This window comes from Struthio camelus, chromosome 5 (genome assembly GCF_040807025.1).
Source record: "Struthio camelus isolate bStrCam1 chromosome 5, bStrCam1.hap1, whole genome shotgun sequence".
In the NCBI taxonomy this organism is placed as follows: Eukaryota; Metazoa; Chordata; class Aves; order Struthioniformes; family Struthionidae; genus Struthio; species Struthio camelus.
Window position 1 is genome coordinate 45,957,043 of NC_090946.1, and position 473,244 is coordinate 46,430,286.

The 473,244-nt window shown below is 40.3% G+C and overlaps 1 protein-coding gene, 2 long non-coding RNA genes and 1 pseudogene across 23 annotated transcripts; 2 read left to right on the forward strand and 2 right to left on the reverse strand.

Moving 5' to 3' along the window:
- The first annotated feature begins 9,451 nt into the window (after positions 1-9,451).
- Positions 9,452-48,774, forward strand: LOC138067486 (uncharacterized). 3 transcript variants are annotated; one of them, XR_011141502.1, is made up of 5 exons: positions 9,452-9,558; positions 28,251-28,400; positions 39,823-39,886; positions 43,110-43,219; positions 48,654-48,774. It is a non-coding gene; the product is annotated as an uncharacterized lncRNA (long non-coding RNA). The 3 variants fall into 3 exon arrangements; XR_011141503.1 differs by lacking the exon at positions 48,654-48,774 and having other exon boundaries at positions 43,110-44,588; XR_011141504.1 differs by lacking the exon at positions 28,251-28,400 and having other exon boundaries at positions 9,461-9,558.
- Positions 34,093-454,056, reverse strand: RAD51B (RAD51 paralog B). Of its 19 annotated transcripts, XR_011141500.1 has the most exons (14): positions 453,976-454,038; positions 453,427-453,529; positions 451,744-451,837; positions 450,764-450,877; positions 448,904-449,020; positions 441,283-441,419; positions 435,960-436,079; positions 434,730-434,913; positions 262,993-263,089; positions 199,073-199,191; positions 170,603-170,681; positions 63,584-63,625; positions 57,433-58,680; positions 34,293-34,425 (listed from the first exon to the last, which is right to left on the reverse strand). XR_011141500.1 is itself a non-coding variant. In XM_068946200.1 (13 exons), the coding sequence occupies exons 3-13, from the start codon at positions 451,825-451,827 to the stop codon at positions 34,402-34,404; spliced, it is 1,119 nt and encodes a 372-aa protein (XP_068802301.1). In that variant the 5' UTR covers positions 451,828-451,837; positions 453,427-453,529; positions 453,976-454,041; the 3' UTR covers positions 34,093-34,401. The 19 variants fall into 19 exon arrangements, 15 of the variants coding, with proteins under 15 accessions (XP_068802301.1, XP_068802296.1, XP_068802304.1 ...); XR_011141501.1 differs by lacking the exon at positions 63,584-63,625 and having other exon boundaries at positions 34,093-34,425; XR_011141498.1 differs by lacking the exon at positions 57,433-58,680 and having other exon boundaries at positions 34,093-34,425; positions 63,495-63,625.
- Positions 205,882-222,277, forward strand: LOC138067487 (uncharacterized). The gene is made up of 3 exons (XR_011141505.1): positions 205,882-206,156; positions 211,836-211,900; positions 222,032-222,277. It is a non-coding gene; the product is annotated as an uncharacterized lncRNA (long non-coding RNA).
- On the reverse strand, positions 264,204-266,547 carry LOC138067331 (large ribosomal subunit protein eL15-like; annotated as a pseudogene).
- Positions 454,057-473,244: the final 19,188 nt, after the last annotated feature.

A 473,244-nucleotide genomic window follows, 5' to 3' on the forward strand; every position in this document is an offset into this window, starting at 1 on the left:
GCCTGAGACTAAAAAGCAGGAAAAACAGATAAAGAAAACAAAACAGAGAAAGCAAAGAAAAGAATTCCATTAGGAAGCAAAAAAAGAAGAGGCGATACAAAAGAATACCAATGCAAAAAGGACCTCCAGACACATTCATGTAGCTCAGTCACTTGTGAGCTGTACCGTACTTAATTTCTTGACCCCAGACAGGCAACGCCCCTGCCCTGGTCTCGGGATTGCCCTGTACGGGACCAGGGGTGAGGGCTGTGAGGTGCCGCAGCCACCGGCACGGGCAGGCTGTCTGGGGTGCCCTGGCTGCTGGCCTCACTGCTCGAGGAGCTACCCTGGTGCCTCCAGCACCTCCTCCCTGTGGCCAGGCTGCACAGATTAAGCGGTCCTTAATCTTGCTCACTTAAACTCTTGTTCCCGTCACACAGACATGCCAGCCATTGCAACTCCATCATTTATTGACTGGGATTTCCTAATAAGTGAGGCAGTAAACGCAAACAAACAGGCAGAGGCAGTATCTTGGCTTGGTGCTGTGAGATAATAAGAGCTCCCAAAAGACAAATAGGTTGAGGTTTAAAATGAACAAACATTTAGCAAAAACTGAGTTGGGTCTTCTACACATGTGGCTGGACTATGAAATGAGAGCGTCTTTCTCCTCAGTAAATCTGTTCTTTGGGCCTGAGTTTTATCTCATGCAGGGATGGGGTAATCTCACTGACGTCACTGGATTCATGCTGGTGTAAAACTGGTGCATGTGACTGGTGAAATAGGTCAGATTTGTGTACTCAGAGGCACAGCTACTGAGTTCAGTGATAAAAGAGGAGATTTTGCAGCTGTTTCCTCCTATGAGTCCTGCAGAACTGCCCAGCTCTGGGTGGGCGAGCTGGAGCGGGGCTCGAGAGTCGGGGCCTGGCAGGGGCTCTCCTGCAGCACACTTCCCCACTCGGACAAGCAGTTTCCACAGAATAGCTCTTGGACTGAAAGATGCTGATTTTGTTCACACTCCATATTTTCTGTGGGTAAAACCAAGATGAAGCATTATATTCCTGGTTGTGTAGGGCCTGCGTCAAAATATTTTTGTTTCTTGCATGTTTGTTGAATGGAACAAAGCTGTCGAGGATTCAGTGTGGTAATAATTGTGACCGCTGATCAGCCACTTGATTTCACACGCTATTTTTTATACTGAAGTGTAAGAGATCGTTCTCACTCTAATCTCATGTGGGTACTTGACATTTTAGAAAACTTTCTATGGGAAATGTGGAATGAAGTGTTGTCCTAGGAGCCATTTTAATGTCTAAAGCTGGTTTGTTCTCTCATTATGTGCAGGATAATTCTGCGCAGTCATTGTGCTTCTGGTGTCCAGCGTACTGCCTTAGGGTTTCTGGAGTCACACAAACTGCTAATAAACAACCCATGTCCTTCCTACGGATAGATCCCTTTCCTTCCCAGAGCAGTGTCAGTGCAATCCACCCCACACCCGTCACACCTAATCCCTTTTTGGAAGCAAATATTGAAAGAGAAAAAAAATAACATGAAATGAGGAAGAAAGAAAAGTAACGCCCAAGGAGCTTGGCTGAGGGCTCACATCCCCCACGTGAGGAGCCAGGCAGCCAACTTCCAGTGTCCCAGGTGATGTAATGTTAGTTTAACGACCGTACACACCTCTGCCTGCGTGCGCTCATGAGCAGAGCAGGCAGGGGCAAGCAGGCACACCGGCTGCTCTGGAAGCCGCTAGCAAGAAATGCACCTCTGTGTATATATAAAGCAATAGCCACAAACTGTGCTTGTCTCTTTGATGCTGTAAAGGAGCGTTCTCCTTTTTGAACCAAAAGCCTTCCAGTCTGCCTGTGGACTACAAGGAAATAAGAGAAGGTGGAAGCAAGAAGCAACTTGTTCGTCCAGGAAGAAAGCAGTCTGAAGTTTGCAACTATCACATTGCACGTTGCATCTATTAAACGAGATGGCCTGAGTGCTTGTAATGGTTACAAAGCGACCGTCTCCTCACAAGAATAGGGTTGTTAGTTAGCCGCGGTGTCCTGACCAAATACCAACACCAGCAATTAGATTTTGCCCCTGATCATCTGAGCAGACTAATACAACATCATTCAGGTCTTGTCTGAAATCCCATTTTTCAGTCTTGGCGGGCTGCTGTGTTTCTCTCCAGGGGTCTCTCTTTTTACTGACTGTCAGGGTGCCTGTGGGAGTGCTCCTGTTTGTACGTGTTTGTGTCCGTGTGTCCGTGTGTGTATATGTGTATCACAGCAATAGCAGCCATTTCTGCTACATGAGATTAAGGGGTTTTTTTGTTGTATCTTTCTCCAATACTTTTCTGGGTAATGTTTTCCACATTTGCTCTCAGCCCACAGTCCTTTTTGAGAAAACATAGTAGAGCTTATCTTAGATATATTTTGTGTGTGTGTGTTTGTGTGCGTATATGAATATGTGTGTTAATAATATCCTGCTTGATTCAGACAGTATTAGGATATTCCACTCCCTGGGCATTGGCTTGACTTAACCAAGTATTGCATATGTTGTCTGGAACACTTTACTACTTTTGTCCAGCCCTTGCTGGCAGGTCCCAGTGGTCTGAGAGGAACCACCCTAACGCGTTCCCTCCAGAAACACTTCAGGTGGCTGGGGCTCTCGGTCTGTTTCCCCTCTGGGAGATGAGAGTGAACTCTGAGCTCAATTCTCCTCCCAAGTGCAAGGCTGCTGGCTGCAAGTGGAAAAGAGACTGACATGTAGTGAGCAGCAGGCTAAGACAGAGAGTGAACATTGCCTATCGATTACTGCTACTGAAGATAAATTTACATATAAAAGCCAAGCATGGAAGATAAATAACAGATAAGCCTGCCCATTTTTCAGGAGCTGGAAAGTCTGACCGCCTTCTTTATACAAACAGAGATTTAAATACTGTCCACCTCGAGGGTGTGGATGAGTGGATGAGTTTATCTTGATTGGGAATCCATGGAAATGACTTTTAACCCCCAGCTTTGTAATAGATCGCCCAATGCATCTATATAAACATGATGCATATTTATAGTGTAATGATCCCTAGGGTTCATTAAATACCATAGCAAGGACTTTCTGGAAAGCAGCCAGAAATCCTGCTCCTCCAAGCTATTTTAAGAAAGGTCAAACTGTTACAACAAAATATTTTAAAGGTTTTTTTTTTTTTTTACTAGCCTTGAAGTATTTAGTACGTTCTCTAAGGGATTATTGTCTCATGTCCCTTCTCAGCACTTGAGATCTGATGAGTTGGAACTTCCATGAAATAATCTCTGCAGCAAGTCAGTTAAGCCTTTTCTGTTTCTATTGGGAATCTACAGCTCTGGAGTTCTTCAGACATCAGACCATTACAATTAGTAGCACTTTTCAAACATAGGACTTCTCTGAAAAATGATTCTGTACAAACACGTAAGGCAAGGTATCACAAAATTTAAGAGAACGAAATCAACAGCATGCCACACAGATTTAGTTAAAGTCCATAGAGATTATTCTGCAAAATAGTAGACCTGGACAAAAAAATTGCAAACTTTATGAAGCTACAAAATTCTATGTATGGCTTACAGTGTGTTAGCAAAGTTAGAGCTGATAAGGTATATAGTAAAAAAAAAAGAAAAAATCAATTCTCATGCTCAAGAAAGAGAAGATTCTGCAGTTCATTATATTGCTCATCTGTTTTGGTGCTGCAGGGCTAAAAGAAATAAAAAGCAATAAAATCTGACTTTGTCTCTAATACCAGCAGATTCAAGGCTCAATATGCAGAAGGAGCTGTTTTGTAAGATAGTACCATTTTTCCATAGTCTCTTTTCATAGAAAAAAGACATTTTCAGAGCGAGGTGCAGCATTTTATAGATCCCTTATCAGTGGTATTTTATTTCAGAAATGTTTTCATTGTTGTTGACTATGATATATCTGGGGAGGCTCAGGTATCACTAATAGCAAAGTTGCGAAAGAGCTAATTAGTCACCTAATCCTTCCCTAGGTCAGTAACACGCTGTACCCTACACTGTTTTCTGGTGCTTGAAAAAGGAAGAGGAGCAATCTAGTGGATCCAACAAAGACCATGAATCATCCTGCCTGCTCTGTCATCCAGCAAGTTGTTTGTGGCGGTGTCCAGGCTACCTAGTTCAGACTCTAATGAGGGCAGAAGAAGTCCTAAAAAGAAAAAGAAAGGCTAGGCACGAAGGCTGCTGGGATGTTTCAGGGCACACGTGCCAGCAGCTGAGGTCCCTGTGGAGAGGCACAGACACCTCATGACTCGCAGCTCCTATGTGTTAAGCACACCAGCACGTATCTCTGCCAGCTGGAGGAGCTGTGCCCCAGGTTGCATCTGCACCCGTAGATACCTGTGGATGCCTCCAGCCCCTCTGGGCTCGGTAGGCATAACGATGGGAAGGCATCTGCATGGGATGGGGCCTCTACAGCTGCTTTCTGAATGGTGGGCTGGCATTTACTGCAGTTTCCCAGGAAATAAGGGTCCTAGGTTCCAGACTCCCCTCCTCCAGAGAAGTTTTGAGCATGACAGCTCTTGCTTTCTGTGGAGGTAACTGAGCTGTCGTAGTTGTATCGCTCTGCAGAAGAGCGTGGAAGATTCACAGAGCAAAATGGAGAACAGACCAAAACTGGAGCCTAACTCCATAGCCACTCCACAGCAGGGTGTCCCCAGCTTCCTCCTTCCTGTGCTCCTCACGGATGCCCCAAAATCAGTGCTACTATCTGCATTCTGGCCTAACTTCAGTGTGGGGCATGAGGAAAGCCCCATCCCAGCTGAGTTACAAGAATTCATTTGAAGAAATGTCTGCTCAGTTTGGATAAACCTCCAAGTTGGAAGATTTTTAGAACATACCCAATTTAGCTAAGCTTTTTGCACTAGCAAAATGGGCTAGAGAATTACAAGAAGTTTCTTCTCTGTCAACATATCTGGTAGTTCCTGATTAGGCCAAAAATATCACAAGTGCTTCTCTGGTGGAATTTCAGCAGTTTCACTTCCAGTTCCAGTCCAAATCAAAAAGTGCAGAAGCAGCAATAACAAAAGCAATGGTTAAAAAAGAGAGATGTCACAAGGATTTCAAAATTCAGAAAGGATTTACCAGCAGAGGCCAAGGGTGACCAAAAAAGGGACAGGATATAATGGCAATTTGGTAAGAAAAGGAACCTGCAGAAACTAGTCCATCATTATCTAGTATGATTGGTAAAAGCTGGCTCCAGAAAGATGCCAAAATTTGAATAGGCCAGGAGGACTGCTTGTGCCTCATTACAAAATCCTGCGATCTAATGAGCTATGGAAAATCCAGCTCCTCTCCCCATACTAGACTCTTGTATCTGCAGCAGATTTGCAGATCTGTCAGATCTCACTGAACTATAATTTACTTTCTCACTCTGCTACCTCACGCTCTCCAGAGGCAGCACCTGTGTTTCACAGCCTCACAGCCTGGTGCTGCCACCATCCCATGTCCCATCGTTTCAGAGGCCCAGGTGCCAAATGCAGTCTATTAGCAGGTGAACTAATCACTCACTGGTGCCTGATGCCCTAGAGCACTGCAGCAGCAGCACACAGTGTGGTTTGCAGGGGACTGTGATGACACAGGCCTATCTCTGAAATGTAGCCTGGGGCATGCCCATACCATGAGACTGCGTGTAGACGTGTGTCTGCCGAGGGACCAGCACGTGATGCGGTAGGATCCCAACAATTTGAGACATCCAGATCCAAGACAGGCCAGAGTGGTGGGTCTTTGGTCCTGTGTGTATTTTCCTGTATCAGGCTTGACAGCAGTCAGCCTTTCTCATCACCACAAACTCCCTGTGTATACAAAATCTTAATAAGAAAGGCTAGGTCTGAGTTTTGACACATGTTTTGGGGGAGGGAAATCTTCCTTTTGCTGAACTCCTTCATCCACCTCTAGTGCCTTCTCTGCCCAAAAGAAAGGGCTGTTCTCATTCATTTCTTTCACTGCAGTTAATTAGTAAGTCCTAGCCAGCACGTCCTCCGGAGCTGGTCGTTCCCTTAATCTCTCTGTTGCTAGGGCATGCCGACATGCTCCAGTGGTACTAGTTCCAGCGTGATGTGGGGGATTGTGGAAAGAAAGGGGAAAGGGCTGATCAAACAGAGTCTGATTAAAAAAAAAAAAGCTCTTTTTGATGAGGCTGAAAAGTTCACAATGGGGAAAAGCACAGGGTGAATGATAAGGCCTAAAGGAGCTCATTAAATTGAGGCCAGCTGAGCAGAGTTATCTTATTTCACTCCCTTTCCCCTGCTACCCCCATGATGCAGAACTCTTTCAAAGTGTGGGAGCAGGGTCACTCTCTCACAAAACGTTTGATAGAAATAAATGTATTTCCTGCAAGTTTTTGTAAATCAATGCTTTAAACATTTTTAAAGCAAGCTGGAGCCTTGGCAAAGGGTGTTTCTTGACAGATGTGTAGGCTGCAGGCCTTTATATAACCCATGGAGAGAGGTCCCATAGGCCCACTATCATTTCCTCCTCTCAGCACATCCACTCTCCCAAGAAATAACAAGGTAAAGAGTTAAGTAGGTCACTTGAACCTCAGGGAAGGTGGAGGTCAAGTCTGAATTCAAATATGAAATGTTTGCCTTGGAAGCCAAATTGTGCTGCCTAGCAGAATTTCATACAGTTCTTTCCTTGGGACCTCTGACAAGTGTCTTTCCTCTGACAGTGGTCAGCACGTGCTACCTCAGAAGAACAGGGATCCCACCATAACATATCTCAGTACATGTAGGTATCCTGAAGAGCCAGAGAATGCAAGTGGCTCTAATCTGATAGGAAAGCTTCTTAGAAAGTCTGTATTTAGCAGAAGAAACCAGGGTAGGGCTTAATCCCTTGCTGGCAGCAACGACAGTGACAGAGTGCAGTAATTGACAATGCATTCTTTTTTTTTTAAATGTGAAAATTAGCCAGGTTGCTTATCAGAGCTATATTTTTGGAGCCTGGATGGATAGCAGATCACGAAACAGAAGCAAGCACCTGTCCCTCACCTGCTCTTGCTCATAGGAGTCATGAGATGAGCCCTCACTTCTCTACCTGCGGGGAAGGGAAAGGGTCAGCCTGAGTGCCATCCCATCCCTGTCCTGTCCCTCCCACCAGCCAGCGCTGGGTGCAGGAGAGGGGGCAGCAAGGGCACGCAACACCTTCCCTGCAGAGGCCTGCCAGCTGCAGCTAGAAACTTTCCACAGACTCTTCTTGATTTCACTGGATCCTTCCCTCTGTGGGCCCCAGGTTTATAGAACCAGAGGACTGTTTTTACAAAAGCCACCTCATAGCTCTTATTAAAAAGGAATCAATTATTATAAATAATTAGGTTAACATCCCTTGCCTGGAGGCCCCTCTCCCTACCTTAATACCTCCCTCTGGCAAAGATTTCCCCTCTTGCCATGCAGGTGAGGTGCATGGACTGCTGACTTACACTGGAAAAGGTTAAAGTTAGCTATTTCCAAAGATCAAGTCAGCCTTTAAATGCACAAATCCTTTTTAATAATCCCTCCTCCAACTTCTAGTATTTTCCCCTCCTCTCCAGGTATAGAAGCAAGCAGGGACCATAGCTGTATGACGAGCACAGGTTTTTCCACTTGGCAGCTCAGCCTGAGAACAGCTTTATTGTTTTGAACTCTTTCAGCTTTCTGACCATCCTTCTACAGGCTGTTGTAAGCCAATCCTTTTTGACTGAGGGATTTCTTCTGAAGAGGGATCAGGTGTTTGGCATCTAGCACATCCCCCACTCTCTTTACTCCTTCCTCCAGTCTTTCTAGCATAGGTCAGATCTGCATAACAAACTTCTGTCAGTGGGACTGTAGCTGGAGGTATGGTGACGTGTTTGGGATTGGGGGAAGACATGGGAGGGTTTTACAGTTGTCTCTTACTTTGCCTAGATGAGCTGGAATGAGCCATGCTAGCAAACAGGCAATTTTTGCTAATATAATCTGCACTCAAAAGGAGTGTTTTACTAGACCAGAAAATGTGTTCCTCACTTTAAATAGCAGGGCATATTGGTAAGGAGAAACTTTGTTTGCTAGGGACCTTCACTTAATCTCGGTCCTCATATATTCATGTGTGTGTGGGCATGCAAATGGTAGCATGCTGCTTTTTCATTCACTCCACCCATCTCCATTCATTCTGAGTCTCATGCTGAGTAGGCAAATGCAAGTTCAGTGAGGCTCTGTTTGCTCAATGAGATATAAACTTGTAAAAAAAGAGATGAAGAGATAGTCCATTGTCTTTTGCTGGTAGAAGAGATCTCATCTGTCACCCTACACCCCTATCTGGTGTGATGTTGTGTTTTTACTCACTTTGTACCTGCTGTTAATAGTGGCGCGGTGTACAGTTCAGTGGCGAACTTGTCTATTGGTTTGGGGGTTTAATGCCCGCATCCCTTTGCCAGCATTGACAGGTTGTTGCATCTTGGAAAGAAGAGAGAGAGATGATTTTGAAAGTATTTGATTTTTTTTTTCCCCCTTATTTCCTGTTTTTCCCTCATCAGCAATCTCTGATGATTCCTTATTAAAACTGGCAATGTCTCTGTCATGCTCACTTGCCCTTTAGCAATTGGTACATAATGTGCCTCTTTACTTCACCCTCTTGGCACTTGGGTGACACATGGTTTATGGGTGTTGACGTGGGGTAGAAGTAAGACAAGACAACAAAATCTAATGGCTAAAAGGAAGACAAATTCAGACCAGAAGGCACATCAAGAGCGGCTTAAACAAAGGGCTACTTTGCTATTCATGCAATTTGCCCAGACTGAGAAGGAGAGGTAATTTTTCTACTACTGGAAATCTTCATGTCAAGATTGGCTATTTTTCTGAAAGAAAATTCAGAGTTTAACCTAAGTAATGGGTTTGCGATAGGAATTACTGTCTAATAACTCAGTTAAACAGTAGGCCATCACAGCCATCACGGTTTGCTCTTTCTAGTGTTAACCTCTAACAATCTATAAATACTGTGGAAGTTTCCCTATATTGCAGTTTATCAGCAAGGTGTTTGTTACTTGCGTTATTATTTAGATCACTCCTTTGGTTTAAACAGCAGTTAGCAGTCGTGAACTTGCCTCAGTCTAGGGCCTCACAGTTGGTGGCTGGGTCTCAGGCTCCAGCTAAAACACCTGCAGCACTGTCCTGTCATCTGTAACAACTGGCTGACACTGCAAAATGCGCAGAAGCCGTGAAAACAAAAGAAGCAGAATGGGAAGGAAGGAGACTCATAGCTAGGCAAGGGGCCAGCCTTCTCTGCTTTTTCCTTTGAGTGGCCACTTCTGGAAGTCCCAGCCTGCGTGTCCTTACTATCGACTGATGTTTAAGCTGTTCATTTATGGTGAATCATAGCTAAAGGGAACCGAAGCACTCTCTGAAATTCACTTCCTCTTGGACAACAGAACGACTGTCTGAACTCCTTCCCCTTTTGCCTGCTTATGCTGCTCTTTTGAAAGGGCACCATTATAGTAGTATAGCACTGCTGTATTTACAGTGTTGCTGTTACAGCTACCGCTTCCTCAAGCAGCAGAGAACTTTTGATTATCCTTATTGGTGTAAAGAATATGTAATGAAGGAAGGTAAGCTAGGATTTCTGTGTGGGCATAGTTTTGAATGATTATGTTACTTGTGAATTGAGTTTTCCATGCATGTTCAAAAAAAAAAAAAAAAGCTCCTTGCTCCATCAGCCTGGTCTGTTCTCTGTTCTTCAAGCTTGGAGGGCCAGCTGAGAGGGGAGCCAGCAATAAAATGTACCCAAATGAGAAAAGATATTTTTCTAACTGGGAGTTAAGATGGACTTTAAGAATAATTCTGGATGTAAATATTTCTAAGTTGGGGGCTCTCTCAAATTCAGATCTGGATTAGAAGATTTTTGTGGTCTGTGCACCTCAGTTACAGTAAAGACAGTATGCTAAACAAAAACTGACCAGCAGAGACTGAATGTTCCCCAGTGGAGCCTAAAAACCAGTAAGAGGTGGAAACAAAATTCTTGCTTCTGCTCTTTCCTAAACCAGCAGTGATTCCATTTAAGTCACTAATTCAGTAGTTAGAAGTATGTGAGTTGGACTTTGGGCAAGTGAAAAATTTCAGTGAAGTAGGAAACATCTTGGAGAGAACAGCAAAGGGCACAGGCTGTCCAAAAAATCCACAAAGTTCATAGGAAATGTAATAGTGGGTCAACTTGGCTAAATCATGAGATCTTCTTTGGCCTTGGCCTCAAGAAAAGAAGCATGCAGAAGCTGGGAGTTAGATATGTGAGGACAAAATCATAAAGGCCAAGCAACAAATTGGGATCATTTGAGGTTACAGCTCCATCGTTATTTTAGCAACAAGGGGAAGAGCCAGACAAGTGAAAATGTGCTGTCCAGCAGAGAAGAAAGGCTATCGACAGATCGGGGCTGGAACGCCAAAGTGTTTCCTATCTTTCTTGCGTCTGTTGTCACTTCAGATGTATATTGCAATCAGTGTCAGTGACAGAGGCGGAGGATCACAAAACTAGAACAGAAACTAGGTTAGACAATACTTCAGTGACTTAGTTGGGCCTGATGAATTTCATCCTGGGTAATTACTCCAGGCAGTTATTTAATCTCAAAAGCTCTAGCCGCAGCCCCGTAGCTTCTGGGATGTTACGGAGCCCGGAGAATGTACTTGGAAAACTGCAGACGTAGTTCCTGTCTTTAAAAGGGAAAAGAGGAGGAGCCAGGGATTACAGATTGTTCAGTTTAACTTCAATTCCCGGAAAAATACTGGAACAAACAATTAAACTTTTTGTAAGCACCTAAAACAAAACAAAGAGATGAATAATGGCCAACATAGATTTGTCAAAAACAAATTGTGTAAAACAGATCAAATTTCCTTTCATGAGAGTAACAAACGCTGTTGATAAGGGAGAAGCAGTAGTTGTCCTATATTTTGACTGCGGTGAGGCTTTTGACACAGCGTGACGTGATATTGCTAGGCAAGTTAAGGGAACCTGTGCAAGGTGGAGCTATGCTAGGATGAGGCAATATCGACTGGAATATCACAGAGAAAATCTTTATCAATTGCACTTTAAAAAGTAAAAGATTGAGACGAGTTGCTTGGGAATCTCTACTGGGTCAGTATGATTTAAGGTGATTACAAACAGCCTGAGCAATGTGATAGAGATTATCAAATTCTGAACCACCATGAAGCTGGAATGGGACTAGGAATATTCTGAAATATGAAATTACAGTTACAAAATACATAGAGAAATGGTCTTAAAACCAGGATTCATTTCAGTAAGGGCAGGTGAAAGTTTCTACATATGGGCAGGAATAGTTAATTCTGTTTATGCAGCTGTGGGCCCTGCACTCAAAGAGCCCAGAGGAGGGCGATGGGAATAATCAGAGGTTTTGAGAAACAGAGCTAGGAGGGAAGAGTGAACAAACTGGCTTTCTTTAGCTGAGAGAAGGCTGGGGGAGATATGGTAACCACCTTCAAAAATGTGAAAGGTGTCTGGGAAGGGGAGTAAATTGTTCGCCATGTCCATGATGGTTAGGACAAGCAATGAGCTTAAATTACAAAAAAAGAGATTGAGTTAGATGTTAGAAGAAAGAAAGCAGTCAGGAGTATCTGAGTACACACAGGAGTATCTGAGAGGCTGTGGAATCGCCATGCTGTGCTTAGGAAGAGGTTAGACAAGCATTTGTCCAGAATGATGTAAGCGAAATGATCCTGCTGTGGGACATGAGTCTGGACTAACTGATCATTTGAGGTCTCCTCCAGCCATACACACCTATGATTCTATCCAAACAGCTGAAGGAAACTCAGCTTTAAATTGTGGAGCTCTTGTAACACTCCTCTTTATGAGTGAGAGCCATGAAGAACGCTCCTGCAGGGGCTATATACACTGCTTTCTGGTCTGGAGGAAAATGGTTTCAGTGGAAGGTAAAATCACCGAAGACTAAAAGGCATCCTTTCTTTGTGAAAATTCAGTGCTGCATGGTTTATTTTATATTTACATCTCTCTGGTCCTTGCCGCTGTGGTGATGCATGATGCTGGCGCTGAAAACATTAATCAGTATTAAACAGTCGATAACGCTGAGAGTCTGTCCCTCTGATTGTTCCTAAGGTCATATACTAACCACAGCCTCCTGTAGAGCCAAGAAGAGCTGGTCCTCCAGATCTATACAGTTCCAGCCTCTGCTTGCCTCCATTCTGGTGGGAACCACAGGCTGGGTCAGCCCCAGCCTTGACATGAGTGACACGGGCTGATACTTGCAGTGCTAAAGCCACCACAGGCTCCTTCAGGATGCTGGGGAATTGACATGTGAGCTGCTGTTGGCCATTAGGGATAGAGCTGGCTAGTGATTTTCTTTTTTTCTCTCTATAAGCATTTAAAGGCGTTTGTGTTTCACCAGGAATTCAAAGGATGATAAGTGGGAAAGGGCACAAGCAGGAAGGACAGAAATGCTCTTTTTTCAGTTTCTAAAGACAGCTTTTTCAAACAACAGTATATAAATAGGAAAACAAATGAAGGCCCATTTGAAAGGGTTGGCTAACCCAATGTCCCATGGTAAAAATAGTGGAGAGCAAACGTTGAAGTCCTTTAACTCCGTGTCATAATTTATAGCAGGTTTGCAATTGTGAAATCTCTCAGCAATGTGGGACGGATGTTATGGTGAAGAAAATAAAACAAACAGACAACAGGATAGGAAATGCAGAGGAGATGAAATGACACCATGTTGTAATCCTTATGGGAAATCTCTGTATAGCTTTCCAAAATACTGTACTGGTGAGCAATTAGGAAGCTAGACAGGCTATATAAACAGAGCCACTAGAGGTCTGTAACCAGTCCCATGCAGTTTCCACAGTGAGCATGAGTCTCAAGGGCAGTTTTGGGAATATATCTGCCCACCATCTTCTAAATGATCCCTTTAATATTCTGTCCAGAGCTATTTGCATAAGAAATGCACACAAATGGACGTTTTCCAGTGCTCACTCCTGTTCCTATGGCAGTAGATCAAAGGCAATAACAATACAGGACTTAATTAATTCAGGAGAAGGAATTCCCACTTGCAGAGGTCTTAACCCAGCAGTGGAGGGAACGTGTCAATCTTAAGGGTAGAGGTGCCAAAACTTTGGCACAGATCTTTTTTTTTCGCAACTCAGGAGGTAAGGAGGAGAGTTAAACATTAAATGTCACCTGAGCTTCAGAAAAAGTCAGTTTTTGTATATAACCAACAGCTTATAAGTGTTCATGAACCATCTGGCTGCAGGATACCTGGACAAAAACTGAGCCTACAGCCTTGTAAAGAGAAACCTCCCTGAGGGAATCACTCTATTTCCTGGTCCAGGTCAACGGTGGAGAGCATCCTTTGCAGCATTACTGACAACTCCCATCTCCTCCCCAGAGAGCGGTGGCATCCCCACAGGCATCGAAAATGGCCAAAGTGAAAGTTCGTAGACTCTTATCCCCATCTGCCGCCTTCCAACTTCATGTAAATCACAGGACTAGAGGGAACAAAATGATTAGGAAGAATCAAAAATGATTCAGTATAAAGAAGAGTATGGGCAAAATCCTTGTACAGAGGTAACAAGAAAAAAGTAAGCAAAGGCTTTGAGGAGGTAGCTAGCAACAGTTAGAGCAAGGGACTAGGGGATCAAGGCAGTGGGGATTTCTAGAATCTGTAAAGAACAAAGAGAGAAGAAAAGGGAGGAAGTTTGTTGTTTTTATTGAGCTAGCAATTACCATGCTGGTAATTTGATGTGTACCAAGAATGAGACGTCTTTAAGAAGCCAGCAGATAATGGAAAAGTAGAGAAAAAAAATACTACTTGCCTGTCAAAAATGTATTGTCTCTATGCGGGAATAGTACAGGAGAAAGACCACAAATGAAGCAAAATATTGTGGGATTTTGCTGATTTTAAGTTAATTAATTCCTTCAGTTAATGTTTTCAAACAGACAACTATTCTCAAAAGGAGGGTTTAAAATAGTGTTTCTCTGATGTCAGTGGCAAAGCTCCTACTGACTTCTCCTTAAACAACCTCAGAATATTAAAGCTGAAGCCAGTTTAAGAATCTATTATCCTTTTGCCCTTTATGCCCTTAGTTTCCTTTTCATATGCAGCTCACCTAACTTGGCCTTAATTTATTTCTCAACATGGGGGAAGTGACCCACACGATCTTTTGTGTGATTTCTGCAAGTATGCTCCTAGTAGCCAGCGCTGAGAAAAAGGAGCTCTGCTAAAGCTGATTCTTACAGAAGACACGTTAAACCCTGTGGCCTGTATGTGTTTTGTTGTAAGGTGCGAAATACAACAGGGCTGAATCTGCCTACCTGAAACTACAACAAAGACTAATTTAGAAATTGCTTCCTAACCCACAGCCTGTCTCATCTTTGAACTCCTACTGACACTGTCCCAGTGTCACAAAACATTCAGGTACTGGCATACCAGAAAGGATCTTTTCATCATATCATCTTACTGCCAATCTTGTGGGTTTTACCTGGAATCACACATGCACTTCCTAACACCCCATGTGGTAAATGCTCTTACCTACATAGCGATCTCTGTGGTTCATTCATTCAGACACACCATCCATGTCCATATTGGGGTTCATGCCAAAGTCTGGGCATGTGGTTTCCCATCATATATATTTTCACTGAAAGAAAAAAGTGAGGAAGAATGGAACTTTTTTATTTCTAGGAGGGCGCTGAACCATTGTGTTGTATATAGCTTTGGAAAAAGGAAGTACTGCCGTTTTGAGGAGAGTTTAGGGGCTGTGAAGAGGATGGTCCCTTCATGTTGGCATATTACATTTCTCTATTTACTGTTACTTGCTTCATTAAACTGCTTGCAACAGGGCCAAACACAGGCTATGTAAGGCCTGATTGCACTCCCTTTTGAGTTTTGCCTCAGGGGCAAAGCTCTTGACACCTTCAGCGTTGTTATTTTGGGTTTATCATGCATTGTATGTTCTTGCATTTCCTTGTGAGTTACATTTTTCACGGTCTCTGGCAATGTGTTTTGCCAGTGTGTTATTAGAGCTGTCTTATATTGGGCTTATACGAACAGCCATACTGGGTCAGACCCAAGAACCACTCAGGTTCCGGGGTCCCATAAAACACTTTCTTTGGCTGCGGTGTTTGGGAAAAGACTTGGCAAGCGTGCAGCTCACGCTACAGCGAGCCTGTTGCATAGAGCGAGCATGCGTAAAAGAGCAGCCTAAACTCTGTGATCAGCCAGGACCCAGAGGCTGTAAGAGTAGAAGAACTGGAGTAAGTGTCAATCCATAGGCCCTTTCAGAATGAGGTGATGTGATGCTTGCTGTTGCCATTGGTTCTGAGATAGGAGGTTATAAAATACTAAAGAATAATACTTTTTAAATAACAAATTTTAAAATGAAGTAGGTTACTCTTCAGACATCATCGGAGTTTGCCACTAAAGTCTTAGGGAGAGTCTTCAGGCTGTTTGCTTCATTGGTCGAGTTTGGAGCAAAAGTACTTACTGTAACCTGAGCTTTAAAGGTTTTGCATGTTATTTAAAAAAGCAAGCTGTAGCCTGTCCCCCTCCCTTCCTAATTTTTTTTTGAAGGTGGCTAGAGTACTGGAAAGATGACACCCGCATGCTGCCTTTTAACCGGCTTCATAAAAACATACCTACAATAGCACAACTTTTATTCTTTTCATGCATGATAATGACACGAGTGAAGCCTAGGAAGGTGTATGCATAGACGCAAACTAGCTCTATGTCTAATGATAGATAGGAGGTTGTCACCTAGCACTAGTGCACAAGCTTCTAATTTTCTAAGCTGGCCTTTAAGAATGAGGCTGAACAGTATTTGTCTTGTTTGCCGTTTGTCTTGCTGCAGATTTGCTAAAAACAATTCTCTGTATACTCTTAGTGAAGGCTGGAGTTGGCCCAGTCCCTGGGTGAGTGAGATTAAGGCATTCTACTTTTTGTGGTCACTGATAAGATGGAACTGTTTGTTATGGATGGCTAAGAATGATTAACGGCTGATTTTTCTCAGGGGCATCGTTAGGAAGGGCAGACTGGTACCTACACTGTGAATTTTCATATTTTAAAACATTTGAAAAGCTTTTGCATTTTCCTTAAAGTTGAGGTTCATGGAGAGGAAAAGAGTCCTGATTTTATTTTAATACATAAGTACAGCATTCAGGAAGTATTTTTACCTGTGAGATAGAGATTGATACTGTGTTCTCAGGTAGAACTTCAACCTAGAGTATGTTTTCTTGAAATTACTGCTTTTCCTCTACCTTTACTATCCCGCTTTGCAACTCAAGTTCCCCACAAAAGGAGGGTAGTACGTTCCGGAAGGCTGTTTTAAAATAGTCATCCACGAATCCCTTTAAACAACCCCGTCAATAGGGGATTATGTGAATAATATTCAGTCACTTGTCTGTGTTCCAGATACCGGGTTGACTGTGAAGCAGGTGAGTCTCCAAAGCTGGAACAGCATGCCTGATGTAACTCTCCCATGCCAGCTGTCTTAGGGAGCTGTTATAAGCAGGGGAATCAGGTGCCTGGGGAGAACTTTCTCTCCTTCCTTCCTCTGACTGTGCTCCTGATATTTCTCACAATGAGGAAGATGATAATAGAGTCGTTAGGTTGTCCCAATGCTTCCATAAACTCCCCTTTACTTGACTGATCCTCCTGTGGCTTGCTGCACTGATTCCACCGTCCCAGTGCGCTGTGGTTATGGCTAAGTATACAAAATAAAGGCAGGGAAATGAGTGGCTACGTAGCAAGAGCATATTCTGTTGTTTGGGCATTTTGTTTCACAAAGCTGATGAGGCAACCTGAATCATACTGTTCCCTCCTACACAGAAATCCCCTCCTCTTCTGGTTATGCCTTGCATACCTAATAGCTCAGTAATTAACATAAGGCAACTTCTTAGCGAAGCTGGGGAAAACCATATATCCCAAGTGGTAGAAAGTGGCCAGATGCCACTGTGTTCAGCAGCTGGGTCCCATACTGATGTCTCAGCTACTACTGTTGACACTGTAATTATCATTATGAAAAGTGCCAGTGGAAAATGATTTGATGCAAAAAGTGCAGTTGCTTCTCCATTAGACAGCTGAGAATAACTGCAGTGCGCTGCTAATATTTTGGTTACGCCACAGACTTTCATATGAATATTGCTGGGAGAGCGGCAGCAGCATAACAAAAGCAGAAGAGATTGTGGGATCATTCAAATCAAACTGCTTCTCTTTCTGGGCTCATTTGATCAGTTGGGACAGTGAAAGGGGATGATCTCTATCTTCATGCCTGAAGTTTGCTTCTATCTTAGTACATGAATGAAGATTTTATGAACCAGCACAAAAGCTGGCAAGCTCAGTGTCCTCGCGTCCCGCACAGTCCATGCAAGGCATACAAAATAAGTGGTTTTGCTTACTGCCTGACTGAGCGTTCCCTGTGTCAGCATGTCACAGTCGCATGCGAAACCCAGCAAGGTCACCATTCTGGGCAAACGGGCAGAAGGGAATAAGGCAGCAGCAGTTAAGTCAGTGGTACCTGAAGGGTAGCTGGTTGGCCAGGAGCTGCCTGGTGCTTTATCCAGCGACTCGTGTGCATGTGTTGCAGCGTGCAGCAGAGGTTTTGTGCGCTCATTAGCAGCGTAATATGAGATAAAGAGGAAATTTTTGGCAGTAGATAGGAGAGATTCAGGCCGTGAGGAGGTGAGAAGAGCTGTTTCAGGAAGGTCTTTGGTATGCAAAGTCACTACAATGGGAAGTTGCAACCCTTTCTCTCAGGTGGCCGGGCACACAGAGGTTATGAATACTGCTGTTCAAGCTTATGGGATAAGCCACTGAACTCAATCTACTTAGGCAGGGCAAATTTAACCCAGTAACTTCCAGCTAGCTGTAATTGTACCCAAAACAATTTTGCAGAACAAAAGATATATTTCTAAAAAGTTTCTTGGAGACGGGTAGGCAAGTTGTGTTGCTGTGGCGGTAGCCTCTGGTGCTGGCTGCAAGCATCGGTTTGGCTAGCAGTGTGGCAAGAGCGTGCCCGGAGCTGTGCCACACTGCCGGCTGGGTCCTGCACGAGCCCAGCGGGAAGGAGAGCCAGTGAGGGTGTTTGATCGGGTCTGTCTGGGCTTTGCAAATCTCACTGAATCCCTGTGCCCCTCTGAAGGATGTTAACACGCTGTTTGGGCTCATCCAGACAATCTGAACTTTGGTGTTTCTTTTTTGGGCAGGGGGTGGGAGGGAAGGGGGATTGAAAACCCTCTCCAGATAGGTTAGCCAAGCGTGTGCTCAGCTCTAAGAAAAAATCTAGCTGGCTTCCATACCAGCCCAAGTCCTATCTAGCTGTCTGTGTCATTACGTTGGCCACAGGCTTGCGGGGAGGACAGGGGCGCAAGTTTAGCTCGTGGCGTCTTCCTCACCCTCTGGAGAGCCCAAGCCTTCCTCCCTCGCACCCTCGCCATCACTCTTCCCGTTGTTGCCGCTTCCCCCCTCACTATCTGTGCGCCCACGGATGCCCCGGCTGGGCCTGGGACTCAGCTCAGCTCCGCTGCCCCCCCCCTCCTGTCCCAGGCCAGATCGCCCCGCGGGCACCAGCCTCCCCCGTGCCTGACGCGAGCCCGTTGAGGCATTTACTTTGGAGGCCTCTGTTAATCCTCTCTACCCTCTCGCCCCTCGGTTTACAGTATCGCAGCCGCTTCCAGCTTGCGATAGCAGGGTGGCCTCTGGGTGACCCTGGATTAGTGTAAATATTTTGCTTTCGTTGGAAGGAAATGTGACATACATTTGGGATGGAAGTTATCCAGAGACTGCAGGCTTGGGAGCCAAACCGCTGGGAAGCGCCCGCCGCGGTGGTCTCGAGGTGCCGCATTGGCCAACGCGCTGGAATTGCCCCGCTGCCCCCCGTCGCCAGCTCCGCCGGGGGATCCAACCGCTTTGCCTGTGGGTGATAGAGCAAGTGCAGTTTGGGGCAGCACGGGGGTCTTGTGCCGGGAGAGAGGCCCCTTGGGCACCCCAGGGACAGCCACCCGCCTTGGCTAATCCCTTCTCATGGAGAGTGAGAATTAGCGCAAAAACACAGCACAGCAGTGGGGATGAGAAAGAGATCACCCACGGGAGTTTGAAAAGCGCCTGTGTGAGCTGGGAACAAAGATGCCATTGGGAAAAAAAATTGCTGAATGATTGCTTTTGGTTTTTTTAAATCACACAAATGTACAAGAAGTCATTGACAAGCTAGCTGTCCCTGGCCTTCTGATTAACGTTACACTGTACACAGGACAGTTGAAAACCTAGAGGGATTTTAAAAACTTGATTTCAGCTCAGCGATGGTTTGCTGTTGATGACACGTGAAGCAATCTGCTTCAGTTTCCCTGGCTGTAATGTGTGCTTAAAAAAGAGTAATAGTACAGTGCCTAAAGGCATACTATATGAAGCAGCTAGTATTGCATTTTGCATCTGATTGATAAATATTAATTAACAATATTTCAAAGTACAAAAGACTCTGGGATCCCATGCATTGGCTGGAGATAAATGTATCTCATATTTAGCCGTAATCTTGCTGAATTACGCATTTGATTTGGAATGGCTCATCACCCCAGAGTGGTGTCTGCTTATTCAGCATTCCTCAGCCTCCTAATGAGCTGCTGACTTCTCTTGGTAAAGCCCAGCAGCCTATCCTGGGACTCCAAGAGCCAGACTATCCAGAATGGGCAAGCTACACCAAGTCGAAGATTTGTTTTTGATAAGCATCCAGAAATTTAAGCACCGACTTGTTGAGGTTTTAAGCCATGCCTTGGCCCCATGCTGATAAACTGCTGCTACCTTAATTATCCACTGTTGTTTCTCCAGACGGTCAGATTTGTTATGGAGAAAATGTATGTGTGCTGGATTCACTTATGAAAGACAACAGTAGATAACTTAAAATGAAGTTACAGTGACACAGACTGTCATTAAACCTAAAAAAGAAGGTACCCATTCCCAGGACAGTACTCCTTGTGCACTGAAACAAAAGCTGAACAAGTGGCACAGTAATGGCAGACAGTCCATAAAACTGTAGGGATGCACATTGACTTTTTAGGAAGACATATAGTGAACGTTAAACAAACCCTGACGTTCCTAATGCTGCTGCCCAGAACCAGTGCTTCGTTCTTTATTATGTGCCGAGACATTTAAACACGTTTTGTGGCAGCCGCTAACACTATAATACTGAATCCTGCCTGGAAGATCTTAGAAATGAGTTACTGAGAAGGGAGTTAACCCATTACTTCGAATATACCTCTGGTGTGCTAAGCTGAATAGTAATGGGTAGGAAGGCAATGAAACCACGGTTCACAGAATGGGAAATTTTCATCAGGTGAAGATACTTTCCCCCCCCACCCCGAAAATACATATGCACATACACACTCCCTCTACTGTCAGAGAAAGAAACAGTAAGCTGTTCCAATCAAAGCACATACCATGCAATCCTGAACAGGACACTATGGTTACAGCCATTGGGGTAATGCTCATCACCTGTCATAAGTATGAAAAAGATTAATTGCAGGGGGGCCCTGAGTATGCTCTGGTGATCTCATAGCTGTCATCCCTCCTTGATAGTACTAAATAACATTCCCAGCTGATTCAGAAAGGGGAAAAACAGCTCTGATGGAAATTGTCGTGTTATGTCCATGTCAGGTCCTCTCAACTCGTAATCTTTCAGGCTGTCTGACAGAGTTTTATTCCTTATGTCTTGGCTTAGTTCAAACTTGCATAATTACATTTTGCTAAATTACACCGCTCTATACTTCCTATAACAATAATCTATAGTGAATAGATTTCTTGTTACTGTTATTTTCCCAAAGCCATAGGTATTTCTGATGCGTCTGTTGTGATACCTAGGCGAGTGTGCACGTGGACTACTCAGCATTTTTAGTTGGTGTTCAGAGTCTCATTCGGTCATATCGGTCACGGTGAGTACTGAGGCTATGGAGCACGTTTCCTTGGGAAGTCGTGGAGGCCCTGAACCTCAGTGTGGTTCAGATTGGTCTTACATGTTTAGACTTCTATCTGAAAGTCATATTGAAGCTCTTCCTTCAGGACTCAAGTTGATCTCCTAACTTTGAAATCAGGTGGATCCTTATAGCAGCAGCAGCAGCTTGGCCAATACTGATGCATCACAAGGTACTTGCATGTTTCTCTGACACACAAAGTGATTTCTAGCCCAGACAGCCTTCAGGAGCCCTCTGCTTCAGCAGCTCCCTTTTAGGAGTGGATGCAATTCTGGTCACAGAAACAGGGAAGGGTTTCCATGCAGCTGAGAAGAAGTAAATGCCAGGGACAGCAGTAAATCTATGAACTTATTCTGGCTTTGGATGTGAAATGCTGGGAAACAGCAAAGGAACTGATACCAATTACAGATACGCTTAGTTCTCTGTCTGACTGGTGAAAGACTTGTCTCCCATCACAAACTGTGTTTAACAACAGATTAACTGAATTCTTTCAAGCTTTTCTTGTGCTGCAAGGACATTACCCAGAGCAGCTGAAAGGACAAGCCTCATATCCAATACTAGCAGCTCTTTTTGAGCTGCTTTTGCTTTGACATTCTCTGGAGTATCCTCGCCTTCCCCCTCAACCCCCCCCCCCCCCAAACGTAAATTCATTCCTTTTTAACACAGTTAATTTGGTTTTGGGATGAGGTTGAAGTGGCAGCCATCTAAAAAAAGACGGCCAGATGCAGATGAGTGGTGATTTTGGCAATCTAAAAGACCAGCTGGAGCAGTGGTGATTTTAACTGACAAAAATGGTGCTGAGAGTAGTTTACTTTGTGGAGGGGTTGTCACACACAAAGAGATTTGGACTTGGAAGATGAGAGACCTGTTTTAGCTGAGTACCAAAACTGGTACTAGCTCTAGATAAGCTTTGCTGCTCTTCTTGCGGTTTTCATCCAGTCTTGTTCCAGTTGGTGACAAGAACTGCCACCCAGTACGCTTCACAAATAAAAATAGACTAGCAGAGACTCGTCCGAGTACATCCCCCATGTATGTGCTTCTAACAGGGAAGTATTTCACACCCACAGCCCAACTCTACCATGCCCACTCAAAAAGCTGGCCTGGTGTTTATGCTCTTCTAAGTGAGAGACCGGACAGCCATCAAACTGAGAACCAGAGCGAAGCTCCCCCAAGTCCAGGAGTGTTCACGTCTGAGGCTTTGGCTCTGAAAATTATAGATGCAGAGCAGCTCTGCAAACTGTGGCTCTGAATCCAGCATTCAGTGGTCAGAGCCATTTCTATATGAATACTTGTGATGAAGCGCGTGATTAACTTCCTAAGCACAAAGTTCTCCCATATTCAGATTTATATTTAAAGAAGAGGAGACGGAGAAACAAATATAAATGTTTCTCAGGATGTGTTTCTGAGTTAGAAAACATAAAAAGCTATGCACAGCAAGGAAACTTGCCATAGACCTGAAACGTTTGCCGAGAGGTACCTGGAAGGTCTCTCTCCTTTCATTCTCTTTATCTATCAACAGACTAGATTCTTGAAGATTGTGCTGCTGCTGAAACCCTCATTTTCTTTTGCAGAATAATAAGCAAATAGGTTTTAGCCTGTTGCCTGCAGGGAAATGGTTTTGTAATGGAAGGAGCACCCTGCACTAAATCAACAAACAGGAGAAAGGCTGTTTGTTTTTCCATGTGCTGGAGGTGAAGGTGCACCCACGCCAGGCTTTCTTTCACATCCTCTCCACTTGACAGGGAGCAGGGGACAGGCACAGACACACACGGAGTTGTATGTGTACGTGGAGGGAGTGTGTAGCTGGAATCACAAAAATTTTGGTCTCTGCCTTTGCTCCGCGCACACAGTGTGTCCTCTGGGTGGGCTGAGTGGGAGACGCGGGATTCCCAGGCCTGCCTGTCACTGACTTGCTCCTCGGGCTGTACTTTCATGAACACCTGCAGCCAGGACTTGCTACCAGGCAATGCTTTCTTGGCGTCTTCCTGCCCCCGGCTGCCTGTTTCCACCCTGAAGCTCGCTCTCGTGCAGTCCGAGCGAGGTGCGTTGGGAGCAGCGCTGGGTTACCATTAACCCAACATCTACACAAAAGAAGCTTTCTAAGGCCAGCTTGGTTCCCTGCGAGGTCACGCCGGGCTTGTGCTGGTAGCTGTGCTTGTGTGCTTTGTCAGCGGTGGCGTTGGCTCGTGCTGCGGTGAGCGCTGGGGGCCTGGGGGGCCGTGGGGCTGGGGGCGGTTGGCAGACCCCAGGGCCCCCCCTGCCCCCCAGAGCGAGGCCAGCCAGCAAGGAGAGCAGCAAGCAGAGCTGTGATCATCAACCACAAGTAGTGGTGCTCGTAGAAGCATCTAGTCTGCATGCATTTATATACCCATAGAAACACATCTTTGCTTGCTATAGCACATTTGGTGTAGGGTGGGTATTTTTACTTACTGACTCAAAGTACGGAGCTGCTGGTATAGTTTTCGCCCATGCTATGTGTGCTTGTGTTTGTATTGCTGAAGCAATAAACAGACATAGACTGGAAACTGATTTGAAAAAAGAGAGTTATCTAGCAAAAGATATTTTTCCTCCCATCAGCTGCGTTCCAAAGACCGTAAATTATTTGAAAGTATCTGGTATGCTTAGCCAGTGCACAGTGAGCATTTGCAGAGGTGAGGACATGAGTGAGTACATGTCTTAATTCTGTCTTATATAGATGTATTCACCTAGTCCACGTATTCATAATATTTGAACCAATAGCTCAAACACAGGCCCAAGGCAAAAATGAATACTTTAATATTCATATTAATAATATGAATATTATTATATTGAACAATATAATATCATTATACTATTAATACATTATTTTACACATATAAATAATACTTTAAATAGTGTAGCATTTGCTACAGATAGTGTACTCCTTGTCTAAAACACCTGATGCACAGTTGTATGCCCATATGTGCTTCTGTTCTTCATATCTGTTTCCTGTTGGCCCTCCTTGATCAAAATAGATATAAGGTAGACAGATATTTGTGTGTGTGCACGTGCGTGGGAACAGGTACTCCTGTGCTTATATGACTGCTTGTAGACAAATGCGGATACATGTGTGCCCATGCAGACCTGCATTACTAGTCACGTTTACATTTGCCTAGATACATGCCTATTGTGCAGTATAATCAACACATAACACAAGTTTGCTGCAACAAGCCAAATTTTTTTTCTTTTGAATTGCCACATGCTGAAACCCGCAGGCTAGCTATTGTGGTTACCCTGATTCCCAGTTTTTTTCTGCAGTTGGCTAGTAAGCAGCACTACAAGTTTCCTAACAACTGGGATGAAGTTTTTTGCAAATCGCCTTCTAGGCATTAGACTTTTCCCAGCAAAAGAGGGGGGCGGATGCTTAGAGGAGGGAGAGTTGCTCTCTTTGATGTGGGGATTAGTTCACATGTCAATGTTATCCCCCTTTTTAAAAATATGTTGTGATTTACAGAAGGGCAGCTATGAGAGATAGCCAAGGGGTCACCCACGTGGGACTCACTGACAAACACCACCTCCCAGAAGATATGTATAACTAAAGCAATTGACATCAATAGAAGGACTCCGCTTACAGGAAAAAAAAAAAAGCATCTTAAAAAATAACCTGTTTTGCCTAGCAAGTCTTTTCTAAAAATTAGGATGTGCTTTAACGCTTATGGAGCAGGAACAGGTTTTCCCAGCAGCAGATGGGGGAGTCTTTTTGCACATCCATAACAAGGAAATTATAAATGCTTCTTTCCTTTAGAAAAATGTCTGGCCTGTATTTTCCCATTAGAGCACACACCACTAGTGAGATGAGCGTGGCTCCAAAAATGATTATGCTCACTTTGAAACATATTAGCAATGCGACTGCTCTGATCAGAGTTTTCATGCTTGCCTGCATGCATCTTTTATCCGTGCTGGTATATGCTGCACAGCATACCTGAATTGTTTAGGCTTATTGCTTTGTGCAGTGGAGGACTTAGAGGCTGGCAAATGAGACAGATAGTGCTGAAGACAGTCAAAAGGTTTTAACCAGCTGCCCATTTTAGTACTTTTCTCAAAGTTCTATTTATTTGTGCTGTTTCAATTCCTGTCTTTTTTCTTTGTCCAGTTCTCTTTGAATGAAAGTTTTAGACATTTTAGGGAAGGAGACTTTTTTTTTTTAAGGTTTAATTTCCAGCCAGATCAGCTCTCCAAACTAACTGCATGGTTGCGCTGGTGTTAATGGGAGTAAGGGGAGACAGGACTGTGGCAGCCCAGACTTAAGATATTACCTGCTGCAAAACTGTACCCTAAATAAGCAGTTTTCTCGTGTTGTTACTACAGAGGTGACATAGGGCATCCCTCAGGTGTTTCCACTAGCTCCTCTCCCATGCAGACACCCGTCTCTCGTTCATGTCCAGTGCTGCTTTATGTATATGAGGCTGCTTACCAGTTGTGGGGGCAGCTTAGCTTGGCAGGTAGGCAAAAGCCAAACCACTTCACTGCTGCTAATTTTCCAATGCCCTCCCACAATTCTCCTGTTCCTCTTAGAAGTAAAGACGTAATTGTGTCACCCCCTGGAGCCCGTGACAAAGGGACGCGTGACGCACTAAGGGACATGCCCCCCACAAGCAGGCACTGCACCAGGGCGGAACAGTGAGGTAGCCACACAGTGTGACTTCTCTCACCCCAGTTAGTCGCTCCACATGCTCCGATCCAAATGCTAATCGCCTTTATTAAACCTACAGTGAAAGCAGAGACAAAAGATATGCTGGCATCACCCCAAGCGATGCAGCGGTCTGGCCAGGGCTCCTTTGAAGGTATGTTGTGACAGCATGCTCACACAAACGGGTACAGCTCTACAGAGCAAGACAAAGATGCGTGCAGTTGTGGCTCTTAAGTGCATGCGTATGTACTACATCAGCTTGCTACCTTAATTTTGTGTCACTGTAAAGTGATTACAAATAAAATACTTTTCAGAAATGTGAACAAAATAATGAGTGACATGCACATGCGCTCTCTCCTTTCAGACAGATAACAGTATAGTAATTCACAGGGACGTTTGCTTTCACCCCAACCCAGTGTGGGGCTAGGGGTTGGGGAGTGTGGAGAGGGAAGGGTGACCTGCTGGACTGGAAATTATAACCCCTTCAATGGCCTGGGAAATATGCCACATGTTTCTTGCAAAGAAGGGTATTTAAAGAGACAAAGTATATACTGATTTACTCGTTCTTCTTCAAAGATGGCCCGCTGGGGTCAAAAATCAAAAACATATTTATTCAAATTGTTCAAATGAAAGAAGAATGAATATCAAGCAATATCTTGGAGACAGTACTTCATACAAGAAAAGACAATTCAGTGGTCACTGGGCTCCATCTTTTCACTGCACTTCCCAGAAATGGGAAAAATCATCTTCTCTGGTGTCCTGGCACTCATTTGGCAGGGTGGGCAGTGTCAGGAGATCACGTACGAAGACATCATTGAATTGCATTTTCTTCTGTGAACAGACATGTTATCCTTTGCGTGCCCAGGCCTACAACAGAGCCATCTCCACTCTCCCTTGGTAGTCTGAATCCCTCCAGAAGGGTTAAATAAGCTTTTCCTTTAAACAAACAGGAAGCACTGGGTGACTGAATCTCAGTATTTATGTATGTATTTTGTTAATGAGTCTCAGCGAGAAAAGTCATCCCTATGTTATTCAGGTAGGCTATCTTCTGTGAGAAGCAGAATTTCTCAAATGTCCTATTTGTATTGTCAGAAATGTCCAATTAAAGCAAAGTATGTTAAATGCTGTATGTACTAAAGAGTTTGCCAATGCAATCTGCAGTAGTTACATTTGAGTGTAGGGACCGACACTACAGCCCAGCTTTTATGATTTTGGAGGCTTACAATTAAAAATTAAACAGTGTAATAAAACAAAAAACAACAATCAAACAGCCAGCCAGTCAAGCAGAACAGGCTTACACTTTTGAATGCATGAGAAAAATAAGAGAATTTCAAAAATGCAGTCAATTTTTTGTTTTTTTGTTTGTTTTTAAAAGTTATGTTTGTAATGATGGAGATAATAAGAGAACAATATAAATAGTCTGTAACTTAAAACTTTGCCATGACCTCCTTGCTTATAACCACAAAAGGGTATATATAGATTGCAGTTCATAACCAGCTGCCTCCCTCAAAAGAAAGAAAACAAACGCTCTGTTTGGTTATCCAACTGCATGGGTTGATGGTGGAACTGGCATGTCTTTATGTGGGCCATGTGAAACCCAGATCAACACTTGGCCCTGAAAGCCAGACACAATTTCCATGTTTCCAAAACAGAGCTGCAATTTCATCACTCATGTGTTGTCACTTGAGTGAAATCCTATGTGGAAGCATCAAGTGGAGAACAACACTTTCTGAAAGAGATACCCTGCACTCTTTCACCTTACAGAGAGAGCAAGTCCATGGTTATCATTGCCTATATATCAAATGACTTCTGAATATTTCTGCTTTTTGTCTATATTTAATTAAAAAAAAAACAACCTTCTTTTTGAGATTCTCCAAAAGCCTGTATCATCTCTGATGTCTCCCAAAAGGTAAAAGTGACCAGAAAGAAAATATTGTGTCATCTTCTGTTTATGTGAGGTGTTAAATACCTGCAGTACCGTCCAGAATTTGGTAACTGAATGCTTTAGGGAAAAGACCATATTTTTGATTCCGTAGTATCAAACATGTTGGCAATGTCTAAGGAAGGTTTAAATTACACTGGACCATAGTTGCGTGTCCTGTATAAAGTGATTTCCATACCCTGCCGAAGCAATTCACCATTAGCACAGTGACTGAGCTAGAGAAAGTGGAGCAACATAAATATGCATTTAGTTGGGAAGCACCGGTCCTTTTTACCCTGAGGTCTAACTGGCAGCCTTGTCAGGCGTTCACCTGGCTCCACAGCTGGCGTTTAGAGCTTAGGAGAGAGCTCAAAGGCTCTGGAAACACTGGACCTAAACAGCCACCTTCTTAGCACCCTGCTCTGTGCAAAGCTTCCCTGATTAGGAAAACATTGCTGGGGATTCAAGGGAAGGGGGGCTGGGGTCAGCAGAAAGCGTTAAACCTTTGCATATAACTTTTCATGTGACCGAGCTGGTGGGCCAGTGACCGTGGACTCCGCTGGCAAGCAGTGGCTTGTGGAGACCTGAGCGCTACACGGGACTGAGCGAGAATGCCAGCAATGTGTGTGGGGCTCGGGGCGAGGATGAAAGGGAACGCGATGCAGAGGATGAATTAAGAAGTATGCACGCAATTTGTGAATGACTTCTTTCCCTTTGCTGAACCTGCTTGTCTTTTTTTTTTCTTTTTTTTTTCTTTTCATAGCACTCAGTGAAAGCCTTACAATAACGTTTCAGGCTAAGAAGGTCTGCGCCATCCATCTCGGTGCCTTTGGCTGACCGGCCACGGCGACCGCTGCTCTCCAGCAGCCACTACCCCTGCGTCACTCTGGCGCTGCCACGGCAGGGCGAAAATGTGAGTTCCAGGGCAAAGATGCTACTAACAGCAAAAAAAAAGTGAAGTTACAGCACGCCATGCGCAAAACCGTTCGCTAAAGTGCCACTGAGCCCCTCACGCACGGCGGGCGGGAAGCGGAGCGGGGCCGTGGTGGGCGCCGCGGCTCCTGCTGGGCCTGGCGCGCCCCGCTCGCCGGGCAGGCCTTCGGGGTGCTCGCCCCGGAGCCTGGGGCCACCCGGACCACGCGCCTGCTTCCTCGGCTGGAGGCAGAGCTCAAGCCGGGCGGGGGCGCGCGGGCACCCCGCCGCGAGCGCGGCTGAGGCGCCCCGGCGGTCGCCGCGGGGTTTCCAGCCCGGGCGCGGGCGTGCGGGCGCAGGCTTCGCATGCCAGGGAAGTGGCGTGCTGCCTGCCCACAGCGCGCGATTTCAGCGCGACGGGAGCGGGGCACTCGCCGTTTAGAGACGGTGTCTCTGCAGTTCCTAACCTGGCAGGGCAGAGCCATCTTTTATTATCCTTCGGGGCTATGCCTGGAAACAAAAAACGCTTTCATTTCGCTTTGGCGGCTGCTCAGGTTGTGTGTGCTCTGGCTGCTTCCTTAATTACGGTGGTTGTTGACAGCTTCTTCTGATAGAGACCCTCTCTTTGACCAGTCCTCCCGCTCCCCCGCTCTTTGCAGTCTGGACACGTAACTAACTGGGACGACGCGCCATACAAATAAGCTCACTGTAACGCAGCGCGTCCCACTCCACAGTTATGCTGTGTTCCTCTCTTCTGTCCGCTCGGTTTGTGCGGGTGCTGTTTATTTCCTCTTTCTGGCTATAAGACGTTTTATTTATTAGTGCTGGATTTCCTGTTGCCTGCAGCTGCCCGTCCTTTACTCTCGCCAGCTCCCTGTGCTGTGCGATTCAGCCCGTGCATTTGTGTTATCCCACTGACTTAGGTGCTCTCAGGAAACGTGGTCAGTGGGTCTAGTGAGTAACATCTGACAAAGACGGGGGGACTCACTCGTATCCGCATGGCAGCCTGGGCGAGCACGCGTGCACACATACACACACACACACACACACACACAACTAAACAAAACCCAATACAGGCAGCCCTCACAGGCACAGGAGGGGTCTCTTTCTGCAAGTTGCTGATGCAGAGACTATGCTTTCTTGGATGGCAGGAACATCTCTTGTTTTGATTGCATATACTGCAATCAAAAAAAATCCTCCAGAGGAGGAAGTCAGCTCGTCGAACTATATACAGTCTGCAAGGCTGACAGTCAGAGGGGTTAAAGGTTTACATTTTTTTTTGTTTCATATTGTGGACCATGTATTAGTAGAAATGTTGTGTAGACTTTTTCCACATGTGAGGTTCATGAATGACTTCCTTGACCTTCTACGGACATTTATCATCCTTGTAGTAAACACAAAGATTGCTTATATGGAAAGTGAGATCACGAAGGAAAAAAAATTTTTTTGCTGCTCTGAGCGTACTTTCTCTGCTGGAAGCAAGGAGGAGGCACCAGCACTTAATGCTCTGCATATTACCGGCAAGACCAGTTAGAAAAGTTCATGTATGCATCAGGGAGAAATGATGGATCTAATTCTCTGTTGTCCTATACTGCGTTGGTACAATTGCAAGTGGCAGAGAATAAAGTTGAAGCAGCATCTAATGGTTATATTCCCTTTCTTGCATTTAACATGTCAGAGGGTGCCCTATTTTTTTCTTTCTTTCCTTCTTTCTTTCCTTCTTTCTTTCTTTCTTTGGCAGGGACTTTGGGGCCTGAAAATTAAGTAATGAAAGTTAAAAGTCAAGTGATCATCAAGGCATGCAAGCATCTGTGTGGTGTGAGCATTTTACTGTGATGCAACCCATAGTCCTGTCAGGATGTGATCCTTTCAGCTGCTGCTAGTGGTGGGCAGTTGCTGGCTGAGAAACATTGCAGGTGCAGCACCATTAGACACTTTTTCCTTTGTGTCAGATGTTCAAGGGCTGCCCAGGAACATTAAATAGGGACTAGTCTTCTGACATCTTCCAGGTAAGATGGAAATGGGGGATCCTGACCATTTGAATTATGAAAGATCTCAGTGTGCTACCTGTCCATGTTTTAGCCCCAGCATCCTGGCCAAATTCCAGTTCTGCTAATTACATCCTGCCTATGTGAAAATGCCCCTGCATTTGTATACAGCATTCTTCCCTGCTTGTTTTCAGCAGCTGTGTAGAGTTGCCAGGCACAGTTAAGTGGTTGCCATGTTCTACCTCAGACCTGGCTGCCTTTCAGTGGGGAATGAAATGATCACTGTGCAAAGAATTTGCAATGCAGTTTGGCTCCTTTAGAGTGAAGTGTGCTACAGAAACGCACACTGGGACCACTGTTGGGGCCTGGACGGGCATCCGGAAAAGGTAACAACATGCTCGGGCCAAAGGCATCAGTGCAGGGGTACAACGCAGGGTCACAGAAAAGACAGGAGCAGGCTGCTGTGCTGTGATCTGGTTTTTCTCCCATTGTCTCTCATCTACAAGGGCTGGAACAGCTGATACCGATCTAGTTTTTGGAGCTGACTGATGCCCTCTTTGTACGGCGTCAGAAGCTTTCAGTCTTGCTTAAGCCAGCCACTGTCAATATATTGCCACCTTCCTTTTTGCACATCTGGTTGTAGATCCATGTGAAAAAGGAAAGCGAAGAGAAAAGAAACCATTCAAAGCCTTTCAGTCTGTAGATGTGTTTCTTTCACTTAATGACTCCCTTTTGCTCAGCCATACTGGGAACAATTCTCTTCAACCGATCACCAGTTCCCCTGGCAAAAATCTGACTCATAACCACTAGGGAGGAACTGGCCGATGGATTTTCCCTCTTTTCTGAAGAGGGGAAACAGGATGGCTGCAGCAGTAGTGACGGGATTCTTAAAATAAGGAGTAGTAAGGAATGTATGTCACATACTGAAGGATAATGAAATCACAGATATTTAACACCGGCAGGACTTAGTGGATCATCTGGACAATTTTTTTGTCAGCAAAGATCTCTCTTTGATTATAGACTTTTTGTTCAGTCCTGCCTGAATATGATATTGAAGCATTGAAGAAAATATATGAGATTGCTCCTACTGATACACAAACTGCACTAGCAGCAGTGGAGGGCAGAGTGTGCCCAAGGCAGACAGAGCAGTGAGTCTTCTTTTGACATCCCTCTCCAATCTTTTCAACATCTTAATGCCAAAGGGACAGCAGCAGTGAGCAGTCTTGGTGTTTCAAGGGGGAAAAAACAGGGTGATGTCAAGGTGTGATGTCAATATGTTTTCACTGTATCCCAGAGGTGGAAGTATAGGCGAGGCCTGAAAAAGTAGGGAATGTGTGTTGTGTGTGGCTAAGACAGAAAACTGGGAATCAAAGGCCTGAGTCCCTGTGTGACTGTGTGATTGCCTGTGTGATTTCAAGCAAAGCACTTACAACTTTTTTAGACTCATTATCCCTGTCTTTAAACTGCATTTAGTACTTACTTCACAGGGCTGAGAAGAAGGGGATTAAGCTTTAATTCATTGATGTTTGTGAAACATTTTAGGGCTTGGATGGAAATTTCCCAGGTTGTGGAGAGAGCATTAAAAAGCTTACCTCCCTCTCTGACTGCAAATGACTGCAAATGTAATACGAGAGAAACAAGCTAAACAGTGCTTGCAGTTCAGTGTTTATAATAATAAAAAAAGCACTCTCTTTCCTCCATCTTCCCCTCTCTCCTTACATATTAAAAAAAAAAAAAAAAAAAAGAGGCAGCAATGAGAAATTTTAGTCTAAACAGAGTGCAGTTGCTCCCGGGAGACCTGAATGTGTCTCAGTGGAATTTTCCCTGCCTTCAGCCTTTTATACTGCTGAAAGGTCCTGGAACCAGGCATGTGACTGTAAGAGCAAAAAACACTTCTGCATCTGAGTGCTCTACCAAATATTTACAAGATAGCCAGATAAAAATGACTACAAGTAAGTTCGGCAGAGTTTGACTGAGCAGACAGTAGTGCAACACTGACAAGAAGAAAAGCTATCTTTTAGTTTTAAAACAAAATTAAATTTAAATTTAAAGAAGATCTCTTCAGAGCACAAAATTGGTAACACTGGAACTGCAGAACTCTTCTTCCCCAAGGTGAAATTTTTAAAAGTAGCTTATTGAAATGGAGTATTTTGGTTGTGAGGGGAACTTTCTTCTTCCTCTCATGTGAACTTCTTTCACAAGAGAGTGTGAAAAACCATGGGTGCAGGCATGTAAGTAGAGTCGCTGAGCAGTCTTCTCCATGCCCTCCTGTTTGAGGGTTAGGTGTGAAGGGAGATCAGTTTCCACATCCCCTCGACTCCTCAGCCTCTCACACCATCACTGTAAGGGCATGCAGTAATTTTTTAACAGCAGCCATGTGCCCCCTGGGAACTCCTTCTTCATTGCACTGAGCTTGCCTAACAAACAGCAGATGGCAACCTGTTCTCCTCACTACCACAGGAGGCCCCACTGGACCTGATCTCGTTGATGGGTTAACTAGTTATTTTAGCATTATTCTGGACATCCCATATTGCTGTACAAGATTCTCTGCTTTTTAAGGGGTTGCTCAGCAAGGCTGGCACTGTGATTGCAGAGCACAGAATCAGTTGCTCAAGCTGATGGCAACCATACCTCGGCAGTCAGTACTAACAGAAGAGATGGCGGTCATTTATGCATGTGAGGAGGGAGAGTCGCGCACAGCTTCGTCCTGCTCACAGCACAGCCAGTGGTGCCTTCAGTGGCCTTAAGCAAGTCACACATTCTCTAAGTCTGTAAGGTGAGTAAATAGGTCTGTGGTTTGGAGTCATGTTGTGAATACTAAAGTGCTCTGAAGAAGGAGGGAGCTAAGCAGCTGTAATACACACCAATCTTCCCACCATGTGGATTACAACCTGAGCCCTGCTTTTAGCAACTTTGCTACATAGAGGGCTCTGATTACTTCAAAGAGCGTTACAGCAGTAAGAGCCCACTGAACTGTTGCTTCTTAATCAAGCCAATGCGTGGATTTATCATTTTTCTTAACAAGCAGACATGAACGTCTCACTGTGTTATGGACAGTGGTCACTGAGAGCTCTGTTTGTTTGACAGTACATTACAAGAAAGTACAAGAAAGACCTGGACTTACTGGAGTGAGCCATGGAAGCGCCACAGCGATGATGAAGGCACAGGAGCATCTCTCTAGGAGGAGAGACTGCGAGAGCTGGGCCTGTTCAGCCTGGAGGACAGAAGGCTCAGGGGGATTTTATCAGTGTGTATAAACACCTGAAGGGAGGGTCTCGAGAGGACTGACCTCTTCTCAGTGGTGTCCAGTGACAGCACAAGAGGCATTGGTCGCAAACTGAAACACAGGACATTCCCTCTGAACATAGGAAAACACTTCAGGTGATGAAACACTGAAGCAAGTTGGCCAGAAAGGTTGTGGAGCGTCCATCCTTGGAGATATTCAAGAGCTGTCTGGACATGGTGCTGGGCAACGTGCTCTAGCTGATCCTCCTAGAGCAGGAGGGTTGGCCCAGATGCTCTTCAGAGTTCCCTTCCAACCCCACCTATTCTGTGATTCTGTGACAGCCAGTTCCTCCAGACTGAGGAGGTGACAGGGTGTGAATTAGGAAGGCATGTATTGCTTACGCTTCTCCTTTACTAACTGGTGTGTCAGTTCAGAAGCTTTTATTAGTATGTCACATAAATTAACCTGAACACAATTCAGAATTTTCGTAATTCCTGAGTTTAATATGGCACCTCATGTACAGAGAACAACACTCGCTTTCGAAGGAGACTGTAAAGAGACAAAAGAAGAAGAATGCCCACTAACTGCTTCACTGGATTTTTGAAAAACCAAAGGTGTCATTCCTTCATTCATTGCTTAGTGTAGGTTGCATTTGTCCTTCTATAGATTGGATGCATTGCTAGGAGTCTCATCAGTAGTTTTGGGTAAAGTAGCATCAGGTAAAAGATCTTTTAAGGCAGTGTTCCTCACTTTTATGTTCTGCAGGGCAGGACTGGTTCCTTCCCAGGTTAAATTTGTTTGGTCCTTTCGATCTGAAACACACAATAAAGACAGATACCTCAATGACAACGTATAAGAATGAGATCACAAAGTTACCGTTTCCTCCAGTGACTTGCCAGTTGGAAACCACGTTACTCCACAAAGCAAATGAATCCATAAGCTAATTTCACCGACTAGCTGAAAATGAATTTAATTATATATAACAATCCTTTTTCTACTGCCTGCCTGACTGTCCTGGTTACCAATGCCCAGATTCTCGTTCACATTCACCTGGCTGTCAAAGTTGCTGATGCTACCCTCGTGCTCTACACCCAAACCTTACAATAATCCAGGCTCCTCTATCATCCTTTGGCAGAGCTCTCCAAAGGCCAGTGTACACTTGCTGAGGACCTTTGCATCACCCTAGGTTCCTAATTAAGCTGTTCTTTTGATAGCCAGGGCCTATGGATAGAGAACAGGATATGCAGGAGGAATGTCATTTTCTACCACTGCTTATTTTCTACGTTTGAGGCACATTTCCTAGAGTAAAACAGAGCACAGCTTATACCAATATATTTTCCAACTTTTACCAAATTGCCTTGGATTCAGAGCAAGTATTACTGCTCCATCCTAATCCTTTCCTAATACTGAGGCTGAGAGCAGAGCCTGTCTGCCAACTACTAAGAGCTGCTCCACACTCTAATCTTGGTCCCATGTCAGTGCCAGGCTGAAAAGCACTCTGCGATGAAGTTTACTGTGTAAATACCTGATATTTTATTACTGTGATTAGACACATTATGTAGCAAAAGGACTGTTGTTGGTGGGAGGAGATTTTAAAAAACAAAATGAAAGTGTCCTTTCATGTCTTCCTGTTCTACCTGCAAGCTGATGGAAAGAACACAAACTGAAGCAACACACATCAGTTATTGGGACCAAAATATCCAAGGTAATAATCAGTCAGATCATGTCCTCCTGTTTGCTGCTACTAACTGCATTACACAGTGCCATAGTGCTATTCAAATATGCACTTCTCCTCTCATGATTTCTACAGCTGGTCTATTGAGACAAGCTCCACTGTAGCACAGAAAGAGCACAGCTCTCTCAAGGAGCCTGCAGATCAGCTGGGCCAATTCCTACTGTTCTGTATCAAAGCGCTGAAGAAAGTCAATAAAGCTGAAAGGAGGAGGGTGAAAGGCAAGGTATTCCACTGCAACAGGCCATGACAGTATTAATATTAACAGAGGTGATATTGTAGAAGAGTCACATGGCTGTGTGTCAGGTAAAGAAGAAAGTTTTCTTTATGGCTTACACAGGTTGTCAAGGTAAGTTGTATCTCAGCGTCCTCCTCTCTAGCTCTGTTAACTCTGTAAAGACCAACTACAGTGGAAAAAAGTGGCTAGTATAGCTGTCCTGGTCTAACTATAATGACAAAGATAATAATCCTAATGCAGTTAGTTAGAACAAAAACTACTTTTCCCAATACACCTCTGACAAATTCCTCAAGTGAAATATGCTATACTGACCAAAGCACCTTTAAGACTATTTAAAACAATCCTGGTATCTACTGTAGGACTTTTACAACATTGTTAAAAATTATAGCCCTAAACTTCACTATAATTTTAATATAAAGCTGGCTTGCCTAGAAAATGTCCAGAAAATCCAGACTGTGATTTTACAGGGAGAGCCTAAGGAATCAGTGTATTGTCTATACTCTGTCTAGCTTTGGAAGAGGGCTGGGTGTAAATGTATTCGAAAATATTTTTCAGCAGAAGGCTAAGAAAGGGAGAAGGTGAGCAAATTCTTTTCAAAGCAAAAGCTCTTAGCAAGCCTTTGGGAGCTTTATATTCTTCTCCTATTAAAAAAAAAAAAAAGACAGGTCAGAAACCCAGCAAAATAAGAAAACAATGGGGAAAATAACTTTTTTTTTTTTAACGTGATAAACCCTCTCAGCAATTAGTTTAAAATGATCATCTATCTGTAAAAAGAAAGGGAACAGAAAATACCATGTATCTTAAAGAATATTTAGGCATTCAGTAATGATGATGTACCAAGCTTATAAATATTATCATTCTCTTTTACTGTATTAAAGATAATGTAAAAGATTGTTATAATTTCATATTAGCCAGCCACTAGGGCCTGAGATAATCCAGGGAAGATGGTTTTTTTATTATGCTATCTCTTTTTTGCTCATTTGTTTGTTCCTGTTAAACCGTGATGCTTAAAAAAAAATCACAGGACTCTTGGAAGCATGTTTAACAACACTGCTTTTTGAACATCATCACTCAGGAATTTTGGGCCTAATGAATTTCAGATTTTGTAAAGCAGCTGGTCATAGGTTTCATCTATAGGATACTATAGCTTTTTTCTGGAGTTCAGTAAGATCCATTTCCCCCAAATAGGGTTTGTACAGGAAGCCTAGTTGCAAGTTTAGCCAAGATATGATACGATCCATCTATAATCACAAATTATAAAGCTTGACATAACTTTTTAGCATTGGTTTTCCAGGATAGTTGCTAGTTATTAATAGGTATTAAACAGTTCCGATGATTGATTTTACGTGGAACAGTACTTGATTGTATCCTTACATGAGGTAGGCTGATGCTACATGAAACTGCCTACATTTCTATACAAGCTCTGATTCAGCCCTTTTTATTTTCTCTGAGTGATTCAACTGGTGGAACTGGCCTAAATGATTATAGGCAAGCACATGTAACCCTTTAATGGGGCTAGAAGCAATTGCAAAGTTATTTGTAGTGCATGTATGCAAAACAACTTCAGTTTAAGATAGTCTGGGAGAAGTTTGAGGGGGATTTCCCTGCTTTATGTAATCTCTTGTTGCCTCTTAGCTTCCTCTATTCACGTGGCCAGGAGGCATAAGCATGACACTGCTGGTAATTTCTCAAACTCTGAAAGCAAAGGCAATGTGCTCAGTGACCTAGAGCAATATCACAGCTTTCAGTAAATCCTCAAACTCTGAGTCAGTGATATCTGGAATAAAGTAGGCCTGCAGGAGAAGTGGGGAGGGAAATAACTCAAAAAGTTAATGGCTCAACTCACTGACTGGAATACTTCAAAAGAGGTGGACAGCCAAGACCTATGTGTTGGCCCTCAGATATAATGGTGGCCTACCTAAATCCCTAATTTTATGTTTTTCTCTCTATGCAGAGCACTGCATCTCGCACAGGATCAGTGCTGTCCCCAGTGCTCCAGCTCCAAGACCCCTATACCAGACCGCCAGTCGTGCTGCCCCGTCAGCATTTCCCCACCATTCCCAAGGGCAAGCAAGGAAGAAAACTCTTCTTATTCATGTCAGAGTGTTCAAACTCTTCTTATTAATTCATTCTAAGCCAGATCTAGTCCCGTTAAAGATACTCATTGAAATGACAGGCTGGACAGGCAGAAGCGTTAGGGCATGTCCTCCTCAGGTAGGAAAATACTCTGGTTGTTGGCAGCTCACGAAGAGCTCAGCGCTGTGAAGACCAGAGCTCTTCGGAGACCCACGTGAGGTTGTTTAATGCTGGACTGGGTATCTATCTCTACACAGTGTGTTGTGCTGTACAAATTGCAATTTTAGTGTACCAAATAGGAAGATTTATAATTCAGTAACTATCCAGATTCTGAGAAACATGCTTACCGAAACCACAGCTAAGGGAAATACAGCAGGTGAAGTAAGCATGGTGGCACTAATGAGGAAGGAAATCTCTCTGCAGTGTACTGATAAGAGCACGCTTGATATATACTGTGTTCACTTTGGACAATCTGCTACCAGGAAAACAGAGACTAGCTGAAGGAAATTCAACTTGGAGGCCCTGGGGACTGAATCAGTCTGTTAAAATGCTTTGTTGGTTTTATTTATCACTACTTAATTAGGGTGCTTAACCAACACATTGGAAAGATGGTGACTTTGTTAAACATTCAACAGGCCGACCTTTCAGTTACAATATGACAATTCTGCATAAAATTCACGGAAACCTTGTCCTAGGTACTCCAACAAAGCCAAACGGAATTGGACTGGACAAAAAAAAAAAAAGGTGTAGGGCACTACTGAGGAGACCTAGTTACAATTCCAGGTCTTGCCATGGGCTTGCTGAATGATCCTAGGCAAGTTGTTTCCTGCCCTGTGCTTCAGTTTTCCCATCTATAAAAAAGAGTACAATGATATTGACCTTCTTTGTAAATCACTTTGGAATGAACAGATAGAAAAGCAGTTATACATTATTAATTACTTATGATTATTTCTGAGGAAGAAAATGCAAAGAGAAGAAGCCATGAATCTTTCAGTTTTTTTCTTGATTCTTTTAAAAAACAAAAAAGCACCACATAACATGAATGTCACACAAAGAAATTCTTTGCAAGTCACCTTTAAGAAGAAATAGTGGGAGCATAATTAAAAAAAGTTAAAAGCAGGCAGACACTCAGGAAAACACTCCAGATGGTGAAATGAGTTAGGCTGCAGAACAGACTCCCACAGGAAGCGGTGAAACCCCCATTGTTTGAAACACTTGAAACTGAATTCTTCAAAGCATTAGTACATATAATACGAGGAACCATCCTGCACTGCCTCAAAAAAGGTGGCAGCTCTGCAGTGATCTGTGAGAGCTACACTATCTATGATTTTAAGAGAATTCTTGCTGCTCTGACTACAAGGAGCTGTAGACTCTCCTTTTATCAATATAAGAGCTGAGGAACAGCTCTTGAGGAGCTAACAACATTGTGTTTTTGCAGGAGGTGGACTCAGTAACCCTTAATGGGTCTTTTCCATGCTTACGTCTTAGATCCTAACTTTGTATGTCCAAGAGGGAAAAATGGACATTTTCCCCCTATTCTCTGTCTCATGATTCCTGTATGCATCCTTCAGACTATTTATTTTATATATTACAATCTAATGAAAAACTGGGTGGCTTGATTTTTATAAGCAGTGGTTTGCAGAAGAAATACCATGGTTTTAATGGGAACCAAATGAGAGATCATTACGTAAATGGCATTATGAGACACAGAACTGATGCTGAAACGTTAAATGCTCTAGGTCAAACTCACCAAAATGGGAACTGGCAGTTGTTTGCTGGAATGTTAAGGTTTCTCCACTCTCGGATACTACTGCAAATATTCCCCGCTGTTGCTAACGCTGGTTCACCTCCTCTGGAGGCAGCTGTGGAGAGAGTCTGACTGCTTCTGTTGTTACTGGCACTTACAATCTTAAGACCTTCTCTGAGATCCAGATTCAGAGCTTTGGGCCAATTTTATTGATACAATTTGGTTTACTGGTTGGAGCAGGTAGAGGGAAGAAAATTTGTTAAAAGAAGCCTAGAATTAGAGTTTTACTGCTTTCATTTCCTCTTGGTCTCATACCTGCTGGTGTACTAAAAAAAGAGGTGAGTTGATTCAGATGACATATGTGCACTAGTGACCCTGTCTTATTTAATTGCCTTTGGCTCTGTCTTCTCTCACAGGTTCCCTGCCTTCAAGACTTTCATTTTCATAGTGACCAGCAATAAAAAGGCCCAAACATGTCAGGTATCAAATCTTTCCTACCTGCAGGGTGGGGAGGGATAAGGAAAGTGAGATAAAGAGACTCCCGGGGGCAGGATGAGCTTGAAATGCTCATGATTATCTTTTACCTATTGAGGCAAGAATGCTGGGCTCAGCAAGACCTCCAGCTGCTGCCCTACGCAGTGCTGGGCGCGTCACCTGCTACCTGTGTGCGTGGAGGCTGGCATTGCCTGCACGCTACAGCTGGCCTTGGCCAGAAATGCAGCAATTTCCTTAGCAATGAATCACCAACAAAAAAACCAAACGAGAGCTATTTAAGAAGTTTCTCCCTCCTCCTCAATGTCCTGTCCAGTATCATATCCCTGACAGTTTATTCTTCAGGAATTCAGTCATCTAAGGTTTCAATGACTCATGTGAGGACCTTCTACCCATTTCCTGGAAAGAGTCCTATGCAGTCCAATAGTTCTCACTGCCATTTTCCCTGAGCTGCTCATTCTGTCTACATTCTCATATATTTCAGCTTTCCTCCATTTTGGGGGCAGGGGAAGGAAGGCAAACAAATCTTGAGTGCATCCAAATTTGCAATGTTACAGGAAACCGAAATGGTGAAAGAAACATCAGGAAACCAAAGACGGGCACTGAGTCATAGAGTCTCTTTTGGAAGTAACTGACTCTTGTACTGACAAGCTGGTTAGAAGAAAAGAATCTGCTGTAGAAAGAACTGTGTGGTACAATAAGGTCATGAATTTACCACGGCTGTACCCTACAAAATGAGGAGGAAAAAGATCTGAAGGCTCTCATATATCATTGCACGGGTGGGTGTGACGCAGTATGGGCAAATGCCATTGATGACAAGTAGTACCCTGTCACACATGACTGAATGAATTGGGCTGGATGGGAACCAAAGTAACCATTTTACATACTTGGGCCAATCTAAAAGACACTTCTGTGGAGAAAACAACTGCTCCCTTTCCTGATTAGAAAGAAACGTCAAATGCTGCTCACAGACAGCTTGAAGGATGCTTTAGAAAACTCTGACCTAAGTGGGGCTGTGCAACGCCCACAGCATATGGCTGACTGGACATCAGTGATGTCCAGACCATATCTGCTAGCACATACACATATGTTACCAGTATATATTTATGGTATAATTAAAACAAGGCTCAGGCTTTGTTCTAAATATGTTCAGAAATGCATCCAAGTGTGAGCACCTCAACACAATTACAATAGCGTGAAACAACTCAGATACAATGCAAGAACATCCTTATAGATCTATACCTTATACTGGTACATGAGCAGACTAAGCTCCACTGGCTTGCAATAGGTCTAGTTAAGGGATTTGCAGATCCACCTGATGTAGAGAGGACAAACGTGCAGCGTTCTTATAGGGTGATTTCAGTGCTCAGTTATACCAGTATAACTGTCACATATACTGATACACCCCCCCCACACACACACCCCCCACCACACCCCCCCACACCCACACACCCCTATATATATATATGGAACAAGTTTGTCATGCATGTTAGTATATATGTGGACACGCAGCAGAAGCCTGTTCCCTTTAAAAAGATATAGTGTCAGGTCAAAGCTAGCCCGACATTCTTCTTATTAAAAAAAATAAACTTTTACAAGCCCTGATTCCAACAGAAATGTTTCCATGATTTATTTTAAGAAGGGAACATTCCCCTGCAGTGCTCACCACAACCCAAACATTGCAGTGCTGTGCAAGAGCATGAGAACCAGAGAGGAAACTGAAGACTCTATTTTCACTGTTCCAGCACAGAAATACAAAAAGTAAACAAACAGCAAAAGCAGTGGCAAACAAATTTGATTTTAGTGTTGATTGCACTGTTATCTGTAATATGGATAAGGAGACCAGACTTGAAGCATGCGTACTTTTCTAGCGGTTTCTGTAAGACGTGACTGAGTGTAGGATGAGGACTCATGGGAGCCATTTACACTATAAGAAAGGGATTTATTGCTCTTTGTTTGCTCTTTCCTGCTCCTCACACCTTGCCTTACACACTTCAGAAACTGAAGAGCAAACAAGAGGAAATCACCTCACTGTTTTCAAAACTAGAAAATAATTTGAAGATGGAGCAAGCAAGCCATCCAGGAAACAAATTTCCCATTTTGGGACAGTTTTCAAATTCTTTGGAAAGCAATGGGAAGATTCTTTCTTCTAAATATCTGGAGCCCTCTATTCTTCAGAAAGGGGAGCCTGCCTTCAGTGCTACTGCTTGTTTCTTAGCTCAAGTTTGCAAAAAGAAGCAAGCACCAAGAGAAGAAAAAAGACACATGGAGAGAGAAAGAGAACAAGCAAAGGAGCATATACTCTCCCGACATAACAACTGATTTCTGTTATGAATGAATTTGGCCATGACAAATGCACACTCATGTGCATACACACATGCGTATCCCCCCACACCAGTTTCCCAGTCTATCTGAAGGATAGATACAGTGTACAGTGAGACAGATGATAGCGTACAGAGGGGGAGGAGAGGGAATAAAAAAAATTAAGTGAAGCCTGTCTAAAAGGGATTGTAAAGATCGGTCTATTGGCAGATTAGTGATTGCACCAGAAAAGTTTTTGGAAGCAGTAAACAGGAAATGGTTAAGTAAAAGCAGGTGGAGCATGCTGACTGCAGGAACAAAGCAGGAAATAGCTGAGCGTCTGAATGGGCGCAAAAATTGCTCTCCTGCTCAGCCCTTAGGCAGTCGCAATATGCCTCCTCCTCCTTCCTCCTCCTCCACTACCCTTATCTCCCCATGTCACAAAACCTTGCAGTCTAAAAACACCTTTGCTGGAGTAATCTGCCCTCCTTGAAGCAGCCCTGGCAGAGCTGGAAGGGACTGCTGGGAAGCAAAGGGGGACTCACCTACTGCTCAGGGGATGAGTCAGAGGAACCCAGTGAGCGCCAGGGGCTTCACATGTGAGCAGCCAGAACAGTCCCTGGATACTGCCCCAGGTGCTGTGGTCCCAAATGTATTTAGCGTAATAATGAATTAGAGAAACACATCTCTATGGCCCCTTTCATTCTAGGGGGCTCCCAAAGCACGTTAGCCGTAGGAATCATTCTCACTCACTACTGAAACACAGCTCCCTCTGGGCAGAACACAGCAGCTGTTTAATAGCTCACAGCAACATCACACACACAAGCAGATGGAAAAGAAAGTGAAAAGTGTAAGAAGAGTTCTTTCCACTTTCCTTCGAACCCTTCCTTCCCCTCCTCTTGGTCCACAGCTCCTCGTGCCAATTCCAGATAATTCCAGATGTTTGCCTTTCCCATCAGCATCCGAAGACTTCGGCTCAGGAGAGACTTGGCTCAGGAGACTGGGGATCTGCTTGCCAAGGTAATGCTTGCTGGTGCTCTCAGCCCCAAGGCGGGTCGAGCTCCCGCTGCCTTACTCTCATCCCTTGCTATGCGGCCAGACATGCTGCTGGATGGAGGGCAGAGGTCTTGGTAAGGAACAACTCTGGCTTCTTCCAGATGAGGATCAAGTACAGTGCTAATGTAAAGTTGTTCAACATAGACAAGACACTCTTGTCCTCCAAGTATGCTAAACAATCACATTAAAGCCCTGAGAAATGTTAAGAAGGGAGCATATACATAAGTTTGAATAATTTTGGCCGTGTCTGCATTTAAAGTATTAGATAGTAGAGCTCTGTTGGCAAACTCTGCTCTCAGATATTTCTATCGTCCTAATCTAGATTTAAACTAAAAAAAAAAAAATTCTGTTTCTCCTTATACTTGTGTGCTGAGCAAAGCAACCACTGGTGGCAGACAACCTCTTATGGTGTTACAGCAGCACAAACAAAAAAGGTTTACCGGTACCAAAATCTTGCAAAGAGCTCATGCTTTTTTTGACATTATTTTGGCATAAGTTTGATGCATGGGTTAGATGTTATTGGGTGAGCCAAAAACCTTTTAAGTTCAAACTCTTAAATCCTAGTCTGGACAAGGCCTTTGGGAGCAAGGTTCAAATTTATCCTGCCCAATCTCCAGCAAGAAGAATAGTATTATACTTCTAGTATAGTACTTAGTATAGTACTATGTATAGTACAAATAGTATTGTACGTCTCCTCAGGCTACAACTTCTCCAGGGGTCTCCTGACAGCAGCAGTCACCAGACCGTCAGCCTGGCACCCCTCATGGCAGCTCCCCACGAGAGGTGGCAGGGGCGGTGCATGGTGCGGCACCTTCTGCAAGCACTGCCACGTTCACTTAAGAAGCCTTGGCATGTAAGCGTACTGGGAGGATGTGTCCTATCAGCTTTAGCCGGATGGCAGAACAGTTTGTGGGACTCAAACTTTGGCACTGAGCTTTGAGAAAAAACAGGCCATGAACCATACAAATCTAGGAAACTAGTAACTGAAATGAGCAGAACAGAAATAAACAGGTGTCTCTTCCCTGCCTCTTTCAGTTTCTGCTTCCCTGCACCCTCGCCCACATTTTTTTTACACTTAAGTTGCCAAGAAAAACGACAGGAATGAGGTTCCCAGTATAATTACAGTTTGCTGAGAAAATCACAGCCTGCAGCAGTAATTCCTTTAGCACTGGAGACAGATGCTGCTGAGGTCTAATCACAGTGTTCCCACTAACTAGGCCCTGAGTCTAATCTGTCATCAGCTGGGAGGCCACTGCTACACATGCGAAGCAGAGCTGCTCCGCTCGCTCCCCTCTCTCCCTCCCTCAGTGGCCCGAGGGGTGGTGGGTTTCCATTCATTCCTCACCCTCAGCGGCAGCGACACTGCAACTTCAAGGCGTTGCTTATCTCTCCTCTGTGCCTGGTATCAGGGCCACTCAAAGCCTCGCTGGAAAGGGCTCAAGTGGTTGTTTTCAACCTACACTGCTGTAGAGAGTGGCAGTGACTGCAGTTCAAAAATATAGTTTAAGCTGAGATAAGCTGAAGGAGAGGCTTAAAGAGAACGGCCTTTGGCCTGCTCCTCCTTCCAATACATACTACATTTTCTGCTTAGCAAGAGGACAAGGCTGCACTCAGTGATTGATAATGTAACCTCTGTATGCAAACGACAGCAACAAAAAAACCAAAAGAATGAGAGCAATATGCTGATGAGCCCAGAAATAGGAAGAGGAGGGAAAAGCACAAATGGTTATATTGAAAAAAAAAGAGCTGTGAGAGAGCATATGTATATAGGAGAGACTGAATAATATTTCTCCTGTATGTTACACATAGTTGCCATCAAATGTTTTGTATCTGACATTCCAAGAACATAGTGCCAGATTTTGCACTTCACTACATTAGTGAAAGAAGATCTAAAAACAGTGGACCTAGCCAGCTCAGGACAGCCCCTGGGCAGGCAAGAATCACCACGGTAGTGAATTAAAATCTGTTAATAGGAGTCTGGTCATAAAAAGAAGCTAGCTTAAGTAGTCTACTTCAAAGCCATGTTACTGACCCAGTGAGAATTAGGAAAGTCCTTAAGCTGGTACCCACCTTACACATCTGTGTAGTTAACAGGAGCCACAAAGTAGCAGGGGGGAATGCTACTTTGGAGGCATAGACCAAACAAACAGTTGTGTATTGCTGGAGTAGTTGGTAAGAAAGGGATAAGGGAAGAGGGTCACACATCTAGTGTGAGGCAAAAGCATATTAAAATAGCTGACTTTCTGTAGCAGCCCATGGCCAATTCAATTTCCTAGTGTTCAGCTCTTTTTCGGGATCTGCACATGGTAGACGGGCACAAATGATGACCCTCCTCAGCTCTCTAAAGTAAAGGGCTACATGGTAGCTTCTCAGTCACTGACAGACACAGGGGGAAGAGAAAGCATAGCACGATGTCTCAAAGAGGTGGAAGGAGTGACTCATACAGGAAGAAAAACAAAGCAAAGACGAACTACAGCATAAGAAAAGAGGTAGACTGTTGGCTGAAAATCAGTTTTCTTGCGCTCAGAAGGGTGGGTGTTACAGTGAGAGGAGCTCTACTTGACAGTAATGGAAGTCCAAGGAAGTTTGATTACGATTAAATGTCAATCAGAGGCCAACACGGAAAAGAGGCTTTAGGGTGAAAATCAAAAGACAGGAAGTGACTAAGTAGATCAGAAGTTGTGGGTAGTGAGTTGCATAGATTAAGTGAGACTTGGAGCAACTAAGTTAGCTCTGCTAATGACAAGTGATAACGCTTATAATGTCACCAAGTTTTAACAAATCTGACTCTGAAATCACCTTCAAGGCACTGATAGCAAATCAGAGATTGCTGAGTTCTAACACTATCCACGTACGAGCAGATACTGTTTGTGTTTTAACAAGAGATTGGTTTTACAGCCACATTTTGACCCTGCCAAGCTTCCTGTAAATAGTACACTGTTTTGTCTGAACAGGATTTCTTCGTAAGGACCTAGGAAAAAAGAACAGACTAATAGAAACTGTCAGACTCTGAGAAGGGTAGTTACTGCAGGCTGAGGAGCCAGAGGCAAGGTGGAAACTCCTTTCCATTCCCAAATTCAATAAGGCTTTGATTCAACAGCTTGGTTCACTGCCAGGACAGCCGGAAGAGAACAGTCACCTTGCATTTTCATACCTGATGAGAAAACCCCCAGATTGTGTGTGTGCATTGGGACAGTTCAATGTGTGTCTATTCCAACTTCAAAGAGGCTTTCAATGGTCTTTCAGATGTACGGTTTGAGGAAGGGTGAGAACTGCTGAAGTTAGCCCCATCCTCATTAAATCTTTGTCCTCTCTGGTGCAAGCATGCAAGTGGAGAGAATAGAAGATATGCATGAGCAGCTGAGCAGCTGTGATCTCATGACCTTTGACTGTTGTATTATGGGAAATGTATTCTTCGGTTGCTATGCTTTTCTAATTCATTTGTATTTTCCTTCAGTGACTCCCTTGTTTTTCCTTTGGTGCTCCTGTGTAATGGTTTCAAGGAACCACAGATATCTCCAAGTTAAGCATGCATACAATTGCTTTAATTAAATGTTTGCAGGTATCCCTCGGTAATAGGAAAAGGGAAAGTGAAAGCAAATGGCCTTGCACTCTCTTATACCTAGCCCTTCTGAGCCCTGCCATGGGTGGAGGCATCGGCAGTACTGCCCTTTAAATCCATTTCTAACCTATTGTGAAATGAAGGCCAGTGGGGGACCTGCTGCTCTGCATGTAAGCACGTCAGACATGCCACTCCCAGTAAAAGAGCTACAGTTCACCTGTGGAAGATATGATGCTGAAACCTTTTAGGCTGGGATAAAAGAAATAATAAATAATAATAAAAAAATAGGGTGAGCATTTTCTACTCCACTTATAAAAATTAGAGAATAAGAATAAAAATATCCTACCCATTTCTTAAAATACAGCCAAAAGATGCTGTAGGGAGAGCAGCACAAAAGCAAAGGTTTTGATTTTGTTTCTTTACCAAGTTTCTGTAGTTTCTATCCATGATCTTGGAGTTAGTTTTTAACTTGCTTCCAGTACATCCATAGCATTATACCATTATTCAAGGCCCTTACTCTTAAATTTTCTAGTATGTTACTCTCATTCTCTTCAGAGAAAAATCTTAAATTTTTTTTTTCTCTTCCCGTTATCTCACCTTCCTTCTTGTTATCTTTGACCGTGAAATCCTGAATCCTCTTCTAGATAGATTTCTTACGTCATTCCTCAAAATATTAATGTATCTTCAGAATTCTGCTGTCTACCTTTTTAAACTTCTACTTGTTGTTCACTACTCTCCATCTTAGTGTCAGGTTCAATATTCTGAATTCAGTCTTTTCTATTCTCTATGCCATTGGCATAATCTCAGTCTTCTTGTTGCTCTCTCCCACTCCCTGCCCCCTGTGATGAGCTATCTATTTATTAGTCTCTTAAATGGGCATCTTTGCTTCCTTTGTAGATAGTTAACTACGTCATTCTATATGTACAGAAGAAAACTGTAGAGGATTTTTGTTTTCATTTCAGGCATTTAAAATATATATATATATAAGGAGAATGAAATGTGGAAGGGGAAATTTATTATACAAAGATGGAGGAGTAAGAAACAGGATGCAATGGTCACCAGTCAGTTCTATATATCAAATACAAGACAACTTTACAGCACAGAAAGCAGTGGCTTGGTTTAGAGGAAGAAGCTTTCTATATTTTGTATGATATGGAAGAGCTGATAGTATTTACAAGAATAACAGTGAGGCCTAACACCAGTGCTTGCTACTAATACTTAGAACCAGTACAGAACACTTGAATTTTTCAATGACTGATATAGTTATTCTTTCAAAGTTAAGACAATTAAATTTGAAAGCACTTTGGCCTGGCTGTACGTATTTTATTGCAAATCCATCCACTGCTTTGCAGTCATACCCAGAGATAACATGTACCAGAAACGACAACAATGAATGCAAGATGGGAAGAAAAAAATGAAAGCCAGTTTGATGAGAGAATAAAGAAACCATGCTTCTTTGACCTTGGATATCTCCCTGCACTGAGTCCAGAGGCATTGCCAAATTTTTGCAATCTGACATGCTCAGTTTGGGAAGGGGTTGTGCTGGCCCAGCTTTGCTGGAACTTGAGGTGCAATGACTTTTTAGGAAGGAAGGGAAAGCATCGGTTATTACACTCAGCATAACAGGGTATAAACTACAGCAAAGTAGACTGAGAAGACCGAGAACTGCTGACACAACTTAGTAACAGGAACCAGCAGCTGCAAAGGAGAGTAGGAGTGGGATAGAAAGTAAAAACCTTACAAAGTAAGGGAGGAAAGAAAAAGACCAGGGAAGATCTAAGACTGGGAGCAGCTAGCAAATGCTGATGGAATCTTCTCTTGTTTGATTTTCTGCAGGGGCCTGATCCAAAGCACAGTCAAGCCAACATAAAGATTCCTATAAGGATTTTTGAGACACTCTTAATGAAGATTTCCACTCTTTGGTCCTCTGTTTATCTGTGGTCTGCCTTTCCACTGCATCTTCAGAATATGCTTTTTGAAAACATATCTGTTTTTGATGATGGCTGGGGGTCAAGAAAGGCAATTCTCAGAGGTGTGTGAAGATGCGGTTGGATCTTTTTACAGATGGACTTCATCTTCCTTCTTCATCTACCTGTCATGTCTGCTTGACACCTCTATTCAAACCCATCAGTAGAGATGGCCCACTACAGCTACTGTAGCAAGGATGCAGCGCAATGGTGCACACAGGACGCACAGCTTGGAATAGGTTGGGTTTTCTGCTGTGATTAGAGAGGATTTTTGATATTCATTCTTCGGTTTTCTTAAGTTTTTGCTCAAGCTGCCCGGAGAGCTCTGCATAATTCAAACAAGAGCTGGTATCTACTCATGTTTATAAGCTCAACAGCTCCATTTTTGTTTATTGTTTTAGACTTCTCTATATGTAATTTATATAGCTTTATTTAGTACTGCTAGTGTCCCACCTATCAGTCTTCTAAATGAAAAGACTGGCAGATTGGCCATCTTCACTGTTGCTTCTCTGTCTCCTACTGAATTGCAGTTATGAAACTCTTCCATCAAATCCCAGCGGTTTTACGTCCCATCCTATTAGGTATTCCATGGACTATTTCCTTCTTTCTGATCTAGTAATGAAAGTTGATTTATATCACCAAATTTCTCACAAGAGAAATCAATGCCTGCTTTTTCCTAAGGAGATGAGGTTATATGACGGCAGTTGAATATTTAATTTTTTTCACTATACAAGCAAAAATATCTAATCCATCTCCCTGCCTCTTATTAAGGCCCATGAGGTTGACAATACAGTAAAATTAGGCCTGAGGCCACCATAAGTACACTCAGACCTCTCTAGTTCTTCATGATCTACTTCCCTTCATTATGTCATGACTACTTCTGTTCTCCAAATGCATGAGACACTTGAAGGTAAAGCTCAAAGTTCAGAGTAATCCCTTAACTCCTGTGACAAACTCAGTGCAATTTATTGAGCAACGTTCCCCCAAAATTTTGGCTTCCTTGTGATCTAGAGGAGAAGGGAGAGATGAAAGCAGTGATTAGTGATTTATTTACAACTTCTTTTAACTAGCTAGTTCTATAGTACCAGTAATTTTCTCTTTCCAAAAAAAAGACCTATTCCCCACAGAGAAGCAGTTGTGAGTGTAGCTGAATTATTTGTGCATTGAGACTGTATTGTTCAGACTGCCTGTCAGCCTATAGGTTCCACAAATAGACTAGGAAACACAAGAAGGAAAGTTGAAAAATGATAGTCTAAATACTCTGCAGGGAGACAGGGAGAGCAAAGCCACAGTGGCTGAAATGAGAATGTCAAAAGTTAATCCCAGGTGTAATACATTGGAGGCCTGATGCATGTTGTGAGAGGCATTGTTCATGTAAGATTTATGTGTTTTGTTTTCCCTCTGTGAACTTTACGGTAGGCCTTAGCCAGTGAATGCTGCATTCCCCATAAATGCCTAGCACAGCTCACTGTTGTCTTTCCAAGCTGCTTATTCAATAGCAGATTTTTTTCCTTGTTTTTAAATGCTTGCTGCAGTCTTAGACTAGGAGTTTTCAACCTAACAATAAAACACCTGCATTTTATTAAGACTTGGGAGTTGAGTTCCACCTCCCTCGACTTTACTGAAGCGTTGCCATTAGTCAAGTTAACCCTTTAAGAGTCACTTTTCTAAAAGTTAAGTTATATGCTTGGCACATATAGCCCAACTTTACAGTCCTACACTGCATCTGGAGGAAAGGAAAACCAGCTCTGAGGCAGACCCAGAGGGCTCCATTTCAACTTAATCTGTTAACATAAAACAGTCAGGAGCAGCACCTTCCACATCTAAGGCTCTCCTTGCTCTTTCCCCTGCCTCAGAGCACGCTGCGTTCTGCCATAAGCCCTTTGTATCTATGCAGTCCAGAAGCCTCTCTGCAACAGGCCTGCCCAGCGCTGATCAGTAAGGGGTGTGCAACCCTTAAATCACAACACTAATGTCTATGCTCTCCCTAGCATAACAGTCCTGCATCAACATGATGTCTGGCAACATGGGACTTAGAACTGAAATTTTCTTACCAGCCACTCTTGTTTCAAGAGTGATATTTCTGAGTAGCATCATAGAAACTTCAATCAACTAAATGGGAAGCTTTAATTTAGCTTCTGAATAAAGCAATTATTTTCTAAGTCCTCCTCACACGCATCACGGAAGCACTACACTGCAAAAAGTAACAACTGCTAGCTGTTGTACCAAGCACTACCAGTTCACTGAAGACAGGAGAAGTTGATATAATATACACAGCCAGAGACTGAGGATCTGTAAACCCTGAGTTCTGATTTTGTCTCTGCCACTATCTATGTGCTTATGGGCACGTAACTTCATTGACTAAGCTTCCCATCTATGCAATAGAGAGAGTAATTCTCTGCAGCCAGCAGGTGAATCAAGAGAACACAGACTTCTAAGATTATCTTGGCTTAGTCATTATTCTTAGGGCTGTAGTGGCATACCTATAAAGGGATAATCGTACTAATCTACATCAGACCTGGGTGGAGAGAAAAGACACATTAAAGGTTCAGAGCTAGTCAGATACTGTGGTCGCAGAGCTACACAAAATCCTAAGATGAACAGGTAGGTAAATAGATAAATATTAGTTACTATCAAAATACTGGCCTGAAAATGTGTATAATCCATTCTATAAGAGGTAGTTTATTACACGGTTTGATATATTAGATACCAGTGTGAGTTACACTTTTACATCCCTCTAAGGCTAGTAGAGGGAAGAGTATCACGTGCTGTAGTACTTCTAAAAGGAAATTTACAAAGTTTATGTTGCTCTTGTAAAACATTTATTTCCATTCATTCATTCATACCAGTATATACTTTCTAAACTGTGTAGATATCAATAACATTTGGACATGGCCTTTATAAACTCCCATCACAGCAAAGCCAGATTTAGGGGCATGAAAACTATAGCTGTGTTGCCTTGACTCTCAGACGAAGTGGGGATATAGTAGACTAGGATATGCAGCAGTGAAAGTCTTCTGGTGTCAGAGGAGAAGACAGCCCTACGCTAGCTCTGATCACAAACCCCGCGAGCACACGCGCGTATGCCTGCACAGTTTGCCTCTCCTGCCATTTTGAAAGAAAAAGGATGAACTTTACAAATATAATTTGGAGTGAAAGTTGTGATACTTGGATCATGACTCACAAGAGTCTTACTTGCCATTCACTGTAAATATGCACAAAATATATGTAAACAGCCTTTCAAAGTATCTCTTAAATCAAATTTGGGTAAATCTCGCATTTGTTTGACTTTATACCCTTTAAATAGCTTTAGAAAGCCATGATTTACATTGTTGTGTAAATAACATTTGCTCATAAGCTGTGGTTTGAAAACACTACACCTCTGTGGTATCAAATGTGTGCAAATTAAAGAATTATATGACATTACCAGTAACTTACATGCATATATAAACTTCTTTTTTTGTGCAGATATGAAGTCATGTTATTATGTAGCATAAACTACAATCATATACTCTCCACTTATATAGTCATCCAAACAGGATTTTTCCCTTTGCAACCATTTTCAAATAACCATCTAGCCAGGTATCCCAGTCAGGAATACAAGCTACAAACTGTTATTCACCCTGAAGCATGCTCATGGTCATTCGTTATAGGTGGCCTGGTCACCGTACTCATTACTTTGGAATAAATATAATGTGGGGTTTGGTATTGTGAAGTGGGATTTGTTGATAAAAGACCTATTTTTTTGCAGCAATCTGGAAAAGCAGATTTTTTTTTTCAGCTTTACTTTCTTCATTTATCTGTGGCTTCTCTTTGCAGTTGGTACCAGACCAACTACAGCCAGTATCTTTTAATCCAAGAACTAGAAGTGAGAAAGTTGTATAGTTAGTCAATCATCAAGTGTCTTTCAGTACTACAAAGGGGTTTGTTCTCTATGACTGGTTTTTCCTGCCTCTGAGTGTCTCAAGAGAGAGCGTCAGCACGTTTTTCTGTCTTCTGTTCCATAATCTTACTCCTATTTTCACCTATTTTTGTATGGGTTCCTTTACAACCTATTCATAAGCATGTTTGCTTTAAATGGTAAGTTTATTTCTTTCCAGTCTTGACTATTTTCCTTTAGACAAATATTTCTACAAAGCTTTCATCAGAAGACCCCAACATTATTTACAACTGGTATTAATGAAACTTGACAAAACAATTAGGCAGAAGCTATCTTTACTTTTCCTATGGCCAAAATACATTACAAATAAGTTCATAAATGACTTGACCAGGTTATACAGTGAATTAATGGTAGCAGCTGGAAATAGAGCCCAGGAACTTTTGACACCCACACTCCTGCTGAAATTATATGCCCTGAAGACTGTCTCAGACCCACTTGGTACCACATACATTCCTCTCATATGACTGAAGTGTTTTTAGGCTACGAAAATTAAAGAAAAGGAAAAATAATGTAAATCAATGTCTGCTTCTACATTGTTTTCCTCTTTGAGGCTAAAAGACTTTTTCTTGTTTTAATTTTTTTCCTACAGTAGATATTGGCAGGCTAAAAGCTGAAATAAAATAGGAAAAAATAACAAGCATATTTTGAGTGATTACTTAACTGGGGTCCTTTGTGACAGGAAATGCAGCTGCGTGACTAATAGCCCTGACTTTCTCTTGGCTTCCTTCCCCCTTCAAAGATCTTGTTTACTGCCCCAGCCAATTTTTTTTTTGTTTAAATTGCTAGAAGCTAGCAATTTTCCAGGAAAAAAAAGATCTTTGCAAGAGGCAAAGGCCGTAAATCTTACAAAGATCAAGGGCTGCAGAGCTCTCCCCCATCTACTCCATTTAGCCTTCCAGGCTCTTGAGTCACGTCATATCTTCCCCTGCTCTGCTCAGAACATGTGTCTAGCAGATCTTTCTGCTTTGCAGAGGGGAGGGAGTACGTGAATCACATTTACAGCATTTAACCCTGGAATTCATAAAGGAAGGACTAATTCCATTAAGGAAACTAGGGGCCTCCTAAGCCTCTTGCATTTTGTCTTTTTTTACTATTTTTTTCTCACTCGCTCTCTTTTTAGCAGCAGTTGTGTGCTCATACTCCATAATGACATTGCTGATAAGTGTGAGCTATTGAGATTTGACACAGCATAGTCCCATTAAAAAGGGCCATGTAGTTTTAAGGTTGTTAGCATTTTGGTCTGCTTTATAAATCTGCTTTGTTGAGCTTCCTAGGAAACCAAAGCTAGGCCAGGAATTGAACCTCTGCTGAACTTAAAGGGAAGATGAACCAAGCGTCCAAGTTCCCTGGCAGGCCCTTATCCCTATACCACAATGAAATGAAACCCCAAGTTCCCTCTCAGAGGCAGGGGGACTTGGGAGCACGCTTTGACAGGGTATATAAACAAGTGGGGTCTTGTCATTCTTTGCAGGGTGTAACGAGGAGATGCGTACACTGAAGGACTGCCACAGGGAGTCCGGCGGAGAGGGGCACAGGGGGCTGCTGAGGTGTGCAAGTCTTTCAGGCCTATGGGCAAATGTGAAAGCTGTAGGGTTGACAGTGGGGACCGGTGCATGAGCAGCAGTACGAGCACTAGCAGTACCTCAAAGGAAACAGGTAAAACTCAGGGCTAATAGTGCTGAGTTTATTCCCATAAAGGGTTTAGAAAATTAGTCAGATGATAGGTAAACAACAGTCTGAAAAATATATCACTTGTCACAGCTTAAGAGAAGCAGGCGCCAGTCTTCAGCCTTTTCAGGAGGCCTTTTTCTTTGGAAAGCCAGGGGATCAAGTCATTGAAGGAGAGTTTGAGGACTGCTCCACAATCTACAACCCTAGCATGGTTCCCCACACCCCAAAGTAAAGGCTAAATAAGGAGGTGAATAAATTCATTACCATAAACTACACAGAGGAACCATCAGAATGAGAGTACTAAAAAAAGAGATGAAACCTTTGCTTATGAATAGACCTAAAAGAATTGAATACATGTGTACGGAGGGATCATTTTCCACTACCTACAAGAGGAAAAATCTCCGGGGAAGTGGCTGATGCCAAATATTTTCTTATGCTTGATGTGTCAGCAGGGTCTGGCAGAAGCCCTTAAAAAACAGAGCACACATTTTGTGCAAGTTGAGAATCACAATTTCTGGTGATTTGGTTTGCTTCACCAAACCTGAGCTTTTTCTCCAGAAATACAACAGATGTTTGAGGATGTACCCAGTTTTTAGCATTTACACAGATCAGATGATGTTAAGATCAGCAGAAAAAGGGACAGACTGGTGCAATAAAGAAAAATCAGAGCAGCCAAAGTAGCAGTTCAGTTTCTGAACAGAAACAAAGCTGGAATAAACACATAAAAATGTTAATTTCTCACAACAGACATAAAATACTGGGGAGAGACATTATCATAGTAACATATATGGGAAGGTTACAGAAGAGCTGGACTGAGCATAAAAGTAGGAGGCACAAGGATTCCTTGGAATGGGAGCTCCAAAAAATGTGTGTGCGACCTGACTGTGCGACTTGTCAACCTTGGTTGACACTACTATAAAAAGACAGCCAATAGACTTTGACTGCAAATCTTAACAATTCAAAAAACTTGAAGAGTCTTTTAAAGAGGATGTTGCCCTGGGGTATCTTAACAGTACACATCAGACTAAATTGTCTCCAGAAGAGAAGTGGGATCATTTTCTTGCAGCTATATGGTCAAAACTGGAGGTCAGTAATTTATGTCTAATGAACACTAACAAAAGCTGAGTGTCAATGCATTCAAATACAGAGGAAGCGTTTGGCATTTGTCCATAAATGTAAAAAGTGTCCTGTCTTTTTTTTTTTTTTCAAATGAGAGGCCTATGTTAGCTGAAACTGACCATCAACTATTTACTAGGATTGCCAAAATGGCCTAGCAAACCCCTCCTCCTCATGAATACAAAGATTTTTTTTTCTCAGTTATGAATTTATGATTTGAAGATTGGGAGGGATTTGGTGGCTTCAAGCTTAATCCCTAGAGCATTTGATGAAAATGCAATAATGCAAAGTCCAGAGCTAGATTTTTGTATGTGATGATTTGCTTAAAAATTTGGCTTATGATGGTAAGTGCTGCTGGGGATGAGACCCCACAGAAAGTAACTAAGAACACTAAGAACAGAGTAACTCAATCTCATTATTGACTTCAGATAGAATATGAACAGAGTACCCAGGCTAGAAAAAATTATGTAACTTCTCTTGATTGTTATTTTCACTCTCCTGAGATAACTTCATGATGAAGTGCTACAGCTAAACAGGTGACAATGTATATCAAGCTTACTATTGCTACACTTATTGTACCTGCTGAGCTAAGCAAGGTCAGAGAGCATGGCAGAAATAAATGTAAGAAGTTTTCAGTAAAATACAGATTTAGCTCTACCACTCTAGTTCGCATTATTCCTAACCAAATGAGTTAGTAGGAAATAACATCAAAATAAATTAGCACTACTGAGAAAAAGTGTGGAACTAGGCTGTGATCTAGTTTTAGTTCTGTTATAACAAAGGGAACCCATGAAGGAAGGATGTCATGACTAGCATTTTGCTTGACAGAAAAATAAAACAAAATTTTTTCCATTCCTGTAGTCTTTCAATTCCCTGCCATCTTTAAAGGTGTCATCAGAGTCATGAGGGTCTCGAAGAAGAATAAAGAAACAAAGAGTCCGGGGCACAGAAAACAAAATGACCTGCCGTCCCCTGGCAACTGCAGCACTGATGTTAGAGACATAAGCAACTGAATACGGTTGACATGTTGTCGTTGTTAACTATTTGCAATTGTGCAATAACACAACTTTTCTAAATTTTTTGACTTGGAAAAGTCAGTGATTTTCGGACATCTGGCTTTAACAGCTGCCCTCTCCCGTCAGAGAATCTGAATCAGGTGCTGCAAAGCTCTTATTTTATTACGAACAGCCAGATGGAACCAGATGCATAATAAAGCAAATCTTTCACAAGCAGCTTAAGCACTCGAGGCACATATAAGACAATTGCATTTCAGCCCAGGGGTGACTGCATTTGAGCCACAGAAAGTAATCCATTTATATACATACTTCTCAAGCACTTGGGATGAAAATACCATAGCGAATCAGTTTAATATATTCTTGTTACGTGACAAACTCCCATTTCATGTTATTGTTTTCCTAGTTTTGCTACACCAATCGTCCTGTAATTTCATTTGTCTTCATTCCGATTGTGTTGGAACGCAGCAGGCTGCTACGTTCAAAAAAGTCAGCAGAATAAAAAAAAAACCATGATGGAAATTGTTCCAGTGCGTGCAGCCTGCCTATGCTCAGAAACTACTAATGTTCCTTTTCCTTCTGTCTAGCTAACAAGGGGCTGCCAGTGTTTTGACAACATTAATATGGATTTGATTCTGGGTGTACTTTTATTCATTAGGTAGCGTGTCCTAGGCCCTGCGTTCGACTGCACGCCAGTCTCCTTGCGTTCTGGCTCCAGGCTGCTTTTATTTCTCACTCTGATGCTCTCCTGCCTCTAGGACATCTCACCTCATCAGCAGAAGCAACTTAACCTATGTATCAGCACTTTCAAATTCTCTGATTTGAGACGCTTTCTGGGACAATTTGGTTATTTGCTCTCCCCTTTTGTTGAACTCTCCAAATAGGACTAAAATGACTGTGTTACCTACCAGCTAAACAAGGAGATCAGAAGCACTGGACCATCTCTGGCGCTCAGCAATACTGCCAAAACTATTCGTCACATGAGGGCTGAATTAAACTTCTGCTGACCGGGTGAACCAGCTTCATCCCAAATCTAATGCCACTGTGTGGCACAACGGCTGCATGGCCTCCTCTGCCTTTTGTTTCTTCATCTGCAATATGCAGACAGCAGCACTCAGCTGTCTAGAGGGGTGTACTGAGAGCTCACTGGCATTTCTGAAGACTTTCGAGATTCTTGGGTGAACAGTGCTGTATGAACAGAAAGTATTTGGTATTGTTTCTTCCTTTTTTAGTGACATCCCTCTGCTGTTGGGATTGGGTGCTCACATTCCTGAGTTAAGCTTGCTTGAGGGATTTTATTTTGCTTGAGCTTAAAATCTATGTTTCCTTCCTCAGAGAGGATGGTGGAATGCACCTTTAAGCGTAGCAAATCTCAAACATTCAGAAACTTTGCACTCATGGCCCCTGCAAATTGTCTCCATCTGACCTTCTTCATCTTTCTTAATATACTCACAAAAGAAAGACTAAAACAGGTTACTATATGCATATTTTGCACACACTGCAGCCCTGTGCATTCTGAAGGCCAGAATGAGCATCTGCCACAGCAAATGATTTTGTACAGACCGAAGCCTTGGATTATTAAAAAAAACCCTGCCATTAGATGCCTGTATGATTGCAGTTCTAAACAAAAAAAAAAACAGAACTTCTGAGTTCTTGAGAGTGAGGCATAGTCCCAGATCTGAATACAGATCCCTGCCCCAGGAACTGAGCTCTACATCTCCAAACCTTCTAGGGGCCTACAGCAACCTTGTTATTTCTCCATCTGTAAAACTGGGATTGAAATATTCTCCTATCATAGAGGGACTTGGAGAAGTTCAGTTCTAGCAGTTTTTGCAAATGTGAAATCCTAGTTGTTTCAACCTCGTTCCATTACAGATAAGTTCTTCCATCCTCTGCTGTTAAAAAAGCAGTCTTTTCTTCCATCTTTATATTACTTAGTCAAATTGTACAGGCCAGTTTCACGAGCTGACCTCCCTTATGGCTTTTTGCAGTTACAGAGTGGAGGAGGATAGGGGTTTAGAGAGCAGGTAACAGTTTTTCAAGTGAGGGAATTGCTGACAAAGGCTTTCAGCTGATGTTTTCACATGTAACTCTCCCGGTCTGTTGTGTTCTCAGAGCAGCTCTGTGTCTGTGATAGCTTCTCTTTCACATTGTGCCTGGGACAGAGCAAACCACATTCAAAAAATAACAGCAGCACTTTTAAAGCACATTCACACAGGCGTTAGGTGCCCAAGCATATTCCCTGTCACTCTTGAATTCCCCCCTCTTCAGCAAAGATTCAACTTGGTGATGGCATTGCAAACGGACTGGTGGAAGAAATACATTATCAATAATGGCAGGTAATGCAAATATTAAAATTAGAGATGGCTTGCATTAAGGCAGAAAGAGTTGAGCCTGCTCTTCATTTTCCATAAGGGCCTTTGTACTGGAGAATTCTGGGCAGGGAAATCCCTTGGTGAATGGGGAGCCATGATTCAGGCACTGCACATCAGACAGTATTTGATACCTGCAAGGGCTGCAGGCAGCTGAGGCGCCCCTCTGGCTACTGTAACCAGAAGTGGGGTCTGTGGAGCCTCAGCATGGAGGAGAAGGCACTTGAGTCCCTCTCAGTCATGCTGAACTCAGGCGAGGGGTGGGCTTGTCATTTGTCTCCTCCAAAGTCACACTGGGCCTACTCATTGTGGCTGCTCAGAGAGAGAGAGCAGTCCCCTTCAGCAAGCATTCACACATAGCTAACGTGTGAATAGCTGGGATTATTACAGAAATTTGGAGAAAAGGAAAGTATATACTGCCAGGCTGGACAAAAGAGAACGCTGTCAGCTTGCTGTGGGCAGAGGGGCTTGCCAGATGAGCCCCTTGCACCTGGTCAGACTGGAAATCCACTGGACAGAAGATTCGTACTAGACTATTTCTGTTACCATCAGCATGGCAGTGGTTCGCCCGCACGTACTCAAACACCCAAGAGGCCAAGGCTCAGAGTTCCTCAAGGAGGTCAGTTTTTATATAGTAAAGCAAACAGTTTAGCTAATCAAGGATTTTTTTTCCTTTTCTGAGGCTCTTGGCACCCAGCCCTGTTACTTGCAATCTTTAATTTGGACTGTGGCTTCCTTTTCCCTGCTGCCTTCTCACTCAACCCAATTTTCCCACACACTTATTTCCTAATTCTACCTCTTATGGAGGTCTTCATTTATTTCAGATCCAAATTTACCTCAAACCCACACAACACTGCTGTTACCTCACCATTTATTCCCGTAAGTGACTGTCATCAGAAATGCATGAACTTGACGAGTTGATGAAACAAACAAACAAACAAAAAAACGGAGCCAGTTTTATGTGCTGTGGAAAACAGTGGCTGATAATAAAGGTACTTATAAGGTAACTTTATTCATAAGCATTTGTAGAAATTAACTGTGGATCAACATGGACTTTCTCTTTGGTTATATAGTTGGCTGGGTCTTGAAAGTGGGTTTTCATCTGCTTTTTTTTAAAGGATCTGTTTATGTCTGTGGTAGGGGTGGGCTGCAAACTATACACACTACTCACAAGCTGGCCATGAAAAAACCTGCTGTCACACAGCTTCCACAAAAAGGGAGAAAATTCTGAGGAAACAAAGTCACAGTTTGGCGGACTCCCTTCCACCTCCCTGCAGCTAAGAAAAAAACAAAGAAGGAAGGGGGAAAGGCACCTTCCCCCGTTAGCACAGCTACACACTCCATAGCATTTAATCTGTGTAATTTGTATAGAGAAACTGATGAAGGCAGCATGTAAATAAACATCACAACTAAAACTATAGCCAAAGTCCCAGTGAAAACATAGAGCAATTGAGACCTCACCTGTCAGTATGATACATGCCAGCTTGCTCAAGGGTTACTAATGAGATGCATAGGAACATGGGGTTGGAAGGGACCACCGGGATCATCCAGTTCAGTCTCACGAAATCACAGGCAGCCACTTAAACAGTCTTTGTCTAAAAAGCTGCCCATAACCCGAAATATTCCTCCAGTCTCCATGCACTCTAGAAGCTACAAAACACCACCTTCCTGTAACAAATGTACAGTCTCTATCCACCTGTGCTCATGTAAGCACTTCATTTAAGGTAAATAGTTCTCCTTCTTCCCCGTAGTTATCCCCAAACCCTTTTCTGAAGAACTCCTCTGCCTCTCAACACAGCCCCAGTCGGCAATGCAGCACTTTTCAAGCCACGAGGCAAGCCACGAACAGCTAATGAAGGCTGAAACACTTTCCACAGATTTTCACTATAGCTGCTCCTCACAGCCACTTATGGGTAGGCACAAAAGGGTTTTACTGAATTGAACTGAGGCAGGGCTAAGAACCATGGGAGGCACTGAGCTAGCACAGAGCGGATGGCCTCTGTGAAGGCAGGTCTTCCGCAAGATGGCAGATCATAGCCCAGTTTCCAGCAGAAGGGTATACAACTGGCAGTCCCTGTTCTTTGGCAGTCCCTGCAAAGAAGTCCCTGAGATTGAATAGAGCCACACATTAGAAAGCTTATACTGCCAAGACGTACGTGGGACCTGCTCTAGGAGGCAATCAGTCTGGGTACTTTTCATTGATTTCAGAGTCCACTGCTGAAGAAAACACAGCTCTTTATAAGGTGGGACATGCTTTAAAAGAAAAGTTGGGGCAGACTCAACTAGTATAAAGCTGCATAGCTCTATTAAATACCAGGGGGTGTTGCTGATTTATACCAGCTGAGCAGTTGGCTAATATTCTTTTGGAGCCACCACCTCTCCCATTTGCAATCGGCAGCTGAAACACTGGGAAATGCAAGGAGAAAAATGGAGCACATTTATGTGAAAAAACTTCAATGCAAAACAAATGTCTACTCACTGCACATAAGCTGAAATAATACAGTTGTTATTGGACCCATGCTACAATAAAACAAGCTGGATGAGTCAACCAGCAGTGCATCTAATCTCCACTGGCTGCCTTTCCGCTCCCCAAACTCCTCATCTATTTTTATCTCTTCTTTTTTTAATACACTTTTTGGTTTACGAGCAATAAATCTACAGATCTCAGGTCCCCTGTGTGCACTCTTGCCAGCAGGCCGTTCAACATTCAGAATCTTACCCAGAATGTTATGGCTATTAGACCACAGAACATGTAGGCTACGACTCAGATTTGAGAAACAGCATGGCCTGGAGAGCATGGCAATGGCTGCAAACAGCATGGGGCACGACAAAGTCTTCCAGACTGAAGGAAAGTAGGCGACATCCAGGAGCAGCGTGGCACAATCTGCAGGTAGCCTGACAGTTAGCGTGGACGTTAGCAGCAATTAGTTCCTGCAGCACAGCATTGCCTGATGAAATACGGCAAGGGCTGCCCTTGCAGGACTATGGGGTATCGGAGGGAGCCCAGTGCCATGGCATTTCAGTTTGTGGAAGTACAGCAAAACATGCTCTACTGATAGATGCAAGCCAGTGCAGATGCCTGAGGATGAGCTTGCCTCCAAACTCAGAGGAATAAATGGTTTCTGTCCAGTGCTCCATCCAAGCCCCTTATTTATTTTCTGATAAAGCTCTGCTGCTTCTGAGACCTAAATTAGTAACTCTGCAGCACAGTGTAGTGTAGGCACATCCAGAGGGAATAATGTAAAGATGTACTCAACGGTCATGCAATGAATAGTGGAACAGCTAATACTGAAATGGCATTGACTGTCAGTCTGCTGCTCTGTCTGTACAAAAACAATGCCATTCCCTTTCTTCCTGGGGCAGGGGGGAAATTTTTAATTAAGTTAAATGCATCTTGCTCCATCCAACATAGGATATATGTTATCCATTACAGGGTAATATTTGCAAGTTGAGAAAGAGACAAATCCTGCCATCAGAATCATTGGGCAGGTGACAGGACTGTTTTTGTGATGCAAAGTTTTACCGTTGTTTGCTGGTTGGGTGCAGTAGCGCTCTCTTGAGAAAAGTGTAGGTGAAATTCTGGAATCACAATACTCCTGCTTCATTTTCTGTTGTAATCAAATTAAGATCCTAGCAATGGAGCCATTACTTTTCTAATTTTCCTCTGTACCCTTTAATGCTTTCATTATAAGCACATACAGCTAGTCACCTCAAGTTCATATGTGCTGGGAAACCTCTGTTAATTGAATATTAAGATAGCCAGAGTGTTATAATGGATAGGAACTACTGGGATATGATGCTAGCTTACAGCATTCCCTTTCATTCCAGGAGTACGTGCTTCAGGGAGCAAGGGAGAAGAGTATATGAATTTAATTTCAGACATTCACTTTTTAGGTGCCCCCAAGGGACGTACCCATTTCCTATATAAGGTTTGGTCTGTTTGCAATTAAGCTCTCTTCTTCGCATATTTCCGGATAGATTAAAAATAGCAAAATCAGCTTATTCTTCAACTTCTGGAGACAAACGAAGCCATTGCTTCCAGAGGTTTTAAAACACTGATCAGGCTTATAGATCTTGAAGGCAGAATTTGTTCATGAACTTTTTTTGTTGAATAAATAATTTCCAAAGATAGCAGAAGAGGTAGGAGCACACTTCCAGAACTGGAGACCTTTTAAAGCAACTAACTTTTGCAGCCTTCACTTTTAAATAAAACTAACGTTAATACAAAGTTAGGTTGAATATTCTTTTCATTAAAGAAAGCCCGGATCAGTTCAAACCTCCTTCTCCCCTCTCACAACCAATGGATCAATTCCAAAGGTGAGAGCCTTGCTGAGCTCCCATTACAGTTCTCTCATTTTTATCTGTTGGGATTACCATCAATCCATTTAATCCAAAATATAAAGCTGTTTTTTGTGATGCAGCCATGCATTCTTGAGGAACTTGACAGAAACAACTCATTTATAATGGTGCCTAAATTGCTATCAGATGGGAACGATTCCCATGCATCCCTAGCAGCCTGAGGTTGGATGTACAACAGTGATCCACACCTGATTAGTTTTCCCCTGCTGCTCAGGTCTCTATGCGTTTGCAGAAATTACCTAGAACAGGTGCCATTTTCCAGGGGAGTGGCTGAACCCTATGTTGTGAATTTAAGTCTTCTGACAACGTTTTTGGTGGCTGTAGTTACCTTTTCCAGACTCCTTATAAGTTTGTGGAGCCTGATGGATGCCTGGAAAATAGAATGAAAAGCACTGATATAGTGATTTTAATGTTACTTATTTGCACTCTCTTGCACTGAAGACAGAACTAAGATTTAACCAAATCTAACCTGCACCTTTAGGATGACATCGAACTCAGAAGTGGCAATAACTACCACTGGCTCCCTAGGAATTATGCTAATTTCTTCCAGATTTTAATTTTACCAGTAGGCTAGAATAAAGGCTTGAGCCAGAACTGAGAGCTCTTACTCTTGCAGATTCAATCATAGCATACATGCACCTCACATGTATAATTTCTAATTCTGACTGTGTTTGAGATTCCTTATTCAAAAATCAAATAACCTGAGTGTCTGATTTTTTTCCCCTGCAACTGAATTGTGATGCATTTTCAGTGCTTTCTATATGGAGAATAGGCATGCGTAATGAACAGCGAAAAAGGCTGTGGTTCCACAATATTTCAATCTGATCTAAACTGTGGTTGTATCAGCTCTGCCGTCTATAGCCCCTGATCACGAGTCCCCATCTCCTTCCTCATACCAGCGCCAGTGCTTTAAGCATTACAGTGCCACCAGCACAGTGGCCTTGTGATGTACTGGTTCAGGGGATGGTGGAAACTAATCTTCTTCTTAATTTTCAGCTGGTTTAGCTCCCTGAACTATGCCATTCCAGGGTCAGATATGCACTACTACTTGTGCAGGAGAAACAGCAGGAGCGTGGTTGGGCGACAGTAGCCCTGATTTAGGTTGGTTGGAATGGTTGTGGGGTTGTGCTCTAAATACAGCTGTCAATGGGAACTGCTTGTTCAGATCATATGGGGAAGACTTACAAAAGGGTGCTTTCAGCTTGAATCCTGTAAAGATCCAATTTCCAAAGCAGAACTTCCAGACCACTACTCAGAACGTGTCATTGTGAAATTCATAACATATTTCAGATCCTCAGGTAAGGGGTTGACTGATGAAAGATTTGACAGCTTGGCAGAGTAAACTGCATGCAGATTCTGGAAGATTTTTAGGACTGGAAGCAAGTATTAGGTACCAGTAGATTCAGGAGAGAGTGTAAATTGGGTACCAGCTTGATGGAGCACAAAAATTGGAATAACAAGTTAAATCGCAAGTTGGGATCATGGTATATTAATAGCACAGCTGAGAACCTAAGACTAAAAGACTTGCTAGGTCTGACATGAACTGGTGGAATTACACAGTGAATGCTGTATAGAGTCTGTCTGCACACTGTCTGGCTCTTACACAACTTTTAGACGCTTGCTTTTGGAGTACTGAATTTCCCTACAAAACTTTAAAAGGATATTGAAACTGATGATTCAGGAAAGAAAGAAAGATTACAGCACTACAATATCTATGCAAACAAGTGGACGCATTTGCTGTTTACTTGGAAAACTTATAGGGCCATTAGTAGAGGGGAGGAAAAACATACAGTTAAACAAGATACAAATGAAGTGGCCTACACCACCAGGCTGAGCCTTTTTCCTCCTCTGTGCAAAGCAGTAGAATGGCTTGGGAAAGACTGGTGGCCCACTGCATATCTCCTATGAAGACAGGAGGATTCTTCCAGACCATGTTTGATTCCTAGGGCTGTATAAGGAGCAAAACTCAATGCCATAATCCTACGGACACAAGCAGCCTTGAAGAAATCAACAGGACTGTTCAGTAGAGCTGTCTGTAAGAGCTGATGCTGCAAAACTAGCCACTCATTTTAGTAGAGGGAAGTCCAGCAAAGTAACGTCCTGCGGCTCTAACAATACATACACCGCTTCTAAGGATCTAACAAAGACTCTGCTTTGTTGCACAGACCAGAGCCATGAATAGAACTCAGGAAATAATCTGAACTTTTGTAAAAGCAGAACAAAATGTGTGAAGGGTTTTTAAAAATATTCTTGGAAATAAAAATGCTCTTGATCCTCTTTGGCTCTAAGGGTCCTTTCCGCCACCATGGACTTGAAAGAGTCAAATCTCTGAGCTCCAAAATGTGCTCCTGCACATTTCCAGAACATTTGTTGAAAAAAATCCCAAACAACAGACTAACCTCCTGTCCATCAAGTGAGATTTCACAACAATTACAGTACCAGGCACAGAGCACTCTGCCTGCCTGGCCTACAGCCACACCACGGGCGGCAAACTTTCTAGCTCTCACAAACTAATTAGGTTCAGGTCAGGTATGTGACTGGGAGAACTCCAAGGAGGGTGGAGGGTGAAGCAGGAAGTGGTGTTGATGATTCAACCAGGGATCATCTTGAAAACATTCCTTATGTTGCTCTTCAGAAGTAAGTTTTGGAAACGAAAGGAAAGTGATCTTAGCTCTTCAACTCCAAAAAGGGACAACTTTCTGGTAAAAAAAAAAAAAAAAAAAAAAAAAAGAGGAAGGTGGGAAGGACACTTTATTTAGGAAGCAGAGAAACAATTGATTCATTCACCATAAATTTCATGATGACAGTTAATAGTCTCTAGCAGTGAAGCTGGAAACAAAAAAGTCCAGTTGCTATTATCAGCTCTCAGGAGATTCTTTCCTCCTAGAAAAAATCTGGATCTGTAAGGGAAATCTTTTTGAAATCTGAGCACAGCTTCCTGCACACAAAAAGACAATACAGGAGTGACTTTAAGCAATGTCCGCATATGTAGTCAGAGGAATGTAAAAACTGATTCCTGTTTTTGTATTAGATACTGCAAAGCTTTAGTAGCATATACCTAGGGCTATGCAATGCTGCTGTGCGCCATTCTGTACTGTAAGGGGTGGCTAAAGTTTAACCCACCACCCCCAGCCATAAAATCCCCCAACACTGGAATGAGCTCCTCAGAAAAAGCTGCTGCCGAGTTGAAGTAATGCAATGGGAAAGCAGGATACGCTCCGTTTCCTGACATCTTCAAACCGCAACTTCCTAGGAATTCCCTTGGTCAACACAAGCATAAGGCTTAAGGCAGAGTAACCAAAGAAAAGGCTATGGTCTTTGTTATACAGGTCATCCTTGGTTCTATAGTAGGTCTTTTGGATAATGTTACTCTACAGTGAGTAGACGCAAAAAAAGTCCAAGAGAACAGCTACTATCTCAACAGCTTCCAGCTCCAGCTTTTATTTTGCTGTGCCTCATCTGTGTTCACTATGTGACATGTAGCTGTACAATGACTACTGGAAGCACCAACTGAAGTAACATGGCAGAGTTGTGACTGAGACAGAGATGCGAACTTCAGAGGATCCGTTAGGTCTCATTCCACCTCTGAGTCTTCAGAATATGTCAGCATAACTGTATAGGATCTCAGATTAAGGTTTACATTGAAAGACAAAAAACTTTTTCACCAGGACAGTAGTACAGCACTGGAAGGGTTACCCAGCAAGGCTGTGGAGTCTCCATCCTTGGACATTGTCATGACTTGGCTAGACAAAGTCACAGCTGACCTGCTCAAGCGCTGGCAACAGTTCTGCTTTGAGCAGGATGTTGGATCAGAGATCTCCAGAAGTCCCTTCTAACCAATATTTCTATGACACTATGAGTGCATCATATATATTGCTGATTCCTGACAGGCAATGTTTCGGAAGGACCACAGGCCATGGGTGGTAACATCTACCAAGTCTGGAATGGCTGAAATGGTTTGTATGGAGCAAATAAAGTTATTGAGTGGAAGACTCCCACACCTATGTGTAATACCTCCTCCCAAAGAGAAACTGAATGGCAGAGATATTGTGAAATACTGCTAACAAAGTCGTAATAGTTATGGAACAGTGATGCTGCTCAATTCCCTTATGCAACTAAGGCTTCAGAAAGAAAAGATGTTAGTCTCCTGCAGTGCTCTTGTGACGCTGTTCCGTAGCAGCTGTGAGAGCAACAGTGCTATTGTGTGTTATCAGCATGCTGAGGCATTGCTCAAAGAGGGCAGGCTTATGGCTGAGTTACAGGCTGGCACATACCTTAACTTTTTATTTCCTCATTTTAAGGCAGTTATATTTAGCTGCTTCCCACATTAAATGGACCATCAGAGCCCAAGTTCTTGCTGCTGTATAGAGAGATAGATCCCAGAGTGGACTGGCTGCAGGGAACATGCTGGAGCCATGCAAGAACTTAATAGTTCAGTGGGGGCGTTTATATTCAGGCTGACAGACATGGTAGTCATATGGATAACACAGGCAAAATCCTTTCCACAGAAATTCCCCTTGCACTGTTCTGCCTCACTTCACTCATCCATTACCCTTTGCTGGTTCACTCCTAGCACACCCATTTCTCCCCATCATGCAGACCTAGTTTGCACTCTACTGAAACTTCTTCATCTCTGCCATTCCTGTAATCATTCTCATATGTCCAATACCTTACTCTCTTTCAGCATAGAGAAGATGGGGAAAATGACAAGGTCTGAGATGCACGTACTAGTTAGACATAGGGAGACCAGAAGAGTGCTGGCCCCAGGTGAGAACTCCTCCATTAACAAGTGCAAGTAATGCGGAGATGTGAACATGTGTCTCTGGACAAATCACATTCTCTAAGAACTGCCACTTGTATGTCTCAGTCTCACAGTGGGCAAATGCAGCACAATCTGATGACCACAGCATTATCACCTGAAGCTAGAGAAAAATCTCTTCCTTCAACATAGCCCTAGTCAGTGTTTGTCAGTGTAGTATGTACTGATCTGGACTTCCAAATGCCTAAGTAACATTTCAGTTATTATTTTCCCTTGTTTACTAGCTTGAATAAATACTGAGCAGCTGAAAACGCTTTGCTGAGAGTCTGAATCTTAACATGAGACCTTACAAAGGCTCAGAAAAATATTCAAAGAATGAGATAATTTTGGGAAATATTGTGATTTTTTATAGGAGATATTTCTCATGAACTTTTTGCTGAAAAAAAAAAATATTTGTACTACTAATGCTTCCTGGGACCTCCATGAATCACAAACCAACTTCACGCTCTTAAGTTGGCAAAGAATATTTGAGGGTACTTAGGACAGTAGGTCTGGTGCTCTGCTATACACAATCATTAATATTTATCTGCAGTACAACATATGCTTGATAGCCATGAATATATTCATCTCCATTTTCTCCATAGAGAAGTCCAAATATATTTAATGGAACCCTAAGCCATGGAACTATGATGGCAGTTAAATTAAAGCCACACAAAACAGCAGGATGTACAATCAAAAGAAGGATTCCTCATGACAGTTTAATAAAGAGTAAAAGCTTCTTCTCACGCCCTACAAACAGAGATCTTTATCTACTTCCTAATAACGCTATACGGATAAATCGTGTCAAGTATTGCATACATGTGCGCAAGAAAACTTCTCCCAGTATACTGCATATGCAAGAGACTAGCTGCAACTATAGTCTCATGTTGTCCTGTTCTGCTTCCCTCAAAATTGTCCGTTCCATATTAATGTCTGGCTGCCAAGTCACATTAATTTCATAGTTGTATCCCTGTCATAAGCCATTAGTTCCACACTCTTACTACACATAATACATACATTCCACATTCTTTTCCTTAACATGCAAATCTTTCTAACCAGGGTCCCCTTTGTTTCAGTTCCTCTCAACCCACCAGCATATGCAGAAGGGCTCACGGATTGATCCTCTGGGATACATTCAAATATGACCAATATGCACGTTGTGATTTGTATGTGACAACGCTAGAGATTTTTAGGTTCTCTCCCAAGCCTTGTATTGCTCAAGTATAGCCCAGATTCTTGACCTCTTTCAGCTGCAGCAAGTGGTTTACGCTGGTCATTATGAGTTGCCTTTCAAGGCTCCCAAACAAAAACTGACTTTGTTTACAGTAAAAACTTTTTCATTGGCCCAAAGCAGTAATCTGAGACAACATAGAGGCTTTGGTGAACAACCTCAGCATTGCCACTCTCTCCTGCTGTCAAAATTTCATCCGGACCTTACTGGACTCATGGTTATGCCTTGCACTCAATCAGCAGCAACAGTCAGAAATACTCAGCGTAGGAATATCCTCTCTTTCTTTTTGCACACTGTTTCAGTCCTAATGATTTGTGCCTTCCTTTCCTCCAAGTCATTTTCCTGAACCACTTTGTAGTTATCTGGACTTTTTATCTGGTTCAAAAATGCAGCATGGACAAAAGTGACATCGTGCCCCAACAAAATTTAGGATGTTTCACTTGCTCCAGCAAATTCTCTTACGCCATAAGGTTGTGGTACTCAGGATCCATATAGGTGAACAGGGTTGTCTCTGATTTATTCAAGAAAACTCAAAAGGACCCTATGGAGCTGTCAGAGCCCATGGCAAAATTCTTAAGTTTTAGACTCTACTAATAGTACAACTTCAGCATGGGGGGCGTGAACCTAGATTTTGCCACTCTGAAAGCACAATCTACAACTTCTACCTGCAACTCCTCCTATTCTCCCAAAAGCAATGACTGGCACCAATCTCTCTGACACAAACAAGAGCAGGGAAATGGCTGAAGAACAGCTGAGAACTTGGTCTTATCAGCCAGATTTGTCGCTATTCTTAATTTGCACATATGTTATGGTGACGTGTGCATTACATATGCTTAGACTGCATGGCCGAATGCTCACGCTGTATCAAGCTCCTGATGATTTTACAGCTGGCTCTGCTCCTTGAGCAGTGGGAGCAAATCTTGTGAATTACTGAAAGGCAGGCTATAGCTGAGTGATTTGAGCTGTAATTCTCCAACACGATCTCTCCTCTGGCTCAACTCCCTCGCCTCCCCCATGCCCCGACATTCTTTGCTGCTTTGTTTATGCTGTAGAAAACATCTGTGAGGGTATATGGCCAAGGTGAAAGATTCTGGCAACAATTATTTTTCATAGCTCAGCTTAAAGGGAAAAAAATATGAAGACTGCCCCTCCTCCTTCTGAGAGACAGGGAAGGGTGGAGAAGAGAAATTAGATCTGAATGCAGCTAGGTCAAACAGCAGACTGGCTGTCCCACTAGCCCCTTTAAGGGAAAGTGGAATTGTTTTTTCAGTGGAATGAACCATGTTGCAGAACAGTAAAGGTTGAACAGAGAGAAACTGGATTAATTTTATTAGGAAAATCTTCTAGAAGTTGGGATGTATCAAGCTGAGCATAATATTTCGAGAGAACGTGTAAATCGTGCTGCAGAAATCATTTAAAACCAGACTGACACAACAATAAAAAATGTGTAATAGCAAACAACACTATACTAGTAGGAGATGGACTCGATTACACCGTAGGTCTTTTTCAATGTTTAACTTCTATGACATTGTATAGATAGGGAGCCTTGTAAGGGGGAAGGGAAAAAAGTTGCCTTATTACTCTTCTTGATTAATTGATTGCCTTTCTCAAGCATAAAGTACTTTATAGGCCTACAAAGTATAGTCCATAGGTAGGGAACTGCAGATTTCCCTGGCAAACCGCAGTTTATTACTGAAGCTCTGTAGCAGAGCAGAGTGGCCGACGGCAGCACGCAGCACTCACAGCTGCATTTCTCCGATCAGCTCTGGGAGAAAGGGGAGGAGAGATAAAACTACTTCTGCTGCAAAGTGAAGGACTTGGTGGATGACAAGAAGATTTCAAATTTACTTAAAGGACCTGAAAATGGACAGGCACCACTTCATTCCTCACTGAATTGCAGCCACCTCTAGGTAAAACAGTAAAACTGTTTACAAAACACAGGGAAGTTTACGATAGGAAGTGAGGAATGATATGTTTATTGTTTAACAGGGAATCTGAACCAAAAAAAAAAAAAGATCAGGAATCGCTTGGAAGCACTGTACTGTTAAAATAAATTGCAAGAAGAGCTTGGAACTGAAGTCCTGCTCAGTCCCCAGTCACACTCACTACATCCCCCTCTCTTGTCCAGCAGCCATAAAGGCAGTCAGCGTTAGAGGCAAGGAAGCTCGACGACTGCCAGATACACCTCCCTGGGATGTAGCAACTGCATAACTCTCAGGTTAGAAACAAACAAAGCTGTTTTAAAGCTCTAAGCTGAAAGAAGATACAGGCTGAGTACTTGGGATCCATCTAAAGGCTGTCACTAGCAAGTCCACTACTAATCAGTGAGAGACGGCACTGCTGGCGGGGGACACGTGGCGACACGAGTACCCTCTGCCTGTTTGACCCTCCTTTGCCTGCCTCTCTCTGCCCTTCTCCCAGACCTGGATAGGCTTCAAATTAATTTTACACTCTCAAATACTGCAAGCGCAATCGAATAATGAAAGAAAAGCTCATCTTCAGGGAAGACAAAAATCAGCTCTCTTCCCTATCTCACAGCTGTCCCCTCCTCCTCACCATGTGTTCCTGAAACCTGGGACGGTTCCAAACACTAAATGCAATGGAAAGTGTATCCTTGGGCCAGCTGTGATCCGATCACGGTGCATTGGCTGCGGGTGAATCAGAAACCAACTGATAGGCCCGGGAACAATGCAGCCCCTTGTTCAACTCTGGGAATGGTCATCCTCTTCGCCCCCCTTCGCCTCCCTCAAACCAGCCGTCATGAGAGCAGGATGCCAGGAGGGCTTATGTAACATGCCCTGCGTGATCCCTTCCCGCCAACCCTGGGCTGAACTACAGCTATTTTCTGTTTTGAATGACACGCTCCTTGTGTTGTGAGAGACCTTGGGTGGGGGTTGCTACAGCCTCTTTGGAAGTGGATGAACAGCAAGCTTAGCAAGCCAGGGCCTGATACTGATATTCATTTACAAGCTGCTGTGGGACAGACATGGCAGCAGCATCTGGGACCACTGCTACTTCTAGTATCCCAAGGGCTGGAAACCTCCCGAGAAGCTTGTTTTCATCAGCTCAGCAAAGCACCCGGCGCGTCGCACAGATCAGTCCTACAAGCCAGATTTTATCTGGCCTCACAGCTTGGCTGATGTTTTATAGACTTTGTACATTCTGACATTAAGTAATTATTGAAATTAATCAATGGCATATAGCCAGAGCCCTCTGTTGCTCCCCAGCAGTCTCCCAGCTAGCTGCGCTGTTACAATTCCCAGGAGCAGATACTGCAGGAAGGGGGTTAGTAGTGGAGCAGGGGTCAGCCTTCTCTGAGACAGTATTCTGCGGGGCAAGAGTGCCGTCCTGAGGGAGAAGAGGCCCTGGTCAATACAGATCTTGAGGCAGCTTACAAAAAGATTGCAGAGAAATTTAATCCTGGTGCATTAACCAAGTCTCACAAGCAATAGTTGTTTGAATTTGTGCTACAGCAGCATGTCAAGACTCCCAGTTTGGATTGGCACCCCACAGTGTTAGGCAGCACAGCCCCATCTTCAGGGAAAATATGTCATGCCAATCAATTCCCACTTCAGTTTTAATTAGACATAACATTTTCCTTGCTTCCTGCTCTAAACAGCTGCCATGTTGCACCACAGCTGCATCTCAGTAGAGGATAATGGATTCAAATACAGTGGTTCTACCAAATTCCAACATAAATATGTATCTTAAATTGGAATCCTTCCAATTAAAAAATTACTGCACTGGTGCAAGGCACTATTAATTGCTGATAAAATCAAAACTACAGATTTCTTCTGTGCCTCTTGCACAGAAATCCAAATCACTCTGTATGCTAAGAATATTACATATTTGTCTGTATACAAAATTACTTGCCCACTTCCAAAACAGACACGTGCCTGGTGGCAGACCTTATGAAAATACCAACACCAGCTCACAAAAGAAATAGAGTAGAATGTTAATTTTCCTGAAAATTAATGTTGCTTTGGATAATTGCAGTAAGTTTCTAATCACCTTCACATTGAATCTGCAGCTGTGGGTGAAACATGTATCAGCTTTTCCACTGAATGCAGACTTTCACTGTGGAACTTCCAGATTTTGAGCTGAAACATTCCTGCAGAAGCCCCAAATCTTCCATGTACTTCAGTAGCGCTAGAAGTTAAATCTGCCTGGCTAGATCAAAGCGCAAAACTTGAGAGCTAAACAATTAAAATGCACACTGTAGAGATGAAATCTTTTATGAAATATTTAAGTCAACAAGAACCATGCATTGGGCCATTACAACAAATACAGGTAGAGCAACTGAGTATAAAAGCCTATAAAAATATAACATGAGTAAGTTCAACTAAAACCTAACTTCCATTCCACGAATAGAACTATCAATATTTTCTTGCAGCATTGAACTCAGTACATTTTCTTTGAATAGTTGTATGTGTGAGACACAGGAGACACACACAGAGAGAGAGAGAGAGAGAGAGAGAGAGAGAGAGAGAGAGAGAGAGAGAGAGAATTAGGCTGGAATGCTACAAGGATGTATGCCAAGCTCCCAGCATCTGGAAAGCAGAAATGAGAACTATATTTAGTGCACAATGACTTGCAATAATTTGTGAGGGGAAAAAAGGAAAGAACAAAAAAGAGAAAGAAAAAAAAAACAAATCTGAAGTTGCCAGTTTGAGGCAATTAAACAAATTATATAGAAAAAAGAACAATCAGTCTGGGAGAAGAATAAATAAAACCCTGGGGTATATGTTATTATCAGAGCTGCTAGTGGGAGAAATGCTGTATAGAGTTAGCAGACATATTTATAAACATGCTACAGATAATGCATACCTCAGTATAAATACCACCTCAGAAGGATGTACAAAGCATTTCTGGCACAGAACAGTTAGGGCACTGACCTCTGCTGTACATCCTTTATGTGGCTGAAATGGCCTGAATATGTTCCTTAGCTAGATATAGGAAACTTCTTCCATAAGGTAACTGCATCCGCCCAGTATTTGTGCACTCTTCTAGGCCCACTAGTAAATAGATTACCACTTAGGGACAGGCTACCCTTTATAGAAACGGTACATTCAAAACGGAAACGGTGTAATAGTTTCTAAATTCCTATCATTATTTTAAAAATAAGATACTGAACAATCAAATCCCCCCTCTACCACTTGCACAGTTTTGGTTCTGTTGTTCGCTTAATTTGAACATTTAATCTGCTCTTCAATATCATTCCTATTTCCAGTCAGTTTCTCAGATTCGAGATGTGCAGTCTTGGATCTCACATTTTCCATCTTCAACACTTAAAATAACAACTCAAATAACAAACACAAACTATTTTCATTACAGCTGAGGCCATTACTTTCAGTCATACTAAAACTGTTTAAGGAATACCTAAAATGAAAGTAAATGATATCACTGACAAAACTGTAGAAAGACGGTCATGCCCACAAATGCCAAAGAATTTTCTGATGTTCAAATCAATCTACCTTTCAGTTTCTAGGCAGCAGCGTGCTGCCAAGACATTCACAAAAGTGAGCATAAAATGCTACCTCGGCAGAGGCATAAAGTCACTAGATAAGGGGAAGGACAGCAGAGACCTGGGGCCTGCAAGTCCAGAGAAGTCTGGTCTTCTCCTCCTCAGTGCCAGTAAAAGAATAGCCTGTTGCCTTTGAAGCACAGACCAGAAGAGTAGTCAAAAAGAGGAGAAGCAGGGAGTGCCTGTAAGGTTTGGCTGGTTTTGTCTACAGCCTTTACTTTGCTTATATTTACAAATAATAGACAAAAAGAGGGGGTATTTTTCTGAAATGGGCAGTCTGGGAAGAATGCAAAAACCAGAAGCCATTTTCCATTTGGCTTCAAGATCAGCCAACATTTGACAAGACTTGTACATTCACTTATTTATAAACTTCAAGTTCTGGCTTTTCTCTTTTTTAAATTACTGTTCTCATGTGTCTTATATGCAGGTAAAGGGTGCCAGGCTGATAGCTTCTGAGATGCGCTCTCTCTGGTTCTGCACATATTAGGTAGCTTTATTACTCATATGGCTAGGCGATGCCTTTCAGCCCTGTCCCTAAAAGTGAAAAGAGGTGTTGTACATTAAATGCATAGGTTCTAGGCTGAGCCTTCCAGCTAACATACTAGCATTTGTGATACACACGTATACGAACTGGAGCAAGACCAAACCAACCCACAAAAGCCACAGAACACTAACCAAGGTACCTACTTTGTAGTGTGCTCGCATGCTCTTCACCAGTAAGACGAAAAACATGCATCCTTTAAAATGGTGAACAATTTTTCAAAGGAGAAAGAGGAGTGAAAGAAGCAATGTATCTCTTTTTAGAGCCATACCTACCCAGCATCAGAAGGGATGGGGAGGGGGAATCAGCGTGCCTTCTCTGTCTCTGCAGGAGTGGAGAAACAGGGCAACGTACAGGATTTGCAGGACCAGGAGACAATGATGCCCAGTAAAAAGAGGCAAAAATTGAGATAACGGCTATAGGGACTTACCAGGCAATGTAGGAACTGTAGCAATGCCTCTGCTGCAGTGTGCAAGGGCAATGTTAGGAGCAGCTATATAAATGTTAAATTGATACAAGGATCAAGGAAAAAAGGACACTTAACTGGCAAAGCACAGAAACTGGAGCAGAGGTCTCCAGTGGGTCCCACTAGGCAAGATTACAGCTCCTAGGACAGAAGACCAAAAGGCTGTGCTGCTTTCATTAAAGGCAACACAGAGCTTTTCCTTCCTCATGCTCCCATCAAGCAAAGCTCTCACACATATCCTGTTTCCAAGGAAAAACATACCAGTTTGAGGCATTACAAATGAAAACTGCTAGAGAAAATGGCTATTATGACTGAGTAGATTCGGATACTGAAGCCTTCATGTTTTACATTCTTTGGGCTCTGAGATCCTGCAGGAATCAGAACTGCTGTCTGCAAATACTCTGCTGAAGTCAGCAGAAGATGAGGATTTACCGTAATCACTATAGCACGGGGCAGTGAATTAGGCTCGCTCCTAACCTGTTTCCTAAGAGATGTTAACAGCCTCAGCTGGGTGCTCTTTGTAATTCTGGCAGAGGTCAGCTCTGTCTCTAAGCACAAATCAGAAAAGTAAATCCAGTCTAAACAATTCTCTGTTCTCTTCCAGAAGCAATTAAGGGCTCTTTGCTTTGTGTATTTCCCCCAGGTGTGAGTAGATACTACCCACAGGCAGTATATGCACAGCATGGGCTGAAAAAGTATGAAATCTTTGCAGAGGAAAAGGTAAAAAAACCCCATTGCTTCAGGCATGTAAAACAGAACTGGCTAAAACTGCAGGAACAGCTTCTCCTGGCACTGACTACAACCTGTAGTCAGAGAAAAATGGAGGTAATATATCTCCACCTCAACTCTTCTAACTCCATCGGTCTCTTAATTAGCAAGGTAATGCCAAAATAAAATAACTACTTTTAGATTCTGTATTATTTAGCTAGGTGTAAAAATGTAATGCGCTCCATCCATATGTCACCTAAATTCAGGAGCGAGATACTAGTATGCAAGTTGCTAAAAGCATCCCTTACCCATATGCAGCACCTTTGCAAGGCAGCAATGATGTGAAAAGGATAGAAAGAAGTGATGTAAACTGAACTCTCATTCATTTTAGAACAATCCTCTTAAGCAAAGAGCATTTGGTCATTTCTTTGTTCGGGGTTCTCCAGTAATGGAGTAATAAATACATTTACTTATATGTACAGCTATAATATTAGCAACACTGCTGCTGGTTTTGCTTAGAGCCAGCAACAGCAGTCCTGGGAATTCAACATATTGCACATGAATCTCCAGCTCTGGCATGTTCTTAGTCTTTCAAATCAGAAATCAACCTTTGCAACTAGCACTCATGAGAGGGGATGAAACATGAGTACTTTGAGGAGTCAAGATTTTTTTCTCTCCTTCTTTAATGTGCTTTGCGGGGGGAGGAGTCACAGCTGACACATTGATGTGCCTTTCGTGGATGATGCTGACCAGCTTGGAGCGCTCTATTTTCATTCAAACCCCGTGACTCCATCGTAAATGTGTGGAAAAGCCCTATATTTTGGATTTGCCAGCAATTTGCAGGGCTTTCAGAATTTGAAGCGAATAAGATGGCAAATGGTAGTGAGTCAGGCCTTCCCTCGCACCCTGTGGGGACCTATACGTTGCTGTTGTACATAGGTTCTTTGTGAGGGAATTTGTGCCATAATGTCCCTCCTCATTTGTGGGTCACCTCCCCATCCATGGCTTACCTGTAGAGCTGTGACATTAGCTGAAGCAAGGAAACAAACTGATCTAAGGATAGTCTTCTTAGAAGAAAAACAACCAAATAACCAAAGTTCCCTGTTGTGGCTCACATCACAGTCACACCAATGTACGGGCACAGCCAACACGGCAACATGCACAGGCAGAGGAGTATGAAGGACAGCAATAACCTCCCACTATTGGTAACATATCCTGAAATATTGGCCTTATTCTGTGGCTACAAATGTTAACCCCTGGTTTTATTAATCTGGCACCTTCTAACTGTAAAATATTCCCAGAAATAACTAAACTCCCAAAGCACCTATTTATAGTATTGATAGTGACTGGCAGAAAAGTAGGGCTGGAGAACCCTTGCTTTGGCATAGCTGAGATTTGCACAGTAGGAAGCATATCTGCTACTGTTATGAGATGCCAATAGTGTGTGCTGGCAACAAACGTGATTTTGCTGCAGCCTTGCAGATTTCTGCGTTTGGTTTCAGAGCAGAGATGAACGCTACTTGTTCCGATTAGCATTTGAATTGAAATCCTTTTCACCATTGGCTCATCTACACCCATTGCTACTGTCCACCAGCAGCAGTCAGCAATTTTCCTGTTGTGCAGAAGGTCTGGATGCATAAAAAGGGCAATAATTTTACCCCTACAGAGACAAGACTTTTTTGTATCGTACTATGACTCAGCTAGTCGCTACTAGCCCCAGAGAGTCCTATCCCACAGAGGGGAAGATCACAACTACCAGTAGGAAGAAGAAACATATTTACATATGCTGTTACACTGAGCAGTTTGCATGAATGACACTTGCTTCTCAGGAAAGTACCAAATACAAATCTTTTCACAATGGTTTTCCATAGGAAGAAGCAAGATGTGATTGAGGGCCTGGACTTGGTGAGGCTGCAGAGGAGCCTCCTACTGCTGGTTATACTTCGAATGCCAGAGATATTAATCTTGATTTTTTTTAAAAAGCAAACCAAAACTTTCTTCCTCTGTGTCCCCTTTGTAAACACCAGACACCCCTCACCTCTATGGGCAGGAGAGTTTATTTTTGCAGTTAGGTTACCTTTATTTAGCAAGGAAAACTCAGAGTGCACACATTTGACTATCTGAAAACAATCTGCTCTAGGCAGTCTGGAACATAGAAATAAGGTGTCATCCTGAGTGCTGTAAAAGGGATTTTTGGCAACTGGATCTATATAGTGACTAGATTCCCTAAAACATAATCCGTGCTATACCCATATTCTTCCCTGTGGATTATATCACTGAAGAAGCTGGTTCCAACACTTTTATAATAGCGTAACATCAGTTTCAGGATCTTGGTGGAACTGTCATGAACACTGTGATAATGGAAATTATTCAATTGTTTTTAATACTGTAACATGGGCGTGTTTCTCCATTCTCTCTGAAAGTGGCTTGGAGGAGAAGTTGGCGCACAGGGAGAAGCTGGCTGCAGATAATTGTCCCTGAGCTGCCCAGTTCGTGTTCATAATAGAACTACACAAAACAAAGTTTAATCTAGCAGAAGATAAAGTACATGCATTTCAAACTGTTCCCTTCTACACAACTTACTACAGGGGAAGGAATGGGCAGCCGGTTGTTCTCATCAGTGAAAAGCCATCCTAAGTAGGAGGAATTCTCTGCTGGAGAATCTGACTGCTCTAAGGCCATTTTATACTTTCACACAACTTAAATAGATCAGAGAATCAGACCTGTTGGTTTTTATTCAGCTAGCAAGCATTAAATATTCTAGTTTTGTTATTAGTATCCTTCTAAAGCTGTGAAGAGTCAATTTATGAGTGAGGCTCCACTTACGGATTCACTTCTGACCAAGATCCCAGCTGAAATCAGAGTCAAAAGATTTCTTAAAATCACTACAGAACACCGTGTCATTAAGCCCTATTTGCTATTTCATTGTAAGACAGATCCCAGCCTGGTCGTTCTGGATTAAAGTTGAGGTGATTTGGCAGACTTGTGTGGGACTACACACTACAATTAGCAGAACATGTGCAGGCCAAGCTGGAAGTGCTCTGGTTGGGAGATCCAGGTGCAAGTAAGCAGGCAGGAGCTGCAGTTTTGGTGTGAAACAGCAGCAACAGAGCTGTAAGGAGGAAGTTTGCAGAGTACCTGGGAGTGCTGTGGCTGCCTAGAGCCGGCACTCCCAGTCTTTCACTTTCCTGCCCACCAGACACGTCTAAATTATCTTGAGAAAAACAAGAAGCAAAACAATAGGTGACTGTAGTGTGAATAATAAAAGCCTGACTTCCCTCTTGGAACCTGACTGCTGCTTTAAACTGCCCCAGCTGCGCTCTCACGGTTCAGGATGTCAGCAGAACTCCCCCAGTACATTAATGCCTTGTGTTCACTCCGGCACCCTTTAATATGCTGTATTGTAACTGTGGGGTGGGTTACTGTGTCAGAAGGTCAGCATTACCTCTCTGCTCCAGAAAACCAGGTTCTGTATGATACTATTCCAGGGATGATGAAAAAAATGTCAAAAATAATGCTGTGTATGGGATGTACTGAGTTGCCAGCAGTACAATCCTTTGCTCATACCAAAAACAGGCAAAGTAGACATTACAGTCACTGACAGATCCTGAAGGATCTGTAGCAGAGCAAAAACTGTTCTATACATAGAATAGAAATATATTGTGTGACTATAAGAGCTGACTCAAACATAAAGACAAAATCAGTGCTGGTTGAAACTCCATGGATTTCAGGGGAACTCCCCTATGACAAATTTGTCCCTACCACAGACTGCAGTTATTCTTTTAATACCAGGAACTCTCACGTGCCTGAAACACTTTAGGCTAACATCAGGCTTAACTTACGGTATGTTTTGATTCTTCAGCATTAGTGAGAGAAGGTTAAAAAAAATGCCACATAGCCATCTTACGTACCTTTTCTTGTAACTGCAATGAATTTGTCAAAGGTTAGGGTGCTGTCCCTCTGCCAAACACAAGAGTACAGTCTTTCCTTCCCTTCTCTTGTTGCCAGGGACAGAAGAGTAGGCCATAAGCCACATCTGCCCCAGACTGTGCCTCAGTGGGTACCAGCCATCTCAAAAGGCATGTCAGTGCAGTCTGCATTCACACTGTTTCTACTCTTCTTGTTTTTGGAATAGAAGAGTGAAATCTGCAGGGCTGTCAATCGAGTGCTTTTCATCAAGATCAAATCTACTTTAAAATGGAGACAAAAGGAAAAAGAAAATACATATTCCTTGATGACTTATCTATTAATACTGGAGAGCAGTTATATCTCTGATATTTTGGCAAAGGATCAGACATCTTCATAGCCAAACAGCACCATCCAACGAATGGCAGTAGATGAAGGTTGCCTTTTGCCACTCGCACGCACTGTGAATCCTTCCAAATCATCCCTGCCAGCATGATTATGATCCTGGAGGATCATTAATATTCTTCAGAAGAGCAAATCTCTTTCTTACCTAATAGGTTAGGTTGTACCAAACAGCAGGTATGAAAAGTTCCCTGGGAGAAGACACCTGCAGGGTCTGCTCCTTTACATTCAGCTCCGCTGCTCTTAAAGACGGCTGGTGTTTGACTCAGCACTCCGTGAGCAATATACACTTAGAAGACGCTTCAGGAACAAAGCATTAGCTCCTCTAGAAGAGGAGCTTTATACAGTTTTGTTTGTCAACTGATGCTGCCTCCTACTTTTGTTTACATGAAAAGCATTCTTGTTTAAAATGAGAAAAATATGAATATGTTCCCCCACTGCCTCCTTCTTTCTGTGAATACGCACACCTTAGAGAGCACAACACTTAAACAGAGATTGCTGGTGGAAGCAACATTCTGTGGGAGCCCCTCAAAACACTAAAAACACATCAAGAACATCCAGCTAGCTGAAGCCCCATCTGCACAGCTTGGAGCGCATTTTACTTGCACACCACTGGTAGTTTCCCACAGGTAAAATTGTTTCTTCTGACTGGAGCAGGTAATCTAACTCAGTGTATTTCAGCCAAATGTAAATTGCATCAACAGAAAACTTCCACCACCTGCTATTCCTACACCTAACATTCCCTTTGATTTCCCAAGCAAACTCACAGTACTTCCCAAGCAAACATACACAGACGGACTCCCCAACAAGCATGAGCATCCAGCCATATGAGTTTATCCCCAGCTACTCAGGCTGAACCCCGCAGTCACTCTTGACCTTAGCAGGCGTTCTTAATGCTGCAAGGCTCATCCCAAGTCCAAGTAATCAAAATCAGAATAATCCAAGTCAGTATTATCTCAACGTACAAATATGGAATTTTACATGTTCTTTAAAGAGAAGCAGAAAGGAAGAGGGAGATGAGGAAGTTATAGTATTTATCACATCAAATGTTTACATGCTACACAGAAAAAAATACGCTATCGATCCCAATTTGGTAGTTTTCCTCACATCCTTCAAGGCTCATCTGCTCAGTGTATCAGGCACGCCTCTTATCCTGGGAGATACAGTGGCTGACTTGCCGACAAAGTGGAGAAAGGCCACTTGAAATCTTTTTCTTTCTCAGGGCAGTACGATGATGCTCTAAGAGAAAATAAATCTTCACACAATACACCTCCCAACACCATCTACATAATAGCAAGCATATATTTTACACTGGAAAGAAGGTAAGTGCCCAAAGTGTTGTGTTTGTAGTGCCCAAAGAATTTTTCTTTAGTGATCAACTTGATCTCTGTTGGGATTGCACTAAGGTGCCCTTCTGATGCGTACTGGGAATTTTTGTTATATTTGTTCTTCTTCTAATCCACAAATTTGGATTTGTCAGTTTATAATAGATCTGCACTAAGTCGGTGTTTGAAGAAAGCGTAAAAGAGAGGCTGGTTGTGCCCATGCTATGCAATGGTCAACTCCTGTGGGAACTAGTGGGACTGAAGGATTGGGCCCAAAGATTTGGTAGCTAACATGAAGCCAAAGAGGTTAGGTGCCAGAAACTTTGGAAGCTGAGAGGGTAGTTAGAAGGGCATCTGTCATCGTGGTGAGGAAGGCTACAGAGACTGAAAGCAAAGAGGGAGGCTCTGGTTTGGAGTGAGGCAAATAACAGTAGATGACCACCCCAGCGGGAGCTGGACAGATATAGTTATGTTACATCCGGATTATATGTTGTTGCAAACAGCAGCAAGAAGCTGTTTGCAGCCACAGCAGAATCAGAAGGAACCTAACCCACATGACAGGCAACCTGCCTGAGAGAAAATGGCACCTGCACACATGATGTGGGACCCAGGAGTGCACAGTCATTGCTAACAATAAAAAGAGAACTGAACAGTTCGGGCCTCCATTCTGTTTTAAGTGAACACCCCTTGCTCAGCTTCAATCCCTTTGAATCAAGAATCTCAACCTTCCCAATTGCTCTGGCTCTGCGTTCATTGCAGAACTCCCTGCTCTTGAGCTAAGCATCAGTAGTATTCTGAGAGTGAACAAACCTGTTTAATTTCTCCCAGACATCCCACCTCAAAGTAATGGCATAATATGGGGCTCATTCTTGCAGGTCTACCAAACAATGACTGCCAGAAAAATCGTTTACTGCTGTCATGCCTAACAGTTTATAGTTAGGTCTCGAACACATAGCTTTCTTTTTACTTAGTCTAACTGCTTCTTCTTGGAGCAGATCTTTGCAGATTCCCTTGGTTCATGCCAGCTGTAGTCCTCCCCCTGAGAACAACTTGCTTCTTATGAGAAACTACATTTTACATTTGGAGGAGTTTACAGCTGGAGCATTTCCTGAGTCCTTCCCGTTCTGACCTTACCCTTTTTCCGGCTACCTACATTAAAGAACACAGGCACCCTGCCTGTAATGTCAGGTAGTCATCTTAGCTTTGTCTCTCAAAAACCTGATATTCTGGAATCCCAGGAAGTAACCTAAAGCTATACTCTTCCAGTGAATGATATACCTGGAAGAGTGAAAGCTATACTCTTCCAGTGAATGATATACCTGGAAGAGTGAGATGCTGTCTTGCTATGCTAAAATGGTCAAAACTGCCATGTAAACACACTGATAACAGATTTAGGGGCGGGAAAAAAAGGTAGCAAATGAGAGATCTTACCTCTTTGCCAGAAGTGAGTGCCCCTTTTCTGCTAGAGTACGCTACAGAAACAGCTACAAAAAAAGTGGACATTGGGTATACGCAACGTCTTTGAAGCAGGAAGGTGAGAGGGAGCAGCTAGCAATGTGCAAAGATGGGGAAAAGAGGGAGGAAAAGGTCTGGAAAATCCTAAAAAAAGAATGCGGTGCTAGCAAGAAAGGATTTCTCTGGTGTCAGTCACTTTTGGACCTCCTACTCATTCATCTGTGGTGAAGTGACCAGCTGGATGGCCACACTCTGCCATAGGGGCATCTGTGTTGGGTGACAGGGCTGGGCAGGGAGAGAAACAGGAATCTCTTAAAAGGATCATGAAAAGGCTAACCAATTCACACTTGGGAAAACCATTAAACTGGTTTCTGTCTAACTCGGAGGGAACGTTAAAAATGTCCCATCGTATTTTCCCTTTTTTTTTTTTTTTAATATGGGCCTGCACATGGCCCCTGCCACAGTATAAAAAAGCCAGGTGCTACCAGCTGATCACTGTTCTCTGCCTAATGGGACAGCATCTTGTTTCTGAACTTTTCTGGGACTCTCCATATGATGAGTGGTACTACAAAAATTCAAAATGAGAACCAACAGTTTAATGAATAAGGCATTGGACTGGAACGCATGACATGTGGATTCGATTCCTGACGCTGGTACAGACTTCTATATACCATGAAAAGAGTACCTTCAACTCTTTTGCTATCTCTCTTCTGAGTAAAATAGTAATAACACTTCCTCACTACGTATAGATATTTTACCATAGAGAAATTCACTACTATTTGTAAAGCACTCAGTCAGACAAGAGTGACTGCACTTGCAGCCCTTGCAAGTCCCTTCTAGGATTCTGATACACAATCAATATACAGAGCGTGCAGTGAATGGGACTATTTAAGCCAAAGAGCTTTAGTGGAGAACATGGCCTTGCACAAGCTTCTACAGTGCTGTAAACCTTGCATTCAATGATTTTAGCTTTCATGGTTTTTATTTCATGATGAAGCAAAAGCATTACAATTCACCTTCAAGTGGCCCTTAATAAATAGGTTTTACTTTAAAAAGGGTTTCTTACTGAGTCTATCAAGAAATATTTGCATGTGAAATGAAGAAATTTGAATGAAAACAGGTTTGTTTATTTTAGAAGGCACTACAACCACCCACTGCATGGCTGAATTTCCAGCACACCAGTGCTGGGTGCCAGGGAGCTTCAGAAAGGGAAACAAGAAACAGAATGGGAAACTGAGCAGCTTATGTTCTTTTCAAGTTAATCATATAAATAAGACTGTATAAAATCTTCTCTTAACTCAGAAAGCTTATTGTTTATTTCCTACCCCAGTCTCTATGCACAGGAATCCTGAAACACTGCGGGAAGCAGAATTAACTCTATGTTTATCTAGAAACACACAAGTATTCTTCATGAACAGGGTTAGTAGTTCTGGACCAAAAAGAAGATACCATGTTCTAACTGTACATCTTCATGTACATAAGAAACCCTTTGTTCCCGGAATCCAAAAACATCTTTTGTGTGGAACGTAGGATCAATGTAGCAGTTATGGCAACACCAAGCGTCTTGTATGGAAAGCCAGAACATCAACTTCCTAACTAAAATGTAGTTAGAAGTCATATGAAAAAGCAAACGTCCACTAGGATCCTTAATGAGTATGAGCAGAGGAGACTCCGGTTTAACATCTCATTTGATAGAGAAGCAGTCTGTGTTGCTCTGTAAATATCTTCTCAAGGAAGCACTTCAATTCCAAAGCAAAAAGGTACATCACCAGCTCCTGAGTTATTGGCATCACTTCCTGCCTTCCTGTGTGCATGTTCAAGGGAAATCTTTCATCTAATTTTTTTCAAAACCCAATCTCACTTGGCTTGCAAGCTCAGGCAAGATCCAGCCAACAATGGTACAGGCGCAACAAGTTTCAACAAAAATAGTTGTTGCAAGAATGCTCTTTGATTCATTTGCCCTTCCTCTGCTGAACCTGGACTACACCCATCCTGATGCACACTCGTAGAGTGCAGTTGCCATGTCAGGATTCAAGTTCAGTTTCTGCATTCGGAAGTTATTCCCTCTGGCTTTGAAAGCTACTCAGGTGGCTGCACAAGGGGCTACAGAAATTACAGGGAGATGGCAGAGTTAGTGAGAGGACCTGCCTGAGAAGCAAAGAAAGGGGAGATACCCACACTCCACCAGACCATCCCCATCCGATCGGCCCACAATGTGCTGTTGTACAGAGTTTGCAGTGAAGCTGGGGATTTGGCACTGACATGGTGTGGAATAGTCATCAGATATTTAAAACAGAGCTGAGAGAACAAAGAAGGGCTTTGTAGTGCAAGGCAGCACTGAAAACCCTGAGCCTCAGCCAGCCAGCTTGCATGGAGTGTTTGCTAATGTACACACTGGAGTACATTCCTCTCAGTTGATTGCATGACAGTTTTATATACCAGGTATATGGAGAGGGTTTTTCTTAACCCTTTCATTCCTGCACCACTTATACCACTCTGTGTCTCTCTTTAAGATTTATCATTTCTGCCATCTCATACGTGTATGCAACTTCACTGTCATGAAAGGTTGCACATGTACAGTGGGCAACAGGATTTGGACACAGATATTAAAAATACCCTTACCTATATTGCTTGAAACAACAGAACTAATTAAACATGGAAGAATTACAAAACTGACTGCATCTTTAGTCATGCTGCAGTTTTCTGCATTTCCCTAGATTTAAGCAGTGACGATAAATAGGCTCATTTAAAGGATCATCATCATCCTCTCTCCATATTTTAAAATGAAGGATGCAGATGCAGAGACCACTATTACAGCCCTGACTTGTTCAAGTGGGGAGAAGGGAGCCAGAAAACCCCTGCTGGTTTATACCACTTTCCACCATGTAAAATGAGGATAATAGTACTTGTGCCCTTCTTTGTGAAGTTCTTTGAGATCTCTGGCTAGAATGTGCTTTCTATAACCAGGTACTGCTTTATGGATTTAGGCAAAATGACCACTCATTTGTATGAAGTGAAGTATACCGATCCAGTGCAGAACCGGAGTCTAAAGTTGCAGGTTTTGGGATATTTTAACGTCAAGTACTTGAGAAGGGCAAGGTATTTCATCTTTCCTCTTTTACTAATGCATGAAGTAAATGTTTTAGCCATAATTATAATGAGACACAGTTATATTTTTCAGGCGACCTGCTATCTCTCACACTCTAAGCTGTAAAACTATTAAGTTATCAAGTTAAAAGACTAATTTCTGTTAATTAAGTTAAAGAATTAGAGAGACACTGAAACAGATGACTGTGGTTAAAATCCTCTGCACCTTTTGTGTTGCTTGTACTTTTAACGTTGCTAACTCATAGGCCAATATCTAATTAAGCCCACAGAACCTTGGCAAAGCATTTAACTAGAAATTACTTTCCTGCTTAGCCACGCAGTTAAACAATCTGGAGCTGACAGTTAAAGCACCTTCTCAACATCTCTGTGTCAGAGGCAGGATTGGAATTCAGGCATTCTGGGTTCCTCCTGCCGTACTCGGAGTACTTAACCAAGCAGAGCTTGCCTCATTGGTAGAGAAGAAGTCTTTGGGGCTGTATCTGGAATCAGATGGATAGAGAGAGAGGCAGGAGGAGGAAGGGGAAGATTATTGCAAGAGTGGACACGAGTGCCTATGGGCAAAGAGGACTGGAGCAAGATCAGTGAGGACTGGGCCAGAATAAAAGCAAATAAAGCTGCTGACCTAAGCCTCTGTAAGCCTCTCAGAGGTTCTTGCCATAGGGAGACTGATATTGAAATGGGTCCCAAAATGGATGGGAGTATATAATGGACTTAAGAGAGCAGAGATACAAGTAGTCAGACATTTTTGTACATATGAGTAGTCAGACTCTTGCTGGAATATTTGCACATGCTGGAGTTTGCAAACAAGAAAGAGAATCATCCCTCAAACAAGAAACTGGATGATTAGCTACTTCAAGCAGGTTAACGGAGAGATACAGACAAAAAGAAGCAGATGTTCTGTTTCCAAACTAAGACCATTTTCACTAAAGAATGACAGAAAAAAATTGATATATTGGCAGAACTATCTTACAAAAGAGAAGGCACTTTTCAAAGTTTCCATCTAAACACTGATAGCTCATTAAAACTATTATCAGCTGTGACATCCTTCTTCAGAACAGAATGTTAAATTTTTAATGGTATAAAGGAACTGGAAGCATCATAGGGTTCATGTCAAAAAGCTAGATGTTTCATAAAATATACTGTAGATGATACATTCAGGCAAATACCTGTCCCCTATTTTTGGAACTGTGTAATATTTTAAATTGCTTTTTTCTGCTGCTACTTTGTGTAACTTGGAAAAAATGTAATAGTTCAGAAAGAGAAATATTTTCTATTATGGAAATTTATATCAATAGCATGAGGAAAGGGACACGATACAGTACTCAAATTATAGGACTTATCAGCAGTCTTTAGCTCTGCTAATCATGAAATGCTGCTTAGCTGAATAGTCTGCTGTAGATGAATGCAGAAGACGTCGATTTGTCTCACGTTCCTTCTCTTGAGTCAATCCCAAAGGGTCACGGTACACAGAAACACTTCTGCAATCACAGAGGCCCACAAGGCTCAATTATCTTCCCATACCATTAGACATGGATAAATGTATGAGACACAGCACCCTTGGATGCCAGGAGAGCGTTTATGGCTCCTAACTATATGCTGCCTTCACTTTACAAACTGTTAGCACTATTTCCCAGCCATCTGAATTCCTCAGCTCAAATAAAAGTTGGAGAAAGAACCTGCTGCTTAGTTAAACACAAGAAAGATAGACGTGATTCTGGCAGAAGAGGGGAAATTTTAGACAAGCTAGCCATTAGAATAGACTCACAGTAGCACAAACCTTCAAGGACTCTCTACGCTCATCCCTAATGCAGGTTACACAAACAACTAATGACAGCCAAAAAGCCAGTCTAGACTGAGGCTCTTAAGGAACATGGCCCCATTCTGATGTCTGAGGCCAAGGACACATAAGTGTCCAAGTGAGGACCTGGACACAGTGTGATCTGCACACTTTATGACCTCAAGCTTTACTTTCTGTAATCACTGCACCTGGGAAGATGTGAAGAAGCTTCAGCTGACCTTCCATGCAACACTTTGCTTACCAAACAACAAGTCACACTGCACAGCTCAGCTGACTCTACAGGTCGCCTGGCTCAGTTTAAGGCCTTCAGATCTATTCAAGGAGATGAATATAGGAAATCTGACAAGAGAAAGGAATGAACCTTCAGAACTCCCTTAGGGAAAGGGCCACCAGTGGCCATAAATTTCAGTGTCTTCAGAAAAACTCCTCTGCATTCCTTTACAGTGCTTTGTAACTAATAATTAATATGGAAAACATGGAGCTGTACACCCTCTATTATCCCAAAGGAGAAGGCAGATGTTTGAATGAGAAATCAAGCTGATTATTAAAACAGTGTGGTTTATATCAAGGTGATGAGGGCCAGGAAGACAGACAAAACAGAGGAAAATGACCCTTATTTAACATAATGTTACTTTATCAAGTTCACAGGGCCTTAATAAGGGACTATAATGATTTCTCAATCATATTCTACTGGCAAATATTAACTCTCCACACCCATGCTGTGGCTGGAGCTGAAATTAACACATGCAGCAGTTTTCCTTTAACATCATAACATCAGAAATGGCTTACTCAACACCTAATCCTGCCAAAACATCCCTGGTTTGTGCATCAATAAAATAACGAATGCACGGCTCTGGGAATAGTGTTGGTTAAACTCTGTATGGGAATCAGCAGAGGGAGCACGTAACACTGTGGCTTTGAGATTTCTACAGAAATAATGGAAATGGCATCTCCTCCCCCCCTTCATGGAGTAATGGAACAGCAGATAAACTTGCAAAACCACAGCTAAATATTTAGAACCCACAGGGGAAAAATCCTTTGAACGAATCAAGCTATTTCGCTTACAGGCTGGGAAGGAAGAGAGAGGCAGAGGGATTGTTATTGCTATTGCTATTTTTAAATACATAGGAGATGCTCAGATACCATGTTGATAGGGGCCACATAAGCGTGGTGTCGCCTTCAACCTTTAGCAGCACCTTTTCAAATCAAGAGCTGCAGAAATGTCTCAAAACTATTACAAAAACACAGTGCAAATACTGCAATATAAAACATGGTCTTTAGGCCATCTAGAGATATGACGAGTATTTAGAATTCCCAAGGATTTCCTCTAACGTGACTGTGTTCACTATCTGCTCCTTGCCCCCAATCACAAAGTTAATGTTTTTCATTTAAAGAAAGTTCAGAGAAGTTTCTCTAATATTAAAGCATAAAAGAAAGACTGAGCAGGAAAGAACACTTAGAAGTTATTAAATGGTTTGAAAATCATTAACTAATTATATTATTTAATATTCTGTACGTCATTCCTCCCACCTGCAAAAGATTTTATTGTTAAGTCACATTTACTTACTACAAGGACTGCTAAATGGCTAATGAATTTTTCTAAAACATTTGAAGAATAAAGAAAAACACTTCATATGGGAAAACTGTGTTTCAAGACACTAATGAAAATAAGAAGGGAAATATACAGAGGAGGAATCTAAGGTTATCTCCAGCAAATAGGGCATGGAAACTGGTAATATAGGATATATGGAAATCTTGGGTCTCCAGACTTCTTGTCCCACTCTCCAGTCTTCTCTTAAATACCCCTGCACACACACAGACTTAGCATACCCATCAATTTCATATTGATCAAATCAATTCTGTAAGAAATTTAGCAACGATCTCCCAAGAAAGCGGAAAACACACTCCTCGGAGGTCCTGTGAGCTAAAGCAGTGATCTAAATCACAATAAAGAAGGAAAAAAGGCCCTGAGAAAGAAGCAAAGAGAAGTCAACTCAGACATAACCCAAGATAAATCTTCCCTGTTCAGAGAGTCTGAGGGCCTGACAGGATGTCTCCATTGCAGCATGCCTCAATCATCACTCTGTTAATGACTGAATATATACTGGTTTTCACAGCTGGAAAATATTAAAATCTTTTATAAGTGTTAATTCATTGTACTTTACAATCCATCAATAAGACTTTACTTGATGCATTCTCCCCACTCTGAAGTAAAGGCCATAAAGTAGATATGAGCCCTAGCTAGGAGCAAATCCTGGAATATCCTTTCTCAGTACTTGACTTTTACCACCAACTCAGGCCAGCTTCTTTACATGAGACTTCTTAGTCTCATGTGGCTTCATGTGAGTTGCTTGTTAGCAACGGGACTTAGGTTTAAAACACAACTTTAAACAAAAACACAGGGTGCTGAATTTTTGCTGTTTTCCTTCTCCATTTGACTTTCTTTTTTGTTTAAAGCAAGACCTTCTACCCATTCTTGATACAGCTATGATCTATTCAGGAATCTGTGACCACAGATTTGCCACCACACGTGACAAAAAAAGAAGAATGACATTGAACCAGAAAACAAGAAAGAGCTTGGATTAAGTATTCTGATATGTGCATTCACAATGTAGCATGGTTAATAGAGATGATCAATGGACAAATTAAAGAGTACTTAATACCAGTTGCCAGAGGGCCACCATTATAACTGCCTAAGGACTAGCAGCAAGCAACAATAACAATGCTGCTGTCTATGCAAGATTCTTAAAAATATTTTGCAAACATTAATGAATAAAATCATTCACCCATGGTCATAGCGAGTCAATGCAGGCACAGAACAGACCCAGCCTCCTGGTACTTGAACCTCAGTTCCCAATCTTGTCCACGAAAATAAAAACCAGCAAAGTTTTTTCCCTTCATCCTCATGACATTTTAATGATTCTGAAAAAATGTGTGGTGTGTTGCTTGTTCTGTTCTTTTCTGAGATGGTTTCACCTACTAAGTCTCTTACTGCCTATGTGAAGAGTGATAGACTCAGGCCTTCCCTAGTTATGGAGGAGGAAAGATGAATGCCTCGGCAAAAGAATAAATCTGTCTCCTCTTCTTGTTTTGGACTAATTATTCCATAATCAAGCAAACAAGGCAGCCCGCACTTCCAAAGTGGGTGCTCTGCTTACTCTGCCCATGAATAGAGTTTGCTCAGTCTGATACTTGACATACCTGACAGCAAAGGAATCAGCAAATCCCTGTGAGGCAGTCTGAGTGCAATTCAAACTCTGTTCTTTAAGGCTGCTGTATAGGACTTTAAGCTTCTCAAATAGTACGAGATCATTTCTCAAAGATCCTTCTACTTTTGCATGAGGTAGAACTTGAGGCTGCTTTTCAGACTGCTAAGAAATCCTAGGGCCCAGATATAAGTGATTTCAGATTCCTTTTTCCTCGCTCCAAAGTGCAATGATAAGAGGCGAGAGGACCTGCATACCTCCAGTGGACTTGCATACCTCCAGGAAGGCTGCTACCTCCAGTCAAACACCTCACTGCTAATCCCTCAGTGATGAGGTAAGGCACCTTGAATTTGAAGCCTTTGTCAGTTTTGGATCCAACCTACTCTTTGGAACATATGCTAAATTTCTGCAAAAGAAGAGGCACCGAAATCCAAAAAACAAAGCACATCTCTAAGGTACCTGCTGCTGCACCTGAAAGCAGCTCTGCCTCAGAAATCAAGTCTGAGATAGTCTTATCATTTTGTGCATTTTAGTATGTTTCATCCAAGGATCTTTCTACTCCTATTAACTAGCTGAGCTTTTGAACAACATTTGGGAGTGTATCACCGATCCTCTTTTATGCCTGGACACATTCAATGAGACACAGAAAGTTAAGTGATTTTCAGGTTTTTACAAAATGTCAAAGAACAAAGCTGGACTGAGGACTCAGGAGTCCCCACCTCCCACCCTGGCACTCCTACTTGAGCCGTTAGCCAACTGTCATTCAGTACTTCAGTGCTAGTTTAGCCTGTCTGACCCAGGAATAATGAAAGGGAGAAAGGATTTTTCATTAGGAATTTGGAGTATTTTCTCATTATAACCAACCAGTATGACCATAAAAAGAGCACCAATGCAATTTGTGGGCCTAGTTCTCACTCCCCCGCTGGCATGGTCTGAAAATGCTGCAGGAGCCACAAGCTCAGGTTCTCTGGGAGAGTGAAGAAAGAATTTGCAAAACCCAGTCTTGTCCATCAAGTCTGGTATCCTGCCGTCAGCACTGACCAGTGCTTCATGGGTCAGAGGAAAGCAAACAAACACCCCCGTCCCCGCTGCCCCCCACCTCCCGTCCTCGCGCCCTGTTGTGCAGTAACCAGGGGAGCAGGTCTCGCTGTTATTTACAGCCAGCTTTTCAAGCAGACGAGCACAGTGTAGGGATAAACTCTAGTGAGAATCCTATGTCCAGTCTTGCTTTCCAGGCTGAAACTAGAAAATAGGGCAGGATAGACCATGTTACGTATCTTAAGGAAGGAGAAGAGCTTTTCTTGCTGGAAAAGACAGAGTGCAGGGAGGGATGAAGCAGATAAGTGCAGGGGGTAGCTTCCTTTCATGAACAGACTGTTACCAGCAAGATGTGCCCTGTTCCTCTGTTCAATGTTCTCCTTCTACCTCACTAGATACTGTTTTTTAATCAGCTCTGTATTGCCATTCAAATGAGGCAGCTGAATATGCTGTGGGCAGATGACAGAGGCCTGGGAAAGATTAGCACACAGAGGGTTAACATGCCTTTCTTCCAGCACTTCAGCTTGATGCCCAGGGTATTGATTACTGCCCTCAACAATAGCAAGTCATCACAGGGGGATTTTCTTCTTTCCTCTCACCATCACCCTCGACAGCAAAGCTGCAGCCGAGGGGCCTCCTCTTGAAGAAGGCACAGCAGGAATAATCCAGCAAGGTCAGGAGGAAAGGGCAGAGGCCGGAGGGCAGGGAAGGTCAGCACTAGGCACGCAGAACTTGGAGCTGGTGGAGCAGGCACAAGGTCTGTTTCTGGGTCCCGCAAGCCCTCCTGTTAGAAACTTAAGACGCACTTTGGGAGACCCAGGGAACTGGCTAACCTGGGGTAACGGACAATGGACAGTGTCTGTCCCAGGGATCCTGTGAGTGGGGAGAGGCGTGGGCTCTGTACATTGTACTGACCAATTTGATTGTGTTTTGTTCTTTTCGTGACAGCAGAGCCTCAATAAATATGCTTGCAGTTTCTTGTGCAACAAGGAGTTGTATTTAGATAAAGAGAGAAGAGATCCCAGCTGAAGCAGTGCAAGGGAAGTGAAAATATTTTCAAGCTTTTGCCCTCTACAATGCAAAAATGCATCTTTTCCAATACAAATAAAAATCAATGCAAAGAAACAACACATAATTTTGCCAGGCCCTCCAAATTCCTCAGTTCTGTTCTCAGTACTGCCACGGACTCACTCAGCCTAATTTCTCTTTCATACACAAGCACAAGTCAGAACAGATCTCCTGAAGTTAATGGAGTTATACCTTTTTAAAACAGTCATAAGAGAGAATCAGACCCACTGTGGGACTCTAAGTTTCAGTCTCACTGTTCATATAATGCGGATAAGACTAATAACATATATCCACTAAGGCTGAAGGTGCACTCTTGTCACTCCTTCACCCAGAGAAGACGCATTGTGAACCTGAGAAGGTGCTATGGGAGCTATAGGGGCAGAGGGATTTGTAACATCCCATACACATACCAAGGCCTCAGACAGGTACCACCTATATATTCCTTTCTTCTCCAGTCTGAGGCATGGCACATTCCCTTTTCTGCTACTGGCTTTTCTCTTTCCCTTTCTTTTCTCGTAAATACAAATAACACTGGAAGTGAATTTTCACAGCTGCGACTAAGGGAGTTTGCACCAGCCAAATATGTAGTAGATTCATTCTCGATTTCCCTTGCAATCTACTCATTTCATTTGGCCGTTTGTTTGGACTTGTCACACACCCTCTCATACAGTCCATTTTCTACAATTGCCTGAGAACTTGGTCGCGGTGAGACATCAAGGCCTTCCTAACAGTTCTCATACAACCCAGTCATTGCTAATAACTGCACACAAGACAGGCAAGGCACGTAGAATATTATCAAAAAGTAATCTTCCCTATAGAAGAGACCAGAAAGAAGAGAAAATAGGTTTGTTGCACCAGACTATGCTAATAATCTGTTTCCAGCAAACGTCTACTCATTGAGAAGAAAGTGAAAAGGTTAGTGTACCTAGCCAGTTGTAAAATGGCTCTCTTTTTCCTCCTTCAACAGGGCAGCCAAAGATATGCTATTACATTGAGAACTTTTCTCCTGTAAATTTGAGCCTCCTTTCCTTCCCCAGCTGATCTCACTTATCTCACCATGGTTTCTGGCTAGTAGTGGGGAAACAAGAATTTAATTTAGATACAATGTTTGGATCTGGAACCAAACTTTCTTAGAGCATAGGGAAGTTTGGTTCTGCAGGCGTTTTGATTTAACCCATTATTGTGATAAACAAATCCAATACAAAATTGAATACACATCTTCCTATCCCAAAAGTCAAGAGGTCCAGGTCTGTTGTTTCATCTTTAGCAGAAAGAGAAACAGAACAAGAATAAATACAAGCAGGGGAGAATAAAAAAGAAAATTTACTGAACATCTTCCTGAGGGCAGTTGCTAAATCTCACAAGAATCTGCAGCTCTGAAATATCATCTCTTAAGATACTACAGGTTCTGCTTATAAAGTGTTGATTTCCAGGATGAGAGGCTAGGACAGAGAACCTTCATTCCCAAAACAGCCAAGCACACTGTGATTTCTCTTCATCATTTTTATCACCCAGAGAAAGAGAGTTTCCCTCTTCCTACTCATGAATAATCAGGCCTGAAATTAGCCCTCTACCTCTGAAGAGGCAGCCCAAAGAAGTAAGCTGGCTGCTGCCTCTGGACTCAGAGGCTGCACAGGCTGAAAGAGGAAAATACCCAGTACTAACTTTTCCTCCAAATGTGCATAGGCACTGCTCATTTTGGGCATGAATGGCCTGGGATCTGAAGATATTTGCTGGCATGTTTTTAATCACCATGCTTTTTAATTACTTCTCTGCATGATGGATGAGCTTTTTTGTTGAAATGAGGTCACAGTGTTTTACCTTTTCCTCCTATGCTGGGACTATTTGCTGTGTCAATTTGTGTAGCTTAGAAAAATATATGCACATCCTCTGAGCTGGGGCCTAGCATCATAAAGCATTACCGATTTTGGCTCCATCCACTTGGCAGTTACTGAGTTTCAAAAGCCGAAGGGTGCTGCCATGGGATATCGAGTGCCCTCTGCTGCGCCCGGGAGGAATCACTCCAGACGTGCTCTCCCGGGGCCTCAGGGCAAATTGGTGTAGCGTCACTCCCCACAAGTATGGGGAAAATGAAGTGCCTCACCGTGACCCACATCTCAGTTCTCTCACAGGCATTAAGCTATCCCACACTAGATCGTAACAGGGACCCTGGGATCTTCTCTCCTGTGCAACCTCAGGGTCACAAAACCGCTCTGGCTCTCAGCCCCAGGGAAGCGCCAAGATACAAGCACATTGTCCTTGTAATTTCTGTCATTCCAGCCACCCCCTCTGGAGTAGCTCTAGATGTGTGCTCAAAGTTGGACTTAATAACCTCCTCCTCCTCTTGTTCTCCTCACCATCCTCTGCACAAATAACTCTGCTCTTTCAATAGCAGTTCAAGTAAAAGGAAGAATTTCAAGAGAGGGAGGACACTACTGATATGCACACAGGCCAAAGAGTATTTGCCAAGCTGTAGAGCCTTGAGCCAGCTGGCCTAGGCAGGGTGGAGAGGGAAGGAGTCCTATGTCAATGCACTGCCCAAATTTGATCTGAGAGAAAAAAGTCTTTAACATGACAACACAGGGCACCACCTCCCATTTCCACAAAAGCAATGTTCTTGGCCAGCTTTGATCAGGGTCCTGGCTGGAATGTGCAAGGTTCAGTTTATGCCTAGACTTCAGTTACTCAAGTCTCTTCAGCCAGTCCTGAAAGAAAAGAAAAATACAGCCACATCCATTTGCACCATACGTTGCTTTCCATTGAGTCTGCACTTGACAATCATTTAACAGCCTCCCCCAAACATGGGCTGCTCTCTTGTCCCTGACCTTGGCTGTAAACCCCAGTGTTGCTGTTACCTCCATTAGAGCTTTCTGAGTCTGGACTCCTGCTGTCTGAGCAGGAGGACTGGTTACAGATGCCTCTAACAGCACTGAGTCAGGGGCTCTGATTACATCCCAGAGACCCAACAGCTGATCAAACCCCTTTGAGCCAGGAGAAGAGATGGGAAATAAGCAGGACCACTGCAGTAACAACACTTGTTCAGGGGCATGTTCAGACCCCAAACCTCTCCAACTCCAAAATAACATGAAGACAACTGATAAAAAGTAGGACTTTGGAACCACTGGTAAATTAACTCGCTTCCTTGGCAACCATTAACGATATACTCAGTCCCCTTAAGGGCTCTCCCCAGAGTCCCCGGTCGTACCCCAACATGCAGACTGTTCCACAGCCGGGAGCTCTCTGCTTCCCCGCCTCCATCCCTTCCTTATCGGGAATCATAGCCTGGAGAGGTCAGGAGCTCCAACCACACCAAACGAAGGTGTGGTAGATAGTCCTAAATTATTAATGGCTTTAAATACTAAGTGCACTCTGGAACCAATTCAGCCTGCAGCACATAGGCTGTGCATCAACAAGGTCCCAAAAGGGTTGCAGAAAAAGTCCCACTAAGGACTGTGAAGCACCGATTCTGTTTGCACAGACATATTTGTCTCTCCCATTGACAAAGGATCCTTACAGTCATGGACCTATGCGCTTGTGAGCGCATCCACCCTTTTCTTACCTTTTTAAATACTCCTCATCTCTGTGAGAGAGGTAACTGTGCCAACTAGAAACTCCATTTTATTCGCATTCAAGAAGGTAATGTTGTAACCTGGAGGAAGACTGACACCCTACTATTATACAACAAGAGCATCATATATCCACATCTACAATCTGGCTTGAGTAAGGACTCTGATTCTGTCACTGGAAATATTGCAATTCATTCACATAGCTCTGCTAGGCACAACTTGATATTTATCTTTAACTACCTCCCTTTAAAACTAACCTTACTGACAGTTTACTTCTGTAAGCTTCCATTTTGCTATCCATTTAGTTTTATCTTCTATGACTGTGATGGCTCCCACCTCTGACTTCTCTGGCTGCAGACCTCTGGCACAAATGGGCTGCAGATAACAATACTGGCTGTGGCAGGCAGCCAGAGTCTGGTTGCTCTGTTAAATGTTTGTTGTTTTCATGCATTTTTGTTTCAAGAGGAACTGATGCTGATTTCTGCTCCTGTTTAAGCATTTTGCAGAAGCATGTTAATTCTGCATTTTGTAAAAGGAAACAGGAAGAAAGTTTTAACTTCAACTGCCTAGGACACACATGCACAAACACACTCACAGTGTGCATGCTACTCCTCCTGTTTATTTATTTCCTCCATATCTCATTTTTCCTGCTCTCTTTCTGTTCGCTTTTCTGGGAATGTATCTCTTCTTCTGCTCATCTCTCCCACAGCCGTAGGCATGCACTGATTTGTTATTGTTAGGTCACTTGTGATTACAGGTCTGGATACACTAGTTTATTGCAAGGTTGTCCCTGGCTTGATAGGCTGTTCCTGCTTTGTTATCACAATGCTAAGCCTGGTTTGCTTATTCTTCCATCTCTTTCTCTCTCACACGCACGCACAAACCACCGTAACATATTTATTTTAAATTGGCAAGCACAGAAATTGACTTAGATTTTGCAAACAATTTGAAAGGGGTTATGAGCCCTGGAAATGGCAGCCTCCCTGCTCTCCCTGACTTGTCTGAGTGTTTACCATTTTTTCTACAGCCCTGGATGAAAAAGCTTCAAGTACTGTAAAAGTTGCATGTCCATTTGCTTTGCTTGGCTGCAGAAGCCCGGGCACAGCGTATTCATCTGGGAAGCTGTTAACTGGGGTTGGGGAAAACCACTGGTCCCTTTCTTTTGGCTGTACAGGTTTTGGCAATTGCTGTTACAAGTGAAATTTGGCCCCCTAGGGCTATAGACGACAGATACAAAGAACTGAAAACCTCTCAAAATTACTATTGATGTATTTACCCTTATCAAATATAACAAGGAAAAAAAAGAAAAAGAAAAAGAAAAAGAAAAAGAAAAAGAAAAAGAAAAAGAAAAAGAAAAAGAAAAAGAAAAAGAAAAAACGTGTTTAGTGCCCCTTCCAAAAAAAGGGGGATTTCAAAAGCAAACCCACACCTATCCTTGCGGCAGATAGAACTCCTGGTCTATTTTGAAAAGTCCTACGTATCCCCTGATTACATTCCTCTTTCTCCTTCCCCTCCCCCTAAAAAATTAAAGCAAACTTCTGGGCATAGCTTAAAAGCCACAAAACTTCCTCCATGTGTGTACTCTCCAGCTCTACTGCAGATATTTGGAGTTACATAAAACCGGGCAGTTAGTGATTCTGGCAGCTGAAAAATTACAAAGTTCAGGGGCTGAGGTGGGCGTGGGCCAAGCTGAAGTTTTCCAGAGTGCCTTACCAGATGGGCTAGAGGAAAAATGCTTCTCTCTCGAGGCTCAGAAAGGTGGAGTTAGATGCTCTGAACCTGAAACAAATTTCAGGGAATGTTCTCCATCTCCTATTCCCTCTGAAGACTGTTTGGCAAAGCTGGTTACCAGTGATGGTTTGGACCTTAAAAAGCAATGAATGTGCCTTTCTATATGTGGCAATGCAACGCTTTTACAGTGTCACCATGGGGACACCACGGAGACTAACGTGCTCCAGTTCTCCGCCATTCGCCAGGAGCAGTGCAAGCTTCTCCCTTAGGACCCAGCAGCATGTTTCCATTTCCATCTGGAAGGTTGAGGCCGAAGGACGAAATTAAAGTGCATCATGTGATAAACTGCCCAACTGCCAAACACACTCCGAATCAGCACATTTGCAACAAAAGATGGTTCTGTGTTAGAATGTTTATTTACTGGTACGATGCTAAACATAACTATTACATTTAAAATTAAGTCAGAAAATAGCTAGCTCCTAAGATGTGGACTTAAAACCATTCAGGTAGGAATGGCCACTCTTTCTCTTACCTACTCTGAGTACTCAGCAGCGTGTTAGTTAGTACATGTTGTAACACACTAGGATTTTTCAATGTGAGTAGTCCCAGATGGGTTTTAAAACAACTAGGCGAGTCCGGCTTAATTTTCTAGCTGTGGACAGTGTTTTAAAAAATGTTTTCAAATGTAACTATCTTTGACCGCACTGAGGACAAAATAGTGTGTAACCATGTCCTGGTTAATAAATACCATAATTCTGTGTTCAGTTTTAAGCTGCACAGTACAAGAAATATATTGACAAACTGGAGCAAAGTCCAGTGGAAGGCCCCTAAAATAGTTGGGCTGGAACTCATGACATATGAAGAGAGGCAGAAGAGAAGGCTGAGGTAAAAGACTTCAGATAAGACAACAGAATTAGATGAGAATTTGATTTTTTTTTAAATGAAAATGCTGATAAATAAGCCAAATGTAAAGGTTTTACATCAGATAATTTGTCCACTAGGATCTGGAATAACTCATTTCACATAATCAAAAGCTAGCCATCTGATTTTGATTATCATCACTAGCTGAAGCAAAAACTGGCCGAATGACCTGAAGAGGCGACACCATATATGTCACAGAACCAATTACTAAAAGCAACTGATTCACTTAGACTTAAGGATGAAAGTTTGTTTTAAAGATTGAGTTTTCTGCACAGTGTCATCACTCCTCCATGAAACAGGCATGGGAAGGTCCAGTTTTTTTACCTGTTTATTTTGAACTCACAGAAGACTTAAACTTCTTTAACTCAGTATGGAATCAGTCATCCAACTAAATAAAGTAACTACTTATGTGCTATGCGGTCTTGGTCAAGTTACTCAAAAGCTTACCACTTGAGATTATGGTTCTAAGGCAGTCTAAATTAAACTAACTGTTGGCTTATGTGGTCCAGCCCTGGCCAGGCAGGCATTCCCATCCTCCCTTATACCCAACACATTGCTCATTAGACCAAGCTGTTTCACTGAACTAGGTCAACAGAAAACTCACTTAACAAAAAGTAGATAACATATCCTTTTGTACAAACTGGGATCACAATAACAATAGAGATATTTACAAGAGGGAAATATGTTAACATGTAACCCCTCTTTCTCATTTCATTTTAGCTGCAATCCCCCCTTCTTTTTTTGTGAAGGGAAGGTGAAGTTTTCGAAAATTCAGTAAAGTTCTTATTTTCACATACAAAACATAATTTGAACATGCTTCTTCTGTTACCTTCTGGTCAATTTCTTTAGGAAAATTTTAAGAGAAAATTAATGAAATTTAGTGAATGCTTGCTGGAAAATGTTTGCCTTATAATGAAAACATAGGCATGACATGACAATATTCAGAATGGGAGGAAGAAAGCATTTCAGAAAGTTTTTATATCTTACAGACTATTACGTAATTTGATTGTTACTTAGATGTCATTAAGCTACATAAAAGATCAGATGTGCCAAATAAAAATCATAATATGCTCTGTTTTCTTCTGCAGCACAGCCTGTGGGATACAGGGTTGTGACCACTGTAAGACCCTCAGTTTGGCAAGCAACTATGGCACCTGGAAGCAGCAAGATCCAGTTGCACCAAAGCACTCTCTCTCTGTGCTGGAGCCCCCTTGTAGACTCCCCTGATCTGCACAATCCAGTTTTTTTCCTCTGTCTGGGATCTGGTAATCACCTCCTGCAACCTACTGCTCTCCCAACCAGTGTTTTCTCTGGGATCTGTGTTGGCCTGGCTAATGCTTTTAGCTGTAAGGAGATGAAAAGAAGGTAAGGGAAAATGAAGAAAAGGACCCTGCAGATGAAAGCCTGAGGCTGTGTTTTTCTTTCCAAAGTGCTGCTACATTCCCATAAGCTTGTGGTTTCCTGCATTCTGCTAGAGGGCTTTTTTTTTTTTTAATCCTTCTGGTGATATCTGAAGAGGGAAAATGTCCAGCACTAACAGGAGGCCTTTTGTTCTCTTCATTTCTAAGTGGACTTTAACCCAGTTACTACAGATTGAGTCACTGTAGAAACAAATAAAATAAAAGCTCTCTGTTTTGTCCCTCTGGACAGGTCAGGGACATGTTAAGTTCTGTTCTCCCCCTCCTGCTTTCTGGAAGCAATACTAGACCTGGCATTACTTTGCAATAATAAGGAACATAGTTTATAGCTGTTCTTTTTCATACGTCCTGGCAACCCCCCCCCCCCAAGCTGATATTTCAATAGAGCAAGCATTTCATTAACAAAATAAATGCACTATAAATGCACTAGGGGTTTATCATTGGGTAATAAGACGAAATTAAACCAAAGAAAGGCTTGCAATCAGGGACCAGTAAAATCTAGGTAAATATGACACATAAATAGGTGCATGTCCGGTCTATTTTGGTACTCTCTCAGGTCTCAAATCTCTTAGTGACTCACAGCAAACCTCAGCTTGTCTCTGAGTATGACTGTAAGATTCCTCTGCTTTCAGGCTGAATTTTAAGCTGAGTCCGAGGGTTGAATTATGGTCATTCCTTGCAGTTCTGTTTGGTATAACAAGTTATATCCTGTCACCATGCACCCAGTTTATGATAAATCATTATCTTTTTAGGGCCCAAACATCTAAATTAAAATAGATCTTAAAAAAATAAGCATGCTATACATGGGCCAATCTTTCCCTAGGGCTTACTGATCTCTGGAGGCTCTGGAAGGTTTGTGCCAGATAGGACTCACAATTACTCCTCCTCTTTTCCTCCTTCTCTCACCACCCTCCCTTTCCTACAAGTCTTTTTAACTCTTTAATGTTCCCTTATCTCTGAACTCTCAGCACTAGCAAAACAACTGCCTACTGTTGCTGGGGAGAGTAGGAGTAAACTATAGGCTTGCCTTTGCCACCCTTTTGTACCCTCTCCAAGAACTGGTTACCAGGTTGCTTATCTAAAGCCATTGTATTGTATTCCTGTTGTATTCCTGACTGTTTTTCCTTGGTTGTGAGTCAGTTAGAGCTTCACATGTGGCTGGTTTTGTGCTGGATGTGGGAGAGCTGAGAGCTTGGAGCCAGGGCAATACTAACCCCAGAGATGGGGTGCAGAGCCAGGACTGAGCTCAGCATGCTGCTGGGCCTCCTGCAGCTCCCACTTCTCTCTCCCATGGCCCAGCAAATCTGTCATCCTACAGCCATGGCACTCTGTGCTTGGCACAAGGGGTACGTGCTCTGGCACCTGCTCTGTGTTATGCCAAAACACATCTGTCCTAGCTGCTGAGGACTGCTGGAGAATAGAAGTACTTTGGCTAGGCCTCCTTCTCCTGGTTCAATTTCTTGTGCTGACTGTGGGATTCCTCCACCCTGAAGCAGCCCAGAAACTGGTTGGTTGACCCACTTACCCTGCCAGAGTAGCTAAGGATAAAGGGCTTGCAGAGCAAATGAAAAGTAAATATGAACTATTACTGCTTTGCATGTTGTTAACATTCTGCATTCTGTCTGGAGGAACCTGTCTACACAAGCTACAGTATGAATTGTGAAAAATCAAGTCCAGGGGTGAACAAAGGTGGCTAGAATGCTCCATGATCTTGGGGCTACTCAACATCATATTTTTACCTAACTTTTCATTTGGTGTATTCTGTAACAGCCACAAGGGATCAAAAATATAGTCCATGTTTAGCATATTATCAGAGCATAACTAGTTGCATTTCTCTTTCCTTGCTACGGTAGCAGGAAGGGACACATAATATCTTCCCTTACATTGTTCCTTGCTGCTACAGGATCATGCTTCCACTGGGATGATCCTCACATCACTTGGGCCATTAGAAAAGACACAAAAGAAATTCCATCCTAACTAGAGATCTGGATGGATTTCAGAACCTGTCAGAGCAAGTAAGGCAGCAAAATATTCTGAAGTTCAGATGGCAGATTCTTGGGACAGTTTCCAAGCAAATTTATGTTCATTTCTTGGCTGCATCCAGCTTTAAACAGAGATTAGAACAGTGAACACCAGGAGAAACTTGTGACTAGCAGAAGCAAAACATCTGTGCTTTTGCTGGAGACAACTAAACTCCAGATGTTGTCAACATCACATAATTCTGGAAGTGCCAATCTCTTTGTGGGTTGCCCTGAGAAAGATCACATCACTGAACTCTTGGTGACTGAATGGCTTGTACTGGAAAATCCTCTCACAGATGTGCCGTGCATGCTGAAGAAAGACTTCTGTAAATGAGTTTGATGCAATTTGCTCTGTTAAGAGATTAGGCAGAGGGGAAAGAGAGATCACAAAGAGATGTCCTACTTCTTCAGAGCAAACTGGTCTCATAGGTCCTGCATGAGTTCTTGTGCTCATTTCTCTTGATACCTGTTGAACATGTTCCCTAATACAGGATGCTGCCTCAAGCTGACGGTAGGTAATAAATATCTTTACATCAGTGTGGTGGGTTTGTAGGAATGGCATTTGTTAATTTAGATATAATTTACAAATCAGCAATCAGTGATGAGATTGACTTCATGTTCCTCTGGAGGACGTTTTACTAGCAACAGAAGTACTAACCTCAGTTCACACTAAAGCATGCCTAGCCAGCAAGTCATACAGACAGAAGGAAAATATTTTAAGCTGCTTTCAGCAGAGCATTCTTTTCCAGTTTCGGGCAGTAACAACTGGACTCTTCAGTCCTATTATCATTTCTTTTGCCTTTCAATTTTTGAGTCCCTGACACTAATACGATGCTGACCATCTATTTCAGAAGTACGATAACCTCTTATCACATGTCCTCTACTTCCCTTCTCTCTGTCTCACACGCAGAGCCTGTAGGCCGTGTTTGTGCATGTGACACAGTAAGGGGAAGTAGAGGACACATGATCTGAACCTTATAGAGGGGCTACATGCATCTCATTTGGGATGCAATGGTATTACACAAACGAATGCAGTGTATGTTTGCATGACATGGAGGCACGTGACTGTGTACCACTGGATAGCTCTATGAAGATGTCAGTGGAACCTAATTTCTTCTGCAGAAAGCAGTTCTCCCTGCCAGAAATGCTTTTTTTTTTTTTGTCACAACTCTGCTACTACATTGGAACGTTAAAAGATTCTGAGTGAAATCTGTTTTTTGACACTATATACTACAAAGGCCTAAGAGTTTTGTACATACGATCTGATACAGTCAAAATGTGCAGCAGTGAGATGCAGTGCATGTTATATACTAGGTTGTTTAGCAAATGGGCTTAAGCAATAGGCTAATATAACTTGCATCCATTTGCTATTCAGTAAGAGATGCACAAAAGAGTCTGTCACTTAATTCAGTAGGGTGTTCTGTGGGTCTGCCTGTGAATGTACCTATTCACAAGAGGGCAGATTATGGCTTTAGAGCTTGCTGGAATGAAGCAGGCTTAAATATGAATATGTATATGAATTGTGCTATTTTATAACTTGTCGGCTACTCCTTCTGGTACACTCCATCCTCCAGTGGCCTCGTGTTCAGAAATTAACCTAATATGCACACCCACTGAACTTCCCTGCTTCATCACTATCACTAACAGCTGTTTTCTGCCTATTTGCACCTAATGCACAACTTAAGTTACCTTTTTATTTTTATCACTAGTGAAATAAGTTCATGATGAATTGTACCAGCTGCTTACCCAAGGCTGCACTGCCTAAATTTAGTATATAGTATGCTCAGATATGAAGTTTAAAGGATTTTGCATCAGCAAACAAATCATAAGTAATCTAGAAAACAATCTGAGCAGAGGAATGAATTTCTGCTAGGACGTTTGACAGTGGATACACTGACTTCCAGCTGACCAGGCAGACTTTCAGGTACTTGTTGGTTTTATTCTCACATGATCTGAAGACATTTGGATAGTGCATTTTAAGCCGATTGGTTGTTTTCTCAGTTTGTACTAGGGGTTGGGACAAGGGGAGTATCTTTCTTGCTAATGTTAGCTAGACAATGGCAGCTTAACTGTAAAGCCCCCTAAAAGAGAATAAGCCTATTGTGTGCCCAGTGTGTTTCCCACATTTCAAAGGCCACTAAGTAGCACCAGCATCTTTGCCTCTGGGTTACTGAGAAGACAGACTCTTATGCTTGTTAAATGATGGCTTTCCCTAATGATTTGAAACAAAAAAGGCACACACATACAAAGCCAGAGATGTGCACATTTAAGGCTTCTCCTGCCACAAGGTCAAACACATGAAAAGACACAAAAAGTTTGGCCCTGAGATACCAGAGTAGACCTACTTGCCCATCTCTCCCACACCGGCCCTTACTCCCTTTTCCACCGCGAGAGCCCCTGACTCCAGCACAATTAAGCGCGGCACCAATGGCATTTCTGCTGCCTCTCCTTCCACTTGGCTTCACTGCTGAGAAAGAAGCTTGTTCAGCGGGGAGGCGGGCACTGCTGCCTGAATAGGCTCTGAAGCATTCATTATCTTGCGCCTAATTACATGGCCAGCATACTGTTGTTGTTGTGGGAACATTGCATCACATTAATCAGCAAGGGGATGTGCCCAGATGAAAGGGTCTCCTTGTGTCTGCTCTCTGCTGTGGAAAATGGGCAGGAGGGTGGGGGAAGAAGCTGGGTATTTATCACATCGCAATGGAGGGCAGGCACAGCGGGTGCACCCAGGTCCAGCCCTGCCACCATGTTCCCAGGCTCTCAGACACCTTGGTAGCAAAGTAGTGCTTTTTGTCTTCCAGCGAGGTGATGGATTGACAGCTTCAGAGTCTGCAATCCTTTACCGCAGCACGGGCACGAGCAAGGGCAGCGATGTGGCACCTGCTCACTTGCTCCAGGAGCGAGTGGGAGCTAATCCTCTACGGCCTGTTCTGCCCTCTAGACCTCCCTGATCAGAGACTGGACCACCTATTTGGATGAGCTGGGATTCGGTTTTTGGTAATGCTGCAACATGGCCACTGGGATTCACAGAAAGGCACTGTCCCTTGAAACACCCCTTTTTTTCCAGTGGTCAAATTTTTAATAATAGGTGTGACTGGCTTCATGGATCAAGGGCAAGCTAGTACCCAGACGCAAAAGCTTCATTTCTTAAAGCCTGCTGGTGAGAACTCCAGTTCACCCATGTGGTATAATTTTTAAATGGACTCTCGAAATCTGAGAAGAGATCTCATCTCCTCCTATCTTTGTCCCATTTGCAGGGCGTTTAAAAGGCTTTGTAAGGCTTTGCATAGCTGTGTCTGTGTGTGCTGGGGCTGGGGGGGGGGAGGGTCAAGGCATCTACACTGTGGCTATTTGGCACCCTGCAAAATACTGGGTCTGACTGGAATACCAAATGACAGTCCTTGGCTCAGCTGTTTATTGCTGTGAGATGCAATAGAAGTGCTCTAGAGAGAATATGGAAATGTAACAGAAGAATAACGATACTACAAATGCAGTTCTTTGCTTCCATTAGACTCTCCCATTCACTTTTGATCCAACCAATTCAGAAAGCCCTCTAAAATCCTCCAAGGACTGGCACCATGCTCAAGTCTCTTCTCCTCTTTCACATCCTGCAGGCCTTTTGTCCATCACAGCTTTTCTATACTTGAACTGTGCTGCAGGTTAACTTGAACTGCTTTGAATTTAAGTGACTTGCCTCTGAACACCATTGCTTTTGCAATGCACCTGGCTTATTAACACAGGCTATTTGGAAACAGATTTACTGAGGTGCAGATAAGTTATCTGCCACAAATTAGGTGCGAATGCCCGTTCCTCCTGCAGTGACTGTTGCCAAGTCCTCCCACTGGTATCCCATGCTGTTTTGCTGACAATTGGGCTAGCCTGTTTTTCTGTGTGCCACCCATTGTGCAGGAGTCACCCTAACCCAATGCCACCTTTCTATTCAAAACACCGCTCCCGAGCCAGGTGGTGTTCTTCGGATTTGAGCACACAAGGAGCATTGCTTGCATGATACTGGACAGTCCCATGCTAAGAAACTTGATTTCATTGCCCTCTGGTGAGAGGAGTATACACAACAGGGCCCATCAACATATTCTGGGAGACCTGCACTCTAGGTTACAAGTGGCAACCAAACTGAAGAAGGGTAAACTTCCAGTCAATTTTTTTGGATATAACATAAACCAAGGGTATGGAGTAGAAAGGAGCATTTTCTATAGTTCAGTTCCAAATATCATCTCTCCCTCCCGGGCTTTCAATCCCTACAAAGTTGCTCTGGTTTACTTCTGCTTCCTGATCTCTGGGAAAGGGAAGAAAAAATGTCCACTGCCATATGGAGGATGTTTAAATTCAGCATGGGGACTGCATGATCAAGCAGCTGTCTCAGCACTGTCCATAGCACAATCCCTTTCATTTTCCCTCTTGTTCCAGGGTTAGAGATCCATCCCAGCAAAGAGCCTCTCAGCTCAGCTTCTAGATTTGCCAGTTGCCCTTTGAAGAGAATCCTGTCTCTGTCTTTTGGGCAGTGCACATCCTCCAAATAGGTAACTCTGGGAGGTGTACACGCACTTGCTAGTTTCTCTCTGCTGCACAGTCTTTGTTTACACACAGCCCCCTTAGTACTTTATTAACCTTTCCCTCAAGCTGCTAGGATAGCAATGCTCTAGCCATGCCCTTCTCAACAGAGGCCCAGGAAGCATTTTGCCATGTCCAGGCTCACTAGAGGCTGAGAAAAGCCTATGGCAATGGAACTCGAAACCAGACAAAGCAATTTTATCCCTGGTGGCATTACGGGCATTACGGCTACTATCTGAACAATTACTAACTTTCCTTTTTTTCCTTTTTTATTTTGGTCTCACTTTTCTCCAAAAAACGTGATCGCTGCAATAGATCCAGTGCTAACACTGGCTAGTTTACACTGGAGGAAAAAAAGGAACTCTAGTCTCTATTTTACCAGATAGATCAAGAGACAGGAGCGCAAAGAAGAGATCCTACAGCATGATACAGATGAGAAGACAACAGGGAGATGTTTCAGATTTCATAATTATTGCTAATGAGGTTAATCAGAGGGCAACTAATCCTGAGGGAGAACATGGTGGCTCCGTGATTGAGGTTGCCTCTGAAATACAGGCATGTTATGCAGGCCTCTGTCCCTCGTGCCTCTCCACTTCTGGGACATCCACTTCCCTCCAGCAGGACGCACAAATAACTCCTTTCCTCACCGGGCCACCCCAGCAATTGGCAATAGAGATTTGTACCCACACAAAGGAGGTGGCTTATCTGTTGGCAACCTGCACCCCAAAGCAAAGCCCTGCTAGCACTAGCTCCTGACTGCTTAAGCAGAAACTTGCATGCATACTGCAGTTTGTTTTAGAAAGCGGCTTTTAAGTTGTGTTTCAGCACCACTGCCAGTTATTACAGGTCTGGAGCTCCATTTTGGCCCATGAGTCAGGGCCACTGGCAGGACCAAATGCAGATCTGCCAAATGAAGAGCTTTAGGAAGAGGTTAGAGTCAAAATCTGCTCAGTTAACACCTGCTCCTTTTCATGTGCCTCTCTCACTTCCACACTAATGGTGGCAATGCAAGATACTCCTGCAACAACCTTTGCGTATTAAGCACTGTGCAAATCACAGTGTCTGTTCCATACTTTGGGACAGCACTTTGAAATAGGTCTAGTACACAGAAACCAGAAAGGTGACAGTACGAAACAATAGGGATCATGGGAATTTCTTGTTTGGCACAGAACTTCATTGCTTCTGAAGAGGAAAATCAACATTGCCAACATTCCCGCCTCCCAGGGGAGGGAAGGGGAACTGGGCAGCTTGGCTGCTCCACCCAAAACTCTCCAGCCCTGAAATGGAAGTATTTCCCTCCAAAGGTCTATGGGAAGGTCCCACAGGGGCACATCTGCAAAGCTTATCACAAATGCCAAGCACAGATAAGTTCTGTTTCACTGTCTCACCTCGACTCTTTATGTGGCTTTCTTTTAACATCCCTCAGTATTTCTTTCTCACCTGGAAACATCACCTCCGGCTTTTCTTTCTCACTGTATTGGTGTCTGGTTTCTAAAGCACTGTTAACTAAAAATCTCTTTTCTCCCCTGCCTCTACACCTCTGTGTTTCTTTTTTTATATATAAAATATATAAAACGAAGTAAACTTCAACTGCATGAAAAAAGGATTAAAGTTATTTGATAGTAACCCCAGTATTAGTGCATACCTCTCACTGGTGCCAAAATAAGAGGAATTTTAGTAATTCAATAGATAGATAAGATAGGAGAGGTCATTTGATTTAGTATTTGGCTGTACCATGTTTCTGAAATATGGTGTAGCTAAAAAAATGCTACAGGTTATATGTTATGTTTCTTTACTTTTTCTAAAGCTACGTGCTCATTCCAGGTGCAATTATCATATTTTTAACACTTTACTGTAAATCACCCTTAAAAAGGAAGCTTTCATCCTGCAGTTCAGCAGTGATTTTTAAGTGAGTAATTCCCCTCCCTCCACAAGCACACACTAACTCCAACCCGGTGCTCACAAGGAAATCCCAACAGGCAGACTGCTATTCAGTCCATTTCTGCATTTCTAAGCCTCATCGACCTTTCTTTTGTCAGATAAAAGCTTCCCATCTCTTTAAGCCCTTCATTCTTGCAATAGTCCCACAGAAAAGTTGACATCCTTGGCAAGCAGAGTGAAAAGCAGCTTGTCCGCCCTTCCCAATAGACCAGGCTGGGGTTGTTTTAGCCTGTTTAAATCTCTCCCCTATTTATATGCTAATGTTCTGGTATCAGCAGAAAGTATAAACAGTGTTGTTTACAGCTCCCTATAGTCTGTAAGCACCAAGCTGCTAGCAGAATACTGTGTACTGGGCAAAGAGATGTATTTATTGACAATGAACACGGCCACTTCTAAGAATATGAGAAAGAAGAGTGAACTGTAAAAACGCAGCGTCAGCCAACAATATAACCGTACCATGCAGCACTGGCAAAAAGCCATTAGTCAGGGGTTCAGCAATAGGCCCTAGGGAGCTGGGAGAATTCGTATTTAGCAGGGAGCGATCTGGGGAGACCTTCAGCACAGAGAGCTCTGAGAAGAGAGAGCATCAAGTTCGTTGGAAAGGCAGCTTACATGCTCCATTTGCTGTTACTGCAGATTTTTGTTAGTGGATAACGGCTCATAGCTTGGCATCTTCTCCTGGATCCTAAAGTGAATTAAACTCTCCTAAGAAAAACAGCATGGTCTAAAGGAGCAAGCACATGAATTCTTGAGTTCTAATCCGGGCTCTCTATTCTGCTTTGTGACTCCTTTTACCAGTAGAATATTAGCTCTTAAAAATAACAGTAACAGCACAACCAGGAGGCAGTGAGGATGAACATCAAAGATGTTTGTGCGGGGTCAAGCTCTCTGAAGACACCAGGACACTGAGCTGCCCTCTCCTCTGCATCAGTGGACAAAATGCTGCTAACTGTTATGGCACTCTCTGCTCAAAACAGGGGGAATACCTATTCGCCTCAGCAATGCCTTATCTCCCAGTAAATAAAAACTTAAAAGCCTTAAAAAAAACAGTCCGCTACAGCATCTACTGCTGTAATATGTAATTCTCTAATGAATATAATTACCAAGCAAAGATGCTAGACTGACTACCCTGGAAATCCTTATAGTATGGGTTTCCACTGAAAGACAGAAAAAGGCTATGACAATTAAAGTTTAACTCGCATTCTTCTACTGCCTGTATGTTTCAGCTCTCTGCAGATGAGATCAACTAGTCTACTTCCAGGAGGGGAAATACAGGGGGCTTCAATAGGGATTGAACCCACTTGTGAATTCAGTTCATTCAAGACCGCTCAGCCATATCAAATGCCTGCATTGACAATACCGCGCTCAGCTTCCCTCTGGAGGGAGACTCCGGTGGCTGGATCACCAGTGCCACTTGCCCTTGCAGTGATGCAAAGCCATGTCACACCCATCAGCACCTCTGGCTCTCCTGCTGGGCAGCCTCAGAGAAGGTGCCAAGAGAAGACTGAATCTTTTTCCAGCCCTCACAGTGGCCCTGCAAAACCAATGCAGAGGCACCTGGGTAGAAAATGTGAACTTGCTTAGCTATTACTAGAGAACTATACATATGCACGGATAAAAGGAAGATGTCTACTCAGCAGCTTTATACCAGCACTAAATTCATGAAAGGGTAAAACACCTAAAAGACCACTTGCAGTGATTGTGTACCTTGTCAGAGCAGAGCAGCACAGTCACAAAAAGAGTCTGAGGTGCTGAACAATGACAGTATTATATTGGCAAAGATGTGCTGTTCTCCCAGCGGGAATTCAGTAGCTAAAGCGCACTGAAAGGATTTACAACAACCTTTCGCTGTAGTAACTAGATATAGGCCTGCATGAAAATCCCACATTTGGCTGTGGCACACTGGCTAAGACTAACTACCCTGTCTCCTTCTAGTAGTGAGTTCCCAAAGAAGGAAATAGCTTATTTCTGCTACTACAGTATGTCTGAAACTGAGTAATAGTCTGGTGGTGCCACGCCAAATTTTCCAAAGCAGAAAGTTTCTCGCTCTCCTGAGTTAATTTGCACCTTGCCTTGCACATATTTCTTGCATCATCTTTTTTTTAAAAAAATAATTCAGTCAGTTTAGAGCTTTGAAGTTTTTCTGTACAAGGGTTAAGTCTACCCAGAATACATCAGTTGCCCTGTACGCATTACACTGCGCATTTTGTGGGATTACAAGCATTTACCAACAGTGCAATTAAGCCAGTTCAATGTATTTACTCCCCTTGAGATTGTCTGAAACTGGCCCATTTCTAAAAACTGTCAGTTAAATCACTAAGCCAGGTGAGAATGATGTTTGTTGAAGCTGTTTTGAGCTCTAACATTACTTATTAGTAACGACTGTTTGTTAAGCACCAGCGGTGTACTCAGTGCTAGGTAAAAGACAAATTAAGGCAGCCCGTGTCAAGGGGTTAAGCTTGCAACGCAAGGCATATCAAGCAAGATCACAGTATGAACAGCGAGAGATGCCTTGAACCTAAAGCCAGGAGCCAGGAGTCTAGTGTTTGTATTTTTGGCATTTGTGTCTGTAAGAATATGAAAGAGCAAATATGCATTTCTAAGTGTAGGTGGGGTAGGTGGGGTGTGTCGGTCAAAAAGAAAGCCGATGCACCTAGAATATGGGAGAAAAACCACAGATGCACTTCTCGGAATACAGACAGAAATATTAATAAAGAAAAGGCCAGAATGTAGTCTTACATAATTCATTGCTGCTGGGACACAGGGAGAGGGGGGAGAATGGAAAAAACAGTCCATAAAGATGCCAATAGTTTCTAAGCAGAAACATCTGCTGAAGTCTTAAAAACAGTCAGGCCTGCAGCAAACTCAGCAACAGGAAAGCCTGTAGTGGATCACTCCTACCCTCCTCAGCCCTGCGAGCTCCCACCCCTGGGATCGAGGCAGAGCTTGGAAGATAACTGACACAATGAATCAAACACAGCTCCTTTCTTACAGGGGGAAGGGGAGGAACAGAGGGCCTGGATGGGTGTCCAGGGAGACACATGATTATTTGAGATGGAGGTATTCAGGAGCAGTTAAAAAAGAGTAAGGGAACACGCAAAGGGAGACCTAGTGGCTTATCTGTTCTGTCCCAAAGGGCCCGTGTGTTGGAATTTCCATTGCTCTGTCCAGTCTAATTTGTGAACGTCTCAAGCAAAAGGATTTGTTCCCCTCGGGAGGCTATTGCAAAATCTCACAAATCGTCTCTGCTTTTTACATGACTGCCTCTTCCTTTGTGATAGTTCACTTAATTTTCTTTGTTTTCTCTTGACATTCAACACTGCCCTTAGACATACCAGTTCCAAACAGTAACTTCTTTTTCCTGAAAGCCTTTTTTCTCTCCTACTGTCTTCTCTCAAGAAAGGAATTATCTTTAAAAAATTTCTGGAAGTTTTATTTTGTACATCTCTGCAGGATCTGCATCTGCCTGCAGGATGGGAGCGTGGTTCTGTTGGATCTTACAGGGACCAATAAAATGGGGGCCTCAGCTGCTATATCAAAAAAGAAATACAAATTGGTAGAAGTTCTTATAAAGAAGAGTTTGGAACCTTCCCTTCCTAATCTCAGATCATTCCAGGTGCCAATTTTGGCTAATTGCTTACTAGGTCATGTTCTTTCTAAGTATATAAAACTTTATCCACCAGGAAATCCAAACTTCAATTAATGACAATTACAATTTTAACTACTAATCCAACCACTTGGGGTGGAGATTCCATTTTTGTTTCAACTCCAAAATTCCAGCAGCCTGCATTATCCATGGCAGTAGGCAGCAACCTAGCAGTGAATTTCTGAGCTTACAAACGATTCTATTTTAGAGTTAGTGGTGACTGAAAAACCATGAGAATTGTATTTTACTTTTCAAAGGGGGTCGTATTTGAGTGCTTGGGATTTCAAAAGTATTTATTCTGTACTTTTGAAAATCTAAGCAAAATCCTTCCCCTCACCTTAAACTAATCACTAACATTTTCCTTGCAACAGTTTTTCTATATAAAGTGAGACTGAAGGGTCAACATATGGCTTAGATTGGAAGTCTTGCTGTGATATTATCCATGAAGTCCACAGCCAGCACCTCCGTAACAATAACAGAAGTGAGCAGAGCGGGAGTGAGCAGAGTGGTGGTTAAAGTGATCAGATGTTCAAAAACAAATGCAGTTTTCAGTATTCATCAGTTTTCAGATTTTGACCTGTTCTAGGTCTGCATTCCAAAATGTCACTTAGTGATTCATTTCCTGATCCAAATGCCCAGAATCCTCTCTGTGAACATTAAAGGAAGCTTGCTGCTCGAGTGGCTCTCTTCCAGCTTGCCTGGCTCTCCGCTCTTCCCCTCCTTTTGCTTTTTTCATTAGTTTGGCAGCTTTGAAAAGGAACTGTGGGACTGACTATCTGAAGCCTTGAGGATTCATTTATCAATCTTTGTAAGATCTTCTCCACCTTGATACTTGCCCTCTGGTTATCTCTAGAATCTGTCTGTCAGGGGAAGGTTTCTTGATAGTGAACTTCTTCATGTTGCTGTTTGTGAAGTCTGCTACACATAATGTCAACTGTGGTACAAATAACATTGCAAGAAGTAGCGGCACTAAATCTAGCTTTTTCATGTAATGCAGCTCAAAATGACTGACCAATAGGCCTTATCAGTAGCTTGCTTTTCCTCTTAGGTGTGGAGCAAAGTTTTCACACTGCATGACAGACACTGAATGAGTTCAAAGAATAAGAAACACAAAAAGGCTTAGGAAGCTTCTTGTTTCTCTGCTGCTCCTCCCGCAGACATCTCACCAGTCTCAACCAGCTGCCTACATCCAATCTGGGCTCGTGAAGGCCCAGTTCCCTGCAGGTCCTCTGGCCGTAAACAGGAAGGGAATGGTCTCCAACAAGGCAGGAGTAAAGGGAACTTTTAACTCAGTGTTAAGCCTCTTAAAAAATGAGCTGAGGTTCCTCTGAGATTTAATAAAATCTGCCTTTCTGTGAAATACTGCCCACTGGATCAAAGATACAATGCACCCTTTCTTAGTTTGTGTTGAGCTCTTCATGAATCTCCAGAGGGCAGTGGGGCTACAATGACTTGTTAGGTCAGTCATTAGATACAAGGAACCCCAAAAATTCACAAGAGACCAACAGTCAGGGTGGGACTGTGCCATCCCTTCAGGAGCATGCCGTCTGACCCTTTTAATTCCTCTTCACTCCCTTCTCCCCCCAATTCACTAAAGAGAGAATCACTCACTGTTGCTGATGTATAAAACCCTGCCACAACAACTAGTAAAAAGGGCAGCTCCATGCTGGCATTGATCCTGCCTTCATCTCAGTGCATTCATTGTCCATGAGAACAGAGGCAGGATTAGAAGGGGGTTTAGAGTGCAACCAGGCAGTAAGATTAATAACTGCTCTTAGGTTCATTCATGATCAATTGAGTGTGTGTGAATCTGCAGAGGACTTTCTTTAAACAATCAATAGGGATGGTAGTGGCAGTGGTAGAGCAGGAAATCCAGCAAAGCAAATTTCAGGAACACAGAATTTCTTATAGGGAAAAAAAGTAAATATCTTGCTACCTCTAGACCTGCAAATCTGGCTCTGCTTGCATAAATCTTTAAGTATTTACCCCCCAGATCCATTACATGCCCTACTTTACTCCCCCAAAAGTCCACCGACTTCAGTAAGCCCCCAGTCAAGCTGTTTAAGAAGGGAAGTTTGCCATCTGGAATTCTGCAAGTTAAACACTTGAAATGTGTCAGCTACTTTTTAAACAAATCAAACACCTTGAAGCCTACAGGATATTGCCAGTATCACTAGATTTATAGTAACTTTATCTCCTGCAAGTAAATGGAGACACTTCATGCATTGTGACATATTTTATCAAGCTATGAAGTTACCATATTACATCACCATGACCTGTCATTGTACTATTGCATAGCAACATAATGCCAATTTTGTCCTGAAGTCCCAATGAGATGAAATGACCAGGGTGATTGTTTTCCTACAGATGAATAGTTAATGGCATTAGCCCTAACCAAGCCCTAAATCAGTAAGAGAGCTGCTACAGTCTCTCTCAAAATAAAGCTCACACCATCCCCTTTCCTTTGCTAAAGAAGGTACAGTTGAGATAAAGACTGTATAATGCAGCTAAGGCATTATTAAAAGTATCCAATTAGTATGTGTGAACTACTAACCACAGACTCACAAATATGAGTATCTAATGCCATTTTCTGTTTAATCTGTGTTTGCTCACTTTGACTGACAGATAAATCACATGATCTGGTTTCTTTTTGCTGAAGGGGTTAGCACTTCCTTTGTAAACTCTTGTATGTGCAAATACAAAATATAGCATGCACAAAGGTCCCAGAGGTGATTATAAAATGGGTTTCCTAGGAACCATAATGTCAGTAAAACCTGATAGCTTAAAATTCCGAGGTTGCTAATGTAAAATTGAAAAACCCAATCACACGTGAATGAAAACTGTTGTGCTATGTTGTACATTCATCATCTAAATCCATTGGCATCTCTCTCTCACACACACACACACACACACACACACACACACACACACACACACATATTAAAAAAAGGAATTTCATAGCACTTTGACCAGTGGCTTGCAAAGACATACACTACAAGGAGAGACCCAGGTGCACATGCGTATAGAAGGTTTTCTGGACACCACTCTGGTAGGAGCAAAAGCATGTGGGAAAGGCACAGGCTGGTTTTTGATTTAAGAATACACAAATTAGAAAATGTTAATTTCCAGAGATGGCCCTATTTTGCATTTGTGCATCACTTTTTATTCTAGATAATACCAAAGTGAAGAACAAGCTACATAAAGGAATGCCTATATTTACTGCTGAAATGTAGCTGGCAACAGCAGTTGCCCTCCCCTAACAATACTACACCACAGCTTAGGAAAAAAAGTGAAAAATAGGTTTCCCTATATAACAGTGAGCAAAACCTCACAGGCATTTCAGTGCAGCCCTCATAATGCCTATAGACAAGCATCAAAAAGGTAGAGCCCTCCAGGCATTTTGCTTGTCCTGACAAAGGACAGGAGAGAGACGAGGACAGGAGGGCATCATGCCAAGAACCATGTGCCAGTATGGCCAGCCAGCAAGGGCTTCCTCTCAGCAGAGACCAATATCCAAGCAGGGCCTAGGAGTCAGCTCAGGTGCTCCGGATTAGCACTAGTTGGAAGCACTGATGGACTGTGTGGTTGGCTTCCCTGTACTTCACTAACATGCCCCGTAGGACCAAAATTCTTACTTGAAATAATGGAGCGTTACCTGACTAGTCATCCCACAGCCTGCACACAGCAGCTGGCTGTTTTCCCAAGCATTTAGAAATTGGCCACCCCATTTAATTGAAACAGCAGGAGAATTTATGGAAGCAAAATTTAATTCCCCAAACTGATAACTGAAAGATTAACTTTTAGGGGGGAATGCCTTGAGATTTTTAATGACCATACATGATCAAGACCTTGGTTTAATGTCTTCCACACTTATCCATGCAGTATCAACTGAAACAATGCTCAGGGGAGAAAAAGGAAAAAAAAAAAAAAGAATATGTAGGTCTGTGCCATCCAAAATATTGTGTAAACAAAGAGGTCACCGTAGTAGACCGCAGAGATTCTGTCTGCCTGAGCAATTTCTTATTGATTAGCAATTTCTACTGGCATCACTAAGAAAGAGTCCAGGAAAAAACAGAGCTGCTACAGCATATTTTAAAACAACACAAAAAATCCCACAAAACTCCCACATGGTCTTGTTTTCATTAAGCTAAGTGCCAGTGGCTTCTGCAGACCTCAACCAAGATCGTTAAGGTTCTGACTTGGACTACCTTTATGGGACCACCGTATGAGACTGTGGTACTCACCCTTCACAGTCATTTTAAATTCCATTTCCAATTCACGCTAACCTCTTACCTCCCCCATAGCATTCATGAAAAATACACACAGGCATTAAGCAGAGAATACAGCCTTTCACATCTAACCCGCTACACCGGGGCAAGGGATGGATGAAACGAGACCTGGGGTGTGAAGCCATGCGCTGCTTTTGTAGTCGCAGGTTTGAATCTAGAAGTCCAAGACAGCAGAGTAACACCAAAGTGTTACTTTTTCATGGCAGGACTATATGACACGATCAGCTTAATTTGATTTAGGCCTTGTTAAATGCCACTGCAACACATACCTCCTCTTTGGCAGTTTTAGTCAAGAACGGACCATGGAAATATCCCTTCCTACTACTACTTTCCTTTAGCATTGAGACACACTAGCAGAGCAATGAGGGGAATACAGAGTAAGCAGAATACATCAGTCTTCAAGGCTGACAGACCAACACTAAATTCACTTAAAAAAAAAACAATTGAAAGAGACAGATGGTAAGATACCTAAGAATGCTGATACTTCTGAGAAGGGGAGTGAGACACGGGTCATTTGTAAAAATAGCAGAAACCCTGTCTGTAACTTCAGCAATGTTCAATTTTGTATTTAAAAGGGTCCTCAGAGGCTGCAGCTTTCATGTGCATACCCCAGCTTTCATAGGGAGCATGGGAAAATAAGCTCATTGTGTCGGAAGGCCTTGAAAGGGAAAGGAGGCTTGCGGGAGGACTGGAGCAGGGGGAAGAGCTGGAGCCCAGCTTGAAAACGGATGGAGCTAAATAGAAAACAAACACTATCTACCCCCAACACACAGAGGCATGCGCACATACAAGCCCTTAAACTCTGACTGAACTCCGAAATCTGAGACCAAGCTGGTTTGAGGAGCCACTGCTCACTTTTCTTCTTCTTCGCCTTTTTTTTTTTTAATTTGTTGTTTTGTTTTCAATTACCTCCTCCTTTGTAAGGAGAAAAAAATCAACGACGTCTGTGTGTGTGTGTCACAGGCAGCTCAGGAAGAGAGAGCTGTCAAAAGCCCAGCCCAACGTCTGGCTTTCTTGTTCCTAGTGAGGATTTTATAAATATTTGGGAGGTTGCGTGGGGCGGGCAGGGGGGGCCTGCAGGAGGGAGGCAAGATAACTTTTGGGCCCACACAGCACAGAAGTTTTCAAAGCCTGCTTTTCATTAGCACTGCCTAGCAACCAGCTCATCTGCTGCAAATCTCATCACGCCCCAGCAAAGCATCCACGGCATGCTAATCTTTTCATTTAATAGAAAAGCTGCTGTAATCTTTCTTCCTTTTCCTTTCTCAACGAGCAGACAATAATAATAATAACGATAAAAAAAGAACCGGGTCCTGTTCCTCCTGCTGCCCTGCCCCCCGCCAGGGCTGTCGTCGTTCCAGCACTGCGCGTTCCCAGGGATGACCTGTACGTGTGTGTTCTGGCTGATAAGTACCAGCTGCAAAGGGGAGCTTGGGTCGTTTTTTGCTTTTTGCGCCGTGCATGCTGGAAAGGGAGGTTGGAGAGGGGGAGTATTTTCTGGCTCGGTGCTGAGAAAGGAAGGAGGAAGGCAGGGATACAGCACTCAGAGTCAGAATGGCCTAAACTAAACCTCTGGCTTCAGATACTGTAACTGAGACTCCCCAGCAGACAGGAGAGGACTGTTGTTTTTTCTGGTGCGCACGCATGCATGCGTATGCATGTCTCTGTGTGCGTGCACAAGTCTAAACTCTCAACTATATCCACAGGACAAGAATGAGTCTTGCTCCGTGGCTGATGAATTCCATGTCCAGCCAGCTGCAAAACCAGCTCCGCTCTGGAATCTCCCTGGGCTTTGCCTGTCCTTTCACTCTGAAAATATCACGCCTAAGGGTAGGGGAAGTGGTTTGGACAAAATAAGATTTGACCTGAGCATCTGCCCAGAACTGAAACCAAATGTCTGTCTCCCAGAATTTCTGGCTTTTGATAAAGCTCAGATAATTTCTCTCTTGCCACCTGCCCATCTTCAAGCATGTCTGCACTTTACAGTTCCACGCAGAAGCACTCATCTGTCATGAAACAAGCCATGCACACACCTTCTGAGCTGGTAAGAAGCAGGAACCTGAAATCGTGCAGAAAAAAATGTTTTCAGGACACTTCCAGCCATATTTTTAGATCAAACTTTCCAATAAGCAAGGGATGTACTACCATGCCCTTTGCTCTTTCCCCAGTCTCTTTCTCCTCTTTCCAGTTACCATTATTTCTTCCACCTTTGTGCTCCTGATGATGCCTCTTTCTCACTCAAAAAAAAAAAAAAAGCTTTAAAGTGCAATTATTGGGATCATTTCATGTTCTGCTTAACACCCTATCCTATTTCCTGCTCCTTGAACTTCTGAAACTTGAACATAACGCACCTCCTCACTGCTACCCACGCATGATGATTGAGAGCAGAATCCTTTACAAAGAAAGATGTTTCTTTTTCCCCTCTCCAGCATAATGCTGGAAGCATTCCCATTAGTGAGGTGCTATAAAGGTGACTGCAAGATCATAAGGCCCTAAAGCAAAGATTAAGTCTCTTTAAACAGTAACATTGTTATCATACCCAAAGAAATGAAATTGGGGTCATTGTCTGACAGATCATGTAGAGATACCATGACATTCCTCAGAAATCCAGACTAAAACTAGAGCAGTATGATGCCTAGGAAGCAGCAAATGTTATGTAAAGTTGGAAAGGATACTGAAATTGTGGAAGATGTTTCAGTCTCCCACTACGTTACATTCTTAGGCAATAGCAGGGTGGACAACTTATTTCCACTCCTACCCTTACAGAGTCCTGAGGTATAGCGCCAATAACAGAACCTTTGACAGCCCAGCTGAAAGGATGGCTGTAGGACCAGGGAAAAGGATTCTGAGGAAGTTCAACCAATCTCAGCTACATCCTCTGGCAACCACTTCAAAAGGTTTCATGGAGCAGAGTGCCCACAAGCAGAAGAAACGAGACCCTTCATGCACCATTTACTGTGCTTGACAGGCAATAATTGCCAGGTTTTGAAAAACACATCCACCTCCTCTCTCTTCTCTTCTAAACAACTTCAGTGCTACCAGCTTCAGCGCTCCTCGCGCTGCAAACATTTTCAGAGTCATCAATCAGGTGAAAGCCCTTTTCCCTACGCACACACTGGGCTTGAAACCATTATGGGCTGGCTCTGCTTTTACATCCAGCTGGAGACAGAGGTGCTTCAAATGTGTTCTACAGGAAAGGAAATACAAACCCAACCCTGGCCGGGTTTTAATTAAGAAAAAATTCTCAAGCCTCATTGGTTCTCAGGAAGACACAGAGTTGGCTCATTTTTAAAGCAACAGTGTGGGAATAAAATTAGTATTTTAACAAATGCCCTTCCCTCCCTCAGAGCTCTAACAAAAGGACTCTTCACTGTAAAAATAAGACCTTCTGGTCACTGGAAGGCAGGTATTTTAGGCTCTGAAGAAGAGTGAATTCAATTATGAATCGCCTCCTCTTGCTAAGGAACTTGCACCTATCTTTTTACAGTCCTGCATTTCTCTGAAAACAATTCTGGGCCCTTCCAGGGACAGTCAGTTCTGCTTGGGTTGGATAAGAAGTAGCAGATAGTAAAGTAATTGCACCAGATGGCAGAGAGCAGCGAGTGAGGAATCAAATACCACTTACCCAAATGGCTGATCATTTGCTGAGGACTACCATTAAGGTAGACATAGAAAAGGATATATTCTTATGGGTAGAAAATCAAGGGAGACAAGGTTTCATGGGTTGGATGCAAACTGAGCTTATTGTTCTTCTTCTTTAGCTTCTTGGTGACTAGGGAATGAAATACTTGAAAGTTGCAGTTTAGCCCCTGGTGAACTTAATGCAGGTTTCAGGCATATCGGCCAGCCTGGTGCTCTTGTTAGCAGACTGAGCTGAGAGGTCAAAAACTGAGTGAACATCCTTCAGGCCCCCAGAGGATGGGACTGGACTTAAATCTCATATAAAATATCCTTTTTTTTTTTGTCAACATAAAGGTAAGGAAACATAACTGCAGGCTCCTCCTGTTAACGCTGAATTCAAGTATGTGGATATACTTTCCTCAAAACTTCTACTGGGGAGAAAAGTCTTAATCAAAGAGCAGCAGCAAATTATCTGTAATGATTCACGCTTAGGAAAGACTCAGGAATAAGCAAACAACAGATTCTTACTAACTAGTATAAATATCAAATGTTCCCCATTTTGTCTTCCCTACTTTTTTTTTTTAGCATGTTGTAACAGCTTCACTGTAAAATTTCTTCTGTTTGATGCTAGTAATGTTGTTACAGTATTAGTACGTTGTTACAGTATTAGTACAATGACAGCTCCCATTGAACAATGCACAGAAGACATTCATGTTATTAGACAAGGCTGAGCAATGCAAGCTTTCATGGTGTTCTGCAGTTGAAAGAGGGGAAAATTTGTCACATTGGCAGAATATTAGCTGAGGGAAAGAAAATGTGTGTGTGAAGGCAGTTAAATAAGGTTACACAGGTGCTGCTACTTCAAACTGTGGAAAAAAATAAATTATCATACATGTGAAAGAAAATAATCTCTCTAATGTTTGAGTCTTCTTACTGCAGGGATAAAACCACAAGCCTGCTTTAGGAGTGCTGCCCTCCTTTAACCAGCCAAACATCACACCGACATTCTTTAGTGACTTGTGGTTTAGAGAGACTGCCATATGCAAAACTGAGGTCTGCACAGTTCTTAGAACTAGAAACTATTTGTGTATGTTTTGGTAAACTTTTAGATGCAATCAAGCCAAAGAAAATTTTACATACTAACAGATCTATGTTTCATGATAAATTTCATAGTCTCCTAAGACTTAACAATTTTATCATTTCAAACAACTCCTTACCCCTCAGAAAACAAGAGACAGTTTCCAATTTTAGTGGGAAGATGAGAAGGGTTTAAAGGCTGCCAATATCAAAATAGAGCATTTCAGAATAGCTGGAGTTTGGAGTAAGTGTGTGTTCTATGATTGCTAGAAATAGGTCAAACTCAAATTACATATGTGAGTACTCTAAAGTTTAGAGAAACTTCGGGAAAGACCTAAACATAGTTACTATTGAAGTAAAAAAGATGCTCTTACCTCAAACTCATTTGTACTGAAGAGGTAGCTATGATTTTACCAAATGAATTTTTAAAATGGAAAGTTTTGTATCGATAAGTATCGTGTATAAGTATCTGAATAATATCGTGTATAAGTATCTTACACGTGTGTAAGTATCTGAAGGGAGAGTGTCGAGAGGATGAGGCCAGTCTCTTCTCCGTGCCCAGCAACAGGACAAGAGGCAATGGGCAGAAACTGAACCACAGGAAGTTCCACCTGAACCTGAGAAAAAACTTCTTCACTGTGAGGGTGACAGAGCATTGGAACAGGTTGCCCAGAGAGGTGGTGGAGTCTCCTTCCCTGGAGATATTCAAAACCCGTCTGGATGTGATCCTGGGCAATATGCTCTAGAGGTCCCTGCTTGAGCAGGGAGGTTGGACTAGATGATCTCCAGAGGTCCTTTCCACGGGGACCTAAACGATTCTGTGATTCTGTGATAACAGTTTTGCCTTATAGTTTACCAAAAGTCCTTCTTGCTCTGGACTTGGACTACTGAATTTTTTTTTTTCAGAGAATTCATAGATGAGAAGCCCTTGCTGTTTCCACAGAAGGGGCCTCATCCATGAAAAGACACCAGGATTTGGACTTACTGCTATATACGGCATTTTTTGCACAACTGCCTTTACTCAGTTGCTATATTAGATAGGAAACCCTAAAGCCAAAATACCAAGTTTAGGTTTTTCTTTGTCAATCATTTATTAATTTAAAACAGCAAATTTAATTGTTGCCCTCCCCCTTGACATTCCATCACAGAAAAATGCTGACATTTTTAGGGTTCAGATAGCTTTAGATCTAAGATGCATACTTCTGCTTACACAAATAGGAGCCACGGTGCTCTCTCTAAAGGCAGGAAGGGAATGAAATAAGTTAGTACCTTGTCAGCCAATTGCTAGATAACAGCAGAATGGTGAGATCTAAAAATCTCAGTGTAAATTTAAGGTCTGGAGATGAGGCCCTTTTAGTCCTATCTCCCTATATGGTTCTCCTTCTTTTCCCACCCCTAATCTTAACCTCGTGGCTGCCACTCCTTTACTCCTCTGCGTCAACAGTTTCCCAGCCCATCACTCTAGCGGCTCTCCTCTTGCCTGCTTTGCATTCTCGTTTGTTCAAATTGCCCAAGGAGTACTAGGAACAGGGGGAGTCAACTCAATTTCCTGTTCCCAAATACTGCCTTCCAGTGACATAACAGTTCCTAAAGGCTAGAAAAAATAATTTCAGAAGAAGATGAACTCAACCTTGTGCTGGAGCATGCTTAGGCAGAATTTAGAGCATGCTTAGAGTATCATTAGCTGTGTGTATTTTCATGTGAAAATAAAAATCTTTCATTTTTTTTCCTGTAATGTCCCATCCATCCATCAGTAATGCACAATTTGCACTCCAACACTGGAAGCAACAGAGCTTCTTAAAATGAGTTGCTTTTAGTCACTTGCAAGACAGTATCTTTTTTCCCAACTCAACACTCAGAGCTGTCAAACTTTTTGAAGAAAGATTCCGTCAAAAGCTATCCAGAAGCAGGTTCCTCATATGAACATTTTTGGCCCAAATGGTATGGTAAATTATATTTAGTTTCAAAACAAGATTTTATAATGGAAGGTATGAGACAACTGTAAAAATCAAGCAACCAGTCTGCCTATGATAAACTGTCTTTCCATCAACAATATAGTGACAGTAATAGCAAATGAAAGAACGACCAAACGAGTTCACAAGAACTTTAAATTCCTTAACAGATCACTTAAGACACGTTCATATAACCAGATGTCCCCTGCTGCCTAGATAGCGGGGCAAGTTCATGCAAATATCTGCACTGGTCTTCACCAGTGGGTTGACTTTGGAGGTCACTTCCTGTACCTTCATGTGTCTACAATGCCTTTGTTGTAAATGCTTTTCAGCTTTGCAGGGATAAAGATACATGCTTCTGTGCTTACAGCCATAGCTTTCCACTCACTTCTCAGAGCTCGCCTTTTGCCAAGGATTACTCAATAGACTGAGAAAACAAAACATATACAAACTAGGATTGCTCGAACAAACCCTTCTATTTCTATTCTGCCTGAAAATTAGTTTAGTGTTGATGAAAAGTAGAAAGGCCTAAAAAGTCTGGGATCCGAAATCTCTCTAACAATAAAACATGCATTGTGGAAGAGCAGTGGCACAAGCTGCCCCACTCTCTGCCAATGTGTGTCCACTGAATCGGACGGAAGAAGGCTAGGGACAGGGCACGTATGCAGTCTCTGACTGTTCAGCCTGGGACTTCTCTGCTGACCCTGATGACAAGGTTGCCAAGCCTGACTGTGGTAATTTTCTAGAAGTGCTAGGTCCTGTCCTGGACATGGATGGTGCTATGCAGTTATGTATAGTACGTCCACTATCTGGACCAAAGAAAGAAAGTAGGCCCAAGCTTATACAGTGCCTAATATTAGTGCCAAGCTTATAAGTGCCTAATATTAGTCTGCAGTCTTGTATTTTCCCACTTAAATGTAACCTTTTTTGATGTTAAACAGCCTATACAGCAATTAACTTAGGACACTCTTTAAAGTGGTTTTAAGAATGCAGACTGCCTCTTCTTCATGGAGAATTACGTTTGTATATCAACCGTGAAGCACAGGCCACCGAATTCATAAATTGTCCAGGAACCAGCATCGACGAACGCTCCCTTATGTAACGGGAAAGCTCACAGGAATCGATGTATGAGGATCTAAGGATGCATTCCATGGCAACTTCAACCAGTCTTAGCTGAGCTGCCTAAAAAAATCCCAGCACATTGATTTTCAGCCAGTTTAAGCCAGTTCATGGAGCTATTCAGGTCAGAAAGGTACAAGAGGAGAGGGAAACACACAGTTGGGAGCTGAACGAGTTAGGACCACAGCAGACTCTGACCAGTTTAAACTGCTGTGGAACTGAATCCTGGGAAAATGCAGGAAAATACTGTTTGATCCACTTTGCAAATTCCTCCTGAATGTAGCCCATGAGCTCCTATATGTTCATTCTTAATGCTGAAGCTCTTCTTCAGATATTTGTAAAAGATCTTTCCTCGTTACAACAGAGGCAGCTGGACTCTGCTCCACTCCTTCCCACTGACGGCAGGGGAAAGAAATCACATTGCTTTTGGTCAGCAATGGCAAATAAGGTGAAAATAAATGACCAGTGAAGCTGAAAGAATTCACCGTGCAAAGGTATCCCAGAATGAGAATTACACATAGTAAACTTCCGTGAAGAGAAATGGTAAATGGAATCACTTTGGATTTAGTACCGAAACCTGCTGACTACTCTGCACTAACCTGGAAAATGGAAATAGATTTATAACGGACAAATCTCCCGGTGTGTGACAACACTAAATATTGACAAAGCAGTGGATATATGTTGTCTGCTCCTTCACTTGTAAATTAAATCAGCTTTGAATTCTTTAGGAATCAGTAAAATGTGTGTAAGCTGGTTGAGGGCAATCTAGCTTATATATGTAAGGCTATGGACAAACGCTCAACTTTGCAAACAGCTGTCTTAGTCTGAGATATTGCTGCCCTCCAGCTGCTTGTAACTGCCACCCTGCTAAAGACTGCTGTCTCCACGGCAGAGTCAGCCGAACAGTCGGTGTGCACACTCCCTAATCCACTTCAGGCAGGATTTGTCACATCGGTTTAAACGAGTAGTTTGAACTAATGCAGCTTTTCTTTTCTTCCAGAAGCATACCGGGGAGCAGACACATGAACCCTTTCCATGGCCAAGCTGCTGGAGGTGGCAGGCAGAGGGCAATGGGAAATAGCTGGGCTCAGTAACATCCTCCAGCTGGGTCCAGAGAAAGAGGACTATCCACAGCTTTCAACTAAGTTCTTGTTTACGTGTGAAAATTGCAGTGGTTTAACTAAATGTACAGTTTTAATGCGATTTACTTAAACTACTGCAAACGCTTGTGTAAGCACTTCTGTTTTGGTTTAAGAGCCACTTGCTGACTAGTCAACAGACTAGGAACGTGAGTGTGGTACCAGTTTAACTAAATCTGTTAAACTGATTTAAATTAAACTAGTGGGATTTCTGTGTATTAACAGGCCGCTTGGAAATCCAGGAGGGCAAACTCTTCTATTATATACCCATCACTAGGAGCAAACAGGTATGCAGCAAGACTAAATCGCATCAGAATTTGGCTCTGCACAAATCCTAGCCTAAGTTTTAAATTAATGTAACAGACCCCAAGTGCCAAATAACAACAACAAACCTTGTATTCCTTTGCTATTATTCCCAGGACAAACACACTATCTCAAATGTGGGTAGTATGAAACTCTACGTCCTCATTATCTTTGCACCTATTTTTTTCAGGCGCAGGAACAGGTTTTGTAAAGAAACTTGCAAGAACCTGGGTCTCCCAGTCCTTCAGAGGGTGGACGGCTTGTAAATCGCAGTATCCTGCTTGCTCAAAAGAACAGAGCAGAGCTGTGGGTACGGGGGAGGAGAAAGGAAGCGCTTGTAGTCCTGAATACAACCAGCATATACAGTAGGTCTATTTCTTGTCCTATCAGCCTTGACGCAATGTGTCCTTTTCCTTCAGCTACTTTAGATAAACAGGAAAGAAAAAAAAAAAACAGCGCTGGAAAAAATACAAACCAGTTAAGAAAGAAAATGTTATTGTCCAGTATTCTGTTGGTGATTTCAAACAATAGTAAGTACAGTATGTCGTATGGAAAACAGGGCTATTGCTACTATCGTTGATCATACAAGATTGAGACCAATGTTTTTTAATAAGTGACATTACAGTAAGAATAGCTAGAGATTTCAAAAACTGTATTAAGTCTCTGCAAACCGCTTATGAGCAACAAAGTCTGCAAACTGGTAATTTTCTTATGGCTCATTTTTTGACAGGGGAGATATTTCACAGATGGTTAAAGTGGCTTGCTGAGGTCTGCAAAACAATTCCATAGTGTAGCTGAGCTACTGCCTAGCAAAGCCTTGAACTGCACTATCTTGCTCTGCCCACTCGACCATACCAAGAAGTATTCTTTCATTAACGCCTTAGTATACAAAAGACAGGTAAAAACTGGTTGCACTGTAGGAGTAATACGTTTTGGCACTCAACACTACTTCCAGAATCCAAGCCAACTTTCTGGTGGGAATGTGGGAGAGTTAATACCACTAAAATGGCCCATTCTACAGCTGAAGACTATAAAACATACTCTTTCACAATGACTTTTGTAATTCCGGTGCAGAAATCCCTCCTGAAAATACAGGTAGGTTATGACAGCAGACCCTATCATTTTATAAACTTTGTATTTATAAATTTTGTTCATAAATACTCTCAACACAGTAAGCCAAATCAATAATGAAGGGCAAAATTTCAGTTAAGTCAGTGCAACTCAGTGATATCGTAAGAAAATTTGGTTGAATTAGTTTCATCTTTTATGGGTGGGCTTTTATCATTTGTAGTATAGATGTGAGGAGGTTTGAAGGGACCAATAATTCATCTGTTTAGTTAATTTAATACAGTGCAATATGATGTACTGTCACAAATAATTAGCAGCAATATGGAAACTGGTATCTTCCAAACATTTTGCAAATGCTAATTACCCCACAACTTATTCACAAAGTAGTTCAGTATTGTTAATTACTAGCCGAAAGTGTTTACCCAGCAAGTCCAGAGCTGAGCAAACATTAGAACTAAGGAGTTCCTAGTTTCCATCAACATCTTCTACCCATTAGATCATGCTGTACTCATTCTAAAAGAGTTAATTGTGATTAAGAATGGATGACCGTTCTTATCTGATTTATCTATAAAAAACATTCTATTCAGTGACCTGTATGGAATGGGCTTCCACGCCAATTCTTAATGAGCAGTTATTCACATCACAAAATTTCTAATTACAACTTTCATTACATGAGTCTCCTGAAGTGTTAAGGATGGACAGGGCCATACAGGTGGTGGTACTCTCCTCTGACCCCGATCTCACCCTCCCACAGAAAGGACTGTAGTACATTATTAAGGCAAAGAGAAGAATGTTTCTCTTTGAGACATCCGGGAGGAGCTAAAGGAGCATGATGCCTGCACGCCTGCATTGCTGATACAGCGTATGCACTTCTGGCCAGATGATGTGATACTAGCCATCCATCCATGCAGACCCTCCATTCTTGCTGCTGTTGTGCCTCTCCAAGCATGCTCTACCACTGCCTGGACTGTGATTGTTCTGGGTTATTTTGTTTGTTTGTTCGTTCATTTAAGAGCCTAATTTCCAAGGATATTAAGTCAACACTTCCATTTTCCTCACCCTGCACAGGCAGCTGGGCTTCTTGGCTCTCTCCAGACAGTAGGGTATGACAGTTGGAGTTCTCAACTTGCTGCCTCTTGCTGACATTCTTCTCTTGCACCTCTCAGCCTGCACCTGCTTTCTTTTGTTTGCTTTCTTTCCTTTGCTTTCTTCCCTTAAACCCAGCTGACAGCACTACCTCTGTGGGCTGCACCCTTTTACTACCAGGGTAGCCAACCCTTTCCCAGGAGGAGGCCTCACTCCCTAAAATGCAGGTTAAATAAGTTAGCATTTCCATAAGCTAAGTATTCTCTTTTAAAAATATTTGGAGGAAAAAAAAAGGAATTTGTTCTCCAAAGAACAAAGGAACAGAAAAGTTTATAATGCCCAGTAGAAACCATTTGCTTGAACATAGAGCTGGGATTGTATTGGCATTGTCAATTCTGGCTCAGCAGAGCCAGAAGCAAGAACATCAGCTTGAAGGTGATTATTCAGGCTCACTTTTCTGTTAGTGAAACAGGTTTTGCAAGAGAAGTGTTATCACATCATTAAAAAACAACAAATACTTCCAGAAAAATGCAGCATAGTCTTGTATGCAGCCAAACACTTCTCACACTCTAGAGTAAGAAGACAGATTGTAACTCCACACTCAATATTGTCTGCCATTATAAATCAAGCAGAGGAAATAGAAAAGAGGACCTGATTCTGTAGCTGTTCTTTAATAATCACTTTAAACTAAAGGTATGCATTAAAATGCTTACCATTGATTTTCTAAAAAAAAAAAAAGGAAAAAAGAAAAAAGGAAAAAACCCTGTGAATTTTGACTAATATGAGATTTTTTGCTTCTCCTCTCTTGAAAATAACATGACCCATGGCCCATTTTTCAAGCCAGGTTTCAATCCCCTCCAGCCAGCTGTCAGGAAACCACAGAAGGTGCTTGAAAGAGCACAAGAAATGGCTGGTTCTAATCTCAAGGAAAAAAAAGTTCAGGAACAAGGCAGCTACTTGTGGCAGAATGTTATTTTTTCTTCAGTCTCTGCCTGCGTATTTTCACAACATGTGTACTCTGTTACCCCGTCACTTCCCTCTTTTCCTTGGGTAAATATCTCTGCTTTGGAATAAAAGAAGGCCCAGGGGTGCTACTTGTAAAGACTGCACTCGCCTTGATATGTTGTTTTTGAACTGAACACATACAATGGACACATTTCAGACTTGGACCTTTGCCATCATAGATGTTGCTTATAGTTTAACCTTCTCAGATGATTTGGGGCTGGGGGGGCTCAAGGTAAGGAAGACACTGTGAGTGGGGTCATATACTCTATCCTTTACCAGCTGTGGGAGCTCATGGGAGCCAAGCGGGATAGCCCACACAAACCCCTCTAAGCACACAACATAATAATGGACAGAGAGGGGAATGCAAACTGACTCACTCCAGGCACTGACTGACTGACTGACTGCAAAATCAAACATAAACCCCAGAAAGAAATGGATGACTAAGCCGTACCTTTGTCATCAAGCTGCTTAGACCAAAAAAAAAAAAAAAAGTAGGATTCATATTTTAGTTTTTACAGAAATAGTTGTTTGCAAGTTATTTGGCAGGAAGGGGATCAGCTCAAGGAAGCCTTTTCCATTTTCTCCCTGTAAACTTCATGCCCTGTTAAATGCACTGCATGATAACACTCTTTTCATATATGCAATATAATCTACCATTTGCAACCCAACAGATGGACTGGACTAGATTAGACATCTGTTCTGTAAAAGGATTAGATATAGGATTGGGACCTCAGAAATTCTGGATCAGACTGGCTCAAATACTAACCCACTTCAGGATACGGGGCAAGACTCAGAGCTAGGAACAGCCAGCAGTGGGGTTGATGGTAGTACTCAGGCAAATGAATTTGGGAACAAAACAAAGTATTGAGCAGTACCTGAAAGATGCCAGGCTAGGAAGAACTGACAATTCTCTGCACTTCACAGTAATGAGTCCAGGATTTGCAAAATATTTTTGAAGATATATTTTACAGGCATGTGCTCCTACCTAACCTCATTTGATCTCAAACCCTGCAACAGATCACCCAAAGAGCCATGCATTTAACCTGGTCTTTACTAACCAGCTCTTCTTCCCTGATCTGATTATCCATATCTGATCCCTTCTCTTCTTCCAAAAATAATACAGCTACCAAGGTCTTTTATCTTCCCTGTTGTTACAGTTATATCATTTCTTTCCCTGATGCCCCTACTTATTAATTCTTTTCTCCTTAATCTCCCTTACACTCCAGTAACCTGAACACTCATCTTTCTTTCTACTTGCTCACTTAACCATGGGCAATCCTGTCCTCGGTTCTGCAGCTCTGAGGACTAACTTGTACACTCATACACGGCACAGAGAAATTCCAAACCTTATGGCTGATCACTGCTCCTGGGTTAGCAAACTGGTACCATTCCCCTTCTTCTGGCAAATCGCATCAAAAAGACCTTCTCTACCTCAAAATCAGCAAAGTAATTACCCAGTACACAATGAAAAAGATTGGGCAGATGACATTTAGTTACCTATTTACATCTTACCACTGTGCTTCCATAACCTAGAGTATTATATAGCAGTAACTTTGCTAAGCATTACAGCTCCCTGGAAACTACCTTGGCACACTGTGATTCTCACCACATAAGTAAGTTTTACTCCCTTTCCAAACAGCACACCTCATCAGGAGCATAAAAAGTGATACATAGTTGAGGAGAGAGAAGGTGCTGTTAAAAAACTGCTATAATTGGGCATCTGCTAGATCAACCTTTAGCGTGTTACTTGTACAGAGATTGAACCAGTCACTTGCGCAGTCCTGAGAAAAGGGAAATTAAAACCATCTTTATCATCTGCTCTGCTCTTAGCACTGTAAAGCATGCGAAATTCTAAATCTAGGAGGTTGTGTATCAAAACAGAACTAGAGATGGAAAACCCTGACTGTTCAGTTGTATGAGAAAATACAACACAATCAATATTTTTCTTGATGCTCTCTCAGAACGGATAAAGTACTCAAAATAACCCATAATTGGGAATCTATCAGGCTGTGAGAAGTTTTATACCCCAGAACCCTGGAAGTCCAAAATAGCCCCAAAATAGACCACATTTTCCTTAAGCTGTAGATTTACTGATACACACAGACAAAAAGGTACAAGATCTGCCAAAGTATAAAAGCTTATAACATGATGCTAGCAACGGTATGTATGCATGAAAATACAGCAAAATGAGAGATAGCTAAAAATGTGCTGCCATGACATGCTACTTCAGATATGGGCCCTGCTGCTGCATGTCCCACGAAGAAAAAGGGGTCTCATGTATGGCACTTTTCGGTAGCTCTATTTATCTCTTTTTCAGTGTCTTGGATTAGACTTGAATAATGTAACCCTGTGAACTAGAAGAACTCTAGAGTCATCTAATGAACCCCTGAAATCTCCTGCTACTTACCAGGGGTCAAAGATTTCAAGGCATAAAAGGTAAAACAATTCCCAGTAGGTCTCTTACAAACGTCCTAATGAGCCTGTATTGAGCAGTGTTTTCACACTATTCCTTTCCTCTCTCCTTTGACTGGATAAAGAGCTAGAAGAAAAAAAAAATACCTATGACAATACCGATGTCCAGGGAACCCTCATAAATTCACTTCCTGTCAGCTCAACAAATGGGAAATCCCCCTGGGAAGCTATGCGAAAGAAGCTTCTCACAACAGTCTGATTATCAAAAGTCAGATCTCTCATGAAATACTCTAACCTCACAGGGCTGAGTATCGTAATAACACGAAAGTATCATAATGGCTTGAGCACTGTAAATTACTTTTGTAACTTGGGACAAGTGGGACACGTTTCCGGTCGGTTCCCAGTGATGCTGTTCGCATGTCTGTATCACTTGAGAATTACCTTGAGTATGAAAGCTTTATGTACTGTACAAATTCAATTTCAGAAGAGAAATATGATGCTCCAGACATCAAATTTCATGCAGTCACTGCACCCTTCATAATTTTTGCAGGCTGGCTTCATCACTGCACAAAGTCATCTCCCATTCCTCAGAAAAGTAATGCATGTTACCTGTTACAGTCCTTCAGAGTATTTCCAAAATCTTCTTAGAAATAAGTTGCTCATGAGATTTTATTCACGGATTGCCATGCCTACAGTGCTTCAGTCCTGATAGCACTTTCGTGAAATTCAACATTTGCTTATAGATAACGTCTTAGACCTTTTCCATGTTGGCAGTTTTCAGATGTATACACATTTTGTACTATCCAGGAGTGAAGGCATCCTGCATAATCTGGAACGGGTATCTCCTGCTCATGTTTTGAGCCTTTACAGTCTCCCTAGAGTTTCCGGGGCAGCACTTTTGCATATCAGACACAGAGCTAACATGACGTTCATTGGTCTCCTAATTCTAAAAAAGAAACTGCACATAAAAACATTTTTAATTTTGGCTGTATCCTTGAAACCCCCAAACTCTGTGAAACTGGAATGAACTAGTGTAAATTAAACAGTGTTCTTGCCACTAGACCCGCCCCGCAACCCTTTCCAATCAGGGAATCTAAAATTACCATATTTACAGCATCTGCAGCAGAGCCAAGTACAAAACAAGATGAATAGCTGTGACGCACAAGGCAGCGTGTGGAAGTATGCAGCTGGGCCTGCAAACAATATAGGCACTCGGCACTAAAGTCCATCTAATGCTTTTCACAGACCAGAGTGACTAAAAGGGGAAGGGGGGGAGGGAGGAGAAGAGAAATTCCAGGAAGATGAGTGAAAACACAGCAGAAATCCCAGGCTGCTTCACTAATGGGTAATTGAAATAACTCACAAAAGGTCTAGTAGGGAATTCAATTAATTAGGGACGTGACTGCGCTGAAGGGAGGAGGGAAAGAAAAGAATGCTGGCGATATAAGAAAAATCACTCCACTCCATTCACTTAAAAAAGGGCCTGGAAGAAAACCTCAAGGAAAGAAAAAGCCAAGTTCTTCAAGACAGGGCCTCTACCCTTTTAGAATTCTTTATGCAAAGGAAAAGGCCACAGTCAAACTGTCTTGCCTTCGTGGCAGGAGAAAAGGACAAAGAAGCGCGCCTCTATCGCCTCTCCTCCTTTTCCTAGATTTCTGATGAAAAGGAAGGGAAAGAATAGAATTTGTTAAACTAATTAAGTTGCCATTACGGTAACTGGTAACAAAAGGCTACAAGGACAAGCAAGAGGAATGATAAGGGATGGATTAAAACAATGCTCCTAATAGCATCTCTATCACCATAATACCACTGTTTATTCCACGTGACAATGAGGAGAGGGTGATAGGAAGCAGTGGGGAGATGAATAAATGGAAAAAATCTGCAGGCAGATGAAGGAAAAAATGTAAGAAAGCAGACAGGAGTAGGAATGAGGACATGAAGGAGGACTAGAACTGGCAAGAGCAGGGGAGAAAAAATGGAGGAGGAGTGGATGGAGAGAATATGAAGGAAAATGGGGAATTGAATGGATGAAAGAAAAAGGAGAGAGAAAACCTACAAAAGAGGAGAAGAGCAGATGTGGAAAGTGTCAGAAAACGAGAAGTTTCACAACCAGCCAGCAGTTAGAGCTCATAGTGATGGGTACACGGGAACAGCAATGGTGATTCAACAACCATCTACCGACAAACACTGCTTCTAACCAAGCCTCAGAGACTAAATTTACATTAGTACTAGTTTAGAAATTCCTAAGAATGTGCAATCTGAACTTCTAGGCCCACAGCTGATCATTACTTGTGGAGGAACAACTAGACTAGATATAATAATTGAGGGCAAGTGCTCGCTCATAGGATCGAAAATGGGATCTGCAACCTTTCAGGATAAAGTTACCATAGCTTGAAATCTAGCTCTTGTTAATTCTGACTCCAAGCTATTATCATCATGCTGGCTTTATACAGAAGAAATTCATGGTCATTATTTATCCTAGTGAATCATGATGAGATCAAACAAAAAGTACTTCTTAGGTCCTGTCAGGTTCGGCACTGAACGCCCTCTGAAAGCGTAAATATGCTCTCACTCTCAAGGATCAAGATACAATCATTGTGAAAGGTTGGCAAAGTCTGCAACACGCTGCGTGTTTGGGCAATTATGTGAGTATTTCTGTTCCCAGGGCTGTCAATTTGACATCTTTTGTTAGCAAGAAAACATATAAATCAAACCATATTTCTCTGCCAGTGAACCAACCATTAGTGTCATCTCCACTGTCAAATGAGTTTCAGAAGAGCAAAAGATTTTTTTATAAAAAATGTATTTACTGTCATGGAGCAAAGACGATTTGAAGCTGTCCAAGGAAACAATTCTTATGCAGTCAAGACATACTGCATCAGAGGAAAACATACAATATTTAGGTAACTAGAACCAGTATGACTGAAATACTTGTATACTAGTCTGTAAATATACTAGTGTCCAGGCACAGAGATGGCAGTAACATAACTATATCCAATCTTTCACAACTTTTTAAGTTGTGTTCAGGCACAAAATGAGGGTACAGAAATCCCTAGTTGATTCTGAATCGACATTCCAGCATGACACTGAGGAGTGCTATGCTGTTGGAGGAATCATCTTTCAGAACAGGCATAGAGCTGAGATCCAAATTCTCCTAGAGCTGGACTAAGACAATAACTCTTAGAGTTTTGCAAAGACATTATGTGTGGTGCTCTGGACAAATTGAAACGTATTCTTGTTTCTACTGGATAGGCTGGTACTTTCTATGAAAAAGGACAACACACTGCTTATTCAGTGCCTAGGTGCCTATGCAACAATATAATTGTCATACAAGAATTACAATACAGCTATAAAATGTTGGTTCAGTCAGGCAAGCCCAACAGTAAACTCAAGCCGGGCAACAAAAGCACCACTTGACACAATACTTTATTCTGCCTCAAAGCTCCATTCTTTTCAAATTCTCTCCCTAATATGTCTAAAGAAAAAGATGTTGCAATGGGCTCACAAGGTCATCAGTTTCAAACTGGAGCGCCTCCAAAATTTTACAGGGCCTGATTCCATCGCCAATATAATTTTGTTCTTTTTACTGGGTCTTGATCAAGTGACACTCATAAGAACTGCAGGCTAGGTCAACATATACCTCGAGGTTATATGGGTCGTTTTAAGCCAGGCTCAGGCTTTTTGTTCAGATCCACTTCTCTTACTGCTACAGAACACTCGACAGAAGAAAAAAATCCCTCCCTCCTCTCCAAAATTAAAATAATTAAAATAAATTCCTTTTATCTCCTTAATTAAATCCCATCTTGTATTTGGTCAGTTGGCAGCACCAAAGAATGATTTTTCTGTATTCCGCAACGTCATCCTCCCTCTCTGGATCTATTCAAAGTCTCTCGTACATATTTAATCACTTCTAGCCAGGCCTGGCTAATGAAATACAGGGCCTTGCCCTGCCCTGACCTTGCTATTTCTATTTTGGCTCAGCATATCCTCTGTTAATTGGTTAGAAAAAAATCAACAAAAAAACCCAACAGTTTTCTTCTTCTCTCTTGGACTTAAAAAGATCCTGCTACTGATGGGGGGTATGGTCAGGGAGACTGCTGAAAACAGAAGGAATGACTGTGAACACCACTTTGCAAAACTACTGCAAGCCCAAAAAGGCCCACAGCAACTTAAGTGCAAAGTCTTTTTTCCCCTTCTCTCTTTGGTCCATCAAAGGCTTTTGGTCACTGTTCATCTACTCAGAATGGCTTATGGCTAGAAAATTCTGTAAGAAAAATGGACTTCTCAAATTGCTTGCTGCACTTTTTCATAATGCACTGGTATTCATTCTCTGGTTTGGGGCACTTACTGCAACTAAACGCCTTTACTGTTTGCCAATACATCATTTTAAAAAGATATTTTCCCTTTCTGGGAGCCCATAGGAAGTGTGTTCCCATTTATGACCACTCAGGAAACACTGGATGTTTGGTTAGCCCTTTTGTCACATGATGTTGGTTGTCAAAATTTATCAATGAGCCAATCAGAAGTCAAAAATGTGTTTCCAGTGTACAGCAGGACAACATTTACATGGTGATTCACTTGATCTTTTTGAGCCCGCTTTGTTTTCAAATGGCTTATGATTTTGTTGGCCATGAGTTTTGGTGTCCGCTTTTACATACCAAGTTGCTGGACGAACCTTAAACCATACCGGAAGCCAGCAAGGACAAAGGCCATCTTTTTATTCTGTGCATGTACACAGTGCCTTACATTGTGGGGCTCTGGATAGTGAATATGGGTCATAAATGCTACCTCAAAACAAACAATAAGAGTATAAGGATCGTTAGGTACTCAGACTGCCAGAAGACTCAGGCTCAGTGGCTCAGTTCACCATTGCTCCTCCAATTATGCATCAGTGGAGGCATGCCAGAGAAAACCATGCTGAGTAAGACGAAAGATGCCTTTAGCTGGCTATCCAAAAATAACCTCCCACCATCCTGTGGAGCCCTCTGAAACGCAAAAGTGGTCTTGGGACCAGAGATATAGGTCACATTTCTAACGGTCAGACTCAGTTTAACAGGTCCTTATTTTCAGGTCTTCTGCATGCACTGGAACTGACATAAAAAGAGTCAAATCAGCATTTATGAAACCACACAGCTCAACTAAAACAAACAGGTTCAAGCTGCAACATTGTGTTGAATGGAAGCAGTAGGGCATTTAGACATTGCTTGAAGGAAGAAATGTTAAAATCGTGTTTGCAATCACTAGAAGTCAAACAGTGCAGTTGTGTCATCTTCCTCCTAACACTGATTATAGGGAGTTTTTTAAATCTATTTTTTATACAGATGAGACTTTTGCAATCACGTTCTGTATCCCAATGCATAACCTTTTAAACCAGTGACTGCTTTCAAAGAAGTGTGATAAAGGATAGAGGTTCTCAAATATACATGAGGTCACAGAAATTCAGTGAAAATAAGATGATCTCAAGTTCAGAAGAGATATCCTGTAGATGCCCCAATCTCCCCTTATTAAGATGCCCCTTATTAAGTTACCCATTATTACATTCCATAAAATCCATAAAGAGGACTTCTAAGTACGTCAACTGCAGTAAGAACTTGTAGATGCAGTCAATCAACCACAAGGTATAGATCTGTAGCGAGCCACACTTTGTTAGTTTACTATGCTTACGCTTGTAAGAGCTTCCAAAAAACCCTGGAGCACATTTAGCTTCTCTTGGAGTTATGCTGCCACCCTTTTGCACCACTGTAACACCTGCAGCTGAAGATATGCTCTCCTGATACCATAAGCTGTAGTCCATTGTCCCACATAGTTTCTGAAGATTAGGTCTGGCACTGGAGCCAAACTGCTCTAACTGTGAATGGCTGGAAAAAGATGTGGTCCTGTGCTCTCCTCCACCTGCCTTTCATTCACAGTCTTGCTGCTTCGTTTGCACTAGTGCTTGCCTAGCCCATCAACGAGTCAGTTCAGGGAGCTGAAGTGGCAAAAAGCTAACTCAGAAGTGCCAAGTGAATAGACTGCTGATGGATTAGCTTTCTTAGTCAGCTCACTGTGGGGTTAGATGAGCACGAGAACTGATGCAGAGACAGGGCCTTCAGTTGGCCAGCTGCTGGTGACCATGTAAAGGTCAATATCACTAAAACCTGAAACCTGACTACTGTCTCAGGAGGCCACAGTCAACGCTTCTGTACCTTGGTCATCCTCATCTAGTATAACAGTTCCTTGAAAACACTTCACAAGCAACACAACTTAGGCCAAGTCCAAGCAATCAACAAACTGTTATGAAACTAGACAAACATAAAGCAATATTCAGCCCCCTTTCCCCTCTGCCACCTTGCCAAGCAGTTCTCTGATCCATCTCAGAGCCCCACTAGCCCCACTTCAGTTGTACAAAATGGAGCAAAACACACAGCGTGTTGCTGTAGAACAAGCATACTCATACTAACTGTGTCCTTCTCAGTTTCTTTGCGATATATAGTCTGTTGTAGGCATTTTGGGGGGGATTTTACGCTACAGACATCAAGACTATTAAGTTCTGAATCTCCCTTCTTTAGGCCTTTCCTGATGTTTGGCAGAGCTGCAGAATGGTACCTCAAGGTGCTCCTTCCCTGTGAGCTCTGATGGCATGTTGCAGTTAAACCACATTCACACAGCTCAAACCAGAGAATTTAAAAACAGCTGTTAAATTCAACTGAGTCTGGTCTGCCTTAGTATTTGGCCTGTCTAGGTAGGGCCATTTTTTTTTGACTCAAAATAAAAATATGATTTAGCACAATTCGCTACACTAGGCAAAATCATTTTTGGAAGACTTTTTTCAACCTACTTGTAACAAACACAGTTTGGCCACCACCTATACAGGCCAGAAAAAATGTTTATCCTGCTTAGCCAAAATTGAGCAAAACAGATTTTTTGGCAGCATGGACAAAGTTTTAAGCTTGATTCTCTTTTTAAGGTCCCCTTCTAATTCCTGTTTTCCGTTCCCCACCCTTTGGAGTTTCTCAGATGGTTCTCTCTCCCTGACGGCTTTTCAGTTTGGGTACTTTCATTTTAATTCTTTCTCCCCTACAGTTCACTTCTTTCCTTTGGCCTTCTTGCAGTTGCTTTCTTTCTATCCTGTCTCATGGAAACATTTTAAAAGACCTCCTGTCTCTGCCACTCCCACCTTTAGTTTCCCAAAATACCCTCTCTGACCAACGGTATACCCTTCGATAGCCCTTGATTAACTTGCCTTACTTGACTGATATACCTAACTTGAAGGTATTCCATTCATCATGCCTAATATCCCCTCTGAAGTTTCAGATGGAGAAGCTACTGTTTCCTTACAAAATTACTTGCTATTGTTGCTGGGAGTGTGGAAAGGACACTTCAGTTTGGTGGCCTTCTGAGCTCTTCTGCTTTGGTTTGAAAATCTCCTGTAAACACTAGGGTTCAGATCCTTAGTGACTTCACTGGTTTCAGAAAAAGTGAAATTGGTTACTCCAGCTGTATTTGTAAAAGACCAAACTTCCAACATATTAAAGTATTGGCAGACAGGAATTTTAACAGTGGCCTAAGAGCATTGTTCTAAAAAATGTGATGAAAAGTTTTATTTATATATATCTTTGATGTAGGCTGATAAATATATATATTCTAATATTCTGGCAATTTCCTCAAAAACTAGCTCAGAAAAGATAACTGTAAGGAAACACGGACTAAACAGGACTTTTGAGCAAGATGACTTCAGAAAGAAAGGAAAATAGACACATTCAATAGCTTAACAAGGAAAACTGGATTCTGCAGTTTAGATAGCATGATACACTGGATGTCTTTCTGATGCTAAAGGCTTCATATGTTTACCATATAATGGATCTCAAAACTCCTATTGAATTAGCATTCACAGCATGAACCTCTTTTATAAGATGGCTCACACTCCAAAAAAAATCAACAGGGAAATTTCTTTCACCACTCTAGCTAGAACTTTCTGGAGCTCCATTTGTTTTTTTTTTTTAAATACAGGAACTCAAAGTCAGACCAAGTCTCACACTGTAGGTAGTAGGCACTGTACAATTTTGTATGCATAACTAAGGCTAATCACCCAAACCTACATAAAGGCCAGGGTACTACTTACTTTCTGCTGATATATTTTTCCTGAAACTGACTCATCATCTCCAGAGATTTTATATCACAATGGTTACCAGCTGCCTCAGGGATGGCAAGAAGCAATTCTGTACAAGCAGTTGTTCAAAGAGAGCCTCCCCAGTGAAATCTTCTAGAATAGTTTGTATCTGCATGTTTTAGTAAGCAACTTCAACTATTGCCTCAGACTCAATTTTCAGAAAACATAAACGTCTGACATGAGTATATGATAAAATTGTCAAGGGCCCATTTTATCACTAATTGAAAGCAGGTCAGTGAAAAAAATTTGTCCATGTTCAGAACACAAAAACATTTGGGATGGCTATGACAAGTTGTTCAAGCAACACTGAGTGTTCAAATCATGCTTAAAAGCTTGTATACACAATGCTGCCCAAAAGAAGAGAAACTCTTTTTAGGCAGCCTCTATACATACTTCAGATTCAGATATTCAGATTAGGATTGGCTCCAAACAAACACAAAATACGTGCGTACACCACATTAGTAACTGATCAAAGGCTATTGTTACTCATCACAGGCTCATAAAATGCCATGAAAAGTGAAATGACATCTTACAAAAATACCAACGCTCATGTTCATTTTAATAGCAGCGCATTTAAAAAGTTTTTTTTTTTTTAAGGAGTCCCATTGGAAACTCTGAAGCCATCTTGAGCAACAGCATCACTATTGCTCTGATGTGTTTCCATAGTAGCTTTCAGCAAGCTCAAAGATCCAAATCCTTGCTGGGTCAGAAAGCATATGATGTAATAAGGGTGTAAGAATAATTCTGGATATATAAATTCCTGTTTTGGCCATAAAACAGTTAGAGTGGAAATGGGCTACAGAAAAAAAGTTGATGATATTGGGCCATAGAGTAATAGAACTTCTTAGTCCAGGAAAAAAAAGTGAGTTAAGTGATAAATTTGCTAAAGTAAATTCCTTGCTTTTAGCATCCTGCAAACTGGATCATACCATTACCTTGCTTTTGGAAGCTGATGACAGATGACATTAGGTATTTTCTTTTAGAGGAAAGTCCCTGCAGGGGTCCACGTAACTTCACTCATGCTGGCAATTTCTAGGCTACAAGGCCAGGAATAATCCGCTCCATTAGAAAACAGAATGAAATCAACTCCCTTTACACTGGTTAGCAGAGTCCTTTTTTTACCTTTTCTGATATAGCCCAGATTTAAACATAAACTGACCATTAGATGATAACTCTGTTGCCTGTTACCAACTCCTGAAAACTTCAGTATGGTTTCATTTCTGTATTGCCAATACCAATTTTTTTCTACTGGAAAAAACAGTAGTAAAAACAAAAGTAATATCCAAGTCAAACTCTAAACCTTCATAAATCTCTACAGAACACACAGGTGGCATCCTATACTGGGGTAACACATTTAGTTAGACTTCAGATGTAAAGAGATTTCATATGGTACATAGGTACATGTTTATTAACATCAAATACATTCCAACTCTCTTATCTAATCTAATGAGCCATTTAACAGTTGATATATCAAGTCAATTATTTGAATCAGTTTTGTGCCATGGGAGTAAAAGATGCTTTTTAATATTTAAGTAATCGTCTTCTCAACAGCGATGAACTTGACTCACAACAAAGATTCTTTCCAATCAGTGATCTTCCAAAGGTCTCTTCTGCTTCCTTCCAGACCGCTACGCAAAACCTCACAGTATATAAAATATCTTGGTATAATCTGCTGCCACTTGTTTTCTTCTTTGCCATCATTTCTTGAGCTTTACAAGGTACTTTCATAATTGCTTTGGGCCTAGAGAGGGCATGTTCTTGTTTTCATATGGAAACTGTAAGCTCTTACAGCTTTCCACTGCCAGAACATACACATGCACACAAGCTGGCACATTCTTCTAATCACAAAAGCAAAAAAAAAAGAAAAAATCACAGCTGCCATATTAATAGCAAATATATTCTGGCTGAGTGTCTGGTTACACTCAGGTAAACAGTGATAAGTCGTGTGTGAGGTTCTCACACGCAGTTCTACCATGGCAACACCAATCATGATGGGCCTCAGCCTCTTCTTCACATTCTCATACAACTCTACCACATACCTCACTCCTGAATGGATTCCTGCTATTCCTCTCCTCTCCAGTATTAATAATAAACGTACATGATTTACTATAGTTGGTAGTGGCATTTTACAAAAAAAATAAATATATGGGCCCTCATCTCCCTCTAGAATCTTGAAACTTCAGTACTGATAACCAATTATGCCAAATTTTGCAGTATCACTTCCCCCAAATGATAGGTTTTAGACGTTATTCCTGAATGTTTGCAAAATACGTCATGAAAAAAAAACTATCGAAATTAAACTATTTTGTGTGTCCTTCTAAAAATGCACAAATCATTCAGCAGCATAAATAAAAAGTCAAATGCAAACATCACGTTAAACAAAATTGTCTATACTGTGCAACTGTGTCACTAATTAAAGTATTGGACTTTATACTTTTTGTTACCATTGCCAGCAATTTAGACAATTTCGTGGTTAATGAGCTTTATAACCACTGTCTTGGCCACATGAGGAGATACCAACATCCTCTGTTTGAGGAACCAGGAAAAACTGTAGCACGGGATCAGGAGGAAAACTTTGGGGAGGGGGGACGACTGATCCATATGGCATTGACAACATGAGGAATTTGCTTTGGAAGCAACCTTAGCTATATTTTTCAAGAGCAGACTAAAGTTAGACTTTAAAGCAATCATGAGTCATGCTGAGACAAATCACACCTTCTTCCTTCCCAATAGTCTTACTTCAGCAATTCTTTGCTAGCTGCCACACTCAGGCAGTGTTTATGGAAAGTCATTGAGTAGCCTGAACTAGTTAGTGTCTGGCCTACCTCCTGGCACTTGCCTTTAAGTGCCCAGTATTCCTAGTACAAAATTAAATACTGGAGATTAGCATGCCATGGCATTCATAGCAGGGCTTTATAGCACACTCATTTACAGTATGTTCAGCACAACAACATACCAAGAAGAAAATGGCTTAGCTAGAAATGCTGCAAAGGAAACTGCACCAACTTCTGCCTGCAGTCAATGGCAACATGCCACTGCCCGCAGCAGCTGAAGAAAGAATAGGATGGCATCTTTGGATTGTCACCTGAGCACCAGGTCTCCAAAATGCAAGGTAATATACAAAGATAGAGCTTAACATACACAGTAGAAATCAGAAATCACTGCCAGACACTAAATTTCCTCATTACCAATGGCTACCGTGGATTCGCCATTGCTTTGTAGTTTGCTTCAAATGCAGAAAAGGATGTCCAAAGAATTTCTTAGAAGTAGTAAGAATTTTACAGGCAAGTTTAAATAAAAACTATTCTTTAAATGTGCCAGATTCAAATCTAATGTGCAATTCTGTCCAGTCAGAAGGTGTAGTCAGTTTTCCTTTATCCCTCTTGTCACTTTCAAAATCTGGTCTCCTGGACAACCACAAAGCAGCAGAAGAAATTCCCAGTATTTCAGGAAATTTTTTAAATTGTTAAACCTGTTTTAAATGATATTATTATAATATACATTATCATGAGTAACCATCAGCTTTAGGGAAAAAAATTTGGCCTAAATTATCAATATCCTTTAATCTTTCAAAAAGAATGATGAAGATCGATGACTCAAAATACCATCACTGTACAGACCTGTTTGAACTTTCCCCTGCATTAGCCTCAGATTACTTAAGATAAAGGGGAATGGCACAGGAGAGCTCTTCTTCTGAAATCATATTCTTCTTCTGGTGAAACTAGGCTGCATTATTGTCCAAACCTCAGTTTCTGCACTCATGCCTTATAAGGGAAATGCTCAAAAGCAACAAACACACAGCAGTGGGAAAGCTATGCTACGTATCTCCTGATTTGTAAGTCAAACTGAAATACACAGATGGAATTGCAACCCCCCCACCACAACTCTAGTTTCTTTCTTCTTGTGCTACTATATTAACGTCTTTAAAGAGAACAGCTGCCATTCCACATGCCCCTTTGGGCCAAAATAAGCTTGCCCCTCCAGATGCGAACAACCAGGCTCAAGCACATTGCCTCTGTCCCCGACCCTGTAACATGAGGCAAGTTAAAGGGAAACTGGGCACTATGCTAGATGCTGCACTTGAAAGGCCTGTCTTCTCCGTCTGGCACAGAGAGGACTACTGTTCTTTTTAAAAAAATCCCTGCACTTAGTAACGTTTGTTTTTCTAACTGGTTCCCAGAAACCTCTTGGGGGTTCCAAACCCAGAGAGTAATTACTGCATTGCTTTGGCCACAGACACAATATCAACCTTGTTAGACTTGGCCTGTGGAGACAGCCAAACACCTGCTGCTGCAGCATTTATTTGATAAGCTTCATGGTTCGCTAACATAAACCTGATCCTGCTGACCTGAAGGAGGATGAAAAGGAGGGGGAAGGGTGGAGCAGGTAGGTGACCTCACGGCCCTCCGGCCCAGCAGCTTACAGCTCCGACTCCCAGCAAGCTCCCATTACTCTTTGCTTTCTTTTTTCCTGGTGAGAGCTTCAGAGAATTGGTTTTCCCCCTGCAGTTATGCAAGCAGATGTGGAAGGGGCTAGGATTCCCATGCCTTATGACAGATTAACTGACAAGCCCAGGATCAATACAGGAATTGTTCTAGCTCTGGCTGCATCTGTAGCTGTCCAAAGCGGACAGAATAGCTGCACACACTCTCGTTGGCATGGTGGCGTGCGCTGAAAGGCTGGCTTAATACCAAAGTCCATTAGTTAACAGCAAGGGGGGAAGGAAGGGCTGCAAATCAGTCAAATCAACAGATAAAAAGATCGAGGAGGAAAGCGGATGTAGAAATACAAACTTGATTTTCATTCCTCAAATGATGTAGTTTTCTTGTCTAGGACAAAAAAGAAAGAAAAAAAAAGGGGGGGGAGGAGAGGAATAAGGTTCTGTCCCAAACAGCACCTTCTCTTCCAATGGATACTGCCAAGCAATATGTGGGGAAAAGCAGAAGAGCCGGAAGACTTAGGAGGAAGGAGAAAATAATTTTCCCAATTATGGTGCTTGATATCAGGAAAGAAACTTATTTTTCTCACAAACTAGCTTGCCTCTCAGCCTCAGCCTTCTCTAGGCAGAAAAAATCAAACGTAAACTACCTAGTAAACCAGGAAAGTATGTTTCCATGTGTCTGCTAGTTGGCATTTGCATGGAAAGAGTCTGACCTCAGGACAGTATGTTTGCTAGCGTACCTCGATCTGTGTATGTTGATGGTGTCTTGGCAATACACGGTATGATTCACTCATCTGGGAGACAGTGAGAAGTGGATGAATCACTTTGGATGACATCAGAGCCACCTCAAACTTTTGTTTAAAACTTGGTGAAAATCTGAACATTACACCTCCGATAATGTGTGAAATTGTCTATATGGTCATCTTCCATCATATTTCATCTTCTTGTGCTGGCTCATAACTTCAGGAACTTTATATTCTGATGGAGAAAAAAACTGTGAAAATTCAAGTAATATGCCAGAAGATGTTTTCTGCATAGATCCAACCTAAATCAAAGCAAAAATCTCAAAAGAAAACTTCTTTTGTGGAATCTCAAGCTGTTTTACAGGTATGTGAAATTCAGATAACAGACGATAAGCATCTGAAGTTTTGGGCTAGAACCAATATTCTGCTTTTGTATTCACCCTTCACCGTACAGGATCTACAGCATCAAAGCAAAATGTTAAGTACACTCAGAAAACCAGCATGACTGGATTCTCAGAGCTTTACTAACAGAGCCAGCTGTTCTATAGTTTCTCCTTTATTGACTAGCCCATATCTCTCTGAACAGTATGAGATAGATTTTATAGAAGTAGTAACCAAGGAAGAGAAACAAATAACCTGATAATATTAGCAGACTCTTGTGGAAAATGCTGCAAGCAAGAACATAGAAAGACTAAGTGACTCTGACCCATGCTAGGAAGCCTATATTGTTTGGAAGCCTTGGATACAAAAGACCCACAGGTAAGTGCTGCTCAGCATGAAGATCTTGAGAGCAATGACTGATGCATCCAACCTCTGGAAAATGTGAATGAGACATCTTAGTTTCCTTGCAAACTGCTGATGGCTGAATCTGATAACTTCTTACTTTACCCATCATTGTGCTTGAGGCTCTACACCTGTGTCCACCAATAGGCTAGGAGCAAACAGAAATAACTCAGAATTCATTATTCCATACCCATCAAGTAGTAGTGAGAAAGAACAACTCATGGCCTGTTCCCCAACAGCTGCTAGGAAGACCAACAGCAAAACTCTCAGGCTAAGGACAACTTCACTGCTTGGAGCTCTGTAAATAATAAAGCCATCTCATTTTAAAAAGTGTAAGAAACATCATAGGTAAAGTATTGCAGTGATTGTAAAGATCCTCCTAATGGTACTTCTGGAAAAAAATGGCATATTACAGGATGCTCTTCTATATTATTCTTCTGTTGTTCATAAAGCTAATTTAAGACTATGAGTAAAGGTACACCTTGTATAGCAGCTTCTGCCCACAGTTTCCCCAAAGCATTGTGCATGCAGAAACCCACTGAAGAACATACATTTTAGGGTAAAATGCTGGCACGCTACTACACTAGTAGGAATAGTTTTAAACAAAGTGGAATAGGTTTGGCAGCAGCCAGTGTGAACTAATGTTGGTTATGATCTGAAAACCAACATCCAGGGAGCTTGATCTGAAAGACCACCAGAGAATTCTGAAATCACATTTAACTTTGGAACACAACAAGGCAAATGAGAAACAACAATGACTGCCGTACAGCTAATTCAGAATATCCCCCAGAGAACAGCCATATGCTGACAACGAATGCTGCAGCCGAAAGGAACCAAAATTGTACAACAGATTCTTAAAATAAATCCTCCCAACAGGCCCTGCTTCCTGTTCTGCTAACAGCCACTAAACCAGAGGAGTGCAACTTACTCTCAGTCACGTAAATGCACGTGTGCACAAGAGCAGTAAGCTGCGTGTGTGTGTGACTGCACATACCCTTGAGTGGCTGGCTACAGGGCTGTGAGAAGAATGTCAAAGCCAGATGTGTCTCTCGCTCTCCATTTTCTTCCTCTTTGCAGAAAACTTTGTATAGGCGAAAACTGGAGAATTGTGAGCTGTTTCCTCTCTACATACAAGAGCAAGAGTGGTGCGGGCTCTAGATAGCACATGGCAGTGAATTCTGGGTAGCTACAGCTTAGCCTAGTGCAGGTACTCAGAGGTAACACATAACATCGGCTACGTCACACCCTCGGGAAGCTCCAGCATCAAGACCTTACAGCTACCCCATTTTGTATGATAGAGAAGGATTAAACGGGACTGGCTCCCATTTGACTTAAAAGTTTCATTAAGATGAAACTTTTTTAATTGTAACTGAGTATTTTCCTCTCAAATCTTATTTCTCTTTTTCAAAAGCATATTTCTAGCTTTTCAGTTGCAAAGACAACTTTCATATTACAAACCAAGAGCAAGCAGTTATAGTAACAGTTGCCTGAATTTGCAAACACACTAAAACGGGTTTCTCCAAAATAACTTCTACATCCTAGCTTGATGCGTTGAAATGACTGTCTGAGCCCCTTCCTTTGCCCTAGAGTTTTTTGTTTGAACATATCTGCTTTCTTCAGGTTTGAATCAATGGAAGAAAGAGGCCTTGGCTTTTTGATATGGGCTGCATTAAACCCTATTGAAACTAGGGGATCTAATACTACGCTTCTCTTCAAGCTAAATAAGGCAACAGTTAAATACCTCTTTGTTTAGTAGCCGCTAAAAACAAAAGACATTAGTGTACAAAGCAGGCTGAGCAGGGTCTGGACCTGGCAAGACAGAGGGAATCATGGGAACTCATGCCCCAAATGTGGAGATTAGGGCAATGAATAGCACAGCTCTGCTCTGAGAGGAGCAGAATTGATGAACCTCAATCAAATTGCCAAAAAGTTTTGAGGATGAATAAGATATCCTCGTCAACATATGAAGCAGATCCTAACACACGAGGCTTTCTGTAAGCCAACGGTAAGTACATAATTTCTACCATGTTAAACTACTGTAATTATTTCCTTTGTTAAACTACTGTAATTATTCAGTTTGTTGTCACTCAAAGCATGTGAAATACTAAATATACTAAATAGAATTTAGTATATTTACTAAATAAAGAGAAATACTAAAAGTGTAAAACTGGTCCTTTTTTTTTTTTTTTAAAAATAACAAGAACAGGTTTCTTTATTAGTTGGTAGCTCTTTAAAGGAAGCCATGCAAAATGGGTTTACTCTCTCAAAATACTGATAGTTCATTTTGAGACTTAAAATAAATCTCTGAAACCTATTAAGCAGGGGAGCAGGATTTCAGCTTCATCTTTTAACCACACTGTATTTCTTGGCTAATTACTAGATGGCTAATTACTTCCAGCTATTTCTGGACAAAGGTCTAACTACCTCTATTGGAGTCATCAGTATCTAATATACATTGGGGACAGGGGAAGTTATTTGTCTGGGCATTAGACAAATAATAGACTTACTGACTGTTAGAATAAAATCAAGAGAACAAAACAAAGTAACTGAAAAGGACATAGACCAATTTGCTTATAACAGTACTTGAGGAAGGCCTAGAAGAAAGTAGGACACCTAACAGTATCCAGAAGCCTTCGGGTTATTTTATTTCAGCCCTATCATGCTCTAAGTTTTGGCAAAAATAAACATAGGCAGGAGCTACTAAAAAGACTTCCAGTCCTTCACCCTCATATTCAAATAGTCTTTCTTGTAGCACTGGTACATCAGATCAAACTTGATTTATCCTTAAGAAACAGTCTAATCCACAGAAGATCTGCAGCATCTCTAACCTGTTTTCAGAGGACTGTGCTGCACAGGAATTGAACGGTGTGCTGAGGAGGAGGCTCAGTATGTCATCAGGATGAGGAAGGACCATAAGAGAATCCCATGAGAAAACTACGCCCTGCTCAACCCAGACTCCAGCTGAGCTGTCATAAATGTAAGCAATAATTTCAGTAAAGCAAAGTATAAGGGATTAGGTGTATATTTAAATCTTTTCTTGAATTGCAGTGTAAACCAGGAAAACTATGAACATGCAAAATTCACTTTGGAATGCTATGCCCAGATCAGGTAATACAAGGCTTTCTGGATAATTGTACAACACCTGGATTATCTGTATAAGTACATACGGCCTTTTGACACTGTAGAAATGGGACATCTCACGTATGTTGCTGGAAAGTATAGAAGAAGATGGAATATAGGACATAGCAAAATTAGCTGTCCAGAATTACAAAAAATTGGGCAAGAATTAGCAGATATCTTCCTACCTTAGTCTTAAAACACTATTTCCTCTGATATTAGTCATTCATAGGACACATTTAAAAAAGCAGTGAACAGTTGATGCTGATTGTTGTGGCTCATTAGCCAGTCAGCGATAGATGTATGTCCCATATGTACTCATTTAGTGTAACAAATATTTGCACATGGGATTGAAGCACTGGGAAACTATACACCCACAGATATTGTCTCCGGTAGCCCTCCCTTTCAAGGCCTGGTTCACTCCCTCCTCCCTCTCCATCCCTCCATTAACCTCCCCATTTGCCTTTTAGCTTTGTTCAGATTACGAGTTATCATCACTAGGTACATGAAAACTGGAACCAAAGACAGTCTGTGCCTAACACAATCACTCAAATCATTCCCAGCTAATGATTTACTGTTTGCTTCACTTCCCCACCCACTCTGGCTTTTTTAGGGCAAAGTCATAATTTATTGAACGGTGCTAGAGTACTACACACATCAGTGAGGCTAAGAATGCAATCAACAAGATTTAATAACAAAGGGGATAAATAGAACATTCTAATACACAAAAAATGGTACGCTTCTAGTATGGTGGCACAGTTTTCTGTGCCCAGAACAAGCTAAGAGCTGCCTTTTACTAATGCCACATCAGTGGAAGTACTTTTGGCCGGAAATACCGAAGTCTCTGCTGATCTGATTCTTCAATGAGACTATTCACTGTCTGTTCCTGGGGAGAGAATGAATGAAGGAGCTGGATCAATTTATCTGAGAGTCTTCAGGATACAATCTGACAGATGATGAAAGAACTTTAATACGCAATTGAAATACCCTGTACTGACATATCCATGTTAAACCTCTGTTGATTACACACACTGAGCTATCTCAGAGCTTCAAAACAGGAATTGAGTTGTTTATCAGTGAAAGCCAAACTTCTAAAAAGCTGGCTCCCCACTACAGAGCCTTTGTGTTAGTAAATTAGCTTCAGGAAGAGAATCAAAATGAATTAAAACCACATGGAGATTCACTCCTTTTACCCACCGTTTCCCCTTTCCTTTCCCTACATGTATCCCCTCACCAGGAGATAGAGGCCAGTTCAGTCTAATTTAGTCCAGTGTTTTTGTTTCCTAAAGTCTCAGTCTTAGGCTGAGTCCGTTAATAGGCTGCAGCTGATTTTAATCTAGATGAACTCAAGACTTCTCTCTTCTTTGGTTTTAAAAAGATTACAAATTGTGTGTTATATAAATAGCGGGAAAAGGGAAAAAAGAACCAGAATGAGTAAAAAAAAATCTGCTCTCCATTAGCTGACCTGCTGAACAAGCCTGTGATTCAAATAAAGATGAGAAATAAGAGTTGTGGGGGAAAAAAGTACACAACTAAAAGCTCTAGCGATGTTGCATCCAGACGCACTGGTAAGAGGAGATGCAGTAATGTCTCATAGCTACCATTACCATCTTAACAACATAAAAGGGAAGATTTTCCACAAAATAACATAATAATGAGATTGCGAAAGTGGCAAATCAGATGACTCAAAGACTGTTCTGAGAGTTTGCAGCACCCATTCCCAGCCAAACTTAAAATTAGATTGAGAGCAATTGGGAACTCTTAGCATCTCATGTCTCTTTACTAGCCAAGGTGGAATACATTGGTCTTAGGTTAGTTCCTCATCGATAGTTGGTAGTATAAAAGAAACCCATGGATTCTCTCATGGGGTTTCATCATAAAAAAAAAAAAATCCAAATGGGCTCTGTGAAAAGGGGTGTTTTAGCTAGAGAGAGTTGCCTCAGGTCAGTGCTGAGGTACCTTGGTAGAACAGCCTATAAAGAGCGCGCGCGCGTGTGTGTGTGTGTGTGTGTGTGCGTGCGCGTGTGTGCGCGTGTGTGTGTGTGCGCGTGTGTGCGTGCGTGTGTGTGTGTGTGTGTGTGTGTGCGTGCGTGTGTGTGTGTGCGTGCGTGCGTGTGTGTGTGTGCGTGCGTGCGTGTGTGTTGTCCTCTGCAACAACCAGTTCTGGGTACCTCAGGTAAGTGAAAGAAGGAATGAAACTCCATACCAAATGCAACATAAAATTAATTTTCCTTCTGTCCAGGAAACCTAGTCAAAATTAGCTTCAACAAGTATCAAACAGAAGAGGTTAACTAGCCTGCTACAGAAGGTAAACAGGAGAAATTATTTTTGGTGTAACACAACAGCTCGGAGTCTTTAATGCAACAGTCTTCTCACCATGGTGAACAACGACAGAAGAAAATCACTCCCTTCTACTTCTGCTTCTCATGACCACAGTCGTATACTACTGTTAACAAGCCTGTCAGTACTGCTGTACACAAGTACTAATATGATTACAGTCAAAACACTTTCATATTATTGGTATCAAAGCATTCTGTATAGATATCTTCAGTTGTTTCTTTTCCTCTTGTCACATAGAAGGAAGATAAGAAGAGCTGAATGCTGTAATTCTCTTTCGTCTCAACGGCTCCAGTTTCTTCTTTCAAATTTCTAAACTACCTAGACTTACTCCTTTTCACTTTTCAGTATAGCATGTTTTTAATGTATTTCACCCAAAATTAATGTTATGTGCTCTCACCTCCAGATCTCCCAAAACAAGTTTTCTTTAGTAATTTCCTTGGGTACAGATTTTTGAAATAACAGATTTAAACACTTAGAGAATGCTATCATATGATACAGCTAATGATCCGAAAATTGAGAATGCCAGTCTTAAACTATTTAAACTTTGGGGGAGGGGGTTAGGCTTTTATTCTTAATGCCAGTTTGAATTCTCTGGTTACTTTATGTCACTCTGGAACTGTCCATACAGTCATAGGGCACTGGACAGTTCAACTTGTTTTCCATCTGCTGTGTATTGCTATACATTTATGAAGCAGCTTGAATTAGTTCCCATTAGTTTTCCCATGAATATTCCCATGGGGAATTCCTATCCCCATGAATATAAGCATGCGCAAGTACTCTTTTCCCTTTCCATATGCCTTCTCTTGCCCATTTTCAACATTCCCATAGGTAACCCCATCCCACCATTTCTGTACACCTTCTTCATCTGGATAGACCATTTCGAACACACTCCTCTGTTATAAATCACCTTTCATTTTCTGTCCTCTGCATTTCCCTAAATACATCACATCTTCATTTCCTCCAAATATACCCTACATTCATCTGCTACTAGTTTAACCCCTGCCCTCCTTTTTTCAGGAGACCGGGTGAAATTAATGATTTTTAAAATAACTACGATAATGTAACTTTGACTTTCATTTTTCATGATGTTCAACTTAACATGAGTTGAAGCATTGGAAGTTTCCCTTTAGAAGAATCTCATGAAAAACTCACGCATAACTGCTCTATTTACAAATGGCCACTGTTACACAGGAGTAAAACCAAATGTGACAGCAAGTGCACAGAGCACAAATACTCAAAAGTAACCTGTAATCACAGTCCTGAGGGAGAACAAAAGGATAGCAGCTATTTGGAAAAAGCAAAGTTCTTACAGAGTTACCTGTAATAGATTTTTATTCTTCAAGTCTGGCTGAAGAACATAGGCAAATAATTACTTTCAATCCACAAGAAAAAAAAAAGGTTTCTAATAATCTGTGAGCAAGATTTTTAGTGAGCTATACTTACAAACAAAACAACCCAAGAAGCTGGAATCTTCAATTCATTATTACAGCTTAACAAGCTCTAAATAATATTTGATTCCTCAGAGAATCCATTGCAGAACTACCAGAAATGTTATTCTCTGTTTGTTAATGCTGTCATTTGGAGAACAACATACATCTGTTTTACAAAAACAAAGACAGTATATACCCGCATAAAGTAAAAATCTCTGCTTTGACATAGAAAGGCAATACAAAAGATGTAGTAAAAATGCTAGTAATCAATAGTAAAACAGTAGATATACAAAGAAAGGCATGGACTATAATACAAAGAATTACACAGTCCTATCACCTTCACCTGAACGTAGCCCCTTGTACGAAGCCTGAATTGCAGTGATAAATGGGCCGGGATGGAAATCAGCAATTTTTCATTCTTTTCTAATGGGGCAAATGTAACTTGGAAGGGGTCTGTATGAAATGACTGGAGGTTTTATTTGCATAACTTTTTTGGAGTTTGACTGTGTCTATGACTATATTTGGTTGTATGGGGGTGGCTGTGGGAAGGGTGGACAGCTGGGTGAAAAACTATGACAAAAGGAATCTTGTCCCATTTCCTGCCTGCGCTTCATTCACTAATGAGTACTGCTCTGGGTCATTCTCAGGATTTCTTCATCTGTTGTTGTCTCGTCTGTAAAAGGGGCACCCCAGCAGCGGAGCTGTTGTCAGCTTGTCTTGAGAGTTTATTCTGCTGCCTCTCACCCCTGCAGCTGTGTGGGATTTTAAGTGCCTGGCTGTAAACAACGCCATATTTCGTGTTTCTTTTTGGATGAATTGAAGGCCAGTCTGGGGCCAGATGTGTTTGCTGGTGCAATCTGTTTCCCATTTCTTGTAATAAATGCATATCTCAACAACTAGTAACAAAGTGAAATCAGGATTTATCTGTTGTCTTCTTCAACGTGATTTGTGTTGGAAAGAAGACGTTAATATAACGTAGCAAAGTCTTCAGCACGCCTTTCTTTTTGGAGTACTTTAAATATTCAGTGAAAGTACCCCTTCTAGTAAACAACTAGACTAGTGAATTTGATGCTACTAGACAACTCCTGTAGCAAACAATATCATGCTGGCTAGCCTGTGGAAACAAAGCCATTTTGCTTCTTTAGGAAACACTGGTTTGCAATAACCCTGCTGTATTTATTCTTGTTTCTTTTGTCAGGTCAGTTCATTTGAAAAGGTTTCTTCCTGGTAACAGGTTTATTCTTGTTACCAGGATTCTCTTATAAAAGGCTTCTAGATATGGACAGGCACGTTTCAGCAGGATCTCCCAGCACAAATTATTCTATTACCAAGCCCAGTCCCTTTACTAGAATCCCAATTAGAGGAGCCACGTGAGGATTGTGTCTCTTTCCCCGTATCCAGGAGAGTTCCCAGGCAGTTCCAGTAAGCCTCTATCCAAAGAAAAGGAGCAAATCACACCTCAATTCCATTATGGCAAAGAGATGCTTATTAATTTGCATGTGAAAATGATGTTCAAATGGCTTTCCCCTTCTAAACAGGTGCAAAGGTGAGGCAGTGGGAAGAGGAATGCTGTACTAATAGCCAACATGACATGTGCTGTTGCAGTGCAACACAGAGCTGAGCACCTCACGGTTCTCCCTCTCCTTCCTTCCAACAAGACCACGGCCACCTCCACCCCATTTCCAGCTCTACATATCTATTATACTATGACTCTCTCTCAGTTAAACCCTCTGTTGAAGTCTATCAGAGATAGTCCACCAATGAAAAGGAAATAAAATAATCTCTAATTAGGCATAGCTTTGATACTGAACCTCTGGCAACTGCTACATGGGATTCTACGTCTCCTAAAAGTTGAAATAACTAATTACACGTGCACACACACACACACACAAATATACATATATATATATACACACATACACGTACTAGGTACATAGAAGTCACAAACATAGTTTCTATAGAGAAAGTCATAGGGTTGTTATATCCCCAGGAAGCTTTTCAGAGAAATGTCCTGAAGTTTCATCCCAAAGGAGGTTTTGCCTAGCCTCCCTGGGACGGAGAGGAAAGTCCTTTCACAATGCAAGGCAGATCTACTTGCAGATGTATCAAAATAGCACCTACTTTTACTCAAGAGAACTCTTCCTCAAGAGTATTCAGTTTCTCTATTGTCATTGGTTATACTAAAGAATGTTCTTACTCGCTCAGGCTCGCTAGCTCTGCTGAACAAACAGAGCTATGAAAGAATTAAGTATACTCTATTCCTTCTGTGCCTCTTCAGTTTTATTCTAATATGCAAGTACAAAACACTGTAACTACATATGTAAAACTCCATGGCTGGCATAAAGACATCAGTTTTAGCTGGCAGGGAAGGCTCCATTTATTCCATCAAAACCACTCATGATAATAGGTGAGAAGGAAAGAAGCCCTTGTAGTGCTTAGGAAACAAAGAACATTTCTAAGGTTAGCAATTATAAATAACAAAATAAAACCAGAACTTTTTAAAACTGAATATTCCTGTTGTGCCTTGACTAAGATGTGCTAAACGTAGAATGCCACAAAGTAATCTTGTATTTTCTCTTCAAAGAACTACCACATTTTAGGATGCCAGTAATGTAAAAAACACCTGAGCCTGGACACAATCTTTTCCCTGCTGCTCCATTTAGGTTTTCAACGTTTTACCTAGCTTTCACATCTACTATGCGAAGTAAAGACCAATTTGCTACCAGAAGGCTACTTTGGTGGGTGGACTGTTCCTTCTATTTTTTTAATTTTGTTTTCCAGAGCATTCAGAGTTTTCTTTCCATATTCTGTGCTGAACTCTGTGGTTTTGCAGATCCACAATACCAATAATATAATATGGAGTATATGTTTTATTTCTCCCTGTATCCAACATGGCTTTACACACACACTGATCACCTCCAGAACCACATCAGTCATACAAAAAGTATACTGAAGTTAAGCCTGGCTCTAATTCCCCTTCTTTCATCAGTTTTGCATTTAATTGATATACTCTGACCCCTTGAAAAATATTCCTTACACTTGACCCTCTTAGTAGTTTCATAGGATTCTCCCTATCATATCTGTGTTCTTATCAGAAGGCTTCCACTTTACCAGATCAGTATGTCCTCAGAACTTAATATATTTGTTTGGATATTAACACTTAAATAAAACAAGATAGTATTTTTTCTAATTAACATTTTTGCTGTGTCTACTCTTCATCTGACTATAGTTATGTGGGTAGAGCTTACAACCCACAAAGCCATTGTATTATATAAAAGGTTGCAAGCCATCTAGTGAAACTCATGAAAGTATCTTATGGGCTAGAGTGAGCAAATCCCTAAGCTGAATTAACCAGTAGAATAGAGTTGTAATCACAATGAGTTTCTGAAATTATGGAAATATGGATGAAAATGGAATTTGTACATCATACACATCAGAGTAACCTGTGAATTAACAAGGAGTCAATCCATGGGTGGACTTTGACTCTGAAGACAAAGATCAATATTTGTGGGCTTCTTTCATTTTGTGTCCAGAAATTTCAAAGCATCACATACAAGGAGTGGACCCTTTGTATGTCGTCAGAATGAGAATCCTTTTTTTTTCAAACATCCCAGCAACAGAGCCTTGCATCTAATGGGGTGTATATGTGTTTCTCCAAGGTCTTTTGATACTTCTAGAGAGATTATACAGGAACTAGACAAAGCCAGAGTAAGACTAATGAACAGGCAAACAAACTTTTATGATTCCAAGGAATATCTTGAAATCATAACCCAAGCTTAGCTGATGACACAATCCTTGCCTGAGTCATCCGCAAATTTGAAACAATGGCTCTGAGCATGGCAAGCTTCCTCATTCATTTGACAGTGTGTCAGCCTCAGGACTTGAAGGAGGGGGAGAGGGAGGGCAGGGATTCTGCCACTTCAGCAGACAACTCTATGGGTGGAGCAGGACAGCATGGGAGGAGACAAGTACAATAAGTCTGGCTCACAATCTCCAGGAGACACAGTCCTGATGTCTAAGCAACATTACTGAACTTTACATTCAGTACACTCAGTGCCTACCACTCTCAATAAGGGAACGGCATCCCTTGCTGTTTCTGATGGTGAGCCACAATGCGGAGGAGAAAAGAGAACAGCAGAGGAACTGGAGCTTAAAACGGATTTTAAAACCTCAGACTCACATGACCTAAATAAAACAATAACACTGGCATACCTGAACTGGGGCTTTCTTGCAAGGGAAGCCTATTCTTTAGATAAATAGAGCGCCTGCCCTTAACTTGCTGAACTATTGATTTTTCCTGTCTAATACTGCAGAAAGGTTATGCTGCAGTGCCCTGTGCTTCCTCACATTTAAAGTAAGGGTAGCCAAGGGCAACAAAGACTCCTTCCTCTCCAGCCTGATAGCAGAGTTCTTCCTTCCTTTTGTTCACATGAAGAACAAACACTGAGTTGAACAATAACAGTGGATGCTTCGTTATGATGCTCTCCTGGGCACACAGCCCTGATTAGTATTATCTTACCACTTGGTTGTGTTTTGAAGGAAATCGTGAATGGCCCTTTCAATTGCTGGTGTTTCAAAGATCAACATTACTTCTGCTTCCTGTATTTTAAAGTCTCCTTATTTTACCAACAATATGTGGTACTATGAAAAAAATGACACAGAACTAATGGACTGAGAAAATGCCAGTCTAAGGTGCAAGCAATAACAGTTCAAACTAGCTTCCTCTGAACTAGTTCAGCTACTGATTCTGAGCATTTGGGGGGAAAAAAGATAAAAAAACCTCAAAGAAACCCAAAAAACCTTAATCCTTACCAAGTATTCAAGGACGTGTAGACAAAGGCCACAGTTTAGACTTGGGATGTATTTTATTTGGACATATTTGAGAATCTGATGACACATCTTGGAATCAACATTAGCAGTAGACTGCTTCCTATCACATTTCCTATTTTATGGACACAAAAAGCCTTGAGGTCATTCAGTAAAATCCATATCCTCAGATTCATAACAGACAGGTGACAAATCTGTTTACCACAGATGTAGCATTTCTGCATTCTTGCAGAATTGTACTCTTCTTGGACAAATAATTGTTTTGAACAAGATACTAAACTGTCACTCACTTTTCACATCATGGGAAGGAGAGGTGAGTAACTTTAATGGTGATTTTTCAGACCTCCCAGGACCATCAACCCAGGCACAGTCAAGAAGATTTCAGCTGCAGCTCCTGAAGTGCTCAAATTGAGTTCTCACTAATTTACCCTTTTCCAGGCAAAGGGAAAAGAAAGAGTCCTGGTTGGTCATTCACTATCCACTTCTGTTGCCTAATCCAGAGGGAGAGAAGAGAGTCCCAGTTAATCACCCACTAGCTGGTTCCCAGCCTTCTGGCCTCCTATCTGCTACAATATGCATCACTGCTTACAAAAAGCTCTCCTTTGAACACAGGAACATCTGGAAGTTTCATCCAGTCTTCAATATCTGGGCTATTACACACATTTTATAACGGCATTTGTTAGTGAAATGTCTACTATTCCCTCCTAGACACTTCCCAAGCTGTCGTTCAAGTGTACATTTACTTACATCAGGTATCAATTGCAGTTTCTGTAATGACGTGCTGCAGATATCTGCAAGAGTGAAAATGTTTAATTTTCTGTATCCAGACAGATATTATCATCATTTACTCATAGACAGGTAAACTAAGGCATACAGTAATTAAGCAATTTACATAGACCACATAGGAAATCACTGTTTGAACTGTGTACAAAAAATAGGTTTCTCAGGTTTCTTCTTGCCTTTAGCTCAGTCCCCAAGACTACTCCTAAGCACTACTTCCAGGCCAAGGCATTTCCAAGTGCAGCTGACACACAATGACCATGATGATCAGGGCAATGATAGCAACTGTTTCCTTTCCTTTTCCTTATGTTGCCTTAATTCAGATCTAGTTTAGACTTACCAAGGCTTGCTACCTTTACTGTGTCATTTCAGAGTGTCAATAAAAGCATACCCCAACTAAGCACCGCTTTACTGAAAACAGGCCTAGGTAGAAACAGTTATTCCAGTCGTGAGTGGGAAGGGGAGGAAAGGGAGGTACACAGCTCCATCCTCAGTCAAGCCTCTTTTTCTGCAAAGATTTGTCTGCAAAAGACAGAATCTTGAACTGAATATGAGGTAAGCTGGCCTAAACTAGTGCCACACTGTTGACTGCAGCCCTCATGTGGGCAAGCTCATTTACCCCTTCTGCCCAAGAGGGATTGGAGTATGCACATTCAGCAACTGGAGTACGCTGACGTTTCCTGTGTGCTTGGGCGATACAGTTAATACGTGATGTCTTTGCTGAGCCCAGACAGCTGTGACCAGCTGGAGGGCTGCCTTTTCCCCGCTCATGTTCAGACTTGATGGTGGATCCATTTTACACAGGAGAAATCTGAACTTGCTTGGACTTGTGGATACTGGTTAGGAATCTTTCCTTCCAGTGTTCTACAAACTCTTGAAAATGAAAATCAAACAGTGTCACAGGTGGCCACTAGTACTCTCTACTGCTATGGTAGATGGGAGGCTACAGGGCAGTTTTGTGAGCACTTATCTAATCAACACAGTCCAAAGCCTGATTGCTTTGGAGTAAACCTGTTTCACAATGAGAGGAAAGTATTCTAGAGGATTAAAAAGCAGCTCTGATAAATTCCAGTAGAGTCCTATCCAGCATTACTCAACTGGAAGGACTGTAGTCTCCCCTGCAAAGATGCAGGGGAGAGAGACTCAGAGACTAAGAAGATATAATGTAACTTTGAGTTCAGGTGTACACAACATGACGCTTTGCCAGCATATCAAATATGAGGACCACTGGGGATCATATTACAGAACTATCAGAATTATGCTTTAACCATCCTAATTTATTTTTTCCGGATTTTGCTACCACACTAGAATACATTGGCTTGATTTTCAAAGGTAACAAGCACCTACAGCTCCCACTGACCTCAGTGACAGCTGCAGCTCTCTAAATCAAGGTAAGAAAGTTTGCATATTGAGAAGAACTGAAGCAAAATAAAAGGCCTATTGTTTGAATGCGAACAGTTTAAACACTGCTGATGGGTGGTATATGAGTCCCTTCCCCTTTCAAATGAATTTAATTTCATGTTTTGTTTGGTTTTCCTGTTGATGCGTCCTGCACCCTCCAGTGCTAAGCTGGTGGGATCCCACATACTTTTCCTGGCATGTGGAGTTTAAAATAAGAGACCTCAGCAATCGGATATCCTCAGCATTTCCAGCTATTGAGCACAATCGTGAGTACTGTGATCCAATTTCACAGCAGAAAAGAAAAGATATATAGGAATATTCTCTCTGTGCTGGTATTAGGCAGACAAAAGAAAACTAAACAAACAGGATGTTCTACTCCTCTGTGAACTTCAGCAAATGACCAAGGCAGACAGGATATGGTCTACAAATAAATGGCCATAATATATGTGCATAGCTGAGTGATAGCTTGTTCTGGGTAATTCACTCACAGCACAAGTACGGAATGAAAAAAAGTAAAAATGAGGATATTTCTCATTGAAAATTAACTTGGTTGTAGTGCAAGATTCTACCCTGACAAGCCTCAAGACTGAAGTCCATCAAATAAGCACAGCCTGAAGGAAGAATGTGATGTTTTCTATACACTACTGAGCAGAAGCGTCTCTTCCTTAACACACTCAGAACATCTTCAGGAGGGAGATATACGGTATTCTGGCCTTAGGAAACCAGCCTGCTTATTCTAGGCTCACTCCTTCAGTTGTGCACATCATGACTGAGGTTTTAACAATGTCACACAGCACTCTGAGACATCATTCTTCTATTGTAGGCTGCTCAAAAGCACTCTAACTTGAATAGTCCAACATTTTCTAGAAATGTCACCTGGTCACATCTTGCTGCAGCTTTTGGGGAGGGCACCTTCATACCGTTTGGGATTATTTGGGAGACTGTTCCTGCAGTGGAAAAGCTTGGAAGTTTAAAGGAAAACTCAGATTCAATGGAAAATAGATATAAGAATAAAATCTTTTCAGCAATAACACCTCTTGGCAAACACTTAATCCTTCTAGCATCGTCTGCTTGTGTTCCTTCTTCACCCATGCAGTCCTGTGTGCGCTGCCTTGCCTAAGCTGAGTCTTAGGGCAGACCCTCTAAGGTTATTCAGATGGCAAACCAAAAGCTGGCATGCTGTTAGAGCATTCAACATGCTCTAACAAACTGTTGACTAAATCTGTTGCCTCTTTCATCTCTGTAACCCTTGGTTAACCGGACCCTGTCCTGAAATTTAATCTCTCAAATTTTTCAGGCATCTGCACCAGACTGAATCATGAAGTGCCAGATTCTGATTTCACTACAACAGAAACAATGTAGAGAAACACCATAAAAATCATTAGCACTATATAACCTAGACTACATTCAGACCTACTGTAAACTAAATTAATCACTCAAATTCTGTAAGCAAATAGTGGTTTATAGCTTGTTACAGTAGTTTCTCGCAAATATTTGTTATTCATGTGCAGTCTGTTTTAATAGGATGTTTATTTCCTGTGGTACACTTCTGTTTTTTGACTAGATATATAAAATGCTTAGGAACAGGGCCCTACGGCACATACTTAATTAACAGATGGAAGTTTGCCTTTCACCATTATCAATATATACTGGATATTTAGGATATTTCAGCTGGTATATTATGTTTTATACATATCCTACATGAACACTGAAAGGTAGTGGAAAGGGGCCATGAACATACAATTGACAAATATTTGTTTAAAAGCTCAAATGAATATTACAGAAGATACTATGCAATAACAACCCAACATTATTCATTTTAGGGGACGACTGTAATGAGAAAAATCTTTTGAAGCATAAACCTGTATGTTAGGAGGGTTTAATCACATGTATATGTGTCTCCATGAAAGTGCTATATATTCCTGTTCCAACTTATCAAGAGAGCTTTAAACTTACATGATAAGATCATTTGAATTTGTGGTTAGCCCAGTTTTAAAGATAGGGCAAGTCTACACATCAGACGCAGAGACACCTGAGGTAGGTCTAAGTGTGTTAATCCTGGAAACACAGAGGAAGTTCCAAAGAAGAACAGCACTTGCGGAGGGCAGTGGGAGCCCTCTTTGCAAAGTGTTATCCCTGTGCTAGCAAGCCCCCCTCAGGCAAAGTTTTCTAGGGTAAATGAAACGCTATGCAAATATGGCTATGCTGCTTCCCGGCCTAATGTGGCATATCCACACAGTAGCGTACTCAGGAAACTTACAGGTTTAGACTGCAGCTAGCTCTTGGATCTCTACACCACTCTCCCCTGCTTAGTGAAGAGAACGATAAAGCTTCCAGTATTTCTCTTTGGCAACTAGGCTGTACTGTCAGAGATTTTACAAGATTTTAACATACAGAATACATAAAGTCCTATAGCTAATGACATTTTGCATACACTACAAAGGCCAAGTCATTTGGGTCACGGTCCTTTATTGCTAACAACCACATTTCAAGAGAAAATGACAGCAGTGATGGCTTCACTAAACATGCCAGTGGCAATACAAAATGCCAGAATGGACATAACATTTGAGAAGAGCAAAAGAAATCCAGTTGTGCCTATGAGAGAAAGGACTAAATGACAGTAAGTCTTAACTGCCTCTTACCTTCATGAGCTGCGCAAACATATAACTTTATTCTGCCTGAAAAACATTACTTTCAGATAGACAGTTTCTTGGCTTCCTGCTTGTGAATGTGTTCGCTTAAGAACATTAAGTTCATTTTAAGGACATTTGACCTTATTCTACAAATCTGTAGCTTGAAAGATGTAACATCTTCAGGTTAAAACCAGGCAATCGCTAGTGGAGTCTTGTTGGATTTCTATGACAAAATTCAGTTCCCAGAAAAATATACTGCCACACATCACAGATACTACCTCTAATCAACACATGACTTCACTCCTTCAGTTAAAAGCCTTTTGGAAGAAGCCCATTTGCTTTAGCACTGTTCCAGAAATACAGGGGAGCAGCCTATTGATCAGAAACTCATTACTGAGAGACTAGCAAGGAAAAGATTTCTCTGAAGTGAGACAATTTTATCCCAGGAAGCCTGCAGTATATGTCAGTCTTGAACAGAAGAGATATCTTTGCAAGTATAGACCCATACTCTTCAGCTTATTGTTTAATCAACACTGGATTAAAAAAATATTTCTGATACACACTTGTGCAAATGAGAACAGATTTGGCACACCGTTTGCACTAATTTTTTCCATATTACCTTTAGTAAAACTTAAGAAAAATTAAATGCTGGCCCGTTAATTGCAATTGAGCAAGTCATTTAGGGACCTGCTTGGCTTTCAGTGCAAGAAAGCAGTACCATATCTTCAGTGTTTCCACATACATGTTCAGAATTAAGCAGGTGCTTCAACACTTTGCTAAACTGGACTTACCCAGTATAATATCCTTCCACAAGTTATGCTCACAGCACAGTTTGGCCAGAAACTTAACTAATCTGTTGCCTATCTACTCAGCCACTAGCAAGATTATGTTTGCATAGGGAAACATTTAATTTTATTGAAATGATAGTGTTTATTTTGTTTCTATTGGATGTAAACCCAGGATGCCTCCAGTCTTTCTTCAGAATGAAAACATTTTCCCTCCATCTCTCTTCATCATTACCATTTTTAGTCAGTTTTACATCTGTGCTTCATTCCTCTGGATTCCTTCATTTGACAGACATGGCAAAGCCTCTCTAGAGTAGCCTAGCTCCAATATAGCTATGCAGCCAGAGAACTACTCCAGCAAAGCCACCTAGTGGAGATGCGACCAAGCAAATGTCATTCTTTTGTCAGTTTTAGTTAAACCATTCGGAAAATGGCATGAGCTAGCTGAGCAAAAGGACATTTTTGTTGGTGTAAGCTACAGTTACACGGGTGATTTTGCTGACATAGGGATGATGGGAGTCTTATGTTTCTCACATTCCTTACTGTCAGGAAGCCTACAAATGGGTAATGCTTTTTTGCTCTTATTATTGCAAATCTGTTACAAATAGCATCAGCCTTTCAGGACCCTATGAGGAATACAGCAAAAACTGTTCCACCCCACAGAGATCCTCACAATGATCAGTCCATCTCTATCCCTCAGAGGGCTGGAAATCACCAGCGGCACTGCAAGTCTGTTTCCATCTCAATAGCAATACACAACTTTATTCCCATTAATCTGTCTTCCATCCATTCAGCATCAAGTACAGCCCTGCTTCATTTTACAGATTATATCCATGTTGCTCCAGACAAAGGTCACTTTATAGTTACAGTTCTTCAACTGAATAAAAGCTTTTGATGCAGTAAATCATTGTCTTTCACTGTTCAAACTCACACAAAACAATACAAATAATGCTGCCCTTTCTTTCAGTATTCTCTTTCTACCTCACTACTCATTACCAAAGCATTTCTTTACAAAATAAAATGAGGCATTTTTCACTTGCTTCAGCCATATAAATTAGTTATAGCACTTTGGAGACTGTTTGCCAGTCTGCACTACAAACCCAAATCCTATGTTATTTTGAGACCAAAACGAGCCTCTTCCTGCTCTTTCATTAGAGACAAATCAGTCGTAATGAAGGAGGTTTCCCTAGCTCTAGCTGTTCCTAGAACTCTTCCCTCCTAGTATTGCAAAGCTTAAAACCTAAGATTCAGTCTTTTGAGTGCCACGTATCTTTTCTTTCTACTTTATCAAAGTCATCTGCTTCAGTAAGGCATCGTGATGACACGCTTAACTCTTCTATAGCAGCACCGGCAAGGTGAGTGTGGTTGTGCACAGGCACACACGTGTAGCAGAAAAGAAGGTAGAAGGAAGGGTGGATTAATCAAATTAACTAAACATCCAGTCCTCCTGGCACAAAAAATCAAAACCTTCCCTTTAACAACACAGTATACACTGTCCTTTTTTCAGGCAGTAAGGGGAGCCAGTCAGCATGAGACACAAAAGTTTGGAACTTAAATTTGCAGATAATTATAACTTTCTTTAAAATGGAAGAATACAACATAGGAAGATAAATCTTGATGTCAAGTACACTCGTGCAAAACTGCAGCAATTTAAGGGCTCCTTTATTTAGCACTGAAAGTCATAACAAGAACTGAAGCCAAAAGCTGAAGGCAGACAAATTCTAATCTGAAATACAGAGCAAATATTTAGCAGCAAGATAGTTAAACAGTGAAATAAAGTGTCAAGGCAAACCAGGAACCCACATTTCTTGAAGTCTTCAATAAAAAGTGAATGCCTTTCTAGAAGAAATGCTTCAATGTAACAGAAGCTATCAGGATATCAGAAGGAAATGCTTATGCGTATACGAGAGGCCTGTTTAGATGACCTGCTGATTTCTCCCATCTTTAAACCCTAAGAAATTCAAAATTAGTGATTACTCAAAAGCAAGTCCCATCTCACTAGTATTATTTGTTTTATGTTTTCAGTACTTCTGAGTTATTTCAGTGAATAGCAATGTTAATCACTTGGTAAAAGCACTCAGTGAAAACTCCCAATGGGCTCTCCTAGTTGGCAAGCAGCCACCGTGTTTCTTGCCTTCTTTTTGAAGTACCATCCTCTTGGTAACGGGGTATTACCTTGGAAGAGATGGAAAGAGACTTACTTTCATGGACAGCTGAGCTGCCAGTTGCTAACAGGTAGGCTCTTTTACCAGCTTGTATTTACGCCACAGAATACTGTTTCTTTTAAAGTTAGACTCAAAAGATTTCCCACAGAATACAACATAAAATTGACATCATCTTATTCAACCTATCTTCTTTTTGGCATAAGTGCATGTGCATAGCTGAGTCACATCATCTTGTTTAGCTGACCTAACCCAGTATGTGCTATATTCAGTGTCACTGAAACTACAAGTAGGCAAAAACAGCCCAGAATCTGTTCTGACCAACAGACCACTAACAGGATTACCAGCTAATCATTAAAAGCAGTCATTATTGCTAGTGGAAGGGTGTGAATCAGAAGGAAATCAACTGGGTTTTCCAATCCCAAATGGAATTTATATCACTGTCAATGAGAAAAAATCATCTTGTGACTTACACCCTTAATCAAATAGACCCAGAGCTTTTTTTGTTGTTATTCTTCTTCCTAATAGAATCACTTTATTCACTTTAACTCCTATATTGAATTTTGGAAGCAATAGCAAGTCCTTAAACAGAATATACAGGCAGACAGTAAAACTTCTAATATTTTGAGGTGTTTAGATCCAGGCTTCTGACTCTCTATTTAAGAAAAGCAAGTTTACAACATAGAGATCTCCTTTCAGACTGGATTTTGTAATCACAATTCAGATTCATCACAGTCATACTGTACAGCACGGCAGTATATTACATGACATCGTATTGCAAAGTAAAAGCAACTGAGGTTTTCTTGGGTCCGTGCTCTTCCCCCTCCACAGCACACACCATACTGAAGCAATGGAAAGAGGAGGCAAAAAGGCTGACTTTCCTTGCTAAATCTCTAACTGGCCACTCTTCTTTTCTAATCATCACATTTCATTTCTCTAGACTGAAAGCAGGAATAAAAGAATGAGTGAGCAATTGGATTCTTTTCATCCCTGAACACTTCAAGTTTACAAAAGCAGAGAGATTTGTCTCTGTGGCACCCTGGACAGCCTAGAGCTCTTCTCCGACAATATAAGAGAAGCGGTTCTTGCTTTACCAGGGTCTCCTCTGAAGACTTCTGTGCTTGGAGGCCTTGAGATGCAAAGATACCAGGGAAACAGAACAGCAATTTATATTGACAAAGAGGATTTTGATATACTCCTCCAAATGGGGCAGCATTACCATCTTAATAGCCTTTTACTCTCAGCCCTCTTTTCCTGAGGATGCTGGAGATTTTTGCGAATGGAGAACAGTTCCGCTTCCCATTTTAACTGCAACAATAGCAGAAGGGCTCCTTAAACTGCATCAAATAGCAGCCTGTGAAATCCCTAACTAGCTGCACTGCCTCTCCCGCCGTTTTATTATCCTTTAGCCCACAGAACAAAAGAGGCGGGAGCTCCTCCTCATTTTTAGCCTATTCCACACATCCTAATCCCTCAGAGGTGGCAATGGAAATTGCTTGTGGAACTGTTAAATCACACTTTCACTTTGTCTTTCATTCCCTATTCACCCTCGCTAATCAAGGAGTTTCCAGGCACATTTTCCGATATCAATTTGTTTATGGCCTATTGGTTAATGGTCCCAGGATAGGACCCCCTGAGTAAGAAGAAAGAAATCTGGGCACTTCAGACAGCTGCTGCTTCTCACCAGTTCCCACACCCATCCACTCCTTCTCATCAGACGCCCTGAATGTGCTCACCTCCTGACACTAACAGAACCGAAACAACAAAGACTGAATGAGAAAGCTGCCTTTGCAATCGAACTATGGGACAGATTCCACTTGTTAGCACTATAAGATACCTTCAAACAGTGACACAGGGATACTTACTCCCCCACCACCTAAACCATGGCCAGTTGCATTACTGTCATAGTACCTCACATCCAGCTTCCCTTTGGAAGGAAGTACCAGCTTCAACTCTCATAAAAATTCTAGCCTCTCTTGCACGAGGCAGCACGGTGCCACTTGCTATTAAATATTTGTTCCCTGAAGTTGCAACTCTTGTCATCATCTTATCTGAAATAGCCATTTCCAGGTGATTTGCTGACTTATACCAATAATAATCATTGAAATGTTGGATATGAAAAGAGAATATTTGTTTCATACAACTTAGTGGGATGGCTCTCACTTAGATATCTAAGAGCTTTCAAGTCTCTGTAAGGATTCTAACAGCAGCGCCTTAATGAGGAACCATGACTTTGCCAATACCAGCAGATTCATAAAGCAGAATTCAGAAGAACCAATATGTAAAACCACTGAAATACCAATTACAGCTTCCAAATAAACTCCACGGACATTTAAGGTTCAGACACTGCTGTCTGACCTCTGACTAGAAGGTTACCTGTAATGTGGAGTATCCTGGGGCACACTATTGGGGAAACACACCCTTTCTTCTTACTCATCTTGAACAAAAACAGCTTAAAATATTAGAAAACAATGGCATAGTCAAAAACTAACAAAGCACTTACACAAAGAAGAGTTTCCAACTGCTTTTTAAATGTACAAAGAATGCCTGATGGTGAGCGGTGGTGCTTACTTAAGATAAATCTCAACTGACACCTCACCTGAATTTAGAAAAATATTGAATGATGATTTAAACTTGCACAACAGAAATGTATGGATACAGGAAAAGAGCAATACTTCTACTGCCATATTCCTACCATTAAGCTATCAAATAGCATTCTATCAGAGGGTCCTACTCCATCATCATTATACCCAAAGGTAGGGTGCAGTCCTTGGAAAGCTATACTCTTGGCTCACAGGAAGTGAAACAAAGTTCCCTACCAAAGTTTCTGAAAGGGGAATCTCTCTTTCCCAAAGTCTCACTACATTAGTGCCTGGGGACAGAACAGGAAATCAGCCTACTTTGTTTATAACAGCCAGAAACAACTCTGCAACTCAGAAGAAACTTGAGATAGAAAAGTAGTTTGTCTTTTGCCATATGCTGTATTCAAATAATGCAAAATCTAGAGCAAATCCTGCAAGCCACCTCAGTTTAAACTAATAAATATTATTTCTACTTTCTATAGCCTGTTTCAAATTGCTGGTACCAAATGAAGCAGATCGAACCCTCAGAATGCCACGTAAAGAACTTTACCCAGAATACCCTGCGTAAAGTTTCCAAAGGCTTAGAAAAACCAAGTGGACACCCAAATCAGCATTGTACAGATATATCAGATGGAAACAAAAATTCACACAAAAATGTTTTTGTGCCCTTTCTTTTGTTTTCCTACATTATATATCACCACAGATCAAAGCATACCTAGTCATTAATAAATGTAAATATGTCACTGGTCTGGTATACAGCATATCTGTAGGTGAGAAATGGACAGTCAGATGGGAGGGAACTGTTTAAGTACCTTAAAATATTTGTAGTGCTTTCTAGGATCAGTGATTCTCAATCACTGGAATGTGAGAAACAGAGATGTTAACTTTTCTGTAATGCCAGGGCTGCATATCAGAGTCTACCCTCCAAAAAGCAAGTGGCAGGCACTGATTGGTCCTATTTAGTCTGCTCAACTGGTGCAGCGCTGGGAGCCAGGCTGCAAATTAATAGAGGTCAACTCAGCAAAATTGATTTATGGATTTCTGTCAAAAAGTAAGTATGCTAGAGGAAGATTTATTGGGATAGATGGGGGAAAAAAGGCAAGATCTACACTTCCTTCTTGCTGTGGGTTGAAAGTACATATTTTAGAGGATGGCCACAAAGAGCCCGTTTCCCACCATCATGGTAGCAGGATCCAGCTTTCCAATATACTACCCCATATCCTAGAGAATCTCACGATCATTTAGGACCAGGTGGCATTCACATTAGAAAAACAGAGGAAAAATAGAGGACAGGTATTAATTTCCTGTATTTTTATTGATGTCAAGCTATTGGCTAAAGAAGAACCATTTATTAGCACATGCTTTTAATGGTATTTTTAAGACAGGCATGTTTCTCCTGGAGAAATCTATCCCATAGGAGCAATGTTACCAGAATCATTCTATTTTACCTTGAACAAAACCAGGGAGATTTGATTAATAACTTCAGGGCTCACTCTTAGATTCATGGGAATATGCAACAATGTAATTCAGTATAATTCAATACAACATAGTAAAGGCGGAAGAAAGCTGGCCTTGTCAACCAGATTGTTAAAATGTGTGGGTTTTTTAATTAGGTATAAACAGCACCATTTTCAACAATAGTCACTGTTATCTGCCTCCAGCCTACTTAAAATACTAATTATAAAGGCAAAATAATCAATGCTCTAGTCTTACCTTGAAGAACAAAGCCCGATTTCTCAATAGTGTAGAAAAAAGTGGAAAATGGAGCAACAGGGGATTTAGCAACCAGGATCTGCAAAGCAAACAAACTATATGTAAGCACATATACCTATAACATACTGATCACAACTCAGATCTGTGAAATAACTTCAGTGGATTTAACTTCCAGAAGTAGTAAAGCATACCACAGAGGAATAACATGGTAGTTATTGAACTAGCCCTTCCACTTCTGAGCAGTAGAGATCTTCTCATAAGCATGTACAGAACATGCTACAAATCTGAAAGGATTCACAGGTGCTAAAAAATGTACCATCCTGAAAACAGTATGCTTTGCCTGTCTTATTAGCATTCTGTTAAGCCTAATCGTTCCTGCTGATTTACAGAACGGTTGAGGTTGGAAGAGAACTGTGGAGATCATCTAGTCCAAATCCCCTCCTCTAGCAGGGTCATCTAGAGCACATTGCACAGGATCGTGTCCAGGCGGGTTTTGAATATCTCCAGCGAAGGAGACTCCACAAGCTCTCTGGGCAACCTGTGCCAGTGCTCCGTCACCCTCACAGGAAAGAAGTTTTTCCTCAGGTTCAGATGGAACTGCCTGTGTTTCAGTTTGTGCCTGTTGCCTCTTGTCCTGTCGCTGGGCACCACGGAGAAGAGAGTGGCCTCATCCTCTTGACACCCTCCCTTCAGATACTTGTACGCATTGATGAGATTCCCCCCTCAGTCTTCTCTTCTCCAGGCTGCACAGGCCCAGCTCTCGCAGCCTTTCTTCAGAGGAGAGATGCTCCAGGCCCCTCACCCTCTTTGTAGCCCTCCGCTGGACTCTCTCCAGTCGCGCCATGTCTCTCTTGTACTGGGGGGGAGCCCAGAATTGGACACAGTACTCCAGGTGAGGCCTCCCCAGGGCTGAGTAGAGGCGGACCTCGACCTCCCTCGACCTGCTGGTAACACTCTTCCTCATGCAACCCCAGGATACCATAGGCCTTCTTGGCCACAAGGGCACAAGTGCTGACTCATGGTTAACTTGTTGTCCACCAGGGCTCCCAGGTCCTTCTCGGCAGAGCTGCTTTCCAGCAGGCCAGCCCCCAGCCTGGACTGGGGCATGGGGTTCTTCCTCCCTAGGTGCGGGAGCCTGCACTTGCCTTTGTTGAACTTCAGGAGGTTCCTCTCCGCCCAGCTCTCCAGCCTGCCCAGGTCCCTCTGAATGGCAGCACAGCCTTCTGGTGTGTCAGCCACTCCTCCCAGTTTAGGATCATCAGCAAACTTGCTGAGGGTGCGCACTCTGTGCCTTCATCCAGGCCATCGAGGAATATATTGAACAAGACTGGGCCCAGGACTGACCCCCGGGGGACATTGCTAGCTACAGGCCTCCAACTAGACTTCATACCACTGACCACAACCCTCGGAGCTCTGCCATTCAGCCAGTTCTCAATCCACCTCACTGTCACACTTCTGAGCTTGCCTACGAGGATGTGATGGGAGACAGCGTCAAAAGCCTTGCTGAAGTTCAGACAGACAACAGCCACTGCTCTCCCCTCATCTACCCATTGTACAGGCTTTCAGATTGGTCAAGCATGATTTCCCTTTGGTGAATCCAGGCTGACTACTCCTGATCACCACCTTCTCCTCCACATGCTTAGAGATGGCATCCAGGATGAGCTGTTCCATCACCTTTCCAGGGATGGAGGTGAGGCTTACTGCTCTGTAGGTCCCTGGGTTCTCCTTCTTGCCCTTTGGGAAGACTACAGAGGCATTAGCTTTCTTCCAGGCCTCAGGCACCTCTCCTGTTCTCCATGTCTTTTCAAAGATGATGGAGAGTGGCCTAGCAATGACGTCTGCCAGCTCCCTCAGCGCTCGTCGGTGCATCCCATCAGGGCCCATGGACCTGTGGATATCAAGTTTGCACAAATGATCTCCAACTCGATCCTCCTCCACCAAGGGAAAGTCTTCCTTTCTCCAGACTTTCTCCCTGCTCTCCAGGCTCTGGGATTCCTCAGGGCTGGCCCAAGCAGTAAAGGCTGAAGCAAAGAAGGCATTCAGTATCTCTGCCTTCTCTGTATCCTTCATCATCAGGGCCGCTGCCCCATCCAGTAGCAGGCCCACATCTTCCCTAGTCTTCCTTTTGTAGCCAATGTATTTAAAGAACCCCTTCTTGCTGTCCTTGACATCCCTTGCCAAATTAAACCCCAAATGGGTCTTGGCCTTCCTTGTCGCATCCCTGCAATAGTCAGACAACACCCCTACGTTCCTCCCAAGTGGCATGTCCTTGCTTCCACCTCTTGTACACTTCCTGCTTATGTTTTGAGTTTTGTCAGGAGTTCCTTGCTCATCCATGCACGTCTCCTGCCCACTTTGCTGGACTTCTGGTTCAGGCAGCTGCACTCAGAAAGGAGACAGTTTTGAGCAAAACCCTAACTGCTACTGTCTAACACAGTTTTAAACTCCATTAGCAGTTCCACAAGTGTGCCCCTTGGCTTCTCTGAGAATGCCACCTGACCTTTTGTCCCATCCCCTTGAAATAGTGTGGTCTATCTCTGGGTCACCCACAACAGGGAAAGTAACATGTCATTGCAATTAATCAACCTATGTGGATGCCTTCTTTTGCAAAACTAGCAATGACTGAGTCAAGTTTTGTTCTAGAATCCTGTACTTGGAGTTTTTAAAATAAGAACTGAAATTCCCTGAAGGTTTATAGAGCAATTTAATTTAGCTTGGCATTCTGTTATGCTGGCCCCTTATGGTCAGGTCAGAGATATTCCAAGCTCTCTGTGTCTACCACAGAGGGACCATGCATTATGGAAGATGAACTGCAGCAAAGCTCTGGGAACAAAGAAATCGGCTTCTTATCAAGGTATGGGACACAGAACCCACAGCGCCAGTCAAACCAGCACAGATGTGTGAGGCTTTATTGTTTGTCTGTTTTTGCTGAGGACTGTTCTCTCAAAGCTTGAGTCAAAATAACCCTCGTTCTATCCCTTACATGAACGCAGTACTCTAATAATAAATGTAACAAGCTCTGCCTACAGTGTGATCTGCACAAATGCTGCTCTAATGATTCCCATGTGGACCCTGCAGAAGACATTGACAGTAGCGGCTGAAATTGAGACCGCTGCTACTCTTCCTCCAGAATAGATCTGCTGAAAAATGCTGAAAAAATTTCCCTGCTCACCTCCTCAACAGTTAAAAAAGGGCAGGAACTGAAAACCGGTCCTCTCAGCCACGCGTTTCAGAGCAGCGTTCCCATCCCCACAGTGCCTGCTCACACTCTCTGCCCAGGCTGCTCTCCCACAGCATGTGCTGATCCTTTCCAGGGCTCTGCTCTAAACACAGCACTATCACAGAGCCCATGTCTTAACTGCTCAGGAAACGTGCCAGGCCTTCCTACTTCCTTTGTTTCAACGTATAGGTTTCATTCAGCCCCAGCAGTAAAGCCTTCCTAGCAGCACATTTGAGAACCATCACACATCTCAGTGTTTAAATTTCCAAAGCCTTGTGAGATGCCACAGCTTCTCAACCCAGGCTACAGCAGCTCTCTCTCAGACGCATCCAAATACAGATTGCTTAGAACCACAGATAGTAACAACCTTATTTTTAGAGATATGGTGTCCCAACAGATCCTGCTGATTTCAAGCAGAGTAAAAAATACCCATTATTCCCAAAGGTCAGGCCCTAATTCAGCAAAACATTCAAGCATACGTCAGGGTTGTTGCATATGAATTTTGGTTAGACGTGTCTGCTAAATGATTACCAGGAAAATAGTAAACAGTTTTTATTAGAGTCAAGACTCTATACAGACAAATTAGGAAGTTCATGCTCATCAAAAGTATTCAGACTTCACTGCAAACTCAGGTAGACAATATTGAATCATTTCATACATACGGACACCTGGAACATTTATTCGTAAATATAAGATGAACAATATTAAGCAGTGGAAGTTTGAGTTCTCAAGTATACTTATGTAACAAGAGGATTTGGCAGCAAATTCTCCTGCAGAACCAAGGCATGTGCAACTTTCATTTAGCTCTTTAAAGGGTAATGCCTGTAGTAGGCAGACTTCATTTGTACTTTTAGTTTGCAGACAAGATCACACCATGGTAACTCTCATGAATCCACAGCTAGCTAAAAGTTTTATGGCTTTCAGAATTAACACCAAAATATAGTCTCCCTCCTTCTTCAGAGAGTAAAAATAAAGCAAGGCACAAAAAGACCACAAATACAGCCAGAGAACATCAGCCTAGTCCCAAATGTCAACGTTTTCCTTTCAGTCATATGAAGCTGGCAATACTGCCTCAGGATGTGATATAACCTTTCTGAACTGCTCCACGTAGGAAAACTGCAGTGCAAGCACTTTCCCCTCCTGCATGTTAATCATTGTTCTTACTGTAACCAACTCCTGCAGAAAGGAGACGCATGTCACATCACACGTCTGAGATGCACCCTGACAAAACCAGAATTCCTTTTCCTGTAATTATCCCCAGACAGTTCAGACCTTTGCACTTAAATGGAGGGAGAGAGAATCTGCAAGGAAGAAAGAAGAGTGCCTCCTTGTGCTTAGCAGGCTTGTGTTGCCTTGCAGTTACTTAAGCCTGAGAACGTTCTTATTCATGAGGGAGTGGATGGGGTGCAAAAATTGTACAAATGCTCAGCTACAAAGTCTCCTAGAACAGCTGGATGTTTCTATCAGAAAGCCTGAACAGAAACAGTTACAAATGTCATGTCTAAGGTCAAATTTTTGGCATTCTGTACAGTACTGTGCATATATATACACTAACCTACATATGCACATGCACTAGGCACAGTTGTACGTGCAAACCAATGAACATTCAAATAACCCTATGAACATTTTGTTACTGCATTTTTGTGTAGTTGCAACATGTGTATAACTAAGTATAGCAATGAAAAAAAAAATCACATCCTTTCAGCAGCACATCACAGGGCCCCTCTAAAAGGCTGTTCCACAGTTATGTCTGAGGCTCAGAATTTTTTGGTGAAACAGTAGGTCATGATATTCAAAGGTATTGCTTTACTTCAAATATTTGCTTAGTGAGAAAAATAACCGTTAAAGTATGATAGCAATATTTCAAAACAAGAAAGACTAAACAGGATTTTTTACAACATTAAACTCTACATTAACAGAAATTGAAAAAAAAAAAGGATTTAGATTTGTTTTCCAAGCAAAGAGAGAACATGGTGAAAGATGGCTGCAAACAATCTTCTGGACAGAACAGCCAATGCAGAGTAGATTCTTATACATGTACAAGGAACTTAGAAAACACAGCAGGAAATACAGATCAAAAAAGAACATGATGTTTTAGAAGTCAAAAAGTGGAAGTATGAAACAAAGATTACCAAAAATCAAGGTAATGTTGATCTTGGAAAGGATATTAACAATATCAAAAAGGAAATAAGAATTGGAGCTATAATGGAATGAGACTGGGATAGTGATTAAGCATATTCTAGATACAAGTGAAGAAACAATCAGTTTTCAACAAGCAGGAGGATGCTGAAAAAGAGGAGGAAAAGCAAGGCAGATAATGGGAACAAGCATATGGATATAGAAATAACAACTGAAGTGGAAACAAAACTCCTAGAGCTTAGTGCATTCAGTAGAAAACAGATAATCTCCATGCAAAAATGCTGAAAGAACCAGAATGTAAATTTAGGTCTGACAGGTAGCATTTGTCATACATCTGTGAAATTACAGATAATGCAACATAACTGAGGAATAGCAAGTGAAGTACTCAAATGAAAGAGAAAGAAAAGGGTAAGCCAGTGAAAAGAAGCCAGTAATCTGATCTTAACATCGTGCAGGGCTGTAGAAGAAATGTTGAGCTTTTGACAGTGCTAAATGGGAATTGATAATGAAGAAAATGAGGATAAGCACAGAAACTGTAAGACAAAAGGAGAAACAATCAGTTATTGAAAAGAAAACACCTCCCAGATACCTCAGTAGTTCACAAGGTGACTAACCCACAGTGGGAGGTAGCCAGGGCAAAGGCATATCTGATTGTCCAGTGCACTACCACACACTTCTGGCAAAAACAGGGATACATTAGTGCAACTGTACAAGACACTGGCAAGCTTGCATTGGGAATACTGTGTACAGTTCAGGTCATTCATGAACTCAGACTGCATGAGCTGGGCTCTATACTGATCCAGAGAACGGAGCACTTATCTGAGAGGCCACTGGAAAAAATTAGCTCAATAAATCTAGTAGAATGAATGCTGACTGCGGTCTATATGTGCAAGTGACCAGAGCAGGGGGTATTAGAGAATGGAACAGGACAAAAAGAAAAGAGCTTCTTAAGCCAAAACACAACACTGGCACAGGGAAAACCTGTAGCTATGAACATGGAAATTTGAAAGTTTACAACCATCAGTACAGTGAGATTCTGGGACAGCTTTCAACTCAAAGCAACAAGGCTCAAAAAAAAAAGTCTCTGTTTTTAGGATTCTGAATAATATATTAATGAAAGGGATAACTGGTAGCACCTGTGGTGCGCTCCATGCTCAATGACGTCTCTTAAAATCCTATGTGCATCTTAAGAACCATTCAAGCCCTGCCATCTTTTATGCTGACAGAACTGACAGAATTGGAAAAATATATATTAACAATGTCTCTTGATGGTCTGTACGTAACTAAGGATTTGGGGGGGGTCAAGGAATTAAAGGAGAAAAAAAAAGTTGATTGTGGACATTCCAATACAGAATTCATACTAAAGTCTTCTCATCTCTGTCTTCCAGTGAGCACCTCTTTCTCTCCATAAAATTCCAAGCAACTGCCTAAGGACGCAGGGAGCACAAAGAGGCTTCCAGTATAATGCAGAAGCAGACAGTTCTGACAGAACAGACTTTTCTAAAACTCACATACATTTAACTACATTTGTTGTTGCAATTTTAAATCAGTCCCAGCCAAAATCTGGAAAGAGTACAGAAAGATTTATTATCTGAACCTGGATCTGAATCTAAATTCTTTGTAAAGAGACTAGCTTGTGTAACAAGCTGAAATAGAAACCTGTTTCTACAACCTTAATCTCCCAGACTGAGATTAAGAACCTACTAGATTTGCAGTCCAACATAAAGGAGCAATTTCCTTGGTTCATTTTTGGCCTCATGAAGAGAAAAGAATATACAATTCCACTAATCTTCCTGACATACTTAAAGGATTCATTGCTTTCTTTCCTATACAAGTATGTGAAAAACCACACCTTTTACGACGAGCATTATTCAATCAAGGAATCAGAGACGAAATCCAGGCCTCAACAGAAATGTTTCCAGTCGATTTCAATGCAGGCAAAATTTCACCAGAAGGTGAAAGGACTCTACATTCTGAGATGAGCAAGTAGCAATGGTCAATAATAATCCAAGGAAGCTAACAGGCACTTAGATTAGTGAAATGATTTTTTAAATGGTGACGTGAACAGAAAATAGACATAAAAAAAAAGGACGAAGCTGTACTGAGTCTTTCTAATTTGGATTATCCATGAGCTTCTGGAACAGACTATAAAAAGCAGATGCAATTATTCTTACACAACTGTCCTACTGAAGTGGGAATGATAGAGAGGGATGAGAAAAGTAAAAAATCAAACCTATTTTAAGTTTTGCAAAGTCCTAACTCTACAAAATCATCAAATCTTAGTTTCATTGCTTTCCCTTTAGCATCACGTTTCATCTCAAGAGGTTTGTAATAATTATTTATTATTTAACAGCAATATGGAATAAACATTAAACAACTGAAAAGTGATTCCTGCCATGAGGCACTTTAAGCACACAAAGGTACTACGGAAGAGAAAATATATCACCTCGATGAAAAGTGAACAGAAACTGGATAGATGCCATTAGATTAGATAAAGCAAGATAAATGGGTGACAGGCAGAACAGTTGAGAAACAAAAGGCTTAGAGAGAATTGATGATGACAGCAGAAAAACTGTGTATTAAAGTTTGTTTTTTTAATTAGGGAAGGTATTTTTATTAATACAGTTTATTGTTTATAGGCTTTATGGAAGAGATGCATCACAGAAATTGACTGCAAAAGCTCAGCAGAAAATACTAATTAGTGGGACAACATCCCAAGTCAATAACAAGGAATGTGATGAATTGGAAAATGGACTGGATGGAGTTTCAAATGTAACCTGATATCCAGAAATCAAGTCAGTGCCCTGCCAAAAAAAGTAAAGAAGATGAAGGGGACAGGTTCTTATATTAAATTAGTTATCAAAATGACATTCAGTTGAACTACCAAGAGGTGAAATAACCAAGAAGAGTTTGAGTGAGTTATGAGTTCTCAGCTGGTAAAGTACTAAAATTTCATCATGAAAAACTAGTGATTTTAACTGAAGTAATGGACTAAGATTTTTTAACGAAACATTTGATAAAAACAGCAGTATTAACATTTAGTATGTTGTTTCCATTTAGACTAGAAAGGCAACCAGACTCGTCCTCAGTTTGGCTGTGACTATTACAAGGAATCATGTGGCCTAGATCCTTGCAATGGCTGAGGAACATGAGTGGAGCCATCTTCAGCTTCTTTTAAAGTGTATCAGCTGCTTTTCCTCAGTGAAGAGATTCTTCTTTTCTCATTTCTTTCTGTGTTAATATTTTCCCTAGATTTCCTTTTCTGCTATACTTACCTTTTGTATTCTTGGAGAGTGGAAGGCTATGCAAATGACAAAATATATATATGTGCACTGTAAAGGACTGTAATGAATGACAAAACTACATCTGCAACCAATACACATTTTAGAATTCAGATCTATTGACAAACTACCAAATACATTAGATGTGTGAGAGGAATCTTTGGCTCCTGCTACTATAGCTGCCCTTATTGAAATGATGTTGGCTTCCTGGGATATTTTGCTAATTTTATATTGCTGTTCTGTTGCAGAAAACAATCACTGCTAATAGTTCATGGGTTTCAGCAGAACTCTTCAATTATATTACATTAGCGTGGAAGAGCATAGCCAAGAATTGCAAGGGAAACCTACACAATCGGCAGTGTCACTCAACAGGGAAAAGATTATCTCTAAAGGTTCAGTTAGCCTCACTTACTAGTAAAATCAGTGCTAAGCTAAACAAATCTTTCCCCTGATTGTGCCAAATGTCTGGAGTGGACAATCTTCATGCCAGAATTTCCCTTCTTATTGTAGATTAGAAAGGTTGTTTTTTCAGCTGCAGTAGAACCCAGGAAAAAGCCAGTAAGAAAAACAATTAAGTTGATTTTGCATCAAATATCCCAGCAGACTTCAAAACTGTTTTTTCTCCCCTCCCTTCTCGTTCTTCTTGGGCCCTACTTGCTATTTTAAAACCAAACGTGCAGGAGTTTGATATATTCTAGAAATGAAAGCAGCAGTTCTTACTTTGCAGATCATTTACTTCTAAGCAGGAATCATGATCCAGGTCCCACGGCCTGCTCTCATACCCAGTTCCACAGCTTATGCTGCCTCCAGCCCACCAGAAAGGTGCCTGGGGAGGCAATCAGCAGTTCCCTAATAGGTGCTAACTCCACAGTAGCTCCAAGGCCTCCCAGCAGCAGTATACCAGCTCTTTCCTGCTCCCTCTTCACATAAAAACATCCTTCAGATCAAGAGGATGGCTTTTTACCAGGTGGGAGAAAAAATGCATCTTGTTTTCTGCCAGGTCTCACCAAAACACTAGTGTCTCTTTAGACCTTGGAGCTCTCTCAGAGACTTTAGTCTCCCAGCAGGTTCTGATTTACCTCAGGGGATATTTGTTCCTTAGCATAAGAACAAAAAAAAACCCTAATTCTTCACCTCCAGTGTTCTAGTGAAAGAAAGCAGCTTAAGTATCCTGCATCTATGTCCCTAGCTTGCAGGAAATACCCATAAATAATTTAGTGATCCCCCACTAAGAATTACAGGAATTTTGATTCAATACTTTATCTGTAGATTTTCAAAGGCTTTACAACAGTGGGGAAAAATATCCCTACTATGCATTCGGGTAAGTTGAAGGTCAGAAATTAAACGTCTTCCTAATGATTGTACAGCATGTATCAGTACTAAAATCTGAATAAGACTTTTGGTTTGACTTCATCAGTGACTTTCATTTTCATATGGAGATGACTGCAAAGATGATCCCATGGCTCACATTTTCTTCAAAACCCCTTGCAAGGAAAAGCTCTCTATGTACTGATTTCCTCTTTTCAAGCTGAAGAAAGCAGTGGCACTGTCTGCACTGTATGCTATGCACAAGCTGAAGGCTTCTGCATGGTTTCTTTCATTGTCATTATAAAAGGCTGTGGACAGGCAGGCTGTTCAATGATTGGAAATGAAAGAAGAGAAACAGACAGGTGAGAGAAAGCGGATATATACAGTCTTCCTTCAGCCCACCTAATCATCTAGACCCCGCACATACATACTCCCTGGTGAAACAAACCTGCTGGATTGGGAATGGGTAAAGGTTAAGAAGTCCTGAGCACCTGGGAGCAAACAGTGAAAGATAGGGCTACAAATGTGCCACAGTACTCAGAACAGCTGTGGAGTCCCTCCTACTTTCAAACAGGTAAAACAACAAATCACAATTTGGATTGTTTTCTTAGAAAAAAATCATGCTTCATTTATGCCATGCACAGCACTTGAGAGATACGGCTCTGTAAAACCCAGTTCTTTGGAAAGTGTTTCATCAAGACCAGGGTTAATGGGCCACAAGTCAATAAAACTCTTTATAGAGCAATTTAAATGGATTGGATCTCTCCTTCCCCCACAAGAAAATCCTGTCCAGAGGAAACTGTTTAGGAATGAGTTTCCTTTCTACTATTTTATAGAAAAGCAACAATGGCAGCTAACAGCATTTTATGAGAAGCATTCCATAAATTCAAACCAATTAGTGCAGAAAAAAAGGCAAGTAGCATTTGTGTGTATACCCTAAAATGTCCTTTCAGCACACATTTGGAAACAACAGCAAAATGAACAGACTCAAAAGGTAGCAGACTATCCTGCTCTTGTTTCACCTCCAGAAACCTAGCAGCATGTCTGTTTATTTTCCTTTAGTGCAATGCAAGTAGACTATATTACACATGCAAATTCCACATATTAAAAAAACTTTATTAAGATTGCAAAGTCAAGTGGTCCCTAGCTCTCATCTTGAGGAGAAATAGGGGGAGAAATGCAGATGCACTTAACACAGTTTTGCAGGGGAAACAGCAATAATGGACAAGGGTTTGAATAAGAAAATTAATGAAGAGAAAGCCTGAGGGAAAACACGAGATAGATTCAGCAAGGGATAAAGAAGTCAACCAAATCTCTTACATTAACAAAAGTTATGTAACAAAAATATGCCCAGCCAAATTCTGTCAAATTACTTTTGTTTTCAAGATTCAGGTGTTAGTGTTCATGGGAAGCAGAGATTCTGAAATATTTAAAACAATCTCTAGAAATCATGGACCTGTGCAATATGAGCCAAACTTCAGGTAAATCACTTCTGCTTGCTTGTTTTGTCTTACCGTTAACTTTTAGGGTAACGGTATGCTCTTTTGAGTAACTCTAAGTAGATCACTTATCTTGCCTCACTGTGCCCCACTCTCACCTCAGGAGTGGCTAATTAATATTAATTGATTTTACATTGTTATATTTCTTATGTGAAATCAATAAAGCTGCTTATATCTCTAAGTTCTGACTAACATTTATGCTAAGCATATGCTCCTCATCTACTGTTGGGCTTCTTGGCCTATCTGCACTATTTATGATACAGTAAAAGCTTACAGAAGTACCAGGAATTCCTTACATGAGCCTGAAAGAGGGGAGATGGTGGTCTTGTGCATGGTGACAGAGAAAATGGGTGATGACTTGAGAATAAAGGTAAGGAGATAGTGCTGTTGATTACTTATTTAGCGCCACGAGAACAGCGGAAGTACAAGAGAGACGAAAGCATTTTTATACTACTTTTGACTTGCCTTTTCTGAAGCAGTCACTTCATCCCAGTAGGCCTTGTTTGGAGCACAGTGGTTTTTTGGCTGTCTGCTTTATCATAAGAGGCCACAGCAGTAGACAGTGACTCTATTAGCTCTGTTCAGCCAGAAATTCTTCCCTGAACAGAAGCCAGTTCAGTTGGTCAGGTATTAGAAAGGTGGACAGATGACTGAAAATCTGACTCAGAGAGACAATGTGCCAAGGAGGCTGAAAGAAGATGAGATTCTGCTTTGCAACATCAGATACAACAGCACGTTCAGGAGATGGCATCAGAATCCAAGCTCCGAACACTTAACCCATTTGATAACAATTGTAGTAAATACTCTCAATAGCTATGTACAAAACAGGACTTTTTACTACCAAAAAAAAAGTTCTCAGAGCAGTTTGTTAGTGCAGTACTTCTTATAGTAATGAATAACAGTCACAGGCAATGACTCCAATAAAAATAAACCATCATTGCACGCACATGTGGCTAGGCTTACTCCCAAAGGAGACATTCAATACTTGCAAAGGAAAGAAATGGAAGGAAAACAAACATAAGGAGATAGAAATGAAAACTGAGACTCTTTTAAGAATGGAGGAGAAGCAGAGGAGCGGGCAAGTCCAGGAAAGAGGACACTTTTTGAATGTCATGTCCTGCTGTACCTGGCTTTTTCAGTTCTTGCCTCTAAAGAGCAATACATGCATAAAGGACTTTTTCTTACTGCATAATGCCAGAACCTGGGAATCAGGATTCACGAGCTCTCTTCCTAGCTCCGCCACTGTCTCATTGAGTGATTACATGAAAATCACATAACATTCCCTCACACTAGTCCAAACTCAGGTATGGAGACAGACATCTTTAGCAACTTCACTGTGTTAAATTTTCTGCCAGGTAGGCAAAGCTCCAGAGATACCCTGCTTTTCCCTGTACAAAGGATCAAACAGCAGCTCTGCTATCTGTTTTTCTAAACATTCAGGGCGGTCAACTCCTTCCCCCCTCATAAAAGCAGAACAAAGGCACGTGTTTTGGTTGTGACATTCTCCTCTATCTTCAAATGATTTCTAGTACTTATTGCCTATACAGAGGAAGCTGTTATCAGATACTCATGTCTGGAGATAAACTATTCACATTTTCTAGGTCTTGAATCTATCTTACCCAGGTAACTACTGGCAAAGGATGACCAGTCTGCATAATGGATTCAACATTCAACGTTGGATTTCCAATGAGGGAGCTTAGCATGAAGTATTTGCTGCCATCTAACACGGTTTTAGCTTCAGGCACTGTAATGAGGAGCTCTGAATATTCCTGGACTCGGTAAACATAACTTCAATGGAAGGAAACCAGCAAAACCTCAAATGAAAATCAAAGACAATCACACACAACAAAAATAAAGCTTTCCAAGGAAAACTGTCATGATGTGTTCCAGAGGAATGATTGTCCTGAATGCAACAGGCCAACTGATTATTTTGCTTAGCTGTCCTCTACCAGATTGTGGACAGAGTCCTGATCTATCTTAGTCAGAATGTCTTTTTCCTGCCTGATATATTCAAGGATTCACAATACGAACTACTCATATTAAGGGAACTGCTCATAGTATCGGGTAAACATTGGGATAGTTATAGTTTTAATTGGAGAAGAAAATCAAATCCAAAATGTTGATCCAAACTGTGTCTGAACTGCAACAATCTCACCTTGGAACTGCACAAAAGCAGATTGTCTCTACTACACTTCCACTTAAGCCAGAGAGACTAAGCAAATAGCCTCATCTTACCTTTATACTCCACATGCCAGTCCCTTCTGGAGTCCCAGTGTAGGCCCAGGTGTAAGTTCCCCCATGTGAAATACAGGGTATGAGGAATCAATCAACTGCTGACTGTTTATGTAACACCAGCCCCTGCGAAATACTTCTTCCCACAGTCACTTTCTGTCTCCCTGCCATACGCCTTATTCCCTACTTGGTAAACTGCATTTTGTCATCTTTTCTGTTTTCCAGTCTTTCCTAATTCTCCCAGTGGAGAGTCCTCTAGAGGCCAGGAAACTTCACAAAAGCTTGGCCATGACAATTTCCTATGCTATAATACTTCTGAAGCTCAAAGGCCTGGTAGTTGTCCAACATGAAGGGTAAATCAGGAGAAAAAGCTAGTAGCATTTACTAAGCAGGAAAGAGTACAGACAGACAGCATGTCCTGATTACCACAACGACATAGTACTAAGAAAAGGGATCAAGGAACGGCGTGGCTGGATATAGTTGGGTAACGTAAAGACAAACCCCTAGGGGCATGTTCCTATGTGGCAGTCGGTGGTCACTCATCAGACTTATGGCTCACCATATTAAGAAGAACAGAAAATCAAGTTTATGTAGCTTTTCAGAGCCTTCTATATTGTTCAGTCTGAGTTTGGTTCTAGAAACAAGAAAAGGGCTGAAGGATATGATTCTTATTTATGACACATATGGGAACATTGCCTTATCCCCAGGATCATGCATCCTGAATCAGGAAGAACTCCTGAGGGAGTGACAGTACAACAGCATCAGAGCAGTTCTCCTGAGAACATGCGGCGGAATATGCAGCAGATTTGCCTGGAAGAGGTGGTACCAGCTGAGAAAATAACAGAGAAGCCCAGCAGCTACCCACTTTCTCCTCCACTGAACTACATGCATGGATAGAGGCGCCACTCGCTCCTCTGTCCTTGTGGCTGAAGAACTGTGGATCCAAACATCATCCAGCCCTCATCACTGCACAGAGCAGAGCAGCTGGGTGTAATTCTTAAATACAGCATAACAAATATACATTTAAAAAACGAGTAATCAACATATGCATTGCCATCATTATTCATTGTTTTTATTGTTCTTCAGATCTCTATTAACCTTATTTACAAGAGTTTCAGTAACATATTGCTTACTTTATCTTCTACAGACGAAAAAAGTAGCTGCTGCATATTCAAGCCCTGAGCCCTGTTTCTAAGATGTCTCAAATCTTCATTCAGCTAATACTCTTTCCCTCTCACATACGATAGCATTTCACTTTCTTTTGGCTTTAAAGCTAAAAAAGTTAAAAATCATTGCTTACAAATTGAAAGAAAATTAATGCAGTGTAAAGGGCATCACAAGGGTGCTCTCCCTATCTCACATTCATCGTTTTTTGACATCAATAAAAACAATGATGTCCCTCATACTTTCTTGACGTAAAGCCACAGTCCTAAGTTCTCAAACTTGGGCCAAGAAGAAATGGGATTCAATCAAGTTTTAGACCACAGTATAAATATTTTCACCCACACTACTGGCTGCAAAAAGCTTTTGACATGAAACAAACAAAAACACTTTCCAACTTTTTTTTGTATATGTTCACTTTGTTCTGTTCCTAAAAGTAAAGTCCTTGGAGACAACCTAACACAACAATACTCCTAAATTCACACATGAGAGACAGTAATTTTATCTCATCTGAAGCCTCAGTAGAATATATTGTAGATCCCACTTGACATCACATAGTAAGGACAAGAGAAAAATGATACATACGGATGTAATGGGTGTACTTTGAACGTACTGTAATATTTTACAGAAGTTGGGAAAAGGTAATAGATTTAATTCAATATTTAATTTCAGTCTTTCGACATGACTCATTTTCTGCAGCAAAAAATTACTATGAGAGATTTTACCAAGGAAGTGGAAAACAATGTGTTAAAAGAAAACTTCATGGCATTATAAAAATCATCTGTGTTACTGAATGTACTACAGTTGAATAGTAGAGTACTGGAAAAGCTCCTCTCTAACAACCAACAAATGTTTAGGGAGACTTGGTTTAAGTTTTAGTGGTTCATCACCAATTAACACATTTTTCTTGATTGACTTTGTATTTCTGTTATCTAAAGTAAAGGCAAGCATGCTTTACTTCAGTGCATGGTAGAGACGAAAGCTAGACAGTCCTTTAGGACCTGCAACACTGCTTTAAAACCCATCAGATCTGGAATGTTGTGATGACAGTGTGCCCTAAAGAAGAATCAGCAGGTTAGTAAGCCCTTTTATGTTGGAGGAGAAACAGAAGCAAAGGTCAGATATCATGGTCATTCTTTTCACAGAATTACTGGGAGTTACATTTACAGCTCATAACCGTCGATATTCTCTTGCACGGTGATTGCATTTTAGAAATTCAGATTGGTCTGTGTGATGCACTAGGGAATATTTGTAAATTTGTAAATTTTTGAAAACTTAATTTGTTATGTTCAAAGGACAAAAATGTGGCCTTAGCAAAGAAAGTGCAAAACTGAAGGATAAAAAATTAGTGAAAAATAAATCTTTCCGCCTCTTTTTTCCACTGATGGCACCCTAAACACAACTTTTATTTATTACATTTCTTACAGTGAAGACTTTCTTTTCTGTATTTAATAACAATAAATTCAGATGAGTGAGAAATTCCTTGCATTTTCATGCTAATTTACACTCTATTTTCTCATTTTAGCCTGCTTAGTTATTTCAAATGAAGACTGAGATAGCCAATCTAAGGTCATCAGTGAAAAGTAAGACAAAATATATGAAGAAAGGAAAACAAACAAGTTTCCTCTTATTTTTAATAAGATTTGGACTAGATCCAGCAGGACGCATAAAAAGAAGTTGAGAAGGGATTAAGTGGCTTTCTAATTCCATCTGCAGCTTGGGAGGAATATGGATAGAGATTTTAGTACTATTATTAGATAAACAAATTCAGGCAGTAGAGAGACTAACTCCCCTGACATAAATTGGAGAACAAACACACAAGTTGGACCAGAATCATCAGCTTGCACAGTAAAATAGCAGCGCTGGCTCAGGTCTGATAAGGCTTTATTAGCTCAGATCTCCTGGACCACGGTCAGCTCTGTACAAGGCCAACTCAGGTGTCTTTGCATCCTAAACACCATAGCTTCCAGTTCAGCACTGTGGAGCATGTAGACATCCCAAAGCGGATTCCACAAAGCCAGTGCAGACCAGCAAGTAGTGTATTATCCATGTTTTTCCTTTATTTGGATTTATTGTAAACTTCCCCCACATTATCTTATCTAATAAAGAACTGATTTTACAGTAAATCTGCCTTTTATTTTTCAGTCAGGTATCTTTAAATGTTTCCACAATGTTGGCTTCACCTTAATGCGCTAGCATCCTTTCCATTTTTGATTGAGCAGATGTCTTTTAAAGTCACATTACATTTTTTCCAATGGTTATAGCAATCAGTTCAGGGAAAGGTAATAATGTGAAAATTATATATTTTACATCTTCTTGATGCAGTATGAAGGGTAGAAATGATAAAGAAGAGCTAGCTGGCTAGGCAGATCCTCAACATCAGAGTCCATTGAAAACCTCTGCTTTAGGGTGCGATCCATCTCAGGCAGTGGTATCTCAAAATTGTTTCTATTTCTTAAAGCTGGTCAGTAGTCTGTAATCAGTTTCTAAGCAATAGGAAGATTTCTTATTCGGTCTGTTTTTAGATCACAGCTAAAGGCACTGATACCATAGGAACTGCAAACAGAGACCAAAGATCAAAAAGTCTAGGCAAAACAAACCCCTCTAGATTAACTGATCATACCAATGGTAGATATACTGATAAGGCAGAAGAGAAGAAAATGTACTATTTTCTGTGCAGCCCTTCTCGAAAACTCACTCACTGGCTATCGCTCTCCTGGGCTGTCAATTTAGAAGGTTCAATGATATTAGATTCAAAAAAAACGAGCATCAATTCATGGTTAAAGTATAATATCTAGACACAAAAACTCCTTAAATATTCTCCCTTAAAACGTTTACAGCATCATGAAAGTTGTAATGCCTGAACATGACGATCACGTCTGATTCCTGCCTTTTCACAGAGGATGCAATTTTGCTTGCTGTATTCAGTATGTCAAAGCTGGCTTTGTTTTAAAAGTTTATCTGAGGTATCTGATTTTTACCAGTAATAGCTCAAACTTGTTGCCACATCAGTAAATATATTCTAGCACAGACCTTACCTAAGAAGAAAGTAAGCAGAAAAAGAAGAAAGCAGGAGAAAGTATTACTGAGGCAGGAAAACCTCAAAGTAGAAAAAAAATCATTTTGGAATTATAAATGGGCACATGCACACAGAAGGAGGACAGATACGAACCTTCACTACTACTGTTTTATAGACATTATTCTGACAGGAATACAAGACTGGAAGAGACTTCCTCTACTACTAAATCTTTCTTCTGCTTCTTACAAAGAGATTTGTTGTTTCTATCCTCCACTGGAAAATTACTACAGTACCACAGCTGCATGTTTGCTCCAAGCCAGAAAGGTGTGAGCCTCTTCCCGCTACAAGGCTTTGGCTTCTGGATCAGTGTACTACCTAGACCCAGCTAACAACATGAATTCTAACCAGTCTTGCTGCAGTAGCCTAAAACATCACCATCATGAGCTCTCTGACTGATCCATCTAATAAACTCACCTCAGCCATTTCACTTGAAGTCCAACACATCAGCTTAAATTACAGACCACAGTGATGTGTGCTAATGTGTTTCCTCTACATGAAAGTGGCAAAGCTGCCTTTGGCTGATTCTGCTGTGGGGACAAGAACCTGCAGCAGAGGCATGGGCTCAATGCCTGGTGATGGAAAGACACATTTGCGTCTGCTTCTTCAGGGCTCTTGGTTTTCTCTCCAAGTAGCATCTCCGTTCCCACAGTAATTCTATTATGCCTTCTTAGCACTCGTTTTATTTTAAACATAGCTACCTTAAACACTAACGTCCAGGCTATATACAACACTCCAAATGAGAACTCCCCAGTGCCTTTCTACAATGGTATTTTCCTTTTTTCTTTGAAAATATCTTGCCTCACCCACCCTAGGATAGCACTCACTCTTTTCATGATTGCCTTATCCTGTTGATTTAGTTGTCCTGTGATCAACTAAAACACTCAAGTATTATCTTCACCTCCAGCTTGTAAGCTCCTTATGTAAAGCAGAAACTCTTGTTTGTAATGTCTAATAGTATTATATTATTATCAACTTCATATTCCACTATATTCTTACTACTTAAGTTTATCCAATTTGTTCATAATGATATTCTGATCTCTTTCTCTATCAAGAACGTCTCCAAACTTTAAGTATAGTATATTCCAAGATGGACATAGCAGAACTTTTCTAAACAATAAACACTTACATGAGTTAGGGATTTTTGTTTGCTTGCTTTCAATTACAAGGAAAAGAAAAAAAAAAAGAATGCAGCAAAGGAGAGGAGGCAGAGGGATTTGTGACAGCATTCCAAGGATAAACAACTTTGGTCATTGCCACTCTGATGTTAGGAGTAATGACTCTTCAGACACTGATGAGAGAATCTGCCCTAGGTTAATTCCACTCTATTTTCGGGAGGAAGCTCACACCAAAGTCCAGCCAAAACCAGAAAAGTGATTCTACATGAGGAGGACGGGAATTTGTGTTCACTCCCTCTCCACAAATGGGCTTAAGCTTAGAAATGAAACATTTTTCAGACAGTTCAGACCAGAGCCTGAAAATCAAGTCTGGTTCTTTCTCTCTCCCATATTTTACGCTGTTTCAGTGAGCTGTAAATACAGAGTTTGTAAAAGGCATTGGATGAACAGCTTCACAGACTGAACTTCTCTATTTATCTTCAGAACAGATTTTGTTATAAGTAATCTTACCCCTCCTATCCTGACCTCTAAGTGGCTCCTAGTAAAGAACAGGAGACAGCAAAATTCTCAGAAATCAAAGGTGCACAATTATGCAATCAGATGAAGGCAAGAGGCCACTTTCACAGTTATGAAAGAGAAAAAACATAAAAATCAAAACAGTAGTGTCACTGTGACTATGTAGGTTTCAAGGAAACAATTCCCTCTTTTGTGGTTTTTTTTTTGGATAGAGGAAAAAAATATGGGGTTAATGATACTAGAAATGAAGATGCTGCATTAAATAATATGGAATATAAGGGCCTCGATAAGCATTTTACTTGTCTAAAAGCATAAATGGTAGCTCCTTGCTTTGTTGCAAAATATGTAATAGCATAACTTGGAACAGTTTTAATGTCTGCAAACAGGAGAGAGATAGGAATGCAAGGTGACTTCCAGGCCCTGGGCCTAAGAGACAGACAAAACACCTATGGTTTCAACAGAAACAGGAAAACAAGAAAGTGGAGAGGTTTTTGCAAGAAAACTCAGAACACAATCTCAGCTCTGTTAAGCTTACATTAATGGTGAACATTAACAAAGAAATGTTTATGACACACTAAGAAAAGAGATTCAGAAGATGAGAGAAGTCAGTAACATAGAGAATATACATAAAGCCAGTGCAGGAGGTAACTTAATTTAAAGAGAAAACTGGACAGAGAAGCAGGAGTGCCTTCACAACTGAGCAACTACATACTGTGAGGATGTACAAAGACTTCTTAAGTGCCTGAAAAATAGGCAGTAAAGGCTGAGTAAGATCAAGCTTAGTGGCACATAAATGGCAGGGAACAGATTCCAGCTCTATTCCCAGCTGCAAAGGATTTACTCTGGCAAGTTATTTATCCATGACTCAGTTTCCTCAGTTATGAGCACCTGGCAGGGGTGTTGCAGAGATCAGTCAGTGAATGTTTGCACAGTAATTTGAAAACATAGTGTACCATGAAGGGTGAACTCACAACCAGTGCAGGTTGGCAGCAACCGAAGAGGAAAGATGACTGGCCTGTGAAAAATAACTGGAATGCTGCCGTTCAGTCCCTACTGGAAAGCACCCCTATCAGTTTACTCTTCTGCTACCAGTCTCAGTAGAAAGAATCAGTATAATTTTATGAATGAATTTACCTCTCTACCTCAGAGATGTTCCTGCTTCTTTGTTTAGGATGCTTTGCATTACAGATCTCTGAGTTTGAAGTTTGCCCAGCTGCTGCTACCTCTTGTTTATCTGGTGTTAAAATAATCTTCATTAGGAAAAACTGCAAAGCTTATTAAAAAAAGGACAGAGAAATATATGAACTATTTAAAGGCTTCCTTCTGTTCTCCATTCTGTCAAGAGTCCTCTCATTTCTATTTAGATTTTCAGATACCATACTGACTAGTGTTATATGTATAAGTACCTGAGTAAATGGGTTCTTGTTCAAGATTAATGGAAGTAGTTTTCTCTGTATAAAGTGTCCTGTTAACAGGAGAGGGCCATAAATCCAGCCCCATTTAACACAGACAGGACTACAGTGATGTTTGTATTATATAACCATACCCCATAAGTCCATTAGGAAGGAACCTTACTGCAAACAGAGACATGAACAAACACACAAGTCAGAAAAGTGGTCTGATGACATTTCCGCTCTAGATACCAGTTACTGACCCTTTTCCTCTACTTTTTATAGCATCCTTTCATTTGGCACTTTTGCTGGTTTCAGTCTGTATCATATTGTGTCAACAATCATCTGTTTATGCTACAATTGCACAGTGTGTCCAAATTCATCTGTTCACATGCAACTAAGTTCATATTGCTGCTTACAGTTGTATATGATCTATGGGTAAGCAAAAGATTTTGGGTCTAGAGTCTTTTCAGTCAGAAGAAACTAATAAGCTACTTATTTATGTATTTTTAAAGGATGTGGTTTGTACACATGCATGGAAACTTGAGCACACAACAACCTTTCATCCCACTTTGATTCAAAAGATAGAAGGGATGAGGCAGAAGTCTCTGGAGTAGACTGTCTGTCCTACAAAAAAATCTTTTTTTTTCCCCCCATTACAAGGGTTTGCATAATTCCAATCTGTGTTCCTTCAGTCCTTCTGCATCTACTTTGACATTCAACAGCCAAAGGAGTGTCCTGCCACATAAAAAGCAAGAAAAATGGACAGTTAGTTGACATGGTAAGTCATTTTACCAATCCTTTGCTAATGGGATCTTTGATTCTGGTAAGAGTTAGAAGATGTCTAGTACCAATACTGCTGTACTGCACTGGCTGAACATCCTGGTCAGGACGCTGAAAATATGCCCTTACAATAAATGGAAAGACAGTAAGTAATTCCAGTAAATAACAAGACATTATTACTTACTTGCATAATCTGCTAAAGATACAGTATGCATCCCACATTACTGAATCTTCAGTTATAGTTTCCCCCAACAAAGGACATTCCCAGAAAGACACTGGTTATCACGCTTACGCAGAAAGGCCATACATACCAGGAACATTTCTTATGGAGCACACAGGGAAGTCAAAACAGCCATGTTCAGCCATGTCACAATATTTATGCCATTTGAAGCAGCAGGAGGAAGGAGAGAACACAGAAAATAACATGATTCTCAAAGAGATAAGAACTAAACAGATCAAGAAAAAATATTTCTTTCTTCTGCATAGGTTTTGTAAACAAGAATGAATTATTTTCTGTGACAAAGTAAGGGTGTTTCCTTTCCAGTTACATAGTTCTACAAAACCTAAAAATTTGGATAAAATAATCTCTTCTGAGGATCTCCAAAAATTGACACATAGGCTGGGTTAATCGGATTGTAAATCTGCTCAACCTATTCTGTGGCCTCTGAATAAATTTGCAGTATCTACAAATTACAGTATGGTGACATTCTTCAAAAGCAGTGCCCTCCATAATGCAGAATTTAATCTTACCTAACCCCCACCCCGCACTTTCCTACAACTAACCTACCTCCTTATATGACTCCCTACCACCATTCATCATCTTATTCTTTTTTTTAAATATCCCTCTGTGTTTTCATGGAACTGATCTTTCATATGATAGGTACATTACATAACTGACTAAGAACAGATACACAGCTATGATAGGCAACACTGTACATCATTTCCATTTTAAAATCCAACCTTCAGAAAAATGGAGGTACTATTTGTTTCCCATACCCAGTCACCTGGAATAGTCGCATCTCTTTTGTATCACTGCTTACTGGAGCTCATTATCCCCTATCACCTGCAGATTTTCTCATACCTTAAAATTTGAAAAACAGTACGGAACTATGTACATAATCTGCCTTCCTGTACTATGTACGTGATCCATGTAGCATATACAGGCACATTTTTCCAATACAGACTGAAGCCACTGAATAGCACGTCATTTGTCCTAATAATTCTGCTAAAAACCCACATGCAGAGTTTGCTTCTATTCTTGTTTTGGTTTATTGAAATTTCCTTTTCTGAACCTGCCCAAATCTAGCAACGCAGAGGGCAGAATGGAAACAAGAATACTTCCTGCCGCACACACAAATGTGTGCAACCTTCACACACCCTCAGTCACCTTCTTTGGCCAAACATTCATTTCAGTGCCCTGTTCTCTGTGGGCTTCCGGTTGCTACTCCTTGACAAAGATCGTGAGCTAGCTTCTTCTCCATTCCCTCCAAAATAGGTGAAGAGCTTTCTGTCTAACATTTCTCAATACTAGTAGCCACCTCTATCCTCATCTTTCTGGTTTGACTCCAAAACTGTTTAACACTACAAAAAGCATCTTTTCATTTTCATCACCTCTTCTTCTTAATCTCCATTTGCTTTAGTAAATCACTATAACTGTTACAAAATTAATAGAAGGAAGCTAAGCTGTACTGTTTGTATTTCATTTGTATTAGACGTTATTCCCTCCATCTTACAGTGATTTCAGTACGTGTTCTGCCAGGTTAGATTTCATTGCCTCTTTTCTCCTCCTAGTAAAATTACTATCTCATCAAAAATAATTAGAACCCTTTTTAATGAGGCCACAATCTTCCGTTATGTTCAAATGCTAAAAAGTTTGTTCCAAACTTCATTGTTGTCTTTGCTGCCCTACAGATTAAGGCGAAATTTAGAAAGTGCTAACTCCGCATAGTGTTTACTGTATTTCTTCCTCGCTCTGCTTGCCTTGTTTGTAATTGCTTTATTTTCTGTGGTTTATTTGCTTCACTTCCTTTTGACAGAGGAAAAAAAACCACCTAATGTTATATTTAAAATGGGACTAGGTAACTCATGATCCAACAGCTATAGAGTCTATACAACAACTACTTTCAGTATTTTACAGGGAGAGATATATATCTGGTTTCACTTATATTCTGAAACCATCAGAGCTACAACAACTTACATTATTTCTATTTTTAATACATTTCTCAACCATGGGTAAAGTTATAGGCAAACATCTGTGCCATTTGGAAGACTTGCTTCACTAAAATTGTAACAAATCCAAGTTAAAGAATCATAGCAGTGAGCCTTAGCAAGTCACATACACCTAGACTTCACCTTCACTCTCACCCACTCTCCCAGCCCTTCCCCAGGCTGGAAAGTACCATGGTTGCTTCATAATCACAATTTTGGAATGCTTATTCTGTTGCTTATTCATATGATACTAAGCAGACCAGCACAAAACAGCTGGTCTGTAACCAAGGACATAGCAAAAGTTATGTCTGGCATCAGTCTGCATGAGAGAAGTTTTGTAATTTTTTTTTTTTTAAATAATGAGTCACCATAGACTTATGGATTTGAAACACTTTAAATGAAGCAGGAAAACTGCTGTATAACAACTCACCTGGCAAGGCTGTGAAAGTTCTATGCCATATCTCAATCTTAAAGGCTCTTTCTTTAAAATACCATAGGAAAACATTAATATTGTTATAAAATAACACTCTGTGCTTCTATAGCAGTTTCCATCTGAGAATTTCAAAATGCATTGCAGACCTTAACGCAATATTGTGAGTCTCACAAATCCCTCGGGAAGTATAAAGTAAAACAGACCCATAGAAGTCACCATACCAGATCTGGCCAGTGTTTCACTTAATCTAGCACCCTGTCTCCAATAGACAAGAATAAAATGGTAAATATAGCATGTCAACTTATTAAACCCTACCATGCTGGCCCCCAAAGACAGCTGAGCACACATGAATACAGTAATCTTGGAGCCTGCTGACTCCAATTCAGGAAAGAAGGGTAATTATAAGCATAGGGGTAACTTAAGAGTCTTAGTTTCTAGTGCAGCCCAGTTGTTTTTGGCCCAGGCTCAAAGGGCCTGCATGTTTATGTATGGATTTCAGGAGAACAGATGTCAAGGTTAATGACTTACAAGACTGCTTAGGGAAAACCAAATATCTATAGCCATATAGCAAAAAGATAGTGACCAATTCCCTTCACAAACAAATTTGAGCAAAAAGATTACCTTTTCCACTTTCCCCAAGCTCTTATGTCACCGTCCTGCTTTGGAACTCATGCAACTTCAATCACATCTCAGTAGTTAAATCACTCCTACTGTGGTCCTTGCTTGTGTGTTTTCACGGCATAATTAATTTAAATGCAGACAGGACCTCCCCCCCTCTCCCCCCCACCCCAACACACAATGGCATTGCTTCTGTCCTGAAGGAAACACAAAACCAGAACATTGGCTTCTAGAAGGGGGCAAAAGAGGAAAGTTCATCTGTTCATTAAGAAACCTGTGGCTGTCCAACCGACAAAGCAAACCTAATTGATTTTAGGGCACGCAGGATTTCATTACTTTGCTGAATTGGCTGCTGTCTTATTAATGCTCACCAGACATATGGAGGGTGGAGCACAGAAAGGGATAGCTGACTGAAAAAACATTCACTGGACAAACAAAATGATGGAATCTTCTCAATACAAGAAAAAAAAAGTGCAGAAACTGTATGCCTAATTTCCCCAGATTTTCCACATACTCTTTCTGCCACCTGCTGCCCTGGCATTCCCCAGAGTTTCAGGAGTCTGGACTACCGTACTTTTACAGAAGTAATAATTGCTGACTGAGAACAAGCATCTAGCAAACTAGTGGCCTGTGCTGTCCAGAAGATACTACGTTTCTGGAAAACTTTTTGCTTGAATCCTAAATGATTATATGCTCACTTCACATTTGGAAGAGTCTCACCCTCAGATCGCATGGCCCAGTGCTGATTTCTCTGTATACAGGGAACGATTTCCCAGTGAGGACTAGCACGCAGGCTTTATTACCCGAGAAGTCAAATGTAATGGAAGATCCCTCAGACTGTCACCATGGCACCCCGGCTGCTCAGGGAAAGAGAGAGGGAAAGCAGAGCCAGGAAGACCTTCTTCAGGAGGTCAAGTGACTGAAGAAAGAAATAATTTTCTTGTTTTTGAAAGAAAGAATTGTATTTAATATGCAAGTCAGAACAAAACACAGCTTCTTCCCTGAGAAGCGTTGATTCTGCAGGGTTATGAGGTGTAAAAAGCAGTGAAAACTTGCTTTTGCACTGCTTTTCACCCCAAATAACATGATTCTCAGGTAGTAAACATCAGCTCTCCAGAACAACTGTCTGACTTCAGGAACTTCCTGGAGCAGAATTTCATTTTAAAACCAAGGCAGGATGATTTTGACTACATAGACAATCACAGACACTTTAATTAAAGTAATATATGAATTCGAGAAAGTGATTGGTGACTTGGGAATTTTTGGACCTTCAAGTTAGTCTTCCTTAAAAAGTGCTGATTTTCGAAGGTCTGATATCCAGTACTTCCAGAGAGCCTCCTTAAGGTGACTGAAATAGCATCTCAGGAACTGAGGTACCTTTAATCACAATTCACTTCTGATAGTGGGTGAAAAACAACTATAAAAGAACATATTTGTATAAAACGGTAGTAATTTAATCAATACAGTGCTGCTACAAGTGTGGTAATTCTAGATGTCTTAACTCTACTGGAAACCGTGTATCCAGTTGAAAGATTTGTATGACTTTAAGAAGAAAATTTATCAAAAAGAAAGAAAAAGGAGACAGATATCAGCAACAGGAAAGTATTTACAGGATATCATCTAAGTATCCTATTTCATTCCTGGACATCATAAATAATATCACTACTTATATCACACTTCTGTTTCAAATTACTTTGCTTTTCATAATGTATATTAAAGTTTATTTTAAGGTTCTTTTTCCTGACTATAGATTTAGTTCTTCTATTTAACTGAAATAGACTATGGCATCACATGCAAGCAAGGTGATGTATCTAATAAACTGAGCTGGAAGACTGATTAAAACTCTGTTTTTGTTACACACACAATTTACACATGATTAACACATGATGTGTTAAACTTTTTTTTTTTTTTTACAGTAAGGAATGTAAAGGCTGAAAAAACACTCTATACACTTGTGACCTACTAATTCTCAAACAAAATCAGGGCTAATTCTCAAACAAAATCCAAACTAGACTTGATATCTGAATATTCTTCAGGGAAACTGCTCCCTCTCTCCACACACACAGGAACGTTCTTAATCCTTTTTAGTTTACTTTGTGTATCATAAAGTAGCATATAGCCCAGTTTCTGCTCTGCTCTCTTTTGCCAAATCCACCTCCCACGTACATCCAGAGTGAACCAGGAAATCTGTGGACAGCTTTGCATTTTGCACAGATATGTAGAAAGGCAGCACTCCTTATAGTCCAGATCAAGAAGTAGAATAGGGAGAACTTTAAAAAGCAGCCATAGTAAGAGTGTGCTTCTATTTCAACACGCTCACTCTTTCAGTGCAAGTCAAGAAAATCCTTTTTCTAATCACCTTTGACACACTTAATCTGTTATCTGAAAATCCAGAGGACTGCTACTGCTTCACAACATGCACTACTCTGGGAATAGGAGTGCCAGTGCTATAATTTTTCTTCTAATGAGCAGAATAAAACAGAATGGCTTTCTCTTCTCTGGCTCGAAGGCCTCTGCAAGCTTGTGAGAAACCTTGCTCTGTGCCTGTTGTGAAGGCATGTGCGTAGTAATGCTGAGGAGTAAGACGGTGCAAGTTTTGCAAAGTAATTTTTTCTGACAGTGCTTTAAGGGGCAGAAAATCAGTAACATTAAGACTGAGAGTCAGAGCCTTTGGAAAGAGTTACATCAACGCAAAAACAGAATAGACAAAGCCAAAAGAGATTACAACCACAGACACCCCAAGGGACAAATGAAATCATGAGTTATGATGTTTTTAAAAACAAAAAAAGTTCTCTTCAGTCAAACCCCAAATGTCCTGCCTCCTGATTTTTCATGGTTTTTTTAAATTAAGAGGTGAGAATTGCAGGCAAAAATGTTACTAATTTCATCTAAAACCATGGAGTCTCTCAGTGAAAAGCGTACACTTTTTCTTTTTTGCAGACACACTTCTGTAAAATTGTTACCATATTTACTGTTCAAAGTTAAGCTTGCTGATGCAGGCAACAAGCTTCCACTTGCAAACAGCAACTGCAGAAGATAGAGTGCTCCCTGTCCTAACAGTCATAGCAGAAATCTGGCACAGAAATGTGGAAAAGATGACAGCAAAACAACCATGGCACAGAAGGGACTAACCTCCCCCTCCTGCCCCGAGATCACAGAGCAGGAAAGCACTTTAAGGATTACCTCCACCTCCACAATATGAAACGCACCGAAAGCTCAAGAAACTTGTGTGTCCATGCCAACCCACACCAGGCCCCGTTACTCAGAGAAGCCCATACTGACACAGGGAGTCCAAGCACTTAAGGACTCACCATTTCTGAAAAGCAGAGCATGCTGAGTGCTCCCCAGCTCAAATAAGCAATTGGCCTGAGCGTGTCAGCCTTCGCAACACACACTGCATAACCAGAAGGGTTCAAGGACACAGCCCATCTTACAGAGCACTGTTTGTGCAGCTCAATTTAAATTCTCTTTGTTGTTAACTTCTCACCTGTCTCGTCGGCAAGTCATGATATTGTAGTATGAGCCTGGTGTTGACACTGTGACTCCATGTATTGCCAAGCGCTGCTGTCACACTACCAGATTCCCTCTTCCCACCTCCAGAGGCTCCTGAGGGTAGAAATGAAAGAAATTGTGTCAGGACTGCACCGTAGACAGGGGTTCGGCAGGAAGCCTCTGATCAGCCAGCTCGGATCATCATAGTTTGTATTTAATGGACGACAACTGCATGAATTCCCTACCTTTCTGATTTACCTATATAACTACAGTGTAAGTCCTTCTCTGTCTCGCTGTGATATGACAAAGATTAAGGATATGCTGCAAAGCAGTACCTACCTTCTTGGAGAGATCAATATATTTTCCTAAATATCTGGAGGTACACACCATACATGTGGGACACTTCTGTTGCCCTCTTTAAACATATTCCTTCCATACAAACCAGCTTTCTATAGGTCCAAAGGAGAGGGAAGCAGGCCAGCAAACAGACAGTGTTTAAAGAAATAATGGAAAAGGAAGTTAAAGGAGGACAGCATGGTGCCATGATACCCTGACCTAAAATTTAAAATGTTGTTTCATACAAGCAGACATCTCACGCATTTTCTAAAATTTCTGAAGATGGGATGAAAAGAGTCTCCTACCTATAAATATAATTTTAGTGTCTTCTCAATCACGTGAACTTTATATAACCCTGATGGAAAATGTACTTTGCTGTGATCAGCAATGATAACATAAGAAGAGGCGTTTCCAATAACACAGCATGACCAAGCTTGCTAAGCTGCCATTTCACCTGATTTCTCTAGCAGCAGCAGATACACACACACACACACACATACACAGAGAAACATACATATATACAGGCAGGTAGAAACTCGAGACCTTCACCTTTGCTTATGCCACAAGTCCTGTGTAAGATGGATAGACAGACAGTTGACTTGTTTTTATTCCAAGAAACACTTTAAGAATAGAGCAAGTCAGACAAATCAAAGAAATTTAGAAACAAAATCCAAACTGATCATGTGTAAGTTGAAAATTGAGCTGTTTGAGACAGTCAATCCAAAATGTTAAAAAGCTACAAGACTTGGCCTGAAGTTGAATGAGAGAAAGTTAGACTGAAAGTCAGGAAACCTCCTGTCATCTATCAGGCAACAGAATTGCTTCCCCAGGACAGTCATGAAATTCTTGTCAACTGAGTCAATTAAAATTGGATTTGACAAGACCCTGGGAAAACACAGTGGGAAAGAATACTAAAGTGGAAAAAAGTAGATTATACAGAATGATAGCTTTTTCATTCTTTAACTTCTACACTCTCATAAGCAAATAGTCAAGACCTCCTTTGGAAAAGTGCAGCCAGTCAGAGCTGAAAGAACTATTTCACCTTGCTATGAGATAGCTTACATTTCAAATTGCAAACATAGACTGGAAAAGATAAAAGGGTATTGCACTTACTCTGCAATACAAATATCAGAGCAGTCTTATATTTCTGACAAAATGATCAGTGGTGCAACAGTTAATGTTGACACCGAAATTGTTAAGTATCACATTTTGGAAGCAATGCCGTACTTAGATGACAAACTCATCTCACACTCCAGCAGAGCTACTAGGAGATTCAGGTTTATAACCCTTCATTGTTTTTACATTTGCAAGGTTATGGGTTTTTAAACTTTTTTTAAAAAATAATTATCTAGAGCAGAAATAATGACAAGGATATTATATTAGACTACATGAGACATAAGAGAGTAGCAGGCTTCGGAAAAGGGGCTGGAAATAGTTCTAGTACACTAAAGGACTCATCTGAAGACCCTGAAAAACGCCATCACAGTGTTGTTCTCTTGACAACTACTGGATTTGGATGAGGCCTTTAACTGTTCAAGGTCCACAAAAGAAATTTATGAAATGTATGAATTTATGAATTTTTGTCTCGGTACTTGTCTGGATTAATTCCCACATCATGGCAACTCGCTGTGATCTGTACAATACCCACTTTGTCAGAACAATATCTGTTCTAGTATGAAGATGGTCTTTACGCAGCAAGGACAGTTGCTTTTCTTTGCTCAAAATGAAGGGGTTAATATGTTGATAAGCATCAAACTTCCACCTGGGTAACTAACTCCAGAAGCATCAAACTGGAAGTTTCTGTATCAGGAATGCTATTGTGTTAATTAGTCTAACCAATTTGTATTGGGAAGGCAAATGTGCTGACAATAATAGTTTTTTTCATCTACCTTTGCCATTTAATTTGCCAGCTGGAGGACAGATTGAGTTCAAGTGCTTCAAGTGTTAAAGCAGGGCGCTCGGAAGTCTGTACTCCATTCCCTGTTCTGTCACATACATCCCTTATAATGACTTAAACCAAGTTACTTAATTAAGTTCATTACATTCATTCTAGAAAATGCTCACACCACAAAAGTAAAATGTTATTACTGTATAAACAGGCTGAGAGAGAATAACAGAAAAAGAAGCAGCTTTAAAGTTTTGCAATCTTCTCTTTGTCATGTGGAATAAACTCAAAAGTTTCTCCTGTAGTCTATAGTGTCCTTGTTTTCACCTCCTAGAAATGGGTTGGAATCACGAAATTCAAGTGAAGCAGGTAAATGCAAGTTCTGGTGCGTATGGAAGCGTTCACCTCACGGGTTATATAATGGCATTCACGTTTGCAGTGGGAAGGCATCGCTCCACACCACTTGGAAGTGATCTGCCCACCAGTTTGGGGCTCTCTCACTACAGACAAAAGCCCAGACATTCTGCAAGTAATTTATTGCTGGTTTACAACAGCTGCAAAATTCATATCCAAACTTCCCTGAAATTCTGTTTCTCTGCTATTAGCTAGCAGAAAGAGTAAGATCGTGCTGTTGCAATGCTGAGCTGGGCATTTAAGCAGTTAAAGGTCTAGAGCCTGGCAATAAAAATGAGATATCACTCCATAATAATTCCTAAATCTGCGTTCCTTGCAGGCCTAAAACCTGTACCAAAGTGAACAGAAGCACTAGAGGCATAAGGCTTGTGGCAAAACAAGCTAATTGCTGTAGACTTATTTTATTTTATTTTAAAGGAGAAAGCCTACTGTACCATGCTGTGTCAGCCCCCATCTGAACAGGGCTGCTTGTGTGACCTACTTTCAGGCAAATCCTCTTCTGTGAAGTTATTCAAATTTATGACTCTAGTGCAAAGTTGTTAGTAAGCCTGGAGCAAATTTGCAGTGAAGACTTTTTACGAGGTAGAAAGGAGTGCCTCACCGGAAAGGTTTCCATTTTATAAGGGATCCTCCTGCAATCTGATGCATTAAGCACACAGAGAGGGAAAGCAGTAAGGAGTGAACTAAACTGAGGAGGAAGGAGCACCAGCTTTGCCAAGAAGTTCAAGGACAGTGACAGCACATGCTTCATTCCTTCTCCTCACTCCAAACACAAAAAGATAGTAAATGTCTCAGGGGAAGGAGAGGAAGGAAGAAGGGAGGATATGTTAAAATGGATTTATGTTCAAATATGCTCTTAAAAAACCCAAATTAGCTTTTCTGTTACTTCAAATACTACTTTAGTCATTAGTGAACTCGACAAAGAAAGAGGATAAATAATACTGTTCAAAACAGAATGATATTTTTCTGCATGCTTCACCTCTTCCTTCCGACCTTCATATTTTAATATGAGCATTGGGGAGCATTGGACCAACCTTGGCCCGCAGGGAACACCAGAAAGGCTCATAAGAAACTTCTATCTCTGCTCAGAGGTCCCTGAACGGTCTCCCCAGCTGCTTCAGAGTGGTATGGATTAACAGCTCTCAACCGCTGCATGAAAGTGCTTATCTGGGCTGCTGGGGAAACGCTTCTACAAAGCCAGCTAGCTATGTGCAACCAACTGACAGGCAGCAGTTCCTGTCTCTCAGCCTCTCCAATGCACAGGTTGCGTGCCAGCCAACGCTGACATTTATCTCTTCTGCTCTGGACATGGGCAACATAGGGATCACAGGGAATAGGGAGAGGAAGAAACAGGGCTGACAGACAGACAGGGCTGGGGGGAAAGGTGATAGATCCTGGTTTGTGCATGGAAGACGGAGAGGGTGCCACTATGTGGAGGAGGGGATGGGAAGCAGAGACATAGGGATGGGATGTGTGTGGGGAGTGAAGATTCATGCTAGAGGGGATGGCGAAAACCTCTAAACAACCCCCTGCTTTATTTATTCAGATCCAACTCAAGTAAAATGAACTGGTGAGTTCAATACATTTAAATACCCTTTTCTTCCCCACACTAAAAGAGCTAGCATTACATTGATCAAAGGGCACCTGCTGCCATGCAGGCAGACTGAGGACCTGCTTCTCCTGAAAAACTGGGCTCTGCGGAGCAACAGTAGAGACCCTAGTGGACCCTGTAGCTGTTGCGAAACGCAGGCAGAAAGAAGGAACTGGCTGTTTCACTCTCGTTGAATAGCTGTCACAAGTGAAAATAAAGCTTCCTGTGGTTAGACTCCAAGTAAATGACTTTCTGCAACCAGGGGGGAAACAAACCAAGGAAAAAAGGATGGTCCTTCAGCCGAGGTTCACAGCTCTGCTGCCAAACAGATGAGGCACACACAGGGCTCCTCTGCCCTGAAAAGAGGTGGCTGTGGAAGTGGCCAACACCACCTTGCCCTACTTATACACAAGGCCTAGTAACACATTTGGTTTGTTTCCCCAGTCAGAGCAATTAAAATGAATGCTTCACAAGTAACCTTCCTTATATTAGCAGGATGGAGAAAGTGGGTTTATTCCATCATCCCATTTTTCAGTGGAGGCAGCAGTAGGATTAAAGCTGTTCAGCTCCATACTGAGTTTATCCTATTACATCTTGCCCCAGAGAATTATAGGTACAGACACGGTCTTCAAGACTCCTTCTACGGAGAAGGAGGTGCCACATTCAAGCCCCAACTCTTGCAAGGATGATTGAAGGAGATTTAATCATAAAGAGGTATAACTGCACAGAGCAGTGACTTCCTCTCTTTCCATATTTTCATATAGCTTGTTGTCTTTCCAGATAAGAGAGTACTGGCCTGACAGGTTCAACCCCACCAATGGACCCCTTTGCAATCTCTATCAATTCAGCAAGTTAAAAATCTTTCTCCCTCATATGTAAAAGGGGACTGATGCACAACATCACAGTGAAATAGCACGAAAGAGAGGCAACCAGTCTCCAATCTTTCAAATATCAACAGCATCACATCATCTTGACAACGGCATATTTATCAAAAAGGAGAAAAAAAACCTCTCCAAAAGTACAGAGAAAATATCATAAAATATCAGCCTAGTGAGCTCAACAAAAATGGTACACCATGCATTAAGGAGGAAAGTACTTTCCCTCTTACTCAGGCTGTGTAGCTTTCTTACACAGGAGTTCTGGTTCACCAGCAGAGCACATAAAAACCACCGCTCTTCACCTGCATCGCGCTCAGTGTCAACTTTTGGCACAGATTTCTAACAATGACACCAGAATTTGAAAAATACAATAAACAAACTAGCAACCCCCAATCTATTTTTTCCATCTTCACCTACTCAGAAAGTACAAGCCTAAATATAACTATTAGTGGAAAAACCCATCACAGTAAAAATCAACCCACAGGACACTCATCTGTGAAGTAACTAACCGCAGTGCCCTTCAACTCCTGCTTGCTGCCTTCTGCCATTTTCAGCTCTTCTCCACAGTGTGTTTTTTAGCCTAAAGGTAATTCTGATTTGCTTACCATACAGTGATGGTAGTTTAATTCGCTGTACTGGGCAATCAAGGTACATCCCAAACTCTTCCTGTCATATACTCTCTATCCTGGCACACAGAAAACTAAGAGACAAGGAGCGGGGATGATAAAGATCAAGTTCTTTAAAAGAAAGTCATAGCCCTAGCAGTAGACGGCTACTCAGACCACCATTTAATATCACCTGCCTAGGACAAAGCACAGAAAAGATCATCATAAAGTATCTATACATACCCAAGTACTCACCAAACACAATACTGATTTATATGAACAGACACCAAAGCAAATGACATTCCCCATTCCAACTGCACAGTTCTATTGCAGTTAATGTTTTATGCAGGCATGTCAACAGCAGAGTCCAGTTCAGTTTAGGGGAAAAAAAACTTGCTTGCTAGAGTACAGCATTTTCTTCATAGAGTCTTTTTCCTGCCATGTGGCAGGAAAGCCAGTGGTTGCTGTAAGAAATCAAGCTTGGCCACAAAAGTAGCCATGTAAAAATTGTAGCTTCTAAAACGCTTATTCTCCCGGCTTTAATAAGAGTGTGAATCTAGCAAGTTTACTCCCAAATATCCCCTCATTCTAAATCTGTGCAAAAAACAGATTATTCCAGATTACTTCAAGTTTTAATTAAAAAAGGCAAAAATATTTTAGGTGTAAGCTAAAGGCTGGGTGATTTAGTTTTTCTTTCTCTTTCTTTTACAGTACAGTCACCAGTACATACTTAGCAAACAACCTCATTTAGTATAACCTCATATTTTCAATTAATAATTAGTTTCAACACAAATTTTTTGAGCAACCCTAATTAACAGGTGTGTTACTCCTGCAGAAGTGAAACGCCTAATGGAGATTACACTGAAGCAACTGTTCCAACTCATTCATCATCAAGAGACAGAAAATTGCCGCTTAAACTCCAGCTGCAAAGTTCTTATGGAGAGACAGCCGTGTATGTGACAGAATGAGCCCACTTCTAATTTTGGACATCACAGTTTACCTATCTCATATTCCCCAAACAGGTGAGTTTTCACACTTTTTTGTTTACCATTATATTTTGGCACATCTGCATTTACATTCTGGGCCATTGTTATTATTGCACCAAGAATAAGGACCTTTTTGCTGTCTTTTTACAGCCATTCATTATTTATATTGTGATAACTAGCTAGAGTTCTCATCTGCAATATGCAAAACACTATACACACACAGAGCAACAAGACTGCTCCTGACCTAAAGGCCCTCTTTTCATGAGAAGTGCAGTTTAAGAGTCTGTTACCTTCTGCTGATTATTCCCCACCTACAAGGAAACTTTCATATGGGATGAGGGAAAATAATCCAAAATAAGGACAGACCAGCAAACCTGCTTATAGGTAAGGTCTTTCATTATTCTCTGTGAAACATTAGAAGTTTTTTCAAATGAACAGTATTAACCATTATTCTACCCTGAAAACTCAGCTGGGACTTCTGTCCAGGTCAAAACATAGGAAGAAGTGGACAGACTCTTCTCTTCTTTTTATTCTCATACCATTGGTGCTGATCAGCACACTCCTTGGTATCAGGGTGTTTTGTATTAGAGGATCTCCATCCCTGGCATTGGTGAAATCATGTTGATTATGTTTTATTTTGAGAGTAATCAGAGAGAGAAGCACACACACATTAGTACTGAGACTTCTGTCTGCTGACCTAAAAAAGAAATAGACATTAAGAAATGAGAAAATCCAGCTGGTCTGATTTCTTGCCAGACAATCTACCAGCCATGAACAAAATGGTCAGGTCTCCGGAGATGTGTGGAGGTGGGAAGACAGCTGGTGGTTTACAGCACCTGAAACAGAGCCCAAATCGGGGAACTGCAGAGTCAGGATCCTTGGGAACTGCTACTTTCTTTTTACCAGTGTAAATCTTTTGCTCCTGTGGTCTGGCAGTAAACTCAAAACTGATGAGTTTCCAGCACTCTATTGTTCCTGCATTTCTAATGGAAACGATTGTAATCACGGGTGCTTTGACGGGAGGGATGGTGAGGACCAAGTACAAGACAGTGGTTGTAAGTCAATTCCTTCCTGTAACCAAGGATAAACTCTTCACCCCACAGCTCACCTTCCTTCACCTTCTAATGACAGATTTTGAGAAACTCTTTTTCTAAAATCTAAAATTGTGCTGATTTACTCTCTCCTCAGAATCCAGTGCTGTGCCCCACACTGCTCGCCACTAAAACTTAAAGCAACTTCTTCCCTCTAACCTTGCCTATGCAGGCACTTCTTCCTGTCTCTCAAAGACTAGGAAATAAAATCCCAAACCATTGACCTAAGGAAAAAAAAAATCTGGAATTTTGCCTTGTCAGCACATATAAAGGATGCATAGGTTGAAAAATAAAGCTTGCCCAGTCATAGCATCTGGTATTGCTAGGGCCCTGTGAACCAGAAAATGCTTTTAATTATCACCTCACCAATCATGCTACAAGCTATTTGCTGTTTTTTTTTTTTGTTAAGGTCCCTCAGGGAATTAAACAGATCATGATATTAATCAGAATGCATGTAGGAGGGAGGGGGCAGAATGCTAGAATTACACGTGTGTAGGTCCCTTAAGGCTTGAATAAAGAAGTGAGATTTAGAATCATGCTGTCAAAGCAACTGAAGCCTCCTCGCAAGCTGCAAGCCTCAGCCCTCTGACCTACACAGCCATGGCATTATAGTATCTGATTTTCCCAGGATGGCTAATCTCAGCTGCTAAACTTCATCAGCCTCTGCTAGTGTTTACCCATCATCTGGATTTGCCACTTCCGAACTTTCGAGGCTAGAACCAAATGAGCCAGCTGTTACACTCCTCCCTGACAAGGACAAAAAAACCACAGCAGTCTGAAGTCTGGAAGGCTAAATGGCTATCATCCCAGAAAGGCAGAACAAAAACTATTACATCTTGCAGGGAGGGGAGGGAGGCATAATTCTGAAACTGCAGTGAGTTTCAGAGTGCAGCCCACTGCTCTATGGTCATGTTTGGATGCTGTGGTCTGAGATACAGACTAGATTCCCATAGTCTATAATTTTTCATGAAACATGTTCTGGTAGAAAATAGTGTCTTGGCAGCTTAGCTCTCTTACCACAAAACTGACACAGTGCAGACAAAAGCAGGAGTAGCACAGGCAAGGTAGGAGCCAGTCTGCAAATGAACCTTAAATTACATTTGAGAGTCCGGACAGGGAAGGGTAAAGGCAGTGGAAATGAGAGAGAGTCAAATTTCTATTGCACACTGAGTTCTCCATCAAAGTAGCCAATAAAAGGACCAATTAGTGCTAACATACTGAGGGTGTTTCTGACATGGCTGTCCATGTCCTGGGGAGCAGGCTGATGATATGTCCACATGGCAGATGGGAAAGGACTGTAGATGCATGTAAGTTAGTTTTAAATGAGCGCTAAGCTCTGCCTGAGCAAATATATCCTGCTAAGAAGCCACAGAGAACTTTGTGCTGCTACAGCCAGATCACTGCCAGTGCTTGCGTTAGCTCAATTAACACTAGCGCTAATGCTGCCCTTCAGCCTATGCTGCAGTGAACCTTTCTTCCCTTTACTGAGCATAGGCTAAAAACCCTTAGTAAATAACAATTTTTGATTACAGTCTAGTTTCCTGGATTTGAACTAGTGAATTAAGTTGTCTGACCTTTTTATTCCTAACTACAAGAACATTTCAGTACTGGTCCTCTTTCAAAATTATTTTCAAATATCAGTGAGTGACTACTTTTTGATATAGAGGTTTGAAAAACTAAATTATTAAGAATTGGGGGGTGGTACCGGCAACAAGGGCTATGTTTAACAGATAGTCTGAAATTGTACTTACAAGTTGAGATTTTTGTGTGTGCAAACTACACAAACTGCTTTAATTTGCATCATGACCTTAGTCATTTCTTTGAAAATTTAGCCTTCAGTGTTCCTCGCACTGGTCACATAGCTAACAGTTAAAGCAATTCCCTCTAGGTGTAAATAAAAACAACAATAATAGAACTGTAATGTTTGGATCATGAGCCAAAGTTTTCAAAAATAAATTCCAGGATGAAACAATTCTCCTTCAGCCTGCGACATGGAAACAGAGGTCAGCCAAACATTTTGGGGCTAGAAATGACTGTTTGCAAATTACAGTTGTTCACATCTGGAGTTCAGATTTGGCAAAACTCTTAGTACTATCCATCACAAAAACTAAACTGAAAGAATGTTTTGAATGCCTGATTAGGAACATAAAAGTTAGGAAACATTAAATGTAAAATGGCCTGTGCGACTTTAACTCTATCAAACAAACGCAGAGTGAGGGGACTTCAATTATTGCTCACCGTTAACATCAGAGTTAACTGTGGCATTCCTTAACTTGTGAGTATTTAACTACAAGTCTGTATTTGCCAATATAGCTCTACTTCTCAGTGCAGAGGGGCCTGTAAAGCAAGCTGAAGGCTGAGATAGCGGCCCATCGGCTTTGCTTCTCTGAAGTGCCATCTGAGCTGGCCCCGGGAGACATCCAACACGTATACCTAGCAGATACTGCCAAGTGCTTCGAGTACCTTCAGGACATGTGCTAACACTGCACTTTCACAAATTTTTTTAATTGCACAGCCAATTTATCCATAGATAAAATGCCTTTCCTCTCAATAGAAGATGAATGACAAAACATTTTAATACATGCACAGACCGCAGAGGCTCACTGTTCAAAACTGACTCATTTACAAAGCTGAAATTACATGTATGTGTAGGTACGTATATATACTCATACACTGAGCATGTAACACGGAAGACGTTAAAATGAACAAGGATTAAAGGGGTCTACATTCACTCTCCGACTCTGACACAGACCTTCCAGGAGATTCTGAGCAAGTCGATTAATGTCACAGTTCCCTCATCCTGGAACTGAGGTGGTATAGTCTTTTTTCCTCATCTCATTCTCAAAGAGGAGTGACTCACTTTATCTCAAACTAACTAAATAAATTCAACTTTGGACAACGACCAAGGCTGGAAAATTTCATCCTGATAAGCTTCTCTGACTGAACACAGAGGGTTAGACTGGAAACATTTATACATCCTTAACTATAGAAGTTCCTTCCGTTCCTGCTATAACGCAAAATATTACAAGATGTGCCAAGTTTTTGCTATAGTCTGCATCAGGCACCAACAGGACATGGAACTGCTCTATGGAGAATTACGCATAAATCCAAAATGATCTTCTGACTGCAGTGACTCTTCTCTCCTGAGATGTATTACATTTTTTTTAAAGTCAGTGAAAAATAAAAAATTGCAAAATATCACTTTTAATCCTTGGACTACAAAATGGTTGAATCCCCTAGAGGCCAGTCAGGGCCAGAAACAACTTTTTTTTTTTCAGCTTCCCAGATAGAAAGTGGGGGGAGGAAAGGCAAGGGGAAGGGGAGAGAGCAAAGAGTGGTTGGTTTCAAATAGCAACATTGTCCAAAAGGGTGAAAGGGAACAGATGGCCGTGGAGAATGCAGCCTCAAAGCTCTAAAGAAAAGGGCTATTTTGACAGATCTTGCTGTTTCCTATTCAAGCATGAACACTCTGGCATGGAGAGTTAAGATGATACAAGGAAAAACCTCTGTTCCCAGCAACTGACTATGGGCAACTGGCCTCTGAAGCGCTCTGAGAAAAACAACATGAGACAGACAGACAAACAGATATGGCAATAAGCCCAGATCTCAGCCTCTAGTTTTTTAAAAAAAAAAAAAAAGAAAGAAAAAAAAACCTCAGAAAGGCTAGAAACAGCTGCCTTTTCCTGGCTCCAGTGCAGAGCATTAGAAAGAGCCTGTCCAGCCTTTTCTCATCTTCCTTTTCAGTGAAACTTCTTGAAGGGGTCACCCTCAAGCTGTTGGTCTTTGCCCTGAGGGGAGGTGAAAAAGAGGACAGATCAGAACTTGTCTAGCTCAATGAAACCTGTTTCCTTTAATCACAAAGACCTCCCTCTAGCTAACTAAGAGGAACTTTAAATGTAAAAAAAAAAAACAAAAACCCACCTATAATTAATTCTAGATTTTTGCATGCAAAAAGGTTGAGAAACTTAAAGTTGTGGCTTCCACAGTATGTGTAATTTGTTTGCATAATATGCAGCAGCAAGCCATTATATATGAGGGCAGGGAGAATTGTACTCGCTGTGGGAAACACAGCTAATGTATGCCCTGACTTTTTCTATCATTCTTAATCAAGAGAATACAATCACCCACAGTTGTTTTATTCACTGATTCTGTGCATATAGGTTCAGATACAAATTTGAGTTTTGAAGGTCTGCTTCCCATCCATACCCAAAATCTAAGCCATCAATTTTAACTAGACATCATTGTTTCCAAAGGTCTAAAAAGAGAAGGGTGAATCTCAGTTGCTTTCTAACATATATAACATCCTCATTTTTCAGAGCAGAGTATGAGACAGTGTTTCCCAGTCTACACCTGCCTATGGGCAAAACCACTGAGCAATTCTGTTGCATTTCAACCTGCACCAGAGCAGCGCTCATCTCATGCAACAACAGTTGGAGTGAGGAAACGAGAGGGCAACCGGTACAAATATTAACTAACATCTTCACAGTTCTTCCCTGAGGCAGGGAAGTAGCTATCATCCTAACTTTAATATCCTTCTTTTTAAAAATCATTGAAGGAAAAAGATAATAAAGAATTGTGGGTCCTCACATGCCAGAACTCAAAATGAAGGATTGCAAAACCTGCATACTGATCCTATCTGTGCCTTTGTTCCCTCATCTGTGAAACAGCATTTGTAACATTTAGTCAATAAAAGAATAAACATGGAAAAAACCAGATACCAGCAGCAAATCACCTTGACATCTTCAGGCTTTAAGGGAATCCAAATTCTTATTAAAATCTTGATTTTCTACAACATGTAAATTGTTATTTTTTGTTGTCACAAAGGATAGTGCATATAGTTATTATTAATTACAATGGTTAATTTGTAACTAAATAGATATGATCTGACTATTAGAAGCAGTCATACAATAAATGAAATACCTTATTTAGGCTAAATCAGATAAAATCTGTTTCTTTTCTTCTTAATCGTGAGCTTCCTGAGAATGAAAAACTGCTTCAGGCTATGCTTATTAAGGGAATCTCAAATGTGGATTTTTGGTAAGTATTAACGAGCATTTAACTTGTTGATTTGCCTTTTTTCCCTATGTTTCCTCGAGTAATGTAAACCTTGTATAATTATCCAGTAGTTTTCATTCTGCTTTACTTTTGTTGTACGTGTCCTCTGTTCTCTATCGCTGTCAATGTAATGAACAGCATTCACCAATTGATTCTGTCTTTCACACTTCAGGACAGGTGGTTCCCCAGCATATTCCCACACATTCCAAATATTTCTAAGTGTTCCACATCTGTTGTCTAAAACATTTTTAGTTCTCTGCAAGAACAGTAGGAGACAAAACCAAAAAGTTATATATAATATATAACTGATCTCTTATGCCACACAGGAGCCCTCTGTCATTTCAACAAGACGATAAATTTCAGAAAAGAGCCTAACCTTCATTTGCTATACTGTATAGCTACTAAAAATTCTTGAAGAGAAGATAACATGGGAAGTAACTAGGGACAGTTGTAATAGCCTAGATGATAAGCCTATGTGGGGTTTTTTTTGTTTTGTTTTTTTACAGTGTCTGCTGATCTGTGGCAAATTTTAGAAATTTAAGTATTAAGGTGATTTACACACTTTTTCTGGCCACAGAAATAACTGTATCTGTTAAAAATAAACAAACAAAAATCCAAAACCCACCCCCAATGCAGATATACACAATCTGAGTGTGATTTTAAAAGTGCTCTGCTTTGGCCTACAGCAGCTAGGGGAACACTGAATGCTTTCGAATCCCCCCATAAAAATTAACCTGGTCTGATATACTTTAAAAATATATGACTACTAGTAATTCTTCTGACCAGTGAAACAGAGCCACTGTTCAGGATCTGAGACCGGGAAATTTAAAGTACTAAGTGCCTCTCAACTACGAAGCTACTATTAGGAGGCAGAATACGACTGCCCAAGCTGTAACTGGATAGGTGGTGAGACTTAACACTTCTGCCCTCATTCAAAGTGTTCTGAGATGACAGTAACTACAAGCAGTTGGGAGCTTGGTTTGCATCTCACTAAAGAAGCCTGCGTGTCTGCAGTACTTGAGCACTGGGGCATCGGCTTGTTACAGATTGTGACAGGACACTGTCCCCTACTGCATGACCAATGTCATTTCCAACAACATAATGGAATTCCTTCAAGTACTTAGCCAGCATGACAATACACTTAAGCTATGAGAGCTGACATCTAATTATACTAAAGAAAAGTAGCAAAAACGTGATCTCCATACCTATGCAATATAAACAACTAGACTTAAAAAAATAATTAAAAGAAGCCTTCTACTATGAGCTACGTATAAATGTTATACAGTATGCAGGATCTTTGAGAGATAGAGCCAAGTCTACGCCTCCGGGAATCTGATGCTACTGTAAGACTGCATTCAAACAATACACTACCAGAACACACACCAAATGTCTTGGTACTTCCCACAATGCCAGGACTGAGAGAAAGAAACTTAAGCATTTTAAGAAACTTGGCTGAATTAATTTTGGAAGACAACTACCTCTTTCCAGCCCTAAAACAATGCTGACCGCAAGGTATAGCATCTCATCAGTGCATAATGCAACATAATGAGAAAAAACTTCTTTACTGTGAGGGTGACAGAGCACTGGAACAGGTTGCACAGAGAGCTTGTGGAGTCTCCTCCCTGGAGATGTTCAAAGCCCGTCTGGATGTGATCCTGGGAAATATGCTCTAGAGGACCCTGCTTGAGCAGGGAGGTGGGACTAGATGATCTCCAGAGGTCCCTTCCAACCTCAACCATTCTGTGATTCTGTGATAATGCTGGATATCACCGTACACATAGGCATCTTCACCAGATTGGAATATAAAGAAAGTGGATTAGATATTGGATATAAAGAAAGTGGAACAGACCAACAAAGAGAAGGTTTTTAGCTTTTTTTCACTAGAGGAAAACTTGTTCCTCTTACCATAAATTCCAAGAGGCCTCTGAGACCATAGTACCATAGTCATAAGTGGAAAGACGACTGGAGAGGAAATAGTGACAAACATGCTTGGATGCTTCAGTGAGTGCAACAGCATAATCCTGAGAGATGAGATTTGTGGGAGTTTTACTTGACTTGCAAATTCTAAGTTTCTAAAATAATTTTGATGCATAGATGTCAACATGCTCAACTCTGAAACATGAAGCTGAAAATGTCACTGAAGAGTTAGAATAAAAGTTTCTTGCAATTATGTATGAAGATTTTGTTCTGAAAAGAATTTCAACAGCCAGGATAATTTCAGAAGAAAATTCAGCATCTTCAAAGGAACTCGTACAGTGGATTTCAATGAAATTCCTGCCAGCAATACATTGGACCTGTGCATACACTTTCTAAACTTTTGAACTATACTGAATTCTTCTAAAGAAAAAAAAATCAAATAAAGGTTAATATATTTTCACTAGTATTACAGGAGAAAATATCCTTTTGGATCTCGTTCTTTCCAGAATCCAGAAAGCCCTACACAATATTCCAGTTTCTACACACAACATACATGTATCAATGGATGACTTTAAACAAACAGAAAAGCTTCAGAGGAATATGTTAGCCTTTCAGACTGCCCTATTTTCTCTGAAGCTCATACAGAAACTTACTTTTTGGAATTTCTTAAGACGGCAAGTGCTTCAGACAGTCTGTCTAATGAACACTTGGGCAAAAAGCACTTGTATGTAATTACGTGATTACTGTAAACAAAGGATATTCTATAATGAACAGAGCAGTGCTTCTCTAGTGAACTCAAGTTGGCTTCAAAGCAGAGTGAATTAGCCTGGAAGAAAGCTGTACTAACATGGATAAAACATTTTTGATACCAGAGAGATCAGCTGGGTAGCCTCACAGAGTTTTGGACAGTAAAACCTTCTGTCTAGGGCTTCATTAGCTCTTGCTTGTTCAACCAGTTATGTTTTCACTTGCATGGCAAATGGATGAAAACCCCAGTGGTGCAGAGAAAGGTGGTGGTTAGTCAGTAGTGACATTCTTTCCTCAGGAAACTAGGTTTGATCTTGTTTCTTTGCATGTTGCTGCCACAGTGGTGTTATTTCATAAGAGATAACGGGAAGTATTTTTAAGTCACTGACGATCCCACAGCAACATCAAGAGTGTTAAACTGGGGGCAGATAGAGAGCAAACTAGGCAGGGTCCATCTCTCAGATTTGTTCTGCAGTCCTGAGCATTCTCCAGAAAGTATGCTAAAAATATCCAAGCTGTACAAATACAGATCAAAATATTACGCACTCTGCTTACTCAACTGCAAGTCTTGCAGTATCTGGTGGGGTTTTCTAAACTTCAGTTTCTGGAGTCAAATGATAATCTCCTATTCAGCACTCTCCCCTCCCCTGTACCCGGCATATACATTTCTCTGTCATGACAAGTTTGAGAGGGACTTGAAAACATAGTTCTCATTGCACCCCAAAAGTTTAGCAGTCATGAGGCAAATAAAAAGATCTCCCAAATATATGTATATTTCAAATCTCAATTTTCTGGTCCTGATATGGAAGGCCTAATATTTAGGGCTGACAATACTGATGTAGCTGTAGCAACTTTAGGTACTAGATTTGTTAAGCTTGTTCTGCTACTTCAGTTTAAAATGCTTGACATGAACATTGCATCTATTTTCATCTGACAAACTACAACTAGTCATCTGAGCTTGCTATGCATTTTGAATCTGTCTAGCTGCAGCGCAATAACTGTGCACAAACTCTCCTTATCTGCAATGAATTCCTGTAAATCTCATAAATTTTTTTGGTATGCTTCAGCATACATAGAGAATTCAGACAGATACAGCAACAGATAACTCCAGGCAGAGCATTCCATTACATTTGTGTCTTCTTTTCCATGCTAGACACCCACAGAATTTTTTTTATGTATTCTTGTATTGCAGAAGACAGATATTAAACAACTGTAAGAATAACCAAGTTATCAATTTTTAAACCTCCTGCAACTCTCGGAGCAGCTGCCAAAACCCTTATAATTTTCATTTCCACATAGTTTCTGAAAACTGAAGGCAGAAGACATCTCATGAAGCCACTTTACTAAGTTCTTTCCGGCAGCTCGCTCTCTCTGGAAAGACAAGCAGCATCTACAAATCTTAAGGATCATTTCTCCAATTCTTTCAGCACACAAGCAGCTATTGTTCACAGAAGATGATTCAATTTTCGGTCTACAGTAGCTTCAACTAACTGAGTCTGGATTTCTTTTTGCAAGTTAACAGTACTGTGGAAAATGCCTAAATGAGTCTTTTCTAGGAAGAGAAGTAGTGGAAAAGGGAGAGTCAGATTCAACAATACTACTGCCTCACCTTCCAGGTTCTGCTGCTCTGTCTGCTGGAACAAGGAAGGTAAAGCAGGACACAGCAATCACAGAATATAACATAAATCAGGTTGGAAGGGATCTCCAGAGGTCACCTGGTCCAACCTCCCTCTCAGAGAAGGCCTGACTTCAAAGTTACATCCAGCTTCAGAGTTAGATCAGGTTGCTCAGGACCTATGTGTCCAGTCAAGTTCTGAATATCTCCAAGGATGGATATGCCACAGCCACTCTGAGCAGCTAGTCCCAATACTTGATCAACCTCATGGAGAAGAATTTTTTCCTTTTATTTAACCAAAATGTCCATATTCTGATTTATGTCCATTGTCTCTTGTCTTTTCACTGTGTATTTCCAAGAGAAGTCTGGCTTCTTTTCTATAACCACCCATTAAGTAACTGAAGGCAACTGTTAGATCCCTCCTTAGTCTTCTCCAGGCTGAAAAAAGCATAGCTCTCCCAGCCTCTCTTCACGTGTCATGTACTCCAGCTCCCAACCATTTTAGGGGCCCTCAGCTGGACTTGATCCATTTTGCCACTATCTTGTAATGGGGACCCCAAACAACACAGTTCTCCAGATGCAGCCTCACGAGTGCCAAATAAAGTGGAATAATTGCTTCCCTCAAACTGCTGGCCACACACTTAGTAATGTAGAGCAGTATGTGGTTAGCTTTCATCACTGCAAGGGTGCAATGCTGACCCCATGTTCACCTTGCTGCCCACCCTGCTGCCCACCCAGAGTCCGAGTTCCTTTCTGCAAAGATGCTCCACAGGTGGTTTGTGGCCAGCCTGTCCTGTTGCCTGGGGTTATCCCCTGCCAGGTGCAAGACTTGCCATTTGTTTTTGGTAAATTTCAAGAGGTTTCTGTCAGTCCATTTCTCCCTCTGATCAGTCACCCTGCCCTCCAATATCTTGACCACTCCACCAATGTGGTGGCATCCATGATCTTCCCAAGGGTGCACTCTGTCCCTTCATTTACATCATTAATGAAAATGTTAAACAGTATTGGCCCCAACAGTGACCATGAGGAAGGCCACCAGCTGCCAAATGGAATTCGAATAATTGACCACAACTCTTTGATACTTCCCGTTATCTCTTTGAGCTCAGTGGGCCAGCTACTTTTCCACTACCTTTAGTCCATCTATCCAGTTTACTTGGGAGAAGTACAATTTCACTGTAAGGATGCTATGGGAGACCATGTCAAAAGACTTGCTAAACTGAAGATAAACCATATCAACTGCTCTCTCCTCATCCACCAGGCCAGTCATCTCATCATAGAAGCCTGGTTAGGCATGATTTGCCCTTGGTAAATCCAGGCTGGCTGTTTCCAATCACATTTTTATCTTCCTGTGCCTGGAAACCTTAGATAAGAGTACTTCTCCCAGTATTAATCCTTAGAGAAACCTGGGGCTTTGGTGGCTTATCACAGAATGAAATTAAAAAACACTTATACTCCAGATAAGCTTAATATCAGTTTAAAATGTTACTAGGTTTGATAGGTACTTAAATAAATAGCATGTTTTGTCAAGTCTCATCTCCTGCCTTTCAAGCACAAAATGGTAATATTTGCAAGTAAAACAGCAAGTTGTAGACATAGGCAGAATTTAAAAAGAAACTAGGAGGAAAATAACAGCTTGCTATGAACAAGTTTACTCCAAAACTGAGAATATCATGAATCTAGGGTGTTTAGGATGACTGCAGAAATAAAGATTAGTGGATTCAACTGATTGGTCATATGGTTTAACAACAGTCACAGAAGAAAAACACATGCTTGTTCTCCTTTAGCAGTCCTCCTGATGTACTGTTCACAGTTTCGCCACGGGAAGCAACTGTATATCCCTATTTATCCCCTTCTCAGTGAATACTGCATTTCTTCCCCCCCCCCTTTTTTTTTTTTTTAAATTTGCGAGGCACAGCAGGATGGAGAGTGATGATCAGGTGTGTGAATTTCTGCACTCTCATGTGCCAGAAATTTGGCTCTGCTGAGACACTAAGTACTTTTCATACACGAGTCCAGATGTTAGGCAGACAGTTCTGGATGCAGGTTTCCCTCTGCTCATCCTGCCAAAGATTTTGTTACTTCTGACCTAAGACACATTCAGGAGCTGTGATGGAATTGAGTTTCCATGCTTAGGTCAGTTCCTGGCACTGGCAGATGTGACAAATGATGTGACAAGCTGTATGTGATGTTTTGGTGAGGATTTAGACTTTCAGCTTATAAAGAATTAGATGGTCTGCAATGCTCAGAATCTCCTATATTTCCTCTCCTTTTAAAAAAGAGCTTGAAGACGAGTCATCGAAGCCCAAAGCTGTAGCAATTAACCCCACATTAAAAGAGGATGTTGTAGACAGTGAGTAAAGAATTAAGTCTTCACACTATCATTCAGAATAACACTGAGGAGAATGGCTTTTTCTAGTAAAAGGATAGTTCTCTCCATGGTTTGAATCATATTTTATGGGCTTAAGCAATGCTCTCTACAGTTTCATGGGCATTCTCATAGCTCACTTACAGTGATCGTGTCTAAGGGGCAGCAGCAGGAAACTCTGAGAGATATATGTGAATCCGGAGAGGCAAGGGCAGAATTCAGAAGGCAATGAGCATTGCCATTTATAGAGCATGTTCCTCAGTATGGAGGGTATTGCCAGTGCTTCACTAGCATAATGAAGGCAAAACAAAGCTCATAATACCTCGTCAGCACAAAAATGAGGCTGTGTAATTATTTCATTGTGCACTTCCAAAGTTGCACATCCAAAAAAAAAATCAAGTGGCTATGGAAACGTGTAGAAGAACTTGCTAAGAGCTTAAGTAGTTCACCCCCACAACTCAGTTAAACACAATTTGTTGTTAAAATGACAGCTTCACGCACCAAAAGCCACAAAATAAAACCACTTTCTTGTATTTTAACTTTTTAAGAGGAATCGGATTAAAACTATCCTGTTAATTGTAAACTTGTAATACAAATTATAATTTTCAGCCAAAGATAGGTACATGTGCCCAGCTGTTACAGCAGGCAATAGGATTTGCAAGGACAAGTTTGGTGGCAGATTTGCATCCCATATTTCAAACAGTTTTACATCAGTAGTTTCTAGCCGTTTCTGGTGAACAGAAACATATCAACATCTTGCAGCCATGGCTAACCTATAATCATACTCACTGAACCAAATGAGTAACTTGTACACTCTTCGCTCCAATACTGACTATTGCTGATATATTTCCCAGCCAGAGCCAGTCAAAAAAAATATACCTGAGTGAGGAACCCAGGACTTCTAAAGTATCAGTTTAGGACATGTAAGACAAGCGGAAGACATCCAAGTTCACACGTTTTCATATAATATGTTGTAACTCTCAGCAAACACTTAAATTTTTGCCTTTCCATTCCAACTAGAATGAATTTCTGAAAACTCAGGAATTATTGCACAATAAAAATTAATTTACTAGCCACTCCTATTACTAAGAGCCACAGGCTTTACTGGAACGCTGATCAGTCTCCTCTCTATTGCACTTTCTTTTTCCCTCAGCCACTCTCCTCCTGTCTCAATGAAATTCTTGTTCTCACCTGAAACTATGCCATAACTTTTAGTTTGGGGAAACTACTCACTTCCAGTATAACTCTCTTCCAGATCATTTGACCAGTCTCCCTACTCTAAAATCTGATCATTGGGTGAGACAGTGCACAAAGGCCTCTAAATGATTTTCAAGAAGGGAGGGGCGATTAACAAGACAAATTTACGAGATTGTTAGAAGTCTAACAGAAGTTGGACAACAGAAGTATTACATCTCTGACAGATTGTCAGCCCAGTGTATACACAGATACAACTTATCTCTAAAGTACCTTAGAAAGAACTGGCACCTAATAATATTTCCATGGTACCTGACCCTGACTGTGGACATATTTTGTACATGCAATATATGCACAGTTATGGCTTAAATACATTAATTGCCAGTCAAAGGATAAGGTCGGAAAGACAACAACGCCTAGGAAGAGCTGCCCAAATTCCGTAGCGTACTAACAAACTTTATCCCATCTACAACTTTTCCTACTGTCTAGCCAGGCAAGGTTAATACAATCCTTATTTTAAAAGGAAGCACTGCCAGAGAAAGGAAAAATAAATTACTTGACCTATGCTAAAATAAAGGTGATGCTTCTATGATTAGGATCTGAATGAAGGATACATCTCAACACTGTCCAAACCTACTAAGTCCTGTTACTCTCCAGGCTGTTGAGCAGCTATTGCACTGACTACAGAGCACTTGTGCTACGCCGCAGCATAGCCACATCAGCTGCATTCAGACAGCAAGAAGCAAGCCTATGACTGCTTGGTGCCATAATTAGCAGCAATGCGCTCTTCAAGCATGGATGATTTGGGGGCTTTACTGATGTAAGGAAACATACAGCAGAATGTACTCTCCATGCATGCATCCTAGTACAGATGCAGCCAATGTCAATCAGAATTCAAAAAACTAGAAACAAATTTCTTGGTAATTTTGCCAAATGCCTATAAAAGACCGAGAATGAGAGCATACCAGGAAGCATATACTCTACTCGCAATATGAGCAAACTTTGGAATGCACTCACATTTTTATTAAAATCAGCATGTTGGCATAATGTTCAATAAAGATCCCTCATATGACACTCTTTTAGTCTTTGTCTAGAGGGATCATAAAGAACTTTACTGACAAAAATCACTCCACTGACCAATTAATTCTAAACATGTTTGGGGATAAAAGGGATGATGCCAAACAGTGCATGTCACTTTAGAAGAGAAAAGGCAGAAAAATATTATGAAAAATGAAAGCTAAAGGAGTAATTGAGAGAATGACACCAACTTGAATTTAGCCAGGACGTATATTATACCCTATTCTCTTGTGAGAAGCGCCACAGGACTTTCGATGAGTTCAAATGGTGGAAATAACAGATTTGTGCTTCTCATGAAAGACAGCATTTCAACAAACACAGTGCCTCTTTATGTCATTCCCTGCTACTGCCTCAATACTAACGTAGTTGGAAATAAGATGCTTACTGAATCACCAACACTATTCTGGGTCCAACAAAAGTTTATCATGCTGGTTTCAGCCCAAACCTACTTAATTCACAAGATATGATTCACGAGATTAGAGCCAGAGGCACTATGGCGATTTGTCAATTAACACCCACAGTTAAGTATAGCATATTCCTGAAAATTGCCCTAACTCATTTTACACTGGCTTCTCTAGCTTTCTCTCTTTAGTTGTAGCTACTTATTTAACTAAGAACCACTGCAACTTTGATGAGACTGCAAATGTTACAGAAACAGTTTTCAAATGACAGCAATACATTTAATTGTATTAGTGTGGTCTCCAAATGCATCACTGTGTAGTTAACCTACAAGGATACAACATATTTTGCTCAAGGTTTACAGTTAACTCAGGGCACAGTCACTTGTTAGATTCTTGTTTACAAAATGGAGACTATTATCAGGGCCATGGTCAATACTCATCTGCACCTCACATATCGTAGTGTAAAGGCTGATGCAGCCTTATACTAGGACATTGCCATTAGTTCAAAATACAACTGCCATAGTCTTTCACTTGGCAATATACTGCAGTAGTGCTGAGTGTGGTTAACATATCTGCATTATGTTCTCTCAGTTCAAACAGAGAGGGAAAAGTAAATAAGGTACACTTAACAGACTTTGTTAGACCACAGATGTGTCATCATATGCAAAGCAAAATACATGAACGTAATAATCAATTCGGAATATAATGTTTGAGACTAAGGTACGTACTAGCTGCAAAAGGGCTTAATTTCCATTATTCTAGCCATTAAATTGACGGATGTTCTGTTTTCTCCTCAGAGAGAAGAAATCCAAGGAAATAGGAAGGAAAAAGAATAGCCAGAGCCATTCTAGCAGAACCTCAGTGAGCTCAGGCATGTTGTTTCATTGTCCATAACTCTGAGCTCACCACCTTCAGGAGCAAGGAGAAATATGAGTTCATTTACAGCACAGATTTCTACAATCAGATATATATTTACTTACATATACTTACTCATTCTCTTGTAAAAATGAGTGCTTTTGGGGCTAAACCTAGCATATCAAAGTCAAAACATACCAAATAACTAGTATTAGTATTTACATTAATGTGGATAATGGCTTTAGAATAAAAGAATCTACTTCTTTCCCATCCTGAATTTGGTGTCTGCCTCAGCACTATATACATAAAATGTAGACACGTCAATGTCAAGAATTTAATCTTCTTTTCTCCCACAATATAACACTAGTATTCAAATCAGTGTTCTTGAATCTCAGTAATTATTTGCTAACAACTATCAGCAAATACTGTGATTTTTTGTAACTGAGTTAATGCTTTAACATTTTACATTTTATGGAATACAGTTATTCTCTTCAGATTGCTGCCTTTTATAGCTCCATCCTTAATCTCAACCATAAGCAGATAAATATTTTAGGTTTGTTTTAATTTATTTGTAAATCAAGAGCGATGAACATAATACAAAACTGAAGACATCTGCTGTAACACAGTTGACGCATAAAAGCCCTTTATACACTCTATACAGCACACAATTTACTTTGTTCACTGCACCTTTAGGCTGGAATGCAAAACTTGCTTAGCAGTTCTACAGCTGTATTATTTAGCAGCTTGGGATGGGAAGTGAACCATACTATATAAAACAACTGATATTGTACCTAGTGGAAAAAAACATAATATACCTACGCAGAACAACCCAATGAACTCTATCCCAAAGGTCACTTGTTATAGAGTACCATCCTAAAAATCAGAAAAATCTTGGTTAGAGCAAGACACTCACAACAGTACAGTGTGATCATTAGCCATCTGTTATAACAGTCAAAAGCTTTTTTTGTGTGTGTTTCACTACTGTGCAGACATTTGTGCTACTTTACTGTTGTTTCTAGATTTACTTTTCAAAATCACAGATGCAAATTTACTCTGAAAAACTTAAACCAAAGTTCAGCTGAAAAATACTGAGTTTCATCCAAACAGAATCACAAACAAATAAAGAAAAACCAGAAGCTGCTCTAAGTACACTGTAGTGAGCCCTTAGATAAACCAAGTTGGCAATGAATTCTAAGACAAATAAGTTCTGTGTGCCTTTTGGGTTTTTTGGCACACATGTCCCACTGCCTTGGTAATTACTCAGGTCGGAGTTTTGCCCCACTAGTGGAATTAAAATGTTTCTTTTCTTTCACTATAATGAGCTCTAAAACGATTCTAAAGGGTCTGCTATCTCAATTTCACTTTCATGCTAAAACTTGCATATCTAGCAGCAGTGACTCATTATGGAGGACATGCACAATTTAAGCATTGGCTCGGAAGAATGAGTGTTGCTCAGGGATACACATTCTCCATTTGAGCAAACCGTTGAATAAATATCATTGAAATAAATATTTATCAACTCAACTATAACCATTTCCCTTTCATACTGGACAACAGATTATAAGGAACGTTAATGACTTGACTGTTCACTCTTTTTATATGCCTCATTTAGTTGATTCATGTCACATCAAATATACAAGTGTGGGACATGTAAGTCCCACCAGCTCCAGTACAATGGTGAAATCTGCGTTCTTGCATTCGTTTTCCTGGTATAAATCTACATCACGCTCTCTCAGCAAGGTAAAGAGTTAGGTTTCCTTCGAAATATGACAACTGAGATTCTTATGTAGCTAGTTCTCAGAGGTAAAGGAACAGCTGCTTCAAGGGAATGAAAACGTGGCTCTGAATTTTCAGACGATTGACATTTCTTTTGAAGGCCTCCCATCCAAGCACCAGCCAAGACTACACCTACTTTGTGCTAGCTTCGGTGAGGTTCTATCCCAAAGTAACACTTCCCAGCGTCTGCTGTGCCCACTGCCTCGCACTAAATAGTTTTTGATAAATTGACTGGGCTCTGCTTAACCATTTTCCAACTGCAAAAATTCTCTATTACTTTCAGTGACATGGTGAATCTTCCCCTGAAAAGATTTTATTGGTGATGTAATTTCCTAGTACAAAACTGCTTCACACAGTCAGGGGGACCGAGGGAGAGAGCAGATGAATTGTCTGAGATCAGCACCAAACCTTGCCTCATCTCCCAGGGGTGATGAATCACGCACCCTGCTTAGAACAAACATGTCCTGAGTAAAGGGGACTGTAGGATGGATTAGATGGAAAACACCCTAATTAGAGGATTTTATTTGTCTATAGATGCCAGCCCAACGCATAAAGAGGAAAAAAGAATTTAAGTAGCTGCTCTGTGATCAAGTTGCTGTCCTAAGTATATTCCAAACCATCTCATCAACAACAGGTTCAGCTTTTCCCCTTTGGAATTCAGCTTTTAAAGTATTCAGATTGTCATTTATCTTTGCACTGTAAACATCTCGCTGCTCTCCATAGTACATTTCATAGCCAGTAACTACTTAGAAATGTGTATTTTGCACAAACATCCAGTTGCTTTATTTTTGGAAGAATTAAAGGAAGAAGATACGCCAGTGACAAGGGAGGGGAAGAGAGAGAAAGCGCGTGGAAAATGTTACAATTAGAGAGGGGAGCCAAGAATGAAATAGGGTCAGTGGCAGGAAGTGGAACGGGGTGGGGAATCTCTCCCTGACGCCTGAATTCGGAGAGCTGAACTCCGCAATAAAAAGGGACTGCAAACAGGTTGGAGCTAACAAAGTTACTATGAGAAGGCGACAGGGCAGCAGGAAGTGATGAGCATGCTGCACTCTGGGTCATGTGAGGAAGCCAAAGGATGGACTTTATAGCACAATTAAAACAACCACTGCAACAGCATGTTTTAAATATTTGAAATTTAGACTGCGACAGAATAATAATACTGCAAAAATGAACTGAGCACTGATCCACAAGTCATAACATTTCTTATTTCTCAATTTCTCAGTTGCTCAAAGAAAAGTTCAAAGGTCTCACAGGTGAGACTGCACAGCGTGTAGACTGTTCTAAGCAACTTTTAAGGTTTCTTTCTGGGGAAACTGGGCTAATGTGCCAACTGAAAAGCACAACAGCTAATGACGCCTTGAAATTTCACAAAGCAGAGTTACCTGTTTATGTACTGCACCCTGTTCTCCATAAACACGCTAGGTTTTGATTCATTTTTTTTAAGCTGTGTTGATCATATCCTGTAAAATACTCTATAAAAGTTTTTGTAGTCCTCCTTTATAGTTTCTTCGGGTATTGAATCTTTGAGACATATCTTTTTGTGCTTTAACTGGGCTGCAGAGATCAGCTGGAGACCTTAGTTTTTAGTCCCTAGATAGCACTACAAAAAGATAAGCATTCTCACAGAAGAGCCTCCAGATTCAAGACTACTATTTTGCTTCACCTAACAAAGTGAACAATAACCTGTCTTGTAAGAAGGAATGCTTATTCTTCTCATAAAAATAATTTAAATCCTTTCCACAAGCCTACTTCATCTATCACATAATAAAGCAGTCAAGGGAATTTGAAAACAAAATACAGTTAATCTTTCCTCAATTCTTTATGTTCTGGCTTGCTAGTTCACAGAAGGACCTCTCACCCTCACGGTACAGAGTTCACCCTTGTAGCAGAGGTTTCAAACTGGACACTGGAGAACACCAAGAATCTAACATACAGCTCTCCATACGTGCCACGAAGCATGAGCACTGCAAAACTCAGAATAAACCTTTTTTTTGTCCCAAAGCTCCTGTGAGTAAAACGCTGCAGTTGGAGGCTGCCTGAGGTTCATTTACACCATGATGTTATTAATCATAAGCCACAGAACATTTAAAATGATGATTTAATTACCCAACCCAGAGAACTGCCCTTTTAAACAGGTTCATAGGTATAAAACGCTGTTCTACCAGTGACTCCGTATCATTCAAGCAAGGTCATGGAAGAGGTTAGTGTCTTGCAAAGACCAACAGGAGATCCATTTACATTCTTTCTTAATGGAGGCAAGGTAAGAAAGTTCTGAGAATCCGGTCAGTGTGTCAATCCTTAACAAATGGGTTATTTATTTGCTGAATCTAAAATTCATCATTATTGGAGCTTTTTTTTAATACTATCTCATATGTTAGCGCCCATGTTGAATCTAGTCATATGCTCCGTGTTTCGCAAACATACAGACAGGACTTGCCAACATGCTGATGAACTCTGTAAAAGTAGAGTTCCATGCATAGAGTGTTCCATGCATAGCCTGCAGAACATTTGCTGGATCTTTGCATTGGAAGAAGGATGGTATAGCCATAGCAATCTAAAATCCCTGTTAGCTGAGCTCTGCAATCCAGGTTGCCAAAGGCTTTAAAAAGCACAATAAATTCAAATTCTTTTTTTTTTCTTTGTATTACAGAGGTGTTTGCTTCAAATTCACATGCAGTTTAATTGTGAAAATAACTAGAGGCCTGGTGTGGCAGTATCACTTGATGATGAAGCTACTCTTTTTCCATCATCGGAAAAAATGGGAATTTGGTGTTCTGCTGCTCAGGCGGGCAAAAGGGGGAAGTGATACATTCCATGAGTCACTGCCTGCCGCAAGAAGTTAAGCAGCACCTTTTCAGTAGAGGACAGGAAGATATTTACAGATATCAGAGAGAAACCAAACAACATGATACAATCCAATTACTGTGGCGTCTTACTTGCAAGTCCAAAGAAGCTGAAATTATAAATGTTCAAAGAGCTCAGAATAATTTCATTTGTCTTAAAGATACTCCCTGCTCCAGCTGAAAAACATTTAGCTGTTGCACATCATCTCTTACCCCATACCCACCAAAACAAAGGTACACACACACAAACGTGCTTCTTATCCTTTTGCATTCCACCTTCCTGAATCCATCAGTCACTGTCCTGTACCTGTTTGAATGTAACTAATGACTGATACACAATTTTATGAGATGGCAGGAAGATACCCTTTCCCCAAACACTCTCCATTTCTTCTCTTTCAGTGAAGCTTAGGTTGTATTTTTTTCCTAACATTCCCAGTCTCTCATGGACCAAAACGTGTGTCACTGTGGAGAGCCTGCCAGTTGGCAAAGCAAGGCACTGGCCAATACAATGAACTATTGCCCTGAAGGTAATTTAACACTTGCTTGTTCTATCTTGTGCATTTGGAAGCTCCAAAAAAGTGGTTCATTCCCATCTAGATAATACTAGAAAGTGGATTTTTACACTGGCCCTTCTGCTGGCCAGCTTACAAATGCCAAGAAAGCTCAAAGTGATCAGTTGCATTGCCTGGTTTCCTAATTTTGCTCTAAATGACTCAGAGAAAGTTTCCGTGAAATGCCTATTTACAATATAACACTACAAATTTCCCTTATTTTAAAATAGGTAAAAGAATATTTACTATATGTTGAAAAATACACAGAAGAGTAAAATGGGGTCTATCAATTTTGTGTAACCATTTCTTAATGTTCATTAATGTCTTTTCCAGGCTGCGGCATGTTAAAAAGATAACTGGTGCACACTAAGGAACACGGGGCCAGGTCTCAAGGTTAACCAGAATGTTCATTTTAGGACCATTACAATTTGCCAGAGATGCTTGAATGGAAAATGAGGTTTACAATACTAGATAGCCAAGAGGAGCAACAGCCACCCAGAAAAGTGGAAAGATTGCCCTTGCTGAAGTAATACTGTGTATGAAAGGAACTGAATATAGTATTGAGGGAGAAAAACAGAAAGCATTAGTGGGCCTGTATTACCAAGACCATTCACTAAGATAAGCATGCACTGAGCTCAAGAGTCCCCTCACTGTGTGCACAGTGAGCCATCAGAATCAACTGTAGCAGAGCAATCAAGGTTAACCATGGGCTTTAGAAAGGGGCAGAGAATAGAAATTTCATGACCAAAATTAACCTATATTGTTACTCTGAGCCTACCAAGACAGGAGAGAGGCAGTTTCATATCTCAGAGCATAAACTTACTGTTGCACAGAGGATTGCTAAATATTTCCGATTTCACAAAGGAAAGCTCTCCAGATTTACAAGGTTGATCAAGGAGTGGAATTTCAAAGGAAGAGACAGATGATACTGGTAAAAGCAGTGTCCCAGACTAGAAAGATCACTGATCCAAACTCTGGACCTTAAAATTTCATAATACTGTTTATTCTTCTTCCCTCCTTCCACTTAACAACACAGAAAAAAGGCCAATGTAAAAAATTTCTGTTAACACATGCACATATTCATTCACTATAGCAGGGTACTGGAGAAGAAAAATTTTTGAAAAAAACTTTTTTGCACTTCTGTTGGTAAATCCTATGACAGGGCCGTCAGATGCTTTGCCAGGTTAGCATTTCCACAGAGCTTTAAAATATGGTATCTCCATAGTCACTTGGGGAGGACGAAGGGAAGATAAATGAAAGTTAGCAGTGAGATAGGGTGGCTGAACAGGTAGTGGCAGAGTAGGGGACAAGTGAAATACTGAAGCAGCTGTGTGAGGGTACAAAAGTCTGGTTGTATGGAGAAAGAATGAAAGGGTGAGGAGACAGGCCTGTAATTAAAACAGAAAGGGTGTCAGAAGGATGCTACAGCTATCTATACTTTGATGTTCAACTGATACTAAGCGGGACTAAATGTCAGCAAGCACAGAGACTGACATGAATTCAGGGTGGAATCCTGCTTTTTTCTGTTTAAAAACAATCTTCTCCATCTCTGTCAAAGGCCCCAACAATTTGATTTGCAGGCTCATGAGAGCAGCTATAGAATTTTAATTCCATCTCATTCTCAGGCTAGGTAGATGCCACCTTCATTAGCCTTTCTTACTATTGATTCCATAAATAATTGTCATTTCTTATCGGGTTTCAGGCAACTGCTAGGATAGCAAATTCACCAGCTTGCCATCCCTCAGATAAGCTCTGTTAGCAAACACTCAGAGCAACAAGAGTCTGCGCTTGGCAGAGTGGAGCTAAAGATAGGAGGAAGGGATACTCTCTTTGCTTTCTCAGTTCAGTCTTTCTGCTGATGTTGACCAGCTGACATTGACATAGGCCCTATATTTTCATAGGTATGTGAAAAGGAGAAGGGATGTCTCCTGATATGCTTGAGCTGAACAGAAAACCCACCTCAGGCTAGAATATGTCAAGAGTTGCCGATTTGAAAGCCAAAACAAAAAAGCGAGATGTTTTACATCAACTGAAACTGCAGAGTGCGCGCACACACACACACAGCAGGCTTCCCAGTGCAAGCGAAGGGACTTATTAGAGATGAAAGAAGGCCTCACATCACCCATTGTAAGAGACCATTGTGCCTCCTTCTGCTACAGTGTTCTGTGAAGCTGTGGGAAACACACGACCTCCGAGCCACGGCACTGTGTGCAATGGCAGAAGAAAAGGAAGGGGCAGGAGAAGCAGTTTTGTGGGAGGGCCACTGTCCTTGCTGTCCTGTCTTCCAACGCTATCCCTACTGTGCCATCCGTGTGCTCAACAGGGAGACATTTTGCATGCCTCTGAACACTGCTGCAGCCTAGGCAGCAACAGAACTACAATCTCAGCTGAGGGAGCAGGACACCCTTCTCTGCCAGCGTGAAGGGCTTTCCCACCCAGCTGCCTTGCTGGCTGAGGATGTGCGCCACAGCTCCCGATTTGGATTTGTGCTTTTCATGCCATTAATAAGGAACAAAAAATTCTGCTTCATGTGCAAGAAGGGTAGAGGGGGATCAGACAACAAAGAAATCAGCAAGAAGTAAACAAAGTACTGGGGAAAAGTGAGACAAAAACGGAGCTATATAGCACATAAAGGAAAAAGTACCTATAACTGATGCTGATCCTATGTCCATTAGTGAGTCCTGTGAGATGCAGGGAGGAACAAAGGTAAGTTAAGTTGAACCCAAGCACATGTGCTCCCCAAAGCTTGTTGAACTATGAATACAAAACACACTCATTTATTCTTCCCAGTCTTCTCACTCCCCATATAACCTTCTTTCCTGTCATTTGATCATTCTTTATTCAGTCTTTTTCACCTAAATAGAAGACTCACCCTTATTACACTCAATACTGCTCTGGAAAGCAAGACTAGTATTTGTGACCTCCAGGAAAAATTATTGATTCTACCAAGAAGTGAATTCTAGCAATTTTGTAAAATACATCAGTTTGGAAATATAAGTTTCTCTTAACTCACCAACACAAAACTCTGCTTTAAGCACAGCTTCTGGTTCAAGATTTCTGCCTTGATTTTGGCAGATCAGACAACACTGCGCGAGTAATCATCTCTCTTCACAGTGCCTATGTTCAGCCATCACAGCACCAAAACAATGAGGCTGTCCATGGAAAAGGGGGCACCTCTGACTGCAGCAGGAAGCAGACATTTTATGGAGGCAAAACTAGAGACTTTTCTCTTGGATTAGAAGAGAATAGCATGGGTATAACTACATTTACAGCTATAGCTGACATTCAACTTGGCTTTCCCTGAATTTCTTCAAAACCTCCCAGCATGAGATCAGAAACTTCAGGCAGCAAACAGCCTTTCAACTAATTATCTTCTTTATAGGCTGAAGAGAGTATGATTGCTGCCATTATTTTTGTTTTGTAAATACTTAGGAGATGCCCAGACACTTGGGTAGTGCATGGAGCTAACTGCATATGCAGAGTTAGGGTTTTTTTCCCCTTAGACAACGGTAAAAGAGATAGCATTCTTAATTAAAAAGTGCATAGCTGTGTTACTAACAGAACCACAGATTGCAACATGAATTTTTACAATTGAATATACTTTTCCATTATAAATTATCTTTGGTTATTTTGTTGAGTACGACTCAAGCTGGAGCCAGGCCTTTAAGCCCAGCACTACACTATTTGACTTGCAAGCATACTCAGGAAATACTCAAAGCTAAACAAAAACTGTTCTCAATTATTTTAAGTTCATAAAAAATCTTGGTATAAGGTTCTGAATCTCTTTTTAGCTCATAAAAATACCCCTTACAGCTGGAACCCAAACTACAGCTCTAGCTACCTCTCCAAAGTCGACAAAATTTTCTGGTTCTATCATAAGATTTTGGCAGCTGTTGCAACATCAATGAATCAAGGCTTGTGGTCTCTCTGTAAAAGATGTGTTATCAGTCCCAGTGCACACGAAAGGTACACTGAAAGGCAGCTCTGGGGTCATTTCTACCCAGAGGTTACATGGCAAAGTAAAATGCAGATGGGGAGAGATGCACTCTGCTCCCTATACAGCTGGTCAAGAGCTAAACACATTGAAGTCAACAAGATTTGGAGGAAAAGTAAGAAAATGCTTCCCAGGACGCATAGCCAAGTGGCAAGGAAGGTGGAAAGTTGGCAAAACCTTCATTAGTCTCTTACACCCCATCAGGGGAGAGGAAAATCCACAATGCAGCACACACTTGTACAGGCATTTGCTATCCCTCAGAACAGGATTATGTACTGCCCCATGTCGTTGTGTAAAAAAGTTTCTCAGGTTCCAGTTTTGCATAAGCCCTTCAGGAAGTTTATGGTAAAGCTATATACAGAAGCCAGGTCTCCAGATGCCTAGTGTTGTAATTTCAGAATACTTCTGAAAAGTCTTGTGTGCATACATAAGCAACATCTATACATAATCAATGCATAACTGTGATTACATACACGGAGTGTATCTGCAACATTGGGAATGCAAACATAGCAAAGAGGTCTGAGCTAGCATCTGAGAAATGGGAAGTTAAATGTCTCTAATAAAACTTGGCTTTATATACTGCTTTTCATCTTCCTTGTTCTTTGCAAACAGCAATTACACAACTGGTCTTTACTGTCTGCTCATAGTGAAATGAAAAACAAACTACATGAACAGAAAGTAGTACACTGGATTGATCACAGTCTTTAAATTTTCGTTAGCTCAGGTAGGAAATTGTCTGATGTTTTCTATTTATTTTGCTGATGGTCCTTTAAATAAGCAATTACACATTGATAAAGTTAATTAAAAATTAAAATGAGTGCACAATCTATGAAACAATATTTGCTAATGACAATAGCTAGCCAGTGGCATGGGCAAGGCAGTCCATAGCTTTCAGAATACCTAGCTGGAAAGAACAATAAGGTAGATTAAATGTAAACACTGAAACCCACAGGACCTGAGCATAGTTAACACCTGCTCTGAGCACTGCTAGTATACTCTGGTTCCATGGGCAGCACATTATGGTCACAAAATCAGCAAAACTTGTCCAAGGAGGATTACTTTGGTGCAGTAAGACCAGCATCAAGTCTTCAATAGTACATCTTCTCTCTTTTGCTCTCCAAGCACAAAAAAGGTCACTGCCAAATGGAAAACAGGCAGTTTTGACTGATCCTCTAAGAGCTGCATTTTCAAGTCCCTATAAAAATTACTACCTGAAGAAAGCTAAGTGGCTTTTGATCTCCTTTAACACTAAAGAATCAGCCTGCACCAAGAATAATCAGGGCAGAATGAAGGTGAGCTAAATACACACACATTTTATTCTGCATTTTATTAACATCCATCTCAACAGTTTTCCTAAAGAAAATATTCCCAGATAGCGTGTTGCTTAAAACTTCTCTGTACTGCAGCAGAAGTACCAGTTTGGCTCTCATTTTGTGTGGTTTCGGAAAGCAGCTGTTTGTGTTTACAGTCAGCAACAAACAACTCAGCTTTTTAATCAAACAAGAGCTGCTTGGGTGCCTTTGCCCATGGCTATGGGAATCAATTCACTTTGAAAAACAGACCTTTTACAGCAACAGTGAGAGGCCCTCAGCGGATGGAGGGGATTAGAGAGAGGCATGTTTTCTGAGAAACCAGGTTTATAGTCTGTAGCTTTCTCCATCCTGGGCCAATATACCAGGCTCAGTACCAAATCTAAATCTCTCTAAAAGGTCTGGGTCAGTTTTCTTTCTTCTCCTCCTGTCTCCAAATCTTGTTCTTTCTGTCTCCCCCACCTATGTCCTCTATTTTTACCTAGTGCAGGTGCAGAAACAGAATAAAATGTTAATTCAGATCCCCTACAAAAGTCAGGCAATCTAAGAAAGGATGATGGCTTCTTGCTAGCAATAGAGGAGCATTTTCCAATATGACAGCACTTGCTTAGAAGTCAAATGGATTGTGTAAGCTTCTCTCCATATTCCAGCTTAGCTTTGTAGAGGCCTATGGCCTGCTTGGAGCTGTGGTTGCTGACAATTACAAAGTGTGTAAGGTATAATAATATAGGTAAATGTTCATTTGTGGCAAAAAACAAGACCACAATAAATTAATCCACGTTGCTCACTTCTCCAGAAGTGAATTAAACACTGAAATATCAGTGGTGTGACTCATGAGAGATACAGCAGAAAGGTGTTCAGGCCAAGACATACTGTTCAACAAGTCTATGTTCTTGCACTGATTTCTGGATCAGCCAGCAAAGGAGTAGGTGAGCTTAAACACTGCCACTCCAGCCTTTAAAGGCTTTTGCCTCTTTAAAGGGCAAAAACGTGCACCTCAATGAGAAGCAACTGCCTATTTCCTTCTTCCCCTGATCACAGCCTAGTACTGGCCAAGTCTTACCTGCTGTATTTTGAAATACTGAACTTGGCACCATTCCTTTGCAACTTTTTGTAAAAAACCATTTACAATATACTTTGTAGTCTTCGGCATTCTAGTCCATAAAACTTCCATAAGAAATGGCTATGTGAAGCAGTGAAAAGATGACTCTACCAGGACCTTTTTTCATTTCTAGAAGAGAAGCAGCCAGTGCTTAAAAGAGCTAATTCACTAACAAAATCCACTACAAGTGGCCCAGCAGCAGGCATGGGAAATTTCAACATGAATAGAAAGGTGCACAATCCCTTTTTTGCAGCTAGAGTAACATAAGTCACTTTTGTTAAAGGTATCTTCATGGTCCCACCAGAAATTCTAGGGTAAATTTGAAGACTTACAACATTAGAAAATTTTCAGTTACCCTTCCGGATGCTTCACTGAAGAAATAAAAAGCTGATGGCCACATGGGGAATGTAAACACTCACCTGAGGTAGTCCACAGACTGACAGAGTACCTCAACCCAGGCAACAAAAAAAAAAATTGTATTACTGTCACCAGTTGGGTGCCATACTCAAAGAGTCACTATGATTGTCCCACTAAAAGGAACTCAGACTCTCCATGTTCCAGCCATGTGAGTGGTGTTACAGAAGAACCACTAAAAACTTGTTTTCCCACAAGGTTACTACTAACAGATCACTGCTAAAACACTCAGCCTAGAAATACTGTGTTTTGATTTCATATAGTATCTGTTTCCGTTGAGATCCCCATCCAAAGCAGCACATAATCCTTTTCAATAAAGAAAGCTGTTCAGGCAACTCCCACGCCAGCAGCTAAAGGAAAAAATAACAAGCCTTAGCAAAGAATAAACAAACAACTATCTACAAGCTGAAAGAGAATCCACTCAGATGCAAACTAAACAGGAAACTGAAGTGTCCTGAGTTTAAATCAGAAGAAGCTGCAGATGAGTTCTGCCTCTCTGAAATGAAAGCATTTCAGCCTTATGGTCACTGGCACCGAAGATCTTTTTTATTCTATCTCCTCAAAACCTTGTAATATCTATCCAGTGAGTATAAGGGAAGATTAACTCCCTTCTTAATTAAGTTCTTTAGTCTTTCACCTTGCATGCCAGTTTAAAATCCCACACAACCTCCTTACATAAAAAGCAATCCTTAGGCTTCAGAATCTAGGTTAGACTTCCTTGGTAAATGGAGTTTATCACACAGAGGAAGGCCGAAAGCTATATGGTTAAGTTCATATAGACATACCACATTATCTCTATGGGACTGTTTAGAAAAACAACAAATGAGAACAATAACTCTGAAGAAAAGAATCTAAGAACAGAGCACTCTTTATATATTTGTAATATTTTTATTCCTAAAAAGTCACACTTTCAGGAGTTGGATATGTAATTGATTTCAAAACTCGCAAATGACCAGTAATGAGCAAGACAATTAAACAAAATATTCCTTTCCATCTGAACATTACGTAAAATTTTCATCAAATTTTAAATTCTTGCCTTTCCTGAGTTTTTGAAATTTCTTTTACAGGAAAATGTTGCAGCTGATACTGTTTTCTATATTTCATATACTGCAGTTCAAAAAGGTTTAAAATATAATTTTCAAAACAATTTTTAAAACCCTGTCTCTGCTTAAGTGAATGTTGCTAGTGTTATCGATGTACTTGAGGAATGCATGACAGTTCTTTCTGACTTGGTGGATGCAACATTGAACTTTACTCTCAAAATTGCCTTTACCTTCAAAAAGGGCAGTATTCAAAGAATTTCTGAGGTAAATTCAGTCATGCTGTGATTATAAAGTGAAGGAAATCAACAGAAATTTGATTACAAAAATCACAGAAAGTAGACCTTGGAAATCATTCTCGTTTCTGCAGCTTTGTTCTGTTGAACATGCTTCTTCCAGTTTTCACATTTTCACAGAAGTAAATCCTTTCCCCTTTGATTGATAACTATCCTTTTATAATGGTGTTTAGAATGCAAGTACTTCAAGAATTTTGCTCAAAATATTATTACAGTAACAAGGAAGAATCATGAACATAACATAAATGAGATAATCAACAAGTTAGCCCTCCTTACAGCATTATACTCAAATGATATGCTCAAAATTAAAAGGGTTAAAGCAAAGCATGAATATAAAGTACAGATTTTAGGAGAACACACAGATCTTTTAATCAAAAGCATCCACCTCATGGCATTAAGGCCTAGATGATAACTGCATAGCAAACAGTAGTTTTACCCCAAGAGTAGGCCAAAGAAACTGCGACTCATGATCACAGTTCCTAACCTCTCTCCTACTTATTCTGATGGAGACATATGTGATTTCATCCACTCCTCTATCACACCAGATATTTGTGATTGACAGCTCAAGTACTACCTGAATTTCTGCTTCCTTGTCGTCTTCATGCTCTTGCTCACTGTGAAGCCCTGGAGCTGCCCAGCTGTAGCCACATTCATGTCCTCAGCAGCTCCCTAGTTCTCTTGTGGACATTCAGGTGAAGGCTAGGACAGACTTGCCTAAGGTGAGAAAGCGCCCCAGAACAAGCAGTATACAAAACATACAGCACAAATACTATTTAGTCAAGAATAAGTAGCTGTCCCTAGCAGAAAAAAAAAAATCAGGTCTCCAATATCAGTGGCAATCATTGAATTAACAGTAAATGGAAATTGGTAGATTTATTTTCCCCACCTCTCTCATTACAAGCCTGTTATGCAGATGAGACTGCTTCTCCCTTCTTGCTCTCTAGTGTATTTCATATTCGGTGTATTTCTGGAATCACAAAAACAAAGGCCAGACTTTATACGCTTTACTTGCAGGCAGTCAAGGTAATGCCAGTGAGGCTGTTCGTGACCATGCCAAGCAACGTCTGACCTCTGTTTTGATAAGCTGGACTCAGAAGTCCTTAAAAATACAATGCACGCTTCTAAAACTTAAATTAAAATAACTATGAAGGCTATTTTATTTCTTTTAGTCCTGGTTATTCATAATGAGTTAAAATAGCCACGGCATCTTAGGGCAGTCAGAAATACAGTGATGCAAAATCATTAAGAAAATTAGGGTATGAGTATGATGAGGAAGTTTTGAGCAAGACAGATTTTATGCTCTCTGTGAATTATAACTTTGTTCTGTTCTTTTTCACCCTTATGCATCTGCACAGTTGGAGTCATCTGGGACATACCAAAGGAGTGACTTGTTTTTCCATCTCCCAGTCTAAGAAAGCAAAAAGAAATGCTGAAGAATTTCTCCAGAAAACAAGTTACTGTGATGTTCTTAGCCCAATGTGTAGATAAGCGAATGGTTCCACTTATAGAACCATTCATTTGCAAAAAATCTATACATCTTCTGAATGTATCCTGTAATTATAAATGACAGATAATTGATATCTGAATTTATCAGTCTTAATAAGAGTACTGCTAAAACTAGCCAGGAATATGGACTCACAGATAGGAATGAACGTCTTTCAAGCAGGGCCCTGGTTCTTGGATGACAGCATAAATGAGGCCAGTCAGGCTTACCACTCCAATAGAAGTTACTGGTTTGAGTGTGAATGAGGAGGAGGTAAAGATGAGTGGGTTGATTCTTGGCTCCCAACTGTACTATTCATTACAGTATTATCTGAAGCAATGAAGGAGTGGTAATTTATAGATAAAATAAGCCAACATTACACTGTTACGTCATCACTCTTCCTGCCAAAGCATGGAAGAAGAAAGAAGAACTTCAGCTTAGTGATGAGGAGGTCCTGGAGGATGATCTGGAGGTCATCTCTAAGCATGTGGAGGAGAAGAAGGTGATCAGGAGTAGTCAGCCTGGATTCACCAAAGGCAAATCACGCTTGACCAATCTGATAGCCTTGTACGATGGGATGACTGGCTGGGTAGATGAGGGGAGAGCAGTGGCTGTTGTCTGCCTGGACTTCAGCAAGGCTTTTGACGCTGTCTCCCATCACATCCTCGTAGGCAAGCTCAGGAACTGCGGGCTGGATGAGTGGAGAGTGAGGTGGATTGAGAACTGGCTGAATGGCAGAGCTCCGAGGGTTGTGGTCAGTGGTATGAAGTCTAGTTGGAGGCCTGTAGCTAGCAATGTCCCCCGGGGGTCAGTCCTGGGCCCAGTCTTGTTCAATGTATTCCTCGATGGCCTGGATGAAAGCACAGAGTGCACCCTCAGCAAGTTTGCTGATGATCCTAAACTGGGAGGAGTGGCTGACACACCAGAAGGCTGTGCTGCCATTCAGAGGGACCTGGGCAGGCTGGAGAGCTGGGCGGAGAGGAACCTCCTGAAGTTCAACAAAGGCAAGTGCAGGCTCCCGCACCTAGGGAGGAAGAACCCCATGCCCCAGTCCAGGCTGGGGGCTGGCCTGCTGGAAAGCAGCTCTGCCGAGAAGGACCTGGGAGCCCTGGTGGACAACAAGTTAACCATGAGTCAGCACTTGTGCCCTTGTGGCCAAGAAGGCCTATGGTATCCTGGGGTTGCATGAGGAAGAGTGTTGCCAGCAGGTCGAGGGAGGTCGAGGTCCGCCTCTACTCAGCCCTGGGGAGGCCTCACCTGCAGTACTGTGTCCAGTGCTGGGCTCCCCCCCAGTACAAGAGAGACATGGCGCGACTGGAGAGAGTCCAGCGGAGGGCTACAAAGAGGGTGAGGGGCCTGGAGCATCTCTCCTCTGAAGAAAGGCTGCGAGAGCTGGGCCTGTGCAGCCTGGAGAAGAGAAGACTGAGGAGGGATCTCATCAATGCGTACAAGTATCTGAAGGGAGGGTGTCAAGAGGATGAGGCCACTCTCTTCTCCGTGGTGCCCAGCGACAGGACAAGAGGCAACAGGCACAAACTGAAACACAGGCAGTTCCATCTGAACCTGAGGAAAAACTTCTTTCCTGTGAGGGTGACGGAGCACTGGCACAGGTTGCCCAGAGAGCTTGTGGAGTCTCCTTCGCTGGAGATATTCAAAACCCGCCTGGACACGATCCTGTGCAATGTGCTCTAGATGACCCTGCTAGAGGAGGGGATTTGGACTAGATGATCTCCACAGTTCTCTTCCAACCTCAACCATTCTGTGATTCTGTGATGTGTCTCCACCATGCAATGCCGTTTGTGGCTTCTCCTAAAGCACAGCTTACAACTTACGTCCTGCTCAGGGCTGTGCTTGAACTCATAACCTAACTCTTCTAGACAAAATAGGATTATGCTACTTCTGGAATTACAAGAACCCAGTGCACATTTTCTCAGAGGCTGTCCAGCAAGGGGTCCTAACCTATAAACCTAAGTTTACACTGGCTATCATCAGACTTAACCTTTAAAAAAAATCAGTCTTCTTAAAGTGAAGTCAGATGCACATCTATGATTATCAGCACAACCCTGACATTGGTTAGAATATAATAAACTGACCGCAGTGCTGGCTACAATGCAAAACCACCCATAGTTCCTTATTCTGGTAATATCAGCATGCAATTTGTTGGACAGATTCTATAATCCATAGATGAAGGTAGTTGTACATTTTGAGTTTATCCAGCATTAACAACCCCTAATAGCCTAGTTCAGCTCAGACATAACAAATAGAAATGGCTTTAAATTATCCTTCCCTCGAGACATGATTTCATAAGAGAACCAACTCTATATGCGCAAAAAGAGATTTCCAATGTAAACATGCGGTGGAAGCTAAAAGCTGCAGTCAGATTTAGGGCATGGATATACCAATGGCAAAGCAAGGGATACAATTTCAAAGACACCGACTTCTTTCCAGTTCACAGTATATATTCTTTTCTGTTGACTTTTCTGCCCTTTATGCTTAGAAGATCATGTATATTTCAGTAGTTACTTTCTATCTTTTTATGACTTTAATGGGTTTCATTTCATTTTTTCCCTCACACAACTTTGGCTAGGATGCAGAATCTACAGTCATTATGGGTTAATCACAAGCAGCACCAGAGTCATTACCAGCATCTGGCTGTTGGCATTTGAAATTATCCTTTAAGTTTTCAGAAGACAGACACACTCTTTCATAATTTTAACTATTTTATTATCTAATTTGAAATTCTTAACTGTGAGGAAAAAAAGAAAATGATACTATAAATCTATAATAACCCCAGTATGAAGGAGCTTTTGCTTTTTTTCTTTCCCAGGATTAATGTAAAATCAGGCCTGATTTTATATTTGACAAGATGCCAAGCACAGCCAGCAAGATAAGTGTTTTGCAGAAAGAAATTCAATGCCACTGCTGGCAAAACCTGCATTTATAAATTCTCATGTTTTTACTCTCTGACTTTCTGGTACTCTGAAAAATGTATCTATGAAGACATTATTTTGCAATGATTATTATTTAGAGGTGTGACCTCATCCATTCTCACAGAAACACAAACTTCCAGCAATTTTACACAACATATCGACACTTATTTCAAAACTGAAGTTTAGATCCCTAAAGGTTAGTCACATTTATGGTTTGTCTTTTTAGCACAGAAGCTGTTTTTCAACATCGCTAACATTCAACATTGAATCAGTGCCCTAAAAGAATGATAAATTATCTATTTGAAGGCGACATGGTGCTTATTGTGACTAGACGCATTGAGGGTTTTACACTAGTATAGAAAAAAATGTTCTCTATTATTCTGGACTATGGTTCAGACCTTGTGTTTAAACAGAAACAACCTGTATTTGAAGATTCAGAAATCCTGAAGAAAAGGGGATTAAGTATACAAGCAAACATTTGCATATAAATATTAGACAGTGTAAACTGGCAGAAGGGCTATCATCAGCAACATTTATAAACCAATATAACAAAGCAATAGTCTGTATGCACAAAGGATTAATTCTGCTGTAATCATAATTTTTGTATATCATGCAGCTTTATGTCTGCTACTCTAAAAGCTGTGCACTGACACTACGCTATCTTTGTTACTAGTCCTGACAGTATGCTAGCTAATAAAAAGAGACCTAATCATATCAGAAAATTCCTTTAAAGGCCTTGTTTTGATTGGTTGTCCTCTAACATTATTTCTCTTTTAAGGGTGCACCACCAGGCCTTATACAATAAGGGGAATCATCCTGTATTCTCATTGTCTTCAGGATATGCAGGTCACTCCTTCAGGAACAGATAATTACCACAGATAATTTACCTCTTCCCCACCACACCGTGGTCTGTTACTGTGTTGTGTTTTAGAAGGATGTTGTCATGTAGGTCATGAACAAAGTCAACAAATGATATGTTTTTGAAAAAGCATGACACAGGACTCACTGGCCCAGTAAGTTGTTTCTAGTCCTATTCCCCTACAAATGCACTATTCACTCTTTTTTGACCACTTCACCTTTATGTTCCTCTGCCACCTTTCTCCCAAGACCTAAGCTCTACAAAGAGTTCATGAAATCCCCATGAAATTGACATGGGCAGATCCACCCAACCACAACAGCAATGCAAGCCTTTCCCTCAGACATGGTCTGGAGGGAGCAGATCAAGTGGTGGAAAGAACTAGCTGTTTTTCTACAGTTATCAGAAGGTGCTATATCAAGCAAGAGATTCTATTTCTTTTTAACATCAAGTTAAACTTTGGCTGTAATACATGGCTGATTGGTCCAAACTTGTCCACTGAAAATCACACATTTATCTGCTGGAATATCACCCAGCAAAGGATTAGAAAGGAAACCTGCAAGTGTGGAGGAAACATCCTAAGAAGGGTCATAACAGTTAAATACTATCATCACTGCTATTTCTCTAGATCCAGGATTCTGGTTCTCAATGACAGAATAAGGTGGAAAAAAGTTATTTTTATTTGTCTTTTCAATAAAATATCCTCCCTTCTGTCCTCCAACATATCACTGTTGTACTCTCCTGCTCATGTAATGTTTCACTGCTAAAACAAACTTTCTTGCTCATTGCTCAACACCATCCCCTTTCAATTCAGCAGTTTTCACTACTAAATCCAATGCAAGCTCTTTCACATTAGGTTTAGGTTTCAAATTCTGCAGAACTTTGCTGTTTTCGATTAATCTACCTTTTTTTTTCATCCGACCTCAGCATATGACGGCTAGTTTCATCTGCTCATCTGACAGCCGATCATACAATGTATCTTGGGTCTTCCTCCATCTTCTAATGTATGGCACAGCCTCCCTTATCTCTCCCAAGTCTCTACTTCTGTTATTCTCTACATAGACTCTCTCTCTGATAGCATAATAAAAGATTATAAAAACGAGGAGGGTGAACAGCAACCAAAAAGAAAAGAAAGATCCATTATCCTTTAAGCTGGAACTCAGTCAAAGGGAAGTTGAAACCACCACCTCACCATGAGATATTCTTTGGAGAAACAGTTATTTCTGGAGGATCTGAAGTTACACAAGTGAGCTTTGACAGATGACGGGAAAGTAAATCCAAGAATGAGATGCCAGCTTATAGTACGGCACAAGTGATAGCCATTGTTTGCCGACTCTCGCCCTCTTGTCAGATGTAGCAAGATCATGCAGGGACAGGCAACTTCTTCCTTCTGAAGGAACCCAAATCACAGAGAAAGGTTACTTCTAATCTGCTTTTATTTGGCTTTTCATTTTCCAGTTTCAGTTTCCTTTTTAGTGTAAAACTGTGGCAGTTTCATAGTACATACACCAAGAAGAGTTTCCTTTGGGCATCTGTCCTGGCCTCTAGCACACATAAACTACAGTTTTTACTCTCTTCTTGTACCCTGCACTCCAAGAATCTGGCTTAAAGATTGTTTCTATACAGATGTTTCATCTGGTCTTAAACATTTCAAGCAATAGCTAGTGAACTAACTTCCCAGATTAGCTGCCCCAAAGTTCAGTCACCCACAGTGCTAAGAAACTACATCTTCTGAGGCTGAATCTTAACACTTCTTCTAGCAGTCACTGCACATGCTTATACCTTTTCCTGCACAACTGAAAAAAAACTGAATCACCATATACCAATTCCAAGCATAAATACCTGTACATTCTCACATTCTCAACAAATTTAAAGGTTGAACTCCCGAAGCCTCAAACTGAAAAGCCCTTCTACAACATGGATCATTTCTTGTGGTACTCTTCTGAACTCTTCCCAGTATTTTCATAAAGGCTCAAAGGTCTGAGGATTCCAATTCCAACAGAAGTTAACCAGTCCTGGGTACAATAATAAACAGCATTCCTTATTTCTATTTGGCAATCCCCTGCTAAATCGTATCAGTTCGCATTAACAGGCTCTCTGCCAGAGCTGATTAGCAATGATAGCTTCTGCTGAGGAAGTTTCAACTATTTTCCCACCCCAGAATAATCTCTGAATCACTGTTTAAGACAGTTTCTTATGTTGTATGTACAAACTTGCATTCTTTCTTCTCACGTACATTGCCTTTATTTGGCTGCAGCAGAGCTACACAGAAGCATGGGCAATCTTTAAAAAGGAGCTAAAAATCAGACAGGGAGATAAATGGAATAACGTCTTAAGCCATGAAGATGTCCCATAAAATTTCTGTGCAAGTATGCTGTTGAGTCAGACTCATGGGAATTGCCTGGGAACCCATCACGTAGATTGAGTTGATCTAGCACCATTACATGGCATTAAATTCATAAATGAAAATGAATCATCAAAAAAAGTTACTAATTGCTGCTTGCATTTAGAAGGAAAGAACACCCTTTCAGTCTAGCATCCCATCATTCTTTTACCCTACTGGCAGACCCCTAAACACTTTGTTTTTAATGGTTAAACTAATTCTGACACTTTAGGGAATATACATGCCATTTCATTAACTGCTTTTTTAATAAAAGCATTTACAGTCATTTTCGGTATAGATTGGAACTATTATTTTGTGGGAACAGAGTATATCTTGGAAACTAAAACACAGTCATGAGGAGTACAACACAATGAAAAGTCTTACCATGTCCATCTACAGTCCATCAGACATCTGCATGTAGTGGCCAAAGGACAAATATACTTTAAAAAGACTACATTACATTACCTTTTGTTTCCTTTTGCAACTTTGACTGTGCAAGTATGAGAGTGTAAACAGCATGATTCTCCTTTATCAGTGGCCTGTCTCCTCTGAGATGTATTCAGAGATGCCAGAATCAGGTTCCCCTGCACCATCACTAACTTCACAGGCACTGAATTATCCTATCAGTGAGACTGCTGGAAGAACAGTCTGGAGAGGAAATAACTAAAAATAATATAAAATAACTAAAAATAATATAAGTAACAAAAAAACTTATTATAAGCACATGCACACGCATATACACACATATTACCCACAGGGTCTCAAGTCTAGAAGCACAGGGAACCTGCAAGTGGGATCTATCTGTAGCAGGCAGTCAGAATATTAGACCTATCTGTCAGTTTTTGGCTGCAGTTTTTTTCAAGCATTTTTTGTCCATGTGCATTAAAAGACAATAAAAACCTAAGTCTTTAGACTGCCATTACTTAAGAGTGTCTGACTTGGTCTTTGGCTCATAAGACATGCAATAAGATACAGAGTTTTCACTGCTGGGTCACTAGTTGAAATCTGGCCCAAGTCAAGAGACTGACTGGCTGTAGGAGACAGTCTGTTTCACCTTTAGGTCACTGGTTTGGATCCAGTACAGGCCAGTAGTAGGCAAACTGTCATTACCACCAGACAGTTGTTTAATATCTGAATCAAAATGGGTCTGTCAACCCGGTGCAATATCTAACAGGACAGGTATCTACGTCACTGATGATCTTCACAACAGCTTTAGGAATTCAGTAAAAGACTAAATGGCACTCCCATTCTGGTTGATTTTGGAAGCAGAATCTCCAGATCAAAGCTGAAATACAGCTTGTGCTACTACCACTTGGGTTGGATGGTTCACGGACAAGGGTTTTGAAAAAGACCATGCTTTGCATAGCTCTCAGCTTGGTGCCTTATGGTAACACTAAAATCTATGAGAAAGTATTGCCTTTTTTTTTAAGCAAATATTTTCTTAAATCCATACGCAAGTAGAAGGCATAGCTGTTTGTGTTAATACCTTGAAATCACCAAAATACTGTTCATCTAGCCTATATTAGGTGTTAGGAGAATGCTAATGTTGACCATGAGGTGGAATTTAAAACACTTTTTTTGAAACATACCTTGGTTACATCTGGTTAGTTACAGTAAGATCACCACTGATGTTATACGCAGTTACTTTTTCAAGGAATGTCAACATTTGAGGGCTATGACTTACTGGTAGTTTAATGTTATCCTGGGATTAATATGAGAGGAGAAAAGAGGGTTGTGAGTTATGAGGGGATGTGTACTGAAAGACATTTGGCAGTCTGAGGGTCTCATTAGGCCAAGACTTTGGGATGCCTTAGATCTGTATGTATGCCATTAATTACTAGTTGAGGTATACCGATACACATAGTTTTTTCCATTAAAAAAAAAATTGCTAATTTCAAGATGAACAGAGTTATACTATCTGTGGAGTCCAGATTTCGGGAAAAAGCTGAACAACTTTAATTCTGTTCAGAACAATCTCACAGCAGCCAGAAGACTCCAGAAGAGAAAATATTTTTTTCCTTCTGCCTTCAGGTAGGGCTGTTACTTCTCAAAATGTATCAAGCATTTACTAACCTGAGCTGACAGAAAAGATAATCTTCCCCAAACCAACTGTACATTTAACAGCAATAAAGTAGGTGAATTTATAATTAAGGAGTTATAGATTAAGAGAGTAAGATCTCTGTCTTTCGTAACAGCCCACAGTTAATAGATAAAATCCATATTCGAGATTCATCAAAATGTGCAACCTTGTGTAAAGGTTAATAATTAATTGTAATAAACGTGTGCACAACAAAGAGGAGGATATATAGAAAAAGATGGTAAGAAAGGGCAAGGACAAAATACAGAAATAAAAGTAGGATCAGAGGATAATTCAAGTTGAGAGTGACGTCAGGAGGTCTCTAGTCCAACCTCCTGCTGAAAGCAGGTACAACTATGAGGTCAGATCAGTTGCTCAGGGTTCCAGCCACGTTTTTAAAACCTCCAACAATGGAGACTGCACAGCCTCTCTGGGCAACTTGTAGTGCTCAGGATGTAGAAGAAAAGAAAGAAAAACAGGCAGATGGACAAACGCAAAAGGAAATGTAAAAGAACATGGAAGTGATATTAATGGCCGTCCTAGAACAAACAGGAAAAGATAAGGTGGTAAAGTTATTTTCAAAAGTATAAAAGAAGTATAGGAAAACATTTTTTTAGTACATGCATTTTATCTGGGAGCCTAATGTGAAGGGTCTGATTCTTAGGGGCCTGATTTTATAAAAGAAAATACAATCCAAAACTGAAACAAAACATAAAACAGATGCTTTCAAGCCATCTCAAGATAGGCTCCAGAACCTAGGCTAACCAAAATCACCAGGTTCTTTCAAACGTGTAGGCTGCGGCCAGGCCATTTGAGCAGCGTTTGATATCTCTCTGCTAAAATTTCAAGGATAAACAATGAACCACACTATTTTGTATACTGATCAGCTCTGTAGTTCCATCAAATCGGAAGCCGACTGAGAGCCCTGCCAGTAAACATATCTCCCACGTGCCTGTTTTAATTCTTTCTTTTGCAGGGATTTTGCAGGGCAGATGGCAGGAAAGTGTGGCATTTTCAGTAGCTACTGGGTTTAGTGGCTAATGGATTAAAAGATTCAGATAAACATTTTAAGCTTTGTTAGTTGGACTTTTTGACCTGGTATAACCATCCTGATTCCCAAACCTGCCAGTATAAAGCATCTCTAATAATATAATCAGAGACAGAGCAGAGGGAGGATGTTGTATTAATGTTTACTTTGTTTCTACAACACGGTCAAGTGATGCAAAAGAAGATAAACAAAAGAGATGACCGCGACTTATCATCATTTGGTTTATTAGCTAAACAGTAAGTTCAGGGCTAAATAAATGCTATGAAAGGTAAGGCACAAGTCCCTGGACTGAGGAGTTTGTACTGAACACTACCAATCAGGGCACTGGAAGACCCCACAAGACGAAGAGGACTCCACTGACACCCAGGACCACAACATTGTGAGGGTGCCAAAGAAGGAAACCACGCTGCAACAAATTCAGTTTAAAAAAGGTTGCAGGTTTAAACCAACTTTATCATAACCAGAAACAGCTATTAAGTTTTGAAGCAATAACACATCAGAAGCAATTAAACTGCTGAAATCAGGCAGTAAGCTCTCAAAGGTTTTCAATGGCACTATCGAGTTTAGTGATTGCTCACCGCTATGTACAAGACTACCACCGGAAGGCAATTGTTAATCTAAAAATTAGAATATTGTTCCCCATTTCCACAGATACCTGTGTAAAATACAAGACAAATACCACATAATTTCATATGGAGCTAAGAAGTAGGGCTGGCTGGAAAACCATTTTATTTCCATTTTGATTCCTGAAGGTTGCAGCAAAAGCAAGACCTTGCAAAACAATACTTTTTGGGCAGGAGGGATGAAAGACAGAAAAAGAAAGACTCAGACAATAATCCAGGAGTTATTTTGCCAAATGCATCTCCACAAAACACATCACTTCTGATGAAACACTTATATTTCCATTAAAACAACTGTTAAAAAGATTTTAGCATGATCAAGTAAGAAATATTTTATCATGTTAAAGTCTGCTGAAAATCCAGAGCTTTACAGGTGCTGCAGGTTACATTTATTTATTTGTTTGAAAATCATCTGATCTAATACTCCACTACATCAAACTACAGGTGAATTTCTGCCACCTTAAATACAATAGAAAATAAGAACAACAGAATCCTTGGCTGAATCTACAGCAGTCTCACAGTCGCTCTAAACTGCATGGGCTGCCCTACTGTGGGCCATTTGTCTTGCTCAAGATTACTATTCACCCTTCTGAACCCAAATACTTCTTTCTAACATTTGGGAAAGACATTTACAAGATATCCCCACCAGTGGAAAAGCCACAGTGAGCTCATTAAAGTAAATTTTCCAACTCCTTTACACTGCCAGAATGGCACAGAAGTGGGTAGAGCCTCCTCTCACCCATAGGATTTCCCCATCTAGACAACAGACATCTCATTTCAACAGCAGGAAGAATCATCTCAGGATGCATAGTAAATTCTAAGATGAGTAGTCTGTGCTGACCTCTCTGCCTCTGTGACTCATCTGCCGCTGGAGCCCTCTGGATCCAACTACCTCATTTCATGCTAGCACACATGACCGTAACACGCTATTGTCACAGCAGTGACTAAAAAGCAGATGTACCCTCAGGAAAAGGAGACCCCAAAGATCGTGAGGTCCTGAATCCACCGTGAACTCTTCCTCCTGAGATTCACATCAGGTCACTGACTGACACTATATAGTTTGAAGGCACTGAATTTTATCCTAAATTTCACCTTCAGTCATTTTTTTCATTCCTGCTGAACTCTAACAGAAGCAGGTTTACTGACTTCTAAAGATCCAAACATTTGCAGGCCTATCTTCTTTTTCACTTGTCTTTCAATGGGTAGCAGTTTTCTAACAGCAATTTTTCAATGTTAATTAACTCTTAAGCATGACAGCCACTGTTTCAATTCATAAAAGAAAGCATCAACATTACCAGTTTAAGTTAAAAAGTCAAAACGAACAGAGAGATAAAAGGGAGTTTGGTGGGACTTCTGAAGGATCATTCGGCAGTAGATGTTGAGGACCGGACCCAATAATTCCGTACGTAGGGCATGTGCTCACTGCAGCTGAGAGATGTGACTGTAGGCCAAGGGCAGGCACACATATCATAAACAATAATAACAGCAAAAGACATGGCAGCTTAGGGTTCAGTTCAGACTAGCTCCTCAAATGCACAACTCGGATTTCAGCTGTTCCTTTGCTAAAAGTCATCCTGTCATTTCTTCTCTTCAAGCATTACCTGAGCTGGATAGCTGCAAGTTCCCTCACTCAGACAATGTGCATTTCAGCTTACTGCTAATCCTTCCTATGGTTCTCTCAAAGTGGTTTGTATTGCCTGCCTTATCTTAGATAAAAACACACATGGAAAAAAGCATTTCACACGTTTGTTTAATAAGCAAGTCTACATCAGCAACTAATCTGGCACAACAGGAAAGGATCAGCAGACCAAAACGTTTGGTGTTAATGCCCTTACTGCTACACTGTATGTGCGTCTGCTGTTCTATTCTATTCAGAGTAGATTTGGTTTCGTTCCCTGGCAAGAACGTCCCCACCATGGCTAGGGTTGGAAACTGCCTAGAGGACCAATCACTGCTTTAGAGCCTTCTGCCTCCATGAGCACACCTGGCTAGCATGGAGTGGAGCTTCTGTTTAACTTCCTATAAAAGATCTCTAGTTAGTGCACACCAAAACCACTCTATATAGTGAACAAACATCCAGTAACTGAAGACAACTGAGAACTTTCTCCAACACCACATTACTGCTCTTGAATGAAAATACTAACATAGATTCACCCTAAGAAATATCTGAGCTACTGAATGAATCTTACTGGAGGGATCTTGCAGAATATGGGAACTTACGTACATCAACTCTCAACGTACTTGAGAAAACAGCAAACTCCTTTATAGTATATATTCGCAGAGTATCCTACAGCCAGAAGCATCAATCATTTAAAACACAATTCTGGATTGACATTGGTTATCAGGAATTTTAATCATGAACCATCCTGCATCATTTACAGTTCTTCTTTAGACCCAGCTGACAAAATCCAGCCCACCAGTTTGCTAAGCAAAACCAGCAACCAATAAAGTTTGGTAAAAAGTTGGAAACCTAATATGTAAAAAAGGAATTAAAAATAAAAGATAGGCAAGGAAAATAAAAAAAAGAAAAGAAAAGAAAAGATGAAATCAAATATTATTTTAAGAGGAACACAAGGATTTATTTTGTATACACAACATCAAATTTATTAGATTTTTTTTCTTCAAAGCTACAGGGGCTTGGCTGTTGGAGCTTGACATTGTTTTTCCATAACCTTTTGCTTTTAAATTAAACAAATGATCTCAGTTTTTGGAGCAGTTTTTGACGCCAGGGAAACTATGCCATTAAGAGAGTGCCAGAAACTTATTTAATTGATGCACGTCCCAAGAACTGCTCAAAAGAGTGCAGACATACTACATAAAGATTTCAGGGAAATTACTGAAAGGCCACAGAGCTGCAACAGAATGTGATATATGAAACATGGCATACAAAAGACTCAGTATCAAAAGGATAAATTGAGTTTGAGAGATATTAACCTGATTACCTAAGAGGTACTATGAATCGGATATGGCTCCACTGTGCACCATATCCATCCTGGATTGATGGAGGAGAATTTGTGCTCCATTTTCTGATATATAATTGGTTCTCAAGGTATGATCCATTTAAAAAGTTTCAGAAACAATTTTTTTTTTTCATTTGGGAGGGGTGAGTACAGTAAAAAGCCTATAACAACACTTTCTGACTATTTCCTTCAGCAGCACTGGGGATTACACATACAACTTATTTCTTATTTTCAGTTGAATGCTCTCTATGCACCTGCCTGACAAAAAATCAGTCCACCAGTACTGGTAAACAAAGGACCCTGTACAGAGCTCTGAAACTGAGACTTGTACAGAATAAACTCCAGGTAATTTTATGCAATTTTTTTTTTTATCCAAACGATAAGTAGTTGTCACATTTTTCTGCACCATCTCCTCCTCTCTCCTTTCTCCCCTCATTGGCATTTTCAAGGATCCATTCACAAAAAAATAAGTACAATGAATTATCCTTTCCAGTTAGGCTCCTCCCCTTGCCAGATTCATGCCATGATGCTACAGTCCTACACTTATCTTCCATGACTGTAAATTATGAACTCACTGGCCTTGGATTATCAAGTCAGTTAGCTATTAAAATGTTATTATTTTATATTTAAATATCTTGCTGGTAGTGAGTGCTTTTCAAAAAACAGAAATCTGCTTGAAATCTGCTTCTGTTGCATATAAACTCGATTTAACGCTGCAGTAGACCAAAGCACAAAAATCAGATCTCTAATAAAGGCATCTTAAAGTTAGCATTTTATATGATAAAGGCTGTTTGCTTTATCTGGCTTCAAAGACAATAGTTTTGCAGACTACAGCAGCAACCACATGAGGCCACCTTGTATTTATTTCCCCATTGGCATTGCGCATCTCTAAGACTGCGCTCACATTTACAGATTTAGAACTACAATTTTATAAAATAGAGGAAAAGATCTAACCCACCTCCAGTATCATTACCCTATATAACTTCTAATTACTTCAAATAGAACTTCTAACTACTCAAAGAGAGCCATGGTCCTCAATCCCTGAATTAAGGCAAGGAGTATTCAGGGAGAACTGTTTTGGAAACGGAGACTTACGAAAAGCAGCAAGATAGAACAGCAATGGGGCAGAACTGCCAGGGGCAGCTGGGTTACACTCAGCAGTGGTGGCTGAGCCACTGTGCTGCACGGCAGCTGGGGCTGATGACCAGCCAACTGGCAGCAAAGACAGACAAAGAGGCAACTCCATGAAAAAAGGCTGAAGCAGCGTGGGAGGACTATGACCTTTTGATCTCTGAGATGTCCCTGATGTACCAAAGTGACATGTCAGATCTAATAGGCTACATTTTCCAACTGGTGGCAGGGGCCTACAAATTACTGTGGGATATGAAGGCATTTGTTGTGACGATCCTGGCCTGGATGGGGCATATCACCACCTCCCTAGCAGGACTATCTGACAGGCTAACCCAGTGACTCCCAAACTAGGGGTCATAACCTCCACCAGGGTCACAGCAGCACAGAGTAGGGTCACAAGTCTGACAGAGATTCAGTTGTTTATGTTAGTATGTAGGACCACAAGCTCGGCTGGAGTGAGTTCACCACCAGAAATAGAGACACAAACAGAAACAATTTGGGAACAGCTGGTCTAACAGCTTTCACACTCAGGAACTACTTCTTGATATTCAGCTTAAATGAGCTCATACTATTCCATTACATATCCACGTGCCAGTCTGAAACAACAGCTCCCCTGCCAGGTATCAAAATAGCTCAAATTACTCCCAGAGAATCATAGCTGCTTAGCGTCTGCTTTGGGTTTTCTCCTAACAAATTTTCCAATGTTAATAGTGCTATACCCATACTTGAGCCACTCCCTTTTCTACCCTTCCTTTAAAGAGGTAATGTTTACCTAGTTAAGCACCAGCTCTCCCAGGAGCCTTCTGTGACTGCAGCTTGCCTGTGAGATTTGCACAACAGTAGGAAATTTTATGAGAGTAGAAATTAGTATAAACAAAGCCTTCCTCTAGCTAAGCTCCAGGCATTTCCTCTTTCTACCATTTCTTCACCCATCTTTCTGTACAACACTGTGATCACTTGAGTTGCTCTTCTCTGAACGCTCCTCTATTTTTTTCCCATGTATTGCTATTATGAGAAGACAAGCAGAATCCAAATTAAATGAATTTGGCCCATGTGGAGCATGCAAAATCTGCTCAAACTCAAGCTTGCCTATTTTCACTAAATTAAGAGACCATATGCTATACACTTTGTTTTATTATCATGTTATGTTTGGGTTTGAATCTAACCTTTTAGGAGTAGACTGTCACTGGGAAGAAGTTCATTCACATGCCAGAGCACCCAGCCTCAATCTCCAAAAAAAAGCTAATGGATTGTAAAACTTGCATCATTTAAGACAATAAATCATTATTACAATAATAAAGCAGGAAATACACACAAATTAAGCAGAAACACCACCATGCTCTTTTTACGATTAAGGAGAGTCATCAATCACAGAGGCTGCCTGAGATTAACAAGAAGCCACTTTTTCAAACATCCTGCAGTAAATCCAGAGGAAATCCAGCTGGAACTGAAACTAGAACTTCGGCATCAGACTTTGAAATCATTCTCCATTCTCTCTTCCTGGCCTCTCCTTCTGCATAACACCTCCATCTAGAGCCACTCTTAAACGGTTCAAGTTCTGAAATTGAGCCATACGCTTCATGCAATGCCACAAGCCAAATATAGTTCCTCCATAGTGATGTTTTCCCATGTCTATGAATCGTTCCAATCCCTCCCAGTCCCATTAGAAGGGAGCTCCACTGCTGGTACTATAAAACTCCAGAAGATACGGGACTGAATGTTACTGAATAATGAGGATTCAATTTTATTTTTGTTTTTCTCAGTCTCCATTTGTCCTTGATTTAAGGATGAACCAGTATGTTAAGAACAGCATCAAACAGAATTTGACTGGTCGTTGTGCCCAGAGACAAATGGTGTTTAGCTCTGTCTTACCCTTGAATTCATTTCCACAATGTAATTTGAAAGATCAAGTTAGTATAGAGCAGATTCACTAACAACTGGAGTACAGAATAGGGCTGCACAACGTAACTAGAGCCAGATCACGTCTTGTGTTTCTGATGCAAGCCACTGATCTGCAGGACTACAGTTAAAACGCAGTTCAATCATTTTTACTCTGCACAGGATGTGGTGGGGGGGAGGAGGAGGAGAAGGGATTACTGCCATTAAATAACTAGGTCTCTTTAATGGTACTTGTATGGTGTAAACAGAAACCTAAATTCCAATCTATATTAGAACACATTTTCTATATTCAGCCACAGTGAAACATGAGTTAGTTTATTTTATTTTAAAACATTTTTAGGGTAAAAAGAGATGACCAATTGCAGTCTTGTTACAGTGCTTTACAGCTATGCCCCATCAACTGAAACCCAGTGACTGACCCTTGCATGCTCTCAGTTTATCGCAGTACAAAGGAAAAGAGGAATAAACTACTGCAGGTAGCAGTGATTTATGCAAACTCATTTTACTTTGCATTGGAAAGTGCAACACATGCACTGAGTCTCACTTTGTCTCGGCAGAGGTAAGTTACTTAGCAGCGGAGAGGTGGTAATTCCTGAGTGCTTGACTATGACTGCAAGCGTTCCTGTTACCATGCCTGTGATTATACAGATGAGTGATTGCCAGCACATGTACCTGAAGGGTTTTTGAATTACAAATTGTTGATTAATGATTATAAGTCATGTCACATCTTCAAAAAGAAACCACAACAAAGCAGTAAAACTTGGTATTCTATCATCATAGCAATTAGGAAATGAGGAATGGAGATTCTCTTAAATTGAATATTATAGAGTCCTCTGAATGCTCCTGCTGACGGTTTCCTACCCTTCCACAGTCTAGATTAAACGATCATGCAAATGTCATTCAGCTTGAAACTACTGTGTACATGTACAGTCTCTGTAACACTGTTAAACTGAGATCTATCTCTTTATTAAAAAACCATTAAAATTTGGCTGAATGTTGTATGTCACTGCTTCCCACTTCTGGATATATAGCTTCAAAATTAGTACAGGCTGATATGACTTCTATTATCATGAAATCTAATTGCTCCATATACCACTGCAGCCCTGCATCTTGCAGATACAATCACAATATAATTTCCCCTAACGGTTATATCATTTGTTCCAGGCCCTGTAATGATGGTGCACTTCCTTGATGCATTCTCAACAGCTAGAAGGGTTTTTTTCCTTCAACTTTCAGGTGCAGACTGCACTATTTCTAGGAGTACAGAGTTACACAAACACAGTTCAAGTACAAGCATGGAAACCTATTATTTTGAGCAGGCTCTTTTTCTCTCCAACCCAAATTACTGAGATTTATCAAAGTCTCTTTTCTGGTGTCTGTCAGTTACCTATCCTGAAGAGTACATGCTACGTATTTTTCTGACTCCTACAGGGCTAAGGAAGATTAACTCCTTCCTCACCTTTCAGTATATGTGGGCCCTATAAACTTCTCCATGAAGAGTCTGAAGCCGGAGAAGTAACTCAAAGACAGAGAACAGACTGAAGGAACAAAAGGCTTGCTGCAGCATTGTTCAGATGCCTGGTAAAGAGGGCTGCAGGGTATTTGTTGGGGGAGTCTCTTCAAGATTGCCGAGACAAGAAGTAGTCCAGCAGCAAAAAAAAGGATTAAAAAGAAGCCACTCTACTTCTTCCACACAACCCACACGAATTGGAACTAAGGTAAGTAATGAGCTGAGTAACTCTACCAACTCCTACACTAAAGTTATAGATTCCAGGGGCTCAGACCGGGAGACATAACCCGGTTGGCTTATGGACTCATTGAGCTTTGCTACCTCAGCATCAGATGGTTACTGGTCTTGGGCCTGAGTGGCAACACAGCAGGTGAGAAGTGGCAGTTCATACTTCACAGTAAAAATAACGGCAGTCTCGCTACGATTCCCCATATCATCATGACAGTAGAGGGCAAAAGATGTATTTGAGCATTTCACTACCAAGTTAAGCTATAATACAAACACAGAACTCCATTAACTTTTCAGGGATCTGTTTTAGTCTTCAGTGTCCACACACGCATCTCAATTTCAGTTCAGTAATTTCCTCTTCAGTATGCACAGACATGGCTTAATTGCTGGAACTCACCTCCCACATAAACTGGTAATAGCACTAGCGTTATGTGCACTCATTCTCTTTTTGCATAACTAAAATTCACTAACCCTTACAGGGTCTCATAAGGGAACACAGCGCAAAGATCTTTTTTCCACTACACCAAATTGAAGAGACTATCCTAGTTTTATAAATAGGCCTAGTAATCTCCATACAGATTATTCCATAATGATGACAACAAAAAAGATTTCTAGTTACTATTCTCAAATATTTGGGTCTCAGAAAATCAGAGTGGATTCCTATTAAAAAGATAGGATATTAATTTATGAATTGTCCCATTTAAAAAACTACTATAAATAAATAACAGCGTTTCCAGGACAAACTAGCTCCTCTATCAAGCAAAATTGTGCAAATCAGCTGATAAAAGGTTTTACAGAGCATGCAGCTAAAATACCAAAGGCCTAGAACACATCAAAATGTTATGATTCTTTCTAATAAATTTAAATTCTTAACATGCTGGAACATTTCATTAGGATAAGTATTATTCTGTACTGGCTGCAAAACTGCAAACAGGAAGTATTTTAGAAACTTGTTTAACAGCTGCTCTGTTCATAAGTTTACAGTTTCTGCAAAACAGATATATGTGTATTCCTACAGAATATTCTTTAGGATTTTTATTAAGTTACTTGCAGGGGTAACTTTAAACATGAACATATAAATCAGTAAATACATAAATAAATACATAAATAAATACATAAATACATAAATAAATACATAAATAAATAAAAACAACCAACAACTTCTAGTTTTTCAGGGCCCCTGAGTGCTTTTATTAATTCCTTCAGTGATTTCTCTCAATTCAGTGCTAGGACTGAAAAAAAAAAAAAAAAAGGGATTTGAGCAGGGAAAGGCTCAGGGAAACTAAAGAACTGATCTTATTCTGGGGCCAACAGTAGATCAACGCATTATTTTCCCCAGAGGAATATCTTTTAAACATAAAACAGCCATTGTGAAGTAAGAACATATCCCCACATTAAAAACAGGGAAACTGAGGCCTGAAGAGTTAAGTGACTTGATCACAGTCTGACAGAAAAGCAAAGGCAAAGCAAAGAATAGAGGCCAAGGATTCGAGCTCCAGATAGTCCACTCTGTTCCACAGACTAAACCCCTAGACTGAAAGCAGCAAAATTGTGTTGTGGCAGATATGTTGTGGTAGCTTAGCTCCCTTCAGTCTCCACAATACAAAAGCCTACTTCTATTCAACAGCTTAAAAGAACTTAAGATCACAGCAACAAAGATGAAAAGGTCAGACCAAACTCATTGCTCTCACCATGCATTAAAAATATACAATGCTATGACAAACTTTGATGAACACAAATGGCAAAAGATTGAATGCTGGGCTCCCCAGAGCTAGCAGAAGTTTATAGACAGCATTAAACAAAATCATTCTGACTTTTCTAAACAAATATTTGAAAGTGTTAGCTAAGACTGAAGAAGCCCGAGACAGAATTTCTTTTCTTGCCTTATACTTTGTGCGTGCTGGGAGAAGGATTCTGTTCCTGTTCGTAAAAATAACGCTCCTGACCTTTTTCCAAGAAAGATGGGGTCTTTGATGTCTGCCAGAGGAAGTTTGAGCTTGCAGCTGGCAGATACATTAATATGATAGATGCTGGTGGACTAGAAGGGATCTCAAGTAGGTCATACTGTCCCAACTCTGCACCAGAACACAATTTGCTTAATTTCGCTTAACCTGCGGTTTCTGAGACTTATGAAACACACAAATTTCACTTTCCCGCTAGCACGCAAGACACACTAGCTTAGAATTCGCGTCTCGATCCTTTTCATTAGGCAAAATTCAATCATGTGAACTTTGCAAAAATAACAAAAATAGCAGTCACAGCCATAGATAACTTTTTAAAAACATCAGTTAACAGTCACACAAAATATTTTGTTGTGGATGTTTGCACTCTATTTCTACTGTTTGCTTAGCCTAAGTAGTTTAAATTTATTTCTTTAACTATTGCAGAGATTATTTTCACTGGGGTGAGGAGTACTTGGTATACACTTAAATAATCGAGTATTAATTCTTCAGGTCAGATTTTGAAGCCAAGAAACGGCCATGGGCCGATCTGACCATGACTGCAATTTAGAACAACTTTAAAGTTGCTCAAAGTTGTATGTGATTGGAACAGCTCAAAAGAGACTCTTCTACAAAGCAAGGACTGAAGTGAAATAGCAGCACTTAGATCATGCTTCAGTCTAACCTCTATGACGACAGGGATTGCAAGAAGGCTATGTAAGAATAGTATGGTCTTTTATAATAATCTCATGTCACAGATGGATTTACTACACAAATGGTATTTTAAACTAGCTAATTTACAGGACTAGTTTTACACCAGATATGCAAAGCAAACTGGATAAGAACAGCTCATGTTATTTATACCGAAAGAATCTCTTCACTAAGACATACAGTATGAACTCTTGTATGGCTGACACATCAACAGAGCGGGTAAAAATTAAACTGAGTTTGGTTCCTAGTGAAGAAGCGTGCCTGAGAGTTTTAGAGTTGTAGAAAAACATTGGTCTTATTCAACTCCTTCAGACAATAGTACTGGTAAGAAGTTAAAGGCTGAATGAATACAAGGACCTCAACCCATAGCTACAGCAATTGTTGTATTCACTGCCATAACTTGCAGCAAACTAAAAATTGATGTTTTTCTGTCTGTCTTGAAGCAGAAATATGCACAGACCCAGGAAATTTAGCTGAACATAGCCATTTGCCACAATAAGTGCAAACTAGCAGGGTTCAGCAGTTCTTCCATTGCTACATAGGTGACAGGGTGTCAGTGCTGCTTTTAAAAAGTTTTTTATATTCTCAAAATCTAACATGTTTATAGGATGCAAGTTTTTGTGTACTAGATTATAATTTTGCAGAAGACAAACTTTGATTCTGAAACAGCTTGAGAACGTCCTTTCAGCTTGTTTATAAGATTAACTTACTGTCAGACACCAAATGAACAGCTTCCTTGATTTCTTGACTAATCTAACACACAACTTAAGAAATTCCCTTTGAAAGCTCAATCAGAAACAAGAATAAAAGCCACTGTAACATTCCATTTCTATCTACTAACATATTCAGTCTGCAAATATCATTACTGTCTCTGCCTAAAAAAAAAGATTATCCTTTTAGCAAACCATTTACAGTGACAGGACTCTGATTTCAGATATGATTAAAACAACATATTGGACATATACAAACCAAGAGATCTCAGTTGCTTATAGAACTAATAATGCTTATAGGACTAATTATTAGTGACTTACAGTCACTAATAATATAGTGACTAATTCACATCTAGGTCACTGGTTCAAATTCAACTGAAGTTGGTGATGAGTAAAAGAGAAGAGGGAGGCAAAAACCCAGTCATAAATCTGGCTTCTGTTCTTGACTTTGGAATATCCTCACCTTGTGCACTTCCCTACAGAATTCCACATTTGTAAAATAGGAGTAAATATGCTGAGTATCACACTAACACGGACGACTACTTCATGAAGGATTCTTAAAGTAACCCAATATCCTCGGAAGATAAAAGATCACTACTTTTAGGCTGATCAACAGCTAATATGAAATCAATTAGGGGGGATTTTCTCAGCAGAGGCCAACATCCCCAATGCAGAAAAACATCGGCCACACTTCTATTTTTTGACAGCAACATAAACAGAGAAATCAAATGTTGAATGGGCCTGAAATTCCTCTTTTTGTCAGAGGTGGACAATTCACTGCTGGCAGGGCACCTCCAGGACCCTCCATGGGGTACTGGGAAGAAGCACCCAGAGTCCCACCTCCACGGGGTGAGAGTCAGCTAGGGTGGTGGAAGATGTGGGGAGTAGATTTGGGGCTATGCTGGTGGGGAGAAGAGAGTATGAGGGCAGAGAACTGAGAGGTTTGGGACAGAGGAAGGGCAAAAACATCAGAATGTCGGGAGGAATAGGAGGATGCATCTAGAAATAATGAGACACAGATGGGGGAAGCAAGGGAGGGAAATAGCAGAATCAGAGTGATGGAATGAGGTTAACCTTTAGAGAAAAAATGCACAGGACCAGGTGATGAAGAGCAACACATAAATACAACCAGAACGTGTGAATCCTGAAAGAATTCCTCATGGTCAAGCTCATCCGCCCTTGCGACTAAGTTAAGTGACTCGTGGCTGGGCCACCGACATCCAGCAGCCCTGTGAAGGGTAAGGGCCTTTGTAATCCAAAGGCTTAGTGCAGGGCAAGTACAATATCCCCTGGGCAGAGACTGAGTGATGAGTAGCAGAAAGCCAGGGTTGAGCAGCAGCGTGGAAAGCTGAAAGAGATGATGCCCTGCAGGCTCAGGACCCCACTTTTTCACCATCCCTTTCAGTTCAGTGAGGGCCCTTCCCAGAGGACAGGCACAGATGAGAAGCAGTCATACGGCACCAGTGAATCTTCGATGTCCTTCTATGGGGCTTTCATTCAAAAAAACTGCATTGAAAGTGATGGTAAAGGGGAAGTCTTACCTTGGGGATCTATTTAAACATAACCCTAGCCCAAAACATAAGCCTAACCTTTGAATCAGTGAAACCTTAACCAAGAACCCCATCCATGGCCCGTATAAAAAATGTTGACAGAAGACTATTTTTGTGAAGCATGGCTCTTCCTTTCAGACCCTTTTGCAGACTGATTCCAGCTCTACTGCTAAGCTTTGTCCCTCTCCTAATGCTAACCATAAGATTAAATGTCGCCTTTGGCTGAGCTTGAGCAAAGGACCTGCATCTATAGGGGAAAGGAAAAAATTGTCAGAAGACAAATTCCCATGCATCCTAGGCCGCCTTTGGTAGCTCCTTCACAGTTCCACTCCCTTTGGATCTCAAGGCTTCATCCCTCCTCCTATGCTAGTCCTTCTCCTATGATTCAACACTGGCTGTTCCTTCCATGGCCAAGAGTAAAAGATTGTCAGAGGACAACAGTTTTTGCAGACAAACACTTCCCTTGGAGGGCCATTTCAGTTCCAGTCCAACCACAACTCTGCATTTTGCCACTCTCTGAACTCTAACCCTAACCCTACCCTAGTCAGGGCTGACTCCAGGCAAAAACGTCCATACATGGCCAAGCGAGAAACCTTCTTAGAGAATACTTCCTTATACAGCCCAGGACTTTCCTTAGAAGCCCATTCGCAGCCCAGCTCTCAATGGACTTTGAGACATTGTCTCTCTCCCAAAACCTACGCATAACCCTACCAATAACCCTATCCTTTACCCTAACCCTCAAAATCAGCTTTGGCCCAGCATCATCCCCCATCTGCAGGCCCAGAGGAAGAAGGTGAGAGAGGAGAATTCTCCGGGCATCCTGGGCCTGCTGGGGCTTTTGGCAGCCCCTTTGCAACCCCACTCCCACTGCATCTCTATCCCTACCCTAACCCCGCAGGCTGCCTTTGCCAAGGACGCCCAAGGCAGGTCCAACGAAGAAGGCTGTCAGAGGACAATTGTTTTTGCACCACAACACTACCATTGGAGGCCTCGCTTCAGGCTCAATCCAGCTGCAGCTCTCCTCTTTCTCTTTCTCCAAACCCTGACCCTAACCCTAGTGCGGGCTGAGTCTAGGCAAGGATGCCCATGCAAGGCCCAGCAGAAAACACTGTCAGAGGACAATTGTTTTTGTAGCCCAACACTTCCCTTGCAGGGCCCTTTTCAGGCACAGTCCAGCAACAGCTCTCTGCTTTGTCTCTCTCCGAAACCCAACCCGAACCTTAACCCTAACGCTAGGTTGGACTAAATCTAGGCAACGACACCAATGCAACTCCCAGTACAAAATATTGTCAGGAGACAACTGTTTTTCAGCCCAACACTAATCCTGGAGGACCCTTTTCAGACGTAATCAAGCTGCAGCTCTCTCCTTTGTCTCTCTCCAAAACCTAACCCCAACCCTAACCTTAACCCTAACTTAAATGTACTGTGGGATCGTTCTAGGCAAGGATGCCCATGAAACTCCCAGCAAAAAATGTTGTCAAAGAACAATTACTTTTACAGCCCAACACTTCCCTTGGAGGATCCTTTTCAGGCTCAATCCAGATGCAGCTCTCTCCTTTGTCTGTCTCCAAAACCTAACCCTAACCATAGGTCAGGCTGGGTTTAGGCAAGGACGCTCACGCAACACCCAGCACAAAACGTTGTCAGAGGACAATTGTTTCTGCAGCCCAACACTTCCCTTGCAGGATCCTTTTCAGGCGCAATCCAGACGTAGCTCTCCCTTTTGTCTATCTCCAAACCTTAACCGTTCCCCTAGCCCTATCTGCAACCCTAAAGTTCAAAATCGTCTTGGACTGAGCATCACCCCAGGACCCCCCCATCCATGAGCCCAGAGAAAGAAGGTGTCAGAGGAGAATTCTTTGGGTATCCTATGCTTTCTTTCGGCAACCCCTTTGCAGCCTCACTCCCACCAGACCTCCAGGCTTCATCTCTTTCCCTACCAAACTCTCACCCAACAGGCTGTCTTTGCCCGTTCCTTATCCAAGTACATGCATGCGTGGCCCAGTGGAAAAGGTTGTTAGAGGACAATTGTTTTTGCAGCCCACCACCTCCCTTGGTTTCTTACCATAACTAAGACTTCAGCATGGTTTTGTCTTGACTAGGGATTTGGGCAGTGGAGTCTCCTCTGTGTGGTTGGTAAAGAGTGCTGTTCTACGGCTGGAGTGTGTGAGGAGGTAGCTTGGGAACAGACGGGCGCATCAGCAGGAGACTGACAGCAAAAGGACTGTTCAGGTAGTCTGGCAGCAGGGCTATCCTTAGTCCTTACTGTATACAGCAGCTCAAAATACTTCCCCAACACTGTTAATCCCTGATGTGGGATCTCTGTGATGCTCCCAGCACAGGTTAAAAACTGAAGCAAACTGTAAACCCAGAACGTGGTTGAGAAAAACAGGAAGAGAAAACCAATTGTTTTTGCATCACAATTGTTTCTGCTCTACCAGTATATGACACAGCATACAAATGCCACATCTGTCAGTATTAGTGGACAGAAGAGGGAAGGAAGGGAGAGAAGGAAAGTTTATCATCCCTGCAATTCTTTACTAAATCTGCCCTTAAATTACTGAAAGAGTTTACATTGCTGCTATCTGTGCTGCTCTTGTTCTGAAGCTAAACAAAGGCTTCCATTTTCAACAAGTGTCATTCTGGCACATTTTACCACTTTAGATCTTTAATTTAAAACAAAGAATGAGATAAAGATGCTTATCATCATACATTTGGGCCTACATATAAATTGAACTCTATATAATAATCTTCTGTGCATCTATCCCTGACACAGGGTACTCTGACTATTCTTTGTAACTGGGAAAGCTGAAATTACTATGTTACATTACAAAACCTGATTCAGAATTAACTACTTCTCTTTGCAACGTTAGCCCTCATTTTACCCTCAAAATACTTAACGCTTGTCTCCAATTCTGCACAAAGTTCATTACTCAGAGACCAGTACAGAAACAGACAAAGAAACATGAAGATGTAAAATAGCACATAGCATCACACAAAAGCTCATACTACATTTATGCAGTATTGAAAGCTGCAGTTTGAGGCACTGTACGTGAAAATTGAGTGGCATAATGCAAGGGATAGGAGAGAGTATTTGCTCTTTCATCTGTGGCCAGCTACTTCTCTGTGGAATCACGGTAAGTATCAGATCAGACCAAATCTGTGGCCTAGCCTGGTATTAACTCCAGCAGTAGCTCCAGGAGATGGAAGAAAAATAATGCTGAAAATGCATGTGAATGAAAGAACAATGCTGAGCAACATTACAGAACAGAAAGGCTTGAAAATTCATTCCCAGCCCTTAGGAAGTATCAGTACCTTAAGGCAATCAGTACAGTTAAGGCAATCTCTCTCTCTCTCTTTTTTTTTTTAAAATAAATTTTCAAAGAAATTGAAAAATCATTTTGTTCCCTGTCTATGTTTTATGTTAGGCTTGATAACTCCACTCTCACAGGCCCCTGAATATCAACAGAAGACCGCAAGTTACAACGTGGATTTGTGTCAGTATAGAGTTTCAGTTCTGACAGAACAGATCTCTTACCTTCTGACAGGGACAAATCATCAGCTGGAGACACCAGGTCTGCCTGGACTGCAAGGCCATTGCTCAGCCATGTGGTAATCTGATTCGTCAAGATAACCTGCAAACAGACAGGGAGAGGGGGAGGGAAAATGAATTTTTACAGCTACCAGAAGGCAGACAGCAGCTCAGATGAGGACTGGTACACAGGCAAAGACCCACTCTGACCTTCAGCAAATTCAACACAGAAAATGTTGAACTACCTACATTAACTAAAAGAAATATTGCAAACAGTGCAGAAAAGGGATATTGTTAGAAAGATGAAATATAAAACAACATGCAGACAGAGACTACCGCCTACAATAAAACTACCATTTTGAAGAAAGATTGGTCTTAGATGACCAATCTGACATCCCTTAAAAAAAGCGTCATTTTCTTCACAGCAAGAGAATAATATTTTGAGAATTTCCTGGTTACTTAATTGGTCAAGGGACCATTTTAAGTAAAACCAAAATTTTAGAATTTTCAAGACAAACAGGAAATCTATTCTCCCAGTTATTTCCATGCAGCTTATACACTTCCTTCTTTTAGCTCAAACACAGTGCCATGAAGAAAGGTGCTGTGGTGATAATCCCCCACTGATCTGAAACACAAGAGTACTAAATTTCACAGGACTATCTATACACAAGAGGCTTTTTCGATGTTTTTTGCAGTCGGGACATTCTAATGAACAACAGTAGAATATAGTACCCATACAGAGCTATGAAAACATTTACGTCGCCTCTGATGACATGAACTATTAGCAGTCTATTGCACCTCTGAATATACACTTTTTTCTAATAACAGAAAGCATTAAGGTAAACACTGTCAACTCCACAGTGAGAAAATGCAGGCATAATGTTTTGGATCTCTAAGCAGTTGCAATTTCTGCAACTACAATTGCTCTCTACTTAAAGAGACTGAAAAGAGCTTCAGGCCTTTTTTTTTTTTTTTTTTTTTTAAAGAACCAAAGTGATCCTAATTCTTGCACTGAGAGGAGATTCCACTCCACAAATATTCTCTTTAAAATTAATGGCCTATTTTCAGCTGTATTGTACACAGCAGAGGAAGGGAGAAGGGAATCTTATATGCTACTCCACGGATGTGGTTTCACAATACTGCTGGGACAAATTAAGAACTAGCCACTGCTAAAAGGAAGAGGAATTTCCCCCCTCTCCTCCACTGCTCCTCCCTCCCTATGACCGTGGCTTTTTCTTGCTTTCTAATACTACGTTGTATGATATGACATACTCTCCTTTTTTTTTTTTTTTTTCTAATTCAAGTTGCTGCATAAGCTTTATCAGATCATGGAAACATAACTGCAACAGCGGCACTGCAGGGCCATTAGGTATTCTCGAGGCAGCATGATGTAAGTTACCAACAGTGTCACGGAATCTGTGGCCTTTACCAAGACCACAGCTCTTCCTCCCCACTCACACCAGCCCACACATCTCTGTAAACTGGCATGGTGGTCCACTGGGCTTCAGAGTTGTGTCTGAAGGCTTTATGGACTGCATCAATCAGGACTAATTTGAAAAGCTTGTAAGTCAAATCCTCATCTACTCAATAGGAGTTCAAGTCCCTCAGAGTCCCATAATGATGTCCAGCATGCTCTTCGGCTACAGATTGCAAGCTCTAGATAAACCTCAGCTGCTTTTAACACCATCCTGCCCAGGTTAACCACAGGGTTGCGCCTTTGGGACTGGGCATTTATAACCACCATAATGAACACTGACATGGCAGATGACATAATCTTGTTTAGCCTTACACCTAGGTTAAGGTGCTCAAAGTAAAACTTGCAATACTGCCAACAGCAAATACACAAGAAATATATTACACTCATCTCCTCCTTCCTCCAGAGCTGCTGGATGTACCTATAAGCACCCAAAACCAGACAGAGAAAGGCCTGGCACCCACTATCCTTTGCAGCCACTAATGGCTTTCTTGCTCACCACACCACAAGGTAAGAAAAATCACTTAGCAACGATGAAAAAAAAGTCACTTTTTTTCCCTCCCTCTTGCCAGGTTATCTTCCATTCCAGCGAGTTGAACTGTCTCACCTTGTGACAGGACAAATATCAGAACCAGTTCAAGGCAAATGATGGATTGAGAACTGGCTGAATGGCAGAGCTCTGAGGGTTGTGGTCAGTGGTATGAAGTCTAGTTGGAGGCCTGTAGCTAGCAATGTCCCCCGGGGGTCAGTCCTGGGCCCAGTCTTGTTCAATGTATTCCTCGATGGCCTGGATGAAAGCACAGAGTGCACCCTCAGCAAGTTTGCTGATGATCCTAAACTGGGAGGAGTGGCTGACACACCAGAAGGCTGTGCTGCCATTCAGAGGGACCTGGGCAGGCTGGAGAGCTGGGCGGAGAGGAACCTCCTGAAGTTCAACAAAGGCAAGTGCAGGCTCCCGCACCTAGGGAGGAAGAACCCCATGCCCCAGTCCAGGCTGGGGGCTGGCCTGCTGGAAAGCAGCTCTGCCGAGAAGGACCTGGGAGCCCTGGTGGACAACAAGTTAACCATGAGTCAGCACTTGTGCCCTTGTGGCCAAGAAGGCCTATGGTATCCTGGGGTTGCATGAGGAAGAGTGTTGCCAGCAGGTCGAGGGAGGTCGAGGTCCGCCTCTACTCAGCCCTGGGGAGGCCTCACCTGGAGTACTGTGTCCAGTGCTGGGCTCCCCCCCAGTACAAGAGAGACATGGCGCGACTGGAGAGAGTCCAGCGGAGGGCTACAAAGAGGGTGAGGGGCCTGGAGCATCTCTCCTCTGAAGAAAGGCTGCGAGAGCTGGGCCTGTGCAGCCTGGAGAAGAGAAGACTGAGGGGGGAATCTCATCAATGCGTACAAGTATCTGAAGGGAGGGTGTCAAGAGGATGAGGCCACTCTCTTCTCCGTGGTGCCCAGCGACAGGACAAGAGGCAACAGGCACAAACTGAAACACAGGCAGTTCCATCTGAACCTGAGGAAAAACTTCTTTCCTGTGAGGGTGACGGAGCACTGGCACAGGTTGCCCAGAGAGCTTGTGGAGTCTCCTTCGCTGGAGATATTCAAAACCCCTCTGGATGCGATCCGGGGAAACATGCTCTAGAGGCCCCTGCTTGAGCAGGGGGGTTGGACTAGATGATGTCCAGATGCCCCTTCCAACCTCAACCATTCTGTGATTCTGTGAAAGGAATAGGCAGATAAGGATGGGGAGGGATAAGGAAATGGCAGTGAGACCTTTCCTTTTAAGTAACTCCTAGTAGCTAGTTTTCATTGTGTTACAAAACCCACAGCCTCATTTTTCCTTAGAGGCTATCCTAGCAGCCAAGTAGGAGATACAACAGCATCTAGCCACAACACTGAAACTCTCCCTCGGCCAGGTACTAAAAATGTGCTGCAGCAGAACAAACTCACACACTTACACACACACACACACACTGGTGGGGTATGGAGTTTTCATTGGCACAAATTTGCAGTGATCACATTATTCACAAATGTCAAAAGCTCTGTAAGCAATGCAGTCATCCCAAACCTGCGCCAAGATAAGCTTCGTACTGTGCCATCATGTATTTTGTTTATGTATGTCCTATATTTTAAAGAAAAGCTACTGTATTTAAGGATCTTTTTTAAAAAAGAAAAAAGATCTAAACTCATTGTATTTCATACTGCCCACTTTTCAAAGTAAACTAATTCCATAGGCTTCAAAAATCAAAAGAATTAGCAACAACAACCACAAGACAACTAGTTTTCATCTTTCACATTTTTTAGCCTCCTCTTTAACCGGGAACTCCATGGCACTGTTAGATGTAGGACTGTAAATGATCTTCACCCTTGACATTAAACTCAAGCAATGCATCTGAATTTAGAATTCAGTTTCTGATGAGCCCTTCAGGAATCATTCAGTATTAACAATATCCTAGACACCTTGTTATACTGTTTAAAAAGTGACTGTAAAAAGGCACAGTCTTACCCAGCAAATCCTCCTCTCTGGCTCTTTCTGAGGATGGGAATTAAGTGTATCCTTAGTTCCATGACTTCAGTGGTAGTTAAACACTTGCTTAAATACATGTTTAAATACTATCTTGAATCAGTATGCTTCCTCTGAAAAGGGGTCACATGTACATACAGAGTGCTTATTTTGGAATAAACTGAAAATTATCCTTTATTTCTGCAAGCCTGCAGAGCCACAGAGATTTAGTCCTCCCTTAAGTAAAAATCAAGAGGTGGTTAGCTAAGCAGTAAATATGGTGTCAAATTCCCTGTCACACATCTGCAGCCTCATTTACAGCAGAATTTTTCCATCAGGTATAGCTGTGCATTCCTATCAACTTATCATCATCAATCAATATTAATTCTGTTGGGCACCTACCATAAGACAGTTTTCAACTCACTCTGAAGGTGTGTAGAGTACTCTGAACTCTCACTGGATCAAACTGAAGCTATGTATTGCTAACAAGAGGAAGAAAAGCAGTCCCTTCCTCAATTCCTTCTCCAAAGAAAAAAGTCAAGGCATACATATTTAGAAAACTCTTCTGAATATATACTTCTTCAAATGAAGGCTTACATACCTACCCTTATCGGAAATAGCTAAGATTTATTCTATTTTTCAGGAGTAAAACTTTGGATAAGATCATGTTGATGGTGAAGAGTGGCATCCAGACAATGCCCTGTATTTTTAGTAGTGCCTCCTAGTACAAACAGTCATTTTGATGACCTGAACGTTGATCCCACTTGATTCCAGTGTCAAAGCTACAGAATGTAATAAGTTTTCCCCAGCAACCCTTTCACCAAACTGAATGATGTGCTCAGCTCCATTCCTTTATGCTTTGAAATGGTTCAGTATGTTCAGACAGTTGCAAATAGATGTGTGAGAGAAGCTGCTAGATGGGTGATAGGGAAACAATATGCAGGTAGTCAAAGGAGATATGGAGTGAAACAGCTGTGTGGCTCTCCGACAAGCAGTCACATCTGTGCAGGGAGAGAAGCAGTTGAGTGTCATACATTGCTTTAGACACGTGTACACGGAATCTAATGCTAGTTCTGATCTTTACAGTATGACAGCTTACGAATCATCAACGTCATAAAGAAGGTTGGGATATTCCCCTGGTAGATGCCACACTTGAAAGACAGTACCTCTCACTGCTAAATACTGCCTGGAAACAGGCGAGGGTCACAAGTCCAAGCAGATTTAATAGACTGCCTGGCATTGAATCAGCAACAGCAGTTCCTCAACTTTTCCTTGGAGATCTGCTATTAAAGAGCAGATCAGATTTATCCTGTCTAGTACATGAGAAGCGTCAAGTTCACAGGTTAGGTAGGTAAGGAGAATTTGTCTCTACTGTGATTGCTTTTGACAGATACTGGGCATCAGTACAAGCCAAGTGTAGCTTCCACTTAAGATGAGCAATGCAAATGATGAGTTTATCGTCCTCCTGCAGAACATTCAAAAGTGAGAATTTTGCTATATGATATTTTAATGTCATATTAAAATACATACTATTAAAAATATATAGTATTTTAATAGAAGCTCCCATTTCCAGCATCAACTTATCAAACAAAATACTTTTATTACCAGAGGCATCACTATGGTGCTAAGAATCACAGAAAAACATTATCCCTCTCCACACTCAACTGTGTGTTGACACGTGCAACAGGTAAGGAGTTTTTGTTATTGCTTTCTGTTTCTACCTTGCGACAAATACAGAATGTAGGGCCTCCGCAGCCAATGACTGTGCATAAATGGAAAACACCCTCTACTGCTAAAAAACAAAGATGAAAAGGTGAACTAGACAGCTCAGTAACACTGGAAACTTGCCTCGCTCACTCTCCTATAGAGCTCGGTCAATCACTGCTTTTAACCTTTCAGTCTATTCACTTGTAACTAGTACAGCTAACTAACAAGTGAAAATTTACACCCCTCAGTCCACAAATCCAATCAAATCACAAAAACTGTAAAAGCTCACTCAGATTCAAATTTCAAAACCATTCCTGGGAAAAAGTCCATTACTTAAAATACCTTACAACAGCCTAACCATACAATTTCCCAATCTTGGGAAGATTCTTACTGTCCTAAAGCCTAATATCCTTCTATCCTAACACTTAGTTTGTAAACTAATCCCTTGTAAGTATTAGAGGTATTACAATAGCAAGAAGAATCCTGCCTACTACTGTTAGAAAACCTGGAAAGAAACAAAAGAAGTTAGTGGGAACAATATTTTCAAATTCTTAATTTTAGGAACCTTAAAATCATGTCTACTGTTCCAATCATTTCCCTCGTATTTATAGGTGCTGATACTTGGAAACGAGAAATTCTCAAATAAGAAGGGGTCCTACCTGGACATGTAATTGCTGCTTCTAAGATTCACCCAGAAGACAGCATCACTTTTTATATTCTCTTTATACATTATCATGCCAATAGAATCTCATTCAAATCATTTGACTTCAGCAGATGCCAGTTTTCTGGAAGCACATTTGGAAAATAAAAATACTTATTAAAGTACCTAAACCCCAGCACCCAGGTTTGTTGGGAATAGCACAGTTTCTACATATGCTGAAAGTTTCTGCAGGTCCTGGGACAGAGTTAGCCTAGGAACTGAAATATGACTGCTTTATACAGAAGAATAAGCAAACTATTTTTTATTTGGTTATTTATACAGCACAATTTTTCAAGTACTCCTCTTGCCCTTCCTAGGACCACACTGAAACTACTAAATCTGGTTTTGTCATTCTTGTAAATCCAGTTGAGTAAATAAGTCATTTTCTGTAAACTTGTGGTCTCGGCCTCCTTGTTGGTTTATTGCAAAATTGAAGGGAGCTCAGCACTGAACCATCAATCAGTAACCAGCATAGGTATAAAGCCTTCTTGGAATGTACCAAGAGGGGAAAAAAAATCCTCTCATGTAATGGCTGTTTGTTAAGAGAAGAGAGTAGACTTCCCCATTTCACGTGCAAAGCTATTTAGGAAAACGCTTATCAAAGGCTTCCTATTGAGCTGGGAGAGCAAACACAAAAACACTCACAATAATCCAAAATTACCTTGCCCTTATTAGTACATGTCTTTTGTGGTTTTCACTGCACTCAAGCAGTGTTGCTAAAGAGCATGAAAAAGAGCGACAGTCTGTAGGGCTGGGATGCTGCTTCAGCATCCTGGAGAAAAAAGAAAGTTAGTTTTACCAATCCCCAGTAATTCTTCACCCCAGTCCCTAAGCAGGCACCTCTCTGTTCCCCTGAAGCATAGAGCTTTTAACAAGAGGGTCTCAAGTGGTCAGTAAGGAGGTGAAACAATGGTGACCATTGTCTAGGCACTAGCAAAAGGAAAACACACCAAGCAATACCACAAAGCCAGATAGGGCAAGTAGTAATCCTAGAAACAGAAAAAGGGAACAGTGACAAAACTGGGGTGAAGCAGCACACTTCTAACAGCTGTGTGAACTGCAGCCTTCTCCTTGGGAAGCTCCTCTCCTGTTATAGTCCTTTGAGACTGGCGTTGGTCTGCCCATAGAGGAAGAAACAACAGTTATCAGAGTCTGTCATAGCAACAGGGTAATTGCAATTTTCAGCTGGGCTACACACAGAATTAGCTTTTACTTGAGCTGTTTCTTCAAAGAGATTTTCTTCAGAATTAGTAGCCACTTGCCATAAAAGCTGTTAAAAGCTGCCAGTGATGTCAGTAGGACTCATACCCAATACTCACAAGGAAGGAAAGTTTCGAAACACTGAGCATTTTCAGTGAAATCTGGGAGTGACAGACAGAAAAAGGAAAAAGCCTGAACTGCAATACTGAGAACTTCTGAACAAAATGAGAATTTTAAAGAGAGAATTGCAAGTGCCTGCAGCTACTGGGCACTATAAATTGGCTGCTGCAATGAGGTAAAGCAGGGTCTAATCACACAGGACTGTAGGCTTCTCTGATAAAAGCCTCTACACTACTGAGACATTTCTAAACTCCAGGAACAAATGAAACATGTTTATATCACAACTATTACTGTAATACAAGATTAAATACACACACTCATCTTCATCCTTCATTCTTAGAAAATATAAACTCTTTTGGCTTATACAGACCAAACACAAAAAGAAAAAAAGCAAAAGTTTATCTTCTCAAATCCAATCCAATCACCACATCAACCCAATATTCTCAGTAGGTGCTCCCTACTTCTCAGGCTGAGCTGGCCCCCAGCCCCAGCAACATCTCAAGTTTCTGTGGGGAAGAATGAAAATAATGTCAAGCACCCTACCGAGTCCACCTATCACAAGGAAAAAGCCTTATAGTAAATGGAATTCATATGTTCAAATTCAAACACCACCTCTTTTGCTTAATCAAGGCCTAAGCTATTTATTCAAAAGTAATTTGTTGTTCTGAAATGGTCACAGTTAACAGAAAGAAAGCACAAGGCTCCTTTGCTCCGGGCATAGCCAATATACAAATGCCCTCATTTAGCAATTGTTACTGAATCCAAATCAGTTGAAAGGAAAGGCATACGTTACAGCCATCTTGCTTATGCATGACGATGGCAAGGGCTGTAACAGTGATGCTCATGTCAGAGAAGCAAGGAGATGTTTTCACACACAGAGACATAGCACCTACCCTGACTAAAAACAAAGAAGAGCCCTCTGTGCTGAGAGCTGTTAGAATTCAACTTCTGAACTAATCTTACCAGAATTTGGCATAATTCCCTGAATAACAGACACAGACATGCATCAACCACTGCAAGCCTATTCAGAAACACTTCCTAACCCAATGAGCAATCCAGCAACAAGAGGAATTTCATCTGTACCTATTTTCAGCTCTGTCACACGCAGGAAGAAAAGGCTAATAAAACAATCCAATAGCATGAAAACAAGAATTAATGATTATCTAGAAGGCTGACAAGCACCCTTTAAAAGAAAGCTGAACTAGTACTGATACATTAAAGACCTGTTGCTCAGGATACATTGCCACTAGCTGCAACCTTATTAGGGCTCCTAGGACAGCAGTCCCAACTCCTCCTTTCCCACCATATCTGTACCCCAAGCCGCTCCTCTTTCCTCACTCAGTAAGGGAATTCATAGCAGCAGAGGTTATTTTATAGTCACTGGAATTCATTGGCTATAAATAGGAGTCGGAAGAGACCAAGAAATCTTTCAGAAACATGGACACTATTTATATCCAATTTATTCCATTTTGCATAGGAAAAATACAAAGTTATGCAATTCTATTCCATAAGCCTTCTGGAGAAGCAAAGACTATAATCACATCTCTGCCAAGTGCTTAAAAATAATCACAATAAATGAATAAAACTTCCATCAGAAGAAGAAAAGAAACAAAACAAAAGCATTTTATTTTCAGGCAGCTACATGTCTACAAGTTGGAATAGCTACCACCCAGAGATAGCCTGAGGTCTTTATCCTTTCCTCCTCTGTGAACAAGGAACACAGCCAACGTAAATGTAGCCTTCAAAATCTAGACAGCAGCACCCTTGCCCTGTGCTTCTCAATGAAAGAGATTTGTGTGTCTGGAAGGCCTTCACATCCAGTACTGTGTGCCTCTGCAGCCTGCACAGACTTGCCTGCAGAGACATGCATAAGACATCTCCCAACAGGGATTGCCACCCTCCTTTGTATCCTGCCAGTCCCTCAGAGCTCTGGGTTCCTTTCAGCAGGCCTTCCCTTTCCTCCACCCTCCCCTGAAGTCTTTGCATAATGACAGCTTTCTGAATTGAGCTTACTCCTTCGCATCAGTAAAAATGTACCAGGGTGAAAGATTCTGGCTTGATACTGGCTGCGCCCCAGTGGAGGACCTCGCAGGCAATCGCTGAAATCTACAGACAACTTTTTTAGCCAAGACCTGCCTCACTCGCAAAGCAGCAAAGAACACAGCTCACAAGGGAGTTTTCTGATGAATGCCAAATTGCCTTGTAAAAAAAAAAAAAAAACCTAATAAATTATGAATTCACAGTTCACTCTTAGATCACCCTCTGTTCTCAGCAATAAGGCTTTTGGTTGGCTTATTTTGTTTGTTTTTAAACAAACTGGATTGCCCAGAACATAAGCAAGATAGTACAGAACTTCTCAGTTCTATACTATCAGCTCCAATATGTTCCAGGTTGACAGGAGATCTGTTTCTCACTTTTCAATAAAATTTCAAGAAAGTCAAAATTTACACTATTTTTCCAATGAAAAATACACTTTAGCTTACTCACACTTGTTAACTCTCATCAGTAGAGCCGAATGCTGAGTGAAGGTACCTTTCTTTCACTAGCTGACTGAATTCAGATCTGCTGCCAGACATTTATCCTATTTAAACTAGTACTTTGAATTTACGCAGTCTTACACAAATTTGATGACATTCAAGCTCCTCACATCCTCATGGAATATTTGCTGATGAAGAGACAGATGTTCAGACTAGGTGAACTGACTAAAGTTATCACAAATCATTACTACCATTCCTAAATCCCTTCTTCGCCAATTGGATTAGAAGAGCTTATTATACTCAATCCTAAACTGAACACTCTAGGACACCTCAGAACAACGTAGTATCTATTCAGCAAATTACACCTTTTTTTTTTTTTTTTTTTTTTGCCAACAACTACATGGGAATATGAACTAAACTAGTCAAATATTCCTACAAAGGCCAATTCCAACTTCATGGCCTATTTCAAGCAGATAGTTAGAGTACCAACATTTTTATTTGATTTTGATGTTTGGACAAGTCCATCAGGAACTTTTCAGTTCATAGTATTCTACGCATGCAGGTCTGGAGGAGTGTGGCACATAAGGTGCAACTAAATCGAAATGCCATTAATTCCACTTATTACTTTGATTCCTTCCAATTGATTTCTTCATGATGGGGGTCACAAGAAATTCACCAGGTCTTGGAGGCAAACTGGAACAGCTCAACGGTCTACTGTAACTTTCAGCTTTTCTGAACTGTTTTTAAACCACTCCCTAACTCCTCCTTATCCTACACGGTGACCCTGTGCCAGTATCTGTGAGGGAGGACAGCATTAGTTCAGCCTGCTCCTGAGCGCCTTGCAGAAGCAGCAGAAAGCAGTTTTAGGATTCCCATCAACACTTCACTGTAATTCTTCTACAAACCATACTGCTTTGTCCAGCCACACTGCTGCCTTTCTGGTTACTTTTTAGGCTGCAAAGAGAGGACTATAGGAGTGTTTCCACTTTAAGAGGCAGAGAGCTACTAACACCATCACAAGACTGCGCATCACATGTTTATGTTGTTTAATACTTAGCGTATTCTATCAGCTGCACAGAAGCAGAGTAATTCTTTCCTAAACTACAGTGAAGTTAGAGATCACAGCATGCTTTATACAATGTTCATTAGAGAAGTTTCTTTTTTTGCCATGTTATGGTAGCTGCTGCCTTTCACTGAATGCATTTCAGACGCGGACAGTGGACTTCTGTATTTTTCTGCAATGGCTATCTTTAGATAACAAAGTAGCTTTATTTCAGTGTATATAATGGTCAATAGATTTTGAATTCAGGGTAAGAGGGAATTTGGTTATATACCTTTAACCCCCAATTTGTCCGAAGCAAATTAACAGGTCTGTAGTAGCAACGTAGTGTAACTACTGTAACGATACCAGTGCAATTACTAAAGTAACTACAGTAGAAACCGGTATTGCACAGAACTCTGACAATCAAACCAATACACCAATATTTTAACAAAATGAGGAAAGGCTATTAGGAAAGCACAAGCTAACCAAACACAGGAAGCATTATTTAGTGCAACTAAGGCTCATCTAGGGAATGTAGTGCTTCCCCGCTAACTTGAAAGTGTTTAACAAAGTTCAGCTATCCTCTATACCAGCAATGGCTGGAAAAGAGAAGAGTACAAAACATCCAAAAAATGAAACGTCCAGCTGCTGAAACAAAGATTTCCTCCAAGCTACCATCAGTTTTGTTTCGCTGTGACTTCACGCTCAGAAATGTATACAAAAATAAACGAGAATGAACAGTTGTCAATTATATGTTTTACATGCCGTAGGTATTCATTAACATTATATTGTGGAGATTTTCACACGCTGAATTGCACTTGTTGTGCACCCTTGTCAACCTAATTTGAATATTTCCAATATTCAAAAACTACCAGGAGCTTCAGTGTCCATTAAAACACAATGAACTTATAAAACAAACCACATACAGCCAAGCACACTAGTTGGAATGCTAGGTGATATTTTTCTCCTGTACCAATGACTGTCTTAACATTAAACATCCTGTAATCCACTTGGACCGGAAGTTTTGCCCTCTAGCTTTTGAAAGTTACAGTATATCATCGTATCTCTAAAAAAGTTACAATATTTTTCCTCAAAGGAAAATTGCTTGGGTTTATTTCCTCTGTCTTCTAAACGCATGAAGTTAGACGGTAACAGCTTTAAACTTGAACATCATTCCACTTACAATGTCCAATATACATTTTAACTCCTTATGGTATTCTTAAGCCATTTTCCCTTAAAAAAAATGCAACATATACAAAATGCACAGTGATGTAGAGTGTTACGAAGTTTTATTAGCACTTTTTGAAACTTGTTATAACACTTTATGAAACCTCACTAGTCAGTAGTCTGGTTATCTAAATGCTTCTGCCCCCAAAACATATCAGAATACACACACACACATATATATATATTTATATGTACACACACACACATACACACACACATATAGTTCATGAGTTACAGGTAAACAGTCCATACTAAAGCAGAAAAAAAAAATATTAGTGTACATGACTGCTTTCCAAACATGTTTGACCTGATATTAACCAGAGGGAAGAAGAGGGGAGGTGATATAAATCAGTCAAGTTTCTTTGCTGTTCAGCATTTGGGAAAAAAATCTTGTAGCTCAAGGTATTCTGAAATTTCTGTAGCACTGTCTTAGCCTCTGCATCCTATTTCCATTCCTTTCACTAGGAAATAGAGTGAGTCAGTATTTCCCCAATAAAATTAGAGCTTATGTCACATTTTAAAATGACAAATTTCTATTTACTTACCTAACTCACTTAAATTGGAGAGTACTTTCTTTGGAAATATAAATCATTACAAACCTCTTTGAAAGTTAGAACTCAGGATGGAAAATGAACTGAGAAAAATGCAAGGAGTCATTTTTGTGCTGAGAGAACAGCCTGACACACCCGTCTTTGGCTTTCGCTTTGCCTAATACAGAAATTACAGCATCTGAGACTGTCCAAACAAATCATCAACCCATAAAGCTACACTTCAGCAAATCTCTCACCTGTAGGGAAAACATCCCACTCCTCGAGGAGTGCACAAGGAGTGCAAATATGTACACAAGACAGCACTGTAGAAGCATGATATCTTCTATGTTACAGGGAAGATCAACTCCGCAAGGTTGTTTTGGCAAATCTTTTACCGACACTAGGGTAAATCAAACTAAGATACTGTTAAGAGTGAAATTCCTGAAATAGAGAAGTCCATTCAAATCCAGAGAAGTAAATCTTTTTTAAAATTCTGATTTTGATTTGATTGGGAAGTTAATGGTCAGAGAGCTCCACTGGTTCGACTGGAAATAAGTTTGGGTCTACCTGCATTACTGTTCTCTTTTGCCGGTACCTTAGTTTCTATATTAATTTTTGAAAAGACCAAAAATCTCAAGAGCTTTACTCAGCCACTTGGATTCACCATTATAACTACAATTTTTACTAGAACTATGAAATATTGGCATTCTGATCACAGGTGAAAAAAAGGGGCACCCTCAGGGATACTAAGCCTTAGGAAAACCATTGTAATGGTACAGAATTTCAGGTATTTCACAATTTCAAAGCATCTGCTATCTTTGAGAACTGAACTTACACAGCTAAATCATTTTTGCATCTCATCCAGTTTGACCCAAGTGAATACAACTGAGAAAACTGATATTTTGAGATTCTTGCACACCCTGCATATTCAGGCAGCAGTGGAAAAACAGTTGATGTCTTCTGGAGAACCAGCTGGAATTTTGCAGAAACTCTAGATTAATTGCTTTCTGCAACTAGCAACTTTTTACACCATCTTCTAGACTTGCTGTTAAAATTCACAGGATCATGTATTTTCCTTGGTCTCCACCATAACTGCTTATTCCAAAGTCTTTCTCAAGAAACCACAATACAGTCTCCACTGTGGAGTTCAACACTACACTGCAAAGATATTAGTGTTAGGAGAGAATTTCATTGATTTAATTTTGAGAAAAATAGAAGAGAAGCAAATTATGCTTTACTGAAGAGAAGAGATGTGCACCCACAGGATTTCTACAGCCCCATGACTGGAATAGCTCATTGTTCTTCCAATGAGGAGTGAAATACACAGGCAAACTTGTGGGAAATCAGCCCTGGGACAGAAAAGTGTGCTTCAGGTCATGATCGCGGAATATTAGCAAAGACAGTGGGAATTCAGGAGTGAAACAGCAACAAGCTGGTTCAGGTCAGGCTGAAAGTGCATTTTCAGATCTAGGCATGGGGCAGGAGGTTAGGAGCCATCTGTTGCTACATGCTGGGAATGAAATGCAGTGAGTGGAACAGTGGATTTCTCGGGGAAGGACTGGGATGTATTTGTAGAGTTCCTAGGACAAAGACAAAAGTAGTTCAGAGCAAGATGCTTGGAGTTCAAAGCAAAGTGCAGTAGCAGAGCAGCGTGTGACAGGCTGAAGAGCAGTTACCCAATTATACCCAAATCTAAGTAAAACTCTTTCATGTTTAGGCATATGCTAATATGTAAAATGCCTTGTGTGGTATGGAGATGTACAACTTCTGCAGCAGGCATAATGCCAATTGCAGTAAATGCCTCTAGCTATGTTGTCTAACTCCTGGAATCATCAAAACATGTATCAACTAGAAAAGTGTTTTCAGTAGTAGTGCTATTAATTCAATAAAATTCTTTCACCATTGGCTACTCTTTGGATCTATTAAGGATAACTGAGTACGGCTTGTTTTACAATAACTTGCTCCTCCAAACTGTTAAAACTTTGAACAACCCTGATCTGCTATATCAAACATGACAACTGTGCATGAAATGTATATCATGCAACGGACTCACTATACTCCAGCTACTTCTTAGACATACCTCCTCCATCTCACAGAACATTAGATATCCAAATTGGTGTAGAATTTAGCTTGACAAGATAAGTTCTCATTTGAAATTGTACTAAAATTACTCAAGCTTTTGTTCCAGAGGGAGTTAGATTTAATGCAGGTCTGATTTTTTTGACACAAAAGGAGTTCTACCAAAGCGAAATGTGATCAGCTTGTCTCTTTCTCCAACCTTTTATCTCTAAACACATTTGCAGGTGTTCAAAGTATTGGTTCAAAGTTCTTTTACCACTGACTCTTCCCCTCAATTCTTTCTCAAGGGGAATAAGAGAGTGTGGAAGTCCAGCCTCATGCTCTCTAACCCTGGTTCTGACACTAAGTAGCTGTGACTTCTTACTGATACAATAAATTCTGTGTGTCCCATTTTCCAAAGTAGGCACAATGCCTTCCCCAGAAGAGTGCTGGGAGGATCAGCATTTTGCTTTCCTACTGCTTTGAACTGTTTGCATGAAGAGTGTATTAATTTATTTTATGAACTGGACACCTCAGATCTTTTCCTGTGTTGATAAAAGGCAACTGATGTTAGCTATCCTTCAGGGTATTGCAAGACCAATAGATTCAGAGCTCATCCTACTTTTAAAATACAAAGGTCAACAAGGAGCCAGATATATGGTATAAGCAGCATGGGAAAATAACCCACTCCCCTCTGCAGAAGGATACAGTGTGAGACAAAAATAAATAAATAAAGCAAGTAAGTGCAAATTGAAATAAGAAACTCAGTCTCAGATGTAAAAGCTGACCTTTTGGACAGGCTGGACCAAACACCAGAAAATGTCTAGATTTCAGTCCAAATTCCATGTCATCGGTTCTTTAGAATTATGAGCAACAAAGAAATTATTACTGAGGAAACTGAGGTTTGTAATGACTTCACCAAAAGATGATCCTGCCCTGGAATTTTAAGCAGACAGCGAAACAGGCACAATTAACTGCGGAGAAGGTATGTTTTATGAATAACTAACAGAGCACTTCTAGAAAGAATGCACAAACTGCTTTGAATATCAACAACAAATCTAAATGGGAGCAACAGAACAAGCACTTCCAGAACATAATGTGTCATTGAGCCCTGAAAACTGTACTGCTTTGGAGGGAAACAAAATCCTCAAAGTTTCAGAGATTTTCTGACTTTACTAAATACTTCAACAAAAAAACAGTAAACAGAAGAGTTGTTCTCACCATGCAAGAAGCCATGCCTCCCAGCAGTACAAAATGTTAAACTCAATGAAAACCCATCTACAATGACAATCACCAGAAAGATCCAGCATTACACTTGTAGCAACTTCTACCCGGATTACAAAGAGCAAAAGCTAGCCTCTAGAACACATGCAAAATTACTCCAGGTCACAGACCTAAATGATTCTGATTTTGAGAAAAGGCTGGATCTGAACTTTATGGCTCAACTCTGTCTACTCAACAATATCTAAAGAGGCCACAGTGGTCCAAATTTCACAGATACTATTAAACTAGAAGGCCTAGCAGTTTTCATGCAACAGATTTCTGATGTTCTGTGGGCAGGTCATTTGGATCCAGAGGATAAAAAATGAATCTAAATACAAATGGCTACTAATTCCACTATGCAGCTGTGCATTATCATTTTGGGAATCAGAAAAACAGAAAGAGATGTTTTAGGGGAACGAACAAGGCCAAAAACAGCACTAATTCTTTCTCCTTAAGCCTCCTAACACTCTGACGATTTAAAAAGGATTAAAAAGGCAATCACTGACTCACAGAATGGTTGAGGTTGGAAGGGGCATCTGGACATCATCTAGTCCAACCCCCCTGCTCAAGCAGGGGCCTCTAGAGCATGTTTCCCCGGATCGCATCCAGAGGGGTTTTGAATATCTCCAGCGAAGGAGACTCCACAAGCTCTCTGGGCAACCTGTGCCAGTGCTCCGTCACCCTCACAGGAAAGAAGTTTTTCCTCAGGTTCAGATGGAACTGCCTGTGTTTCAGTTTGTGCCTGTTGCCTCTTGTCCTGTCGCTGGGCACCACGGAGAAGAGAGTGGCCTCATCCTCTTGACACCCTCCCTTCAGATACTTGTACGCATTGATGAGATTCCCCCCTCAGTCTTCTCTTCTCCAGGCTGCACAGGCCCAGCTCTCGCAGCCTTTCTTCAGAGGAGAGATGCTCCAGGCCCCTCACCCTCTTTGTAGCCCTCCGCTGGACTCTCTCCAGTCGCGCCATGTCTCTCTTGTACTGGGGGGGAGCCCAGCACTGGACACAGTACTCCAGGTGAGGCCTCCCCAGGGCTGAGTAGAGGCGGACCTCGACCTCCCTCGACCTGCTGGCAACACTCTTCCTCATGCAACCCCAGGATACCATAGGCCTTCTTGGCCACAAGGGCACAAGTGCTGACTCATGGTTAACTTGTTGTCCACCAGGGCTCCCAGGTCCTTCTCGGCAGAGCTGCTTTCCAGCAGGCCAGCCCCCAGCCTGGACTGGGGCATGGGGTTCTTCCTCCCTAGGTGCGGGAGCCTGCACTTGCCTTTGTTGAACTTCAGGAGGTTCCTCTCCGCCCAGCTCTCCAGCCTGCCCAGGTCCCTCTGAATGGCAGCACAGCCTTCTGGTGTGTCAGCCACTCCTCCCAGTTTAGGATCATCAGCAAACTTGCTGAGGGTGCACTCTGTGCCTTCATCCAGGCCATCGAGGAATACATTGAACAAGACTGGGCCCAGGACTGACCCCCGGGGGACATTGCTAGCTACAGGCCTCCAACTAGACTTCATACCACTGACCACAACCCTCAGAGCTCTGCCATTCAGCCAGTTCTCAATCCACCTCACTCTCCACTCATCCAGCCCGCAGTTCCTGAGCTTGCCTACGAGGATGTGATGGGAGACAGCGTCAAAAGCCTTGCTGAAGTCCAGGCAGACAACAGCCACTGCTCTCCCCTCATCTACCCATTGTACAGGCTTTCAGATTGGTCAAGCATGATTTCCCTTTGGTGAATCCAGGCTGACTACTCCTGATCACCACCTTCTCCTCCACATGCTTAGAGATGGCATCCAGGATGAGCTGTTCCATCACCTTTCCAGGGATGGAGGTGAGGCTTACTGCTCTGTAGGTCCCTGGGTTCTCCTTCTTGCCCTTTGGGAAGACTACAGAGGCATTAGGCTTTCTTCCAGGCCTCAGGCACCTCTCCTGTTCTCCATGTCTTTTCAAAGATGATGGAGAGTGGCCTAGCAATGACGTCTGCCAGCTCCCTCAGCGCTCGTCGGTGCATCCCATCAGGGCCCATGGACCTGTGGATATCAAGTTTGCACAAATGATCTCCAACTCGATCCTCCTCCACCAAGGGAAAGTCTTCCTTTCTCCAGACTTTCTCCCTGCTCTCCAGGCTCTGGGATTCCTCAGGGCTGGCCCAAGCAGTAAAGGCTGAAGCAAAGAAGGCATTCAGTATCTCTGCCTTCTCTGTATCCTTCATCATCAGGGCCGCTGCCCCATCCAGTAGCAGGCCCACATCTTCCCTAGTCTTCCTTTTGTAGCCAATGTATTTAAAGAACCCCTTCTTGCTGTCCTTGACATCCCTTGCCAAATTAAACCCCAAATGGGTCTTGGCCTTCCTTGTCGCATCCCTGCAGAGTCAGACAACACCCCTACGTTCCTCCCAAGTGGCATGTCCTTGCTTCCACCTCTTGTACACTTCCTGCTTATGTTTTGAGTTTTGTCAGGAGTTCCTTGCTCATCCATGCACGTCTCCTGCCCACTTTGCTGGACTTCTTGCTTATTGGGATGCACCTGTCTTGTGCCTTCTTCAAATTTTTCCAGCTTTCTTGGACCCCTCTTCCTCCTAAGGTCCTATTCCATGGGTTTCTTCCAACTAGGTCCCTGAAGAAGCCAAAGTTTGCTCTCCTGAAGTCCAGGGTTGCGATCCTACTTATTGCCCTGCTTCCTCCTCACAGGATCCTGAACTCCACCATCTCATGGTCACTGCAGCCAAGGCTGCCCCCAGCCTTCACATCTCCAACCAGTCCTTCTTTGTTTGTTAGTACAAGGTCCAGCAGCACACCTCTCCTCATTGGCTCCTCCATCACCTGTGTTAGGCACCTTACTTGTGCCTTGCTGTGTTGTTCCTCCAGCTGATGTCGGGGTGGTTGAAGTCCCCCCTCCTACTTCCTCTTCCTGATCAGGTGGCCTGTAGCAAATCCCCACAACCGTGTCACCCTGTGTTAGTCTGCCCTTTAATCCTTACCCATAAGCTCTCAACCTGCTCATCATCCACCCTTAGGCAGAGCTCCATACATTACAGTTACTCTCTCACATAAAGGACAACTCCATCACCTTGCTTTCCTGGCCTATCTTTGCTAAAAAGCATGTAGCCATCCATGACAGCATTCCAGTCATGCAAGCTATCTCACAGTGTCTCTGTAATTGCAATAAGATCATAGCCCTGCAACTGCACACAGATCTCTAATTTTTCCTGTTTATTCCCCATGCTGCTGGCATCGGTGTACAGACACTTCAGAGAGGTATTCGAACATGTTGATTTCCCACGCAGGATCAAGAGGTATGATACCTCATAGTCATGTCGTAGGTACTTCCTTGGCTGCATGCACTTGCTGGAGGTATCTCCGCTTGAGCCCTGTTTTGCTGAATATATGGTCTCTGTAACTCTCCCCTTCCCCTGTCTTTCGTAGTTTAGAGCCCTCCTTACCAGGTTGGCATTAGAGAAGACTATACATTATATGTTTTCTATTTTGTGTCATAAGCATTCAGATTCTCTCCACTCTTGGAAATTAAAGTTTTTCCTTTTTTAATCAAAGCCTGAGATATTCTAACAGCAAAACAATTCCAGGAGTAGAAGCACATTAAAAACATCCAACAATCCATACTGTGACAGTCATAATAAAATCCTGATAGCTTATAACACAAAGAAGAAGGAGCTTATAACACAAGGAAGAAGTTAACTAACAATGATGGGGCTATTTGCACTACAAATCCAATTTACCAAGAGGTCTGGCTATGACATAGTTCAATTTTGAAGCCTATGACCATAATTTTACACATATACATACATACGCACCATAAGCACAGATACAAAAATATGCTCTCCTCAAATCCCTGCTAAGAGGCAAGGGATTTGAGTTCTCTGCAACAGGTTAATAAACACTACTTCTCGATTAGCCGGAGGTGGCATTATTTAACAAGATACAAATTTTACTTTTGCTTTTAGAATATAACTAAAATATCCCAGTAGCTCTCTTAATGCCCATTAAGCCAGAGAAAGAGACAAAAGAACTGAACAAAGGTCTTCTACGTGGCAGAACAGAGCATCATCCAGGGAGCCAATGATGACAATGAAAAGATGAAAATTTTTGTGACTCAATCTATACACAAGATATCAGCTGCAAAACTGTAATTCAGAAAATTCATCCAAGATCTCTCCCCAGGACTGCGTGAGCCCTTAACTCACTGTGCAGCTCACTTGTTACAGAGCAGTAACTCTCAGCACCAAGACTGAGGCAAAAAAATTTTTCCTAGCTTCCATATAAGAACTTCAGATTCAACTCAGAGCCTGCAAGAAAGGCTGGAAAAATTTAACTGAGGGATCTGCAGACTGGATGGGATCAATGATTTTGCCAGAGGTATGGATCATGTCCAGGCATGCTAATTCAGATAGCTCCCTCCCCACCCTCCTCTGTCCTAGACCTTTCAGAAGAAGTTCTCAAAACACTACAAACACTCAGATCCTGAATCTCAAAGAAAGTAGACAGGAATTATTCTCTATTCTCATTTTATACAGCAGAAAACCGAGACAGGGATTTAGGAGACCCAGCTAACATTACCAGGCGTCAATATCTGACAGGCCTCTATAAATGGCAACAAAAAGACAGCAAATCTGAAGAATTTAAGAATGGTTAAAGGGAACAACAACAGCGGGGACGCATTGTCTGCTACTGATGGGGAATTTGCTAGGAACTGAAAGATCTATTAATAGATCCTTTCCTAATTTCTCCAAATCTTAGAGGTAGAAGACAGAGGCACATCATCCCAAAAAGATGTAGAAGAGTAAAGCAAAGCATTAAAGAGTTTGGAGGAACTGCATACATGAATATTTTGTTTCAAAACCACCTGAAAATTTAATCTCAGCACAGAGCAAGGCAAAACTTCTTAGCTTTTGCTAGGCTTTCCACTAAGCCTTCTAGTTTTATTTGAATGTGGAACTCAAACTAAATCCAGAGGATGCAAAGCAGTAGGACTCAAAACAAAAAGTTTATACAAACTTTCCATTGATCCAAAATACCTGAGGTTTATAAAACACAAAATGCAGATATGCTGTCACCTTCTCTCTTTTCTAAAAAGAAAAGAAGAAACTGGATAACAGCCTGTAAAAAATTGGACAATAAGAAGAAAGGCCTTTCAGCTGATCCCTTGAAAATCAAGGGAAGAAAACTTTAAGAGAAAAGCATTCAGAGCCAGACTGACCAAAATTGTTCAGGCTGTTTGTCTAACAATGTCAAATTTGGGACTATGTGGCTGTGTTGGAAAAGTGCTTCTGGAGAGGAATGCATTCATTTACTCAAATGACTCAGGAAATGAAAAGTAGGCAGAACATAGTCTCATCTTATTTTAAACTTGAAAAAAAAAAACTTCTTCAAAAACTTTTCACATAACAAAATGAAAAGAAAAAATGATGACTGACCAAAGAATGACTTCTGCTGTTTTCCTATTTGGTTTCTCTGTCACTCAGAGATGATAGATTATAGAGAATTTTTGTAGGTGAGTAATCTCTCAAATAATTCTTTATTACAGGCCATGTGACAATGCTCAGTGTCAAGCAGCATTTCAACAGCAGTTCCAGGCTGGCAAAAACTACAGGGTTATACTGTTACAGACTACATAGATTTTGCACGTAAAGATACATGGGAACAGCTTTCTTTGTCCGTAATTATTGCGAGTAAAGAACATTGAGAGACAATTCATATAACAAACAGGGTATTAATGCCATGGAAAGACCTTTCAGACACCTCTTTAAATTACGCTAGTACAAGCCCACCTCAACCCTTTCAGCTGCTCAAGGAAAACAGTGGCTTAACATTTCTGAACAGAGAGGAAGCATACTACCAGAGGCAGAAAATGGACCCAAATGATCTTTAATAGGCCAGGACTATGAACGTGTGCTGGGCAGCATACAAATAGCAAATCTGACATGTCCAGGACGCTGCCCATGCACACAAAGTCAATCTGCATATATGCAGTGCCCATTTATGTGGAAGTTAGGCAGCTAAGAAATCCTACACGTCCCCTACACGGCCCTCTCTGTCCCTCTGGCCAAGGTTTCAAGTCAGAGAAAGAGGGCGTGTTGTGGGAAAACCCAGATAAATCATCTTTCTGCAAAAATGCTGAACAACTGCACTCCCAGTTGTGTTTCACCTGCCTTAAACTTGAAATTGAAGGTACGGGAGTAAGCTAATAGGCAACTAGAAATTTATTCTAACTTTCACAAGTAGTTATGTATCTTTGGATCAAATTAAGTTAAAGTTAAACTCTGACAGGATAACCATTCATCAGAGAACAGAAATACATGCTCCAATAAGTATATTCCAAAGGGGACATATTTTCCTTTCTTCCTTTCCTTCTCCTCCTCCCATTAAACATGACAGTTTCAAAATATGTATTTGTTGCCACTGTCATTTTGGCCCTTATAGACTTACGAAGTTTGCTTCTAAACAATAATTCTTCTGACCACATCTACTTTCAGAAATATTATTGAAATAAATACAAAATACTCCAGAATACACAAACAGGACTAGAAACATTTTTTACCATAGGTTTAATTACAACAGGCAAGTCAGTAAATTATTCACGTATCACTGAAAACAAAAACCAGATCCAGTCTACCTCCCTTCAGGAACACCATATCTGAGAGACTCTCTCCCTTTTAAAAAAGAAAGTCATGTTATTCCCCAAAAGCAGCAGAAGACTGTAAAGAAAGTATCTAATAACTAAATCTTTAAAAATTTTTCTCATTTCATTGGAGACAGTAAAAAATGTCAGGCCTAGAAAGAGTTAATAGCACAGAGTTCACATATTTATGGAAAACAAAACATCAGAATGAAGAGAGATAAAACCAAAGAACAATCTGAAAAAGTATTCTTACTCAGGGCGGCACTTAAGTGCATACTGGATTTTAAGTGTATACTTAAAATGCTAATTAAAATACATTTAAGTGCTTTCCTGAATTGAGGCCAAAGAATTCAATCACATGTTAATGGAAACTTTTTGGCAGTATTCATAAAGCTCTGCTTAATATTGCAATACAAAAGGGATTATTAAGAGATGAAATACTCTATGGGGCAGAGACTGCATATTCTCATAAGCGTAAGCTGCAGCTAGCACTGCCAACAGCACTACCGAATTGCACACAGTCATAAAAAGAATCACTTCGAGGAAAAAAAATATAGTTGAACCAGAATACAGACGTCTGAGATCACAGAAACAATGCATTTTCAGTTAAAGTTTCAAATGAACAGATATTTTTGACATGCATATTTTCAAAAATAAATATATGTATTTTATACCAATATTAAGAGGTTAAAGGAAAAAAAAAAAGGTCAAACTAGACGATATAGCCATAGAAAAGGATTTAGGAAAACTAGATATGCTAAAAAAGGTTATAAAACGAAAATCAAAATCTAGCCACAGAGGAGGGAATGATTATGTTTCAGCTAAATCAAAGTAACATTATAGTAAAGGAATAGCAGGGAACGTATCACATTATAGAATCTTCACAAATACAAACTCGAGTCATTACAATACAATCATGTTACAAGTAGAGCTATATTTCTCTTCTACAGTTCAGGAAAAGACACCAAGCATACAAAGTTGAGAATATCAATATCAATAAAAATAGTAAAAATAAAGGTAATTAAGTCTACTAAGATGGTTTTTCTGAATTGCTTCGTTTACCAGCTGTAACCAAGGGTCAGGATCAAACATTTTAGAGATATCTAGGGAAACAATTTCTCAACATTGTAACACGACTGCCTTCTGGGATAGCTAGTGAATATCATGAACATACGTCTATTAAATGCTGGTCACCACAGTTCAAAAACTTCAGAAGCTACCTTACTGATGTTAAAATTTAGAAAAGGCAATTTAGAAGAGAGATGTAGTTAAAAGCATTCCAACCCAAGAGTAAATTTAAAAGCCTGGAGTTTTCACAGAAGGACTATATATAGTAATACTAATCTCAGAAAGCATAGACAGCTCTAATAATAAAGTGAAAGGACAACAGATAAGGTTTAAACATGACTTTCAATAGACAAGTACGTCTTAGAAAATGAACATTCAAACTAATGCAGTGACAGAGAGGAAAATAAACTACAGCAGTCAACATGTAAGAATGAAATCTAGAGAACTAAGATGGAATTGGAAAAGCAAATAAATGAGACACAAAAACAAACAAGAAATTCCTGAAGCATGTCTAAAGCAAGTAAACAAAGAATCTGCTGGGAAGAAGAGGAGAAAGGGGTAAGGACCACTTAGAGAAACAGTATGATTGCGTTACATAAGTCCTCGCTGAAAAAATATCAGACAAAAACTTATCCCAATCCCACAGTTACTCTCAAATAACGAAGATGAGGCAATGCCAGGAACTAAGGCTTTAAAAAGATACTGAAGTGGCAAGTTAAAGAGAAATCAATCAACAGAACTGGGTAGAACACACCTTAGAGCTCGGGTAAAGCTGGCTCTACAAGCAAGCGAGTGAACTCCTAAAAAATCCACTGTAAATAGCTGCATTACAACATTATCAAAAATTCATACTCAAAGTCCTTTTCTTATTCTGTTTAGACATCATATTTTTTGCCCACATGTAGGATTACTCTCTAACATTACTGGTTTTCACAGCATAAAATAGAAGTCTCTCATATGTGTTGGCATAACACATCCATCTGCAAACTTCCCTGCTTTCAGGTTTTGCTAGAACTTCACAAGAGCTGACACACCAATGTGTAACACGATGTAATGCTCCACGCTGGAGAGTCACAAGAACATCACAGCACAACCATGTTGAAACACCAGAGAACAAGTCAGGCACATCTACTTCCTGTCTCCACTTCAGACCTAGATATCAGATCCCAGATACAGGGGAATTAACTGTTTTTCCTCTCCTTCAGTTTGTTGATTTGTATAATGTTTTGTTATGTGTGAACATCTTATATTTGAGTACATGCACTATATTATAAAGATCATCTGCGTTAAGTTTGAAATAGCTGTATTATACATATGGCAAAAAACCTCAAAGGTTACATAGGCCATTTCCAGTCACTGCAGATAATACCACATGCCATCTGAACGGTAAGTCATTTTTCAAAAAAAGTCATCTTAAACACGTTTCAGAAATCAAGAAAACCTACTGTTGGCACTACTGTTCACATGTTCCTTAAGATCATCTTTACAGGAATCCAACATGGAAAGACACACCTAGGCAACCTTTAAAATTATTTTTAGGATCTTTTCTATACAGAACAATCACTACATGAGGCTGTAGTTTCACATGTGTTTTAAGTGCCATAAGCCAACACTGCAATGAGAGGAAACCATTCTGCCCTCTCCTGCCCCTCATTCTCACCCCTAAACTGTCTGTATCACACTAGAGCATGTCTGTGTGGTCATGAAGTGACCTGGACTGAGGAACTGATCCAGATTAAAACCAGCCATTTCTTTTCACTCTGTAATTGGAGTCCAGGTCGGGTCTGCAATCTGAATGGAAGGAGGATGGGATGACTCCTTTCAGAAGTCATACCATGTTATTGCCAGTATAAAATGTTGCAGAATTACAGGATAAGTACGTACGGCCTAACATGGAGGTCACGTCAGGATCAAAATTAACAGCAAAATATCCCACCAGTATGATCTTGGACATTCAAAGGAGAACTGAAATTCTAATTACACTTACTTTAGGCTCTTTTCCGTTGCAGCAATGATGAAAATATGATTAAATTACATCCTTGTTTCTAGTCTCAGCAGTTCTCAAAATCTTAGATCAGCCAGTCATGACTGAAGAACTGGATATAGCCCAGCATATACCCCATCATACTTTTTGAGAGAGGTGAAGGAAGCAATTACCTAACAGGTTCTCTGTGCATTCTGTTTATTTCAGTGGCATTGTTTGGAGGTGCTCATGGTTTTGGAATGTGAGAACTATTCCCAGGCAAACGCAGAGAAGAAAGCCAAGAAGTTGGTAAACAGTACATGATACATCAAATGCAATTCACAGCCACAGCCCCCCAGCCCCCATAGGGTACCTCTTCACAGGTTTTTTACTCTCTGATTGTTAAAGAACTCTACTCATGATTTACTAGCACATTTCCCAGGGAGCTTATTGCTTCATCAAAGATTACAGCAAAACTGCTCTGCAGAGCTATATATTTCATGACAACGTCTTCATATAAATACTTATTTCTCTGAAAGGAAAGGATTATACATACGTACTATTTACATAGCCGCACATTCCCTAAAAATATCATTTACTACACTTCAGTTGGTGACTAACAAATGTGCGTGTTCTACAGCAGTAAGCCACAAACACAAACTCTCTTCAAAAACATTCTTAATAAACACCCATTTTAAACAACTAGCGAGCAAACAATCATTTTAAAAACCAAAAAAAAAGCTTGTAGCATGTGTTTTGGAATTGCCTGATAAAGTCTCTGTTTAGACAACTGTCTAGAGTAACAGTTGCTCATATCTCACACAGAGAGAAAAACAGATGCATCTAAGCTCATTGAAAAAAGTAGAGTGTGCTGAGAAACCGATTTCCAATGAAGTTACTCTGCCACCTACTGTTGCTTTTATGGATATATTGGAAATTTTAATGCAAATCTTTTCCATTTTAAAAAATCCTAAATAAAATGAAATTAAAGGTGTAAAACAATAACCTGTTCTTGTTTTTAAGAAGAAATATTGAGATTGACCAATCTAAATTCACTTGTCCGAGTTGGATGAAAAGAAAACATATTAGGTGATATTCTAGAGGTAAATCCTCTTGGTCATTCAGTTTTAGCAGCAATACAGTCAAGGATTTGTCACATCTGACAAAGTCTCTTTGCAACAAGTCAGTGACCATAAGGTAGGAAACTCTCTCAGCCTTAGTGCTGTAGTCCTACATCAGCCAGCAGCACACGCCACTTATTTTCAGAACAATGAAAAAACCTTCTGTTAGGACCATGGCTAGTGTGGCTACGTCATACGGCTTCCTTATGTTCTTCATCACTCTGCACGCTTTTTAATGCTCATCTCTGCTATGGGCAGATAACAGTAGTAATAATAGTTTAGGGAAAAGACTGAAAAAGAGTATGACTTTCATTGCAAACTGCAGGGGGACACTGGGGGCACAGCAGTGACTAGGTGAAAGACTGTATACTCGCATGAAAAATGTTATTAGACTTTTAATTATGGTAATTCATTAGAAATACCATTCTACATGTTACACAACAAACAGTACAAAAAAAGCCTGTCCAGGAGAAGGGAATACTGATTCCATCAAAAAAAGGCCTATGCAGCAACCCACTCCCTTTCCCCGTTGTATCCTACAAATGTTTCTTCTTATTAATGGGCCAAGAGAGCCATGGGTGGCCTCTCATGCAAACAGTATGGGACTAAACCTGCTTAGCTCATGTGACCTAAGGGGTTCACAACAGAAGACAGTATGATTAACCACTTTTTATATTAAATAGACATATTTGGTCTACTCTTCATTTAAAATGCTACTAACAGCTTGTTACACCTTGTTAGTTTTGGCAGCTATCCACTGTTGTCTATGATAAACATTCACTCATTCCTTCAGGCTCTTTAGGCCTTTGATATCTTATTGCCTGTTACACATTAGACAGGCTAACCTCCTCCCCCTCCTTTTTTCCCCCAAAGTAGTACATGTATAGCAGCTTCACACTCTTTCAGATGAGTCCCTCTAGCACTTTTTCTTTTTTTTGCGCAAGTGCACAGATTCTCAAGACAGCACCTCTGTGACCCACCTCCCGTGTTTCTAAGGGAAATACGTGGAGAGCAAGGGATGAAAATGCCAAAAGAGAATCTCACCAGCTGTTGGGAACACCATGTAACTCTACTATCTCTGGTACAGCAGCTAAGTGGGGAAAGACTTGCTGGCTGAGTCAGATGAGCTCATCAACGCTACTGTCTTTTGCTTCCTTGATTTGTCTCATTACTGAGCCCAATGACCAGACCTGCAATATTAATTACAGCTTTTTGTTTCAAAAGGACAAGTTATTGCTAATTTGCATACCATGACAAGGAGATTTTAATTAGACCCTGAGGCACTTAAATGTACCCCTCAACCTCAGCCTCCACCTTTAACAAATAATATATTCTTCATATTTCTATGTGGTATTATTAGCCCTATATTTTGAGGTGGAGTATCAAAAATCATTTCAAAAAAAAAGCAAAAAAAAATTTCCAGTACAGTTAAATCATAGTTCAGATCTCCTCAGCCTCTTTCCTTTATTACCCATATTAAACCTGCAAAAAATAGCATATATGCATAAAAATCAATTTTAAAGATACATTTTTACATTTCAGAGTTTTTGTACTAAAATGGAAAGTCATCCTGCACAACGCAACATTTTTTCTGTTTCTAAATTTTGCTATCCTTTGCTGCATATTTAGACGCAGCTGTTTCTCTACGAATTTATGCAGATGCTTTAGTTTTTACAGTAAGCTTATTTCCTTGTCAGTGCATTAGATGGAAGCCAACTAGCTTTTCTTTCAGCCTATCCTGTTGAATTTTAATGTGATGATTTTGCTTTTTTCCCCTTCATAAGGTATCTTCCCATAGGAATTCCCATAAGGAATGCTATTTTCTTACAGTATCCTGTTCCTGTAATTCTTGCTCCTTTCAACAGGACACATAATTGGATACTTTTCCTCTGAAGCCAGGTCATCTACTGGTAAGGCTAATGCACTACCAAGAAATATTTAGACTGGCCACACCCTATGATTTGATTAATTTGTTCTCTGATCTGTTTTTAATCATACTTGGGACTTCAGTTTGGAAAGGAAACACACCTGGAGAGTACTGCTTAAAAAATGGGGCAGAGGGGGTGCGGAGGGGACAAGTAGATGAGCTCTCAGAGCTGTATCACAGCTCGACCACCTCCAGTGATTTAAAACATTAATTGTCCTGGATGTGATAGTGGCAGAAGTTACACACAACAGATTCTTATTAGATAAGAGCAAAGGCACTTTTGGCACTGTTCTCGTTTCAACATTCTTTTAACAAAAGACTGCCAGAAGCAAGGCTAAAGAAAATCCAGTCCCACTGTCAATTCCAGAGTCCAGTAAAACAAACCGTAACACAGCCACATCAGGAAGAAAATCAAGATTCTCTTCTCTCTCTCTCCCTGCCACCCAACTTCCCCAGGATTTGGCCATGCTATCTATTAGCTGCTAAGTCCAGAAGAAACTCTTAAGATCTCTTACCCATTTAATTATTCACTTTTTTATATATACGCTAAGAGATCTTAATGAAGTATCAGAAGTACTAATGTACATGCATTCAATATCATCTGAAGATAGTATTAAAAGTACTGTATAATTTGTTGTATACTGACAAATTGCACTATATCATATAAACTATTATATACTAAAAAGAGATTATTCATACCACCACTGTCACTGGGAATGATAGTTTTCAAACCAAAATAGCAATAGCAATGACGGAGAAGGGAAAACTCTTTCAGTTAAGTCAAACTGGAAGACTATTTTAGGGGAAGAAAGAATTATTCTTTTGGAATTTACCTGGAACACCTAGATCGTCATGCAAAAAACGAGTATTTTAGTGAGCACATCACATTGAAACCATAGTTTTGTATCTCATTGATCACATATCCTTCCCAGTGTTAGAGTAATGTGTTATTCTGGGACACTGGCTCAGACCTGACCCAGAGGGAAGAACACCACTAACCAAACTGCTGACAAAGCTCCGGGAGCATGTGTGTTACCCCCTGCCATGCACCCCTTAGGAGGGTCGCCCATCCGTTTACTGACCAGATCCAAGCTTACTTAACTTGTGAGTTGGGATAAAAATCACAGCCTGAGGTGGTGTAGCTGTGTAACTTGTATGTTATGCACCTTTCTTTAAGTGGAGTCATTAAAGAAAGTGTAAATGCAGTCACCTATTAATGAATGCATCTTGCAGGGCCTGAGAAATGTGAAAACAAACATTTCATAATACATATGAAAAGGCTTTTCAATTAACATCCTGTTTTGAATACATGACTGATCCACAGCAGCCCCTGGCAACAGCCTGCCAACATCTCAGCACAGCATGATTAGACATTTCTGGCAGCGCTTCCATTTCTCTATACATCAACCACAAGTGTATTTATTATCCAGCTTGCCTGATCTATAGTGCAATGCAGCCAGAACCTGAAGCTATTTCCTCAAGACTGAATGAGTCAGGACATGAAAATGATTAATCAACATGAAGAGGTTTGAAAGCTGCAAGAAAACTGCTCTGAGTAAAACCTCTGTAAAACAAGGATTGCAACATTTAGAAAGTAGGGGCTTTCCACAGGCTAAGAGTGCTGGGATGCTTTGTTATTTATCTCTCAATATTGTGATAATAGTGGTAGACGGATAGACCGTGGTTATTTGTCTTTGATACTACATTCAGTTTGAGATATCTACAGAGCACAACTATATGACCTTTTGAAAGCAAACACAATCTTGCTATGCCTGTGGTCCAAGCTAAATGGAAACCATATTAGCACAGTGCCTCTTGTCAGGGTTCAAAGCAGAAGCAAGGTAAGCTCACATCTGTCTGCAAAAGGCTGTTAATATAGACATGGTATGGAGCAAAAGAGTGTGTACATGTAGTAAATGGGACAGATTTACTCTTGTGGCAATAAGGAGGTACTTTGCACCAGCCTCCATTGCCCAGCCTAGAAGAAAGGTAACTGCCTAGGAAAGGTGTAGATACCTTACTCCCATGTCTTCTGGAGGTCCAAATGAAAGCACAGACTTAGCAATAACAGCAAATAAGAATGACAGATCCGTTCTAGCGCTCATTCGTGCAAATCACAGAGCGGTATTATTAGCATTAATGTTCTCAGACGCATGACACTGAAACAGTAGTAGGTTTTTCTACTAGTTTCCCTGTCTTAAATAGCAGAGGTGTTATGGAGTACTGCACTATTTAAAGGGAAAAGAAAGAGGCAAAGTCGATGGGTCTCAAGGTTGGCATTCAGCTACTCACTCTACCAGAAAAATATGGATGCAACAAAGTAAAAGACAGCTGGAAATTATTTGCTGTCCTTCAATTGAAGAAAAAAAAAATTTTTCCCTTTGCTACAATATGTCTGCAGCAGCCAGAGCTCTTTCTTACAATCCCTCTCATTTTATTTATTGTGTATTTTATAATATGCATATGCATGTTAAAATACATTTACGCATGTATGCACACACATACACCTTACATATGGTAGGTATTCTTTCCTGTTTTTTAAGAGAACGTACTGTTTCTGAATGTTGCCGTTGTCACAACCTTAGACAATAAAAGCTCCACTACAAAGATTAACTATAAGCAGGGACACAGCAAAACTATTTTTTTCATGCTGCCTTATCAAAGAGCAGCTAAACTACCTCTGGCTGAGTTCATCCTCCATAAACATTACGTCTTTGAGTCCTGAAGAGATGACGGTGCTTGGATCTTTTGCCAGGCTAGTAAGGTCTGAGATGACCAAAACATTTCACATGAACATGAAAGAGCAACTAGATGACAGTAATTTTTGGGCGCTAGTAACTTGGCAGTAACCAGTTTTTTAGAGGAGTATAGCTCACTGTGTTTTGGCTGGGTGAAGTAAACAGTCACTGATGAGATTAGACTCTTGATTTAAACTAACTTAGGAAAACAAAATATTTTCCTTGCTATCTCTTTCTTTGTTTCTTCTTTGTGTCCTTCACATTAGCTAAATTGAGTTACAGTAGTTCTGTTTACTCAGCAAATCTCTACGATTACACTTGAAACTGCCAGTAAACATCATCATCTTCAACAGTTTTAAATAGTGCCTCCTACAGACTTTGCAGTCTCTGTCTTTGCGGCTGGTGAAAGGTGGAGCAGTCAGGCTCAGAAGTAGATTGGGAATATCAGTGTGTTTTTTTAGAGAATGCAACCTACCATCGATAACACTGGTCAATGTGGTCAGTCCTAAAGAAAGCGATACCCAATGGCCATGGCTTATTAAGCCATTTACCACTGGAAAAAATTGCTAAGAAACCAGTGGTCATGATTTTACTAAACCTAGGCCTACATCCTCCTCTTTAACAACCAACCTTGATGAAAGAGTCTCCTTAGAGGCTTTAAGGAAGGCTGAATTTATAATGACAGAGCTCCTTGCAGTTTTCCTCACCTCAAATTATGAAGTGCTTTCAATTAATACACAGGATCTAGAATCAGTGGATTCTAAACTATTTTACTGGCTCCCACACCCCTCACCGGCTGCTCACATAGAATCACAATTTATCTTCTTCCAAGACAACCTTAAGTCCAGCGAGGTACAATGCTGTCTCTTCTCCCCGTTAGCGCTTGTATCCAAGTGCTTGTATGTATGACTTACATCCTGTATTTGGGAGAGCTGGGTTATGTGACTCTGTCCAATCCCTTCCCGACTTATTTTCTATCAACACATAAAAGACACAGGAGAAGCTGCAAGGTGTCCTGGATGCCTTGCATCTTCTGTTTAGTATCACCTAATACTCCCAGACTCAAATGAAAGCCAGCTTTAGATCGAGATAGATGATCTTAAAGACAACACTTACAGGAAGAAACAACTAGCCAAAAGGCAGATTTCAACTTTAATTGGGGGTTTCTTTCCTCAAATCAATGTAATGTATTGCTTCCAAGCTTGGCTAGATTCAATACCAATTCCAGACTTATCAATTGCAAAAGTACTCTCAACTGATTAAAGGCAATTTTTACTTTAATTATTCAGGCAAAGATGTTCCATGTTTTAAAAAGCTCCACAGGATACCACTGAAGTTCATTCTACTTAGAAGTGAAGGCAAAACTCATAACTATAATTATCAAATAGCCTGTTTACAAGGTAAGAAGAATTAGCAAAAACTCATCACACAAATGTGCCACATGCTCCACTTGCTCCTCTTTAGAGCGCTGCAGAGCTTTGCTTTCAAATCTATAATACTACTACATGAACACTGAGACAGAGGCATCCACACAGTGTTATACATGAAAAAGCTGCAATTCGGGCAAGGAATAAAGACACAGTATTCTTTGCAGAGGGCCTCTGGATACAGAACTTGGGTGAGTGGGAGCCTATGACACACTGCACACAGCACAAGGTCCACCTTTCCACAAATGCATCCTTCCTCAAATAGGGAGCTCAGGAATGCCTGTGCTCTTCCCTTCTATTCTTCCAACAAATGAAAACCCTTCATTTACTATAGCTAACACAAAATAGCATAAAATAATGTTCTTTTGAAATAATGTAAAGTTTCCTGCTTTGTGTTTTAGGGTTGGGGGGGGGCAAGCATAAAGAGATTAGAAAGATATACTCAAATCTTCCCTACAAATCTGAACTGCAACACTGGGGTGTTTGAAATGTACAGGGTTATAATGCCCTAGTTTTGTGTTAACTCTGCTTCTCTAAGTTCTCTATATGTGAAAGAGTGAAACCTGTTGTCAGAGAGCAGGATTTAAAGGGACCTAAAGCATATACTTTGACCATTCGTTAAGGACAACTGAATTAAAAGTGTGAGTCTCCCTGGATCAGCATTGTAGTGTACTAAAAACATTGTGTATCCAGCCTATTACATTTTAACTTAATTTTCAGACTTACCTGAGGCATTTCATTCAGCTTGGAAAACAGCATAATGGACAGCTGCCCTTTGGTTAACCTGTATTTGTTTCTAGTCAGTTCACCTTATAGCACCACTAATAAAGAAACACTTGCGTGGCCAACTGTCGAGCTGTATTACTTGATAAAGCAACAGAATCTTCATAGAGTAACAGGAACGTTTCTGTTGCCTTGTGTCTGCAAATGTTGGGGGGGGGGGGAGCGAGAGAGGGAGTTGGGTTTTGTTTTTATTTTTTTCTAGAACTCAGTTTGGGACAAAATTGTAACATAGCGTTCCTTTAGGAAATGAGCTGGCTAACTGTAACCAAAACCAACACCATATTTATGCAAACTCAGATAAGGACAATGAAATCTCATACCTCAGAATATAAACAGCTGCTACAGTCATCATGGGAGCATTTCCCCACTCACCCCTTTATTACAAGGATATGGCAAACAAGAAAAGAAAGGAGGTGGTGCCTTACTCTGAGATAAACAAAACGCAGAAGACAGACAGACTGAGCTGGTATAGTAAATCTTACGTTTCTCAGTCTTTGCCATCTGGCAAGTGATCTGGGGCTCATGTGAAATGAGTGGGTGGTCATGGTCCAGTTCATACTAGACATTTCTCAGGATCACCAAAAAAACACAAAACAAAACAAAACATTGCAGTTGGCACCAACCACTGCTCTTGCTAGCAGCTCGGAACAGGCCAAGGACTGAACAAAACCGAAGACACTCTACTTTTCGCTCATACAGAACGGGTCACAATTTCAGAGCGAGATACAAGCAAGCCAGTACCAGAGTTTGCAGTGCCACTGCTCTATCACTCTGCTTGCCGTGAAGGAGAGCTTTCGGCCCTTACGACGACCAATCACATACACCTTCCCAGTCCCATAATTCACTGGACTACAAATATCAACTCTGGAGCCATGAATGGCTTGTGAAATTTGGAGCTCTGTTCTCTTTCTATCGGCAGATAGGATCCTGAGAATCTTATTCTGACAGCATATAAGATTACCATCTGTAAAAGTTCAGAATTCTTGTCTTAGCACAACAAGCTCGACAGACAGATAGTACAACTACACTCATGACAAGCTGTGGCACTGTTGCCAGGCTAAATTTGCTTTAATAAAAGCTGTGGAAAGTGAAATCTCTTTTATAAAACTTTATTTATAGATGAACAACAATGCTTAACAGCAGGTTTTCCACATTATGGAATTATGTTTCAAAGGTTATCCTTCTGAAAGAGAGCCAAATGCTACAGCATTTAAGTTCAGTTTCAAATTTAATACAATGCAGACTTGTCAAGCACAAATACCTTTAAAGAAAACCATATGGGAAAGGCAGACTTGCTCCTTCCTTAACGACCTGGAATGCTTTCATTCTGAACTTAAAACTAAAAAGGGTTCAGGACTGGATATGCAGAACATTCTTTTTATTCCAAAGAAGATGCACTTAGCATGTGACTATAGTAAGAAGTGGTATCATGAGATAGTTTTAACTTGATATACTAACTCACTGAGTAACTTTAAAATCATGCTTTAGCAGTGGTTTAATGACAAAAGTAAACCCTAACTGCTGTTTGTTCAAATGGCATCAAAGCAGCTACAGAAAGGCAAGCTGGATTGCATCGTCTCCAGCATCAGGGAATGCATACTGAAATAACAGCGGCGGCTTTTTTTTTTTAAACAGATCAACACTTATGTAGGAACCCTGTCTAACTATCCAGATGAAAATATTAAGCTTACTAAACATATAAGGTTAATAAAAGACAGAAAAGTATTTTTTTCTCTAACTTCTTTAATATTTTAATCTTAGGTATTACTTGTAACTACTGTGGGATAAACATTTTCAGATCAAGGTTAAGATTTTGTTTTTGCTGCCCCTCCACTTCCCCAGTTTTCAAGGATACACCTGGTTTCTCAGGATCCCAGGGGGAGCTTGTAATACCAGCAGAAAGAAAAAGCATTTTCAGACTTGCTGACTACACATATTTGACATAAAAGGTCACATAGTAAATGCATATGGGAGATCATGATCTTTATGATCACTTTTCAGTATATAACCACAAATTTAAAATCATCACATTTAATGTGCACTGAAAATTCTGTGTAGCACAAGAAAGAAAGTTATTAACATAGCAAAACAGTTGCACAGCAATCTACACAGAAATGTAATGCACCAATACACACTTGACAGTATCTTTTAAAGAAAAATTTAAGGCAAGGATGTTCAGGTAAGATTACCGTGGTGGGCTAAGCTATGCTTGCTTTTGCTTAGGCATGGTAGTATACAGTCCTGACTCGACAGGAAACCTCTTTCACCTGTCTGATGATATATATCAATGACAAGGCTTTTCAGAGGACATGCCATGTCTAGGTGCATATTTTAAGCACCATGTCTAGGTGCTTAAAATATGTAGACTATATGTTTTAACAATTCATCTATTTAATCTATGTTAGATTTACAATAGCAGACACCTAGAATCCTTGGCAAAGCTGGTCTAAGCTGTCTAGGCCTAATCAGTAGCAAGATGACTCTAACTTATTTTCCCCCCAGTCCAGTCCTCTTTTAGAAATGACCTTCCCAAACAAATACAAGGAATAATAAATACAACAGGAATATATCATTAAACATATTCTAAAGCTGTATCTTCACTGCAGTTGGACAACTGCAGCACAAGCAGCCATACTCGTGCTAACTTTAATCTACTAACAGCAAAGAAGTCAGAGCAGCAGAGGCTTGAGGGCACACTGCTCAGGCTTGCTGGGAACACTGGGTACTTTACTCGGGTTGCTGGTTCAGGTATGCCTACACACACTGCAATTATGCCTGAAGCACTGTTGTAGACATACCGTAACTGTACTAATCAGGAAATCAATCTGTTACAGTCACATATTTCAAAAGCAGCAGTTTTTCCTTTGAAGCTAATAATTCTGAAGAAGAGATAAAATTAGGAGGTCAGGGGAAAATATATTACTAATCTCTTGAGAGATAATATATTTATCTGATTTCAATAAAGGAAAAAACAGCACTCACATTTGAACATCTTTTTTTTTTTTTTTTCCTACTGACAAAAATAGTTTATCCAAATCTCTTTGGGCAAGATTAGAAGATTCCATGATCGACTGGTCAACCATGAACCAAAATGTTTCTTAAAATAAATAACAACTTTTATAATGGGGTGCTATAAGACTTAATTCGTTATGGCATATCCAGCTTTTTTGAAGTCATCAAAAGAAACTGGTATATAATTTTTAGTAAGTGGATAAAGCAGGAGAAGAAGGAAGAGTAGTACAATTATCACAGAACTTGATCAGGTTTTGAAGAACAAGGGAAAAAAAAACCATCAAGCTGTTGAAACTCTTGCTCACATACATATCCAGCAGCACTCAGTGAAAGGCGGCTGAGGGAAGGTCACTGAAACCATTCTCCGCAATCTATCCTGTTCTATGCAGGCTTGCTCTTCCCCTCAGGCACACATGCGTATGTGAAGTATAGATATTCCTCCACAAAGAAACCATGTTAGTTGTGGCTGTTCCAAATCCCACTGAGGTCCAAGGTAATCCTTTTGAGCAGCTAGAGACAAAGTTAGCACTTTTAAAATCCATTTTGGTTTTAATATCTAAAGTTGCTCATATAGTTGCTAAAGGAAAGGACTTTAAATTCCAACATACAGCATGCCAAGAGCTGCTACACAAATACCTTAATTTCTACAGACCTTTCACCCCAAAATACGAAACTATACATATCTACTTCCATAGTCTTCCTGTAGGTTGTATTTCCACCAACATTTTACATCGGTGTAGGGTGGCACTTGATGCCAAAAGGAAGATTTCTGTTTTAATCTGTATTTGATCCCCAGTGCTGTTCCTCCCATGTGCATGCAACTACTTATGCTAGCACACACACACAAAAAAAAGAGTATGGTACATAAACGGCTTGCGGAAAGAGGATGGCACTGATTTTTCAGTAACACTGTCCATTTAAAGATATTATGGAATCAAAACCTCAAAGAAAGTGTTCAAAATAAACAGACATTTAAGTATTTTTAATGCATGGATATTACAGGATGAATCCTGTATGTAAACGTAACCTCTTAGCTGTCTCTGAAGTGTAGCCACACTTGAGGTCAGAAAAAAGTCACTTTTCAACAGCACATGTTACCCAGTAGTCTATTCACAGAAGCTAAAAGTCATCAATTTTAAAGCAAGGACATTAGAATAAAGTGAAATTCAGTAATACAACTATGACATCAATTCAGTGACCAACAAATTGTGTGAAAACTTCAAAGAAATACTTTAATTATAACAACGAGTCTGAGTCCTGGCTTCATACTCCTACATAAAAGGTGCCTTTAAGCCATTCTGGATTCTCCAGCATCATAGTCCAAAATCTTCTGGCCCACCACTGCGATGCCCTGCATTATCAAGTGTTTCTGTGGAGATCGCTCTTCCAAAAACTGCCCCAGTCCAACTCTTTCTATCTTAGGAGATTTGGCAAACTCATAACCTGACAGCAGGCAATGCAGGTAGTTCATATTGTCTGCAGCAAAAATGTTTGCTTTTAAAACAGGCAATACACTATATTGCATTCAGTTCTCAAAAAGTTATTACCTGGAAAAAAGGTCCAAAAGAGAAAAAAGAAGAAGAAAAATCAGTTTAAATAAGAGATTGATTGAGGAAAGATTTAAAGAGGTTACCACATATAGCTTCTGTAAATAATGCAAAGCATAGGAAGAGGGACATTAGACAGTAAGCAGGCAAATACCAAGACAACAGTCAAATTATTTACTCTTCTACAAGAACTGTAATCTGGAGGGGCATTATTTCACTCTTCATATTTACCTCAGAGAAAACTGCCTAAAAATAAAATGCGTTCTGCTTGCTAGAGCAGAGTTAACCAGATGACTTTTTTTTAGATCACAGTAATAGAGCATCAAGGTGAAGAAAAGCACTGAAGAAAAATCAACAGGGAAGGAAGACGAGAGGTGATGGAAGAGCTCAGCTGTTCAGAGCGTTGGAGTCGTCGGACCTACTGGGGAAGGATGGAGGGTTAAAACTAACCCTGCCAGGATTTGAGCCTGTGATTCCAGAAGAAGAGTATTTAAAACATAATGTACAGGCCAAAAAAGCATTCCCTCTCTACCACACTATACTGGACATGCTGACATACCCTTCTTAACAGTAAATTAAAAAAAAAAATTGATCGAAATTTTGGAAGCTAATAGGGAAAAGAAATATTTACTAGCAGCTGAAAGGATCTCCTTGTCACTTTTTAATCATGATTTCTGTGTGGGCACTAATGGCAAAATATTGATATCTGTTCATGCATCTTTCCATTTTGAACAACGAACACCTCCTTAGCATCTAGCCTTTACAAAATGTGCTTTGCAAGTTCATGTAAATTGTGGCACTTGTTATGCTTAAGATATTGCTGAAGTTCAGCATCAACCATACGGAAAGCCTACTCCTAAGAAGTGATTGGTACCAAGTACAAAGCTTTTTTCTAATACAGAAAAGGAACTGTTAAAACCAACTGCTAATCAAAACTATCAAATCTGCACAATCACTGATGCCTTCAGGAAAACTTTGGAAACATCACATATTTAGCAATACTTCAGTTCGTATCTATAGTTGTTTCGTAACACAATATACAATTTGATTCCTGTTTTTAAAGAACTGCTTGTATAATTCACAAACGCAGCAACAATATTGTGATTAAATCTAGTATGAATCTCTACCAGTATCCAGAATGAAGCAGCCACTAACAGATCAAGGTTCAGGCTGCTGCTAAGCACCTGCAGATCTTAGGCCAATAATCTGGATTCACAAGTGGGTACCAATCCTCATGCATGGCCCAGAATGTAGATGTCTGTCCCTAGAGGTGATTCCAAGCACCTGCCTGTACTAGGTGTATTCAAACTCACAGCTCTCACTTCAAAAAGAGAATGTCCTCTGAGGCAAACTATGACCTAGGCTGAAATGTGGCCTCTCTATGCCTTTCTGTTCATGTTTTGCACCTGCAGAGAGAAAAAAAAAAACATGCAATGTTCTCAGCACTAAAGACTAAGCAAAAAGAAAGCTTGACTCTGCAGTATAGCAACGACAGGACTCCTCTTGCCCAGGTACCATCTTATACACAGATGTCAAAAACAAAAATTTCCATTTGCACAGAACACCACACTGAGAGAATACCACCATTATCATTTACATTACACTAGCGTCTATAAGCTCTATTCACAGATGAAGATCGTGCTTCACATGATGTACTGTACAACCCCAGACAAATATACTGACACCACACTCAACCTGCCTATTCTGTTCCAAAAAACCTGCAGTGAACAACTATGTACAACATCCCAAAACAACTGTCTACTGCATTCTGTAGATACAGAAATTGTCTTTTTAACTGTGCATCATTCATCTGTGGATTTCTGTACGTCTCACAGCACGTCCTTATACAGGACTACAGTAAAAAGTACCTCTATTAGAAATACAGAAAATGACCAGTTGGACCAAGGGTTCATCTAGTTCAGGACTCTCTCTCTCATAGTGGCAACAGGTAAGCACACAGGACTGCAGAAAGTGGCTTGGCTACTCCCCTTGAACTCACTTAGCAACTACGCTCATTAAGTTAGGGATGTTACAGGGTATACCTCTAGCTATTCCCTTTAGAATCTGTTTATGGACATGCTGCTCATGAATTTGCCTAACCCCTTTTGCACCACCTGATTTCTGAATGGCTTCTCCTTTAGCATTTTTCATTCTTAATAATGGAAAGAAAAATTTGATTTTAAAATTCTCATGCTTCTGGAATTAACAAAATTGTACTCTTCAGTCATCAGTGATACGAGTCTTCCTCTACTGTATTTACAGATTCCCCAGGTACTCTTCAGTAGGACATCATTTGTCCAGTTCTTTCGTTTAACAGAGACTTGTATGTAGAAGCTTCGTATGTAATACAGAAACTACTGAACACCAGATTAAAAACATTCTCTCAGTGACTGAAGTTCTTACAGAGATGGATGCCAGGATGAGTACAACAAAGCCAGAAAAGCTGATATGGGACAAGTCAGCCCTGAGACTGCTGATGAGCTGCTACATCTTATTGTACTGTGGCTTTGGTACTCATTTAATTGACTAAAAGCAGAAATGGATCGACACACAAAAGTGCCGCTATTTCCAGAGGAGAAAAAAAATCCCAAAACACTATATACACAATGCAGATTTGAGTACATGTTGAACCACTTCTGTACCAGTGACCCAGATAATGCATACCATGTTGTTTGTGCAACAATGATAAGGGGTCTGCAGCCTCACCAGTCACCCTGGTGAATCCATGGTTCAAATGCACATTTGATATGCCCAGCTAATGTATATTCACATATTTGCACATCTGCATTTTCACACTAGGCCCATTAGTCATCTGCCTTGGACACACACACGTTGTGATAATGAGGAAGTATATGAATGCCTTCCAGCCTAATAAGTAATCAGCCATTCCTGTACAGTAATAAAACATTACTACCCCCTTGTCTGGTTCCCATGTAGATGGGAATCAGAATATGGGGAAGGTAAGGCTCAGATTCACCTCACCTAACTAAGCAGTTAAGTGACGGGTTTAGGTTTGGGATCCTTTGTATTTCAGGATTAACTTTAGAGTTAAGGGGAAGCAGTTGCCAGGAAGCATTATCTCTTAAGGAGAACAGAGAAATCCGAATAATGTGTATGTAAGTGCTGTGTAGTGCATGTAAAAAAAGAGTGACACAAAAGAGAGACACAAAAAAAAAAAAGAGTGAACCACAGAGATCTCAAGGTGGCAGCTAAACCAGCCACAGGTTGGTTGGTCAACTAACCCTGTGTGTGCGCTGCCTCTGGTCTGCAAGTACAGACTTAGTGTCCTGCTCTGACCTCTAGTCAGATAAAAGAAAGGGCCTAACATTGCTCCAAGTTTCTCTAAAGCCTTGCATGAAGTCAAACATTTACTGATTAACTTCATCAAGGATACAAAACCGCCATTGCTGCCAAGCTGGGTTGTATGTGAAATGGCAACCTACAAGTGAAGACCGTACAGTACCAAACATAATATCCTCATTCATCTGGGCTGCCTTTTCCCTGGTCTTGACAAACACATCAGAGGCTACAACAGAAAGGTACTGGTTAATATTTATGCTGTTCAAAGTCTCAGTGGCATTGCTCATTTTCTCAGGCTCACCCACACTAACAGTAAATATCAGTTTCATGGACAAGGAAAGTGCCACAAAAGAAATCATTGAAAACAACTAAAAATGTATAATTACTACTTTGTGAGTCCTACCCAAAAGCCTGAAACTTGAGTAGTATACATTTTGCTTTCTTTAGTGAATTCCTCTGCTGCTGTCATGCAGCTAATTCAACACGCTTCCTCCTGCTCTGATTATTAAAAAGAAAAAACAGCTAGCATAAACATCAAAGAGCTGGCATTACTGCCTTCTGTGACACCAGGATATTTTCCAAAGCTACAGGTAAAAATTACCAGGGAACTTTCTGATCCCTTAACAAGAAGGGCATATAAAACTTGACGTAACATGATCACTACCCAAAAGGTCATATTAAATCTGCAACGAAATTTGAAGAGGTAGGACTTACAGAGAAAACACTGCAATAAAGGCAGGAGAGAAGTACCAGAGATCCAAAACATCCTTCATGAGGGCACAGCTCTGCCTCCATGTCTATACTGAAAAATTCAACTGGGAATACTTATTCATTTATCTTCCAGTCCTTTGTAACCATACCTACACAAGTAGAGCTATGATAAATTCACTCTACTTAATTCAATTACAGCTTATGCTACCTCAAATAATAAAAAAGGTGTTCAAATCACTGCTTATTTCTGGGCCAGCACAAATAAACTGCAATGAGACCTACTGTTTCTCAACAACTTTGAATAAAGATTCACAGAACGGTTGAGGTTGGAAGGGACCTCTGCACATCATCTAGTGCAACTCCCGTCCCCAAGCCGGCTCACCTACAGCACCTGGCCCACCACCCTCTCCAGGCAACTTCTGAACAGCTCCAAGGAGGCAGACTCCACCACCTCCCCGGGCAACCTGCTCCAGGGCTCTACCACCCTCCCACTAAAAAAACATCTTCCTATGCTCAGACGCAATTGCCTGCCTTTCAGTTTGTGCCCACTGCCTCTCGTCCTCTCAATGGGCACCGCTGAGAAGAGCCTGCCTCCGTCCTCTCAACGCTCTCCCCTCAGGTATTTACACACACTGATAAAATCCCCCCTGAGCCTTCTCTCCTCCAGGCTCAACAGGCCCAGCTCTCACAGCCTCTCCTCCTATGAGAGATGCTCCTGCCCCTTCGTCACCTTCGTGGCGTTCCCTGGACTCGCTCCAGCGTGCCCATGTCTTTCTTGGACTGGGGAGCCCAGAACTGCACACACTACTCCAGATGTGGCCTCTCCTGTGCTGAGCAGAGGGCAAGGTTCACCTCCCTCTGCCTGCTCCCAACGCTCTTCCTAATGCAGACCCGGGTACTGTTGGCTGCCCTTGCCACGAGGGTGCACTGCTGGCTCACGGTCAACTTCTTGCCCACAGGGTCCTTCTCTGCAGAGCTGCTTTCCAGAAGGTCAGTCCCCCCTCGTCCCCCCCAGCAGGTACTGATGCATGGGATCATTCTTCCCCAGGTGCAGGACTTTGCACTTCCCTTTACTGAACTTCATGAGGTTCCTCTCTGCCCATTTCTCCAGCCTGTCGAGGTCCCTCTGAATGGCACAGCAGCCATCTGGTGTATCAGCCACTTCTCCCAGTTTTGGATCATCTGCAAGCTTGCTGAGAGTGCACTCTGCTTCATCATCCAGGTCATTGATGAAGATGTTAAATAGTATTGACCCCAGTATCTACCCCTGGGGGGACACCACTGGTGACTGGTCTCCAGCTGGACTTTGTGCTGCTGACCACAACCCTCTAAGCCCCACAGTTCAGTCAGTTTTCAGTCCACCTCACCAACCACTTATCTAACTCTCACTTTATCACCTTGTCCAATGAGGATGTTACGGAAAACAGTGTATAAAGCCTTACTAAAGTCAAGGGAGACAACATCCACTGTTCTCCCCTCATCTACCCAGCCAGTCATTCCATCACAGAAGGCCATCAGTTTGGTTAAGCATGACCACTGAGTTATGTTAAAAAAAACAGAGTGAACCAGGAATGTTGCCTTAAGTCATTCTACTCGTCAACTTCCTCACAGGTAAAAACAAGGATAATTTTAGTAATATGAACTGGTATTATATGAGTTTGACAAAATTAGAAACATTTCCTTAGAAAAACGTTTATTCTTTCAAAAATGCTTCAAAAATTCAAAATCAGGATGAGACTTCAAGTCTTAGCAATTGTATTGGGAAAATTTGCCTAGGCCAGCACAACAGAAATCAGTATATGACTCCTACTGATTCCAGTGGTCAACAGGTTAGACCCTAAATTCCTTTCCTTCCAGACCACTTATGTTCATATTGTTAAGTAAAAGAAAGTAGCTTGAACCACAGGACACGCTTCCTAAGAGATTTAATTGGATTAAATCAATTTCTACATTCTCAAAATTTGTAGACTTGTATCAGTCATTTCTAAGGGGGGGAACCCCCCTTCAAAAAAGAAGTAAAAAAATCACTAGCTTCAGACTTGGACAAAACCACAGGCACAAACAATTCTTGCTGAAAACACCACATATGTGTACACTCAGGCCTCTGGAATAGGCCCTTTAGCAAACTCTCACATCAAGGGTCTTAAACAAAGCTCAAATAGCCCATATGTTTCAGATATGCAACTCTAAGTAGGTACAACGGTATCCATCTGCACCCATATGCTCAATCATTTTCTTAAGTTTAACCCAAAGCCCACTGAATTCCTTTCTGCAGACTCTACGTCAGGCTCTCCATTCCTTTAGGCTCCTTGATTCCACCACAGCTGTAACCGTTCCAGAAAGATGTTCTAGAAACTCACACTGGAGACTAGCTGGTTAAGAATCTGCAGCTACAAGAATTTAACAGCCATAACCCCGTGGTGTAGTATTTCAAAACGTTTTTGTTGTGTACTGTGTACTTGCACTGACAGACACTCTGCTGACTTAGGTAATGAGAACAGTTTTGCCCAATTCATGACTGACCTAAGTAAAAGGCGTTTCAGTTGAAGTTTAACTTCTGTACACAGGGCATGTCATACTGTTAGAAAACCAGTGATGTTGCAAGTGTGGGAAAGCCCCATGCCATTGGCTTGTGCTAAAGTTGGTCTACAATCCACAACCTAGAAACAACAACACTATCTAGCCAACGGCAAACGGTAGTCATATATTGCTCAAGTGTTCTCAAGGCTGCGGAGCCAAAGACTGCAGTTACACAATCAAGATAACTTTTCTACTCCGCCCGACTGGGCAAATGCCTGTTAAGTTTTCATCTGGAAGAAAATAAAAAGTCATTATTTTCTTAACTACACCCTTGAAGTTTCAGTCTGCACTTAGCAAGGGAAACTAAACAAGGAAATGCTGATTGCCATTTTCATTGGCATGAGAGTTAGCGTTTCAGTCGTTCTGTAGGCCACATCCAAAAAAAACCTGGAAAAAGGAGGTGAACTAAAGTAATGATCATTCAGAACTTCATTGGCTGTACACAGAGAGGCCTATAGGAATACCCAGCCTACTTTCCTACTAATAAAGTACTCTCTTCTCTGCAATATATTTTCCAGCATATCATCTAGTCTGGTTTTAAAAGTTCCAAATATGGGAATATTTGCCAGCTCCAAGGAAAATCTACCACATCCTTTCACTGGTACTTGGATCTTCAGCCAGTTTATGGTCACATGTACAGAAGTACGTCAAAAAGCTTTATGCTATGTATGCTTCATCCAATACAAATTATATCTAGATCTAATGCCACAATGCCATTTGAAAACTGTAAGTTAAAAGGAAATGTATATTCATGGAACATAATTTTATGTATACCTTTCTAAGGAATTTCTAAGTATTTTACTGACCTAAATATCTCTGGATTTCCATGTTAAGGTATCTGTAAGTCTTGTTTCAGAGATCATGATATGTGCAGATAGACTGACCATTTTCATTACTTAAGGTTATACAGAAAATGTAGAACAAAGTTAGGAACAGGGCCAGTCTTGCGCAGTTCCCTAATCTACCGATTAGACTGCAGATTTTCAAGCCCAAAGGTGGCAAACAGGTTTCAAGGTGCCATGACCAACCTTTATTTATGATATATCAAGTAGGAACCAAAATTTCATTTTCATATTAACAAAAGGACTACCATATGGAAAAATCTGAGACGCCCATTTTATTAAATCATATCTGGAGAATCATTTCCAAATTTCAGATGAAGATTAGGTGAATCATTGTTTATCTAAGCAAAAACTAGGCTACAAAAACACTGTGTGGGTACTGTTTTCATCTTTGAGAATGCTTCTCAAAACAAGGAATTTTTGTCATCAGTCTTCCTCTCCTTCACCTTGGCAGAAGCTTTTTGAGGAGGAAAAGGAAAAGAGGGCACAGAACTCTGCATGGAAGTGAAATGTCTGCTCTTCTCTTTGCTCTCACCCAGTTTTAAAAAAAGTAAGAACAACACTGCAGATGTATCTTTCAGGAGTCCCCATCTATGAAGTCTTTTCAATCAACACAACAGTATAGCTACATTGAATGAATTGTGTTTTTCTACCAACAAAAAGTACCATGAATCACCTTTTATGCCCCAATTTAGCCCTTAACTTGCCAATATTCTGCTTTTCCTCCACAATTAAATGGTATTATGCTTTCAAAAACTGAAGTTTTGTCTTTCTTAAAAGTCATTTTGTTTTCCCCTCTGAGAGGGCTGATGTACAACTACGATAATCCTCCTTCCCACCCACTAGTCAGGGATGCAATGGAAGTCAGAACATGTCTTCAGGGACAGAATTTGATTTCAAAGTTCTCAGTCTCGGCCACAAGTGTTTTACCAGATCTAGCTACAGTGAAAACAACTCAATGGATATAAATATCACCACACATTTGCAGACAGAACAGCAGAAACAACAAATCTTTCTTCCTGGATAGCAGCCAGTGGGCGTTTCAGAGACTATAAAGCTTTGCAAAAGGAAACAATTCAGCCTCCTATAACAAATGTGCTGTCCCTAAAGAATGGTGTCATGGAAATCAGAACACAGAGGAACAGAATTTTAAAAAATTACATGCTGCAGCACTAACCAGCATTCCAAGGCAACCTTTTAAAAGGAATTTTATACTGGCTAGATAGTAAACGGATAAAATTGCCATACATCCTCTCTTCACATCTTTAAGTAAAGTAGGTGTGCTTCTCAGAATGTAAAAGCTACTTTGGGGGAAAGATGGCTAATTCTTCCCTTCTTGAACATAGCTGTACCTTAAAGCTGCTGTTTCTATCAGAAAAGCAAACATGTAAGCGACATGAAGAGGCTCAATAGTCTTTTTTCTTAGTGATTCCAGCCAAACACATTCAGTTTACAAATCAGTGTGGGCAGGGGGGCCTTTCTAAATATGACCAGCCTACAAATTCTACATGGAGTCCTGTCTCTGACATCACCTCAGGAATGAAACAATTTTTCACTTTGAACTGAAAGATTAATTATGAGAGAGAACATAGTCTAGCTTTGTTGCTTCCTTAAAGTTGTTTGAATGCTCCTCAATCAATATATGAGAAAATGTACTTATGTAAGTAAAATGAAGATATCTAATTTCCAAAATAGCATATGAACTAAGACCAGTTCTAGTCAAACTTCTGACCAAATCTACACTTAAAACCCATCCCTTCCAGAAAAAAAAAGGAATTGATCTTGTTACTTAAGAAAAAAGAATATTAAGTGTTTCTGATTAAGTTCCTAGCCGCACACTATAGCCACATGTATCAGTTAAACACTTGCTCAGCTGAAGAGGTTCACTCTGGCACATATACACTATATTCACAAAACAACTTAAAGGAGCATTCAAAGTAATTTAGTGCAACCTTCCTCCTGCCAGAGGAAAAACAAAGTGCCCTCTATGTATTAGCATTGCCATTATTACAGGACAAGCAAAAGCATCAAACCCATTTGCTAGGAAAACATGCTCATCCATAGCTGAGCATCCCTTACAAAGCGTTACAGAGAAATTCAGCTAAACTCTTCCATTCATTCGCAACCTCAAGAACTATCACAGTCATCCCTGAAAGAGTGACAGTGAGACAGACTGAGACGGAAATGAACAGAAGAATTTACAGGCAGAAGTCTGTGATCTGTAGCCTACCTCTTTTACAACATCCAAGGACCCCCATTCCACAAATCTGAATAGTATTTTGCATGTTGAGTGGTTTTATTATGTACAAATAGGATTGCTTATGGAAAGTAGCCACAGTTGGTTTTACCACTTGAACAGGGCCCTATGGAAGTAGCAGAATTAGACCCAAAACAAACTAAAAACTAACAGGTGAAGAGGAAGAAATTCATCTCCTGTGCATGCCCATTTAGATGGTCAGGTTTGTAGCAGGGCTGAAACTGATCCTCTAGATATAGCTGGACTTTGTTGTTTTTTACTTCGACTTCCACCTTATGCACGAACATTGTATAACTTAATAATAATAAAAAAGGAATAGCCTATAAATATCGTTCTAACATTCCCCTCTCTAACAGAAACACCGCTCTCAATCCCGTTCAGGTTTCCATTCATGCATTTTATATATGAAGAGGGTGTTTGTGTCTTGAGCGAATAAGAGTACTGAAATCAAACAAAATAGTAACCCTCCAAATTACATAAAGGATTATATTCCCTGTACAAAGGCAAACAGTCCTCTCCAGCTAACTCTGCGCACGCAGCTTAGTACTAAATTGCAAAATAATAGTTCTTCGGAAGTGATTACCCACCCCAGTATGAAAACTCTACCTTAAGCTAAGCAAGGCTGAACACATGGACTGCATTAGAGATCTGCTATTTGGGAAGCAAAACAGACAGAATTCCACCTACAGGCCTCTTCAGTCTCTCCACTCCCAATACTTCATTATTTAGCAGACTAAATGCATTGTACAAAGTTCCTAAAATATTAATCACAACAATTACTTCCCCAAATCCCAAGATAAAGCCAGATTTTTCATTTTTACACATAATGCTTTTATCTTTACTACCTCTGACACTGAATGCTGTGTTTGATTTGGTTACAGGAGAGGCAATGAAAACTTCTCATAATCCACAGTACTGCACATTAATGAAGACTCTCTCTCCAGAAACACCCACTTCACAGAGCAAACATATTACGCCATCAGACTGCATCAGAGGATGCTAGGATCTCTCGCACCAGTGGCGTATGTGCCATAACTGTCTGCCTGACTCGCGCTGTTTTCCAAGCAAAAGGTATGTTTGTATACTGACACCTTCTACCTGAGTTTTTCACTTCTCTCTCATCTTCCCTTACTCACTATTCATTGCAGACATGATAGGGACATGAGACAGAAGAGAACAAGAACACGGTCACAGCTCTTGTGGAAATTCATTCTACAGTTTCAGGCTAAGGAATGTCTTATACTTGAACACGTACATTAAGCATCTCCTAGGCATCATCTAGTACAAATACTAGACAGTGTCTGTTGGAAATAAATATACAGTATAAACTGCAAAAACCATAAGGAAGAGAGAATAAACCATATGAAACAGGTATAAATAACATCATTTGATGCCTTACTGACTTGAACATCATTTAATGCTCAAATATGGCAAGGATGAAAACAGCACAAAGATCTACATAAAGCAGAAGAGCATAAAAAGGTAATTCTATATGATGGAATAAGCTTATGGATGCAGCTCTAATGGCAACTGCCCCTTTATTTTTTATTTGATCCCAACATTGCTTTCTTAATTTAAGGCTCCTTGTTTGTTTTTCCAGAGTACAAGCAGGCTGCAACTACAGTTTATATTGCCATACTTTACACAGTACTGAGCTACCCGATTAGTATATTCATGTTACACAACAACATATTCCTTCTGCAGAGCTTGTCACTGTTGGCTAGACTAGAGTTTAGAGGCCCTGGATCCGTTTTAGATTGAGGTAATAAAGCAGGTGCAAGCACAGAGGGAGGGAAAGTAGAGGAAAGCCCCATTACAAGATACTAGAAGCTCAGGAAAATTATCTAGCGAAAACAAAGCTGTTTAAGTAACTGTACTTTTCCCTTTCAGAGGTACCATTAAAACTTAAGATAAAATATCACAAATTTGTAGAAGAAAATAAAAAGCTGAAAGCTAGTAAGAAGGTATGAAGAATGTTCTTTATCCTTGCTGCCAAAACAGAAAACAAAACCAGTAGGACCCAAAATATGCACACCTTGCACAGTCAATAAGGCCTAGCTGGAAACGTAATTCACAAGTGTCAGTTGACAGAAGAGCTTTCATTTCTGCCTTTAAAAGAAAGGCAATTCTCATTCACCCTAGTAAGGGTGGCTGTTAACAGCTTTCTCATTGGTAAGTTTTGTAGTTGTGCAAGTTACGGTTTTGAACATAAATGCAAGGATACAACAATTAGGAAAGAATTTCTTTGCCTCTCTTCTCCCTCTGAAGTATTAATTTGACTATTGCCAAAACTGTGTGTTTGATTCGTCAAACTGACTACATTAAGCTTTTGGTAATTTTAGTTCACAGAATGTGGGTATGAGAATCACTGCTCTCAAACATTTTTGAAGGCTCACTTTAGTAACTTTTTTTATTCAAATACATTGTTTTGGGGGTTTCACATAAATGCAGCCTAACCTCGTCAGCATAATATTTTATGTGATACACAAATTCTTTGAAATACTGTTTCACTACCACATGGACTACCACTGTGAAAACAGCTTCACAGTTAAAACCATGGTCAAGCTCTGCCTACGTGCCAAAGGAGAAAAGCAACATGGCTACCACATCAAGATTAGAAAGATTACACACATGAAAGTAGTTAGAGTGGTTAATCTGCTACTACACCTACAGTAAATGGGTGTAGCTGTGCCCTTTCTAACAATGTCAAGGCTGTATTCATTTAGCCATCCAAGACACATGAAAAGACAAACAATTTTTAGCAGTGTAAGTAACCTCAGCCTATTTAGAGCACGTGAGTATCTCAACAATGATTCAGAGAGCAGGAGAAGGTTGAGGTCACTCCTCGGCCAAACATGACGACTTAAGACACAAATATTTTAACTCCCTGTGGGTGTGCTTTTTTTTATTTTTTATTTAAGTGGTGACTCTGGCAGGCAGAGAGCATCATTTCATAGAGAAGAATTTGATCTCTAACCTTAGTAGACCTTCCTCTGCGACACACAATTTGAACTATGAACAAACGCACGACACAACTGATTTAGCTGGACCTGTAATAGCAATAAAGGAACCCTCTGGAAGCTCAGCTTCTCGTGGCTTAAAGGTATTTTTAATCACTGTGTCAATTAAAGGAGATCTACTTATCCACATATGCCTCTAAAAATTATTCTGGATAAAAAGAATCTTGATTTCTTTATCTACTCGCAAAGAGGCACGCACAAAATAAAAAATTGCTAAGGAAGCTCTCATACTCACCATCCCACTATGCGCTTATCTGGCTTAGCAGGAGAAGGAGCTGATGTAGGAGTGGAAAGCAATGGAAAAAGTAGTACAGTTTGCACAATCCTGTTAAATCTCCTCCAAATGTTTATTAATATCAAATAAACATTTCTTTGTAAAGCTTTTGGCCCTACATGTATAAACTGGGCACTGCAAGTTGAAATATAAGGTTTTGGTAACATTCATAATTTTTAATTAATGTAAGTTGAATACACTGATTCAAGGAGCAGACATACAAACATTAATAATTATTACATGGAAGATACTCAAAAATAGCAATACTGAAATGTTATCAGCAGTTCATGCAATTCTCATGCACAGCTTTAGCCTCTTCTAATACCAATACTTCTAATTTTTAGCAAAATCTCTATTCAGGGATATGCATAGCTCTTTTTCTATTAAAAAGAAAATTAGAACTTTTCTCAATATTGCATTTCTGCTTTATTGTTTGTTTTTATTTGGTACCGTTAGTGAACGTTATGTGCATTACTAAGCAGCGGTATTTTACATGTCAGCAATCCACAAGAGGAAAAAATATGTTCTCAAAGTATGCTTTGGTTTCTTCAAAATGTAATAGCCTACAGGCATGTAAATTATTAATAATTTTCAGATTAGTATGTTGAGTAAATTTTAATTATTTTAAACTAATACAAATCCATGGAAAAGGCCATGTAACAAAGCTGAAACTGATGCATTGTACGTTTACAGTCACAAACACCACAAAACTGTTTTGGGCAGAAATCAAGAATGCCTCAGTCATTTGAAATTCCAAGAAAACGCAACAGGCAATATGCACTGAAAAGGAGATAACAATTAACACTCATTCTCATGGAAAACGTTACTTTTACTGAGAGCAGAATTTGGACACAGGATAATTACAGGATTTAAAGGATGTATGATTTTTACAAAAAGAAAAAACAATTAGCAATCATCGAGTTTCAGATATGAAAGAAGAACTGTAAGTAAAAAACTCTGTTTTTCAAACCTAACAACTGAAGTGCCTGAATTTCTTACTATGCATGTTTTGGCTGCCTTTTCTAATCTGCAAAGGTCACTGCTCATTTTCGTATGTCCAATATTTAAAGGGGATGTAGAACATTACAGTCTGTGCTGCACATTACACATCAGCAGGTGGTTTGTGAGATACTTTACAGTTACTCTTGGTCCACATCATCACGTTTAAGCATTTTAAGTACACAGCTTAGGCTATATTCCCAACTGTTTAAACCAAAACCAGGTATACAGAGCATTTGGCTGCCAGAAAATTTTCTTTTGTATTGCTTGCAGTAAGTGGCAGATATACAGTGAAATCTGCCAATTTTTTTATATTACATGTATGTTTGTAATATTTAGAAGTCTTAACACACACTTCCAGTAACTTAGGACCTTCTCACCTATCAAACATACCCAGGCAGTTTGGGCAGCACTTCCACAGGTGCTTCTCTGTGCAGCAGTGACCACCTGAGCAGCTTACATACGTGGCCCTCCAGAAGCAGTACAGATGTCAAGCAAGACCAGGGAACTGATTAGTTTAAAATAACCCAACCTTTTCTCATTTTTCTATGGATCTTTTCATTCAGATAAGTTTCCTGAACCAGTTCACAGGTGGCCTTTGAAAGAGTTGTATCCATCCATCTGAACAGAAAAAGGGAGAACTGTATCACTGAAGCAGCCTTTTGGAGGACATCAGTTAAGTGTTGCATAAACATACCACAGAGATTGCCACAGCCATTTTCTGACCATGGACGGGAATGATCACAGTGTGGGTAGTTGCATGACATTTCAGTTTCAGCAGCAAAGCAGGCTTTAAGAAATATTAACCTTGCTTCCTTCAGCTATTATTGTTTTCTCGTTCCCCTTTTTTAATCCCCCAAATCAAATCTCCTGTGATAATATAAATAAGGAGAAAGTGCAACATAAAACATGAAATGTTTTTTTAGAAAGTCAGGTATGACTCACTTTGTCAACTGATAATTATTATAAGAATTCTACTGTATGTACTGTACTAACATACGTTCTGGTCTTATGACCTAGTACCACCTCAAATCTTTGCCTAAGAATCTCATTCTTCAGTTTCATTTAGGAATTTATTTAAGGAACTCTAGAAACAAAAAAAACCCATATGTTAGAGAAAATAACGTAAACAAATAGTATACATCTATGTGAAAGGAGATAACTATGAAGTAATACTAAGAAAAGTAGAGAGACAGAAAATGATATCTAGATGGACTCAAATCATATCAAGGTTATCTTAAGTAAGGTTAGGTAGGTATAAGGTACATCTATTCATCTTGTAGGTTACTGCTAAAGTCATCCAAATTCTCTGTCAGTATTTGCCTGAAAAATTATCAGCAATAATGAAATAAAAATAGTGTTATGTAAGACATCATCTGGAATGAGATATCATCTGGAATAAAACACGCTTCAAACCAGAACAGGACAGAGAGGATATGGAACGGAGACTCTAATGCAAAAAGAATGAATTTGAACCTAATGCAAAAAGATCAGTCTGTCTTATTTAGCCTTCCAAACTGAACGGTTCACAATACTTTCAGAGAGCAAGCTCAGAAGAGGGAAACGTAAATGACTACACTGGCACAAACACACCATACACAGAAAAACACTCATTCATTACATTCCTAGAGGTACAAACTAGTCATTAAAAAAAAAAAAAAAGCAGATTAGAAAACAGGAAGAAGCTTGTAGTCATCAAAGAATTAGGGGTCTAAAATAGCTTCCCCAAAAGAGAAATGTGAGCCTGAAACCTAACCAGTTTTGAGACAGAGCTTGCAAAAAAGCAACATTTACCATGATTGCCTGTGAAATCAGGATTAACAGTTTCAGTAACTCAACTAAGGTCACATAGGAAAACGAAATCTTGAAATAGCATCTTTGGAAACAGCAGCATCAACAGGCACACTGAGAATCAATTTTAACCTCCAGGGCACTGGAGGTACTGGACAGTAAGTACTCAACATGATCTCTAGTCATGGTCCTATGATCCCTAGTCAGGTTTTTACACTTACACATTTAGCTTCATTGTTCACTGGATCCCACACTGAGCCATTTCAGCATGCTAACCATGCAGAAAGCTATCTGCTTTTTTGCTGCACGTACTTTCTGCTGGACTAGTGCACGTAATGGCTCAGCAGAGGACCAGATGAGCACTGAAGCTCGTGCAAGGGGAGATTAGAAAGCAGTCCAGGTTTTTTTTTTTTTTTTTGCTGGGTACAATGAACACAGAAACTAGAGCAAGCTTTACAACAGGAGCAAAAAGGTAAGTGAATGGACTACTACATCCACTCATTTCATTCCTCGAATCCACAGCCTAAGTATATCTGAGTTCTCTTGACATATTTTTACGGGAAATTATAGAGAAACAAATCACTGCTGCACATGCACACCATTGTTACCATGCACATGCAGCAGTAGATAAGGAGAACTTGATTGTACAGGACAGTCAGTTTGGAGTGTTTCAACAGGGAACCAAGTCTGGTCTCTGATATAATCCTCAAGGCAAAATAGACAAAAAATATCTTTTTCTGCCCACAGAAGGACTAGCCAGATACGGCATTCCATTCAAAACCTCCCACAACCAGTCTTCCCCCACCCCAAACAAACAAAACCCATAGCCATACACTAAAATAAGTATCCCTCAGCAATTGTGAATTAGTCCGTTTTATTATATGGCAAGCAACACTTTGCTAGACAGGCACCAGTGTTTTGCAAAGCACTGTGTGGGTACAGAAAAGATCTTCAAACCCCGAAGCCTGACTTTAAAAGACTCCTTAGAAAAGGCATTCTTTTTAATGTGGATCAAGATAATCGAAAGTGCTTACACATTCAGAATGACAGTTTTCAACATTTTCTGTCAATAAGCACAACAGTTCAATACCCAAACTCTTTGTTCTAGTGGTTATTTGCCCTGAAGTGTCCATATTGGCGAGGTCAGATTCCAGTTACCTTTTCACGGGGCTCAGCATAGGTTACACAAACAGCACACGAGGACAATTCACCCAAGTCCTTCTCACCCAGCTGAGGACAAGAAGGTTATCAGTCTGGAATATATGATTAGAGGTTTCTCAAGCAACCTCTTCACAAGAAACATTATGGGAAACCTGTTTATTATGTTTCCACTTCACTATCATTGCCAATGAACTCCACCCATCCCTGATACATGTTTATACAGGTGACTTGCCAAAGAAAGAAACCCTTCCTCTGCATCTGAACCCCACAGTTTAATTCTTCACTTGCTCAGATTCACAGAAACTGATAAAATGCCAAAAAGAATTTCCTCAGAAGTGAGCAAACAAACTACAATAAAAGCATGACAAAGAGGTAGCAAACAAGGCTATAGAAGTTAATTATTAGCAAGCTTAAGCGTCTAATTTCTCTTTCACAATACAGGTCTGACGACCTGTGAACACACCCAAGTGAGCTTAAAGAACCAAACACTACTGCAAGGAAATGACACAGTGAGAAAAGAATTCAGGAGGTATTCACAAGTTCTCAAACCTCTCAAATCCTTTGTCTTAGCCCGAGGCTTACCCTATAAAAGGGCAGGTATGAGCATGTATGTTTCTGCTCACTCTCTCCTCCTCCTACATCTTTTGAGGACATGTAACTAGAAATACAACCTTAAGGGACACAAAGCCAACCAACCCTGCTGCCCTTCTACGCGATGTCAGGCATTTCCTAGCAAAGGCTGAGAGTGCAGGGGGCAGAGCTGTAGGGAGGACACAGCTTCTTGTATTGGATTCTGAAATGGAGGCCTGAAGGTAAGAGTCCATAGGGGCATTCACTGATAGCAGGGAGAGAGATGACCATCTTTGACACTTTCACTGGGTTTATATTCAAGTTCACTCCAAATGAGAATAAATGGAAGAGGTGTTTCAGAAACCTCCTTGGGCTTGGAGAAACAGATCAGCTTACTTGCATATAGGCAAGTCACTCATTACATAATACAGTCTTACAGCTGTCAAATTCCCAAGACAGTGGTAGAATACAGGTCAGCACACTAGCTGGGGGCTGATACATCTGCTAGCTTTAACAGCTGCGATCTTCAGCTACATGGAATGTCTCTCTAGATCAAATGCCTTGAAGACTGAATTTGCTTTTTTATTTCCATATGACAGATTTAGTCTCGCCACCTTTCAATTATCATTTTTCCAACCACCCTCTGTAGCAATGATTGCCAAACCACAGTCTGGAAACTGGCAGCAGTCTGCAATTGATGTAGAGAACCACAGTTAAGAGAAAAATCCAATTTTTTATTTGTTAGTATGGTCTGTAGTGAAGTCTGAGAGTTTACAGTGTTCTTGTGGTAGAAACTCCTGTTTTTAGTATGTTTAACATATGCTAAACCACTCTATCAAGGGAATGGATCAATTGCCTGCATGCAAAGTTTGTGATTAATCTTTGAACATTAGCCATAACGCTATCTTAAAAGCTGACTGACTACAATACAGACTTCTTTCCCTTCCAGGCCTTATTGCAATAATATTGCCTGTCCTGACTACTAACTCACAACTGAACTCGCAATCGGACTCACCAGTCCACCTGGTGAACGACCACTCCTTACACACAGTAATCTATTTTTCCCAACTGGCCATGAACTGTATCTGGAATCTTAAGGACTGTCTGCAGTAAAGAAAACAAATCTCCAGCACGTATCTCTAGTTAATCTAAATGCAAGGGTAAAGGTATTGTACCCTATTTACCTACTGAAAAGTATAAAAGAACAGAATCTATCAGTAAAACCAAAAATCTGTATCTTTCACTAGTGATAAATATTGTAGGGAGAGGAGAGAGGAGGCGGCAGGGGAAGAAAAGAGGGAGGAAAGCATTTGGAGTGCTTAAGCCAGGTCCTATGTTTTTAGCTTTATTTCTGCAGAAGGAGCCTTTTGTTTGACTGCAAGTGCTTTTGTTAAGGTATAGTTTCTAAATCGGCCTAAGACCTCACTGCTACCAAAAGGAGCAGTCCCCTCCTTCCCCTGCCTTTTGTGTTACTGGGTCCTCTTCCGAGTCAGCAGTGAGGTAGCTGACCAGTGATCTGGACGAAAATAACTCTACTAAGAAGAGATTACAGCAAGCGGTTAACTGAAAAATCCTCTCCAGTAAAAGGTTTCCATTCCAAAGATCTGTACTTTACCTGATGACCAAAGACTGTATCTAAGATCGCTCACAAGCGAAAAGCCATGAGTCTAATATACATCACTGTGCTGCAGAAAAAAACATTCATGATGCATATACTCTATTGGGCAGACTTAAGTTTCATAACGCTGCTATTGAGCAATTCAAATCCACAAGCAGGGAGATAGCATGGATGAATGGGTGCTGGAATCTTGAAAGTTAGCATCAAACTTACTTTCCAAACTGTTACATTGTTCTGCTAAATTATTATAATCTATTAGCATCATTTTAATGACAACTAAATTTTGTAATTAATTATATTTTATGAAGTTAATTGTCTAGAAATATAATGGAGAAGCCTCGCAGCTACATGAAAACAAAGCTTTCATCTCAAGAAATTGTACTCAATTAAGTGACAGTTAAAGAGAGTTCAGGGGGAATTGGAAAGCAGGGAGGAAGCTACGAGTGGAGACACCACTGAAGAATCTTAAATCTGAATTAGATGTTTGCAATAATAATAATGATTCTAATGTCTATGAAATGGGATCTCTTCTGTTCTTGTTGTGCTTTTATAGCGCTATCGGCGTGTTACATACGATGCCCTTGTAGATGATTCCTTGTTCAGCTTCTGCTAAGCAGTTCCGGCTGTGTTAAACTTCCACCACAATCTGCACTTTCTGTTCTCAGGTACTACAAAAGTGGCAGCTCTGCAAAGCATCAGCAACCATGCCCCTTTCTAGAAATCTAAACAGGAAACTGCTTACAGTGATTAAAGCGTATTCTCCCTTTTAAAGGGCTGTCAGCGAGCCCTTTTAAAGGGCTGAGACGAGATTGGTACAGGACATCTAGCTCTTTTACATTTATACAGTGCTGTGCAGAACATCTATCAATAGCATCGTTATAAATCTACCATGGCCTGTAACTGCACTGCAAGTCAATAAAGTCAGCCTTCAGTCTCCCCAACATCAAATTCATCCATTATTGCTATTCAACTTACGGCTGGCTAGGACAATTCGTCCAGCACAGAGCCTCTTCTCCCAGGGATAACCCCATAATGCCCAGGGAGTAAATTCCAAGAATTGTTTCAGCAATTCAGTCCCAGCTACCACATTTTCACAAAGTAGCACAAGGAAAACACATGGACTTGCCTATGTGTATGTTCCAACTGGTACATGTGCAGCAAAGCTCACACACTGGGAAGCACCATATCTCTTGCAAATGCACGTGACAGTCCTGCACACACGCAGTAGTCCAGAAGCTCCAGAAAGTGCCAGTCCACACTAAGATCAGCTATGGTGCACATGTGCAACAGCTGTACCCACTCTATCTCACAAGGAGAACTTAGAGGCTCACCTGTCTGGAAAGATTAGGTAACATCGAATTAAAGCCATCAGAAACTTTCCAAAGCATCAGTAAGGTTCATTAGTTCATTCAGCATACAGCTATCTAAAGCCAAACAAGTGCTAAAACTAACACTTAAACCAGTAGTCTGCCAAACCTCCCACACTTGGAAAACTCTTCCCAAACTGCCTCTTAAATTACTCATCCCAAACTAATATACAACGTACATAGTCTAGTCCACAGTCTTTAGTCACAGGGAAGTCAGGTTGAGGAGCCAAAAAAAATCTGCAGAGGAATTTGAGGTGCACTAGTTGAGTGGTGCAAGAATTCAGGGCTGAAGAACAAGGTCTGGTGTTAAAGGTTTAGTTTACAATATTTTCTTGTACACCAATAAAATCACAGAGTTCAGTCAGCACTGATGAAGGCCAGAATAGAAACATATTAAAAGCACGTCTTGGACCAGTACTCTAATAGCAAGGCAGTTAAAGCAGAAACAGACTGAGGCCCACTGGCAGACCAAACAACCCAGGCTTGCAATATAAGAAGGTTTTGCAGATCTAAACTCAGATTTACCATCACAATTCAGTGGGAAAGGCTGGCCTCATGCGTACCAAATTCATTGAGCAAAATGCCTCATACTAACCGCTTGTCAATATGATAAGATTGCTTCTTCTTTTTTTTTTTTTTAATTAAATCAACCTATTTTTTGAAAAATATTTGAAATAAAAGACTGCTCAAGTGGGTGTAACTCACCCCAACAAATCCTTTCTAAAAACTCTTAGGGCTATTAAAATTACGGCTCCTTTCATTATGTGTTCCACTGGTTTAGAGTGAGTAAAGAAAAAGCATTCAGCACTAGGTGATAATAGATTTGTTCCACACCATTCTATTTATAGCTTAATATTTGGATGATATGATAAGATACTGAAAATGAGCATTGTTTAATGTAAATCTCTTGGCATTGACATGTTCTATTCAGTGCCTAGTAAACAACCTAAGAAAGGGAATCTCAGCTTAATACCTATGAAATACATTTGTTCTGTCTTTTAAAAAGAATTTTAAAAAATCATTAAAAATTAAGAACTGTTGCCTTGCATCATCCAAATTCCAGCTTCCAGATTACATACTGAAGACAGTACAGATGACCAGGAAGTCAATCAAAAAGAGATGCATACCAGAACTTGAATTCTAAAACAGAGACAACCTTTGGCTTTCTTAACTGACTAATATTCTCTCATGACCTTCATCACCACTAGAACAGGATAAACCAGACCACTGACCATCTCAACTGGAGATCTTGCTTCTAGCAATGACCAATGCCTGAACCCTCAGAGGAAGGACAGCAAGTTTGCAGTGACTTAGGGCTTCTTAAGTAGTGCTGAATGCACAGACAAGTTTGGCAGTCCTGTGTTCGGTACTTTGCAGCCTGCCAGGTGCTGAGAGGTGTCTCACAGTTACCCACATTCCTCTTTTAGGACCCATAGGAGTCAAACAAAGAATCAGACCATCCACTCCCTCCTCCAATTAATAAAACACATTCTCATTTACCACTCTGCTATAGGTAGTTGGTGTAAGTCAGGCATTTTCAGCAGGAGTTGCCTCCATTTAATCCCTTAGTTACAAGATGTTACACAGCCTGGTCATAGTCTTTCAGCAGACAACACTGGTACAATCTTAGGCACTGTTCTTCCATCTGCTTTTAAGATTTGAAGCATATATACCCTTCAAACACCACGATATTGACTTAATCATACTTCTACTTGTGTTCCTAGGACTAGCCAATACTCTTCAGATAAAACTGCACTCACAAGATATTTAAGCCAGATAGAAAAGTATTTCATTCCTTCAAAATTAAACAAACATGAAACTGTAGAACTTTCAATGTTAAAAGTCTAAACCATTTTTATATCATTTGTTTAGTTTTATGAGGAGCACTGAAGCAATGGTTCTGCCTATAGCCATGTTTGAAACAATAGTTAATAATATCCTGACTGCCAGGAAACAAAACATATAAATAGCCTCAGGAATAAATGGGCAGAACAACACATCTACTTGAAACTATTGTGCACGCAAGTTAATTCAAATGACAAAATAAGTATGCGTATCAATCTTACCTGGCCTGTCACATAACGTTACAAGAGCAAACCTGTCATGTGACAATGGAGTCTCTTATTAAACTGCCAGGGGTGTGTAAACCAGGTTTTTAGATAGGGCACTTTGACATTACTCTGACCTAACATAAATTTAAAAAACATCTGAGTGATAAACATCAAAGAGTTTGCAAGAGTATGTTGAAGGCACCTGCATAAGTCAGTAAAACTCAGACAGAATGGGGTGGGGTATGATCTTTATTTGCAGTTTGCATTACAACAGCTCCCTCTCACTCAGGTGCACACACACGCACGCACACACGCTCTCAGGCATGCTGGGGGCAGAGCATGGGACAGTACAGCCAGCTGGAACATCAGTTTCCTCAGCGTCTTGGATTACAGCAGATCTGCTTTATAATTGCTGACCTCCATTTAGTAGTGTACATAGTGTTGTTGGAGGAGGACATTCAACGCTTCATTTTAAGAGCAAGTGTGATGTTTTAGATATTAAGCCCTGGGAAGCAGTGAAAACTATTTTTTTAAACATATACATTGAATAATATGGAGCGATAGGCTCTCTTATTTTTTTTTGTTTACTGAATTACATATAGGATCTATGAGCTGCAATATCCCTGAAGTCCTGAGATAGAAATAACGTTCTGAGACTCACTTAAATCAGATAATGTATGAGAGAGGCTTGTTTAACTTAAAGGGCTCTTTTGGTTACAAAGAAAGCTTTCTATGTCCGTAGGAAGTTCTTCCATAATTAGTCGGAGAGTAAGAATATTAAAAGAATAACATGCAAATTCTTACTTCGGTTACAGATATTAACTTGGACGCTTCACTGCCTTACCGGCATATTTATAGGGACCAATGCAGCAGAAGTCTCCAATTGTTCAGGAATTTGGGACTGCCATAAGGACTATCAGCAGAAATGAAGACACAGTACCAATTCTCTTTTCTGCATCTCATGGTGACCCCTATGTTTATGAAGCCAGCTTTGCCTTTAGAGATATATTTGGAAGTACCTCCCAGCTGCAACCCACCCTGAAAACCACTGCTTGCTCTTCCTCACCATGCTGGTATGCCAAGGCAGATTTTTCATTTATAAGAGTTCTCTTCACAAAATTCACTATGGAGTTTTTCTGTCCAGAAACAATCCCAGCCTGACCAGTCTTTTTCATAAATTGCTGAAGTTCACACACCTGATATACACAGTCTATTTCCTACAAGATAAAAGAGGTACATTCAGTCTTGGCAGAAGCCAAGACTGCAGAGACATCCTCACAGCTTGTTCAGCCAGCAGTGGTCTCTGTAGCACTAGCTAGGGTTAAAGTGCCAAAGAGTTAGATAAAAATTTTCACCTGAACTCAGATTTTCACACCTGAAAATCTTTCAGCTGATACACACACACATACAACCCCTAAATGCTGCTACTTCTTTCCAAACAATCATTTTGCTCCAAATATTAATTGGAAATCAAGTGGCTACCCAAAATCTGGAAGAACTTGAGAAGGATCCAAAACTGATAAATAGGAGTCTACCTTATAGAAATTCTTTAATATGATGCAATCCATTCAGTTTTTATAGCATTAATCTAAATACCAAAAGGTAACACTTAACCACTACGCTTACAAAGTTGATCTACCGGTGTTGTTTACTTTGTCTGATTTACATAGGATGAATACATTAGGTATCCTGAAATATTTTATCTGGCCCTGGGGAAAGAAATCTAAAGGAGGGATGTATTTTATTTATTGGCAACATAGAAATAGCCATAATTCTGACAAATAAACACAAGATCTTTGGTCACTATCTACCAGCAACAAAATGAGCACTGGCTGGAAGATACTAATCAGACATGCAGACAATTTAACTGCCACATCAGACACCTGTTATTAAAAATACTACTGGAATACTATCTCAGACTGCTAGTGTCACCTTCAGATTACCATCGGGATGCAATCTGGATTTTGAAACACACATTCAGAGATACATTCAGTCTAAAACTATAGGACCATGAGCCTGCTGAGTCCTGGGATATCTGAAATCTGGATCCAATGCAGAATCTCACAGCTTGATTTTACCATTCATTTTATACTGGATGGCTAAGAGAGGACACAAGGTCAGATTATCTTCTGTGCTAAAAGTGTGTCATATCAGAAGAGTGTTCAGATCATTGACTGCTGATAAACTCACTGTTTTAAGATACTCACAGTTGTAATGGGTATTTCATTGATTTATAAGGAAAGCGCTAGAGGGCTGGCCATTTGTTTTGCCTCTGTAGACCATGCTTTTTGAATATACTAGAAGCTTCTTGTATTCTGCCACACCTCTAGTCTTCTGTGCATTTACTTACAGTTATTGATGCATATTATGTTTATCACTATATCAAGGACTCCTGTTCATGATCCAGGATATCACTGTGCTAAATGCTACACAAACTCAGATCTACCCCAAAAGTGCTTGAATTCTTAAGCAGAAGACACAGGGACATGCGGAGACACAGTCCAAACATGTGACCTGTCTATATCTGAACGGTACTATGCCGCTAGTAGGTGTCATGGCAATGGAGATCTTTAGGCAATAAGGTTTTTCTTAGGTGAGAGTGGGAGTAGAAGAGAAGATATTCTGAAGTTATTACGGAGTATTTCTCAAATATGAGTGGTAGCAATTTTAGAGAAAGCATAAACTTAGTTGTTTGAAAAGCTAAACAACACCTCAATGGAGGCTGATAACACAGGCTAATCAAAAGCAGATGTCAGCCTCCCTAAGAGCTATAAGTCAATAGAGCAAAGATAGTCTGTGAAAATAAAGACAAGAAGTTCCTGCTTGATACAATACAACGCAAAGACAGTTAAAGCAAGAATAAGGAAATAATCTTTGAACATCGTTCGGATTTTGTCAGCGGTGAAAGATTACATTTGTCAAAGTCAGAGAAAAGGAAGTTGCAGTTTTGAAATGCGAGATGGCAGAAAACAGCTAGAGAGTTTTGAAAAAATAAGTCAAGTCCTACAATTAATTAGGTAGAAAAAAGTAAGTGCAACATATAGGAATGCTCAGGATATGAAGATGTAGGAAAAAGTCTGAGTAACTAAGGTACAGACTGGCTCAGACAATAAAAAATAATGGTTTTGCAGTTATATATACAGCAGTTAAGAAAGATGGGTGGATGACTGAAGATGGAGAAGATAAGGGGTCCATTTTGAACTTTTTAATCCAGAGATAACTGCTAATAGCCTGCAAAACGTCAGCAAGACAGGCTGAGCCTTTATTCTGGACCAAGAGTATAAGCCTTAAGAAAAGTAGAAGATCCTCCTGTTTTCTGCCTAGGAACAGAAATGTAAGAATGAGATTACCCAGAGACTTCCCCTGAAAGGAATACGCTATGAGCGAATCTCAAAATGCTAAAGAGAGTGAGGAGAAAAACAGTACAAGTAACATGCTAAAAAAGGTAAATGGAGAACCACCCCAGAGGCTAGAAATACAAGAGCCCAGAGAGGACAAGATTTCAAAAGGTGCAGTCATTTAGGTTGAAAGCAATCATCATTTCAGAAAATGAAAATGGAGTCCTGACTGAGATTTTGGCAACTACACTTACAGATAAGAGTAAGGGGACAAAGATGGAAGGCGGAGTAGTGCCTACACTGGAATCAGAAAAGCAGCACTTCAGGCAGCAAATAGGAAAACCACTGGTTGCATAGCCAGTGCCAGAAATCCAAGGCCAGATTCTGCAGTACTGTAATTCCCTCACGGGTACCTTCAGTCAGAAGAGGCCAGGAGAGAAACAGCAAGGGATAATTTACACACATATCAAACTGTAGTGCTAGAACGAGACACAGAATGATAGAGCAGATTTGGCCTAAGTTAAATGGTAAAGCTGCTCAAGAGAAATCCATTAGGAGCTTTTGCACATTATGTGAAATATAAGTCAATACAGTCTTAATAATTGTGATCTGGTGGTATTCAAAAAAAACTCAAAAGAGTAACTGATAAAATTTTAATGACAACACAGTATTATACTCAAATTTATGACATAGAATCCCTCCTCCCCCCCCAAAAATAGCATAAGCTTTATGTCAGAAATTTCATAACATTCAAAGAAATTGACACTATACCAAACCTTCAAAGTGGTGCTTCTGTATTTTTTTTCCTCTTCCCTGGATACTTGCAGCACACCAGATTTTGAAGGTAATAACCAACAGGGATAAAACCATGATCAACCATACACATATGCATATACATTTTATATGGATATACATATAAGAAGTTTGATCTGAGGTATCAAACCAAAGAGACAGCAGCTGTAGGACATGAAATGCATTCCACAGACACCTTCACTCTTTTTTGCATCACATAGTGCTCATCTCACATAAATTAAAAAGGCTGTCCCACATACAAATACATAGCATCCTTTTGATATTATTCTCTTTACCCAGAGAAGGGAAGAAACAAGATATTGGGGAAAAAAAAAAGGGGGGGGGGGCCTGAAAGAACTACCTTTTTACCTTTGAGTTAGTTCACTTACTCTCATTAGCTAGGTAAAACATCTCAATTTCTGCTATCTTAAAAAACAGTTCCGAGTAAATTTTTGCTCCTGAAAGTAAATGTAAAGAATATTTGTTCCAGCTTTGGAAATATCTCCCTCTGTCCTTTAGAACTATTTCAAGCCACCTGAACCCCAAAATCTCTAGCTTTATTACGAAAAAAAGCATTAGCTGAGATAATCTTGAAAAGCAGTAGCAAATGTGCAACTATTTGACTATCATATCTGTATATATTTTAAAATACAGACTGTAACAGAACATCTAAGTTCATCTTAATTGTCTAATCCTTCAATAGAGCATTGTGCCTGGTCTTCACTGGGATGCTAATACATTAATGAATCAGTATTTGTTAAAAATTTCCCTGTCTCTTTATGTAGTCATTTATAGCCTTGGATCTTGTGTTGACTGTAATTTAAATGTGAAGCTCTGATTACATTAAGATGATCCTTGTGATTTACTCCGATTGCAGACAGCACAAAACTAGAGAGAAGGATTAGACGAAAGCTACTACTCCTTCAGTAATCAGTAAAAAAAACTCTGCTACTATGTTCTGTATTTACAAAATAAAACAAAACAAGTCCAAGAAAACAGTACTGTTTCTTGAGATACAGCTCAAAGAGGAAATATTTCATATAAAGTGAATTAACATGAATTCTTTTTGCGGCTTATTTGCACTTAGCAGGTAATACAAGATTAAAATGTATGGCATAGGTATGCTATATACTGAAAAATGAAAGTGTTAAAAACAGCACCTTCTTCAGTTGTTCACTGCTGCCTGCATATCTTCATAATCAAGACCGGTATAACAATATTTAGCATGAAGAATGAACACAATCATGAGAGAATAAGCTGACTCTCTTCTGCTTCCTGCTTTTCTGTAAGAGCTCTTAGTTGAACCGATTCTAAATGATGCTTCATTTGTGAAGGAGGTGTGAGGCTGTCACTTCTTTTGTGAGGGTTTTTCTGCAGTGGGCATTAGTAAACAAGTATGCTTACAACTCAAAACCTGCATTTGATTCAAAATCCACTGCAAGAAAATGTTCATGACCTTGTTTTCTCTATTTTCTGACCCTAGCATTTTCTAAAACAATGTGGATTACAGATAATATTTAGGAAACAGAGAAGAATTCTTTTTCATAGAGAGGAGTAGGAGGAATATTAGGATAATTCCTGTCAGTCCCAGTTCCAAATAAACTGGCTGCCTGGGAAGTAACTAAAAACTTCAAATTGCCGAACAGTATGTTTTAATCATTATCTGTTTTCCTGTGATTTGCATAATCTGTTAACTCTGCTTTAGCAAAGTGCTACTGGAAAAGAAAAGGCTAATACAACTTGTCTAGGCATTAAGTCCATAGAGCAAAAAGCAGCAACGAACAAATTTCATGTTTAATGTGTACTTCAAACACCGAGTGGGAAAAAGTCATAAAGAATTCTGAAAGGAGTGGTGAAAAATGATGTTGGGACTTCGAAGACAGACTAAGGAAGCTAAATATTTATTAGAAAAATATCAACAAGGTGTGGTCATATATAAACACCTGTAAGCAACCGGAGCATGGTGACATCCAGAAAAGAAATCTTTCAGCTTGGTACCCATCCTGCCAGTTCTTCTAATCCGATTCAGAGCTTCTGATGTTTGGTAGTTTTCTTGATGTTTCAGTTCTGTGATTATCTAGTAACATAAGAACTGTCATTTTATGTTTTGACCTCAAAAGCTGGAATAAAAGATGGAAAACACGAATACCTAAAAACTCACAAAAAGGTGGCAATACATAGAACCTCAATACACAGATTTTTAAACTATTTGAACAACTAATACATTTTGAGGTAGCTAGCTCAACTTCTGAATGCTTAAGGCTTGCAGTGTTGTGCTACTCCAAAATACAGCGAAGACTTAAGAGACGATTTACAGTGAAGGACAACGTAAATCTATTAACAGGAAATATTCCACAACTGTAGGACTATTAAACCATGAAAAGTCATGTGTGGAGGGGGCCTATTACGTGGCTTATTTAATACTGGAGAAAGCATTGGAAGCCATGCACTAAGATACAGCCCTGCATCATCCTTCCAAGGATGGATCTAGTAAATCTTTTACATAACCTCTATAAAGTACTCAAATAAGACAAACTTTTACAAGTGTGCAAACAATAGGCTTTGTTTTAAGCTACTATATCAAGCATACAGCACTTGACTTTCCATAAAGCACAAGACACTATCCTGACTATAGTGATAACCAGGGAAGCTCCCAATTTTGAGAGAAAATACTTGATTCTACAGGAAGCAACTGACCGTAATTTTAATAAAACTGATCGTTATTTTCAGTATTGAGGACAGATCAATTTCAAAAACCTATAGCTATTTAATATCCTTAAGAAGTACACTTTATTGAGTGAGATAAAAATAAAGCAAAGCATAAACTGCTCAAACTTCTGACTCACTCCCATTTATTTTGCCTCTAGATACTGTATGTCTGAAACAATTCAATCAGCAGCAGTAGTCTCTCAGCTCCTTACGAAAGGATAAAAGCAAATTTTATACATTTGGTAGAATGAGGAGACATGTATGAGAGACATTCTCACAAGGCTTCTGCCATACTGAAGTTCTGCATAACAGGAAAATTTAAGTTTTTAGAAATATGTTTTTGAATCAGCTGAACTTCAGTTGGATTCTACTCAGTCAGCAGGGGGGTTCTACACTTCTGGCAGGGAAAAATAGACATTTTGACAGCAATTATTTTTTGGGAAGCTGATAAGGGAATTGTCCTGAAAGTAAAAGAGAAATTGGGGTTGACGGTCCTTCTAGATTTGGCTATGCAAATCTTTTTATTACCCTTTAAAATGTGCCATGCATTAGGAGCACATGCTGGAGGGATTCCACACAGGGGAATCACTAACTGGTCAGAAAAGACAGCTTGAGGGAAACAGCGCCCCAGCAGAACATAATCCTGGCACATGACCACAACATTAAGGGCCAAATTCAAATTGCATTAAGCATTAAAATGGCCTTTTCAGTAATGAGAATATACAATGCTCTTTTTTTTCTTTTTCAACAAACTATGAGATTACTGGAAACTCAGGTGTTAAATCGCCTACCTTCTGAACGACAGACAGAGACCTGCCCTCTATCAAACATCTCACAAGACACGTTTTACCTTTTAAAGATAGGCACTTTTCCACAAAACCCTTAGCTTGTTAATTGTGAGGTCTTCCCTTGCTCCAAGGGAGGCTGCTATCTTCAAATTCCTTTTAGTGATAAAAATCAGTGAGAGGAAGCAACTGGATAATAAATATCTGTAAGACACCAAGTCTCACGCACTTTGCCAATGATCTTACAGAAGAAAGAAATCACCTTTATACCTTTCTTTATCCTACATTATTGAAGTTCGAAATTTTTGATGCCACGAAGTAGACAATAGATAGTTATAAATCTGCTTTTTCCTCTACATTTCACCACATTACAACCTGATCCTTAAAATAATTATGCAGCATATGATCTTCAGCAAACATATAACTAAAGGGCCACACAGGCAAGGGAAAACTAAGACAGCAGATTATTTTTAACATGACAGGACAGCAAAATCTTATCAAAATGCTGACTCCTTAAGTTATTTGGCCATAAATAATTTTGTTTTTTAAGTGTATACAGAAAGCAGTAGCTGTGTTCAGAATTCATCTACCAGCATCATAATGATCACCAACACCTCAAAAACGTCATATAGTACAAACAGCATAAACTCAAGTCTACTGGCAGCAATCCTTTCTGTGCCAACCAGCATTCAGAAAAAAAAGTACTACACTACCCTCCCCTCAAACCCTGTAAGATATTCTCACTTTGTTGCTCACAGCTAGAGCCTTCACTATCCAAATCCCTTTTCTTCTCTTCTCATCAGCACTTACTCTTGGTTTGTAGCTGAAATGAGTGGATGTCCCCTACTTTCCCACCTTCACCTTCTACTATAAAGAGGTCCAGCCTTAGTGACAACACCTCTACTCTCTCCCCGTAAACTCCAGAGAAGGAACTCTATGTATATCAAAGCCTTTTCTGGCGAAAGCCTAGGGAAGAGCAATACTCGTCATCTACTCTGTTCTACAAAGATTCCATGAAAAGAAGATAGTGAAAACTGAAGTTGTCAATTACTTTTTAAAGGGGTCCCCAAAAGTGCAAGTGTATTCAGCAACAGGCCCTTACATCTCTCATGGACAGAGATCTCAACTGGGGAAGCACTGCAAGCAAAGCAACAGGGACATGAACTAAGACTTTCAAAAGCACACAGTTTAGCCTGACCACTGCTTGAGCGCATCCTCTAGTTCTGGATGACTCAATCCAGAGCCTCAGCTTTCTCAGGGTCTCTTGAAATTGTTATTAGTACTGATCTCAGGTAGACGCTAGGCCAGAACTAAAAGGCTGTGTTCCTTGCTGCTGTAGCAGAAGGCCATTGGAAGAAATTTCTTCCCCAGTGCTCACTCCTAAGGGACTAGCTGTGAGAAATATTGATCCAAAATATTTCTGACTAAAATTCCATAAAGGCTATTTGACATAGAATTTTCTTTCATTAACTTCTGGCATTCCTGCAGCCAGAAACATCCACAGTATATACTGTTAAGTGACTCTTCACTCACAACATCTGAATGTGCAACTAAGGTAGAAGAAGTCTGTGCCTCTGAAAGCTGAAAGAGCAAACACCAGATTTCAAGAAAAGAATTTAGGTACGTAGATCTGTAGAGCCTTTAAGACATTGCTTAAAACAGCTCAAAGGGCTACAACGATGCTTTTAAGATATCCAGAAATAATTAGGCTGGTGAACTCAGTATAGAGCAGTCCCAATGAAAGCCAGCAGCACAGTCTTCTCAGCCACATGACTAAGAATTATTTCATTACAATACAAACAGAAAGAAAGAAATCCCAAAGGGAACATCTCTTCAACTTCTCCTTGGCCACTGCAATATGATGAAACCTCAAGACCTTGGCTACAAAAATCTGATGACAAGAAACTATGAGGAGGAAAGGGGAAGAAAACTACCCTCTCCCAAGGACAGGAGTCTCACAGCAGCAGGGCTGAGGTACAGAATTCGTGAAGCAGACTTTGCACTTCAAATTGGAGGAATAACTGGCAGTTTAAATACTAATTAGTCCTCCTTTATTTCTTCTTGTTTTATAGGTATTAAAAAGCAGAGTCTTTCACAAGAAAGTAGTTATTTTTGGTGCTTTCTTAACCGTATCTGTTGAAAACTATAAAGTCATCATGAGAAGAAATGAGTATTCTTGACAAAACACTCATTAGTAGTATATTACATTTTGTAACGGAGAGAAGTTTTCTGAAGTCTTCTGTTTTATGTTCTGATATGGCAGCTTGTAAATTTACTCAAATGAGAAGTTTCAATGAGTCTATTCAGCTGGGGAAAAAATATACACTGATGTGTTTAAAAATTACACCCCTAAGGATTTTTTGGAGCACACTTTAGCAGGGAGTATCCAATAGTTAATCACTTCTCCACTGTAAAGCATTTTTTGGAGTCCCTTTCAAATAACTGCTGCTTGATCAAGTATCTCTTTTTTTTTTTTTTATAATTAAAAACTGTTCTCCTTAATTAGCATAGAATTAAATACTTTTAGAGAGGTGGGATTTAGTGTACTCATATCCTTAGTGTTAAAAAAAATAAAATTGTAATACTAGTAGCAAAATAAAGTCCAATGTATGTAACAAAAAAATTCAAGTCAATACTAAAAAATCCTGTTTAGATAAAAATTCCCTAGTATTCCCTAGTAGTAAGCAAAACTACCAAGATGAAAAGCAATTAAAACAAAAAGTACAACTGTTTTTTCTTTTTTTTTCTTTTTTTTTTCTTTTTAAATTGTCATCATATTATTAAACATTCCTGAACTGATGGCCTGGCTTTTAAAATGTTCAGTTTGCACCTGCATGTTTACATGCTATTGCTAAACAAACTGAAAATCAGAGCTCAGATCAAGGGCACTTTAAATCAGTTTCTAGAGTAGGTTCAAGTATCAAAAGCCTCCAGACTGATTCACAGGGAAAAATGAGTGGAGAAATACCAAAACTCAGATATAAATGGCAAAAAAAATCTCAACTCTAAAATGAGTACAGTTCACCTTTTTCTGTCATATGGAAATAAAAATTAAACAAATACAATTTATACCTCTGAACTATATCTTGATCAGTTCTGTTAAGCAGTTAGGAGACTTCATATTTATTCATAATTAATTTAACATGAGGCATACTCCCAAGTACCCAAGGAAATCCCTCCAAACAAAATTACAATTAAGTCGTTAAGAAAACGATGGAATGGTGCGTTGGCATTTTTGCCAGCCTTCACTCTTTGCAAATATTGTTCTGTTCATAATAACACAGTAGTTTTACATCCTCGGTTCAAGTAGTTTAGGTGGCTGTTACCCTTTCTTACTCCAATTTTTTCTCAACTATCAAATACAAATAAACATTCTTATTACCTAAAGAATAATTTGACATGCCATTGTGTGAACTGGAAAAACTATTAACAGCAGTATCTTTTAAGGAAAAAAAGAGAAGAATTCAGTAACATAACCATATATATGGTTTGATATTCCAAGATGAAACCAGGTATTTCGTATAGAGCTTTCTGCAAGATCTGGTCAAGAGATCGGAAGCAGTTTTCACTAGCACCATTAACACTGGTGTTCACTTAGGAGTCATTTTTAAGCCTTTCATAGTTGGGAAGTGCCTTTGGTACAACTCTTACACCAAGTGTTCTGAGGGTTCTATAGCAACTGGCAACCAATTTAGGTACTATATTGATGAACGTGAACAAGTACTTTACAAGTACTTAAGCAGGTAAAAATGATAGGATAAAAAACACAGAAAGTCTGAATTTCAGAAAAATAATTCTAAGAAAGGAAAGAAAACGCAGGCCATATCTCCACACTTGAGAGAAACCCACAGTGCTAACTGCTAATACACAAGCCAGCTTTGAAAAGTCACAGAATCACAGAACGGTTGAGGTTGGAAGGGACCTCTGCACATCATCTAGTGCAACTCCCGTCCCCAAGCCGGCTCACCTACAGCACCTGGCCCACCACCCTCTCCAGGCAACTTCTGAACAGCTCCAAGGAGGCAGACTCCACCACCTCCCCGGGCAACCTGCTCCAGGGCTCTACCACCCTCCCACTAAAAAAACATCTTCCTATGCTCAGACGCAATTGCCTGCCTTTCAGTTTGTGCCCACTGCCTCTCGTCCTCTCAATGGGCACCGCTGAGAAGAGCCTGCCTCCGTCCTCTCAACGCTCTCCCCTCAGGTATTTACACACACTGATAAAATCCCCCCTGAGCCTTCTCTCCTCCAGGCTCAACAGGCCCAGCTCTCACAGCCTCTCCTCCTATGAGAGATGCTCCTGCCCCTTCGTCACCTTCGTGGCGTTCCCCGGACTCGCTCCAGCGTGCCCATGTCTTTCTTGGACTGGGGAGCCCAGAACTGCACACACTACTCCAGATGTGGCCTCTCCTGTGCTGAGCAGAGGGCAAGGCTCACCTCCCTCTGCCTGCTCCCAACGCTCTTCCTAATGCAGACCCGGGTACTGTTGGCTGCCCTTGCCACGAGGGTGCACTGCTGGCTCACGGTCAACTTCTCGCCCACCAGAACCCCTGGGGGCCTGCTCTGCAGAGCTGCTCTACAGACAGTCAACCCAGCACATAGTGGTACATGGGGTTATTTCACCCCAGGTGCAGGGAGTTCTCTGCCCATTTCTCCAGCCTGTCGAGGTCCACAGATCACAATCCTCGGAGCTCTGCCATTCAGCCAGTCCTCAGTCCACCTCACTCTCCACTCATCCAGCCCACATTTCCTGAGCTTGCCTACGAGGATGTGATGGGAGACAGCGTCAAAAGCCTTGCTGAAGTTCAGACAGACAACAGCCACTGCTCTCCCCTCATCTACCCAGCCAGTTGTCCCATCGTACAAGGCTATCAGATTGGTCAAGCATGATTTCCCTTTGGTGAATCCAGGCTGACTACTCCTGATCACCACCTTCTCCTCCACATGCTTAGAGATGGCATCCAGGATGAGCTGTTCCATCACCTTTCCAGGGATGGAGGTGAGGCTTACTGCTCTGTAGGTCCCTGGGTTCTCCTTCTTGCCCTTTGGGAAGACTACACAGGCATTAGCTTTCTTCCAGGCCTCAGGCACCTCTCCTGTTCTCCATCCTTTCAAAGATGATGGAGAGTGGCCTAGCAATGACGTCTGCCAGCTCCCTCAGCACTTGTGGGTGCATCCCATCAGGGCCCATGGACTTGTGGATATCAGTTTTGCCTAAATGATCTCTAACTCGATCCTCCTCCACCAAGGGAAAGTCTTCCTTTCTCCAGACTTTGCCCTGGTCTCCAGGCCCTGGGATTCCTCAAGGTAACTCTTACCAGTAAAGACTGACATGAAGGCAGCATTCGGTACCTCTGCCTTTTGCATGTCCTTTGCTACCTGGATCCATTCAGCACCAGAAGTATATTTTCCCTAGCCTTCCTTTTGCTACTGCTGTACTTAAAGAAGCTCTTCTTGTTGTCCCTGACATCCCTTGCCAGATTAAACTCCACATGGGCTTTGGCTTTCCTAGCTCCATCACTGAATGCTAGGACAATGTCCCTGCATTCCTCTCCCAGGTTACTTGTCCCTGCTTCCACCTCTGCATACTTCCTTTTTATGTTTGAGTTTTGCCAGAAGCTCCTTGTTCATCCACATGGGCCTCCTGCCACTTTTGCTCAACTTCCTGCTCATTAGGATACACCATTCTTGAGTTTGGAGATGATCCTTGAATAGCAACAAGCTTTCTTGGACCCCTCTTCCCTTTATCTCTATTCCACGGGATTCTTCCAAGTAGATGCTTAAAGAGGCCAAAGTCTGATCTCCTGAAACCTAGGGTTGTGATCCTGCTTTTTGCCCTGCTCCCTACTCTCAGAATCCTGAACTCCATCATCTCATGGTCACTGCATCCAAGCCTGCCCTCTACCTTCACAGCCCCAACTGTCCTTTCCTTTTTCGTAAAACAATAGACTTGATGAACTTTGATCGATTTAGATAGTTAAGTAATAGATTCTTAGGCTTTCTCCTGGATTCTCTTCTCTCTTTTCCCCCAATGACTTAACAGAATAATATTTTTATATGACTAGACCTAAAACATGTCTCTCTCTCTCCAAGATAAGATGGACTTAACATTTGTCACTGAGGCAAAACTGAACATGACACTGCATCTCAGCTCCATATAACTGAGGGAGGTCAGTATGTTTTGGATCCTGCAATATTAAAAAAATCATGAGTGGCTTTGATATTTACGTATGAAAATAAACACTGCTATTTCAAACTCATGTAGTATTGCATGTATTTACATAATTTTGCTGTCCTACTTGAACTCTGTTCAGTATATTAGAAATGGTTCTAATATTTTTAACTTATAAACAACTTTTAAATAGTAGCTGTTAAGCCAGTCAATAACAAAAAATTGTTCCCTCATCCTCTGCTCTGTCCATAACTGTCAATATTTTCCTAATTTCAAAAATTGTTGTACTTTAAATTCAAAGCCAGGGGAACTACCTTGTAATTTTTTATAATGTATCAGAACACATAGAAATGACAAAAACCACCCAGAAGTTACAGAAAACATTCCTTCATGTTCTAATAAGTCACAATTAGAAATGGACATTTTAATCCTAATGAAAAAAGGAGGCCCACAGCTTTCCACAGGAATGTAAAGAGCTTTCCTCTGATATGGTGGGTGTACTCAGTAGTCCTCCTAATAGGCCACAGATCTAACTGTAACCTGACCTTATTAGATAAATGTTAGTAAACATAATGATTAGCTTTATGAGTCAGATTAAGATATCAGCAAATGCATGATGACACCTCTTTTTAAAGAGGAGCTGGACAGCTCAGTGGACATCAAGAAACTTGCATGGAACCACAGAAGAAAACCTTCATTTGTCCTAATATTCCACAGACACGATGAAATCCTATGTACTGTGGTTGTATATTTTCCAAATGTTTCCACTGCATTTTTTTTTAAACCACCTGTTCTTACCCCTATTCTAAAGTCAAATTTGCTTCAGTTATTTTAGGGAACATCAGGTCTAGGGCAAATTAAGGTTTTGAAGTATGCAGTACTAAGCTGCTCCTCTACCACTGTTACTGCACAGAAAGGTTTTTTTTAGGTCCTCATCTAAGCCTAAGGAAAGCGTAGCTTAAGTAGAGGCCTGTAAAAAAGCAAAGCTTGGTGCAGGGACATTAGTTCTATCCTACCAAAGGTATATTTAAATGTTGATAATAATATAAAGCACAAAGCAACCCTTTTAAAAGCACAAAGCAACTGACCACCACCTCAAGATCTAAGCCAAAGAAAACTGAACATCAACACAGTACCGAATAGCCAACTCCCTCCTCACCAAAAGTGTCCTAGGAACTATATTGGTTCTCTCAAAAAGACAATGTGTTGGCATATTTTGGGCCATTCAGCAGTCTCCTGCATGGTACTGTTTGTCTGACAGAGTTAAGCAAAGAATTATATTGCAAGGTCAGAGTAGTAGTGTTTTCACAGATGCGGTATTTCTTTATTTCTATCAAGACAGAAGATGACAAAACAATACAAACTGTATGACATGAATGAATGCCCTTTGATAACAAACCCCTATATACAGTCTTGGAAACCACGAGTAACGTTATAAAAGCAAAACAGCGTGTAGAGCTGAGGCTAAGAATAGAGTTCACAAAGAGCAAAAAAACCCAAAAAAATGAATTTCACAGTTCTACATTTCTGCACCTTTCTAGAAAAACAAGCCAGTTGACTCATTTTACTGGAAGGAAAATATACCTTGGAAAGAAGTTAATGTTTTTCAAATTATGAGAATTACAGTGTTATTCCCTTGTAACTAACCTACCATCACTAATTTCTAATGTGAAAGACCATGAAACTTTTAGGTGATGGAAAGAACAGTAAATTCTAGCTATTTAAAGATTTAAATAGAACTATTTCTACTTTTATTAGGCGTATCAAAATCATGGCTAGACCTCAGCAGCAAGCTGGTGCTTTTAGGAAAACTATAGTCAAATTAGTACAAGTTTATGATTCTTGGCAGACAGGCACTATCCTGTTAAGTCTCTTTAAAATCCAATATCTTGATGGAGGTAACATTTGTTGTTTCCTAAAGTGCTGGTTGTTAGGGGTTACCACGAAGGTCCTGTTTTTCCATGACATCAGCAGCATTCCAACAGAAATGTGTGCCCAGGAGTTTTAGCAATGGGTGTACTCTCCAAATGCCGAAACATAGGCCAAAATCCTCTACACCTGCTGACCAGCTGAGTCAAAGAAAAACCAAGCAAAGATAGTTTAACTGGAATTTCTGACTTGGTTCCTAGCAAGCGTTATTTCTGTTTCTTAACTCTTTGTTGAAACTTGGAATTATCAAAACACAATTCTTTAAGTTTCCTGAGGATATAGATCTGTGCAGCATTAGCCTATGTTATGGGACACTTCAATGACTCGTACTATTATATTCCGTTTCAAGGGTATTCAGCACTGATATCTTAGTCATCCCCTCCAAACCCCCCACAGACAAATGCAGTATTATTAATTTAGTTCTAAAATAAATGTTCTAACACATTATTTTTGTACTTGGAAACATATGGAAACATAACAATGTTCCCACTATTAAGGTTAAACATCAAATATAAAGGTTGGGAAATACCAGGATTAAGCTCATCTATGCAGCTCTCACTGTCTCACATGTACGTATGCATCATGCTTCTGTGTCTTCCTCCTCCACCCTCTCTCCAAATGGCTCTTGCCTCCATTAGTTCACAGATTTAGCCTGCCCTAGAGGTCACTGAAGGAAATTGCTTTCTATGAGATCCTCTTTCCTATTGAAAGTGGAAGGCATACATTAAATGAGATACAGCAATGAAGAAAAGAACAGATGGTTTCACATTTTAAGTAGTTAAATGGTGCTCTAGAAACGCAGCTACCCCTGCCTTTTCCACAATGTTCTTTGCAATGCTAATCAAGCTGTTTGGACTAAACGTTGAGTATCTGTTAATTGTTGCTATTCATTCACTAATTGCTTGACTTGAGACCCTGCAGCTCAATTTGTCAGAAGTGCAACGTACTCCATGCAAAAAACAAAACTACCTCAGAAGTATCTGAAAACAGGGCACACAATTATTTCAAAATTCATGTCTTCTCTGCCTTTCATCTCTCTCTATAACTGTCTCTTTTCCTAAAATGTTGATGAAAACATTCCAGTTCAACTGAGACACTGAAAATCAACTATTTGTGAAACATTCAGATACTGTAAGTTTGAATAAAATCCCATAAAGACATGAACAATCTCAGAATACGCTTCACAGTTTGTAGGAAATAAAGTATGGAGCTACATCGTAAACATGGAGGAAAAGCCAAACTCTGTAGCAGTGGTTACCCTGTATGTGGGCAACATTAAATGACATCCAAGCAGCTGTTTAGCAAAGTGTATTTACCAACAGAAGAAAAATAGCGGATTAGCTTCGGACTCTGTTCCAAATTTTCTGCAAGCTACTAATCTTATTAATTCTCTTTATTAAGTAGCATTTAAAGACCACAAGCATGTTATGCACTTGACTAGTTGAGTATCTTTCAATCCTTGCGCTCCAAAGAGACTTTTGCTTTTCCTTCCCATGTAGTCTGCCCTCGTTCTTTGCCATTCTATCTCTTAGCTCAAGCCTCATTCTCTACAGCTTATATTCCTCTTTTTGGGCTGTTTACAGCCTGTTTAGGCATCCCTTCTCCAGATGCTCAGTCACTGATTACTTGTTCTGTACTAAAAATAAGGGCTGCATGTACCATTTCATTAATGTTTGTTCCTTTATTTCTTGGGCAGTAATGATAAATTATGCCTTACAATAACAAAGACATTAGTTTCTGCAGGAGTCACTTGCACACCTCCAGGAAAAGAAGAGAATAGTGACCCTTTCTAACAACGGTTATGAGATAACTAAGTGTTCCCTTTGCATTCCCCAATACCACAGTTGATCCTTGACGCCTGCATCTTATCTAGACAGTAGATTGACACTGTGTGTAAACATTTGGCCCACATTAACATCTATACAATAGCCCACACAACCCTGTAACATAACTAGCACTATGTAAGTGGGCTTATTTGAACCTGAGGTCCAAAATAAAGTATATCACAATGATCCAGGGGTAAAGACTGCAAACAAGAAAGAACTCAGCCTCAATATACAAAAGAAAAAAGTCTGCTTGTTTCTTTATTAGTGCTGGACATAATATTTTCATGGACACCCCATCACATTATCACATTACTAGGCCAGGTAATTCCTGCAGCAAGGACGAAATATCAATGGGTTTTGCACTATCACACACTAATTCCTGATACCACTTTATACAAGGTCACTTCCAGCTTTTATTGAAAAGCATCGCAAAGGAGAAAACTTTTTCTTACAAGATAGCTCAATACAGATGAATATTTCGTCAGCAGTGGCTCTGAATCAGCCAACCCAGCTCTGTACACACAGGAACATACAGTTAACAGAGGATCACTGTGTCAAATAATTTAAAATAGCTTCCTTTACTAAGTTCTTTCCTGTGCTGATAAAAGCCTGCTAAAACCAGGAACATGCAGAGCACAGACAGAAAACCTTACCAAGAGCTGTACTGTATTTTCTATGGAGCAGAAGATTATTTAAAAAAAAAAAAAAAAGAAAAGCCTTATTGCCAAAATGACTTATAACAGACACGTTTTGGAATTGAACTGACAAACGCTAAGTAGTAGTTAATATAAATCACTATTTTCTGATACAGCAGAATTCTCTCACTGGCAACATATTCACCCGTTGTCATCTTTCTTTGATCTTGGTTTTCTTTCAGCATATGCTCTAAAGGAATAGCATAAACGTATGCTCTGTCTCAGTTTCCTTAACTGTAAAAATAGGTGAGGAATAGAAGCATAATTTTTTGTAGTTACCAAATAGCTGAGTTTATTCAATCTCTACCTTTGTAACCAGCTCCTACTAGTTACAGATAACTTACTTCTGCAGAGCTGCTTGAAGGCAGCAAAGTGTGTTGTACTTGATAATCTGAAACAATACAGGCCCTGAGAGCTGCTGTTTCAGCTGAGTTGGGCAAAACTAGTGTATAGTAACCTTACCTAAGTCAAAGAGGGACTAGAAGATAAGGTACAGGCATGAACCTGAAAATATCTCCAACAGAGCTAGAAAGAAGGCAGATCAGTTGTGCAAAGGAAAGTAGCAGGATGCCAAGACAGTAGGGATAACCAGTTTGTGCTACAAAATTGTCAGAAACTTACTGACTAATCCCAGCCACAGATTCCACTTTCAACTCAAGGGCCTTGCTGCCTGATAAGGTAGGAGACAGCTACCGAGATGGAGCAGACAATCAGTATGTTCACCCATTGGCAAGCCTTTTACAAAATGAAAATGCCAGAAGTGTGTGAATTACTAAATCAACATCTTCAGAGGAGGCTTGAGGAACATCTTTTTCCTAGTAAGATACTTAACGCAAATTGCAGTTGTGTAGGCCAAATGTTTGGGGGAGATTTTAATCCTTGAATATTGTAGCACATATAGTGCAATAAATATATTCTAAGTACTACTGTCATTACTCTTAGAATCTTTGTGTGCCTCTCATGTGATGGTTAAATGATTTTATATTCTTTGTACTAAAAAAGTTTTTAAAGTCCATGAAGAAAAAGTAGTATGCTTCAGTGTACTTTAAACTGCATTTCACATAATCTTAACAGAACTTACCCTGTGACATCAGGTAGAGTTTCCCCTCTCCCCTCCCCCAAAAGGAAGTCTAGTATTTACTACTAAAAATAGCCATCATCCTTATTTTATATTTTTGTATACACTCATGTCTCCACTGCCTTAGCAGAAGCAGTACCTGTTTCCTAAAGGAAGTGCGCTCACTCCAACTAAAACACTACGGATGTGGAAACTGTGAATAGTTCTAATTTTGCGAACTTGCACACAACAAACAGAAGAACAGTTACATTTAACAGCTATCATTTTGCATTATATGCTTAAGGTCCAAAAAACTTTTGTTAACAAAAAAAAATTGCACTCGAGCAGTTAAGGAAAAAAGATATCATTACAGATCACTAGGGTACCAGAGGAACATTTTTTCCACCAGAATTACTTTGAAGATAATAGTTGCTTTACCTTCAGCAAATAAAGGTATTAATAAACCATTATCTTTTGGCCAGTTCTACAGTTGCACCCCTTCATGCTGCTCAAGCTAAGCTTAATTGAGCTCTGAAGGGCAGGTGCCACTATGTGAATGAACTCCACCTGCAAAGGTGTGTTCCAGGTTCCCACAGCACAAAGCTGTGTACTGCAACCATGAGAGATGACGAATGCTACCTGTGGCCAAGAATCTTCATTAAAGGTTTGGGGCCAAATCAGCACAACAAAGAGTTGTCATGCCTCAGGAAATGGTACTAGTGATTAAACTTACATCCTTTATAACCCAATGTACAGAAGTACTGAAAAAAAAGGTATCACTGTGGTCAAAAGATTTCCAAGAACTTCTGGCAAGAACAGCAGTCTTGTCACAGGCTGTGTCAAATTCCAGGTATATGTGACCACAGCTTATCTAAAAACTCTTGAGAAGCTTTCATTTTATGTGGGAGATTTGATGGTAGACATCCTACAGGGTTATACAGTGCTGCTCTGGTGTCTTAAGCAACCTTCTTCATAAATCTGTCCATCAGAAACACAGCAGAATAAATCTCTAGCACTGAAAAACAGTAAGAAACTAGAACTAGCCTCATGCCTATATGTTTTTATCAGCTTCACCTACTCAGAATAAATGTTTGACAGTATAGCACATAACTACGGTGAGGGACTTGGTAGTTTCCTCACTTATAAGTGGTATTTCTTTCAGTTTACCCAAACTACCTTCCCGAGGCACTGTTTAATTGTTTGAAAACACCACTGTCACCACCTGACATGAATATCAGCATTTTCAGTACTGAAGAGTTTATTACACGCAATGCTATTGAATATATCAGTACTAATGCCTTGCCACGCTCACTTGCCACACTCTCCTCTAGTTCATGCTAGTATTGCTTCCTGGTACAGGAAAAAAGTACAAAACTTTCGCCACCCCTCTGCAGGCCAATGACTATGTCCTGCGAGACCTAGGCAAGCTGGCACTAAGGCTAGCTTCTTTCTTCCTGTTCACTCAGGGCTGAGACTTGACATATAGAAAACGGCACAGAAGCAGTTTATGTACATAAAGTTGAGTGCAGAATAAGACTTTAATCACAGGATGAGAGAGATGCAGAGTAAACATGGAGAAAAACTAGTACGTGAGGCTTTTGAAACAATTCATTCTAGAATCCGGAAAGGATGCAATTTAACAAAACTGGGATTAACTACTGAGCACTGATGATATCCAGTTGTAGGTCACATTCAGAAAGCATCCATACAGTTAGCAGTGACATTAATTCAGTGACTACTTTACACATAAGTGAAACTTTTCTGGCAGAAAAATAACCATCATGCAGATGTGTGCATATTTATTAAAAGGATTAACGGAGTCAAGCTGAGTCTGCACAGAGAACTTTATCATTACTAATAATTCTTAACATAATTTTTAACATTGTCTCTATAATATACTGTCTTAGGTTTTAATTAAACAGGAAAAAATTGTGGTGTACAATAACACTGCGCCAATATTCAGATCTCATGCTTAGGGCTCTTAGACTCTACCGCAGTACACACAAAGAAACAAGAGATTACTGTATTATTCATAAAATGCAGCTTAGAGGCCCTTTCTTCTGCTTATTAACACCCAAATACACACACACAGGAACTCTGAGCTACCCAAAACACAGTCCTACCTGAGAAAGCCAACTCTTATGGAATCTAATGCATACATTCTAAACAGGAATTCCTATTCTTCTGGTGTTTCTGACACTACCAGTTTATCTAGTTTGATAAAAGAGATACATCCAAAGCACGGACCTTTAGATCTGGAAAACAAACAGACATGACCATCATCATCTGCTGCGAATCTAGTGACAATGGCATACTCAACTGTTATTTCTTTTAGAAATACATATTCAGCACATTACTGAAGACTATATGATAGCAAGGCTCAAATACTGTAAAATTTTTGTAATCAGATTTTTGGTAAGCCGTCTTATTTGCAGTATGTTCAGAAAACAGTGGAGTGATTCACGTTATATCTACGTTTTAACTTTGTTTACACTAGATACTTAGCGAGGTTTATTTTAAACTGGAACTAGAACTAGTTTGTGTATACTTGAGACCTGCTACCTCCTTCTACCAGGTGATTTATTCATCATACAGTGACTAAAGAATCCTATCACTTTGTCTGAAACCAGAGGAGAGTGAGAGAAAAGAGAAAGAAACATATCGTTGAATACTTGAAGTCCTACCTACAGCACTATTCATTATTGGCTTTGATGCTTCAATTACCAGAACAGACAAATTGAAAATATTTATCTGAAAAAAAATTAACCACTTCAGTACCTTTTAAACATTGTTGTGCACAGAGTTCTGTTGTGTTGCCTAGAATATGGACATGAAAAGAAATAGGAATTTCTAGCCATCCGTAAGCACACAGCAGAATGGATTGACACACAGTACAAGAGAAAAGCTTTCTTCATCACCTAATCAAAATTGTCCACTAAGCTTGTCTATTCCCCTGTATACAGCTGTGATCAACCGATCAGGAGAATAAAGGGAATCTTCTGTACACAGAGAACACTTAAATTAAACCATCAGAAATGTACTCGGTTACTGTGGATAGCAACTTTTTCTTCATGAAGCAAAATGCTATATACTTATAAAGCAGTTCTTTGAAAAAAGTTACCTTTATTCACAGCTCATCTCAAGAACATAGGGTGGATACTAGTACTAATTATTACTGTTTTGTTGCAGTAATGGATGATGTAAGGAAGTGAAGCACATGAACCAGAATGTGAAAGTTGGTTTCCCAATACTTTAGGTGTTTCTGATTTCAGAGTTGAATCTACAACACTGATCCCTCCTCCTTTTAAAAGTCTAAGCCTGCTTACTTGAAATGGAATCCTAGATCAGTACCTCCCCTGTAGTTTGAGGAGATTGAGATTTGGGATAGATTCCAGATCCAACTTTGGCAATTTGGACCCTGTAGATGAAATAACAGTCAAGAAATGCGACTTCACCACTGTGATCTTCTCCTCCCCATTTCTCCGTTCTTCTCCTCCCCAAATATGAACTAGTTGGCTCCAGCCTGGCAGCTTATTTAAGGACAGGGTTAAAAATTAGTCAGACATTTAGAAGAACTTCCTAGATCACATCAAAGCAGTACGTTATTACTTTCACAGCCATACAGACTAAAGGTCAGTTCATGAAATATTTTATATTTAATTTTATAGACCTACTTCATTGTATAATATAGCACTGAAGATCTGAATTAGATTTAAACAAAATAAGCATACTAACATGAGGATCAGGGAAAGGGGAGAAGGAAACCTAAGCTAAACTAAAGCCCTCCTAGTGTGCTCTGTGCAGTTAAGACAGAAGTTGTCATGTCCAGCTGAATAAACAACTAACAGACAAATTCTGAATAGCAGCAGCAGCTAAAAAGCTTATTTTAAAATATAACACATTCATTTCCATCCCCATGGAAAAGGTAATCACCAATTGGCTTGGAACAGCATCAGGACTAGTTCAGCAGAACCATTTCCTTAAATAAACACATTGCTTGCTCTTAAGCACAGGAGGATAGAATGGCATACAGTTCATTTGTTAATGCCCTGCTCCCTCCCACCTTGAAATATTTGTGCTTTGGTAATGTTGACCAGTGGGACATATGTTCTTGTGCCTCAATTCTGATGAGGTCAAACTGTTTTCTTAACTTCCTCTACTTCCCTAAAGAGAAATTAATTATAGAGAGGACGAAAGTAACAATAGCAACTTTCGTTTCTATCATGCTTTTCATGTCAAATGATCTGAACACACTTCACATGCTGAAATACCTCTGGATCTGGGGTGTAACACAGAAGCTCTTCTGCAGCTTGCGGTAACAGCGCACAGCAGCCTGGGTAGAAAGTGGGAAAGAATACAGTGGTATACAACAACTTCTTAGTCCATCCTATGTTTATTATAATTCAAGCCTCTGGCTGTTTTTCCCTATACATTTCTGTACTCCCTGACAGAGACCTTAGGAAAACCAAATCTTAAATCTGCCAGAATTCATAAATCTCAGGGTCGGAGCAATCCAACACAGCTTTGCTGTGGTTTAAAATGATACTGAGCAAAATAGAAATGGGTAGCAGTAATAAGTAAGATAAAGTAGAATTAAGCAAAAAAAGGGGTGAAGAAAGTGGATTGAGAATGGTCCTAGCAAAACATGAATTACTAATGTAGGTACATAAAATATCTGCTTGAAAGCACAACTTTTACAGTGAACACATATGGAACTAGAAGAGAGATGTACAAGACAGTAACTGCCCTAATGCAACGTTCTACCAACTGAATCCTAGATCTAAAATTACTGAGAGCTAAGATCATACACTTAACTACAGTAACAGCCTCAAAATTTCACTGAAAAAGTGCCATGTACATGTTTTGCATGATATAAACAACTGTATCACTTAACAGGAAAAAACTATCATGATGCTCTGTTACTAAAGGTAAAAATTATTATAATCATCCAAAGGGAAGGCTTCTTAGAAAAAGAATATGAGAAGCCTAAACACAGCCAGCAGGTAATTATTCTGCCAATTTTTCCTTGATTCTTGAAAGGAGAAAAAAAAGTAACACCACTTGCAGAAGGTTATCAGGCAAACTGCACGTGGATAATTTTCTGAAATGCAAGTTGTTGCACTGTCACAGTGAAACAAGGCAAAAGCCTGTGCTTTTTCAGGAGTAACACAGAACGGTAAGTATAGGTTTGAACTGTATTTTCTTTTATAACATTTTTTCTGAAGAACAAGCTCATGGTTGGGAGTAAAACACTCCCCTCCAGGAATGAAATATATGTCGAATTTCACATGGAAAAGAGACGCTAAAGGTATTCAAGAGTAATAGCACATTCAAGAGCAGAGGGTTCCCCAGACATAGTCATTACAGTAGCTCTGCAGCCCTGGACTTGTGATCAAAAATGACTAAGGTTAACCCTTTGTAGCTACTTTGCCTCCCAGATTCAGTCAGGCTTCCTGGAGGTGCCACATCAGCGTAGCTGTAATGCTTGGAAGGAGCCAGGTCTGGACTCGTATGTCAGAAGTTCATTTGCCAGCTAAGAAGCACACATAGACTTTCTCTCAAAGACAGTCTCCCAAAAGCTGTCAGATCTTCACTATCCTCCACTCAGAAATTAGTGTAAAAAAAACACCAAGGATTTCAACAGCATACCAAATCTAAGTTATGGTACAATATCCAGGAATAGAGTTTCAGATTTAAGACTAAATATTACATGTTAGGCCTTAAAAGCTGTCAGTCTTGGGACAGCAGTTGAATTCCAAGGGGTAAGATGTCACAGGACAATAAAGTAGACAATGGAAAAGACAGGGCCTTGAGGGACATGAGTACATAATACAGGAAGGTAGAACCAAAGATAACTCCCCCAAGAAAAAAGTCAAAGACAAAAGGAGAAACTTTCAAGCACTGTGCTATAAAATATGGTAATCAAACTGTTAAAAATGTTCTCCTTTCACAAGTATTAAAAGAGAGAGATGGAAAACAGCTCTTGAAATGAGCTCTGCAGGTGTCATGGGGATGGTCCACGTTGCCCATAACAGGAACATTCAATCACAGTCTCTCTTCAATATACTGAAGGAAGTATATTTGCAAGTTAATGCAGAGTTAAGTCTGAGTGTACTCCAAAACCCTTAAGTTGTAGCTTCCCTGTATCATAAACTGTTAAGAGGTTTTTTTGTTTTTTTAAATTAGCTAATGTTTCCCATTGCATCCTTTCCTCCAAGTGAAATGGAAATTTTGCAAGCTATTTATTACCAATGGGCTTCTAAAATTGGACTTCCAGCATCAAAAAGGATAGCTGTCGAGAAAAAAAAGCAAAAGGTACCAAAAAGGAAAAAAGTGATATGCTTTTAGTATTGCTGGAACACTGCTAAACACACAAGTGTGAAAATTAATTTGAATTATTTAAATGCAATGTGGTTCTGTGAATTATTTAAATGCAATTTTATTTGTATTTTGAACTTCAGAACAAGTAGTCAAGGAAATAAGACTGCTACCAAGCTACACAGTATCATGTAGCCTCATCACTAATTTGGTAAGACAACATCATCACACAATGTGACGCATTGTGTTCATTGCGTGAACAAGGCATGCATGTGACAATAAAAAAAAAACCTTTTACTTTCCTACACCTGTCAAATCAGTCCTTTAAATGAGATAGAAGACACTGTGAATATTCCAAAGAAATACAGTAACATCATGTGATCAGTAATTACTAACATTACCTGAGCAATAAGCTGAGGTCATCTCAGTCTCCTCTTATAAAATCTCATGAAATCTTTGATATGTACCCAAGTTCTCCCCAACGAGATCACAGTTTAACTTCAGCTATAAAAGCAACACCCTTCTTCAAGATATCTCAAAACAAACAAACTACGACTTTTAAATAGTAGTGATCCATCAAAACACTGTCTGTGATTAAAAATGTAAGATAGTGTTCAATACTGAGGATAAACTCTTATCTGAGAATTATTTCAACATTATTTCATTTGGACAACCGTTGTCCAAAAACAGGGAAAAATTCTTCCCCTTTATAACAAGGGTGCACTCCCAACAGGGTACAGAGAACTGAATGACAGTAGAAATGGTTTTCACTGTCCTGCTTTACCCTCCATTCATAAGTTAGAAATAGCTGAGGAAACACAGGTCAGTGCTAAGTTAGGACAAAGACAAGTCCTGCCTTTTGGAAGCAGAAAAGCCATTTGACCTCTATAGCTGACTCAACAGATCAGGTGATGCAAGTGTTCTGCATCTGCTTCAGTGCAAAATCAGATGTATTAGCCATTTAAGCCAACCCAGCTAACTTTCTGATGAATGGTCCAAAGGGTATTTATGCAATATGTTTGCCAACTTAGCAATAGTAACAAGCTTCTTGCACGGTTTCAGTTAAATATGCAGCAATAGTCTGCCTATGTCCTCCACATCCCACAGAAGCAAACAGAAGATAAGGAAACCACAGCAAGTGAGGAAAGCCACAATGCTTTGCAGGATGAGCTCTGGGTAACAGCAGCTCATATGCAATCCTTTGAGACAATACTTTCAAAAAGAATAAAAATAGGACAGCTAGAGTCCCTTAGGACTCAAATTTTCAGAAAGGTAGGCAAGCAGAGAAGTATTCATGGCTTAAAGGAACAGCAGCCAGAGGGACACTGATGTTCTGAACCAACACTTAGGAAAGTGTTGCTAGACTACTACTCTGGCCATATAAAAATCTCATCTGTTTGTGAGGCGTTTTTAATGTTTTTTGTATTCAGTCCATAAGATTTTATTATCCACTGTCATATAGTGGCCTGAGTGCTTTCAAGTAAAAAGATTACCACAGATTTCTAGTGCAATTACTCCAGTTTTCCTCCTCAGTACCCTTCAGTTTGTCAAAAAGCTGTTTTGACATTGTGCAATGTCTGCAAGGTGAATAAACCTGAATGCTAGCTACGTGGTAATACCGCCTTTCCCCATTTGCTATGAGGAGGGGAAAGGGAAGGTATCAGGTTCCTCCCAAAATGACTATGTTATCATAGATTAAGCAAAGCAACACTCAGTGAAAGCTTGGCTGCTCTTCCTTACTCATATCCACTGCGCTCATAAATTCTCAAGATTTAATAAAGCATTATGGCAAATTTACAAGGCAGTTCATTTTATCTCATCTGCTACCCAAAGCCTTCACAATTCTAAATTCAATTCCGATGAAAATGGAGACGTTAAAAACACATTAAGTCAGTGAAATAGAAAATGCTACCTTAACTGAAAACCTTATTAATTCTCCACTAGTTATTTGACATACTGCAACTTAGAGCAGTCTTTTTGAAAAGAATCTCTCCTTTTAATCATTATGATTCTTTAGCACATAAAGAAAAATCACTGCTGTTTCTAGGATATTATGTCATCTAGCTTGCTAGCACTGGAAGGAAAAAGCCCTCAAAAAGTTAAGTATCTGTTTTGGGTTTTGTTTTGCTTTTTTTTATATATATATATAAGGTATGACAGCCTATGGCATACAGAGAAGTACGCAGAATTATTTCCCTCCTCCTCCCCACTTTTCTCTTCTTAGCTCTGTTGAACTGTCTCAAGAATCCCTCTTCCCAAATTAGCGCACTGAAAAAATACCCACACGTATATATCCTAGCTTGCTCCTTGGTATTCCAGCTTCAAGCATTTGCTAGGCTCATCTCTGTTTTTAAATCAAGTCATAGATCATCTCCTACAATAGCCCTGTGCCCACATACACGTTTTCTACAGAACAGTGTCCAACATGCTGTTTCTGCACTGCAGCCTGAAATACTCCTTAATACTAGTCCCAGTCCTCACCAGAACTGTGTCAAAGCCGTTCCTATCACCAGCAACCTCTTCGAACAGCTTTTGAACTTAGGCTGTATTGACTTAAAAAAAAATTCCCAACATTGGCAATGTCAAATAATCTCCATTAGCTATCAGTGTCCACTCCCCCACACGTAAATATTTTAACTGTCCTTTAAACTTAATCAGAGCTGAACTAAAGAATTAAGCTGCAAAAAGAGACAACTTACACATCTTAACTCTCCAACAATAGCATCAACATGAGCTATATCCTGGGAAAAACTCCACTGTGACAAGGCCTCTTTGAGCAAAAGCAGCTGCTCTAAATATATTAGACTGTTACACAGTACACAGTGCTTTGCTATTTTTCCACCTTGCCTATCTTGACTACTTAAATAGCATGTTATTTTGCGGCAGAGGCTCATTCATTCCAAATGCCCCTGGTGGAAAAATGTCACTATCTTGAGGCTTCCAGGCACTTCCATGATACAACTAATAGCAGCATATTGTCATGTGACAACAAGGAGCTGTCTTTTAGGAACTGGCCACCTCGCTGCCCTTTTGACTTCTGAAATTAGCACTGTATATTCCATTTGTTAGCATGGACTGATAGCAAAGAATAGTTTTGGAAGGCCTGGGCCAATGCTGAGAGTGTTTCGTATTGAAATTTATGTCTGTATTGGCATTTATGCAATTGGAAACGCAGAATGTAATATTTACACTATACATGGATGAAAACATTTGACAAGATCTCTTTATGCTGTATATATTTTTAAATACCTACATAAGCAAGGAGTTATCTACAATGAGTTTATGATCTAGTTAAAAACGGAACACAATGAATGACCGTAACAGAGAGGCAGCAAGAAGAGAAAATATGTTCACAAGACTACATAGATAGTTCCTTAGATTGTATATCAAGGATTTTACCCACAGATGTTTTGCTGTTCCTGATGAGTAGACAAACTGTTGTCAACACTTCTATTGGCTCACTTGGTCATCATACATTTTTACCAAAGCCACAGTGATTCTGCTGAAATCATGACAACTTTGGAGACAGAAAGGCATGAGAAATCGTATCTTTCTACTCCACAACCACTGCCCCAGCTGCCCTGGCACCTCAGATCTGTACAAATTTAAGGAACTCTCCACCTTCAGATTGCAAACCTGCTGTATTGCAGTTGTTTTTATTAAGCTTCCACTATTTGCATATCTGTATCATTATTTGGCTTAAAAACACAGTTATTTGGTTTAGAAAATATCCTGCCTTCTTCATGAAAACTTAAAAGACTTAAAAATACTTTTCCTCTCAAGGATAATAGCTGGACAATACCCTAGAACATATTAATTAAAACGCTGAAACAATAAGAGGTGTTCCTTCAGGCCAGACAGGCTGCTCCCACCTTTAAGCTAATTGACCAGCAACTACGCACAGACCAGCCAAAAGGAGAAATCAACACAGAAGACAAAAGTTTCAAAGCAGCATAGCATCAAGTATGAACTTTAGTCTGAAGGATGTATTATAACTTCAGTATTAGTTTGTCACTAAACACATCTTCTAGAACGGACTGTCACCAGGCAGGCCAGATTATATATACTTCATAGACTTTCTCTAAGCTGCCAGGCTTTTCAGCACAGATTTTCTTGAGGTTACAGACACTGTTCAGCACAGCAATACAGGGCCTTAAGTGACTGAAGAGACCAACATTCACTTTTAAAAACAGTTGAGGTGTTGTACTTACAACATCTGACTGACTTAAAGGGATCTGGGGTTCCAGAACTGAGTAACTCTTGAAAATGATAATCAGGCCTTCCAGTCAAAAAAACAGTGCGTCAAGTTACCTTTAAAAATTGTAAACTGTACCTTTTGGCATTTTCCCACAGCATGTAGGGATTCTCTAAATTCTCTCATGAATTTTTGGCCCATTAAAGTACGCGTTTAGCCTCTACTCAAATGCACTGACTCTAGCTACCTCTAACCTTTCAACTACAACCATTCTGTTGTCTCTCTTCCGAAATTTATCTTTTGTTGAAAGTTTCCCATAATGATTAAAATCTTATATGGAATTCCCTTACAATCTATGTAAATGTCTGATTGCTGTTTTGGTTTGCAGTATACTTTTGGGACTAATCTTGAACTAGCTGTAACAGGAGAGGGGAAAGGATGAACTAAATGACCTCATAGCCTTTTTCCAATCTCTAGAATCTGTGGTTTTACATGTTTTTAATGGAAAGACAAACTTTATCATGCTGATACATATACACTGCACAGAAAGCCATGTGTGAGTGCTCTTTTAATTCTCAGTGCTGGAAGGACACAATCCTCTCCACTTATTTTTTAATCATTAACTATTTGCCCTCTAGGTAGCGTTCAAAAGATTATAGAGAAGAGGAGGCATGGCATTGCTTCCAGACACAAAGCAATGATCTGCTCTTGCTCTTACTCTAGGACTTATTAAGTAAGCCAATGGTAAGGGAGTCCTTAAGATTCATCTGTAAATGGAAAAAGATTGTTCCCCTTCAATTTGGGGTAAAAATTATGATTCAATGCCTACTGGAAAAGGATGCAAGAATTTTCAGAAAAAGGGATGTAAGCCAGGGCTTCATGCACTGTGGAACCAGGCAATTTAAATTCTATCAAAAGTGTATTTGGTTTAATGGATTATTTTATCATTAAACCATGCAAATTCAAAAGGTGCCATATTTTCCTATGTTAATGGCAATGAGTCAGGAGTGCTTACAAGGGAAAATGACAGGGGTAACTTGGGCTATACCCCTTCTTTCCATTCAGTTGTCAGGACTCCCTAGTTTTGCTGATGTTGTACAGGCTACTTGTGGATATTCATCAGTCTCATTCAAAGTCACTCAAACATGGCAACCATAGACTTCCTATCAATGTGGTTCACTTGTTCCCTAACCTGAAAGCACATGTTCATTGCACTTTGATTTCTGCAAGCAGTATTTCTTTAAAAGCCTGCGTCCACATAATGTTGCACTGTATCAACTAAATACAGCACTAGAAGAATTGATTCCAGCCTCACAATATTCTGGTCAGTTTCGATGACGAACTACAGGATACCAAGAAGAAAAATGAGACATAATCATCCACCCACCAGCTGTGTTCCAGAACTGAGCCACAGTTCTTCTGGACTGCTCTCTACTGCATGAGAGCAGTTCAAAGGAATGTCGTATTTATTTTCACTAGAAAATAGATTCTTTTGCACTGGAGAGACTGGAGAGAAAATGGAGAAACAGCAGTACTATAATACCAATTCATCAGAACTTCAACTCATGACTCTGAAAACAAACATCTGATACTTCTCCCTCAGATACTCAAACCACAACCTCTTTATCCAGTTATCAAAGGATTAGAGATTTCAATTGCACCATGCGCATGTATTCAGATTTCAGGGGTGGATTGAGAGGGCATGACCACTTTTTTTTGTCAGTTGAAAATACATAAATATATGCTGACAGATCTCTAAGTGGCCTAATGAAAATTCAGCAACTAAACCAGAGAGCATTAGAAAGCTCTGCATCAAAATTATTAGAGTCTAAAGGGCAATTCCTTAACATCACTGGGATTTTAGCTCCTGAATCAGGTGGCAGCTTCTGAAAATATTATCCCTATGATGACCGAATACTTCCAAAGGGAAAGAAAAGTTAAATCTTTATATAGGAGGCCCAAACTGCTCATCAGTGTATCTCGGCTCTGATCTGCAGAACTTGTGCTTTCTGCATTTTTATACAAGAAACAGTCTCAGCTGCTCAGCTATCAGAGGTGCTTCTACTTTTTACAGGAACTATTTATCTCAGGACTTTTGCATTAGAGCAAAAATAATGTAAACTTGCAGCCATGTGTATTAAACAGATATAGGAATGAACTTCATTCATGTCTAAGGAATGGGGTATTTAACTTTAGCAATTAATGAGCTAACTGATATTATCCTTTTAGAATAATCACAACCTAGTAAAAGTTCTACATCTCTTTTCAAAAATATCAGATATATGACAGCTTTTAGTAAGACATGACAGGGAAGTCACTGAATATATCTTTAACTTTATAGTTTATTTAAGGGAAGTTATCTTTCTAGTAAACTCTGATCCACCCTAAAAAGTCTAGCAGGAATTATTAGATGATCATTCACGTATTCAACAAAGCAAAATATACAAACATGTATTTGTGTGTTCAGCCTACTACTTATGATCTTTCTGTCTATTTACTGAACCTTCTTTTCCTAATTTAAGGCTCCAGAGTCACATGGCAAACATTTCACAGAGCATCCAGATATGACAACTTCACTGAGCTCAGCAATGGTGGAAAATAACTGCAAAGCTGCTGCTGCTGCCTCTCCAGTTTATTTTTAATGGAGTGCAGCTGAAATGCAGCTGGAACACAGCTGTCAGCTTTTATTTCCCAAATCTGCACTAAAATAACAACTACAGCTTGATCACATGATAATTACCTCCAAATTAGAGTCCTGGGTTTGAGACATTACACACAATTAAAAATTAGCCAAGAACTTGAGGATGACAATAAACACAAGGCTGAAAAGCTTGCTTTTTTGGACTCGTTCCTCTTAAACATTTGTTAGTTCAATACATTCTTCCATGAGTTAAACATCTCAGTAAAAACACTAATGCTTTGCTCTTCCTTAGTGCTTTCCAAACATTGTCCTCCAAGAAAACTTTGCAAATACCAGAACACTGGAACGCAAAATAGGTATATTCACAAAAAGTGATAATCTGAAGCTGAAGGGAGCCTTAGGGTTGATTCTGAAAGGTAATGAAATTCCATCTCTAATCACTAGTCATTTTATCTTTAGGAACTACAGGTTTCTGAACTAACTAACGAACAAAAAGCAGTTAACTATGTCCCAGTTTTGCCACCCAGTAAAGACATTTTCTTGAGGCAAAACACAGAAAATAGGTTGACATGGAAAAGTATAAAGGTTAACCTTAAGGTAATTCTGGAACAAATGAAGAGTTTTGTTAATTTTATCTCCTCTTTGTGCTTAGAGATAAGCACTTATCAACCAGATTCAGGCAATCAAACTTCATACAACCTCACTTCAAGTGAATTGTTTCCCAGGAAATGAATTTGGTCAATACATACAAGCTGACTATAACAAAAATGCACCTATCTTAAAAGGAAGAAGTGAGATTCTGAAGTCATTCTGTGAGCTGAACATTTCTTCACATTCATCATAATCTTTCCACTTAACTGTATCTCATCTAGCATTACTTGGTACAACTTTAGGATCTATAAACATTAATACAATCCCAAAATTCAAGAGAGGAAAAACATCCATTCTTTGCTGACCCACTCTGACCATGAAATCCATTAAACATCCCCAGCAAGTAATTTTTAAATATTCTCACAAGTGAGCAGAGCAGAAATGAGGTGACAATGACGAATTCTACATGTGTTAATATAAACCACCACTTTATAGAATAAAATCATTTAGAAAAAATATTTCAAGATGAAACACATTTTTGGCAGATTTAAGATCTGAGCAGGATGAGCTTCACATTGATATGCTAAAGAACAGGAAGAGTTGATGACCACATCGCAAACGCACTATCAAATTACAGAGTATGTTTAGCTAGCAGCTATTTAAAACCACAGCTTTTGAAAGAAGGCGACGATGTTCCATTTTACCAAGACAAAACTAAGGCTCCAATAAACTGTTTTGCTTACGGCCCCTGGCCTGTAAAAACAAACAAAAAACCAAAAAAGCACACCCCTCAGAAGAAACAACCCCCCCCCCCAAAACTCATAATCCTCAAGTTTAAGCTCTAAGATCTCAACTACTGTAACTTTGACTTGGAAGTCATTTATCAAATAATAAAGATGCTGAGATACTTGCTTTAAACTTCAAAATACTTAGAAATTCACTAAATTAATTTTTACTGTTAATTCTTCTAAAGTAGGTGGGGATGCAAAGCCAGAGGTGAAAACCTATTTTAAGAGTTTGGAAGGTTTTTAATTTAAAAAATTGTTTATCTTCGGCATAAGAAACTCAAATGCAGTAGGATTCTGTTAGTTTCAATGACTTTGGTGTTAACGTTCAAATCTTATTATTTGCCAATATAAGAACTTATTTCAATATATCCATGCTTAACTTGACAGTTTCTCCTTACAGTTCTTATCCACTGATGTTATTTTGCAGTGTCAAAACAGACTACTTGATTAAGCATCACGTTTGTTCCCATCCAGTATAACATCCAAGTTATTAAAATCAACCTTTAGTCAGCTCTTTTCAAGAAGCTGTATGGTATTTTATTGTTATATAACTTTTCAAATTATTTCAAGCTATCCCTATGAATGACCAAATCACTAATTTTCTCCGGCTTTAGAGATACAGGCAAGATTTAATACAAATATGTAGAGTAATGTACAATAAATACAACTTCAATCCGAAACCTGCCTCCTTTTTCATAGCAGTTTCCAAAGTGAAAAATAAAAAAGCAAAATGCTAGTTTAAGGAGCATAGGTAATTTAGAACACCATCTTGAAATGACAGTGAAGAACAGAAGACAAAGGAAAAAAACATACTGAAGTTGTGGTTCTGGCAAAATTGGAAGGAGTTATTGTAACGCCTGTAAAGGCTTGAGTCAGGAATGTAACTGGTACCCACAATAACAAAGCACTAGGGATAAGATATGTTTTTGTGAAATAGCAGCTAGAAAAATAAACAAATTCTGACTCTTGCCATATGACTGAGCTAAATAATGTAGTTTTTAAACACACAGTTTAAAAGGTCCCTACTGAACGAGTTGCAGACCAAATTATTTGGGAGTAAATACCAACAACTGGGCCTAAGAAAAAATACTGCAAATACCAGTAATTTGTAGTACTGAGAAAAAATAACGCCTAGAAATTAAAGTTTACCATACTAAAGCCAAAATACCAGAATGCAATAATACAGGGCAAGAGGAATTTGCTCACAATACAGAAAGCACCTGCGAGTAATCAGTACAGTAAAAACAAAATTACAACCCTAACACATTTGCACATATTCCAAGAAAGAGAAAAGCAACGGCCATTCATAAATGTACATCTGGACTGCAAAGCTCTCACTGAAGAAAATCAGGATTCTTTGCAAGGTTGCTCCATGCAGACTGTGAAACTTATGAAACTAAGTTCTCCAGTGGATTGGTTTATGACTTGGAAAACTTGTGAACAAGTATCTTCAGCAAAACCCTGAAACTCAGTGCAAGAGCAGTGTGAGCAAGAGTACGCTGGAAGACAAATGAGATAAGAAAGAGCCCCTGAATTTGCTTCCTATGTTTGGATATAAACAAGTCCAAGCTGCAAAACCATACCCTATCAAAAAGAAATTGATATAATAGAACAGGAAGTTCAAGGTATGCTTGATTTAAAGGAGTCTGACAATTCAGATCAAATAAAAGTGCCTGTAAAGCAGAATAGAAAAAAAAACATTTATAGAATTTGTTAATTGTTTAAAAAACTGGAAAGTCTCAGAACCTGAAAGCATTCACCTAGAGCTCCCGAACGTGCATACTTTTATGCTCATGGGATGCAGCAGGTTAGATTCCAACAGCAGGGCCTGCCGAGATGATTCTCACGATCCTTGTCCCTCACTCAACTCTGACTGTGCAACGACAGTGGAGCTAAAATGGATGGCACAACATACTAACCATCTGCATTGCTTTCACCACCCCAAGTCCATGACTGAAATTAGCACTCAGAAAAAGAAAAGTAGATCTGGAGTGTGACTCTATAGCAATCAAGTGACCTTTACTTCTGAGTGGCCTGAGTACATTCCCTGTTCTTTAGGCCCCAATAACCAATACCGCTCCCTGAGGATAACGGGACAAAGGTAACAAATAGACATAACATTGCTTATCGAGTAAAGCAACAAGTCTTAGACTTAAGGAACGAATTTTTGTGAAACTGAGCTGGGCTCTCAGCAGCAGTTCTGCAGGCTGACAGCTAAAAGCCAGGCCAGGAGAGCAGCCTAAATTTCACAAGCAAAATGCATGCATCTTAATAATGCTCTCCAGATTCCCTAGACTAGTATTCCTTACATTAGGCCTGCTGTCTCTGAAAAATGAAGTCAGGAGTTGCCACCTGGTACCTTGCTATGCCCAGCTACTGAGGTAAAGGTATTCTGGCACAGATAAGAATTAAATGCAGGAAAAGTTAAACTATACTGCTGCTGCTATGCAACCGGTTTTACTGAGCGTTTCCCTCAGCAGCCAGTTCTCCAGCTCTTTGTGAAGCAAACTAGATGGAAATAAAGTTGATGCTCTCCACTCACATAGATTAAAAATGAACAAGATAAACCAGCACAAAAAAAAAATAATTATGGTAAGACTACTACCTACTTTAGAACATTCCTAGTTTTTAATCAGTGTGAGTAATGTAATAAAGAACAATCTATTTTCTAGTCATAAAGAAACATGGGCAGAAAATAAAGTATTTAGCATGTTACTGCACAGAAGTTGTTACTGGAAAGGGAATATTTTGGAAACAGGCACTGGACTTGCTACCAGAAAGTCAATGAGATGGTGGTAATCATTCAGTGTTTAGCAAGACACTTGTGTATTGGCAAGATTAAGTTCATCTATGCCATTCTAGACCAATTTTCCGTGGATTGTATCTGTCACTGCACTACATGATTTCCATTTAACCTTATGTTCTATTAGCACACGATAGCCACTTTGTACTAATTTCTGTCTCATGAAAAGGTATATTTATTGTAGCTTCAGGTCATATAAGATGAGTAGAGAATAGAAATAAAAATCAGCCATTAGTCACTGCTGTTCTGGGTCATGGTGCTGCTTTTGCCATAAACAACTTTAGAAAAACAATAAATCAGTGGATAGGGGAAAATGAGTATGTCCAGTAGAGTTCTAGTTCCTGGTAGCACAAAAGAGACCATCATTTTCCTCTTACACTGATGTTCGAAACTGAACCTCTAACTAAAAATCTGCTCTTCTCCACCAGTGGTTAAGTGCACTATAAAAAAAAGGAATTTAGCATTTCATCTGCCAAAAGGTTACACATTTATTCTGTAAAGAGAACAGTGTAACAAATTAAGTGAAAAACAGCACTATCCCACAGTAAGGCAAAGATCCTTTACTTCACAGGATTGTCACTCGAAGATTTCAGAGTATTGGAGGTGATTTATATCAGCAACAGTGGAGCAAAAGCTTTTATTCTTCACTATATCAACTCTAGGTTTTTACTCTAATTGTGGTACGTTTCCTGCTTGTAGGAGAGCATCATATATATTCCAGTTATGTTCCACTAATCTGATATAAAAAACACAGCAAGTCCAGCCACAAAGTTCCTTTAATATAGTTTATACATAACTATAGCTATTTATTAAGCAAAAAGCTTAAAAGCAAGCAGTTTAAGGAACATTAGCAGTTATTAGAGACAGTATAAGAAGGCTGGTGGTTGGCTGAAAAGGAGCAGCTGGAGTTTACATCTTTTCAAGGGCCTATGTACTGCAGTACACTCACGTAACAGCAAGCCTCAAAAATATGGACTGAAACTGAACTTCACATCTCTGAACACTTGTAATGTCTCATTATCTCCAGTTGCAGCTCAACTTCCAGCCCAGATGGGCATCATGGGACTCTGCTTTTTGTGGTTCATTACCATTAAAGTGACAGCTCTTTGGGTTTACACAGTTGGTCAATTCATAGTGCAGCTCTTGAAATGTTTTTGAATACTACTCTGAAATTTTCTTAATTTTGGTGTTTGAAGTGTTTTTCTGCATGCATCAAAAACCACAGCTAAAAATCACCGCCATTTTCTTAACAAACACACTCAAGCTATTGTTTCCCACTCCACAAAGCCAAGGGTAGGACGTTCAATCCCACTACAAGCATCCTATAGAAACACATAAAACACTCAAAAAATGCATTTCTGTTACTATGGCGAAGAGATACAAAATAAGTAATATGCTACACAAAAAGTATCACAATATTTTTAGAGTTTATTCAACCTACAAGAATTTTATCAAATCTTTTATCATATCCACCTTCCTTCTTCCCTGCCCAAGTGCAATGGACTCTTGTGTTTTGGCCTGCAAATATTTGAAGTGGTGTGTCAAGCCTGCTGCAGAAGCCTGATGGTCATGCCATGCTATGAGTAACAGACCGAAAGCAGGGAAAACAGTTCCTAAATCAAATTCAGCCTCTTGGGAATAAACACATTTCCAAATGATGTAATTATAATAATATGTCACACTCCACTGAAGAACTAATATAACATTAACATAAAGAATGAGTAGGTAGGAAATATAAACAAAGGATGACATAATATTGTTCTGTGCCAGTTTCTGCCTGTTCTCAATCAGGCTAGACATCAGAAAGTGACTTGGGGGAGAGGAGGGAATCTCACTAACAACCAAGGGAATTTCTTTTTAAGTCAGAGGCCTGTGCACCAAGATCACATTTGACCTTGTAATATAAATAGAGTAACCCTAATGAAGTGCATACAGAGCCTGGGAAAGGCAGGCAGGGGGCACACTGAATCCCAAATAAACACACCAGTATGACTTAGGATATGCCTGGAGAAAAGTTTATTATTTTATATTTCCCCTCTATACATTCAATGCCAATAAAAACTGCTGAACTGTGAGGTCTTAATTTAGCCCCTTTTAGACACAAGAGGACCTTGGATGGCTGATCTAAAGGTGCCTGCACTACATAATTCATAAATGAGCTGATGAAAAACACGCAAACTCAGTTAAATGCTTTGTATGCACAAGTTAAGCAAGTTGTATCTAGTTTAGACCTGCATCTTCAGTATGGTAGGTAAATCTCATTATCAGCCTACAAAATGAAGTCACTTGATTCTATCAAAACTGAATGAACTCCATTGTGGCTTTACTATAATCCACTTACGAGAACTATGCGCATCATTATTTCCCCAACTGTTATGTGGGTGGAAACTTGAGACATTCACCTCTGGCAAAGACATGTGCAACTCCTCTCAGGTCAATGTAGCTGCACCTGCTTATACCAACGCAGCTTGTCTGTGATGTCAACAGTGATATTATCTAGAAATAAAACAGTGCATGTTTTGTCTGAAAAATAAAGTACTTCAAAACATATCCAGTCCCTTGCAAAGGGATAAAGGAAAGTGGAAAAGCTTTAGAGTAATTGTTTGCATAAAGCAGGTAGCTTCTGGGGCCAGAAATCCTGAAGAGAACCAAAGCCCTCTCCACTCCTCCTCGGAATCTTACATGACAGCTTTGGAGCACGCCAAGCCCCGTTTCTTGCCTGGACAACGGCTGAGTCTCTTATTTGGAGGCCAGAAAAGTTCAGTCTTAAAGTGACTGCCAGGCAAAAAGTAGGAGGTTTTCTGCCTACTTGTAGGCATCTTTCCAAGTGTAAGGAGGTGAAAGGAAAAAGAAAAGGGAGGGGAGAAAGATGACAAACAAATCAAGTGCATTTGCACTGCCAGCCCTCATAGAATCAACCATCCAGACTGTCCTTTTCTGACAAATTCCCTTCTTCAGTTGCATCAGAGTGCTAGCTGTTCTTACATCATTTAAAACTCCTTTTTCTTTTGTCATTACACCTTGAACTTTTCCCTAGTCCCATCATTCTCATATACGCACAGAAAGCCACCACGCACAGAAAGCCACCACGCACAGAAAGCCACCACGCACAGAAAGCCACCACGCACAGAAAGCCACCACGCACAGAAAGCCACCACGCACAGAAAGCCACCACGCACAGAAAGCCACCACGCACAGAAAGCCACCACGCACAGAAAGCCACCACGCACAGAAAGCCACCACGCACAGAAAGCCACCACGCACAGAAAGCCACCACGCCAGCTTCGCCTCATGCAGTTACCTACTTATCAGGGTTTGGGTTTGTGGTTGTTGTTTTGTGTGGGTGTTTTTTGGGTTTTTTTGGTTTTAGTTTTCGTTTTTAACTTTCACCATATTCACTATATAATTGTTTTCCCTATCCTTCACATATCTGAGTTCTTTTCACAGTGAGTACCTCAAAACAATTAGCACATTCAGGGCACCACCACCATATAATTACCTGTATTGAAGATAAGCATGGTTAGGATTATGAAGAAGCCATAAAACCAATTTTCTCTCAGATGAAACTCCCTCCTTCCAACCAGCGTATCATAGAAACACATTTGGCCCGAAGGCCTCGTTGTCTATTATTTAACGCTCTGCTAATCTACCAGAACTTCCACTCATACAAAAATAGAAGCTGCCCTTTAAAATTGGACCTGGCAAGAAATACTGGAACTTCTATACTTCTTTACTTTAAAAATACCAAATCTAGACTGCATGGACTCATCAGTTGATGTAATCAGCTTACATTTCTGGGACTTCTCTCACTTTTAATGGAGCATTTGTCCAATGAGGTTCAGATGGGTCAGGTAGCATTGAAGCTTGCCTGGTTCACTCTGCTTTGGTACAGGTTGGGTGAAGAATCCATTCCTTAGAATTTACAGCAAAAAACAGTGAAATCTGTAGTTAATAGTTTTGGAAATACATTATAATTTGTTGAATATTGGTCATAAGCAGGAACCACTTCCCCTATGTGAGGCACTCCATCTACAGACAAAGAAAGCTACTGCCTTGATGATCTTATAGTTAGATTAAAGACACAAAACAACATTAGGGACAGTAAAGCCCTCAAAAGCATGTCATATTATTGGCCATTTTTAGAGAGCTAAATCAATTTGTACTTCCCCCTGCTCTGACTAAAAAAGTAAGCTGTTACATAAGAACTAGCTAACTTGATAAACCCATACCTTCAGAAAAATATTGAAAAACTTAGACTGATCAAAAATTGAACACATCTCATGGCAGATGCACCCATAGCAGAGTGAAACTTATGGAAGATATGGAAGATATTTAACATATACAACAAGAATGAACTACCATTAGCTAAACTCAAAAAATAAGTTGCATTTGTAGGATTTCACAACAGAAGCATCTACCATTCAGAGCTAAGGAATAAGATATTGAACTAGATAATCCACTGCTGTGTATTTAGTGCAGAAGTTGGATGAGGGATTATTGTGTTTATTTTAAAAGTGACAGCTGCTGCTGGATGCTTTTCTCTTGATACAAAGACAGATTATCATTTTAGTACACGTCATTACATCCTACTGACTTTTAGTCTTCATGATGAAATACTTTCTTTACTTGAAATAAATAGTTTCTTTTTATATTATTATGAAATTGTAATATATTAAGTTGACAGATCTAAGTAATCTAAGCTTTCAAAATAGATTTTGAAATAGTGACCGAGGCTGACAGACTCAAATTTTAGACAATAAAGTTAGATGAGATGAATCTCATTCTAAGAAAGAAATCACAAGTTTCCTGAGTATGTGAAAATAGGATTTTTCTGTCACTCATCAGGTGACCTATAACAATTAAGATATTAAAATTCCCCTAAAAAGTGTACACTTCTTCCCAACTGGTTTCTAACTGTGACACTTCTCCTCTACTTCTATAGAACTGAACATATCTAAATATTGTCTTTGCATCAGTAATTTTCAGCCCTGTATATCCAGGAAAAATCATTTTCACTCAGGCTTTTAAGATAAGAAAACTTTCTATTACACACCTACACTAAAATAATACTAATAATACAGTTTCGGTCCACCAGCTGACAAGACAGTCCATACAACAACATGCCATTCAGGAACATAGTGGAAGAAAGGTACAGAGTATAGGTTAATTAGTTGCTGATGTTGGAGCAGTTATTTGGAGATAATCACAAACATTACAGAAACTTTCCCCAAGATCATGTTTGCCCTTCTTCCCCTTGCATGGAATATGAATTCACTAAATCCCATGAAATTAAAAAACATATGCACTGAAACCAAACTAAAATCTTAAAGCCAATTCCATGTTAGAGCAACAGACTAAGAACTGTAAATTAAGTCTTCTTGTTGTTGTAATAAAAGCACTCCCAGCCCAAGATGCACAGTACTTCCTGAAGATTAATGACTGACGGGGAGGAACCAATTAACCCCATCTGGTTCTTAATCCTCAGGAAATTTGCTACAGCAAAGTGACTGCTGCTATAAAATAATCAATTTAGATTATATTTTAGATATATAGAGATATATGTTGTCTCTTTGTTTTGTTACACTTCTTTCTACATTATGTCTAGTTAGCATACAGGAGAAAGCATCAAAACTTACCTTTAGCTGCATTCAACCTTAATCAAGAGCTTTTTCCCTAACAGTCTAAACCAAACAATCCCACCTTTGGTTCCATAGCATTTTTCATGCCAATGCATCCCAAAGCCCTTTGTAAACAGGAATCACTTAATCTACCACTGAATGGTGCCTAGCAACTCTACTCTATATATTAGGGTATGGGATTTCAAGTAAAGATAGTTTCACCTAATTAAGATGAAAAGGGAATTTGAAGAGCTGAAATCTGTAAAAAGTATCAATATTAACAGTGTTGATTTTGCATTCAGGTTTTTCCTGGGTTTTTCATTTACCTTTAAATCTTAAATCTCTCTCACTTACCACAGAAGTAAACAAACAGCTCTAAAAATTATACAACTTTGACTTAAACAGGAGATACTTAACTTTACACAATCACAGTGTCTCTTCAAAACCTACAGAATGGTCTATGTGAATTTCTACCACCTAGATTACATGATTTTTTTGGGTGTAATTTTCATCAGCACTGTTTTTCATTCTGTTTTGCTTTAAGCTCCTAGCTCAAAAATTAAACTCAACTAAAGTTACTGAATGGCACAAGTCAAGCTAACAAGTCTAACAAAATCTGGGGAGCAACAGTATACTTGCTGACAAACCTGGCCTACTTTCAAAATGCATGTAAAAAAAAATTCAAGCCTTTGATAAAACAAGCAAGCTTTCCATAGAAAGCTGATAGTTTTGTGATTATAAACTGAGGATCAGCATTAGAAAGAATATATTCCTTGTTCAGTCAATGGTGAAATTTCATGTATATCTTAAAGCAAAACAACTTATTTTTCCTATATAAGCAGTTTAATCGTCCATGAAATGTAGCAATACCATAATAGCAGTGTCTGTCAAACCAGTAAAATATCTTTGGTATGTATTCACTAGCCAAAAACCTGTGGCAGCTTAATATACTGTCATCCAGGAATCATGTTCTTCCTACTGCTGAAGATTACAGACCTTAAAACAGCATGTGGAGCTGTGAATAGGGACAACGGATAGCATCACTTGAAGAAGCAGGAATGCATTCCCCTTGGCTGGCTCAGCTAGAGGCACTTAATTCCAGCAGCAGGATGGAGGTATTTAAATTGTCACTGCTAGATACCCAGGTTGCATCTGTTAAAGGTCTAAGATTGGCAGAGACAAAATTCAATAGAAATAGAAGCTCTAGTACTAACAGTATTTTGTACAGTAATTTTTATGGAGAGAAGCAGCTCAGAAAATTAGTGTTCTCCCAAATCACCCTTCCCCTCCACCATTAGCAGTAATCTCCAACTAAAGGGAACACATCTGCATCTGTCTTTTTTTGTGGTATAATAAAAACTTATAACAGTATTTTACACTACCTAGCTTTGTCTGCAGTACAAGGCCTTTATATAGAAATTTCTCATGAAAAGAAACTATGAAGACTAAAAAGACCCTGAAGTGGCAAAATTCAAATTTAAAAAAGCAGTGCAATGTCAAGATAACTCTGATAACTGAAGTCAATGGAGGCTACTAATTCCTTTGATGGGGGGGAGGGGGCAGGAGTTAAGCCACGCACTTATCTACCCAGACTGCTGCTGCAGTGGATACTAGCAAGTATGAATCTTTACAAATAAAATGGAAAACAGAGGCATGATGTTTTGTAGGTTTGCGTAAGTGAAATATCTAGTAAAAGGAATAGTGAGAAGATTTGAGAGTAGAATAAAACTTCTTTTGAATTCCCTGAAATGCAATTGATCCAAAAAACTCTTTCTCACTCTTCATAGTATAAGTGAAATGTTGTGTTGTCCCGCTCTATAACTTCTTATTTTAAAGGATTATGTGTACCTATGTTCTAAAGGGGTTCTCTGTATGTACATAAAAACTACCTGCTCAACAAGAATGTTTCCCACCTGTGGTATACAGACCAGAAACCTTCCTTGAAAAGGACAGTTTATTTACATTTCACTCTGAGATGCTTGCCAAGCAAGCTGTCATACTCAGATTAAATCAGTTCTTCCAATTCATCTGGCAGCTACTAATGCAAGAAACTGAAAACTCTTCCAGTTGATTGGGTTCCCTCAGTAGAAGACCTGGCACTTCATCACACAACTCCATTTAAGTGGAACAATAACAATATCAGGTTCCCTTCTAACAATAGCTCCAGTGTTATTTGGCATTGTTGTCAAGTATCTCGAGAGGAGGACAAACTTGAGAATTTACGGCGATTTCCCAAGAATGTTTTCTTCAGAAGAAGAAAATTCAAAAATACTACGCTCTTTTTAAATGATTGGAATTTCTAAGACATGAGGGATCCTTACAAATACGCCTTTCTTTAGCATTACTACCTTTCTACTACTACACATTTAAGAATTCATTCTGTGTTACCATTATTGTCATTTTATGGCAGAGGATACTGAGCCTAAAAGAGGATAAATATTTCAGGCAAGAACTCAAGAATTTCAGTTTTCAGGTCTATGCCACTGCATCCATTATACTAGAAATAAATCCCAGCTTACTCCAAGAACTTGGTCTGATTTCAGCTATTCTGGACTGGCTACACTACACTATGTAAGCAACACTGGAATGTTTAATACTGAACAGAAATACGTTCTTATGCACCTATTAAAGTGGAAATACTGAAATAAAGCAGCCTTATGGTCACTAACAGTACTCAGTACAGGAAGCATACAGTTCGCCCTCAACCAGGTACCAGGAAAGAATGGAGAATTCAAGGTGGTTTCTCTCCTGAAAAGAGCACATAAAAGCTAGTTCTTATATTATGGGTGTCATGGTGGACAAATATCTTTATAGGTAAACAAGGTAACTGTGGTTCTACAAGTTCCACCTTCAACCAGGACAGCACAATGCACAACCCTAAAACACAGCTGAGTATACATGCCCACTCTGCAAAGATCTTCAGCCCCATTTCTTTCCCAGTCTTCCACTGAACAGTCGAACCACAGAGCGCTTCTCAAAGCTTGTCAGTAATGGATACAAATTCACGGTCAAGTTCTCAAAGAAATAAGTCTTTCAAATTTCATTTCAAGGCAACTCCTCAAGCTTTGGATAACAAAAAAATTAACTGAAGCAATTTTAAATGCCTCAAGAGCTTAAACAAGGAATTAACAACTAATACTTTTAAAGAATAAATTAAAAGGCTTGTTAACAAAGTAGGATGTATATAGGTAGGAATCCTGAAAGAATTGTTGACAGGTGCCTATAATAAGAAAACCTTGAAGCATGACATCTTTCTTCCCTCCCCAACTTAAAGAGGAATCTCAGCTTTATAATTACTGAGAGAAAAGTGTGGTGACAACCATTATCCAAAACTACAGGAAGCAAAAGCTCTTCCATTCTAGTGCTTATTTTGGTATTTTTTGTTTGTTTGTTTCTAAGACTTTGCATTTATAATGAAACCTTTTACACTTAGTTTTAGCATAGCTTTTTTTTTTTTAAATAAACAATTTCAATCACTTAGCTTTACTTGGGCCCATTCTGAGTAACATGAGTATGAAAATATTTTTCTTCTACCTTGGAATGGTAGCTTTATCAGTGCTTTTCCTCTCTTGCCCTGCATATTCCTCAATAGTAGTATTAAATAAGTAAGAATTAACAGCATCTGCCCTCTAAATATCCTATTTAAGAAAGAAAAGCCTAGTAAGTGTGACAGGACAGGCAAGACTTGAAATATTTTTTTTGGGGGGGGGGGGGTCAGAGTTCATTTTTCTGGTCCACAGTTGTTCCATGCCTTAGAGTAATAATTAAGGGAGTACAGCTGCCCAGTTCTCCAATAGCATATATACTCAAACAACTGAGGAAAGCTTTGTTAGAGGAAATACATTCCACAAGACAGTTTAGGAAGAGTCTCTCTTACTAACGGGCAATACAGAAGACAACAAAAAGTCCTTAATACGAGTTGCTATTATGAAAAGCAAAGACATGCTCTGGTAGTGCCAGTAGCAGAAAACTGACAAATCACCCTGCAGGCCTGACTGTTTCAGGAATCCAAAGGTCCTAACAAGGATATTCAAAAGAAACCTTGCTCGCATCAACCATGACAGTTCATACTTGAGGAGAACAGTCTTACTGGAATACTGAGCACAGAAACTGAGAGCAGATGCACAGTACTGCTAGCCCAGGTTAGAGCTTGTTAACTTGACAGGACACACAAAATGCAATTGCAGAAGGTAGTAGTGCAGCCTAAAATGATTTGGTAAATGACACTGCAAACACCAGTATGTTCTAACCTAAAACAGAAGTAAAGGGGAATATACAGCTTCAGCTCTGCACTTTACACAGAATACTGGGAATGGGGAAAAAAGTCCAGACCTAGCAATATTAATCAACTGTCTTACTTTGGCTGAGCAAAACATTACCCTGTTCTCTATCATTGAACATGTTCTAATATACCATTCTAACATACAGCAAGTTTGACATACAGCAAGTTTGAATAAGATTATCTGAAAAATAAACACTTCCAAGTTATGCAGAGCATGATATTATCAATATGCATTCAAAATACCCAAGCACTGCAATCTAAAGGCAATACTGTTTTAAACACATTTATCATATGGCTTGTCAATAAAAAAATTTACAGTATAATTTAGTAGAGCTGCACTGGACTGAGCACTCTTTCTACCAATTTCCCTGATGAGCCCACATATTTAGGTTCTGCCAGAGGAGAGTTACTACAAACTGCAGTCTTCTAACAAGCAAGGAGAAGGATTCTCATGGCTTTCTAGGGAAACCCTCGAGGGAAAACATGCTTGCCATACCTACTACACCTGTCATTCTCATGAACTTAGTCTCAAAGTAAAGCAAAGTACTTCTCCAAAGAAAGACAGTTAACAGTAACCTTTGCCACAAGCCTTTCAAGATGACTGATAGCCATTCCAGCAGCTGAAGAGCTTAGCTGTCAACTGGGAGGCAAATATTCTAAGGGCTAGAGTAACTATTTGTTACATGGTGTAGACAAAATGGAGGTGTGACAATCTAGGAAAATAAATTTGCATTAACAATCCCATAAGTTACTTACACTTAAGTCTATAAGCATTTAGCATCATTAGGATTAGCCAATTAACAGAGTAATGCCAATGCCTGTAGAAAATTATAATTGCTAGAAGGGAGGACAAAGACTAAATATACATATATATATAGGGAGAGCGGAATTAACTGCAGCTCCTCACATCTCGTCAGCCACTTCTTGGTTGAGAAGAAAAAGGCACAGGCTCAAGAGGCAAGGGTGAAGTATAACTGGCAAGTTCACCAAAGCACCCATCACTTGGAGAGAGTCTGCTGTGGAAAGAAAAAAAGGAAAGGAAAAGAAGGAGGGGGGGACAGTATCTGGCTCTATCATCATCCTCTGATGCTTCAGAGGATGTGATTACCTTGCAATGCTCAAGGGAAAGCTAAAGGGTGGTGGAGTATACTGTCAATGAAGAAGAAAGATGATCTATAAGCATCACAATCCCCTTTTGGGTAGAGGCCAAGGAGTGCTGCAGTATTGAACACTATCAAAAACCCCAAAACAGCCCCAGGAAATAATAAGGCAGCTGAAAGCCATCTTCCCCACGAATCCTTCTCCTCCTTTGAATTTAAGCTCTTTCTGATTATAGGATTTGTACTTCGGAGGAAAACTGGAATACTGCCTTTTGTTAAATGATGATGCATAGCTACTTTTCAGCAGTTCTTCAAAACCACTGAAGGAGGCACACAGACTACATTATTCAGTTTTAGCCCACGGTTCTGCAGAAGGACAAAGTTCCTCACAACCCCAAACATTTGTCTTTTGTGCTAATTTTTTAGCCAGAGATTTCTCACTAACAGTTCAATCAGTGCAACCACATAAATTGGAATCTCCAGAGTACCACTCACCATTTACTACAAACAAATATTGTATTTACATAGTTTTTCTATTGATACTAGCATTGATGCTATTTTTTAAAAAGTATGTTCCTACATGTTGTCATTCCTTTCCTTTTAAAAGCTAAACTGGATACTTACAATATTACCTCTCTCTGGAAATGAGATTTTTTTGTTGTCTAAAAGACATACATTACAAAAAATAAGGTTCCAAATCTCAGCAGCTTTTCCATCAGCATTAATCTCTTTCCTTTAAGTTAGTGATTTGTACTAACATACCAACAGAGAAGGTAGAAAAAATAAGCATAAACAAAGCTATTAGAAACTAGACAGTAATCTCTATTTATCTCGCACTGACTTACTACTTCCCACATTTCTAAAGGCAGCCCAGCTAAGACCTAGGAGTGCTTATGCAGATCAATAGCAACAAATATGCAACTGAATGATATGACAGGCTGCTTACGCCCAGAGTTAGCTGCTCTTCACACACCCGTATGTTTCATAAATGTTGAAGAATAAAATCTAAGTTAAATACTTTGAGGTTGAGGAACATCACAAAAAGTCTAATTTTTTTTTTTTTAAAAAGATCAGCAACATAGCTTGTTGTAAAAAATTTAAACCCACTGTGGCTCAGATACAACTCTCCAGACATGTGACTTCTAATAAAGTCTGTTACCCATGCACTGCTAGACAGTAGATGTTTCAAACAGCTGTCATTTGAACCAGAAAAACAGCAGTGATGTATTTTTGTTATTTGATGCTCTGCTCCCACCAGATACCCCAAGCTTTAATCTGAATATCCGAAAAGGAGCAAGTACTGGTGTGTTTTTCATGTTTATATAACTTGTGAATTTGTCTTTCTCCAGAAATAGGCAATTTATCAAGAGAATTCAAAGAAAGTGGAAAAAACAACACACACAAAGCCAACTTGGAGACCCTTAGCAAGGCCAATAATTTAGCAACACTGGTAGAGATGTCTGAACACGTTTGTTCCATCATGAGGCTGTCTGAAGCCTTGTTCATTGCTTTATCTTTTAATCACATAGTATCAAGTGTTTCAGTCTTCAGTGCAACAAAGGAGGCCTGGTAAAGAGAGTAGTGGCACTCATAGTAAGGAGCCACCCTTCAAGCTACACAATTAATAAACATGGTGTATCAAAAAAAGAGACATGAAAAGGCTAAAAAGGGATCGACCTCCTCCTTCCGCCCTGCCCTTAGCCTAACAGGAGCAACCTCTTCCACGAATAAGCACTAACGAGTCATAAAAGATGAGCTAGGAACAAACAGCACAGTACACTAAGTATTTCAGCAGGCATCCAACATACAGCCAACATTTCTATTTTGAACACTTATTTGCTGTCTTCACTTCCTAATAGATGCAAGGAATAAAGTGTACGAAGCAAGGCAACACTGAACAAAAACAGGAAGTTGGGTGGGAAAGTTAGTAAAAGCCTAACTGAGGAATATTTCAATAAAAAGAAAAACCTGCGTGCTTCAAAATCTCCAAGTCAGATCTGCGTGGATCAGAGGCCCGCATGGAACAGAAGCATAGAGGAAAAAATGACACTAACATAGATATTCTTCCCATCTTCATATTTTAATTAGGAACAGCAAAGAGCCAGTCGCTGTTAGTCAGCAGCTTCATGGTTCTAATTGCCCCCATGGCTTCTACTGTTACATATGCAAAGCAGCCAAGGCCGAGCTCTGAAGAAATTAAAGTTTGTCACAAGCAAAAAAAAATGTTTGAGATAAAAACAAGAAAGTGCTGGCATTCAAACCATTGATTGGCATAACTGAGAAGCAGATGTAGCAGCATGAGAATGCTTCCAAAACGTGTGAAGAAAAGAATTGGAATCTTTGGGTGAGAAAGTCCTTCTCCAGCTGCAGCCCTTCAGATCCTAAGGGGTCTGAGCCAGTAAAACAGAATCATTTTCCTTCACCCTAGAAATGCAGAGTTCAAGTGAAATACAGACAGAGCTAAACTAGCCCGAGACACTTGGCACTTATTTACAACCTTTCTCTATCGACAACAGCAAACGTAGGCTGTTGTTAAGTAGGCAGGTATAATCCCCATTTTACAGCAGAGACAGGCTGTGACTTGTCTATGTTTAGCACTAAGTCCAGGATAAAGACAGAAACAGATTTCAAACCTTGTGAGTTCTACTCCTAGACTTTCACCACAAGCCCACTCTTACTTACTTTAAACATGGCTATTACCAAAGGGTCTGTTCTTCTGAGAGAATATCTGAATTTACCTTTACAGATGGCTCTCTAACCAAAGATTCAATGAACCAAAAAAGACCTCACACAGGGCAGATATTTGTCTGTACGACATGTGTATTCAAGAAACACCAGAAATCCCATAGACTTGCAAACAATTCAGCAAACTACAGTCCACACAATTTCTCCAGTGGAAAGGAAGATTTATCCCTGAATGTATATCAACAGTACATCCACCACAGGAAGAGGGAATGGTCTACTGCAGAATTGTGCAATCAATACTACATTGCTAATTCATTGTGCAATTAATATTACATCGCTAATTCTTGATGCTGTTTTGTGGTGCTTTAACCTTTTCTTTGTTTTTAAAGGAAGTTTTTGATAGAAGTCAAAACTATGTGAAATTACCCTTTTTGTATGTTTATTAATAACATATAAGTCTGTTAAGGTTAAATCCTCTCCCCAAAAGATTACATATTATGCTTTTTCATTTGTGTAAATACTTACCAAGAAGCACACAATTGGACTACGTAAGTCCAGCACACTCGGACATACAGAAACATACAGGAAAACGTGTTAATGACAAGATAGGGTCAAAACAGCAAAGCTACAATCCAGTATAACGCAGACTTGGTGCTTGAACCATAAAAGCTGAGAAATATGTTAAAATATTAGCTCAAGATGGCCAAAAAGGAGGCCATTTTTGCAATCTTAAGAGGTAAACATGCAAATTTCTGCCTGTCCACAGAGTATTAGCAGGTCAGTGAAAGGCAGACTCTTGATTCTCTCAATTCCTATCCTGGAATAAGAAAAACTAACCCTAGCAGCATGATCTCAAGTACTTTTCCAGCATGCTGGCAAGGCAATCAATGGCCAGCAGAATACCCATTATTCAGACGCACTAGAGAACAGCAAGCCTATGAGGCTCTGCATTTTTACCTTCCACCTCCAAGGCTTTAGAGTACACCAATAGCATATTTTAAATCATTCTAACCATCTCTATTTTCTTCTAAAAGCATAAAAAGTCTGTGTTTGCTGATCATAAAGAATTCTGAACTGTCTAACGAGACAGACTTTGCATTTTTCTTTGGTATAACTACATCACATTCAGCAGCAGAATTTTGCTATTTGTCCCAGTCCAGGAACGACTGCAGCATGAATGACTCTGCAAGGGCCAGCGCCCCGGCTTCTCCATATCGAGAATGTACAGAAGGCAGAACTGCTTAGTAATGGGTAGCTCTTTTGGGTGTCATTTTTCTTATAGTTTCTGTAAATTATCATGAATTTGTCTTCAGGTTAAATTAACTCTATTTATCATGGTTCATATTGCCCTGTCCCTCAGATTAGTCAACCATGCATCATTTAAATACTCTGATTTTCTTCTGATTTTCTGCATATTTTCATCAACATGACTTTTCCCATCAGAAATTCACTTGCCTTTCTACTGGTACCTTAAGAACAACGTAGTAAGAAGTAATTCTTGCCAAATAACACTTCTCCTTCTGTATGCAAACCACAATTTCTGTTAATTAAATTTAGTTAATTTTAGCATTTAGTTATAAATGCTGCAGTATGATTTGAAAGAGCCTTTTTAATGCTACTATTTGATTTCAGGGAAAGGAAAAAAAAGTATCAGAAAGATGCATCATTATTCAGAGGGAGGGTTTTCCTGCAAGTTTCCCCTACTTTTTTCAGGCCATGCCTAAATATTATCCTCACAAATATCAAAACTATGAAGGTCTTAGTTTTCTTATGTGGAAAATGCAGTCTTGGGAAGAAAAAAAAAAGGTATAGGATTCCTGTAGTATGAAAACATAAGAATTCTATCCTAGAGGAACCTAGACCTTTCTGATTCCTGGACAAAAATCTACTCAATTTACTTAAATCCTTCTAAACTTAATAAACTGGATAAAATTTCACAAACTAGAAGTCTCTGAAGCGCAAAATACTTCCCACTTCCACGGGGCTCAATATAACATGTTAACCCTTCTCATTGTATTTGGGCACCTCCAGTAGATCCCTGAAGCACATGAACCAAAGTAAAATACTAACAGCCAGTCAGGCAAAGCACTTTTCCTTTATGCCTTTAAAAGGTTCACAAGCAAAAAAATACTCACAGTAACATACACTGCTTTTGAGAGTTACTATGCACTACTGTAGACCAATGAGTTTTGTACAATCAGTAGCGTGCTTTTCACACTGGAAGCTATGAGGCAAGAGCTACAGGCAATCTAACCTTTAGCCATAAAGCATATGAACCCTCATTAGTTGCTAAATTACATGCGTACACTTTCAAAGGGGTAGGTCACTATTAGAGACAGCAGAAGCAAGAGGTTAGCAACATGATCAATACTCCAGGAATATATAGTATAGGTTAGATCAATAATAGCTTAGACTCAAGTCTATAATTTGACATTCAGCCCCCTGGAAAGAGTTTAAAAAGGACCAACAAGAAGAATGTAATCTACTTGAAAAATACCAGTTTACTAAAATAACTAACCCATTATTTCACCAAGAAATAGAAATATTACAAACACCATCAGGAAGAATAAATGCTAAGATTTCAGGACCAATGTAAATCTTCAATTTTAAGAAAAGCAACATTCAAGAATAGGTAGTGCCTCCAGTAAAGCAATTCATTGAGTCAGACGAACCTAGAACTACTGATTATTTAACCCAGAGACTATTCCCAAAGCAGGACTCAATGTTGAAACTTCCACTTTGTTACAGGACTATACTGGCATTCTCCACATTTTTTCCAAATTTTGCTTTTTAAAATAAGCATTACTTCATTCAGCAAAGCAGCAGCTCTGCTCCTCTTCTGCAACTTTGAAAGAACTCTATGAAATAGTGCAAGTACAAGTTACAGCAGAGGTCTGAAAAGTGCTATGTCTTCTCATGGTCTTGTGTAAATACATCATACTTAGATGCAACACTGAGAGCTACAAAATGACTGCATGTTGATGGCATGGAATTTGAAGCCAGCACTCCCAGATTTCATTTTAGGCTGCTTTTCATTTGCTGTGTGATACTGGGCAAGTCACTTCCCATTATTTATTTATAAGTTACATACAATTATCTGGCAAAACCTAATTAGTTCATCTGCAAAGTGATTTGAAATGCACAGATGAAAGACTTTCTCAACTGTTTGTCAAGTGTGCCAACAAAACACTTTATGTCCCAACAATTAGATCTAATTATATTTTTGACAGCTGCTGCCTTATCCCTAGAAATTCCAGCTCTGAAAGTGACAAATAAAAAGATTCATCAGGATGGAATGCTAATGAGGTGGTATATGAAGTGGTATGTTTAACCTTGATAGATAAGGTTATTCTGAAGGCCTTTTTTACAGTCACTAAGCATTTAATCAACCTTTTTCCCATTGAGTTTTCACTCAGATGGAAGCTTAGATATTTGTTTTTTAAACTCTCTAATCTCTATCACAGTCTGTGTTCAACATAGCTTTAGGCTTGTCTGAAACAATTTTGGCCCAAGAACTAAACCTAATCTTAGATTTACTAAAATACCCTAGAAAGCTTTAGAAATTATCTTTAACTATACGCCCATGCATGCTTTCTCAAAATCTTTCAGGCAAATATTTATATTTTGTGCCTTTGCCTCAGTTAGTCTGAGTTTATGCTATTTAGCAAAGTTAATGCTCAATGTATAACATAATTTGAAATCAAAAAGAACAGGTTAAGAAGTACAAGATCTAGCATGAATCTGTACTCTGCTGACAGCATTCCTGAGAAATGAATCCTAAAGAATAACATTCCTCCTGACTAGATGAAGCAAAAGAAAGCAATAGATTAGACCTAAACTTTTTAAAGTAAGACTGCCTTAAAATCACTTTGGATTCAGATCATAAGAAATAGGTCACTGGCTATCTTGCTTTTAAGAGAAGCCAAAGCAGGAAGTCAAAAAATTTGGTTAACCTCAAAAAAAAAAAAAAAAAAGGTTACATAAACTACCTCTTTTGTGGAAGGAATTGATGTATAGCAGTTTATAGCAAGAATGTTTCATGAACAAGCACAGAAGATACCTGTATCCCTGACAAAGACAATCTGCAGTCACAACTTTGGGACAGCAACACTCCCTTATCCAAGTCTTTACTTTGTTACTATATTATATGTCATGCTGGAAACTTGCTTTCCACCTGCAAATAACCCACTGATCCTTTTCCTCCCAGGTCTGATAGGAGGAGGAACAACTCAGAGCAATCAAGCTGTCCGCACATTTTATTCCTATTGCTTTCACTGTGTAAATTCCTTTAAACAAAGGTTTCCAAAACAATGACAGAAGGAGGAAAGACAAAAATGAGATGTGAACTCTGACACAAACCAGAAGCAGAATTTTAGAAAACAATTACAATGCAGAGTATGAAATGGTAAATAAAAGTGATTCACAATCCTGTTGGCAAAATATGTATTGAACATTTGCAAAGCTTAGTAGTAGACTTTCTATGTTACATTTTACATAATTAATAAAAGTAAAAAATGTAGTAAAACATTCTAGTAACAACTCCATATTTAAGTTCTGAAAGCTTAGTTCTATTAAAAGCTTTTTTAAAAAAAAAAGCTAAAACTTCATTTCACTACTCAAACCATTCTTATGAACTAAGAAAAGAGCTGGAAAATTTTTCCTCCTGGAGTTTCCAGCATCAGAGAGGACTGCTTTCAAGAGAAATAACAACAAGGAAAATAAAATGATATTGTTCACACAGCTGACTTTCATGACCAGTTCTCAAGTAAATGAGTATGGGGGGGGGGAACCGCCAAAGATGACAAAAATATGTCCTTTTTTTGAAATCTCACCCTTATGCAGCAGATTTTCAGGATGAATAGGCAGGTTTTGAGGGTGGAGACATACTATATTACATTAAAAGTCACAGAATAATATTAGTACTTAACCAGACCTATCCAGGCACTCGGACAAAATTTACTAGGACAGATCTATTGCATTTAGTTATCTCTCCTTCTGACAAAGGCAAACAAGTCTGAACCAACATTCACAGCATCCATTCACCAGGTTTACAAGAAACACTGCCAGAGCAATCATATTTAGGCTAAAATTTGCCAATTACATAGAAAAATCAAGTATTGGGGGGGGGGGGGGGGGCGCCAAGCTTTTTACTCAATGACATCTCAGAAGTTGAAGTCAGTGGTATGCCACAGTGGTATGACGGAGGCAGCAGCACAAAACAAGCACCAAAAGATGATGAAATGTTCACAGAGAGAAATCTGGAAGAGACTAGTGTCTAATTTATTATTGAAAAGAAAGTAGCAAAACCATGAACAGGTTTATTGAAAAAAAGCAAACAAAAAAAGCAAGAACAGCACTGAAAACTAATTCTGACCCATTTAAAATAGGGGAATAAGTTTCAGGCTAGTTAAAAAACCAAGGAAGAAGTGTTTCTTGAGAGTCCACGAGCCTAGAATTCATATAGCATTATATTTGCTTTCTGCATATTTGCAAGACATTAATAAGGTTCTCAGAACAGAGATTGACTTTGGGGCAGGGGTTGGGCCAGATGGACTGAAGTAAACTGGAGAAGAAGAGTACACAGACTGAAACACTTGGGGATTACACATCTCTCACTAAATTCTGAACCAACCCAGGGGACAGATTTCAATACAATACAAACAGGATAAGAGACTTCTTACTAAACCAAACTACTATCCAGTCTAGTGCTCTAGCTCAACAACGGCTGGTATAGGATGTTTTAGCAAAAACATAAGAAATCATGCAGGAAACAGCTATGGAGTAATCTATTCAGCGAATGGATTTCTTGTTAAAGAAATGAAAACTATGAGAACACGTCCTGAATCACATATGACTTACAGGTTAGTGTATCTACATTCTAATCCTGACTATTTTTAGCAAACTATATTTGCCTTTTCTATATGGACTGAAATTTCAAACCGAGCCCAAATTTCAATGTTCGTTTTGACTCTAAGCATTCTATGGCCCAAACCATCTCCCGTTTTGTGCATAGGTACCATACAAACAGTAACTTAACGGATTTGCAGCATTAGTCTCATCCTACCAAGTCATACTCTACATCCTACATAGCCTAGCCCCGGAATAAAGAAAAAAATATATTACAGTAAGTCCAATCAGCCTATTGGCATGAATTACTTCAAAGCCAAATTATTTTCAAATAGACAAGCATCATTTTAAAGAACACAAACTAATAGTATGACAGACTTCTACGCTTTTCACTTACAAACTGCATTTCACACATTGCTGTGTCCGAATCCCTGTATGCAGTAACAAAAGCAGAAAAATAACATAAGAAATATGAGTGGGTTGTAAATGTTTCCGCATTATTTCCCTCATGCTAGTAGCACTCATTCTGCCTGAAGGCCATACACAAAGGAGCTTGTCATTCTTCCCAACCACAGAAATAGAAAAAATATTCCTCCTTCTGGCATTTTTAATTATTAGCTCAGCTGGGAATAAACTAGTCACATGATAATTACCAAACAAACAATGGTTAAATACTTTACACAGTATATAAATAATTTACACAGTAAATAATTTACACAGTAAATTTTTGCTTTTTTGCAAACTTAAAAGTTTTCAAACAAGTTGCTCCTCCCTTTCTCATAGTATGGTGTAATTTTTAAAAAAAAGCATCTTTTCTGCGATACAAATATGTAGAAAGTGATTGTCTGTTTTCACATCAACATTCACACAATTATAACATTTATCACCTGCAAAGTGCTTGGCTGACATCTAAGGTATGTTTTAGTTATTTCAGTAATTCAACATTAGCTACACTTACAACAGAAAATTCATTTGTTCAAATCAGCTGGCAGTGTTGTGACAGGCTGGGGCGGGGGGGGGGGAAGAAGCTATTGATTATTTTGTTTTTTTAAATGATTCTGCAATAGCTTAGTACCTCTGCTGTGCTGTCAAGCTGTCTCACTTATTACTACCACTGAAAAACTCTTTCAGATCAGGCGGATCTTGTATGACAGAGGACCCTTGTCTACTCCTTCACCATCACATCTCCACACTGCAACACAGAACAGCAAAACCAGCCTGATTCCTCACAGCTGCTAAAATAATTCCACAGAGTAAATGTAAGCTTGCTCAAACAGCCCTCCTACTGCTTTGAGATACATCAAGCAGCAACTCAGTGAAGACCAAGGAAGTACAGGAAGGGCTGAAAGCCACCTTTGCACACGGTCCCAAAGGACTGAGCTGAGCACTTCTCAGCTACATGAAAACTCATGTTAAGCTACAGGAGCAAGGTGAACACATGACAGAAATCAGACTGAAGAAGCAGTATCTAAAAGCTCAGAGAAGTAATGCTATGTCAGAACTCAACCCTACAATACAACATTCCCAAAGTTTCTTCAGTATTTATGGAATATCTATATAAAGTTAATGCACAAGTAGGAAAGAAAACATAGGAATAACTAGAAGGAGCATTCTCAAAACAGGACGTCTCATCCCCTGCTATCGCAGTAGCAATAAAATACAATTCTTTCATCAAGCTGACCAAAGCCCAAACTGTTCAAGTCTCTTGTCCCTTTACTCCTCTGCAGTTTTACAACTACACTGGTATCTGGTAACACACATAATTTTAGTTTCTACAGTAAGTATAAATCACTTTTGAATTTAGCTTGTATTTTTCGTAGCAACATCAGCTTGTTCTTCACCTCTCCTGCCCAGGTCAAACCCCTATGCTACTATCCCTTCCTACCTTTAAATGAGTACAGCAAACAAGCAACAGTCTTTCAGCGTCCTCTCATAAGAGAAGCTCTGTGTTCTTCTCCCAACAATAGTTGTAGCTCTTCAAACTTCTTCCTGCTTGATAACTTTTTTGAACGCTGGTGATTTTCCACAGACTTCTAGATAAAGTCTCAATAGTGCCTTCTAGGGTGGTATTAATACTTCCTCTTACCTGTCTGAAGCATCTCTTCTAAAATCACATTTTCCTTTTTCACATTAGTGCCTCAATACTCTCCAAGAGACTAACCCTCAGCATTTTTTTCCTGTTTCCAACTGATGAGCTATTATCACTTTATAAAATAAGCTTTTCTTAATAGCATCTAACTAAGCACATGACCTTGCACTTATTACTACTGTTAAATCACATTTTCTATCAAGTCAGTCTTCAAGGGCATACGATTGTCTTTTAGCACATTTCAATTATCCTATGTATTGATGCTGGACAACACAAAACGAAGAACTTCCATACTATTCAAATTCTCAGGCACTCCAAGCCCAACTTGTACATAATCACATCTTTACAATACATTTAAAATTTCTGCATTTTATTTTGCAGTAGGTAAGAAGGTGAATTGTTTGATTTTTGTAAGAAAACAATCAGAAAGCTATCTGGCATATTTTTCCATGGAATTATTTAAAAATGAATATTTTTAGAGTGCAAAACCCAAGACCAGCTTGAAAAATGACTAGCATTTTACCTTTCTTAGATTTAAAAAGGCAAGACTCAATTGTTAGGTGCCCATTCCTACAAGAACGTATTTAGGTACTTAACTTGAAACATGTGAGTAGTACAGCAATTAAAATATCTGCAGAAGAGATTGTCAGATCTAAACCTAAAGCAGAGAACTGGGATTTAAGATTCCTGGGGTTTTACTCCTGGCCCATATTAAGAACTCCCTATGAGACTTTTTGCACTGGACTTGGTTATAGTTCTCTCATCTGTAAGTGAGGAAAAAAAATGAATCCATAACAGAGAGGCATTTTAAAGCTTAATTAAATGTTATTAAAAGTGCTTTGAAAGCTTCACATGAAAGGTGCTATGGAAGAGTGAAGTAGTAGTATTATTTTCCTACTCTAACAGATTTTTACTAGGAAATATTTCTTTAAACCTCATGCCCTGTATATCCTACAGATCTGTCTCAGCAAGAACCATATACAGCTACAGCTCTTGCTTAAGTGATGTTGAAATGCTTTTCTTAGCCAATGTAGACACAGGCTTCACTGTGTACAGACAGTTTTTTTTTAAATCAATGCTATCAACAGATGAGCTAACCCAGAGCAACCTATAACATGCTTAGGTTCTCAAAGAATCACAGAACAGTTGAGGTTGGAAGGGACCTCTGCACATCATCTAGTGCAACTCCCGTCCCCAAGCCGGCTCACCTACAGCACCTGGCCCACCACCCTCTCCAGGCAACTTCTGAACAGCTCCAAGGAGGCAGACTCCACCACCTCCCCGGGCAACCTGCTCCAGGGCTCTACCACCCTCCCACTAAAAAAACATCTTCCTATGCTCAGACGCAATTGCCTGCCTTTCAGTTTGTGCCCACTGCCTCTCGTCCTCTCAATGGGCACCGCTGAGAAGAGCCTGCCTCCGTCCTCTCAACGCTCTCCCCTCAGGTATTTACACACACTGATAAAATCCCCCCTGAGCCTTCTCTCCTCCAGGCTCAACAGGCCCAGCTCTCACAGCCTCTCCTCCTATGAGAGATGCTCCTGCCCCTTCGTCACCTTCGTGGCGTTCCCCGGACTCGCTCCAGCGTGCCCATGTCTTTCTTGGACTGGGGAGCCCAGAACTGCACACACTACTCCAGATGTGGCCTCTCCTGTGCTGAGCAGAGGGCAAGGCTCACCTCCCTCTGCCTGCTCCCAACGCTCTTCCTAATGCAGACCCGGGTACTGTTGGCTGCCCTTGCCACGAGGGTGCACTGCTGGCTCACGGTCAACTTCTTGCCCACAGGGTCCTTCTCTGCAGAGCTGCTTTCCAGAAGGTCAGTCCCCCCTCGTCCCCCCCAGCAGGTACTGATGCATGGGATCATTCTTCCCCAGGTGCAGGACTTTGCACTTCCCTTTACTGAACTTCATGAGGTTCCTCTCTGCCCATTTCTCCAGCCTGTCAAGGTCCCTCTGAATGGCACAGCAACCATCTGGTGTACCTTGGGCACACTGCTAAACCATGGTATCTCAAATGCTTTAATAAGACTTGCAGGTCTAAACAGACTAAATGCACTGCTCAGACTATAAGACACAAAACAATCGTTCAGGAGGAAGCTGTGCTCATTTCAAAGTATTATCCACTGGTTGTTCTAGGGAAGTACACTCACAGACACTACAGAAAATACATTCCAGGCTTTTGGTTATGGGGAATCATGCCAAAATCCTAGTCATCTCCTAAAGCATAGGTCCACATCAGTTCCAGGGTGTGATTAAACATCTGGGGAACACTGCCTGCCATTCAGAGTGGCTCTCCAATATCAGCCAGTCATTCTTCACACTCAAAGGGGAAAGTACTGCTGTACAGTAAGAACTTAGTTTTTCACAGTAACAAACACAATCAAAATACTAGAGCAGTTAATCCTGGGAAGGCCTTCTGATCACATTCCTTGACACGTTTGATAAACATGGAAGCAGTGAAAACGTTCTGACTTGTTGAACTCAGTCTTTTTAATCCACCTCTTGGCCTCAGCATGCCCAGACTGTTCACTTGGCATGCCCAGAGGACCTTTGCTTACCTTTCTCAATGGATACATGTTGATAAGCCTGAATTTCCCCCAGAGCAGTACAAAGTCATGCTTCTTAAAATGTTTTCCCAATTCACAAAGTAGCGTTCTCTCATGAAAACTGGTATGCCAGAGCAAGATGAGAATCTGCACAGGCATGTGTATACAACCACAGAAGAGAAAAGAAATTAAACTAGAATCTGAACAACTCATTCTCCAAAACCAGCCAAGACTAAAATGTCATTAGGTTTCATGGAACACTGACCTTGCAGGTACATCACTCACTTATACAAGCTGATGAAAAATATTAGGTTAACAGTAAGAAAGCAACTGTACTAAATTCTGCTCTATGTTACCACTTTTACCCATTTATGTATTTCACTAGCCACAGGTCTATATGACACTGCAATAAGCAAAGCATGAGGTGAACAGATAGCTTATAATGTTATGTATATGCTGCTTTTAAATATATCTATATACTTACCCATTTCCAGAATATCACAGTATGCATGACTACTGTATCGTTTTACCTTGCCACACCTAATTTACTACCTATACTCAGCACAAAAAAAAAGATTGCTTCCGCCACAGGAATAAGACATAGAACTATAGAAGATGAGGGAAGAGAACTCCAATGCCTACATACTGCTGGCTACCAATATTTTGAAAAGAACATACATGAATGCAAATTCTGCAGACTAACCTGTTTTTCGCAGGACGTGTCAAGATGGTTGGTGTGGCAGCCTAGATTTCAGCTGTCCTATTTGAACAAACATATATACTTTTGACATTTATAGATACGCTTTTAATACATATGTGACAACTGCAGCACTTCAAAATGGAAGACTGTTTCCATAAAACAATCATTTTAGTTAAATGATTACAGGCAATTTTGTTACTTCTCCAGGCACTGAACCCTGAAAAATAAATTCAGGGTATTAAAAAATTATTTATACAATTGTGTATTCTCATTTATGTATTAAAAAACTTTATAACCCATTCTGCACATTATCCTGGAACCTACATTTCTGTCAATTACCAGAATTCAGATTATAAATATAAGTTATGATATATCATGCTGTAAATCAAACATACCTACTCTGAATTCTGTCCTTAGGTTGGGGGAAGGGAGATAGTTTGAAAATGGTCCATCTTTAATTTAGTCAGCTCCTCAAGATACCTAAAATTTATCCTAACATTCAGCCCTGCTTTCCCATAAGGTGTACAAATTTTATTACCACAAATTTCAAGTCTCATTCAGCAGCTTTAGATTAAAAAAATACAAAATATAACACATAAGTTATGCCAATTATTAACTATGCAATATTGGCATATATTTTTATATGAAAACTATATTTCATATAAAGAAATATATTCCCAACATGGAGATTAAAGTACTTTTTCAAATGCTCCACACTATTCTTGGAAAATATTTGTTTCTAAATATAAATTTTCAAGGATAAGGAAAAAGTAAAGAACTACAAGCATGTTTGATTAAGCATCACAGAAGAAGCAATTCAAAATTTAACACACCTCAAATTAGAGGTTATTCTTTGTATTTAGAATTCAGGATGCTCTTTGTAACAGGCATAACAAATACAAACTTCAGAAACTCAGCCTACAGTTATTCCTACAACAACCATTCATATAAAATTACATCACCAGAATAGAATTGTTTCTCTTGATTACATCAGTTCTCATTCTTTCAGAAATCAATGTCTTATTTTATCTAAATATTTGATAAGAATACAAACATAAAAATATCTAAATAAGGATGTCTTAAGATCATCCTTTCCATATGAAAATGCACATAGAATGAAAAGCTGAGACATTCATACATTCAAACACGAACAAAGTCCAACTAATAATACGTCAGGGTAATGACGCTCAAGCAAGTAAGAAGCACAGACAAATAACTTCTTTTCAGCCTACTGCTCATTCCCATTAGCTTTCTGCAGTTATGAGCAAAAGTGCAGAGCACACAGTTAGTTCTTTCCCTTTCTGAAAGTCATTTTATTGCAGCAACACAATTTTACACTGCCAATATATTATGGTAACAATCTCTGATGATGTCTGAGTGGTGACTATCAGTGACCACAATGTTAAAAGGTGTCACAACTGCTAAAACCTATTTCATATCCTGTCACGAAGGACTGCCTGTTTCAAAAGATGGTAACTAGGTCTGCTCTTCTCTTTTGTTTTACTGCTGTAGTTTGCATTACTTACAGAAAAATTACCAAACTTAATTTAAAAAGGAATGTGAGTGAATGAAAATTAGCTTTTTATTACTCCTGTGTCTGAAGTATCTTTGTATTTGTTTACACTATACTTCTACCACTAGTGTTACATGTCAGATCCAACATTAGGATTACATATACAAGATTACATAAGGTTTTCACCTGAATTCCCCCCCCCCTCCACCCCCGGAGATGCATTTCTACATACAAAGGATCTGATAGACCAGGGACAGTTTTAATTAAAGCTATCCAACACTGCCCTCCCTCTCCACCTTACTCTGCCTGAAAGGACTATCTTGACAATGTAAAAGAAACAAAAAAGTATGGATTACATCAAACACATTTTCACTTGTTTTCTGATCTCCAGAAGCTATCAATAGAGGTCATGATTATTGCTGACTATAACAGAATTTTTTTTATATATAAACACTGCATGGTATAAATTTAACACATGCTATAAAAAAACCCACATGCTATAAAGAAACTTGTACCATAAGAGATCAGACTTTAAAAGTAGATTTATACTCCTTCTTTTGACTTTCACACAGAGACAAGTACCTGCTGCAGAGAATAAAAAAGTGTAGTCAGGATAGATTACAAAACAGTCAGCATTGTATTTACATAGTTTTGCATCATAAGCTGTCCTAAAATTTGTGTCAGTAAAGTAATTATCAAAACATACACAGCATGAGAAAGCAAGCCATGGATTACAAGTAAACCCAGGAGAGCACCTATCAGATTGTAAATATCTGATAAAAGCACTAGGCACCTACAAAGAGGGGGAAAAAGGTAAAAGAAATGTAGACATTGTGAAGCTTGTCCAATTGCAATAAATAAATCTGACAGTTCAATTTGGAAAAAGTTCAAGCAGCAATTTAAACTTTAAGTAGATTGTACAGGGACAAGCAGAAACAGGGTAAACAAAATTTGCCCTGCAGTTGATAACAGCTGGTGCATAAGTCCAACACAAGTGCAATACATTCCACGCTGCTGGTGAGAAAACAGCGTGAAAGCTTTGAATTAACAATGAAATACTTGGTTACTGTTATAATCCTATGAAGTATATTCTAAATATGGAACTATATTCTAATGAATCTGATTATATTAACTTGAGTATTAATGAAAAGATACATGAACAAGTATTCAACAATGCACACAATATGGTTAAAAAGGCATTCACATGCCAACCAGTGGGATATAATGAAATGCAAATACAAACAAAACCCCCAGAGAATAGAACACACACAGCAAAATAGCATAGTTCAATAAGTATAAACATGGAGAGAAAAAAAGCCAAAAAAAAATGAAAGGGCAAACCAAGACCCATACCCCATGATGTGGCACCTGTACAAATATGGAAAACATGTGGAATTCAGGCAAAGATATAGACACCATAAAAGATCACATATTTTACATATATATTACAAAAAGCAGAAAAACACATCAATCAGTGCAGATGTAAGTTCTCCATTCACAAAGGGGAAAGCAGAAACCCTCTTCATGAATATACTGAAAGATGCTACACTTAAGTCATTAAAACAAAGTACTCATGAATGGTCTCCACACAACTACAAAATAAGCACATATCTAAGTGAACAAGAGAACCAAAAGAAAATACAGTGCAAGAAAAACACAGAACACGCAAAGACAAGGATGAGACCAGAAACTTCCAGATCATTTTGAGGTTGAGCTATACAGACAGCACAGATCAAAAACTTTGGCTGATGGCGAAGTGAAAGTCCTAGCCTTCAATTTACACATACCACTTAGCCTTCAATTTACACATACCACAATCCTTCTCGCAAGCCAGGGAACAACCTGGTACTAAATGATTCACTGCATTCTCTCAGATATAACTATGAAGAAAGAGTTGTTTCTTGACGACAGAGACAAGGTACCTGCAGGAGGACACGCTCCCTACACAGCATTCCTAAAATATGCTAGACCATTTGTAAGAATTGAGCAAAACCAAACACAAAAAAAGGGTCCTGCAGTTGTATAAATCTCTGCATTACATTCAGAATTCTGTCTGCAACTTCAGAGCCAATTGTGCAAGTGAAACACCTCATCATAAAGCAACCTTTGGAAGGATGAAGAATGAGTATGAAGCACATGCAAAAAGTGTTGAAAGACTGAAAGGCTCTACTGCCATTAAGGATGCTCACATTTACCCATTAAAGGAGGCCATAGTTTCTATACACACTCCAAACGCAGTATTTGAAAGCTGCGCTGATGCAGACTTAAGACTGAACTGCAATCTGAAACATTCGCTCAGAGAGCTCCTAGAACAGCAGATAAAGCGTATGCATAAATCAAAAATGTAAATGAGGCTCTAAATGCAACAGTAATTCTTTTTTCCTTTTCTCTACGATTGTAACTTCAAAGCAAAAACAGATCCCTAAGTCATCAAGACTTCAGCAAGAAGCAAACCTAGTGAAGTCAAAACCATACAGTTTGGTGGATAACACGGATTACAACTGTATGATCTGCAGTCACATCACAAACACTGGTTGGTCTGGAAAGAGTAATAGTTCAAAAGAAATCACATTATATTGTAAGGTTACAGTGGCTTCATGAGCACCAGCAGGACTACAATGAGGAAGTCATATGCTGAAAAGAACATGATTGGTATATTAAAATGATTAAGTAAAATCCACAGAAATGCTATCCTAAAGAAATGCTGTTCTGACCAAAATAATTAATATTCTAAGTGAAAATAGTCATATCAGTAGAAAGACCAGAGTAGCACATGGACAAACTGTAATTCTGTGAGGGCAAAGATAGAACTGAGTACCAATTGATCATAAATTTTTCACAGCTCTCCAGATCTAACATTTTAAAATACATGTACGATTCTCTTCCTCTGATCAGTAATAGGTTGTAAATACACTACATAATCTCACAGGAGAGCAGATCTCCATCAAAATACATGCATTTCCTGGATACCGCTAAGATTAGAGAAGAATCAAATAGAATGACTGTATTTAAAATACTTTCACTAAGTTAATGTTTTCCCACTCAGCAAAACTTCACATCAAAAATGAGTCAGTCACCAATGACAGAAAAGAGGCCTTCTATCAGAGGACTAACAAAAGTTTTATCCTCTTCCAGTTTAGAATCTTATGCAAGTTGAAATTTTTCAATGCCTTGAACTCTCTAAAATAACAATAAAATCACCAAAATATCCACAGATCATGTTTTAATTGCTCAACCCTATTACTCACAGGATCTTAATAAATAATAAACATAATTGTAATTCAGTAAATAAAGTAATTGTAATTCCCTTTTGTGACCTGATAAAAAATAACAGATTCTCAGGTTAAGACAGACAACACAGAAGTAGAACAAAAATGTGTACAAGGAGGAAAAATATACAACTTCAGCCTCTGCAGTGATCCAGAACATCACATTTTTCTTTTGTTGAGCAAAATGTGATCTTCCATTGCTTGAGAGCACATTTCTTCTCAACTAGAACAGTGAAGGGGGGGGAAGAGGCAAGGTATGAGGAAAATAGAAAAAAGAAAACACAAAAGTGCTTTGACTACAAGTGACTTCATGATATATGAATGAGGAAGAAGAGAAAGAAATAGAGTAGATGTATTGCAGAATACCCCACAAAACAGATGGAGTCAGATCAACAGGATCAGAACGAACTGTTTAAGCAACTACCTTTAACAGGTTTACATATATTTATATAACCAAAGGGATATCCGGTTCTCCAGGGAAGTATTCAACCGCCATTACTATGTCTTATTCACTTCAGAGAATCAACTTTTGCAAAAATGAGGCAAGGATCTTGCAAACAGTCTCTTTCACTGCAAATGGATCCAGTCCCTGAACAGACTGAGGCAAAAATACCCTGTAAAATGTGAATGCACACTAGTGGCATTACTGCCTCATAACACATACCAAGAGGGAAAAATTAAGGTTGCATAGAAAAGTTAAACCTCACATCCTGTGATTCTTGACGGCTTGTCATAGGACACTCAATAATGTTTTGATATTTTTAAACAATTTTGAATCTGTTTGCACTTGGGTTCTAAGACCATGAAACGTTATTCCATTATTTTGTTTCATTTGAACGCATGGTGTAGGCACGAACAGCAGCCTCGCAAGGTGAGAAGCTCACCATTCCACAAACAATGAGCAACAGACAGCTTTAATTTGGGGTTCGAAGGAAGTTCTGCTGTTGTGTTCTGTAACATTTCTTTCTAGTGGTTCAGAAGTCCTTTCAGACCCTCTTCTCATACCATATCTATGGTGATCACTATATTTGATCTGTCCATCAGCAAATACGATTTATACCAGTCAGATTATTCCCTTAAATGACAAACAACAAAAAAATCCATCACTCTAGCTATTCAATGTTACTGTCTCGGAACAAAAGAAAAAGATGTATATACATCTGCAGCAGCAAGATTTTAGCCAAAAAACGTAAGCAGAAAGGGAAATAATTTGTTTCTGATGAAGCACTTGTTTCAGCTATAATAATGGAATGTATTCCTTTCTGAAGCATCCAAACAACAGAAATTCCACCTGTAATTCACAATAAAGAATGTTTACAGAATAATAAAATTCGTTTAACATCTCACTCAAAATTGTATTACCTTGGCCCCAAAAACAGCCTTGTTCTTTATTACGTATGGACACAGTTATTTTAAATAGTACCAAATACTTCACTAGATGCTTGAGAGCATAAATTTTTTATTTATTTATTCCTGTATGTATAATCACACCTTGAGATTAGAAATTTCAGCTCACAAAAGTTTGTTTCCATTCCTACCACTGTACTTCTAAAATAGATTGCTCCTGCAGGCTGGTTTACGAGTCCACAGCAAGATATGCAGGACCCGAGTTCCAGTCACTTATGAGCACTGCGCACACACACATTATAGCAGATTATCAAGCTCCTAACAGACATTCAAGAAATTATATGCATGTGTCTTTAATCCAAAAAATGAATAATGATAGATGAGCATAGACTTATGTATGATCAAAAAAGTTGATCTTATTTTAAAGATGACAAAATTGACACGGTCAATTTATACCGCATTTAGTCCCACCACTGCCATGGGATTCAAACCTTCTGACGTTCTGGACTATTTCATTAATGCTAGGTCTGTCACTGACTCACTTTGAAACCTTGGAATTAGTCATTTGTTCTCTCCATGCTTTAGTTACTACCATAAGATTATTTTTAATCAAAAGGATTTTTAGAGAAATGTTTGTTTGCTTTGTGCTTTAAAATTCTAAAAAATTGTCCTAAGCTTTCCGAATGTTTAAAGTATTCTTTGACAAGGTCAGGATTCATATGGTCTTCCTGTCCAAACGAGCTGCAAATATCATTATCCCAAAATTTCACCGAGCATCGTAACAAACAAAAAAATTAGGCCACAATGTCCTGTAACTTCCATTACCTTGTGGTGCCTCTCAGCAGTCAATTCAAATACACTTTGCTATGGCCACATGGAGATCTGACCGCCTACTTGAAAAGAATACAATCTTCGAGAGCTAAGAGTATCTCCAGGTGTCTGCATACATACATATGTTTGTTTACTGAGATTCAAGACAACCCACACTGATTGATAAAACACTTAGCATTTAGAATCTCCAGCGTCAACACTCGGCAAGAAACTATTATTCTTGGCAAGAAACTGTGGAAACTGGTAAGAAAGTCAGCATACCTTCAGATGTCAGCGAACTGGAATTTTTCACAGAACAGTTTCCCTTGTAAATTTGTCTGCACCTAGTTTAATCAACAGAATTTGCAGCTGCTAACAGGTTGAGCCTCTATATCCTACCTCATATAAATACGTTTCTTAATCAAGACAGAAGCTGGGTCAGAGCCCAATAGTTTTAACTGGACTTGGTACAAAAATGCATAAATAATGAAGTTTACCATCAAAAGTAGTACAATCCAGTACAGGTTGCAGGAGAACTGATTTCCTCTGACTTAGGCTGCGCAAGCACAAGGACACACTCAAGAGGATCTTCCTCTGCTTTGCTCACATACACAGCTGCAACTTAGGCTTCCTAATCTCAGGAGAAATGTGCTTCCTCTCATTTAGGGCCAGCTAATAGAAGGTTGTAGGGTGGAGGGTTTGAGCACATTTAAGGGACTTGCAATAAAACTTAATTACCATAATTAATTACCATAACCTTATTAGAATACACTGCAAAGTACAAAACACTCTTACAAAGGATGTTATTTCAGCAAGTGAGCTTAGGACTGTTTGGGAGGCTGCATTTTCTCTTACTTACATTTCTCATTTCCTGCAACCCGTTCCCCACTCCCCACCCTTCTTCAAAAAAAGGGAAGGAAACAGAACAAACTTGCCTGTAAGAATTACTGTTTAGGAAGGTACTTTCACTTGAGGCCTACTTCGTTTGCCCAGTTAGTTCTATTTGGTCCATACAAGTTAGTTAGATGTAGGGGAAGGGTTATTTTTTGGAGGTTTGCTTTCTTTGCTTGTTACATTTTTGTGAAATAATGAATATAATACATCAACTAAAAACAATGAGCAAGCTGGTGCAAAAATACTGAAACATCTAGAATTTAACAGCCTGGAATTAAAAATGGAAGCATACAGGATTTATAGGGAAAAATGCTTTCAGTTTTTTTTCTTCAAATTCCTGAATAAACCCATTACAAAGGCCATTGTTTGACTGGCATGAACTTTTAAATTTTTTAAAGAGAATTTTAAAGGTTTCTCATTAACACTGGCATCATGAAGCTCTCTGCTGGCACTAAGTATCTTACTGAAACTGATCATCAGTGCCTGAGGAATAATACTCAAAGGTTGTAAGCACAGGATGTTCTTAGCAACAAGCAGCTCCAACTTTATGGAAAATTCTGGGTTTTCTGGGGTTTTTTTAATACTAAAAATATGTATTTCAGTAGCACATAGAAGCCTAAGAAAATCTTAGGCCTACTGTTTCCTTAATGAGAGCCTGGCAAAGTAAACAACCACCCTCCCACCATCCCGAAATTGTTGACTTCAAGTAGACAGAAAAGGCAAATGATAGGGTAGGTGCAAGAGGTGGAATGACGTAACTAAGGTACAAGGTCATGCTATGACCTCTAATGTCACAGCAGACCAGCAGCAGAGTTACAAATACAGCCTGACTCCCACCTAGTAGCCTGATCCATTACATGTACATTCTCAATAATTATTAGCATTTAAATAAGTACTACTCATTGAACAATGAAAGTAACTGTTTAATACAGTTTATTTACAGTTGTCCCTGTAAAGGTATACTAGTGGGATATGAAGTATTGGGAGCCCTGCAGTATATTCTTGTAGATCATTTTTAGTGTTTGGCTGATGAGTTCAACAGTGCATCCTTTTCAAATACGCTTTCCCATCCTTAGCCTCCTCCCCACAATTCTCCCTACAGTGTATGCCTGCAGATCCCCATTACACTCCAGTTTTCTCAGTCCCTAGTAAACATGCATTGCTAGAGTGCATAATCTCCTTATTTTATGTTCTTCTCAGCTTTCCTGAAGCCATTTATCAGTTCCTTGAGAAAGGTGCTCCTGTCTAAGAAGCACTCTTCTCTCTCATACTCTGTGTCACCAAGAGACAAATTTTTGTTCCAGAACAATGTACTTATGATGCTCAGAAACTGGGAAACTTCATTTAATGACAAGAGCAAGAACCACCCCAACATCTTAGCAGGATGCAAGTTCCTTGAAACCTGACTGACAGTTAATCAAAATGACATTTCCTGAGGAACACGCAGCACTCACTCACACACACCCCCCCCTTTCCATACATATAGGGCTGAGAGCGCCTTAGAACGAAGAATTCCCTTCTGTTCTTCCATTTTCTGGGAACCCTTAAAAATTCAAATTTTGTGAAAAACATGTGCAAAGCTGCTGCTGTCAGACAGCTGCAAGGACATTCTCTTTCAATCTGCCATACTCTTTTTCTGCATTATGAGCTGATCTGGTTGTTTGAGACTTGTTACAAGTCATAACAGTATCACCACAGTGTTGTCTCAGCTGTTTTTATTTATATACATATATATACACATATATATATATAAAAAAAAGAAAAAGTATATATCCCAACAAGATTTCTGATGAGTTCTTCCTATCCTATGCAACAGGTTTACAGAGCCAGTTTGACTAAAATAATCAGAAGGAAACAACTATGTCACAGTCTTCTACTGAAGAGTAGGAGATCACCGTTAAAGATTTTCAGAGTGGTAGAACTTACGTAATCCCCCAAAACATCAAATGAGAGATTCATTACTGACACAAGAACAAGGTAGCTATGTTCAGTGAAACAACAAACACATGGTAGCACTTAAAGAGGAAATCTGGAGCAAACACTCTTGTGAGGTCCTCTATATCTTAAAATATTTTTGACACACATCCAAACCCTGAATCTAGATGCACATTTAGTCTGGCTATGATATAACTATTATCAACATTTCATCTTCCTAAGCTAATCTTAGGATTTAGCATAAAAATAGCAATTCTCCCTTTTATTTATTGTGAATAAGCTATAAGGATAAACAAGGCTCTGAATACAAGGCCAGGCCACAGGCTGGCTTGTCTATTTCCAAATTATACAGCAATCACTACTTCAAACATTTTTCCTTTCATTCCAACTACTAGAGTTTTTACTTTAATTTTCTGTTGCCAGGTACACGGCCAGCCTAGTACACGTACCCATTAATCTTCTGCAAACACAGAATTTGATGATACAAAATTTGTATGGGCCAGATTATGCTTCAGAAGGGGAGGGAATAAAGTGAAAGAGCAAAGAAAAAACCACAAAGAACGATCTCACAATGTCAAAAAATACATTAAATGTATATGAGGCCAGGAAGTATTTAAGGGTTTAAATATGCAAGCGCAAAGGAGTATTAACACAAATGGTTCCAAGATCTCTTCTGCACCAAAAAGAGAGCCATATCTAAAAAAAATCACCGACAGTGCATAGAAAGCAAGCATTATATTATTGCTCATCCCTGGATCATTCCTCTTCACACTTTTTAGATCAGGAATTAAATACCTTAAATCATAATTGTGACTGTTTTGGCATGTGCATTTTTTTTTTTTTTTTAAAATAGCAGACCATCTTACTCAGGACTGGGGGCCCACGAAATTGTACATTCAAACTGGACAGTTTAGCTCTGGAGTCCTTGGAGTTTACAACCTTCTAAATCATTTTAATTCCTCTCAGTATTTTCCCTCAGGACTCTTACACACACACAGCACTAACATGACAGTCCAAAAGACAGAACTTCTCCCCGCACATCATCCCATCTCCTTCACCCCATTTTTCAAAAAACGATACAAAAGCCTCTTTCAGAAGCCATTTCTATTTATTATTTTCTCTCACAGACTTCTCGTCCCTTTCTAAAACTGAAGCTGAAGAGGTATTTTTGTAGCTTATTAAAATATTTGTATATTACTGTATTCTACATTTTCATGTTACTTGCATACCCTGAGCAAATGTTGTAGAGCACGATAAAAAAAAGTAGGTTAAGTGAGCTCTTCATTCAGTGTATTCAGACTTAACTGTCCAACCTCTAATGATTTCACACATTGGCTGTACCTGTTCTCCATCTGAGCTTTATCTTCCTCAGACTTATTGACCCCTCTATAGCTTTTTCTTTCTGAATAGGTGTAAGATATACTCTAGTAGAAGATACAACCTACACTCTCACAAATGCTTTCAAAACAAATTATGGCCACATAAGCGTTTCAGACGATGAAAACTTCAAAACCAGGGTGGGGAGGAAGAAACAAAACTGGAAAAGTCATCAAGTTCATTTACCTGTAGAAGAACCACCAGGATGCTTTGGGGGCTCTAGAACATCCACATATCATACATCAGTGCTTTGAAAACACACAGATTCTCCCACAGTCAGAGTTTGGCTGCTATCATCAGGATTATAACTAAATCTAGTAGTCTCCAGTTCATATTTTGTAAGATGCCATGTTTTTAACTAGGAGAACAGAAAAAGTGAAAAGCAGTGAAGACATGCTTTTATCTCTAAAATTAGCAAAAACACATCAGAGGCCTCATGGCCTTTTCCAATCAGAAAGTCAACAACTTATAAACACCACATATCCCAGCAACATAAGACTCCCAAGAGTAGCTGCATCATACATTTTGCCCGTTTTTGGCTGGCACAGCTCTTAACAAGAGAGATAAACCTTGATATCCAATAGTTGGAAGCAGCGGTGCCAAAGGCCTGGTCAAAGTGAGGTCAAAACAAAGCCTCAGTTGGCTTCAATAATTATGTGGCACAAGCCAAGGAAATCTCAAGTTGTCCTATGATGCAACAAAAACTCACCCGCAAGAACAAGTGGAAGGAATATTGAGTAAGAAACAATCACCTATGTAAATCAAAAGAGATAAGGAACATGAACACTGTCTAGGTAAGAAAAGTCTCCAAGCTCAAACTGTTGAGGGAAAGCTTTACTCAGAACCAGACAACACAAACACAACCACCCAAAGAATTTACAATTTAATTTATAAAAGAGCAGCAAGATAGTCATCAGCACACTCTATCAGCATGTCAGGAAAGGAATCAGTAGTTACAAACTCCGCTTAGAACACACAAGGTCATTCTTTAAATATTGCCAATGTTTATAAACTATTTTCATCACCAGGTAAGTCACTTTAACACTTTTTTAATGAAAAGATATCAGCAAAACTTCTGTCATCTAAAGGCATCAGTTAAAACTCTGTTCAGCATCAGTGGCATCCTTCATGTTTAAGCATTTCTTAAAGAACTGTCAGGAACCACAAGACAACATTTTATCAGCTGGACTTGAAAACTACTTTAACTTCTCTTCCATGCATCCGATGAATATCATTTGCTCTGATACATTGTTTCTCCTCTTCCAACTTATCTCAACAGTAAAAGCTATACACAGCTTTTCTGCTAAAAACTACAGATTATTAGCCCAATACATTTTTCCCTTTACCCTTTATTTCAGAATTATCCCATTTTACTGCCATACACATGACAACATTCAATAACAACGATCTTAACACTATCATGAAAGAACGAAATTCATGATTTCGTGAAATTCATGAAACACGCATTCAGGAAAGTGTCCGAATCTTTAGTGCTGTTGAGTTTTTAGAGACCAATGAGACTTCCTGGCACACAAAACTCCTGACAGTGCATTAATTTTAGTAGGCTGCTGTTCTAGGGGCAATCAAGTTTGAAAACTTAAGATAACCTTGGCTATGGAGAGACAATTGTTCGAAGTTATTATCAGACAGGTTTCAAGACTAAATCATCTAGTAAACATCCTCTCTTCCAGTATTCTCTTTACAGAAAAGTTTCACTGTTCATTCACTCCCTTACATTTTTGGCTTTCTCCTTCCATCCTTTCTGCACAGGTTTACAAATCCACTGGCAACTCCAGCACTTGTGGTGATTCAATTACATGGAGATAAAAAAATGTGGCGGGGGGGGGGTAAGGAAAATGCATTTTCTTCATTCTTCCTGCTGATTCATTCTGGAAAGTACCGTTGCTTTACAGTCTTGGGGAAGAAGGAAGGCCTTTTTATGATGGTATTCCTTTTAGCAAAGGCCTTGCCAAAGCCATTCTCCACCTTTGCCTTGCCTACACTCATTTAACTAAAGGTATTTTTTGAAAAATTAATTTAGCTGAAGAACAATTCTATGTACCTGCAAAAAACAGTTCATTGCTCTTCATCTCCTTTTTGTATTAAAATTTAAGCTAGCTCATGTTATCTTGACAATTACATAAACAAGATGTCATGCAACCTGCACTTGCTGATGTGCCTTCAACTTTTCCCTATAATATCCCAGTGCTAAGGGCTTCCAAATCACTGATTTAAAATTATGCAAAGTATAACTACACAATTTCTTTAGAGAAGTAAGGCACAACACAGAAATCAAAATCATGAAGTTATATTCATGTACACCTCTTGTTTTGCAAATTAAGGACTAATCTCTAACAAAGTGCCTGCACCTCCCATTATTTCTTCAAACTCCAGACAGGTAGGTTCTTAGAACAGTATAACCAGCAAAAGCTCTTTCCACAAGTTTCCTCTGATGGAATAAGGCAGTTACCTCAATCTCTGATTTTTTTTTTTTTTTAAATGTCTCTAGCACACAGTAAGAACAACAATCACAGCAACAGATGTTTGTCTCCTACTTACAGCTTTAAATGGCATCACAGATGTGCTGACTTTACTCAGACCTATGAAGTCAGCAATTCTGAAGCAATGCCGTAACTATTAGACACAAAAGGGCTACCCCATTAGGAGTTCCAACTGAAACAGAGATGTTAAATGCAAAACTAAAAAGAACAGACCTTCCTGTTGATTGAATTCTACAGTGAGGGAGAATATAGATTTTAAAAAAGGGAGCAATCACAAACACGTCAATACAAAGATGTTAACAGCTAAGTTGGTGACAGCTTAACACTAAAACCCAGGACTCTGACACCATTCACTTCATTATTTTCTTTATTGTAAATCTTTAAACTTTAAAACAGCTTGAACTTGGGGCAGCTCCTGTTTTCTGTCATTTGGCAACTCATAACCTGCAGGGCTGTTTCATTTAGAATAAAATGTTAGAAAAGTGATCAACAGTAAATCACTGCAGTGTGCACTTAAAAAAGTCTCATAAAGTGAAGAGTTGGAAAGCAGAGACTGTTCATGTAAAAAGAGAGAGAAGATGATTTGCTGCTTGTGGCATAGGGCTGTAAGTTAATACATCTGGGTTCCATTCTACACGTTATATGAGAATACCACCATGTACTTCAGAGATGAAAGGTTTTATTCATCAGCATTTGTAAAACACTGAGATCAAGATAAAATATTTTAGCAAAGCAGAAATTACTATTAGAGCACTACTTTACCATGCAAAAACGGAGCAAAGCAACACTTTAATAGAAGTACAGCACTTAACTCCCTTTAAGTCTCTATGAAGACTGATTGGTATTTCCACATTAAAAGCCAAGTCAAAAAACAGGGGTGGATACCTAAACATCAGCATTTTGATGTTCTGAGCAAAGAATACACAACAACCCTCACAAGTGGTATAGGCACTCAGTTTCTTAATTCAATCACCTATCTTATTTATATTTGAAAATGCTAATCTTAAGCTGCTTACAAATTCAAGACCAAAACTCCCTAAGAAATAGTGAACATCAGGCAAATGCAAGACACTTACTTCACATACGTGTCTCACTAATGTGCCTCAGAAGAAACCTAAAGTACACAAAGGAAGTTAACCTTGCTTCAGGCAATCAATAAGCTTTCCTCTTAATGCAAGATGAGAAATTACTCTGCAGTGTGAATGCTAACCAAAAAGAAACTGGTCTGAAACACATCCACAATATTGTAATGACTCAACACTCAAACAGTAAAACACATTCATTTTTAACTATCTGATCTGCTTTTAAACTAATGGCCTACAAGTCAGTCCCTCTCCATTTCACCATTTCTATGTTGGCAGTTGAGTCCTTTCCTGATACTCTTCCTCTGACATCCCTCAGAAAGGCAAATTAAAAGCTTGACGGTAGTGATAGTACAATAATGCTATTAAAACAAACTGCCTCAAACACAGGATCTCAGTCCTAATGATCTTAGCTCCTCACTATTAGTACATTCTTCTACAGAGAAGTGAGACATCCCTCCCAATATCCCATTAAGATGATCCTGAGCTTTCTGTCAAACAACTCCATTTAATGCTTCAGGATGCAATCAGTAAGACACAAAACATGCTTTGCTGGTACATCATTGTTTAAGAGATACCACATTTTGCCTTTAACTGACTTTATGGACTAAGAAATAAATCTTTTCTCTGAACAGAAAAAGACACTGAATAGTTACTCACATATAAAGAGCAACTACTTCCCTGATTGCATTGTTACTGAGATTGACCCAAAGCTGTTTCAAATAAATGGAAATATTATTAGATTTTGAACAGGTTCTCTACAATACAAAATGGAAGTCCCATGACATGCAGAGAAAACTTGTGTTTTGAACTGCATACTAGCGTCCAAAAAAAAAAGATTGTTTTATAGAGCTTAAATCTGCTTACATATTTTAAGAAGTTTTTACAACACTTTCCCTGTCTTCTCAGAGAACTACCAAAGGGGAATGTAAATTGTGAATACAGATGTGAAAAGGGCCCCAGCTAATTGGTGTGCTTCAATCGTAAGTTTTTCCTGAAATAGCAGTCTAAAAGCTATTCATTTTTATAACTGTTCAACATAAGAAAAATTCTGCTTCCCACAGGATATTTTTAGTAAAATAATGAAGATTTGTTATTTCTGCCTGCAAAGTATCCTGTTACAAAGGTAACTATTCTTTTAGCACGGCAACTGCAGTTAGCTGGTCTTTGGGAAAGTCGCATGGACACTATTCCATTTTTTCACATCAGGAAGAATCTTTTAATCTGCTTTCTGAAGGCAGATTATTACCAGAAAGGTAAAGGGCAAAGGAATAAAGTTGTTTATTCAGACTCTACAGCACTGTTCTGGGGAAAAAAATATACCTTTCGGACCTTTCAGCTTTTTAGAGGGATACATCTTACCCCCCAAATCACCCAAAAATGTGGATTAGTTTCACTGCAATCAATTGCTCAAGCGTCATTTAACTTTAGGGTTACAGTCTGTGCTTAAGCTATTTTAAAGACAAAGTTAAGGTTTACAAAAAGAAAATCTAAAACCAATTGCAGGCTTATAATCACTGCTCAAAACTAAAGAATCCAGTAAGGAATTCAAACTATGTGATGATAACTGTGCATCTGAATAAATGTATATGTGCACTCCCATAGAAGAAAAACAATAGATGCAAATAGATGGAAAAAAGAAGTTCCAAACAGTCTGAAGCTGCTACAGAAAGAACTTTTGGTCCAAGTATTGACTGAAAAATTTTTTTTTGAATTATTAACAAAGAAATTATTTATCTGTTTGACTCTGCTGGCACTCAGACTAAGAAAACTCAGTACACAATTCATAAGTAAGCCGGGAAAACATCAAAAGACATGCCTCCATGAGGCATGGAAAAACTTCATGAGTTTTTCCTCACACATAAATCAAGAATCCACGTTTTTGGCTACAAAAGCAATTTTTACCTGTAAAATTAAATTCAAAACTAAATTTGCATGCTTACTCTAATCCACTGTTTCAGAAGAATTTAATTTACTCTCAAACAAGGTCAGGCAGTACTACCTATCTACAACCTGGCAATTGTTTTTAAATTAATGGAAATTTGAGCTTTATAGATCTTTACTTTAGTAAGAATAAAAATAACTTGATAAACAACACTTAAACATAGCAATGTTTGAAATTGACAGCTACTCAGCACAAAGAAGCAAGATTTAATACAGAACAGGAAATCAAAAATACTCATCCCAGAACACTAATATGATTACTGCATTTAAGAAGGCAAAATAAAGGATCTGGAGTTACCATCCATTGTCCAAAGGTAACAATCCTATGCTCCTGCAGAAATTTCAAGGGACTTTTGAACGGCCACAGAAAACTACAGTTTTGAGTTTCTACGTATTTTCTACAGCCTTGCTAATGCTAAATATTTAGTTATTCTGAATACTGTTTGCAAATCACCACATTCCGCAAGCGTTCTTATTAATGAAATAGATAATTTTGAAATAAAAAATAAACCTACTATAATACCTTGCTCTTGGTATATCAGAATTATTTTACATTGAGATTTTTCTGTAACCCACAACGGCTAATGATCAATGAATTCAACATACTGTTTCTATCCAGACCGCAGTAGATTAAAACAAGTGAACAAACCTATATCTTCCATCTTAACAAGTGCACCAAGTCCATCACAACTCCTTTCCTCCCCTTTTACAGAGTTAAGGGCCCTTCCTCCTCCTTCTAGTACAGTGCGAAAATCAAGGTGTCCTAAGAGCTAACTTCCCAATATTCTCAGACAACCACTAGTGTTTTGCTAATAATCTCATTTACCTCTATTATTTACCTCCATCTATCATCAGAAGTGACTCTAGGATTTCTTCAATTCTAGTAATGTCTAACTGAAGCCATCTTCCCTTTCCCAATTCACACTAGTTCTCTTAGGGAACGTTTCAGAAACGGATAGAAGGCAGGATCCTAAGGGAGAAGGCATGAGCATGAGTGAATTTTGGGAATAAGAGTCACAATAAACCATGATCGATCAAGACCCTTTCTAGCACAGTGCCCCCAAACCCGCTTTCAAAACCCTTACAATGGACCAGCATCCAATGGGTCATGTATGCACAAATTAATCATTTTCCCAGGGAATGAATATTTTCATTCTGAGTCCTCTCAGACTACCTTGCAAGTAACAAGCACTGTTTTTAGTTATTTAAATGGCCAAACATCATATTTAGTTAAGAAATCAAAACATCTCCTTTCTTGGGTACAAGGTGGTATTTTAAAAGATCTCTCATACTTTTTTCCTCTTAAGACATAACTTAAACATCAAACAAACTGCATGTAACTGACATTTAGGTTGTATATATTTCCTGGACAGTTGTCAATTTATTAAAGTTTAAAGGAAGATGCATCATCCTAAGCCAACAGTTTGAGGAGGACTTATTTTTCTTTCCAGTTACAGTAAGAATTAGAGGGTGTGATTGATTTCTTTCCCAGCTTGGTTTACATCTATTAAAAAAAGCATAAAACTATGCAACTGTAAATAGTCTACCAAAAAAAGTGGCTAAAAAGACAGGCTGAAACATTAGAGCAAATTGAACTGTATCATTCCAAAGAGCAACACTAGAGCTCAGCTGACAGGAGACAAACTGAGCAGATTACAGATGTGTCAATACATAGTGAATGCTGACTGACAGGCAATACCATTCATCATATTACACATTCTCAGTAACATTTACTGTTGATTAAAAAGATCTCCGAGGGACTATTTCAATCAACAAGAAACTCATCACAGCCATTCACAAATAGGCAATTTGTTCACAAGAATGCCTGGATCCATTTTTGAACTGAGACATCCAAATGACATTAATATGCTTTGTCTGTCTTTATGACAAATCAGAGGACGCAAGTTTCTGCTCAACTACTACCCTTCTGTACAGAGTCATACAGAAAAAATAGATTACATTTAAGCCTGGATACATGGAACTACAACTCAAATAACTCCAACAACTGAGAAGTATGTCATTTTCTTCAGGTTATTGCCCATCTCACACACATTCCTGTAAGAAACTCTAAAGAAGGAACCATTTACTTCACTAGGAATTAGGCATAAAGGGTCTCAAAAGAATAAACTGGAAGCTTTCTTCCAAAGGTCCCAGAAACTGCATAAAGTCATCTTGGGAGAACATAAGGAGTTTCAGACAGCTATGCTACAAATTTTCAGGATATTGCTAGTTTGAACAGTGTCAGGGAAAGGCAGAAGGAGAGGGACACGCACCTTAAAAATAAGGGGTGCCTGCAAGTAAAACATAGCTATGTTTTAATTTACTCTCATACCATCATAGCTGGTTCAGACAGCCTTTGGTGAAAGATCACCAGAGCCTTCCCTCCATCCACTGTATTTGTGACAAGCCAAATACAGCGATATAAATTTAGCCATTTACAAGAAGAATAGAATATGGCTTATATAACAAGAGATACCTCAGATGAATTAAGTTAAGTTTTGTTATTCAGAAATTCCATTTCCATATTTGACAGATACTTGTTGCTTATCATTAATAATATATTCTTGAGGTGGAAAATGCACAACAGAGGTCTGCTATCAGAGCTTGCATCTCTCCCACCCTTAACATCGGAAGTAACAATAAGGCTACACTTGCTGATGACTGCAGTGACAGTCACACTGGCTCAAGAAGATAACAGTAATAATTACAAGGTGATAAGGCCCTAAGGCAGATATCCCATCTTATGCTAGCATAAATTTTAGTTGTATTAATTACTCAAATTTGTAAAGATCAGAGAGCAAGACAAAGCAGAAGTTGCAGACAAATTTCTTGAAGAGAAGCCCTTCCCCCAAACAGTCTTCCTGGCTTTTAATGCAAACAGCATTTTATTCTATGATTTTGTTGGCACTAAACATTTGAAAGAATGAGCTCATCATCTCACTTTTGGGAAATTAGGAGATGCATTAAGCATGGTTCTTTACACATTTCATGGTTTAAGGACTTGCAAGCAAACCATCTTCCTGGGACGTTAAGCTATCCAAGGCAGAAGGGGATCCAAGACTCCCATCATTTCCTGAAACAGTCTTAGCACATGTGAGGTAGTATTTGAATGCCAGGGAATTTAAGACACCATTTTAGAGTAAAGAATATTTTTCCGGCAGGCTGCTAACACGAAACAGCATAAGCAAACTGTACTGAACTGAAACAACATACGACTATATAAAGTTTCGCAGGCAGGTGACAACAAACCATGCCCTTAAGGGGAATAGATACTAAGCTTGTTTTACCCACAATGTAAGCTCATCAGAACATAGCATCAAGTCAAAGTTAACACATCCTTCTCACTAAAATATCTAAAAGATAAATGCATCAAAAGCATTTAGAAGCTCCTTGAAAGCACAAAGCACTAGTAAAGTATCCAGTTTTACTTCCTTACAGCTCTATCAGGCTGCATTTTTTGACAAAGAATCAAGTTGCTAAATCTCCTTCCTACAACCATAAATACCTAGTCTCTTATTTGAATGATCTTATTTTAATAAAACTTACCATTATCCAATCACAAAACCAAAATGAAAAACACTAGACAACAGTAACAAATTACAGCCTACATGCTAAACTGTGAATATTAACTCTTCTCATTAACAGAGTATGCAAACCACAGTTTGTAAAGCATTGCAGCTGCACATGTCATAAAACATGAGCTGCATCAAGTTTTCATATATGTGCAAACACACATGCATGGAGATTCAGGATGGAATTTGCATACTGAGAAGCACAAAATTTGATGATCAACTCAGAAATACTCTATAGAACTATATACTCTATAGTGTTTAAAATTGCTTCTTAGGCACTTGTATTTTAGGGCTCAATTATGGGATTCATACAATAACAATAGGTCTTTGCTGAATCTACCTTTCCACTGTCTAGTCTCTTATAGCTTTTATGAAAACAATTAGGATATTTAACTATAACTTGGGCATTTAAAATATCACTGATGTTACATACTCAATGCCACAAAAATTCTAAGGCAAATACAGACTGATTATGTGAAGTTTGGCAGAATCATCTTTGAATATTATTTCACGTGGAAGGCAATAATCATTGTCCCTCTTCCAAACATCCCACAAAAAACCTTGCAATATATGGAGCGTAGCCATTACTCCCAAGAAAGCCCAGCAAAATATGTAAGTATTGCTTTTGATTTAAGTTTAAATAAATGAAACTAATACAGCATTTGACTTTGCACTCAGAAGAAAATCATTTGTCCTTCCAGACAGCAGTTGGGTAAAGCAACCCCTACAAAATGGGGTTAATTAACCTGCTTATTAAAAGTCATTTAATGTTTTTAACTCATTTGACACTCAGTGGTCACTAAAAAGTGAAATTCTTTCAGAGCTGCTTCTGTATCCTCTAAACAAAGCACATTACTATTTGACAGATGTCTATTTATAGTAATTTCTAGAACACTTTTCTTACACAGATCTTATCTCAAGTCTACAATATAAATATCAAGCATTTTTCCAAAACTGTAGACAAAAACCAAGGTCTGCACCTTTTGGATAACCTTTCTTATCTATATGAAAATGCAACATAGCAGGTGAGATCAGAATAACTCTTGAAATGATGGTCTCTTTTCTGAGCTACCCGATTTTTTAAGAAGATACAACAACTGAGGCTAGCCCAACTCCAAAGTGTAACATATTTATCAGAACTTCTCCTGATCAGAAAGCATGAAAGTTTTAGGTGCCTTTTCTATTACTAATTTTGCACTGCACTTACATCAGTACAGCCACAGACAGAAGACTCTTCAGACCAATAGAAATCAAGAAAATTCCCAACCCACTAAAGTATAACAGTACCATATCTTAAAAGCGTGATTAGATGATGCTGAGCTGGTTTAAGGGGCATGGATCATTTAAAGTGACATTTATATTAAACTTCTCCTGTCTCATAACTTTCATTCCAAAAAATTTAGCTTCTAAAGTTCCCTTTTAATGGAAAAATCAATGCAGTGTCCTATGGTTTTGATTAAAGAAACTAATATTGACCGTGAATTAGAATTAAATATTTGCATTGACTTATTAGCTATCATCTGAGTTTAAAGGAAGTTACACAAAGATTCATTACTTAATTTTTCATCTCGTGTAAGTCTCTGTTGAGGTGTTCTGGGATTTTCTTCCTTTTTGTAATTGGAACAAATTAAAAATTATAACGTATACCAATAATGCTTCACAGCAGAAGCCATAACCTGATTATATATATATATATTTTTTTTTAAGGAATAAAACCTGCTTAGGATCATTTACTGATTAAGAACATAAAATTCCATAACTTCAAAAAGTTAGTCAAGATGATGAGCTACAAGAACCCTAAACTGAAATTTATTCCCCTCTGTTCATTTCTGAAATGATAATTCATTACAATAGCATTTTTCATTTAAAAATAGTAAAATATTGAACCATGCAGAGATATGAAGTCTGCTAAACTCCTCATACCTAAAATATCAGCATATATTCCATATCCTTCTGCTTTTGCCAAACTGGCTACAAGCATAACTTTGCAGCACAGTGAAGATCACATCACATGAACCGTTCATTATTTAATACCTGTACTGCTCTGGGATCCTCTGACACTTTCTGCTTTGATAGTTAAAGGCTTAAAGCCAGTGCTGCAAACTTGCCAGAAGGAACATTTCTGGAATAAATCATTTCATATGGCATTACTCCTCATTAAGACAATGAAACACAGCTCCCAGACTTCCTCTGGGGACTAAGTTCATCCTCACTTGTGACTGTAGAGAAAGTACACAGCTGTAAGAGTTCAACACTACTCACACTGCATTTGCCAGAGGACTTTTTAACAATGGTGGTTTTAAATGCTTTGTCTACTGTTCTGTGGTATTTTCCTTTTACCAGGTCATTAGCATCTAGTTGCCTATATATTTGCTTGAAGAACTACAAAAAGATACAGTTCTATCCTGTATGAGGTTTTACAACAATAATAAACAAACTACACACAAAAGTATTACAATCCAAAACGTGCACAAGTGGGCAATATTTTCATTATAATCAGTTGAAATATCACGTGTTTTTATTTTTAGACACATTCTGAAATACAGAATTTAGGCTTGTTAACTGGTAAGATATCAATAGCAAACTCCAAACTCTGTCTTCATCATCTTTATGCAAATCAAGCGTATTTTTATTTACTGCATTCAGAATGTAGATGCCAGAATAGCAATACAAACAAACATGCCAATTTTCACAGCACTGCATTCATCTGCATCATCTATTCTGAAACAGGTAAAACAACCTGTTGATTTAAACTGACCACGAACAGCTTAACCTGGTTATCGTGCATCCATTTCTAGGTATTAGTATGCACTATAGACTGGTGAAAAAATAGTTCCTTTTTTAAGGAAAAGGAAATACAGTAAAGGTTACAGTTACAGAACTGAAGAAAAAGACTAAGATTTTTGCCAGCGTAACATGAAAGAACCACCACCTTTCAGGTCCACCTGTCTCTATCAAGGGATTAGCTACCCAAATTTTAATATTCTAAGAAAATAAATCAAAGAGAAGAAAAGCTAGATGTGAATATATAATGCTGAAAGCCTCATGACAAAAAGAAAAAAGGTTTTGAATAAAAATAGAACTTGAAAAACAAAATATAACAATGGTGAGTAACAGAGTAAGCCAGGCAGGGTGACCTTGTATTTTGTTATTGCAGCAAACTACTATAAATTTTGCAGTAGATCATGAAGTTCCTAACTTCACAGTACTGAATAATAAGGAGAGACATAACAGTTAAGTAAAATTGAGAGTGTGATTTGGAACAACAAACTGTACAGCAGTTACCCTTGGAATTCTCCATTAGAGGATACTGACTTAGGATAAGATACCAACTCAGAAGCCTATCACTGTTAAATTCAAGCAGCCCACTATTAGGCCTTTCAGCAGGTATACATTTGCTCTTTTATCATAGTTTCTTATACAGAAATATCTTATATAAAAGGTACTGTTAATGAGCTGCTAATAACATTTGCAATATGGAGTTTCTGAAGTTATATTACAATTTCCAATTATATTAACAGTATTCTGAGAAATAAAACTACTGGTATCTTTCATACAATTCCAAATTCTTCCATAGGAATACAAGTTAATGTAATAGAAAAGCAGTCAAGTAATGACTTAAAATGAAAGTCGACCTTAAAAAACATCATAAAAAACAGAAGCAGTGTCTTGACAGCAAGGAACTTAGAGCTGGATAGGCTTTTCTCATTTGCTTGGAACACTGAGGATAGTAAACCAGTAAAAGATAAGAAATCAGAGTCTTTCACTGCCAGGTAGAATCTAATGTTACCCATTTGCATTACTCTAGTACTACTTCACACTGAAATAGCTTTCCACTGATCTGTATTTCTTTACAGACTGCAAACTTGTTAGATAGGATACAAACTGACAAATTGATCTCACTTAACATCTTAATTCTGATCAGACCCCTGGTGGTGCTAGCCTCATCTATCTAAACACAAATAGAGTTTAGAATTTGAGTGTAAAATAGAGTTTTAGTTTGAGTGCATTTACTGTATGCCATTAAATTTCATCCTGCTAATTTACCGCAAGATATTTTCCAACTTATTTTAATCCTCATCTCTACGGGCACTGAACAGAGAAAAGCCAAAATCAGAGGGAGTTCCTGGTCAGACAGCATCTCTAATAATCCCCTGAAATATTTTTAACATTGTATGTCTGTTCTCATCTGTACAAAATGGGGCAATAATGGTTTTCTGAGGTAGAAACTAGGAACCAATCTCATATTTCATAAAGAAACTTCAGATTTTCCAATGAAAATTACAGTAATTACTTTGCATATTTATAGTATTTTGCATGGAAGAGTCATAAGAAAAACCTTAGCACCATAATGAGGCAGAATGTATTATACAGATCCACTTTCCAAGAGGAAGTCGATGAGGCCTTCTACCGACAGCTGGAAGTAGCCTCACGATCGCAGGCCCTGGTTCTCGTGGTTGAAGTCCCCTTCAACCACCCTGACATCTGCTGGGAAGAGAGCACAGCTAGGCACAAACAGTCGAGGAGGTTTCTACAGAGCACTGAGGATAACTTTTTTGGTAGTGGAGAAGCCAACGAGGAGAGGTGTGCTGCTGGACCTTGTACTAACAAACAAAGAAGGTCTGGTCGAAGTTGTGAAGGCTGGGGGCAGCCTTGGCTGCAGTGACCGTGAGATGGTGGAGTTCAGGATCCTGTGAGGAGGAAGCAGGGCAATAAGTAGGATCGCAAACCTGGACTTCAGGAGAGCAAACTTTGGCCTCTTCAGGGACCTGCTTGGAGGAATCTCATGGGGTAGGGCCCTTGAAGGAAGGGGAGGGTCCAGGAGAGCTGGTTCAAGCATGACTTCCTGCAGGCTCAAGACAGGTGCATCCCTCTGAGTAAGAAGTCCAGCAAAGCAGGCAGGAAGCCTGCACGGATGAGCAAGGAACTCCTGACAAAACTCAAACAGAAGAAGGAAGTCTACAGAATGTGGAAAAGGGGACAGGCCACTTGGGAGGAATATAGGGATGTTGCGAGAGCATGCAGGGATGCGACAAGGAAGGCCAAGACCCATTTGGGGTTTAATTTGGCAAGGGATGTCAAGGACAGCAAGAAGGGCTTCTTCAAATACATCATTAGCAAAAGGAAGACTAGGGAAAACGTGGGCCTGCTGCTGAACGGGGTGGGCACCCTGGTAACGAAGGATACAGAGAAGGCAGAGCTGCTGAATGCCTTCTTTGCTTCAGCCTTTACTGCTAAGGCCAGCCCTCAGGAATCCCAGAGCCTGGAGACCAGGGAGAAAGTCTGGAGAAAGGAAGATCCTCCCTTAGTCGAGGAGGATCGGGTTAGAGATCATTTGTGCAAACTTGACATCCACAAGTCCATGGGCCCCAATGGGATGCACCCATGAGCACCGAGGGAGCTGGTGGATGTTATTGCTAGGCCACTCTCCATCATCTTGGAAAGGTCCTGGAGAACAGGAGAGGTGCCTGAGGCCTGGAAGAAAGCCAATGTCTCTCCAGTCTTACAAAAGGAAGGAGGAGCCAGGAAACTATTTGAGCAGGGGGGTTGGATTAGATAATCTCCAGAGGTCCCTTCCAACCTTGGCCATTCAGTGATTCTGTGAATAATTGCTGACTAGAGAAGACACAACATGAATATATCTATGTCACTAAAATACACCATGCCAAATCAATAGTATTTCAGGATCAGAAAAATCAGATAGACTTCTGGGAAGCCAGAAATATCCTTCTTTTAATACAGGCCACTGGTGCATATAACATATCACACTATACACAGCACTATGTACACAAAAAAAACAGCCCACCGCGTAATAGTGCTATGTAACACCATATACTCCTTTTGTTGCTTAAAGTTCTAAACAAACCCAGCAGGTTCTGTAGGGCTGAGAAGTTCAGTGGCGTAGCAGAAGTACACGCATGCAGAGCTGGCTTTAAGAGCCAAGCTACTTAATTCCAGCAAACTGGAATGTAGCAAACTACTCATACCATCCTTCCTGTTCTACCATCCTACTTTTCAGGTGCCTGGGCTGCTTTAAGATTTCCACACAAAGAATCCAAAAGCAATTCATTTCTCTACTCAATCTCCATCAATTACCTTACTCAGATTTGAAATTTCAGTAGTCCTGAGTCCCTGACATAACTATTACAAATTCTTTTATAAACTACGCGCAGAGCATACGGTCACAGCAGGATGAAAGGAGACAGACAGCCATCAGAGCCATACTTCAGTGAAGATTAAAACAAGGAATGGTATCCAAACTGGCAAAACTCAACACAAACTGGGTCAAGCACTGTCCAAAACCATATCACAACACACTGGTTCTCTATGATACTGCTATTCTAGTTGACAGGTTGACATTTTTAGAAAGAAAAGAAACATTTATTTTGAAAAAAGATTCATAGGCATAACTGCAATACTTTCACAAATGGATAAGAAATAAGCAACATTTAAAGCTTACTCGAGACACACTGTCAGGACTTGAATCAAAGGTGCTGAGGTCAACATGTTATCTTTGTAATCTTAAAGCTGATGTGTACCTTGTAACCAGATGACCCACGTTAGATTTGAGTTTAAAAATAGCTTTTCTTTACTGCAGCATTCGTAAAACATATCAATGTCATTTGAAAATATGCTTGTTGCAATAAATAAAAACCTCAAATGACTACGATCAAGCATTTCAATGTAAAGCACAATTGCTACAACTTAAGCCTCAGTATCATATTACCAGGTGATATTGTTTGAGCTAAGGAAGAGCAGTATTTTTCAGCATGCAAACTGTAAGTTAAAGGACCTGGTACCATCTACAGTAAGATTTCACCTGTCTTGCTCTTTGCTTTGCTGCTAAAAGGTGCAAGTTGTACCCAGACCAGAAGAGAAGCTATATTGACTTGGAACTTCAGTGCAGGTCAAAATACTTAAGCCCTCCCCGGTCCATACTAATTTTATTTCTTAATATCCTACCTTTATATAGACTAAAAGTCAAACATTTGTCTTGGACATATATTTTTCCATTCCTACAACCTTTAAACTTTTTTGTATTAAAAAAATTAGGCAGAACATCTCTTTGGTCGATGCTCTCTCTTAAAACAGAACATTAATTTAAAGAACTTAAATACTGATGCTAAGCATCCAAACATCCATTTTTAATATTAAAGACTCCTTGATTTTCTTACATGATGAGCACCTACAATCTTTTCGTAATTTCTATGACTGTTCATCTAAACAAGAGAAAGTGATGTTAAAGAAAAATCTCACTGGACAGGCCACTGTTTCACTCACTGCTATCCTCTATGAAATCCATCCTGCTGTTTGAAATTCTTAGAGCTGCAACACCCATTAGTCAAACATAGCAAAGTACCACTTAAACATTCAGGAAATCAGTGCTGTTTACTTTGAGGTTCACCTTCAAATGAATAAAGAACCCATACACTATTTATTCTGGTTATCTTTGCTATGAAAGATTTTCAGAGTTTAACCCATTGGATATGTTGAAATCATAAATCATCTTCAGCTACACAAAAACAAACTTCATGCATAGATACAAATGCCTGCAGGGAAAATAGCGTCAGCCCAAAGCAGTATAACTTTTTGTACATTCCTTTTAAGTTTTTAATCCTTGGTCAATTCTGCTTTTTCCAATATCTGTAAATTTCACATCTTTGACAAGTAAATACACACTCCTTTTGTTCCCCATCCCTTTATCTAATCTCCCTAAACTTTCAAAACAGTCAGCAAATCTCTATGGGTTGAATATTAAATACTTGGGACACTTGACAAAATACTGAAAGATCTGTTTTGCAGTGAGTGAGAGCAAGAGAGAAGAAATATTGTGCCTTTTTACTATTTTAAATCTCCCTTCAATATTAGCATTTCAAAACAAAAAGTATATAATACTTCAAAATGAAAACATTTTCATTATCTTTCATTCCTTCTCCACTTACTAGCTGATATTTAATTAGATTTATAAGCAAAAATGTTGTCATTCCATTACATGCCACAGGGAATGACTCAGATCTCTCTGCCTCAAGTTTCAAATACCTAGACTGTCTGGAACCACAGCTTCAATCAGCAGCAGGGTGCAGGTGAAAGTTTCATTCAATTTACCATCTGAAGATCTTTCAGAAGAGACCTTAAAAACCTCTCCACCACTCTGACTGGAAAACCACCACCTTATGGCACTTTGAGACCAGAGATGTGCACACAAAGATACGATGAATAATTTGGCCACTATTTGACTGCTGCCTCATCTTACAGATATGACTGCACTACCATGACTGTATAACCAGCAGACCCATGTATTTATAGCTAAGAATCAAAGGGTGGAGAAAATCCACTTCTTTTTGCCAGTTAACTCAAATACATTAATACCATTTGTAATCTAGTGAAGACAAACACCTAGCCAATAGTATCTTTCATTAATAGAAAAGTTCTTCCCTTGTGACACTTATCAGAGGTACCCATGCTAGGCTTGATAAAGCCAGTATGTCAGAAATCAAGAGTATGCCCTATTTGTTACAACTACCATTTCTACTGTGGCACAAAGTAAATCCAGTCAAAGACACAATGCACTTAAAGAGAAAAAACAAGAGCCCCTTTCCCTAAATATCAAGGTTCTAAACACTCACATAAACTAGTTCCCCATCAGTACAGCTGCGCTAATGATACATGCCCCTTTACCAAGGAAAGGTATATTACAGACAGACTACTATAATGAAGGGGAATTCGTTGCCTAGGTAGAAACAAAAAAAAAAGAGAGAGAGATTCAAATAAGAGCTAAAAATAGACAGCTCATCCAGCAAGGCAGAGAAGTGCAGGAAGCTAATTCCAGATGGCAACAGCTGCAAAGGAGATGGTTCTTCCAATAAATGAGAAGTCACATGGGAGAACAAGGAGTGGAAGTGATTCATAGTGAAGGAAACAATTTACAAAGATGCCTAAGAAATTTCTAAGGGTTACAATTCACAACTAGATCCTGGAGTAAATGAAAAGTTGGTGGAGACGTTTGAGGATAAAGAAAGTAGAACTGTAATGGAGGGAGGGAAAGAGGAGGGGAGCAGTAGAGTTAGCTGGAAGGAATCCCAACAGAAAATATGAAGCAGGAGAGAGAGGCAACACCTTCCCCCAACAAAATACAAAACAGAAAGCATAAACAAGAACATACATCTCCTCTACAGGCTCAGAAGGAGTGGAATTGAGCAATATACCGTGGTAGGTTGTTGATTCAGATCTTTAAATTTAAAATTGAGAGACTAGATCAAAGGAAGACTAATTAAAAAAATGAAGTACAGGACGTGCAATTCCTCTCCCTAATTACTCCAACTGGAATTACAGTAAACCCCAGGGCTTCATTAAGTACTCCACTTTCAAAATTCCAGATTAGCTCACTTCTTCCACAGCTGAGCTGTTCTGAAGGCAGCAGTAAAGGGATGGTTGCTTGGAATTAAAACAAAATGCCTGTGTGTACCAAGATATTCTTTGCAAATGGATGTGGGCTTTCTCCAACTGGCAAAGCAAAAAGGTACCTCCTGCTGGAGAGTCTCAATCAAAGAGGAAAAAAGCTGGTCTTCTGGAAGGAGAAAGTATCAACAAAACTGACTAGTTGCTAACAGGATGTAATTACTCTCTAATCTGAAAGGAGCCTCTTGAATTAGGGAGAGATGCAGCTACAGCATCAGGGTACCTGTCTTAATCATGGAATGAGGAGCCCATGCTAGTAGGAAGCCATAATCCTTTAAGCCCACAGGTAAAGTCCTTGTCACTTTTCTCTTGATATTTACTTTTCTTTTAAGTAACCCACAGTAAAATCAGAATCAGTCAGGAAAACCTGCATCAGGAGATGAAACTCACTAGCAAATACTCAAGTCATAAAACAAACCGAAGGATAAGCTCCCTGCAAAGTCACATTGGTCAAAATCAGTGGCTGCCAACACCTGTTTAACATGCAACATTTCTCCAAATGATGTAGTTACAATCACATAAGTGTTAGTGAACCATAAGTATCTCTACCTATTTCACAAACATTGGTTAAACAAGCTGAAAGATACAGTCAGAACATACTGTCCTCTAATAAAATAGTCCTTTTCTTTTGTTCTTTAAACAGCTTTGTGAACTCCAAAACTTGGAACTGGCAGAATGATAGAACGTCACAGGAAGAAGACTATAAATGAAGTAGGTTCCAGGGTTTGACTCCAATTGTGTCCGTACTAAAAGCAGCTAACTGTAAGAGCATCAGCAGAAAGGCCAAAGTATTAATCATTAGCTGAGTCTGACTACACCTTCTCAACTCAGCAATACAGATTAGTGCTGAATCAGTGATAGGATATTATTGGAGAAGTCTGTATTGTCACTTCAGCTTTCAGAACTGTCAACCCACTACCTGCTAATACTGAAAATTAGGTATTTGAGAGTAAACAAATGACCAAATAGTACAGTCCAAGGATATAGCACTGACCATAGCATCAGGTAACTGACTTGGAATACGCTCAATCACATGGATATATTTTGATTAGCAAAACTACTGGCATACTCTTAGCCTTGATGGACAGGCTCAGCTACAGTAAGGAATGTAGCATTGTGTTTTGAAAATAAGACAATATTGTTAGAGAGCCACTTCGTTAGCAGATTCTACCCTCCAACTACTGTCAGGAGTCGCATCACAAATTATTAGATGAGGTAAGCAAGACTAGAAAGAAATGAATAAACAGTATTAGAGAATATGCTGTAAAGAACAGATTACAAAACCAAAAAGGAACATCATCAACATGTTTAAAGGGAATCTGCCACTTCATATTTATAATTCAGGCTGATCACGTCTTGTCCTTTGTCTTTTTAAAAATTCAAACTCAAAGGCTCAGAGAAGACCTGTTTGTACTGAAAAAAAATTGTGGATGTTTTACTGTCTTCCTGGACTATCTTACCAAAAGCAAAGCTTTGAAACTGCTCTTCTAATAAAATGTGCCTATTTTTAAAAGCAGCTAACTTCAAAATCAAGTTTAGCTTTCTTTCCTACATCATAAAATCAATGACTAAAGTGCCATCTACTGTGTCTATACTCAAGTGCAGCATTTCTGCAGACAACAAATGGAAACTAGTGCCAGAAATATCATGCAGAAATAATTCATCTGCATGATACCATACCTTCACTTCTGTCTACCATACAGATTAGCACAAACACTATGTTGAGCAGACTAGGCTGTCACCTTTGAGATTCGGAATCCAAGTTAATATATTGCTCTAAAGCAGATCTTCAGATTTTCAATCAAACTAAAAGAAAACTAAGAAAAAAAATCAGTATTCCCCACTCTACTTCCCATGGAGAATACCAAATCATTCTACAACTGTTAAAAATAATGACTTTAGCCTGTTTTTCTCTGATCATAGCTATGTTCTGACCATAAGATCCTCTCAAAAGATCAGGGAAATCAGATATGGAAAAGACTTATAGCAAACATCAGAAGAGCAGCATTTGTCAAAAGCCACCAGATAACTGTAGTGGAAATAACACTGCATTCTGCTACACAAAGGTTTGGAAGAGAGAATACGTGCTATCTCAGAAATTCCCAGATTAGCAAACCCTGTCTTTTAATTGCATTGCTTTATTGGGGGAGAGTTCCAACACTTCCCTTGAAAGAAATTTTCTTATAGGAGAAAAAAACAAGTAGAAATATTACAGGAAAAATACAGCTTTGTATTATTCACATAACACAGTCTTCACTGTATCTCATACACTATGCGCTGTTTCATGACATACAGAACTCTGCATCAAAATTGCTTAGCTTCAGCAGTCAAAACAGTGACAAGACAAGGGTCTTTGCAATGCTGTATGTTACATGTATGTACATTTGCTGGTGGATTCCTTTCACCTATTCCATTTCTTTTTCCATCATATTTTATTAAAGAGGACTCTGAAATTCATCCCCCTTTTTTCCCCAAGCTCCTCAATACTCAGAGCACAATAAGAGTTGGAGACAGAATTACCACCACATGCATTATTAACTACACAACACAGGAGCAGTTTTGTTGGGAGACTTGAGTTGGTGTTTCTTTTGGCAGGGGGGAGTCAGAGAGGAACACAGGTGTAGCAAATCAGCTTCTGCTACTTGCTTATTCTGCTATAAACACAGACATGTGGGAAGTAAATGAAACAAGGCCAGGGCCACAGAACTATAACCTCCTTCTGCAAACACGGCTCCCTCCATTTGCAATAGATGCAAGAAGCAAACAGAGAAAGCCTCTCCTCAAATGTGAACGTAGCTCTTTCCGAAACAGCTCCCCCTCCAGCTCCACTGGCATGTAGAGAGAAACGATACACAATCCTCTACAAAACAAAATAGCCACTCAGTTACCATTGCCACAGTGAACCACAAATATCCAAAGATTTTTGATCTCCAATAGAATCCAAACCTAGAGCGGATAAGAGGCTGTATCCAAATGCCATCCATGTTTCAGCATTCCTCTGAATATTGATCTTTTCGTCAAACATATACATAGTTATCAAGTAACAAGGAGACTTCATCCAGACTAATAAAATATAAAATGTTGCCTCCTACTTGTGGATTCCAAAATAAACACCACGATCAGTATGTGTGATTAAATTAAACTTTACTTCCAAACTAAACACTGTATCATGCACACAATGCAGGGTTTAAAATACCACAAATATTCTGCAGGGTTCACAAGGTACATACAGGCAAACACAAAACCAATTTATAGCAGGAAATTTGGCAGAGAGGTATGGAAGGGATCGAGGCTTGCTCTTTTGGAGGAAAACTAGTACAATATGGTGCACACCTGGTTCTCCTTCAGCACCAATTCTAACTGCATCTGAAACTGTACACAGCTATGAGGGGGGTTCCTGTACAGATCAAAACCAAATTATTCTGATGTACTTTAGTGCCTGTTTGTAAGAGCACCAAGCTATGAATACTCTAGTGTTTGGTTTGAGCTGACAACAAACCAACCTTTCACTTATCAGCTGTGTTTTGGATTTCATGCTCATTGCCAGAGGGTTCACAGCTGGGAATTACATGCAGGTCATGTGAAAGACTCTTCCTTTGAAAATTTCTGTTCTCAGTTCTTATTGAGCAGAAAATAATATTTCAAACAGTTTTCTAAGAGCCTCATCTTCAACTAAATTCAACTTACACAGATTAAAGTATGATGCAACTAAAACAGAAATGTCAATGTGAGGCCGGTTCTCCCCCCACACACACAAACTGCACAGCACTGGCCTAAGGCACTTCTCACTCTTCCATTTTCATGATCACGCACAGTCCCACCAACACAGCTCAAGCATGATATGGAACAGCTGTTGCAGTTCTAGGTCTGATTTCACAAGATACTCTGGCCCTGGCCTCCACAGCTTTGGTATTCCAAGGCCAATTTTTTCATTAGTCTGCCAACACAGCTCAATTTTAATTTACAAGTCACTATCCTTTTCTTCTACTCCTGAACTTCTAAGCATCACAATCTAACACAAAGGCTATAAGAAGAGAGAACAGTAGTGTTCACATATATTCACGGAGAAAAGGATCAAAACAGTCACCTCAGTATCTGCATTTCTCATTTCTGTCAAGTAAGAGGCCAAAAGCCAACATGAACTTTTTATCATCCAAAAGGGAAAGGAATCTTTTACAAAGGCACCACCTTGTGGTTGTTTGCACTAAGGAAAAAGCTTAACCAACCAGCAGGAGTGATTCTAGTATAGCCAGTTCCCAATTCTGTTAATGAGAAGAAAGGTTGGATAGTAAGAGAGTTATCACTAGTTAGCAGGTATTAGAGCATATTTCAGCTAAAAAGGCATTCTGTGCAACAAACATGGGTAGTTAAGGCTTTATTGTATTTAATCCCAAAGTGAATATTGAGGTCATTCCTAAACTAAACCAACTATGCCAAACCTTATCAAAGGAGTGAATTTAACCTGTAACTTGCACTAATGGGCTTCTCTATTATCCCAACTATATTCATCATTTCTCCAGCAAGCACCAACGAGGCATTATTAATTGTTGCAAGGATCAAAACTAATTCATAATTACTCAATTTGTGCTCTGAATTCATATCATTTTTCAATAAGCAATAGATGAATAGTTACAGTCAAAAGCCAATTTAATCAGGCACTGTGCAAACATAGTGCATTGCCTTCATCTGAAATAAAATACCTGAAGTTGCCATAGAACAGTATGTTGGAAATTAGAATAAGAATATAGCACATATTTCTTGCTTATTAACTGAAATATTTCACCACTAGAATTCTTCATCCACAGACCTTTCTATTAAAGCTTCTTTTTCCTGTGCAAGTTAAACTGGGCCAGAGGAGACACTAGACAGAGCGAAGAACATAATCCAAGTAACTTCCGGTTTAGTCTCTAGCTACCAGAAAATATATCTTCTTATCAGAAGACCGTAAGCACATTTAAGTTATTGATGGCATACAAAATGAATAACTGAATATATCAATGGAATACAAAATGAACAATGGAATACACTTCAGAAAATCTATATACTCAGTACTCAAAGTACTGAAAGCAGAAAATGCCTGTGATTTCACTTTTAAAAGTTGTCAACCCATTTATATATTATCTCCATAATCCACCTACATTGCTAGTGTTTAAACAATTTACACAGAACGAGCAACTAAAAAAACTCACAAGAATATAAAATCTGTTTGCAGTTCTTGAAAACATTTCTATAGCTAACATTTTTGTGTAAATGCTAACTTTTCAGTATCTAAGATTATGAAGAAAAACTGGATTGTAATGACTTACAGCACAGGAAATTAATTCTGTCTTCAAGTTCTGATGACTCAAAATCAATTCCTGTAGTTTCAGTGTAATCAGAAGCCCCAGACAAAATGATTTGCTTATATATCCCTATATTTCATTATATTCATTCAGAAAACACATCTGAAAAAATCTAGTTCAGTCTTTTCCATACAGCTGAAAAACACAGCTGTTGCCCAATTAATGCATTCTAGTGAAAGGGACAGATAAACCACAGCTAAATGTTCAGCAGCAGGACTATTCAGATAGGCTCAAACAACACTGTCTAACACTGCACCTAATCCATCTCAACTACTTTTTCCCATATTCCAGCAAAATACTTGTGCATCAGCAAACTGAAGGAACCGAATATGGTAGGATAGGATTAGCCTTCAAGAAGGTCTCAAAAGACTGGAGAAATATATAGAGAAAAAAAGGAGAGGGAGGATGCAATTCGAGAGGGGACAAGCACAAGCCACTACAAGAATAACCACACAAAAAAAAACCAAAACCAATTAGTAGCACAGCAGTTCTACACAAAAGGATGTAGGCACTATGGTAGAATACAACGGAACAAGTCAAGATACAAAAATATTGTATTCAGGGGAAAAATTATTCAAGAAAATCAACTGAAAGATCACTTTTTAGCTGGATCAGTTCCCCACTTTAATTCATTATATGGTTGCAAAAACGCTTGTACAAGAACAAAAAAGGTTGCAATATATACATTTATATATATAAAACAGCACTGTCAAAGGGTTGCCAGTAAAATCTCACCTTCAATCACAAATATAAAACATTAGCAAGTCTGAGTCTGTTGAGCCCAGTCTGAACTTGTCAGCCACCCACATTTTCATGCCAGCTGGCCAAGATAACATGTTTGTGCTTGCTTCAGAAGACATACAAAACCTAAGAAATTCAGCAATGACTTAACAAGCATTGTAAATTGATTGAATATTCAGACAACAGTTGTAAAGAAAACAGATAACATATCTCTTTGGCCTTCAAGAGATGAAACAAAGAATACACAAAAGGGGGGTGCGGGGGAAAGGAGAGTATTAATTAACATGAAGGGGTTTAGCTTTAATTTATACTGTCACTTTCTTCACCATTTCCAACACCAACTCTGTCCTGAATACTGGAAGTAGATTTAATACTGTGACTGCTATAATAAGATGTTAGCATTCAGAACATCTTTAAACTGGATTCTTATCACCTCTCTAGAAGAGAGGAGAAGGAAAGAAACCAGTGAAAGAAGAAATAACAACCACACCCAAAGCAGGACTCAGAATTTGGAGATCTCTCTGAAACTGCTCTGAGGGGCATACTGAGGCACAGGGAAAAGAAAACCTTTAGAGTAAGATAGATTTCAATTGCTTCATACAACACATGAAAAACCAAGGATATATTACAACCATGGTGAAGACTACGCGAAAGATCAGACAGGTTTGAACAGTACCAGTTTCTACTTCCTCCTGCTTTAAAGTTTGGTGCAGAAAGGGAGCGGAGTATCAGCTTTCTGTTTCCATTTTAGAACCAATCAAGATAAACTATTAGGTGCCCGCTCTGCAGAATGCCTTACAAATATTTCCATTTAACAAAAAATTCTGCTGTTTTTATTTTTCTGCTAGAACTTGCAAGAACCTCCTCTAAAACAAAGGATCCCAAAGAAAACTAGATTTATGCTAAATGATTAGCACATTGGTACCATGCATGCTACTGTATGACTCATGCGCAAAAGGATACAAATGACCACAAGCATTCAGTGTCTTACAATGTTACATAATTATCATTTAAACATAAAAGAAATGTGCAGGTAAGTGACTGGTCTAATTGTTAGAGAAACTGTTTCTGTATAGTAACCATCAATAACTCCACGGACTTTAAACTAGATGAGGCAAAGTTTGCAAGCAGAAATTATATCTTTTACTGGACCAGCTGAGACACAGGCTTTCACAAGCCCTTCTTCAAGTTGCCAGTGATAAGCTCTCCTTTTTCCTGACTGTATCAATTGAGGTAATAAAAGACTACCACCACTCCCTACCAGTCCTCCTTCACTCTATCCTTAGCTCATCACAGCTACAACAACTCTAAACTAGGAAGCAGAATTCCTTAAGCTGACTAAATACTCTGCTAATTAAAATATTCTGAGGTCCTGGATTCCATCAGCACAGGGGTTAGTGGAAAAACTCCGACCCTGATAAAACATAACATTGTAACTCTATCTACAGCTGCTGACAGAAGCACATGACAAGAAATGAGCTGATGTGCATTGTTAGAGCTCAAGAACAACCTATACGACAATTTTCATCATTCACACCACATCATCATTAACCAGGCATCTTTCCCTAGTAACACAAAGTTTGTTTTGCTTGAGGCTTTCTCTTCATATACAGATAAACTAATAAACCAAAAAAGCAACAAAGCACTAGCAATGGGATAGAGACAAGAACTGAAACCAGATCTGAATCATATTTTGCTTAAGAACACTTAAGGCTTTGGTATGATTTCTTGAGTAACAATCTTAAAAAATTAGGTATTCCATTACCAAAGACGACAACATGCTATGCAAAGACAGTCAAGAATTGTCTAACCTTCGCACATGAGTTGAGTAACACAACTGATTGATCTTAATTATCTAGTATTTCTTTGAATATTCTCAATATCTGAGGAACATTACAGCTACAAAAACCCAAACTTACATAAATATGAATTAGAATTACATTCAACAGAATCAATAAGGGTGTTTGTATGACAGGCACATGCTTCAGATCTCATTACATGCTCTCATGAAACTCTACGAGATTCTATATAACTGTACTAGCACCAGCATCACATTTTTAAGAAGCACTTACCATTCAGGCTGCATTGTTCATTCTGAACAAGTTGGTAAAATTTACAGACGTTATACTCCAGTAAACGCAAATCAAGATGTGTAAAATGGTATTGCTATAAAAACTCTCATTTTCTGGCCATTCACAAGTCTACCCTCTCTAACATCATCTGATATTTGGAAGGCACTGTGAAAAAACAGCAATCAAGCCTTTCAGAAGATGCAAGGACCCAATTTCAGTGACCAAAAAGAAACATTACAGGCTTCTGCACAGATTGTTTGTCCTTGAGAGAAGAAACTCATCATCATCATCACTGGTCAATTATTCCTTCAGAAAAAACTGCAAAGTCAGCCTCAAACGATATTAAAAATAGTAGTGTTTAATGGCAATTTATAACAAGCGCAGGTGAAGTAAAAATGGATATGAAAAAACTGAATAGAAGATGGATATTCTTTCAAGCTAACTCCACTGAGGAACACCCCAACATTAGAAAAACAAACAAGATATTATTTAAGGCAACTGAACTGCAAGTTCAGTAACAGACTGGTCTACCACCACTCTGTAACAACATCCGATAACAGTTGGCTTTAGGCATGAAAATGACAAACTGTACACCTGGGAAATGAATGGCAGCATACCTTGGTATACATCTCAGCAGCCACTGCATTAGGGTGATGAGGGGGCTGCAATGCTAGTGGTCCAGCCAGAGACGAATGATGGGACAGAATGAAGGTGGGACAGGCAAGTATGCAAAATGCAATTTATTCCCTAGCTCTGCATTTTATAAGATGGCAAAGATGTCATTACATACTATTAGCACAAGTAATGTTATTCTAGGATATGGAACCTTGTGAGCATACACAGACATTTACCATTTAGAAGTTTCACGTTGATATTAACTGATTTTATCTGATGTCAAAATTGGGAGAAAAAGCAGGTATCAATCATGAGTTATAAACTGTGGCTTTTGGTATTTGACAGTACTGGAATTAAAAAAAAATAAAGCAAAACTCTCCCAAAAATCACAATGGCACTGGAGCACTAGTGAATACTTCTAGAAACTTTGTGTCTCCAAGTAACTGATCTGAACCTATACCAGTTTGGCAATAATCTGAATTATTATTCTCCAGTAACTGTTCGGCATCACGCACAAAGTTGTTTGGGAGTTTCAGTCACTTTCTATATAGAGATATCTTCACTGCAAACAAAATCCATTTTCATTTGCATTTTAATAGAAGGAGTCAAAAAGCACGCATCATCCACAGACCCGCTCCTCTCAAAACAGATCCCTTTAGGGGCCCTATCAAGTCTGCAAACATAATTTGCACAAAACGTTCTTAAAAAAAATAGAACTACAAAAATATAAAACCACAACTACATGCAAAATTTCTAATAAAATTAAACAAATCACCAATACTTAAGGCAACTGTTGCAACCAATGCAGTTCAAACAAAAGAAACAGGAAAATGCCACAGGCCAAGTAACTTACATCAAGATCATAGAATAATCACCTAGAATTGAACTTACGGTCTTGGACAATTTAGTAAGTTCTCTGTAAAATTTGCTCTTACCAGCAGACAAAAAACAGGAGCTGAAGATAACCACATTCTACAGACTTGTATAGCAGCAGCTGCAAAAACTTGGCTTAGCCATAGCATGCTGACAGATGGATATAACACTATTAATAATGAAGGAATGCAAGCATGTTATGAACTGCACCAGCTATTTTATGGATGGTTATACATTTCATTCTGAATTTTAGCATAGGAAGAAATACCATGGTTTGAAAAACTACTATTCAGCATAGTTTCTGTCCTCAACTACTATCCATTATGCACGGATATACTTCAACTCCAAATGCAGCATATTATGACGCATTTTAAAACCAGAACACGCAGACTAAAACCAGGACACTGACCAAAGGGAACAAAAAAGCCCTTAGCAATGCAACAATAGCACGTAGCCTGGGATTTGACCACCTTTAATCAAAGTACGAAGCATCACTCTAATGGTACATAAAACCTTCAGGGGGCTGTTAAAATTCTAAAAGGTACTCCAGCTCCTAACACTGTTTCTTTTTCTGCTCTCAGTAAAATATCCTGATTAGCATTTTGACTCATACCTACCTTTTTCACTGAAGGTGCAATTTTATACCCAAAACCATGCTGTTGCCAGAAACCACACATGCCAGCTCCTCCACTCCGCCAACACTAGTGCCTGGTCAGCCGCACAGTGCCTGCTATGTTTTTCTTCCCTGAGTTACTTCTCAGCTGGATTACAACCTTGATCTTGCGCATCAGCAATTATCAATCAGTTGCAAACTGCATCTTGTAATGAATTAGGAGGCAGACAGGAAGAGCTAAAACATGTATCATTCTCTTGTCACTGCAGGCCTCTGACACTGGCTGACCACCTCTTGATTTTGGACTAACTCAGCTTTCTGTAATGAGGTGCGATTAACCTATTACCCATGTGTCACTTGTGATACGCACAGATAATTTACTCTGCTGCAGCATGTGTCTGGTGGCCTCCTTTACTATGGGCAACTTCAGAATGGTCAGTGGATTTTCCAGGCAGCAGCTTCACCATGCTGCCAGCTGCTCTCTTCTGTGGCCCCCTCACACTCACTGAAAAGGGAGGCACACCAATAAGCATTGCTGCCAACCACAAAACAGTATCCTCTAGCCAATAACAACCCCCTTTTCTATTGCCAACATGCTCCTTGAAAGCATGACAAACAGGAACAGGCTTCACAAACTGTTTTTCAGCAACATCTGCCTGCTTCCGGTAGGATGTATCCCATGTGCTGTCACACACTGTGTGTTAGTCTTGTGCACATGATTTGTATTAAGGCCTTCCCAGAAACTTTGTACTCACTGCCCAGGTCTGTCCACGCATGACTGCTTCCATCACAATGCAAGGAAGGGCCACGACAAAGCAAAAGGATGCATCACTTGAAGTCTCAAAAATAAATAAATAAAGCAACTGTTCCTGGAGAACTGAGAAATTTTGCTAAGACATGAGGCAACAGTTCTTGAATATTTTTCCAAAACCTCTCCATGAAGACATGAGGTTTCTAAGATACTGTCTTTCTTAAATTCAGATGTAGTCTCACCAACAAAAAACAGCATTTCATTCCATTTGCATTCATCTGATTTATTCCCATTCCAATTAAAACATTACACATCACTGCTCAATATGATCTAATAAAAACTTCTAAATCTATTCTTGTCTACCTAAAATATTACAACAGAAGTTCTATATTCTCAGGTGAGATACAGGTACGCATTTAAGTGAAAGCCAAGAAGACAGTTTCGATAAGGTTACTAAAACCATGCAGATTCTTGTTGGGGTAGGTACAATTGGAATGACTCACTCAGTTTGACTATACTGAACTTTTGCCAATAAATTAAAATGCTCACTGAAGTTGCAATTATCTGAGTATGTGGATTTATTCACCCCACTTTTCTATTTAAAGAAGGAAAACCATCATTTTAACAGTAAGCAATTACACAAAACATACATATTCTCTACTGAGAATATCAAGTTTTCCTGCAGAAAAATAGAAATTACTGAGGAGTCACTAAATTATTGCTCACAGATTCCAATTCATAAACCCATCAGAAGACGGAGGACAGAAACCAGAACAAGAGTCATAGCTCTTCTGATGCACACAACCCTCAAAAGCAGAAGAAAAAGCACAGACTGAAAAAGCCTGTCCTGTTAACCTCATTGTTTCTGTCTTCAAGATAGCACAGGACTGTATCATCTAGCTGCAATTGTTTGGTCTGGTTGTCCATTATTACCATCCAAATCTTCAGTGTGTGGAAGGTGAGGAAATTTCGCTAATGCTGAAAAAGAGAGCTTCTCTAGTTAATAGCACCAAGCAGACTATATTGGGAAAATTCTAGGTCATGCTTTATGAAAAGCACCCCCAGCAGTGCACCCAATTCCAAACAAATGCAATATTGCACACTCAAAAAAGGGAAAGGAGAAAATCATCTCTTGTACTACCAGTCTCCAAGTTAAGAAAATTTAACTCTTGGTCTCTGGAAACATTTGTAATTTTAACACTCACATGCACTGCTTCATCAGGAGCAGCGACTCTTCTCTTATCCCCATCCCTTTACAACTCAGTGGGCTGGTACAATATTAATTAAGAGCAACACCTGCAAAGCAGGTTCTATTTACTCCCAGAAGCCCTGGGGCTAACTAACCTTAAAGTAAACAAACTCTGGAGAATCTGGAAACCAAAACACTAATCTATACTAAACTCATACAGATGAGACTTCCCCAATGACTTCTAATCTAGTCAATTATTACTTGTATGGCTATCACATCTAGAAACTAAAATCCCTCTCATGCATTATACAAATTACAGAAACGCTCTTTGAGAGCCTACAGTTTAAATAAAACCAAAGAATTAAAAGGATGCACCAGACTCAGGAAATATGCAAAAAGAATGGAAAACATACCTACTTCTCTGTACAGCCACAAAAAGATTACTGGTTTAAAAGTTCTGGCCATCTTTCAGACAGTCAAAATAGCAGATCTTGCCAAATCCTGAGGTCTGAATAAAGGGCATAGAAGCCCTCTAAATACAATTTTTGTGGTTTTCTACAGCACAGACTATATTTTGACTTCAGTAATACACCATCGCTTATAACTACCTTAGTTGAAAACTAGAGAAATACAGCTTAGATGAAACTATCACAACGTAGATGCAAAGTTTACTGGAAAATCATACGCAGCAGTTAGTGTTTTAAAGTCTGCACTATTATGTGCAATAAGGGTCTCCTTGAGGTCTGGTTCTATCCAATAGTTACACAAACAAGCTGGCATAGAGAAAATGATTATTTTCCTTGCAAAAATAGCATAGCAAGAAGGAGACAGCAAGTACACTAGAGTATAAGACTAGAATTCAAAAATATCTTGACAAATCAGAAAAGCTGTCAGGAAAAGACAACATAGATGAGAGAAGCAACTAGCTAAGGAACAACTCAGACTGACAGAGTTTTAATGAATGGCAAGTAAACAACATCAGCCCGTTTAAAAGAGCAAGCGGTGTATTATAATGAACAAACAAGAGGATGCCTCACAAGGCATGAGAGCTAATCCTTCTCCATATTTAAGTGTTGGAAGAGGCTCATCTGAATCATTGTGTCCAGTTTTGGGCACCTCACTTTCAAGAAGATGTAAACCAGCTGAAGGGAACTCAAAAGTCTAACAAAAAATGAGGGTTAAAAGACAAAAGAAACTGCTACTTTTATTTTGGATTAAGTCTTCCACAAATTCAAACTAAGACAGACATCAGGGAAAATCCGACCTCATTTAGCAAGCACTGTCCAAGATTTATTCCAATCTGGGAATAAAACCTCAGTCCTCTCAACTCCCTCTCCTATACCTTACTACTGGCACCTTCCTCTACATGATATTTCATACGTGCAGTTGGGCAGAATGAAAGTTTTTGGCAAGGTCACTTGCACAGTAAAATGGAAAAAGCAATGGAGGGGATACTTTAAAAGCAAAAGAAAATGAAATTCCAGTATCAAATAACTTTAAACTACCTCTTTTTCTATACTTCATCACCACATGAAAACAGGAAACACTGCTCTAGCATTTTTCATTCCTTTTTCTCAGCAATATTAAACATTTTATGAGCACAGATAGTCCAAAAGGAACACTGTGGCAGGCCATAAACTGTAGAAACATATATCCTCCAGACACACATAAAAGTAGTACACAGATGGCAGCAGTACCAAAGCCAGTTATAATTACATTTTGAATAGTCATTTTCAACTAAAACAAAGTTGTGCCTTCTGAGAATAATTTAACAGCCACGAAAAGAGACAAAATCATCTCATTTTGCCATTGTAACAACACTTAGCAGTTACACTGATTCCCTTTTACTCGAATACTTTTTTGCTCAATACCATGGAAGAGAAGGGTGGTTTAAAAAATAAATAATCTGCCAACAACAAAAACTTATTTTTATGAAGTCCTAGCTAGGAAAAAAGTAAGACCTCTATCATTTCCTTTCAATTGCTTTGTTTTCCTAATTAAATAATAATGCAAATTAAAATTCATGACAAAATGCACTTTACAAACAGCAGTGGTCATGTCCATGTAAAATTCTGAGACTTTTTTCTTAATGCAGGCTTTTGCAATAAAACAAAGGATAACACTAGAATATCTGATAAAAGAACAAAGCTATAGGCTTTGTTACACACAAAAAAATACTGCTAAGTAGTATAACATGGAAGAAAAGATTATTAATAAAAATATTTACCAGTTTCATAAACTATGTTACTCAAACTGATCAGGCACACTGAATAAGGTGAGGTATTCTTCTTTACATCAAAAAAGAATATACTTGAAACCAATGATAAAAAAATAAACCAATGCATCTAAGTATCCAATATACCCAAGTATGAATACAATTTTCTAATGTTGCTCAGTTCACTATTTAATGAGAACAATGCCAGTTTATACTGCAAGGATAAGGTTGAATTCTGGAGCAACAGGAGTGAAACGCCTTAAAGAGAACAACAGGAATTGTTCTTTACTAGAAGAACATTACTTTGGAAGTAATTTTACTGACTTAGAGAGCGGAGGAACCACTGTTTTTGATGGGTCAAAACAAAGTTAGGACTAATCAATGTCTCTAGTTCATACAGAATAACAGAAGTCAGCAAATTCTGCAAAATCCATATTACGATCATTTAAATTTTGAAAGATAAATTTCAAAATATGATTAGTACAAAGCACTAGTACCTTTTCATTCTCCTGAGTTCATAGGAGGTCAACTCCAGTCAGTTTAGTCCAAGAAGCAGGTGAATCATCTTAATACAATTCTGCAGTTTCAGAAGCACTATTTGGGCTCTTCTAAGGAAACAACCACAAGCTGTTTTAACTCTCATGCTGCATCCTTAAGAAACATACAGGCTTAAAAAAATAAATTTAAAAAAAGCCATAGAAGCTATTCATATGGAAATTTAAAAAAAAGAAATAAGAAGGCATAAGAAGCCCCCCACTGAAAGAAGCATTACATGATCAGGTAAACCTCTTGCAGCAATCAGATGGCTGGTAACTACCATTGCAGCAACCAGCAAATTCAGCACGATTATGAAGAAATAAGAAGGTGGTTCTACTAGCAGCTAGGGAAGGATACTCAAATTCACATATGTGCATAAGCACAAGACACGCTAGGAATTTCAGTGACAAGACACCTTCCATAAATATCAGCAGCTCAACAGAAAAGGGTCCATACTTCCCACTGAATTCTCATCAACGGAAACCGTTTGAACCTCATCCGGCTTAAATATGGCTAGTCAAATTTTGACAGTTTAGTTCCAGAAAAATGTTTTCTCCTGATAAGGTCAGCTCCTTACTAAACACATAAATGTTTCTACATGATGTAATCTACAAGACACTTCCCATTTCAGAAAACTTTAAAATGAAGTCAGTGCTCCAAGTTTTGGAAGCAAAAAGAAGTTTTCTTACTCTGGTTTTAAGCAACTTGCAAAGATAATTCTAATGACAATTTCAATAAAAACAAAGTTTGCATGTCAGCTGACGACAACCCAGGTATGGACAAATGGCCACATGAACCTGGAAGTCTGATGTTCCTCCACTGTTTTGGAAAATTAACACAGTGATCATCAGCTGTAATAAATTAGCTGTCTAATTTTCCCAGACTTTCTACATATTTGTTAACAGGCCCAAGGTAAATGGCACTTAAGCTTTTCTTGAGAAATTTTCCACTTTGAAATTTGTTTAGATCTCATATTTTTAGGTATCAGAATTGAGAAAATGAAGGTGCAGAGGAGACGACAAACAACCCCCTATGTGGAAACACAATAAAACAGAACCAAGGATGAGACCAAATGGAAATATTTGCTTATAAAGAAAGAGCAGATTAGCAGAGTCCAGTTTGAATATGCTCTCTTTGCCAACAGAAGCACTTCAATCTTTTGAGACACATTACTGCAGGAAGCTGAGATGATACAATTAAACATACTTTACCAAAAACTGCAGAAGAGGCACTGCAGAGGTCAACCAATTTTTGCACGTAAATTGACTTTGAGAAGAAGAGTTTACAAAGCCTAAAAACAAACATGAACCAAGCTAAATACTTGGCTTTCCAAGAAAATGAAAACCAGCATTTAGATTTAAGATTTACAGGGCAGAGTACTTCAGCATGAAGCACTGAGGTGAGAAATGTGAGAACTGAGAGCATGAAAAGAACTCTGACTAGATGACTTTAACTGCAAATCAATACAGGCAAAGTGAATTTCTAGTTTTTAAATGGCACATTTGGGATCAAAGGAAAAAACCTACCTGTGGAAGTTATGGGCTTCTGGGCCACCATTAACTTTTATAGCACAGCAAATAAAAACATTAGAGAATAGTCAAAGTTTATCTTTCATTTGTGCTACAAATCACAAATGCGAGGAAGAAAGTCTCTCCCCTCCTAAGGTATTTAATACTCTGGAAAAAAGCAATTTAAAAAAAACCTACAACTATACATTTGTCAGTAGCAATGACAGCCAGCTTGCCTGTAAGTAACAAAGATTCTCTTCACAGGTCTAAGGACACAACCCAGAAAATAGTATAATGGACAGTCAGTGCTGTAATTTGATTAACATTAGGGATTTACAAAATAAGTTTTTATCTTCAGTATCAATTTAACACTTAAGAGAATGACTCACTGCAGTTTGCTTTGCAACTGTCACTTTTAAAGTGCTTTTCCAATGGGGATGTCTAACTAGTTTCAGGTATATTATCGGCTGCTAGTAACTAGAAGATCCGATTCTACAAGTATTCATTTTTATAGGTTTAAACAGTTAAGTCTCAAGAACTAGTGATATTGGTTTTACTCTATATTCAGTTGTAGTTTCCCAAAGAAATGGAGACATTACTTCTCTTCCAACTAATGTGAAGAGTAAACTAGTTTTCTGTTTTCACTGAATACTACTTACTAATCAAAAATAATTTCTTATTAATATGGAAAAGGAGAAGAAAAAATTCGAAAGGTATTTTGTTTTCTACTCCTTTCAAGAATGCTAAGGATGTCAGAAAACTAGACAGAAAACATACAGGACTGATTATTGCTGCTTAAAGATGTATAAGCAGTCTATCAACACTACCTTGTAACAGAGAACATTCAGATCCAAATACTCTCAAGTACAGCATGGTCTGAAACAGATAAATAACGTAAGCTTTTCACATAGCCTTACATCTTCACTGAATGTCAGAAATAAGGGGCTTTTTCTTTGATTTGTATTCAAACAGTTGTCTGTCCCAGCTCCTAGCAATCACTTTTGAACTCACTGACATTCAACCAAATCTGACAGAAAAGTAGTTTTTGGTCAAGGTGGTGTGCAGAGAAGGGGAGAGACATTGCTGCCTAACATCCCACTCAGGAAAAGCTTCAGTGGCTGTTCAAACAGTTTGGTTGGAACATTTGCAGATGCATAACACTGCTGTGGAGTTTCGCATGTTACATATACACAACTCAGGATCTGTGCCTGGGGATCTATCTGTGTTTGCAGGTATACAAGTCTCTAACCAAGGCCTTTTTAGAATCATCACTAACAGGAGTTACCACAGTTTATCTTATAACATAACATTTAAAAAAATATTTAAAATACTTCAAAAACCAATGCACAAGCAGTATGCATTAATAAAGATGGAGACAAATGAAAATATAATTGGATTTCCACTGAATAAACTAACAAAGAATCTAATTAATAGATGCTTTAAAACATATAAGCTTTCAATCTGTATATTTACAAATAATTACATAGCTTTTTAAAGATGTTATTTAAAAGTTATGGTATTTCTTGGACCAAAAAGACAGAGCTGCAGCCACAAACAAAATCTTGGCCAAAATTCCAAAACTCCTTATCTAAGTGCTTATAATAAGAAACGAGGACAGAAACAGTTCATCAGGTATCATGAATGCCTCAAAATAAAAATATTAGCTTTAACGTAATGGAAACCTTTAAATGCTCTAGCTTTGCTCTCTTCTTAAAGATGAATTAGGATTGTAAGCTTATGCTACTTCCCTTTGTTCAATTTTAAGAGCTTTGTGAATATCAACACTGTCTCTGTGACTGTAAGCAGGGCAGCAGTCTGGACTGTCAGAGGCTCCAGCCCAGTTTAGCTTCACCATTTTAATGAAGGCACAGGGCAGGAGGGAGGGAAGTGGAAAAAAAGGAGACGAAAATAAAGAAAAATAATATCTTCCAATAAAAAGCTATCTAAGTTTTCAAAGAGCAGCATCGTATTTTCCCAAAATATGAAAGTGCCATCATCGTACCTACTTTCTTGCAAACAGTTTTTTTCCTGGCTTGTTTTTAGCACTAAAAATACTAGTAGGTACGTTAATTTGGGACACTATCTTTTGTACCTGAACCTTAAAGGCAATTTTGCAGGTTTTACTTTCCTCCAAAGGTCCTAAAATATTACATGGCAGAAGGAAATCCATTCCTCAAAGTCAGTTCTGCATCTCTGACATGACAGTTACTGCAACCTCTGAAGAGACAGAGGAAAGAGATCTCAAGTTTAACTCAAGTTCTTGCCACAGTTTCTCTTTTACACCGCAGTGATGAGTCATCTTACCTATACTAGGAAATATTTTCAACACCTGAGTTTCAATGACATCTTTTGACTTCTGTATCTGATCCCTTGAGTATCACATCATGAAGGAAGCTATTTTTCCCCCCTGTCTGCTTTATGGCACTTACATCTTGTAATAACCTTTTGATCACTTTCACTCAGTCCCTGGACTAAGGGTGTTTGTGACACAGTGGATTCTTCCTTCATATTTTACGGGCAAATCCACCAACAAGGATTTGGTGAGCTTCCTTTCCATGTCATGTTGTGACTGATAATGTATGCTAACTAATGTACATTCCTATAGAACATAAGGCCTTTCAAGAGTCTACAGACTTAAACAGAAGTGAGAGAGGCCGAAAGAGATCTTCACCCAGGCAGAGTAAGATAAGGACTGAAGCATTGCATTAGAACCATCAGGGCAAACCACATTAAACTGCAGCAACACAAAATATGAGACTTAAGAGAAAAATAATTAAAGCACTGAAAAATAGCTGTATAGAGATTCTTGTAAAACCTTCTTGGAAGTCAAAAATAAATATTAAGTAGAAAAAAATAATAAAAATGACCAAACAGAGCAGTCAGTTCCTCCATTCCCTGAATATTTTCCAACCTGCTTGAAGAGCCCTGGTAGGAGCTTCATCTGTTTTTCATCTTCCTAACATTTTCATTCTTCTCTGACTTTAGTGCTCGATACCGTAAGTCAGAAATTTAAAAAAGGAGGGAGAACTTACTGGTATTGAGAACTCCTCTGCCAAATACTTCAACAGTGATGCTCCTCTAGCCAAGAAGTTACTTCTCTCTGTCAGGTTGCCTTGGAGTTTTGTATCAAACTCTTTTCTAACAACTGAAGCAACAGAGTCGATTATTATGAGCTTAACTTTCTTTGAAATTATTTCTTCTTCCAAAGACTTAATCCTATAAAAAAAGTAACAATGTTAGTCACATATTGTGTTTTATAATCTTGAAATTGTTTAAATAAAAGGTATATTTTAACAAGCTAAGCTAATTTCTTTCTCTTTCACACCACTCCAACATCATCTGAATGCTTTGGAGAGATCTGGAAAGGAATCTCAGGTTGCAAAGGGACCCACAAACTAGGGCAGGACCCCTCTGAAAGAGGGATTTGGAAGAATATGTAGTTGAGCAATGCTATACTGTACAACCTCTGAACAGTGCAGAGAACTTAAGCAGACGCTGAAACTGTGCCTTTTTGCTCACAGTAGCAGCATCCCTTTGCCAACATCAGAATCCTTGTCATCTATATGTGCAGAAAGTCAAATAACTTTCTATATACTTTCAAATAGAATATGCTAAACCTAATCTGTTGATAATATGCTAACAGCTATTCTTTTCTGATAAAACTGCACTAGAAAAAGAAACAGGTATCCTGTCACTAGTGTAGAATGCTCACAAAGATGCTGAATTACAAATTAATCTACTCTCATGTCAATGTGTATTCACAAATTAACATAAAACAACAATACAATGCTGCCAGCAGTCTTCAGACTTAAGACTGCAAATAATCCTCCCCCCCCACTGCTGGAGGGGTCTCAGTCTTCCTGCTCTGGAGGAAGAGTAACTCCTTTCCATTTCTTGGCAAATTTAACTCTTATAGTATAGTCTCACTACAGAAATCAAGATGGGTCAAGTCAAGCACCTGTCAGATGAACACTCCTCTTAAAGGCTTACACAGGTCAGATCATATGGAAGATGTCCATCAGAAATTATAAAATATCAAGTGCATGGGTCACGCACAATGAAATAAGAAATCACTTCGTAAACTTTACAAATAAAGAGCAACGTCGGTCTTTTTGTACCAATTTTACTTTGTCAGGACTGTTTTGGTATCAACATGAAAAGGGCTCAAAGAAATTACTCTTCATGAAGCTTTGGAATCAAACAAATACTGTTATAGAAAATACAATCAAAATGGTGTCTCTTTGTGAGGTCCATAAGAATACCTTTTCAGTACACTGCCACAGGTCAGCTCTCGATACAGGTAAATGTTACGGGTCATGGAAAATAGCTTTTCATTTGAGTCAAAATAAGCAGGGAATCTGTTTCCTGCTACCTCAATCAATCTATCGAAAACAAAAGACAAAACAGTGAAAAAGCAATAGGCATGTAGGGTAATAATAAGACATCAAGGATTTACAATACAAAGTAAAGTAAACCTCTGAAGGATAAGTAGATACTAAGTAATACTGGAAATTTTTTTCAAAGGTAAAGCATACTTCAGCAGTCAAACCAAAATACTGGAAGTTAGAACACTTAGGTTCTCTTCCCAGTGATGCTAGAGTCAATGGTAAACTTAGGCAAGACATAACATGCCTGTACACAGCGCTCTAGTAGAAGGAAGCTGCAAAGTTTACAGTTAGTGAATGCAAAGTTCTTTTTTAGTTTTGCACAAGATGCTCTATGCAATTGCCAAATATTCTCCTATTTTAATTATATTTGACTAATTAATTTTTTCATTTAAACAAGTACTCTACAACCCAAATCTTCCTTTCCACCTTTATCTTGCATTGAGATCATAAAGCAGACTGTCACAGAAGTTTGACAACAAGCTGATAACAGAAAATTATGACCTCTATGACAAGATCCAGCCAACATGAAAGCAGGACTGTAAAGAGCCCAATTCAACTGTGAATACTTATAGAAGTATGTATGCAAAGAACACGTGCCAAGGTGAAAACGTTTTCACAGAAAATGTCTCCTCAAAAACAAGAGCAACATCATTTAGATGGGAAACATCTGCACTAAGACTGTTTTCATTGTGCCAGTTACCTCTCTGTAAAAAGGGCTTAGAGAAATCTTAAGAAAATGTAATTTTTAGACCTTAGCATTGTCTCAGAAAAGGTGACTAAGGCTACCTATTGCTAGCTGCCAGGTGGCAGAACATCGATTCCATCAGACAGGACAGGTACAATTGACATGATATAATGATATACAACTACAGAGTTTAAGGGGCAGCTTCATCGATAGATTTGAACAAGTTATTTCCTGCCTGAATATTCTCCATTACCTTATTAGCAAATTCACGACCCTTCAAAACCTCAAATAAACAGTGGTATGTTTAACCATTGTAATTACCGTTGTAGATTAAGTTTATCAAATAACTGGTGATTAACACCAAAAAGAGTCAAAGGAGGTTGGATATTTATCATTTATTGTCAAGTACTCTTATATTCAGAAACTAGGCTTTGAAAAGACTCATATAGATGTAAAACTAAACAATTTACTGATGAGGGGCTAATATTTGCAACGAATCTGCATGTATAAAATCACTGAGGGCACAAAATGACACACATTTTACTGACTGCCTGCAAATTCTCCTGAAGTCAGTGGAAAGAATTTTCATACCTCTGAACACATGGTAATTTTTTCTAGGTCCTTAAATATGGATCCAAGAATTGAACTTCAGAAACTCATACTTGCAAAAAGTATTTACTGTGCTCAGATTTGTAATGAAGACTATTTTTAGGAACAGAAATAGAAAATATTTATCTTTTTCCTATTTTAACTATACTTATCCCACACCCTATCAGCTTGGGAAGAGTGACTTCTAGTGGATGATACCAGTAGACACAACAAGATCACAACTGGTGATCTTAATCCTTTTTATTTAAGCCTCTGATTAAAACCCAAACCGTTAAAGCTATTTAAAAAGACTATTCTAGATCATTTTTGTTTGGTTTAAAAATAGAGACATCGAACTTGAATATTCATATGCCTATCCTGAGTAAGAAATTTAGCCAGTAATTGTAGAAATTACAATAGCCTCTATTTCATTCCTTTACATATATTATTCATAACATCCAAACTTGCTCTGAAGAACATGCAGGGCCAGAATCTTGGCTCTGCTTTCGCACAGTAAGCCATGCAGCCCATTTTGGATTCTGCACGTGGTTAAGTAATCTTTATGTTATTCAATTGTCTACATGAAATGCGACTTCAGTACACTTCCAATGAGCATATCGCGAAGAACACTACTACACAAATTGGCTTAAAATGACCTACTTACTGAAACCTTGCTAAGATCACAGTATTATTTGCACAGCACCATGCAGGTTCAAAGTTTTTAAGATCTAAATCCTATTTGAACTCAAACACTGCACAGAACGTAAGTGATGTTCTCTAATCAGGGCAGGCCCATGATGCAGAACATTCTCAGCTTTGGTTTACAGAAATTTGTATCAGTGCTTTTCATAAGCAATAAATACAGCTAAAGAGTAAACAGACAAAATTACTTTCAGACTTCCTGAACAGATTTGGTATGTTTTCAGTTAACAGCTGTCCAGATTTGAGTTGAACTGCTATAAAACCAGTGACGATAATTTTGATTTCCAGGATTATCATGGATAGTCCATCTACCTGTCCTGGTGTCCACATGCTGATGAAGCTGAATAATGGACACCCTCTGCACTGTTACAGTTCTTCTACTGCATGTCAGAAAAATATATACAATACAGCAAACAGTGGCATATCTTAGGAGACCAGCCTCAATTCCGATCCCTCTTCTCAGCATCACTATTAGATTGAACTAAAAATGCCATGTTAGCGAATAAGTATTAGAGTGTCAAAGTCTGTGGAAGCAAAAAGCTCCCTGCCCTGAACTAAGCCTATTAGGCAGAACAAAAAAGAAACATCTGTGAGCAAAAGAAAAAAAACTAGCCATGTTTATTGCAGTATTTTTCTTGACGCATCATGGCATTACAGCTAGTAATGACAGCTACAATTAAGCATGTATTTCTCTTGACTCTAAAAGACAGCAGGGATATTCTTACATTCTTGGGCTTTCTGACAGGAAGCTTTCTGTTCTAAAGAAAAACACTGCCAGGTAAATCTCTCCATTTGTCCCTTTAAAATAAGCTGCAACTCAATGAATATTTATTCTCTAATCTCACAAGTGTTTAGAGCAGGAAAAAAATTATCTTTTAACTGCAATCTGTCAGTAATACAGGACTATAGAATCATAGGAAAATTCAGGTTAGAAGGGAGCTCAGGAGATCTCTAGTTCAACACCTTGCTTAAAGCAGCATCAGCTATGAGGTCAGCTTAGATTACTCAGGGCTTTATCTAGTCACATTTCAAAAACCTCCAAGAATAGAGGCAGCACACCCTTTCTGAGCAACCTGTTCCAGTGCTTGACTGTCCTCATGTGAAAAAGCTGCTCCTTACATCCATTCGGAACTGCTCATTTCAATTTATGCTTGTTGTCTCCCTGCTATGTACCACTGTGCTGTCTTTTTGAAGACCTCCTCCTAGGTAGGGAAAGGCTGCTGTTATGACCCCCCCCCCCCCCAAAACTGTGCCTTCTCCAGGCTGAACAAGCCCAGCTTCCTCAGCCTCTCCTCACAGGGCAAGTGCTCTAGCCTCCAACCATCCTGGTGGCCCTTCATTTAACTTACTCCAGTTTGTCAGGTCTTCCTCATACTGGAGGCCCAAAATTGGACACAATATCTAGATGTGGTCTAATATGTAGCAAGTAGAGGGCGACATCACTTCTCACTCCGCTGGCTCTGCTCCTGTGAAGTCTGCCCTGGAGGCTGTCAGCCTTTGCTGCCAGGGCACATTGCTGGCTCATGCGCAGCTTGACGCCTGTCAAGACCCACAAACTCTTTCCAGCACAGTTATTCCCCAGCCAGTCATCCCAGTCTGTGTTGCTGCAAGAGGCTCTTCCTCTCCAGGTGCAGGAATCTGCATTTGTCCTTGTTGAATGTTATAAGGTTCCTGTTGGCCCATTTCTCCAGTCTGTCCAGATCCCTCCGAATGGTAACACTGCCTTCAACCTTATGAACAGCTCCCCCCTCAATTTGGCATCAATTGAAAACTTAGTAACAGTGCACTTCACCTCCCTCTAGGTCATTGGTAAAGATGTTAAACAGGACAGGTCCCAGAACAGACCCCCCCCCCCCCAGTACCTCACTTTTAAACTCCAGGTAGAGTATGACCCACTAAGCACTACCCTCTGAGCCCAATCAAGTTTTCACCTAACTAGCTGTCCACTCATTCAGATCACATCATTCTAACTTTGATACTGTTGGAGAATGTGTGGAAAGCCTTGCTAAAGCCAAGGCAAGTGAAATCTCATTGACAAACCTACTCATCTTACCATAGGCAGCAAAGAGGCTCATTAGGCATGATTTACCCTTGGGTAAATCCATGCTGATTGTTCCCAATCACTTTCTCCTCCTTCACATGTCAGTGCCTTTTCACTCTGTTTTATCACTTCTGAATTTTCTTGTTCCTGCCACTCCACATCCTTTGCTTCCAAATCCTGTCCACTGCTATCTCCTCTGCAATTCCTAGTTTAAAACTCTCCTCACCAGGCTGACCAATGTGTTGGCAAAGATGCTCTTGTCTCCCTTTGTCAGGTGGACCCACTTCTCCCTAGCAGCCCCCTATCCTCCAAGTGAGTTCCATCATTGCAAAAGCCAAATCTGGGTCAACATCGCCAGTTGCACAATCACATATCAATCCACAGGATTTGTCTGCTTTCCCTAAGCCTTTCCTACCAGAATCTAGAACACCACGTGGGCCACTGGGCCCCTGACTCTCATCCCTAGAGCCGTACAGTCACTCTTGATACACTCAGTGGTAAGCATCATGCATACCTCTATATTCTCAACCAGATACAGCACATACTGTCTCCTGTCCATTCAGTGGTTAGGAGATATGGTAAGTGCACAGACGAGCAGTTCCTGTTGTGTGGGGCAAAGCAGGAGATATCAGACAAAGTAGAAATATTGCAGAAGGAAGAAAATATTGTACTGCACGACCACTAACCATATAGGAAGGACCTGAGGTTACTGCAGAAGGAAATGAGGGGTGCAGAGGAAGGGGAGGGGGCACTCAGTAGGTGTAGTAGAGCAATCTGAAGGAAAACAGGCTATGTTAGTCCTCCTGATAAGAGAATAACTTGCATTTCCTTTGTACTCAAATTGTACAGCCTTCACATCCTCAAAAACATCCTTGCTAACTTCACAAACTAAAGTACAAATAAATATTTTAGGTACAGGATTGTTAAGACCATTTATAAACTAGAGAGTGTGCTATCCAGCTGCCATATCACAACTGGAATCTGCAATATCATACCAGTTAAGGTGGGCAAATAATTCTATTCAGTGAATTTTACCATATATGGAATAACTGCATATATTAGCAGAATGCTTAATAACTATTTTGGAAAAGCTTAATTATTGCTCAAAATATATTTGAAGGCTCCAAGGCAAAGGGTGCTAAAGAAGTTTAAAGTGTGTACTTCAGAATTATGCATCTTACCTTTCGGCACTGAATGCAGACTCTGTGTCAATGTATATAACGGCCCCATCCAGTCCTCCCATGCTTATAGGTAGCGTAGCCAGAACACTCATCATAATGCAAAATTGAGTTTTGCCACAACCTGGTGGGCTAGTTATCTAGAAGGAAAAGTTACTAGCGTAAGTTATCACATTCATTTTACCCTTGCAGTCAAATTCATCACTGCTGAAAAATAAATAATTCCTCCTCAGAAGCAGCACTACCCTTGCACTTCATTTTTCTTTCTTCACCATCCTTCTTTCTCCACTTCCTTACATCTCATCTCTGAGGTGCTCTATTCCTCCCCCCCCCCACCATTTACAAGATCTTCCCTAGAGCCACACCCAGTCACTTCCATCTCCTTTGTGCTACCCTCAAAACTACAGCAGCACAGGTGATATTCACTTTACATCAATGGCCATTAAAGCTGATATCGCCTTGAAAGCCAAGTCAGAAGCTAATTGGTTCACAGAGCTAAATCACTGATGAGGTATCATTATTGCCTTGGTTACAATCAGGTCCCACTTGGAAATTACAAGAATAATTACTTATATCCTGTGAAGTCTGAATCTGTAACACGAACCACATATACACAGTCAGATTTTATCTGCCCCAGAGACAACATCTTAACACTCCTGTTAAAAAGTAACAGGAGATGCTAAGATACTAGCTTATCATACTTCACGGAAATTATTCTCTATGCAGCATGTGTTTTGTCATTGACATCAACTCCCTATCGCCATATTTCAATGCACACACCATTTAACAAGCAAGGTAAGCATGCCAGTTTTCAGCTTTCACCTGCACTTACTCAAAGCCTACTGCAGTTAGGGAGCATCCAAATAGAATGCACTTCACTTGCGTGAAATGGTTCCAGTATGATTTTGATCCAAGAGCAAAACCACAATGATCAAAAGAACACGTTGTTTGATGAAATCCCTTGCCTCTGAGTACAAGATCTGCCTACAGCAGTAGGCCATTTTTCATCTACAGCAGACCTTACAGAGACTGTAAATGCTGGACTCTGTTCAGATAACCATATGTCCATTGGGTACTACACTGCTCTTTAAATACAATATCACATTGTCACGGCTTCTGGGAAAGGAGACAAGGACATACTTTTAATACTAAGAGGGCTGAAAAACAGAGTAAATACAAAGCTGAAACGACTTAATGCACTAATAACAGAGAGCTATGGGTCCATTTTGACCCTAGTAGGGAATAAATAATAATGCAAGATAAATGAAACCTTGTCTAGGGAAGTTACACTACAAAATGAAACTACTCCTCAAAATACCATGCACTGCCACAACAGACTTAAATCCAGAGGTAAATTTATTCAAATAATAAAAAAAAACTAACAACTGACAGCCAAAAAACACCAAATTGATTTTTGAGCCAGACTGCACGATAGTTTGGTTCTAAGTACAAACATTGCTTCATCTCAAGAAACTACAGTACTAGTATGCTGTCATTTTAAGCAGCAGCATGATTAAATCACAGAAAATTTACAGGGAAACACTGTGGGACAGCATTAGCTACTGCTACACTCTCCCGTTAAAAATCCCTCTTATCACTTTTGCCTTTAAATAAGGCCTGAAAATCAAGTCATATCAGCCAACTCACTTCAAGCTTTGATATAAGGGAAAGATTTGAAGAGTTTTGCTTAGGAGCACATGTTGGATTTAGTGAACTACTGATCAGGAATCAGCCATATTTATGCAAGTAGCAGTACCCCATCCATTGTCTCAAGTTTACAAAATATCACATCAACAACAGCTGCCATATTTTAATGTGAACACAAAGCATACATAAAAATTGCAGAGACTACATATTTTTCAGACTGCGATAGCCAATGAATCTCACCAGCTGTTTCTGCTTAACAAGTTAAACTTGAAATGAATAAGGGGAGGTCATCAATTCAGTTGTTACATTGAAGTGTTTGGACAACTGTGAGGAGACCTCAATAACCTTTGAAGTTCAAGCCCTGCCTGGGAGGTGCATTGAAATCAATATTTATTTCAGTGGTCAATGAGTTAATTCAGGGGTTAACTCAGCAGAGGTGCCATAAACATGTCTGGGGAGATCTGCATGGTATCAGAGAGAAACAGAAAATCTTGCAGTATTAGTTAGAGTACAAGGAAGCAATTCAATGAAGCAAGAGAGAATTTCCATTCCCAAAGACAATAATACTTCATCTTTTAACAGCATTCATTTAATAGACATTAAATTGGCATTTGAAATAATCCAGTGAACAATTTTTAAAATCTATACCATTTTATTATGACTTATTATTCAAAAGTTTTGAACAACACAAACTTAGTTGAAAAAAGGCTGAAGTGCCTCCAATGTAATTTAAACCCCATGCCTGCAAGAAGTTTGCTGAGTTGGTCTTACTCTAAATTTGCTTTTGAAATCAAGAGTTCACCCAGACAGAAATGTCAAGACTACAACAGTTTTTAATTTATCTCTGCCTAATAAAATATACTTTTATTTTTCAATAAGCTATATATTATTTTCCCTGGCACATCTGCAGGGTTTGGATAAAGTCACAAGGAACTAATTCTTCCTCAGCTACCCAAAGGATTAGACTCTTCAGCATCCACAAACTCATTACTCCAGCTTTCGCTCAGAGAAGTTGGCCAAAAGTTCTGACATCTGACCACAAAATTTCAGTTATGATTTAATTTCCAACTTAAACCTTAAAAGTGGTTTGGAAAAAATGGTCTGAGACAGTACAAGGCAAATCAGATCCTGCTGGCACTCAAAAAGCAAGCAGATTTGGCTGTAGAAGATACCATCAGAACTCTTAACCCTGTGGTTCATGTAATCACATTCCAAGTTTCCAGCCACCCTCACTCCTGGGTAAAGTAACAGGAAAGGGATGATTTAGCCACATCAGTCAGGAAGTAAACGCTCCAAACAGTTTTGAAGAGAATGTCTCTCAGGTTTGGAATATCTGCCCAAGAACAAAATTACCAAAGGACAATCTGCTGGTCTACTGTGCTCCAGTGAGTCATAAAGGAGCAATTTAGAATGATTAAGGTCCAGAATCACTTCAATCCAAAAAGAACATGACTTGTGAGTGTTTGCAAGCTACAGTGCAGCATCAAAGCAGCGCAACAGACACTTGATAGCCTTCTACTAAAATTTCATTTAACAATCACACTGAATATTTGCAGTGCTGCCAACCTTTGAGACTACTTCAGATCTCATGACTTTTGCAAAAATGCTCTTAATCACATCACTCCAGAACAAGGCTTTAAACAAGAAAATAATTTTCTGCTTAGTTAATTGTTCTCTGCTCTTATGCTCGCTGAGGAACTCCACATGCATAGCCTAATCTCTTTCCAGATTTAACACCTAAAAGGCAAATAAAAAGTAAAATACCTTTTTTAACCACTGCCTCTAAGTTAGTCTTCTAACTTCTGTAGTCTACCTAGTTATCTTTAAAATATTTCTGATTCACAATAATGATGCATAACGCAATTTAAACTGCTATGTCAGTGCAATGAAAGCCAAACTACTTGTGGAAAGATCTAACACTTGCAATACTAGCCTGATCCACTAGATGTCTCGTACAGACTTCAATATTTCAGTCTCTGAGCATACCAGGCATTTAAGATACCTGTATTAGGCAGGTCTCTGCATTTTTAATCAAAAGAAGTTAAAATAAGAAACTTAACATATACAAGATTTTTCAGAGAAAGATTTTAAGACCAAAGGCTATCCTGACAGAGTGCTTTCCATTTGCAAACAAGTAAAAGTTACCTAACTTCAGATATACTATTTCCCCCAATTACTTTTAAATACATTGACATATATGGACCATGACCATTCTTCAAATAGACTTTAGCAATACTCTTCCACACCTTCTGATATCCAAAAAGACTAATGTTTTAAAGAAATACTAAAAATAAAAAAATTGAAGTATTGCAATAATTAACAAAGTTAAGAAGGATTACAAAATACATAGCCCTGGAAAATTAAGCATTTTCTTTATTGCCCGATAAGCATTATTTTATACCATCTGAGGAAAAAAATGTCATCCATGCTTTGAGATTAACTGTTTGCAGACCCTCCTCTCAGATAAAAAAACAACTTTAAAGTGAATGCTTAGCTGAACTCCAGTAAAACTCACAGCATGCTAGCTATTGTTTTGCCAGATCTCACACTAGAGTAAGGCCATGAGCACGATAATCGGCAAACAAAGTCTGTCCATGTCCCAGAGCCATTCCACCTTGGTATTCAGGAAAGAACATGTCAGGTAGTTTGCACTCATAGCTGAATGATAGCTATCCTTAGGATTCAGTCAAAAGACAAACATTCATGACAACATCATTGTCAGGAGCCTTGTACATTAACTGTATGGTGGTTCCTACCCAACAGCACCACATCCACTTGTTTTTGTTCATTAGAAAAAATTATTTCAGGATCCTTGAATGTAAACTTTTACACTGGTCATCTTTTACTCAAAAATGCCAAGCTGCAGGAAGGGGTCCAGAAACAGAATGAGTTATCAGGGTTGACCAATAATCCCACAACATATAGAGATGACATTCTCATTTTGGGCACCACCTATGAGCCAGTGACAGAGGCTCAAGGACATGCCTGCATAGGCACATCACAGGAAAAAGCACATCCCTTTCTCTTTCTCCTATATGTGCAGCAGTGCTTTTAAACACCAGCTAAAGAAGCTTAATTCAGTACTTTTAGGCAGAACAAGCATGTGAACAGCCATTTCCCGTGGAGGAAAAGTCAAAGGATCAGATGGAAACACCCTGAAGGCCCTATCCAAGTCACAAATGAGCATCATTTCTTTTCATCTAATCACAAAACAGTTGAGGTCGGAAGGGACTTCTGAAGATCATCTAGTCCAACCCCCCCTCCTCAAGCAGGGTCACATTGAGCTGGTCACCCAAGACCATGTCAGAGAGCTTTTCAGTATGGAGGATGGAGACTCCACAACCTCTTTGGGCAACCTGTTCCAGTGCTCAGTCACCTTCACAGTAAAATATTTTTTCTTATGTTCAGACAGAACTTCCTTCCTGTGTTTCAGTTTGTGCCCACTGCCTCTTGTCCTGTCAGTGGGCACCACTGAAGAGTCTTGCTCTGTCTTCTTTACACCTTCCTATCAGATATTTACGTACATTGACAAGACCCCCCTGAGCTTTCTCTTCTCCAGGCCAAACAGTCCAAAATCTCTCAGTCTTTCTTCATATGACAAATGCTCTTGTCCCTTAATCACCTTAGCAGCCATTCACTGGACTCGCTCCAGTAACTCCATTATCTCATTCCTGCAGAGCCCAAAACTGGATACAGCACTTTTCAAACATGAGCAGTGCTATTTTGTCAGCTGCCTGCATGAATCACAGAATCACAGTACGGTTGAGGTTGGAAGGGATCTTTAGAGATCACCTAATCCAACTCTCCCCGTCAAGCAGGATCACCTAGATCATGTTGCCCAACACCATATCCAGATAACTTCTGAAGCGCTCCAAGGACGGAGACTCCAAAATCTCTCTGGACAACCTGCTCCAGTGCTCCATCACCCTCACAGTAAGAAGTTTTTCGTTAGATCAAGAAGGAACTTCCTGCGTTTCAGTTTGCGCCCGTTGCCTCTTATCCTATCACTAGGCACCATTAAGAGGCTGGCCCAGTCCTCTACACTCCCCCTTCATGTATTATACTCATGGATAAGATCTCCCCTCAGTCTTCTCTTCTCCAGGCTAAAGGCTATCATAAACAATGATACAAACGAAAAGGAGTCAAAACTACACCTAGCTTGGTCACTGTTGTGCTGAGAAAAATATTTTTAGGAACCAAGAACTCATCTCCTGCTGAAGGCACTATCCTTCAACAGCAGAAGGATTACAATCTCAAGGACCCTACATATCCCACTGCTATTTATAGGTAACTAAAGAACAGCTCTTTGTTCTTCAACTGAAGAAAATTCAGCAAGTCCTCCCCGCAAAACTCAACCTCAGGCAGAGTACAAGTCATCTTAAAGTTATTCCAATTTGATTTCTTTATAGTAAATTAGGAACAAAGTTAGGCCTAAATTTGAAGACAATGTGAATTCTGACAGAACAATGTAAATTCAGACACATTCTTAATCATTTTTACAAAGACCTGAATGTTGTAGATTCCTGTACAGCATACACAAAAATAAATATTCATAATCTTTAAAAAGTAATATGCCCTCATTACATAAGAGTTTAGCATCACAGGAACTATTATAGTTTAAACTCAGTGTCATTTAATTCTAATCTGTTTTCAGTCACTATCAGATTTCATAGATGATTTCTTTGAGATAAAAACCAACATGTTTTGACCACAGGGAGGGGGAAGATGTATTTTCCTCACAGTAAGGCTTTTGTAACATCTCACTTGTTCTCCTCTACTGTGGAAAGTTGACAGAAAAACACTTGGTGAGGGCTGTTAGAGTGTTCAAGGTAAGTGGTTTCAATTTGTCTAAATTCAGAACATATGAGACATAATACATATTCCTGCACTCATTTCAAGTGCATAGCTCAGTTCAGAATAACTTTACTATAAAAACGTATATATGGCTACATTGCATAACACCAGTGCCCGTCTAGCTCACGATTCCGTCTCTAATGTGGGCTTAGAACACCTGGCTAGGGAATAAAATAAGAAAAGGGCACACATGTATTGATGCTCTCCCCAATATATGCTTCTTCACCTCCAATAGTTAGTGGCTCAGCAACTTCCTGAGCCAGAAGTTGCATCTTTGTTGTTTTTGTAATACTCAATTACTTCTCTGAACATTTAGCTAAATCTCGTCTTTCCAAACTTTAGAAACTGCGCAAGTTACTATTAATTTCTGCAAGGTCATAAAGATGTCAAGTACTAAAAGATAAAACTGCTCCCTTGTTTTTAAAGGAAAATTCCAGGCAAAAAACTAGCATTGCATCCAAAAGCCAGAGAGTGACAGACTTGGTTCTATTTGCAATTTGTAGTGTTGTAATATATGTGCATATAAATTATAACATAAGCCTTAATTACCATTTTTTAAAAGAATATCTTACAGAATTATTGTATAAACTAGTTATTCATATATAAAAACTGAACACTGTACAATCACTTTCGTGCCTATATGCTTCATGCTTTCGTCCTGATTGCCCATTGTACCTGTATGAAAACTAACAACTTGAGTCAGAGTGACTCAGTGTCAGAACAAGGATAGACTCCTGACTTGGCACCTTCTGCTCTGACCACTAAACCACACTGCAGATCTCATTTTACACTTCCACCTTTCTCATTGTAAAATTCAGGTAAGAGCATGTTCTTGAGTGAAACAAGAATGTGGCATTTACTATTTCAGTTTCTGGGAGAATTTTCATTTTTCTGAAGGAATATGCAGTCACCAAATTTCTTAATTCCTTAATTTTCTCACTTACACAACACACTGCAGAAACACGCAAAAATACAGCTTACACTAATTTAAAACAAAAAACATTTCTCATCCAACACTGTTGTCTGTTTTTAAAAAAATGGGCACAACAGAGTCCAAACTGGCTGCGACTTGAGAGTTCTAGGTATGATGTGTGACTACCATAAACTACACTGAACAAGTTACCTCTGTGAGGGATCCACAGGGCACTCCACCGTGCAAGACTTCATCCAAACTGTGCAAGCTGGTGGACAAGAAGGCTGATGAGGGGTTGACAGCCCTCCTCACTGTCATTTCATAGGCCTGCAACAGGTGGGGGAAAAAATCAAGTCAAAAAAAGCTTCTATTTATTTTTAAACACCTTGAAATAGTAAGCTTCTCACATTTACTTTCATCAACCTAGAATGACTTAACACTTGCCAATAAGCATACAGTTGCAATCTTCAGTTATATTCCCCTCTTTCCCCACCACTCTTCCTCACATTTATATCCCATTTACAACATACAGAGAAAATTTAAGTTTGTTGTATCCATATCAAGCTTTTATACTATCTTTGAAATTCCACACTACAAAATATTGTAAATGATAACAAGCACTTTACAAAGATGTTTCAAAGGTTTTTTCTGTTCCCACTCAACAAGGCTTGCTTTTAATCCACAGAACTACAAATCTTAAATAAGGAAACACTATATATTTAGTTAGCATGCAGAACATTCACAGTGAAACCTAAAACCAAGAAGTACTTTTTTTGATGAAGTTTATCAGAAAAACTTCCAGTCAGTTTTACCAGTAGACTAACATAGCTCGCAAAACTATCATGAAAAAAGTATATTCCTTTTTAATGCCACAGTTTTCCCCTATGTTATGAGAGCCACTTTGTTAGAATACTATTCAAAAGTCATTCAGATCTTCTCTGTTCTTCAGTTCTATTGAGGAGAAATATACAAAAAAAGCTTTCAGCACACAAAACAGGCCAAAACAAAACGATTTGCTCACAGGTTATCTGAGTTTAGGCTCAGGTTCACCTGAAGAATGAATTTACATAATGATGATGACAGATTTGCAACATATTTTTCAATTTAACAAATTCTGTTTAACAAAACTTTTGTTTAACAGGACTTAATCCCTGTAGACTGTACCATGGGAAAAAAAAATCATCTAATCCAGCTTTCCTGCATAACACATAGTCTGAAATTTTATCCTGCTTTCAGTACTTAATCCAAAAAATTATGGTTGAACCAGAGGATCTTTCGGGGGGGGGGGGGGGGGAATCAATCCACCCATCTTTAAATCAGGAATCCAGGCAATCTTTTCCCATGGTAAATCATACTAGTTGCTAAAGACCTTCTTATAATTTCCCATTTCAAGGTTTTTTTTTTTTTTTAATTCAAGTTCCAGCTTTTGGATCTCATTAGCTATTTGTTCAGCTAGACTCCAGAGAGCTCTAATACCAAATTTCTTTTTCTACTCAGTGTATTGATACAGGTCAAAGCTTTCCATCGCCTCTGTTTTAATAAGATATCATTTCTGACACTTGAATTCAAAAAAGAAAACAAAATCCAGCCATCTGCATTGCAGCTAACACCTGTTTCCTCCTTGCACCCTCTCCCCAATTAGCCACATGCTCATTTACATGGATGGAAACATTTCTCCAAACAAAATACAGTATTTTCAGGATCACTTCACTTCTTGTCACCAACTCTGCCTAAAAAGCCAATTTGTATTGAAATTCTAATTCTTTGCTTGCAGTAATCAATGTTTCTCTTAGTTGCAGGGTTCAGCGTAGAACCAATTCTTATACACGCTGAAACGCAAGACAGAATGCCATACCTCCCTATAGCGCTCCAAACCAATTCTGCGAGCCTGAACAATCTAGGCTTTTTTATGAGGCTATAATGCCTCATAGAAGTCACTGCATCAGAATACTGTGCAATCCAACTGAGACAGAACAATCATATCATTCCCTCCCAGGTAAAAATAAAAGTGATATTATTTAGCTTTCTCTCAGACTCGTAATTAAAAACAATCAACTAAAGGTTACTTACTGTCTGCATTTTGGGAGCACAAGCTAGGCTGACTTTACAAAGAAGCTTCTGCACATTACAGTAGCTCTGCCCTGTCACTTTCATTAGGTCCAAGAGCGAAAGACATAAAAAGTCCTGAAAGATAATAAAACAATTCAGAGAGCTCAACCCAAAGATCAAAGCGGGGGACTAACATGATGCAATTTCCACACAATTAGCATATATTCCAAATGCCAGATTTACAGCTGTGCTATGCTATTCAATGCTATGCTATGCCTCCCCTACCTTTCTCTGATACCAGTAAGGTTGTATTAAAGGAAGTCTTACTCATATGTTAAAAGACATGCAGTCAAGGGATCAAACATTTAAGAACTGCCAGATATAACTGCAATAAGATAACACCTCTTTGCCTCCAAAAGTTTCTACATACCTGAAAAACATTCAGACTACATTGTGTCTTCTAGACAGCAATCTCAGGGCTAGATCTCGTATTTAGCACGCATACAACTGAACTACATAGGGCCTCTTGGCTCTCTTTAGGCAAGTGTTCATGAGAAAGACTCAGGATTTATTCCTGAATCAACCCACAACAGATAGAATAACAATACCCTACATTCAGAACTCTGATCTGAGCACAGAAAATAAGAAAGCACCAATGCCACTTCTGTTGACCATGCTCTTCATACACTAAATTATGTAATACAAATATGTTTTTGTGGAATGCTTATAAATGGATTTCTTACTCCATAAAGGTAGTAGACTGCAGGCCTCTGCTAAAATAAGGCATTTTAAGGGTCCGTAGAAGGAAAGGTAGCACACGCGTTTAAATGTTTTAGGCATCTATTGCTTTAAAACTCTATTTTTAGAAGGCAGCAGGCCAGACAGTCTGAATCGTCCCCCACTTTATAGAAAGCAAAGCTCCATACACATTATATTCAAAAACAAAGTAAACAGTATATGAAACAAAATCCTAAAAATTCAAAACAAAACAATCCTTTCACCTGACAGGTAGTGATTTGATGGCGACTCAGCCTTTCACACAGTTCCTGAGACAACCTTGCTCTTCTCAGTTTCTTAGCAGCCATACTGCACTATCTATGAGGCAAACAAAAAAAGTGTGAAAGCAGCTTGAAATACTACTGTACAATTACACCCACTCCTTGATAAAGGACAGGAAAGAAGGTACATATAGAAAGTCTGTCATATTAAACTGTTATTACAGCTCAGAAAGCAGTTATGTTAAATTAATCTCATACATGGTCAAGTATGAGGAGATATATGTCAGTAAGAACAGAATTCAGCAATGTTTATAGGATGGAGGTTCCTACCCTGGGAAACAAGGAAGGGGGAAATTACTTAGTGATGAGGTGAATAGGAACTCCTCATACTATATGGCACTAGAAAGAAAGCAAGTTATCTTTGAATGCCTAAATAAGGACAGCAGAGTATTCATAGTAAGCATTTAGCCCTAGAACATCTATTGCTAAAACACAATGCTCAGTTCTAGTGGCCAGCTGTTCAGGACGGATGTTAAAGGAACTGGAAGGACCCAAAGGAGGCATGAGAAAGACTGAGGAACTGGAAACACATTTCAGCCTGCAAGACTCAAGATGGTCTAACTAGTCAACCTCACTTAATAATCTTCTAAATAACTATTTATAAGTATTTACATGTAAATTTTTAAAAAGCACAGTAAAATCATTTAAAAAATGCTCTTAATATAGAGCTCTTTAATTCAGCCAATAGCGCAAAAGACTCTAGAGCCCAAAGCTAAGCACATGAGGACCAGAACTATGGTATAACGAGAACTATGGTGTAAATATTATTTTATTCTAAAAATGTACAAAATAAAAAACACTGGAACAAGTTAGCAAGTGCTGTGGTAAATTCAGAGTCATTGAACTCTATTTTATTTGTTGTTCTGAGATTTCTGCTTAAAGAATGTCCAATTAATTCAGAGAAGCTCTAAAACTATTTTACATAGAAGATAATTATCTGATATATTCTCAAAGTGATCCTTCTCTCCTTAAAACTAAGGCAAACCCCAGCTATTTGTATTTGTCCAGTTTTTCCTGTCCTTCCATTCCAGAAACCAAAACCACAGCAGATATAGTCAATTCTGTATGTGGTTGCTGAAAAGTAAACAGAACAGAACAACCTGAAGTATGCATATTTTCCTTAAACTATACATATGTTAAAACATATATGTATAGTTTCACACATACAATTAGGGATTATTCCTAGTATTTATTTAGCCAGAACTTTAGGTCAAATAAAAAAGGAGAAATTTAAAGAGCATGGAATCAATAAAACTTTTGGAGATACACAGCTGTCCAGATTTTTCAAAAGATACAGGCCTTACTGCCCCCTCTACAATACTCTCATCAGACAAGAGGAAAGCTAAGTTCTTGAAGAGCTTAGTGTCCTTCAAAACATCAGCTATATTAATAAGCATTTACCATATGATAACCATTAGTGGTAACTGCCTTTGCACAGAACTCATGTATTACTCCAGCAGAACAAAAGGTTCTTGAAATTGATTTTGTCACTGGAGGGATTCAAACGGATGTCCACAGAGCATTCCTGGTGCTCCGTCTCTTTCGAAAGCATCCGAACATCCCAGGAGACACAGATGAATAAGGAGATACGTGAGAGAAAAAAATAAACTATCAGTATGGACTTACACAAACCAACACTGGTACTGCACGATGGCTTCACATTATCACTTTATCTGGACTGGGAAAGTTCGTTTACTGCCTCCAACAAACACTCGAACACTAACGGAAACTGCAGAGCAGACGGGACAGAGGTGTTTCTCCCACAGCACACTCTTAATTTACTCAAATGCCAGCCGGGTTCACCCGCTCCCATCACCGCTACCAGCAGGGCTGCAGCACAGCTGCGCAGCACCCGCCGGCCTCGCTCCCGCGGCTGCGCCCACGCGAGGCACCGGCTCCGCGGCCCCGCAGACGCGCCGGAGCGCTGCCCGGCACCGGCGCCGCGGCGGCAGATCCCGCCCCGTCCCGCCCGGTCCGGTCCGGTCCCGCCGCAGCGGGGCCGCGCCCGGCCCGCGCGGCTCCCCGTCCCCGCCGCGGAGCCGCGCAAGGCCAGGCCAGGCCAGGCCGGCGGGCGCCCCAGCCGCCCCCGCCTCACACGGGCCCCTAACCGCCGCCGAGGCGTCGGGGCACCGGTCCGATCCGGTCCGGTCCGGACCAGCCCCGCGCGCTGCTGACCTGGGAACTTTTCAAAGTCTCCCACTACCGCGGGGCGCAGGGGGGTGGGGCCCTCGGGCAACGTCTAGGCTCGCGATTGGCTCCCCTCCCACCAATCGCTTGCGCCGACAAGGCCCCGTGGCTCCCGAGGCATGCCGGGAGTGGTAGTTCCTGGGGGAGGCTGGGCGCGTGGCTGCCGGGCCTGTGGTGGCGGCGGCGTCGCTGTGTAGCGCTGCTAGCGGGTTTCCACGCTGTAGTGCCAAAACGTGTTCCCTCACGGAGAAGGAGAGGAACTTCAGGCAGAGCGGCCTGTACATGAACAGTCACGTTCCTGGCAGTAGGAGCAAAGATAGGCACTTTATTTCGATCCATTTCTGAGGAAACCGCCAGGTCAAGCAGGAACTTAGTGGGAATTCAGGCTCACCCAAATAAGTTAAGAAAAAGGGTCAAGGCAAGGCAGTTTGGATGATTACGGAGCTTCATAGTTGCGGTCTGAAGAGATGAGACCTTTCACTCCAAAGAGCACCAGCCCCTAGCTGCTCTGAGCACCCAGTTCTCTGGAAATAGGAGTCGAAGGAGCCACAGCCACGCAGCCTCCCTACCGCTGCGTCCTCCAAGAAATGCCCTAGGGGTGGCGGATCTCCTGCCAGGCCCGTTTTAAAGTTTTAAGTGCTGGGAAGAGGGTTCGCATCCCTGACGAGAAATACCAGACATTCAGGATATCGGCACCTTCTGCTCAGGGCACTTCAGATGCGATAGGCCTAGCAAACGCTCTAGGACATTCCCCGTTCAAATCCACTTCAGCGGCCCCCTTCTATTTACAGTGCTCAGTTCCCTTTGAGGTTCAATTGCCAAACTAGTCCTTGTTTTCTTCTTTTTAAAAATTTGCCTACTAATTGTTGCAGAAGGATTACTTCTGCATTTATCCTAGAAATGTTTACAGTCGGTAGGTGAATACAAAAGTGTTATATTAACTTGTGAGTAAAGAACATTCAGATTCTGATTCTCATCTTCAAATATTGGGCTCACAAATTTCTGGTCTGCTGCCAGCTCTGTCAATAACGCCTGACTTTGATTCAGTAACAACAATGTAACAGAGAGAATTAGACATCAAACGTGAGACTTATATGACTTCATTGATGACTGTAGTGTGAATTTTCTAATTCACTCTAGCTTCTGCTAGAAGGCACTTCTGTTGTCTGCATAATCTTTATGGTCCTAGAAATTAACCTAACAGAAGAAAAAAATGGGCCAACATTATCTGGGATATTTAATAAAGGTTTCCATAGTGTGAACTGCATGGCTTTTTTTTTATTTATATTCAAAAAGAAATATTACAGTGAAACTGTGAAACATAAAAACACTGTAGCCACTCTTCCAAACTAGCAAACATGAGAGGCATAGCAAGAAAGATGGAGCAGCAAGAAGCTTATTATCATGAAAAATCCAATAACTATACTATCAGAAAGACTCACTGGAACTAGTGCTTAATTCGTACACTGAAAGGAGCTTAGCATCCCAAAGAAGTACAGAGGATTTAAGGAGTGGGAGCTGCAGGAAGCAGCCAATACAAAAGCAACTCAGAGCTTTAGAGAATAGCTAGGTGAGCAAGGAGAGAGGAGATTAAATGGAGAAAGAGCTCCTCCTAGTGTAGTTTGCCTTTAAAAGTTGTCTTGAGTAGTGTAAGTCATGACTGAGAAAAGCTGGCTAAGGGATGGTATAGGGTGTCTGTCATTGGGGATTAGTTTTGGTGGAAACAGGAGGGCATAGCTACACCAGAACTGATTTTTTTGGACTTATCCTATTTCCTGCTTGGTACAAGAGTAGCAGGAGCCCTACCTTCCTGCTAGAGGTGCAGGAACAAGTAACATTGCCTTGATGATTTTTTTTATTCCGCAAATGCAACGGAGCTTCCCCTACATCTCTGGGCCAACAGGCTTCCTTCCCATCTTCAACAAACATAGAATACCTGTAATTAGATGAGAGAAGAGTTTTGGGACATTAAGTGAGTCAAGCAAAACCTACCAGCCAGATGATTTACAACATTTGTAAACAAAATCAATATCCTGTTGTCTCTCCAGCAAGTTTATTGTATCTCACTGCTCAGTGGAGTTACGAGTGTTCCCCTCTTTACTTCTCAGATATTCAGATACACCTTTAAACCTTCTAGCAAATAATCATGCATCATATTCTCTGTGTAACTTGAGAGGGAGTTAATATTATATATCCAGAGGATAATCAGACAAGCGTCCGTATACACCTGTTTACTATCAAACCTTTCAAGCTGGGTTCAGTGTCTGTATGGCAGGCTGCTTCACAGCTTCCATAGGTTTGACTAGAACACTGGACGCTAGCGAATCAGGACACTCTGCCAGCAGCTATGCCTGCGCTCTGTGACCTTGGGCAAGTCCCTTAATTATAGGCTATCTATTTTCCTTCTTATTTTTGGTTTTAAGCATTTAGACTGTAAACATAGCAAAGAGCGCCTGCCGAATAGAATTGTATGTTGGGCTTGACACGGCAGGGCTCTGTTCTAGTCTAAGCCTTTAGATACTCCTGGCACTCCTAATAAGAAGGGATTTGTAAAGCTAAGAGATGATTATTTTCTAAGACTACATTAATTCACATTAATTTAAGAAGCTCCTTTAAGTGGCAACACTGGAGCAGGGCTGTTACAGCGAGACAAAGCACAACAGTAGCGATAAAGGCAATCTCACAGAGCAGAGTGCTCTACCATCAAACACACCAATTACAATCAAGAATACAACGGTAATTAGCTAGCTAGGGGGCCAGCCGATAGGGAGGTAATCTGATTTGAAGGGCACAGGATGGAATACTTACCAATTTTTACCCAAATAAGTGTTCATCAGTTAGTTAAGTCTGCAATGCTCCAGAATTTAAACAGTAATAGCAAAACATTTTCCTTTCTGAAAAGGAATTCACAAAACAGTTTCTTCCTCTAACCCGAGACAGACTTTTGTGACCACCTTCAGAAAACAGTTTAAGAGTTTTGCATTCTGGAACATTTCAGACCATTCACTTAATTTCTAGAAGAGCCTCAGACATGAGGTTGACTACCTCTGATATTGACTACCTTCCTCAGGCTAATTACTGTTTTCTAATAATGATTGCCTTAAAATTAGCAGTGTTCCCCCTACCCCTGTTGAAGAAAGGTGTCTCCCCAAAAGAGTTCACTGTAGGAGAGCATGTCAACAACTCTGTCTCAAAAGAGTAATTCAGATGTTTGGAGCAATGCAGAAGCAGGCAAACATAGGCAAAACATCAATGTTCAGTCACAAAACGCACAGAACAGCCCAAAGGTGGGGCCATTCCCCACCTTATGCTTGCTGGCTATAGTCTAATTAGCCTAATATAATCAATTCCTTGGAAATATCTACCTGATGCCTAACACATTCCTTACAAAGCATGTGCTCTTAAGGCTGGAAGGCAGACCAGCTTAGGCTTTCCTGAGATTAAGGTCCCAAGAGGTTACTCAGTAACAGCATAGAAAGGAACCTCCCGTGAAGTAGCCTGTCTATTATTACCCTCCAAAGGAGGTGGAGATTTACTTCTATGCTTTGAGTTTTTCCCCCGTCTCCAAATGGGAACTTAAAGGAGCTCACAAAGAGGTCTGCACTCTGGGCAAAAATGCTTTATTTTCCAGGCTATCCTTACCAGCACAGCTATAACAAAGACACCCCACTTGAGACTTTCCCAGTTGTATCTGCTTCAGGGATGGGGGAGAGAGAAAGACAACTCTTTCAGTTGTTTCTATGTGCCGCTTAGCACAACCTAACCCTTATCATTGGCTGTAATATACAGACCAAGAACAACAGCCCTGGAAAAGATTATCCCATCTTCTCACTCTGCCTGATCCTCCTATTCCTTTGAACAGTCTGTGGACCAGATGAATGCTTGTCACCAGACAATTAACCTTTCTGCTCTTGTGCAGGAAGGATTAAAGTCAATTATAATGAATCCTCCTCAGATATTAGTAAGTATCTATGTGGCTACACATGTTTACACCAAGGAAAAAGAAGCTTTTCTCTCAGGACAGTCAGAAGGCAGTTCACCGTTTTCTACCTCTTCACGCATGCTGCTATGAGGAAGGATTCAATATTACCCATCACCCCCAAAACCACTTCGGAAATATTCAGCAGCAACATAGTGTTTTTGAAAGAGAGTATCTGTACCTTCTACCCTTTGTACAGTAAAGCAGAAGAGCTGCCTTCACTAGCTGCCTCACTGCCTAGCACTGAGTGTCCCTAGGCAGAGGGACAGACCCACCTGCACATTACGAGTTTGAAAAACACAGATGCATTTGCTCTCTGCCCAAAATACAGCAAGCAAAATGTGAGACCTCAGGGATTTTTCCACTTTTAGCCTCTACTCCTCTAAGGAGATTGCCCTCCAAGATCAGCTTCCTACTTCATTGAGCTACTACTTCATTTACCTACTTCATTCAAAGGGACAGCAGGAGACATTCAAGTCTGTGGGCTTTTTTTTAGTTCCCTGTTAACTTTCTGTTAGATGAGAAGGCCGTAAACTGGCAAAGTGACAGCACAGTCATCAAGGCAGAGTTGTTGTTACCGGAAGCAGATCTTTACCAGTACGTGCTAAAGCCGATTTACCCTACATAAAACAAACGTGACCTCATCCTGCCTTTCATCAGTGTCCTACCATTGCCTTTCTTACAGCCTTGTTTTGGGTTTCTGTTTACTGAGGTGCAGAAGCTGTCTCAGTAGTGATGCCTGCATTCACCAGGCCTTGCCACTCTGACCACAAGATTTCCTGCAGCTTTCCGTGGGATGCTGAGGTCGACCATGAAATAGCAGATTTTGCAGCAGCAGATTTGGTAGGCCTTTAGTAGTAGCATTGCACAAAACGGTATCTGACTGATGTGATCCTTAGGTCCCCTCTGCAACATTTTCCTGTTAAAGCATGGAAAAACTGCAACATACCCTGTTCATCAGAAACCTGAGCTATATTTAGACTTATGTGCTGTGAAGCAGATTTGTTCCACAGTGACCAGCTATAGAAAGAGATTCAGTAGTTCAGTCGTTCCCCACTGATTAGCTCAGTTCTCTGTGGATGTGTGCAACCAGCAAATCACCCTGTGATCCTTCACAGCAGGCAACCTCCATTGAGAAGGAGCAATTAGACTAAAATAATCCAAGCACCTCACAGTGATCAGTGAGAAAAGTACACTGTGTATCCCCTTGTAACCACTCACAGAATCAGACTCCAGTTAAACTGGTACCTGTGGTGAACCTATGGACCTGTTTTTAATGGCTACGTGAGGACATCTGTTCCTTTCAGGTACAGCCCTCACTCCATCTGCAGAGTCCTTCAGAGGAGAAAAGAGACAACAGGAGCAGGTAGATGCTACATGAAGACAAGCTTTTGTTCTTGGACAACACCAGCAGAAAAGGGTAAATCCCAGATACTCATTTCTGTGCAGTTGCTAAACACAGGGGTGCCTTGAAAAAGAGACAAAATCATTCATCTATAATGTCAAAAAACCCGGACGTGAATATTTTTGCTCAGCTCACAGCCCAGGAAGCATGTTCCAAATCAGCAGTGCCTTGGTGTTTGGAACAGAATCCTCCACTTTGTGATGATACAAATTAAACACTCTGATAGCCCTACAGCTGAGCTGAGCCCAGTAGCTCTCATTTCAAACAGCAAACACACAAACCAGCAAGCAAACAAACCCTGAAACATTTCATTCCATGAATCGTTTCAGTCTGGGGCCTTTGGCTCTTGCATGCTTCTCATTCTACTTCTTTTTAAAGCAATGAATGAAATCCCTGTTGCTGGGACTACAAAGGAAACCGTTCCAGATATTCTCACAGTCCTAACTCCACCATCCTCCCCAAAAGATATTGCTGAACTGTTTCCAAAGGTGCTTGAGTAGCATAAAGGTGAGCAGAAACCATCAAACCTGGGCAAAAGAAGAAGCAGAGGGAAGTCTCCAGTCCCAGAATCTTTGTGCCTTTTTCTGCTGTGCCCTGAAAGAATAACACATCTTCATTTCCTGCTACTGAACGTTACTCCCTCTCCCACACTACCTACAAGGAACTTGGTGATTACAAACAAGATGAGACCGGGGCCCAATGCGCTGCATCTTAATGGTGTTGAGGAACAGATGCAAGAGATCTCAGTGGATAATTTACCCACAGGGGAAAGAAAACATCAGATTAATTGTGTGGACCCTTGGTGATTGTTTTTTGCCTTGAAACATGGCAATTCTTATCCATTTTATTGGGATGAGCACACAGCAATAGTATATTCAAACATTGCCCCAGTACTCCACTACCGTAAACTCAATTACTACAGAGAGCATCCAGGCAAGCCTGTCTGCCATTCATTGTTTGGGCATGATGCCATAGCTGTGATCACATTATCCTGACCCTACATTGACTACTCATGACAAATTGATTCTACAGTGTCGCAGCTATTTTTTAAATCTCTGCAGCATATTATATTAAATGAACTATGAAGCAAATTAAGCATACGCTTAACTGAAGTAAATAGGACATTTGTACAGCATGAAGCTGAATGCGTCATTAGCTGTTCTGCTGAACTGAGGCCCTATTACTTGTCAGATAACTAAGCGTTAGTTGCAGTGGTCTTTAGGATATGGGCTTAGAAATCTGCAGCAAGCATCACAGTCCAGTCCAATCCACTCCAGTCTTTGACACATACTTTTCCCAAATCTGGGGACTTTTCACACCTAAGATGGAAAGGGCATGAAATGAGAAAAATCCTGGCCTTACAAACTAAAGTGCACTGTAAGGAAAGGTGCCTTTCAGCTCACAAAAGATGAAGCCATCTAGGATTCATGACTGCTTTTCATTATAGCTGTGCAACTATGGCATCAGCGGGGACAGGTGTATTCTGGGCTGTGGGATTCAATGGCTCATGTTACCAGAGGTTTTCATTTGACTGGCTTTCACCTTCCTGTGAGAGCTGAATGTATCATTACCTCTCAGTAGGGACTCACCAACCCACATACTAAGGCTGAATGATTTTTAAAAGCCCCTGATTTGAGCTGGCTTCATTTTTTGGGCTTCCAGCTTGAAACAGTTTCAGCCTCAGGGGTGCACAGCTGCCATGCCTTTAACTGGAGCCATCTGAAAATCAGGACAAAGACATCCCAAACTGGTAAAACTGAGTCACTCAGAATCTGTGGTCACTTTTCAAGTATCTGGGCTTGAATGATAAACTCAGGAATGTATACAAGTCAGCAGGGCTGGGAAATGGGCAGATGAGCATGAGACTTGTTTATCTTAACTCTTAATGTTGTGTTTTAAATACATACTCTTTAAATATATCACTCAACTTCCCTCTCATATTGGTGAGGATCCAGACTAAGGTCAGTGAAATTCATAAAGTTATGCAGGGATAAAGCAAGACTAAGAGAGAACTGAGTAAGGCTTGGGGAGTATTAGAAATATGGTCTATAAATACAGTATTTTTGCTGTTTCTTCCCCGCTCCCTTTAAACTGTCAGAGAAAAAAAGAAGCTGGGAGGGTGAATGAATATCAGATGTGAAAAAAAATCTTTGGGCTTTCAATTTCCCATAAGCCGGGACTAGAATAGTAAAAAAGCAGCAGAGGTCAGGAATGAGATACAGTAAAAAAAAAAAAAAAAAAAAAAACAGCATACACCATCTTATTCCAGGGATAATAGACTCAATCTGCTGTGTATGAGAAGAGATGCTGGGAAAGAAAGGCCAGAAATAGCAAAAGGTTTTACAGGGCTACAGAGGGATATTATTGTTGTACAAGATCTCCATAATGGTTCATTCTGAGGTTTTGTAGCTGTACTTCTGAGCGCTTGGCATCTCCTACCCCATGCCACAATCTCTTACCTAAACCACAGAGCAAACACACATGCCCTGCTTTGTAATCAGGGAAGACTCAGGGATGGATGCTGAAGAACAATTCTGGAACCACTCCAGAAGCCAAGGCCTCTGTCTCCGTCTCAGAGCGCCTGAGGAGGGCAGATGTTCGGTTTCTGTTGGATTAAGCTTTTGGCTGGGGATTAAGCTTTGTTATGGGTTAGCTGCTCATCTTGATTGGATAGTTTTCCTATATATCTGCCAAAAATGTCTAGAGTAACACACAGGCACTTCTTCATGCAATCTGTCAAAAATCTAAGTCAACACATAACATAAAAGATACATATTTTAAAATAAATGGAAAAATCAGTTGTGATGGGCACAAATTCTCTCTTACTCTCTCCACTCCATTGCTAACTTCCCCTGCTTACCAGTGCCTCAGTTCTTTCTTCCACCTGTTCAAAAAGGGGAGAAAAAAAGAAATTGCTGCCATCACCTCTATCCGCAGAACTATGGTTATCAAAGGAGTCCAGCAAGAACAACATTGTTCATATACACCAAGGTAGATGAACTGATGACATGAGTAAAATGAGATTTATCATCACATCACTTCTGAATAACTTTGTCCCTGGCATACGCCTCAGAAACTGATTCACTCCCAAGCCTGAAAAAGGTTAGATCTAGGTCCAAACAACATGCCCAAGTGTGTTTCTTCTGTCCACTCTGCTGACTGGGAGAGCGCAGTGAGTTACTGCAGACCCCATGTTCCTCTAGGAGATGTCTTGGGAATGTCCTTCCTCTTCTCCATCCAGAGGCTGGTTGCTGCAGTGCTGCTGATAGCTAACAAGAGGGTGGGCTGGGTGCCAGGAAAGCACATTCTGACAGACATCCTGTACCATCCTTTATTCATGGCTAAATTTACTCTCCTACAAGACACTGGGGCTATAGCACATGGCAGCTGTTGCAGGATAAAGAAAGAAAACAGGGCTATTAGTGTCATCTATTTAAGGGCTCTTTAATGTATACACAGCTTCTGTTATGCTCACTACTTTATCAAATGATACCTTCTACATTCCAGCACACACACTTCCTGACATTTACTCATTTCTGGCACCAGTAAACTCTGTGTGTGAGAGTTGGGGGAGTTCATGGGACATTTCATGTTTGAAGGCCAGCTGCAGTGCAATCCAAACTGATACCCCAAAGGGCTTTGTAGGCTTTGGAGGGCACCTGCTGAAACCAGCTTCTTTCTCTTGCACAGACTCCAGCATTTGAGGTAAATCCTGTTCTCCTTGATTAATGTTTGCTCTCTGCTTAGGAAAAAACATCAGTTAAATTAGAAGCAGCTTTGTCTGAGCTAGGATTTAGTAATAACTGAGGCCCGTACTCCCCATGGTTGTCATCCAGTGTTCTTATTTATTTCAGCGTACAATGGGAGTAGATCATTCCCTTTGTGATTTCCTAGCATTTTACACTTAGTCAGCAGAGCTATAAATGACTACACCAGATGCAGAGCAATGGGAAGATTAATCTGGACCAAGGACTCCAGTGTTTCCTTTTTTTCAGAAACTGGCATGGGAAGGCCTTATCTATGCTAGTGTATGCTCTTTCCCTTAAAACCAGGTCATCTGCATGGACACTACCTATTGGAATAGTCCAGGCTACCTACCAGCCCGAGCTTGGGATAGCACCACTTGCACTGGTGCCAGAGGATGCTCTAATGGCTTCTGAGCACCATGGACGTGTGCTAATGCTCTGGGATGCCTGTGACCATACTTGATTTTTACTGATTTTACTGATATGCTCAGGACTGGAGTATTTTTGAGGATTAAGGTTTGGATTCCTAGGACGGTGGAATCTGAAATTCCTATTCTAATAGGGCTCACTCAGTCTTAACCCTTCAATATCTAAAGCAGATATATTAACTGACATGCAGAACTGGGAGTAGAAAGAGGAAAGTTCTTTGTAAAACCTCTTAAAAAATTATATCATCCCTGGTCTGTCAGTGTGCACAATGAGGACCCATGAGGACTTTTGTTGAAGCATCTTTGGATATAATTCCATTCCTTGCAAGATCTTCTGTGCTCGCCAGCTGATGATTGTCATGACCAAGATACCAGCATTCAAAAAATAATAAAGGGCCCATTTCTTCCTACCTTTATGGAGGGAAACAGTCATCTGATCAGGATCAGGCCTGATACTCAGGCTGCAAGATGTAGTACTGTGGGATGTTTGATCAACTGCTATTACTATAATAAAAGTGAGCCCTGATAGAGTTGTAGGTAAAATCTCTCTTGGGAGCAGCATTTCCTGCTGACTCCATATAGAAGGCTTGGCAGAACGCCCTGTGCTTTACAGATATTTTTGCTGGAAACAGAAGAATCCTCCTCTGGGGCCATAGAGCCAGACCCATAAAGCCCTTGACCCTGAATGTGTCATCTCCCTGGAGACCCAATGTACATGAAGAAACATAATCTTCTTGAAGTGTCTGCTGTCTGCATTGTGTTAAAATATGACCAGAACTCAACCATGGAATCTCCGGGTCACTCAGGGCAGAATCCTATGAAGGTTTGCTGGGATTTTAAGGAAAAAGAAAAAAAAAAGAACTCTTAGACACAAAAGGATATTTTTCTATTGTTTTAAGTGGTGTTATTTTACCACTGCTGTCATCTGAGAGAGTTCTGTGGTGCTCAGCAGACTTTTCACCTGCTTTTCTGTCCTGGGAAAGTAATAGCTCACAACAGATGAGGAACAGAGCTGAGTTTTGCGAGGTCACTGCCACAACATCACATGCAAATGCTTTGCCCATTGAGAGCCGCACAGTGCCTGAGCTCTGCTGGGGAAATCAGAAGGAGCTTTCCTAGTAGGAAAGTACGGACGGAAGTAGAAAGCTCAGGGCCTTTGGGAAGAAGTTCTGAGGGGGTTACCTTAGAAAATAGATCAGTCTAATAGATCAACTTTCCCACTACAGTAACAGGGAAGGAGAGGTGCCTGTTATCTCTCTGTTATCACCGTCTATTATGACAAGAGGAAAAGGGTATCTGCTATTTTTTTTTTCTTTGTACAGTTTTGAGCGAGTTGGAGGACCCATTCTCTGCTTTGAAGACAAAGGCAGGTGCAGGGAGCAGTAAAGGCGGTAGCTTGAATGCAGAGTTAGCAAGGAGACAACATCAATGTGGCTTTTGATTTGCTGTTGTTTCAGTTTTCTGTATTTTTTTCAGCACTGTGAATTCCCCTCCTTGACATCTGCCCCACCATTGCAGTCTGTCTCTACTTCTCTCACTTCTCCCTTTAATGTCCTGATTTCCCCTTTTGTACATATGACCCTTTCACTATGCAGGGATTAGTATCTTACTCATAAATATGTGAAATAGATACGCAGATGATTTAATTTGCTGGGTTTTGTAGGGCTGGCCAGACAGGCTGGAATGGGGAGAAGGGTATGTTCTGGCAGGTCAGCTGAAGAAAAACATCATGTGTGCGAGGTGAGTAACTTGAAACAGGCACACAGGACATCAGTACTAGCACAGAAGAGAGACCTCAGGGGATAGGGACAAGATAGTAAGACATAAAGGCCGGTCAAATAAGGAAGAGCAGATCTGGTGATCACAAAGAGCTTGAACTTAATATGGAGGAACAGGGAGCACTGACGGACACTGGGAGAGGGAGCTGATACAGTAAGAACAAGGTATTTGGAAGGGACATATAGCCCATTCCAGATAACTGCAGTCCTGCAGCCAGTCAATAGAGGACAACATTAGGCACCTCTGAAAGCTTCTGAGAAGCTATTCAAAGTGATTTGGGAAGCTATTAAGGCTGAGTCACTATGAAACAAAGGCAGAAGTCAGGCCTTCTGAATATAGCTCTTCATGGCTATTTGTTGCGCATGGACGATGCTGGGGGTGTCACTGAAAACAGACAATAGGAGACTAAAATCATCATGGTAGGTAATATTGAGATCACACCTATGAGTTATGGTAAGTGGCACAGAGAGAGGAGAAAAGATCAACTTGCAGGGCTGGTTTTCACTGCAGAGTTAATTGTATGTTACTGCTAGCTCACATCCCATCCAGACTTTTAACTCAAACATCGTGGGATTTTTAACTTGAGCTGCCTAGTCAGGGAAGTACCTGGGATACAACTGAGGCAAGTCTATCTTGTCAGCTGCTAAAAGAGCTACACTATAGTGTGGTGGAAATCTACTGTCATGCAAGCATCACTAGTCCTCTAGTGCCTCCTTGTAGTTCTGCTCATCAACATATAAAGGACAGATAAATCCTCCTAGATTTGGCAGGAGTGACTTCAGTGAGCGATTCAGCCCACTGGAGCATGTGAGCCATGAGATGGCCCTCAGACTCCTTAAGGCCACACACACAGAGCACCTAGGGAAACAAAAACCTGTTCTGTCTTTATTCGGGCCTTACCTTAAGTTTGCCTACTTGAATCGAATGAAAATCATCTCTTGTACACGTGAAACAAGCAAAAGATAAGGTTGAAGATGTCTCTGCCTCCCCTATGTGTCTGCTAGGAGAAAGGATGGGAGAGGTTAACTGAGCAAGTGAGAAGCAAAAGGGGAGAAGTCTGCTCTGGCTACATTCAGTTTGTTTATAACACATCCAGGAAGAGATGCTGGAGGAGCTGAGCAAAACACAGGTTTTTGGATAGACAGTGGCAGGCTAGGAGGGAAGCAGAGGTCTGAGACATGCGGAAGACATGGCAGTAAAAGCTATGTGACTGGATGAAGATACCTAGGGGAGGGACACAGTTCAGTTGAGCAGGGATTCCCAAAGAGGAGGAGGGACAACAGAGAGGCTGTGAGATCGTGAGAAGGAAGAGCTTGAAAGGATAATGTTGTGGGAGCCTAGGCCAAATAAAAATTGTCAAGTGGTAAGGAGTAAGTCACCAAGTCAAACTGTGCAGTTGAGATTATCACCAAAGCCCCAAAATTCAACAAGGCCTTGCCAGGAGGCAGTTGTTGAGGCAGAGAGGAAGGAAAAGACTGAGGTGATGGAAGGTAAAGCAGAGAAGTAGGGTCTAATGAACCACACATGGCAGCAGCCAAGGTCAGGCTTCAGACAAGTTTTGTGGGCAGCCAGAAGCTCACAGGCAGCCTTGCTGGGAAATGCAGTGTGGCAGCAACACCACCTTCAACGCCTGCATCGCTCTGCAAGTCCAGCTCTCGCCCGGAGACCAGCAGCAGGGACAGCCTTTGCTGGGTGTTTACAGAGCGTCCATGCTGCTTTCAGCAGTCAGGCAGAGGAAAACCCTGCTGCCCCTGCCGCAAGCACTCTGCCAAGGGCAATGCTGCCTTTAGTGCAAGATCAAAGGGCAGCTGTGCCTTCTAGGCACGTTTGTCAACCAAAATATTGTTATAATTACCATGCTTACTCCAATTAACTTCTGCTGAAGAGCCAGACGACTATTCAACAATATTAAAAATCTGTCTTGCTTGAGTATGCCAGTATCCAGCTAATCTGCACACCCATGTGTCATCCACAGATGAGTCCTAGGGAGCGGGTTCGCACTGTGTTGCCAGCAGCCCTCCCTGCTGCCAACAGTGCTGACATGCTCGCAGGCTAGACTCCAAAGGTGGGCAGAGGGATTCTCCTTCCTGCAAGACACTGGCAGAGGAGGCTGGATGGCAAGTGGCAACAGAGGTGCCTTGTGAAAAGCCTGGGCAAGCTGTTTAATTGGTGGAACAGAGCTGGGGTGTTTACTCATATCCTTAAAGACTTGGAGAGCCTTATTTATTTTTTTGCTAATGCTTACTGTGTTACTGTAGCACTTAGAGAGCCTGTTTGTGACAGGTGCACATCAAGGTTGCAACAAAAAGACAAGTCCTGGGATGGAGAATTTACAACGTGACTGAGATTAGGGATGGCAGATAGGCATAAGTGTCCGACAGATGGAGCAACGAAAGCAAAGAAAGATGTTTGTGATCAGCCTGGCAGCCTGGATGGGAAGGAGTACTTTTAATCAATGTCTTAACTGAGGAAGATGAGTGGATCTCTTCTGACTCAGGCTGGGTACATACCACACTCATTAACAATCAGAGAGAACCTGCAGAGGAGAAGTTAACTCCTAGCAAAGATATGAGATGGTACCCAAGGCAATAACTCCCCCTTTTTTAAAAGATGGAGCAGGACAGTATGGCACCTTTGCCCTAGATATGAATCTGATTTTAAAGCCTTGTGAAAAACATTTGAAAAACACAGGCCTAGCCCCCCTCTCTGAACTGAGCGCCAAAAGGTCACAGGCTTTAAACCCCTCCTAGGTTGAACTGAGGCCTTCCCAAGGGTCAAAGCATTTAGACACACTGCTTGCAAGGTAGAGAGCTCTCAACTCAGATCTTAAACTATTTAATCTGCATGTGGAGCTTTGTTTTGGATCTTCTCTAGATCTCATAAATGCAAGAAAAAGTGGAAGAGTGAACGGACCCAGATTGTGGTTCACAGCTAAGCAGGCTCTTCTTTGGCAGTAAAAGTTGTGATGCGGTCGGTGGTTCAGTACAGAGGCCATCAACTATGACTATGCCTGTAAATATATTCACACACACTATGTGTATATGCATTTATGTGAAGGATCAGCTGACATTAAGTATTATTCAGCATACACTGAAACTCAGAGAGATGGACAGGAGAAGCTTTTTGCTGAATTTAGTCCTGAAAGCTTATTACATACCATTGTGTGGATGGTACAGCAAAGGCGCTGAATGATAATTGCTAACTTGCTGCTGTACGTGTGCCTGAGGGCACTGGTGTAGAATGTTTTCTGCCCTGAGCACCCAAAGCACTGACAAGACACAGCTGTTGTGGACTTTAGTGGAAGCTATAGCTCATCAGCCCATCTGTGTAAATTGCCAAAGGTGGGATTTAGACAGGAGGCTCAGGGTACCCGTGATTGGACTTGAGGTAGTTGTGAAGCACAGAAAGGAACAGATTGCCAGAAGAGCTGATGGAGAAACAGGATGGATAGGAAGAGCTGTGGTGGCAGATAAGTGATCTGACAACAGAAGCAGCAATGTAGATAAGCTCTTCTGTAACTACAACAACGCAAGCTGATAGAGCAGATGGTCACCTCAGTTTAGCCTCTAACGTGGCTGGTTGCCCTTAGCAATATTTACCCAAAAATACTCTACCGATGAAGATGGGATTTATGCAACAAACAGAGGGAAATGAGTCCTATTTTAAACAACATAAACCATGCTCTATATCGGCTCTGACTGTCCATTCATGCGCCAGTTTTGTACTTAGGCAGACTGCATGCAGGTAGCTGCTGACATCCTTGCTCTGATGAAGAGCTGAGGGGCTAGAGTTTCAGTCACAAGTTCTAGTAACTGCCTGGGGCCGCTGGGTAACTGGCTGCTTCCAGGAGACTGTCACGTATTGGACAGTACAGGAAACAAAAACACACACCCCCCAATGGAAGAGGTGCACGGTTTGAGACAAGGGGCTTTGGCTTTGAAAAATGAAAGGTAAAGATAGGAGATGTAGATGAGAGAAGGTGCTGATTGAAATGCAGGGAAGGCCATTTTGAAGGCACACTGCCGCGTTTACATTTACGGATCAATAAAGAACTCAATAAAGCCTCTTGAAGGCAGAAGGGAAGACTCTCTACTGCAGGCTAGCAGAAGAAACATGTCTTACCAAACCACTGTCCCTTACCTTGCGCACTAAACTGGTTCCTGAGTCCCAGCCAACTGCATCATCACTGTCCCTGTATAACAAGACTTTCCATCCCCAGGCTCGCTGTGAATGTTGTGGCATAACCCTGGGCTTCACCTAGCTCTTCAAGTGAGACTCTGTCTAGGAAAATGCACTTGAAGCAAGACCTTGGGAAGCAGCTGTGTCTGTATTTATGGATGAATGGGACAGCAGAATGAGTCACAGCGGGACCCCTGGACACTTTTGTAAAATAGTGAGCAAACAGTAGCAAATGGAAATAATTTATGGAATGATATCACCGAAAAATACTCAAAGCCAACTCAGCATAAGCACATGGTAATGCAACGTTGTGCAGCTCCACAGCACCAGGGAACCATCAGCACCATCACCGCTATTTTGATCTGCTAGGAACAACAACAAAGTGCGTAACCGGAAGATCCCGTCCCTTGAAGGAGGTGGGCAGAATAAGAAATGTAAATATAAACTAGCCCAAAGTCAGCCAGTATCTTGTGGGATGTTTCCAGTGATGGGATCTTCAGAAATGTTTCAGTGCAACAGCTTGTCTCGTGAAACGTTCAGATTATGCTTAACCTATGCAAAGGAAAAAAAGGGGACAGAGGGGAAAAAATACAGAACCGTAATGTAGTCAGTGCCCTGAAGTCCAGGGCGATTTAGCTCTAGGTGTTAAGATATGTGTTCAATCCTATATGAAGACAAACATTAGATACCGGAAGAAACAAATATTTGTGGTAGAACCCTGCCCCACAGCATGCTGTGTGGCTACCAAGCAGTTCAAGTGTGGCTTCCTTGTTGGGCCATGGCAGCAGTGAGGCTGTGCTGGCACGAGGTTGCTGGATAATCCAGACCCCAGGCTCTGCAGAAAATATCTCAGCAACAGACAGCAGATGCTGGCATCACCAGGGTGCCCAGGGAGCCAGCTGCATACCCAGCCTAACCCAGTCCTGCAGCAGTGCTGGGAAACCTTTGAAGAGCCACTGCCATCTCCTGCCCCAGAGCTCCCTGCCTTGGGCTCCCCAAGTGCCCAGTGCCTCTCCGGCAACTCAGAAGCAAACACACATCCTGATATGCAGCTCACGGGCCTGAAAGGTGGCGCCTGGCTGTGCTGAAGCTGCTCAGGGAAGGGAAGCAGCATGCTGATGCACAAATCATTCCTAGGACAGCTTCAGATGGTGGAAACCAGGCAGCCCTTCCCCAGATTCCCATTTTTTTGGAACATTCTGGAATCTGGAAATTTTTGGAGAATGGGCAAAATGTTCAACTCCCTTTCCCAGATCTGAAAAGATCGTCTGGGAGCTGTCAGGACATTGCCATCAGCTCTCCATCAGTGTTATTCGGGGTTAATCCTGACCTAACCAAAGGCCTGATGTGAGAACTACGTCACTGGTGTGTGGAAAGCACTTTGAGATGCTTCAGTGGAACCTGATAAAGAAGGATAAATTATTATTCTCACCCCCCCCCCAAAATATTAGGTAAAGTACCATGCTGAGATGCTAGTGCAGACATGTTGCAAAAGGGGTTAACCTCAAAGGAGAGAGAAATTCTGCATTGGAAAGTGTGTCTCATGTTTGAAAGCCCAGAAATCTGCAAGCATTATGTATGTCTCAACTCATATATTTAATGAATATTGATTATCTCATCTGCATATGCTTACTACTTTTTATTAAAGAGCAAGTTGCTTGCATTTCCTTCTCCTTCTTCTTCATTATAGCATCAACGCTCAACAACCAGGACAGCATGCCACACAATGGTATAAACAGTGTTAACCAGATACTTAAGGGTTGTTCAGGCCTAAATTGACTAAAGCATACATACAAACTGATGTCAAGCATTTGGAATTACCATTTAAAACTAGTATTTTCTGAGAGCTAATGAAAGCTATTTACAGCAGAAAATCCAGTGGCTACAAAAGGAGGAGTGAACAGCCCAAGCTCCAGAATAAAGAGCCAAGGAAGGATCTGATTCTATCAGAATAAAAATACTGCCAGACTGCTTTAGACCTCAGAGAAGTCGCAAACACAGAGACCATTGGTTCTGTCAGAAGGTTTCTCAGTCTTGGGATCGGGGGGCTGTTTCTAACCAACCTGTCCAGCTCTGGAAGATTTAGGAGTATAGATCTCACTACCAATCCTTGCTCTGCAACCATTACCAGCAGCACTCATATCACCTCTCCTCACCAATAGTCCTTGTACAGTGGAAGCTCTTCCTGGCTTTGCACAAACTGTACAGCACATTACATGCAATTCAACCCGCAGTTATGTGATGATACGGTGACCTACTCCAAGGCTGTGACGAGTCACCTTCCCGCATTTGGTCTCTAGGGTCTCAATTAAGTGGGCCAATGTATTCTGCTTGTCATCATGATTAATTTACCAGGATGGTGCACAGTGCTACATGGCTTTTAGTATCTATACTAGCTTAGTGGGCTCTAGCTTGCATGTGTATAGATGTTGCACAACTCAGGAATCTCCTTGGAGAAAAAGACAACAGGAGATTTTGAACATCCTTTCTACTTCAGAATAAGTTCAGGCAATCACATACTTTGGGGACAGCAGATAACTTCTGTATTGCCACATCTAGTGAAGATCCCACGGGAAAAAGGCAGCTTTGTAGTTAAAGAAATGGTACTTTTAGACACTGATTAACCAGGCCCTCCCTTGGATACATTTCAAGACAGCACTTCTTCCTCTGGCATCTGCACTAGCTGCCTGGGGGCCAAAAGCAGAGCAGGTACTGGAGACATTGCCTGCCTCTGTAACTTCTCTCTTTGCGGGATGGTCAGAAGGCAGCATACTGGGTGGCCAGACCCCACATGGAGGAAACCCTTGCCATCCTCAAAATAAGGCATTTCAGGTGGTGCAAATACACTATCACACCTCTAGATGACTTGTTAATAATGAGACTGACATCCAGAGTCTTACATCTTAAAAATCAGTGTTCTCCTGCCCAAGCTGAGCTGACCTTTTTTCACTTAAAGCCTCACTAGAGCGGTGCCAAGCCCCCGGCTGGCAGCGAAAGGGCTTGCATCATTGCCTGCGGCAGGAGGAAGGGAACGTCCCTTCCCAGGGGGCTGCTCGTGACACAGCAAGGAGACACAAGTGGAGGCAATCTCCCAGCCAAACAGGGACAAAACTCCTGAGACCTCACTGGGACCCTGCCCAGAAAAGCAGGTGCCAAAGGAGTAGGGAGAAGGAGACCCACTCTGTCTATGTTGGGAATGACTTCTGATTTGGAAGGGGCTGCACCAAAAGAGGGACATTTCCTTCTGCAACAGCGGGTGAATTGCAGAGGGATACAGCAGCAGCTAACAAGCAGGAAGCAAGGGGAAGAGTCATTTCCTTGTCAGGTGGTTCAGTCACAGTTTGCAGGCAGGAAGAACTGAAGCAAAGAGAATTCTGGTTTCCAAACCTGCCTCTTAAATACAGAACATATTGCATGTTATTCGGTGCCCAAGATGAACTAAAACAGAAGAATGTTTGGTTTCAGTACACATCTTACTGGTGACTCATATTTTATTCATAGTACAGAAAGGCCAGAAGTTCACACTAGTGAAGAAATCCCCTCTCTTTCTGTGCAGGCTTCAAAAATCGGTCATAGCAGAACAATGCTATTGAACTCAGGAGGGCTTGGGTTACCAGCTTCCCAATTCCCAAAGCCTTTCAGTTATTTTTCACTTTTTACATTCGCAGGACTAATCAGGCAAAACCTTGACTGGAGTATTCTGCTTTAATTACAAAATGCACTCAGACCAAAGGCTTAACA

Coding starts and splice junctions, on each gene's coding strand:
- RAD51B (XM_068946195.1), bottom strand. CDS start 451,827: ATGGCTGCTAAGAAACTGAGAAGAGCAAGGTTGTCTCAGGAACTGTGT. Junction 441,420..448,903: donor CCTGTGGATCCCTCACAGAG/GTAACTTGTTCA, acceptor TTTTCCTTCTAG/ATAACTAGCCCACCAGGTTG. Junction 34,426..170,602: donor ATCGGGCTTTGTTCTTCAAG/GTAAGACTAGAG, acceptor TGTGTGTTTCAG/ATCGAAAGGACCAAACAAAT.